This window comes from Patiria miniata, unplaced genomic scaffold (genome assembly GCF_015706575.1).
Source record: "Patiria miniata isolate m_02_andy unplaced genomic scaffold, ASM1570657v1 HiC_scaffold_6, whole genome shotgun sequence".
Taxonomy (NCBI): Eukaryota; Metazoa; Echinodermata; class Asteroidea; order Valvatida; family Asterinidae; genus Patiria; species Patiria miniata.
Window position 1 is genome coordinate 2,270,570 of NW_024037073.1, and position 538,791 is coordinate 2,809,360.

The 538,791-nt window shown below is 40.5% G+C and overlaps 16 protein-coding genes, 9 non-coding genes and 2 pseudogenes across 38 annotated transcripts; 16 read left to right on the forward strand and 11 right to left on the reverse strand.

Annotated features, from left to right (window-relative positions):
- The first annotated feature begins 6,567 nt into the window (after window positions 1–6,567).
- LOC119742558 (heat shock protein 83-like) lies at window positions 6,568–24,664 on the forward strand. Its single transcript, XM_038218625.1, has 13 exons — window positions 6,568–6,696; window positions 12,713–12,868; window positions 13,537–13,746; window positions 14,390–14,549; window positions 15,293–15,429; window positions 16,086–16,268; window positions 17,025–17,162; window positions 18,210–18,375; window positions 19,099–19,289; window positions 19,894–20,041; window positions 20,270–20,538; window positions 22,269–22,602; window positions 23,224–24,664. Exons 2-13 carry the CDS (start codon window positions 12,713–12,715, stop codon window positions 23,325–23,327), a joined length of 2,196 nt encoding a protein of 731 aa, XP_038074553.1. The 5' UTR covers window positions 6,568–6,696; the 3' UTR covers window positions 23,328–24,664.
- Window positions 24,665–25,847: 1,183 nt separating this feature from the next.
- On the forward strand, window positions 25,848–44,480 carry LOC119743062 (zinc finger protein 160-like). The gene is made up of 6 exons (XM_038219405.1): window positions 25,848–25,995; window positions 28,004–28,155; window positions 28,526–28,675; window positions 29,864–30,007; window positions 31,077–34,750; window positions 43,903–44,480. Exons 2-5 carry the CDS (start codon window positions 28,029–28,031, stop codon window positions 34,694–34,696), a joined length of 4,041 nt encoding a protein of 1,346 aa, XP_038075333.1. The 5' UTR covers window positions 25,848–25,995; window positions 28,004–28,028; the 3' UTR covers window positions 34,697–34,750; window positions 43,903–44,480.
- Window positions 44,481–47,838: 3,358 nt separating this feature from the next.
- LOC119743063 (RNA-binding protein 25-like) lies at window positions 47,839–75,097 on the reverse strand. 2 transcript variants are annotated; one of them, XM_038219406.1, is made up of 20 exons: window positions 74,939–75,097; window positions 73,487–73,619; window positions 72,380–72,432; window positions 71,406–71,471; window positions 70,509–70,556; window positions 69,588–69,755; window positions 68,298–68,447; window positions 67,184–67,243; window positions 65,828–65,933; window positions 65,334–65,419; window positions 64,517–64,603; window positions 58,607–58,833; window positions 57,460–57,679; window positions 56,587–56,750; window positions 55,098–55,248; window positions 53,744–53,869; window positions 52,579–52,729; window positions 51,973–52,262; window positions 50,913–51,059; window positions 47,839–49,800 (listed from the first exon to the last, which is right to left on the reverse strand). In XM_038219406.1, the coding sequence occupies exons 2-20, from the start codon at window positions 73,578–73,580 to the stop codon at window positions 49,708–49,710; spliced, it is 2,487 nt and encodes an 828-aa protein (XP_038075334.1). In that variant the 5' UTR covers window positions 73,581–73,619; window positions 74,939–75,097; the 3' UTR covers window positions 47,839–49,707. The 2 variants fall into 2 exon arrangements, with proteins under 2 accessions (XP_038075334.1, XP_038075335.1); XM_038219407.1 differs by lacking the exon at window positions 70,509–70,556.
- Window positions 75,098–79,738: 4,641 nt separating this feature from the next.
- On the reverse strand, window positions 79,739–106,835 carry LOC119743565 (adenylate cyclase type 10-like). Its single transcript, XM_038219985.1, has 34 exons — window positions 106,758–106,835; window positions 106,404–106,514; window positions 104,227–104,373; window positions 103,373–103,516; window positions 102,298–102,506; window positions 101,929–102,037; window positions 101,126–101,209; window positions 100,521–100,603; window positions 99,712–99,868; window positions 99,296–99,327; window positions 98,719–98,837; window positions 98,205–98,281; window positions 97,724–97,907; window positions 96,992–97,044; window positions 95,558–95,723; window positions 94,918–95,110; window positions 94,560–94,646; window positions 93,522–93,802; window positions 92,745–92,976; window positions 92,383–92,551; window positions 91,088–91,768; window positions 90,684–90,725; window positions 89,278–89,542; window positions 88,313–88,535; window positions 87,227–87,364; window positions 86,389–86,564; window positions 85,422–85,566; window positions 84,831–84,922; window positions 83,965–84,083; window positions 83,461–83,557; window positions 82,870–82,985; window positions 81,933–82,050; window positions 80,823–81,015; window positions 79,739–80,599 (listed from the first exon to the last, which is right to left on the reverse strand). Exons 1-34 carry the CDS (start codon window positions 106,762–106,764, stop codon window positions 80,270–80,272), a joined length of 5,379 nt encoding a protein of 1,792 aa, XP_038075913.1. The 5' UTR covers window positions 106,765–106,835; the 3' UTR covers window positions 79,739–80,269.
- Trnas-gcu lies at window positions 84,251–84,332 on the forward strand. The gene has a single exon. It is a non-coding gene; the product is annotated as a tRNA-Ser (tRNA).
- On the forward strand, window positions 87,611–87,692 carry Trnas-gcu. Its single transcript has one exon. It is a non-coding gene; the product is annotated as a tRNA-Ser (tRNA).
- Window positions 87,765–87,846, forward strand: Trnas-gcu. Its single transcript has one exon. It is a non-coding gene; the product is annotated as a tRNA-Ser (tRNA).
- Trnas-gcu lies at window positions 89,912–89,993 on the forward strand. The gene has a single exon. It is a non-coding gene; the product is annotated as a tRNA-Ser (tRNA).
- Trnas-gcu lies at window positions 90,069–90,150 on the forward strand. Its single transcript has one exon. It is a non-coding gene; the product is annotated as a tRNA-Ser (tRNA).
- On the forward strand, window positions 95,954–96,035 carry Trnas-gcu. The gene has a single exon. It is a non-coding gene; the product is annotated as a tRNA-Ser (tRNA).
- Window positions 96,423–96,504, forward strand: Trnas-gcu. The gene has a single exon. It is a non-coding gene; the product is annotated as a tRNA-Ser (tRNA).
- Window positions 103,094–103,165, forward strand: Trnaq-cug. Its single transcript has one exon. It is a non-coding gene; the product is annotated as a tRNA-Gln (tRNA).
- On the forward strand, window positions 103,691–103,765 carry Trnar-ucu. The gene has a single exon. It is a non-coding gene; the product is annotated as a tRNA-Arg (tRNA).
- Window positions 106,836–109,246: 2,411 nt separating the features above from the next.
- LOC119743568 (neurexin-1-like) lies at window positions 109,247–220,965 on the reverse strand. 4 transcript variants are annotated; one of them, XM_038219988.1, is made up of 19 exons: window positions 220,840–220,965; window positions 205,438–205,510; window positions 188,942–190,547; window positions 172,155–172,190; window positions 163,450–163,464; window positions 151,012–151,319; window positions 147,074–147,235; window positions 140,408–140,581; window positions 138,380–138,619; window positions 133,860–134,226; window positions 129,222–129,548; window positions 124,859–125,623; window positions 124,155–124,274; window positions 123,512–123,690; window positions 122,542–122,722; window positions 121,637–121,992; window positions 121,267–121,387; window positions 118,005–118,013; window positions 109,247–115,615 (listed from the first exon to the last, which is right to left on the reverse strand). In XM_038219988.1, exons 3-19 carry the CDS (start codon window positions 189,672–189,674, stop codon window positions 114,993–114,995), a joined length of 4,716 nt encoding a protein of 1,571 aa, XP_038075916.1. In that variant the 5' UTR covers window positions 189,675–190,547; window positions 205,438–205,510; window positions 220,840–220,965; the 3' UTR covers window positions 109,247–114,992. The 4 variants fall into 4 exon arrangements, with proteins under 4 accessions (XP_038075916.1, XP_038075915.1, XP_038075917.1 ...); XM_038219987.1 differs by lacking the exon at window positions 205,438–205,510; XM_038219989.1 differs by lacking the exons at window positions 205,438–205,510; window positions 220,840–220,965 and adding an exon at window positions 201,447–201,698.
- Window positions 220,966–232,283: 11,318 nt separating this feature from the next.
- On the reverse strand, window positions 232,284–253,897 carry LOC119743126 (protein DEFECTIVE IN EXINE FORMATION 1-like). The gene is made up of 12 exons (XM_038219486.1): window positions 253,692–253,897; window positions 250,832–251,057; window positions 248,985–249,191; window positions 247,523–247,683; window positions 245,692–245,821; window positions 243,891–244,067; window positions 241,092–241,288; window positions 239,819–239,945; window positions 238,127–238,426; window positions 236,584–236,709; window positions 234,708–234,868; window positions 232,284–232,473 (listed from the first exon to the last, which is right to left on the reverse strand). Exons 1-12 carry the CDS (start codon window positions 253,799–253,801, stop codon window positions 232,335–232,337), a joined length of 2,061 nt encoding a protein of 686 aa, XP_038075414.1. The 5' UTR covers window positions 253,802–253,897; the 3' UTR covers window positions 232,284–232,334.
- A 228-nt stretch (window positions 253,898–254,125) lies between these two features.
- LOC119743141 (BRISC and BRCA1-A complex member 2-like) lies at window positions 254,126–278,886 on the forward strand. The gene is made up of 11 exons (XM_038219502.1): window positions 254,126–254,319; window positions 257,381–257,457; window positions 258,248–258,345; window positions 259,288–259,473; window positions 260,720–260,791; window positions 261,980–262,080; window positions 263,898–263,997; window positions 267,166–267,236; window positions 276,743–276,825; window positions 277,570–277,723; window positions 278,538–278,886. The coding sequence occupies exons 1-11, from the start codon at window positions 254,204–254,206 to the stop codon at window positions 278,602–278,604; spliced, it is 1,125 nt and encodes a 374-aa protein (XP_038075430.1). The 5' UTR covers window positions 254,126–254,203; the 3' UTR covers window positions 278,605–278,886.
- Window positions 278,887–293,429: 14,543 nt separating this feature from the next.
- On the reverse strand, window positions 293,430–299,506 carry LOC119743626. Of its 4 annotated transcripts, none has more exons than XM_038220040.1 (5): window positions 299,223–299,506; window positions 297,364–297,668; window positions 296,716–296,882; window positions 296,036–296,367; window positions 293,430–294,024 (listed from the first exon to the last, which is right to left on the reverse strand). In XM_038220040.1, the coding sequence occupies exons 2-5, from the start codon at window positions 297,642–297,644 to the stop codon at window positions 293,842–293,844; spliced, it is 963 nt and encodes a 320-aa protein (XP_038075968.1). In that variant the 5' UTR covers window positions 297,645–297,668; window positions 299,223–299,506; the 3' UTR covers window positions 293,430–293,841. The 4 variants fall into 4 exon arrangements, with proteins under 4 accessions (XP_038075968.1, XP_038075967.1, XP_038075969.1 ...); XM_038220039.1 differs by having other exon boundaries at window positions 297,364–297,672; XM_038220041.1 differs by having other exon boundaries at window positions 299,219–299,506.
- Window positions 299,507–300,654: 1,148 nt separating this feature from the next.
- Window positions 300,655–325,820, forward strand: LOC119743093 (N-acetylglucosaminyl-phosphatidylinositol de-N-acetylase-like). The gene is made up of 7 exons (XM_038219444.1): window positions 300,655–300,916; window positions 315,322–315,424; window positions 316,863–316,953; window positions 318,561–318,628; window positions 321,000–321,031; window positions 323,514–323,644; window positions 325,403–325,820. Exons 1-7 carry the CDS (start codon window positions 300,682–300,684, stop codon window positions 325,508–325,510), a joined length of 768 nt encoding a protein of 255 aa, XP_038075372.1. The 5' UTR covers window positions 300,655–300,681; the 3' UTR covers window positions 325,511–325,820.
- LOC119743094 (perlucin-like protein) lies at window positions 305,441–306,810 on the reverse strand. The gene has a single exon (XM_038219445.1). It carries the CDS (start codon window positions 306,517–306,519, stop codon window positions 305,980–305,982), a length of 540 nt encoding a protein of 179 aa, XP_038075373.1. The 5' UTR covers window positions 306,520–306,810; the 3' UTR covers window positions 305,441–305,979.
- A 4,731-nt stretch (window positions 325,821–330,551) lies between the features above and the next one.
- LOC119742990 (F-box only protein 48-like) lies at window positions 330,552–341,717 on the reverse strand. Of its 3 annotated transcripts, none has more exons than XM_038219285.1 (3): window positions 341,402–341,717; window positions 331,937–332,328; window positions 330,552–330,842 (listed from the first exon to the last, which is right to left on the reverse strand). In XM_038219285.1, the coding sequence occupies exons 2-3, from the start codon at window positions 332,273–332,275 to the stop codon at window positions 330,681–330,683; spliced, it is 501 nt and encodes a 166-aa protein (XP_038075213.1). In that variant the 5' UTR covers window positions 332,276–332,328; window positions 341,402–341,717; the 3' UTR covers window positions 330,552–330,680. The 3 variants fall into 3 exon arrangements, with proteins under 3 accessions (XP_038075213.1, XP_038075214.1, XP_038075212.1); XM_038219286.1 differs by having other exon boundaries at window positions 330,650–330,842; window positions 341,498–341,717; XM_038219284.1 differs by lacking the exon at window positions 341,402–341,717 and adding an exon at window positions 341,275–341,386 and having other exon boundaries at window positions 330,650–330,842.
- LOC119742988 lies at window positions 334,097–336,372 on the reverse strand (annotated as a pseudogene).
- Window positions 337,956–339,315, forward strand: LOC119742989 (annotated as a pseudogene).
- Window positions 341,718–342,014: 297 nt separating the features above from the next.
- LOC119742863 (ral GTPase-activating protein subunit beta-like) lies at window positions 342,015–381,965 on the forward strand. 4 transcript variants are annotated; one of them, XM_038219084.1, is made up of 27 exons: window positions 342,015–342,344; window positions 344,975–345,182; window positions 347,609–347,779; window positions 351,874–352,134; window positions 352,488–352,748; window positions 354,398–354,793; window positions 355,326–355,346; window positions 360,752–361,038; window positions 362,223–362,365; window positions 363,427–363,524; window positions 364,911–365,060; window positions 365,275–365,425; window positions 366,086–366,162; window positions 366,947–367,087; window positions 367,763–367,929; window positions 368,622–368,792; window positions 369,083–369,266; window positions 370,960–371,054; window positions 371,281–371,405; window positions 372,274–372,526; window positions 373,751–373,924; window positions 374,201–374,363; window positions 375,760–375,921; window positions 378,627–378,884; window positions 380,080–380,233; window positions 380,662–380,778; window positions 381,582–381,965. In XM_038219084.1, exons 1-27 carry the CDS (start codon window positions 342,123–342,125, stop codon window positions 381,697–381,699), a joined length of 4,728 nt encoding a protein of 1,575 aa, XP_038075012.1. In that variant the 5' UTR covers window positions 342,015–342,122; the 3' UTR covers window positions 381,700–381,965. The 4 variants fall into 4 exon arrangements, with proteins under 4 accessions (XP_038075012.1, XP_038075014.1, XP_038075013.1 ...); XM_038219086.1 differs by having other exon boundaries at window positions 351,901–352,134; XM_038219085.1 differs by lacking the exon at window positions 355,326–355,346.
- A 6,378-nt stretch (window positions 381,966–388,343) lies between these two features.
- LOC119742865 (fermitin family homolog 2-like) lies at window positions 388,344–479,466 on the reverse strand. Its single transcript, XM_038219088.1, has 13 exons — window positions 479,282–479,466; window positions 475,531–475,921; window positions 448,198–448,437; window positions 446,940–447,342; window positions 421,655–421,865; window positions 419,392–419,523; window positions 417,347–417,396; window positions 400,163–400,287; window positions 398,269–398,375; window positions 397,657–397,740; window positions 396,253–396,390; window positions 393,039–393,188; window positions 388,344–391,835 (listed from the first exon to the last, which is right to left on the reverse strand). Exons 2-13 carry the CDS (start codon window positions 475,685–475,687, stop codon window positions 391,545–391,547), a joined length of 2,088 nt encoding a protein of 695 aa, XP_038075016.1. The 5' UTR covers window positions 475,688–475,921; window positions 479,282–479,466; the 3' UTR covers window positions 388,344–391,544.
- A 4,037-nt stretch (window positions 479,467–483,503) lies between these two features.
- LOC119742804 (putative transcription factor p65 homolog) lies at window positions 483,504–509,889 on the reverse strand. Its single transcript, XM_038218981.1, has 11 exons — window positions 509,684–509,889; window positions 502,602–502,760; window positions 494,204–494,373; window positions 492,934–493,085; window positions 491,798–492,039; window positions 490,460–490,555; window positions 489,917–489,996; window positions 488,111–488,249; window positions 487,481–487,561; window positions 486,735–486,896; window positions 483,504–485,434 (listed from the first exon to the last, which is right to left on the reverse strand). The coding sequence occupies exons 1-11, from the start codon at window positions 509,697–509,699 to the stop codon at window positions 484,704–484,706; spliced, it is 2,028 nt and encodes a 675-aa protein (XP_038074909.1). The 5' UTR covers window positions 509,700–509,889; the 3' UTR covers window positions 483,504–484,703.
- A 43-nt stretch (window positions 509,890–509,932) lies between these two features.
- On the forward strand, window positions 509,933–529,503 carry LOC119742803 (serologically defined colon cancer antigen 8 homolog). 2 transcript variants are annotated; one of them, XM_038218978.1, is made up of 16 exons: window positions 509,933–510,095; window positions 514,072–514,370; window positions 516,211–516,369; window positions 517,306–517,425; window positions 518,004–518,114; window positions 519,184–519,248; window positions 520,049–520,243; window positions 520,932–521,070; window positions 522,152–522,304; window positions 523,149–523,283; window positions 524,117–524,233; window positions 524,671–524,799; window positions 525,658–525,790; window positions 526,453–526,570; window positions 527,299–527,473; window positions 528,084–528,269. In XM_038218978.1, exons 1-16 carry the CDS (start codon window positions 510,029–510,031, stop codon window positions 528,267–528,269), a joined length of 2,301 nt encoding a protein of 766 aa, XP_038074906.1. In that variant the 5' UTR covers window positions 509,933–510,028. The 2 variants fall into 2 exon arrangements, with proteins under 2 accessions (XP_038074906.1, XP_038074907.1); XM_038218979.1 differs by lacking the exon at window positions 509,933–510,095 and adding an exon at window positions 510,368–510,466 and having other exon boundaries at window positions 528,084–529,503.
- Window positions 529,504–530,616: 1,113 nt separating this feature from the next.
- LOC119743048 (probable voltage-dependent N-type calcium channel subunit alpha-1B) lies at window positions 530,617–536,921 on the reverse strand. The gene is made up of 6 exons (XM_038219381.1): window positions 536,774–536,921; window positions 535,779–535,904; window positions 534,411–534,629; window positions 532,883–533,758; window positions 532,583–532,594; window positions 530,617–531,287 (listed from the first exon to the last, which is right to left on the reverse strand). The coding sequence occupies exons 1-6, from the start codon at window positions 536,836–536,838 to the stop codon at window positions 531,146–531,148; spliced, it is 1,440 nt and encodes a 479-aa protein (XP_038075309.1). The 5' UTR covers window positions 536,839–536,921; the 3' UTR covers window positions 530,617–531,145.
- Window positions 536,922–538,791: the final 1,870 nt, after the last annotated feature.

The window sequence follows — 538,791 nt, forward strand, 5'->3', positions numbered from 1 at the left end:
GATGCGGGTATATCGATCCTTTCTCAAATCAACATAATCAGTCAAAATGAAGTGCGTATCGTAAAAGTCTTTTAAAAGTTTTTAAATGTTTAGAAAGTATTTTTGGCTGAGACGAATTTGTGGTCAAGTCACTCGATAAACTCTGTATGGACCGTATAGCCTTTTACCAGAAAAAATAATAACATCAGACAATAAACTGCACTGCACTTTTCTCATTTGATGTTAACACCCCCCTCTCATTCACAGATTCGTTGAAATTTCAAACTCTACAATTACCACTGGCATATCGAAGTTTTGCACTTACATCGAAACATAACTGACTATTATGATTGTCCACCCAAGTATTGGTGCTTAATAAGGTGCAACAACATGACCCTGGACCCCGGCCATTCAACCATGGAGGAAGCTTAGAAAGTCAGTTTTTCAACTAACTTTACTTCAAGTTTTTCCGTTTTCAAGTCGTAATTACGAAACTCACCAATTAACTTCGCCAGTATACTGCATTTTCATACTGGGAAGTTTTTTTTTCACATTCAAGCTACTCTAAATGAGCTTAACCTTAAAATCGACTTTTGGGGGTTCGATCACTACTGTTTGAACGTGGGCGTGGCAAGGGGCGAGGGCGCGAGTGGGCGGGGGGGGGGGGGGGCGGGGCAGCGGCGAAGCCAGGGTTGTCATCCTGGGGGGGGCGGGGGGCGAATGGCGGGGCTGGATGTTACAGTGGAGGGGCGCCCAATTTTATCCGTGCTCGCTCAAAGGTAGACAGATTTGTTTTTCACCGGACACCCGGCCAGTCCGTAATTTAGTGTGTGTGTGGGGGGGGGGGGGGGGGGGGAGGGGGGCAGGGGGGCAACATCTTTCAATGTGGGCGCTGTTCAAAACATGATGGTCACTGTCAGACAATACGTATGGCAAAAATATATATAACAGTGTGAAAAAGGCAATTCATGTTAAACCCGCTAATCATGGCTTCGTGATTTTCCCAGATTGCCAAATTTCCAGTGGGGGGGGGGGGGTTTGAGGGGTGGGGCAGACATTTTTTATGGGGGGGGCGTGCGCCCCCCCCCCCCCCCCCCCCCCCCCCCCCCACCCCCCCCCCCCCCCCCCCCCCCCTCCACTGGAAATTTGGCAATCTGGGAAAATCACGAAGCCATGATTAGCGGGTTTAACATGAATTGCCCCCCCCCCCCCACCTACGCAGCGGGCGGGGGGGGCAAGGACAGGCGCGGGCAGGGGACTGGCAGTCCTCCCCCTTTCGGACGACGAAAAAGGAACTTTATAGAATGAAATGAAGCTCGGGTAATGGAAACTGCCGAAAAAAGCGGCCCTAGCGATGTATAATAATTGCCGCGTTTTATATTCATGTAAAGTCCGCGGCCCCCTTCGACTGTTTCCGGTTAAACATGAGGATACTGGTGAGAACTTTGTGATATCCATGAAAGAAAAAAAACTTGGCAAAATGCTAGAACTAGAACTGCATAAAAAAGGTCAGAATAATTTGGTTTGTCGTGACTCTGCCAGGATAGGAACGCTGCGTCTCAAACGGCCCTGACAGATGACTAGCATGTCTCGATCTCCCACCGTCGCATGGATTTGACCTCTGCATATGGCATATGACAAGTTTAGATTATTCTCGACCATGCTAGTGAGCAGGTAGTCTGAGTATCACCCGTTATCCAAGGAGCCCCCCATTTTCTTGTCTAGCCCCCCCCCCCCCAAAAAAAAAATCCATTAAAAAAAATGGCAGTGGCCAATTGTAGAAGTTGACGTGCAAATTATTCAACCCCCCCCCCCCCATACCCAGGAAATAAAAAAGTCGTGAGAAGGGGGCATTTGCACACTATAAGGTATTGTAACGGGCGTGAAATCACTGATTCAGGTACTAAATGACTAGAGACTAGACAAGAATTCTGACTGGAGAGATCGTGTTCTTCAAATAATAATAATAATAACGGTTTTATGGTCTTCCAATACTGTTGGCACACACCGTGCCCGATGCGTATAATCTAATGTCTATGTGGATAACGATGAGGCGGAGCGCCAATGTGCATTGCAATCGAACGTTGAGTACGACGCGCTCCTTATTCTGGGTGAAGTTCCTCACCGGGCCAGAACCAGTCACGATCTGAACACCAAGCCCTAACTTGGCTCGTCTTTTATAGCGTTTGGGCGCGTACATAACGCAAGGAGCTAGCGCATCATACCAAAATGTCTCTTGCAATGCTCTGATTGGCCATAAACCACTGCGCCAAATATTATTCTTATTCATAATAATCATAGCGTCTTGGTCTATAAAGCTTCGATGAATTAAACTTGTACAAGTCATTTCATTTAACAGTTATTCTACCATTAGTTTATCATAGGCCCTATTATCAGTACACAGTCAACTGTATTGGCATTAATTCTTCTCACTGAAATACAAGTTATTAACTTTAAACTTAATCTTCTTATCTTCTGTAAGTCCTATCAATTAAGTTTATGAAAGGAACTCGTATCTTATCAGAGTGAAGAATAAAGTGTGCTTACTGGAAATTATTCATGACTTGCATTTTCGTTACATTCTCCCCAACTTAAGACACAATGCGCCCTCGCATTTAACTACGAATGAACCAAATAAACGTTAACGAAAATGCATTTGTAATTAAACTACCTATGACTTGACTGCACCAGGCAGTCTTACAATGTTCTCAATAAAAGAATTATATTTGGTATCTTATGCCAACTCACGGCTTAAAAAGTCTTGTCACTTTAATTGTCCGCCACACTGAAAGTAATTTATGCATCCCAAGGTATTCCAACAGTCGTCCTCAGCAATGTCCAAAATTATTTCAATACAATAAGTAGGCCGCAACAACATATCCGCAACAATACACATTTAAAGAAAACTAGAAATGGTCCGCAACAAATATCCTCAACAATAATAAGTAAAACTACAAATGGTCCGCAACAAATATCCTCAACAAGACAACAATAATAAATAAAACTAGAGATAGTCCGGAACAAATATCCTCAACAATAACCTTAATCTAAATAACTTAATCTCTACATTTGGAAAAAGCATTCTGATGTTTAAATCGGCAGCACAGTTTTCAAACATCGTCTATCTAGTTTCCGTAGTCTGTACAACTAACATAACAGTCATTATTGAATCCATGATTTATACACATCGTGCAGAACAATTTACTAATTTCGCACAAATATTTATCTTTGTCCTACATACATCAAAGATACATGTCTTCTACAAAAACGAACTGTTCTTGTGTCTACCATACTGACCAGACACAGTTTCCATCTGACGTGACTTTTTCAACTTCAAACAAAACGGCAAAATTTCTTACCGCAGTTCTACTCGAGCCGTTTACACTACACTAGTACACAGGCCAAGCTATAGGGCGCCGCCATTATGTTATTCGCGCCTCGACTTTTGAGGGCGCTACACACATTATTAAAGAAACATGCGCTTCAGACGCATCACGTCCAAAAGCGGCAGGCTACTTATATTAAAATTTCAACTCCCCAAATTTGTATTTCATGACCCCTTCTTCACTGTGTTCGTTTTTGTACCAACTCGTATCTTACCAAATCTTCTCTAATGTTCACTCGGGAACCTCTGAGGTTGGCTGACCCTGGTACCGGCTGGATAAGATAGCCCCATCGATGAACTCTATGCTGAGGGTGGCTAACCCTGGTGCGCTGGATAGCCGGGCTAGATAGCCCCATCGATGAACTCTAAAGCTGAGGGTGGCTGACCCTGGTGCGCTGGATAGCCGGGCTAGATAGCCCCATCGATGAACACTTGATGATCTTGTGCGGAATAACTCGATTGACTGAAATGAATACCCGACTGAAATAGTTGAGGCTAGCTTCATGATGATGGTGACGACGTGTCGATCTGCGCAGCTGCATTATTAGACTGGTAGACCCGGCATTGTATTTTACACCCCAAGCGACAAGGTGTGGTGGCTGACTTCAGATTGCTCCTCAGTCGATAAAACCCAAAGGGTTCGGCGATGCAGGTACACCCCCCTGCTACACCTGGCTGGGGCAGTAGAGGGAGCTTAACCCCTCACTGGTGTTAAACTAATAACACCCCCCTCACCTAAGAAGTATAACTCTCCTGAGTTATAGGGAGCTTTACAGACTACCGGGTGACGTTGTCCACGCGTGTGGGCCTCTATTGGTATGTGAAGGCAGGTTGTATTCAGTGTACTTTACCTCGTATCTCCGGCCATCCGGAAAAATGGCTGACTCTGTTACTTGTCTCACCGCGACTCCGAAGTCGATTTCATGCAGCTGGTCATGCCGAGACTTTGTTGTTCTAGTGGTCAACGCCTGCTGCCTCATCCATGCTACTTCCCCTCCAGCCGTGGACTTGGGTTCTTCCCGTCTCGCTGCACGAAAATACCGAGGATCTGGGTTTGAAAGATTGGAGATGGGAGATGTCGGCGCTTCAGTTGACGGTGCCTCCGCAGGTACTGGTATGACCTTCGACGTCCTCTCTTCTTCTTTGATTCCATTTAATATTTCGGCAGTCGCCTGCTCAAAATCATCCACCATCCATTTCATCATAGAGGGGGTGGGGCTGAGGGGCTCGTAGGTAGACGACGGTGGCCTTGGTGTCTCCATTGACACCAAAAGCTCCTCGAGCTCAGAACGACTACGACGACTTTTTCGACGACGACTTTTTCGACGCCTACGACTTACTTTCTGTTCGCCTCTGTCTCTTTCTGCCTTTGTTTTCCGCTCAACCCTGTCTTTCTCTTGTCTCACTTCCCTTTCATCCCTGCCCTTACATCTTTTTGGCGTGTAGCACGGCCTTGGCCCCCACCACCCTTCTCTCTTTTTGTAATTGGTTGGTTTGCGATTCATCTTTAACGTAGAAGAAGAAATTATACGTGCCGTCTCGTTGCCGTTGCAATGTGAAGTGTGACGCAGCCACTGATCTCTATATAAAGACTGGATAGCGGATATGCATACAACATTCACACAGTAGACTTTGCATATAGACCGCTCGCAGACGCGTTCGATAATCGACGCGCGAAGGCACGCGACGCCATGTTGTGGGACAGGCGTATATCTATCCACGCACATTTTGTCCCAGAACATGGCGTCGCTCACCTTAGCGCGTCAATTATCGATCGCGTCTGCAAGCGGTCTATTGACCAATTCGCCCGCGGTCTCACGAAGATGGCCGCGTATAATACGAACGTTCTACGCGTATACGCGCGCGTTGTATCAACAGTTGACGCGCATTTTGGTCATGTACACATATTATGATGTTCTAAAAGAGACACATTTCCGTAGTGATTATCATTTCAAAACGCCGAAAGAGTGATATTTGCGGCATTTCAGTAACCACGACGGTAGAAAAATTGTAGTTTACCTTGGTCAGTGGTGGTGGTCAAAATATAAGTCAAGTGAACCACGACGTTACAAAGGAAATCATGCTGTCTATAAAAACGGCAACTTGTCCATGTGCGGCTCTTTCCAGTCTTTATATAGAGATCAGTGGTACTGGTACATGGTTGAGTCCATTGCTGCAAAGTGTCAATTAATGCCTGGTGCTAATTTCGGTATCTTTCCGGTTTAACAGTGTTACAAAATTTATTTTTGATGCGTGTTTGTTTTACACATAAATATCACTTGTTAAAATTAAACATCGATGTTTTAAACATATTAATTTTCCAAAATGCAAATACACCCCTTATTGAAGAATGATGTGCATCCAATGAACATCCAGTATGGAACTTGCCAGAAAAACGTATAACGTTGTCTCCCTACAACTTCCTGTTTTAAAATAGTCCCTGTTTTATGTCAAATTGATACAGTCATTTGAAGTGAAAAATGCCGTTGAATTGAGAAAAAAATATATAATATACATGTAGTATTTCAACATATTAAAAAGTGATAATATAGAGGATACGTTGAAAAAAAATCTCCTAATTTTGGCGGCGGATGAATACGTGGTTTAAATACCCGACCACCGGCGGAAAAGCAGACCATGCGCACAAAAAAGGCCATATGCGTCTACGTACCCACTCCAGAGATCAGCGGTACTGGTACATGGTTGAGTCCATTGCTGCAAAGTGTTCAGTCAATTAATGCCTGGTGCTAATTTCGGTATCTTTCCGGTTTAACAGTGTTACAAAATTTATTTTTGATGCGTGTTTGTTTTACACATAAATATCACTTGTTAAAATTAAACATCGATGTTTTAAACATATTAATTTTCCAAAATGCAAATACACCCCTTATTGAAGAATGATGTGCATCTAATGAACATCCGGTATGGAACTTGCTAGAAAAACGTATAACGTTGTCTCCCTACAACTTCCTGTTTTAAAATAGTCCCTGTTTTATGTCAAATTGATACAGTCATTTGAAGTGAAAAATGCCGTTGAATTGAGAAAAAATATAAAATATAGTATTTCAACATATTAAAAAGTGATAATATAGAGGATACGTTGAAAAAAAATCTCCTAATTTTGGCGGCGGATGAATACGTGGTTTAAATACCCGACCGGCGGAAAAGCAGACCATGTGCACAAAAAAGGCCATGTGCGTCTACGTACGTCTTGCAAAATTATATCCGCATTATAACGGCGCTAGCACTCAACGACAGCAGCAGAGCTTGCAAGTGAGGTTTAATATTCCACAGCCTTTGTTCAAGAATTTTCACAAATTTCTACACTAAAGGTAAGGAATTTTATCGTCGTATTTTGTGTTTCAACTGTAAAAATAGTGAGACAACCATATTATTAAAATCATGTTTAAGTTAAAAACATGAAAACAGCTTAAGTTAACTTAGCCTAGCCCTAGGTCCTATGTACAAAAAAGACAAATCGGATTTTATTCTCCGAACATTTGAGAATGTGATCTTGCAGCTGCAATTCCAAATCTAAACCTAGACAGCCCCCCCCCCCCTTTGGCCACAAACTTTGTACAAATACCATTGAAGAGTGTTGTCAGTTTTCAATCATGTCAATCGCTTTTACCCTTTATATAGTCGGACTCCCTATTATCGCGGCATCCCTATTATCGCGGCATGGGAAATTTCTCTTTTTACAGTGTCAAAACTCCTTCAAGTAGGGTGGTCGGCACTTTTGGGGTTTTTGGGTCCAAATATTACAAACTTGGTATCATTGGAAAGAGCTTCTAATAAGAAATCAAATGGTACCAATTATAAGTTTATATCTTAAAGTATGGTGAAGTTATGGTCCATTAAAGGGGCATGTCCAACCCTAATTATTCTGTCGGCATGGTGCGGGGTGTAAAATTTAAAAAAAAAATCCAAAATCACCTCAAAATATTTGAGAAAGGTTTGGAAAACATTTTCAAGTTCATTTAGATGAGATCATATTATCCTAAATTTGTATTCTCAGGTCCTCTTTATGGTAGTCCTTTAATAGCTGATATGTGTAAATTTCCTCGGAGCTGTCATATTTGAGGTTGATTTGAACCAGGATGGGAATCCAGGGACCTAAAATAGAAATGCATGGAAACCTTGCATTAACATTCACCCAACTGTGTGTTGAGAGTATTATACGGCAAAAAAAAAGGGTTTTTAACTTAGCAAAAGTATATCTTTAAAGTATGGAAGTATTTGATGACAGACAACATTTCTCCAATATGTAGGTTCCAGTGGGAATTAACTTTATAGGCCCAATTTATTTTGTCCCCTTTTTTTAGGCCTTATGCAGAGATTTTTATTCAAAAATAATTTTAAAAAACCATTGAATCTTGTTCTTCATTATACATTGTACTCAGAACAGTCTGGTTAGACTCTGGTCTGGACTAAACATATTCAGGAACTAGAAGCCTAAGGCAAAAAAGCAAAGACAAAATAAGCTTATTTTAACATGTTTAATGCAAATTTAGTTCAAGTTTGGAAAATATTCAGAAACAGTTGAAATATTACTATATTATTTTTTTAGCAATAGCAGAATTGTATATTTGTATAATGTAAATTTCCCCAATAAAGCAATCCACCAAAAATATTATTGCTTCATGCATGCATAAAGCATAGAGGAAGAAATAGGCAGCCATTGTGACACCGCCGCGCGCCATATTTTAATCAGCTTGCTGAAGGCACCCCGACAACAAAACCCCCCAGCGTCAAAAAGCGTCATGGGAAACATAACAAAAAAACTAGTCACACAAACTCCTGAAATTCCACCCTTTCAGAAACTACCCCTTTTTTAGTCTTTCATGAACTCCTCATGTGAGATTTTTAACGATTTTTTGGCCCAAAAATCATGACAATCTGTACCTTTATTTCGTCGGAAAAAAATCTCCAAAATTGGAAGGCAAACAAAATCTAGCGTACTTTTTCTTGGTATGAGTCGAAAGAGATTTTTTTTGGCTTTACTATGATATCATTTCTATTTTTGTCCGACGAAATCTCGGCAAATCTCGCCACAAAACGTGAGTGAATGTCATGAGCTAAAAACAAGATGGCCGCTCCCAGGGCGACTGCGATCACAACTTCCCAGAAATAAACATCGTTTTCAACAGCAGATTTCACGATTTCGAATATGGCGATCATCCAAAACAAATATATCATTGGAAAGATCCATCATTTCTCTCTGTAATCATCTCATCAGAGAAACTGTTCCAGTTTCAAAAAAAGGTTAAACTGCGCCAGTTTGAAACACACTTTCGCACGCAAATAGATACAAATGAAGATCGACCCCTTTGCGCCGACCTCCCTACTTCAAGTGGCGATTTTTATCCAGTTCACCAGTCATCCAGGATTTTCTACCGAGTTGTATAAAAAGGACGATTAAAAAATGTTGTGTCTTTCGGGACTTTTAACGATTTTAATAAATATTAACGGTTTCCAAAACTTGCAAAATTTTCCCTCACCGTGTCTGCTAAAAGGTACCGTTTATATTTTAACATAAATCTTTAATCATGTTAATTGCGCTCTGTCCATGCAAGTTCCATTGTCTGGTTCCCATTCTTCAGCTGCAAATGTAAAATGAAGTCGAACGACGATATTTGCAGCGCGAAATCGTAACAACTTTTACGGGATCAAAATAAGCACCGCGCGTTAGCGAAAATAAAACGACACACCGTGTAAAGTGAATGGCGCCCCTCAATCGCCGATCAGTAGACTTGCCTCAGGGATTTGTGTTCTCCTTTCGGGGGAAGGGCAGGGTCTTAAGAAATCATCCTGCAGACATCTTGTCTTTAATCAACTTGAACGTTACAGGGAAAATATCAGACTTTATTCAGGGGGTGTTTTGGTCAAACATAAACTATGAACAAAAAAGTTGGGATCATTATAAAAACCACTTCCCGCATACCGCGATAATAGGGAGTCCACCTCCGTTCGCACACGCCGCGCATGTCTATTTTCACAGGCATCGTACACGGAATAAACCACACCACCCGTCAGATTTTTTTATATTAATTTAAAAAAGAAGAGTTATACTACACATAAGATAGGACAATTCTGGAAGGTTAGTGGGCAATCTCTATTCCGAACGAGAAACGTGATAAGTACCGCGATAATACGGCGTTCCATCCTACTACTTGCGCAGTGGCTATTGTTACGGCAGCCGTAACGCATTTCCCATTTTCTATCGTTACAGTAGACAGCAACTTTTATAAAAACATGAGAAGAAAATATAAAATTAGAAGGAAAAAAGTGAATTTAAACGTTATGAAATTCGGACTTTATTTCCCTTTTGAAAAAAATCCTCCAAAGCCTCAGGTTAGAAAAGGAAAAAAATTTGAGTGCAAAACTGAAATGTGAACCCGCAACCTCGTGGTGCAAAATCCTAACCTCTATCGACTGAGCTGTCGCACTGCTCGCTAAAACGTTGGGAAACAAATAATTATATACGGAAATGGGTCAACTCGTACCCGAGTTAACTCGTACCCGAGTCAACTCGTACCCCAAAATTGACACCCAAGTCAAGTTGTACCCGAGTTAGGTCGTACCCGAGTCAAGTCGTACCCCAGTCAACTCGTACCCGAGTCAAGTCGTACCCGAGTTGACTCGTACCCGCAGCTCAAAATAGTTGCCTATTTTCGAAAAGAAAATCAGTGAAACGAACGGAAGATCGGAGGGATATGGCCGGTTGTCCGTGCATGGCGACATCGTTTGTGCCGAGCCTGTGCGCCCACTCGCTGGTCAACGTGGTCGTACCGTGCACGGTGACATCGTTTTTGCCGGCCCCGTGCGCGCATTCGCCGGTCCACGTGGTCGTCCGTGCACGGTGACTTCGTTTTTTCCAGGCCTGTGCGCGCGCGCACTCATCGGTCAATGTGGTCGTACCGTGCACGGTGACATCGTTTTTGCCGAGCCTGTGCGCGCACTCATCGGCCAACGTGGTCGTACCGTGCACGGTGTTTTTGCCGTCGCGTAGTTAGTGTCGGAACCTTCGCCGTTTTTCAACGGCATTAGGCCTTGGTGTAAGTTGTAGTTGTACATATTTAATATGGGGCTAATTTTCATACTTCAAATAAATGTTCTACCCAAAGTATGCATGCTTTTATCAATTTATTGTATTTTTATATTACAGATGATCCTGTGGTTTTCCGATGAACCATTTTCTGCTGCTCAAACCGATCGATCGGATGGTCTGTCACACAGTTCATGATGAATCGAATCGGATGTCAAGTTTTGAGGACGAAACCCGATTAGCCCAGTTTTGTTTAAGATAATAAAACTTTCTCTTGCACTTGAATTACAATTTGCTAATGTCAATCTTTCACACCCAAGGATCAACTAACAAATTGGTCCCCTAAAACTTATAGAAAGAGCATCTCTGAATGAAACGAGCAACCATTTTCCTTTATCGTGTTTACTTCCTTGATGCCTCAAATGTAAACAAATAATTAAAAATCCTACATTTCTGTTGCCAAAATAATATTCTAGTTGAACTTATCGCAGAAACTTTATTTAAGCTGCACAAGATTTTTGTTTACAACATTTACCAAACTAATTGTACAAAAAATGACCAACATATTAAAGAATCATTATAAATTAAATAACGATGTCCGTGTGACTCTTAAGTTTCCTGTAATGTATTTTCTCTTCAGATTTGTACTTTCAGGGCCCCCAATCTTCCCAAAGAGATTTGTGCCATGTGCAGTTATTATTCAATAAATGATGCCAAAAATGGAGTGAGTGAACGTTGAAAAATATTACTTTTACATTACAAAATTCATTTTTTAATAACAGCTTTCTTTAAAAAAAAGGTCTTAAATACTAAATTCGTAAAAAGAAAACTATGCCCTTAAAACACGTTCGACCGAACAAAAAAAAAGACATAGCAGTTCTCACAGTCACTCCGCAATCTCAGAGATCCAGGGTCTCTGAAAAAAAAAAAAAAACATCATTACTATTTTCTGAATACTAAGAGAAAATACTACACAAATTTTAAAATAACACATCTGATGATCTGGATGAAAAGTGAAAATTTACCATTTATCAGCGAGGGCTCCGGCGTCGACTCGCGAGTACCACACTGATGCCGCTTTGAAATTTTGAAAATGTTCTCCGCGCGGTACCCGTCCGTTCGCGATGAAGCCCTTGCCGATGAATGGTACATTTTCCCTTTTCATCAAGATCGTGAGCAACATTTGATACCACCGCCTTCAACTAATCCTTGAAATTTATCTGTATTTCCGGCGGCGTAACAACTATTTCTCAGTCGCCGTTTTGGGGGTAAAATCGGAAGTTTTGTTAACCATCCATCCGTACTTCCAAACTAAAAAAGGAGGGGAGTACGAGTTGACCTGGGGGCGAGTTGACCCGGGTACGAGTTGACTCGGGTTCGAGTTAACCTGGGTACAAGTTAACTCGGGTACGAGTTAACTTGGGTACGAGTTGACCCAAAATCTTATATACCTGCGTGCGTATCAAAAAAGTATCGTAGAGGGTGCTAAACAACGGCTGCCATAACGATGGCCACTTCGTAATAATTGCAGAACGAAGCAACACAAAATGAATGGGAGTTGCTGACAAAATTCTGAAGCAACACAAAATGAATGGGAGTTGCTGACAAAATTCTGAAGCAACACAAAATGAATGGGAGTTGCTGACAAAATTCTAAAGCAACACAAAATGAATGGGAGTTGCTGAAAAAATTCTAAAGCAACACAAAATGAATGGGAGTTGCTGAAAAAATTCTAAGTCCAAATCAACTGGGCCTACCCTGTTGCTGGCTACGCGGATATGAAGTGGGAGTCCTTATAAAGTTATATGCTTGAGAACGAAGCAACACACAATGAATGGGAGTTGCTGAAAAATTTTAAAGCAACACAAAATGAATGAGAGTTGCTGAAAAAATTCTAAGTCCAAACCAACTACCCTGTAGGCCTACCCTGTTGCCGGCTACGCGGATACGAAGTGGGAGTCCTTCTAAAGTTATGCTTGAGATTGAAAACAAAGCAACACAAAAGTAATGAGTGTGGCTGAAAAAATTTCAAGTCCAAACCAAATACCCTGTTGCCGGCGACGCGGATACGGAGTGGGTGTGCAGTGGAGCATGACGCAAAGTATATATGTAGCGTTGAGAAGGTTTATTGAGGGCAATCAACCGTGACTCAGTAGCCGGCTACGAGGTGCATAGATCGAGTGGCGGGGTGTTCTGCAGTTGTGCCCTAATTTCTAAGCGCCCCTAACAATTTTTTAACTTTAAATGTAGAATTCTCCGGTTATAACAGTTGAGATCCACACTTTTTTTTCTCGTTGCAGATGTCTGAAGTCGAACAGCAGCAACCCATGGAGGAAGGCGAGGTGGAGACCTTCGCCTTTCAGGCTGAGATCGCTCAGCTAATGAGTCTCATCATCAACACATTCTACTCCAACAAAGAAATCTTCCTTAGGGAACTTGTCTCCAATGCCTCCGATGTAAGTTTGCTAGATTTCCCATCCAACAGTATGTCACAAAAAAAATGTGATTTTTTTTGGTTTGGCTTATGGAGGTTGCTACATTATCCTGCCAGAAGTAATGATGGTAACTTAAAGCCTAGGTGAAGGACACGGTTAAATGGTTGGAACATGCATGACATGCGGATCAAATGATCAGGTATTGTCAAAAATATTCCAATATTCATAGTCACAATCTTAAAAGAGAGTGCATCACAAGTCGGTCCAATCATGGGCATCGCGAGGGGGGGGTCAAGGGGGCGCTACCCCCCCCCCTCCCTTTGGAAAAGCAAATAGAGAGAGGAAGAAAAGGACAAAAAAGTGGAGAAAAAGAGGCACGAAGTCATATTGCTGTTAATTTAATGATTTGGGGGGGGGGGGGAATGTCCCTGCCCACCCTCAAAAATGATAACTGGAGAATATGCTGGAAAAGTACAGGGAAACAATGTGCTTTGCCCCCCCCCCCCCCTACAAACGATCCTAGCGACGCCCATGGTCCCAATTCAGCCACAATTTGGTCACAGTCGCTCATCACAAGTCGGTCTTCGCAAGGCTGTTGTAAGTCTTTCACAAGTGTGTCACACGTCACGATATAACAAAGATATCTGCAAGATATTCAACATTTTCCCTGCATTTTTCCTTTCTTCTAGGCCCTTGATAAGATCCGTTACGAGAGCCTGACGGACCCTGCCCGGGTTGAAGCCGGGGGCAAGGACTTCGAGATCCAGATCATCCCCAACAAAGATGAGAAGACCCTGACCATCATCGACACCGGTATCGGCATGACCAAGGCCGACCTGGTCAATAATCTGGGCACCATCGCCAAGAGTGGCACCAAGGCATTCATGGAGGCTCTGGAGGTAAGAATGCACATCCCTCCCTTCCTTTCACTTTTCTTTCCAAGCCTTTATGAGTTTCTAGACTGATGTCTTGTGGACTTTCTCACACAAGTCTCATATAATTGGATGTAGCATTTGTTCAAAAGGGCTAAAAAAAAATATCTTCAGTTTTACATTGACCTTGCATTTACTTCGAATGGAAGCAGGGGGCATTTAATTTCAAATCCTTGTCCGAGGCAAAATTTTACAGAAGTTCTTAACATGAAAAGTGTCTACTAGCATACTAAGTATGATGAAAATGGGTCATTCGTCTGAAGGGAATGTAAACCCATCCCCCCCCCAACACACACACACACACACACACATAAAGGAGTTTAAGACTTTGCACCATTGTGTTGGGCTTAAACAATTTTTACACCGAGAAGTAATTTAGTTGTCATATTTGTTGGGCAAAGGTGCTTGAAAGGTGGTCAAGACAGAATGAACGATATGAATGCATTTTCTTGGTTCCCGACTCAACTTTCATTTCTAATATATTTTTAAATGTTTTGTGCCTGAAGGACCTCTGTCCTGTTTTGCATAGTGTATGATTGTAAATTCCCCCCCCCCCCAAATAGACTTGATTTTAGTGTTCTGATTTTTCCTCTGGTTTGACATTCCCCAGGCTGGGGCAGACATCTCCATGATTGGTCAGTTCGGTGTGGGTTTCTACTCGGCCTATCTGGTGGCTGACAGGGTAACGGTGTATTCCAAGCATACAGACGATGAGAGCTATATCTGGGAATCGTCCGCTGGTGGTTCATTCACTGTCAAATCAGTTCCAAGTAAGTAACTTAGGCTTGAAACCTTAAACCTAAAAGGAAATTAAAACAATCATTTATCTCACTGTAACTTGAAGTAAAAAATGTTCACCGTTCCAGTTTGGAGACCGGAGTTGAGGAGGTGGATCTTGGGCAGTCCAGTTTCCACTTTTTTTTTCTAACTGTCTATCCCTAGTTTCTAAGTAGGTCCTTAAACTTGCATAAAGGATTCGCGCATGAAAGTTCGTTTCCAGTCCCATTATTATATCAAGTAAATAAAAGATACCGAGTGAGCTGGCCCACGTGTACGACCGTCTCCTGTCGTATGACCAAGCTTGGTCATGTGACGGGTCACGTGAGGGCCCCAACAACGCCAGTTGATAAAGACACCGTGATGGTGTCGCAAGCTCCTGATACGAGCTCTGTAACTCAAATCCCCAAAAGGTATCTTTTATTTACTTGCATAAGGGATCATTTGCTTTTCATGCATTTTGTTCGTTTCCAATAACACCAGCCTGACGACTGCTGGGCTTGGATTGTTGAAATTGCCAGCCAGAGAGAGAGGGTTAATCAGGATGTTATACAGAGTAATTATAAAAATGGCAAGTTGAGTATGCTCTGAAAAAAAAACATACAAAGTAAAGGAATGCCCACAAGATTTAATTTGTGGATTTTGTCACAAATAAATGCAGTGCAAGAGTTATAAATTCTGAAACGTTGGTTTATGCGGCAGTTGCATAGTTATGTGTGAATGATTTGACCCACAGCAATTGACACACTCAAGCGTGGCACCATGATCGTTCTGCACATGAAGGAGGACCAGGTGGAGTACACGGAGGAGAAGCGAATCCGTGAAATCGTCAAGAAACACAGCCAGTTCATTGGCTACCCAATCGCGCTTCAAGTGAGTTGGCAAATGCAGTCACTTAAATGCAAATTAAGTTAGTATCATTCATAAGAGGGAATACATCAGATTCGAACCAGCCAACCGATCCCGCAAGCTCGGTGGCCGAGTGGTAAGACGTCTGCACTAGAAAGCAGGAGGTCGTGGGTTCGAGGCCCACCCGAGTGATTTTTTTCCAACTTTCTATCGGGAGGTAACACACTGAGTATAAAGTGTTTGTACGTTTGAACATTTTACTACTGGTAGTATTTTGTAGCTTAAGGTGAGGTTATTGGGTCTGTGCAGGGATAGGCAATACTCTTTTGTCATTGGTGAGAGTGCTGCTGTGCAGGACACCTTATGTGCACAGTCTAAAGTTTCATCTGGATGTACATGTAGCAACTGCACTTATCTGTCTGCATATTGGTCGTCATTAAGGGGCTGAACTTGAGCACCAACAGCTGACTGCATAGGTCGGGATCCAACTCTGAAGTCTGACTTAAAGAGTTGTTACTCAGTGGTTATTCAGTGTTTCTTTGGGAGCGTCTCCAAAAGTGGGTCGGTGGGTTCGTAGAGTGCAATTGGGCAAAAGAGCTTTACTAAAATGACACAATTTGATTCGCAGTCAAGTTGTCTCAGATTCCAGTGTTGAATAATTTTATTCTTTGATCTCTCAGGTCGAAAAAGAACGGGAGAAGGAAGTCAGCGACGACGAAGAAGAGGAAGAAAAGGAGGAAGAAAAGAAGGAAGAAGAGGCAGCTGAAGACGGGGAAGATAAGGAAAAGCCCAAGATTGAAGATCTGGAAGAAGATGAAGAGGCAGATTCCAAAGACAAAGACAAGAAGAAGAAAAAGATCAAGGTGAGAAAAAACAAGGCTGATGGCTCTCCACAAAGGATTTTTTTGTGCTTTTTGTAGGGGACCGAGAGTAACACGCTGACTTGAGCGAAACGGCAACTTATAAAAGCCGACTTATAAAAGCCGACTTATGGCGCGACCGGCAATTTAACTCACATATATATGTACATGTGCTTTTAAATGTACATTGTACAAGTACTTCCGAACCCGAACCGAACTGACGTTCGGGAAACAAAATCTGAACCGAACCGAACCTGAAGGATCAGTTTCAGCACTAGTTATAAACTAGCCCACTTGATTGTAAGTAAATATGGTAGGAAACATCCTGTGAAATCATTGGTCCTGGTATGCTGTCAATCTCAAAAAAGAGGAATTTTATATCAGTACTAATGATAGCTAGGACCTAACCATCACAGTTTTAAACCAACTGTTGACTTCATGCATGCTCTCAGGTATGCTAATGTAGGTATACATGTATTACTTTCCCATGACAGAGCCAGCACTTGGGCGCTCAGTGACCCAAGGGTTCTATGCATGACAGATTCCGCGAGCTGCACTTTCACGGTTGAAAGTGAACAGCAATTTCTTTGTGGTTTTCCAGTACCAATTGACACTTAAACATTGAACAGCTCAGTGGAACAATGTCTGCTATAAATTAATAGCCCTTCAATCGGTCCATTTCATGAAATTACAACAAAGTAAAAGATCCTATTTGCCTTCAAACTTTACCTGTAAATTATCTTTTCCCCTCACTTTTAGGAGAAGTACACAGAGAACGAGGTGTTGAACAAAACCAAGCCGCTGTGGACCAGGAATCCAGATGATATCAGTCCCGAGGAGTATGGCGAGTTCTACAAGAGCCTGACCAACGATTGGGAGGACCATCTGGCTGTCAAGGTAGGTGGTCCAAGATGTGTGGTGACACATATGCATGAACCATAGAGGTGTTTTCCTTTCTGGGAGCAAGTTGGATCACATTCGGGCGAGGACTGTGGTTAACCACAGTTCAGGTAATATCACTGGAACGCAGGATGGTTGAATACTCTCGTCGAATATTTGGAATATAGCTGGTTACCGAAAGCCGCGTGCATCATAATGCATAGCAGGGAGCCAAGACTCGGAAGTTTTGTGATTGACATTTGACTTGAAACGTTCGCACGTTGCTATTAGTACATTGTTATTAGTGTGCTAGCGTAAGATACGTCATGAATCAAACATTAGTTGATGAATGGTCTTTGCCCCAACTTGGTCTTTGCCCGAACTTGCTCTATGATTAGCAACTATGGTTAACAATAGGGTTAACTAGCTTCAGAAACATTATGGTTACATATAGGGTGCATGTAGATTATTTTGTGCCTTACAAAGTAGAAGAAACACTGGAGATCTTCCAGCACAACATGCGCCGGGCCGTAGTTGTTGTCGTGGGGGTCACTTTGGCACCGATGCACAGCAACACTGACGGCTACCGGTGGTGCACATGGAAGGAGAGTAAACCCATCCTGCTTAGGTGTCGGACGCCTTAGGGCTACCTGCCAAGCAGTAAGGGTAGCATTGCTGAGAGGAGGAGCAATGGAGGACCTCTTTCTTAATGTCCGGGGACTTGCTCCTCTTTGCTGCAAAGCTACATCAAAACTTGCAGTGGTCTTAAGTTCCAAGTGCCATTATTTTTTTATGGGGGGGGGTCCGGGAAGACCAACTATCTGTACAGCCTCTCTCCCTGACTAAACACGTATGAATTAGATTTGTTGTAGACTAAAGGGAGCTGGGCAGTGCTATCATATAGGATTGCCCCATAATGCTAATGAATGGGCTAAATCTTGCCTTTGTGTAGGCATTCTGAATCCATTGAATAGAATTTTAGCTTTGCCTCATCTTGTTAGTCCAAGACAGGGATTATGCATCCATTTCCAAATGGACTATTTTCTTGGAATATTCTTTTTGCAGCACTTCTCTGTTGAGGGACAGCTCGAGTTCCGTGCTCTCCTCTTTGTGCCCAAGAGGGCGCCCTTTGACATGTTTGAGAACAAGAAGAAAAAGAACAACATCAAGTTGTACGTGCGCAGGGTGTTCATCATGGACAACTGTGAAGACATCATTCCCGAGTACCTCAGTAAGTGTTTCGGGATTTTTTGGTGGGCTAGAGTGAATGTTTTCAATTGATTCGAAAGACCTCCTCCCAGCTACAATTTGAAAATATTTCCGAGAAGCCACTGTGCCAAATGTTGTGTTCTTCGTGAAATTGAAATTGTCACATTGTGAACACTGTTGGTCAAATGTGCATTGAAAATATCAAGCTGTATGCCACATGCTAGTAAAATTAAGTACTGAATGGGATTAGCTTTTTGCACGTGTCCATTGCATTCTGTTATTACTGCCCTGGTTCCGTGTCTGGGCCCTTAGCCGGTTTTAAATGTACTTATTTAATACCGGCAAAGCACATCTTTATTCCCATTCATAAGTACGTTTCAATCCCATCGTCAAACAAGTTGAAAATGATGAATTTCTGATGGTTTTGTTCAACAATTTTACTTAATGTTTTGTGAAACACCCCTCAAGCTATTCACAAATTTCATGTGACACCGGAAAAAAAAAGTGTTTGAAACGGTCAAAGTTTTATCAACCATTTGAAACCACCCATGTGACGGGCTCTCGACCGATAGGAATTGGTAAACTGTCTCAGGTATTTATGAATAGACTTTAAAGACTTAAAAAACATGGGGCCTTAAATATTACACTGCGATTTTCATCCATTGAATTTGTTTTCGTCACATCAAATCTTGTTGGCATTTTCTTGCGGTCTTGAATGATGGGAACGTTTTGCTCTGGATTACAGACTTCGTCAAGGGTGTGGTGGACTCGGAGGATCTTCCCCTCAACATCTCCCGTGAGACGCTCCAGCAGAGCAAGATCCTCAAGGTCATCCGCAAGAACATTGTCAAGAAGTGCATGGAGCTCTTCATAGAGTTTGCCGAAGAGAAGGACGACTTCAAGAAGTTTTATGAGCAGTTCAGCAAGAACCTGAAGGTATGTTTCTGAACTCCTCGGGGTTAAAGTGGATTTCAAGGTGAGAAATAAGGAATAGATCTCGTTTTCCTGCAAGCCTGTTACCTTTGATTAAGTTGGGGAATTTCCTCCATCCTATACAACTTTTAAAACGTTTTACGACCTCTAACACTCTTCCTTTTATTTTACATCTGGTTTCTAGTGTTGTCAATTAAAATTTAAATAAGCGTTCAAAAAAATTCCACGGACAACAAACAGCTACTTCTGCTCCGACTATAGTGAAACTCACTGTAACAAACTCAATGGGACCACCAAGCTTGTTAGGTATAGACAAATTTCTGTGATATGCGTGCGTACACGAGGTCCCCTTCAATGGTGAAACCATTGTGCGTACTAATGTGCAAGGGTACTGCCCCATGACAGATTATCTGAACAATAGCTAGCCCAATGCTTTTGCCATTGAGGGGGCCTTCGTGATAGAAGTGACAGCCTCCATAGTGAATTTTGCCACCAATGCTCGGTATAGTTGTACAGTCATATAATTTGGGAGCCATAGTTGATGTTCATGATGGGGCATTCTACTGAAGTGTACTTACTGAAAAGTGTTCTGACTGTATTCTTGCAGCTCGGTATTCACGAGGATTCCCAGAACCGGACCAAGTTGGCCAACTTCCTGCGCTACCACACATCTCACTCCGGCGACGAGATGAGTTCGCTGAAGGAATATGTTTCTCGCATGAAGGAAAACCAGACGCAGATCTATTACATCACAGGTGGGCTTAAGAAAGAGGCACTCAAATAACTTTTAAATTTTACTAATTTACAGAAATTATGCAGCAGTGATGCCAAAAAATTCTGTTTTAATTGCTGATATTATTTGGTGATGAACCAAGTTGTACTGAGCTGCATTGTAAAAAAAAATGTTACCATGTAATGCAAACATTTCATATTGCTGATTATCTCCGAGAGCATTCATTACAGAGTTTGTTTCATATTCATAGGTGAATCAAGAGACCAGGTTGCCAACTCGTCGTTCGTTGAGGGCGTCAAGAAGCGTGGCTTTGAGGTCCTGTACATGACGGAGCCCATCGACGAGTACTGTGTACAGCAGCTGAAGGAGTACGAGGGCAAGACGCTGGTCTCCATCACCAAGGAGGGCCTGGAGCTTCCTGAGGACGAGGAAGAGAAGAAGAAGAGGGAGGAACTCAAAGCCAAGTTTGAGAACCTGTGCAAGGTCATGAAGGACATCCTGGACAAGAAGGTGGAAAAGGTACGCCCATTATCTCCAACCAGTGTTGCAGGACTCAAGTCCAAGACTCTGACATGAGTCCGTCTCAAGTCCGAAGTTCAGTTACTCAGACGTGACTTGAATCACATTGACAGAAGACTTGGACTCGACATCGTGTCTTGGACTTGATGCTAATGACTCATGAGTCAGGGTTTTTTTTTACTTGAGAACAACACTATCCCTAACCTTAAAGGGAATATACAACATTTGCAAACATCGAAAAATAAAACTACCAAGTTTTTGCGAAATACCTTAATAGGATGTTGGTAAATGACAGTCTAAAGCATCCTGTAAAATTATGGCACCTGGTATACTGTCATTTTCAAGAAAAGTGGTATTTTTGTATCAATTTCCAACGCTGATCGGCCGATCAGCGTTGGAAACAACTGGCTTTTTTTCAAATACTGGCCCCAATTGACCATTGCACTTGTTTGCAATCGGTTACAAACCCATGAACGGGTACGAGCCAGCTAGACTGGTTCCCTGACCTTACAATTCCCCAATGTATGTTAACTGCTCTGTTTCTTCTTATATGGAGTCAGGGAACCAGACTACAGGAAAATGATCGTTTTTCTTGGTTTTTATAGCATTTTCGAACCCAAAACCTCCAAAAAGTCAGTGTAACTATATTTGCTTTACATTTCTAACCCCCCAATTCCATCCATATCTGAAAATTACAGCAAAAGCAAATGATGTATATTCCCTTTAACCAGATGTAACACAGTACAACAGGTGTAAAAGTCCATGAGGCTTTATTGCAGTGGGCCATCAAAACGAACTACCGATTCTGAGAGGGTAAGAATTAGTCCCATTGAACAATGCAAGCGTGGACTCTGAGGCAGTTTGGTATGAGTTAAGTAGTCCAGTCCATCACAAAGCCCTCTCAAGTCCAATCACAAGTAACGGGGGATGAACAATAACAAAGAAATTCCTTTGTCGCTGTTAGTTTGAATAGCTTGTGAGTCGAATTGGGACTGGAGGACTTACGATGGATTCGACTACAAAATTGTGCGGCAGTTGTTTACCTGTTGTTTACCTGTTGGATCTTGTTACACTGGGCAGGCTTCTCACCTAGTGTTGCGTCAAGCTTTTGGCAGGGTTTCTAGACAAAAGACCTTGATGGTTGGGGTCATTACTCTGGCAATTTGTGGAGACGTCGGTCACCTTAGTGGTCTTAAAAGCATGCAAACACGAAGTTGCTAAACAGCGGTGATGTATAAGATTCTGTTTTAATTGCTGACGAATCCGTGATGGACTCGATTCTACTGAGCTGTTTACAAGTGTCTCCACTGTCAAGATTCTTGTTCTGAAGCATCTAATTAGAAAGTTTTTTGTATAAACTGGACTGATATGAAATAACAACTCCCACCAAACTTGAAAGTTTTATCTATGAAAGGAGCAAATCTATAATTCCTCAACCAAATTAGCTGGTGTTGGATCCAAAATCAACTTGTGAATCTATGAGAAACAAAAGCCATAAAGCGATTGCAAGATATAGAGACACAACAGGAGGGCCCTATTTGGTTTGGGTAAATTTGGGTGAAACATCTTAAGAATTTACCCCAACCAAATAATAACTCAAAGGATAACTGGCACATGTAAACTAATTTACCATTATTTGGCAATTTGATGCTGATATGGTAGTGTTTGTTTTAAAAATAAAATAAAATGGGGATTAGTATTTGTGATTTGTGTTTGTTTTTGTTTTTCAGGTGGTTGTGTCCAACAGGTTAGTGGTGTCACCCTGCTGCATCGTGACCAGCCAGTACGGCTGGACGGCCAACATGGAGCGCATCATGAAGGCCCAGGCCCTGCGCGACACCAGCACCATGGGCTACATGGCAGCCAAGAAGCACCTGGAGATCAACCCCACCCACTCTATCATGGAGACGCTGCGCCAGAAGGCGGACGCAGACAAGAACGACAAGTCGGTCAAGGACCTGGTCATGCTGCTGTTTGAGACCTCCTTGCTGTCGTCGGGTTTCTCCTTGGAGGACCCACAGACGCACGCCGGCCGCATCCACAGAATGATCAAGCTGGGTCTAGGTAAGGATCACTGGTTGATACTAGGTTGTGTGATGGAATTTTTGCGTTGAGGCGATTTAATTCAAATTGGTTTCTGGCTCTGAAATTTTTCTGATAAGCGCTCGCCAAGCACTCAGTGAACTGAACTAATGGAAGTATGTAAAGGGCTCAAACCAAATATCAAACAGTGTTTTTAAGCATTGGGCTGGATAGCTCAGTTGGTAGTGTGCCGGAACGGCAATCCGGAGGTTGCAGGTTCAAACCCCACTCCATTCCATTTCTTTTACTAATGTATCACAGACCAACTAGGACTAATTGGAATTATGTAGGATTGATATTGGTTCATGATGGCTGATTCATTCAGAGTTTTCACTTGCCTGTAAAATTTAAACAAAACTCGGCTAATTTGTTCATGAAACAACATCTGAAACATTGCATCGGAGCGTGAATTTTGTCATAAATGTTTGGACAAAAATGATGTAGCACAACCAATATTTAGTCTTATTTTAATAGTCTGTATGCGCATATCAGGTGTTTTTTTTTGAGAGAGAATATAGTATATTATCTGTAGATATCCTCCATTTCGTGATGAGTCAAGGAATTGTTAACAATAATAACAAAAATGTGTATTTCTGTTGACAGGTATCGATGAAGATGATGCCGCAGTAGTCGAAGAAATGCCCGAGCAGATGCCACCTCTTGAAGGAGCAGACGATGACGCGTCTCGCATGGAGGAAGTGGACTAAAGATGAGGACCAACAAACGAACAGTGTTTAGGCCATGGACAAATGCGACTGGCTACAAGACTCGTCTGAAAATTAGAGACACAGGTCATGTGATTCCTCGTGGGAAAATCTCTGAGCTTTTTTGAAGACTTCAGTGGACTGGATCCTCTACATCTTAACAAATTGACATCTTAACAAATTGAAATGTGTATAGAAGTTGTTAGCATATAGGTGTTTAGTAAGTGGCTGTACCCAGACTTAAAATCATTCCCTATTGCAGTCGGAATACATTTGTTTCAGCTGAGTGTAGTAGGAGCATGGTGGGATGTATACGTGTGTGACTTGTACTTGTAAGAGAGTAAATACCGGTTGTCGTTTTCAAGTAAAATCTTCTTTGAGACAAGTAAACCTGGAAAAGTTGTCTGTCCAATTCGACAGATTTGCATTTCATTGATACAGACAAATGTGAGGAAAAACTCAAAGGCTCCTTTAATTCCGCACATAAAATAAGAAAGTCATTCTTTGTACATGTACATGGTCATTGGTGAGTGGTTGTGTATAGTGTATACTTAATCGCGATATGCTCTTTCATGTAATTAAATGATTTTTAAATGTTCAGGATCTGCCAATATAACCGATCAAAAAAAAATCATTCAGCATTTGCATACAAATAGAGTACTACACTTGTATAAATTGATACAACAGATGTGAACTGTTACATTTTATGCATGTTATTGGCTGCATATTGAAAGTCTATACTGTAGCAAATTTCAACAAGTTATGTAGGTGGTGGACAAATGCTTCATAATGATATTTTTGTAAACGCGCCTGCAGTTTTGACATCTCATTTGCATATCACTGCACTTACGACACATATTTCACCAAACTGTTGACTTTGTTTCAATTTGCATGATAGTGATTGGAGCAATATTTTATAAGCCTCGACCTGAAAACTTATCCAGAAAAAAAAAATGCCTAAAACATTCAGAAACTGGTTATTTAGAAGACATTATTTTGAAAACTAGTTACGAAACATAAAAAGATTCAACCTTGGTCAATGAAAATCTTCCTCTACTTACATGAACAAAGCACTTTAAACCAAACCCACATTTGTACAGCCTTCAAAGTTGTGTGTTTATTCTGCCATAATGTTTACTATTTGTGGTAAAATTCAGTGACAAACGTTGAAAAACTTTCAACTTCTGAGGATTATACAATTTTGTTTTGTATTAATAATTAAGAGTAACTGTTGATTCACATTCATTTTTGTAAGCTTCGTTTCCGGCCTTTTTTCGTTTGTGCATTAATCGTTAAGTGTTGCAGCATGAAACACTATAATAAAATTTTGGAATATAATACTATTTGTAGTTGTGTACAATTGATATTATTGTCTTGTTAAAAAAAAGAATAAGCAGCTTAGTAAAGTGCGTTGCATAACGGGTATCTCTAGGGTGTTCTTTGTTTATACTAGAATACAATGAAGGTACAAATTTGCCATTTTACATTAATTAAAACCCCATAACTCCCAGCATGATCGACTATAGGAACCATACTCATCCTGGCATTTCCAATACCAAACTGCACTCGCATATTTCTGACTCTGATTCTGGAGGTATTCCAACCCAATGTAAACTGAGACTGTCGGTGTACTGTAGGGGTACTGTACCCATCCTGACAGCTTCCAACAAAACATGCCCTGGGGGTTTCATGGGTTGAGTTCTCTGGCTTAATGCACAATTCTATGCACAATTAAAGTCGGCTCGTTAGTACAAACACTGTTAATACAAATTCTGGTTGTAGCAAACAAATTCTTGGTCCCGACTGCATTTATGCGCACAATGAATGGGACTGAAGTTCCTCTTGATACAAAATTCTGATACATGTATTTTGAATAACAATTTGCCTATTTCTCTGAACGAGTTTTTATCAACGAGAGTCGACTGTACACTACATGTATGTTGCTTTGCGAAGTATCTCAAAATTAAATGGCAAGACAAGTAAAGCGAGTACTAGAGTGTACATGTACACAATTCTGTACAACAGATTCAGAATGGCTACATTCACTAGATTTGTTTTGCATCTGGTGTACACAGTGTGCCAGATTAGCCCAGGGTTATCATATACAGTAGCACTGCCCGGTTCTCTTCATCTGGCAACAACCAAACATGTTGAGTCAGCTCAGCGACATATTATTAGGACACTATTTATTAGATTGGCACTCTGGGACCAGGAAAAAAATAATTGGAAATACACCGTTTCCCCTTTTTAAATCCCTTCTTAGCAGCATTTGGATAGTTGGTTCTTGTGATGGATTAATAGTCCCTCTGATGTTCTATCTTTATTTTTTTGGGGGGGGGGGTGTTGTATGAACAATTTCAGCAGGATATTCCTAAAACAAAAGAAAAGAAAAAACTTCTTAAAATTGTTATGACTTCCAATAGACTTTGTATACGACGTAAACAGGATATTATTACATTTTGTTCCTTCCTCCATGTGCAGCACAAGGAGCGCGAAACAATATTCCTAAAATTGACCGACTGTTGCCGAACTTTCACTTGAGGGCAGCGTCTAGTTTTAGCGGAGTCAAATGCTCGCGTACTTTTAAGCACAATCGACTGTTTGCTAGTCTATGATGGGCGCCATTGTGTTATGTGCAGATTGCTCGCACTGCGGAAAAGGATGGAAAGGGGTAAGGAAAAAGACGAATTTACAGCTTTTTATGTACAAATATCAAATGAATTTAACATGCATTATGTAGTGTACGATTCTAGTTAGAAAAGCTGTTGTTTTTGGTTTATTTTTTTGGTTTATCTTGTAAATAATCATGCTCAGCATGCTCAGCGTGTCTGGCTGCCCGGGCCTCCATTATCGTGATAATGGCCACACACAAACAAATGTCAGTCACTTCGCCATCAAACTCTAGACACGCTAGACATGCCAGACCTGTCAAATAAGCCACTTCAGTATCTCGATGACGTAGTCCATGTCTACAATCATTTGGAATAAAATCGCTGACGTGATGATACGCGATGTTACGCAGACGCCCATTCTGCTTGTATTTTTGTATTTAGGCCCTATAATTTAAGGCAATGTATATTTTGCCGGAGACGGCAAACCTTTAGTAAACGTTAGTTTGCCGGATATGCACTGAACATGCGCAGTTACTGTTTTTTTGTACTTCAACATTTTCCGGTGACAAGTTTTAGTCTGGCTCCATGCCAAAATTATCGTTGTTACCTCGTATTCACAAGATGGGATTCAGACCATTTTATAATTTCGGACTTTATTTCCCTTTTAAAAAAAATCCTCCAGAGCCACAAATCTGAAAAAGAAAATGTAATACTCTGCAAAAAATGTTTGAGACATGTTAAAATAATAAAAGAAGAATATTCTTATTTATTTGGGGATGAGAAAAAAAAACTTAAAAATGTGGTGCGGTCGGAATCGAACGCGAGTCATCCCGCTTACTAGAGCCTTTGCTTAACCATTACACCAAACGTGCTACACAACTTTTGGTGGGAATTTAATACATCTTATAATTCAGCCCTATTTTAAAGAGTACAGCGCCCTCTGTTGATATGGATTGCCGCCGGCAAACCTTTAGTAATCGTTAGTTTGCCGTCATTACCTCCGGCAAAATATCCACTATCATAAATTAACACGCGAGCGTCGTGCGCCCGGGTCCATGCGTGTCCATGCGCCTTCAATGAGCTTTCAATTATCGAAGTGGCTATCGTTACGGCAGCCGTTGTTTAGCGCCCTCTACGATACATTTTTGATACGCACGCAGGTATATAATTATTTGTTTCCCCACGTTTTAGCGAGCAGTGCGACAGCTCAGTCGATAGAGGCTAGGATTTTACACCGCGAGGTTGCGGGTTCGCATCTCAGTTTTGCACTTGAATTTTTTTCCTTTTCTAACCTGAGGCTTTGGAGGATTTTTTTTATAAGGGAAATAAAGTCCGAATTTCATAATGTTCAAATTCACTTTTTTACCTTCTAATTTTATATTTTCTTCTCATGTTTTTATAAAAGTTGCAGTGCATAGATTTATGCCATTGGTTGATCATTGATCAGTTGATCAATTTCTTTGCAAGATCAGAAATTGAGGTAAAAAAAATTGGCAGGTTCTGCTACTTTGGGAGTTTAACCATTTGCACAATATCTGAATATTTGTTCTCAGAATTGCCTGGGACTTTAAAAGAGCCACTGTAGGAAAGGTTCATTCTAATCACAAGAAAAGGTTCAAGTTTATAAAAAAAATACCTTAAAAAGATGACTCTTGCTTGCTTTGGTTAGTGCTATTCTAAGGCAGAATATGTCGACAAAAACGTAAATGCTCAAACTGACAAAATATTTTGTAATTATGACAGTGCATACATTTTTTTTTATAACACTACCACTTATTCTATGAACTTTTTATCCATTCCAAATCAATACGCAGTTTCCATGGTAACGTGCCATCTTGCTTACAGGGCAAACTTACATGCGTTGCTGTGTACGCATCGTCAATCAAAACCTTTTGCGCTTCCAAGTTATCATGCGTTCGTTCCAAAATACGCCCGTGTCTAGCAACACATGTTCTTTTTGCCCCATGAACAAGATGGCGCATATTACCTTGAAAGTGTTTATTGGATAGATTTATGTGTACTCTGGGACCAGCTTCATTAAGCTTACTCTATCTTGTTTATTTACAGATGTTAATTTGATTGGAAGTGAGCAATGTCTGTGATGGACGGGTCATCTGGGGCGAGTCCACCGGATCTGGAGGGGGGTTTCAACACAGTTGCCATCAATGAGGAGATTGTCGATGAATTGGTGGAAGCCAACACTAAATCAAGTGTTCCAGGTTTGGATATCATTCTATGCTTGTAATAATTGTAAAGTTGAACAAAGAAATTGACTGTAGTGGGATTTGAACCTGTGACCTCCGGATTGCCATGTATGCAATATTTGTGGTGAAATCATTTGTGTCATGTACTTTTTGGCAAATAACAAAGTGCCAAGGTAATGTAACAGGGACAGGACCCTAAATGTATAGAATGACCAAGATGTACACCTTGCACCATGCAAATTCATTTGTCATATTTTTTTAACACAACTGTGAAATACCAGTGTATACAAAACATTACTTGTGGATAAACTCATTCAAACTCACTCAAAACCCATTTATTGACACAGCAAATCTTATTTAATATTCTAATGAAACTCTTTTGCAGATCAATTGCTAAATAGAGACATCGATAGTGAGTGTCTGTCCGACGATGGTCTATTATCATTGTCTGCCGCTGACAGTAGTGCAGCATTTGGATCAGTGCCAGAGACTACACATGACAACGTTGGATCTTCACTCGTCCAGAACTCATCAGGTGCAGTGTACTTATGTTGATGTACTTATCATGCTTTGGGTTGGTATTGTGCTATCTATGGGCTCCATACGCGGACAAGAGAGGGCCCTTCACTTTCGAGAGCCCAGTTGATGGGACGCAACGCATGTCCATACTGATTCGCATGCATATAGCGCAAAGTATGCACGACTTATTTCATTCTGATTGTGCACAAAGCATAAAGTCTTCGCATTAGTGTCAGGCGTCGTTGGCAATGCATTGGAATGTCTCTCCTAGTGGTCTCCCCAACTCTCCTGTTCTTACCGTTGAGGGGGTACTTGTGCATGGAGCCCATAGTCTGGCAACTGAGAAACTTCATGAATGCAAATCAGTAGAGTTGCAATTGCATAGATATGAAACCTTAAACCTCCCTAAAGCTATATAGATAAAAATACTCCTAGTAGTAATTTGAAGTATGCAGTAGTCTAGCTCATTAGTGTCCAGTATTTGTGGTGTTTTATGGCATTTTGCTACTACATCCTAATGTACAAAGCAGCATTATACTTCGTCCTAACATCAACATAATCCAAAATATATTCTGTTCACTTTGTGGAGGTTAGGATTGTAAAAAGTAAAGTCTGTCATGAGCCAATATGGCCCAACAGGCTGACATTTATCTCCGGTTTCAGTCGCACAAAATGACTTAGAATATTTCTACACCCCCTGGATGGGATGCCAGTCCATCGCAGGTTACTCCCCAGCTAGTGCTGGTACCCATTTATACTCCTGGGTGGAGAGAGGCAAGTGAGGGTGAAGTGGCTTGCCCAAGGACGCAACATGTGGTCAGCAGCTGGATTCGAACCCTGACCCTCTGAGCATGAGTCTCGAATCCTAACCACTAGGCAACGCTCACCCAGATTTTTGCAGGATTTTTGAAGATAGATAGTAGCCACTATTACTTCACAAGGGCTTTCACGGGGCAGATCCACCTTTGGTTCAAAGGGAGAGTAGATGTGAGCTGCCGGGGGGGGGGGGGGGGGGGGGGGCATTTTTTTTTGGGGGGGGGGGAGGGTTAGACTGCCAATCCCTCTTTCCACTGACTTCATGCTTCATGAAACTTTTACCATGCCCAAAATAGTGAACAATGGTATTTTTTTTCAATTTTAAAGGTTAGCCACGTGAAAGTTACTTCCTTAATTATTACAAATGTTATTTTGGTCCGCCGTTCAGATATTGCCATGGATCCAACAATGTCACTCCTCAGAGATGACATCCAAGATGCTATCGGCAGTTCCCCTGTGGAGAATCTGTCCTCATTAGGTCTTGAGAGTAAGCAGACTGGGGTGGACGTAGTTCCTGTTGTCAATAACACTGGTGAGTCTTTGTTCTGATTTATAAAATGAGGTCCAATCTAGAATGTTTGTGTTCAATGGTCTGATAGGGAGCGTATACATTGTGTGGCTACAGCAATAAACTGATCCATGGACAGTGTATCATGGGCAACAACATGAGCGCTTCTCCAATGCCACACTACATGTTCCTAGTCACATATGTTTTGCACAAGCACGCATGCTGGACTTTGGTGCATGTATGTTGGACATTAATCCAGGCTGTGATTGATCTAAGGGCAGGGGGGGGGGGAGTGTTCTATTATGTGGCTACAGAAAGTAATTACATGGAGGCCGCTGAATCACTTCGTCAAAACAAAAAAACTAGTGCGTTGCACTTTCATTTCTTTGTGTAATTAGCATAATTAATAAACGAAGGAATTTTGTTTCTCAAACTGTGTTAATCATGTTGAGGACATCATGTAAAGGACATCATAAAATGTTAGAATGTTCGAAAATCTCTGATTGCTTACAATCTCGGTTGTGGACGGATTTGTCACTTCGTCAAAACGGTGACGATTTGAATGCCATTGCCTTCATGTGCATAGTGTTCTTGTGAAGCTACAGACTTGTGCACAAAAACCTCATACATACAAAACATTGCCAGGGTGTACACAGACCTGTGATTTTTATGTGCAGGGCAAAATGAAAGGCCCATTTATTGATTGTGTATTTCAGTTTCATTCACATTGGCTTCATTCACCATCAGTTTGGAATACTAATAGTTATAGATAAACCATACCAAATTTCAAACTGTCTTTGTGTTTGTGCATGTGTGCCAAACAGGTTAATCGCTTATGATTAGCCAGCTTACTAGTTATTGTTACTTTATATTGCCCTGTGGCACAACCCCAATAAACTTACAGGATGTTATGCATGTGAAAAGGGAGTTCCCCTCAAGCAGCTGTAAGAGGATTTTTAGGAAAAAGTGCAAAATTTGAACAAAGGGTAATTTGAGGTGGATCCCCGAGGTTAAACCCTGTAAAACCTCACAAGACCTTGAGGTAAATATCAAGTCACCCCTTCTCATCTATTTGTTGCTTGTGTCTTTTCAGACCAATCTGAGTCCTGCCAGCTACAGTCTGTTGTTGGACAGTGTTCTCTGGATAATGCTGACCTCTCTGAAATCCCTCCAATTCAATCATCTGGAGATGCAGAGGTTTGCAGGTCCGTTGAAGGTCAGCCAGGTAATGAGGTAACTGAAATGCTGGTGGAGAGCCCTTCATCCCAGAGAAGTACCTGTCAAGATGAGCCTTCCTTAAAGTGTCTGGAATGTGACCTTACATTTGCAAACGGCATCTCTCTGAAGGCACACCAACTCACCCACAAGGCGGAGAGTCAGTTTGTGTGCGGCATCTGCTGCAAAGGCTTCAGTAGTGAGAGTTTGCTGAGCAGTCACTTTGCCACGCACTCAGACAGCCGGCGCTACACCTGTCCTCACTGCGGGCGGATCTTCAGGAACCTCCAGAGCTTCCAGCAACATGAAAAGCTGCACAAAGCGGGGCAGATGTTCACCTGTAAGCACTGCGGGAAGGCCTTCCGGCGCCAGAGCATCTTGCAGAAGCATCGGTACAGCCACTTGAAAAAAATTCGGATCGAGTACTCGTGTGAGCATTGCAGCGAGTGCTTTGCCACTGTGTTGCAGCTTCAACAGCACGAACGGAAGGTGCATCGCGGGAGAGGTAAAGGGAAACCGGAACGGACTTACAAGTGTGAAGAGTGCTTTGAGAGCTTCTGCAACGAAGACCTGCTGAGAGAGCACCAACAACAGCATGTCATGCAGAGGGAGAACTATTGCAAAGACTGCGGGAGAGATTACAACTCACCAGATGCCCTAAAAAATCACCGGTGCTTCCGTACTAGGAAGGCCTTATTTACTTGTAAGGATTGTGGAAGAGGCTTCGCTAAGAAACAGGATGCTCTGGATCACGAGAGAACTCATCGCGAGACTGAGAGGGAGTTTGACTGTGAGATCTGTTTCGAGACTTTCAGCTCCAAGGCTGAGCTCAGGGAACACACCGCAGTCCACAGAAACACCCCTAGCTTCAAGTGCAGGCACTGTGATAAACAGTTCAAGAAAAAGGGATTCTTAACCAATCATGAGAAGACACACACTCAGCATCGTCAAAGTCGCAGGGGGAAGTCTAAATCAACACAGCCAGATGCCGTCAGTAATCATGTCAGGGAAGACCAAAGAAAATCAGACCTGCGACACGAATCCGTCTTTGTCAGAAAAGAAGGCCTCTATAGATGCCAGGACTGCGGAAAGACATTCAGGCAGAAGGGACAGACAATTTACCACCAGAAAAAGGAAACCAACTCTAGGGCTTATCCGTGCACTAAATGCTCTAACAGCTACCTCACTAGTGCTCACTTGAAGGCCCACATGTTGACTCATTCTACCACAAGGACATTAAAGTGTGACGGCTGTGGGAGGGAGTTTAACTACAAGAGCAATCTAACATGCCATCAGAAGAAGTGCCCTCAAATCACAGGCGTTGAGGACAATATTAGGAAGAGCTCCAGGAGATACAATAACCAAGCAAAAGCAAGTACAGTGGAAGGTGGGGAATCGTCGCTTGATGAGGAGCGGGAAGAAATTGACAATGAAATTGACAGCCCAAATGGGATTGAACAGGGACAGGTGCAACATCAGTGTATTTATAATAAGGACATCAGACTGTACCAGTGTCAAGACTGTGGGAAGACTTTCAAACAGAAGGGGCAGACCCTTTACCACCAGAAGAAGGTCAGCAATGCGAGGCAGTTTGTCTGCAAGGTTTGCAAGAAGGCCTTCCTGACAAGCCCTCACCTAAAGGCTCACGAACTGGTCCACATCTCAGAGAAGCCACTTTCCTGTGAGGGATGCGGGAAGGGCTTCAACTATAAGTGCAACCTAAAGACCCACCAGAGGAACGGATGCCTCGGCGTGGATCCAGAAAGCAAACTGGCACTATCCACAATGAAGCTCTACAAGTGTGAGGAGTGCGGCAAGGAGTTTAAGCTGAAGATGTACTATGAGAAACACCAGAAAATGCACGAGAGAAGGAACCAACAACAAGAGGCAGAAACAGACGGGGACGTAGACATTGACCAAATTGGGCAACGGAAGGAGCATCGATCAGACTACAATGAAGAAGAGGGAACGTACAAATGCCGTGACTGCCATGTGGTCTTCAAGCAATCTGGTCAGGCATTGTATCATTTCAGGAAGTACAGCAACGAACGGAAGTTTGTCTGTAAGGTGTGTCCAAAGAGCTTCCTGACCAGCGCCCATCTGAAAAGCCACATCATGTCACACACAAAGGAGAAACCTTACAAATGCTGGTACTGCGGTAAGGGATTTAACCATAATTCCAATCGCAAGTACCACCAGCGGACTTCCTGTAGCGAGAGACCACCTCCAGGGGAACAAATGGAGGGAGACGCTCACTCTGAGAACAGTCGAGGTCGCGGGGAAGCCAAGAAGCCAATCACATGTGTGGTTTGCAACAAGCAGTTTATGCTGACCCACAGCTGGAAGGTCCACATGAGGGTGCACACGAGAGAGCAGCCATTTCTCTGCGAGTATTGTGGCAAGGCCTTCCGCTGCCGGAGTAACCTGTACGTGCACCGCAACAGCCACACAAAAGAGCGACCGTACCTCTGCAACTACTGTGGGAAGAACTTTGCTCAGTTGTCACATGTCAAAGTCCACGAAGCCATCCACAACACCGAGAAGCCGTACAAATGCGGCATTTGCGGGAAAAGCTTCAGTCAGGAGTTTTACCTTAAGAGGCACAAGGTCATGCACGCAGATGACAGGCCATTTGTGTGTTTCTGTGGCAAGTCGTTTAAGTACCGAGGTAGCCTGGTTTCGCACAAGGCGACTCACAGCAGTAAGAGGCCGTACGGCTGCCACTTGTGCAGCAAGGCCTTCAAGCAAAGCTGCCATCTGAAAGTTCACATCCTGACCCACGGTGAACTGAAACCGTTTAAGTGTGACAAATGCCAGAAGGCATTCATCCGCAAAAACCAGCTGAGCCGACACCAGCGCAGTCACAGCGACGAGCGCTGCTACCGTTGCAATCTGTGCGGGAAGGACTTCAAGCACAGCTCCAGCATGAAGCGGCATCAAGAGCGCAAGCATAACAAGGAGCCCTCCGACACTGCTGGCTCAACCACGACTACAACCACCACCACTGCTGCTGCAGAACCCCAACCAGTGTTTGACAGTGTGCCCTACTCGCAGCCTCAAACAAACGTCAAGAAAAACGGCTTTCGGGTCAACAATCCCAAAACCTCCTGGCCTGCAGCGGTGGATGGTGTCAGCATTGAGCAGGATACCCAGATGCAGATGACAACAGCGCAGCTAGATGCTGGGCCACAACCCAACCAACACGTTGACAACAGGGTGTTAACTCAAATGGACAATAGACTGACCGGTCAGCCAGTAGAATGCAGAATGGCCGGTCAACCCATAGACTACAGAGTGTCACCCCAACTGACCGATCCTAGACTGCCACCCGAATCGTCAGTTCCTGGTCATCTTTCTCATCTGGCATCTGGACATCCGGTCTACTCTGAGGCTCAGTACATCCAAGGAGCTGAGTTTGCATCAGTCCACCTGCCACATATTGGCACCTTCGATTTTAGAACTAGTACCTCCGGTAGCGTAGACTACACGATATTGTAATTTTGCTACAATGTGTATGCATCTTATTGCTACAATGTGTATGCATCTTATTGTATTGTTACCCAGCTGTCATGTGGTAACGTTATTTCTATTGGGCAAAGACAAAAGAGAACACTGTTGTAAGTACGTCTGGTCACTTTGCCAAAATATGTGAAAGTGTTTATTCAAACATCATAATAAACAAACAATGTACAAGAAAAAGGTTAAGTCAGTTTCCTAAATAACAACGCTTTAAATCAGTATGGCCAATACTATCAAACTTCAGGAGAAACATCACTTTAAAACTAAAGGCCAACTACATGTACTATCTAACCTATAGGGGAAACTTAACTTAATAATCTCATGGCCACAACTACCAGAACTCTTATCTGCCATCTTAAAGATAAACATATTACTCAGGCTGGCCAGCACCCTTGTTGCTATAGCAACAGACTTTCCACTGTATGGCTCAACTCCAGCCAAGTCAATGGCCTGGGGCATACTACTGCTCCCCCAGTGCTACCCTTACTGTGTGACAGGTGGTCTTTCCATACTACACACACAAGCAAGTCATTGTTCTAGCTAGCCTAATTAGTATTCGCCCTCCACAACGTGGCAAGGCCATGCTTCGGCTTATCTATATACACTCAGTGCTTGCAATGGAAGTTTCCTTGGCTAAATGGTGAAACTTACATTCAATGTTAAAATCCACAAGCACAATTTACTTTAAAACATACATGGTCCAGTTTCTTAAATAAATGAAATCCAAGTTATCAACTCCACAAACTTTCACCAAACTTTCCTCAAATCCAGGAAACTTAGTGAAACTTTCCATGAATAACTGAAGTGAATAACTAAAGTTAAGTTGCTAAAAAACTAATCAAACTTATATCATCTTAAATCTCATCCAAAGTTACAAAAAGTGAATATACAAACAATAATGAAAATATCTAAGCATCATAAAACAAACTTCAATCTTGTCAATCTCTAGATAACTTGGCAAAAGAGTAAACTTGACAAATTCAAAGAACAATTTACCTTCAACCAACTGATCAACTCAAGTAATTGATTGTATACTCCAAGTAAATGAAAATGTGAACAACAGAAATAATGGAACCTAGATGTGAATAAAAAGAAAGAAACATTTGTACATACCTATTGGGCAAAGACAAAAGAGAGCACTGTTGTAAGTACGTCTGGTCACTTTGCCAAAATATGTGAAAGTGACAAGGCACACTCACATGCACTCTGTGTTGTCTTTGGCCAATTCCAATTTTTTATGGGGGTGTTACTTTCTACAAAACTTCACTCTGGAGGGGTTTTACTACAGAGGGGTTCTACAACACTCCCCTCCAAAAAGAAATGTCGTCACGACATTTTATCGGTCAAACATTGATCTATATACAGTTCTTTGGAGAATCCCGTTTCCAAACAGTATCATGGTGGACATCGCACTACATGGGAATTACAGTCCATTCGCGCAGGAACGTCCTGCCGTCCAGATGAGTTTTCCCAGTAGCTCCTCTGGTGCCGGGATGAGATCCAGTGGAGGGGATCCAGTCTCCATGGATATCTCGTCCTAGGTCTCACAGACCAATCAGGTAAATGGACAGGTTTCTCAACATTGTTGGGTTGTAGTGCAAACTTGGTATTCATGTGCACGCTCATCTTCTGAAGAGAGTACTCCTGGTCCTTGCTGACTCTCCTTCCGCTCATTGTGCAACACGATTACTATCTCTCGTCATCTGTCTTGCCACACCATGTCTCCGCATTGATGGTCGCTATATTACAGCTTATGGTCTCACTTGCCCAGGCTCCATCCAGTAAGGTGAAGGATTCCATGGCTGGTAAGGCTCTTGCACTGGATGCTGCCAAAAGGGTTGTCCAGGATAGAATGGATGAAAGAACTGCTGTTGTGACGGGACTTGTGCAACTGGCTGCTGGGGGTACTGATGAGACATTGGTACCATAGTAGGGACTGCCACTGAGTTCAGCATGGTTGGTTGAAAAGATGGTGTCCCAAGCCTGTCATAAGTTAACACCGTTGGAGGGTGTCTGTCGCGAAGGGGTCGATGAATCTCCTCATCACCTGCATCTTGGGTTATGCCACTCACGTGATGTTCCATACTATCCAGCATTGGAGATGGTCCTACCTCTGTCATGGCTGACGTTGTAGTAGGTTGGGCAGATGGCACAGTTGGTGTAGTTGTTTCTACTCCTTCCTGGGGCTGAAGCATATCTGTACCCTCATCTGCATCAGTGGCTGGAAACTGCAAGTCACCGTGTTCCGAAAGTGCTGCATCCGCTGGGGGGACTGTTGAGACGGCTTGAGGGTACTCTGTTGTCGCTCCTTCTGCATAGCTGACTTTAGAAGGGTGGATTACGATGACTGGTAGATCATCGTCCTCATCCTCACTCTCTGCAGGTGGCGGATGTACGGCTTGGCTCTCATCAGGTGGAGTGTTGTTGAGTTGTCTGGGAGCAGCTTTGGGCTGTCTAGGCTGAGATTGCTGGGGTGAGGTATGAGTACCAACTTGACTGTTGTCCCCACTGATGAAGTCGCATGGCAACAGTAAGTTCCGGTGCAGTACCCTGCTCCTGCCCTGACCACTCTCGGGTTGGACCTCATAGACTGGGATGTCTTCACCCTTCTGGGTGACAACTCGGTAGATCCTGTCTTCCCAGTACGCTCGGAGCTTGGACGGGCCCTCAGCTCTTGCCAAATTCCTAACAAGAACTCGGTCACCTGGGGCTAGGATGGTACTCCGTGCTCTCCGGTCATAGTAAGCCTTGCTGCGCTGTCCTGTCTGGTGTGAATTTTGGGCTGCTACCTTGTAGGCTTCTCGCATCTCGTTCTGCCAGCGTTGCGAATATTCTCGGCTGGTGACGCCATGTCCCTCTCGTCTTTCAAACCCAAAAGCCAGGTCGATTGGAAGGCGAGGATGTCTACCGTACAAGAGGTAAAACGGCGAGTACTCGGTGGTCTCATGTTTTGTGCAGTTGTAAGCGTGCACCATCTTGTTAACGGCAGACTTCCAGTCACTCTTCTGTGTCTCAGGGAGGGTCCTCAACATCCCAAGTAAAGTCCTGTTGAAGCGTTCAACTTGACCGTTTCCTTGGGGGTGGTATGGTGTCGTGCGGGAATTCGTTATGCCAGAGTATTCTTGCAGCCTGGCAAAGAGATGGTTCTCGAACTCACGCCCTTGGTCGTGGTGAAGCCTCTTAGGAAACCCGAACTTCAGGATGAAATCATTGAAGATTATGTCCGCTGCTGTCTTCCCGCTTTTGTTCTTAGTTGGGTACGCTTGGGCGAATCTGGTGAAATGATCCACCACCACCAGGATGTACTCAAACCCGCCCTTGCTCCGCTCCAGGTGGACATAATCGATGGAGACAAGCTCAAAAGGTTGCGTTGTGGTGATGTTGACAAGGGGCGCTCTGGTTTGTTTGGCTGGCTTCTTCTGGATAATGCATCGGCACACTTTTGTGATGTAGTGCTCGATTTCAGCTGCCATACGAGGCCAGTAAAACCGCTCCCGAGCAAGATGGATTACTCTTTCTGGCCCAAGGTGCCCGGCATGATCATGCAGCTCGGTGTAGACCAGTTGCTTGAACTTCTGAGGTAGGACGAGTTGTGTGCGCACACCAGTCTTCCGCCAGAGGATTCCGTCACCGTCTACCTGGAGCTTTCCCCACTCGTGTAGAAGTGATATGACTGTCGGTGCCTCACCTTTCCGTTCTTTGCGTGTTGGCAACCTTCCCAAGGTCCTGTAGTGTAGTACCCTTTTGATGCCAGGGTCATCCTCTTGGGCCAACTTGATTTCCTGCTTACTGAACTGCTGAATGGGTGTCTGTACTGTTCCTGTGGTGGAGTCTTGGACGGAGAGTGCATGTGCCCAAGCTGTCTGGCCATTACACTGAGCCGTAATCCCTTGACCGGTTGCCTTCATTACATCTGGGGATACCGCCTCGGTGTGGACACTTTCCAGGTGCTCGACACTCTGTGGGATACGGGACAAGGTGTCTGCATCGCCATTGGCTCTACCCGGTCGGTACTTGATCTCCAAGTTGAAGTCAGCTAACTCGGCAACCCACCGATGCCCTGTAGCATTCAGTTTGGCTGTGGTGAGGACATAGGTTAAGGGGTTATTATCTGTGTATACGGTGGTGTGTTGGGCGTAGTACAGGTAGTCACGGAAATGTTCCGTCACCGCCCATTTGAGAGCAAGAAACTCGAGCTTCCCGGCATGCATGTGGTAGTTTTTCTCGGCTGCTGTTAGCGTCCGGGAACCATACCCGATGACTCGTAGTTTCCCGTCTTGCTTCTGATACAGGACCGCACCGAGTCCATCTTGGGATGCATCGGTGTGTAGGACAAAGGGGAGAGAGAAGTTGGGATAAGCCATTACCGGGGGTCGCTGCAAACAGTCGAGGATAGACTCCAGGGCATCCTGATGGATTGTCTCCCATCTTATCGGTTCATTCTTTCGTCTGTGGGACCTGCTCTGTTTGCCCTTCAGGTTCTTGCGTTGATGGTGGTTTTTGGGAGCACATTGAGTCTCAGGTTGGCCTTGTTTCAGCAGATCGTACAACACTTTAGCACGTTTGGAGAAGTTAGGCACATAGCGTCGGTAGTAGCCAAGAAGACCAAGGATTTGTTGGACCTCAGTGATGGTTGTTGGTCGTTTTTGCCTCAGGGCCTCAAGTGCCGACGTCTCCTTTGGATCCATGCTGTGGCCATCCGCTGAAACTATACGTCCCAGGTACTTTACTTGTGGTTGGAAGAGGGAACACTTGGCTGGTCTTAACTTCATACCATGCTCCTGCATGCGACGGAGAACTTTTCTCACCCTCTCGACGTGGTCTTCAAAACTTGTACTATAAATCAGAACGTCGTCGAGGTAAACCATGCAGATCTCGTTGTTCATCTCATCAAGGCAGGACTCCATGTATCGCTGATACACGGCTGGTGCATTCTTGAGCCCAAATGGTATACGAAGCCATTCATGAAGACCCCAGGGAGTCACGAAGGCCGTTAGATGACGGCTTTCCTCTGTCATGAAACCCTGGTGATATGCCTTGCCTTGATCTAGGGTGGAAAACCAGCGGTTGCCTCCTAAGCTATCTAACATATCTTGTATGCGTGGGATGGGCTGTCTGTCAGTGATGGTCTTCAGATTGAGCTGTCTGTAGTCCACACACAGTCTCAGGGATCCATCTTTCTTTCTCACGCAGACGACTGGAGAAGAATAGCTTGAAGAAGACTTCTGGATCCATCCTCTGTTTAGGAGATCTGTGATGTAGTCTTTAACTTCACGGTACAAGGGTCGAGGTATCGATTGATAGGTCCGTTGCACTGGGATATTATCGTTGAGTGTGATACTCATTTGAAGTTTCTCGATGCTTCCCATGTCTTGCTCGTTCTGGGCAAATGCTCTAGATTCTTCCCGGAGCATCTTTGCTGCTATGACCCGTTGCTCTTCGGAAAGATGCTCAAGGTTGATGGGAGGATCCCAGGTACTGTCACTGTTGAGGTTGGACACGCTTGCGGCGGTGCCTGCTTCCATCTTTGCTGAGGTTGTAGGTTGTAGAGCACCCTTGACTTCTGCGGGGAGTATCGATTTGATTGCCTGTAGAGTGCCAAGGCAGGTCCTCCTCCTAATGGTGACATCATGGCCAGTAGGGTTAGAGACAAGGATGTTGATGCGACAAGAGCTGCCTTTAGGGATTGTCACAACCGCATCACCTATCTCCAAGCCATCTGACCACTGTTGTTCTACATCAGCTTCGAACATCACCGTCGTAGATTCAGGTGCTCCGGTGTGAACGCGGCATAGAATACTGGCACACGAACCTTTCTTCACAGTGACATCTCTCCTGCCCGTCTTCACCGTGCAGAGCTTTGATGATTCTGGCTGTTGCAGTAGGTTCACTAAAGCTTGCACATTCTGCTTCCCAGTGGCAGGAAAGGTGTCCTCCATGGCTGCCAACAGTGATTTGGCTGAATACTCAGGGTCTCGTACTAACTCCTCCAGGACATTGGATCCAATGATAGGGTTACTGAGGGGGTCACTCGTCACCAACACTGGAACCAATAAGGGCTGGTGGCTTCCAGCTGGAAGCTGAAATTCTGCTTCAATGTAGCCATCGTATGGGAGCTGGGCATTATTGGCAGTCGTCACCATCAGGGTATTAGTCTCAAGCAGGTCGGTCACTGGTCGAACAACTGCATAAGGCATGTTCTGGCTGACCCATGAAGAAGACACAAGAGAAACCTGGGCGCCAGTGTCCCAAAGGGCTTTCGTTGCTCTTCCTCCTAGGTTGCACCGGATGGTGCACTTTGGGCCGACTAGCTTGACTAACCTGGAGCCCTGCTGGGTGAGTTGTGTTGACAATGCCATGAGGGCCACGCTCTCTGGCACATCCGTTTGGTGTCGTGGTTTAGGTGAATGGGGTTGGGGTTGATCATTAAGAATTGTTGGGGATTGTTGTGAGGTCAGGGCAGTTACGCATCCCCTCCGCTCGCCCTGCTGCCATTTCCCGACTGCTTGGTCTGTCTCCGTTGCTTGCAGCCCCTTCTGAAGTGCTCAGAGCTGCCACAGGTGAAGCAATGGTCACACTCTGGACCCTTCCCAGCTTGACGACAGCTGCTGCAGCCCCATTCACGGGATGGAGGGTTTCTGCTGCCACCTTCACTGGACTTGGGCTTCTCAGCTGCTTGCTTGTTGGAGACTTTGAGAGCAGCCAAGTCTGCCTGAATTTGTTGAAGTTGCTTCAGCAGGTCCAGCTGTTGCTTTTCCACGGCATTCACTTCCTGGACCTTTACGGCTGTCTTGGCCTTCTTCTGTTTGGCCAGTCTCACGATCTCCCTCCCTTCTGCAATCTTAAGTTGTCGAAAGAGAGATTCGTCTGAGGTTGCGGGGTCAAAGAGCAATGGCTTCAGCTCGCCTCGAATGTTGTCGTTTTGGAGACCAGTATTCAATGAGTGCAGAAACATGTTCTGCACCAGTCCAGGGTCATACTTGATGGTGGACTCCATCTTTGATGCCTTCAGGATCTTCTGTCGGAGGTCGAGGGTCCTCACCAAGAAGTCGTGTGCTGACTCCGTACTCCCCTGCGAGGCAGACGAGAGTTCTTGGTATATCTCCGTGGCATTCCCCTCTCTATAGTGTGCTTCAAGGATTTCCCGAAGGGTTGGCAAGGTTAGCCCCTCTTTGCTCTCCAGGTAGCTCCTCAAGCGCATGCCTGGGCTGATGGACCGGATGACAGCCTCTACAATCTCAACCTCCTTGTACGATTTCCGCAAACCGCTTTCAATCTGCATGATGAGATTACTGTGGGAGAGCCGGTCCTTCTGACCAGGCTCCCCAACCTGGCCGCTGATTCGAAATTCCTTTTTCAGTAGGCCAACCATTTGGTTCACTGGTAGGGCAGGGGGGCTGGGGACCGGTTCCGCTGTGGATGTCGAGCTTGACTCTGGGGTGGCTGGGGGGTCTTTGGAGGCGCTTGACGTTCCTGGAGTGATGGTCTTCAGGAAGTCACGAAGGTCTTCGAAGACCTTTTGACCTTTGTCCTCCATGTCTTCCATGGTCTCGCTGTTAAGGTGGCGGGTCAACCTCCGGATGAGGGCCAGGCGTGCACTCTCCTTGCTGGCAGTGTGTTCATCAACACCCAGCTTTGTGCACACCTGCTGTAGTTGCTCCTCCTGCAGGCAGCCAATCTGGCTGACTACACTTTGCTGCAATGCTAGCAGGGCCTCCATCCTCTCGTCTGCTCCGTCCTCAACTGCGTCACTGAATCAGGTCAAGGTGTCTCCTTTCACTCCCGACGCCAACCGGTCATCCTTACTGCCTCCTGCCGTTCCAGGGCACTATCTGCTGCCAGGGACGTTCACGAGGATAGCTGCCATGCAGTAATGCATTCACATGCATTTACTACGTCCTGGCAAGATCGCCAGATTTGTTACCCAGCTGTCATGTGGTAACGTTATTTCTATTGGGCAAAGACAAAAGAGAACACTGTTGTAAGTACGTCTGGTCACTTTGCCAAAATATGTGAAAGTGTTTATTCAAACATCATAATAAACAAACAATGTACAAGAAAAAGGTTAAGTCAGTTTCCTAAATAACAACGCTTTAAATCAGTATGGCCAATACTATCAAACTTCAGGAGAAACATCACTTTAAAACTAAAGGCCAACTACATGTACTATCTAACCTATAGGGGAAACTTAACTTAATAATCTCATGGCCACAACTACCAGAACTCTTATCTGCCATCTTAAAGATAAACATATTACTCAGGCTGGCCAGCACCCTTGTTGCTATAGCAACAGACTTTCCACTGTATGGCTCAACTCCAGCCAAGTCAATGGCCTGGGGCATACTACTGCTCCCCCAGTGCTACCCTTACTGTGTGACAGGTGGTCTTTCCATACTACACACACAAGCAAGTCATTGTTCTAGCTAGCCTAATTAGTATTCGCCCTCCACAACGTGGCAAGGCCATGCTTCGGCTTATCTATATACACTCAGTGCTTGCAATGGAAGTTTCCTTGGCTAAATGGTGAAACTTACATTCAATGTTAAAATCCACAAGCACAATTTACTTTAAAACATACATGGTCCAGTTTCTTAAATAAATGAAATCCAAGTTATCAACTCCACAAACTTTCACCAAACTTTCCTCAAATCCAGGAAACTTAGTGAAACTTTCCATGAATAACTGAAGTGAATAACTAAAGTTAAGTTGCTAAAAAACTAATCAAACTTATATCATCTTAAATCTCATCCAAAGTTACAAAAAGTGAATATACAAACAATAATGAAAATATCTAAGCATCATAAAACAAACTTCAATCTTGTCAATCTCTAGATAACTTGGCAAAAGAGTAAACTTGACAAATTCAAAGAACAATTTACCTTCAACCAACTGATCAACTCAAGTAATTGATTGTATACTCCAAGTAAATGAAAATGTGAACAACAGAAATAATGGAACCTAGATGTGAATAAAAAGAAAGAAACATTTGTACATACCTATTGGGCAAAGACAAAAGAGAGCACTGTTGTAAGTACGTCTGGTCACTTTGCCAAAATATGTGAAAGTGACAAGGCACACTCACATGCACTCTGTGTTGTCTTTGGCCAATTCCAATTTTTTATGGGGGTGTTACTTTCTACAAAACTTCACTCTGGAGGGGTTTTACTACAGAGGGGTTCTACAACATGAATGTGTATCTGAAATAGAATGTGGGAAATATACATGTATCTGTATACTGTTATACCTCAGATCTGAAACCAAATATGTTTGAGTAGTGAAGAAATACCCGTATGGAGATTCACTTTGTACTAGTTCTCTTCTGTGAACAAGTGTAGCTAGCTTGGAATGCATTTGGTCGGTTTTTGTATTGATGCATTGTACTTTTACTATTTAAACACAGTTAATAATCCATTGAAAACGAATGTCTTTCCATTGAGTGAAAATATGCCTGGTTTGAACATATCTGGTGTTCAGGTCATTAAATGGATCTCTATACACATGTAAAAGTTATTTTTTTTTTACCAAATTGTGGACAAAACCCTGAACTTGGACATTTGTGTGTCATTTTATGTGAACCGTTTTCGTTTTCTCTATGGCCTGTGCTTTTTATGGTTCTTTTCTTCATATGAAAGCAACTTCAACTGGTGAAGTGTCGAACGAACTGTCAGTGGTACGTTCTGTGTAGAAATAGTCCAGTTAAATAATGAGGTAGTGCTTACTTGCTATATCTTTTATTCAAAATTAATAAATACCTTGAAGAGTTGATGACTTCTGATTAGTCAGACTCGATCACGTGGGGGTGTATTAACGGTGATAAAAAAAAAAAGACCAGCTTCAAAGAACAAGCGAACAAATGGCCCCTGAACCAGCATTGATCCAGCATCATGTAAGCCAAATGATTGGCCAAATTTACAACAGTCCTACGGTTGCTTGTAACAATACAGCAGTACACATGCGCTCAACCACCATCGTGCTTGACATGTTCACACTGCAGTACTGAAGATGTTTACGACGAAAGTGTGGATCGATCTGCAATTTATTTTCTGTAAACAATTCGCCCACGGACATAATACTCTTTCTAAACCGAGCATCTTTGCAATTCTGGACACAAGGAAAACGTAAACGAAATTTCAGTTTCCTCCATCAGGTAAAAATATGAAAACAATTGTATTTGTTGGATGTCAGTTGTACGTGTAATGCAATGGAGACGTCGTCCAGCACAACATGGGCCCGCTAGGGTGGTATATAACAACGCATATTGAAGAGACAGGGTACCACGCATAAGCTAAAATATGGCCACTGAACATGAACACAAAAAGTCTGGAAATATCGCCGAAAAAAGTCTCAGAATTGGAGCATTTTAACTGTTTATGTCGTTAAAAAAGGTATTTATTAATGGGAATAACAGTGTGAGGATCCGGTCTTCACTGCGTGATAATGACCGGGTTTGGGGGTGACCGCTGTTAATGGACTGAGACGCAGTCACCCCCAAACCCGGTCATTATCACGCAGTGAAGACCGGATCCTCACACTGTTATTCCCTTATTCAAACAGTATTGTTTGAGAACAATAAATGAAGGACACTGCGAAGACAATTCTCACAAAAGCTGCAACTTCATTCTTAAGATATGCAGACCCAACAAGCAGGAAAAAACAAACAAATACTTTCCAACATTGAACAATCAAATTTTGTAATACGCATGTTTTGTTTGAACTTGCTTTACATGTATCGGAAATTGGGTAGTGTCTGGACACTATGTTCACACTAGAGGGCAGCATATAATCCTCTTTGTACCTCAATAACTCATTGACTCACTGACTCACTTGTGAGCCCAGCAGTGCTATTGTATAGGATAACCCTGTAATGCCCATTGTGTAGACCAGATGCATGAAAAGACTTCCATTGACTAGCCATTCTGAATCAATTGCATCAAATTTTGTGGGCTCTGGGTCTTTGTTTTTTAATTATTGGAGATAGACAAGTAGTGATGTACTTGTAAATTATACATTTTATGTACTTTTAAAATTCCCTTGTGGCAAACCTGGCCACACAAAAATATGAATGCATATATAAACAAATTTTTGCTCTTTGTTTAATTAAACTGTCTTATTTTACTCGCTATGTGTTTTTTAATTAGTCTGAAAGTGAATATTTGTGTAGAGGTTTATATGTGGAGGCTGATATGTATTTATTTGCAAATGTACGTGTAATACATTTTACACATCGCAGAATTTTATGTGCTAGAATGTTTTTAACTGAAAATAATAATGCAATTGTAATTGAATTTTGTAGAGCATTTATATTGAAAGAGCCCTTTTAAATGTACATACATTTGACTTTTGTGTAGAGTATTATTTTGTACCAAAAAAGTTTGTGCACCGTGTCAAGGTAAGTGGAACTAATGTAAAAATCAAAGATTTAGGATATTTAGAATATTTAGGACAAAATGATAACCAAGTTATTATTAAAATTGCACTGAGCACAACAACATTCAACTCTTAATAAGAGTGCAAAAACACAGAGAAAAATAACTGTTTTGGATCTTTTGTATGTCATTTTAAACAATTTGTTTCAAGAATGATGTGAACACAATGTAACCGATGGCACGTGAGTTTATCTTCAAGCAGACTTGAACCTGACTGGTCAATCCATAGCAAGAACAGTGTGATATTATGCCATGTAGCACGGTCCATATTGTACTTGTGCTATACTGATGGGTGCATTTTTTTCTGCTGCACTTTCATGCGTAAACCATGTGCCATGTGACGTCATGCCAACAGCTAACCGTCGGTTATCCCAAACATGTACATGTAAGCATTTTTTGCATGTTATTTGGCCCACAGTAGACAGTATAAGTCAATATGTTTCAATAGATATACAATGCATATGCAGTACAGAAGAGAACCGTTGGCTGAAAGTTTGCTGAAGCTTTCAATTTTGTAAACAAATGTCACATGGTCTATAAGAAAACTAATAACAAATGCACGTTGCATCTTTACTGTACATCGAGTTTGCTTGAAGATAAATTGATTACCCCATGAGTGCTTCATGGAAGATGGAAAATGTGGTGCCTCGTGGCATATTAGACACAAACACACTACATTATTCAATGTCCCACTCACCCTCGTAAGTAATAATATATTATATTTACAGTGTAAACATGTAGTTTTGAAACCCCCCCCCCCCTGTTTGAGTACAATTCCAACACTCGGATGTGAAACCTGAATTACTTGCAAACCCTAGTGCGTCATAATGTACCACAGCTGTGCTAAACTGTAGTAATCAAATTTGCTAAATGGTTCACGAGCTTTTCTATTTGTGTGCACGCACTGTTTTGAGTCGGACAATATTGCCAGTAGTTGTGGTTTCTATTGACGATAAAGTAGTTTGTTCAGAATATTGCGAAACATTGTTAGGCATTGAATACTAATTTGACACTATGAGCGTCTTGCTTATTTACTAAGAATTCCTAATAAATTTGTAAGCGTAGTTGAAAACTGCCAAAGGAATTAAATGCTAACAGTAAACGTGTACAAATCCAGTGTGAGGATGTTTGATTGTATATTGGCTAGCAACTCTTTACTATGGAATTTCTCATTTTTTTTTAATATTTTTTTTTAACTTCAAGAAGTAATGTAGGCATCAACCATTGAGATCAATATATCAGGCATACAATACAGGCAAAATGAAAAAGTTTTTTTTAATGTAAGATGATGTCTCAAAACCACCAAACTCACTGGTTTGACTGGAATCCTGCTGCTGCACAATTTTAACATGTTTTTAGATGGGGTTACGATCGAGTATAAGCTTTATGTGGCCTCTCTAGACTCCCATATATCTGCACTAAATTAAGTCGGGCACCATTTGCAGTCATCAGCCAACATTTGAAGAAAAAAAGGTAAAAAAAAAAAAAGCCGCGTCGCCGCGCCACTTTTGGGGCAAGCTCCATACCAGAAACCGGAGAGTTTTTGGGGGGGCCTAAAGCTTGAAATGTCCTTGTTTTCTTCGATACTTCCTAGTTGCGTGCCTAGTAGTACATTTATAAGAGACATAACTTGGAATGCAGAGTCCTGATGTTTATCTTGACAAAAAATCATAAATTCACACAAACAAGCGAATGTATTTTTCCAAGATATATACAAGTGCTTATTTATTGAGAGCTTTCATTCAAAACTGCATTTCAAATAGCAATGATCAGATCATGAAATCTTGGATTCGGAATCAGAATCAGTGGCAATTTGTAACAAAAAAATAATGAAAAAATTTCAGTCATGAAAATGATAGTCGGTATAAACTAAAAACACACTTATCTAATCTAGAGAAACCTGAAAAGAAAAGCACAATGATCGCGGATCGGTAAATGCACAAAGAGTGAAGAAACAACATAAAAAACAGGTGTTATGATACTTGGCCAAGGTGTGATATATGTAACAAGATTGTTTTAAGGGAAGCCAAACTGATTTATATGAGTTATGCACATCGGCAGAACGGAAAACACAAAAATTAAAGAAAAAATGAAGTCTGCAAATTGACTTTTAAAAATTTATTAGAAACATTTTTTTGAAATTACATCCATATTTAATATATTGTGTCTTTTTCGTACTTTTCTGCCATTTTGCAGCAGGGAAAGGTTTTTAGACCAAAAGGGGACTTAAGTTGAGATCATGAATGAATTCCACAAAAAAAATAACATTAATAAAAAAAAATGAGAAAACAAGAAATGTCATAGGAGAAAGTCACTGGTAAAGAAGCTTTTTAACACCCACGAAATTACAATAAAGTCACAGAAATCAACTTAGAAAATGTTCAAACTGGGTGGAGATGAGACACTGCTTCCTAATAATATATGAATGTGTTGGAGTCAGTTTACTGTGAGACTTTGGCATGATGGAAAAATCCAGCAATTTAACATTTCAGGAAACATTTAATATGAAATACATTGTATATTCTGTGGCTTTACCCTCCTTTTGTGAGAGCAGGATTCATGTATCCAATTGTGCATGAAACTAGATTTGCCATTGATAGGGTTTTCTCATAAAAGGAACAACATATGAAATGAACAAAATATCAAAGGTTACACAACTCGTACTCGAAAACGGAGGCTACTTCTGGTCCAAGACAAGATTTGGATGCAGCTTCGTCAAAGACTTGGTATAAAGAAAAATGTAGTTTACTGGAGAATAAATTGGATTAGGGTAACAAAGGTGAATATTTCCTATTACGGGCTCCGTGCACAAGTACCCCTTCAACGGCCAGAAAAAGAGGGTTGGGGGAGACCTAGACTGGTTTCCGATTCATCCACTGCGTATTTCGAATGATCCAAATTTATTGGAGGCAGGGATTAGTCTGGGAGATCATTGCAAGTTAAATTGGAACTTATTTGCAAGCCTGACGCTCGAGCGAAGATGCTGTGGCTAATAGCTTTGTCAGCCGTGCGTACTTCGCATGAGAACCAGTACAGTACACACGCGCTGTGTGTCCCGTCAACAGGGCTCTCAAAAGTGGTAAAAAAGCGCCCTCTTTTGTTTGCACACGGAGCCCATAAAGATACTAGAAAGCGTTTCCAATCAGAAAATGGCCATTTTGGGCATTACAAAAATGCAGTTAACATCTCTTGTCACAGACAAAAAAAATCCTTTTGTTGATACAATGTAAACCCTCATCAATTGCAGCACATCTTGGTAAGGCTGCTGTAGCCTACACAGTGATTTCAGCACTGACTCCCCAAACGCACGCTGGTACCAGCCTACTGCCTTTCATTTCACAGGCGTCATCTTGAGAGCCATTTCTGAAACCTCGGGTACGGCTTCGAGGTCTGGCTCCGCAATTTGAAGTGCCAGTCAGTATAGGAGCTAGGGCCCAAGAACGACTCTCTCTCTCTCTGCTACATATGTACATATTGAAACCTTAAAAAAACTTGAGCCACAAAGACAGCCGAGGTTTCAGAAATGGTTCCAAGGTCTTGATTCTAGGATGACTTGCTTGATTGTCATTTGACCAGACCGTGCTTCTTGGCTTCCACTTCATAGATCAACAACCGCCACATCTTGACAACAAACACTTCTGCTTCTTCATCCAAAACCTGCAGGGGTTTCAAGGCAAAAAAAGGGAAGAAAAACACAAGATTGAAGTGAATATTTTTTCAAAAAAGAGAGTACAAGATCATGAACTTGAGGCTGGTCCAGGTTCCCATCTCTTTATGATAACAAAATTCCTGAGATTTCTCCGATATGTCCCTGAGAAATTTCCAAAAATTCCATGAGAAATATTTTCACTTTAACAAGGTTGCTGGGAAGTCAAGAGGTGGTTGCAGCAAAGCCAATTGTTATTGTCCGGAGAGGTGTGTAATATTCACACTGCATCAACACTAAAAAGCCAGCATAGCCAGTCAGTCAATGGACACAACTTGGACACAGGGCACAAGACACATATGCCAAACTGGCAACAACAAAAATTCATTTAATGTCACTGTCAAATTTGCTGAGTTTTCCCTGATTTTTGGTGTTTTTCCAAATTCCCTGAGTTTTCCCTGACTGGAAAAACATGGAAGCTCATTTTCAAGGTTTCCCTGATTTCCAGAGTGACAGGGAACCTGTGGTTATTCCAACATGGAACTTAGAAGTCAGCAAAAAATTAGGAAATTCCAAACTGCTCAAGCCTCTTTGCATCACGTTAACTATTGATTAGGAACACGATCATGACAAATGGCATGGAACATGGCAGCATGTTTAACTTGATCAGTGCATTTTGAAACTGAATATTCGATGAAGTCCAAGTTGGAATAAATCCAATACTGAATTATTTAAAAACAGCAAAACCCTAATTTCAGAATTGAATGCATGGAGAAAAAAATTCTATCAGGGAGTTTGCAGCTACAAGATGTTGATTTCAATAGTGGTGTTTTGCCTTCAAATAATATCATTTTCTGCAGTGTCTACTCAGTGCTGTCTGACAGTTTAAGAAGCTTGCACAATTTTTTTTTTTTTTTACAAGTTTGCTCGGATGGGACACGAACCCACAAACTCCTGCTTACTAGTGCAGAGGTCTTGACCAATCGACTACCAAGCTTGCTGGGTCAGCTTGCCGGGTCAGCTAGCAGATTTGAATTTAAATCATCCGTGTTATGTCTGGGAGACGTAAATTTTGATGTGGGTTTTTGACCATTACTGGCCTTATTTTATAACGTAACGTTACCATGGTGATGTCGCTCAGTATGCTCTCGGCTGAGCTGTGAGCCAGAAGCTTGGAGCAGATGAACTCTGTCAACGTTGCCTCCTCCTCACCGATGTACTCCACTATCTTCTTGTTGATCCAGGGCTTGATTCGTCTCTCCATCAAAGACTGGAAAAAATGGCAGAAAAATTTATAAGTATGCAAACCAACATGGATAAAAAAAAAAGGAGTTTTTTACACCACTGTCTCAAAGTGCTACACATCCCATTATTTTCACATCCCCTGTTTATTGGAACATAAGATCAGTTTTATGCAGAGAGTAATCTGTTCAGGTAATGACTGATACTCCTTGGTGGAGAAAGGCAGTTGAAGTAAAATGTCTTGCCCAAGGACATATGCACCATGATCCCCAACAGACTCGGAAGCAATATACATCGGACCTTGGTGCTCTGCAGATACTTAACTAAGAAACTTGACATTTGATCCCCGCCAGGTTATATGCCACTCAACATGGTACATGAGTCAGGCAGCAAAATGACTGGACCATGGCACTCCACAGATGCATTAGCATCTACTGGGGCATAAACAATTGTGATAAAGTGTCTTGCCCGAGAACACATTGGCTATGAATGATCCTTGATTTCCAAGCCACTTACATAATTTTTTTGGTGAAGCCTAGAGCAACACAGGGTTTAAGGCACATATATGTGTTTGCTTAAAACAGAACTCCTAAAAACGGCCCACTAAAATGGTTTCATATAAGCTTTTGACCCAGCAAGAAAGAAACACAGTAACAAAACTTCTCATTTAGGTTTTTAAATCCACAAATCTGGGGCAAAAACACAGAAAAATTCCACTCCTTATGAGCAATTGTGGTAAAGTGTCTTGCCCAAGAACACAAATAACATAAACTCTGTCAGGGTTCAGCACATAAGTCAGACACCATAACCCAAGCACCATGGTACATCAGCAGGGGACTTGACATCTAATACAACTGTGGTAAAGTGTCTTGCCGAAGAACACAAGCACCATTAGACCATTTTACATTAGGAACTCTGATACTCCATTCACTGATACCAACCTCATCGACGATTGCCCAGTCTACTTTGTATCTGAAGAGCTCTTCTTTGGCTGTTGGGATCTTCTCAATCAGATTCTTGATGGTCTTTCTCTTCTCCTCTGCAGCCGAGGCCACGGCCTGAGACTGGCCCCCTGCAACAGCCTTCATCTCTTCCTCCGAGTAGTCGATGGGGACCAGTTTGCGCTTCTTCTTGCCGGTGTCTGTCGTGTCTTCGTCCTCGTTGAAGACTTCCACCACCGAAAGCTTCTTGCGTTTGGCAGCAGCAGATGACTGGGGATCATTGGCTCCAACTGGGAGAAGAAAAGATTTTTGAAAAGATTTTGAAAAAATCTGAAGAAAATTAAAAAAAAAGGACCTACAGTAGAAACCAAAGTGAATTTGAAAACCAAAGGATGAGGAGCTAATATGTGTGGCTTAAACAGGAATTGACGTCCTAGCTTCTGAAAACAGGACCGGGAACGATCAAAATCTGCAAGATTGCTCCTTCATCTCAAACGCCTGACTGCACTCCAACAGTTTTGCACACCATTAGCTACAACGATGCCTTTGAATTTTCCTAGGTTAACTGTCCCATGTATTTATAATTTTTTTTTTAATGTGACTGACCAAGTTTAAGACCTCCAAAGCTGAGTCTGGGCTTGTGTGGTTCCTTTGCAGGGGGCTGGTCACTGTCGTCTTCAGCTGATTGGGCGGAGAGAGGCTCAGGGCTTGCGTCGGAGGACTCGGGGGTTCGAGGTCCCGGAGCTGGGGGCAGGGCCTGAAGAATGGGAAGAAAAGGGGAGGGGTGTCAAAGGTACCTTTCAGTACCGAGAATTTTGGAAGTTATGGACAAATTTAGATATACACTTAGTATTAACCCTCCTAGTCTTCTGCATTTGACAACCCTTCCAGTTTTGCAAAAGCATTTTCGCCCATAGAGTTAGCACCCACACTTCAAATTCCTTTGAGGTAATCTTCTGTGGAGTGTGGATAACACTTCCAATCCCTTCACAATTCTCTTGTGTGGTTGAGCTCGGGGCAAGCAGGCAGATTTGGTCATGCTTCACTGCTCTCCACAGTGCTGGTTTTTGTGTGCAGTGACTCTCTGTGTGACACAGTTACTGTAACACTTCATATCCCTTCACCTGAAACTGACCTGCAAGGTTTTAAAGGGTGTTACATATTGCTCTGAAGATCGACTTCCCACTAGGAGGATTAATGGATAATCCCTCTCAAAACTTGTGGCTCATCCATTTACTGTAGCCAAAATAAGCTAGCTTGCAAAATTTTCTGTTAAAATAGAACTGAGCACTTGCCAGAGAACAACTTCTGAACGAATTGCACAGTAAGATATAAGATTGAAAGATTTGCATGGTGACGTCAACACCTTACAGTATTTCTAACCCTGCCAGACACAACACAGTGCATCAGGTGTCCAAATCTGTGGGATCTTGCTACTTTGAGCCATCAACAGTCAACACTTATGCACAAATGGCCGCTTCTGAGACAATGAGAGTTAGTCCTACTGAGCAATGCCACAGTCGTATCCTGCTGCAGTTGGTGACCACAGACTCTGAGGCAGTAAGCCTTTGAGACTTTTGACCAGAAGGATCTTGCTACACTGAGCAGGCCTGTCATTTTGACAAGTGTTGCATGTTGTCGTATTTAGCAGGGTTCCTAGCCAAACCACCCTAGGGTTAGGGTTTATTGTGTATACTAAATCACACCGCTGAAGCAAATCTGCTCCAAGGATTCAAGAAAACTGGCTTGGCAATATTTTGTCTGAACTCACGGCCATTTCAGGGTCTGGTTCTTCAGGAACATCTAGCGGCTTCATCGTGGGTTCCAGCTTGGGTTTCTCTTCCTTTGGAACCAACGCCAACTGAGGTAACCTGTGCTTCTCTCGTTCCTGCTCAAGCTGAAACAAACAAGTAAACAAACAAACATAAATAATCATCAAACCATAAACAAGTTCAATAAAAATCAAATTAAAATAAAATTAACCGGTGTTGTGGTTGAGTCTATCAAAGTACTTGTAAGTCTTCACAAGTCCTCACAAGTCCCTGCAAGTCCCCACAATTCCTGTAAGTCCCTGCAAATCCATCATAAGTCCCCACAAGTCCTTACAAGTCCATCATGTGTCCTCACAAATCCTTACAAGTCCCTATAAGTCCGTCATGAGTCCTCACAAGTCCACCATAAGTCGTCACAAGTCCCTGCAAGTCCATCATAAGTCATCAAGAGTCCTCACAAGTCCTTACAAGTCCCTGCAAGTCCATCATGAGTCCTTACAAGTCCATCGCAAGTCATCCCGTCCAAATTTATTCATCCTTTATCGGCCTGTTACTTGTAAGCTGACTTGTAATTTATTTTTGTAATGGACTTGTGACCATTTCTTTCTTTTTTTATTTTTCATTGAAATTTGAAAACAAACTTCATCTGGAAAAATTATGCTCATTTGATGTCTGTGATGTCAGAACAATGGAACAGAGAATTGTCTACTCAAGTTTTAGGTTTATGCATGTTTTGTGTCTTTGATTCACTTTTTAAAATAGATTAAATATCCAAAATACAGGGTGAGTAAAAAAAAACCGAAATCAAATGTTGGGACTATTGTTTTAGTGAAGTTCTGCATGTAGCACTTTTAAATCTAGGATATGAAAGCCAAATTCATAAGCTTTGTTTTATTACAAGAATCATTCAAATCACTCAAGTACTTTTCAAGTTACGGAATTTTACACACAACCACTGTTTTAAAGTTCTGTCCACGGATCACAAAAAAGGTGCGCATTCTTTCAGCAAAACGAAAACAATTCAAACACATCCCTATGTGATTTTTTTTCGTTTTGCTGAAAGAACACTTACCTTTTTGTGATCTGTGGATAGAACTTTAAAACGGTGGTGGTATTTAAAATTCCGTAACTTGAAAATTTCATAAGTGATTTGAATGATTCTTGTACTAAAAGAAAGTTTATGAATTGGGCTTTCAAATCCTAGATTTTGAAAGTGCTACATGCAAAACTTCACCAAAACAATGGTCCCGACATTTGGGTTTCGGGGTTTTTTTTTATCACCTCTACATAAATTCTTCTGTTTACAAAAGGCTCTAATAGGTTCAGTTTGAGCACTGAGACGTCCAATTTTACCTTTTCGATTTCTTCCTCCACATTATCGTGCCCCTCCTCCAGAAGTTTGCGCTTGATGTCCTCCAGTTCCTCTCGCTCCCGTCGGCGGTCCCGGTTGTCGCTGTCAATCTCCTTTTCTCTCTCCTTGCGTCTTCGCTCCAGCGCACTCCCCCTGACAGAATGACAAAAAAAGGACTTGGTAAGGGGTAGGGGTCAATTTCATGTCGCTTCTAACCACTGAAATGTCTGTTTATGATCAACATTCCGTGCTGAAACAGCATGTAGAACATTCATAATAATAATAATCCGTCCGTCACGAAGTGATGCTCCTAGAGCTCTATTATTACCCTGGCTTTAGGACGGCTGCCATTACGGCGCTCAAGCATTGCAGGAATTTCTTCCTACCAGATACCAATTTACTACACCTGGGTGGAGAGAGGCAATCGTAGTAAAGTGCCTTGCTCAAGAGCACAAGCACCATGTTCCCTGTCAGGATTCGAACCCATGTACCACGGCACTCGAGTAAAACACCGTAACCATTGGACCACAGCACCCCACATTGTTCAGCAAACAATGTGAGCGCCAAATCCTCCCACTTTTCAGACTGGCGTTCATTAGTCATGCCTATTAAATCAAATTATTCACGAGATTTCGATTACAAAGTTTGACATTCCAAACAGTGCTGCAACATTTGGCACAGCCTAGTGCTGCCGAATTTCAAAAGGATATTTATTATGGAGCATGGAATTTTGTCTCCAGTCCTATTATTGAATCAAGTAAATGGAGAGGTACTTCTTGGGAATTTAATTGCAGAGCTCATATTAGGAGCTTGCGACACCGTCACAGTGTCTTGATCAACTGGCGTTGTCATGTGAGGGCCTCAACAACGTCAGTTGATAAAGACTGTGACTGTGTCGCATGCTCCTGAAACGAACTCTGTAAGGCCAAACAAAATAAATGGTGTGTTTACGGTAACAGCCTGAGAAAAAACCCAAATAGGTAGGTAAGTAGGGAAATAATTTTATTTTGTCGTGTTTTTTTTTTTCATCCCAGTTCATGCGTGTGTGTGTTCTTTTGCAATGTTTGAAACTCATTAACCATGAACGTGTGCTAATTATTTTGCAAAATGACAATAAAAGTTTGAGGTCGGCAATTTGGCCACAACAATTCTAGGTAGGTCGGGTTACTGTAAACACACAATATTTTTCTGTTTGGCCTAATTCAAGTCCTAAAAAGGTACATTTCCACTTACTTGATATGTTATATGTTCCTCCATATCAACTACTACTTCACACAACAATAATAGACCTAAGACCTAATGACATAATGGCTTTGTTTACATATGCGCTTTCCTATGGGATCGAAGTCGGGACGCCAGACAAAGAAGGGACCGTCTATCACATAGGAAAGTGCACATGTAAACAAAGCGTGACGTCATTAGGTCTCAGGCCTATTGGGATTTGCAGCATGAAATCCTTGAACTCTGGCAGGAACAATCAACTGAACTCACATGTAATACTTGGGGTCATCTCGCTCGTCGTCATAATCTTCCAGGAATTCGCGGAGTCTCTTGGCCTCTTTCTCCATCTCATTTCTCTCCGTTTCTTGTTTCTCCCGCAGCTTCTCGTATTCGCGGGCGCGCTTGCGCTCACGACTTTCCCGCATTTTCAGTCGCTGGTAGGAGAGGCAGAAACACAAGGTGGTAAAGTCAAAGTCAGCGATGCTACTGACTGCTCAGTCGGGCAATAGTCAAACTGAGGCGTAACTATTGCCCTCCTTGGCAGTCAGTGGTGCAAATTGTTAGCAGACATCCTTCACAGGAGGAAAATCTCATATTGTAGCCCCCCTGAGCAGTCAATAGTGGCATTACCTGAACAGTCAGTAGTGGTACCACTGACCGATCAGTCATATTGAAATGTGATAATAGTTATATTGAAGTGTAACCACTGCCCTCCTGAGCAGTCAGTAGTAGTACTATTGACATTTCAGTTAGGGCACTAGTCATTTTGAAGTATTACTACTGTCCTCCTGAGCAGTCAGTAAAAGTACTAGTGACTGTTCAGTAAGGACAATAGATCTTTGAAGTATTACTACTGTCCTCCTGAGCAGTCAGTAAAAGTACTAGTGAATGTTCGGTAAGGACAATAGAACTTTGAAGTATTACTACTGTCCTCCTGAGAAGTCAGTAAAAGTACTAGTGACTGTTCAGTAAGGACAATAGAACTTTGAAGTATTACTACTGTCCTCTGAGCAGTCAGTAAAAGTACTAGTGAATGTTCGGTAAGGACAATAGAACTTTGAGGTATTACTACTGCCCTCCTGAGCAGTCAGTATTACTATTACTGCCCTCTGAGTAGGGCAATATTAATACTGTACTACTGACCTGTTGATAGGCCTCCTCTTTTTCCCGCAGTTTCCTCTCAAGCTTCCTCCTCTCAAACTCTTCTTCCTCGTTAAACCTATCGTGGTCATCGTCCCTGTCGAGTGTTCGTTTGCGGTCCCTGTCCCTGTCGCGATCCCGGTCCCGTTCTCGCTCACGCTCTCTCTCCCGCTCCTTTTCCCGGTCGCGTTCTTTCTCCCGTTCTCTTTCCCGCTCAAGCCTCCTGGAAGTAACAGAGACAAAAATTCAGCAATATTACCAATAAACTTTTTGCTCTTTGAGGGTATTTTTTGGCTTGTCAGCCAAGTATAGCAGAAGCCTACACATGGAGTTCTTGAACAACTGCCGATTTGCTTATCAAAGGACTACAGACTTTCATTGACGTTCGTTACACTCTGGACAGTTAAGTTAACATGGGGCATCTTTTAACCCTAACTGCCCTGAATCCTACGAAATCCTCTTTGCCAAAGTGGAGGAATTGGAGTACTGAGGTTACATGGCAAAAGAGCGTTACTGATATCGTAGGATGCACTTTGTCAAGGTCTTGGGCCAGACCTTGTGTTGATTTTGCTCAGCCATGCATAAATATAGGCCTGGATTATGCTTGAAATCATCCGTACTGCTCCAGGATGTCACTGGCCAAGCCTCGACATATTGACAATCACTGCTGAGATTTTGCAGGATTCAGGCAGTGGTCACCCCTCCACGGACCATATTCAAGAAATAATTGAGGAATTTGCAGGATTGTTGCTATATGTTATTTTTCCATGAGGCCAATTGGAGGATTTGCAGGATTGAGGCTACATCCTAGCAAAAAGGCCTAGGGAGTTTAATAGGGTTAAGCTTTATACTAAAACATTTTGAAGGGGTTTAGTAAGGAACAGGTTAGGGACTGTTTGCAATTTACAATGGTACTGAGATTTCTAGACTCTAAGACTACCAAGCTCAGTTACAAATACAATGCCGCAGTATCTTAATTACCTTGGTCAGATTCATTTAAATTCTTGACCAAAAAATAATATAAATAAAAATTCACACTGAAAAAGGGAAAAATTGAAATGAATCAAAATGAACCCAAATTAATAAAACAGAAAATAAAAAAAATAAAAAAACGGAATGAGATGAAAACAAAAGCAAATGTAATAATGACCTTTCCCTGTCTCTTTTCTCCTCTCTTTCCTTCTCCTTAGCCTGGTCCCGTCTCTCCCTCTCCCTTGTTCGCTCCCGTTCCCGCTCACGCTCGCGTTCCTTGTCCCTATCCCGGTCTCTGTCCCGTTCCCGGTCTTTGTCGCGATCCTTGGTGTCCCCGCGTTTGGAGTCTCGTTCCTCCCGGCGTTGTTCCCGAGCCAGCCGGTCTTTCTCCCTATCCTCTGCTGCCTGGAGGGACAAGACAGAATAGAGACGGGGGGAAATGCGTGAGATGTGAAAATTCAAAGCGGTTACAAATTTTCTAAGAAATTTTTATCTGTGTCAAATAAAACTAATCACAAGATATTCATTGTGTGTTGGGGAAAAGTGGTATGTGATAAAGAGAAAATGTCTATTTAAGAAGCTTTGCAGCTTAGAGGAGCCTCAAATTTCAAAAATGATTACAAGGAAATTAAAATCAGAAAGTCTCAACTGTTAGATGTGGTGAAACTGCCTAAGAGTTTCTATGTTGTAGGTTAAAACAAAACTTCATTGTGAGGTTTTTTTTTCTGAGGTGCCACTTTGTTTAGACTTTTGTGCCGCATCGCTAGTCAACTTTCTCAATACCACAACCAAGCACCAAGTATGTCTGCAAATAACAAAACATGAAACGTACGTCTGACTTTGGAGTGACATGCCGCTAGTCTTGGTCCAAAGACTGGATTTGGAATATAATTTCCTAATACGGCCGGTCCCTGACAAGCCCGGTCAAGTGTCAATGGCGATGAATCCTGTCAAAGGAAGTTTGGCAGTGCTACCCATATATTCTGAGCATACCACACGCGCTGTACTCAAGCTAATCCTCGCACGTGGGGTACGCTTGGAATTTCTTGGGTAGCATTGCCGAAGTTCGAACGACTTATGTGGTTCATCATGTTGATAGCGACCTCTACCACAGGGGCAGCTTTATCTTTTATCAGGGACCGGTCTTAGCGGAATAAAATCGAAGTCCAGTCTTGGTTCAAGACTAGCATGCCACATGCACAAAGGGGCATAAAACAGTGCAAGTTTAAGAGGGAATATGCAGAGAAAAACACTTCTTAATTGAGGTGAATGGAAATATGTAACTCGTCTGGATACCTATGTAATTGGTTGCACACAAGTCCATGCACAAACTGTAACAATTTCATCTATCCATTTGCAAGACACATATAGGCGGTGAACAATACCACATTTGTGCAACCAATCATTATTGCAGTTCATAAACGCATACTGAACAGGAACTCGAGTTCAACTCCAAGTTTTGTCAAAGTCCAAATCCCCCCAAAATTTGTTGACATCTTTTCAAGCACAAACAATCCACAAATCTCAACATATCCCCACCTCATGGATATAAGGCCGTTTAGTTGACAAACTTGATGAATGAAAAGACAAAAATATAGAAGAAAATGCTCAAATTTTTCAATGTTTTTGGCAATTTTGCAAGCACTGCCGTCCACTCGGTGCCACAAGCCTCTTGCAAATAGATGGACGAGGATCGTCATTGACACTGTTTTATCGACATAACATCATTGAGCAATCACACATAATATAGTTTCAGGTTGAATACGGTTCAAAGGCCTCACACGCTTGGCTCCTTCCCTTGTGTAGATGCGCTGGGTGAGGGTGCAACCACCAATATCGCTTATCTTTGCTCGTTGGCTTTTCCTTATCTTGACGGTTTCTGCAAACTTAATCAAGACGGCCTCCCCCTGGAAGGCAAGGTGGGGCACCGAAATCTGGCACTTCAAATAACCAACAAACCTGATCCAAATTGAACCAGATTTGTGTTTTCTCTTTCTTTCTCGACAAATATTGTGCCTTTTTTTTAGTCTCTCTTGATGAACTTTCCACCTCCTTTGGAAGCAAATGCGGTTCATTTGAATCGTAATGATTCATGACCCTGCCAACCCTTCATCAAAGTCAGGTCAGGGGTCGTGACCTTTGACATTAACACAACCTCTGACTGGACTTTTCAAAGGTGGTTCAAAGGCAGGGGCATCGTTACAGAGTGGCAGACAGAAATCATTTATCGCTCAAAGCGTCACCACGGGATAAAAAGCATGAATTCAACCTGCAAGGGAAACTCAGGTTACATGTATATTTAACGTAACAGGAAGAACTGATTTCCATGGCAACAGTTTCTATGTGGCCACACTTTCATCTCATGTTTAAACTGATAACAATGACAATATCCATATCCATTATTCTATTTTAAAGTAAATTTCTCAGCAATCTTATATTTCACAAGAGACACGTGCTTTATTAAAACAATATTCAAAAGGTCTTTTCCGTTTTCTTCACAACCTTAGACCAAGAACGAGCACAATCTCAAAGTATTTGTTTCTTTTCTTCAGTTTTTTTTTAAAGTTATGTTACCGAACAGAAACTGCTACCATGTACCAATAAGAAAACAAAACCAGTGTATTTCACACCTACATTTTCCTCCTTCCAAAATTGGAAAACATTAACAATAAGTAAAAGATTACAAAGTGGATTTTACAACAGTAATATACACTCAACTTGCTAGATATTTTCATTTAAATAACCTCCTTTTATAGGAAAATTGCAAGTTTCAAATATCTGTTAACACAGGGTGCAATTTGACACTCTACTGCTCTTATAAAAAACAATGCATGATTTTTTTGGGGAGAAATATGAGAAACAGTCAGTAAATGTTTGATATCTTGTCATAATTTCACCCTCTGTTCTATTTGATAAAATAGGAACACTGATTTAAATTGTACAAAGCTTACATTCATGTCTTCTTTTTGCGGCCTTCAAATTTTCATCTGTGTGTATAAAAGAGTCCAAACTTTCCAATATGGCATGGTCGTTGATTTCTAAGTTTAAAGGCAAATGCGAAGCGAATTTGAAAGCATTCATCATACAATTTGAAATGTGTTCAACTATTGCTAATTCACAGTGGGAGTACTTGTCACAAATTCGCATTCACTTTTGCGCCAAGTATATGAACCGGCCTTAACTGTGAAATTCATGTTTCTAACAGAAATAACCTGCACAATCCATTTCCTGATTTCATGTAGACGAGCACAATTCCTGCAACGATCTCAGTCTGGGGTCGTTCAAAGTTCAGAGGTCAAACCGTTAGGTCACTGAAACAAATCACTCTCGTTGTTAATGCTCTACTGCTACGGAAGAATGGATTGTACCACATACCTCAGAGCGGTCATGTTGCACCACCGACGGTCATCGACAAACAAACAAACAAACAAGATCAACTCGGACAAGACGTAGCGACAAAAATGGGGCACCTTGTTACAATTCTTGTCTAGAAATTTATAATTGCAAGTATTTTTGGTCTGATTGTGATCGTTTACTCTTTTTATATGAGTGCTGTGTTGAATTGTTTTCTTTGGGGGGGGGGGGAGGCAAAAGATACCAAAAATGTTTCTGAGAATTTGTTTTCCTTCAACTTGTACTATTTGGCAGACCTGATAGGCCAGACTACTGTTCTCTGGCTGACAGGTTCACTAAACGGACTGACTGAGAAACTAACAGACTGATTGACTGACCCAAGTCTAACAACATCCTTAACTGCCTAAGCTGCAATCAATTTTTTTCGGACCAAGCTAAACAGGCCAACCTATTCTTGGGCTTTGAAAACTACCCATCTTACATTGTTTGTAACTCTGCAGAGAGTATGGCCAAGAACTGATTCTGGACTAACTAAACCTTTAACAGACACTGAATAAAAAAATAACAAGATGGAGAAAACGCAAAGCAGCTTACTTGATTTGAGTGGAGTCTCATCCCGTCAGAAACTATACACACTACGTACCGGCAGTTTAAACTGCACTGCCTTGCTAACTGTATACTCACCCGCCAGAGGAAGGATTACCCCCTACGGAACATGAACAGCAAGAACGCCACTCTGCTGTATGGCTTCAATGGCGCGGTATTCTATAGCATTCTATGCACAGTGGGGGTACATTACAACGGGCCGTTAACATCTGATATAAGCCACACTGTATGGCTCGCTACGACTACGTCACATGCATCATAATAGGCTGGGGACAAAAGTCTATGATTCCATCAAATTGAAATTAACGTTCTTCATATATGTGGGCTATCAATTTCTGGAATTTGGTAAAAAGAGTGTTATCTGATAGGGCCATATATATTTGGAAAGGGTTCATTTTTTTGGTGCCTGGGGCAGGGCAATTAAGTTCATTTTTCAACCACTGCTGGCATAAATGGGTATTTTTGGAGCTTGGAAAAGAAAGGAACAAAAGCTTGTTCTTGCATATTTTCATGTCAACTATTATATTTTTTTTTATCCGTTCTAAATCCTCCAAATTCCACCATTTCCCAGGAATTTAATGGCACAGTCCCTGGGGACATTAGCCCTCCCTCTCTGGCTGGCAATTTCAACAAGGCCAGCCCAGCAGTCAAAACAAATCAACTGACTGTTTTTTTAACAGTTGAGTGATACCTGCCTTCACAAAGCAGGATTGACTGGCTGTGATTGTTATAAAACCTGATATAGCTATGCTTTGACTGTATGAGATTGATAAGCCAGCTGTGGCTAAAACAGTTACATGCTTTGTTTGTTGATGGAATTTGACTGTCACAGTGCCTACATGAAATATGATCTGACTGTTGGTGACTAGCCTGTGTAAAAGGCATGGCAGGGAACAGAATTGAAGTTTTGACTGTCCGTGACTAATCAAACAAAAAGGGAGGTTAAGCTAATGTATAAAGTGAATGCAGATGGGTCCTTCCTTAAGGGCAGCAAGACAATGAGAGAAAACTTGATTCTTTGTTGTCCTTGAATGTACATCTTTTGAGAACGGTCCTCGAACATAAGTCTGTGAGCTAGTCTACAGCAGAGTGTTATATTGTAGGAACAAAGAGAAACACAATGCCTTGTCCTCAGACTGTACGCATACATTGTATATACATATAACGTGGACCTTGAACAATAGAGGACAATAGGGTCCACGATTGACCGAAGGGACACTTTTGATGTATGTGCAAAACATATGGGAGGTTTTCCTAAAAGTTGAAGTCTAAACAAAAGAGGGACGTTAGGGGTCCACGATTGAAGAAGTTTACACACTTGCATGTGTCTTCACGGGTTGATTGCGCGCGAAGCAGGCGATAGCCAGCAAAATGGCCATTCGCCCGTGAAGCGGACAACTTGCCCACAAAGCAGGCGACAGGTGGCAAAGCCGAAGCGAAGCTTTCTCTCCATGTCACAGTTGATGGGGTAGTTCTGCACAGCGTCTATTTAGCATAGGGTTCTTTCTTTCAGATAATTCAACTCAAGTTGATGGCAGTGCTATGCCCATTTGTACTATTGAGAGTTCCTAAAATGCGGCTGTTGTCAGAATTATGTTCAGCATTTAGCAATTCATGTCAAAATGCAGGATTTATTTTTCTACAGATACCACTTGGTTGTGAACAGTGCGCCCAGCCCCAGGCATCCACACAAAAATGAAACATTTCCTGAAAAAAGATTTCTGCTCAATTTTTTTTTCTTCAAAATTGGAAATTAATATCATTTCCGTGATCAATTTTTTTTTGATGGATCAAAAAGCAACCCCTCTGAAACTTTAAAGATGCTCATTAATAGAAATTGTTTAAAAAGATTTAGCATAAAAGATATGTCACTTAAAAACAATGAGGCATGAACAAAGAACAAGTTTGGATTTAACAAATATGGATGAACATTGAACCACAACAAACACATTGGGTTTTTTTAATACAGCAAAACAAAAAAGTAAAATCGAGAAGGAAAATTTGAAGTCACAACTATCCAAAACACTGACAGATCAAACATTAAACATTGAATTAAAAATATGCACAAAGGTATTCACATAATAGCCACATATTTAATTTTGTAGGTGCACATTATTAGACAACCTACCTTGTATGTGTCTCTGAAGCGATCAATTTCACGACTTATGATGTGTCGTTTGTCCTCTTCGATGTTGTTCAAGTCCTGAATGTTTTCCTACAAGACAAAAACGATTCTATTGGGTTACTAATGGCTATTTGAATATAGTGCTTGTAATAAAAATCAAAGCCCTTATTATTATTACCCCTGCTCATTCAGCCCATAAAATAGTATACAGCTCGATGCAGCCGTTATTTTTTTCAGGTGCAAAAGGCCAATTCAAACACAATTTATTAAGCATCTCATCCCTCAAAGGTACCATTTTCCTCCTGGGTGCAGAGAAGCTAATTGTGACAAAGTGTCTTGCCCAAGGACACACATACTGGAATTTGTATCCTTGTGGAGACATTCCTTTGTTCTCGTGTACTAAAGTTTTCGAGTTTGAAAGTGTAGTTTTAAAATGCTCTTATTTTAACCAGAATTAATTTCCTTGGCTGAAATTTGGACTTAATATCCCTTTTATAAAACTCTTCCATTTGCAACACATCAACATAGCTTGGAAATTTCTAGTTTTTGAGTAAAATCCATATATTTATTCCTGAAAACCTTGTGGAGACGTATTCATCTATAGAAATTGCCCTGTGGAGACATATACAATATTTTGTTTCCTATTGTGCAAATGTCTCCAGAGGGTACAATGTAAACAGATCTTGCTGCACGGAGCCATCAACTGAGAAACTTTAGCCTTGAGATTTTTGACCTGATGGATCTTGCTACACTGCACAGGCTTGTCATGTTGACTAGTATTTATTGTAGAGACTTAAGGGTCATGTTCACGTTGGCATACCTTTTTACTCTTCTTGGGGTCCTTCCCATCCTTCTGTTCCCTAGACGGCTGGCTCTCCTTGGGTTGATCCTTGGATGTCTCTTCAGCTAGAGGGGGGGGGGGGGGGGGAAACAGTCCAATAACTAATCATACATATATAATGAAAGGAGCATATCGTCCTGAAATTGCCAGATATTGTATGTTTAAGATTGTTTACTTGTTCTATTTCAAAGGTCTGGTTGAAAGGGAACTAAACCTTGAAAAAATCTGCATGGTTACTTCTGACATAGCGGACATTTTGTGGCATACACGTACGTATACATATTTCCAGTTGTGAATTAATCTCCTTCTTGGCGAGTTTTCCTCAATTTGTGTGTCCATGATGTTGGACCATTCAATGTACAGTAATTATGCTTGTGATCTGGGGCCACTGTTACTAGCCTTGCCTAATCCTGTTATTTTGCATTTGGCATGCCAGTTTTCTTTTTTTTATTCAATTTGGTTTGGTGTCCTACCTTGTGGCTTGTTGAGGGCGTGTTTATAGTCGTTGGTCAGTCGCTCAATTTGAGCTTGGATATTTGCGTCCTCGGCTTGCGTCTCCTCATCCAGCTCCTCAGAACTCTGGCACACATATAAAAAAATGCAAATTGATGACAGTTGCCATTAAATGGAAAATACAACATTTGCAAACATCGAAAAATAAAACTACCAAGTTGTTACGGAATACCTTACTAGGATGTTGGTAAATGACAGTCTAAAGCATCCTGTAAAATTATGGCACCTTGTGTGAAGTCATTTTCAAGAAAAATGGTACTTTTGTATAGTTTCCAACGGTGGTCGGCCGACCACTGTTGGAAAAACCTAACTTTTTTTTCAACTACTGATCCAAATTTACCGGGTTTTTTTTTCAGTCCAAATTTTGTTTGCTATTGGTTCCATGTTCATGAACCCGGTGCAGGCCAGCTAGACTGGTTCCCTTACCTTACAATTTTCCGGCATTGATCCATTTCATCTTTAGTGGAGTCAGGGAACCAGACTACTTGAACATTTTTGTTTTTCTTGGTTTTCCAGCATTTTCGAACGCAAAACTTCAAACATGTCAGTGTAACAAATTTGATCTATTATACTAACCCCCAAATAGTTCATTTCTGAAAATTACAGCGAAAGCCAATAATGTACATTCCCTTTAAGTCTACAATATAGCAAATGTAGCATGCCAAAGCTCTAACAAAAGTAATTTCATGAAGTCAACCAACCAAAAAGTTTCATTGTGATATTCGTTATGTTTTGCACTGAAAGTTGCGTCCACACAGTTCCAGGACTGTTGCTGCAGTTTTCAGTTCATGTTATCATAGGATCCAAATTCACTATTTGCTATCCATCAAGTTTAGGTTCTGTAGACGTCAGATGGCTGCAAACAGCAGTCCCTTGAGCTTGTTGACAAGACTTGAGCTTGCTGACGAGTCTTGTTGACAGGGGGCCTACTAACAAAATTGTATCTAGGGATGCTGCTAATCACCACGCGCCTGCAACTGTAAATCCCAAAGTGGAGTTTGCTTGCAGTATGATACAGATACAGATACAGATGATTGATTATCCATGCACTGTGGCGAGGCTTGCTAGACTCACTCTAAGGATGTTATTACACAAACACGAGGTTCTTGTCACAGGGCTGGGGTTTGGCTAGGATTTCCAGGGTCCATAGTTCAACTCTAATAAAAGGACCCCCATTACGTTATTTGGCTATGTAAAATAACATAACAATACACGATTCAGGAAAAGTTGGAGTCGATTTATTGAGTACTATCGCTTTATGGGCGAAGCCTAGCAATAAACTTAAATCAGGAAAGATGAAATGTGGAAAAAGCTACCTGTCCATTTTCGGCGAGATACTCGTCAAGCTGAATCCGAGTTTTAGCATCGACTTTCACCTGGAACAAAATGCAGTCAAGACAAATCAGAATATTGTCACTGATAGTCAACTAATAGTCAGCTAATAGTCAACTAATAGTCAGGTAATAGTCAACTAACAGTCAGCTAATAGTCAACTAATAGTCAGCTAATAGTCAACTAGCATTCAGTTAATAGTCAACTAACAGTCAGCTAATAGTTAACTAACAGTCAGCTAATAGTCAACTAATAGTCAACTAATAGTCAGCTAATAGTCAACAAATTGATATATAGTGGTGCGTATGCCTCCTCTTTAGCTAACGGACAAAGGTTAAGAGTCATACAGGACAGATGTACGTCCCATTAACTGTGTCCGATTAAACTCTTAATCTTCCGGAAGACTCGATTGATCAGACAAGCTGTGCAAATTCAAAATGCATAGACCTCAGATGGACCATCCTAATCTGCACAATGTGGATCACACCATATGGGATAAGATCACATGCAGGTTGTATTAATAACAGTTTTCAAGAATACATTATGTATAATATAAGTAAGAGGTCAATTATGAGGATTTGTCTGGTAGAAACTACGACCACCTTCAATTTTAATTGGCTAAAGCTGGTAATTACATACGTGCACAAGGATGCAGCAAAATCCTTTTCCAATGTGTGTTACTGCTGGTGATAACCAATTTATTGGGATACGTTCTCAGTATAGTAAAAGTTTTATTTCTAGTACAAATGTAACCACAGTCATGGGAAATTAAAAAAAAAAAAAATGTTTTTCATAAATTTTTCGATTCTGTTTTAAGCCTGCCATATAGTTTTTAAAAAGCTGAAAAAGTCTTAATTTCAAAACATTTGCCTACCAAGGCCATACGTTTTGTAGAATTGGTGCCACATTTGCATATTCATTATTTCTTGAGATCAAGCAATCCTATTGGTTGGATGATGAATATTGAGTTCAGTGACCATTTATTTGAGTTCTGTAGCGACATTGCCAAAGTTTGCATCCCTGTGTCCTGTGTCACTCCCACCAACTTTCACATGGGAAAGTGAAAGACTTGAGAATACAACTGAAGAGTGTACTTACCAAGAGTTTCTTGTCGCCTAACTCCAAGTCATGTAAGAGCCTAATGGCCCTCAGGCCGGCCTTTGGTGCACTGTAATCACAGAACCCAAAGGCCTGTAGCTTGCCCGATGCTCCCTGGACACGCTTCCAACTGGATATCAGGCCGCATTTCTGCCGAGCGAGGACAAGAGAGATGGGAGATGGTGAGGCTACAGATTGAGGTATCCTTGCATGGTATTAGATTTTGATAGTCCATGGAATATCGTCACAAAAATACCACAGTTTTGGGTATTATTATTTATATCAGGCTTCCAGTAGCAAAAAAAAATCAGCATATGGTCTGCTTTCGAAAAAGTACCCGGATGACTGCAATATTATGTCAGCATTATGTACCCGGATGAGGACAATATCATTTTTGATATTGTCCTCATTCAGGCATTTTAACAAATTTCGCTGGTTCCTGCACGATCAAGAGAATATAAATTAAATTCGCAGTTGTCAACAGACCGTAGCGCAGTACCATCACAAGCAGAAACAGCACGCAGCAGAGTATACGTGCACTGCTGTCAACAACGACAATGGCAGCTTCGGGCGACACAAAACTTGCTTCAGTAAGTGAAGAATATTTGACGAAATTTGAGAATAAAGACAAGTGTCCTGAAATTTATTTCTTGCGGATCAAATCAACCCGATACAAATAATAATAATAATATTTGATGGCTTTTTTTCCCCAAGGGATACAAGAACATATTGCACTCGCTATAACAATATTGCACTTATAGCTCGTGCAATATATTCAATACTATGTAATTAACCCTTACTCTCTGAGGGTAGTTTACTGCATGTCAGTTGGTTATGCCAATGCCCTCCAGCTGCAGTTTTTTGGCAGATAACAAGTCTTAACAGTGAAGGCTCCAATTGGCAGGAGTTGGAGGCCCTGGAGGGTGCCTGATACTGACCAGCTGGGGGCACTCACTTTGTTATCAGAGGACTCTCATTGTTCTCTGTGGCATGTATTGGAGTGCCTGTCCAGTTACCCTTGAAATGACATGGCAGATATTGGAGGGCCATGCAAAAAACATAGGAGATTTTCTTGAGGCACATATTGGCATGCGTTGGAGGGTCAAGTAGGGTAAGGGTTAATATTCTGGGTGGACTATTATTTCAACAAAATTAAACAATACACTAGGTGATGGGGAAACCACAAACAGATGTTTGATATTCAATATCTATCTATATCTCACATATATTTAATATCTAACATTTCTATCAATTGGTATCTCTGGGTTTATTCTTTTTTTTGCAACTTACCGACAACATGGCACGGATCAAAGCATCTGGGGCTCTCTCCGAAATGTTGCCGACAAAGACGGTGGTTTTGGGCTTGTCGCCGTTTGCCTCTTGTTCCCCTCCTGGACTTGCCATCCCTTGCTGCTGTTGTTGCTGCTGCTGCTGCATTGCATGCTGCTGCTGCATATGCTGCAAAAGAAAAAAAACAGGACTTTACACATTCATCTGTTTTATTTTTCCTGCATATTGACACACAAAAAAAAGCTCTGATTTCTGTAAACAGCGTCTGTGCTTTTTTGAAACGGGGAGGTTTACTAAGTGTTAAATCTGTGGTAAAGTTTTGTCCAAATTTACATGTACGTTGAATGGTGTTGTAAACAAGGTCTTTGTAATGGATCACAAGTACATCGCAAGTCAATTCACAAGTCAAGGGGGTGAATATGAAAAATGGAATGATTTTGTGACATTTCAGCTTTGGTCACATTTCCACCTTGTGAGTTGACTTGAGACTGGGTGAATTGTGATTGACTTGTGATTGACTTGTGATGAACCTGTGATAACCTTGTAATACCTTGTGATTGCCTTGTAATTGACTTGTGATGAACTTATGATTGACTTGTGATGAACTTGTGATTGACTTGTGATGGACTAGTGATGACATGTGATTGCTTAGTGATGGGGTTGGGATTGACTTGTAATAGACTTCTGATGACTTGAGATCCATCAATGCTTATGATGAGAGTGTTTGGTCTGATTCAAATGTTATGGTACCGGAATATATTTCTGAGGTTTCGAGCAAAATGCTCCGAAAATTTGAATCCCTGTTTGGGCAAGTTGAGTAACTTTGAACCTCCAATTTTCTCCAAGCAAGAGAATGTCTGTGTTTTATTTGTGTGTGTATATGTGTGTTTGTTTGTTGTTTCTGCTCTTGTATCAACTCACTGTTTCTTTCGGAAAGAAGTCTGGGTGCGGAAATTGTTGGCTAAACCCCTGTGAATGACACATAGACTATCACAACAAATCTTTGTAATAAACAAGGCGGACAGTGGGAGAGGAAGGGGGAGGGAGAGGAAGGGGGAGGGGAAGGGGCTGGAGGGGGAAGAACCTACAACTTTCATAGATAACAGGCCACCAAGAAGTAAACAAATTTTTAAGGTAAAATTCCTATCACCATCTGTAGACTCCTGTTACAATGGGAGAAAAAGCAGTTTACATTCAAATTTCTATTATTTTAGGCAGACCCCAAGTAACCTTCCTTTTGGTGGGGCTAGGGGGTAGGGGTGGGGTGTGGACGGGAAAGGGATTTGGGTAGGGGTAGGGGAGGTGGGGATGGGTCTGGGTTACAAAGGACAAAATACAGATATTTCCTGATTAAATTAACCAGGCCAGTTCATTTGACCCTAAACAGGTTGTATTGACAACCAGGAATTCAAATCATGCGACCTGATAACGACCGCAAATTTCCCCAAGAATGTACTAAAAACAAAGTTAACCTAAATGTTCAAAATATTATTTTCCATCAGATAACATCACTGAGGTATTGACATTCCAACACCCAGTTTACATCAATTCAACAGCATACTAAATGGGCATAAAATGCACATATACTTACGCATGTACATGCTCACACATTCATGTTAGAACAGCGCCCTCTATAGTCAGGTGGCTCCCCCTACTTATCAAATTTTCCAAGCTGGTGCCCCACACCCCCAAATGCTAACAAAAAATCGCCACCACTGGTTCAAGTTGAGGGTGACGAGTGATTAATTCTTCGCAGCCACTTTCTGGTTACTGACAACAGAGGGCGCTCTAACATTAGACGGGTCACCCTGCGCTTACCGGGAACCTCTGGCCTGGCATCGGAGGGTGTGGCATATTGGGTCGCATTCCTGGCGGCATCTGCATCTGTAAATTGTTTTCATTATAGAAAAGAAAAGTTGGGTTTTGAGTATGTGTTATCAGACATTCCTAGTTTTGCTGTAGCAAATTTCTAAATCTGATGACTACTCATTTAGTTGTAACACCTGATTATTGCAATGCTATTGCTTTTCTCTCTTTTTAACAGTGTAACTACAAGAAATCAAAGTCAAGTGGGAAAAAGCACTGTTTTCTGATCAGTATAGCCCCTTGATTAACTTAATATTAACGACTCCTTGCACAAATACCCCCTCAATGGTTACAAGGTAGGACAACCGAATATTCAAATCGTTTTTTTGCCAGCTTGAATATTCAAAATCAAAAAACAAAACCCGCACATACACAAACACACAACTGTTATTTTATTGTAACCTTGTGGCGCTTTATTGTAAGGTGGCACTTTTTTGTCGATAGACTTTTCTTGTCAATGGCGGTTCATCGCTCACATCGTAGTAGCAAGTGAAGGCCTCAGAATTTTAAGTTCCAATTTTTAGAATCCATCCTTCCAAAGATGAGATTTCGAAGATGTGTTACTAGAGTTTACAATGTGCGCGTACTGTGTACCTCTGTCTTTCATTTTTTACAATGTTTCACAAAATACATGTACCTGTCGTGAAAAAAAGGCTTCTGGACTTTGAGGTGTTGCGCTGTCTTGAAAAAAATGTTTGTACGTGACATGACGTGCACAGTATGCTCTGAATAGTCTATCGACGTCGTTTTCATATTCTACATGGCCAGGGGTTAGTGAAGCAATGAGCACGCAGCCCATGCGTCAAGGTTTCACTGCATATGGCTTCGTATTTATTTGCCTTACTTCCTGAAAGAGCAACTTTCTGTAACAGAGCTGTACTTTCATAGAAGTGTAGCCTCCATTCCAGCAGTTACTTTTTACTCACCTTGGACATGGGCGGCTGTGGTAGGAGACCCATTTGTGGATTCATTGGCATGCCTATAACAACAAAAATGGAATATTCATGACAATATTGAAATGAACATGAGCGAATTCCCATCTATGTATGCTGAACTCCTGAGAGATGGATTAGCCAAAGTCATAGCTATTTTTTTTTTAGTAAAATAAGGAGAATCCTTATTGGAATGTAGAGCCTCAATGTATTTACAGTGGAATTCCTTCTATACGAATTCTGCTGGACGTAATTGTGCATTAGGAGTGCCGTTCCAATTCACTGTGCACATAAATGCACGGTCACAACAAGATCTATGTTTATTCTTCATTTTAACCAGAATTTGTTGTAACAGACTTTACTTGATTTTTGAGTAAGTTTTCAAAATATTCAATTATTTCATTATTAGGCTTAACCCTAACCACCCCAACCCTTCAAAATCCAACTGCATGCTTTGTTGGAATCTGTTTGAATGACTACTGCACTAATATACTGATTATGTTTTACACGGGGACAGGCATATCACCATAATCAGAGTCATATGGTGGTGTTTTTTGCAAGAGTGGGGACGATTCCTAGGGGGCTAGGTAGCCTGAGTATCACCCATTATTCAAGGAGCCAAGTCTCACGTTTGAAAAATCTAAGTATGCGTGACGTCATTTCATTCAAAAATCAGGACTAAGATTGTGATTGGTCAAAGGCTTAAGCACTGGCTAAACAACTGGAACTTCTCCCAATTTGCTCCATGGCCTCTGATTCTGACTGCATTCACTCGCTAGTGGTCTTCTTGGTTCATGCAGAGCCTGCTTATTTGACTGAACCCATTTTTCACCTGTCCAGCTCTGGAGCGCATTATGGCATCTGACTCGTCACTTTTTTGGGCACGAATGTGAGCTGAATGAAAAATTTTGAATAACCGTTTATTTGGTTTTAAAAAAATAAATAGGATAACCGGATTTGGAAATATCCAATTTCTCCCACCACTACTAAAAAATGGTCACAATGCGCCACCTGCTGATCATGCATAGAGTCCACAACTGTGTTTTGTCTAACTGGGTGCAGAGCAGCTGTAGAAGGGAAAACATGGACCAAGGAACTTACCAGATGGCATGCCTCCAAACGGAGGGAACTGATTCTGGTTGGTAGGCATCCTGGGCCGAGCCATGAAGGGGTTTCCCGGCGGAGGAAAGGACATCTTGGACAATACTAGTTACACTTCAAATACCTAAGAAGGCTGGAGAGTAAAATACATTTTGAGCAACATTTATACAATTGATATTTCGTTATTCTTAAGTCTATGTGCTTTCCAGGAACATATATTTCAGAATATTTTAGATCTTTTTTTTTCAGAGTACCGGTTGTTGTGAACAGTTTAACCCGAACCCCCTAGGCCTTTTTGCTAGGAACCATCCTCAATCCTCCAAAATTTTACAACAGCGCCTAAATTCTTCAAAACTTTCAGACAGTCCTGCCTCAAAATGCATTCATCCTCAATCCTCCAAAATTCTCCTCATCCAAAAATGTTGCACTTATGTTCAAATGAAGGGTAAAGCTGTAAACAGATCAAGGCATGATTAGAGTGAGTGTGCTGTCTTCAAGCTCAAACTTCGAACAAACCTTTAAATTCAGATCTTTACTTAATAATAATCAAAACAATGATTTTGCAGAATTATGCAAAACCTACATGTAAGCATGGTATTAATAAGTTGAGTCGATGCTGATGAAGTACGTCATGTACGTAGGGAGGGGTGTTTGAATGTGTTAACAACATCTTACACACGTTACACTTGGTAATTATGTCATGTATGTGGAATCACTTGATTTAAATGATAAAAATGACCCTCAATAAATTCATTTTGCCAAAATTCAGATTTTACAGGAAAGTGATTTACTATTTAGGGAGGAGTGTTTGAATGTGTTAACAACATCTTACAGTTACACATGTTACACTTTGTAGTTATCATGGTTATGTGGAATCACTTGATTTAAATGATAAAAAGGACCCTCATTCGGCCTCAATAAATTTATTTTGCCAAAATTCAGATTTTACAAAAAAGTGATTTATCCTCAACCCTCCATTATCTGTGCAGGTAACGCTTGCATTTGCGCTCGCATTGTAACACAAAAATTGAAGATAAATGCGTAGAAAAAGGACCGCGTAGCTTTAGGGGGTCTGACTCTGACGATAAATCAGTGATTTTTATGAAAAAACATTTGAATTTAAATCGTGATTCAATCAACGTGATTTAAATCAGCCAACCCCCATATGAGTGTGGGCAGGTAGTCCCATTAACTGCGCAATAGCCGTAGCCTTGTTGCCATATTTATGGCAGGATTTTTCGTATAAAGGGAAGTCAAGTCCGAAATTTCATTAGGACTCATTCCCGCCCCTGATACAACATCAACGATAATGTAAGCACGGAACCAGACTAGGCAACAAGGCTAGTTAACGCGCAGTGTCCAGCAAATTGGTCACATTATAGGGCTAACACGTGGACATAATAAAGGCCCTTTAGCCCCAATTACTAGGTCATAGAAACAACGAAAACTTACCGACAGCATTAGAGATAATGGGCCAACTATTTCGACATTTAAGTCATATTAAAACAGCACGAAAAGGCGAACACAAAGAACTATCTTCTCCCTCGTCTTGCAGCAATTTTATTAAACATGGCGACAGGCGCGGCGACGACGGTTTTGTAGTAGAGCGCCCTCTGTTGGTAACATTATAGTTCTGAATATGGGCCGTTTACGAAAAAAATAGGGTTGTATTATGGGTGCACCACAGTGCACGGAGGCTTCGTCCGAATTATTGGCTACACGGCCGGTGTGGAAGGAGATCCCCCCCCCCCCCACCACCACCACCACGCCAAAAAAAATTAGATCTCTCACAAGCAACAAAATCAATCATGACTGATCGTGCCCATTCTGAATTCGCTTTTAAAAAGTATCAGTTGTTAATGTTATCGAACAACAGTCGGGCATCAGTGTATTATTTTGACCTAAAACTGGGGGACAAAATATCTGAAAGGGGGACAGAATATCCGATCCAGGTGGACACCTATTCCTAGGAGAGACCTACTCTGTCCCCCGGAAAATTTGTACAAACAGGGACAAACATTTTTGCCACCACACGGGAAGTATATAAAAAATATAGGCCTATAGGCCTATATTTTCGCAGGATAAACATATACCAGTATACTGGTATATGTTTATCCTGCGTTAAAATGCGCAGTCGGGAAACAGTCTCTCGTAACGTTTAGCTGTTAACCTAGTCATGCTAAGTTTGTGCTTAGCAAATTTCAGGTAACCAAAAACAATTGGGTCGATATTTTTTGAGCTACGGAATAGCAGCTCAATAAATCATATCGTGTCTCGGCCCCGTTAGTCAAATATCAAATGTTGACATTGTCTTTTGCTCCTACATAACTAACTCCTACATATTTTGACCGACTCATCAACCAAACTTTGTCAAAGGATCATAGCCCAGCCCCAACATTTCACATGTCCAAACTGGGGTCAAAGGTCATCATGGGATCACTGTGGTCAAAAAGTTGATTTGTTCTTTTACTCAAAACACGCACACTGGAATTTGTACCGTTGTGGAGACATTCCTTTGTTATCGTGTACTAAAGTTTTCGAGTTTGAAAGTGAAGATTAAAAATGCTCTTATTTTAACCAGAATTAATTTCGTTGGCTGAAATTTGGACTTAATATCCCTTTTCTAAAACTCTCCCATTTGCGATGAATCAATATAGCTTGGAAATTCCTAATTTTTGAGTAAAATCCATATATCTTTTTCATGAAAACCTTGTGGAGACGTATTCATCTATAGAAATTGCCCTGTGGAGAGACGTACACAATCTTTTGTTCCCTATTGTACACACGTCTCCAGAGGGTACGGTGTATCAGATCAGACCACTACTACTTCCAGAAATTACATGGCACAATTACGTGACTTATCATGCATGAACACGAATTCGTTGGACCGCAGTTTCCGAGGTCCGATCGTGCTTGTTTCTCATGATCAGACAACGAAAAAACTAACTTCGAACGTGTTACACAAAGTCATCAGATATAAAATTGTTATCATGCACAATTTGTCAATTGGCAACTTGTTTTTGATATTTTATTAGGTTAACTCATCTGATACATGTATAAGGAAATTAGGTAAAAGATCTTTAGAAATAAATTAAACAAAACTGGTAACTGGAATGATCGAGTTGTCTTTCGGTCTCTGTGTAAAGAGTGCCGTTGTCTTCCTACAAACTCTATTCAGAATTTCCCGTGAAAACACTGTATGTAAAGAGACATGTTAATAGAAATGTTTCCATTGAGTTCTTGACAGTCGAGTGGCTTATCCAACTTTTGACAAGATCGTGACCGACTGGTCCAAAGCACCAAAGTTGGCAGATAGATTTGTATAGCCCAAGGGGTGACACCTGAAATTCTTTTGCGAGTGGAGCCTAATATTTACATAAATTACAGCCGTGTAATACAGGGTGAGTAAAAAAAAAACGAAGCCCAAATGTCGGGACCATTGTTTTAGTGAAGTTCTGTATGTAGCACTTTTAAAATTTGGGATATAAAAGCCCAATTCATAATTACAATGTACAAGAATCATTCAAATCACTTACGTACTTTTTAAGTTAAAGAATTTTAAACACACCCACCGCTTTAAAGTTCTGTCCACGGATCACAAAAAAGTTCAGTACTCTTTCAGCAAAACGAAAACAAATCACACGGGGATGTGTGTGAATTGTTTTCGTTTTGCTAAAAGAACGCACGCCTTTTTTGTGATTCGTGGACAGAACTTTAAAACGGTGGTTGTGTTTAAAATTCCGTAACTTGAAAAGTACATAAGTGATTTGAAAGATTCTTGTACATTGTACTAAAAGAAAGCTTATTGGGCTTTCATGTCCTAGATTTTGAAAGTGCTACATGCAGAACTTCAATAAAACATTATTTGGGTTTCGGTTTTTTTTTACTTATCCTGTATGTTTAAACGTTTATTCCTGAAACGTAGTTTGGCATTAAAAAAAAAATTGTATTTTGTAAAAAGTCTATTTTGGAAATTTTACTTACATACCCTTACTTTCTGAAGCAAATAAGTGACTCAGTTATGAGGACATTATGAAAGATCCAAAATGGCTTCCATTATACAAGTTGCGCGCATTTACCTTTTCCCCAGATATCAGGAAATCTTGCCAAACCTCAGTATCATGTGAACAATGATAACATCATGATCGTTAGCTAGAAAACAAAAAAGGGGGAAAGGGAAGTGTCCGTTATTTGGCTAAACATTTGGCGAGTAAAGCCCGATTCATACTTCATGCGAATGCGAATGCGAAGCGAATTTGACGTCATGAAACATTCGCTGCAAAATTCGCCCGATAGCGAGTTGAAGTGTGTTCAACTTTTGCGAATTCGCAGCGCGAATACTTGACACGACGTCACAAATTCGCGTTCGCTTTCGCTTTCGCGCCGAGTATGAACCGGGCTTGAACCGGGATTATAGTTTCTGGGCGAAATATCATAATGTTATCATTATTTTTTGACGTGATTTTCCATTTAGTTTTATAAGGGTAACTGTACCAGCTGGCATTTGTGAATTTTTTATCATAAAGCCCGGTTCATACTTCGTGCGAATGCCAATGCGAAGCGAATTTGACGTCATGAAACATTCGCTGCGAAATTCGCCGAGTTGAAATGTGTTCAACTTTTACGAATTCGCAGCGCGAATACTCCCCAGGATGTCACAAATTCGCGTTCGCTTTCGCTTTCGCGCCGAGTATGAACCGGGCTTAATGAGGTTTGGCAAGACTACTTGATGATATCTGGGGAAAAGGTAACGCGCGCAACTTAAGGGTATAAAGGCAGCCATTTTGGATCTTTCATATACGGTCCTCATAATAATAATTATCCAGTCAATGTAGGCTTTAGAAAATGTTACTTAAAAACGGAAATGTGAGTAGAATCTCCAAAATATCCTTTTCATAAAATGGGGACTCAAACAACCCAGGTTGGGGAGTCAAATTGGCGTAGCGGTACTTTCCTCGCCTTCCACCGCTGTGACCCGGGTTCGAATCACGCCTGGGCCAATATGTGGATTGGGTTTCCAGTCCCTACCCGATTCCGTGGGTTTTCTCCAGAATATTCTTCGGGGCTTTTCCTCCACCTGTAAAGACTGTAATTTCTCCTCATTGACTCCTCTCTAAACGTTTCGTCAGGCTTTCGGGCTACAGGGCACTTTTGAGGAATCCTTGGTTTCATTACCAGAAAGAAATAAAATATCCCAAAATGTGGGAATAAATATGTATTTACGATTTATGTAAATTAGGCACCCCTCCCAAAAGAATACCAGGTGTCACCCTTCTAAATAATTATCTTCTCTAAGGCTATAAGAATCTATCTGCCAAGTTTGGTGGTTTGGACCAGTCGGTCACGATTCCGACCATAAGCCATATGTGAACAGACAAGTTCCTATTTTAACAAGTGCTTAAAGTTAAATCAAAGCGTCGGGGGATCACCAAAATTAGTGTAGTCATAAATAAGTCTAGTTGCAATATTTCAAAGGTCGAGGTCACAGATAATCCTCATAAAATATCTCACATTAACGGAGAAAATAATGTGAAAACCCCGTTTGATTACATCTGATGAGAGGCGATATATGTGCCATCTAGTAAACAAAACTATTGAATTTTAAGCCAAAATTCAGCCTAAGATTGGAACCGCTTAGAATGTACAACAAATAGGCGACTAGTTAAGACGCATGGTGGCAGCAAACAGTCCGGACCTTCTATAGACCTTTCTTTTGTTTGTAAACATTGGCGCCATTTTATACGGGCTGCCGCAAGCGCATAATTGAAGCTGTGGTTGGCAATATATTTTTCAAAAAAAAAAAAAAAAAAACCCATAACGCCCTCAATACTTAGTTAAAAGGCATGTTTAGGAATTATGTTGTATATAGCTTTGTTGACAATGTTGTATTTCCACAATCAAATAATATTTTGGTTATCTGTAATAATTCTTCTTCATTTTTGCAGTGTTGGACCTTCCATAGTTTTGCAACCCATGGTTAGCAAAATGTGCAGCTTGCCAACCAAGCGTAGAAAGGTCTATTGTTTGCCCCATGACGCAAACTGAATAACAGTGAGTTTGCTGCCACCAAGCGTCTCAAAACTCCACCATTTCCTGTAGGATATCAGATCCCACGCTAGTTTCAGAACTACACTCATGGCCATCCTGGAAGCAATTTAAAGAAAATGACGACTAGCACCTAAACGACTTGACTTTTAAGGACCACATTTTTTTTATACCCCGAAAGTAATTCGTGCGATAATTACAGGGAAATGTTTTCCAAGTGTTAACGACTATAGTTTACTTTTTAATGATCTCTTCAACTAGGCCCCCTATTATCATGTCGTAAGAAGTGCATTTTAGAGCTAGCTAGCTCAAAAGGGCGCAAATTCACGAAGCCAGTATCCCTTAAATGGCCCTTTAACCTTTCCTCAACAAAACGACTCAAACCCGAACCAAAAGTAATTGAACATGAATAATGACAATACAATCATGAACATTTTCCTGCTAGAAAAAAATGAACTAACTGCAACAAAACAATTGAACATGAATAATGACAATGCAATCATTAACATTTTCCTGCTAGAAAACAATGAACTAACTGCAACAAAACCCTCAACTCGGGTTAACATCCCTTCATATAGATTTAACCTTATGGTGCCGATTCCAGCCCGAATATATCCCTACGGCGCCAACGGATCTCTGAATCACCAGGTTGAACGTATAGGAAATGTCGTGTCATTCTATTTCGACACGTTATTTTTTTATACTTTGAGGTCCGTCACTGATCCCCGTTGTCTCTGTCTATCTTGGTAGTGGGAGCGAGTACTTGACAACTCCGCTCTCAATGCTGCCAGCTACCCGCCAGTCCAAGTCCTGCTCGGTGGATCGTTGCCAGGACTCGTCCTGGGTAAGAGGATGGTGACCCGGGTCAAACCACGCCTCCATGCTGTGCTGCGCCCAGGACGCCTCGTGCTGGTTCCCGGCCTGGTTGCTCATTTGCAGGCTGCGTTGTAGCTCGTCCCTGGCGCCCCGCGTGCTGCCGTTCAGTAGGCGCATGTAGGCCCTGAGGTGATGGAGACGAGGCTTCAGCCCTGGGTATCGCCTGGTGTCTGCTTTCAACGCCTTCATCATCTGTTTGCAATTGTGGAAATGGGCAATATTACATCATCACTGAGCCGAGCTCTTAATATCAAAACGGCAGATGTACATATACGCCATGTCACCTTCTTTTCGTGACACCATGCAAACATTCGTGCTGTCGAAATAATCCTGATTATGGCAGATACTAGTATTTGCGTTAAACGCATGGCGTGACGTCTATGTACGATGTCAACATTTTGTTAAAACTTCTCACCTTCTTTAATTTGGTCTTAACCTTGGTCGTTTTTCTACCAGCTTTGATCGCGTGGCAGTAGCCCAGTAGACGGCATTCTAGGATCTTGAATCCCGTCCTGACTGCTAGGAAGCTTGATTGACCGTTAGAGGGCAGGCTTTCCTCGGTCCTATCCAGCACCTTGGCCTGATCCAAGCGATCTTTACGCATGTACCTGGGATAATGCACGCAAGTAAATCTTGAGAGTCATTAAATGTAAATGCTGCTCACGACTCCAGACGAACTGTATTCATTTCCTGACCCTCAAAGCCTATAGTTTCTATAATTCGGTCACTCAACATCTTGTCAAATATCTTTACCTATGAGAGACAACTACAGCAACGGAAAAATGGAGTAATCAGCTTTGCCAAGCTTTCTGTGACTGTTGAGCGATTATCAAAAATCCTTTGCCATAATGGAAAGTGTTTCCCCTCGAGCTATACATGTAGTTGGACAGATAGGCTGGTGAAGAAAATCGTTATAGGGTAGACCCGAGGATCTCATATACTTCTTTCGCTCTCGCATAGTTCTCAAATCGACGTCAGAGACATTTGATCTGGAGATTGTGCCGACAATTCAGACCAACGTAAACTACGTTGGTAGAGTTGAACCAGGTTCGATTTTGTCGACCCTACGGGAGTACCATGAACTTGGGTAATTTAAATATACCGAGTCGGGTATTCGTCTAGATTTACACGAACAGTTTTCTGCATGTAAAACTATTTTAATTTTGAACACATGAAAGTCTTCAAATATTCCGAGTCCGATGGCTTCACAAACCGTCTCTTCCCGGACAGTCTGCGCAATAGAGGAGACGAGACTTTACGTTCATTATGCACTGTCCTGAATTGACTGATCCATATTGCCCCGCCCAATGGTATTTTGACCAATCACAACAGCGATTGATGTCCGACATGCATCAACAAAAGGCAGACACGTGCGTATGACACGCGCAGCTGGAACATGCAATGTGCCACTACAGAGATATACACACGTGTCGTTGCCCACGTGCGCAGTAGGTGGGGCCTAAATGGATCGGTTCATTAATTCTGGGCTCGTTCTGATTTTGAGACAGACTGATAAGATTCCTACCACACTGCCAATGAGGCCATCAGGTAACGTCTGGGCGTGGCATCAGCGGCGTATGCTGCGTCAGTGGTCACTTTGCTGCAGAAACTGACGCACGCATCGTGGCTCTCCAATGCAAATCCTAGTGGGAAAAAACACGACAAAGTTAAAGGTACATAATTTTTATAGGATCCTTAGCATTTTGCGCATTTTTTCGTTGGAAGGAACAAAATTGCTCAAAATCTGAGTTGAATTTTCAATTAAAATGGATACTATACAGCTATAAGAAAACAGGTTTTAAGAGAGCACGATTTTGCGCTCATTTTTTTGCAGCCTATATATGTACAAACCAGCACTCGGGACATGATTCTCATTCAGCTGGTTTGTGTATGTGACTATAAGGTCCCAGTGGATGGGCACTCATCGCATTTTTTAACAGATATATCGTCAAATATTTTTTTTCATAACCACCTTCAACCATTCTCTTTTTCCGAATGATACCATTTCAGGCGGAATAATTCACAGGATATTTGGTCATAGTCCTGCTCTTCACTTTAAGCAATGTTTTTTCTTGTGTTAAATCAGTCTAGGTTCATTTCCGGCAGGTAACTATTAATGTTTCCACGTGCCTTTCATCTTCAAGCTGAGACAGCTGACCAAGACCTTGTAACAAGGAAAACTTCCTTTTTCCCCAAGAAATACAGTACGCAAAACCTGTCAATCTGAGTTGGCCTCGTGCAATTGTCGGCACCTCCGAATGGAACTGACGCAAATGACGCCAAACGTTTATTTAAAGTCTCTAAAAAAAAATTGTCAGTCGCTAATTTCGTCAGAAAAAGAGTCAGGGTTTTTACTTTTGAATGTTCGGGTCTGCAAAGAACGAAATAATAAAAGAAATGCGTCATTATCGTTGAATTTGTTGATTTTTTTCAACTGATGGACTGATTGCCACAAACGATACCTGCTTCGAGGATGAGATCTAAGCAGCAGCAGTAATATGCTCCACGGGCAAACGAGTCTTCTTCCTCCGTAGCTGCGTACAAGAGTTTACCCAGCATCTCCACACATGACGTCATTCTATGGACGGGACAAAGATACAAAAAGACAAGTATAAAGATGAACAGGGAAATTGACTTGAGCGGAGTTTGAACCTGCAATGATGCTGATTGCTCCTCCCTGTGCTTGCGGTTTTTCAGTTGGTCAATGTCTTTTTTTCCCAAGGGGCGCTATAATCAGAAGCCATAAACCCATACGTGCCATTGTAGCAAAGGATCTCTCCCAAAGTCACGATGCTAGCAACGTTAGCAAACAAAAATGTGGGTTTGTCATTTTGGTTGTCAAAGGTCCCATAAGGAAGGGTCATTAATTAGAACTAATTTGCTTTTGATGTAATGATGATTACAATTTTCGAATGTAAAAGCTGACATTTGGGACATAGTGCGGTGTATCATGAACTAACAAAGTAAAAACTTTTCAGCTAAAAAAGTTGAGGGTTAGGACGATCATGGAGGCATGAATTGCATGTATACATTAGATATAACCGACCCCTCACCTGCCTGCCAGAAGGAGTGCGTTTGCCAAGAGAGGGAGCGTTTGTATCTGTAGCTCAATGTCGTGAATCTTTTCTGATATCTTCAGTGCGCTGTATCCTGTCACGGAGGAACCCACAAGCAAATAACAGAGATAATACAAAATTGGTTTATGAATAACATTTTAGCTAAGTGCATGGCATTTAGTGTTTGAGTCTCTTTTGTGGGCCTCAAGAAGTGTACGTGTGTCCCAAGTACATGCACAGCAAGACATTGAACATTGCTGTCCTCGAACTACAACTTTGTGGAGAACGGTCCTCGAACGTAAATCTGTGTGCTATAGTATATGAGAGAGAACAAGGGGAAACACAATGCCTTGTCCTCAGACGTAATAATGTCAAGTACAACTGCGTGCACGCACGTCGGACATTTTGTGTATTCATGTGCATAAATCACGGTTGTGATTGGCCAAAACGTTATAGCCTCTATTGGCCTTTTTTTTTTGGTACACTCAGAAAACCGCCTACCTGTGTCAATGGCGCCCTGTACCTGGCCACTGGCAAGCCGAATGCCCGTACTGACGGCGTACAGGTGACCTATGGTAATGAGGTCATCAGGACCAATGCCGATTGGTGAATCGACGCATCTGCCCAAAAGAGTAAAAAATACGATTGAATTATGCTTGTATGATTTGTTTTATCTTGGTTCCAATAATGCAACCAATTTAAACACCATTTCTTCGGATATTTCTTATTAATTTGGACGTTTCAGTGGTTCAAACGATCTCGGTAGAGATAGATTATGGGCCTACATGACGAGGTGGCCGAGTGGTTAAGGCGATGGACTGCTAATCCATTGTGCTCTGCACGCGTGGGTTCGAATCCCATCCTCGTCGATTTATTTCTGTCGTTTTGTGTGTAAAATGCTTTGCCTTTAATGTTTTTCAATGCGTTTACCTGTTGGTTTTTTCCCAAATTCTAAAAAAAAAGATGATTTTTGCATAAAACTGAGCAATGTTGCAACAACCGAAGGCTTGTTAACGTCAATCCATTTTTAGATACTATGACAATGCACTATGACAATGCTAAAGAATGTTAAAATGTCAAGAAACTCTTCAGGTTCGGAAGCAGACTATGGTTCTCGTACTTGTTTACCCTTGAAAGAAAATCCTCCAGCCAGATAAGAGCCATGAACCATAACGAACAGATGAAATTTACTTCGCTTCGATCTCATCTCCAATTCAAAACCTTATCAATTAAACCAAGTAGCAATCTACCCCAAATCACGTGACTTGTTACTTCAATCATGCGACATGCGAATGCGTATTAAGGTCAGTGGTTTCAGAAAAAAATAATTCCTCTTCTATCGGCAGGAGACTGATAAACGATATTACCTTCGCATTGCAATCTGTTCGTAGCGCCGACCTGTGTCCGCCCATTTTTTCATCTGACAGCACAGCATCATATTGGTGTAAGCGCTGGTGAGCTTTTCAAATTCAAATCCAAATTCAAACTCACATTTATTTCCATACCAAGTTAAAAATATAAGCCGAGAATACATGAATAAGTAAAGGAATTGTCAATTCAATTCAATTCAATTAATTCTCACCATGTAAAACATGAAACTTGTCTTCTCGTTCTGCACATTCACATTATTAAAAACTTTACGTCGAAAAGATGCCATGAAGAAGCAAAAACATAATAGGTTTGGAGGCATCTTTGAGAAGCCTTGGCTTGTGGCGAGATGCCTGGACGGACTAACACAGAACAGAAATAAGAACAACACGGACAGCTGTGGGAAAATTCAACTAAGAAAACAAAATATTCAACTTCTACAAATACCAGCTGTGACGTAATCGGGGCTTCATTTTCCTTACTCTTGATTCCAAAACTTGAGAGTTTTTATATTGTCCTAGTTTGAATCGATCCTTTAATTCGATTCTTATAGTGTTTAAGGCTGGTCAGGAAAATTACGACTTTTTTACCTCGTGGAGGTCATCTTCTGCATTTTCGGCGAGATTTACTTGTTGGATGGCCGATAGGAGACACCGTAGAGTGTCCTGCTGTCGGTCGTACGAATGCCACATGTGCGACAGGCAGCGAGCCTGCTCCAAATACTTCTCCCGTTTGCTGTCGAAACAAAATGTGCACTAAGATTAACTTTTCCACTTTGAATATTGTATATTAAAAACTGATTGTCTCAAAGGCATTGTGAGCACAGCAGCCCACGACAGATTCAACATCGCTCCCACGACCTACTTAATTTCAACCTCGCTCTCTAAAATAGACCACGGGAGGGAATATTGGCCTCCCATATTTGTGTTGGCTACCACAATAACAAACAATGGATTATGTGTCATAATTATATACTCTGTAATTGTGTCGTGAATTTCGAATGTTCCTTCACAAACGAGTGTTTTTAAATGTATTCTTTTTTTTGTTTGTAGGCCGGTCCTATATTGTAGTGCAGTCTGAGAATCAGACATTCACGTGTGCAGAGACACACTACGAACGTCTGATATATCCTAGCATGCACATTTTATGCAACCCCGCGAAGTTCCAGCCAATTGAAATCGACTTTCGAAAATGTGACGTCGTTTCGATCAGAAATGTGGACTAAGCTGTGGATTGTTTTGCATAATTAATAGCCGAATCTGCTTGCAATATCACAGATCCTTGATGTGCAAGGGGATATTCTAAAGACTACCATGAGGTATGGTACCCTAGAAACCATATTCACAAAAATATATGGGTAGTGCATCTGTTAAAGTTTGTAAAAATACCAGACCATTTGCCTTATCAAAATGCTGAGGGTTTTGACATGCAAAATGACCTAAATGAATGTGACAACCGACCGACAAATTCCATTTGGTATCCTCGATCTCGTTTCTATAGCAATCATTCTTGTCCGACCTGTTATCAAAGATCCATGGAGGTGAATGTCAGACTTACGAAGGATTTCCAAAGGAGTGCTCTGGGAACCAGACATGGAAGAGCTGCCGAAATTTCGCGATGAATAACTTGAAATGCGCGCCAACTCTGGAAGATGGCTGACGGTTGCCAAGGAGCCTTAGTGACTTGTGAAAGTGCGGCATGGACTCGTCCAGTCGATTCATTTTGAACAAAGCCTGTAAAATGGACAAAAATCGAGTGAATTGATCCCCGCTGATCTCGATTATATTGGAGAGACATTGATTATAAGTATTACCCACCACACCAATAAATTATAAACACATTGATATCACGATATTTGATTCAGTTCAAATTGTCCAATGGGCAACTAGACAAAACCTATTGATCAGTCTTTTAGTTTTTAACATTAACAGCGATATCCATTTCACCTTTATGCCAACCCCATTGTACAAAAACAGAGATTTTTGTCGCCAAAACTTACTCACTGAGTGCCCCCTTTCTTAAAAAAAAAAAAAAAAAAAACCCTGTGATCCCTTCAAATTTGACTAGTTACGGCACTGTTCACAGGTGCCCATGAAAATTGTCTTACGACAATGCAAGTAATATGCCTATTTTTGAGCAAATGAGGGCGCTATATAACAACACAATTCTCTGGGTACAAACACTAGAAAAATTAAGCTTATTGAAGCAAATTAGTTACTTAACTTACATCGAAAAGTTTAATATAGTAAGAATATAAGTTTGGAATTTTAGCAACATGCAAAATAACGTCAACAACTTTGAAAACACGATACTGTTTCTACCCCCAAATGGCGTCGCTCATTACAGCGCTCTAGTAATTTGCACAAGACTAAGGCCTGTTAGAATACGGACTGACCTGACCCATGGTGCTCTCAATTTTGGCGCGCTCTTGTTTGTCGATCGTGACGAGCTGCGTCGGATCGTCCGTCAGGGGATTGTGCCCTCTGTCGATGTCACTAATGATGTCGACAGCTTCTTGCAAGTAAGACAAAGCCTGCATAGGGTCCATGCAAATAAATTGTTTTAATGCAGTCTTTGAAAATGCAGTTTAGCTTTGTGTTCCATTGAACCATGTTTTCAATTTTCGTTTTGCCATTTTTAAGGATATTTTTGTGCGTTTTTTTTTTTTTTTATGCTAATGCAAATTTCCATATTCATGAGAAAACTGTGTTTTTGTTGTCATTTTAAGGCATGTAGAAGTTTTAAAACCATGACTTTAAGCTATTTACAAATAATATCAGACGAGGTGGCCGAGTGGTTAAGGCGATGGACTGCTAATCCATTGTGCTCTGCACGCGTGGGTTCGAATCCCATCTTCGTCGTATTTTTGTTGTCATGTTAAGGCATGTAGAAGCTTTAAAACCATGACTTTAAGCTTTTTACAAATAATATCAGACGAGGTGGCCGAGTGGTTAAGGCGATGGACTGCTAATCCATTGTGCTCTGCACGCGTGGGTTCGAATCCCATCCTCGTCGCAATTACCTCCATTTTTGTGTGTGTTTTCAACTTTATTCAGTAAGCTGTCCGGTAGATAATATAATTCAACATGAACACCCATCGCTTATTGGTGTTAGAAATTCTTGGTAATTTGTCGAACTGTCTTATTGGCCATTTGTTACACTTGTACTTAAATCTGTTTAAAACATAATAAAAACAATTAAATTTCGTCGGTATGGGTATTCCGGCGACTAATGTCCATTAAGATTGGTATACAAGAATAAAGGTCGATCGGTTCATTCCTCACACGAATGTGAATGCGAAGCGAATCTGTGATTTGGTAATATCCGTGCTGCGAAGTCACACAATTGGAACACATTTGAACTCTGGCGAAGTATTTCAAGATTTTCTTTTCACGTTTAAACCGTCCTAAGACCCTAAAGCAAGGTAGGCCTAACTCATGCAGTTCTGTGTTTGTCATATAGTTCTGTGTTTGTCATATACCTGCATGTTGTTGCCGGTAGCCACTGCCGCACTGCCAGCCTCCGACAAGAAATGCACCGTCTTGACTGTGTGGCAAGCAGCGCGCCAGTGCCGCACGAGCTGTGGGTACACGGAGTTGAGTACGTCCGTACACCGGCACTCACGCAGATCCATCTGCTCAAAGTCTAGGGTGGTGAGGCTACCCGAACGGCTGCCGGCCGGCGAGTCCAACACCTCACCAAAGCTGATATTTGAAATGTGTATATGGGGGGAAATGTCGATTAAGAAGCGCTCTGCTGGTAACATGTTAATATCCGACTTTATAGGCATATGTAAGGTGACTTGAGTTTGAATCAAGTTGATACCAATTCATTACACCCCGCCCACAGTGCCTGCGTATATACGTGAGGGGAAAAAAACACGTGCGCCTCACCAATGCCAATTCCAGTTCGTAAGTGTGACGTCATTTCAACTTAAACCACGCCCACTACACACGGAGTAGCATTGTTGGAATCACTGGAGCCGATGTAGCATGAATTTTATGAAATACGGACTCATTGGTGGTATTGCGCATGCTCATGCATAGATAATTAGGAGAGGGACCGGTCACGTGAGAGGGTTTAACCAATAAAAGGGAAAAAGAGTCCGATTTTCATACGACTCCGATTTTCATATGACACCGGAAGTAGTACAAAGTGGCGTGTTAGCCCGTTTAATATGGGCGCTAGTAATCAGTGGTGCGGAAGTTCGCGTGTATGACGCAGTCACTTAACCGGATACATAGTAAATTGAAGCTGCGCGCGTCATACGCACGTTCACGCGTGTCGGTGGGGCCTAATGGATCGGTATACAAGTTTAAAATGTACATTAACATACATGTTATGGATTTCGACTGAAGTCCGACTTGAGTCAAGTCTATGGGCTCTTGAAAGTGGTGAAAAAGCGCCATAGTGCATCCATAATTCAGATCAACTTGTCGTACGCACCTGATAACACTAATGTTGCGATCTAACGAGCCTTTACGCAGGACCAGGGTGCCTCTTCTTCCCCGCACACCTCTGGGCGTGGTCTTGGGCTTGGTCGCGGGCTGTCTCACTTCATCATCACTATCTTCCTCTTCGTGGATCAGAATGTGTGAGCCGTCAGGTTCCTCCGTGTTGGGCGACACGGAGGCCACCTTGCGACGCTTCAGACTTTTCTTGAGGGAACCCATCATATTCTCGGTCCGATCCTGTACGAATGTATCTTGCTCTGAAAAGTAGCAGTTTTAACTTTGTTATAATTAATTCCGATCAAAGATAGCCTTTATGACGCAAAATTCCATAAAGATAAAGCACATTCCTGAACGAATCCTCTTTGCAATACAGTTTTATAGTAATACCGATATTCCATTAAAAAAATGTTATTTTTTTAATCGCTCTCCACTTTTAAAATCCATTTACCGCAAGAAGAAAAATATGCAAACTATTTATATAAACACAGATATTAAATCAGGTACCGACTAGAATTCTTAAAAATAAATACACATTTACAGGACATTTTTATGGAGTAATTCAAACCAAGCAAAGAAATTTGCCATTCACTGCAACAGACAAAAAACACTTTTTAGAAAATCAATCAGACGAGGTGGCCGAGTGGTTAAGGCGATGGACTGCTAATCCATTGTGCTCTGCACGCGTGGGTTCGAATCCCATCCTCGTCGAGTTTTTTATAATTATTTTAAGGTATTACGGAATTTCACAAAATAATAAATTGAAGCTATTTTCAAAGCTCATCAGACGAGGTGGCCGAGTGGTTAAGGCGATGGACTGCTAATCCATTGTGCTCTGCACGCGTGGGTTCGAATCCCATCCTCGTCGAGTTTTTTATAATTATTTTAAGGTATTACGGAATTTCACAAAATAATAACTTGAAGCAGTGGTTAAGGCGATGGACTGTTAATCCTTTGTGCTCTGCACGCGTGGGTTCGAATCCCATCCTCGTCGAGCGTACGTATTTTTTCCCTCACAGTTTATTTCTTTCGTGTTAGCAAGGCAAATCCGTACATACTGACGCGTGAGAATTTGGCAAAGTGCAGACTCTCTCTTGTTCAAATTTTGCGAAGAGTGAATACAAACGGCATTAACAAGACGGGACAAGCCTAGTAAAGCGCGGGCCGACTTCACGTAACTTGTCTTACATTACGACTCCTCTCAGACCACGACGAGCCTCTAGGATCGATCCTATAGCTAAGACGCGTCCTAAGATGATTTCATTAACGCCTCTTAAGCAAGACGCATCCAAAATTAAAACGGGACACCTCATTAAATTACAAGGTCTCCAACCCTGAACCACAAGCTTGTAATATGATGACTGCAGCGACTTATTCATAACTTCATCAAAAGTGTTTTACCTGTCCGCACTTTGTCAAAGCTGACATGCCGAGTATTACGACCTACCAAAAGAGGAGACAAAAAAGTTACGTTATGTCATTTAAAATGATGGGTTTACTTTTGTTAAGTTCTCCTAACGGAATTCAGTCTTTACCAAATATTGACTTTTTTCAAACTTCATTATAAAGCATCTATGCAACTGTATTGGCGAAACATCACACAATCTCACTGCTCGGCCATCACACAATCTCACTGCTCGGCGTCACTGCGTTGATTTGTATCTTCTTGGAAAATGTTTCACTTTTTACTCAAGATACGCAGTATTTCTAATCGTCCAGCTTTACACAATGTAAAATAATATGAATGTGAAGCATTGATAAAATATAATAATTTGTGTACAGATGTTTGATGTTGATCATTTTACCAGCATTTGTATGACTTCCTCCAGGCTTGTCATTGGTGTCTTTATTGGCATGCAGTTCTTCGTGTTGTGCGTGATCACTGCTAGTTTTCTTAGTCGTCGCCACTTTGAGAGTTGTCTCTTCAGTCAGTTGATGGCCTCCTGGTAGGAAGTCCCCACCGCCGCATGCCACACACTTGTGCGCCTGCGACTCCAGGAACTCGGCGGCTTGGCGATGGAGTTTGCGCCGCTGCTCGGCCAGGAACAGGCCGTACGCCGTCTCCTGCATGAAGGCGCTGGTAAACCGCAGGTTACTGCAGTCAGTCACGAACATGTGAGAGGAACCAGCCGAAGCATCCACGGAGCTCAGCTCAGCTTCCGGTCGCTCGGTCTTGGGACAGTGGCAGATGATACCGGCGGAGAGCCGGTTGCCGTGGCCGAGGGTCCCAAAGTGACTGGAGACAGAGCTAGCCATGCCCTGGCTGGGTCGCTGCGTGGTGCCGTGGATCGTCATGTAGTACGTGGCGCACTCGAACACCCCGGCTTTCATCAAGGCGTGGAGGAGGCGACGGATCTTCCAGGGTGTGGTGTTGGGGACGATCAGCTCCAACATGCGGCAGGTGAACGTGAGACCCAGCACGGCGGCACATTTGACCATCATTTGCTCGGAAGGTTTCATGTGGTCAATGCGAGCCAGCATCATTCCTAGTAGAAAAACAGGACGGACAGAGTGAATTGTCTTGTCTAGAGGAGTATGTCAGGTGATTTGTAATCAAATATGGCCGCGTCCGAATCACTAGGCCACAACTTGTAATTACACAATCGACTATGGAAGCAGCTGACATTATGTGTGTTACTGCTGACCGTTGCCAAGTAGTTCCAACGCAGCCAAGACGTACTTAAATTAGTACCTCAGTTGAAAAACTGTGTGTATTGCTCAGTGACAATATATTGCTATCAACTTCCCAATTGACCACTGGATTATTGTAAACAATTTTCCTGCGAAAAAAATTCCTCCTCTCTTTTGTGCAGAATGGAGGCCTTCCATATATACTCTTTTCCCATCAGCATCCTGCAAGGACTGATGTGAAAAGTCTACAAAGTTTCTGGTCAGATTTTACTTGGGTTATATAGGCCCTATGGGTTTCATTTTGTCTAATACTTTTCAGGGACAATGACACTTTTCCAGGTCACCATGACACTTTTGCTAAGGTTTCCAGGTCAAAATGACCCGGAAAAGTGTCGTTTCTTTAAACCCTGAAATAGGTCAAATAGAACCTGGATTCCGGGTCAGATTACTTTTTAGAGTGTCAAAACACCTGTCATGGAGTCTGGTATCTGTATGTCGGTCATCTTAACTTCCGAGGCCACCACGCACACCATCTTGGCCTCATCGTCTTCTTCTTGGGCCGCCAGGCCTTCTTCTTGTAGCTCCTGGAGCCTCTCCAGGAGGGTCGGTGCGATCTGCTGCTGGAACATCGGAGAAGTCTGTAGATGGTGAAACAAAATTACACCAAATCAGAAGTCATTGTTGACTTTTTATTGACCCCTCGTGGTCACCATGCGGAATTTCATACTGCAAACTGCTAACCGGCTGGAATGATACATGACGTTTTTATCCTAGCAGACTTTTTCTCAAACCAAAACTTTTGAAATGCACAGTTAGTAATTTCCACCCTACCCCGCTATCCACACTGCTTCGCCTGCTTCGGCTGGGCGCCCCGCCGTTCACGCTACTGTCTCGCCGCTTCTGAAGCACGGCCAAGCTTGGAGTGACGTGACTGGTCTGGTCCTCGGCCTGGGCGGCTTGAAGGCTTCCCTCTGGCACGATGAGGAGCTGGTTGGCCGCCGTCAGCTCCTGGAGAAGCTGCTCGCACCAGGAGGCTATGCCGTGGCTTTTCTTCTGAAGTATACTACACACAAGGGTAGATGATTAAACCCATTGACTTGAGAGCGTCATTGCCAACCACGTGAAATGAGTTCATAAATAACTCTAAAAGAAACGTGGATCTGAGACGAACCAGGGGTGTGTACCCGAAATTTCGGTCATTATGCTCTAACTCTTATCAGCAAAATGGATTCAAGTTAATGAACCAGTAACCACATTTTGGTAGGTTAGGTTTAATAGGCCTACTTGCTTGTACAACGAACTTTGCTGTATGAAAATAAGTATGACCCTCTACGGAAAATCCACGCTGATCTTTTTGACTGTCACTCCAAAAAGTTCCGGGTCAGATCTGACCAGGAATCTGGGTCGTAATTTATTTGACACGATACTTTTCAGAGTCATAATGGCACTTTTCTGGGTCGAAATGACACTTTCGCCAAGGTTTCCGGGACAGAATAATCCGGAAAATGATCCAGAGAGTGCAGTGTACATAATTAAATGGGGCATAAAAACAATGAATTACGATTGTATCACGGTGAACGGATGGAAGGGAGGCGGTTGAAATCTTACCGAACAAGGTCCTCAGGTACGCTTACGACATCCAGCAACTGGCAAGCCAATGACGCCATTTCCGCCGACCTCAGACCGCCCAGCTTGATATGCAGCGTGTTGGCGTGGAGCAGCACGCGGTGGGCAGCGACGCACGGCGGCCGGTCCGGCTTGAACGGCCGCATGGTCAGCACGCAGACCGCAGAAGAGTCTTCGGCAAAGTCCGTCAGGAAGTCCCAGGAGTCCGGATCGATAAAATGAGCGTCGTCCACGGCGAATATCACGCACTGGCTCAATGTGAACTGGATGTTCAGGCGAAAGATAATGCCGACAATGTTGATTGTTAACCTCGGGGCAACTTCTATTGTTGTCAGGTTACAGCAGTTTCTTAAATGATTTTTACTGGTCCCAGAGGGCCAGCCTACAGTCCTCACTGACCGACTTAATGACTCACCGACTGACTGTCACTTGCGCCTTAGACTGATTAACTATCTCACTGACTGACTTTTACTTGAGTCCAGCCGAGTATCCAGCTTTTGGTGTCAGGGAGGGGACAGGGGCAAAATCAAAATCTACGTGCTGTCATTTTCTGCTGTCATTTTGAGGCATTTTAGGCTAATGATTTTGGCCATGGTTTTCTTTATTTGTCGTTCATGTCAGACCTCTCTATACCATTTATGGAAATAGTTACTATGTCTGGGACAAGCTTTACGAGGCCTTGCCAATTCATTGTCTTATTTTCTGTGTGCACGCTTTTGGTGATAAAGAATGTTAACCTTTGTCTTTCTGTACATTTTCAGGAAGTCAGTGCTGCAGTTTGATTGAGACAATTTAAGTTATGTAGTCACTGTTTCCCGGGCAAAAGAGGCCCACATAACACAACACATTTTACGTATTTCCCCCAGCGAGTTGAGTATAGTTCTAGGTTGATTACTCCTAACTCCCGTAGGGTGTGTGAACAATCATATTAAAAGTGGAGGATTCAGAACTGGTTATGGTTAAAGCACAGCTACATTAAAAAATATATATTACTGGTAAGTTTACTCGAGTTTAGACTACCTGGTGGACAATCTGGCCGATCAGGCTGTGCAACTCCTGTATGCGCTGTTCGCTCTTCATGTTGTGAAACCTAGGATTTGTCGGCAACTGAATACAAGAGAAGAATACTATAAACATACCATAGCTCAAGGACGAGCAAATATGTATACAATCAAGTAATTATGATGCTCAACCGTTCAACCCATACAGGCTAAATGGCTCTCAGTAAGTTATTTGAGGGAATGAGAAACTTATGAAACATGATTTTTTTTTTCGAGGAATGCCTACATACTGTACTTTTTAGCACGTAAACTTCGCAATCCCCACTTTATAACTTTCATTATTTTACGTTTATAGCGTTCTGGTATACAGTCCTTACTTTGAGAACGAGCAAGTCATTCAACAGGCAAAGATCTTCCCGCAGAGCCTCGTTCTGGATATGCTCCAAGAGCGCATGCTCCCTTTCCACGTGACTGACGCAGTCCTCCATCTCCAGTAGCATGGTGACCAGATGCTTGACGGTATAGTATGGTACAGTGACGTCGTTCATCGTCAGGGCACAAGATATCACCCTTATATCAAGGAAAACAATTAGACAAAATTATTCAGACCTGTGTTAACTGTCTGCTATCATTGCCAATTCAGTTACAGGCAAGATCGGTTCAGATAATTTCTGTAAGTGAAATAGGTTCAGTTTCATTCGGTGTTAACGCAGTAACGCAGTAAAATGTCCATTGACTAAAATGGCCCATAGGCCTAAGCCTTATCGCAAATACTGCTTTGGTGATTTCGCTTATTAACCTAATACAATTCTGAGAAGGGAAGAGCCACAGATAATTTTTTTGTCACAGCCACAGTCCTTTTCACCAAATATATACCAAATCACACATGCGATATTTTCGAAGGTCTATGTGGACCGTTTGCATACAGCAGCCACCTTGGTGTATATTTATTTATTTATTTATTTATTTATTTCTGTAACAACGAATGCACAACAAACAACATTCAGAGTGTCCTACCTGTTACCCTGGCGAGCAGCTTCCACGATGACCGAGTCCAGCATCCTGGTCTTACCAATACCCGCCTGACCGTCAAATATGATGACTCTCCGGTGTTCGCCTCGTTCCCTGTGCTCCTGAATCATCTGTAGCTCGTTCAGGAATACGCCCATTTCTTTATCACGACCTACACGGTACCAAATAACAGACACCTTACACTGAGAACAGGAGTTGTGTTATTTAAATGCGATGAGATTGAAAGTACTCACGCGTATAACAAGGATCAAAGATCTGCCCTCAGATGTGACGTCGGATGCAATGGGGCTGTTTTACTTAATACGAATGGTGATGGGAAATTGAAATTGCATGAGGGGATATGTGAATTTTGGTTGGATACGTTTGAATGGTTGATTGTGAGACGAGGTGGCCGAGTGGTTAAGGCGATGGACTGCTAATCCATTGTGCTCTGCACGCGTGGGTTCGAATCCCATCCTCGTCGAGGTTTTTTGTCTGTTCAATTTTCGCTTTCAGGTGTTCTAGTCGACGGTAGAAGCACTGAAGTACATGTGCGCATGCAGTCGTCCTCATGCGTGTACACAGAAAGACCAAATATGGCAAGAAATGTACATCCCTAACAGATAGGCCAAAAAATGTCCATTAAACAGTTACTTATCTGTACCAACAAATTCTTCTTATTTTTTACACAAATGATTAAAAGAACATTTACCTCATAAGTGATATTTAAACAAATTTGGTACATGTATTTATATATTATGTGACAGATGCAATGGGGCTGTTTTACTTGATACAAATGGTGATAGGAAATTGAATATGCATGATGGGATCTGTGAATTTTGGTTGGATACGTTTGAATGGTTGATTGTGAGACGAGGTGGCCGAGTGGTTAAGGCGATGGACTGCTAATCCATTGTGCTCTGCACGCGTGGGTTCGAATCCCTTCCTCGTCGAGGTTTTTTGTCTGTTCAATTTGAAGATATGTTGACCTTTTAACGATTACGAATTGAAGCGATTTCCGCAAGTCATAAGACGAGGTGGCCGAGTGGTTTAAGGCGATGGATTGAAATCCATTGTGTTTTGCACACCATTCATTTTGTCCTGTGCTACCAAAATACGTAGAAAAGCCTTCAAAGTACAATGTATGAATACATTAAGAGTTGTCCCTATTTTTGCTTTGTATAAAAAGTGCTCGTCGTCCGATCGTTTGAATCGACAACTGCAATGTCACACGGGAAAGTCTATCGTCTCCAACCACATGATTGTGTCGTTGTCCAGTTCGGCTGGGCCTTATAATTGCTGTTCATAATGCATTCATTTTGTACATGTAATGATTATTGTCACTTTTAGGAGGTAAAATGATAGAAAATGATGTTGTTTTGTAGCAGGTTGTTTTACCCATTGCTCCCAAGGGTGGGTCCATAATAAAGACGTTCTTACCGAGTAATGGATATTCAAACTCTGGCACAGTGCTTCCCACCACAACCTCAGATCTGCAACATGAAAAAGAGACAATCTGACACACACATGGCGATTCAGCATACTGATTTTCGATGAGTAGAATCGAAAAAGTTTGTGTGGTTCGATTAGTTGAATTTAATTAGGCCCTCTACATCATCCTTAAGATTGAGAAATGTTCAGAATCTGATATGGTTTGGTACGTTGTTTAAGAATGTGCCTTACGGGTTGGGTTGGGTTGGATTGAGTTTGGTTGAAGTTGGTTGGATTGGGTTGGGTTTGGTTAGCTTGGGTAGGTTGGGTTGATTTAGGTTTGGATTTAAGCTGGATTTAGGTTGGTAGGATTGGCTTTGGTTGGCTTTGGGTTGGGTTGAATTAGGATGCCTGGGCAGGGTTGACCTGGGTGAGTTTGGGCTGGGGTGGGAAGGATTGGATTTGGTTAAGTTTGGTTGGAGTTTCGGGTTGAGTTACCGGTTAGATTGCTTTAGTTGGGCTTTGTGGGGTTGGTCTTGGCTGGGGTAATTGGTCTGGGATAGCTGGGATTCGTTTTAGCCGGGATGCGTCGAATCTGTTGATTTGCAAACATGGGTTGTGTCGAGCTGAGTTTGGCTGGCCTGGACTGGGCTTGGGTTGGGCTGGGCTACGGAGTGGGTTGGGTTGTTTTGTGTTGTGCTTGGTTGGGTTGGGTTACGCCTGGTCTTCATAATTTCTTACTGTTCTCCTTCCACGAACTCCTGGATGACGCCAGCATTACGAACTCCTTTCATCTCCTTATGAGGCAGCTCACGGAAGAAGTGTCTGGCAAGCTTTGAGTGATGGAATGTCTCCGGGTCGCATGATACTCGCCCTGGGTAATGCATCATCAAACGGGCTGCCATGTTCACTTTCCTCCCAATAACTACAAATACAAGCACAGACTTTCTCATATCACGATTTAGGCTCATGGTTTCAAGATAAATACAGGATATTGTTGTCCATCATCAACGTATAACTCGTTGATATTCAATAAAGCTGAATCAGCTGATATAATATGTACAAAATCATAACATCTGTCTTTGTGCTCACTGATATTTAGCGTTGGAGACATTGCAATTAGTAAGGTACCAGTGAATGTTCAGAAGCAACCTCAAACAATAAAATTAACAATACTAAGCTAAGACCAAAGCCTTTGGTATAATACAGTGAATGATCTCACCGGTATACTCGTGTCTGTGAACATGGCCAATCACACCACAAAATGTCGAGCCTGTGGTAACACCAATTGACGCTTGCCTGTTACATGAGAAGATAACTGTAATGAATGATACTTTCCCTTACTGAAGACTAGTGAATAATGGCTTCGAGTCTTCGTTTCTGAAACAATAAAAGGCAAGCCTAGTTAAGCTGGTCCCAGAGTGCACAAAATTCAGAATTGATTGAGAATGGCTAAAAATGTCGTCGATAGAATAATAAGCTGCAGTGGTATAACCTGGTGGAAACGAAATATCAACTTTTGCCGTCGCATGGAGACTGGACTTATTCCTTACATATATCATGACAGTACATGTACATGAAACAAGCGGCGCCAGACTAGTGCACATGTAGTGTAGATGTTACATCGCGTACACTATAGACAAGCGTCATAAAGTGACAGTCAGTCAGAGAGTTAGGTAAGTTACCGTCAGTCAGTGAGGTCGTTAACCAGTCTAATTCCAAGTCATCATGCTCACGTGACATTAGGGGTCGCTTTCAGGTGTTCCAGTAGACGGTAGGAGCACTGAAGTGCGCGTGCGCAGTCGTCCTCATGCTTGTACCCGGGAAGACCAAAGATGGCAAGAAATGTACATCCCTAACAGACAGGCCAAAATATGTCCATAACAGTTAGCAGTCATTACCAACAAATTAATCTTATCTTTTACACAAATAACTAAAAGAATATTTGCCTCATAAGTGATATTTAGACAAAGTTGGTACATGTATTTTATGCGACAGATGTGAATTAAGACCCCTTTTCTTCAATAAATTTATCTTGAAACATGGATTATTTTATAGAAATGAATTTGAGTATTTCTCCGCCACAGTATTATGTAATTATCTTATATAGCGCCACCAGGCGCAATACATTCACTGTTTATTTCTATAGAGTCGAATTTATTCTGTAGGCAAACAACTCAACGTTATTTTTCAGAGAAAAAAAAGCTGTGGAACTGTAGGCCTGCATGCCGCTCCCCACCGTATAATTGTTTTTCTAACTCAAAATATGTGTGTTCGTCACTTATTGAATTTAAATGTAGAATGATCTCATACCTTGTCAAACATGAAAACCTTGTTCACACATCCTGTACAAAGAAACCAAGAAAATCTGATGGTAAATTTTCCAACAAATCAAAAAACCCAAAACTGTTTCGTCAACTTGATATAAACCTTACGAATTTAATTTCGTGCTCTTTAGTGAGCGCGTGTGGTATCCAGTCAGTGTATCAGTGATCAGCCCACGAAGCTGATTTAAGTCTCTATATACTTCAGTTTCAAGACACCCATTGGTATTCAACTAGGTCTGACAACATATACAATTTATTTTTGCCATTTTCACACACGTACGTTCGCTATTGTTGCTAACGTTCGCAAACGTTGGTTGCAAACTGTTCGTCCCACTTGTGCAAACGTTGCCAACGTTGGGAACGTTATCGTTTGTTCGCGTATTACGAATGTGTGGTATTCACCTTGATATTCCTTCATGTCGTCATATACCACGTTGAACGCCTTGTGGAGGTTTCTTCTCTCGCTGTCGTGGTCTGATGACGTCACCACCAAGTTAATGAAGACCACACTGACCTGTCTCATCTCTGAGAGATACTCTAAAGGCAGACCGTCATCAATCTATGGCACACAAAAAATGGAAATGGCAACCATCTTAATATTACGATTCAACTCAGTATAGAGACGATTCAGTAAGCACCGCCCACTGCACACGTGGTCATATTATGACGCGCCTATCATATTATTACGATTGTGATTGGTCAAAAATCATGAAGTGTATTCAGTGGATCGGGAAATGAGGTATCATCACCATCATAATAATTTCCTAGAAGAAACCTGTCTCTCTTGGAGCAGGGTTTGTTAGTCAATGCAGTGACGATGAAAGTACAAGTGTCTACTTTTTCGTACCACAGAGGACCTTTGTGAGGGCACTCAATGCATGGGGTGTATGGACATGCGCGATTTATTAACGAAGTATGCACTTGAGAAAACTAAGATATTTAACCAAGAATAACATGTATATATACGGTGCAATTAATGAACATGCTGTTATCGTGAAAAGTTCTATATGAGGTGTTAAATAATGTGGTCTGTTCAAGATAGCTATACCGTTAGGTCCTATATAATCTTCGAATGCCGTTTTGAAAATAGAAACTGCACATTGGAAGAAACGTATGTGATATACAAGAAGTCATCTATGTTCTAAATGTTTTTCCTAGCTACAAACATTCCGGCTTTCGTCGTGGTGCAAGGGTTGTGCAAGGTTGATTACCTTCTGCAGAACCGGTTTGATGACGTACATGCGCAGTCGGGATTTTTCGTCGTCCGTGCTCGACCGAAAGGCACACTCGCGTTCTGAATAATACACATAAGAACATTTTAAAAATCTGTTGATTATTTCAAATTCAATTTTCCCGCCTAAATCTAGCTGCCTATCATGAAGTTGTGTATGACTTTTGATCAACAAACAGAAAGAAATGTACCTAGAATAAATCGCATGCTTTATGAATTAAGAAGGGCTTCTCGCAGTAATTTTATATGCTGTCCCGATCGTGACGTCACTCAAAGGTCACTGGCTTATTGCTACAGCGACTGGCTCCCTGATTGTAATTGTTACATGGACAGGCTATAGTTGGCTAAACGGAGTATCCGTCATTAAGAGTTTTTTCTTGTGGCATCAGAGAAAAATGAATATAATTGTGACATTTGTATTTGAAAGAACCTGCTCCAAAGCAGTCTTTCCGTGTTTTGATTTTATGTCTTTAGTTTAGTAGTGAAATTTTAACAAATAAAAAAGGTTGAGTGTTTTATGCTACGTGTGACGAGAAGACCTCGGTGATGTAGCACAATCATGTACGGTTATATGACGAAACTTACTTCTGCCGACCGCATCAGCGTAGTGTTCATCTGACGAGGCCGGCTTGGAACATGACAGTCGCACTACGGTGACACTCGGTCCCGCTTAACAAAGTAAACACGAAAACACTAATCGGTGAAAATGAATGATGCTTGAAGGCATAAAGGATCATTTGCATTTACCCTAAAAGTAATTATTATCTACAAGTTTAGTTGAATTAAAGATCGTACTAGCTAAAAACCCCGTGAAATTATTAAGTCTGGCTTGCTGTCATTTAAAAGAAATCATGCAAGAAATGGATTTGATTTTCAACGATCAGTCAATTGACAGATACAGATTTTCGGTATAAAGAGTGCTTTTGACGAAATCGGTTTCATGATGAAAGGGTTGTGCATGGTTTTTCACTGTTTTCTCACAAAGTGTAATATCCACTGGGCTGAAACTTCAACAGGTTAGCTTTTTAAGATTCATCTTTGGATTTTGAGTGGTGTCACTAAAACAGGTATCAAACAAGTAGAAAGATGAGGATGGTTCGGCACCACCCTCATCACCGTTACGAAACCACCCCCGTATCAACATCAACATCATCACCATTTTATACCTCGTGTCATTCAAATAATTTTGTTCATGCAGAAACACAAAGGATTGCTGATGTATTTGACTTGATGAGAATACGTCGACCCACGATAACCTCAACCCACAACGTTATCTTGCAAAAAAACAACACAGAGTCGATGTCATGCCTAAATTGTGCAAGGCGCGTTCGATTCATGGTTGCTCGATACTCCATAATAACCTCTACCCCAGGGCCATGAATTCTTACCGGTCAGGTTATCACCGCTCTTCCTCATGTCTCTTGTGTACTGGTTGCCGTAACTGAGATCGATCTTGGTGCCGGGGTCGTTGATGGGCTCGGCAATCATTGACAAAACCTGCCAATTCGGCAAAATTAACAAACAACAGCATTAACACACAAAAAGTAGTCGGTCAGACCTACGGACGATATAAGCATATGACGCAAACGCAAGCGGGAATGGCACGCCCATCAGAAGGGAAAATGAGCTTTTAATTAATTGTTTCAAACCCATTGCGTATTCGTCTCCGGAAAATGACGTCCCTAGGGCAGGAGATCACTCTCAATACCATTTAACCTCACCCCATCCCCATCCCACTTTCCCAATTTCCAACCAACCGAGACATGTCTACGGTCCTCCAGCACAAGGTGCTCGATGAACTGATGGTCGGGCGTATAAGCCCACGTCTTGGGGGACAGGACCAAGGATCCCGAGGTAGCAAACTTCTCAGCCTTGTTAGCGTCGTCCACAGCCAGCCCGCTCAGTACGTAGTGACGAGATTCCTCGTTGCCTACTGTGGTCACACGAACAGGGCCTAAAGACACACCTGGTGGCAACATGGTGAAACGGTCTTACAGTTTCTAAGCGCTGAAAAGTTTTACTGACCGAAAAAATGATTTCTCATGAGACTAGGGAGGATGTCAGAAGGATTGTCATGAGACTAGGGAGTTTGGGAGTTGAAACCCGCAGTCTGATTATAGTTTATCAATTCGCTTTTATTAAATACCACTGTTTTGGCTAACATTTGTTCACCCTTTACCGATTCAGATTTTGAATGTGTGAGCAACAGCCGGAAGCGTATTCGATCAATATTCTACTTCCTACCAGTGCTCCTTTTCGATTTGAACATGGGAATAATTATAGTGATGCTTGTCTTCTTACAAATAAACAACCATCGAACAAATATTGGCTTTATACGGGCTGTAGGTCAGCCCGGACATCCAGGAACGTTTGAAATCTCCTTGTCTCGTTCCCAGACCCATTTTCATTAAACTAAATGGTTCTTGAGTCTGGAGTGGCGAACGGTAACACATAACAACTGGTGAAGATGTGCCATAATGTTTTCACCGGCTGACGCAATCCCGCGCTGTTCTATAGATTTAGTTGTCCATCAAATGACTTTATTTACCAAATGGCCCCATGGTGTAACGGTTAGCACTCGAGACTCTGAATCTCGCGATCCGAGTTCAAATCTCGGTGGGACCTAATTCTTTTAACAGATTTTTATGGAAGAAGAAGTCACAAGCTATCCAAATAATCATTGACAAAGAAAATTATTGTTGTTGTGCATCCCTTTTTACTATACATTTGACCTGACTCGTATGATTCACTTGTGAATCGATTTCAACTCTGGCAGGCATTGGTGAGTTTTTACGGTGTACGAGGTGTCTGAAAAACAAAGGTATAACTGACCTAGTTTGACACGAAGCTTGACGCCCACCTCCGTCTCTCTATTGTCGCACCTCTCCTGGATGCGCAGCCCACACTTGATGACCCTCATCAGTGTGTAGTCCAGGCTATCTCGTTTCAGCTTCCATAGAGCCAGGAATGCGTCTCCTACAGCCAACGATTGGGAGAAATAATTGCAAGTTCAAATCCAGACACAGGATCAGGTCCCATAAAAAAAAATCAATCTGTGGATTCTTGGGCCCTACATAATTCTCAATGTGTGCATGCGGTATAGTGTTTTCCTTTACTTCATAACACATTTATTCCAAGGGTTGTTGTGTAGTCCCTGTGGCGCAATTGGATTAGCGCGTTGGACTTCTAATTCAAAGGTTCCGGGTTCGAGTCCCGGCAGGGATGATATTGTTTTTATTTTTACTCTTTAACTCGTCACAAAAATTGTTCACATACAAGTACATTCAGAGATTTTTTTTAAAAGCTACTACATAAAGACATCAGCAACAAACAATTGACAAGACGGGACAAAGACAGTGCAGGGCTGCCTAACAGGAGAAGACTAAAAAGTGAACACTGTCGCCAAAGGGCGCGTGTTACTGGTTTGCTGTTGCACACAAACAGATCCACCCTCGAGACTAGTTTCCGATCCGGTCTACCGCGCGAGAACTGAGTTATTGCCGACCCGTAAAGTATTACCTAACGTGACGTAGACCGATCATTGTTGTTCGATGTCTCATTTACAGCGAATAACTTTTGCACTGCTAGGTAAATCCTTTTTCGGGGCTGAACTTAACCTAGCATGGACTGAATCGTTTTGTCATTATTTCAAACTCCATATTTTGACGTTTGTACGGTCGCCTAACCTGCAAATTTCAGAATATCTCCTTCAGACCCGATGATGTTGTCTACGATATCTCCGATGTAACTATTGAGGGCAGCAGACAGCTTCTCTGCTCCACATGTGCTGTTGCGTGAACTCATGCTGTACCGCTCAGTCAGGGCAGTAAATCCTGAAGGAGATGTACAAAACAAGTTTAGGGTTAGGCTAACTACGTTAAAGGTAGAGTCCATCATTTGCAGCCATCCGAAAAGTAACTGGCGTAATTATTGTTGAAAAACTAACTTGGTTGAAAGATAGTAAGGAGACTAAACTCCCTGTGAAATTATTCTTTCTGGGAAGCTGTCATTTTGAAGTTATCAACGAAAGAAGGCATTTCCAACGGTGATTCTTAAGAAGCACCGTAGGAAAATTTAAATTAGTAGTTCGTTTTGTTATTCAGCGCAGCGCGCACAAGTATTCGAACGACGCACACGCGCGCGCGGTTGTTATAATTCGTCGGATCAGTGCGCGACGTCGCGTATAGTTGCATTTCAAAACAATTCAAAACATGATTCAGCAACTTTTGATTTGAAATTGAGATCTTAGAATGCTGTTTTTCTCGGAATGTACAGCTGAAGCTTAGCTGAAACTTCATCAGGTTAGTTGCTCAGTATCCTTCATTAGATTTTGAACTCTTTTGTTGCTTCAAACGAACAAAATGCACAAATTACAAATGATGGACTCTACCTTTAACTAATAAACTCGTATAAATCATGATCGGTGCACGCCCATTTTGTTCTGTCTGTATAGAGTCCCTGTGGCGTAATGGATCAGCGCGTTGGACTTCTAATTCAAAGATTCCGGTGTCACGGTCTCACTTCCCCGGCGTGCCAGCTTCTCCGGGTGGTTTCGGCGGATAATTGAGCACGTTACAGTGCACGTTACATGAGCACGATACATGCTCATGTGTCCGCTGTGCTTACTTTTACCAAGCGCATCACAGTGAGGGACACCCAAGAATGTGTTATGTAACACTTTATGCGGGTCAAGTCATTCCATGCCGTCTTGAAAGCATTCTGATTTGTGTTCCCAGCGTCATGTGTGCGTGTTCGTGGAGGAATAATTAAAAACTATAAATCCTTGGTCTGTGGTATTCGTTCGTGGTCCATCACATTTGTCTATATTTTTGCAACCACGGTTTTAAATAAATGTGCACAGCCAGGCATCCTTGAAGTCTTTTTGGTCACTGGGAATTGCGCGCGCCACGAAAATTATGGATTCGACTGGTACCCTGTAATGTACATACAAATATCCTAAGATCTTACGTGCACCAGTACAACCCCAAAGAACTCAGCACACAAACAAAGTTGGCCAATGTACACTACTGCGCAATTTTGTGCATGCGTGTTGACGCGAAATTTCCCTCTCGGAGAAGCTAGCACGCCGGAGAAGTGAGACCGTGACACCGGGTTCGAATCCCGGCAAGGATGTTTTTGCGTTTTCGTCAAAATCGTGAAGATTTCAAAATAGACAACTACTTAAATCAACTATGGAAAAACGGTCGGAGAAAGTTAGTTGGCACGTTTTTTTTTTATTTTGTGTTGTATAGCTGGTAGAAAATCGTAACCTACTAGTTTCCCTGCCAGTTGACTCAATAACATCTCCACAAGATTAACTACACATGTTAAAAACATTAACCTGAATATGAAAACAATAAGACTATGAGGATACCTTAGACCCTTGGCTGGAGTTTCTTACGTGCCTTCTCTGCTGTTTAACAGTTTGAGTAATAATAATGCTGGGTAGCCTAATGTCATTTGCATTGGTGCAATGGTATTAAAATAATATTGTTGATTAATTCGGGTAAAATTTACCAAAAAATTTGGGAAGAAATTGCCAAAGAGTGTAGGCAATTTGAATTGAAGGCCTATTTCCAACGTTTACCCCTTCTTTTTCAAAAATTTAATTTGTTTAACCACCAACCTGAAATTTCAGCAAATGATAAGGTAGGCCTACCGATTAGATGAGGGAGACTCCCTTACCACACCACGCAATCATTCATTTTGCAACAAGGACGGCGTCTAACCGGGGCAGGTAACGACAAACCTTACATATCTCGCCTTCCCCGCTATAGTCGATGGCCCATACTCTTTAAACATGTTAAACTGGTTAACATAGGCCTACGTAGGTTTAACCAGATTTAACCAGTTACCCACTAACCTGATATGTCAGCAAACATGAGGACGCCGTCAAACCGTTGACTGTGAGGAAGAGCTTTGATTTGGTTTCCTACCATCACCAAGTCAGGGACATGTGTCGCAAGTTGATTGACTGGGAAAGAAAAAAAAAGGGGGTGGTGAGACTGCATTGCTTCAAGACGTTTTACTGCATGCAAACGTTTAAATAATGTTATTCTACACAGAATAGAACAATCACACTAACTAGCTCACCCCGTTGCAGGCTGTTACAATGGTTACATTACAACTAGCCTAACGTCAGTTAGATCGTAACGATTTTTATTCTAGAATATCATTGATATTTCAAAATTGTCATGTGTCTGTGTGATGACCTTACCTGTCATTTTGACTTCTCAAAGTTTTCAGCACAATCAGAGGCAGTCTTCAAGAGATCCCAAACGACACGTGTATAGGCCCAGTTTTGTAACGAGCAGTTATTGTCCTCGTTCAACAAAAATACAAGCTGGCTGAAATTCCAAACTTGTAAGCTTATTATTTGCAAAAAATGTATCACCAGAACAAAGTTCACGTTTGTATTTCGGCCGTTTGTCTTGTGCGTCCTTTTTGTGTTGTTCGCGTTTGCAGCTCGTCGCGTTCAAAAGAATAGATTAGACGCGCGCATTATTTTTTATGGCTCCGTGCGCTATAGGAGAGAGGGCGCTTCGAGAGCCGTAGTATGGCATGAACAAGACTAGTACGCACGACTGATTTTGCACACTGTCATTTGAAAGATGCCATCGAAACCATTTTCCAGGAGGAAAATGCTTTCGATGGCCTCTTTCAACAAATTCAGGAATGTCTTTAACAGTGATGCAATCTCCAACAACACGAAACTTTAAAAAACATTTCGTGCCTTCATAGCTTCCGTATATTTCAGTAGGCCTACAACAGTGAATAATTCACTGTTGTACACAATATGGAAGCTATGGACAGAGACTGAGTCACTAAGGCCAACAAAAAAAAGTCTCCGGTTTCTGGTATGCGCGCGCGTCGCCGTAGCCATGCGCGTCGGCAAAATGAAAACAGTTTTTTTTTTCAATGAAAGATGATGTCTCAAAACCGCCAAAATCACTGGTTTGACTGGAAACTCTTCTGCTGCACAATTTTAACGTGTTTTTAGATTGGGTTAGGGTCGAGAATAGGCTTTATGTGGCCTCTCTGGACTCCCATATATTTGCACTAAGTTCAGTCGGGCACCATTTGCAGTCATCAGCCGACATTTGAAGCAAAAAAAAAACAGGTAAAAAAAAAAAAAAAGCCGCGTCGCCGCACCACATTTTGGGCAAGCTCCCATACCAGAAACCGGTGCCTTTTTTTTTTGGCCTAAAGAAGAGAACACTGATGCCTTTCACAGAAGGCTATTGCGTTCAATCCTTGGTATTAAATGGCCAAAGAAGATCACAAATGAATAACTCTACAAGAAAACCAAAGATGTCTTGGAGTATAACCATTACCAGAAGACGTCTTAGGTGGACAGGCCATCTCCTGTGACTGCCCGGGGAAACATTTGCCAAACAAGCGCTTCTAGAGGCGATCCGCAAGAACAAGCTGCCAAGCGGTGGACAACGAACCACGTGGCTGAAAAGAGTGAACAGGGACCCGACAACCACTAGGGTCAACATCAGGGTGACCGTTTTAGCCGAATTTCGGCTAAATTTGACAGATTTTTTCGTAAAAAACGAGTTTGACAGAAAATTTGACAGAATGTGTTATTTGGCAGATTTTTGGCAGAATTCTCAAAAAATTGTTATGTAACAGAAAAACATAGCAAATTTGAAAAAAATGGTAATTTGTTTAAAAAAGCTTCAATCTATTCAAGCAAACCCTTGCATAATGGGACAGGTTGCCTGGTCTAGCTGCCGAGGTTCACTTGTCACCGGATTTTGCCTGAAATTTACGCAACTTCATAACATCTTTATGTGACTACAGATTGTTTATAATATAATTTGAACCTTAATTAAGGCAATACTACAACATAGATGTGATTTTAAGTGTTTATAGTGTATTTCGAGTGATTCTGGGGAATTTGGCAGATTTTTGATTAATCTGGCAGATTTTTGAAGTGCATTTAGCAGAATTTGGGCATGACCTTACGGTCACCCTGGTCAACATCAAAGATCAACACACTTGGCACATTGCATCAGACAGGCAGCAGGGGAGGACACTTGCAGAGTGCGCAATGTCAGATCTACTTGACGCAAGCGCCTAGATGAGATGATGACACGTCAGGCGCCGTCGGCAATGCGTTCGAAAGTCCCTCAGTAGTGGTGGTCTCCCCAAACCCTCTCTTCGTAATCATTGAGGGGGTACTAATTTGTGGCATCTATTTGTGCCATCTATGGAATTTGTACTGAGGAATACAGGTTCTAACATAGCCATTACCAGTACGGTAGTCACACTGAAAAATTGCCTGGGTTAATTTTACCCAAGAAATGGTGAAAACTGCAACTACCCAAACTTGGGTTGTTCTATATAACCAATGTTTGGGTTAGAATTTCTGCTAAATTCAACCAAAACTTGTGGTCACTCAAGACCAAATTTAATTTGTTCTTGTATGCCTACAACTTATGGTTGAATTTAACATAAATTCTAACCCAAACAATTGGTTATAGAACAACCCAAGTTTGGGTAGTTGCAGTTTTCACCCTTTCTTGGGTAAAATTAACCCAGGCAATTTTGTCAGTGCATTGTCTTAGGTCGCAAGTAACAGATGGCTCAACAATAACAATGGAATGCCTCTATCAAAGTCCATTTGAATTCCTACAGGGAAACTTTCGGACATCACACGAAAACCTTTTCAATGACAGTCATAGAATCACAGGGCTATTACGATTTCTTGGTGACATTTATTGCTGGCTTGCCGGTGCCTGTATTTGGCGACACTAATGTACATGTACAGGATGACTATAGTGTGACATCACAGAGAAGAAGCATCTAGAACAGTAGGATAGAAATGTATGACCATTAAAACTGAAAGACATTCAATGAAACAGCTGATTAGTGGATTATGTGCGCAGAAATTGGAATATACCAGTACTAAGAGGATCCAATATACAAATGTACAGACACGGTCATAGTTTATGCCAACATGTGGTTAACAAAAGCAACTATGGTCGGCAGTCATTACAAAAGCAAAAGAATACAAAAAGCTTAAAAACAATTCTATGCGAATTAATTTGTTCTCTCAATAATCCAACAAGAATTATATGAAAGTACCTTCCCCTGAAACAAATGTGCATTTTTGAGGGTAAACAAGATGCCAACCAGGGTTCACTTTTTTTGCAATTGGAGACTCCCACTCCTTAATGATGTCATATTTTTTGCTAACAAAAGAACCGTTTTTATGTGAGAACATAATTATGCCTAATACATTCATCAATTAATACTGGCGTTAATTAATGGTTCCTATAAGTATATACAGGGCTGCACATGTTCTATCCGAATACTGCTGCTGTGATTAACGAAATGCAGCCGAGGCTCTGGCTGAAAAGGTAATGAATTCTTCCATATACACGAAGAGTATTATAACTAAAAGAGTTGCCAAAACTATTATAGCTGTAAGTTTCAGCCTTAAATTTGCACATAAAACTGGTAGGCTATTGCAGTATTATAAACGATCAGAATCTCACATTCCAACAAAATGTCATAAATTTAACAGAAACTCTTCATAAATAGCACACATGAGTACATGAACAGTTTTTCTTTTTAAATAATAAGTTAAGTATACCAAACGAAACAAAAATGAAAATATGAAAGAAATTATAAAAAGGGACAGTTTGGGCATGAATCTGGCTTAGTAATAGTACTAACAAAAATGGTTTTAGTAATAGTATTAACAAAAATGTGAATCAAATGCAACTCTGAGCACTGAAAATTACGAAATTAAAGAACTACAACTAGACAGTTTATGTGACTGAAGCACAACATTTATCTGCAGGCTACAAAGTTTCCCTTTATGCCCAACTAAAATGTACTTCGTAATCAGTTGCTATATTAACACCCGTATTGCGCAGATAATTACAGAACAGGGTTCCAAGAAAATTTATCACTTTTTGTTTTAAAATCAAGCTCTTACAATGTAAAGAAACAAAATTCCAACTTGGAATTTTGCAGAATGAATACACCACCAAGTTTCTTCACGGCGGTTGTTTTTATTCAATTCCAAAACAAACTTCTAGTCCGTTCTGAAAATCACGCGTTATATACATAAAAAACAACAACTTAATACCCTGTTTACAAACACAACACATTTCAAAATGATTTTTATAAATTCTTCTCTCTCGATGCGGAGTAACACACTTCCGGAACACTGACCACTTCACGAATCGGAATATCACAAGTCTCAGAGTTTTCTTATATATCCTTCCGCGACAGTGCGGCGCTTCAACTTTTACGACATTTATCCTTAAAAGTCTATCTTCAAAATACTTTTCTCTTATTTCCATAAATAGAGGTCGCACACACCTTAGAATCATCTGACAAATTTCTCATACTTGCTACTTGAGAAACATCGTCTCATCAGAACAAACTGATAGGGAGTATACTCAAAACATACTCTCGCCTGTAAATTTCAGATTCAAATCAACAACGGATGTACCAAAAAACCGCCCAACACTGAAGTACCTTTCACCAATGCATCATAAGTGCTGTAGCGTAATGCACTCTACCAGATATTATTTTGCTGGTCCCCGAGGGTCAGGCTAGTATCCTTGTTGTCTCACTGACTGACTGACTGACTCCCCCATGAGCCGGGCAGTTTTATGGTATACTGACAAAAGAATGGGGAAAAAATCCGGCCCATTTTACTTTACTAGGCTTGCCAAGGTTTTTTAATTTTAAATTTTTTTTTTTTTACTCTTGCAGACCTTCAACACCCTTTTAGAATTCGTAAACCAATGCACATATTAGAAGTTGAAACTATCGTAGTCTATCGGCTACAGTGTTTCCATAATTCTATGATTAATCTACAGATTAACATTGGAATGCATAGATAGAATTACACTACGTTCTGTGTAATACTTACACGGTGCTAAAATCTCGTCTCTACTTTTCAAGTGGCAATTACGACCAGCACAATATAGGCCATAGGCCGTGTCCGAATTACTTGGCTACGTCTTGCAATCACACACGAGGCTACGCGGAGTGGCTGCAGCCACTTCCCGTAGACTCGTGTGTAATACCATGCCGGACACGGCCTGGGCGCTACAAAGACGCCATCTTTCTGGGTGTAAATATAAAACAACTTCCGTTTATTGAACAAATATAGCAAAGTGACAGGAATCCAAACGATAAAAACTGCTACAAAAAGTATTTTTTTGAGCTGTAGCGATGTGTAAAGCTCGTTCAACCCAAAATGGCGTCGTCTTACAGCGCCCTTAAGGGACCGATCCAGTAAGCACCGCCCATGGTGTTCGGACCAATCACAGCCGTGATTTATGTCCGGCGTGCGTACACAAAAGACCGACATGCGTGCACGCGCGTATGCTGCGCGCGGCAGGAAAATGCAGAGTGGCATTGGGAGAGGAGCACGTGTTAATTTGCCCAGTGCGCAGTGGGCGGGGCTTACTGGACCGGTCCATTGCTCAGGAACAAGGCCTATAGATGGCCACTACATGTATGCCTGTTAAATACAAAGAGTGGATGCTGTACAATTCAGAGCATAATTGTGGAAGTAGATACATGTACATGGTGTAGCAATAATGTGGTAAACCTCCAATATACCTGAAGGCAGTTTCATAAACAACTTCAAAATTAAAAGTAGCACCAACTACAGGTACATAGCAAAAAAAACCGGACCGTGAACTTTAAGCTACTTAAATGCTAATTCTTACCATTTTTTTTACAACTGTCCTTTATCTAGTTGGCCGTGCAAAATTCTTATTTAAAATAATTCTACAACGATATATCTTATACCATTATTGACCACAATCTTCTGTAGTATAAAAGCAAAAGTAATATTAACATCTGGATCATACTTCAATAATGCATATCTTAATTAATTAAAAAATGAAATGATATTCAGCGACAAGATGGATAAGGGTATCAAATTTCAAAGGAAAAATGAACAAGGCAAAGGCTATGTACTACATTATTCCATACAAACAACTTCATTGTCCAGATACAGACAAGTAGAGATTGAACACTTTTGGGACACACACAATTTTGGTTTTAATTAGGCCTAAATGCTTACATTGTGCATAAAACAACATCCAAGATGGCGGGCAGGACTGGTTTCAGAGTGGTATTTTCCCTTGATTTTGTGAAATGGGTGAATTTACTAATTGGTGCCTAGGCCTATGCGAATTCATTACTTGTCTGCACCCAGAAAGTGAATTCCATAGTACTACGTAATGTTGCGCCATAATGCACAACTAATGCACCGTGCACAACACATTCATCACACATAATTACAATCATAACATCTCCCCTTTTTTGAAAAAAAAGAAGACATTCATAGAAGAATTTTTATACAGCTTGTAAGTTCCACAAATAAAAAAAAAACAATCTCTGCTTTACTTCAAAGTGCTTGGTAAATGGTACAAAAAGACGTAACTGATGATTGTTTTACAAGCAGGCCTCAACATGAAACTAAATTGGATTTAAGAACCCCTTATTTTTTTTCTGAGTTCTACACTCATACGATCAAATCACAAGATTAACTACAAATCTGGTAATCCGCATAAGTTGTTTTAAAAAATATCTATCTATGTGACCGCAACACTGATATAAGCTGAAATATATAGAATCATGAAGTACAACACATAAATGTTTTTCTGAACAAGCAATAGTTGACTTATTTACATAATTTTTTTGACATCTTTGTTTTTTAAGTCTTTTAATACAAAATACACTGAAATTCACATTTTCAACAAAATTTAATTCAAATTAATCGTAATGGCATAGGAATTGTGTTCCAGCAAATCTCGTATCTCATCTCACACTGAACCGGCAGTTTTTAAATATAAGGTATATACTTTAAATACATTTTTTTTCCTTTTCAATTCTCTTTAATATACACAAACATATATTTCAATGGCACCCTACAATCCAACAGTTTTACCAAGTAAATAAAATACTGAGTTGGGTGTTACTGGCAAGTACATAATTCAAGTTCATTTTGAACTGTCATTTGCCACTGATCGATTTCAATTGGATATTTATTAATGTGCAGTGTACTGCATCATTAAACATTAAAAGTAAAACTAATGTGAAAAGTAGCAGCAATTTTCTATGAAGCTTTATGGCTGTCTTATGATTGAATTTGCAATTATAATGAACATTGAACGGTTCATGATCAAAACGATTTCACTTAGAGTTAATTTGAATGAATCAAAACTGCTGCAAACTGCTCACTGACTGGATTGAGCTGAAATATACAAATCCAAGAAATTAAGAGCGCCTGATATTTTGATCTTAAGATCTTCAGAGGCAAAAAACTGAAATGTACTCAGTTTCAGTTACACTTTTATTAGGGATGTGCCGAATATCCGAACATTTGAATATTCGGTCATCAAACGGATAACTGATTGGCAGCAGCATTTTGTCTATTCAAATATTTTTTTTTAAATCCCAATCGGCGGCCTATTTAGGCTGGCATATGTTTAACTTGATCAGTGCATCTTCAAATAGAATATTCAAATATTTAATGAAATCCAAGTTGGAAAATTGGATACTAAATTATTTTTGAAATTGCACAGCCCTTGTTTCTATAAAGGTTTTCCCAGCTTAAAAATCCAAGTCAGATGGGTTAAGACATTGTAAAGTTGTGAAAGAAGTCAACAATGCCAGAACATGAATTTGTTTTCAATTTCAACTGAACAAATTTTCATAAATTGGTGGTACAGTCACATAAAAAGCCCCCCCCAACCAAAAAAAAACCCACCCAAAAATTGGTTGAAATCACAAATCATCGTAAGTCAATCATGAGTCATCCGGTCTCATGTCAATGGACAAGCTGTTCAAATGAACGGACACAATGCATTCCCTGTTTATTGTTCAGCCACTGTTTTTTGTGTGACCTGACCAGTGACTTCACTTGTGATTTGACTTGTGATTTGACTTGTGACCTGACAATTGTGATTTGACCTGTGATTTGACTTGTGATTTGACTAGTGATTTGACTCGTGATTTGACTTGTGATTTGACTTGTGATTTGACTTGTGATTTGACTAATGATATGCCTTGTGATTTGACTTGTGATTGACTTCTTTCACTACGGAATTGCAAAACTGGTATGAACCTGAGGATTAAAATACATGGGGAATTACAACCATAGAACATTTTATTATAGTTTTTGAACACCAATGTCAAAAATCTAACTTCTTTGCTCTTGTAAACTTCTGTTAAGGGAATTAAACTATCCTAGACTCTTTTCTTTTTTCAACCAATACTGTACACATCTTTTAAGGACACACAGTCATATTTGAATCTACAAAACCAACTTCTTTCTTTTCTTGTATAAAAAATCAAAGGTGAACTTGAATGAAACAATTCTACATTATATGCATACTGCTTAAGAAAAAAATTAAGTTTAATTTTAGAGAATTAATTTTTGGGAACTTGACAATAAATATCAGACATACCATTCTTTAGTTGCATACTCTGGGGGTAGTTTTGGCTTGATTGGTTTGGTTGGCAGTGTGCCGTTGGTGTTTGGCTGCTGCGGTTGCTGCTGCGAGGGCAGCAGCGCCGTGCGCGTGGCGTCGCTGACGCTGTAATTCCTACTCTCGTTGATGTGATAGGAGCCCTCGTTTCTATTTCTAAACTTGTACAAAATGATGACAAGAAAGAGGAATATAAAAGCACCGGCGGCAACTAAGCCGATGACGAGCCAGGTTTGGCCCAGGAATCCCAACCCATCACCTTCTTTGGTCTCTTCCGGCAAGTGGGACCCCAGGGTGGACTTGTGGGTGGTTGGCACAACCTTCTGGGTGATCTTGGGGGCTGGAGGGGTGGGCGCGGCTTTACTCGTGAAAGTGGTGTAGTTGAAGTCTGTGGTGGTGCTGGGTGTCGTATCACCGGAGATACAGCCGGGATCGTCGGGGTCACTGCATGGACTCCCCGAGATGACCGTGTCTGGTAATGACATCTTAGGGGTTGGAGTAGTCGGAATGGCAGTGCTTGGACTTGATGTGGTGATACTTGGTGCTGTAGTGGATTCCATCTCATCAACAGGAGTAAATATTGCACCGTCTCCTGAGAGCGAGAAAGAAAGACACTCACTTCTTTGTCTGCCACGGAAAATCAACAGGATATCATACACACACGCACAAAAAATACAAAACTTTGAGTCGATAGAGTAGTTGGAAGTGTAACGTAACAAAATTAAGATACAAGAAAAATTGGATGCAAGTCAAGAGGAAAAGAATGCTGGTTGTTATAAGAGCATCATAGCTTCTGGGTATTTCTCATGTGGGCTTTTAAGATGACATATTAGCCAACTGATAGTAGCTGACTGATATTGAAAAGAAAATTAGGGCAGGGTTACATTTAACACTAGAGACCATCATAAAAGACCCAGCATAGGGTGTGGTTATAGTGGAAGATGCCATGGATGGATTATGGGTATGGCTCAGGATAGGGATAGCATATGATGCCAATGAATCATGGGATGCTGCTGGACCAGTATAGGGTGTGGGTATGGTAGGAGATGCCCATGGATTATTATGTGGGACCGATATAGGGTGTGATACAGTGGAAGATGCCCATGGATCATTGGTATGATTCAGGAGAACTGATGCCCATGGATCATGGGATGGTGTTGGACCAGCATATCGTGTAACTATGGTAGAAGATGCCCATGAATTATGGGCATGGCTTAGGACAAGAATAGGGTATGTTTCAGGATAACTGATACCGATGGATCATGGAAATGTGTTGGATCAGCACAGAGTGTGCTTATGGTAGAAGTTGCCCATGGAGCATGGGTATGGCTCAAGACCAGCAAAGGATTTGGTTTAGAATATAACTGATGTCCATTGATCATGGGATGGTATGGGATCAGCATAAGGCATGGTTGTAGTGGAGATGCTCATGGATCATGGGTATGGCCCAGGACAGGTATAGCGTATGACAGATGCATAACTGATGCCCAGAAATCATGGGATGGCGCAGGACCACAGGCAAAGTGCGTGACCAGCATAGGGTGTGATATAGTGGAAGACGCCCATGGATCATGGGTATGGCTCAGGACAAGAATAGAGTATGATTTATGATAACTGATAACCATGGAACATTATATGGTATGGGACCAGCACAGGGTGTGATTATGGTAGAAGATACCCGTGGATCATGGTGTTGGACTGGCATAGGGTGTGGTTTTGGTGGCAGATGCCCATGGATCATATGGCTCAGGGGTATGACTATGTTTCCGGATAACTGATGCCAATAGATCATGGGATGGTGTGGTACCAGCAAAGCGTGTGGCATAAGGTTTCTGACCCTCAACCAACCGTATGAAGACCAGCACAGGGTCTCAGAGACGGGACTTGAGGGATATTGGAATTAATACGGGATATGAGATATGAAACATGTTAGTATTAATCACTGGAAGAGTTTGTGGTTCTGGGAAGGTAAAAGAGCTTAACCCAAGAGTTGCAGTAAAGAAGGAGGAAAAAACTGAATAATATGTATAAAGAATCAAACATCAATTGTGCTGGATAAAAAAAAAGACTACGTGCACGAAAAATAGAAGAAAATTTGGGTTACACACAGTTAGGTCACAAAATAATTCTAGAAGGTTAAAATGTACAAAACCAAAGTACACACATTACTAGAACTTCGGTAGGTTGGTAAAGAATACTAAATTATTATCTGTTATAGTATCTCCAGGATTAAATATATAACATTTAAATCAAACCTGCTTTCCCCCTCAAAAAAAACTTATTGCAAGGTATTAATGCAATATCTTTAATACTCAAAATGAAATCCATGTAACAGGTGGCTGTCCAATGTAATTTTGGGGCACAAAGAAAGTTTCAACAATATTTTTGTTCCACGTTTTTTTCAACTTTTAGTGAAGGAAAAATTGCCAAATGTCATTGGAACTTTTGGAGTCCCACTAGCCTTCAGACAACACTGTACAAGCGTTACATTCACTGTGTGGACTTCCGAACAAAAGATGTCCACATAAACCAGTTTTCAGATACGTTGTGTGGACTTGCCCACGTCAACGCAAGGTTTCCCTCTCTCTGGAAAACAGGTTTAGAGGCATTTTGGGGTTAGGTTTATCCGTCGCAAAATGAAGACAAACACTCAAGGGAATCACAGGGAAAAAAAATTGGGTTGAAAGAGTTTTCACAGTTTGAGTAAAATGAGTTATTTTTTTCACAGATTTTTCTTAACCACACGAAAACAAAGGAATGTCCAAACCAGGTATGCAACGCAAACATGTATGATTATAAAATTACATCTGTTAAAGTTTAACAAACCGTTGAAATTGTTTTTCTGTTTGTACCCAAAATAATTACAGTGTCCTCTATCAACGAAAACAAATTCCAAACTATGCCATCACAAAAATCCAATATAAACAGAAGGAAAATGAGACACAGCATAGCAACAGAAATAAAGCAGAAGTGACTTTTACCTTTTGTTACTGGAAATCAAAGAAAATTACAAAGAGGAAGAAGAGACAGCAAATTAGAAAATGCAGAAACAAAACATGTAAGTGTATATTCTCTTCTTATAGGTGCATTTGTGCACGACACCATAATGTCTAGAGTGATGCCATGTGGACAATACAATTAGATAATTGTGAGACGTTCGGGCAAAAATGAGACGGAACTGGGAACAGGCCTTGTTGGAGAAAAATGCAAAAACAAAATGGCGTGATTTTTTTTTCCTTGGGTTTTCAGATTTATTGATATTTGTAATCTTTGATATTTGTCTACTTGACACATATTTTATAGAAATAGTATATAAAAATCGTGGAATATAACTTTTTTTTAGGAAAACCAATTGACACCTTTCTTTTCAAGAATACAAAACTTGATACTTTAAAGGTCTTTTTCTCATTATTTTACTTGTTTGACATTAATTTGCAATTTCCTTTTTGATTAATGTGCAATTTAATTTTGAAGTGCAACAAACAGTATTGTAAGGAGAACGTTATTCTCTTTCCTAATACCTCCAAACCCTCATTTCGACCTCTGCCTTTTTCAGTCACATTTTGCCAGACCACTAAAGTTAAGAAACCTAATTTTCCACCGATTTGCTGAAAATAAAAATCGGTCATACAGAAGTTCCACAACTTCTTTATCAAACATAGCAAATGGACGCCATGCATGGGTTTCCCCATCTAAGGTAATAAAGAGAGGTTTGCGTAGACCTCTTTGAGAGACTCTAGAACGTATTGCAGATCATGCTTGGTGACTGCGTGAAGACAGTGCATGTTTGTGCACATTCAGATTGGAATTAGTTGTGCATACTTTGCCCAATATGGGTGTGAACCAGTACCTGCGTGCGATGTGTCCACTGACCTCTGTATAAAGACTGGATAGTGTACAGAGAACCGCAGAAGAAAGCCATTTGAAGCCATATTAGGGAGACTGGCTGGTGTTCTATACAGGACAAGTTGCCATCTTAGGCATTCACTTTTGTATAAACATCGTGGTTCACCTGGTTTACCTTTTGACCATCACCACTTCCCACGGTTCACAGTTTTTCAAACGTCGACCGTGATTCACTTTTTGAATGTTGCAGTTCACTTTTTGCAATGTTTGGAAATCTAATCATGACGGAAACTTGTCCTTTTTCAGAACGTGTACATGAACACAACGTGCTTCAAATCTTGAAACAGCGTGTGCTGTATGTACGGGTAGAGCCTTCATACATCGACGGTCGTTTTTGGAAGACCAGGGCAAACTGGTCAAAAAGCGAAAATAAGAAAATGTATGAGCATATGCTATCCAGTCTTTATATAAAGATCAGTGGATGTGTCCCTCCTATTGGGGCACTCAAAAAATGGCTACAAAGCCCATGCAGTTCATGCATAAAGTCCATCTAATCCGTTAAACCCTGCCCAATGTGCACGTGGGCAACATGCACACCTCTTTAACCTTACACTTCATGTTCTAGTCATGTACGTCATACAGAGATATGTCACAAGCCCAAATGTCGGACTTCTGTCTGATATTTGGTAGCAGAATCACGCTGTGATTGGTCAAAACATCGTGGGGCAGGGCTTAACGGAATGGTCTATGCTTAGAAGGCCAAGTGCAGCAAATAGAATGAAAACTGAAGTTTCATTATGCTTATCCAGACGTGATGGTCTTATTCTAATAATAACATTGTTCATTATGCCATTAAATCTGATGACACCAGCCTTTATGAAAGGGATGGTATAGTGAAATCCGGCGACCACAATAATTATAGGCTTTTACTGCGGTGGTGTCACGCTCAAGCACATGCTGCACGTGTTCACTTCGGTATTCCTATTGGTCAAAGGAGCACTGAGTGCGTGTGTACTACCTGAGCGCAATTCACGCTGCCGCCGGATTTGTCTATACAGTGCCATGCAGTGATGAAACACAGCATGCAGGGATTCAATTTCAGGAGAAAAAAAAATTGGCTACACTATGGACTGTGTGCATAAGTACATCCCTCATGGAATAATGCAAACTACACAACACCTGAATAAATCCCCGTCATCTGATTGGTGGATCGTTGATCACATGTCATTGAATTATTCGTACCAACACACGGCGCGCGCGTGGCGCGCAGCGCGCAGTGCAATGGAAGTTCTATTGCACTGTGATTAGAAGTTCCATTGCACTGTGTCACTGCTGCTGGTGGTTGTGCTGTTTTAAGTCGAGATAAATTGAATATGATTGTTCTCAACCTGTTGAACAGTTTGCATTAATATAAACATGAGCTCATATGGACTTGTTGCTAGAACAGTATGGTGCATTGTGACCACTTTTGAAATCCCCAGTAGGAGGGACACACTGTGTGCGCATAATGGTTCGTGTGCATATGGCATAAAGTACATGTACACACATATTTTAATTCTGAATGTGCACAAACCGGTAGCATCTTCGCATGAGTGTGAAGCGCTGTCGGCAATGCATTCAAATGTCCCTCCCAGTGGTCTCCCACAACTCTCCCTTTGTAACCGTTGAGGGGGTACTTGTGCAAAACTTGCAAAGTTGATGAAAAGTCTCAAGACATTGATGAAAAGTCTCAAGACGTCTCTGAAAATGTCTTGACTGCAAGAGCAGTTGTTATTATAAGATGGAATGTTTGCGTCGGGGTGATATAAATCAAATTAGGTTTTGCCCTTCACCGACGTTTGAACACTGTATACTCAGTGTGTTACCTCCCGAGTGAAAGTTGGAAAAAAATCACTCGGGTGGGACTCGAACCCACGACCTCCTGCTTTCTAGTGCAGATGTCTTACCACTCGACCACCGAGCTAACGGGATCGGCTGGCTGGTTCGAATCTGATGTACATAGCAGCGGGTACCGCATAAACTATTATAAGATGGAATGTTTGCGTCGGGGTGATATAAATCAAATTAGGTTTTGCCCTTCACCGACGTTTGAACACTGTATACTCAGTGTGTTACCTCCCGAGTGAAAGTTGGAAAAAATCACTCGGGTGGGACTCGAACCCACGACCTCCTGCTTTCTAGTGCAGATGTCTTACCACTCGACCACCGAGCTAACGGGATCGGCTGGCTGGTTCGAATCTGATGTACATAGCAGCGGGTACCGCATAAACTATTATAAGATGGAATGTTTGCGTCGGGGTGATATAAATCAAATTAGGTTTTGCCCTTCACCGACGTTTGAACACTGTATACTCAGTGCAGTTGTTGTTATCTAAAGATGAGAACCCATCTTCTTACCTGATGCCATCTGGCAGTCCTCGTCGTCGACCGAGCCACACCCAGACTGGGTCACGAAGATGTTGTCGGGATCGGTGCCAAAGTCAATATCACCATCAGTTGTGGCTGTAGACATGACCATCTGTGAACAAAATGTGTCTTGTGGTTAAAATATACATATTTTTTTCAAGAAGCCATTTTAGTTACCTGCCAAAGTTGATGCTTCTTCAATTGTATTATTTTATGATTATATTCATGAGGTCCATCATGTCAAAATGGACCTATGGCTATGTGCAAACCAGTAAATATCTATAGCCATAGATATTTAATGTAGCATATCAATGTCAACAATAAGTATTGAGCCACAGACAGGGAGCAACCAATCACCAACCTTAGTTGGTCCGGTCAGGGTCTTGTTGGGACCAACATGCGGAGACGGGTCCGGTTCGGGAAATTCCGGCTGGACTGGCTTCTCCGTGATATTAGCAGTCGTTAGAGACATGGTTGGATAGGGCTCCGTCACATACTCCCAGATGGTGTACGGCGACACAAGCGACACGTCCCCGTCAAACGTGATGCGGGGGTCGCCGGATGCTGCCATGTCGAGAACTCGCAGGTCGTTGTACGCCAGGCCGGATATGATGCCTTGGAAAGGGTACATGATGGCCCGCCGCTTCCGTCTGAAGGCGGAGCTGGTGGCGCCGATGTTGATCTTTGATTGGGCGTCAAAGTAACTTGCTCGTCCCTCTGCGTGAAATAAAGATAGTCGTGAGCAAGTTTGGGCAAGCCACATTTCTGCAATCTTTCTAGCCCATGGTGGGCTAGTCAAGTCAACCATTCAGGACTAGCCTATCAAGGTTGGAGCATCACTGGATACAGCGTGCGCATCATCCTTCATAGCAAGGAAGCCAGAACCCAAAGCATCATGATGACGTTTTGACCGATGTTTGACTGGAGACATTCACACATTGCCATTACAGTGCACAGGCACAAATCAAGCAACAGGCGGTGGTTCGAGTGGCTCACAATCCTTCCAGTCTGGACTGACCAATGTTAATTGTAAACATAATGCGAAAAAATCCCCAATTTCCTTACGTTCCCTAAATACCATCATCACTATTGCAAATTTTGATTCACTGCCTCAGACCCTTGGTCTGTTATATGTTGACCGCAATTCCTCATTCACACCCTTCCTTCCCAAAAATCTTCTTTTTGACTTTTGGCCATTGGAAAATCCTGGATCTGCCACTGTTAACACTACCTACATCTAAGAAGACGTTATTGACCAACACCTACTTCTTCCGTAGTTTTGGAAAAGCTCCACCTTGGGGTAGTAATCCACCTGTAGCGTAGAGTTCTCGCCCCGGCGCGTGAACTCCACCGTGTGGTATCTGCCGTCACTCACGCGGTACGTCTTCTCTCCGATAACGTGGTCTTCGGCACCAAAGTTGTATCTGACAAACAAATGGCCGGAGAGCTGGAAAAAAAACCATGAAAATCAGCATTACAAACTGATAAGGTCTTGACAGTGCATTGTAAAAAATTAGGAGGGCTCGATTTGGAGGAAGGGGCATATTCCTGAGCCCATTTTCACAGAAAAATATTGCTTAGCAAATTTTGGTGCTAAGCATAAAACGTGAGAACCCGCCTCAAGCAATTTACATCGTGTGATATTTTGGCTGGTAACCTGTTTTTGCTAAGCGAATAATTTGTATGCTTAGCAGCTTCATGAAATTTGGCCATAGTAAGAAGGTGTTCAGGACAGATCTAGGCCTAATTCCACTTACTGTAAGCAAAAAAAATCCCTACTTATAGCAAAAAATTGTGCACTAATGTTAAGCATATTTCACCAGTTAGCAGGGAAATTTGGCTTGTGCACCACACATAGATCCTGCAAGTAAGGATTCTGTGCTAACAGAGTAAGCTCAGCTGTAAGCAAAAAAAATGATGATTCTAAGCACAGAATTACATGGTAAGCCGCTTAGTGAAATTGGTTCCAGGGCCCAATTTCATGACGCTGTTGACAGGTACCAAAAAATGTGTGCTTATCATAGCAGAAAAATTGTGCTAACCTTAAGAACTTTTTCATGTGCTAATTGCATGCGCATGGAGATTTCTGTTTCCACTCAGGTAAGCGTGCGTTTTAGTGCGCTTGCTGCTTACGGTCTCAATGAAACAGACCGAGGCTCTGTTAGCATAAAATCGTGTACTTAGCAGCGCCATGAAATTGGGCCCAGGTTCTTAGCTGCAGCGGTTGACAACCTACCAGTTTCATCTCAATGTAATCGTGGGAGTTGGCGCTGCTGATATGAGTGAGTATGCCATCCAGAGACTCGGCCACGAAGCCCAAGCTAAGACTGTCCCTGTCTGACCGCAGCCACTGATCCCTGGGCAACTCTAGAGAGATGAGTCCACCATCCTCACCAAACTGGTAACCGATACTCACTAAGATTGAAAAACCAAACAACAACAAATAAACAACAAACAAAAATCAAGAGAACGCATGCTTAGTAAAGCTGGTCCCAGAGCCCACAAAATTCTATTCAAACAATTCAGAATTGCTATGCACTGGATGTCTTTTCATGCATCTGAGTTTACCAATGGGCCAGATTAAGCCATTCTTTGGCATTACAGGGTAATCCTATACAACAGCACTGCCAAGCTCACAAGTGTCAGTGAGTCAGTCAGTGAGGCTCAAAAAGGAATATAGTCTGGCCCTCTCTCTGTGTTTTTAGGCCCCACGCACTGCACCCTATAGCCGCCATGTTATGTGAAACTCGTCATGCGACCACCTCCATTTTGCGTTTGATGCAACCACGATTGTGTTCTATGTGCGTTCAAATTTGGTGTCAGAAATTCTAGGCACACCTCAGGTCTGTTAAGATGTCTGTGGTCCAGCCTACACTCACCGTTACTGCAGTACTGTCCGGTGAAACTTGTCCTTCTGCAGTCACAGGTGTAAGAATCAAAGCCAGGCACACAGATCCCGCCAAAGTTACACATGTGGTCAATGCATAACTCTCGCTTGTCTGAGAGAAGGTGGGGAAAAGAAGTAATCACACAATCAATTTGAGGTGGAGGGATAAAATTTATGAGTGAAAAGAATCAGGTCTGGCTTTCTAGTTGGTCATCCAAGGACCTGTTCTTTATTTCAGGTAGTCACTTCACATGGTGTGAGTTAAAGATACAGGGTTCTCAGCATTTTATAACAAAATTCCCTGAGTTTTCCATGATATTTCCCTGAGAAATGTCCAAAATTCCACGAGAAATATCTTAACTTTAACGAGGCTGTTGGGAAGTCAGGAGGTGGTATAGCACAGCCAATTGTTATTGTCTGGAAAGGTGTGTAATATTCATTAACATTAATTGCATAAACACTAAAAAGCCAGGAGAGCCAGTCAGGGCACAAGACACACATATGCCAAACTGGCGAAAACCTTTCCCTTCTGGGTCACTGTCAAATTCCCTGATATGTCCCTGATTTTTCGTGTCTTTCTCAAATGTCCCTGACTTTTCCCTGACTGGAAAATGGAATCTCATTTTCAAGGTTCTCCCTGTTTTCCAGAGTGGTTGAAAATCCAGAGACAGTGCTTCCATGTTAAACCCGCCGTACCTTCACATCCCCTTGTCAATTCCTCCTTCAACTCCATACTAACAGCTGTCTCCATCAGATCCTCATGTCGTCCGTTAATCTCAAGCGACGCCAAGCATCCCTGGTATCCCTGAGTTGCTTGGATCTTCTCTGGCAAAAACTCAAATGTCTCCTTCCCTCCAATGTACAAATTCTCAGTGAAGTCAAAATGATTAGCCTCCATGGTAGCCCGAGACCTCATGGACCGCGAGTCGACTTTCAGGACCTGTCGGTCGCGACTGTCATGGGAGATGCCCACCTCATGCCAACGGTTGTCGTTGAGCCGTTCACGACTGTTTCCTCGTAAGGTCTTGGCCCCTCCGCCTAAATTGAACGTGTAGTAGATGAATCCGTCCACTAGCTCGATCGCTAGGAAGTCCAGTTCTCCCTCGGTGAAGAAGATTAGACCGTCGGGCTCGGTGGTCTTGAACTGAAAGAAGATGGAGAGGCTCGGGTAGGTCTTGATCTGAGGAAGCTGGACTATGACCTCCGGGGTGTGAAAGGTAAAGGGGTCGTGGATGGGGCGTCGGCTCATCTGCTCGCCAAAACTGGCCGTGTTTTCGATAAAGTCGGGCATTTCATCCCGGGCCAGGTCAAAGTAGTGGTGGTTGTTGTAGATGAGCTGCTCCATGTGACCTTGGAAATTGGGAGGTCGGTCAATGCTGCCTGTCAGGTGCGGCCGGCTCAGCAAACTCCCGATGTCGATGTAACGGAAATCTAACGTGCCACTTTCAAAGTCGTCCCCGGCTGCATGCAAAGAAATATGGAGAGAAAGAGAAAGAGAACATTGATAGCATTTTTTTTTTCACAGTTGTGAACTCAAAGTTTGTGTCTTAGGAACATAATCTGGAACAGTCTTTCAATTAGAGAACTAATTGTTACTAAAAGTATTATTCTCAAAGTGTTCTTACCCAAAGTATAATTAAGGATGCCTATCTTGGAAGAACATGGAACTTTAATTCTAAAGTGGTTGTAACTCTTTAGAATAGTGTGAATGAGAGAAACATTTTGTGAGTGATTGTAAGTAGAAATATTCCTACTTCAACTTGTTGTTTTTTCCCCTTGCGTCAGGATTGTGACTTCTTTTTCTTCAACCTATAATGTGGACATTTCTTTTAATACTTCTTATTTTTAATGTAATTTTATCCCTGCTTATAACTTAAATCCTTTTTTTTTAAATATATCTTTATCAAGAAAATTGTAGGAAAAGTTTTAGCAATTTTATTTTGTTTTGGAATCTGTGGTACTGTAAGTAAAATAAATGTAATAGATCAATTAATCTAATACACTATGTAAAATGTTCCGAAAGCTCCATCAGACATAAATAAAATGTTTTTTTGCCCACGACACAGAGGCAGATCCAGGAATGTAAGGGGGTCAGATACAGATAATAACCGCTGCAGAATGTCATCCTTTTTATTATTACTATAATTGTGATAATTTCCTTTTTTTTTGTGTCAGGGCAAGGTTTTTTTTCCTTTGACCCCCCCCCTTTCTCTAGATCCGCACCTGCCATAACTAAATGATGCCATAGATTATTCACTTACAAGCATGAAGATATTGATCTGGTAGTTTATTTTTAGAGCATTAATTTGCAGAGCACAAAATCCTCATTATAAAAGAAAGCTATTTTCGGTACTATCTCTGTGCTTTGGTAGGCTTTTAAAAAAAAATCATTTGATCCTGGGTAACTCAATCCATCAGACATTACAAGATTTGGCATTGTCTCTAAGGAAGATTATTCTAAAATTTTACTCACTTATTCCTACATTTAAAACAATTCTAACCTCCTACACACCAAAATGCTCTTAATGCCATCGTACCCTGGTGACCACCCATGTCACAATTTAATCCTCATTACCAAAAACAAACGGTTGTTCAATTCCAAATACTTTCTGCAAACAGATTCATAAACTAAGGTCTATACAGGTCTAAGGTCTAAGGTCTAAGGTTTTCAATAAGTAATAAGTCTACCTTTTTTCTATACAAACCAAGATCCTTGTGTCACAAATTTTGATGGCATCTGCAGCAAGTTCTGGACATCCTTGTCCATCTTTTCCAATTGTATATTGTTTCTAAATTAAGTTTTCCTTTTTTCCCCATCAAATTCTTCCAATTTAGTAGAAGTCCTGACGCTGTAAACGAAAGGGTTAGTGGGGCACAATCAAGTTCTTGAGTAGGACTGCAAGAGGGACAAAAATGCCAATTAAATTTTCATCTGATATCAAAGGAAAAAATCCTTTTCGCTAGAGTTATCCTTAAAGACATGTGACTGCCTTAATATGTCAAGAACTAGGGTAGAACACTGAATAATCTGAATAGTTTTGAACAGTTTAGTGATTATAAGAATCACGGACTAAAGATGTAATATAATGATTTGACTTGACTTTTGTTTAGGATCGCATTACATCAAAATTATGTAAATATGGATGTATGGATACAAGACTATTCAATACTTTGCAAAACTGGGACCCATCAACTAAGGTAACCTCTTCTCAATATATCACCCCCAAAAATGACTGGCTGCCACTCAAATGTTTCTGATTTCGACTCTAAACCGACCCCATTTCCCACGTAAAAAAAACAACACATTTCAGAAAAATGTTTCTTTCATAAAAAAAAACAGTGTCTCGCGTAGGATAAGTAATGCAATGAGTTGGGTTCATAAAATTAATATTCACTCAAACTTTGGAGGCAATTCGAGGCATTATTGTCAAAATTGTTTTTTAATGGGCCCCTCACAGATAAAAGTGTAATAAAAAGGTACACGCTTAATTACATTTGAAAAAGGTTGCAGCTGGGAAAACTTGCAGGTTAAACGTGTAAAATGTGCAACAGTGTGTCAATTTCAATACTAAGAAAAGGAAAAAAAATTCTGGGCTTTCTGAAAGGACTTTGGTTTTGGTTTAAACTTGTGGATGTTTGTGTGGATTTTTTTTTTTTTCTTCACTTCACTGTAAGGTTTTCTGTGCTTGTTTACGATAAGTGTTTAAAATAGGTCCATATTTTGTATCTTAAATCATTTTTTGGGAGCCACGTTGTCTTTTTTTTTTGTCCTCCCAATTCCATGAGTACTTACCTCGACTGGATACATTATAAGCTGGGAAATGGCAAAAAATCCAGAAGCATTTTCCAGAGTTTGACAAAAGAGAAAAATGGCAGCGAAAGAAAGTAAAAGAGTGAGGCGGTTAGACAAAGTGTGTGCGGTAGATCGGTGCAAAACAAGGTACATGTACATGGTATCAACAAGACAAATAACAAAGCCTTAAATAGTGGACATGAGTTAGTAGAGAAAAGGGGGAAAGGGGAAAAGTGGCAGCAAAAAACTGGGATAACAAGAATTGGACTTCCAATCTTAAACTGGTTAAGGCATAAGTGATTCTTTATCATTTTTTTCACCTTTTATCATTTGGTTGATACAACTTTTTGTGAGGTTAGGAAATTCTACAATTAGAATGTCAAATTTGTTCATTTAGTGTTTAGATTTCAAACTACTAAGTAGAAAAGCGTGTTTCGCTAACCAAGAGCAAAAAACTTAAGAGGAATCTTGAAACTTAAGTAAGTGTTTGAAATATTTACCCTGTTGTTCATTTTTATTTCTTACCAACTTCTGCAAATCAGGAATTTTTGGCTGACATTTCTCCTTCTAAAGTGTTTTATCTGTGAGTTCAGCTGTGAATAGAAAGCTGATTTAGGGGGAAAAACTACCACTGTTTGATGAAAGACAATCCTGTTAACAAAATTAAAATAAAACAACATTGGAGGACCACTGTGGTCCAATGGTTTTAGTGACTGACTCATGTGCAATGTCACTTCGGTCCTAACCCTTACAGGAGCATCGTGTTTGTGTTCTTGGGCAAGACACTTTACTTAGATTGCCTCTCTCTCCACCCAGGAGTGTAAGTGGGTACCTGTGAGGGTAGCGATCAACAGGCTATTTTTTATTTTAACTTGAGAGAAAAAAAAATTGAAAAGTGGAGATTTTAACATTTATAGAATCCGTTGAAGAGATCAAATCCAAAGATGAAATTAAGATTTCAACAGTTGTGGGAATTATATTTCAAAGTGATTCAATTTAAAACACTTTTATTTAAAAACTTTGGTTTTGGAAAAATTGAAATTTTTGTGGGAAAACATCTCATCCGAGAGAACCTTGAAACCAAAGATCAAGATGTTTAAAATAAATGAAGATGCCGAAGGAAACCTTAATGTAGGTTATGGAGTTTTTACTTCTTTACCTAAAGCTAAAATCTAAGCATGTGCTTACTGTGAAATAAAAGAAATACATGCAGTAAGATAGATCTCAGATATTCTGTCATCATGTAAATTTTGTTATAATATTTACCTTCTGCTTTGTCAGAATTATCCACAGTCAGTCGTAACGTTCTGTCGTGCCGTTCTATAGCAAACGAGTGCCACATGTTGTCGTCTAGATTTGTTCCTGCCGTGATAGTCGTGCTGCCGGTGCCAAAATTGGCTGTGACCCGGACCTCCCCGTGAGACAGTTCGGCCAATAGGATGTCAATGATGGTGTCAGAGGTCGTTGCTAGGAGCATGCCGTCCGGGTGGCTCGTGCGGAATCGTAAGAAGACTTCCTCCACCTTGCTGCGCGTGGTTTCGCGGAGAGTGATGCGCATAGATTGGTTGCCGTTGAACGCCAGTCGCGCAACCTCTGTTGAGGAAAAGGGACACAAAACCGGAATTAAAACTAAAAAGAAGAAAACGGGTGAGAAGGAAAGAACAGTTAAAACAAAATCAAACTGTCACTGATACCAAAGAAGATGTTTTTGGCATGGTTCATAAAATGCTGATGAATATTCTGTGCTACAGTATGCTTAGCTTATTAGTCCCTGTACCGCCCTACTGTCTGTAACTCCTTATACCACCAAAAACCGCCCCAGCACGCTATGGTATTATGAATTCAATAAAGGAGAAAATACATTGTGGTACAATGTCATTCAACTGCCAAAGGGTTTATGATATGCTACGTCTATCGTGCACATGTGCGATATACAGATGTGGTGCTTTAGCCTTTCCATTTGAAACAAAATGGCTGTCGATTAATTTTCACCATGATTGAGGTTGCACATTTCATTCTTGGATGAATGAGTCCATGACCTAGTAAGGCAGGAAAATAGCAAGGGCGGATCCAGAACATCATATTTTTAGGGGGGGGGGCCAAAAAAATTTGGGTCCCCCAAAAAGTGGGTCCAAAAAATTATGGCGTGGGGTTCGGGGCCCGCTTAAGGGCCCCCAAAATTGTTGGATTCTAGATGTTCTGTGGTGCGATCTGAGGCAATTTCTGACCACTTTGACCATTTTTTTTTTGAGGAAAAGATGGTGGTGTACACAGTTCCTGCCTTTATTGCGACGTCACTTAAAAAAAAAATTGGGTTCGTTTTTTTTGGGGGGGGGGGGCATGGCCCCAGTTGGCCCCCTTGGAAAATAGCCTCACTGATTCATGCGTTAAAATGTTACCATATATGTACTTAGAACCTTTTAGTGGTGAGAGTAAAGGCCGGTTTATACTCGGCGCAAAAGCAAACACGAAAGCGAATTTGTGACGTCAGGGCAAGTTTTCACACTACAAATTTGCAAAAGTTGTTATTGTGGTCACAGTAGAGTGGGGAAGTGTATAGGGGAATTTCTCAACTGAAAGCTCAATGCATGAAAATTTCACACCTCCATTTTCACTCCTCCATTCTTCTAATTTTTTTTCTACAACTTCCACTGCTTCTAAACATTGATCAGTATATACGAAGTCTTACTAATATATCCCCAGGTTTGCCCCCTCCCTTAAAAGAAATGCAAAAATTGAAGATGATCATAAATACATGCACATACACAGACCAACATGTCTCAGGAGAAATTTTTTTTCCTGGGAAGGAGTTTTGATTCCTGTTCTGAAAACTCATTATCCCTTCTCGTTTTTTCTCCCCCGTTTCTTCCTTTTATCAACCCAGGGATCTTTAGACCTTTGCCGGAGCGGAGACGAGGGTTAGATTTTTGCTCTAGATGCCGGAGACGGAGCCGGGCTGCATTCACAAAGCTTTCAGCGGCAGCAATCACATTGATTGACGAGGACGATTGCGACGTCCCCAGCGACTCGCAAGCTGTTTACTCAAAGACGCGCATCTGATCAAATCTACTTTTTTTTCTATTTTTGGTATGTTCTTCTCATTTTTTTGTCTGATCAAAGCCTTGACAACTCCGTGGTTGATCGACATTTACACAATCAATAACAATGAAAGGAAGAAATCTTGAATACTTATTAAGTGATGAAAACAAAACAAGACAGAAAACAGCAAGTCCAAGGAATATTTTTATAAAATGTGTAAAGTTCTTGAGTTTATTGTCAAGATATCTGGTGGATTTAATTCAATTTTTTTGTGTTTTAATTTAGTCACTTTTTTTTGGCTATTTGTCTTTGTGTTTCTAGCTATGTTTCATTTGCAAGTACTATTGCTCTTTTATTTTTTAATCAATGGTGCTCAGTTATCTGTGAATGCAGAGACGCACATGAGGTATCAAGCTAATGATCTGCCCTTCAAGATGGATCCACATTGAGAGTATTCAGTTTCATCACCTTCACATACTAACCCCTTATTTTTGAATTACAGAGGCCCCCACGAATGGCGGAACCAGCTATTGAACAAAGCAACTGCTCTATGATGGATTATCTGAACAATAAAGTGGGGCAATACTGCCATTGAAGAGGGCTTCCATCAGTGAACAGTGATAGCATGTCTACAGCATGGCCTAGCCAGGAATTTTTTTCGGGGGGGGGGGGGGGGCAGGAGGGGGAGGGGACCAGCATGGCACCAATGGTGAACCAACAACAACATTTCCCCCAAATTTCCAGGCCACCGCAAGTGCTGCAAAATCGAAGGGGGGGGGGGGGGGGGGGGGGGCTAGCTAGGAGGGGGGGGGGGGACTGGACCTCTTTTGATCCAAGAGGGCACTATTTTTTTCTTATCAACTTATTCACATTTCATAAAGCCACGCGGTTAAGGGAAGTCAAAAATAGTCATCTAGATTTTCTCTCCGCTTTAATAACTCGAACAAATAATTTAAAAAGACACTTTCTTGGCAAGTGGGAAATTTTCGATTTTTTGTGGGGGGGGGGCACCTGGGGGCCACTGGGAATTTGTTGGGGGGAACGTGCCCCCCAGGCCCCCCTTGGCTACACCACTGCACGTAGGCACTGAGCAGCAATTCCATTCAAGTGACCATAATACATGTCAACTTTGAGAACATTGTTGTGCACAAAAAATAATTTAAAAGAGAAAGCAAGCAATTTTGGCAAGTGTATATATCTCGAGCTTGTATATTATGAGCTCAAAGTGTTTTCACCCATTTAAATAAAAAAGCACAAACAAATTTTAAAAACACAAACTTTACAGTAAAAATCTCTAGAATCATTTGGATAAGTATATAACATAAAATATATATTTGATGATGATTTCTTTAACATGCAGCAACATACCTGCCCCTCTATACACATAAGCTGAAGGTACATGTAGATACCAGGAGAGAGAGAGTGACGAATGGGTAGACACATGGGCAGACAGATAGTGTGACACATGGAAACATTTGGCAAGTGGAATGAGTGAGCAGTTTCAGGGAGAAAGATGGTTTTAAAGGTTAGTTGGTGAAACAAAGAGGACATGGCAGTTATGGTGAAATGAAGACACATGTTATAAACAGTGAAACACATGTTAGTGATGGTGAACATGAAACATTTTGGGTTTTGATGGGGGAATGGCAACACAATTGATTTTATTTTTAAAGGTATTAGCTGTAAAGAGTTGTAGAAAGGTTATCACAATACAAGTCGATCACAAGTCATCCAGTCTCAAGTCAAAGTGAAACACTTTTCAAATTTGAACTACAGGGTGAGTAAAACAAAACGAAACCCAAATGGCAGGACCAATTTATGAATGAAGTTTTGCCTCTAGCACTTTCAAAATCTCGGATATGAAAGCCCAGTCATTAAGCTTTCTTTTATTACAAGAATCATTCAAATTGCTCATGTACTTTTCAAGTTATGAATTTTGAACACAAACACTGCTTTAAAGATCTGTCCACGGATCACAAAAAAAGTAAGTGTTCTTTTAGCAGAACAAAAACATTTCTCATAGGGATGCATGTGAAAACTTCATTCAAAGATTGGTCCTGCCATTTGGGTTTTTGGGTTTTTTTTACTCACCCTGCACAACAAAATCATTTCTTTGTCACAGGTCATCCTCTGTTCCTTGTGACCGGACTTGTGATTTGACTTGTGATTAACTAACTATGATTGTGCATAACGACAAATCTTTGCTTATTGCACAGTTTCCAAGGAAAATAACAAATTTTTATGGAGGCACATGCACTGCAACTTTGCAGTAGAATTTTTGCTTTAGCATTTATTTAAAATAAGACATAAAAATATGAAAGTTTAGCACAAAACTTATCAATTGGGATTCTTTAAATTTCAACTGTCTGCTCTGAAGGGTCATGGAATTAAATAGCGTCACAAAATGGGGTGACTATTGAATAGAACATATTAACACATCTTTGGGCATCAACTTGCTATGACAAACAAACCTAAATTGTTAAGAAAAATTCAGAACTGTCGCTAGCAGACATGACTTACTAAGTTGAGTTGCTTTTGGCAGTGAGACATGAACCTTACTATACTGACGCCTTCCATTTGTTGTAAATTGACTAAATATGTACGCATGAGTAATTTTACGAATCTACACTTATTCACAAACATGGAGAGTGAGGTGATGCATGGGACTCATTTGAATAAACCTTTGTTGTTTTGAAAAAAATTGTTAAAGTCAGAGAATAGACTTGGAACTGTAGATTCATACCAGAATGGACGAGGCAAATTCGCATGAATCTACACTTCCTTGTCCATTCTCTGTAACAAAGCAAACGAAGGAAAAGAAGCAAACAAAAGGGACACACAGCCTCTAGTCTGCAATATTCTTACCATCTTTACAAGTTTCTCCTGTGTACCCCGTCTTGCGGCAATCACAGATGAACCGGTTCCAGCCCTCCCGACAGGAGCCGCCGTGCTGGCAGGGATCACTGGTGCACAGCGGGTCCTCCTCCCGACAGAACCGGACAATGTTCCCGTCCTCCGACTGCTCCTCTACGTACTGCGGTAGGTCCAGGGTCTCCCCGTTCATGGCCATGTTGCGGATACAGCCCACGTAGCCGTGGCGTAAGGCGCCGGAGAACAGCTCCAGTGGGAGGGACTGGAGGGGCTCGATGCCGCCCACGATCAAATCCATCTCCAGGTTGAGCTTGTCGTTGTGGCCGGGGACTTCAAACTTGTGGGACGTCGAGGAACCCACCTATCGACAAGAGAAGAATTTTTAGGCACGTTGGAACTCTGGGTTTTATCCGGAAATACAAACTTACTGATTTAAGACCCAGAACCCAACACTCAACAGGGACGCGGGATATCATCTGCCCCTGTTCTATGACCATCTGCTCTCACGTGACCACCCCAAAGGTGGTCACCACCCCAAAGGTGGTTATGTGAGCAGAGGGATTTAGCCACAATGCTGAATGAAGAGGTCGTGAGGAACTCGCAAGCTAAGTCCTGCTTTATCAATAGACTCTGAAAGGTTAATTTCCATACTGATTTCATGTTTGCTATATAACCTTGAGCAGTATTTTAAAGCTATAGTCCATCATTTGCAGCCATCCGAAAAAGTAACTGGCGTATTATTGTTGAAAAACATACTTGGTTGAAAGATAGTAAGTGAACTAAACTCCCTGTGAAGTAATCAACGAAAGAAGGCCTTTCCAAGGGTGCGTCTTAAGACGCACCGTAGGAAAATTTAAATTAGTAGTTCGTTTTGTTATTCGGCGAAGCGGGCGCAAGCATTGGAACGACGCACAGGCGTGCGCGGTTGCTATAATTCGTCGGATCAGTGCACGACATCGCGTAAAGCTGCAATTCAAAACAATTCGAAACATGATTTAGCAACTTTTGATTTTAAATTGAGATCCTAGAATGCTGTTTTTCTCGGAATATGAAGCTGAAGCTGAGCTGAAACTTAATCAAGTACGTTGTTCAGTATCCTTCATTAGATTTTGAACACTTTTGTTGCTTCAAACGAACAAAATGCACTAATTACAAATGATGGACTATAGCTTTAAGACCTAGAACCCAACATCCAATAGGGACGCGGGATATATCATCTGCCCCTGTTCTATGACGATCTGCTCTCACGTGACCTCCCCAAATGTGGTCCTCTAGTTCTGGTTCTGATCGTTACTGCGCAAATAGCTCCTAAGTGGTTATCTCGCACAGGTCATGTGAGCAGAGGGATTTAGCCACAATGCTGAACGAAGAGGTCATGACGAACTCGCAAGCTAAGTCCTGCTTAATCAATAGACTCTGAAAGGTAACTATTAATTTCCATAATGATTTAATGTTTGCTATATAACCTTGCGCAGTATTTTACAGCTTATGCTTTAACTACTAACGATATGTAAAACGTGCAGTCTGCATGAGTTATATATCATGTGAGCATTCACACAATTTTGGTTTCTCTTTAAAGGCTTTCACCTGCTGCATGTTCAAGCTCTTGTCGGTAAAATATTTAAACACGCTACATAGTAAACATATCATTTGAGGTTCAATAGCACGGGCCTCAGCCTACTAGCTGCACATGACTTGTAGAGACACTCTGACATCAAAAATACATGAATACTTCCAGACAAAGATAATCCACAGAGACCCGACAAATTGTGGCTCACAGCAAAAGCCTAGACGGAAGTAAAAAAGCACTGTGTATTAAGTGCTTCTTCTTTTTCCCAAAGCTCTGCCACTGAGCTAAAAGAATTCCCATGCAAGGGTTACAGTCGATTCATTTTAAAATCTTTTACTTTTGTCTCAAGGGAAGTCCCTCACTTTTGTCATTTTTTTTATGTACAAATTCTTGTCAATAACGAGAATGACAGAGTGTTGTAGTTAAAATTTGGGTTATCTGAGGAAAATCACCTGTAAATTTGCCAAGACTGTGCTTAATTAGTTTAATGAATATCCATATTTAATTGGTCGTACATACATCCATACGTGCATTTTAAAGAGGTTTTGGAATGCTCGAAGACATTTCTGTCATTTTTCGGGTATACGTAGCCTAAGGTGTGATGAAATAAAAACGACTATTGTGTCTGTCATGAAATGAGTACAAAAGGTACTTTTGAGAGCTGTTTTTCAGGTCCTGTTTCGACCCGAACGTGCAATTTGTGTAACAGTCGTTGGGGGCAGCAAAAACAAACATAGTAAATCGTGACGTAATAAACAGGACTCGTTTATGCTACACTGCATCGGGAGTACCTTTTGTACTCATTTCATAACAGACACGATAGTAGTTTTTATTTCATCCCACCTTAGGCTACATATACCCGAAAAATGACGCAAATGTCTTCGAGCATTCCACAACCTCTTTAACACAATGAAAGAGGATTTCAGTTTATTGAGTGCATTTTCGAAAGAAAAATAACTTTGATAGGAGTGTGAAGACGTGTCCAAATTACTTGGCTACGGCTTGAATTAGCACACGCAACTATGGAAGCCGCTGCAGCCACTTCCAATAGACAGGCCTGGATTATCCAGTAGCCACAGTAGGCGCTGTGCCTAGGGCCTACAATAAAATTGGGGCCTACAAAAAAATTGGGGGCCTACAAAAAATTTGAGGACCTACGAAAACACCACAGTGTGTCAACAGGCTTTTAGAGCAAGTTGTTAGGCCTAGCTTGCTTAGTATAGCCTAGTGCGGAGTAGGGCCTATGGAACACTGGTGCCTAGGGCCTATGGAACATTTAATCTGGCCCTGTCCACAGACCCACGTGTTATATCCAGCCGTAGAAAGGTTGTGGCAAATTGCAAGAAAATTTCATTAGGGATGGCTGTACAAACAAAAAACAAACAAAACCTTGCATTTCCGACCCTAGGAAATTCAAAAAGTAGAGTCCTCTATTAGTGATATGTTAATTTTTGATTTAAAAAGTAGCTTCAGTACTATTTCTGTTGTCATTGGGGTTTTTTTTGGGGGGGGGGCAGTGTTTTTGAGTTGGAGTTGACTATTCCCCCACCAAATCCTGTCACTACACAACGTCTTTGATGGATTAAACTTGAATGCAACTCTACACCATTTAGAAGAGTGATCGTGCCATTTTTGATTGTGCTAATCTGTGAATGATAGTTCAGCAATGACTCTAAAAATCACTCACAAAATATTTTTCATACTTAATGCGAGGTTAAGCAACAAAATTTACTACGATGAATTTGAGCAAATCCTTAAAAACAAAACAAGAAGAAAATAAGTTTAAAAGTCCCTCTATGACTCTATGGAGAAAAAAAAATCATTCTAATGTCATCTTTGTAGACAAAACTGCATTTCAAATTTGCACTCTTTGCAAATGAACCTGGCCTGAAAAATGGGGAATTTCTTGACCGGAACAAAAAAAAAATCAACCAAATCAATACAGTCTTTCTCTGACGGTGTCTTCCGCATGGCGTCTTCTCCAAATCTCTACAAACGCGATTATCTAAACAGGTCCCTTGCTGCGGGTAATATATGCACTTAAAAGCGAGGTATATCGTGTGTTTTTAACGCGACGAAGGAAACACGACGTAGCCTATGTAAGCAGCCCTCGGGCACATTGCACGGATATCATGTCCCATCAAGAAAAGGGCTTCTATCCTTTTCTTTAAATGGCTTCTGTCTCAATAGACATTGCACATCAACGAAATTTATGTATTTTGTTTTCTGCTTGGATTTCTGTTCCGATAAAGCAAACATTTCTTGCTGAGAGATCTTTTTCAATATTTGCTCCCCGTTTGTTGAATAGACTACCCACTGCAATCCAATCTTTGAGTACCTCTGGGATTTTAAGTCTTATCTTAAAACTCATCTTAAAACTCATCAACTGTGCGTTTTTTTTTAAATTTGCAATAAATAACCTTTTGCTTCATTTTTAAGGCTTATTTTATTGCAATGATTGTACGGCATGTTGGGATGGCTTACATTTCAATTTTTAAGTGATACATAATATAGTGTTTGTTATTTATTTAGATTATTGGTATTTTTGTCAGTCTTGAGACCATTATTTTGTAGTCATTATTCTTGATTCATGAAAGATAAAAAAATGATGCAGGCCCCGCATTCAATTGTGTGTTGCAATGCCCATTGAAAATCTCGCTAAGTGCAAATTTTTAGTTTTGGGGTTTCAGGAGCTTCAGCACTTGCGCTCTCATTATTTCTTACACAGTGTTCCCAAGCGAAGTATCAAATTGAACCGGAAAGTTTCTGTGACAAACTGTATATTTCAGATTTTTTGTTCACCGAGAAATGTCAAAACAAGGATGATTATAAAAACTGCTTAGTGTCTTTTTGTGCCAGGTGTACATAACACTTTCTGTGTAACGGAACCAGATCAAATTTTATATTCAAAATGTACAGGATGACATTTGTGGAAAATACCTACATTTATAATGCCGATAGCCAGATCCCTTTCAAAGACAACGTGGTGCCATTCGCCGTCGTTGAGAGGGAAGGTGTAAGCTTTCTCTCGGACAGGACCGGACCCCAAGTCCAGGATGACGTACAGGTATCCCTCCAGGAGCTCAAACGCTAGGAAGTCCGACATCTCGTCCGAGCCACTGCTGTACATGATGACTGCGCTGGGCTCGTTGGTACGGAAATCAAAGGATAGAGAGCCTTTGGACTGTCAAAACAAACAACAGGACAAGGCAAGTCTAGTAAAGCGGGTCCCAGAGTGCAAACATTTCTAATCAATTGACTCAGAAGGGCTGTGCACTGGAATGTCTTGTCGTGCATCTGGAGTACACAATAGGCTGGGATTAGTCCATTACAGTGTAATCCTATGCAACAGCACTGCCCGGCTGTCTTCATCAGCGAACAACCACGCTTAATCACAAGTAACAGTGAGTCAGTCAGGTTGGCTCTCTGGGTCTAGCCAAAAATAAAAAAGTTTGTTACATGTACATTCAAATTCAAAAGGCAAATTCACACTATATTGACTGTCCCCCAAAAAGTGTCCGTCTGACTATTTTGAAATAACTACAAAACCATGAGATCAATTTTGAATCTTTTTTAGCTGTGCAGATACTCCCAATCCTTGGCCTTAACCACTATGAGTTTCATTTAATTTCAGTCACCCATCATTTCACAAGTATCAATTGATCATAACAACATTTTGGATACTGTGACCAAGTTCCTTGCCTTTATTCAATTTCAGTACTGTGTTAAGTAAGCTGTGTAAAATCCTTCATGTTGTGAAAAGGGCTGCAGTTTGGATTGGAATCATTTGCCTGGCTATCAGTTATCATGGCAAGACCTCAGTTTAATGCTCAAGAGCAAATGATTCCAATCCGAAACCACATCAGCCTTTTTTCACAACATGCAGGATTTTACACAGCTTACATAAAAACAGCACTGAAATTTATTACGGCATGGAACTTGGTCACAGTGTCCAAAAAATGTTGCTGTGATCAAATGACAACTCTGCAGTGATGCGTGACTGAAATTAAATGAAACTCATAGGGGTTGAGGCCAAGGCTTAGGAGTATCTGCACAGTCAAACAATTTTAAAATTGGCCTCATGGTTTTGCACTCTACATAAAACTCTACATGTTGGATCCAGGTCAAATCCTGAGATTTTGGCAACTCCTTTCACGCTAGCAAGAAGCCAACACGGCTTCTACATGGATCCAGTGAGCACTCTAGACAGGTTAAAGATTCAGTCCTGGTGGGGACCAGGATTGAGAGACTCTTCCTTACAGAAAAATGAAAATTATAGTTGACCCAAATGTGCTTTCTCAACCCATGTTTGAATGGACCATGGTCTGCTCAGAGTGGGCCCGTGTTGATTTAAATAAAAGTGGACAAACCATAGTGTGAAATGCCTAGAGATTTGACTACAAGATCTAATTAACTGGGGAAAAGAAGGTGCATATCTCAGCACACAAAATGAATGACAAACTACTTTTATCTTGTTGTGATGGCTCACACATTACACCTCTTACTTTTCGATCTGAGTTATTTCAACGGTTTCCCCATGTACAGTTGTGAAATGATAAATCACTTAAGACGGAAAGAATCTTTGGGTTTACAGGGTTTTTTAGGTTACGACTTTATTATTATTTGCGATGGCCCACAAACAGCAATGTTTTAGGGTCGCATCCGTCCGAATTACTTGAAAACTGCTGGCGGTAGCACACATTGCTATGAGAAGTGACTTAATTCATTTGCTTACACAGATAGATGCACGTGTAACTGTAAGCTGTAGTCAAGCGGTCTGGATGCAGGGGAAACTTGTCTTTAAATTCATGAACAAAAAAAATAATTTCAAGTTCAGTGACTGTAAGAGTGAGGAATGAGAGTCCCAGCTTATAGTTAATAAAAAAAAAGCATTTGCAACATCTGTAAGTCGAGAGGATAGTAGTACGAGCCAAGTAAAATGAACCCCTTTACGCGGTGTTGAATGACAAACCTCCGCATTCCAGCGTGGTAACCTCAGCAGCGATTCCTCGGTCAGGAATGTGATGGGATCAATGCCCTGCACCGTCTCCTCCCTGAAGAGGATGTCACCGAGCATGTAGATCAACGGGTCCGAGCTGTACGCCTTCTCCAGCAGATCAATTTCTATGTTGCCGTAGTAACTTACCTAGATGTGTAAAAAAGACAACAACAAAAATCTAAATCAAGAGACTAAAGATAAATTTAAACAACTTAAAAGATCTCAACTATCAATATGTAAGCTATATGATAATGTGTGACATATATGTACAGTATGTGACCCAACACATGAGTTGAACATTTGGAAGAGTTACTTTTGAGTACCGGTAACAGGCCTTTTCACTCAGCTTACCCTAAGGCCCAAAATAAAAAGTCTCCGGTTTCTGGTATGGAGCTTGCCCAAAAAGTGGTGCGGCGACGCGGCTTTTTTTTTTTTTACCTGATTTTTTTGCTTCAAATGTCGGCTGATGACTGCAAATGGTGCCCGACTAAACTTAGTGCAAATATATGGGAGTCCAGAGAGGCCACATAAAGCTTATTCTCGACCATAACCCAATCTAAAAACACGTTAAAATTGTGCAGCAGCAGGATTCCAGTCAAACCAGTGAGTTTGGCGGTTTTGAGACATCATCTTTCATTGAAAAAAAAACTTTTTCATTTTGCCGACGCGCATGGCTACGGCGACGCGTGCGCATACCAGAAACCGGAGACCTTTTTTTTTGGCCTAAGCAAAGAACATTTGCTTTAACAGCAGAAAGTTTTGCGCATATTTCATTGGTTGTCAAGGAATGTTGGCTCATGCACATGTGTGCATCCTATAACTAACAATTCTACGCCAACCTTGCCATATTTATGTTTGTGTGGATCTGAAAAATAAACAGGTCCTCACGATGCAGGATCTTTGTGTGGACCTGAAAACAAAACAGTCTGTGGACTAAGCCAGGTCCACACAAGGTTTTCCCCTCTCTGAAAAACAGGTTTAGAGGCATTTTTTGGTTAGGGTTATCTTTTGAAAAATGAAGAGGACCACTCAAGGAAACTATGATAAAACAATTGGGTTGAAAGAGACTTCACATGGCGAGTAAAATAAGTTGTTTCTCCAGTTTTTCTTAACTACACAAACACAAAGGAATGTCCACACTATACACTAGGTATGTAAGGTAGGCCTGGGTGCGCTTACAGGATAAGTGTAGATATTTTGTGTTTTTGTGCTGCATTCACAGAATGGTGAGCAAAATTGTGCAGATGTGAAATTACAAATGTAGGCACTGCATACGGTAGCACCAGTTAACAAATAGCAAATTTTTCTACTTACATTAGCTCTAGAAAAATGCTTCGACATAAATTTATCACCAGTAGTTTCCCACTTTTAAAAGCAGAGAAATTTCAGTTCATGCTTCTTTTGACATCTGCCTGAGCACTTTTTTTTTTTAAGAAACTGAATGCAAACTGACAGCTATGTTGGCCAAAAATCGTTCCCTTTGTCTCTATACATCACAATGTAAGTGTTTCCTACGAAGGAATTTACTCTTGTTTTGGGCTGAATTAAGACCATTCGTAAGCAATAGAATGCAGACATGTAGCTACTTTGTACTAGCTTTTTTCCCCTAAAACTTCTTGACAGTTCTTGTGAAATGAAAATCTGCTCGGCGCGCCCATTGAGTGCCAAATCTGTTCTAAGACGGCAATGTGGAACAGGGTCTGGATGGTTATAGGACGTCTTTCAACAGCCAAGGAGCACAAACCGAGACCACCCCCCCCCCCCCAACCATCCTTGGACTCCTAGGAACCACCAGGATCCATGTTGGAGTCTTGCCTCATTGTCTTGATGGTTTGTGGAGTCAGTATGTTGTCTGACAGACATTAAGGAGTGATGAGTCTAGTGAGTGACTAGTGGACACACGAGTGCGCAGTTTGAAAACATCCAGCTTTTGCCAGTGAAGCAATTGCAATGGCCGCGATGACAAATGTCAAATTGAACACTTGAAAGATGTTTCTACCATCTCTCCAGTCGTGAGAGGTCATAGCTGACACAATTTATCATTCTGAATTCTGAAGTCAAGATGGCTGCTCTTACAACTTCATCTAATTTCAAACTTTGACAGTTTTAACTCTCTGCACCTCAAATCACTGAATACCAACTCCACATTTCCTGATGTTAAGTTTTTACAGCTTTAAAGTTCCTATCATCCAATTCATCTGCTCTACATTTTCTAATCTATCTATTTTAATCCCAGCAACTGCTGTCGTCGCATCCCCCAGGCCAGTGTCTATGACATTTTCTATTCCCAAGTGACGCAAGGGGTTAAGAATCCTATTAGGTTCAAAATGTGCATACCCATTAATAGTTTCAGACGTCACTGCAAATGTAAAATACTTCCATTGGACATTCTGATGGGAGCTAATGGTCTTAGAAAAGACGTAGCGCTGGTTCTGCAGGCTTCAATGTCATGGCTTGTTTGTAATGAGATTAGTATGCAATTGACGACACAATTGCGAAGTACAAGCTGGGTTTCCATTAATACAATTTGAAGAAGATAAACGCGTTGTTGACAAGAGGTACCATGCATTACCGTGAACTTACACATATGCCATGACTATATTAGATATGCCATATCCTAAAAATATGGCAAAAGGTATATTTATGGCTTCTGACTAGCGTCCTTGAACACAGACATTGACAAAATGGGGGAACGGACAAAATGGGGGAACGGTCAATATAGGGCTGGATAGCTAAGCCTGGTAATCCGGAGGTTGCAACTTCAAACCTCGCTAAAGTCAATTTCTTCGATCAACTTTTAACTATTTTAAATTATTATAATGCACGTAGTCAGTTTCCCTTTGTGCTTTATTCAAAAAGAATAATAATTATCACCTATTAGAATTGTAAACTTCAAATTCTGTTTGATACTTTCTTTCTGAGAGATTCATCTAACATTGGCACATCACGCCCACTATGGATTTGCACATGTATATCAGATCAATCTAGTCAGTAAGCATGTTGCAACAATTTCATTTCCTTTTTTTTAAAAACTTTATTAAGCCTACATTTAAAAAAAAAAAATTATGTAGACACATCTTTTGGGGGGACCAAACTAAGCCAACTAAGAAAATATGGCAACATGCAAAAGCAGTGTTCACTTTTGTTCTTCAATAGTCAAACTGATCAAAATCCTTCCCGATCCCAACTATTTTCTTTAACAACAACAACAAAAACTACATGCATGACCATGAATACAAATGTCCGCGCTCACGGAGAATTTCCTTCGGATATTGATGATTATAAACAAGATCATACAGTTCATGCACACAGAATGCATGATTGGGAGGAAGGGGGTGGGTTCATGCAAAGAATTTGTTGGCATGATGATGAAGTCCGTTTTATAGATTTTGAAGATCAATGTCGGAAGCATCTGGCCAGCTGATGTCATGCTTTGATGCATTGTTTTAGAGGAATTGATGGGTCAATCCTAGAGCTACTGTAATAAAAACTAAGCGGACGAGCTGGACTATTAATCCAGACGAGTATTCCTTATGGATTACTTGGGTTTTGCTGGTCCCAAAGGACCACTAGGCACTAGCATCCTGACAGATCAACTGCCTGACTGACTGACTGTCACTTGTGATTAAAACTGGTTATGTATCTCAATGACTGACTGTCATTAACTGTGACTTAGACCTATCTCACTGACTGACTGTCGCTACATGTAACTCTGACTAAGACACAAACTGTGACTTAGACGGGTTACCTATCTCACTGACTGACTCCCCCACTCCCCGTGACTGGACCTTTCTCACCGACTGTCACTAACTGTGACTAAGACTGGTACCTATCTCACTGACTGTCACTAACTGTGACTAAGACTGGTACCTATCTCACTTACTGTCAGTAACTGTGACTAACACTGGTACCTATCTCACTGACTGTCAGTAACTGTGTCTATGACTGGTACCTATCTCACTGACTGATGTCACTAACTATGACTTAGACTGGTTACCCTTCTCACTGACTGACTGTCACTAACTGTGACTTAGACTGGTACCTATCTCACTGACTGTCAGTAACTGTGACTAAGACTGGTACCTATCTCACTGACTGATGTCACTAACTATGACTTAGACTGGTTACCCTTCTCACTGACTGACTGTCACTAACTGTGACTTAGACTGGTTACCTATCTCACTGACTGTCACTAACTGTGACTTAGACTGGTACCTATCTCACTGACTGTCACTAACTGTGACTTAGACTGGTACCTATCTCAATGACTGATGTCACTAACTGTGACTTAGACTGGTTACCTATCTCACTGACTGTCACTAACTGTGACTTAGACTGGTACCTATCTCCCCGACTGACTGTCACTAAACTGTGACTTAGACTGGTTACCTATTTCACTGTTGCTTACTGTGACTTAGACTGGTTGCCTATCTCACTGACTGACTGTCACTAACTGTCTAGTCTGGCCAACCTTGTTTTGAAATGTACATATACTTTATATTTGTAGGCAGTACATGTAAATAGATTTTCCTTGCAAACATCAAAAGTGGACTTTTCTACAAAAAGTTGGCTTATTGTACAGACGTTTAAGCCATTCTGAATCTGAACACAATAATTGTGTGCTTCATCTGGGACCCGCTTTTCTTGGCTTGCCTTACATAGTTTTCTACAAATCATCACAACATTTATGAATACAAGTGCCACTATGTACTATACATCAGCTTCCAACAAACACTACAAGAAAAAAAAGAAGTCATACATGTAATCTGTTAAAAGATAAATGTAACAAATGATGTCTACTGATATGATTAATGGCTTCTGGAGATGTAACTACACAAATGATGACAAAATATTAGCCTACTCTTCTAGATATTGGATTTATTGCTCTCGGTAGAGTAGTCCAGATCGGAACTGTATAAACACAATCTCTCGGGAAACAAAATGTGCTTCAGGCAAATGAGGTGTATCCGCTGCACAGACGCGAGCTTTTACATTTGTGCTACATGTTTACATAGATGATTCAACTAATGATCAGCATCTGCATTGCCAAAAATTACTATTTTACAAAACCTTTCTCAAAATTAATATTGTACAATTTTTTTTCTCATTTCACCCTGAACTGTTATACATAAAAAAATGTAAGGATTAATGTTTTCAATGTGGTAATACCTGATCAATTTTTGAATACCTGGTAACATTTTACACAATGGGTCTCTCCCAAATGACGTCACTGCCTACAGATTGTCACGTGCATCAGCATTTTCACGACCCGCATCGGCTGTGCCATGCCATATTTTGAAGAAATTTCGAGCAACATGCACGTGTTCAGAACATTTTGCACACTGCGCGCACACGTACCTGATGGCGTTGAATACGCAGTGGTAATTTTCCTACGAAGATGACGTCGCTGGGGTCTATTAAATTTATCGTACCACAGACACTAATACTGAGCACAAAATGAAACTGTTTTTGCATTCTTTGAACACAGGCCACATCAAAAGCTTTGAGCTGATAAAGATTCATTTTAAAAAGGCTCCAATATAGAAAAACCAGACTTTCAGCCAATTTCTTGAAATGTTACACTTTTCACAAATAACAGATTTGTACTTAAAGTCTCATAGATCACATTTTGGCTGATATATTACTCATGCGGCTTATCCTATGATAAATGACTTTAACAGATCGCTTTCAGAAGCATCAGTTTTTCCTCTACACTATACTCCTGAGGACTTTATTTGACAAACAGAAGTGTATATCACCTTCAAAATTGCCCATTGACTTGGGTAGGAAGCGTGTTAGCTGTTTAGACTGAGCTGCAGCGATCGTTAGCTCCAGGATAATTGTTATATTCAGTTTTGAATTGCACATGAGAACGAAACCGAATAAAGTTGCCTAAGTCTACAATGGATTGATTGGAGGTTTAAATAGAAGAATTCGAAAGCGGAGACATTTTAGGTCAGGCAGTGTTGGAGTTGATAGCAGGCTGCTACCAGCATTTACTCAAAATACACAAAGAATTATAGACGCCAATTCATAAAAATTCCCTCCATCCTTAAATGTAATATGGTTCCATTGAAGTCATTGTATTCTATGCAATATATCAGAAAAGAAGCAAATTAAACAGTGGGCGAGCATTCACCCGATTTTCAGAAAACGTGAAAAAGAAAGCAGAGAAAGCATCGTCTGGTCCTTACCTAGTCAGACATTTGTTATTATCTTCAAGCAAACTTGTATCCTCGATCCTGATTGGTCGATCCATGGCAACAACAGTGTGATATGAGGCTGTATTGCACGGTCCATATCGCACCCTGCGTATTGCGCTTTTCCAAGATGCGAGTGACATTCCAGCTGCATGCGCTAAACCGCTGAAAGGTTCGTGTAAAGCAATGGTCCAACTGTACTGCGCGTCAAGTTTGCTTGAAGATAAATTCGTTATCCCGCGAGCGCAAGTGGAGGCCGAGTGGTATGTGGGACACAGACGCACTACATTTTCCGTGTTCCACTCGCGCTCGTGGGATACCTAATATTATTATCATCGATATTATTTACAGAAGAAACTTAAAGGGAAGGCAAAAACATGAATCTTGCAGGCTAAACAAGAAAATAATTTTATACAAGAAGAGTGTAATCCAAACTTACATCTCTCAGGTTGCCTCGGAAGTTCTCGCCGACCCGCGAGCCACTCAGTGTTGCTGGGTTGGGGCTCCCACCCACGTAGAACTCATTGCCCACCGTCAGCCGTCCAAAGTTGCCGCCGGCTGATCCGGAGGCTAAGAGACTACCGTCAACACGAACTCTGACCTGTCATGGGACCAAAGGGATATACATGTATACAAACATGTCATTCAAATATTTAGTATTTTTATATGGAGGTTGGCCAAAACCAGAGTTGTACTCAAGTTTATCACAAGTGTTGTCACAAGGATGGACAGGGGACAAACTATAACAACGGTATTCCTTTGTAACTGTTCACTTGAATAGCTTATGACTTGACTTCAGACTTGACGACTTGTGATATAGTTGTGATTGACATGTAAGGACTTGTGATTGACTTGCGATCATCTTGTGATGGACTTGTGATCACTTGACTCTTCCCAACCCCATCCCCCCCCCCCAACCACCCCAGGCTAAGAGGTAGTCTGCGTATCACCCATTCTCCACGGAGCCCTGTCTCCGGTCAAACGTCTGATACATGTATATCTAAGCATGCAAATTTATATGATGCTGTGCGCCAGCCTATTGGAGTCAATTTTACTAAATCGTGACGTCATTTCATTCCAAAATCTTGACTAAGTTTTGATTGGTCAATTCCGGCATAGATCTATAAAACCTAGACAAGCTTGGCGGGGCGTACGGGTAACATAATACAGAGCGCGTGAATGCAGCCTTTGTTTGCTCAATTCACAGTGTATTATTGTCGTGTCTAGGTTTTATTTATCGATGTCTATGACGCAACCATGGGTGAATGACCGAGGACCCGATATATAAAGTGCCTGCTGACAGGTCAAAATCTAAGGGTCAAGATGCGGTTTAGAGGTAGATAATTATTATTACTATAATCGTTTTTTGGGTGTATGTCAGAGATTCACATCATTTAGGATGATTTCTACAAGCAGAACATGGTACAAAATACAAAGTGTACCTCTCGACTATTCTTGTTTAGAGATTAAGGTTTAAATTAAGGACCAATTAGGAAATAAACATTTAAAACTTGTAAAGCGATCTTTCAAGGCTAAGAAAATGTGAATAAATTCAGAAAAGTTGATATTTTTCGACTTGATATATCTGCGCAAGAGGCTCCACAAGCTTCTGGACAGCACTTAGGGTAATCCAGCCTGCCAGAATGCCAAAAGGCTTCCATCCACACTCTTACTATATTGTCAGACAGAACAAAAACATCCCCCAGCCGATTGTTGAGTTTCTCAAAAGCTCAATCACTTCGATCCACGGTGTATGCTAAGTACTCTACTTCAACTGCAGCGATCACTCTGTCTGCCCAATTTAAGTGCTCAATTGCTAAAATAAACATGGGAGCAAATCCTGACTCTTCTTCTGATCGTGCACTTTTTTTGGAGTCTTTGTAATTAACATCCTCCGATTCGTTGGTTAAGTGTTCAAGTTTGTCGCAAGTGACAGCCACAGAATGATTTGTATATTAAATTGTGTGCATCTTTAAAGGTAGGGTAGATCATTTGTCATTTGTGCATTTTTTCATTTGAAGCAACAAAAGTGCTCAAAATCTTTAGACGGGTGCGTAACAACTAAACTGATGAAGATTTAGCTCTGTGAATGCTGTATATTCCGAGAAAAACAAGATTCTAGGATCTCGATTTCAATGCAGTATTTGCCCAGTCATGTTTTGAATTGCGACCGAAATCCGGGACACGTTCTCATTCAGCCGATTGTAGCTATGCCATGTCACACACTGAACTGACGAATAAAAGCAACCGGGCGTGCATACGTAGTGTCAACGCTTGTGCGCATCCATTCACGGATGCGCCGAATTACAAAACCAACTACTAACGGAAATTTCCAACAATGCCTCACTAGACGCATCGTTGGAGTTGGAAATGGCCTTCTTTCATTGTTTTCTTCAAAATGACAGTATGCCAGAAAGAATAATTTCACAGGGAGTTTAGTGCCATTACCAGGGAGTTTAGTGCCATAAACCAAGTAAGTCAGTGGATTTGTTTTCGTTTCTCATGAGACAACTTGAATACATGTACCGGTACTCATATCTGTATTGTCAACTGCCCAAACTTGTCAAAATAGCGGCCGAATAATCATCACTTCTTGGTCCTGGATCCCACTGTTCATTGTGATGCAAATAGTTGACTTAACTAGTCCATCCATTTTTACTAACCAGCGCTCGATCAGAGTTAGTCTAACTATTTTCAACTACAGTTCCTGAGCAAACTTGCTCAAAGGCTACAATTCCCTTTGTGATCCTTTCCATCATCGTAATTTCACATTCAATATGTCCATGTTGCAACATTCAAGAGGAAATTGTGGTGAAAGGAAAATAGGATTTGCAAGGTAAAAATTCTGCATTTAGTTTTCATTTGTTCAAAGAATGTGACAGGAGGTGTAAAATATAGAAGTGGTTTATCTTCAAAAAAACAATTTCTTTCTTTCCAAATCGCGGAAAGTCATTCCCAAATCTGGATATAAAAAAAGAAGAAGAAATTTTGACCACAAATAACATGACCCAGAGAAGGACTGTTTAGCATCAGGCGGATGAAAGCACTTGAGAAGCTCATCGAAATTCCGCCTAAACAAGGATGAGTTTATCTTGGCAGAGAGATATGCAAAGACGAGGGGAATTATGCATGACAGATGCAGGCGGACTCCACATGCTTCAAAGCCAGATGCAATGACTTTATCTCCCCATCACATTTGCTTCAATGCATACTAGCGATGGAGAGGCTTTTCCGAATGCACCGGAAAAAGAATTTGATGTATAAAATTTGCAAACGTCTTCAGACTTTGTGTTTGGGAATTTCAACCATGAAAAAGGTTCAACTCAAGCTCAAGTGCAGTGAGATTTATATGTGACTTTAAATTTGTGTTACTGAATATATAGTTTTTGATATATTTATTTTATACTTAAAAATATTTTACTTTAAATTCAATTTTTTGAAGAGGCCATTTCTCACAACGGTGAGGGGTCATTCCATGTCAAATCACTCAATGGGTTAAACCCCACCCCCTTCAAATTAGTTCATATTTGTTGTACGGGGTGATTTAGGCGGAAAAGGCTGAAATCTGTTTTATTGCCATCAGACTACAGGTTTCTGCACTACCGCCTGCTATTTTTGTGTGTGATTTTGACCAACATGAGAGTGGCCTCCAATTTTCAAATGACCATATCTCCATAACCTGTTTGCCAAATTTGTTGATCTTGGTTTGTTTGGAAAGGTAACATCATAATGAATCCAAATTTATCATTACTTTTCATGTCTGAGAAATTTGAAGTATGATGACCTTTTGATATTTACTTTGACCTTGAATTTGACCTTGTGGATCACGTGATTTTGAGACAAACTCGGATGAAAATTATATCACATTATTTTTCTACAAAATATCCAAAAATTTGAGGTAGTGCAAAAACCGTTGGTCCAATTGTTCTGAAACTTAAAATTTCATCTTTTTCAGCCTAAAGTACCCCATGCATTAAATATGAACCAATTTGAAGGGGGTGGGGTTTAAACTTTCAATTTTTGGGGGTTGATTTGACACAGAATGACCATTGAACTCATTTTGACTAAGCTTCCAAACTAGCTATGCTATCAAAATTGTTTTCAGAACTGACCATAATTATTTCATGATTTAGATAACGTAGATCGAAACACCGTTGTTCATACATGTAATTACAAAGCTTTAGCCCAACATATCAATCCAAGCAGAATCCTTGTAACATAGGAAAATGATGCAGAAACATTTACACTGTATAATGGCAAAAGTTAGTTATTGAATTTCATCATAAATTCTTCAAATTTCATTTAGTTGCCTTCCAAATCCTGCTTTTGCGATCACAGGGAATAAGGAGCAGATTTTAAACAAATCATCTTGCTTACGTCTGCTCTGGTTCTGGAGATGCGGACTTTGTGCCAGTTGTTGTCCGTGAAGACATCCATCTCCCGCCTCGGTTGTATGCTCTTCCAGTACTCCCCCGACCCCAGATTGATTGCGATCTCCAAGAGACCGTTGACCATTGCCACATAGATGTAGTCCGATTCATGTCCCACGTAGAGCAGCAAGCCGTTCGGGAGTTGGGTGCGGAAGTCAAAGACGATGTCATCTTGGAGCGTGTTGACCTCTTCGAGGGCAAGACTGTAGCTGATGTAGGAGGTACCATCAAACGTCGCGGTAATCGCCCTCTGTTCTGTTGACAAACATGGACAATCTGGAACATTTGACAATGTTTGGTTTTGCCATCACATAATATGACCATAAGAGAGCTTTAAACAAGCTTTTGCTCACTACAATAGTTAGCCTCAGAACAAAGACACTGAAACATTGAGAGACTGTTTATCTATGGACTTGATAGCTAATTTGGGAGAGCACTGGTTAGGAATTCAGTAGATTGTACATGGTGCAGTTGATTTTCTTCTTGACTGAAAAAAATAATGTAGGATAAGAAATTATCTTGTCAGGTTTTCTTTAAATATCTTTGATTTTTGTTGTTGCAGTTTTGTATTTAAGTTATCCCCCTATAAAGCTTCAGCTTTCTGAAATCATGCCTCCATCTTAATATAAATACTTTCTGTTCTCATGCTGCTTTTCTTTGCTTTTGATGGAAATAAATGTTATCGAAATTGAAAATTGAAATTGAAATCTTCTCATGCCAAACCTAGCACCAATTTTTTTCCCACTTCTATGTCTGTCCCACTGACCATTATTATTAATGCCTTCATGCATAAAACACATGTAATGGAACTAGTGAAGGTCAATTTTCAACGATACCTCTTTTTTATCAAACATCTTTTCACTCGCAAATATATTGAGACTAATGAAAAGTAGGATTCAGTATTACGGGTACAACACAACAATCATGCAACAACACACAAAAAAACCAAAAAAACATCAAGTTTGTATGACGACAAAACATGAAGACTGTGAATGAAAACTAACATGAAGCCTGGTTCATACTCGGCGCGAAAGCGAAAGCGAATGCGAATTTGTGACGTGATGGCAAGTATTCGTGCTGCGAATTCGTAAAAGTTGAACATATTTCAACCCGGGCGAATTTCGCAGCGAATGTTTCATGACGTCAAATTTGCTTCGCATTCGCATTTGCGTGGAGTATGAACCGGGCTTAAGAAGCTGTTCCAACAACCCCCATCCCCTGCCCCGTCCCTATGATAAGCACAGAAAACTCTTTTGTCCAAACCATGACCAATGTGCAAGGTTTGCAAAACAAGTTTTCAAAATTACTTTCGACTGTCATAAAGCAGATTCGCTTGGCTTGCCTAAATCCATGCCATCTTTACTCCGAAGCAGCAATATTCTTAACCAGCAAGAGGACATAGTACAAAAATGCAAATCTCCACCATGCTGTGCCTTAAGTGCCCAACGCTCTACATCCTAATCCCCAAGAAGGAAATAAAACATCTGCCTACTTCTTTCGTTTTCCCTTTCACAAATAGCCCAAACGCGAATTCGTGGCTCTCCATCACCAAATGAGACGACAGCTTTATCCTTGCAGGTTTTTGAGTAATAACCAAATGCACCTGTCCGTGGTCTGTACTATCCGTTCTCATTCTGACCTCTCCCTACTTGTCTCCTCCTAATGGCCTTGAGAAAGACCGCAGAGCCCCCTTTCCTGTATTCTGTCTTCTCAAGAAATTTCCAGCAGCAGCGAGAGCAAATATGGCTTTTACTGACTCAATGACAGCCAACCCCAGGTTTCGAATTTTCAATCTAGGTTGTTTGTGCGCTCCCACAATTTGACATTTTCAGAAATATCAGCCAATAAATTAATATTGTTCTGATAGTGGGAAATTATTGACACGTAATACGCTTGACAAAAGTTGAGATTAAGTTGGAGTGAACACGTACATGCACCGGTAGCTCATATTGGACACCATTTCTTTTTCAAGAATTTAATGACAGAATCAAGTGAAACTTTGCAGCTGCGTTTCTACAGAAACAAGATCCTCAGAATATTTTTTTTCTAATGCCATTTGGACATTGGTCAAGGCTGTAGTAGGTATTCAAAACAGATAAATGTAAATTAATTTAAATATTATGCAATATCAACAAGAAATATATTATATAAAATGTTTTACTTCCTTTCCTCCAGGCTAGTTGGCAATTCATTTATTTTTCATGATAATACTGCCAACTACGCATGTCCCAAAAATTATTTAGGAACTACTGAATCAATTTTCAAAACAGAAATTACCTCATTCAAAAAAATAAGACATTTGTGATCTTAACAAGATCTTCTTAAGAGGCAAATGACAGTGGTACAAGAAACAAACATGAGAGGGACACAATTTGTGATAATTCATAAAAGAGGAACATGCTTTTGAGTCTTCATGAAGAGATGTTACCACGGTGACAAATAGTATGGATTGCGCGTGCAGGAGCCATTGTGCATGGCATATTATTGGCTATAAATACACACTGTATGTACATCAGCTTCAGGAAATGTGCCCATGTATACACAAGAAATTACTATCGATCATCCAGCACTGATAAGAGCCATGCATCAAAATAGTGGCTCTTTGCTGAAACTCTCCAGTCCCCCCCCCCTGTTTGTTTTTGTCTGCAGATTTTGAGATGAAAGCCTTAACAACTGTGCTGGGGTTGAGGATGAATACAGAAAGTAATCCATCACTGTCAGAATTTCCGATCTCAATTCTGCTCAATATTTGTAGAACCTTTACTTTCAACCCAAATAGGAAACAAGTTTCACACTGTCGTCAATATACAAACTGCGTATGTTCCTCAAAGTAGAACATACATGCATCAATCTCTGGAAGCAGAGAGAAAAAAAAGCGTGGAGCTATCTTTCAGGAAAAAAAAGAATTTGAGTTCAAGTTGTCTACTATTGTGCAATCAAACAACCTGTCTTTCATTAGCTTAATATGTTGATAATTAATCTACTTATTTAATTAATTATTTCAGGCTAGCCCTATAAATTCCCTAGGATTTTTTTCTCAGAAATATTCCTATTAAAATTCTGTAAAATTTTGCCAACGTTCAATGGAGTAATGGGGAATTCTAAGTGCTTCAACCAAATTGGAAATTCAACCAAATTTTGAAATTCGACCAAATTGAAAATTCAACCAAATTGGAAATTCAACCAAATTGGAAATTCAACCAGAGTAGTTGCGAACTTGCGGCCGACTCTATGTAAACAGTCCTGAATCCATAAAAGTATGACATTAGCATAAAATTTGCTGTGACCAAATAGAGAACAGCAATCAAGTTGGAAAACCACAATGTGTTTAATGTCAACCACTTGATTAGCATGTTTGAATTACATCTAAGTGGACACTTACATATTTGTTATCCGAATACATTTGTAACTCTTTATTTACTTATATGATTTAAGGCACTACGTTCAGTACAAGTATGCCATAATAAGATAATAAACACCCAAATTCCTTGGCGACTGCATCTCTCTTCAGGATCCAATATCGTTGCCGTGGCAATATCGCCTGGGGGACTAATGTTTACCGTAAAGGCTAACGAGGGGAGTTAAATGATAAAAAGGAGGCAGTGGGACGGGATTGTTTGAGGGAAGGCCAGGTGGTTCCCAGGTGTCTCTTTATGACCGTCCAGAGACTGAAGCACTTCATTCCCCTGACGACGATTCTACCAATAATGTCATATTTGCACACTTGGCGCAAGGGGGAGGTTCTCTAACAATGGCATAGAGACGGTTGACTCTCAAAGTCATTAAATTTATGTTCATTTCAGGTTTTCTCCTTTGCTGCTTTAATCTTCAATTTTTTTTATCAGACTTATTCCTCTGTTTTTATGTTCTATGCGATTAGATTTTACTGGGAAACCTTCTGGAATGGATTGCAATGCTTTAGATTTTTTTGATTAGGGAATGTCCATATTTTGAAAAAGAAATATGAGCAAATCGCTGAAAGCGTTTGCGTCACAGTGTGTTATTACAATAATTCCGATAAAATGAACAACATTGTGAGTTCAAAAGATACCCATAGGCTTTGTATAGATGAAAGAAATTGTGGTATTAAACCGTAAGGTATCTAGCTCATGGACAAAAGCCCCACTATCCCCTGGTTGGCCTCGAACCCAAGACATATATCACTACAGCTTAAAGCCCTTTATATAGCATGCCTGTGCCATTCAATATGAGAATTCATAATAAAAATCTCTTCAGCACAAAAAAGTTCAATCAAACTTGAACTACAAGTTGAAACAAAACTGTTGTTAATCAATTGGTCAAATGCTTCTTATTTTGCCATTTGTTTTGTCTTCATTTCATACGCCCGATCTGAACCAAACGTACACACTATGCATAAAAGATTAAGCAAACTGAATTGGAAATTGCAACCTTGGAAAGATCACGTTTGTCATCTGGACGCCATATTGTCGCGGAATAAAATTGTTTTTTAATCTCACGTGTCATTAATTTTTATCAAAATGATAAAATAACCTTTAAGTACAAATTTTTTTTGGCAATTGCTTGTGCATGTTGCTCTTGATCAACAAAAGAAACAGCATCTCAAACATCTTGCACATTGATTACACTACGAATGTTTGTCCACGCAAAATGGATTGCGCTATGAATCATATGTTGACATTCAGCGGCGGACCAATTTATGAATCACACGCCATTGATTTCCATTAAGCTAATATGTGCTGTCTGCTTGTGTGGCATTTGATTTGTTTTCCCCTCTCTCTGTTTTTCTTTGTCTTGCTACCGGCATGAATATTGATTTGCACAAATATGAATTATTCATGATTGGTGGAGGCTAGCAAATGGCGACAGTCTTCTCCGTGCTGCCTACTTTATCATTGTCATACAGGGCTGTACCTGTCATTTTCTTATTTGTGTCTTTTATTTTTATTTTTTGGGTGATGGGGTCAGGTTGGCGTAGCAGTACTTTCCTTGCCTTCCACCGCTGTGACTCGGGTTCGAATCCCGCCTGGGCCAACATGTGGATTGGGTTTTTAGTCCCTGCCTGATTCCGTGGGTTTTCCTTTGGGCTTTTCCTCCCACCTCTAAAACTGTAACTTCGTCTCATTGTCTCCACTATACAGGTTTCTTCAGGCTTGCGAGCTACAGTGCCTAGGGCGCTTTTGAAGAATCCTTGGTTTCATTGCCAGAAATGATTAATAATAATAATAACTCCCAACATCCTTTGGTTTTGTCAATTCTTTGTTGTTTTTCTTGTGTTTTTTGTTGTGGACAATAATTCTCTGCAGCATTTCTTTCAAACGGAGCAACGTATGAACGTCAAAATTGGTTTCCACATGAACTCTGGTACAGAGGTGTGCATTTAAGTGTGATGTCATGATAAGGTCAACTGAACAGGTATCAAATTACCAGCGATTTTAGTTCAAAATACTGACCGTGTGTTTCAATCATAACTCATGAACAAATGAAGAATCATGTTCATGCTTCATTATCTGGTAGACTATTATTGTTGGCCAAGACAAAGACAGAAGATGAGATCTGCAGAGTATACACATGTATACTTCCAAATGCCTTTTAAACTGTGGAATAAATTCAACACAGCATCTTTTGCGGTAGCTGTGTAGCTTCTTCAAGGAACAGTTTGAAATGAGGCCAATTTGTTGCTTGAACACTAAATAATTGCTTACAGAATCCACGATAAAGAGGGTCCTCTAGCATATATAGTGCTGCTACAGTCCTACATCATGTAATAAAGTATACAAGATTTTTTCTGTTTAACTAAAAGGCGTGCTTCAACAAATGGCAGAAATTCAGTGCGTGGGAAGACAAAACCAGCAGGTCTCCAGAAATCCTACAAGACAAACCGTTTTCCCCCTTTTTTTATGATCGATGCACTGCACTTTTTTCAGTCAGGGGTTCTCGAATATGCCCCGTCTTCTCTCCTGTGACGTTTGATTGTTTTTCTTTCCCGTTTGATTTAATCCCGATGCATTATTCAGACACTATGTGAAGGGAACACAGCATCTGCAGAGTGTTTATTTGAATCACGTTGTGTAATTTATCACGATCATATATAGCATTTCTCTGGAGACAGTTTTTAATAATTACCAGAGAGAGAAACTTCAATGAAAATGAAGAATCTTCTACGTAATTAATCCATCAAGTTTTTTCCCTTCTAACTTAAATTTACATGGTGTATTACAAAGAACAACAAAATTGACTTGTCCAGGATTTCAACAGTGCATCATGTGTTGAAATTATTTTTAAATCAATTTATTTGCACATACTCAAGTCTCATATTTATTTAAAGTCAACCTTTAGTTTCACAATGTGACTTTTTTTGTGTTTTTTTTTAATTTCCAAAGTGTCTGAATTAGTCAGGTGGCTTAGATCTAATTTTCGTCAAGATCGTGACCGACTGGTCCAAAGCACCAAACTTGGCAGATAGATTTTTAAAGACCTAGAGAAGATATTTAGAAGGGGTGACACCTGAAATTCTTTTGGGAAGAGTGCCTAATTTGCATAAATCGTTAATCCCTGTCGTGTAATATATTTATTCCCATATTTGGGTATATTTCTATTTTTTTATTTTTTGGAAAAGTGTATTTTGGGGATTCTACTTACATATCTTTACTTAAATAACATTTTCCAAAGCATATAAGTGACTAAATAATTATGAGGACATAGTAACGATCCAAAATGGCTACTATTATGCCCTAAAATTGCGCGCATTTACCTTGTCTCCAGATATCATCAAGTAGTCTTGCCAAACATCAGCATTGATGAACTTCAAATTCACCAAGTAGCTTACTGGTACAGTTACCATATTGAAACCTTATGCAAAATCATGTGAACAATGATAACATTGTGATATTTAGCCCAGAAAACAAAAACTGGGAAAAACGAGGTGTCCATAAATTAGGCTAACAAGTAGGTGAAGGGTTACCCAACATGGGAGACTTGAACAAGTTCGAGGAAATTCCCAAAATTATTGTTGAGAAAACGTTTTGGCGTAGACAAAATTATTGTAAACAACAATAATCTCTTATTTAGGGGGATTTCGTTGAACTTGTTCAAGTCCCCACGCTACCCTTCCCGTACTAGCCCAATTTACGGACACCACATTTTCTCCCCTTTTTTGGTCTTTTGGGCTAAACATCAAGATGTTATCAATTTTCACTTGATTTCCCACTTATTTTTGTTAGGGCAACTATGCCAGTAAGTAACTTTGTGAATTTGAAGCTCATCAATACCCACGTTAGGCGAGACTAGTTGATGATATCTGAGGAAAAGGTAAATGCGCGTAACTTTAGGGTAAAATAGTAGCAATTGTGGTTCTTTACTATGTCCTCCTAATTATTCAGTCACTTATATGTTTTACAAAATGTTATTGAAGTAAGAATATGCAAGTAGAATCACCAAAATACACTTTTCAAAAAAATAAAAAAATAAAAATATACCCAAATATGGGAATAAATATATTACACGACAGGGATTAACGGTTTATGCAAATTAGGCACCCTTCCCAAAAGAATTTCAGGTGTCACCCCTTCTAAATATCTTCTCTAGGGCTATAAGAATCTATCTGCCAAGTTTGGTGCCTTGGACCAGTCGGTCACGATTCCGACCATATGCCACCTGACTAAATGCTGTGTCTTTTCAACAGGGTCATTCTATAAATTCAGGGTCCAAAGTGGGATTTTTCTTCCTGTCCCTGTTAACTTTGTACTTTGTAATTCATCATTCTAGTATCGTTTAGAAGACTTCAAACAATTATTTATTTGTTGGGTAGGTAGTCTGCCATTCACACATCGTTTTCGAAATGACTGACTTTGGCTTTGTCTTCAGCTTAAGGAGATTTGAGGCCCCCAACTGCTGGAACTCCAGCTACATTTTGGTGCCTGTTTTGCTTCAGGAACATTCAATCGGTTGATATGAAGCCAAAAGTTGGAATATTATTGTTTAGTTTGCCTCTCAGTGATTCAGAAGTCGGAGGCAAAGCCGAAGCTGAAGACGAAGCAAAGGTTTTGAAAACCCCCATAATCACTCTTGGAAGACGACTGCATTAAGAAGCACATCATTCACACTGCATTAAGACGTGCAAGTATAAAATCAAAGAAGTCAGATTTAACAAGCAAAAAAAAAGGGGACCCCAAATTTATACAACACCCAATAGGCAAAATGACAGGGGATATTTTTGGTCAATCTGGTCAGTAAGCGGTTTGCAGCAGTTTTATTCTTTTTTCATGCCTGTTAAATTTTTTTTTTTTACGAAACTTACTCTTTTAACACAATCATTTTGTGAAAAATAAAAATATTGAAGGTAGATTTAAAAAAAAAAATTCAATGTTATCAAAGATTTAACTTCATGAGATAAGTAATGATTTCTGGCTTGACAAGAGGAAACTTCTTAAAGAAATTTGCGCCCTTGGCCACCGGGCACTTAATAGATTAATTCAATTCAAGGAACTGACCAAGTGATTATTCATAAGGAAGCTGCACATCTTCAGCGTGTTGGATGCTGCTCTAATCAATCGCGTCTCACTCAAAATGTGCGCGTGGGAATCGGCAGTATCGGTATGCCCGAATGGAAATCCAAGGCGTGTGGTGATTAATTTAATCCTGGATTTTTTTCTTCTTCCCTGTGCAATGTCATCAATAATCATCTCGAGTTGTAAGCGTTTAGTCTCGGTAAATGTAATTAGGTAGGGAGTTCAGGAATGTCATCCGCAATGCTTAACCATAACATAAATACATAAATAATTATATAAAAACAGGGACTGGAGCAGCGTATTTTATTCTTCTTTGCAACAAAGTGTGTTCGATTAACCTACATGTATTTAACTGCGAATGTAATCCAAACACTATGTTGCAATCTTTCAGTCAGTCATTTGTCGTGACAATTTTTCTCAATCTTGATTTTATTTATATCATATTGTAAAAAGAATAAAGTTCCAATGTTATATGGGTGTTAAATTTGCATCTAGATATTATTTTGCCAAAAACTTGGGTTTTTTTTAGTCATTGCTATTGAATTTTGGGAATTTTTGACAGTGAAAAATTTACAAAAAGCATAGGGGGAGGGGAGGGGGTGTGTATAAGGTTACATTGACCTTAAATTCAAGTGCGCCCCTCCCCCATCTACCAAAACAAAAGGGGATTAGCATCTCAAATATCAAAGAACAAATGTGATCTGCTGTGTAAAAAGAAAGAAATAAACAAAAACCCAAAACTCTCTCCTGAAGACGGTCAGAGCATACTGACCGGAACGTCGAGTTTATACCTCTGGTTCTTTTCAGAACCATTCTCTTAGTTGAGAAATTATTCGCACATGGTGTTTCCGCAAACCTTTCATTATTTAGTATCTTCACCATGCAAAGCCTCAAATCTTACTTAAAAACCCAAAACAACAAAACAGTTGATGCTGTTGCCCAAAACGAGCCTCCACTGAAAATTAATAATTGCATAATTATGCAGATACGCTGTACACAATGTAAAAAGTGAGCTTGAGACTTAACCCTTGCACAGAGTTAATAGACCATTATCATGTTGCGGCCATCTTGATTTTTTCCCATTCAAATCAATGTAACCAAAGCGAGGCTGGAAGGAAAAATAGTCTGATTCCTTTTTGCACAAAAAATGTATCATTCAGTACTGTTACTGGATACAGGGAACATGACTGAAATGGTGGCAGCATGATAAAGGTCTATAGGTATCACCCATGTATGGTATTATGCATCATTATTATGACAACAAAATTGGGCTGCTAGAGTAGAAACAAGCCCATGTAGCACAGAGTAATCAGAATTCAATCGTTCCACAATGTAATCCAAAAAAGGGGGGGGGGTTGGAGGATGGAGGGAAGTTGAATTCAAAACCACCGTATTTGGTTCCTTCAATCTCAGTATTGATTGCATAAATGCTACAACCCCGGCAACAGAACCGGGGCAAGAATACAGGAAAGGATCTAGTTTCGTGGAGACTCGATTCTCGCAAAGACCAACACGTACAGGAAATTAAATTCTAGCAAATGATTTGGAACAATTTTCTTTTATTCTATTCAGTTGATTGAATTATCTTGTCGGTGCTGAGATAATTCACAGGTACATGTCCCTTGTGTCATGGTACGGACTGCATGTACTTGACCACACGGCCACAAATATGTCGGGTGATAATGGAACACAGAGTTCTAAGCCAGTTATCAACATCGTTTGGGTCAAGTAGGATCGTTGATCGATGGTGAGGTTCTTGAAATCTTCCTGTTCTTAGGATTGCACCATGCCATAGTCTGTGCATGGGAGACAGGGTTCAAGGGGGCCCTTGATATCGCGATTTTGAAAATATTTAATTCACTTGAAAATTATGCCCCTGAGCTTTTTGAGCCCCAGTTTAATACAAAAACTGACAATGGCCGACATATTGCACCATTCCTCCCTCCCCCTCCCACTCCAGTGCACTTCCTGCCCCCCCCCCCAACTTTCTGGAATGTTCAGCCTCAACTGAAGATCACTAGTACTGCGACTGTTAAATTTACGATCACTCAAATAATCTTAATCCCTTATCATAAGTAAGGCCAAAAAAAAAAGTCTCCGGTTTCTGGTATGCGCGCGCGTCGCCGTAGCCATGCGCGTCGGCAAAATGAAAAAGGTTTTTTTTCAATAAAAGATGATGTCTCAAAACCGCCAAACTCACTGGTTTGACTGGAATTCTGCTGCTGCACAATTTTAACGTGTTTTTAGATGGGGTTATGATTGAGAATAAGCTTTATGTGGCCTCTCTGGACTCCCATATATTTGCACTAAGTTTAGTCGGGCACCATTTGCAGTCATCAGCCGACATTTGAAGCCAAAAAAAAAAAAAAAAACAGGTAAAAAAAAAAAAAAAAGCCGCGTCGCCGCACCACTTTTGGGGCAAGCCAGAGACTTTTTTTTTTGGCCTAAGGCATCCATTTTTTTTTTAGAACTGTCCTCCCATAATCCCCCCACCCCTAAGAAAAGATCAGTGAATTATTTTTTTTTTCTTATTTAAGTAGGCTATTTATTTGGAGACAAAGAGGTGTACCTTACCATTGAAAATGAAAGACAACAGGAAATGAGATTGAAAAATTTGACAAGTTGAATTACACTATGCATGACCAGATAACGCAAAATAAGTCACCAACTATACATTTCAAAGTAAGCAAGTTTAAGGTCATTTTCCAAACGCCAACTTCTGCAAAAAAAAATAGTTCACTTGGTAAAATCCATGAAATTCATCAAATTACAAAATCCGAGCGACACAGTTAAATCAGTGTACATGTATACCCACGCACTCAAACAAGAAGAAGAAAAAATAAGACTTTTTCCGTTTGTTAGCTGTTCCCAATTTCAATTGGGAACAGCTCTTGTTTTTTTGTTTTCATTTTGTTGTTGTTGTTGAATTCCCTCATCTAAGATTCATGAGCAGCGGCAAATGTTCCCACCAACAAAAAACATTAATAACTTAATCAAACGCTCTCGAGCTGACAGAATCCTAAACCACCCAAAGACATATTTCTTATCCCACCGCACCTTCCGAAGCCTGCTCTGAAAGAGACACTCTGGGAATGATCAATATAAAATCTGTTTATCATACGCTCCAGCAGAGCGCTGCTGGACCCTAGAACGAAAAAAAAAAAAAAACCTGATCCACGGCTGTCGAGTGCCGCCATGAATATTTCAAAGGATTACTTAAAAGACGCCACTCTTTTTTTTTTTACAGTGAACATTTTGCGACAACATTTAAACCTCAGTACAGCTGGGTTAGTCTTACCATAGGGTGTGTTGAAAGATAACCAAACCAAACCAAAAAAAAACCCCATCTTCACAAGTGACAGAGAGGAGGGGGCATCATTTTAATCCCCCCAGGAAATATACAATGTCTGAATTTCTGGACAAACATTCAATCAAAACCGGAAATGAAAGATGACAGATACAGGTGATAGAATGCAAGAAAAAAAAATTATTTGAAGATAAACGACGGTGACTACTCAATATACAACATGCATAAATAAATCTTGGATGAATTAATCTCGTGTTATTCTGTGACTGACCTACATGTATTCTACTGATCATAGTTTTAATTATTTGAAGCAAATTAGAAATATTTACTTCACTCAAATCAAACAAATCAAATCAAAATCAAACATGATTAGAACCCATCTACTTGTAAAAAATCATATATTTAACCGACTAGCATGAATGAAAACATAGACAAGCGGTTGAATGAAACAAATAATGACAAACTAAAACTACAAACTCAAACCAAAAAAAAATGGGTGGTACTTTTGTTTAACGGTGCACACATACAAAATGTTCCACTACAAAAAATGACCACACAACTGGCATGCTTCAAAATGAATTTAACCAACCTCTGCCGTCTATAACTGTTGTCACGGAAACGATAGGATAAAAAGGAATAAAATAGAAAACAGTGGTCAAATACACAAGGGCAAATTTGACCTGTGATTGATGAAACGTGGTTTAGGATAATAATGGGAAGACTTGGGGGGGGGGGGGAGAGGGGGGGTGGTTTGACAAATTTATGTGAGGGGAAGTGAGCGTGACCAAGTGGCAATGCATGAAGCGTGGAGCAGTGAATGTAGCTTATTGTGCAGGGGAATCTACAATAAAAGTGATTTTATTTCCTTCTTTCTAGATATGATTATTTTTAGCGATCTTTCCATCAATGGGCATCTCAACTTCTTCAAATACACATATTGGGGTGGAATATTTGTAAGTTAAGAATATGAAATAGGGAATATTGTTTATCTAAAAATGGGAATCATATTCAAACCTGCAATAAGTATGTTATTTTCTATGTTACATTTCCCGGAGTAGCTAAAAATTTGAAATTTAATTTTAATATCACTGACTCAAATTAAAGGGATCTGTACAAAATCTGCCAACGTCGAGAGCACCTGAAACCTCTTGTTAATGAAAGAGATTTCCAATGTAATCAATGAATACAAATCATCAGTGATTTTATTCTCAAGAACACAGAAGGGCTATAATTTTCTACCAATGTCTTTGATAAAAGACAGAGATATGAGTGATATGTTTGAATATGATTACCGCTTTTGAAAACATTTAAATTACTCATTTATTTTACATAAATTTCAAAGGGATCTTTTACATTGGAATATACAAGTATAGACACAAAAACATTAAAGGAAACAAAAAAAATATTAAAAACTGAAAATTAGTATGAATTGTTCACAAGAACTGAAAAAATTATCAAAATACAGATATAAAAGAGAAAGAACTTTTATAAATCTTATCATATACATAATTAGAGTGGATATATACCGGTACATACAAAGGAAAAGAGTAAATTCAATGGGTACATTGAGAAGAAAAAAAACGCAAATGGTATTGACGAGAAAAGGTATGGGGAAAATATTAAGAACAAATAAATACTGGAAACGACCCAGTAAATTTTCAAGGGAAAAAAATATATATATCAGGGGAGAACAAAATCACTTTACATGTACGATGACATCATGCAACATGCAAGATTATATTGATTTATTCATACAGGTAAATTTACAAGCCAACAAGAAGTTATAAAAATTAAACGTATTTAATTAGTGACAAAGTGATTTTAAGTAAACAGAAAAAAAATCAAGCAACATTGATTGTAAATCAACAGAAAAATGATTAGAAAGTAGAAATATAAAAAAAAAATATGTAGACACGAAAAAGTAAAGTGTAAAGACTTAAAAATATATATATATTGTAAAGTCGAAAGACAAATGGAAATTAAAACATAATCCCAAATAATCAAACAGCAATACGAAGAAAGTACAAAATTTAATTCAAAATTCACTTTTTAGGAATTTAAGAAAATACATGTCAGCTGAAAGAATTATAAGCACTTTAAATGTCTGAAAACTGATTTCACTGAGCTGCATCGAGAAAATTTTTTGGCATAAAGCCAAATTATTTGACTGAGCAAAATAATGAAGATTACCAGCCAAATTCAGCACAGATTGCATTGAGTTTCGGTTGGTAACCCATCCATCTTGCTGATTGGTTAATGTTTTTGCTCAGAAGCTCCTCGAAAATCGGTCACAGAGTGCAAACAATATCCCAGCGGCGGACTCTGCACTTTTCCACCGAGTAAAACTAAAAAACAGTTAAATAACTCCCTACAAAATTCAATCGCCGATTGTCCAAACAGAAACGCAAGAATATCAATTATATGGCTTCCTTAAGAAAACACTCCGTCCATCCCGTAATTCAATTTTTGCAGCCGCGTGATTCGTCGCAGTTTTGGCCAGGACCGCTGTGGTTGTTGCCACGTTTCTTGCCGTTAACAGCTGGAGTGACAAATGGTCGTGGCGCGGTCGCAACACATTTTTTCTGACTCCGGAACAGCCAAAATGCACAAATAGGCCACAAAAATAAAGCCTTAATTTCCCCAGAAGGAAAAATTGGTCAGTCCAGAAAACTTAGATTAGTAACTTTTGTGCTTTTGCAAGGGGGGAGGGGGGAGAACACACATACTTGTTCCAGAGTTGTGGGGACCTCACATCAGAAGAGCGATAATTATTGTGGGGACCAAAGACACTGTGGGGACAGTGGGAAGTCCCCACAACTTGGTCCAAATTTTGTTATTATAAATAGAAAATAGCCCCAAAACACAGTCTGTGCCAAGGCACTTACTAATATTGTGTTTCTGTGTGTTCAACTATTTCTAAGTTTGCCAGGATGATGCATGGCAACTAATCCTCACACTCCCCATATTCAAAGCATTTTATTTGCTTGCATCTATGTGACCCTCAAGCACAATTCCAGTCACTTGGATCAATATTTGAAAACTGGGATTTTGGGCTCATTTGAAATGACATTGAATAAGCTTTCCAATGATGCATAGAACATGGGAATCAGACAAAATCTGACAAAGTTATAGGTACTTTCAGTTTCCCATTTCAGAAAGTTGTTTAAAAAACGAGAAATTTGTTGTTAAAGTTTCCCAAATGAACTCTTCAGGAAAGTTAACTTCATTGGAAAATGAAATATAATAATCAATCTAGCATCTAATGGCTAAATCTGAATTGCGATAATGTTTGTCGTGTGACTTCCGACTGATTTTGTACTTGAGGGTCACATATTCCTGTATTTGAAACTAAGATAGGACAATTAAACTGTTTACTCCAGTGTACATCTCAAAATCCTTTAAACTTAATACTTTTAAACTAAATCCTTTAATACTTCAAATGTATGTTAAGCCTTTCCCAGCTGAATTCTCTCCAAGTTTGATTTTTTTCACAAATTCTGTTCAAGGCACATGTATACAACACTTACAACACACTTTTCACTTTGTGGTCAAATCACGGTGTCACATTTGACACAGATTCCCCCCCCCCCCCCCCCCGAGATGAACACATGGCGAGAGATTCACCATACCAAAAACCCGTCTGGATTCACGCTGACGAACTAAACATCGGCTGGAGCCAGAGACAGCTGTTAAGGCTCGGACAAGCTGGATCCTCGATGCCAAATTAACTCCCGTTAAGTGATAACCCTCTTTCCAGACTCCAATAGCAAATAAACACGTATTCAAATATAAGTCCAAATGGCTGTTTCATGATAGTTATATTGTCAGGAACCAGCGGCTTTTTCAACAAAACTTTGCGCAATTGCATACCTCCACTCGCGCCACATTTGAAAGTGGCGTAATTTATGCAATGTTTTGTGAAATTGGCTGCAGTAATTGGATTTAAATGAGTCTGAAGGACATTTGTTTTAAGTAACATTTGTTTTCTGCATGAAGTTGAAAGAACATGCTGTGCTATGCATGTGAATATTATGTGGATGAAAATGTTGACGCTTCCTGTAAAATTCCATTGTTCAAGTTGAAGTAATTGTTTAAGCTGTTGTACGTGTACAATATGCCACCTTAAACTTCCGTTATTAGTATGGGTCTCCATGTTAAGAGCCATCATTTACAATTTCTTTTTAGCCTGTTACATAACCCAACCCATAGTCATAAGTAGTATAAAAATATCATACTGCACTGCTGAAATGATGTTTTCATTTGCCTTTAGTGCCTCCTCCCACCTCCCAAAACTTGATGCACCGAATGGTCCCCCCCCCAGAAGTTTGACCCTATGGTTGAAGGCCAGTAAATCGGTCCAAAATTTCCTACACCGGCCAAATCACAATTTGCCTGCCCTCAAATTCTTCCATATTTGAGCATCTTGTGGGCCATGAAGTTGAGGGTTTGTTAAAAAAAAAGAAATGGAATCCGTGCACAGGACTGTGAGCTTGTGTTTCAGTGAAATTTGGATGAAATTGGGACCCTAAAAGTGCTCTATTTTCCAATGGAGTGTAGGCACCATTTTTCAAAATGGCGATGGGCTTCAGGACTATTTTAAGGGGTGATCATCTTCGGATGGAAATTTCTCCTAATAGTTATCAGATTACCCCCAAAAATTGAAAAGAAAATGAGAGATGATGTAATAAGCTTTAATTTGATGTGTCTTGAACACCTTGGAGAGTCGTGAGTATTTTCCCCAAATTTCTGAAGTGGGGGCATTTATCATTGGGGTCTATGGTAGTTTATTTACTGGTTTGAAACCCTATGGTTGCAGGCCAGTAAATAGTCCTGAAAAATCTATGCTGGCCAAATCACTTTTTGCATGCCCTCAATTGTTTTGGCTATTAGAACATTTTGTGGTCAAGGAACTGGAGGGTTAAAAAAAAAAAGAGGGGTGGAAGCTGTGAACAGGACTGCAAGCTCACATTCCTGTGAAATTCGGATGAAATTGGTCTCTCAAACTGCTCTATTTTGCAATGGAGCGCTAGCATCATTTTTCAAAATGGCGATGGGCTTCAGGACTACTTTTAGGGGTGATCAACTTTGGATGGAATTTTCTCCCAAATGTCATGGTTAACTCCAAACAATTTGAACAGCAAATGAAAGATGATGAAATAAGCTTCAATTTGATGTGTGTCTCAAACACTTTGGAGAGTTGTGAGTATTTTTTCCTGAATTTTGAAAGTAGGTGTATTGATAACTGGGGTCTACGGCAGTTTATTTACTAGTCTGTAACCCTATACTCAGCTGCTGGTCACAAGTCACTAGAACTAGGTCTTTTTATAAATCTTGCAAAATGAAAAATCCAAAGAAACTGTCAACCTTTTCACTCACAAAACATCCATATTCATCAGAATGTTAAACTGTGTGGTTTGTCAAAATGAAGAGTACATGTAGTACTGTACAGGGTGAGTAAAAAAAAACGCATCCCAAATGGCAGGACCAATTTTTGAATGAAGTTTTGCCTGTAGCACTTTCAAAATCTAGGATATGACAGCCCAGTCACTAAGCTTTCTCATAGTACAAGAATCAATCAGATCACTCATGTACTTTGCAAGTTACGGAGTTTTGAACACAAAAACTGTTTTAAAGTTCTGTCCACGGATCACAAAAAAAGCTAGTGTTCTTTCAGCAAAACGAAAACAATTCTCATAGGGATGCATGTGAATTGTTTTCATTTTGCTGAAAGAACACGTTCCTTTTCCGTGATCCGTGGACAGAACTTTAAAATGGTGTTTGTGTTCAATATGCCATAACTTGAAAAGTAAATGAGTGATTGAATAATTCTTGTACTAAAAGAAAGCTCATTGATTGGGCTTTCTCATCCTTGATTTTGAAAGTGCAAAATTTCATTCAAAAATTGGTCCTGCCATTTGGGATGCGTTTTTTTACTCACCCTGTATACTCATTTCTGATGCACATGGGTCATTCTATAAGTTTAGGGTCCAAAGTGTGACATTTTTCCTGTCCCTGTTACCTCTGAACTTTGTAGTTTTCAAGTATCATTAGGCTAAGAATGACTTCAAACATTTTTGGTTTTCTTTGTTGGATAGGTGGTTTGCTATTCATAATTACTCTTGAAGGACAGCTACACTAAAGGAATGCATCAAGAATTATAAAATCATAGATGTCAGATGTATCAGGGACAGGAAAAAAGTGGACCAAAAATTATAGAATAACCCATATGGAAAACGAATAAGTGAAGTTTTTTCTTTCTTATGACTCATTTCTCGGGATGTGGTCACAACCGTCCAGAAAAGTTTTCCATTAAGTACATCTGCTAGTGTTTGCCCAACGGATGAAGGGACTTCAGCACTGCAAGTCAATCATTTGAACCATCTGTCTACAAGCAAAAATTCCAATTACATTTCAAGAATTCCTGGTGGGAGTGATTGCTACTCTTAAACATCTGATCTAATTTTCATCAGAGAGTATGGCTTCTTATGATCATTACAACACATATTTTAAATGAACATGTATGTGTTCAACTAGCAAATTTAGAATCTAAGACATGCATGATAATAATAACAAACCGTCACCCAAATAATATATTTTGTTGTATTAGTAATATACCTATTTGATTAATCGACTTATCAAAATGTGCTTTATTCACATTCTAGTCTGTGCAGATCCCGATCAATCACATAAAAATATATTAGCCATGATAGATACTGTCATCAGTACCTTTAAACTTCAATTTAATTTAATATGATACTAGAAGGTCAAAAGCCCTGTTTTCATATTGTACTGTTACTCAATTCAACTCAACTTAATACCAATATCAAATTACAGTTTCCACTCATTGAGTTATTACTTTTCAGAAAAAAAAGTAAAAAACCTGGAACATCATTTTTAAATAAAAAAAATATAATTTGATAGCTTACTACATGTATATCTAAGTGGAGATATGCAACGCATGTTTTTTGTTGGTCCCAGAGCTCAAGCCTATCCGCTCCGTTCACAAGTACCCCCTCACCGGCAAAGGAAGTACAGTTGGGGATGCGCGGCCACTGCGTGTACATAGAACAAATCCCCTGGTGTACGCGCGTCACACACAAGGAACGGTGCGCGTCAACCAGCGAAATGTACCGCCCAAGCATGGGACGTCGTTGCTAGGTAAAAGGGCGCCCTCTTTTGGTAGCGCACGGAGCTCATTGTCCTCTGTGTACATACATGTACCTATCTCATTGACTGACTGACTGTCACTTTTGAGCAGGGCAGTACTATCATATAGGATTGCCCCATAACAACAACAGACTAAATACTGCAAATTGTGTAGACAAGATGCATGAAACGACTTCCAGCGAATAGCCACTCTGAATCCATTGAATGGAATGTTGTGCACTCTGGGACCAGCTTTACTAGGCTTGCTTTGTCTTATCTTTAGAATGAATGCGGATGAGCATAAATTCACAAGGTGTGAATATCTTCATTCCGAGAAAGGTTTCCACGACAAGTCAGAAAATTACAACAAATGGTCCTTTAATTTTTAGCGAGATTTGAAACTTTTCATGGTAATGGTTTAAACTACATGTAGTGAAGGTTTGCAGTAATGGTAACACCATGTAGAAATCTCTTTTGGGAAGATGTGTGGATGTGAAAAAAACAACCGGTTCTTTCCAGAACCACACATTTTCCCAAAAGAGATTTCTACATGGTGTTACCGCAAACATTCACTAGTCCTTTAATTTTGTAAGATACCCGTTATAGAAACATCACAATATTTTCACTTGAGGGATAGGTTTGCAGATAATTATATACACCGTCTATTTGAGAGAGATGGTTCAAAGAAGAACCGCAGGTGTTAGGTTTCAGTCAGCGCTCCGACCATCATCATCTGACCATATCCTGATGGTCAGTGAACACTGACCGAAAGGTCGTATTCACACCTACCCTTATTCTCAGAAACAGCTCTCAGTTTAAAGAGACTCTCTTCACATAGTGTATCCCAAACCTCTTTTAAGACAACAAAAAATAAAAGAGTTCTGCTTCCGATTACATGGTATTTGAAAATAGGGTAGGTAGGGAATTTTTGTTGGGAGGGGGGCAAATTTTTTTGTGTACGATCATATGGAAGTGTCTGTGTGTAGGGTTAAAGGTAGTAATTGATTGTTTTCGGGTTTTTTTCCTCATTTTCCCCCAAAACAAATAAGGGTAGGGGCTGTCAAATAGGGTAGGTAGGGTAACCGGAAGCACAACTATTATTTCTTTTAGCCTAATTCTCAAATTGTACTATAAATCATTGTTTTATTTCAAACATAAACTAGACCTATTATTTGTTTTTTTTATCAATTATATAGATTAATTAATTAATTTAAAAAAAATAATAATAGGATGGAGTAAACAATAGACTGATCCATCAGACACGCCCACTTTGCACATGTTGGGACTTTAGTACATGCATGACAGGCGTTAATCAGAGCTGTGATTGGCCAAAACATTAGGGGGTGGGACTCAATGGCTCAGTCTATTGTAATGGAACAACACATCCAGCAGGCCTGCCAACTCTCACGCACTGAGCCTGAGACTCACGCATTTTATGCTATTCTCACGCCAATACAGGATTTCTCATGCTAAAAAGACAACAACTTGAAATGATGTTTAAATGATGATCTTTTGCTGAAAAAAAATTTGGTCAAAGTGGTCAGAAATTGCCTCAGATCACACCACAGAGCATCTAGAATCCAATTTTCCAGGGCCCTTAAGCGCGGGGCCCCGAACCCCATGCCGTTAGGGTTTCGCGCTTCGTGCTCGCATTGTTTCTGATCGATCAAGCATCAACGCCAAATTCTCACTCTCAGCTCTTACTCAAAGTTGGCAGCCCTGCATCCAGGTAACAATTTGCAACCCCATAACTGGAAGCCATAAACAGGAACAATTCTGTCAGCAAAACCAAAGGGTTTCTTTTGGGGATTTACATACATGTACTTCAACACTGGGATTTTATAATTAACAACTAATGACAATTTGAACAAGGTTAGTTCAACAAAATAACAGAAAAGAAAACACGTCATGAAAAACGGAATAATAAATCAATAAAATAGTGCAATGGCATGATGGAAAAAAAGGCTATATAAGGCTGAAAGATGAAGTTATATTTTTGAAATGGCTGATGTAGAAGTACGAGAACAGAGGGGATTAAATGGTTAGGAGAAAAAAAGGTCAGAGGTTAACGATGACACGGTGGCATGACATTTTGAACTTTGACCCCTGAGTCAGGGGTCATCAGGCCAGAGTACGAAGACAACCTACCTTCATCAGATTGCGATTGTGGTGCAGGCGTATATTCTAATGTGGCATGGGAAAAATAGAGGAATATTGCTGAGAGACATGGCGGATGTTGATGATTTGGATTGGGTTGAATTCAAGGCCAAAAAAAAAAAACAGTGATAAAAATTGCAAAAATTACTTACATTATGATGACAAAAGTATGGATTATCATTCGGTAACTTTAAACTGTTACAACCCCTTTTTGATCAGGACATGTGCATTATGTTTGCCTTGAAGAAGTACATATTAGAAGTGCAAAAAGTTTTGGGATATTTCAGAGCCATTTGTATCAGCCTAGGGGGCATTTGGCCATTCAGCGTGAATCAACAAAGCAAGTCAACATGCAAATTTATGCAAATTTATGCAAACTTATGCAAAATTATGCAAACATGTGCAAATGCCTGCGTGCAAGAACAATACCATGCATAATCATTTTTTGCTTTCTATATTTATAATCTATCATTAAGAATTAATAAAGGATGCATATGTAAAAAAAAGAAATCAACTGAATTCAACCAAATTCACATATCACACAATCGTTTCGTTTTTATGAAAGTTTGCTCTGTTAAATTTTTTTACCCAGACTTTTGTAAGTTCTTTATTTTAAAATACAATGCAGAATATTTATCAACAAACAAGTATCATGCAGTTCACAAGGCCACAATACAAATGCAATATTACACAGATATGCAATTCATGCATTGCAAAATAAAATTTAATTAGAAAAATACCTTTGTTTTTCAAAACAGCCTTATTACTTTGTGCTTTGTTATCAATTGAATGAGCAAACCATGCAATTCCCTTACAGGCAGCTGTTTCCGTGCGACAGCACGCAAAACACAGATAACAGATAGAACCAAATACGGTAGCTGAAAAACTTAATATAACCATCAATCATCAAACACAATGCATGTCAATTGAAGTAACAGTACTAAGTGGAAAAACTAGCAATAACTTAAGAATATAATGTATGTATAGCTCCCCCCCCCCCCCAAAAGGAAATTTGTTCAACACTGGTGAATCAGATCATTCCATATTTTAAAATGTTGGACTTGGGAGTTTCTAAAAATGAATTTCATTGCCTCATTGTCTCACTTTTTCAGTCCTGCTGCAGTTTTTTGCCAGTTGTTCCCCAAAAACTACAAAAGTTGTCAATTCTCTTCTGTTATTCGTACATAATTTATCATCTTGGGGAGCTTAATTTGTTGTAATTCAGTTGATGAATTCCAGGCAAAAAATAGACCAGTGTTTGTATAGTTTTTTTTTCCAATGCAGAAACAAATTTGAAAACAAAAGTTAAATGGCATCTTAGCAAGAGTGACATAAAAATTCAGTCAAGATCTGGACATATTTAACACTTTATCACAATGGAGTTGAAAATAAAATTATAAACCACTGAAGCATGCAACACTGTGCCATATACAAATCAAGAAAAAAACACATTTAGAATACTCATTTTTGCATTAAACATCATTTATAGCCTGCAAATTTGTGATTTTTTCCACATATTAAAGATGTCACAGCATCGTCTCATTATCCCTGCACACAATGCCGCCGCCGTCTTTTCAAATTTTCTGCGTTGGTCATTTGGCACTTCCTAGAACCCTCCCCCCCCCCCCTCTACTGAACATCCAACCAGTCCAACGAGATAATAAAATTTTGTTTAAGGGGCCCTCTCTTGACCATTTGTTTCTTTTTACAAACCTAAAGATGTGAAGAGCAAATAAGATGGCTTTAGATTTTTTTTTTTTGTAAGACTCCAAAGCAAAATATTTAGAGGGACTTGAACTTTCGCATCAATATTTTTGGCAGAAAGACTTAGCAAGATGTTGTCTTGTACAAATTACTCACGGTCTGTGATTTTATGCATCATTGATGTACTGCGCTGTTAGTGACGTATGTTTGGAAAGGGAAATAACAGCTAATGCACCAACGTGTACTTTTGCAGGGTTCTGTTGAGAGACTTACGCATGATTTAATTTTCTTTTGCATCAACTTCTTACTGGAAACAGCCAAAAATTGCAAGTACAGGGTGAGTCAAAAAACCACGAAACCCAACTGTCGGAACCACTGTTTTAGTGAAGCTCTGCATGTAGCAGTTTCAAAATTTAGGATATGAAAGCCCAATTCATAAGCTTTCTTTGAGTACAAGAATCATTCAAATCACTCATGTACTTTTTAAGTTACCGAATTTTAAACACAACCACCGTTTTATAGTTCTGTCCACGGATCAAAAAAAAGAGTGCGTTCTTTCAGCAAAACAAAAACAATTCACACACATCCCTATGTGATTTTTTTCCGTTTTGCTGAAAGAACACATGTACCTTCTTGTGATCCATGGACAGAACTTTAAAATGGTGGCTGTGTTTAAAATTCCGTAACTTGAAAAGTACATGAGTGATTTGACTGATTCTTATACTAAAAGAAAGCTTATATACAAATTGGGCTTTCATATCCTAAATTTTGAAAGTGCTACATGCAGAACTTCACTTAAACAATGGTCCCGACATTTGGGTTTCGTGTTTTTTTACTCACCCTGTACATGAAAGATGCATGACAACTAACCTGCTTAAGTTTCAGCTCAGTTGATACATTTTTAGAAAAGAGAGGAAAGATGTGTACAATTTTTGGGTCTCCTTTTTAAAGCATGAAACATGCGGACACCCGATTGTAAAACCATCTTCAAAATTGGTTTTCTTCCTAATATTATTTCACTGAGTAGATGATAACAGCCTTATCTTCACTTTCAATTTGATTTGATTTCTTTCCCATAATTATTATGAACAAATACATGTACCCTGAACGGAATATACAGCATTCAGGTGTTGAATGGTGGAGGCTGGCAGAAAGCCGAAGCTTAATACTTGGCCAGGCCCCCGTTAAATCGGTAGTTATTTTTGTGGGTTATTGCAAATGATCCTACTCCTCAGTGACAGAGACGCGACCCATCGAGATTTTGGCACACTTAAAAAAAACGAGCGGCTTGTCACTTTGCATAGCGGGTCCCGCTTCCGTGTCGCGATAGCCCCCACACCTGTCATGATCGATTGGACATTAAGAGGTTGTATTCGCGGCCGGTCCGGAAGTCGTGCTGGGCTGGGGCAGTGCAGGTGAACATAGGACCAGGTGCAAATAGTCAAGATAAGAATTTGTGAAACTTTTTTTGTCTTTCTGTCTTTCCTTTCGCTAGCTGGTTTCAATTTGCATATTCCCGAACTCCTGGTTCCTTGCATATTCATGGTGAACAGGCTTCTCTGTGAACAAATTTGTTTTGCTCGTAGAGGTACCGGTACATGTATCGTCGGTCACACCACGAAGTGACGTATCGTGTGCACAAAGTCCATAGACGATACGTCACTTTGTGGTGCACCCGACGGTATGTATCAGATAAATCCTTAGCCCTTCGAGTTTGCATTTTTGCATACTCCACAAATTTACTAACGAGTTCCCCCTCAATTTAAAATGACACCTCTTTGTAAATTTGCAAATATCAAATTCAGTCCTTCCGCATCAATAAGTTTGGCTGAACTTCCGCAGAAACCCCGATAACCGAATGTTTAAAAACAAGTTAGTAAGTTTGCACCTGGTCCTTGGGAATTAAAAAAAATATCTCTTTTGAGAAATCTCTTGTGTGGTTGCATGGGAAACTCAGTGTTTTAGACAGTATGCTCTCACAGTTAGTCATAAGCCAACTTTAAACCTTTTCAAAAAAGACGACCCTTTAATGTACATGTTCATGTGCAATCATCTGGCTTTAGTGCAAGCGGGAGCCCTCTCCCACCCTAAAATAAGAAGGGAAAAAAACAGTTTATGATGACAAACATAGTGGAGATGATTTCAGGCAGAACCCTCATATTTTACATCAGTCTTATCTCCATTTCTACACTTCTAAATTCCAGGATGAATCTAAAGCCCCAATCAGTAGCTCCCATCCCCCCTCTCTCTCCCCCCCCCCCCCCCCCCCCCCTCTTTAACCTGCCCTTTTCCTCTCTCTGAAGGGACCGGCTATGTCAATTTACCTTTTTCTCATTTCCCAGAGATGAATGTTTTCTAGCCCTGGCATTGACGTTGGTCACGGGTGAGAGATAATGAGACGTGAGGGACATTCAAGAGTACATGCAGGCACGCGATAGGAGGCCGCTACGGAGGTGATCCGAGACAAACGGATTTTTTCCCGTTTTTCCCCGCGGCCCTTTTGTTACACTCCCGAGAAAGGGGAACACAAGAACGTACACATGTTCTTGATGAAAATATGACCAACATGCAGTACTTTTGGGACATGCATCCCAATAACATTCTAGCATTATTATTTCATACGGTGTGCCGTTATCAAACTAACAGATTTCGGATCATTCATAATCCTTCTGTGAACATTCATGAAGCATGCATATATCTAAAACAAAATCCAGCTGGCAAAGAAAAAAACTAATGCGCAAACTGAAAATGAACAGAACTGTCTATAGCATGAATATTTCAAATGCACATTCAAATCCAAGCAAATGAGCCATATCTTCACAGAAAATTGCCTCCATTTGGTCACGCTCTACTTAACCGTTACACTTTCACATCCTCGACCTTTCAGAATGTCCTTGCCCGCATACTCAGTCGATTGTTTCCATGTCCAAATCTTTCTTTCCAAACCTCTCCATATTTGAGCAATTAACAGCACGCCAATTAAACACTGTGACTCATTGTCCCCTGATTAATCATCACCAGACAATCAATTTGAATTCACAATCAGCGCTCTTATGATCATAATCATGCTGATATCATATCACCATCGTCATCATCACCACAATAAATATAATCTTCATTATCACCACAATCACCACAAATCATAGTTGAAATCACCACGTTAAAACCATTGTACAAAATCACCCCAACGCAAAAAGATTAACGATTTCTTTATCCTCAAACCTGAACTATGCTCTGTCAACTTCCGATGTTCAAGTCATTTTTCACCCCCCCCCCCCATACCTCCAGCAGACTCGAATGGTATGCGGTGCTTAATGAGCTGAATCCTACCGGAAATTGGACATCGGTCATTTTCAACGATGACTTGGCAGCCGTGGTGTGTCATACTCATTAGCCAGTCCGTATCATGATTGATTCTCATTTCTTATTTGCATGGAACCATCTCCCTAGATCATGTTTTGACTCTTAATGCAAAGATTCCTGCACATTGTCAGAATGCTTCCCTGTATTTAACCCTAACCTTCCCAAAATCCTCTTTGCGAAACTGAGGATTTGGCAGGATTGCGGTTATATGGCAAAAATGTGTGGCTGATTTTGGAGGATGCAATTTGTCAAGGTCTTGGGCCGGACCTTGTTTAAATACTCAGCCGTACATAAATTTACGACTAGATTAAACTTGAAATCCTCAGCACTGCTCCAGGATGTCACTGGCTCTGCCTCAACATATTGACAGTGATTGTTGGAGGATTGAGGCAGTGGTCACCCCTCCAAGGACCACATTCAAGAAATAAAGAAGGATTTTGCAGGATTAAGACTGTATGCAATTTTTACATGGAGGCATGTTGGAGGATTTTGCAGGACTGTAGTTGAATCCTAGCAAAAAGGCCTGGGAATTAGGGTTAAAGGTGCATAATGGACCCCGTTTGAAAAGATTCAAAAATGAAACTTCCAAAATATCATGAAATATATTCCTACCTAATTGTAAGCAAATAACAAAATTCCATCTGAAAAGTAAATAATAGGATAAAGCATCCTGTGAATTCATTGGGCATAGTATGCTGTCATATTCGAGAAGAGAGGAATTACCATCATTTCCTCACGATGGTTTGTTCCTAAACCATCGTGATTTCATGCTTTGCGTTGAGAAAACTGAAGTATCATTTTGATTATCAACTTGAAGTATCAACTTTTGATCAAAAGTTGTCAGGAAAAGCATCAAACATACCAAAAAAAGTGCATTTCACAAAAGTTTTGGCCATTTGAAAAGGGATGTCTCATAAATTTCATACTTAAATGTATCAGAGGAATAGATATATTTGCATAAAAGATGTTCTCGTATAAAATTCACATTGTGGACTCTTTACAGTGTTGTAGTACTTGTAATCGACTCGTACTCGTGTACTTTTTTCCATACTCGTACACGTACTCATCATGGGCGTCGCCAGGATTTTTTGTAGAGGGGGGCAAAAAAAAAATTTGCCCAAAAATGCTTGTATTTCTCAACACATTCTCGATTTATCAGTTTTAGAGGGGGGCAGAGACATTTTGCCCCCCCCCCTCATTAAATTTACACCACTTTGTCTTCGCACCTCTTTTTCTCTTCTTTTTTTCTTTTCTTTTCTTCCTTTTTTTTTTTTTTTTGTTGCTTTTCCAGGGGGGGGGCAAGTGCCCCCCCTTGCCCCCCTCGCTACGCCCATGGTACTCATGGAAATGTACTTGTACTCATACTTGTATTCATGGCAAAGTACTTGTACTCGTACTCATAAAAAAGTACTCGTACTCGTACTCATGAAAAAGTACTCGACTACAACACTGACTCGGCATGTAAGTTCACTCTACACATGTTATTTTGAAGGAGCAAAGTTTTTGAAATACAATTTCTCAGGGTCTCTCAAATGTACTAAATGCAAAAGGACATCACAGCCTACAGCCAACCTTGGGTATGCCGATGTGGTAACCTGGTGATTCTATGTGGCTAAAGTACTGATGTGTTTTGAAACCTCTGAAAATAGTGAACTGGGGCGACGACGGTGTTCCAGATAGAGACGCAAAATATTTTGAAAGAGGAGTAAAGGTGGGGAACAAATTGCCATTGAACAGGGATTGGGGGGGGGGGAGGGGGGGAGGGGGGGGGAGGGGGAAGGGAGGGGGAGAGGTACAAACTCCCAGGAGTCTATTATCTGGTTTTAAGATAACATGTCCCAAGTATGCAGACTCATTGTCTGGGTCATCCTGCTGATGACTTCCGGTCAAAACCTTCAGGAGCACAATTTTGTTGTTGTTATCAAAATATAAGACAAGATTTGAGATCAACCGGGCACATTTTTTGGAAGTGCTTCTTTAAGTAATGCACTTGACTGGGCCTTGTTTACATATAATACACTGCCACTAAGACATTCTCAAGGACATGACAGTGTCTATACTCTTAAGCTTCTCACCATGGAGCTTTAAACCACCGATACAATTTGAGCAGACTGGGAATCCTCGCATGTACGCCATTCTCCATGAGGGACAAATTACAAAATCTTGTTATGCCTTTAATTTAATATAGATGATGTCCTTAGTATGGACCACGCAATGGTCAGAGGGGGTGACAACTGACAAACAAGGGCAAAGCGATGACAAATCCCCATAATGCCCCCCATAAAATGTAATGGACACTGCGAAAAGCGTGGGGTGTTGTCGATTTTATGTGGCTCTTCCGTCGAGTGTGAAATTCATGGTTACTTCACGTGGGAAATATAACTCTTTTGGAAAACAAGGTCTAGCAATAAAGGTAGAATGGACCATTTGTCATTTGTGCCTTTTTTTTGGTTTTATGCGACGAAACTGCTCAAAATCCACTCTACACAATGTACCTTTAGAAACAAGTTCATAAGCTGTGCGGTATTTTAGGTTATTTCTTGATCATCACAAATTTTTGTATCCACATGTACATGTACTTAAGACGATTGTTAAATTTACAACATTTCCAAATCAGATATTCAATTATGGTTTGCTCTCCCTTTTTAAAAAATGTGTTTCAATTCGGAATTTACATGTCACTACATGTATTCATTTAATTCTTGCATTTAAAATCTGGTGAATACATACTTTACATGTATGAAGGCAAAATCCATGAAAACAGACAGGTTTTCAAATCTAGAATGTATTAATTGTGATGTCATTTAAAAATTAACAACATTGGTTCAACACCAACACTATTAAATCTATTCTATTCTACGGCTCTTATATTTAACTTCAAACAGAAAGAAACTTAAGGTGTTTCATAGTTATGACCAAGCTTATTTTTTGTGTGAAATGATACAATGGAGCAATAAGACTTTATTTGTTTATTTATATTTTATCTATTTGTTTTTATTCAATAATTATTCTGCATTCATGAAAAGTTTGTTTGCTTTAGCCATACAAAATGAAGCCATAAAATATAAATAAAAAGCTATCATCAGGCCATTTGAAAGATTCTGTGAAGTGTTGTTGCAAAATAAGACATTTTGTTCCTCTCGGAACGCTAACGGGAGGCGCACTGATGAAGTGTAACTGACGTGCCCTTGCACGGAGAGTCCATTTGACGCACTTAAGGAGCCACGCCGATTCTGTTGAAGTATTTTCCGGCGTTTATTGATCTAACACCAAAACCTACATGTCAATCAGATTAGGGCCTTATTTCTGGCTCCCCGTATTTACCGCGACCTGCCTTTCCGCAATGCGTCTCGGCAATTTCTAGGTCAGGCAGGCATGATGATTACTATGCAAACTGCGATTTGCTGGAATATGAATTTTTAAGCCGCTGAAAAATTCATGATGGTGTGTCCTTCGTGACCTGCTTTCCGGTCTGGTTTTTTGTTGAAACAGTTTCAGGTAATTGTTAAGTTGCTAAAGTATGTATATGTTGTTGTTATACAAAAGCTTGCATTTCTGTGATGTATGATGATTGCATACAAACTGCAATTTGCGAATATATGAATTTTACGCTGCTGAAATATTCATATAAACATGTAGGCGCGCATCCTTGGTGACCTGGTTTCAAGTCTGTTTGTTGAAACATTTAAAGGGATTGTATAAAAGCTATGATGCGTGCCACTATAAGATGTATGTTCATGTTTAAGATTCCTTGATATTTGGTCCAAATGAACATTTCAATCATACAATGCCAGTTGGTTATAAGTTCTTTTAATTAACATAAAACCTTATATTTCTTTTCCTTATTGATAAAAAATGTAAAAAATACCACTTTTTATTAAAAATAAAAATCTACCAACTTAACTTTTCCATTACAGGTGTGCACCACTGAATAATTTCTTTAATTTACGAAAATAATGTTTGTTTCCAGAATTATTTTAGTGCCTCAATGTCTCGCTCCCTGGAAACATTTTCTGAGGTGAAAGACAAGGTACTTCTTTCTTTAAATAGGAGTAGTTTCTAATTTGAAGAAAACCTTTTTTAACAGTGTCAGCACCTGACTTTTAATTTAAATGCCTCACTTGTATTCACACCAAACCAAATGCCAATGAGCTGAAACAAAATAAGTGCCCTGCTACAACATAAATTGATAGCGTTGGCAATAAATTGATCTAAATTGAGTTTGTCTGGCACGCATTAGGCGGGGATCAAGTATTCTCAACCGACAGATATGAAAGCTTGCTTCTCAAATTTGGCAAAGGCGCAAAACACTGCTGGGGTATCAATTACACTCATTACTGCCAAATTCTGAGGACGTGTGCTGGTTTATTGAGGACAAATCCATACACAAGAAAAACAATGCAGCATCAGTGGAGTTTTGTTTTCAAGCTATGATTTAAAACACTTTGTCTTTAAGAATAAGGGTTATCAGAGTTAATCTTACGATTTTTTTTATACCAAAGTGAAATTAAAATTTGTGAGGTAAAATTGACAATGATACAAATTTCTTCAGAGGTTGAGACAAAAGTGACTGCATAAACTTTCTACTTCTAGGATTTTAAGAACCAACCCCACTTCTCATTGGCCCATAGCCAGGCCTTGCCAAGTGTCACAGAACAAGATCTCTTATTGGCTGGTTGCCCCTCCAAGCCTTCTCAGCAATTGGTCAAAATTTGTGGCTGTTGATTGGCTATTCTCCTATGTCACAAAAATGTCTATGGGGTTTCATGTACAAAGTTCTCCATAAGAAAGTACAGTGTGTAATGCATTCACAGTGAGATGTTTGCATGGAGTTACATGTAGCCTTCACTTTGCACAACACATAATATAAGAAACAGGACAAGATCAATTGCAAATTTTGCTGCTTATAAATAATTTGATAATTTAGTGATAAAATTGAGTGTTAAGGTCAGGTTCCTTAAAACAAATTTCCAATTGAAGCTACACACAAGTATGTTTGTTCATGACGTAACAAGGGACTTTTCTGTTTTTCCCCCCAATTGTTAAGTGATCACGCCTTATCTGATTTGTTCACAAAAAAACATCCTTTTTGTGGAGAATATATTACAAATTTACAAAACAAGAGTAGGCAAGCCTGCACAAAGCTGGTCCCCAAGCCCACAAAATAGCTGTTCACTGGAAGTTTTTTCATGCATTTGGTCTACAGATTTGATCCAGATTTAGCCCATTTGATAGTGTTACCTATAGGATAGCACTACCTGGCTCACAATAGGGGAGTCAGTCAGTGAGTCAGTGAGTCAGTGAGATACAATATGAGTACAAAAAGGACACTAGGCACAAGCAATATCATGAAATAATTACAAGGGATGGTCTCTGTAGGTGCCAAGTTTGAAGTGGATCTGATTGGAGATAAACCTTGTCTGGTTAGTTGGACTACATGTATCTGAAGCAACTCTTTTCAAGATCTATTGGGATATACATGTAGCTTGGATGACCTTTCCCTTTCTAAAATATTCAGCACAAAGATTCTGTAACAATGGGATAGAACCCCAATTATTTGACAACTTGACAACGAATAAAGCTGAGTAGATGTATTAAATTAATCAACACTACTTAATCAAATATATGGATTGCTGACCTGACTTAGAAAGTCAATTTTTTAATGAAGTCATCGTCACCTCACTGACTGGCATTTCTGGAAATTTAAAACATTTTGCCGGACCCTAAACCGTAGTTTGATTTGACATCCGATCGGAGGTTGAATAAATAATGAATGTAATCTAGAAGAAATAAACAACTAAATCTGTTGTTACCACGTAAAGCTTAAAAAAAAAAAAAACCGAAACAACTTTGAAAGGTTTGGAAGGTCTTAATTTTCAGGCCTCAGGGAGTCTTTCTGGAAAATTTAAGTATTCCATAGAAAACAACTAGATTAGGTACCCTAAATACATCCTTGAAACGATAACTCAGTAAGCATCGCAAGCATGCAAAATCCTTCAACTTGTAGATTTTACAATGTATCTCTTTGCAGGGTCCCTTTTGCAACAAGTGTCTGATTTTAATCCGGTGCTGTTCAGGTCTGCCTTTTTTTTAGGTAGACTAGGTCCAAAACTAGATTTGGAATGTATTTCGCTCATACAGCAGGGCCCCAACAAGCATGGTACAGCTGCCATGGCAGTAGAGGTTACTATCAACAAGATGAAACAAATTCAGTCTTTGGAACTTTGGCAGTGCTACCCAGGAAATTTTGATCATTTCTCTCATGTGAGCTGTATATTTAAGCTAATGCCTGTGTGTGAGGTATGCTCAGAATTTTCTGGGAAGCACTGCCAAAGTTGCGAACACTGGCTTCAGATCTTGTAGATTTAGACCTCTACCAGAACGGCAGCTTTACTGGTACCTTGCATGTCAGGGACCGGCTGCTTTAGAAGACTAAAAACCTAATCCAGTCTTGGACAAAGACTAGTTTTAAAGTTGAGTGAACTCCGCAGAACCCAACATGTTTACCCTGCTACATGTTGAATCTTTTACACGAAAATCAATGTCATGCAACAAGAGGGTAGTGATGATAGATATTTTTTAATTAAAAAGGATTGTGGCTGACAATGAGGTGGGATATAAGGTCCTGAATGTAAATGAACCCAAATCAATGGGTCCCCCCCCCCTGAGGTGTTAGCTTGAGGTGCTAAGGTTGCGGTACACTCTCAAAAGATTAAGACAAAAATCTTTGTGCAAACTGCCTCCTGTGATGTGGCGTAACAGACTGGAAGGAAGGGTCCTGTGATTGATTTTTGTGTCTACCGCACCACGCTCGCGTGATTACAAGTCGTTGCTTGGGCGTAGCCTACAGTCATCCTGCATTAAAGGTATCAGATACGGGAGGGGATACACACAAGTAGGATTTGTCCGATCATTCTGCGATATCTCGTTCTTTTCGTAGCAACGTTACTTTCTCATGATTGAACTCTGAAGTTTAATACTTCACAGAGTTTGGATTTCCCTGCCAATGATTGCATTTTAAATTGGATTTGGTCAGGTACAAAGTTGAATCAACAGGTTTATGCTATTTTATCCATTGGCTTTTTTCCCCACAAACTATTCTCCATTTTTAAAATAAGTGACTATTATTTGCTTCCAACTTAGATTTCAGATGAGGGATATTGAGCCATACAAGGGAACCACCGCTTTCACTCAAGTGAGGGATATACAAGGATTCCAACTTGGTTTGTAGATGAGAAGTATTTATCTACAGATTCCAACGTGGGAATTGTACTCTGGTTTACAAGTGACGGGTACTTGCATTCACGACCTATTCCAACTTGGGATCCAAGTGAGGAGTATCCACATATTCCAATTTAACTACTCCACGGAGTTGGGTTGCAAGGGAAGAGTATGCATGCACCTTTTTTTTTTAAATTTGGATTGCGAGTGGGGGTAGTTTTACCATTAGAAAGGGATACGTGGTTTTTCAGATTGTCATTGCAATAGATACTTTTAAACCAAGCCTCCCTCTGATGCATGTATTCTGTAAAGAAAAAAACCTACTGAATCCCACATGATCCTCATCCATAGTCATCTTTAAAAAAAAACCTACATCTGCCACGCCTGAAATTTCTGATTACAAAATGCTGCATCCTACAACCGCCATGTCACGCGAACACTCGTGGTGTGCGCATGAATGCGCAAGTGGATGGTCGCACGATGCGCACACGTTATTTGCTATCAGACTGAGCATTCACATAACATGGCAGTTATTGGACACAGCTTTTTGATATCAGAAGAACACAACTTAAAACTAAAAGCATAGAAATGTCAGGGGTAAAAATGATCTTATCAACAAAATCTAAATCCAAAAAGTTGCCCATCCCAACAAAGGATGGTCTCACTACATGTGATTTCAGAAAGGGCTCAATATCAATATATTTAAACATATCAAATCTATGTTCATTGCCTTTTGGATTGGTAAACACCAAAACATCCCAGTTCAGATACTAAAACAATGTTACTGTCCAGACAGTTCAAAGCACTTTCCTGAGAATTGTATGATTCCACACCAAAAATGCAAGGACAAAATTTGTCAGACAGGAAATTCATCAATACAGGAATTGAGGAAAAAAACAACAATGCTGATTGGTGAATCTTTAATGATTTCATTTGTCAAGGTCCACTGACTGGCTTATCCTTATCACCACACTGTCAGCAAATTGCGACTTTTTCTTTCTGATTATATAGGCATCAATATTTGACGCTAATGACCGGGATTTCTGATTGGCTCGTCAGCCCATTGTGAGAGATTCTTTCCAAATTACTGGTTAGCCTTGTATTGTAGGTGTGCTAATGGAAGCTGGAAGCTTGGAAGCTGGAAAATTCATTAAAAAGCAAACTATGAACAATCACGCAACTCCATCGAAAATGTGCTGTTTTTGTGTAATAGCCACATGAAGAACTTTCATGGTACAAGATTTTGTATAGGCACTAGTCAGAATTCCACTCGCACATGTTTAATAATTAACTTCTACAATGGTCAACTGACCATTGTTGGAAAACACCGGACTTTTTTTCCAAATACTGCCCCAATTATAATTACTGAGAGCAACTCTGGTCAACCCAAATAGATTTTGGTTCAAAAGAAGCAACATTTATGTATTAACCATTAATTCCTGCGCCCCTCCCCAAAGCACCCTGCACATTACAACTTGTACTGCCACAAACCACGTGAGCACTCTTTGATTTTAAGGATTTACCAAGGAGTATACAGCAAAGTACATTGTAAAAAGAGTGCTAAAGAACTGATTTTTCCATTGACTAGACTCTGGAGTCATTTTGAATTATTGTAACGGTCAATCTTTTGATGTACATATAGTTGCTCCTGTTTCAAATGTTGTACAGTGTAGGCCCTACTTAATTCAAACCAAAATCTTGTTAGCATAAAGTTCAGTCTTTACTCCAATATCAAAACAACATTTTCATAAATCTTGTTTCGTCAGGTGGTTTTTTCCTAGACTTTTATAAATTTTGAATGGAAAACAGCATTTTGACCAAACATCAACGTCGACCACAGCTTGTGAAGTCCTTTACTGACTCTTTGCCTTGTCTAAAAGCCCAATCCACCAAAATTAAGTGTTCTTTGAAAACTGTTGCTAGCCCAGTCAACCAATTGCTTGCCACAGCACCAGAAATAAACCCAACTTGTCCCAATCATGTTGTCTTCCGACTCCGCACACTCGACCTCATGCTCATACATCATTCAAAACAGAGCACATAAAAATTCCACACCACAGATGGTCCAATCGATGCGATCATTCAGCCGCGGCAGTAAAAGAAAAAAATTCCTGGACCTCCCTACAGGATCTCCCCTGGTGGATTTTTCCCAATCAGAGAGTTAATTGGTCAGATATCAAATATCATAACATAATTAGTGCGGGCGTCGAGCTCATGTGACACCGGAATCCGACGACGGACAGTCCACATGCGATGACGCTTCACGACCGACAGTTTCAATCGGAAAACTCAAGCGGAACGTACGGTACATAAACAGACGGTCCTTGCAATAACAATAATAAACAGGGAGTGACATGCTTGCAGCACCTTGGCAGAACTAAACTTTAGTCTGTATAGGAAAGAAATAAATGACTTCAATACCGTCACCTAAGTTCTGAACTCCATTTCAAATTATGAAAGAAATCTCATACAAGTGTATGCATCCTATATTACAAGATCCTACGATGTCTGTCTGTCTGTCTGTCTAGCTGTCTGATGTGTGTGTGTTACTAAAGAGTGTGCACAAGCACAAAATGCAATACTTAATGGAGAGGCTTGGTTATTGTATGCAGGATCTGATACACCGTGCCCTCTGGAGACATGCACACAATAGGGAACAAAACATTGTATACGTCTCCACAGGACAATTTCTAGATGAATACGTCTCCACAAGGTTTTCACGAAATAGATATATGGATTTTACTCAAAAACTAGGAATTTCCAAGGTACATGTATGTTGATCTGTAGCAAATGGTAGAGTTTTAGAAAAGGGATATTAAGTCTGAATTTCAGCCGAGGAAATTAATTCTGGATAAAATAAGAGCATTTTGTAACTGTACTTTCAAACTCGAAAACTAGAACACGAGAACAAAGAAATGTCTCCACAAGGATACAAATTTCAGTATATGTGTACTTACTATGTATAGGTTGGCACGTGAAAAAAATGATTTGTTTTGTTTTGCTTTTTTGGCAAATTTGTTTCTTACAGACTTTGAATAGTTAAATATTACAAAAACACTCCATAACGTATCGCTATAACGTAAAACATTACATTGATGATGAAAAATGTGGTAAAATTGCTTCACCAAGGACTACCACGCCCACTTGGGGTCAACATGCAAATTGGGGTCAAAGAGAACATTAGTACATGTATAACTCCAGTCAATCGCATCCCAATTTCCTTCTTTTACAATTTCAGTCTCTTTTGTATTGTTGACTGTTATGTTGTAATTGGGCTTTTGGGCTTTACATGTTTTTAGGGGGTGGGGGAAGGTTGGACTGCGGAAAACTCAAATAGCTTTGTCCTTTCAAATTCAAATGATAGGCGGTGTGAGGCGAATTTGATGTCACAGAGAATATTCCCTGTGAAATGCACCAGCCTTGAGGTGTGTTCCAACGTTTGTGAATTTGCAGGGCTACCCACATGTATGGACTCCGTTTAAAAACTATAGATGGCCCATCGCGACCTTCTTAAGAGAGTAGTGACCAACATATCACATGTAAATCAGAGGGTCCCAATAAAGTGGACAAAACCAATTTTCAATTGCATACAGTGTGCAAAACAGCGGCAACATGGATCAAGGCCTTAGACCCTCAAAGTTCAAACTATCAAACTCCTTTACTTTCAAAATTAGCCACTTTTCCTCCTAACTCTGAATTTCACTTATCATTATCATCATCATTATTTGGCTTTTGAGAAAGGCACCGCATCACGAAAACAAATTTTAAAAATTCAGGAAAAACACGCGCATTCACAACATCACACTCAACCTTTCATACAAATATCACTTTCGTTTTAACACAACAGAAATGTTTAACTTTGATCTTAAACCAACAGAAATCGTTTACTTTGATCTCACTTCATCTCAAAAAGAAAGCAAAATACACAGATGCAGTGTCTAAAGGAAGTCCATGCGATACAACTTAATTAACAAGATTTACACAGACACAAAACACATACCAAAGCTTCTGCAAAATAATTGACAGACAGGCTTCAGGCAATTTGTTGTTTGTCAGAACATGACGTCCGCTGTAACGCGCATTCAATTAAACATGCAGCAGGCAGTTGTACATTCCTTTGGGCTATGTGTACATATCTAATCAAGCTTTCAGCTGCTCGTGTAAATCATTCATCGCATACATGCAAGTACACTGCATGGACTTCAGCATGCCAATGCAAGATTTTCTGTGTCAGCATTCATCAAAAAAGAAATAAATAAAAGTTGAGTGTTATGTTTTTAAAGACAGCGCTAATCTGGCAAATTGATTTTGACAAATTTGTGGTCATGCAGTTCCATGCTAGGCTAAAAACTTAGGCCAAGTCCAAATGGGCGTTGTGGCTACGGCTCTGAATATTTATTGTTACATTTCAATATCGGAGATCAAAGCCACAGCCAAAAACAGCCGATTTGGACACGGCGTTACATGTGTATGATTTTGTCGCTACTTACCTTCCTCACAGATTTCACCCACGAAACCGGTCCCGTCGCATTCGCATCGCGACCGGCCCTGCTCGCTCACGCACAACCCGCCGTTCTTGCAGGGGTCGTTGGTGCTGCACAGATCTGAGAAATCCTCCCGGACGTTATTGGAGGCCAGCTGTTCTGGACGGCGCCACCGGTTGGGCCGCGCCTGCACCAAATACGCAATGTTGCGTATGTGACCCTTGAGGTGTGTCCGCGACCGAGCCTCGGGCCGCGCCAAGTGCGATCGTCGAACCTGACGTGGGATACCACCAAAGAAGAAGTCCGTCTGTGTTGGGAGCTCAATAATCTCACCATCCATTGTTCCCGATCGTTCGTCCCCGTCCACTTTGAAAGTAAATTTTCTAGGATTGCTTCGTATCACTTCCACGGTGTGCCATTCTCCATCGTCCACATTATCGCCAACAATCAAGGTCCTTCCCTTGTTATTTATTCGCATGTGAAGGAGAAGACTGCCGTCTTCCATGGCAATTTCCATGAAATCCACTTGTTTCATGTCGTCGGCGTACGCCAGCAAAACGTTCGTCTGTTTGGACTTGAATTGGAATCGGAGGGTTCCATTCACGGACGTATTCCACCGCTCATACTGCGTGTATGTATCCACTGAGCCTTCATAGTACAGGGCACCTGTGAGTCCAACACAAGCGATCAAACAGAAACACGACAGACAAAATCTGCCGTTTACAAAGTACCGTGCCATTTTTTGCAACCTTGCCGTACCACTCCTCTCCACCAAAAAAATAATTTACCAGTTACGGTACGAACAAATTCAGTTAGTGTAGTTTGTAGTGAAGCATCGAAATCCTCATGTCAGTTTTGGTTTCCACGGCAGTAGATTCCGCACAGCAGGGTTATCCATCTAACCACAGGACCGTGAGCCCCCTAGGCAGTCAGTGTGTTTACATAGACAGCAGGCATGTTGAGAAACTCACACCCCTTACAGCATCCCGTTGCCTATCACAGCACAACAGTCACCTTCTCCACATGATTTCAAAAAATAACGACAGATGATTCTATTTCTTAAGAGTGAAGTCACACTACGAGGAATTTCACAAGCCTTGATTTCTGTTTCCTTGGTGGGTTGAAAACAATCATCAAACCGACAAGCTCTTACGACGATCTACTTGTACATGTACATGTCTCCATCACAGCTGCGTGCGGTGAATACAATTTGCTAGAAACTGATGGTTTCTGCCATTCGTTTCCTCGGTGGAACAGAATTCCTGGAGATGTGCTTGTGCCCACATGAGAGCTACCTGTGACGGCTTTCATGTACTTCCAATCACGACTTGCAGAGAGGCAAATCTCATCAGTCTTGTTTGCATCTCTGAGGCTTTACCATCAATGAAAACACCGTCTCTCTCTCTCTCTCTCTCAGCAGAATGAGAAAGGAAGCAGTGATTTTGCCCTGTGACGCTCAGGCTTGTGTGTGGCAATGTGCGAACGGGGCACATGTACAGCAGGCTAAAGATATACCTAAGTGCTCTGTGGATGTGCGGTGGTAATGGAGGCGCGTTGGCGAGCGGACACTAATCATGGACATGTATCAGGTCGGCTAGGCAGGTGATCGATCCTGAGAGTGGGGGTGGGGAGAAGGGGAGGGGGGAAAAAAGGGAGAAAAACACGTTCGTTAAACATGTGCACAGAAATTTCCCTGTACTGGAATGATACATTTATCAATTGTTAAATTCTAAACCTTGTTTTTTTTTTAAAGTAAAACACTTAAAAAAAAAATGAAGAATCAATTGGGATTATTTAAGATGTGAAGTGTTTTAAGGTGAGCTACCGTACATGTATTTGTCTGTAGAGAGGCAAAATCTTGTTGAATTTCAATTGATAAGTTAAAAATATAATACCCTTATGCTTCTTCAGTTAGTGTTAGGGGATTTTAAAGGATTGTTCAATGATGTCTATAGCAAAAATGCCAAGCAAGATAGAATTAATGTTCAAATCTGCAGCTATAGGCAGTGGCCTATTGAGCCTAATACCAGAATGTTTAATAATTTTTTGTTTTAATCCATCTCTTAAAATTGACCTTGGACCATTGAATGAAATCTTTAGAGTTGAAAATGTGCTACTAAGAATTAATAGAAGTAAGGTACATGTACTGTATTGATCCCCAACATTTTTGGAATAGACATCAATGATTTTCAATTAAACAAATTTCATGACGTAATTTATAAGCAAATACAATTAGAACTGAGCAAACATGCCTTCAATCTTAGCAAACTGATGTCACACTCAACAAATACAAGGTATGGAGACGGTCTATGCCAAAGAGTCCATGCCAAACAACCCAGGGATGTTCACATGAACACATTTAACCTTTTAGTGCATTAATCTTTTAAAAGGTTTAAATTTGTTTAATTTGACAGTGTCATACTGGACAGCATATGCATATCAAATGGCAAAGAACATAGAAACTCCCATGGTTCAGTTGAAGTCTGATTCTCATCCTGTGGGTAACAAATGGATTAACTCATACATGTATACTTGTAGACTGAAAATAATGAGGGTCTCATAAAATAACTTTTTTTGCCATCTTTTAGGAACTAATTTAAAAAAAAACTGCTGTAACAGTATACACAATTCCTGGGAAAAAACTAATTGCTAAAAGAAGTCAGTAAACAAAAAATATGCTCATCCACTTTCAACCCCCCCCCCCAAAAAAAAAAAACCCAAAACCCTTTAGAAGCTTATTATGTCAAGAATGCCCATTTCTCATTTAAAATGAAACCTAAATTTAATTTTCAACCAAATAAATTTTATGTAGAACCTCTTTCAATTCTCAACATCTGTATTCATGAAAAACCTCAACTTTTGGGGGCTCTAGTCAAAGGGTGTATGTCATGCTTGGAAAGGACAAATTTAAGGAGAGAATAAAGAAAAAGTTAAACCGCTGAAACGAAGTGGCCAAGACGTTAGTGTGAGGGCCCGCTGGTCTAATTGTTGTGCCATTAGAGGGCGCACTATGCACCGTCCACTATCGATTACTAGCATATTGGGCCAAGACTAAACAATAGCTAACACAATGCTTTCACCATTAAAGGGGGCCTCCATGGAGTGTACAGTGAACAGGCTTAGAATGGTCTGCATGTACGCTAACAAGCAGTACTGTTATCCACAAACTGCAATTTACCAAAAATCTTGCAAAACTCTCTTCCAGAACGCTCCTTAGTATCGATTACATACACAGGTCGTACATAAACATCCCTTAAGAGAACAGAGAATTGATTTCGTGGCGATGGTGTATGCACGTAATATCCATACCCGTATGTTGTAGCCGTACAATGTACGTACATACCCCAGGTGTATCTACCTGGGCTAATAGCTCCTCAAGTTTCTCGTCGAGTCTACCGACTAAATGCGCCAGAGCTAGAGACCGCTGCTAGCTAGATCTCTCTCATTTATTCCTACCAATCTAGGTGTAACCTAACCCCTCCGATATGGCCACAGACCATGCAGACTGGATATTAAATCGAGAGCACTGAGTGTTGACAAAAGTTAAAAGGTTGGTGATAATGTTTGCTCATAGGTTTTATTTTTTTATAATTACCTTGCTCACTTTATTGTGTCATCTGCTGCTGACATTAAAAGCCAATTCATTAATTATGATAATTGAGAGGACGAAAAATGTGAATGGAAAAGGCATTATTCTCGAGCAAAAGACAACACTGCAAAGATGCAATTTTGGGGCTATAAACAGCTGTGTACATACCGGTACAAGGTTGTTAATGTAACTTTACATGCCACTGCAATTCAAAAATTACCTTTTTTTTTCTTCAATGTTTGATTTTTAGATTTGAAGGCATAGAAAGGACCTTTGCTGCTTTGCAATTGTCGTAATTTTATGAAATGGACTGATTTAAGGGCTTTCAGTAGACAACCTATAGTAGACATCGTTTCACTGAGCTGTTCAATGTTTTGTGTCCATTGGCGCTGAAAAAAACATGAACAAATGCTGTTCATTTTCAACCGTCAAAGTGCAGCCCACAGAATCTGTCATGCATAGAACCCATAGGTCACAGGGAGTGCCCGAATGCCGGCTCTGTCGTGGTAAAAGTAATTCCTACATATAAAGTAGCGTACCTGCATGAGCATACGCATGAAGTCAACAGTTGACTCGCGGCCATTTAACGGATGTAGTATTTGAGAATCTTGTTTGTTCTCAGCGATGGTTAGGTCCTAATCATCGTAAGTACTGATACAAGATTCTTCTTTTCATTGAGAATGACAGCATACCACCAGGCTCAACGATTTGTTCCATACTATTATTTACTTACAATCAAGTGGGCTATTTTTTTGTTCGTTTCATTTTTTTAGTGTTTGCAACTGATCCTATAAGTAAAGCGACTGGCCAGCTTCAATGAACAGGATTTTTTTCTTCCGTTATGTTGCTCAGTAAATAGCACTGTACAGCGCCCTCTACTGCTCAACCAAATGCCTATTGAACAATTACATCAGTAGAAGGGGAAAAATGACAGGTGTTGACGGCCATGGTTGGAATGAGCTCCAGTTGGCGAGGGATAATTCTTTGACAAATCTGGGTCATTCCTTGGGACTGCTGCAGACTGCCGTGTACTTAATTGCCTGCTGTGAAATGTTCGGTTTCACGTATTTCCATCAACACTGTACCAGTGCATAGGGAATATTGTAGCCACTTCATATCAAGTTCTTGTCATTATTTCAACATTGTTCAATCTCGCCGTGCATGTGCGTGTTTTTGGCTAGCCCTATACTCCAGAGATCAAATGTATCTTATGTTTTACATTTTTTTCAAAGTCCTGTCACTCACGAACAAACATGATGTTTCCTCAACTTAAAGAGTCTCTGATTAAAAGAGACATCTAGTAAGATACTTTGCCATTTAACCAGTTCACGCCGGAGGCCGTGATAACAGGCACTGGCTGTTTTTATACACAGGCACGGCTGACGGGTTAAGACGTCAAGATTGCCTCGACTCGCCTCCGAGTGACGTCTAAAGACGCTCATCCATCGTGCCTTTTGTACACACACACACAAAGTCCGTGTAGTCTGTGGAGTCAGACTCTGTGCTGACCATTGTGTGGGCCATTGTGCACGGCCTATTGTTGTACAATTAATGCTCCAGTGCACACCCCGGAGTATTGAATCATATGAGGTTTCGGCAAGAAATATCGTACAAATACTGCTGAAATTACTCTTGCGAATCAGTATTTGTGGCATTTGGCTGTATATCAGACATTGGCTGGGATTTTTGCCAGAATTTTGCCTTTTAAAAATTTCGGTATGAATATCAGAATCCCTGTCTTAAATTCAGTTTATATAAAATTGGGAATACTGCAGTGCCAGCTTTGGATGAATTCTGGAAAGTTTCCAGTATTTATTTAGTTACTTATTTTGTTTTACAAAATTTGTAAAGTTCTACACACTTCATGTTATTTTTTTTTTTAATTAATGCCTTCCATATGAATTGTAATTGTCAGCAATATGCTGTTGTACTAAAGGATAATCCTTTCAAAGTGCAATGCTGATCTATGCAAATGTCAACTGAATCATTTACCTAATTTACATAACAAAGGTTATGAATAGCAGTGGATTGAACCGGAACCTTAATAGTGTGGAGTAGGAGGCAATCAATAAACGTCAATGGGAGAATACATTTAGCTTCAGATATGATTCATACAGGATAGATCAATGTCGTTTGGCTACAATTTACTGCCAGTAGCTTGTACCTGAATGAAGATTTACTTCATATACATAAATACCTTAGCCCCTAGTTTCAATTTCAAAATTATGTTTTTTCTACAAATTTCTATTATTCTACACATGTATGTACATGCCATTTTTATGATGATATATTTTAATGAGTATGCTGGTCCCAGAGGGCCAACCGAGTGTCCTCTTTATATCTCACTGACTGTCACTTGTAAGCCGGGCAGTGCTATTGTATAGGATTACATGTACCCCGTAATAGGTCTCTCTCGAACATGTCACTGCCTACAGATTGTCACGTGCATTGCATTTTCGTGACACGCATCGGCTGTGCTTTGCCATATTTCAAAGAAATTTCAAGCAACGTGCGCGTGTTTAGAACATTTTGCACACTGCGCGCACACGTACATGTACCGGGTACCTAATGGCATTGAAGACGCAGTTGTAATTTTTACATAAGAATAACACAAAAATGCCCAGTTTTTAGAGGATGGTGGTGTTAATGTACATGTTTAAATTCTACTATAAAATGCTATTTCTATCATTTTGTTTAGAAAGTGTTTTGTAGCCCAATTGAGTGCATTCCAGGCCATAATGTTCTTTTCATTATATAAATATTTGACATTTACTATATATTATATATATTTATGCCACAATTTTCAATGATAGTTTACATGTACACTGTAGTTTATGTCCCAAGTATTTAACACATAAATATTTATTACATACATATCAAAATGTACATACGTGTAATACGCTATCATAAAGATTATGGATGAATTTCACATAATGAAGTTGAAAGCTTAAAGGGAAAATACAACATTTGCAAACATCAAAAAATAAAACTACCAAATCATTTTGAAATACCTTGCTGGACTGTTAGTGAATGACAGTGTAAAGCCTCCTGTAAAATCATGGCACATGGTATACTGTCATTTTCAAGAAAAGTGATATTTTTGTATCAATTTCCAACGCTGGTCGGCCGACCAGCATTGGAAAAAACTGGCTTTTTTCAAATACGGGCCCCAATTGACCATCGCACTTGTTTGCAATCGATTACACACCTATGAACGGGTACAAGCCAGCTAGACTGGTTCCCTGACCTTACAATTCCCCAATGTATGCAAACTGCTCTGTTTCTTCTATGGAGTCAGGGAACCAGACTACAGGAAAATGATTGTTTTTCTTGGTTTTTATAGCATTTTCGAACCCAAAACCTCAAAAAGTCAGTGTAACTATATTTGCTATATATTTCCAACCCCCCAATTCCATCCATTTCTGAAAATTACAGCAAAAGCAAATGATGTACCGGTATATTCCCTTTAAGAACACAATCAACAGAATGTGTACATTTCTGAATTGGCATTTGTGAAATGATAACATTTTAATAATAAAATTTACTGTTCAATTCATTACTACAAATTCAGAAATTCATGGTAGTCTTTATAGCTGCACTGATACCTGTACCATACAATATATAAATACCAACACATGCAGCAAATGATTACGTGCGAATATTAATTTTCGTCGTTATGGTCCTTTCTTTGTTGCGATTCCACGCATGAATGGCCACAATGTTCATTGCTCTATTGAATAGGAGATTAAAATCAATACAAGCCAGAGGAGAGCGAGCTAAAATTACCCCGGCTAACTGCACTGGCCAGTTCTTTGTACTTTTTATTTTATGCTAAATGAGCTGGCTAGCTCTAACGCAAGGCAGGCCATTATACCACGGCCATCAATATTTTGTTACAGTGTTAAGTTGGTACAGTATAACTGAATACGTAGTAGTGTATCAGAATGTCAGCACAAAATTGGATTAAAATTTAAGGGCGAAAATATTTCAGAAGATTGTTTGCATGCTATAGAGTCAGTCTTAGTAATACTGTGTAGTTTTTCCAGCTCCATGGTTTTTCAATATGACTTAATTCAATTAAAATTTTTATTATAAATTCAATTTTTCATGCAAGCTTGCTGGTTGAGTGGTACAACATCTACAAATAATTCCATCATGGGCGGATCCAGGGGGCCAACGCGGGACATGCCCCCCCCCCCCAAAAAAAAACCAAACACCCAAAACGACTTTTTGTTTATAGTGACGTCGCAATAAAGGCAGGCTCTGCGTACACCACCATCTTTTCCTTAAAAAAATTGGTTAAAGTGGTCAGAAATTGCCTCAGATTGCACAACAGAGCATCTAGAATCCAAAACATTTCCGGCCCAAAACCCCACGCTGTAAATTTTGGGACCCGCTTTTTGGGGGACCAAATTTTTTGGGGCCCCCACAAAATTCTGTTCTGTATCCGCCCTTGAATTCTATCATACAAAACTAGAAAAATCTCTTTGTGATATGTCTCCACAAAATGAGCATTCAGGTAAAGTTGGACTTTCTAAGAATTGAGATTTTTTACTTCAGGATTCTGCAGAACAAGAGCTTTCAAATGGTAGATAACATTTGGGGGTGCTGAGATCAGTAATGAATATACATGTAGGCCGCCAGACAAATTGAAGTTGTAAACCTATTCTTGAGAAAATGACATATAAAAATCCCACTGAAAGTGAATAAACAGTCCAATGATAAAATGAGATGAATACTAAATATTTGACAGAACAGAAACAATTGGAGAAAGGTAGAACGGGACTTACTGATTCAGGTTCACCTGAAAACAAAAAATTCACCACCCTGTAAAATTTTGGCTTTGCCCCCACTGTACTGCAAAATGGCGATTTCCAACTTTATGCTCATGTTGTGGTGACAGGTCATATATAATATGACTTATTTTTCCACAAAGCTTATCTCATCTTAATTCACCTTATTTATAGTTGATTTGTCTCAGTTACACAATGCATGTTTGAGTTCAAAAGTAGGAAGTTGGGTTGGCATGATGCTACTTTCCTCGCATTCTATATCTCTGTGACCAAGGTTCAAATCTCACCCAAGCAATTTGTATAATTTATGTACCGTAGTTTACAATTTGAAACGGGCATGAGTTGCCCATAATATGTCTCATGCGGTTTGTCTGTATTTCGTTTTTTCTTCTCTCTACAGGTTTCAAAATAGGCAAGTTTAACAACAGTGCCATGGGCACTTTCGAGAAATCCTTGGGTCCATTACCACGAATGAATGATAATAAGAACAGCCTGCTGCAGAGAAGTTACCGAGAACGCTCAACATGTTGAGAATGTTCGATCAATTTAGCTTATATCTAATGTCCACAGACAGCGCGGGTATGTCCTGGGAGTTTGCATTGTGGCTGACCGACTTCCGTGGCCCCTATCTCAATGAGGTGAATGCTCTCTAGTGTACCATTCCCATATTTTTTTTTTAGACAAACATGTTTTTCTTCGAGCTTGCCATGGATGCAGTCGCAATTGATCAGTACGAATCACAAAGATAGATTCTTGTCCATATATAGGCCTATCAATACGGGGGATGGACTAAAAATAAAGTTGTTCCCTGTGGCTCTTCAACATATTCGCTTGTTTTCTATTAATAAATTTTCAATTTGTATTTTTGTTCCAGCCCAAAAACCTCTTTTTCCCCCATTTTTAGACATCTTCAACCCTATGGAAAAAAAAGTTTTATTTTGGGCACAAACACATCTGCCTTACCAGCAGACTGGTTCCTGGTCCATACATTTTCAATACTGATTGTGGGGCTGTAACCAGCCTACCCTGCAAGAACTGAATTATTGTCAGGCCGCAAGTAGGCCCTAATTCAAATTTGTAAAGTAGTAATTCAATAACTAAATATCTGCCGATTTTTTTTAGTTGATGTCTCATTCAAACGTGAATATCTTTTGTTTTGCTAGAAAAATTGCAATTTAGAAAATGATTCTATTTTTCGAGACAAAACTCAAAAACAACTTGGGGAACCCAACTTTAAAAGCAATCCAACAGCTGAAAACTTGCACATCATACATGTGCATACATACATAGTTCATGCTCCTGTTCTGATAAATTTTTATTATTCCTACACTTGAATGCCCACATAACAAGACAATTTACACAGCAAGTATAAAGTACAATTGCACAAATTGTACGAAGGGTGATTGGTAAGTTTGTGGCCTAAGGTACATGTGTAGAAGGAGAACAGCTATACAGTTTTGACTGATATTGTGTGCAGTTCGACTTGTTGAATAATTACACAGAAAGTTTGAAGTTATTATCTGTTCTTGTTTTTCTGTTACAGATAATTAAACCTTGACAGTCACCGTTTCCTGAGAATTGAACTTTGAAAATGGAAAAAATGAAGAAAAAAAACCAGATACGGTGTCCAAATGTCCAAGGTGTCAGCTCATTGGGTCCCGAAGCTCCTCGGACCTGATCAGAAACAGACTCGGCACAACCTTTCCAGAGAAATTGTTGCCATTTTTGAGTTTGTTGGTTCAAATTTTTTGTTCGATCACATTTTTCCAGTCAGGAAACCATCCTTCCTCCATGGTCAGAGAGTCAGTCAGGTACGAGGATACTCTAAGTAGGTTGGCCCTCTGGGACCAGCAAAAATTGATCACAAAACCTGAACCTGATACCTCAATTTGGTTCATTAGTGTGACGTCACTGCAGTTTAAACCACGCCCGCTGCCCATTAAGTAGCACTACAACCATTGGAGTCGGAAGTTAATGCAGCTTGAGTGTTTGTCCAATAGGCGCCAGTAAGCAGTGGTGCGCGCATGTATATAATGAAGTCACTAATGAACCGGATAGACCAAAGCACACGAAAATATTCAATCAGCAACATGTTTTCTTCTCAATCATAAATTTCAGTCTGTGTTCACATGGGAGGCTTTATCTTGTTGGCAGCCAAACCCTGTTTGAGAAATCTCAACTGACCACAGATTAGCTGCCATTGTGGATTACAGGATTACACTGCAGAAGGTGCTAAGTTCTCTTTTGTTACACAGTTCACCAGATGCTTCAACCAATTTCCTATCCAGACTTAAAGTGCCATTGTGACAGACTGTTGATTGTGTACAAACAATTGAAGCTGTTTACAAGGTTTATAGCTGTTCACAGTTACCAACATTTTAATACAGCCAAGCCTTGCATGAAACCATAGAAAAAATGATAAAACTAACCTCTTTTTTTCATTGTGCAAATCATGCAGATTAATTTGGTTTTTTTTTTTACAAATGTGTACATTAGTTTACATTTTGTTGTTGGTTTTTACACAAGTAGTTTGCTTTTAATTTGTGAACATCAGGGATGTAGTCAAGTCCCTGCAAGTCCCTGCAAAACAAGTCTATCACAAGTCCGCCAGTCTGTATTCAAGTCACAAGCTATTCAAATGAACTGTGACAAAAGCATTCCTTCGTTATTATTCATCCACTCTTCTTTCTTGTGACTGTCTGGTGAACAGATGTGTGATTTACTTGTGACTGGACTTGCGAGGGACTTGTGTTGGACTAAACTACATCCCTGATTTACTGAGATACACACAAAAAATTATTCTATTTTTACAAGGGTGTCTTCAATTCAAATCCACCATGCAATCTAATTACTGGTTTCCAATGAGTTCTGGACTGTAGAGCCAAGCCACACATGCCCATGTACATCATTGGTCCTTACCTTAGGGCTACAATTAGAGGACCAAATAATGTGCAAAATCGTTTTTCTCATGGACATTTTTTTCTCAAATAGTTATTTCATCAGAAAGTTGATCAAAATTAAAATGAGCCTATCACATTCTTCTATGCGGTAGCTAGTTCTACATGCTGTAAATTGTCTCAAGTGACATTGCCTTATGGAAAAATCCAAGAGAGCATTATGCATCCTCATTTGTTGCCATACTTCCATTGCATTAAGCAGCCTTTGAGGTGTTTTTAGTTATTTTAATTCAGTAACAATGAATGAATGCACAAGGGATCTACCCACACATATCCCTTGTGGAATAAAAGCAGGCACTGTCAAGATGGTTGCAAAGCAAACGGGGAAAAAATGTCAATTAAGGAATCACGAGATACATTCACAAGCAAGGGAGTTTATTTTGTGGCTCGGCTGTTGGACGTCTTTGTTATCAGAAGATGGACAAATCCCTCTCGCTTTCTAGTAATCCGATTCCACTCTACGATTGGTCTGGGTAAAGATTAGAATCCAGCGCTGCAACACTCAAGTGTTCACGTACAAATTATGTACGTGTAAATTGTGCATTGCAATAGGAATTCATTTTTTTCTGAGAAGTACATGTAAGGTAAAATTATACATTTATGATTTTCCGAAACAGGTGCGTATTCACCCCTGCGTGCACTTTTTTCTGCTTTACACGTACACTTCCTACCCACAACAAACAAGCAGTAAAAAATATACAGTAGAAATAATGACATGTATGGTAATAAATCATCACTTGAGGCAATTATCATTAATTTTATTAATTATGCATGCCATTTTTTCCCAATAGAATTTCAATCAACCTAGTATATAACACATAAACTGAAAATGTATTTGCTGTGTGTCCCGGTACACTTGCAAATTTTCTGATTAATTTTAAGTGTAACAAAAAAATGTCATTTTCACCCTACAAATCTCTGTGTCTCCACTTTAACTGACAATGCCAATATCTCCTTTTTCATTATACCAGGTAGCTGTCTTTAAGAAGTCTTTATCCTACTGATGTATGTACATGCCATTATTAGTAAATATAACTGCTACAACATGTACATGTACCATCTAAGATGTACCATACAGATCTCCCGTGGCACAATACATTACAAAATGACGCGTTCATAAATATGCTTTTGTGGCACACATACATGTATGTAAACCATCTGAGATGCCTTACCGACAGTTCAACACCCAACGGAATCCCAGAGTCATTCTCCTTGCAATAACATCCTCGGAGGAGCACCACATCAAGGCGTAATATTCCCCAGCACCCATCAACCGTCGCTATAAATACTGCAAACGCTGTGCACACGGTGAGCAGTAATCATTGGTCGTTAATGTGGAACATCCAAGTGCGCGGAGCTTTGTACGCGGCCCGGCCGGCTGCCTGTGAGGCTGTGATGGCGTACAGCCAAGTGTGCCAGAGTGTCTACATATTGCAGTGTGCGGAGTATATAAGAGAGAGTATATATGGCTGGGCGGTTGTGGTTAGATCCGCAAAGCAATTATTTCGGGGCAGTGATCAATAGCAGCGGATGAATTTCAATAGCGTTAATAATCACGGCACACATGCACCAATACGAAGGCCCTACATCACTGTATGCTCACAGAGCCCCCAGTAATGGGGAAAGCGATTATATCGCTGGCTACTGAACAAATCAACTGCTCCATGATGATTTCGAACAATAGCTGACATATTGTTTATTTCATGAGTGTAAAAGGATTCTGATTGGTCTTCATGTACATTTTTGCATGACAAATATTGAAGCAGATACTGCGCATGCCGGGAAGTGTGCACATGATCATGGTATAAATTGCCTTCATTTACATAACTTATGTAATCAATAAACCTTGTTTGTGTATGCGTATTTATTTATTTATCATAGTCAATCCGCACTCATTTATCAATGAAAAATACTTCACTGTAAGACAATTAAAAACAGTACAAATTATGAAATAACACTATAAATAACATTATATAAAAATGTCACAAACCCATCAAAATCACAGCAAATCACTCTGCAACTGTGTAGCGATACATACTCGGTCTAGATCTTGAGTGATGGAATTCTGCATCAGGGAGATACATTTGTATCATATGATCTTAAGTTTTAACCGATGCACATGTACAATGTGCACATATACATTGTATGCTACATCTGTACTCAGTTCTGTGCAAGCGCTTGCAAGAAAAATTTATAATGAACTTGCTGAGGTGGGACAGGAAGACGCATACTGGAATTTGTATCCTTGTGGAGACATTTCTTTGTTCTCGTGTACTAAAGTTTTCGAGTTTGAAAGTGAAGTTTCAAAATGCTCTTATTTTATAACCAGAATTAATTTCCTTGGCTGAAATTTGGACTTAATATCCCTTTTCTAAAACTCTTCCATTTGCGACTGATCAACATACCCTGGAAATTCCTAGTTTTTGAGTAAAGTCCATATATCTGTTTCGTGATAACCTTGTGGAGACGTATTCATCTATAGAAATTGCCCTGTGGAGACGTATACAATCTTTTGTTCCCTATTGTGTGCATGTCTCCAGAGGGCACGGTGTATCAGATCCCCTGACTCCCTTTACACTCATGAGCCATCCTCGACCTAATAGATCAATTGCATTCAGCAGCCATCTTTGGGGCATGTTTTGCCAGTGGCGCACCCAGAATTTGGCTTGGGGGGGGCCTCACAATTTTTATATTTCAAATTTGTTAGAAGTTTTATTTTGGTTTTTTTTTTTTTTTTTTTTTTGGGGGGGGGACTATTTTGACGTTGGTGCCGCCCCTTACACCCCCTTTATACTCCTCGAAAATAGGCCACTTACATATAACTAAGGTCAAATCGTGGGACTAAAACTAAAGAAAAAATTATCAATTTTTTCTTTTTTATATGACAACCTCTTGGGGAGGGGGGGGGGCTCAATCCCCCGAGCCTCCCCCCCCTTGGGTGCGTCACTGTGTTTTTGCTAAGTTAGTCCAGAAATAATGAATGAACAAGTGGTCCTCATTGTGTATCCCTGTTCAACAGAAGCACACACCTCAAACATGGCTGCAGTGCAAACAATCCATAAAAGATTATAATGACACCAGTGCCATGTTAATTATCGACATCAAAGAAAATTATTCCTCACTGACCGTTTCCAAATGCAATCAAAGGCGTAAGTGCATGGTCCAAAATGACCCAAGGCCAGACAATTGTGTGAGTGTCTCTCTGAAATCAAAATCTAGTCTATCAACAATTGCAAGATTATGTAAACAGAAAATGATGCATGTATTTTTGATGCCTTTGAAATACATGAAATCCCATCTTTTTAGAAATCTCATTTCGTGTTTTTATTGTTATTTTTAAAGGCAAGAACATACATGCCTTTGAACCTGTATTGCTTTGTGATATTTACACATTTAGATGTGAATATTACACAGAAAGCCTTTTAATTAAGAAACGTTAACATCATTGTTTTCATGTAAACAAACAAAGCAACAAAATGTCACAAGTGGATCTATGCATGTTAAATATAGAGTGACCATTAGCCAGTCATAATGAGAACAATTCTGATAATGTTATAATTATTCCTTTTGATTACATGTATATTGACACACCATCTGACCAAAAATCACGTCATCACTACATGCACATGCAGAATGTGCATCTACATGTACAATGTATACTCTGTAAAACTGGCAGGCACACACGAGATATACTGGTACACGCGAGTCGAAGCAAAACAGACGACTTGAACAGGGCTGCGCCAAGGAGCATTCAAGGGAAATAATTGCAACTCTGAGAAGACGGGGAATTACAATCCGCAGAATGAGAAGTGACATTAAAACGAACGGCGAGATTATTAATGTCAAGGCGAGGAAATGCAAAGAAGGGTTATTTATCACCGGCTGAAGATTTTTCTCAACCATACTACCCCCACGTCAATCCACCCAAAAGCCCTCCGAGCGCCGGGACAATATTTTTTCCGTCCCTCCGCGGGAAGAGATAAATACATGTAAACGGCGGGTTAATTCAATCTAGCAGTGCACTCTGTGCATTAATTCGCAGGGCATTCACACGCAGCTTGGAAAAATGATAAACATGGATATCCGGGTCTCGGTGGATATTTTTTATTTTTATGGGACACGTGTGTCTCGGGAAAAGTTTCCTCAGGCCAAATTTAAAATGTATGAGGGAGGGATAAACGGGCCACTTTCTTCATGTGATATAGGTAGTTACTTTTATTTCATAATTTTTTTTAAATTTCTGCTGAACTAGAAATGAAAATTTCTATTGTAAGGCTAAAAACCTGTCAAAGCTGTCAGACATGAAAAGAAATGAACACAATGTGCTCTAGTAATCACACCTATGAACTTTTTTTCTTTTGTTTACTTCTAACCAGCCATATCCTCTAAAAGGGAAGATACAACATTTGCAAACATCAAAAAACGAAATGATCAAATTATCATGAAAAATCTTACTGGATTGTTAGAGAATGACATTCTAAAGCACCTTGTAAAATCATGGCTCCTGGCGTGCTGATATTTTCAAGAAAACTGGTATTTTTCCAACGCTGGTCAGCCGACCAGCATTGGAGAAAACTGGCTTTTTTCAAAAACTGCTCCTAATTTTTCAGAATTACTTTTTCCGCATTTTCTTTGCAAATGATTACACACCTGTGAAGGGGTACAAGCCTTCTAGACTGATTCTCTATACCTAACAATTTCCCAAAGTCTATAAATTGCTTCGTTTCATCTTAAGTGGGGTAAGAGAACCAGACTACAAGAACATGATTGGCTTTCTTGGTTTTTTCAGCATCGATCTACAAGCCCAAAACGTGAAACAAGTCAGTTTAACAATATTTGCTTTAACATTCTAATCCCCCAAATCCACTAACAACTGAAAATTGCAGCAAGAGCAAATGTTGTACATTCCCTTTAAATTCAACATCCAAACTACAGGCGCCAGCAAATAATCAATTAATTGAATAGATGTGTAAACGCAAATGAGATTTACTCATATGCAAATGCACAAATCATGTCTGTTTTCATTTGCATAATAGAACGCAAATGGCACCTACTTTCTTTTGTCGTGGCAATTAGGTAAATGACCACTTAAGCTGTTACTTCCAAGTTCCAATAATTATAGTCACTGATATACACTGGAGAAAAGAACGGGATGTCACGTACCTTATATTTACTGAGCTAGCTTCGAAATGATCAGTGAGTATGCGCATAATTACCGTAGCCTCAAAGCGAACATCTGCAGTTTGTGTACAAGGGAAATCAAAGTCCACTTCAAAAATGTTGGCAATGTCTCAAGTCGATCTACGCAGGTAATGGAAATAAATCATCTGCATACAGCCATGAGGTGCGATGTACGGTCCATGCCAATGATACTCCGAACTGGTTCAGAATTGTGATTTTGTGTTTGTTGAGCTAAGAAATTTATGACAGTCCCTGTGCAACTAAAACTGAGCAGTGTTCAGACACAGAATTGAACTTCAAAAGTGTAAATGATTAAAAATAAAGCCTATAAGTTGTTAATTTGCAATTCCATCATTTTAATTACTAAAGTTGGTCAAGCTAAGAATACAACTACAATATTAAAACTTCTGAAATTATGACAAATTTGGGTTTAAATGAAAATTTAAGTTGATTTGTTAAAGGTGTGGTTCATCACCAAAGCCATCACTCATCAGTAACATTACTAAAGTTGGATGGGGGGACCATGGGGGTGACATGACCCCCACTGGAGGCTTGTGCCCCCCACCCCTCCACTCAGAATTTGGGGAAGGGAAAATTAACTTTTTATATTTAAAAACACTCTGAGTATCCCCCTACAGAAAACGAGGCCCCAAATTGGACTCCAGTTACGCCGTCCTCTCTCATTAAAACTAAGCCCGATATGCAGTCGTTCCATCATGAAAGGCAATTTTTTTGAGTGTTAAATATAACAAAGGTTCAATCTACCGATCAATCCGCGAGGCTTATCCCTGCATTAAAGGTCAATCATCATTTCTTCTTCCACCATCTCCAAATCCAGTCCTAGTTCAGTTAAAAAAAAAAATTGGAGATTTGTTTTCTTCTCTTTTTGAGATTTCGGATCAGCCGAGTTAATTCCCGCGAGACCATCTGTCCAGGTAATATTGAAATTATTCACGCTACGGCATATACAGGATAGACTCGACGGCTCCATGTGTCCGTCATTATGCATTCATTATGCACACATGCTCACGGGGTCACTGCCAAGTTGAACAATTTTGCGATTCAAATGATGCCCTGGGGTTCTAAATGAATTCAGAAACAATACGTGCCAACGTTTAATCAACTATTTCTTCATGGATAAAATCGCCAGCTTTTGTGGAGACATGAACATAAATTGCACTTTCATGTTAATTTGAAGGGAAAAAAGTCAATGTGCCATTCTTATGCATCCAACATAGAAAAAAAATCGAATGTTTATTTTGTTTTATGTACAGTGTACATGTACTTGAAAACACTAGAAGTAAGTGCCAAGGGCTAGTAAGGACTAACTTCTTACAATGCCTGAAGTGGGTGACTAGTAAGAAAAACACCTTCAGGTTAAATGTTTTGTTTGGAACTTCGATTCCTTGCAGGAATATGTAAAGTAATCCTTAGGGATTGTACAAATTCATGTTGGTTAGCCAAACAGCAGACAAGCCTGCGGAAATGTAAGGGAATCCTGGACGCAGATTACATATTTTATCAAAACAGTGTTTATTTTTCAAGCAGTTTTTCAGGAATCATAAAAGAACTTTAATTTTAAACTCTCCCTTTCATCACAAAATTACCTTTAGTTCCTCAACAATTCCACTGTGACCTGGACAATTTTTTTTTTGTTACAAAACATGTTTTTCCCATATTATCGATTAAAAAATTCTTAGGATGAAGGCATACATGTACTGTACGCAAATGAGATGACAAGGCAATTTCGACAAAATTTTGTTGTGAATTCTAACTATGGCGAAACAAATTCAGATAAAATTGCATTCTTTTTTTTCATGTCGAGTATGAATTGGCCTCGATGCCTCGATGGTTTTCAATTCTAGATACTAGTGACAATTTTCAGCCTGGCGGTCAAGCTGTCACTGTTTGTTCTGAACAAAATAACAACTCTTGTTCAGACGACATGGCATCTGTTCCGGTAATTACGTCCATCCATAATTTACTGACACTTCAAATCACAATGTCCAATGTGATTGAAGTTTTAACACCACACAAGCTTCAACAAAATCTGCCTTCGTTTAAGCTTGAAGCTGCGCCTTTTTCCTGTTTTTAAGGAATTTATGAGGATAGCGGCATGCCCTTCAGGCTTTGCTCCTCCCAAGCAAGTCCGTCTCATTTTCAAAAAGTTATAAAAGCCTGTATTTGGATGGAAAAAAATAGGAAAATCGTGTAGAAAACGGCAGCTCATGCCTGCAAACCACGGCCCCCTCTTACCTTAAGCCAATGCTGGATCTGCCCTTGCATCCGAACTACCCTCTCAGAAGGAAATAAGCTTCATATTTATTGCATGAAATACTTGCCAGACAAATCCTTCCATGTAGTGGTTGGATGAGACTCCCGAAACCTGGGACACAATCACGACACCCACGATCATTAAATACCCAGAGCCATCTCCTTTCAGAATTCCAATTTTAGGCGTCTGGTAGTTTTCAAATTTAAGAATTACTGACAGTGAAAGTCAGATATTTTGTTATTTTTAATAACATCTTACAATCTCTAATTTAAAGTTTTACATTTTTTGTATTCATAGTGTTTTTGTGATATTATTGTAATTGTATGGTATTTTTGTGAAATTTTGTGAATTTGGATTTTTTTGTACCGGTGAGCAAATGTAATTTCCTTGATGAATCAATAAAGTAATTCAATTCAGTTAAATTTAATTCAATTCAATTCAACTCTACGATGACCAAGTTTTACCCACTGAGTGCCCCCTTCGGTAATGAGAACCCTAAATTGCCCCTACCCTGCAAAATTGGAAGTTATAATGGTTACTCCACTGCCCCTTCATGACGACGCATCATTACTTCTTCACACTTTCAATGAATCTTATATCTGCTTCATCAGATGCAGAACACATCAACTCATGAAAGTTTTATTTCATCAAACGCAGAATATTCTTGCAAAGGTCCTTTTGTCAATTTGCGGCAAACACATGGGTCATTGGGTATCGGTCCATTAAGGACCATCCTCCATGCAACATTATGCAGACTTCAGCTGCTTTGGGTGCTATAAAATGCATTGAATCTAGCAAGTCAAGTGCAGTCACTCTCAACTTTTTCAATTACCTTGGGCAAGGATATCCGTCATTTCTGCAAATGAAAAAAAAATTACCAAGTCCTGCCATGCTTAAAGGTACATCATTAGCTTTTGCGGTATTTTTCAGAAAACCAGATTTGGCGATTTAATATTTCATAGCAAAAATGTTAACACTGACCTTTTTAAAGTTTTGTGTTCATAGATGCTGGCAAACCTAAGAAATGCTGTTCATGTAGTCTGGTTGCCCTACATTCAGACAAAACGAAGCAATTTGTAGATGTCAGGGAATTACAATTGAAAGGCCAGGGAACTAGACTAGCTGGCTTGCATCCATTCACGGATGTGTAAACGATTGCAAACAAAATGTGGACTAACTAAATTTGGTAAATTGCGGGCAGTATTTGAAAAAAGTCAGTTTTTTTTCCAACGATGGTCCGCCGACCATCTTTGGAAGTTGATACAAAATTCCCTTTGCTTGAAAATGACAGCACACGAGGTGCCATGGTTTCATAGGCTGCTTGAGACTATTATTTACTAACAAAAAACTACGGTCAAGTAAGGTATTTCATAATAATTTGGTAGTTTTGCTTTGTTGATGTTTGCAAATGTTGTATATTACCTTTAACTTATAGGGGCCTACTGGTATGTAGGCAGGGAAAATGTCAAGTACCGTAAAGCATGAAAACAGGAGCCGATTTCATGGCGTTGCTTAGCAAAGAACAGAAAATATTTCTTAGCCAAATACAATGTACGTGTGTAGGTTACCATTAAAGGTACATTTTGGATCAATCTGCTTTTTGTGCATCATTTTTTTCATTTGTCAACAAATTAGCTCAAAATATTAAGAAGGTATACCAGTAACAACTAACTTGTGAAGTTTCAGCTCAGTGGATACTAAACATTTTGAGAAAAGAGAGAAACGTACACGGAATATGCACACTTTTTAGGGGTCATATAACTGGATTTCATTGCTAACGCATGTAAAAAAACAAAATGCCTGCGGACACACCTTCTTAAACCTTCCATGATTGTTTGCTTCCGAATGATACCATTTCAGACGGAAACATTTCACAGGGTATTTGGTACCAGTCCTATCTTCACTTTGAGCAAGGATTTTCTCGTTCATTTCCGGGTAATTGCAAATATTCCTTTGTGCCTGTATATGTTATGTATGTAAAACATGTCTGTATAATGCAATTATAACATGTACATTACGATGGTACCAACTGAAAGTTATTTATAAGAGATAAGAGAAAATTAATTCTTCATTAAACACATATTTAATATTCCCCTTTCAGCCAATTTTGTTTAAAATTCATGATCCTGAGAATTAATTGTGATGAACAAAAATGTTAAGAGTGCTGTCGGATGAAAGAAACTTCATAAGGTAAATGTGACATCTCTAGGTAACTGGTAACAGTTATGGCGTAATCGGCTGGCGCATGAGCAAGAGTGGTTGCTTTGAACCCTTAATTTAACTTGAGCACTAAGATAAGTGGGGTGCTTAGATCTTTTGTGAAAACCGACTTAAGCAACCCCAGTGAAGTTTGTGGGGTGCTTATATTTAAGTGTGACTTAAGTATTCTCTTAAGTTTGAGTTTTGTGGATATAGCCCTGGCCCAGGGCCAAGCTTTTAACAGCAACATTAATATGCAGCAAAAAAATCTTCAATGACAAGCAGATGTACCCGACAACTTCTGTACATCATGTTGTGTTCGGTACTCGGGTAGCAGAATGATTCTGCGTACTGTACATGTCACGTTTCTATTTAATTGAGTGGGTGTTCATTTGGAAACCTTTTTACCACTTCTCCCCTGATCAGCTTTCCTGCCTCATTTAGCATGAAGCTTTTAGCCCTAATTTAATCGACGGTCGCCATTCTTTGTTTGTTGCATTTATTTGGGATACATGAGAATGTCAATTGAACGTTGGCCAGTTTCTTGCGGTTGACAAAATGAGCAGTGACACTGATGGGAATTTAAATGAGAATATTCAAAGAGTTCTACCAATCTTTAACATTTCTCACATTGCTCAATTAGAAATTTATAGACCTGTAAGGCCTATTTGTTAATTGTTTGGTCAAAATGACAAAATTTCACAAAACCTCAATGTGAACATAATAGCACCAGCTACTGTTAGAGGTGTACTCAGCGGCATCAATTGCTTCTCAAACAAGGGCGGATCCAAAACAAAATTTTGGGAGGGGCCCAAAAAAATTTTGGTCCCCCAAAAATTGGGTTAAAAAAATTACGGCGTGGGGTTCGGGGCCCGCTTAAGGGCCCCGAAAATTTTTTGGATTCTAGATGCTCTGTGGTGCGATCTGAGGCAATTTCTGACCACTTTAACCAATGTTTTTTTGAGGAAAAGATGGTGATGTACTCATTGCCTGCCTTTATTGCAATGTCACATAAAAAAAAAAATTGGTTTCGTTTTGGGGGGGGCCATGGCCCCCTTTGGGCCCCCCCCTGGATCCGCCCTTGTTCTCAAAAGTGGAGGGGGGACATATTACCTTGATCAGAACTAATGCGAGTGCGAAGCCCTTACGGAGTGGATTCAGGGCCCGCTTAAGGGCCCCCAAAAAAGTTTGATTCTAGACGTTCTCTGTGGTCCGATCTGAGGCAATTTCTGACCACTTTAGCCAATATTTTCTTAGCAATTAAAAGATACATTGTAGTACATAATAGGGCCCTGTAAATGAAACACACGAGTTCAAAAATTGGGGGGGGGGGACATTTGATATTGTGTCCCCATCCTTCAAAAAGCGGGGGGAATGTCCCTTTGTCCCCCCCCCCCCCCCACCCCAATTGACGTCCATGGGTGTACTGCGTGTGCTCTTAACCCTAATCCTTCCAAATACTCCAAAATCCTCTTTGCATAATGGAGGATTTTGCAGGAATGAGGCTACAATGTACATGCATGGCAAAAGTGTGTGGCTGATTTTGGAGGATGCACTGTGTCAAGGTCTTAGGCAGCAGCTTGCGTTGTTTATGCTTAGCCCTGCATAAAGTTAGGCCTTTAGTAAACTTGAAATTCTCCGCACTGCTCCAGGATGTTACTGACCCAGCCTCAACATAGTGACAGTGATTGCCAGAGGATTTTGCAGTACTGAGGCAGCTACCGTAGTGGTCACCCCTCCACAAGGACCACATTCAAGAAATATTGGAGGATTTTGCAGGATTGAGGCTGTATTTTGACATTTTGCTGTAATATTTTCACAATTTTCTGTTTGTTTTTTAAAAATTATTTTGGGGATCAGCAACCCTCTGAAGAGGGCGTTTGTTTTTGGTTGATTCTGCACATTTATCAGGATTGCCTTGCAAGTAGACTGGTTCCCCCCTCCCCCCCCCCCCCTCCCCGACAGGGTGGCAGGCACCAGTCTATACTGCGTAGTAGTAAAGTAGTTATTCCGTAACTAAACATGGGCAAATATTTTTGGTCAATGTCTCTTCAAAAGTATCTTTTGTATTTGACAGGAAATAAGCAATTTAAAAATAAAAAATATTTTTCGGGGTGAAAATATATATATATTTTTTTTGCATGGACAGTAAATTTGTAATCAAAATTGTTACTGAAAACTGTATGGTCTAAAATTCTACAAGGCCTATACACGTCCACAAAAGTCTTCATGAACTGAGCAATGTTGATGTATGGGGATGTAAATGTGCATCATGTGCATATATACGTTTACATAAACTCGTACGTGCGTCGCCTACAGAATAAGAAATTATCAATCACAACACACATCGCACACGTACATGTCTGACATGCCAATATCCTCATAAAATACCACGGCAATTAATTAGATGCTCGTGATTTGTACGTCCCTTGTGGGGGCTTTAAGGCATACGCGGGGGCTAAAACAAATAATATTAAGCCATGCATGGAGGTAAGGTCATTGCGTTGGGATGAGAACAAGATATACTGGCCGAGTGTCGAGGAGGCGTTTATCGTTTTTGGGCTCTCAGACCTTGAAGGTCCTGGAGAAGGATCAGTTCTTCTAAAGATCAAGGTTCAACTTTCCTTCGGTTGTATCAAGGCTCTGCTCGGCACTGAGGAACTCATTTCCGGTTTTTAATAACATCGTGTTTTTCTTGTTTGTCCGTGTGTTTTATGAGCAATTTCACCAGAGTTAATTTTGACTGGCCACAGCTGCAAACAGTTGGGTCTTTCCACAATAAGGTCTGTACAAAAGTGTGACATGGGAATGGGAAATGAAGCAGGATAATAATATCAAGTTGTTTGTCCTCTTTTTCCAAGTACATTCCCATCCCATTGCTGAGGATTGTGCTCACCAGGAAATTACAACTTTCCTGGCCAGAAAATACAAGATATGTACAGTATATGCTCAGAATGCTACAATATGCAACACGGACAGGAAGTTTGTTAAAGTTATTACACTAAATGAAATTTATGAAATATTGTGCCTTTTCATTCTTATCCCTATGTTGTTTACCTGTAAAAACCAAGACAATCTACTGTGTATTTAAGATGTCACAGGGTATTGTTCAGAATATTACAATGTACGTATGTAACATGGACAGACCTTTGTCACAAAAATTCTGTCCATGTTACTTACGTAATTATTTTACGATGACCCCTGTAATTTCTAAAGCACAGAGAAAGTCCTCTACATTTTTTGTACATGATCAATACATCCTCAGGAATGTACAACAAACTACTGAACAAAATATCTTGCTTTGCTGTACCCTCCAGTGTCCCACACTCATATCCCAAATTTGCAGTCAATTGTACCCAACTAGTGTGGAAATGCCAATACTCTTTAGTGCATTTCTCAGATACCGGTACATGTATATATCGCAGGCATTGAAGACTAGCAAGTTGCAATTTTTTTTAACCGAGCAGTGTTTCAAGTATCAGATCGTTCGCTCTCTAGCAACAAAAGATGGGAATCCATCTTGTATTTGGTAAGTGTTTTTGGTGAAAATGTTCAGGGTTCACTTTAGTGCGTATGCAACTTAGGCAGCCTTCTAACTCGGTATGTGTGCATCGCACGTAGAAGGAGCGCAGAACTTATCTTGGGCCTGAGGCATATTAACAACATCAAACACAACACACTGGATACAGAGTTATCAAGCTCAGCACACGAAGTTATAGATCATTGAAAAATAAATTGAGTTTCCCTGGGTCTGATCAAGTACAGACATTACTTATTCTTTGTAAAATAAAACTGGGAGGCAGATGGAATTGAATACAGTTTCTCATTTTAAAAATATTGGTTCTGTTGAAACGTTTGGAAAAATTTGTGAACATATTTTGCTTGTTTTTCTGTATTACATGTGTGGCAGGGGTTGTTTGATTGTTTGATTGTTACAATAACAGGTCTCCTAGATTTTTGGAAAAAAACAAAACAGGAAAGCAAATTGCATGAATACAGATCCCAATGTTAAAATATGGATTCCATTCAAACGTTTGGGAAAATGTGTGAGCCATTTTTTTTGTTTTTGTTTCAATTAATCTTTTTTTTTTAACTTACTGAGAAACTAGATTTCTTGAATTCAAGTTAGTTGCTCACAACCGAGTGCTGGCAATTAAATGAGCCTAATTTGTGCCCCTGCCCCCTTTAAAAATTGCACTGACTGTAATGCATGCTTTGAATTAAATTTGTGGGAACAAGAGAGCACAGATCCGAACACGTACATAATTTATTTGTAATTTCTGCGGCCGTTGTATTTTGCATTTTTTCACCCTCCCCTAATATTCCCCCATGGACGATTCTATTGACAGTATAGTGCAACTCAGAGTTAATTACCGACTTTAATGGCCGCTGAAAATGCTAGACAGAGGTAATTGCAAAGCTGTAAGTGCCATCACCAGGAAATTTAATTACCTGAGCCAGGAGTCAAAGAAGAAAGCTCTAAATAAAAGGGGATAGTAAAAGCCGAACCGTGTGACTATATAGGCACTGCTTAAAACCTCCCCGAGAACCACAGGTAAGGTTAGTCATTAATGCTGGGTAAGTGCAGGGCTTGATCATCTTGTAATATTATGTACAATGTATGTGCATACAATTTATCAATCCTAGAAAAAAATGTATGTCTGTACCTTACATGTAGGTTTTCGTTACACAAAAAGAGCCATTATTCAATGCAAGTCTGAGATTTGAATGCAGGAGCACTGTCCAATTGTCCAAATTTATTATTTTTAATTTCCAAATAACAATATGAGTATTAAGTAAAAAAAAAAAAAAGTAGGTCCCGACAGTCCAGAATATGTACTCTTACATTAAAATGCTTTAACCCTAACTCCCGGGCCCTTTTTGCTAGGAACCATCCTCAATCCTCCAAAATCCTCCAAAAGTTTGCACTTTTGTTCAAATGAAGGATACCCAGCACCTCAATCCTTCAAAATTGTCAGACAGTCCTGCCTCTCATAATGCATTCATGGTCAAACCTCCAAAATCCTCCTCCTGTTCAAACACCATTCATCCTCAATCCTCATGTGCTTCAACACCATTCTTCCTCAATCCTCCAAAATCCTCATGTTTCTCAAACACCATTCACCCTCAATCCTCCAAAACAACCAGTAGGATTTTGGAGGATTGAGGTGGGTTAGGGTTAAAGTCTTTAATATTTTTAAAAGAATTAGCGGGCCATAGAGATTCAGTCCTGGTCCTGGCAGGACCTTTCTCAAAAGCAAAATGACAGTGGTACAGAAACAAACAAGCAGGGGACACCTTTAGAATTTGATGGATTTGGGACGGATGAGCTGACTGGTCACATTGCCAGTTCAAACAACAAATAGGCCTAAATTGTAAAAACAAAAACAAACAAATAGACAAACAAAATTCAACAAACATACTATTTAAGTGCTAACCATGCCTCAGTGAACATCAATCATCTAACCATTTATAATATGTACCAAACAAATCTCAACTATCCCTTGCCCGAATCTCACAACAAAGAGGGCTGTTTCTGTCAGATTTAAATGATCTCAGCATTGAACAAAATGTAATTCGTTAGTGGAGTCTGTTGGACTAAGTAGGCATATCACTTCACTGTAGTTGGAATCTCTGGGATTCAGCACACCTGCCTCGGGACATCTATGGACTTAAAGGTGCTCTTCCAGTGCTAATGTCCAAGTTTACAATTTACAATTTATTGTTAAATTGCTAGCAATTGAAAAGTTATTCATTTTTAAATGAGAATTCAAACAAGAAAATCCGCCCACATTTAGTTTTTGACTACATTTACTTCACAAATTTCAAATAATTTGTGACCTGACAATATTTCAATGGTTTCTTTTGGTACGTTACAAGCGCAAGGCAACCCAAACTTGAAGCGTAGTTTCAGAGGGTTGAAAACATCCAAAATAGAAAGAAAGCAGCTTTTTCTGTTTAAATTTAAAATCGAAAATGTGTTACAAGAAAATATTGAACACGAAGAAGACCATGGATAGGGCAACTTTAAGATTAAAAATTAATGTTGATTTTACTTGGCATGCCTTCAATACAGTAAAAGGCCTACATTTTGCTATGCTCGTGAATATATGCAAAGAACCCAAAGTCTACAACTAAGTATGCAAGCGGTGTAACCGAATCACTCACAGGCCTCTACTCCACGCATTAATTACCATGTTTCAAAGCACGTACACCGTGTCCTAGACATTCGTCGTTATAGGCTCCGGAATACGTGCACGTACATGACGCGACTCGCTCGATCTAATTTAACGAGCATCCTTGAACATCCAATGGACCACACACAGGAGAAAAAAATCATGTTCTCTGATCAGCAGTTTATCACAGCCATCAGAATATCTTGATACGAAATATCTAGGGAAAAAATTGCACGGTTGAAATTAAGCAATGCAAAGTATTTAAATTAATATAATTTCGACAATCAATTGAATTAAACTGATTCTGATGAGGGATATTGTGTCAAAATAAATGATGTTAAAACAGATTTCATTAATTACCTACGTAAGCATTTTTGCAACTGACCTGACTCCTTCAAAACCCATCATGTGCAGTGAAGCAATAGAAGATATTCTTCACAGTGATAGTGCCTTGCATACATGCACATCTTCCTCAATCTTGTTATTGATACCCTTCAAAACCTTGTGCACTGAACACAGTGGAGGATACAATGTACGGTATCTGTGAAAATGCATACTGCATTTTACGGTATCCATTTTCAAACTTATAAGGTTTCAGCCATTTCTGACAAACTTCCACCTCTGAAACCCCCCAAAAAGTTGTTAGCTAGGGATGTATACTTGAAAGACCCTTGACATCTGCCAACTATCCCAGCATCCAGTTTTAATACAAGCACTCCACGTATCTGCATTTAGGGTAATTCCATGAGACAGTGGACTTTGCTGAAAAGAGGACAATTTACAAACTCTTCAAAACTGCAAGCGTCACAACCTCAACTCCATACAACAATTGCATACAGCCTCAATCCTGCAAAATCCTCCATTATTTCTTGAATGTGGTCCTTGGAGGGGTGACCACTGCCTCAATCCTGCTAAATTCTGAGGCAGAGCCGGTGACATCCTGAAACAGTGCAGAGGATTTCAAGTACCAGTACAATATAGGCCTAAATTTATGCATGGCTGAGCATAAACAACATGAGGTCCGGCCCGAGACCTTGACACAGTGCATCCTCCAAAATCAGCCATATAGCCTCAATCCTTCGAAATCCTCCACTTTTTGGAGGATTTTGGGTTCGGGAAGGTTAGGACTAATACCACTTCCATTTAACTCCTTTGGAAAGTTAAATAGCTTGAATACACTACAATTGTCATTTTCCCTCATAAAACTGGAAGGCAATAATCCTCCAGACACAGTGAGGTATGGTAGTTAATTAAGTTGCCATGTCCTGAATTAAATTTGTACAGTATGTTTGACAGCCCCTGATACAAACATTAATTTACATACATATGTGCGTGTACATGTAGCTTGTCTGACGTGAACATACACATGTGCTGCACCTTTCTCACGTTATCCAGGTGAGCTGATCATGCATGACTGACTGAATTAACATTGTATTGAACCACATCCCGGATCAGTTGGGACTATACATCCATTGGTCTTAAAGGTGTACATCTCATTTGAAATTGTGCGATTTTCCCATCTGAAACAACGAAATTGTTCCAAATCTTAAGCAAAGTGAATAATAACTAACATGTTAAAAGTTCAGCTCGGTGGATATGTACACTTGGGAGAAAACATATTCACAATCTTTCTGTCTCGTAAGTGGATTCTGCAATTTCTGCTGGTCGCACTGTCCATGTGAAATATGCCGTTTCATATTTTTAATTGGACCCTCTTGTGTACAATTCTTAATTAGCACTCGGGATATGATTCTCATTCAGCCGGGTTGTGAACGTCCCAGTGGATGAGTTCTCCCTTTTCAAAGGAGAATCAAACAGTATGAATTTGAATCAAACCACTGTTTTGGCCCTTCAATGACATTCCCCTCAACTCAACAGATGAAGACAAAGTGAGCTTTTCCCAAACACCGGGCGGCAAGGATTTTCTTTCTCAACAGGGCCCACGGGGGTTGCCAAAGACGATCACTAAGTCCATCTTGGTTGTCAGAGACTCCAATTCATTAAAGTGAAAAAATAAGGTTCTTAATATATTAAACTGTGGTCCAAGCTAAAATCAGATTTGAGCATGTCAAGAATACACTGTTTATCCCCATTCCCCCCCCCCCCCTCTTTTTCCCCACCACCCCTATTACCTCCCCTCCCCGCTTCCTACCTTTTCCCGTTATTCTCCCCTCGACCTTTTCCACCCATGTGCAATTTTTGTGTTTTTGCCCTGTGCATGGTCTAGTGTATGTGTTCGGTTCTATGTCGTGAAGGGTTGAAGTGACACACCTTTTGGCGACAGTTTTAATAATACAATTTTAGTCTTCTCCTAGTCCTAAGCAGCCCTTTACTGTCTTTTTTGTCATGTTTGCTTGTTTGTTGTTGTCCTTTTTCTTTTGTATTTCTATAGTAAACTGTTGTTTTCTTCAGTATTATTTTGATGTGCGAATAATTTCTCAACTAAGATAGGTATAAACTCGACGTTCCAGTCAGTATGCTCTGACCATCTTCAGGAGAATAAGATATTTTTATCTTATTGTATATAATTTACTTTGCATTTTTTGGTGTAAATTTGCCTGAATAAAGTATATTATCATTATTACAAGACTCAATGGGAAACAAGATCCTATACAAACAAGACAAGGCAAGTTTGGTAAAGCTGGTCCCAGAGTGCACACAATTCTGTTCAGTTGATTCAAGATGGCTATTCACTGAAAGTCGCTTCATGCATCTGTGTACGCACGGGTCAGATGAAGCCCATTCAATGGTGTTACGGGATACTCCACTACGGGATACTTCAATACAATAAGTACAAGTGACATAGAGTCAGTGAGGTACAAAGAGGACTTTAAGGTAGCCCTTTGGGACCAGCAAAAATATTGTAGATACTTTTAAGTTGTGTTGATAACCATACCAAAAATGCCACATAAGCGTAGACTCTGTAGCCCTTTTCAATGTATTGACATGCACAATCTCAATTTTCTGTTTTCATTTGTACAAAGTCATGGTCACCCTTTGGTTCAGATCCGAGTTCAAAACAGTCTACGCAACAGACACAAAACAAGTTTCCTACAATACCAAGTTTACTTTGAAACCCGTACTGAATACTTGAATACATGTGCCAAAAAAAAAATAGCTGGATCACAAGTCCAAATCCTACCCCATCTAGAAAAATACCCGATCTCTTAGAAATGGATTTTACACCCCAAAAATCTGATCCAGAGAGCACAAAGACCTAACACCCACATATAGTACACACATGTGTATGCGTATCTCATTTCTGAAACCGCATCTAATGTGACTTTCATTCAAAGAGACTTGCAGAGAAATTTGAGCTAGGAGACTTCTACACCACCCACATGCATTGTGAAATCACAATGGAACAATAACACTCAAGACGTCTTAGGATTTTGATACAATATGAAAACAACCCAGACAAGCATTTTCCCTTTGACCATGTTGACTCAAAAAGAAGAGTAGGTTCTTCTTTTTCCGCAAAGTCCAATTTACAGTGTTGCGGTTTGGGAAAAACAACTCTTCTACAAATAGTGCATTGGTTAGGCGATTTAGTCAAAGTTCATCGGCGTACACATTTGAAAATCTAATTCTTTTCACTGAACTGCCCACGGATGCTTCTGGGTGTATTTAGTGCTAAAGCCATGCGATTTCAAATGATGCATGCATCAAATGCATAAATTCAGCCATGAGATCGGATCCTAGGAGATAATATTTGAAAACCCTTTTCTTCATGTTGAAACAACACACTCTTTTGACACCCCGATGAGTATGTGTGTCGTGTGGCTGAAGGCATCACCTTTCCAACTGATTTCATCACAAAAGTTGGTCTGGTAAATGGGTTAACCAAAAATGATCACTTACAACTAGTAAGTAGTATAATAAACAAGACCAGGCAACTTTTGTATTTTGTTTATTGGACTTTTTTCCATGAAAATCTAACAAAATTTCAATGTATCTCTGACCAATTATTTTGCATTGTTTCCAAGTGACCATATTGAGTTCATAGTTTTCAAAAACGTGCATTTTTTTACAATCTGCAAAACCCCTATAAGGCCTAGGTGGTTATTAAAATTTTGTAGTCGGCAATGTTTTTGGGTTTTTTTTACTGTTTTGTTTCTGTGATTTGTTTCCATATTATAAACCATGTTCATTGCTTTTTCACCGATTGTGAGAGATGCTGAGAAATTACAGGGGCGGATCTAGCTTTCAGGAAAGGGGGGGGTTGATATGAAGTGGGGGGGGGGGGGGGTTTGATTGAAGGCGAGCCGGGGGGGGGGGGTCCAGGGGCATGCCCCCTGGAAAATTTTGAAATCTACTAATGCTTTTCTCCTGAATTCTAAGACGATTTGAGAATGAATTTAGGAAATTTAGAATTCCAATTATTTTTTTCGGCCCCATTTTACTTAGTAAAAGTAGTATTAAAGTTGAGTGAGTACCAATAACAACAGTAGTCAGCAGCTGAAGGGCCCCCCCCCCCCCCACCAATCCGCAGCTGAATTAAAGCCCAGGTTTTTTACTCCCTCCTCGGCCTCCACGACGCAAAAGGATGCAGCCTTAATATTATCATTACAGTGTATTCACAGTAACGTTGCAGCTGACTCTCACATGCAAAACATACCGTGCATCCTGTACATTACATTCACACGACTCCCGAGACATATCCCTTCCGTAGTATACGTTTCTGTGTCTTTAATCATAAATTCAAAGCACTAATGATGACGGATATTCACTTACCCTTTTTCACTGTCAATGTCTGGGACAGATCGATGGAACAAGACCAAAAAGGAAGAAGAATTTGCAGTCCGTTTTCAGATTCATTTGCACAAATCCGGAATCCCGCACCTACTGTTGAGGAAATGGCATGCATGCACTTGTGCATATTGCGGCACTAAAAACAGCTGTCAAATTGATTGGGTCAATCTATAATCCAACGGGGGTTTATTTATGTGGCAACCGTTAATATTTGCAGTGTGTTAATTTTTTTCTAACCACATTGCTCGCCTAATCAATATGACTTTTGTTACTTTCAGTAAAAAGAAATGTTAATATGTAGAAAATTTCATTTCTTTTTACTTGTAATTGTTGAAGTTGTCAGCGCTCCCCCTTTATCATTAATTGAAGAGTCACAAATATTCATAAGGGTCTCACACGCTAGAATGTCGCGGGAGATCTGATGTGTGTTGCATTGACATGAGGTTAGGCTGCACACAGTCATAACTCCAAAACTCTGTATTTTTTTCGTTCACATAATACCCCAATTAACATTACAAGCAATAAATAATGAAAACATGTGGCTGCTGAAAGATGGAAACAATGCGCTTCATGGCTTTATTAAACTGTTCCCTTTCTCCCTAAACTCTTTAAAGGTGCAATCCCTTTTATTTCAGAGGGTTGCAGATGCACAAAATCGTAGGGTTTTTTTCCGTTTAAATAAAACAAAATTGAAATTCGTTGGGAGAATAAAATCCATATTATGAAGAGCACGGAGCGTTCATATTTAAATGATACAATCTTACCTCATACATTATAGGTAAATCATGCATTTATCGCTTGTATTTATTTTACTAAAACGTCGGGAAAGGAACAGTCACAGTTTCAGCGACTCTTAAAGAACTATTTCCTTTAAATCAAATCAAATGACTAATGATTATCATCAGTCTTATTTTTTAAACAATAAGCTATAAGACAAAGGATTCCTTCGCCGGGTTTCCCATGTAGATCAGGTTTAATGTCAATGATTGAAACACAGATAAAGTGGTTAGATTAACATTAGTGGTTGTATAATTGTTTTTCATGTTATTGCTGTTTTTTAGAATAATATCATTTTGTTGTCCATCTTCAACATGGCTGGATAAATGCGTCCACCGCGTAGGACTAATTTAACACACAAAAAATCACGATGATATTCAAAGTTATTGCGCAATTTTCACGAAGTTGCATCCAAAAATAACTTCCACCAAACTTACCTACTTAGAGGTAAGTAGGCCTAGTATCATTGCTTTTGAAGCAACACAAACAAAACATTGCTCAAAAATCTTATAAGAAAGTCGCAGAACAGCTAGTTTGTTGAAGCTTCAGCTCAGTGGACTATACACTTTGAGAGAGAAAAGAGAAAACGTATATGCACAATTTGTTTGGGTTTCGTAACTGGATTCCGTTTGCTAACGCACGTAAAAAAAAAAACTGTGCCACCTGTTCCTCCGGATGACATGATACCATTCCAGGCGGAATAATGTCACAGGTATCATTTTGGAACCAGGTCTACCTATATTCAGAGCAAGGACTTTCTCTTTAAATTGGTAGGTACAATGTTCCTACGTGCCATTAACGTACGACATTACATAGCATCGGTAGTCCACCCTTCAATTTTATTTTGCCAGAACTTGGATCTATTAAGTACTTCTATTATCAGGGTTTTCAGTATTGTTTGAAGGTGACGGCGGGAAATCTCATTTGCTGAAGCAACGTGCTGCCTGCCCACGTGTTTTTATCGTTTTCCCCTTTCCCATTTTCTTTCAATCCATGAGGCGATGTTTAAGCTTTTGAAAAGAATCGGATTACATAGGCCCACGCCTCTTCAAAAACCACTCTTGAAGGCAACAAAAACCACTCTTGAAGGCAACAAGCATATTTATATGACCATTAAAAAAAAGCCTCATTACTTGAACCGTAAGTGACAAACAAGATGGTGGTTAGAGTCCAGCTGGATTGTTGGCCATGGAAGCCTTGCAATGGAGGCAATTCTGCGTGTTGGGTATGGGTGAGGGAAAGCCATAGTACATGGCATGGCCACCCCACCCCTCCTTCGCACATCGCACGTCGCACATCGCACATCTCTATCAAAGGGCGTTGGTGAGTTATCTTTCACAAAATCTTGTGAAGGAAACGCGACCCCGCACATCGGCCAATCAGAGCTTATACTAATGAAATTGTGACGCAATCTTGGGCAGATTAAAGTGTCCAAAGCTGTTGATTGGTCGAAAGCTGTCAGCTGACCTTGGTGGCCATCACGAAGCGATTACGTGTAAAACATTCACCTGGAAAGGTGTTTTTTCGTTAGTTTTCAACTCTTTCCACCCGTCGACTGCAGCGCTGACTGAAGAAAATTTCAAAAAGCACTACTTTGTTGTATGCCTACACAGTAAACACACAATGCAACACAAAAAAAACTCAACAACCATTCGTGAAATATTAATCAAAATCTTCCCAAATAATTGATGAGTGTTCTCACATGCAATCTGCTGCCCTGTAGGTACGTGTTTCTGTGTTATCAACCGCGGCAACTTTGTGATATATCCTCTGTCATTCGTCGGCTTTAGGGTTTATTGGTTATGGAAATGACTCTTGTTTGGTGGATTGCAACTCCAAAGGTGAGAGGGAGAGACGGTGCGCGCAAACCGAGTGACGTTGAGAGACCGCGTGTAGAGAGGAAACGGACGGTTCGACAATTTTGGTTTCTGGCCCAGATTGGTGTTGACGGCACGCACCAAAACAGGTGTTGTTGTGGTGAAGTTTTCTGGGGAAAATTAGCTATTATATTTTTTTGTCTATGAACATAATTATTTATCTAGCAGTATAGAAGATTGTGCCCCCTATAGGGGCCTAAACCTTACCCCAACCCTCCAACGAACAAAAAAATCAACAACAAAAAACCCTTCAGCGACATTTTGCGAAATGTTTCGCATGCGGTTTCACATCATATTTCCTGAAAGAATGCTTGAGACTTGCAGTAAAATCAACACTTTGGTTACCTTTCGATGCTATGTTTTGCCACATGAGGAAAAACACGACAAGATAAGCTGGTCCGAGAGTGCACAACATTCTATTCATCCAGATTTTTTAATTTAAAAATGGCTGTTCACTGGAAGTCTTTTCATGCATCTAGCCATGGAGGAATTCCTCGATGATCTAGCTGGTCTGGATTAACCCCATTCATTGGTTTTTACGGGGTGAAGGTCAGTCAGTGACCGGTATGTACGGTATAAGTAGGTCTACGGAGATGACAAGCCTGACACTTTGAGACTTACACACACTTGGCGTAGGCCTATACCCTCGCTGAAATGAGATTCAATCTTATGATAGTCAAAACTTTGCTCGTTTGCTACCATAAAACGATATGGGCTGAAATGCAGGCGAACACAACTTATAGAGTCCAGATGTCAATCAGATTAGGTTTTGCCCTTCACCGACGTATAATAGTCAGGTGGCTTAGATCTAATTTTCGTCAAGATCGTGACCGACTGGTCCAAAGCACCAAACTTGGCAGAAAGATTCTTATAGACCTAGAGAAGATATTTAGAAGGGGTGACACCTGAAATTCTTTTGGGAAGGGTGCCTAATTTGCATAAATCGTTAATCCCTGTCGTGTAATATATTTATTCCCATATTTGGGTATATTTTCATTTTTTTTTTTTTTTTGATAGGTGTATTTTGGGGATTCTACTTACATATCTTTACTTAAATAACATTTTCCAAAGCATATAAGTGACTGAATAATTATGAGGACATAGTAACGATCCAAAATGGCTACTATTATGCCCTAAAATTGCGCACATTTACCTTGTCTCCAGATATCATCAATTAGTCTTGCCAAACATCAGCATTGATGAACTTCAAATTCACCAAGTAGCTTACTGGTTCAGTTACACTATTAAAACCTTTTGCAAAATCATGTGAACAATGATAACATTGTGATATTCAGCCCAGAAAACAAAAACTGGGAAAAAAACGAGGTGTCCATAAATTAGGCTAACAAGTAGGTGAAGGGTTGCCTAACATGCAACACTGGAACAAGTTCAAGGAAATTCCCAAAATTATTGTTGAGAAAACGTTTTGGCGTGGACAAAATTATTGTAAACAACAATAATCTCTTATTTAGGGGGATTTCGTTGAACTTGTTGAAGTCCCCACGTTACCCTTCCCGTACTAGCCCAATTTACGGACACCTTATTTTCTCCCCTTTTTTGGTCTTTTGGGCTAAACATCAAGATGTTATCAATTTTCACTTGATTTCCCACTTATTTTTGTTAGGGTAACTATACCAGTAAGTAACTTTGTGAATTTGAAGCTCATCAGTACCCACGTTTGGCGAGACCAGTTGATGATATCTGAGGAAAAGGTATATGCGCGTAACTTTAGGGTAAAATACTAGCAATTTTGGTTCTTTACTATGACCTCCTAATTATTCAGTCACTTATATGTTTTACAAAATGTTATTGAAGTAAGAATATGCAAGTACAATCACCAAAATACACTTTTCAAAAAAATTAAAAAATGAAAATATACCCAAATATGGGAATAAATATATTACACGGCAGGGATTAACGATTTATGCAAATTAGGCACCCTTCCCAAAAGAATTTCAGGTGTCACCCCTTCTAAATATCTTCTCTAGGGCTATTAGAATCTATCTGCCAAGTTTGGTGCTTTGGACCAGTCGGTCACGATTCCGACCATATGCCACCTGACTATAAACACTGTTTACTCAGTGTGTTACCTCCCGAGTGAAAGTTGGAAAAAAATCAGTCGGGTGGGACTCGAACCCACGACCTCCTGCTTCCTACTGCAGACGTCTTTCCGCTCGACCACCGAGCTAACGGGATCGGTTGGCTGGTTCGAATCTAATGTACATAGCAGCGGGAACCGCACTAACTATTCATGATGGGATTCAGTCTAGATGTCGTTGCTTAAATAGGGGGGGGGGCAGTTTTGTTGTTTAACCCATGTGATCATTCCCTTCTACGTAGTTGCTAAACAGTGGCGCATCTGGCACACAGCAGCAATAGAAAGCACTGTCCGTAAAATTCTTACCCTTCAACCTTCATTTTTAATCAATGCATTTTTCCAGGAACGATTGCGACATGGTATACAGAAACTGCACTGATACTAACGACCGTGTATCATTCGTCATCTGTTCATCAATGAAAATCCACCCAATGTTACACTGGGCAACTTCCCACTTTTCTGTCCTAAGGGTCGCCGATCATCAAGTATATTCTAAATCTTCCAACGCGGGATTACGACAGAATCCTCAACTCATCTTCTTGTGACGTGCATACTTGAAGTTGTGACGTGACTCGAGAAAAAAAATCGAAGGGTTGGTGGGTGAGGTGAATCCAGTTTGCAGTACGGGGTTGAACTGGAAGGGGGTAGGCCTATCAAGTATCAGTGACAGAACCTGGGGTGACGGGGGATTTTAATATCGTCAAGGCCACACTGGCAAAATGGAAGAGAGGGGGACTCATTGAATAACCCTAAGGCCTATCGTCCAACCTAGATAGAAAAATCTAGGCTAAGGCCGTGTCCGGAACAGGCCTCCAGAGCTACGGCTGCTTCTACTTCCTGCGTATGTATAGGCTACAATGGACAAGTAGCTCTAGACAAGAGTTTCGGATGCGACCTTATTCTCTTGTGAATAGAGCCTGAAAGTTGACCCCTGGTGGCGCGCTTCCGGACCCCTCGAATAGGAAAATTAGCGTGTAAAAGTTGGAGTTTAAAAAAAGTATTTTTGGTACCTTGCTTTCTTAAGAAAATCTACCTCGGGAAAAGGCCTTTGTAAAATTGTTACTAACATCTCAATTTATGGAAATTGAAAAATCGCATGACGTGAAAGAGAATTATACATGTACTTTCATGATCCATGTGTCAAACAGTCAAGTCTCCATGCAAACGGCGAATTGGATTTGTGATTTATGTCAGGTTACCGCTACAGCTTATTCAGCGAACTTTTTACTTTAGCCATTCTCAAATGAACCAAATATTTTTGGGACCAGCTTGTTTGCAACTGCCTTGTCTTGGTTGTGGCAACATGGTTGGGCCTATCGTGAGTCTTAAATGATCGAAATCAACTACCGAACTGACACATTAAAAGTATTAGTGATATGCGTATACTGCCAATATGAGTCACTATCACAATCGTTTGTCTTAACAGTAAATCTCAGCACCAAATACAGATCAGTAAATACATTGCCGTTGACTCTCATGATAAATTTCTCCCCTTCAACAAATCGGAAAAATACTCATAACTTTCATAGCATACTGGTACATCAAAATAAAGCTTGATGAACCGTCTTTCACTTTATATTCAATTAACGACGACCTTTAAGTGATTTTGTCCATCCGAAGATGATCACCGATACCCTTAAAGGTAGTGCTAGCTGAAGCTAACACCATTTTGAAGAGAAAAAAATCCGCTCCATCGCTAACAAAAGCGACTTTCGGGTCCAATATAATCGCAGAAGTTTCTCAGGAATTCAAGTCCAAAGTCCGCTTCAGAACTAGGAACTCTCCATTGCTATGCAATCCCTCATTGGGCCAAATAATTGTAAGTGTAAATCGAGATTTGGTCGGGGAGGCTATTTTTGGCCTATTTACTGTTCCGCAACCCTGTACCAAGCTGTGAGTTGAAGGTCCACATGCATAATATAGTTAAGTATGTCCTTATCTTCACACCTTCGAAAGGCCAGAACGGCTTTCCCTTCGTCAAAATCTTAAATCTGTGGCTGAATTTCTCTCTTCCAAGGGTGCGGGCAATTAATTTAATGGAATAGTCGAGCGAACATGACTGGATGGCATCGGTGTGCTGTTAAGCCGGTTAGAATCCAAAATGCGATTATTTTTGAAAATGTCACCGTTGGGGATACGACGTGATATGACAGGTATATGGAGTGCGTCATGCTATGGTTGGATGCTTGCGAGTGTTTCATATTTTGCCGTTTATTTCACTAAGAAAATGCAAAGGCATCTTTGGCAAGATATTTTTTGTTTTGTTTACACTGAGCACAAAGGGTCATTACGGCTGTCCAATTACTGATAAGGAAACGACATAAGAAATTACAGTTTTGGATGTGGGAGGAAAACCCCAGAAGAATTTTCTGAAGAAAACCCACGGAATGAGACAGGGACTGGCCCAATCCACATATTGGCCCAGGCAGGAATCGAACCCGGATCAAACGGTGGAAGGCGAGGAAATATGATACTTTTGATGAAGTGAAACGAATCCATATACATGGTGCACATGGTTACTTTATCAAGCCAAAGTTGTGACGTCAATAGCGACATTCTCGCGCTAAAAGTTCGCATTAATTGAATACATTCCCCCTTGGGGCATTATTTTTTTTACAAGGAAATGTTTCGTGACGTCAATTTGTTCTTCGGATCGCCGCTGGCGTGAATGTGTAAACCAGCCTTCACACCTTGTTAATGGAATGTGGCTTCACAAAGTGCGTGTCTCAGTTTTGACAGTTATGATAATGCAAAGAAACAGTTTTCATTAAAAAATGACAAATTTACATTTATAATTGAGGCACAAGCATTTTTTTCTTCGAGATTTCAGTTTCGTTTTCCTTCCCTGTAACATATTTTTACATTTCCCATGTATACAATCGCACTTCTAGTTTTATGGGACCATGACATGAATTTTACACTGAAACACAATATATTGGTTGAAATCTGTTTGGTTTCGATTTATTTCAACTTAAAATTATTATGCACCTATTAAGTTTCCTTTTGCGGTATATTTTAAAATCTAAATAAAATAACTTTTAAGGCTAATAAAAAAATGCATTGGAATTTAAAAGAATGGTTGAGGGTCCCCCATGACATGGACTTACCAACTTGAATTGTATCTCATAAAAAAACGGTTGTCTAGGAAACAAGTTCAGTGTGAAGATTATACCATTTCAGGCATGAGAAAAATCACCGATACAGTAGCAGCAGAAACATTGTCCACGCGTACCGACAAAATCGCCGCAGAGCCCCATAAATAAATCAGTTGAAACACTCGCAAGCCGAGCGCACCAGATTGGGTGTATTTAGACACTTTGGCACGGTAATCCCTCATAAGCATCTATTATTCATCAAACAATTTACCTTCGGTATTCAGAGAGTTCCATCAGAGACGTGCAGTGATCTTAAGTTCTCAATAATGTATTATATGTTAGAGTACATGGACTCGGGGGGGGGGGTAGTATGTTGCAGGCTGGGTAAACTAGTGGGCTGTATAGATGTATGTTGTCTACATTATTAGGTACCTTGGGAGATTTAAGTAGCGGCGTCCAATTTACAGGGGGCTCCTTTGGGTACTAATGTTTTGTAGGAACGTAGGTTTTGTGATTGTTTCAACAGACACAAATCTCCTTTCTTCTTCAAATTCTAAAGAGGGGAGGTTGCAGAGGCACAGACATCCCCACCCCCACCCTACCCCGATACATCACTTGATTTAATATTCCATATCGAGATAAAGGCATTTATTGTTTCAAACGATTCATCCACTCGTTTCACACCTAAAGAAACACAAAAAGTAGGCCTACTGTAACTAGCTTAACTTATTGCAAAAGTAGAAAGCAGTAACATAATGTTGTTCTGGGGGGCAATTGGGTCACAGAATATAACATGAAAAAACATAACACACAATGTTCAGATTGATTACCAACTATGGTTTATTCAGTCACCTAAAAGTAGATGACAATCTTTTTGGACTATACATAATCAAATTTCAAATATTATATTTGTGTTGGTTGGTGGGGGGGGGGGGGGTGGAACTGGACATTTTGCTTAATTTTGGCCCCATCAAAGAGCTTCTTAACAAATCAGCTAAAAGAAATTGTTGGATGTAAGTATTCTTTTTTTAATTTTCAAGGTTCCCTTTGTGCCAACTGTGTATGCATTATGCAGTCATAAGTGGTTGCAGAAAAAAGTCAAAAAACGCTTATGGGAACACTGAAATGATTTAACGCGTACACATAGATGTAAAGAAGTCAACTGATTATTAAAAAAAAAAAAACATTAACCACATGATCATATATTGAGCCATGTAAAAGGACATATTTGACAACTGTTTACTGTAATAAAGTGGTGCACCTCATTGTCGTTAATTTTGGACCTATCATTACAGTCAACATCAAGTCTTTTGCAATGTGTTTTCTCTGAATGTAAAAAAAAACTCTATGTCTCATATCGTGCCAAAAATATTGTCAAAAGATACAAGTTGTTACTTAGTTTGCCCAAAAAGGTATTCAATCATCCAAGTGTAATATTTGATCACTGTGAGCTTTCCCAACAAACATGGAAATGTATTCTACACATTTCAGTGAGTTGTCCATACACTTCACCTTTGTGATGACTTTGCCTATCTTAGAGACCTAAATGATATCACATTACTTTTTTTTTATAAACTGACATGAACTTTACACTGCAACACACTGGAACATATTTGTGCATATATCCATTCCTCTGAAATGTATGAAAACTATGAGACATCCCTTCTTTATAAAGTGCAGTTTTTAAAACATTGAAAATATTCCATGCTTTTTCTGACAACTGAGGACGCCATTGCTGTGATATCATTTAAGGCACACTCTCTTCAAAACGGGGCTTTTCTGTTCAAATTGTGAACCCACATTTGTTGCTCATTGATAAGATGTGTGCGTAAAGTTTGCTCATTCGCTCTTTTCACACTTCCGCCATGGGCATGCACAGCCTCGATCTGGCAACTTTACACAATAAATATAGCCGGTTCAGTGATTCCCGTGTAGGGGTTCAGATCACTGAACCGGCTATTTTTATTGTGTAAAGTTGCCAGATCGAGGCTCTGCATGACTATGGCAGAGTGTGAAAAGAGCAAATTGACTTAATGAGCACTGGAACTACAAAAAATCTGAAGTTCTGTCAACCTTGACATCACAAATTTGCTCATGAATACAGACATTTTAATGAGCATAAAAAACCCAAAGGCGCACCCTTGAAAATGGAAAAATTAAGATTGAATATGAAATTAAATTGGACAAAAAGGTACATTTTCAAAAACTGCATAGCAAAATTATATTACATAAGTCTTTATCACAAGATCATTTTACATCAAAGAAATTACAGTGCCCAAGGCATAATATAATATTATTTATAAGGTGCAAACCTCAAATCACAGAAATTGCCAACTGGTGGACTTTTAAACAACACAGTCCAGCGTTGTAGTCGAGATCTCCATGTCCGAGACCAAGACTGAGACCGAGGCATTCGAGACCAAGACCAAGACCGAGACCAGACTTCAGAGCCCGAGATTTTTGCAGGCCGAGACCGAGACCAAGACTGAGACCAAGACTTCTGAGACCGAGACCAAGACCGAGACCAAGCACAAAGAAAAAAAAAGAAAAAAAAAAAGTTACATTTCCAAATATAGTATTGGCAGGTTGAAATTTTTTTTAAAATATTTTGGATGAGTTTTCTACCGGTACCCTGTTGATTGATTTGTAACCCTAATCCTGCAGAATCCAACAGGATCCAACTGTCACATACCCGATGGAGCCTGTTGGATTGAGCAGTTAACCCCTTGTGTACATTCCTCATGCAAAATGTTGGATTCAGCAGGCAACTGAACCACATTATAACGCATTGTTGGACTCCGTTGGATTCAGCAGACAACTGAAAATGAGGCACAGTGGATTGAACAGGAAAGTCCGGTTGGACTCTGTTGGATTTAGCAGGGTAGTCCTGAGGAAGTACTACGGGGTTAGGGTTAATGTAAATTTAACTAACAAACTATGCAAGACCTTAATTGCCCCAAAAAACAGTGTCTAAAATGTTGTCAGTCAGGCGAATTCCGATTTCAAAATTAGGCCCTTTAAATTACTGCCTAAATTGCAGCCAACAAAGTTTGGTGAAGTCGGTGTACAACTTACTGCAAACAAAGGTCAAACTTTACTTGCAGAAGGCTTATTGTTGAGCGCAAAGTCTAGCAAATACTCACTAAATGTCAGAAATGAAGCACAAGAACATGTTACATTTGCACGTGCAGGCATTGGTGGTCACGTCTAGGACAGTACAATGTGTATGAGTGAAATACTGAACTGTGCACAGGTACTGAATTGACAAGCTGAATTGACTGGTCTTTATTCCAGCTTCTATCTCATTCTTCAGCATGAAAACATACATTTACCAAATTCTTTTATGTTTGGAATAAAGACTAGACTTGTACGTAATTCAGCTTGCAAATGAATAAAGCCATACGTGAATGGTGCATTTTGTTGTGGTCTCGACAGGTCTCGGGGTAAAACCCAAGACTTTGGCATCCGAGACCGAGACAAGAGCTTTCGAGACCGAGACCAGCCCTCCCAAGACCGAGACTTTGATAGGATGAGACCGAGACCGAGACCAAGACCACAAAAAAAGGTCTCGAGACGGTCTCGAGACCTACAACACTGCAACACACTGTAAAACAGTACCTTGGGTCATTTTCACCTATGTTTGAAGCTTTGGGTCATAGGTAAAAGGTCAACCTCTGGATAGCCATGAACTAGAAGGAGTAGCATCACCATGGCAACAAATGGAACAAATAACAACCACTGGAGTTCCTGGATGAACTTTGTGTTGAAACTGGAACAGACAAATTGAGAACAGAATGAATCATGAAAATGAAGGAAAAGCAAACAGTTTGGTCAAATGCTAGTCAAGCTTAGAAATGCATTTGATATTTAAACTGTAAATGAAAATTAATAAAATTGCTGCAAACTGCTTACTGACTGGATTGACCTGAAATCTACAAATCAACAAAATTAGATGACCTAAAGTTGCAATCCTAACAGAATTTTCCCAATAAAACTCCACTATGGATTCTGTGCTAGTATAGTGCTGTGTCATAGTTCTGTTGAATATACAACGGCACAAATTAGTTCTTAATCAAAACAAATCAGTAATATTATATTTTTGTTATTTTTATCCATTTTCCCTCCCGCATGCAGTACGGCTATTTTTTGCACTGGACCAACTCAAATATTGATTTATGTTGTCATAATATTTCCAATGTCGCCCGAGCAGCATGCCTGAACGGTTTCGATAATTTCGTCCATGTGCTCACCAAGCGAACAAGGATTGGACTAATTAAGGGTAAAAACCTCATTTCTAAAAAAGAAAAAAAATGAAGGTTTCTGGCTGAATCACTCCCAAGGCTTAATTACCATGGCGATATTTTTCTTCCCTGATCAGGACGTGCAGCCTGAAGGTTGATCAAACAAACTATGATTAAAATGTCAATATTGAATTATATCGGGGCTAGTCGGTAAATTCTTGCTAATAACCAGTAACCTTGGTAATTGTTCCGGTTGAGGTAAGGCTTTGTGTCATAGTAACAAAGTAAATAAATCATTGCTGTTGATATAAAATGCAATTTCATTTGAGTTTTTTTTTCAAGGCATTTATTTCCAATGTGGTGTTTTTCGCAGGAAATGAGAGATTTAGTTGGCTCTGACACTGTGTCTGAGCCACATTGTGGGTTGTTAATTTTTGTTATAATTTAAAGAGAAACATAAGTTTTTGTTAATTAATACCTCCATTCATTTTAATTACTATGAATTCATCTACACTTGATACTGATACTTCTTCGTGACAGCTGCAATAGTTTTGTGATTTCTCTTTATTGAAAACGTGATGAATTTAATTTAAATTCAATACGAAAAAAAGTAAGACTGCTGCAAACTGCTTACTGACTGGGTGGACCTGAAATATATAAATCTAAAAACTAATGTGGCCTGACGTTGCGAACTTAGCAAGTTCTTCTTCAGAGGCTAAAACAGAAATGTTTCAATAATTCAATACAGCACATTTTAATAAAATTGGAAGCAGGAATATTTCATTACAAAGTACATGTATGTTGCAGTTTGAGTGATTCACGAACAAGTCGTTTCTCGAACCGCGCGTCTCGCCTGCTTTCGCGATCATTTTTAATGAGTGACCCTTGACATCATTATCATGTGAAGGTTGCCATGTTGCATCTATGACCCGAGTTTGATTCCGATTGGACTGTTGAAATGAGACCAATTTTCCGAACTTTAACCAAAATACCACATACATACATACATACATACATACTACATATACGTTCAGACATAGTGATTGCATAGTCTCTTTCCCGAACAAAGTCCAGGTGAGACAAAATCTGCTCTCCCCTTCCCCACCTCCGGAAATGGGGAAAGAAAAAAATGAGATTTTTATTTAATATTTAACAAGTGCCCTTCACCGACGTATTTTCATAAACACTGTATGCACATAACAGTGTTGTCTCAAGTTATTGTGAGAAAAACATCAAAACTATTAGTTTGGTGCTGGTACCTGCCGCATTGAAACTACTAGTTTGGGTGGGACTCGAACCCACGACCTCCTGCTTACTAGTGCAGATGTCTTACCACTCGACCACCGAGCTTGCCTGGGTCAGCTGGCTGGTTCGAATCTGATATAGCGGCGGGTACCAACACCAAACTAATCATAAGATGGAATTTGGCGTCAGGGCGACGTAAATTCCATATTGGGCATTCCATTATATTATCGGTGAAATTCATTATACATCGGTGAAGGGCAATACCAATATTGAATTTACATCATCCCGACACAGAATTCCATCTTATGATTAGAGATTTTATTGTTAAAATTGTAGAAAATTACACCCCTAAGTGACCCCCCCCCCCCCAAAACTGGACCCAGTTTACACCACTGATTGGCCAATTTCTTGAAGCAGCTAAGAATATTGATTAGCTCAGCACAGATTTTTAAGCTTTTAAACCAAAATTGTGATGCATAGGGAGGAAAAATCACTGAAATTGGAAAATAATTCATACCTTATTGCAAATGAGTCTTGGAACATCTGGCCGTGCCTATTGGTCACATGGACAGTGAGGACTGCTCTGATTGGACGATTGGGTGTTTGTATTCTCATCCGATGAATTCCAGTTTCTAGTAAAATCGTCCTAGGCAGCAAGATTATATTTCCACACGTGATCTGCATTGCCAATAGAAACAGTTACTTTGAATTAAGAACTGGTTTTGTACAAGGAAAAATAAAATTACACAAAATTTCTTCAAATTGGACTCCAGAGGGTGCTATAACCTGCAAATGAGAAAAAGTGAAGGAAACACACCAGTGACCAACCTCGTCCCCAGTGCTTACTTTATATCCAACATCATTTCCAATTGTAAGCCCTGGATAGGAAACTTTCTTCCTGTATCCTGATTTGATACTGCGATCATTCGTTAATGCCTTCTCGAAAATATTCATTTTCTTTCCAATTTGTTCATATTAATATGAAATGCGATACTGCATGTTGTCTCGATAAGATCGAAACGGTTTAATTAAAATAAAATTGTGTTTTAGTAAGTCACGCCATGCTCGTGCTGCGACGAATTGATTCTGTTTTTACCCCAGACACCGCATACAAAAACAAACGCAAATGTAACGTACAGGCAGGCACCAGACTATTCCTCATTTGCATATGTGTTCAAAAATCTTGCACATGCAAATGATCCAATACCAGGGTGAGAGAGCAGGTAGTGGTGGGCGCGTACTGCTCGGGACGAGGTTGACCAGTGACTGATACATGCACACTGCTAGCTATTGTAGAGAGCAACTGTTCCAGGCGCGGATCCGAGGGGGGGGGGGTTAAAAAGAAAACCAAGCTCTGTCAAAAAAAAAATTATCATACAAATTCCTAAAAAATAATGCGAACCCCCCCCCCCCCCCCCCCCCCGTTTTTGAGAAAAAAAACCTGTGTACATTTTTAGATTTTTTTGGCTGATGAAACCCCCCCCCCCCCCCTGCAAAAATTCCTGGATCCGCCCCTGTGATCCATGGCAGTTATCCTGAACAACAGCTAGCACAATACTTTCACCACTGCAGGGGGCCTCTGCGATAATCTTGATAGTATATGCCCGGATTGGTCAATAGAAACACCATGCTATGTGATGTACACAAGACATGGCAAGCCTAGCAAGCTGGTCACAGGGTACACACAATTCTATTCGACTGATTCAGAATGGCTTATCACCGAAAGTCTTTCATATATCTCGTCTAAACAATGGGCTGGACTGAGCCCATGCATTGGTGACACGGGGTATTCCTATATGATAGCACTTCCTGGAACTCACCAGTATACAACCAGTTTAAAGTCAATAGGCTATACAGGGACGAGCAAAAAGAAGGAAACCCACTTTTGACAGGAATTGTAACCTACTTACTTAGCTTATTTGAACTGGTTTTTTTTGCATAATGTAGTAAACTATAGCTCTTCAACCATACGTGGTGAAAAAAATCTTTCAGCACAAGAATAGTGTTATTATGCTAATTTGAATATAAGTCACCAAAATCACTATTGTCCACGTGTAAGTCTAGTGTAGTGTTTTTGTCTTAAAATCAAGCTCCAGAGCTCAGTCAAGCGGATGGAATAAAGCCATCCGTGGACAAACAGGTTTGCCATGTGCAATTTTTAAAGTACCATATCTCAGAGACAATACGCATTTGCAATCACCTTTTTGTCACTTACGTTTAAAGATCAATATGTTACTATCATTAAATTGAATTTTTGAAATATGCTCAGCAGCAAGTAGGTGAAAATTGCCGTCAAAAGTGGGTTTCCTTCTTTTTGCACCACCCTGTAGATGACTGAAGACCGGTACCCTAAAAAACTATACTGTGAAGCTTTGTAGTTTGGATGGACTTACCTGTACATGGTATGTTGAGTCTTCAATATATTCAGGTCTGTTGTCAAAGATTTCAAATTGAACAAGGAAAGATTTTCCAGACACATACTCCAATTGCTTTGTCCCTGCAGTGAACTTGACACCAACCTATGGCATGGAAAGATACATTAACATGAGGGTCAACAATGCCTAATAGCTGCTATTATAAAACAACCAAGAAAACCCTTGTAATTTGATTGGAGGATTGTAGGTCACGCGGCATTCATTAATTGAGCCATTGCACGGCCTACGTCACAAACGGTTCATTTTTGGTTCCATTCACCGTGCATTTTCGTTCCATCCTTTTTGATCTATTGCATGAGTGGGCACTTGAACAAAGATCAGATCGCGTGGCGATCTTTGCGCTACACCACATCATGTGTTTTATACAAGTGCAAAACTTGTATTTGAAGCAGATGCATGCAATTACAAAGAGATCTTGCCTTTGAAGTGGATGCACTGTTACGAACTGAACTTGGCTTGCAGAATTTTTGTGCATTATTTTAAGAACTTGCAGTATTCACTTTCATATATTTAATGTTTTGACTTTTAAACCTTTGTTAACTTTGAACAAGCTGGAAACAAAATAGTGGATGCCGGAATAACATTTTGCATTTTGTTTATTCTTATAGTTATATCCTCCAATCGAATGACAAAGATCTACATGGATGTTATGCAAAACAAATAATGAATGTTTTGCATTTGTGCAATGGAGAGAATATTTTCATTCGTTGAAAGATGGCATGTTCCATTCAGTCACCTCATTGAATGAAACATTCAATCTTTCAACTCATGAAAGTATTCTCACCATTGCACTCAGAAACATTCATTACTTATATACCATTGGACAAACTGGACAGTCACTAAGACAACCCATGAATGGTCACAAGTTTGACAACAGGAACAAAGATACACAAAACCGGTTGCTGACAATTTCAATCTACCAGGCCACACACTAAGCCAGTTTAGAATTGCTGTACTCCAAAAAGGGATTTCAGATCAAGGATGGCCATGGAGGCAGCAGAACAAAGGATCATGCACAGAATGGACTGTATTGAAAGAGGCTTAATAAGAACTGTGGCTTCTTTAACCCTAACCTTCCCAAATCCTCCAAATCCTCTTTGCAAAACGGAGGATTTTGTAGAATTGATGCTATATGGCAAAATTGTGTGGCTGATTTTGGAGGATGCACTTTGTCAAGGTCTTGGGCTGGACCTTGTGTTGTTTTTTGCTCAGCCGTGCATACATTTAGGCCTAGATTATACTTGAAATCCTCCGCACTGCTCCAGGATGTCACTGGCTCTGCTTCAACATATCGACAGTGATTGCTGGAGAATTTTGCAGGATTGAGGCAGTGGTCACCCCTCCAAGGACCAGATTCAAGAAATAACAGAGGATTTTGCAGGATTGAGGCTGTATGCAATTTTTACTTGGAAGTAGTCGAAGGATTTTGCAGGATTGAGGTTGTATCCTAGCAAAAATGCGTAGGAAGTTAGGGTTAATGAATGGAGCCATACCAACATACCTTGTTGTCCCAGTTGGTGAACTTGTTATAAGTGGGCGTGTCAGCGTGCCATGCCTCAATCGACCACGCCCTCTCGCTCCTCCCATGCTCAGGCACCTCCTCGCTCCCTGTATCGTTATGCGTCTTCAGGCACATCAGCGTGCCATCGCTGGTGGCTAGCAGCAGTTCCAGGTCAGAGGTCGTGGGTATGAGGTCAGCGGCTAATACCGGGGTCATGATGTTCTCTTCCAAGTGAATGACTTCGAGGCAGGCGGCGTCACCAGATATGATGTAAAGACTGCCCTCATAGTCTGCAATTATCTAGTGCAAGGTACAAAAAAAACAAGAAAAAAATATAAATACTAAGGGCTGTGACCTTTCATGTAATATTGTGAGTGTTCGAACTGAACTTGTTTTGCCGTTTAACCACTTTAACCCTAACCCTAATCACCCCAACTTCATCAAAATCCATCCCCCCATTTTGGTGGATTTTGGGGGACTTGGTCCAGAAGGCCTGGCGTGACTCAATATTGATGGAGTATGATGGACTTGGGCCTAATGGCCTGAAGCAGTGCTAGGGATATCTGATTGATTTTGCCTAGCTTCCTGTACTGCTATTGTGATAAAAGCCACGTGTAGCAAGTCCATGAATGTCAACCAGTGCGTCAGTGGTGGATTCCATTATGTCATGTACAGTTTTGTATTGGACGCACAGTGATTGATGGATTTTGATGGACTTGGTTCAGTTCCTAGTAAAAGACGCTAGGGAGTTAGGGTTAATGGTTGTCACTTTACTGAAAGAGCCGCATAATATAAAACAATGCATGCACTCAAATATAAGCCCCCCTGGTGTATCGAAACATTTTGTACTTTTATAATTAACCATCTGTAGTCCTGCAACCACTTCAAGCGCATTTAAAAACTCTCAATTCTTTCGATATTTGAAGAGTTTGTTTCAAAAATACGATATACTGAAACAAGTGAAAAAGTTGCACAGTTATGAAAATTTATAGAACACGCACAGTATAAAACAGCTGGTTTTTTTTGTTTTTTGTTTAAATGTATTCTTAAATTGACCCATCGCGGTAGAATCGCGTCAACGCAGCTTGTGATATATTGTCCAATTACATGATATACAAATGGATACAGAACGCGCAAAATCTAAGACAAACAAAACTTAACGTAGAAAATTCCATAGGGTTGTCTAAGGGGCGGGGCTAACTCACAAACAGCAATAGGTCAATAGTGTTAAACAGCAAAAAAAACCCTCACTTTTGGGCAGCCAGGAGTTGGCGGGATTCTTTAAGGTAAGAAAATGGTGTTTATTGCGTTTTGGAAAGAAACTCTTCATTCATTCTCCATTTGGAAGGGAATTGGTTGCTTTTGTCAATCAAGACCGTTCACAAAAGTGAGTACTATTTTGAAAATTCTTTTTTCTTCCTAAGTTCAAGAACATCTCATAAACCAAACGGTACGCATTAAACGAAAACAAATGCTGTCCTAACAGTCACAGACAGTCAAAAAATCAATCCTCTTCCCTTGCCATGACTCTATACACAGGCTAGTCACTAACAATCCGATCATATTTCCAGCAAGCACTGTGACTAGTCAAATTTCATCAACAGACGAAAGCAAATAACTGGTAGGTACAGCTGGCTTATCAATCACCTACTGTCAAGGCAAAGCTGTAACTTTGGAATTATTTGAACTTACAATGTCTAGTGGTTGAGGTGGGGGCTTGAGCCTGGCAATGAGTGGATTGGCTAGAAACCTGCCTCCCAGAGCTAACGGCCAGCCGTCAATCAGTTTGCCTGTGTCGCCTCGTAATGCCCAGATATGCCTGAAAGAGAAAAGTAAGATTAGTTTTGTATGCTCGGGAACTGCACGTGACCGGTGGGGTAGCGCTGTGTGGTTTACTCATGAGAGGCAGATTCAGGCACACTGGAGTGAGCTTGATATAAAGAAGTATGGCTGACCACAGTTGAACTTGCCATCATTAAACACACATCACTCAACAATGGTAGACTAGTTTTGTATTTAGGATGAGCAGTGGCATAACTAGGACTCCATTTGCAGGGGGGGGGGGGGCACTATGAAGAGGAATCATTTTCTGGAGGGGGGGGGGGGGACACGCAATGGGTTTTAGTCAAACTTTCAAACAATACAATGCTTCATTTGTTGACTAATATATTTGTTTGGTGAGGCAAAGGGGCGGGGGGAGATGAGGGGTGCCGGGGAGATGAGGGGTGCCGGGGAGATGAGGGGCACGGGAAGGGGCACAGGCCTGCAATTGGGCGGCATGTGCCCCTCCCCCCCCCCCCTCCTCCTCCTTTTAGCTTTGCCACGGAGGATGACCTTACTGCTCAAGGTTGGTTGCATTGCGCACAGATCCTCTGCACAAGGATAAACTTCTCATCTAAGCTTGTGTACAAAGTGTACAAAACGGTTTGGTTAGATGCATGATAACGGCCTATGCGCATATGAACATACAATGCGCGCGCATGCACGAGACTTGGTGCGTACGCCATGCATGAAACCCACTCACGGGAGACTTGACAGAAATTCAACTACTGAGTGTTATATTTTTAAAACCTTTAGGATGGGCCTTATGCATGAGTTGGCCATTTTTGTCGTGTTCCGTGAATGTATTTCATAAAGTGTCTCTTGAATGGGATGGCGCCAGACTATTTATGCAGTCTTATTTTACTGTCATTTTATTTTTAAATCTGGCTTAAAACACTAGGGAATGTTTAATTGCAAATTAAAACATTCAATGAAGCAGACTTGAATTAATTAATAATTTACTTACTTTCATTTCTCTTCGCAAGTTCCAAAAATGAAGATTTTACCTCACTCTCAATTCAATATGGCTGACTCGTGCATAAGGCCCATAGGAAGAACATACAAATGATTGACAGGGTCAAAGGTCACATTTAGTTTTACTCAGATGCCCTCTCCATAGAAATTTAAAAACATTGAAGCATACCCGTCATTGGTTGCTATGACAATATCTAGGATGCCATCTTGATTGATATCAGCCACCCTGGAACCTGCTGACGACGAACCTGAAATCTGGCTATCCCATAATTCATGCCCTGTCACATCCAGACACATGACATTGGAGCTGGTATCCATGACAACCATCTCCAGGTGCCCGTCGTCATTCAGGTCTTCAACTGTGATCTAAAGAGGAGACAGGCAAGCCTAGGTAATGCTCATCCCAGAGTGCACACAATTCTATTCTATGGCTAATCACTTGAAGTCTTTACATGCATGTAGTCTGCAGAGGGGATAATAATTACCCTGGATTGGACATTTGGGAGACATCCCCATAGACTTGTGCATAGAATTTTCCCACGAATTTCGGTATGTTTACTCATAAGACCAGGAGCAACAAATATAACCTAATTGCGACAATAAAATTGTGCCTCTAAAGGGGGGCTGTGACATTAGGGAGACATGAAAATGTCTCCCTAATGACCGATGTCTCCCATAATGCGAAGAAATTACGATAACGTGTCTCCTCAGTGGTACCTTTACACGTATACAAGCATTTATAAAGCGCATTTTTCCAAAGGTTACAATGCACTACAAAAGAACAACTCCAGAAAGTACAACTAATGAAACATAGCAGGAGGGGAATGAACAATAGAAGTACAATAAAGGATGGATTGACAATGACGAACACTGAGAGGGGGTGAGTTCCAACATCTAGGTCCTGCAACAGAAAAAGCCTTGTCACCTGCGTGTTTGAATGTGCATGGTATTTTTAGGTCTTGCTCTGAGCGGAGGCCACTTCGGTTCAGCATGCTGAGGTCTAGTGAATCTGTTATGCATTTTGAATGTGTGTGTTTGATAGTGCTTTGTACATATATTCATTGCTGTTTTGTAGATGATGTGCGTTTTTCTTATAGCTGAATCGTACATGTTATTACCGAGTAATCCTATACGATAGCACTGCCCAGCACACAGTTGACAGTGACAGTTAGTGAGTGAGTCAGTCAGTGAGGTCTAGGTGCAAAGAGGACACTAGTCTGGCCCTCTGTTACCAGCAAAAACAAAGAAAACATAAAAACCAGCCTGTTTGAAAACATACACGACATGCACACAAAAATCTGTTATGGCTTTAGTTTTTGATATTGAGGTGGTGCTGCATACATGGACGCAGCCCTAATTTCTTGAAAATCTTTTTCCTTTGCTATGCAGTGATAAAGAATTTGCCCTTGACCTAACACTTATGAGGTGACAGGCCACTGGCCTATTCACCTGAGGTAATTAAATTGACACAGTTGACTGACTTTCCTCATCAATGAAGCGTTATGCATCAAAGCACTTGACCAGTCTGAAGGTTTGAATGTTGGCATTTGCTTTTAACCGATGTTAATTCATTAGCAGGTATACTCAGTGCTGTCTGGGAAATTGCAAGAAAACGAAATAACAAACTTACTCATAGAGCTATCTTAAATTACTAGAACGCTAGCTCCTCATTCCCCCACACGGAGATACTTTGAAGCCGTATTGGGCATAGACATTTTGAATCCATGGGCGTGTTCATCTTTTCAAACCGTGGACGAAAAATTCCAGATAACAAACGAGAACAATATCGTCCACGATTCCCAGCATACATCCGCGATTGGGGTCGTGTACAAAACCTATGGGACTCTTCCTAAAAAGTTAAAGTACAAACAAAAGAGGGACAATAGGACGTCCATGATCGACGGTGTGAACACGTTTGGGTGTGCGTGTTTGTGGAACATAATAAAATAACACGGGGTGCATTTCGGAATATGTACTCTAAATGCAACGCGCAAGTACAACATAAGCAAAAAAACGTAAACACGTTTTCGGTGAGTATGACGATTAAAAAACGTCACAGCAAAAATCATCTGCAGCTCATACAAGCACGCATTTGCATCAATTTGCGCAGAGCAAAATGAAACGCTCATTTACTAATTGTGCGTTTTGGTTTTGACTGTATCGGCTTCGATGACGCACTGCAAAACACATGCAAAATAGCCGTACTGAAGCCGTACTGAATTTTGAGTTTTCCATAGGTTTGTGCATAAACATGGATGCGCCCAGCAGGCTTCATTTGTACAGCGAGTTAGAGCGCTAGTAATTTAATATAGTTCTATGGTGGGACCCAAACTGACAGCCTCTTGCTCAAAGTTCCAGTTCAGACTGGTATTCCAAAATCACACTGAAGCATATTACACTTAAGAGTTGTATTGAGTACTATACAAAAAATTGATATTTGAAACAGTTAGGTGTGACCACAGTGACAGATTGATTGTTGCAGTCCTACATACAGAACTCTAGGGTCTAGTCAATTGAAAATATATACAGAAATTTGCCAGTTGAAATATATGGTGTCCGCCAAATCTCAAAACGGCCAAAATGTTCCAAATGAGCATTGCTGTCCGAGTCACAACCAAGACCAGACAATGTTCTTTCTACCGGTTAGTGGGGGAAAAAACAGTCCTAAGGACTCTTTCTGTAGTCTGAGTATCAGAGGTTCACATGATGTGCAAGGCCAAGCTACAAACATCTGATATATCGGTGCATGCAAAATTCATATAACCCTGAGCGCCAGCCAATTGAAGCCGCCTTAAGAACTTGTGACGTCATTTAGAGCAGAAAATCGGCCAAAGCCGTTGATTGGACAATAGCTGCCGTGTTTGTCTCATACAACATCGGGTTACAGAGGACATGATAGAAGGTGCTTCTACTCCACAAACTACTAATTTTGTTGGATCCTGTTACAATTACTACAAACTGCACGTACCTGTCCATGCAAGGTGCTGAGGAGCAGAGGGAAACCAGTGCGCGGGGTACCAGTGTGATCCAAGACGTGAAGGTTGCCCGCCGATGTTCCCACAATGATCTCTAGAGGGCCTCCTTTGCTGTCCAGATCCATGATGGTCGGAGTAAACAGAACGTAGCCTGGAAACTCATCATTTCTCTGTGGACAAATCCTAACTGTTTTGTAAAATGTCTGTCGATTCTTGGGAAGTAGTGTATCCAGGCTTTGGTTGGGTACAGGGGGGGATTAATTTGGTTAGTTTTTCTGAAAAAAAGTGGCCTAAATATTTCCATTTGTAAAAACTGTTAAAGGGGGGGGGGGCACTACTAAGACAGGTTGTGAAAAAGTCTCCCCACCTAAAGGCCAGTTCATACTGCATGAGAATGCAAATGCAATGCGAATTTGACATCATGAAGCATGTAATTTGTTCAACTTTTGTGAATTCACAGCGCCAAAACCTGCCCTGACATCACAAATTCGCATTCGCGTTCGCATTCGCTTTCGCGTCTAGTATGATTGGAGGATATATAATAATTTATAACTGATTTAAAGTCGAGCAAATTTCAATTGCAGTGAAGTTTTACTTGAAATGCATCTGACATCCAATTTGCTTCTCAATTGCATTCGTGTGAAGTATTGACCAGCCATTAGTCTTGTCTAGTATCTGATGTTTTTCAAGTGTGTCAAATATTAACAATCAGAGATCAGATACTTGGAACATGGCTCAGCGCGCCAACAAGAGAGGGCGCTTATTTACCACTTTCAAAAGCCCCGTGGACGGGACGCACCGTGTGTGTGTGTGTATTGGTACGCATGCGTATAGCACAAAGTACGCATGACACATTATATTCTGAATGTGCACAAAACCATAGAGTCTTCGCGTGAGCGTCAGGCGTCGTCGGCAGTGCGTACGAATGTATCCCCAAGTTGTCTCCGCCAACGCTCCCATAATTTCCGTTGAGGGGGTACTTGTGCATGGAGTCCATAGCGTGCAGTCAATGTTCCAGCACCCAATTTCATGAAGTGCTGCGACACGTCGCAACCCAAGTAACGACGTGTAACACGTCGCGATGATCCATTTCACGAAACTTGTGATGTGTTGAACGCTTCGTAAGTGTCCCAAGTTACGACGTGTCTAGTGGTCATCGCAAATAAGAAGCGTCCTTTTCTTAGCCAGTTTTATGCCATAAAAATACATAAATGAGACTATAAAGTTGTAAATAGAAAATTCATTGAATAATTATGAATTAGCACTGAGAGCTTGTTTTCCTTTAAAATTGCATCACATGTCCACCATTTTGTTTTACGTATTAAAAACTTTTCGAGAAGAGATCCGACGACTCTTTGTTGAATATCAGACAATATTTCCTGTACGCTGATTAAATACATAAAACAGTCACCGAGTTGTGCTATAAAATACACCTACGGCACATCGCACTCACAACATGTTTTGTAAAATGGATCGCAGGACGCATCGCAGTAGCAACGCATCGCAGGGATATGACGAGTCGCAGGGCTGCGATGCATTGTAAGTTACGATGAGTTTCATGAAATTGGGTGCCGACAGTAACCAAAAAAAAACAGGTCAAAGATGGCTGCCGAATGCAAAGGGTCTGTACCAGAAGAATATGCCACATCCAAATTACTTGGCAACGGCTTTCAATTAGATATGCATCTATGGAAGCGGCTGAAGCCACTTGCCATAGACCCGTGTGTCACCGCCGGCCGTAGCCAATCAATTCAGACACGCCCATAATTTGGTCGGATAACAGTATGCGTATACCTTAGTGAGTTCTAGTATCAACTCCTTGTACAGCTCTCCTGTAGTGAGATTGAACAGAGCAATGCCCCCTGCTAAATAGCCCTGCAGGTCTGCTTCAGATGCTCCCAGTGCACGAAGCTCTTCCTCCGACCTGTCCAAAGTCAAAGTCAAAGATGTGAAAACATGAAAAAATTTGAACAGTCAGATCAACAGAAGTGGGATTCGAACTTGTCACCTCTGGACTACCTTATCAATGCTGTATCTACTGAGCTATCCAGAGCCCAATTTCACGGGGCTGCTTAACAGTCGGCAGACAAGTTGTGCTTAGCATAGCAGGAAAAGTTGCTAACCCGAAGCACTATTTCACGGCGTGGATGTCTTAACGATCGCGCGTGCATGAAGATTTCGATTGATACGTCACTAAGTAAGCAAATTTTTCCTCTGCAGTAAGCGTGCCTTTTGCTGTGCTTATGCTTACGGTCTCCATGAAATAGACGTAGGCTCTGTTAGCAGAAAATTGTGTGCTTAGCAGCACCGTGAAATTGGGCCCAGCACATAGGAGGGTGCCATTTGGTTTGGGTCAATTTGGGTAAGTACAAAAAGATTTTACCCAAACCAAAAAATCCTCTCCTATTGTGTCCACCATGTCTCAAAATAACAGGCCAATAGGGTGCCAGTCAGAAGCTGTACACCAGCATGTTGCTGACCAGCACGATGCCAGTAGCAATGCTACAAACCTTAGAAATGACAATCGTGGATCGCACAGTCAACTCAATTAAAAAAAAAATTCCTTATATTGATTTAAAGATTAAAAGTGAATCTAGTCAGATTCCCCTTGTGATTTATAAATACAAAAGCTACCGGTAATAAAATAACCACCTGAAACCCAAGACTGCGCCACTATCTTTATTGTACATATCCAGTAACACAGGCAACCAGTGAAGGGCTAACTATCTCATATTCCCATTTAAGCAAAAATTAAATGAGCCAATTCGGTACTTAATGAGCCGCTTAAACGGTCGTCCCCACCAGGCTCCCATAAGAAAGCACACGTGTAAACAATGTGTGACGTCATCGGTACAGAGGCTTATTCCTGTGCAATGAAGTAGTTCAGCTCCAGATCAAAGGTCATTTGGGACAAAGACGTCCGACCACATACAATTACCGAAGGTTGCTGCTTACTTTAAAGCCAGAGTCCATCATTTGCAGCTATCCAAAAAGTAACTGGCGTGATTATTGTTGAAAAACATACTTGGTTGAAAGATAGTAAGGGGACTAAACTCCCTGTGAAATTATTCTTTCTGGCAAGCTGTCATTTTGAAGAAATCAACGAAAGAAGGCCTTTCCAACGGTGCGTCTTAAGAAGCACCATTGGAAATTTTCATTAGTAGTTCGTTTTTTTATTAGGCGAAACGCGCGCAAGCGCTGACACGACACACATGCACGCGCAGTTGCTATAATTCGTCGGATCGGTGCGTGACATCGCGTAGCTGCAGTCAGCTAGTGAGAACGTGTCTCGGACGCTAAATTCAGGCCCAATTCAAAACATGATTCAGCAACTTTTGATTTAAAATCGAGATCCTAGAATGTTGTTTTTCTCGAAATATACAGCTGAAGCTGAGCTGAAACTTGTTCAGTATCCTTCATTAGATTTTGAACACTTTTGTTGCTTCAAACGAAGAAAATGCACAAATTACACATGATGGACTATACCTTTAAACTCAACTGCAGACGGTACCACAAAGAACCATTGCCATGGAGATTTCTGTTTATGTTTATTCTGAATGACCTATGACCTGTGATATTTAACACATGCACCGTTGGATATGAAAGATAGCAATGAACCATGTACCTGTTAATCTCATTGTCGAAGTAGTAGCTGACTGGTATGATCAGTTCTTCAGTGATACCATCCTGATTGAGATCAGCAATGACTGGTGTGGCCAACACGTGAGCATTCACGCTGATGTACTGCTGATTGCTAGATGAATCTTCAGAGTTGTAGTTAGGTAGCTGGGGAAAAAGTAATACTTTAGATTGATTTACCCTAAACCCTGCTAAACGCAACATATGCAACTCTTGTCAAATGAGAAGCCTGCTCAGGGTAGCAAGATCCATCAGATCAAAAACATCAAGGCTGAAGTGATTCAGAGTATGCGATGCGAACAGCAGCAGCATACAACTGTGGCATTGTTCAATGGGACTAGCTGCTCCGATTGTTTCAGAATTGGCAGTTGATGCACTGGTGTTGATGGCCCAATGTAAAAAAAAAGGTACCACAGACTTTAGGACCTGACGCACTGTGTTGTGTGCCCAGCAGGGTTCGGGTTAAGGTAGATGAAAGAAATTTAACTGTGAATGTGTACAATAGAAAGCACTAAATTCTCTCTGAAAACCCACACTATGTCATTAAATAAACTTAAGTGTAAAATTGCCATGCTCTTTGGACACAGAATGTCTGCAGTCTCCAGGCATGAAAATAACATGCATTGTCATTGTTAATGTTCAAAATGCGGATACGTTGAATTTGAGAATGTTAAAAATGAGGTACTTGTTGATTTAAATTGTTGAAAATTTCAATCCTTGTTGAACTGTCTTGTTATTGACGTGCCCGTGTATGTGGTACATTTTGGTTTCGTGTAGAGAGTGCACGTTCCATCTTTACCGTGCGTCAAATTGGCTTGAAGATAAATCCCTATCCCACTTGCGCTTATGTAATACGGAAAATGAAGTGTACCTGTGTGCCATATTATTCTGATGTTCCACTCGGGCTGGTACGATAATATTAGTTATCTTGCGAGCGCGAGTGGAACACGGAATAATGTAGTGCGTCTGTGTCCCACATACCACGAGGCCGAAGGCCGAGTGGTATGTGGGACACAAACGCACTACATTTTCTGTGTTCCACGAGCGCGATAACGAATTTATCTTCAAGCAAACTTGACGCACAGTAAAGTTGGAACACGCATGCTGTGTAACCTACGCGCAACTTTTGAATTCACAGTGAATTGTGCAGCACTAATCGCGTCACGTAGGCTTAGAATAGCGCAATACGCGGAGTGCGGTATGGACCGTGGCCGTGCGGTATGGTTATATGTAGCACGGCTTGTTGCCATGGATCGACCAATCAGGATCGAGGATTCAAGTTTGCTTGAAGATAACTAATATTGTCTTAACTAGTAAGCAGGAGGTCGTTGGTTCAAATCGCAACCGAGTAGGATTGTGACTTTTTCCTTCCAAGCATTCGGACTGCACTGGCTAAACATTGCTTATGAAGTTATGCTGGTGAAGTTAAACCCCAATTTTCAACATACTTTTCCTGGTACAGATGTTCGCACAAACTGGCCGATCACGTCTTGTCTCAGGCCAGTCGTCTTATTCCACCAATCTCTCTGTACATCTAGGGGTGGGACGTGCATCGTTCGATCCGTCATCCTGTTTCCTTGGGCGTCCAAGAAGTGAATTTCTCCATCGGATGTGAATAAGACGACATCTTCTCTGCCATTGCTATCAATGTCATACTGTACAATGAAATACAATAATAATAATGCGTATTTATAAAGCACACATATCCACCAGTATTGGTGCTCAAGGCGCTACATCATTATTACCCTGCTCACTGGGCCACTGAAACATTCCAAAGACAATCTCAGCTCCTTGGGGAGTGTACTGCTCCACACTGCCATTTCGGCGCAAAGCAGCTTAAAGCAACCATGATAACCATATCTGCCCTCACAGGTACCCATTTACTCCTGGGTGAAGAGAAGCATTGCGTGACAAAGTACCTTGCCTAAGGGCACACGCACCATAGCCGCAGGCTGGACTCGAACCCACAACCTGCAAAATTATCTGCAGACCAAGAATTCAATTTTCCAGACCACGAGGCCATGGCACTCCACGATATAATAATATTTGAAGATAATGTCCAAGCTCTTTAACAGATTATCTGCCTTGTGAGTAGACTTGTTCCCAGTCCCTACAGTGTGGACATTAGAACCAGTCTACCCTGGAAGAACTGGTTTATTGTCAGGCAGCAAATCTTTTCGAAATACGTGAAGTGATTATTCTGTAACTAAATGTGGGACATTCTTTTTGGCAAGCATGCAACTGGGAATTTAGAAATCACAGGGAAATCCAAAACAAACTAGAGTTTGTACAGTGTTTTTCAATTTGTAATGGTATTCATGAGAAGTAAAAAGACGAGGAAATCAGCGGATCCGAGGAAAAGTTGCATGCCTGTTTTGGGAAGAATTACATACCAGTACATGGACATCACTCATTTTTCCCTACAGTAACCTATTAGCAATCAAAAAGCGATAAAATGTCCTAAAAAGTCATATTTAGCAGGGGAAATATTGAAGCATTTACTGAGAAACCACTTAGAATTTTTCAGACCAGTCTCATAGGTTTTTGCACAGGGTGTCAAGTGATGTCAAGGTATGGAACTCTTTCCACCTTTTTTTCGGTGTTTCAGTCACAAGTGAATCACTTGTATTGTTAGAAAAAAAGAAGTCCATTTGGAGAAGAAACTCAAAATAACAATTAGAGTACATCTTCACATGGCAGTGTTATACATGTAGTCATGTCCCATCAAAAGTGAATCACATGTCTATTCACCAGTCCAGTCACAAGTAACAGGGGATGAACAATAACAAAGGAATGCTAATGTCACAGTTCATTTGAACAGCTTGTGACTTGACTTGAGACTGGAAGACTTTTGATAACTTGTGATGACTTGAGATGACATTGTGAGGTCTTGCGTTGACTTGTGATGGTTTTGTGAGGACTTGTGATGACCGTGAAGGACTCCACTACATCACTGTTAAGGTGGAGTGTCGTGGCCTAGCGGTTAAGAGCACCGGACTCATGCTCTGGTGTTTCAGAGGCAACAGTGACGTGGGTTCGAGCCCGCTGGGTGGACACTTGTGCCCTTAAGCAAGGCACTTAACCATTATTGCTTCGTCCTTTGGATAGGACGCAAAGCTGTAGGTCCCGTGTATTGTTTAATGCACGTAAAAGAACCCAGTAACACTTATTGATATTGAAGAGAAGGGGTTCGCCCCAGTGTTCCTGGCAGTGCGTTTATCCTCATACACATGAGGCTGCACTTTCAAGGAAGGACCCAGCTACCACTAAAATTTGTATAAAGACAACATCGTACCAATAAAGGTGAGGCATGGAATGAGCTGCCATGGAAGCTCGCTGGCCAGTTTGACCCCAAAAGGTTCTGGCCTCTGTCACCATCAAGGCCAACGACTTCCTCTGTGAACGCAGGCGAGATGATGTCCAGCTTATTATCAGCGTTGATGTCGGCAACAAGTGGAGAGGATACTATCAGATTGTTGCTTATCTCTGAAGTCCAGGCCACGTTCACATCATAATGACAGCTACAAAAACAAAAGAATACATATTTTTATATTTTATTATAAATGAATTTGGGGACAAAATATATATGAATACATTTTGGGGACTTTGTCATTTTGTGGTTTGCAAAGCCACTCTGTAAACTGCATAGACCAGTCATCGAGTGCTGGTTTACATGAAATTGCCAATCAGATGCCACCAATATGATACAATAGGGACCAAAAAGCTAATATTTTAAAACTAATTCAAGGTAACACAACCATTTCAACAAGTTCAATTACAAACTATTTAAGCAATGATATGATTATTTTGACCACTGAATTAAAAAGTAATGAAGATCAGTTTCAACAACTGGCATTAATACATGTATTTTATTAACTAATATTACTTGTTTCAAATTCAATAAGAAAGATCAGTATGTTCAATTTTTACAAACATTTGTCTCCACAATTTGAAATAAATGAGCAAATATCATGCTGTTGAGCGCATATTTAGTACGAGAAACAATATGTTAAATATTTTGCAGTGGCTATCGTTAATATGGCAGCCGTGACCCGATTTCCAACTGCTATCGTTACGGAACCGTCTGGTTCCCTGACCTAATATTATTCAACGTCAGGATCTTCAGCTGTTGGAACCAGACTATCATTCAACCGAATGGTTCTGGGACTTTATTTCCCTTTTAAAAACAAAATCCTCCAAAGCCACAGATTACAAAGAAAAAAAGAAGTGTACAAAATAAAAAGAACGATTTGATTAAAAACATGAAATCGGCCCTAAAGAAAAAAAAAAAATTAACAGTGAAAAACAAATAAGCAACACGGCAGTGGTTTCGAACCCAGAACTCCAGCGCAGTAATTTGAGTAAAGTAGTCGAATGTGTATTTATGTAACCAACATGACCAGATGACCAATCAAGCTCCTGAAGGATTCTGGTTAGACGGAAATTTATTATTTGTGAAGTTGATTCGCAATGGTGATTTTGCAATACGGTAACGATAGCAGTTGAAAATCGAGTTACGGCTGCCGTAACGATAGCCACTACGTAAATATTAAACGTGTAGCCTAGACTAGAGGCTAGGGAATATTCTATGGCGGCCTGCTATCACTTATCAGGCTATAGTATTCGTAGCCCCATAAATGTGGCCTATTTACTGGACTGCCTCCGTAAACATAGGCCACACATCCACATGTACAAAAATCGTGTCGACTTTGCCAAATTTTGATTTTCACATTTAGGCTTAGTTTGTAGGATTTTTTTTGCTTTAGAAGCATACTCACCCTCTTTATAGGCTAGTCAGAAAGTGCTGCCTTTTTCAGATGTCTAATTTTTGTGAAATTTCATGTTGAAATTTTGATACGCAGACGTGTAAAAATTAATCTGGAAATTTCACGAAAAATATACATCTGAAAAAGACAGCACTTTCTGACTAGCCTATAAAGAGGGCGAGTATGCTTCTAAAGCAAAAAAATCCTACAAACTAAGCCTAAATGTGAAAATCAAAATTTGGCAAAGTCGAAACGATTTTTGTACATGTGGATGTGTGGCCTATGTTTACGGAGGCAGTCCAGTAAATAGGCCATGTTGTGCCCATTCTTGAAATTCACGCATTCTCGAGAATGGGCATGCACATTCTTGAGAATGTGCAACTGGATCCTTGCTCAATCTTGGCAAAAAATAACTCTTCCAGATTGAGCGCACATTCTTGAGAATGCGCGACAAGATAACAGTCTTGTCGATGCCGAGCATCGGCTGCGCTTGGCAAGTCTAGCTGAATCCTCGTTCACTGATAGATTCTCAATAAATACTGTTGCAACGCAAGGCGCTGAAAAGTAGAGTGGATATGATAAGTAAAGGCGTATTGATATGGGGGGGGGATATAAGAGACATAATAATACTAGTGCAAAGAATTCTGATTTTTGGGATAATAAAAGCGGGGGGGGGGGGGGGGGGGGACGTAAGAATGAAGAATGTGAAGAATGAGAATGAATACTGCGACATCCCATAGTGCTAATGCTATTTCCCATTTAAATTGCCACCAATTTAATTTATTGTTCACATCCCACCATAACGTCGCAGAGCTGGATTCTATCTAGTCAAAAGAGCAATTTTGGCAGCTTCTGGACATCGTTTTTGTTTCGTGGCACGCATATGGTACATGCAGGGACTTGTAACTTGTCTAGCCTAAACAAAGCACTTCCCAGACTAGTTCCCAGTCCTCCGTTATTACAAAACTTCCCATAGTGGGCGGAAAAAAAGCAATAATAACAGGTTTAATTTGATTCAAATTATCGTAGTTATACGAGTACAGAAGCATAGCACATTTTCTTTCCTCTTTATATGAATTGTTTCCCTTTTAACCGCTATACAATTCATTTAACATAATTATGTCGTGCAATGTTTGTTAAGATTGGGCAAAATTCATAAATTGTGCACGTGATATTCCCACCCAATCTTAAGAATGAGCGCTCATTCTTAAGAACGCGTGCTCGTTCTTAAGAATGGGCGCTCATTCTTAAGAATGCGCGCCCGTTCTCGAGAATGTGCATGCCCATTCTCGAGAATGCGTGATTTTCAAGAATGGGCACAACAGCCACATTTATGGGGCTATAGTATTCGTAGTATTCAACCAGTCAGAACGGCAAACTTTTGATCACCTTTTCCTTCCATTTTCGTTGTCCCTATTAGTAGAAATGCCGACATTCCATGTCAAAACATATATATACCAAACTGCCAAAAGATTGTTCCCTGAAGAACTTCGAAACATTGCATTTATGACCCTTTTCTAGATCAAAAATAATTAACAATAACTGCAAAAGTGTGCAACTATACAGCTGTCTGGCACCCCAAATGCTTCTGTCAATTTTCTTTGAGCAAAAATACAGCATGGAAAGGGTACCATGCTATAATTTCTCGGCTCTGTCGCAAGTATACAATATACACAAAAACGTAAGAACAAAATTAACAATTTAAATATTAAAATATCCTATTCTGAAATTGTATTTCCAAATACATTTTTTTTCTTAAAGTTTTGATTCTACTTGAAATATTATTTAGGATTGTTAATAAGAAAAATTATTATATTCATATTCTTAAATATGGCAGCTTCCATGATTTGACGGAAGTCCGAGTTTTTACTGCAGATACTGGTGGAAAAGTGAATACAGTAATGGATGTCTTGGATTTTTTGGACCCTCAAGTAGGGAAATATGTAGATGCTTTATTAAGAGAGAATAATGTTGGTGTTTGCGGAGGACCACTGTATGTTTCAGATCCGAAAACTGGGTATGTAGTTTAGTGCAGCTGTCTGACTTCCATTCATTGCACAGGGCGCCCTCACTCTGTACCGGGGGGAGGAGGGGGCGGGGGGGGGGGGGTGCCGGGCCCGGGGAGGCCGCCGGCCTAGCGCGAACTGTCGTCTGGGTTCGCTCGTACCCCCCGCCCTGCAAACAGGACGCTGGGATACCCTGATGAATTCACGCTCTGATTCATTGGTTGGATTTTGCGTGACCTGTGACCTGCGCGTCATCACCGTCATGACTCTGCAAGGTTTGAAACGGTCGTTAAAACTGATTCATTACTCTTTATTCCAGTTTACAGATGCTTTTTTTTTCGTTGAAAAGCGTAATAATGTAGGAAATTCTGTAAAACTTATTTGTGTTGTAAATTTACAATTCCTGTCACTTGCTCAGGCTCCATTTCGAATCACGAACGGTTGGATTGCATTATGCGACGCTCAAAATTTTGTCCACATGGTTCTCAATGAAACAGAAATCACATCCGGTATGAAACGTGTGCATTTCCATGGGAAGTTTTCGGATAGCATTTGCGCACATTGTCTAACTGCGGTTTTGAACAGCTGCAGCCAGATGCTTTATACATAGGTCATAGGCCACTTCCTTCACAAGATTCTGTGAAGCTCATCAGAGTATCCCGGTCCTACTAAAGCGCGTCAACAAGCGTCAACAAGCGTCAACAAGCGTCAACAAGTTTTAGTAGTCGTTAAGTGCGCGTCAACAAATTTTGTATAGGCTTTTGAACAATAAAAACAGCTTTATATGGTAGAAAAAGCAATAATGAACATCTTCTGCATATCAATTAAAGTTAAAATTACTTAAAAAGTGGTTTTCCAGCGCGAAATCTACGACGGGTTTTTCGGTTTAGTATTGGCCGCCATCTTGTTTGAGATCTACATACTACGCATGCGTGGAGTGTACCATTCACACATAGGGGTTTCTTTATACTATACGCTTTGCGATACCTCGTTTGGTTTTTGCATTGGGATTTTTTGGCAGACATTAAGAACAGTGTCAGTAGGCATAATTTATAATTGAAAAAAAAATAGTTTTCCGAATTTTTAGAATTGAATATTTTCGGCAAACGAGGTATCGCAAAGCGTATCGTATAAAGACACCCCTATGCGTGAATGGTACACTCCACGCATGCGTAGTATGTAGATCTCAAACAAGATGGCGGCCAATACTAAACCGAAAAACCCGTCGTAGATTTCGCGCTGGAAAACCACTTTTTAAGTAATTTTAACTTTAATTGATATGCAGAAGATATTCATTATTGCTTTTTCTACCATATAAAGCTGTTTTTATTGTTCAAAGGCCTATACAAAATTTGTTGACGCGCACTTAACGACTACTAAAACTTGTTGACGCTTGTTGACGCTTGTTGACGCGCTTTAGTAGGACCCGAGTATCCCAGCATCCTGTTCACAGGGCGGGGGGTACGAGGGAATCGTCTGGGTGCCTCTTCCATTTGAAAAATAGGGGTGTTTAAAATGTTGGGAAGATAAACATATGCTTTCAAGTCTTAATTTTAATGCTTTCATGTTGGTTTCCACAGGCACAGGGCAATCGTGTAGTAAGGCCCCTGTTTTGTTTTGATCAAATTATAGTCAAGAATGGTTTTTATTACTCAACAATGACATTTTCAACCTTAAGCATATTTCTCTGAATTATGACAACTTTTTGGTAATTTTTGAACAGTTTCTCGGGTAGAAATTACGATTTTCCTACACAGTTTACGGTTGGTGCCATCTGATTCAGCGCGCCTTGTGCACTCACGGTACATCGCGCGGTGTCCCCATCTTTATTTTCGTGTTGCATTTTGTCATTGTCATCGTCATTTTACCCCCAAATTTCCCTAAAAAATGCAAAACCCTGCCCTTTATCTATGACATACCTGTATGTTCTTAATGTCGCCAACTAGTTTGGTAGGTCAAATAATTTCAAGCATATGAGGGTATTTCAATGACAGTTTTATGTAATTCGTTGAGTCTTAATTTTTGTATATCTTAATGCAATCTTTTAATGAAATATGTGATTCAATATCTTGATCGTAAGGCTAGTAGGAAAAACTGTATCCACAGAGTTTAATGTTTTTTACAGCGTTTTTTCTTTTGCAGTATACATTTTACCAACAATGATTCATCTTGATTTTGACCCTTGTAAATCTGCCTGGTGCAGTAACACTTTTTAATCTTCACTTGATTTAGTTTGACTTAGTGACCAATGTTTGTCCTTTCTATTTTTATTCATCATTTTTTTAGTAGTATGAGTTTAATGTAATTTAACCGCAATCCAGCTTTTGGTTGTCATGGTTGAATAAAATGATACACCATTTCAAATCAAATCAAATCAAAGTGGATTTTGTTCCCTAAGTTATATAGGAACCGGGCCCGATCGCCCAGGCACAGCCACAGACATTATTCAAGCTTTTGTTCTATACAAAACGTGTATATAAGTTCAGTATCGAAAGACCAATTCTGTAAAAGAATGTTGAAAATCCAGAGATTAGGCCCAAAAAAAAAAATAGTGCTGCTTTCAGTTACCCTACCTACCCTGTTTTGACAGCCTCTACCCTATTTTCTTTTAGGGTGGGAGAAATGAGGAGAACCCCCGAAAACCATCAATTACTACCTTTTACCCTTTACTACCACGCAGACACCTCCATATGATGATCGTACACAAACAAATTGCCAAAGAAAAAAATCCCTGTCTACCCACCCTATTTTCAAATGCCATGAAATCGGAAGCAGAACTACTTTTTTTTTTAATTCCGTACTTCAGGGGTCTAGTTATTCTGTAATTTCGGGCCAAAGTCAGACGACTGGCGGGCAGGAAAAAAACACGTAGCATCCATATGTGCTTAAGGTCATGGGTCATGATACTCATGGTTTCCACTGCGCGTTCGTCAACTTTACCAAAGTGCATGGGTGGCTGTTGCCTGTCATTCAATAATTATCAGTCTTTACTGCACTGCATACATGTACGTGCGCTGTTGACCAGATTTGAATGACAGTGAATTGTTTTGTTTGTTTCTTCTCCCCATAAAGGAGGCACACAATTGCAAAAAAGCATTGCTGTGATCGCTTCAAGATTCAGATTCCATATGCGGGAAATACTGTGACTTGTAAGTATACATACATCTGAATTGTTAAGTAGAAGAAAATGTAGGGATGCTGCGTAGCACTGTGTAGAGCATAGAAAATTAATAGTTAATGTGGAAAAGTGGTTTGAACGTGGAATTCTCCCATTCAAAACATGCAAGAACACCACCCCATGAAGAAGGACGGAGATCCGAAAGCTCGGGTACAACAGCTAATCCGATGAGCACTGTTCTACATTAACTATTAATTTTCTATCATCTGAATTGTTACTTGATGCCTCTGGTTGGTCACATCAGCCAAATATTTTTAGCTTGGGAAACCCCAGCTCTGGTGCTCCTTAGAAATTCAACAATTGAAGCTAACGGGATGAATCTATGTCACAGATCTGAGGTCTACAATTTTCAACATGACCTGTCAAAAAATTGCCATTTTTCTACCCTGTATTTAAACAATCCATCATTTGTATGTGGAGGAAACTCAATTTTTCTTAGAGTTGATCCATAATTTTCCTTACAAGTTTTCAAACTAAATCATTTTGGAACAAAAAAGCTTGCATGACCAAGTACCTCTGCCAACCCCACCAAAAAGTCAACAAAAACTAATTGCGAGGTCAGATCTTTCCACCTCTGCTGTTTTTGGTGTACCGTAGTTCGTTTCATGCTTTGGTCTTTATCTGTTTATACGTCGGTGTCAGTTTTAGTTATAACCTTTGATTGGTTTTGTTTTTGGAAGGACAAAACCATTCATTAACAAATAGCCAAATTAAGACACACTTATTGATACATGTATAAAATGTGTTGTTACTGATGGCAGGGCAAGTTATTTTTGACAGCATGCACCCATCAGATCCACCCGATTTCATCTTCACTGACCAAGACTTGGGATTCATGCCCGAAGTTGAAGAAATAAAGGTCAGTCTTCACTTGATTCAGCTGGATTTCTTCTTTTTTTTTTGGAAGGAATGTCATTCATTACGTCATCAAAGACACCAGGGCCCAATTTCACGGTGCTGCTTAACGGTTAGCAGAAATGTTGTGCTTAGCATAGCAGACAAATTTGTTAACCTTAAGCACTATTTCACGGCGTGGATGGGCTAACGGAGATTGCATGGAGATTTCTATTGTTACATTACTAAGTTAAGAACAAATTTCCTCTGAAGTGAGCATGCCTTTCGCTGTGCTTATGCTTACAGTCTCCATGAAAATAGACGGAGGCTCTGACAGCACAAAATCATGTGCTTAGCAGCGCCGTGAAATTAAGCCCAGTTGTGATGGACATTGCCAGTTTCCCCTCGATCGACTACCAGTGTGGTAGGCAAGCGTTTGGTTAATTAGTGACTACGTTATACATTGTAAACTAGACAGTAGGGCATATTTTAATGTAAATATCCGCAAATTCTTTATCAAATGGGGGTAATGGTCACCTACCTGTGCTGTGTACGGTTGTCATAATTGTGCAGACCCAGCACTGGGCGTTGGTTCCATAATATCACAGTTTTTGCTATCCATCACAGCTTTTAAGGCTTGCCTTCTACATACTGCATGGTGCACTATACGATCTTTGCCTACAGCAATGGGAATGCTCATTTTCCGGTACCTAGTTGTATTTCAGGTTGCGAGAGAGCCCTGTTTTATAACCCAAATAATGTACGGTACATATTTTTAGTTGCACTTCTTTAACCCAAATACTTGGAGATCCTTTCAGTCTACACGGAGGGTTGGAAGGATTTTTCAGCATTGTGACAGGGAGATCTCAACCACTGTTGAAATTTAGAGTAAGAGAATGTTCCAATGGGATCCTGTAGATCCAAAGTTGTGAATTCAGCTTCCTTCCTCCCTTCCATTCTTTTTCAGAGCCTCGTGAATTGGGATGCCGAGGACACCAAATCGCTGACCCTGGTGATTCGAGAACTGCTAGGTACCTACAAGGAACATCAGAGAAAACTGCTAGGAGATAGACTTCAGTTTGAATACAACTCACTCCTGGAAACTGGCAAATTCACTGACATAGAGGTTTACCACAGCAGGAAAACCGCTAGGGTAAGAGTAATCTCGGCAGATTTTTACTAAACCAAAACTTTGGCTAAACAATACTTTGTGCTAAGCAGCTGTACACCATACGCTTATTTTGAATGAAATATATTAACCCTAACCCTCCTCCATCCTCCCAAATCAACCAGGCGGTTTTGGAGGATTCTGGAGGATTGAAGCTGAACGAAAAACATGTGTCATTTGATTTTGGAGGATGCAATATATTGAGTTCATAGGCTGTGCCTTGCATTGTTAATGTTCAGCCATGCATAATGGAGGCCCACATTATCGTAGATATCATCCGCTTTGCTTCTAGATAGCATTGGCACCGCCTCAACATATTACAATGATTGTTGGAAGATTTTGAAGGATTGAGGCAGTGGCCACCCCTCCTTTGAATATAGTCAAGAAATAAAGGAGGATTTCGGAGGATTGGGCCTGGTGACAATTGGATGATTTTGCAGGATTGAGGATGGTTCCTAGCTATGAGGGCCTATAGGCAGTTAGGGTGAAAGAATTATTGTTCATGCTATTCAACAAACAAATTTATTTTCTTTATTTTCTTTAACAAAGTTTGACAGTTGTCACCCTCCAGCACAAAACCAGTTCGAAGTCAAATGGCCGTATTTTGAGATACAACCTGTAATGTAGCCTATAATGTATAATATCTGATGAAAACTGAGAACTTAAAATACCTAAATATCCATCAGATTTTGTATGATTCCCATATTCTGTACATCATTTGAAAGCTTATTCAGTGTCAATCAAATTAGGTTTTGCCCTGCACCGACGTATAAACACTGTATACTCAGTGTGTTACCTCCCGAGTGAAAGTTGGAAAAAATCACGCGGGTGAGACTCGAACCCACGACCTCCTGCTTTCTAGTGCAGATGTCTTACCACTCGACCACCGAGCTAACGGGATCAGTTGGCTGGTTCGAAATCTGATGTACATAGCAGCGGACACCGCATAAACTATTCACATCACCCCGACACAAAATTCCATCTTATGAATTATTGAATGTCTTTTCCAATGATCCCAAAATCACAGTATGCTAAAATTGGTCCAAGTGACTGGTTTTGTGTGGGGGGGGGGGGTTCGCATTTGAGTGTTCGAATCTTCAAGTAGACTGCTTCCCGGTCCCCATATTATTGGTTCTAAAAGGTGAGTTTTATTCATTTTTGTACTAAACGCAACTGACTATACGTTCATGTATCCTTAGATGATCCTTTTTGTTTTGGTAAATCTTTTCAGGGTCCAACCATCGTTAACTTCCTCATCAGACTTCCTGTGGACTTCTCAAATATCCCAGAATTCCTTGTGAAGGTAAAATATAAGTGATTCACAATACTGTGCAGCACCACATATCTACCAGTGCATTATGGGCAAAAGTTTACATCCCTGCCATTGACCTCTATTTAACTGGACTGCCTGACAATGCTCAGGCTTTGAAGCAGCCATCCGCCATCTTGAGTCACCCGTGACATGCACACAGTAAAAGTGATTTTTTTACGGGTAGTTCGTGGTGAATTTTTCTTCAGAGTATTAAAAGGCGGCGAAAATATGAACTGTATTGTTTGGTTGGCTTTTGAGATTTAAACAGTCCTATTCCTAGGACTGGCCAACACACAACGAATAATTAGTTTTGAGGGAAGTTGTTGAAAGTGAAAAAAAAAACTCCTTGACTGCAAACGGTGTTGGTTGGGGATCTAAGATGGCATATTAGTTGCTTCAAGGTGCATTGGCCAATTGGCATGTAACAGCCAGGCTAGTTAGTATAGATGTCAATGATCCGTGCACCAAACTCTTCCTTTTGGACAAAGACTTCGCAGTTTTAACATTTTCCATGTCACACATGATGTAAGGTGTTTTTTTTAGTAATAACGATGAGTGTATTTATAGCACTTCTAATGTGTTGTGCGGCACTGCATATAAACAATAATACAGGTGAATAGCAAAATAATTATGTGCAGGATGTCAAAAGTGAAGTTAAAAAGTGGAATATTCAAGATAAACGCTTGGTGGCGCAGTTTTTCTTTAATTGCGTTGTAGCTTTTAAAGTTTCATTTTTTTATCGCACCTTTTAAAGTTTGTGTGAAACTTGTTGCGTGAAACTTGTTGCCATTTTTGAAATCCCATAAGTGTATTGTGTTTTGCTTCACTTTCAGAACCACACAAACACACATACTCACAAAAGAGATTTATTCACATGGTGCTACCGCAAACTTATCTTGTCTTAGTATCTTTCCACCATGCAAACCTTCAAATCTCATCTATAAAAAATTAGTAACCAAAAAAGTAATTGAAGCCTTATGTTTGTGTTAACATCATACAAGATCTTGATTGCAATGGTCACGTGATCAAGACATCTGCACTAGTAAGCAGGAGGTCATGGGTTCAAGTCCCATCCGTCAATTTCTGTCACGTGCGCTTTGTCAGCACTCGGTATACAGTGCCTATAGCAATAGTGAAGGGCAAAACCTAATATTGAAAAAGTTTGTGTTTGATTTCCAGGACAACCCTGGTGAGGATGCAGCCATCCTATTGGTCAGTTTCCAGAATCAGGAAGCCACTAAGGTGTCCCCCCAGCTCTACTTGTCTCCGAGAGTTGAACAGTAAGTGATCTGCAACCCCCATTTTATTCCAGTACTTAAAACAGTCCAAATCGATTTGGAATAGTCATATGGACTTTCATGCACAATTTTCCCTTTCACCACTTCACTCCAGGTTTATTTTTGCTGAAAATTTCGAAATTTTCGAAAGGCAAAATTTCCCAGCCGACTTCTGATATACAGTCATATTTACAAATACTGATTTGCAAGAGTGGTTTCCACAGTATTTGTACAATATTTCTTGCCGAAACCTCATATGTTTCAATACTCCGGTGTGTGCACTGGAGTGTAAATTGTACAACAATAGGCTGTGCTCAACGGCCCACACAACGGTCAGCCAGAGATGTAGTCGAGTACTTTCCGAGTACTGTCCGAGTACTTTGCTACTAAATATTGAGCTGTTTCTTGTAAACAACGCGAGAGAAACATTGACAGTAGATAGCAAATGTTGTTAGCGTTTGAAAACAAATAAACCTGAGACTTCAGCTATATCAAAAATACATTTTCAATTCAAATTTTGGGACGGAAGCACTCGAAAAGTACTCGGAAAGTACTCGGCGAGTACTTTTCAAATGCTTTTGTCTCAAAAGCTTAGTTTTTACAAGATTCAGATTGTCCAAAGTCTTTAATTCTTTTGGTAAGAATTTACTGTCCAATGTGTGTATTATGCAACTTTATCCATACCAAAACCATCTTAATATCTGGAGGTAAACCTGGTACTCGGAAAGTACTCGACTACAACTCTGCGGTCAGCACACAGTCCACCTCTACAGATACACGGACTACAGACTACACTTTGTGTTTGTGAACATAAGGCATGAAGGATTGGCTGTAACATTTGCTGTTGATTATAAGATATTGCATAGCTAAGATTTTCTTTTAGCATTTCTGCAAAAAAAATTGCTGATTCCTGTACAGGGTGAGTAAAAAAAAAACGAAACCCGAATGTCAGGACTATTGTTTCAGTGAAGTTCTGCATGTAGCACTTTCAAATTCTAGGATATAAAAGCCCAATTCATAAGCTTTCTTTTAGTGCAAGAATCATTCAAATCACTCATGTACTTTTCAAGTTACGGAGTTTTAAACACAACCATCATTATAAGGTTCTGTCCACAGATCACAAAAAAGTTCAGTGTTCTTTCAGCAAAACGAACACAGATCACATAGGGATGCATGTGAATTGTTTTCGTTTTGCTGAAAGAACGCACACCTTTTTAGTGATCCGTGGACAGATCTTTAAAACGGGGGTTGTGTTTAAAACTCTGTAACTTGAGAAGTACATGAGTGATTTGAATGATTCTTGTACTAAAAGAAAGTTTATGAATTGGGCTTTCATATCCTAGATTCTATCCTTCACCAAAACAATAGTCCCGACATTTGGGTTTCGTTTTTTTACTCGCCCTGTATTGTAAAAGAGGTATTTTCCTCCCATAACGCATCAAACAATCTTCTTCAAACTAGTCAGTAATACATCATGTGTGCAGAACTCCAGAAACACGTGTCTGCTGACAGACTCCTAACCATGCATCATCAGCAATCTAATTTCAGGCTGTTAATTGTTCTATACTTAAACCTCCACTGCAGATGACTTACACCATACCTTAGAATGTCAGTCCGAAACAGATTAAGAAACAGCTCCAAAATGAAGAATTTAAACTTATGATTTTCAATTTTTCACTAACCCATGTAAAGCATTATCAATTTACTAGTGCAGTTCTCATCCCAACAGATTCCAACAAACCCTAGTGTTGGAGTTTGGATGGGGGTTGTTAAGGTTAAAGCTCATGGAAGATTATCTTTTGTCTTCTTTTTATCCACAGCGTTTTGGGCGGGTCTGCGTCCCTTCGTATCCCAGCATTCCAAAATGGAGGCTGTCTGATGGATTATGTGCCAAATGTCTGCCAACTCCTGGAAAACATGGTAAAAACTTACCCCCGGTTATAATTATAAGGTCAACCAATTTTATCCTCCAGCAGTTCAATCATTTATAGTCTTTTGGACTTTCATGGGTTTCTAATATCTATAAATAAACTGAGTAATTGAATTGAATTGAATCACAGTTTTGTGGTGCATAAACATTAAAAACATAAATCAGATTCATCCAGATTGATGCAATTTATTAAACCGACAACATTCAGTATCTAAATTGCATTGTTAACATTTCTAATAACAATAAAAATAACAATAATGATGTGCAAGTTGATAAAAATCCCGTAAATATGATGATTACTATAACTTTCCCCGAAACTCACTAACACTTACCATATGGGGTTTATGGGGTACCACTATTGTTCGACCCTAGTCCCCTTCTTTTGTTCTCCTTTGTCTCCTAAGAAATCTCAAAACACATAGCTTAAGGGTCATGGGGTACTTCAATTTCTGAAGACAGGCTTGCGGGGTACCATTGTCCCTATTGTTGCCCTTTGTTCCCGGTACCCCGTAAGTGCCAATATGTAAGCGCAACCCTTCCTACGCAGGACCTTGAGTGCAAATGTAACAAACCCTCCTATTGTTTGATCAGTCACAGACAGTCAAAATATCTTCCACTTCCCCTGCCTCAGAGATGTAGTCGAGTACATTCCGAGTACTGTCCGAGTACTTTATTTGCTACTAAATATTGAGCTGTTTCTTGTAAACAATGCGAGAGAAACATTGACAGTAGATAGCAAATGTTGTTAGCGTTTGAAAACAAATAAACCTGAGACTTCAGCTATATCAAAAATACATTTTCAATTCAAATTTTGGGACGGAAGCACTCGAAAAGTACTCGGAAAGTACTCGGCGAGTACTTTTCAAATGCTTTTGTCTCAAAATCAAAAGATTCAGATTGTCCAAAGTCTTTAATTCTTTTGGTAAGAATTTACTGTCCAATGTGTGTATTATGCAACCTTATCCATACCAAAACCATCTTAATATCTGAAAGTAAACCTGGTTCTCGGAAAGTACTCGACTACAACTCTGCCCTGCCTTGCATTTGTATGTAGGCTAGTACAAAAAAGCCAGTCAGCTCACATTCATGTAAACACTTTGACTAGTCAAATTCCGTCAACGGACGAAAGATGTAACTGGTACATGTAGGTACAGCTGGCATATCAGTCACCTCCAGTCAAAGCATGGCTAGATATCAAATGAACATGGGAATTCATAATCTTAACTGTTAAAAACATTCACTTGACGGATATTGAGCATGAACGTTTGTTTCCAGTCCCATTATTGAATCAAATAAATGGAAAGGTACCTTTGTGGAACTCGAGTTAATGGTCACATGAGGGCCTCAATAACGCCAGCTGATAGAGACACCGTGAAAGTGTCGCAAGCTCCTGCTACTAGCTCTTTAACCCTAACTCCCTAGGCAATTTGCTAGGATGCAACCTCAATCCTGCAAAATCCTCCAGCTGCCTCCATGTTAAAATTGCAAACAGCCTCAATCCTCCAAAATCATCCGTTATTTCTTGAGTGCGGTCCTTAAAGGGTGACCAATGCCTCTGAGGCAGAGCCAGTAACATCCTGGAGCAGTGCGGAGGATTTCAAGTATAATCTAAACCTAAATGTCTGCACAGCTGAAAATAAACAACACAAGTTCTGGCCCAAGACCTTGACACAGTGGACACAGTGTACCCTCCAAAATCAGTCACACATTTTTGCCATATAGCCTCAATCCTGCAAAATCCTCCATTATGCGAAGAGGATTTTGGAGGATTTAGGAAAATGCGGGTTGATTTTCCCCAAAAGGTACCTTTTAGTTTATTTGATGGATATTGACTGCTGTGATGGCATAGCTAAATTTGCCAGCCAGAGAAGGAGGGCTTTAGCTAAACTCGATAATTTTCAATACGTTAAAAAAGTGCACAAATTGTACAACACCAAATTCAACTTTGCAGGGGTACAAAGAAAATTAGATCAAGATGGTGACGAAGGGGAGAGAATCTGTTAGTTTTTTATTGTTGAGTGATTGCTAAATGTGCAATACAATTTCACAACACCTTTGTAATTCCAATGTACAGGGTGGTGCAAGAAGAAGGAAACCCACTTTTGACAGGAATTTTAACCTACTTTATGCTGAACGTATTGTTTTTTATAATGTAGTGAAGTAAAGCTCTTCAATCATACGTGGTGAAAAAATCTTTACAAGAATCGCAAGAATGGTGTTAATATGATAATTTGAATACAAGTCACCAAACTCACTGTTGTCCACATGTAAGTCTAGTGTAGTGTTTTTGGTCTTCAAATTAAGCTCCGGAGCTCAGTCAAGCAGATGGAATAAAGCTGTTCTTGGACAAACGGGTTTGGCACATAAACATTTTAAACTACCATATCTTTAAAGGAAATGTACAACATTTGCTGTTGCTTCAATTTTCAGAAATAAATGGATTTGAAGGATCAGTATGTTAGAGCAAATATTGTTAAACTCAATTGTCTCGCGTTTTGGGCTTGTAGATGCTGGAAAAACCAAGAAAACCATTCATGTTCTTGTAGTCCGGTTCCCTGACCCCTCTTAAGATGAAACGGAGAATTTATAGACTTTGTGGGAATCGTAAGGTCAGAGAATCAGTCTAGCAGGCTTGTACCTCTTCACAGGTGTGTAATCAATTGCAAAGAGTTTTTGCAGCACAGAGTTTGCAAGCAGTTTTTGAAAAAGCCAGTTTTCTCCAACGCTGTTTGGTCGACCAGCATTGGATAAATACCATTTTTCTTGAAAATGTCGGCACACCAGGAGCCACGATTTTTCAGGATGCTTTAGACTGTCATTCCCTAACAAGCCAGTAAGGTATTTTGTGATTGCTTGATCGTTTCGTTTTGTGGTGTTTGCAAATGTTGTATTTTCCCTTTAAACATCAGTATATTAATACCATCATATTGAATTTTTTTCTAATATGCTCAAAAAGTAGGTGAACATTGCTGTCAAAGGTGGGTTTCCTTCTTTTTTCACCACCTAATATATATACAACTATAATATGTACAACAGTGTGCAACTGTGCTAGACATACGGTATCTCTTGTTAAAATTTATTACAATAAAAGCTTTATGAAGGATTCTGAAGTGTTAAGACATTTACAAATATTTGTACTCTTTCTGATTACCTTCTAGGTTGACCAGATTGTCAAAGGGTTTCAGAAAAGGAAGGAGTACATCTCGGCATTTCTCAGTCATTACGGCAGGTGAGATTGAGTTTTAAAGGTATTTTATGATCACTTGCTTTTTGTAATTTTGTTTGGTTCGAAGCCACAATATTGCTAAAAGTCTCAAGTTGGGTGCATACCTACTACATTGTTGAAGTTTCAGCTCAGTGGATTCTAATACATTTTTAGAAAACGGAGAAAACAACCACACATTTTTTTCAGGTCTCAATATTGGTCTCTATTGCTATTGCATGGAGAAAGTGTGCCCGCTTCAATGATTGAAGGGCCCAACAATTGTTTTCTTTCAGACAAGATAAAGTATCATTTCAGGCAGATTAATTTTGCAGGGAAGTTGGTACCCCCCCTATGTTTGGTCAGTCTACCTGGTAACAACCAATGTTCTATGTGCCTTTAATCTGTGATGCTGAGGGCTTCTGAAGTTCAAACTCTCTCCATGATCCAAAAAAGGAGAAACGTTCAGAAGACGACCCAAAGCCAATATTTTTTGAGTGTGAATTTAAAGCAAATTTATCCGTGGAACCTGTCAGAAAGGGGCTAAAATGCAACTTTGCACTGATATGTACATTATAAATGAACCATTTTGAAACATGGACATCAACCACATTTGTCAAATGATTTTTAGCCCTCATCCCTTGAATTATCCTCAGCATGGACAGTACATTACATCTCTAATTTGTTGAATGTCACTGTCTGCTGTTTGGGCATATGAGCTTTTTAGCAACCTTCCTATAAGCTTCATTTCTCCAGCAATAGATGATTGTATTAAGCCAGGAATTGCAGGAACGCACAGCATGAAGCAATGTCAAAATACAGGAATTTACCTCAGCAATGAGCGCGTATGAAGGTAGCCATGTGACACAGACAGTGCCTGTGATAATCAGAAACGTTTTGAGAGATTTGACATTTGAGCGATGCAGCTGAACCTGGGCATCTTCAGCATTGATCTCAGCTGCTGCTATACGCCGTGCCTGATGCCTGGCGATCAAAAGCAATCTTCCGTAGAGGATAATGACACTGAAAAGAAGCAGTGTTACCATGGTGAGACAAAAAGAGAGGGAGAGATTGTCTACTAGATTTGAATACCCGTTGGCGTATTCTAATATTAAATGAGTGACAAGGTGAGAGAGGCAAAATAAAAGTGCACATGTCAAGCCGATGTATGCTCGTCCTTTGGTGACAAGAGTTGGTAGCCTCAGAGGTTGCGAAACCGCTATGTATCGGACCACAGTTATCATAGCCAGAGTGCACAATCCCAGCAGTTGACGGAATTCAATCAGTGCCTGTAGTGGGTTCGCCATTTTGATGTGCAGTATGAGAATTGCCTCAAGAAGTCCAAAAAATCCCACTCCAACATCGGTTATTGTTAGAGCGACAAGCAACAGCTTAGTGACGTCATGCATGTCATGTATGCGATGTAACACCAGCAGAGAAAACAAGTTGCAGATGAGACAGAACAAGTAGATTGGACCTAGAACACACACTTTGAGAATGTTTGAGTTCACGGCACATCCATTGTCAATGTTAACAAAGCCTGACGATGATGAGGCCTCATTGAGTCCTGATACATTTTCCATTTTTTTAGTTAATACAGATCTTTGTTATCCTCGTCCCTTCGTTGGCCGATGTAAATGCTTGAATCTCTATCTTTGTGTCATTTCCTGATAATAAACATCGTCCAATATTGGCTAAATTCAGTCCCAGATTTGCTCTGAAATGTGGATAGAAGTATCAGTTTGGTGCAAGTTCCATAATTTGTCTGTTTTGTCATCCTAAACAATCCAGTTGGCTTTATAATATTTCATGTCCACAAGTGCCCATGTAGAATTGAGCTCATTGTCTGTAATAAAATCGCTGCAAAACCATGGAACTTTAGTGTTCCACATCAACATGGGTTTTGAAATTCTGTGCAAGAATTATGTTCAGGGTTCACTACAGTGGTTGGTCTTTACCCACTGGTCGTACACGAAGACCTGCACATCATGTTACTTTGTCATCAATCTCAATCCTATCTTATCTTGTCTTAATCTCAGTCCTCCAGGAAACAGTTCTAGTCCAAGAGCACAGCAGGACCGTATATTCTAGAAGTTTCTAGAGTTTTATGTCTGAGTGTACATCATTCAGCACTTTAATAATTCACAGACTTACATGTACTGCTGTCGACTTTGTCCTTTGATGGTGCTGAACTGCCGCTAATTTGGAGTTTTATTGGTGTAAAATGACGTAAAGTGCAGGTATTGCCAAGATTGGTTTAGTCGTGGTAAGCCTACCAGGAAGCTCGTCTGATCACAAAATTTGCATCTGAAGAAGGAAGTATCAATCCATACGACCAGCACCAGACCATCCTTGTCTTCCAAGCTATACTGCTTACACTTCTTCCCTATTCTTTGAAAGTCCTATAATACACGTGTAGAAACGAGGCAGATTGTTCTTATGTTTTTTTTTGCTTTTGAATTACCTCTGTGACGCAGCAAGAATTCTGCATCAGAAAATGTATCGTGGAAGGATAATAGCAACCACATGATTACCGCCCGATTTTAATGAGCAGTTTACGTCACCATCAGCCTCACAAGTCCATTAGCAGTTCAATTATTAATGTAAATGTCACCTGTTTGTAGCCAAATTAATGGTTCAGAGCACAATCGTATCAATAGATAATCCTTGTTCTCATTCTTGTTAGAGAGGTACAAGTCTGACAGATTCCCTTCCAACACAATCAAAATGCCAATTTATTTTCTTGAGTATAATTTGACTCAGCACTTTATGGTACTAGGGGACGACTAGTGGTCATTAGGGATATTGTCAAAACCTTTCAGTCTCCATCTGTCCACCTAAAAAAAAACACCTGAAACAGTTGAGACATTCAGGTGATGCAATATTATTGACAGTCACTGTGACCTCAGCCCAATGTGGTGTGGCTAACGTGCGCACTATCAAGTAGTATTAATTACTCCAGTCGGATCAGGACCGACAGTGAAAAAGATACATTGTAACAGTTTTCATGATACTGCGCGGTGATACCATGCGTTTGTTCAATAGCGGAGTTATTCTCAATGGTTATAGGACCGCCCTCTCCCATATCAACCCACTGAGTATGAGAGAGAGACAAAGATTTTGCAATACATGCCACGTGGGTAAGGGCAGGCACAAAAAAGTGATCACTTTGTCCAAGCCAGATCTTCAGTTTTTGTTTCGGGTCGGTTTTACCTTATTTTTGGTTGGGTCAGGTCGGGTCGATTTGAGGGAGTTAAGATCGTTTTCGGTTCGGATTCGGTTTATATTTCTAATGTTTCGGGTCGGTTTGACCTGGTCAACTCGACCCGATGCACATAATTAAACTTGATGTTTTAGAGTGTATGCTCCATCAATCGTCGGGAGATTGCCGGTGGATGCTGAGATTAAGAGGAATCCTTGGTGGTTGGTGGGGTGTTTGGTAGTCTGATGCAGAAATAGGACAGAGTCCACTGCAACGTGTCAGTAGGGAGCCAATTGCTAAGGCTATAGGTGACCCATAAGCATACTAACACCCATACTATAGGTGTACATCGACCAGTGATGTTACGATGACGTCATTTGACATCAGCTAAACTAAAACCTCATGGAGTTGATATTTTAAGTGTGCATTAAAGGATGTTATCAGCAAAAAAATTAAAGTGACACGATGTATGTTATATCTGATGAACAAAGATGCTAAATACAGAATTCGTATTAAATAGCTCATACAATTCTGAGAAAAATGTGTGATGACAATCATGACATCATCAATAAGTGCAATTTCGATAACACGCTGGGCAACAGTCTTCGCCCAAAAATTCATGTTGTAGCCATGAATAGTGACATTTATGTCTGTGACGTAGCACAAATTCTGCCTTGCAAAATGCGCCATGGCATCATCATGGCAACCAATTTATTGTTGACATGCAGTTTGCTTCTTGATGAGCACTGTAAGCCATCACCGGTCTCAGACCATTTGCAGACAATAAACCTGTCAGCCATTGATGTTTTCACAGTGCTTTAAATGTCTACTTTGCCAGGTAAAAAACACAATTTTCCCCAACAAACCTAAAGTTTACAAGTCTATGCTGTCCATTACTTTTGTTCATTATTAAATTTTCCAGGCAGTTTTTGCAGCATTATTAAAGGGACACTGGGTCCTGGAACAGTCCAATTGGGCTACAAAACGTGCTTTGAACGAGAGGATGTTAATCGGAAATAACATTTAAAAGTAGGATATAAACATCCACACAACTATCCTTTCAAAACTGGGCATTTGTGTTATTCCTGTATTAAGCGTGCGAGAACAAATTTCGGGGTCCACTTTTGCAACCCCTTAAATTCGAGCCGTTTGGGTGCCAGTTGTGATTTCATTTGACAGTGTTCGCCTTTTGCGGACGTTGAAGAAACCACTTTGTTTGCATTGGTGATTGGTCACCGCTGTTCCCGAGACACACAATGGTGTATATCGCGTACACTTAGATGAGAACGACACGAAAAACGTATTCGTACTCCATCACAATGGTGTATATCGCGTACACTGAGAACGACACGAAAAACATATTCTTGGTGTCCCATGTAAACAAGCAGCCGTCTTTTCTCGGGAACGGTAAGACATTAGGTTGGTTTCCTTTCAACCAGATGTTTGAAATAGGCTAAGTAAACAATCCAAAACATGAAATTTTCGGGGATTTCAAGACCTAGTGCCCCTTTAAAGAGTTTCCAAAAATGGTGTTGGGTGTTGGTAGAATTGGCTGTGTTGTAAAATTTGTTGAAGCTTCACTTTTAAACATGAAGGAGTCTTGCTTAATACTTACAGTACTGAAACCCCAATTGTGATATCATTTCTCACATGCTCTCTGGGAGTTTTTATAAGCCAAGTTGCACATTTCTAGCATAACTTTGCAGACAATCAACTTGTCAGTCATTGTTTACACAGCTCTCAGTTGAGATTTCTAGTCTGCTTTGCCAGGTAAATTGCAAAACTGTCAACAGTTAACTTGTAGCTTGTAACTCTGTGCTGTCACCCAGTAATGTTCATTAATTTTGCCGAAGCAGTTATTGCAGCATCAATTAAAGAGTTTGGTGGTGAGGGGTTAGTTGGTAGTAATAACTGTTGCTCTTCACTTTTTAACATCGGGGAATCTTACCTAAACTTATCGGTCCTGAATCCCATAATTTGGATTTTTTTTTTTTTTTTTTTTTTTTTTACATTCCTTGGGGGATTTTACATAGGAAGTATGCATTTGTAGCCTAACTGAATCAAATTATAGGGCCTGAAAGAGAACTTTAGCTTTTAGAAACAGATTCCTTCCCTGAAAGTTCCAACAAACTTCACAATTTTTTTTTTCATTGTTTCCTTGTAAATGTGTTGAGTGTCACTGCCTGCCATTTCGACAAATGAGCCTTTTGGCAATCTTCCTGTAAGCCTCATTTCTCCAGCAATAAATGATTGTATTAAGCCAGGAATTACTGTAACGTAGACTTTCAAACAAAGTGAAGACATACGTGTAGGAGGAACCTGTCTCGTCAGGTAGTGTGAGGCTAGGTATCCAAGTGAGACAGACAGCGCCTGTGATAATCAGAAATGTTTTGAGAGATCTGACATTTGAGCGATGCAGCTGAACCCGCGCATCTTCAGCATTGATCTCAGCTGCTGCTATACGCTGTGCCTGATGCCTGGCAATCAACAGCAATTTACCATACGCAATAATGACACACAGAAGTAATGTCACCACAATCAGAATATACGCTGCATAAAAAGACATTCCGAGTTTACCATGCATATAGGACAATATTGTTGCGCAAAGTAGTGTAGCAAGACAGATTATGGCTGCAAATGTCAAGCCGATGTAAGCTCGTCTTTTGGTGACAAGAGTCTGTAGCTTCAGAGGTTGTGACACTGCAATGTATCGGACCACAGTAATCATTACCAGAATGCACAGTCCCATTAGCTGAAAGAATTCAGCCGGACAATCCAGTGGATCACGCAATTCTGGGTAGAAATAGAGACAAGAAGCCAGCAATCCAAAGAATCCCACTCCAACATCGGTAATCGTTAGAGCTACAAGCAGCAGCTTAGTGACGTCATGCATGTCATGTATGCGATGTAACACCAACAGAGAAAACAAGTTGCAGATGAGGCAGAATAAGCAGATTACACCCAGAACACACATGGAAAGGATGTCCAAGAGAAGTCTATGTCCATTGTCCTCGTTTAAAAAGTCTGCAGATGGTGTGCTCTCATTGAATCCCGTTAAGTTTTCCATTTTTACTCATCACTACCTGTACTACACATTCAGTGTTGGAAGGGTTTGTGGCGTACAGGGACAAGAAGGCATGCAATTTGTGGTAGCACAGGGTCTAAGGTGTTAATCTATGAAATCCATCATTCCAATGACAACTCAAACATGTGCTTCATGTTTGGATTCAAAGGAGTAGGTTAAGTTGTACTTTCGCTTGTGTCACCTGCAAGTAATGAGCTGTAAGCTTCAGTCTCAAACTTGCTGTATGATAGCCTTCTACGTGCCTTTGATCATATCAGGCTTTATCATCTTCCAAAAATGTATTGCTTGTCAGCTGTATGACCCTTTGCACAAGTAGAATGAAGTTCACTGGGCGTTTACCTCATTATTTCAGAAAGTAATGTGTTCAAGAAAATTTGAACAGGATTCACTGCGGCATGCAGTTAGTCTGTCTTTTCATTGTACAGTTAGGCTTGCTTGATTTGTACCTTCAGTCCCGAGTTGTCTTCAAATTACATCACGTGCAGAAACAGTCCCACTCCGAGTATACCAAAGAAGAGTCAGATAGAGATTACAGAGTTCCATTTTGAGTGTGCATCAATCAGCTATCTCATCCCTTGCACACGACCACATCGTCTTCATCCAATAGCTGGGTTACATTGGTTTGAAGTGGAGTGATAATAGTGCACATCACACGGTACATTCAAACACTTCCAACTTGGCTTGCCATGAAGTACAGTCCATGTGAACAATTACTTCACAGTAGCTGAGCTTGTAAAAGAAATCAAGTCTTTTCCAGTGTGGAAGGCATATAAAGTGACATATGAGTCCAGCGTGCGCAGCACATATTCTGCTGCAAATATGCGTCATGGTCGAATCACGGCAACCAATTAATCGTTGAAATCCAATCTGCTTTTTAATGGGCACTGCAAACCACCGGTCTCAGATCATTTGCAGACAATTAACGTGTCAGTCACATGTGTTTACCCAGTGTTCTAAATTGACATTTATGCTGTGCCAGGTAATAGCGTTTGAAATTTGGTAGATTGCAACTCTGTACTGTCAATCACTGTTCCACTTTGATATAACTGTTCCTCCCGGAGGCAAGATACTGTAGCGTAAAGGACAATCATGGAGTCTTTCTTAATCCTAAAACTTCCTGAATCCCTAAATTGTAATATCCTTTTGTCTGCACTCCCTTCATAATTTCTGAAATATGCCCTTAGATGCACAGCAATTTGTTTACAATTACTTTTGTGGTACTGCAAGAATTCTACATCACAAAATGCATCATGGCAAAATCACGGCAACCAAATTTTACTGATATATGATTTATCTTGATTAAAGCTATAGTCCATCATTTGCAGCTATCCAAAAAGTAACTGGTGTAATTATTGTTGAAAAACATACTTGGTTGAAAGATAGTAAGGGGACTAAACTCCCTGTGAAATTATTCTTTCTGGCAAGTTGTCATTTTGAAGTAATCAACGAAAGAAGGCCTTTCCAATGGTGCTTCTTAAGACGCACCGTAGGAAAATTTTAATTAGTAGTTCGTTTTGTTATTCGGCGAAGCGCGTGCAAGCATTGGTACGACGCACACGCACGCACGGTTGCTATAATTCGTTGGATCAGTGCGTGTCTCGGACCCTGAATTCAGGCCCAATTCAAAACATGATTCAGCAACATTGATTTGAAATTGAGATCCTAGAATGCTGGTTTTTCTCAGAATATACAGCTGAAGCTGAGCTGAAACTTCATCAGGTTAGTTGTTCAGTACCCTTCTTTAGATTTTGAGCACTTCTTTTGCTTCAGTCGAACAAAATGCACAAATTACAAATGATGGACTCTATCTTTAAATAAGTAGCACAAACCATAATCGATACAACTTGGAAAGTTACTCGAGTACTCACGAGTAGTGTTTGCTACTCGTTCTACTCGTGGTTTTTAATCTACTCGAGTACTTGTTCTTGTGCGAGTAGAAGCAGATACTAACAATTTAGGGTTTAGGGTTCACAGCTTAATACGTCCCCTGCAAACGGGGAATCACTCCATCCTCTTTCTCAGTAGGTTTCCATTCGAGTTACTCGAGTACTCGTGAGTAGTGTTTGCTACTCGTTCTACTCGTGGTTTTTAATCTACTCGAGTACTTGTTCTTGTGCGAGTAGAAGCAGATACTAACAATTTAGGGTTTAGGGTTCACGGCTTAATACGTCCCCTGCAAACGGGGAATCACTCCCTCCTCTTTCTCAGTAGGATTCCATTCTTGTCTTCCCCCCCCCCCCCCCCCCCCGAAAAAAATTCAAGTAAATGACCCAAAATGTCGCACAGTAAGGATATCTCAGTGCTGAAGAATGTGGTGTAACTTGCACGCTATTTGCTTGTAAGTTACTTCACTGTATATGTGATTTTTCTGCTTTTATGGGAATTCGGTTAACTACTCATGAATACTCCACTACTTGCAAGTAGTACTCGAGTAGAAATAGCCACTATTTGCCTAGGCCTGATAATTGCCTAGGTCTGGTCACCTGTCTGACCACCATCTGACCCGATTGCCTACATATCTGTTCGCCTTTCTGAACACCAGTCTGCCACCTGCCTCTCCAACTGTCTGTCCCCTGTCTGACAGCCTACCCGTCTTGGCAACTTTCTGTCCATTTTATGGCCCAGCTTCCTGTCTCCCTATTTTTTCATCTGTCCGTCAACCTGTCCATCCACCTCCATGTTAACCTGATATATCCAACCGTCTGACCACCTGCTGGATCACCTCTCTGACGGCCTGTCTGTCCACCCATCTCACAACCTGTCTGACCACCCATTTCAGACATAAAACATATAAAGCCCTATTTGTATATGGACACTATTTTCCCATAATTTTAGAGATGGTATTCTCTTCACATGTGACATGTCAAAGTACCACCCACTTTTTATTTGCAGTAAAATTCTTACCCCATAATAGGGCCGCCTTTTTGTTAAGACGTCCAACAACCTGTCTGACCAGCCCGTCTGAACACCCTCTGTCCACCTGTCTGTCTACCTGTCTGTGCATCTGTCTGTTTACCTCCTTTTGTCACATGAGGACAGAAACCCCTCAGAACATTCTTCAACTTTCAAGAGGCATATATCCACATGTAAATACTGCAAAATTCTCCAAAATTTCCTTTTGGATTTTCAAGAACCTGACAGGGTTAGGGTCAGATGTCACGCATCGTGTGGACTTACCAGTGATTTGCATGAATGAAGCATTCCCAAAGCTTTAATGTATGGTCTCGTTATTTTTCTGTCATGTAGGGCGATACTAGAATATGATGCAGAGACTTTCAACAGGATTTCATTACTACTGGATCACAGTGACTTCTACTGTATCCTACACAGTGAGTAAAAGCAAAGGTTTAAAGGGAATGTACAACATTCGCTTTTGCTGGAATTTTCAGAAACAAATGGATTTGGAGGATTAGTATGTTAGACAAAATATTGTTAAACTGACTTGTTTCACATTCTGGGCTTGTAGATGCTGGAAAAACCAAGAAAACCTATCGTGTTCTTGTAGTCTGGTTCCCGGACCCCACTTACGATGAAACGGAGCAATTAATTCACTTTGGGGAATTGTAAGGTCAGGGAATCAGTCTAGCAGGCTTGTACCCCTTCATAGGTGTGTAATCAATTGTAAAGAAAAGTTAGAATAACTAAATATGAAAAATTAGGAACAGTTGTTGGAAAAAAGTCAGTTTTCTCCAACGCTGGTCGGCCGACCAGCGTTGGGAAAATACAGTTTTTCTTCAAAATGTCAGCACACCAGGAACCACGATTTTAAAGGATGCTTTAGAATGTCAAACCCTAACAATTCAGTAAGGTATTTCGTGATAATTTGATCATTTCGTTTTTTGATGTTTGCAAATGTTGTATCTTCCCTTTAACACGAATGTAACTCTTCAGACTTTATGCGGTTTAATGTAAGACAGTTCAGAAAAAAAAGGGAAGATAAGTGTCTTATTCGTAACATGTTAATGATGTTTACCAGATTAGCTAATTGTGTCTTGGCACCATACATTCAAACAAACCAACAGATTTCTTTCTTTATTTACTACCTGAGCATTATTTATCTTCGTTACTTTCAGTTTCCATTCCGACATTCTTCCCACGCGACCAGCCTCACTTTGAGCTTCAGTCTATTTACAACATGACTACTTATGGTAAGCTGATATCAGCCATAGTGAAGGAATATCCCTACAGTCCGCGATGGAGTGGCAACGAAATGGCCGAAAGGGCGAGGTAGGTTGCAACTCATTTGAGCTACTATTTTATGAACTCTTTGCAAAAACCAGCCGCACACGAGAGTTACGTGCTGAGCAAAAAGTCATTTGAGGCCCTTTGCTCAGCACGTAGCTCACAATATATCATCTTGTGCTGTCAATTTTTGCTGGGTTTTCTGCCTCGCGAGGCCTTGAGGCAAATATCTATCTTGTTTGGATTTATTTTGCCTTGCGAGGCCAAAAACTCACCGTGTGTGGTCATCCCGAGCTATACGTGATGAGCCAAAAAGATTAACTAGCCAATGAAAGCAAATTATTCTTGTTAGTCTGTCGCGTGATTTAAAGAAATGGGGACAAACACCAGCAGGCTTTAGGAGATTTGTACAAAAATATCTTAAAATCACGTGTACAGAGAACCTGATTTCATTGGCTAGTTAAGCTTTTAGCTCAGCACGTAGTTCAGGTAGACCACACATCAAATAGGAGGCAGAAAACTCCACAAACATTCACTGCACACTGGGATATTTTGTGAGTACCTGCTGAGAAAACGGCCTTGACAAGTTACTTTTTTGTTCAGCACGTAGCTGTCGTGTGAGGCAGGCTTTAGGAGAAACTTGAATGCATTGCTGCCATGTACGCTAGTGCTCATGCACAGAGAGTACTGCATTCACATTACCAATTTATTTGATATTCGCATACTATGATTTTAAAAATCCAGTAAAAAAAAAATCGTCGGGGTGCAGACAAAAGTTTGAGAAAAAACTGTCGTCAATGATGTGTCTGTCAAGTCCAGTGTTATCATCTGTTTCGTTGTTTTTCCCTCCATTTTGCAGAGTGTTCCTGGATCAGTGGATCCCAGAATTCAAGAGAACGTCCATGTCTGGAGGTCGAATGAGGTGACAGTTTCACGATCATGTGACATAAAGTGACCAATAGTGAACATAAACAATAGGATATTCTGTACATATAGGCTACAATGGCATTTCCATACAAATGAGTTTTAATTTTAACTGGCACAAATAACCCAGTGATGTTAATGCAATGATTTTTATAATCATGTATAGTGACCACGCAAAGAAATACATCAGACATGTTTCAATGCACAAGTTCATAGTGATCACTTATTTGCATTTGTTTGCCATTGTACAGGGTGAGTAAAAAAAAAGGCGGAACCCAAACCCCATAAAATACATTTCATGTTTTAAAAAGTATGTAGCACCAAAAATAATAATGACTGAAAAGCCAATTTCATAAGCTACTTTTAGATGAAAAAAATACTGTAATTGCTCGATCCGTTCAAAGAATATCACCATTTAAACACAATGACCCTTAAACCTGTCTCGTCCAAAAAAGGCAATTCATTGTGTGATTTGACTGTTTTTAACAACAAAGAAAATGACACAGAATACTTGTTTCAACAACTGTCACCAACCGTAGTACACAATATCTTTATTAACAACCCTGGTTAGGCAAACAATATGATTTATAACATGTACTTTTATAAAGGACGGGTCTCCAAAGGAATCCTGTTGAATATTTTTAACGTTTAAACTGAGATTTTATCGCTGGTGATGTTTGAAGACAATTGCGACCACGATTCTTGAAATCGCATTTTTTGGACGAGACAGGTTTTAGGGTCATTGTGTTTAAATGGTGATTTTTTTTTAACGGGTTGACCAATTTCAGTCATTTTACATCTAAAAGTACCTTATGAAATTGGCTTTCCAGTCGTCATTATGTTTGGTGCTACATATTTTTTTAAATATAGAATATAATTTTGGGGGTTTGGGTTCCACTTTTTTTGACTCACCCTGTAGTATTGATTGAATTTTTTAATTTCTACTCAACCTTTCGTTGTCAAGACATTTATTATGTGGGGCCTGTTGCCATTGATAACACAAGGATAAATTCTACCGAAACTGGTATATGGTTGAATCACATGCTACACCGTGTTTCTTAGCCAATATTGTCCGTCGTGGAAACAGAGAGCAGTTTTGAATTTGACAGAGGAGAAATGGTTGAAAACATGGAAGGTAACAGATTACATCACAAATTGTAGTTTGGAAATAAGCATTTGCAGTATTGCAATGCTAAGAGTTACTGGAGAATGCAACTCATTAAGATGTGCTTTATATTAGTCTATCTAGTTTCTACATTGTCCATTTTTGTTTTCTTAATTAAAGTAAACATTATGCCTCTCTTGCATGTATTTTAACAAGTGAGTTGCAATGCAGATGCGGACTTAATTCCGAACAATAGTGATGGCTGTATTAAATAGCCTCATGCACAGAAAATTAAACTGAAACATGTATTTGAAATCATTCATAAGAATTTTTTTTATCAACATGTAATATATCTTTCTTCAAGAGTATCAAATGTTGCATATAAAATGGTAATAAGGAAATAGCATTTTGGTTTTACAGGTTTTTTAAAATTAAAATTGCATTAGTCGTTTATCATCAAATGTAGACGAGTAATGACGAGTTGAAATGAAAGTGTTTAGTAATGTACCTGAGGTAATGTGATGTCAGTAATGTATTGTTCTAAAATCAGGCTACATTTCAACTGTGGAATGGAAAAGAATTCATGCCTAAAGTCATTTCTTTGTAGGTGAATGTACTTCAGTGTCTGGGTGTATTTAATGAAAAAATAGTAATGTTTGCTTTAATAATCACAAATTTGAAACTTCTGACATTTTCCACGAAACATACTCTCTGGCTTCTATTGGAATATCAGTGGTTTTTGGAAATGATTCAGTGCTCAAACAGTTTTGATGTTACTGCACTCAATTTCTGTTTAAATAGAGTTCAAACACTGTCGTTGTTGATTCATGGGGAAAATGTGTTACAGATACTTTGTTCATCCATTTTATACAACCATTGAATACCTGTTAATGGTACCTTTTGGGAGACATTTTGTCGTCATTAATTATACCTTAGGGAGACGCCAGACATTAGGGAGACATTTTCATGTCAGCTCCTATTTAGAGGCAAAATTTTATGGTCGCAAATATAGGCTCATGGTCCAAACCATAAATGTACCAAAATTCATGGGGGTAGGATACGGTAAAATTGGGGTAAGGTGACATTAAAGATGGAAACATTAATGTGCACAAGCCTATGGGAACGTCTCCCAAATGACCCATTTCCCGTAGTCGGAAATCTTCTGGATATTTTGTATAATACATGTATAAATGAGGAAGTTGCACTGACGAAGAATAAATATATTGCATTTTTTTGGTGACAATATATTGTTCATCATACAGATTGAACATTGTACAAAATATTGTGACATCACGCCCTTGTGGTTAAGCGGAGCTCGGACGAGGGAGCCCTCCCAACAGGGCGTGGCGGGTACGGCATGTACCGCAAAGTCCCTCCCTAGCTAGCTAGCAGTGCATGTCGTGACTCATGAGCCAGTCTCAGCGTTGTGCGCGTGCCTGCCAAGTGCGGCTCCTATGTCTCGCCGCAAGTTGTCCGCGTACAGCAAGCGTACGTGCATAGCTAGCTATGTGACGATCAAAGCTTCAGGGCTGCATGCGCGAAAACGGCGTGGGTTCGGGGCCCGCTGAAAGCCCGGTTCATACTCTGCGCGAAAGCGAAAGCGAACGCAAATTTGTGACATCATGGGAGTATTCGCGCTGCGATCGAATTCGTAAAAGTTGAACACATTTCAACTCGGCGAATTTCGCAGCGAATGTTTCATGACGTCAAATTCGCTTCGCATTCGCATTCGCACGATCAATATGAACCGGGCTTTAGGCAATTTCTGACCACTTTAATCATTTTTTTTTTTAGCAAAAGATCGTCATTTTCACATATTAATTTTCGAGTTTTATTTATTTTGCGTGATAAGAAATCTCGTATGCGCTTGACAAAGTGAGATCAACCTGAAATGCGTGAAGCCCGGTTCATACTTCATGCGAAAGCGAATGCGAAGCGAATTTGACGTCATAAAACATTCGCTGCGAAATTCGCCGGAGTTGAAAGATGTTCAACTTTAACGCCTGGTTCATACTCCATGCGAAAGCGAATGCGAAGCGAATTTGACGTCATAAAACATTCGCTGCGAAATTCGGGCGAGTTGAAATATGTTCAACTTTTGCGAATTCGCAGCGCGAATACCTGCCACGACGTCACAAATTCGCGTTCGCTTTCGCTTTCGCGCAGAGTATGAACCGGGCTTGAGTCTCACGCTCAGTGCGTGATAAGAGTTGGCAGCCCTGAAGCTTAGTTATCATTGGATTGCATAAGTCACGTTCTAAATTACAACCAATCAGCAGCAAGTTTAGATAATGCGATAGGGTATTCATTAAGCTTGCTTTTACTGTTTGAACCGTTGAAAATCGGCCAAGTGATGGCGCTGCCACAGGTTTCTGTTGAAAACATGGCGATATCGCGCTCGTTGTTTTCAAAAGGAAAGGTCTGACTGTTTTTTACATCGGAAATGTCCGGTTGGAAATAAAATCAAATTTGGCAGAAATTAGCAAAGAATAACGACAAATAAATTCTGAATATAAATCAGTTTAAACCAAGGAAATACGCCAAGGATAAGGAAAAAGAGAGATATTTATTGGCTTTTGTTTTCTTTTCTTTATGATGTTTTCTTTCATACTTATGACGCGCGCAGAATAGATTAAAAATGTGAGCCGTTTTGTGGGCAAATGTCTATTTGATGAACACGTAGGGTGAAGACAATATTCTAAATCCAAGGTTCTACCCTAGACGAGAGACCTCTTCTCAGAGTAAACTCAAGGCTAAGGGTGCAGGTCCCTTTTGGAGGAATTAAATATATACATGTACCGCTGATTGTGACTGATTTTTAACTCTCTGCTAATTACACAATAACGTGTATAGACACATTGACAACAGATTTGTCGGCACAAGCGATACAATTTATTCGGCAATAATCAATAAAGTACAATAATTGGAATTAATTGGGGTGGTGGTTTGATTATAATATTATGGGGCCTTTCTTATACGGGATATAACCTTAACCTACTGCTTACGGCACCAATGTGCAACAGCATCAGCAATGTGCATCAGCAATGTACAACAGCATAAGCAATGTACAACAGAATGTACAGCTCGAACAGTTTTATACTCTTATAGCGTCAGCAACGTACAGCTATAACAGCCTTGTACTTGCAAACGCAGAGCACAAGTAATCAACCTACTTCTAATCTTGTCTGCTCGCTGAGAACTGCCCACCATCACCGACCTTCACTTTGGTCGAAATTGACATTTCTACTATGCCTTGGAAAAACAAAATTCTCAACAACAAACTTAAAGTTTGCAAGTCTGTGCTATCCATTAGTTTTGTTCATTATTAAAATGTTCTACGGGCAGTTATTGCAGTATTATTAAAGAATTTCCAAAAAAGGGTGATGGGTGTTGGTAGAATTGGCTGTGTTGTTATAATTGTTGATTTATAAAACTTTTGGCACGTCAGACTAGACGACGAATCCAGCAAGCTCACTACCATGATAACTCCTTTTGGCCGATTTCGCTGGGCCGGATTGCCTTTCGGTCTAAAGGTGAGCAGTGAAATTTTCCAGCGCAAACTTCTGGAAGCACTCAGTGGCCTTGATGGTGTCTTCACCATTGCTGACGGCATCATAGTTGCTGGATGTGGCCCTTCGAAAGCTGATGCCATCAAAGACAATGATGGGAAACTGACCAAGTTGTTCCAGAGATGCCAGGAACGACACATCATCCTGAATTTGTGATAATCTGGCAATGTTTTGAGAGATTTCACATTTGAGCGATGCAGCCAGTGAACCTGTGCATCTTCAGCATTGATCTCAGCTGTGCCTGATGCTTTGCAATTAAAAGCAATGTTACGTACATGATAATGTGGCGGGATCTTCCCGGGCCAACCCAAGTCTGTTCAGACCAAGTCTCACACGTGGAGATGATCCTCTCAAACCAAAGCTCTTCTCTAGACGAGAGCGACCTCAAGGCTCAGAAAGGGTGCAGGTCCGTTTTGGTGGATTTATACCACCGATTGTGAATGATTAATCTTTGTTATTGCACGATAACTTGTAACAAAGACACCTGAAACAGAATTGTCGGTAATTTCAAGCAATAATGATCATTTATTTAACAATGCAACAATAATCAATAATTGTACAGTAATTGGGATTTAATCGGGAGGACTGTTTTCTTATCTGGTTTCTTTAATTATAATTGGGAGACGACCAACTGGTCACATCAGCAGCAACGCGCACAGCATCATCAATGCACAGCAATGTAAGCAATGCACCACAATGTAAGCAATGCGCAGCAGCAGCAGCAATGTACAACAGAATAAGCAATGTACAACAGAATAAGCAATGTACATTGTACAACAGCATAAGCAATGTACAGCAGCATAAGCAATGTACTGCAGCGGTATAGCTTTGTACTTGCTACGCATCAAACATGCAAGCCAGTATTAGCAACGTACAGTTATGACAGCATTGTACTTGCAACACATCAGCTATGCATACCAGCGCAACCTCAGCACAGCTATACGACTTCTTACAAATCGCGCATAAGGATCGCACAGACGCACTTACTGTTATAGCTACAAGCAGCAGCTTAAGAACGTCATGCATATCATGTATGCGATGTAACACCAAAAGAGAACAAGTTGCAGTTGAGGCAAAACAAGCATACCGGTATTACACACGTGCAGAACACACACATGTGCAAGCACGTACACTAGAAATACACCCATTATCCCTGTTAACAAAGTCTGAGGATGATAAGCACTCATTGAGTCCCTGGAGTACGTTTTCCATTTTGTGACGTAACATAGGTATAGGTCTCTTTATAGCACCTGTAGTACCTTTTGCTAAATTATATGTAATCCCTGATGAATTCACAGTGCCAAGGCAGTTTAATTTGAGGCAGCACAGGAACAAACAGGCAGGACAATTTGAAGCAGCACGTGTCTAATGGGTTAATCTATATGATAACCATCATTCCAACAAGTCAAAAATGTAACTCATATTCCAGGTTCCTGTGTTACTTGACTAAGCAGAACCATTCAGTTTCGAACTCATTTTTGTTCATATCCTCACTTTCATGTTTCTCAAGAGTATAAGGGGTATTTTCTCACTTTTCATTCGCAAATGAGCAGCAATATTCAGTCTCAAACATGCTGTGAGATAGCCTACTACATGCCTTTGTTCAGAAGTCTTTATCATCATCATCATGCAAAAGCGCTTCGCTAATCAGCTCAAAACCGGTACAGAGGTAGAATAGAGCTCACTGGGTTTTTAACTAACTTATAAAGAAGTCATTCATCGGGGAAAAAAATTGTTCATTTCGTTGTACAATTAGGAGTGCTTGATTTGTATCGTCAGTCCAGTACGGTTGTCAATAAAATAATTAGAGCGCTGAAGCGGTCCCACTTCAAATATGCCAAAGAAGAACTGTACAGTTCAGAAGATAACAGAGTTTAGTGTATATTGCCATACATTGTATTTATGTGTCTGTGTTGCAGCAGCACTTCTGCCGCATAAATTGCGTCCTGGCAGAACCATGGCAACTAATTTATTGTTGAAATGTAATCTGCCTCGTAATGAGCACCCCAAACCATCACCTATCTCAAATCATTTGCAGACAATAAACTTGCCAGTCAAAGGTGTTTTCACAGTCGCTAGATGGACATTTCTGCTATGCCAGGTAAATGACCAAATTGTCGGAGTTACTGTAAATTGCAATTATGTACTGTCAGTCACGTTTTGTTAATCTTTTCCGAGGCAGATATTGCGTCGTAAAAGACAGCAAGAAAACTTGCTGAATCCCGAAATTTCAAAATAATTTTGTTTGCACAACATCTGGGGATTTAGATAAACTTAGGCCTATACACATATGGCTCAACTGCGAGCATCATAGCATACATTTTAGAAATAAGTTTTACCAAAATTCTTGATAACAGATGCACAAGTCAGTAAAAAGTGAATTCCTTCTTGAACTTGCTTTTGCAGCCTTTATTGTTCAGCCATATGGTTGCGGAGGCCTTAGCGTTGCTGTTGTTGGACAAAGTTAATCCGATTACGTACTTGGACGCTACAGACAAAGCAGTGAAATTCATGCGCCCCAAAGAAACATGGCTTTTTTAACGTTGTGTTCCTCAGAAAATATGCTCAGTATGATTGAAATATTAAATTATAAAGGAAGAAGAAATTCAAAACTACAAGTTAGTGACAAAAATCGCCATCATTGATGCCGAAACGTCAATAATGGTTACTGGTAAAGCCGACCTTAAAGTCGTGCAGAAATCGTAGTCCCCAACTCTATGTATTTTTCTCAATTTCTAGGAATCCACATTAGTTGTTATTTCACGAGTTGTTGAAAACTAATATCATCTATTCCGAACTTTCGCTTACACCTTGAACTATATCCAAGGAAAATTTCGACGAGGATTTTTGACGACCAAACTCACGTGCATGGTTTTCAGGTTGGCCGATTTTGGGGCAACAATGACAAAGCGCATATTAGCATATTCACTAGCGTGACTCGGCGTGACTTGGCGTGGGTCTCGGTATCGACCAATGGAAGCCGGCAAAAAGGTTGATATTCATTAATTAATAACTCGTGGAGGAGGCAATACTGCAAATTTTTACTGCACACCATAATGGATAGGAACCTTATTATTTCCAATTTCAACGTAAAGCACTGAACATATCAAAAGTTTTTTAGCACATAGTTGGATCATTATACTAGGGAAACAAAACCTGAAAGTTGCATGACGATACGGTCTTCCGAACGGGAGAAATTGATTTTCTAAGATTTCGCCCGCGAGCATCAACATGTCTGTGTGTGTGTTGTTTCAAAATAAAGTAATATTTAATCTTTAGAAATCGGCCTTCGCAACCACATGGCTGTACTGTTCTCCTTATTCATGTGTTGAATGTCACTGTCTGTCATGTCGACAAAGGAGATTTTTGGCAACCTTCCTGTAAACTTCATTTCTCCAGCAGTAGATGATTGTATTCAGCCAGGAATTGCTGAAACGTAGAGTTTCGGCCAAAATGTTGACATAGCAACTTTGGTCAATATATAATATGCCAGAGGGTAACCAAGTGAGACAGACAGTGCCTGTAAAAATCAGAACTGTTTTGAGGGATTTGACATTTGAGCGATGCAGCTGAACATGTGCATCTTCAGCATTGATCTCAGCTGCTGCTATACGTCGTGCCTGATGCCTGGCGATCAAAAGCAATTTTACGTACAAGACAATGAAACACACAAACAATGTTAACAAAATGGAAATATACGCTGCCTCAATGTATTTTGCATGAATGTAGCATATCACTGGATACATTTGAACGGCAAGACAGAGCAAGGCTGCGCATGCCAATCCGATGTAAGCTCGTCTTTTGGTGACTAGAATGTGTAGCTTCAGAGGTTGGGACACAGCAATGTATCGGACCACAGTAATCATTCCCAGAATGCAAAATCCCGTAATCTGAAAAAATTCAGCCACATTATCCAGTTGGATATTTGTTATCTCATCGAAATAGAGACAAGAAGCCAGCAATCCAAAGAATCCCACTCCAACATCGGTAATCGTTAGAGCTACAAGCAGCAGCTTGGTGACGTCATGCATGTCATGTATGCGATGCAACACTAGCAGAGAAAACAAGTTGCAGACGAGGCAGAGCAAGCAGATTGGACCGAGAACACACAATTTGACAATGCCCAGGTTCACGGCATCACATCCACTGTCCTTGTCAATAGAGTCTGAAGATGATAAGCACACACTGAATGCCGATATGTTCTCCATTTTGTGACATAATCTACATGTTTTCACTCAACACTACCTTTACTAAACTGTTAACTTATTACTTGTCTGCCCTGTTGCATTCATGATTGTAATGCTTATATATAGCGCCTTCCATCGCTTTACAATTATTACCCCATTCATCAGGCCACGAGAGCATGTGGCACTTTCAGCGCACATTCGGTCCGACAATACCCTCACAGGTACCCAGTTATGCTGGATGGATAGAGGCAAATGCAGTTAAGTGGCGTGCCCCGGGTACAAACACCATGTTCCTGGCAGGATTCGCACCCATGCACCATCAGACACGAGTTAAACACCGTAAGCACGGCATTCTATAACAGTGCAGGGGAGGTTCAAGTTCGTAAATTGACAAACAGACAGCAGTTTGAGACAGCACAGGGGGGGGGGGGATAAGGGGCTCGATCTGCTTCATATTCTAGGTTCACATGAGTAATATAAGTGACACCTTCTCTTGTGTCATCCTCATATATTGAGCTGTAATATTCAGTCTCGAACTTGCTGAAAGGTATTCTACTATATACGTGCCTTTGTTTAATCCAAAAGTGCACTATAGTCAGCAGAAAACCTGTGTAGAGTGACATGGCAAAACGCATCCGTATAAGAAAACCAGGATTTACTACATCAGTTAGTATACACTTTCCTTATACAATTGGACTTCCTTGGTTTGTACCTCCAGTCCTGTACAATTTTTGTAAAATCACATCGTGCGCTGAAACAGTGTTTCTGTTTTGTCTGATGTCTGAGTGTTCATCAATCAGCCTTTTCATTCTTCACACACAATATTATGTCGTCTTTATCCAATAGCGGGGATGAGTTGGTCCTGTAGCGGAGTAAATATCACAAGGTACATTCAAAACATCCAACTTGGCTGCCACGAAGTATCAATCCATGTGAAGAGTTTGAAGAAAGCTTGTAAAAATTAGTTTCAAACGTTTAAGGCAAGGACACTGACGTGTACGTGCTGCAGCATGAATTCTGTCTCGCAAAATGCGTCATAGCAGACTCATGGCGACCAATATAATTGTCGAAACGCAACCCACCTCTGAATGAGCACTGCAAACCATCAACGGTCTCAGACCCTTTTGCAGACGATAAACTACACAGTGTTCTTAATTGACATTATGCTTTGATCGGTAAATTACCAAAATTTCCAACATGCAATTAACTTGTAGGTTGTAATTACGTGCTGTCAATCACTATACGGTTCACTATTATATTTTCCCGAGGCAGTTATTGCAGGATTATTAAAGAGTTTGGCGGTGAATGTTTGTTGTTTCAATTTATCAGTGTCGTAATAATTGTCGAAGCTTCATTTTTTAGCAGGGAATCTTGCCAAACCTCAAACAGTCCCAATTCCCCTACTTTTAATAGTGTTATTTTTGTTCACACTAACTTTGGTCGGGAGTCCGCCCGATAGTTCGAAGGTTCATTAGTCCGGAGGTCCGATAATCCGAAGGTAATAGGCCTAACCAAAGGTTCGGTGGTCCGAATTTAGAATAAGGTTAAGTAGTCCGAAGGTTGAATAGTCCGAAACGAAAGTCCGAAGGTTCACTACTTTGAATCGACAATAAGGTTCGATAGTCCGAAAAGACTATAAGGTCCGATAGTCCGAATCGACAATAAGGTTCGATAGTCCGAAGTATCAGACTGACGAACCGTATTGCCCATTCGGACTATCGAACCTTATTGCCAATTCGGACTATCGAACCCTATATAATCGGACTATCGAACCTTATTGTGGATTCGGATAATCGCACCCTATCGTTTATTCGGACCATCGAAACTTCGGATTGATAAACCTTATTCGATTTTCGGACTAATGGGCCCTTCGGACTATCGAACCTTCGGGCTATTGAACCTTTGGACTAACGAACCTTTGGACTAATGACCCTTCGGACTAAAGACTATGGTCATAGAACGCCATGGTCCGGTGGTTACGGTGTTCGACTCGCATGTACACGATGGTACGTGGGTTCGAACCCTGCCAGGAACATGGTGTTTGTGCCCTTGGGTAAGACAATTGCCTCTCTCCACACATTGCCTCTCTCTCACATGGGTACCTGTGAGGGTAGAGGACCGAATGTGTACGCTGAAATCGGCTGCTGCGTGGAGTGGCCTGATGAACGGGGTAATAATTGTAAAGTGCTTTGAGATTGTCGATACGATATAAGCACTACAATTATTTTTACCATTTATAGAGGATTTTAAAACAATACATCTGTGCGCATCAAAATATAATGCGCTGAAACAGTCCCACTCTGAGTATACCGATGAAGAAGTATAAGTGATGAAAACAACAGTTAAAGCAGTGCTCACCGGGAATTATTCTGGCTAAATTTTTGAAGAACTATATAGTCGTGTTCCCTAACGTGGCGCACTTCGAAGCTTACCCAAATTTCCTCGTATAGTGTTGCCAAACCTCTTTGTTAACAAACCTTAAATTCATGCAGTAATACTAGTACTTTTACCTTATTAATGCTTGCTATTTAACCTCTGTGAACAATTTCGGTTTCATAAAATTTAATCCGAAATTCAAAAACGGTGGCGTCCGGAAATTGGGCACAAATTGGCGGAGTGTTCCCTAACGTGGCGCACTTGAATAAATCTCGGAAAATTCCAGATTAACATTTAAGAATTTCTGTAAACTTGATAAATTCTGATAAATAATTATTATCTCTACTTACATACCCAGCCAGATGTTTGTCAGAAAATTATTTTCTTATTTTTCGGGGCATTTTCAAAGGGTTCACTTTGCACTTGAAAATAAAATCGGAAAATCACGCCAAAATAAATTTTTCTTATAACTTTGTTACGGGTAAATAAACTCGCGATTTATGAACAGGAGTGTTTAGAACTTGATGAAATTTCACTCTCTGTGAAATTTCAGTTAAAACTTTTGCTCTAGGTAGGCGCTACAGGCGAAAAATCAAAGTGCGCCACGTTGGGGGCCGCGCCACGTTAGGGTACATCAACAATACACATTTTTTAAACTAACGACGTTTTGTCTGATGTATTTCTCACACACACACAATCATATCGTCTTTATCAAATAGTGGGGTTGAGTTGGTTCTGCATTGGAGCGATAAAGCGATAACGGTGCACATCACACGGTACATTGAAAGGCTTCCAACTTGGCTTGCCGTAAAATATTAATGCATGTGAACAGTTACATCAAAACTGCCCTCTAATAAGGGGCAAAAAACAACAAAAAGTTGTTTTCTTCTTTTTGCTCAATTGAGCAGGTTCCTGGATCAGTGGATCCCAGATTTCACGAGCTCATCCATGTCTGGAAGTCATGTGGCCAATGGGCCAAGTGAGCCAAAACAAAACGTGTATGAGTTTTTAAATGAGGAAAATTACCCCGTTTAGTTGAAGTATTGGCTTAAAGCTGTAAACAGATTCCAACGCAAATGTAGTTTGGAAAGTTGTATTTGCAGTCCCAAATATTTAGAGTTACGCTTAATACAAATCAACTTCATTTGATCGCTTGGGTCAATCTATAGTTTCAAGTCAAAATTTTCCTCTTTTTTCTGAGAAATGCTTCAGTTGCCTCTGCTGTGTATTTTAACATTCATGTTGCGCTTCATATGCAAACTTAATTCAAAACCACAGTGATTTATGAATGGATTTATTGATACACCGAGATAGATAACAAACAAACAACAACCAGAAAATACTTCGGAGATGAAATAAGTTTTATTAACATGTAAAATAAAGTAACGCTTCAAACTGTTCAAATATTGCATACAACAGTACTACATTAATAGTGTCTTGTTTATAACATTAGCATTTGTCAACCACTGTGTGACATTTCAGTTTTTACACAATTTTTGTATTGATCTACAATTTTAAACTTTATACTAGTTGTTTATTACGTAGGGCCTATGTATCGACTAGAAATGACAAGGTAAAATTTAGGTCTTTGTACCTAATTACTCTTAAATCAGGCTACATTTCAACTGTAGAATGAAAAAGAATTTGGTTAAAGTCATTCCTTTGAAGGTGAATATCCCTAAGTATGAAGGTGGAGTTTAAAAAAAACAACTTAATACTTCAGTGTGAAATATGCTTTGTTACATTTACTTAAGAAATACAATACTTCTAAATCGTTCGCCGAAATGTTATACAATACTCTGAACTCTATTAGAATATCTGTAGGTTTTATGCACCAATTCAGTGCCAATTTTTTTTGTTATGTTAACTAATTTGTACTGAATTCCTTTTCAAGCAGACTTTAATTAATTTTTATAATAAAATCCGTCAACAACCATTTTTCAACAGCAAAGTTATCTTTTTTATATACAAGCACTGAAATCTTATCAAGAGGCCTATAACATATGTACCTAAGAAAATTGCACGGTAAGTTGCATAGTTTTCAAAGATATCTTTAAAGAATACATGTTTTCCATCAAAATATAGAGTTTATGGAAGAATAAGAACTATTGCAATTTCTCCCAATTGACTGTTGTACACAAGAAGTAGGAGTACCCTATTTAAACGTACAAAGTTAGTTTGTTTTCATCAAATATACATTTTATGAAAAACAGAATATATTATCTGTTTCTTTACTTTTGGCTTCAAATATAACAAATTTTATTTACATCTCAAAAAATAATCATCTGGAGTGCCTTTGGTTTATTTTTAAAAGGGATATTAACATGGGTGACATTGGGAGAAAATGAAAAATCTATGGTCACAGAGGGCCCCAGATCAATGCAGGGTGTATGGTATATGTTTGTATAAATTTGCCTCAAGGCACCCCTAAAATACCAATTTCCTTTGCTCTATATATCTCTACAGGCCTAGGTCAAAACACCTTTTCGGTAAAACTTGTTAGAAATTCCAGATTTCAAAAGGGATTCTTTAAAAATCCTGAAATCAGATAAAATCCTAACAAAGAAATCTGAGACTCCTGAAATCAGGAAAACTCATAGGCCTACCAACAAAAAGAATCATGACTAAAGTTTCTGAAACCAGAACAAAATCCTGAACAAATAAAAGCTGAAATCAGGAACAATCCTGAAAAATCTTACCCCTGCAGGATTTAGAATTGTAATACACGGCCCTGTATTAAAACTCCAATTCTTTAGTAAACAGTCAGGCAAATGTTTTACAAAGAATAACCGTCAGCTACAAATGTGTCCTGGTAAATATGTTGGATCGTATTGAACCTGTAACATGTTGCACATAACTAGACAAACTTCGGGCATGCACAATACAATAAAGTGACCCTTTTGAAGGAGTCAAACTTGATCCAATACATTTCCATTTGTATCAGCCCGAATAAAACAAAAGTGTACAGGGTGTTTCAAAAAAAAGGAAACCCAACTTCAAAGAATGAGTATGGAGAGACGATATGTTTACTGGCTATAAAACTGGTATCATCTGAAAGCGTAATCTCTATGCTTTTCAATGATACTATGTTTAGGTTTTCTGAGTCATGCATCAGTGAGCATCATTGTCTTGAAAACTGGATGCAAAAATGCAGTTGGTTCACTTTCATAAACAAAAAAAAACACTGGGCATGGTGTGCCTATTGTTACGAAAATATCTGTGAAATGGCTTTAATGTTAATCCTCGGGAAAATGGCACATTGTTTTGAACGTGACTTGGTGCAAAACGAGAAATTCATGACAAACAATAAAATCCAGTTTTGAAACCAACCCGACTTGTTTTTTTGGTTCCTTTTTATGCACTCGTGTCTTCTTCTTGAATACTTATTCTCATGCACACCATGCCTATTGTGTTTGACATGAAAGTGAACCAAATGCAATTTTGCATCAAAATCTCATGACAGGGGCGCTCAGTGATGCATGACCCTGGAAATGTAGACAAGGTATCATTGAAAAGCATAGAGATTACGCTTTCAGATGATAACAGTTTTATAGCCAGTAAACATTTAGTCTGTCCATACTGGTTCTTCAAAGTTGGGCTTCAAAGTTGGTGTTTTTATTGAAACACCCTGTATAATATGTAAATGCCCATCCAAAATATTTCATTTGTGTTGTTTCTAACAACTTATATTTCCCTTGTGGAGGTTCAACTGTTGAAGGAATTGTTGAAGAATTTAAATAGGACATTAACAAAGGGACCAACTACACACAACTGCAAGTTAATGTCTTGTAGGGATAGTCCCAATTCATAGAGGACATCTTAGAGGGCAGTGCTTTTGTTCCTCTTGGATAAAGCAGGAGTACAACCAGAATTCATTGTTATTGAATCATAACCCAATATGCCAGCAAAACTTCACAGAAGATCTGTTCTTTAACTTTTGGAATTAGGTAACTCAACCATTCAGGACTCTGATAAATGTTCAGTACCTCACCTCTGACCATTTTAAGATTTACGATTCTCTTTCTGGACCTCTTGTATTTTCTGGCGCGCCTGCGTTACTTCATTCTGCATGGATTCATATTGCATCTTCCTTCGGAGACGATAGGCCTTGCTGCGTAGACGATTCCTCTCCTTCCTGAAGAGAAGCTCATCAGGTGAGACGTCCTTTCTAGGAATGCTCTTCTTCTAAAAAAAAAGAAGTGAAACCTCAGGATATGTGTAATGAAATGAAAGTGACTAGATGAGTCACTGTTTGACTGACCGAGTCACTGAAGGACCGAGTCACTGTTGGACTGACCGAGTCACTGAATTAGGACCGAGTCACTGTTGGACTGACCGAGTCACTGTTCAACTGACCCAGTCACTGTTTGAGTGATCGAGTCACTTTTTAACTGACCAAGTCATTGACTGACTGACCAAGTCACTGTTGAACTGACCGAGTCACTGTTGAACTGACCCAGTCACTGTTTTACTGACCGAGTCACTGTTTAACTGACCCAGTCACTGTTTGACTGACTGAGTCACTGTTTAACTGACCGAGTCACTGACTGACTCCCCAAGTCACTGTTTGACTGACCGGGTCACTGTTTAACTGACCGAGTCACTGACTGACTTTCCAAGTCACTGTTTGACTGACCGGGTCACTGTTTAACTGACCCAGTCACTGTTTGACTGACTGAGTCACTGTTTAACTGACCGAGTCACTGACTGACTCCCCAAGTCACTGTTTGACTGACCGGGTCACTGTTTAACTGACCGAGTCACTGACTGACTCCCCAAGTCACTGTTTGACTGACCGGGTCACTGTTTAACTGACCGAGTCACTGACTGACTTTCCAAGTCACTGTTTGACTGACCAAGTCACTTGTTTAACTGACCAAAGCCCTGTCCGCACTGGACTTTTTTTGGTCAAACTAACCGAGACTATGGGTACTTTTCCCATTTTAAGTCCAGTGCGGACAGCCTAGGACGTTTTCCTCTCAGTTACTTTTCCTGAGTCCAGCGGTTACTTTAACTGGCCAACTGCTGCCCAGGAAAACTTCCCACGCGCCCAGGAAAACTGACCGAGTCGCTTTTCCCGAGACGATTAGTCCAGTGCGGACAGTGCGAGTCGGTAAAAGCGGCTCAGGAAAGCGTACATCCGGCCCGAGCGCCCTGTTATGCATACAGAGACCGCACGAACCTGCACGTGCAGTGGCCGAACATTTTGTAGAAACACGCTGCGGTGTATTATCAAGTCCGAGCGGTAAAATCTCGTTAAAATATATATTTCAACGGACAAATACATACACAGAGAAGAGAGATCACATTCTGAGAATTAATTTGCGGAAATTCTCTTTCTCCACCGATGTATGTTATTTTCTACGATCCAAATTCGTCCTGATACGCTACTGTAGTCATGCACGGAACATCATGGTCCGGTACCGTATGTAGGCCGTAGTCACTGGTTCCTGGCCCACATCATAGCTTCGATTCTGTAAGCATGCGATGGGAACCAACGAATACTGATGGCACTGCTGCCGCACGGAACATCGTACAGCGGCATGGCTTCGACGACGTGCATCACAAATGCGTCAGAATTATAGGCCCTTTCGTCAAGATTTAGCATGTCAAGATGAAATAATATCGTGTAAACGATTATGTTATGCATGCAAATGGCGTGTGTAATATTACTGAGCGTATCGGTGGCTGAAAATGTGATCGGCAATTTGTTTTCTGCGTACGGTGAGTCATTATACTGACACTGTGACAGCTCGGTTACTTCTCCCACGCGGTCGGGGTAAAATTTCCCGTGTCGAAAGTCCAAGTGCGGACAGTGGTCACATTTGACCATTTTTCATTTTACCATCGTCTCGGTAAAACCTTCCAAAAAAAAAGTCCAGTGCGGACACGGCTATAGTCACTTGTTTAACTGACCAAGTCACTGACTGAGTCACTGAGTATAAATAATGCCCTACACTGACACTTTCAGGTCCAGCGCCACGAGACAAGGCTAATCGTCTTTTCACTCAACATTTGAAGATTTGGAGTTCATTCGCTTGAAGTCTGCATGTGCAAAACACCTACTGGTTTCCTGCACAACGATGGATTTGGAGGATTCTAGAAGGTTCCCAGCAAAAAAAACCTCGGGGAGTGGGAGTTGATAGGGGAATTGAAAATGAAACTTTAGGAAAATTCTAGACTGATAAGACCATACCTTTTTAACTCTGTCAGCTACACAGTGAAAATAATCAGCAGTTGATAGACCCTTGGTCACATCGTTGCAGAAGTACAAGGGCTGAAGCACAGACTGACTGCCTTTACGACATGGGGTCTTCACAGTAAGGGTGGACCTCATCCAAAGGTCATCCAGGTCACTGTCAGAGGTCATGGGGTCATGCAGCCAGGCATCGTTTTTGAGGCAGTCTGACTTGAGATCACATCGGAGGTCAGAAAGGAGGGATAGCGACGAGTTGTCGGCGTCGGCAAACAGCTGGTCCTCCATATCCATGCATGCCCCGAGATGGCTGATGGTGTGATTCTGGTCATCTGGTGGTGAAACAAAATGTTAGGACTTCTGAACATAGACTTTGAAGTTTCTGGTCTTAACAACTTCAGGTTAGGATTTGGATGTTGGACTCAGTCTGACTTTAAGACAGATACAAAGAACACTAGGACATTTGGGCTTGTCTTCTGACTATGCAGGACTTATGATACTGGGATTTGAGGACTATAGGCCTACTAAGGAATTTTAGACTCGGTCTTCGGATTTTAGGAGTATGTTCTTCCAATTTCATTTATTTTGACTCCCCCAACCCCCCACTCCTGTCTAAGGCTAATTTCATTAGTGAACATCTGATGAGGTGTAATATTTCAAATTTCTCTGCATTTACTCACCAAGAAAGTCCAGTAAATCCATGCTTGTCTGAGTTGCCTGCTGATTGGCTGAGATAGCTTTCGCTAGCATGTGATCTGCCGTGTCTGCTTCGAGGAATTCCAAGTCAGCACTGGGATTCCAGGGGCAGGAGAAACACGAATCGTATGGCCAGCTATCCCCATCAATGCTAATTAGGAAAGTGGAGGGGTAAAATACTAATCAGTTAATTGGTATCAAGTGTAATTTAACCTGTGAAAATGTTACATTATGAGTAAATGGCCCCTGACTCAGGTGTTTTCATATTGAAGCCATTTCAAGACTTTATTGTTATGGGCTCACAGTGTTTAATATGGACTTTTTATGGAAGTTGTCAAACTTTTTCCCAATGTTACCACGTTTTTGTGGATTGGATCACATGTACTTCCTACATCCCCCCCAAAAAGTTTAATAAGTTGCATTGAGCTTTATTGGTCAAAAAATTATTGTTTTAACCAAAAATGATTTCCGAATAAATATGCTCAATTTAGAATTACTGGACACAAAATATTAATCACTCTACAAAGCTGAGGTTAAAGTGAACCGCAGCCTCAAGTATTAGGAAAGAGAATGGTGATTTCGTGACTTTTAGGTTTGATGATACTTTGGAAGATTTGCACAAGCTTGTTTACCAAGGGCTGAGCTGTGAACTACAAGAGACATCACTGCTGCCGAGTAAACTCGCCGGCCAGCCCATCGGATTGAGTAACGACGAATCTGGCTGGTAAGGCGTGGCAGGGGTACCAGCACACCAGGGGTTTACAGCAGAGTCTCCATTGCAATTAGGGGAAGAATTGGGTAGATCTTGGGAAATTACACTGCTTGAATCTGAGAGACTTGATGATGCAGACTGCTTGCAGGCTTTTTCCAGGACAGAGGCAAATTTCTTTCGTTTTTGGTGCAGCATGCTCATCTTTGTTAGCTTTCAACTACTCGCCTACCTAAGAAGAAAAGAAGCACAAATTTCACTTTATTCTTTTTTTTTTTACTCATGTTGTTTGAGGGTTAGACGTACGGTAGGCCTCAATTGTGTTAGCTTTCAAATTAATTTTAGTCTTGACATGGACAATTGGGGGAAATGTTTTTGCATTAATGATTCAATATGATTCATGTTTTAACTCATCTTCATTTATTATGTCTTTATGAGTCACAGTTTTAATTACATTAAGTTGTGTGTTTCAGTCCATCCACTGAAAATTATACCATGGCCTATAGGCCTAGTCCAAAAATTGGGATTCTCAATACTATGTTTGACTATGACACTGACAGTCCCAGAAGGTATTAAAACATGCAACACAAGAAAGTAGACTGGCACTGTATGAAACAACCAGTCCAACATCCCTTTAGTAAGTGCATCAGCCAACTGTGTTAATAGTCAACAGTGTCAACAGTCAACTGTGTTAACAGAAACATCTGGTTGAATACTGGTCTATTTCTACACATCTCTTCATCATAGTCTGCAAACAGGCGACTGAATGCTCAATCTTTCCAAACAGTTGGTTTTTGGACATGTTTAGGCTTCAAATTGGAATCACTCAAAATATGAAAGAAAGGTCTTTTTTAAAAATGAAATTAAGACTTCAAACTAGGCAGGTGAAATACTGAGGACCTCTCATTTTTCCAATAAAAAATTAGGGTAGGGCTGTCAGAATTGGGGTAGGCCTATGTAGGGAAACCAGAAGCAGAACTATTTTTTTTTGCCTTAGCGTTGTTTTGAAATCACTTGAATTCCCTGTCATTTTTGTGCAAAATATTGAAAAAAGGTCTCCTTTAAAAATTGAGTTGAGTCTTCAAACTTTGTTGGGGAAATTCTGAAGACCTTTTCTTTGCCCAATGGAACTTTTGGAGAATTTTGCTGGCTGATGAATGAGTAATGTTGGCTTGATTTCGTTTTGCATGTTTTTCAGCACTCAATGTCTGGCTAGGCCCTAGGCCTACTTCAAATTAATAAAAAACACAGCTATGTGCCTAGGTCCGCTTTAATGTCACAAGAGAAATTGCTCTGCAAAAACATGAATCAAACTTACATGTACGTACCATGGTCATGGACATCCCAATTGGGGACGAATTCCATAGTACATGGCCATCACTAATATTAATAATTGTCCCTAAAGTATCCAGTACTCAGTAGGCTACTGTCACTCAGCCATCAGAAAGCAATAACATGTCCCAAAAACTAAAAAAGTCAAATTTAGCAGGGAAAATATTGACGCATTTACTGAGAAAACACTAATTTGTCAGGCCAGTCTTGTAATGCACACAGGGTGTCAAGTGATGTCCAGGTACGGAACTCTCCTCCCCCCCCCCACCCCCCCCACCCCCATCGTAACAAACAAAACAAAACAGGAAAATAGAAAAATCATAGAAGTTGGGCCAGCTGCATTCCGACTGGAAAACAACTTGGCCACTGGCACTGCATTTGTCTAGTGGATGAGTCCAAATCTGAGAAACGAAAAAAAATCAAGTGCGCAAGTTCAATCAACTTACTCACAAATGTCCCCGTATGCTGTACAATTTCGTTCTCTGCTCTTTTCGCAGACTTTACTTCAGATATAATGATGAATTTGTGTAGAGTGGCACATCGATGTCATCGGTTCCTTGTTGTTGTCAAGCGCCCCCAGCGCATGCACAGCAGCCGGCCTGTTGTTTTTGCAAAGTGGACAAAACAATCAGCTGCTGCTTGATTGATTTGATAATAAATGGCACGCGCACTGCGATAGCCAATGAAAACCTCGGCACACGAAGCGCGCGTGCTCTGAAATTGCTACAATCGGCATCCTGTATCCAAGGGAAAAACCAAAACAAACATCGCACGGGCGTCGTCTGCTAAAATAAAACGTGTGGCGAAGGACGTCAAGGACACTTGGATCTAGGGGGAGGGGTGAGCCCCGGACCCCGTTCAGCCGCTGACTAACTTATGAAACTAGTAAAATGGGGGGGGGGGGGAATAAATGGATGCTAGTACATTGTATTCCTATTTAATATTATATTCTTGAAATTGGTATAAACAGAAGTTTATATGAAGGAGAAATCGTCGTAGATTTTTTCCTGGGGCATGCCCGTTGATCGGGAACCCCCCCCCCCCCTATTCTTCTGCCCGCTTTAATAGACACAACCCCCTGTGTCTAAAACCCGAAAACATCGGCCTTTGGGGTGTCTAAAATCTTGAAAATCCCCGGAAATGGGGCCGCAATCCGGTCGTACTCCCATACAAGGCATGCAGGTACGGTACGCGAGGTACGTCCATGGCAATAGGCATATTTCCCTTTTCTTTTCCTTCCTCCTAGGCGGACATCCGGGGGGGGGGGGGGTTCAAACTCCCCCCAGTTCTCTCCATATTTTTTTTTTTCATAGAAACTCATCAAAAATAATGCGAAACCCCATCCCCCCCCACTCCCTCCGCCCTGACACCCCATTTTTTTTTTTTAAATGGTAATTATTTCCGACTGTGTTTCAGCATCGATTTGCTGATAACACAACCCCCCTTATCACCTTCAATGCTTGTTTTCTATATACCACCTCAGAAAATGGTGATCCATATTCAGACAAAAATGATTCATATGGTATTTGAGCATGCTATAATAGGTTAATTTTCTCAATAAATCGGTTAGGGTAGGACCGTAGGACCTTCTTAAGCGGGTACCAAGTAACCGATTCTTGCGGCTTTTACAAAATTGAGAAATCGGGAATATCTCATTTAAGATTTTTATGGATTGCTCACCCCCCCCCCCTAGTCTGAGTATCAGCCCATAGTCCTGTCGGGTATATTACCATAGAGCTATATTAATTATTTTAAATAAAGCTATATGTGTACCCCCTCCCTGTCCCCCCCCTTCCCCTTCCCGGTCCCGCCCCCCCCCCCCCCCCAAAAAAAAAATGGCACACGGTACAGATGAATTGCGCCCTCTGTAAATTTTACAATTTCTGTGGCAGGAACTTCAAAACTCAACATGGCCGCTGCTGCGAGTGGTTTCGCGTATTTCTTCTTGCCTTACACAGCTATTTCTCTCGTTATCTATTACCTGGCCCTGCGTCGTAAGAAGCCTGAGAAGAAGAACGGCAAAGCCAAGAATGTGTTGGTAGTAACAGCCCATCCGGACGACGAGTGCATGTTCTTTGCACCCACGATTCTGCAGCTGGCGCGAGAACCGAACACGCAAGTGTATCTTTTGTGTTTGTCAACAGGTTAGCATAGCATACAGAATGGTCATGAGGCCAGTTCTAGCCCGACTGCATCTGGCCGTACAGTCATGACAGTAGTCAGTATTGTTGATATACCCTAACGTGGCGCGGCCCCTTACTCCTAGAACTATGAGGCTCCGCGTGAACTAACATAGGTGGATTCTGTCGGTTTTTAGGCCAAAATGATGAAAAATATGCCCTTTCCGCACTGAGCCAACCTGACACTTGAAACGTGCACGCATTATGATCGAGCGATGATTTTCAGTTCGCTCGGAGCGCGCCGCGGGGGGTACAGTACATGCACTTGTACGCATGCACATCATTTCGCTTGTACCGTACCCCCCGCGGCGCGCTCCGAGCGAACCGAAAATCATCGCTCGATCATATGCGTGCACGTTTCAAGTGTCAGGTTGGCTCAGTGCGGAAAGGGCATATTTTTCATCATTTTGGCCTAAAAACCGACAGAATCCACCTATGTTAGTTCCGCACAAGATACGTGAGTATGTCAAGAGATAAAGTACGGAGTATAGGGGCAAACTGTGCAGCAGTTCTGTGTGAAATGGCTGCATTTTGATGGACGTTTTTGTACTTTATTAGTGTTTTGTGCTGCAGGCAATTTTGCGGGCTTCTTGATCTATGAGGCTCCGCTCATGCGGAGCCTCATAGTTCTAGGAGTAGCGGCCCCTAACGTGGTGCACTTTGATTTTTCGCCTGTAGCGCCTAGCTAGAGCAAAAGTTTTAACTGAAATTTCACAGAAAGTGAAATTTCATCAAGTTCTAAACACTCCCGTTCATAAATCGCAAGTTTATTAACCCGTTACAAACTCACTACTTAAAAGAAAAAATAATTTTGGCGTGATTTTCCGATTTTATTTTCAAGTGCAAAGTGAACCCTTTAAAAATGCCCCGAAAAATAAGAAAATAATTTTCTGACAAACATCTGGCTATGTTTGTAGGTAAAGATAATAATGATTTATCAGAATTTATCAAGTTTACAGAAATTCTTAAATGTTAATTTGGAATTTTCCGAGATTTATTCAAGTGCGCCACGTTAGGGAACACTCCGCCAATTTGTGCCCAATTTCCGGACGCGACCGTTTTTGCATTTTGGATTAAATTTTATGAAACCGAAATTGTTCACAGAGGTTAAATAGCAAGCATTAAAAAGGTAAAAGTACCAGTATTTCACTGCATGAATTTGAGGTTTATCAACAAAGAGATTTGGCAACACTACACGAGGAAAGTTGGATATTAGCTTCGAAGTGCGCCATGTTAGGGAACACGACTATACTACTATCGCAAGCTCTGTAGTATGGCCAGACAGCCAATGCTCCCCTAAACGCTTAACTCTGATGTAGCGATTTTGATCGAGATTATCTTCTCATCCAGGACAGAAATTTCCAAAGTTAAGGTTCCTAGTCGTAGAGTAACTCATACTTTTTTGAAAAAACGTTCTTTTATATAAAAATCTTTATCTATCTGGCCAAAAGACGACTTTCAGTCATCATCTCCCACGAATATCGTCCCAAAAAATGTTCCTCCATGCGATTTCAAAATGGCGGCCGCGTTGTAATGTGTGCATTATGCGGGCGCGCTTGGGCAAGATTAGGAATATGCATTTAGTTCATGACGTTTGTCAGGCGCGCGGGGCGGCTGGCCATACAAACACGAAGTAAAAGTCAGTCATGAACTGAACAAAACATATTCATAATCGATCGGGTATTTAAAAAAAAAAAGAGATTTCACAAAAGTCAGTGGAAATTATTTCATTTTTATATAATTCTACATTCCATTTAACCATGAGCACAATGAGATATACAAATCTTCCACATGTTCCGTAATAATTTTGAATGTATTGGCAACTTAAAAAGATCAACTTTTTCTGTCAGTAAAGTTCCAGCAGAATTTCCTTCTTGTTTAGAATGTAACTTTCTTAAGGGACTCACTGGAGGGTGGTTTGAAGGATTTTTTTTCCCAAAGTGAAAATTTGATTTACATGTACTCAGTCAGTTTTCTCTGAAGTCATGGAAGTGGGTAAAGTGTTTGGCCTCTTCAAATAAACCTCGAAATGTTCCTCAATCTTTTTTTCCACTTACAAGGGCTGCATTCTTTTCCAGGAGAGTCCCACCCAAAAATCCTCGTTACAAAAAACATAATTTTGCTAAATAAACCACAAAACTGAATGACATTAATACTGTAATGGGAATCGATCTTTAATCTCCAGAACAAAAAAACCAAACTTTCCTGCATCAAAACTTTCCCAAAAAATGATTACAATTATGTTCTGAAAATATTCAAAGAGATGGGGTATCGTATTTCAAAATAAAATTTCTTTTTACAAATTGTACCTGAGTGGTTAAGATGTCTGCACTAGTAAGCAGGAGGTTGTGGGTTCGAGTCCCACCTGAAAAAGCTCCTGATTTTTTTCGTGCATGCTCGTAGAAATTACTTGCATGTTTTTTTGACAGCATAAGGCCGAAAATCCATGTGTCCATCATGCGTTACGCATAGTGGGCACTGCGTGAAAATCAGTTGTTTGATACATGTAAGTAACGCGCATACGTCCATGTGTCCGTATTGAGCATTGCATTGTCCTTACTGCGTTATCCGTTGACATTGTACATATATGCTTCAGGTAGCAATTTAAACGGATGACGCATTCAATGCTCATGGAATTTGTTGCCTGCAACTTAAAGAATGATGAATTGGTGGGGTAAAAAGATAAACATTAATGGTTGGTCTAAAAAGGAAGCAGTTTGTAAGTAAATGTTTTTTTGAAACAAACGAGACCTGCAAACGAGTTTTTAATTTTCTGTTAATAAAACATTGAATATTCATACCCTGTGTATTTTATTGAGAAGTTAAATCTTGTCAATGTTTATTCTGTAAAATGTGTACTTTGCCAAAACTAATCCAAAATGTAATTGAGAGTTGATTTTTCTACTCGAAAAACTAATGCTCTCTATTTGAGCTTTTATGTTCGTCAAGTGTGCAGAGAAATACGTACGGTATGCATGAATTTTCAGACTACCATCACCGATACGCAAGTTGTAAATGTACCACGCAATACACACAACGAAAACAGACACATCGATTTTCTGCCTAAGGAGTTTAGTTAATATGAAAAAAATTACATTGGGGCAGGGCTAAACCCAATATTAAGAAATAAAAATGTGCCATTTCAATACAGAATTCCTGATTTAAAACCTTTTCATGGTTACGGGGTAGTCCAGACTGCAGATTGCAGTACTTGACTGTATTTTGGAATTCTGTGTTTTAGGCCAAAAAAAAAAATAACTTGGTCTCTGGTCAGCACGCGCGTCGATTTTAATCATGTGCGTCAATCTCTTTTTTTTCCAAAATGTTCCGCGGTAGCTCCTCTATTTCCGCACCTCCTCAATTTTTTTTACCAAAGAGCACCAAGGAATGGGAAATTGCACCAAGGCAAATGATCAAGGGCACCAAGGCAAATTATGGAGGACACCAATGTACATGAGGACACCAAAAAAAGCAAAATAGTACCCCACCTTGTCTGTACAATCCAAGCTTGAAAAAAAAAAAAAGCCAAAAAAAAAAAAAAGCCACGTCGCCGCATCCATTCCGGAACTTTGGTCTGACCAGAGACCGAGTATTTATTTTTTTTGGCCTTATGTGGCTGTAACATTGATACAAAACATAATCACATTGCTATAATGTACAAATGTACAAGGTACATGTAATACGTTTACATGGATGGAAAATACTCTTTCAAAAAGCAAACTCTAGAGCATCTGTCATACAGTTTAGTTTTCCACAAACCATTCTGAAAATACATTACTTTCAACACAGAATATGTGTAGTACATGTAGTTTAAAAAAAAAAAAAATAGTCTACATCACAAAGAATAGTCACTGTCCATGATATTCAATTTTTTTAAACTAAAATTTAAGTTAATTTTTTTTTTTTTTGCTATTTCTAATGCACATCAAACAAAAAATTTGCCCATATTGTGTTAAGTTATGGAATAATAAGCTTACAAATTTGGAAATATTTGCTAACAATATTGGTTCTCGCAGTGTAAATTGGTTCCCAAATTATTGATTCTGCCCTGTATCAAAATCAACAATGTAGGGACGGAAAACCAGTGCAATACATGGCAGACCTGTTTGAGCGCAAAATAAACCCAAGACACAAGCATGTTTTTTTTTCTCTCAGAAGGTTGCTGGCGCAAAAACAAGGTAAAAAGTAGGAAAAAAATAGTAGATTTTTCTTAAAAGTATATAAGACATTGTTAATTTTAAGTTGAAATTCATCAGGAAAAAGTAATAATTTGAAGAGCACAGACAGTATTTCTTTATGGTGTATTTTCAATTAATTAATACTAACTTGTTAGACCACGGTTTAATTTTTCTTCTAAAATGAAATACATCAAAAAATTTAAATTAACTGTTACATAATTATCACAAAGATCACACTGAATCAAACTTGTATATTTTAGTGCCTAATTTCATGGAGCATTCGAAGAAAAAACATTGCTTGCCAAACGTTTTGTGCTAAGCGGCTATTACCTGAGATCCTGTCACATGCAACATACAATGTACATTGAATTAGATTTCGGTTGGTGATTAAATTTTGCTGAGCAGATTTCTTTTGTGCTCATCAGTTTCCATGCACCAGGGACTGTAGTCACTCAGATGTGTAGTTCCGGTGCACCATTCTTGTGACTTTGTATATTGTCCGCAGACAAAGTTTTTCCAATGTTTTATTTGTCAAAATGTACAAACCTTTGCACTGCTCAGTTTTCAACAACATGGAGTTGAAGGATACACTGTAGATGTAGACTTAACAAATGTTGACCCCTGCCCATTCCCAGCTAGAAATAACAATTCAGTTCAAGGTTCCATGGTTCATTCATAGTACACGTGTATTTTGGTAAAATCAGCAAGTGAACTTTTGGAGTTGGTTCAAAGTCAGTACATGTATGTCATGAGGTATTTTTTTATGACCCAAACCTTCACCCAAGCACATTTATTAAGTCCCGGTGCAAGGATGGGCTGATTTTTTTTTTGGGGGGGGGGGCGAAGATTTCAAGCTTCAATTGAGAGCACACCCGGAGCCGAACGCTTGCACACAACAGAGTAGTGCTTGTAATTGCAGTACACATCGTGCCAGCGCCCGTCGTTATGCTCTATCACCGCACAGTTCTCATTACCGGCTGCGTTGTTGGGCTCGCCGGTTCCCCAGTAACGGTCACGGACCTGTTTCCCTCCGTCAAGACATGTCCAGGCTCCTTCTGTCTCCAAGTCGTTGCAGTTTAGCCAGACCCCTTCGGCAGTAGGCACCGACATGCTGAGGATGAATGCGTTCTCCTCTGGCGTGTTTGGTGTGGGGAGCCAGCCGCCGATATCGGTGCAAGCTGTTGTAGTAGCGGCTGCGTAGCTATGAATGCCATCTAGGGTTTTGTAGCAGTGGTTTCCTCGTGCCGTCCACCCTTCAGGGCAAGCCCCAACTTGTAGTGTTTCACAGCGATGCGCAAACTTGCCCGTTGCTTGCATGTACACGAACAAGCTCCATTTTGGGCTCAAAATGAGCAAAATCAAGCCCACTTTCATCAAAATGCCAGCCATGATCTTTTGGGCAACTTATCAAACAGAAGTCAAATTTATTGCTGATACTGTGAACAATCACTGACCACTTTTTGATGTTCTCAAGAAAACTCTCTCTCAAGCTATGATATCACACGTGAAGGATCCTTGCGTACCACAATCAATATGAGCTGTGAACAATTTTCTCTTCGTATATGTACTCCACCTCAGACCGGGGTGATTTCTATTGACTATTCGCATATTATATGGTATTATATGGTAACCAAGGCAACAGGAGGTCTTGTGATTGGTCTTCCATTAGTGTGCAAGGTCAGTGAGAGATCTGTGTATAAAAGTTCGGGAAAAAAATTAGTGTATTGATTGGAAGTTATAATTTGCCCTACTTTTGTTACAGTGCAAATTAGTTTTGGTAAGTAAGACGGTAGGCAGGGAGGTTTGGAAGGGTGCAATGACTAATAGGTTAAATAAGAGGCATTTTTATTACAGATATTTTAATTTGGTGGTGTTTTCTGTAAATTTGTAAGTGTTCCTTGCAAGTTGTACAGTAATGTCATTTAAACGTTCATGTCAATTTTTTTTTTTCACAACATCCATTTGCATGTGCTGTTTTCTAACATATTACATGTAGGTAAAAATTCTGCACGATGGTCAAATAAATGCTTTAAACGACATGGCTTAGCTTGTGCTGTAAATTTTCTGAGGAGAGCGTGCTGTAAATCAGCAGTTTTTTCAGGCACGTAGTCATTGCCCGAACACGGACATATTGATAACTTCATCTACACGGTGAAATGTCAAATAATCGCATATTAAACTTGCGAAGCCTCCCTTCTGAAATAATCAATGAAGTAGAAACCAGGCGTAGAAGGTACAAAGATACCCCTCGAGATTTTATCAAGGACGAGAACCTCGTCTAATTTGGTAAATGTAGCGAAACTTTCTGGCACTGTTGATGTGCTTTCAGCCAAAACTGTTTGGTTGTCTGCTCCAGACTGTGTTGGATGTACTGACCTCAATGCTAACTGGACTGGCTAACATTGCCCACGCATTTGAAGCAGTGTCTGTCATCTTGGGTCTCTTATGATGCACATGCAGTAAACTCAATTTTGTGTGCACCATTCTTGTAACTTACAAATAACATTTATACTATCTGCAGACAAACGTTTTCCAATTTGTAATTTAAACTTTTGTCAAAATGTACAAACCTTAGTGCACTGCTCAGTTTTCAATAACATGGAGTTGAAGGATGGATGTAGGATTAACAAATGTTGGCCGCTGTCCATTCCAGCTAGAAACAACAATTCAGTTCAGGGTTCCATGGTTCATTTACAGTACAATTATTTGGTAAAATCTGCGAGTGAATTACTTTTAGAGTTGGTTCAAAGTCAGGACGTGTATGTCATGAGGTATTTTTTCCGACCCACAACTTCACCCAAGCACATTTATTAAGTCTAGGTGCAAGGATGTGCTGAATTGAGGGGCGAAGATTTCAAGCTTCAATGGAGAGCACACCCGGAGCCGAACGCTTGCACACAACAGAGTAGTGCTTGTAATCACAGTACACGTCATGCCAGCGCCCATCGTTATGCTCTATCACCGCACAGTTCTCATTATCGGCTGCATTGTTGGGCTCGCCGGTTCCCCAGTAATGGCCAGGGACCTGTCTCCCTCCGTCAAGACATTTCCAGTCTCCTTCCGTCTCCAAGTCGTTGCAGTTGAGCCAGACCCCTTCGGCAGTAGGCTCAGGCACCGACATGCTGAGGAGGAATGCGTTTTCCTCCGGCGTGTTTGGTGCGGGGAGCCAGCCGCCGATATCTGTGCACGCTGTCGTTGTAGCATCTGCGTAGCTATGAATGCCATCTAGGGTTTTGTAGCAGAAGTTTCCTCGTGCCGTCCACCCTTCAGGGCAAGCCCCAGCTTGCAGTGTTTCACAGTGATTCGGTAACACGCTCGTTGCTTGCATGTACACGAACAAGCTCCATTTTGGGCTCAAAATGAGCAAAATCAAGCCCACTTTCATTAAAATGCCAGCCATGATTTTTTGGCAACTTATCAAACAGAAGTTAAATTTACTGCTGATGCTGTGAACAATAACCGACCACTTTTTGATTTCAAGAAAACTCTCTCTTAAGCTTTGATATCATACGTGAAGGGTCCTTGCGTACCACAATCAATATGAGCTGTGAACAATTTTCTCTTCATCTATATGCGCTCCACTTCAGACCGGGGTGATTTCTATTAACTTTTTTGTATATTATATGGTATCATATGGTAACCAAGGCAACAGGAAGTCTTGTGATTGGTCTTCCATTAGTGTGTAAGGTCAGTGAGATCTATACATGATTTACTGGGGAAAAATGAGAGTGTCTATTGATCAGTGGGATAGCCAGGGTTCTCACTATAGGGAGGAGAGGGGGGCGGGCAATTTCTGTTGAACCCATTAACCATGGTCTTTTAGAGAACTAGTACATTTTCAGGGGGATGACAATTGTTTTTATGGGGGGCGTGTGCTCCCCTTCTCCCAACATCAGCCCCCTCCCCACCCCCCCCACCCCCCCCCCCCCACCCCCGGCTACGGTGCTGCTATTGATTGCAAGCAATAATTTTGCCCTACTTTTGTTTCTACAAATTAGCTTTGGTATATGTAAATGAAAGAAACAAGATATTTACCCATTAGCAACTGTACTACATTGTAGATATTATGTTTATTCACTGATTAATGCTCAGGCGGTTTTGGAGTGGTACAAGGAGTTACGGTAGGCAGAGAGGTTTGGAGTGGTGCAGCTACTAATGGGTGTATAAATAAGAGGGCATTTTTATTATCAGATACTTTGATTTGGTGGTGTTTGCTGTACACTTGGAAGTGCTCCTTGCACTTTTAGTTGTATAGTAATGTAATTTCACCGTATGTCAATTTTTTTTTCTTCACAACATTCATTTGCATGTGGCTGTTTTCTGGCGTATTTGTTTAAAATTCTGCATGATGGTCAAACAAATGCTTTCTAAGACATGGCTTAGCTTGTGCTGTACCATTTCTGAGCATAGCATGCTGTAAATCAGCAGTCTTATCAGGCACGACACGAATAGCAGTCCTTGCCTGAACACGGACCTGTTGATAACTTCATCTACACGGTGAAATGTCAAATTACCGCATATTAAACTTGCAAAGGCCTCCATCCCGAAATTATCAATGAAGTGGAAACCAGGCGTAGAAGGTACAAAGATACCCCTCGAGGTTTTATCAAAAATGAGAACAACGTTTAATGTGGTAAATGTAGCGAAACTTTCTGACACTGTTGTTATGCTTTCAGCCAACACTTTACAAAGGCTGCCGTCTGCTCCAGACTGTGTGTTGGATGTACTGACCTCAATGCTAACTGGACTGGCTGACATTGCCCACGCATTTGAAGCAGTGTCCGTCATCTTGGGTCTCTTATTATGCACATGCAGTAAAGCACAAGTTTTTTTGGCGGGTTGGTATTGGACTTCGTAAGTTAAAAAGTTAAGGCAGGGAAGACAAGAATTGTATTTTCAGACTACTGGGTACCTGGGAAAGTCACAGAATTTTTTCAATTTCCAGGCCTGGAAATATGACAAAAATCATGGAATTTTGTGAGGACAAATTTTTAAGCATCAAAAATCAACAAATTTCGCTAATACAAGTGTTTTGATTGCGAAAGACATTGCTGTTTTTGTTGTTTTTCTGTTTCTGTTGAGCACTTTTCACGGAACAAGTTTTACAGTTTTGATCTGCATTTTGATGAACTAGGTCATGGATTTTCATAATTTGGTAATGGAAAAGCCATGGAAAAGGTCATGGAATTTTATCGTCCTATATGTGCCGCAACCCTAAGACTAGTTTGTGAGATTTAAAGGGAAAATACAACATTTGCAAACATTGAAAAATAAACCTACCAAGTTTTTACAAAAAACCTTACTAGTATGTTGGTAAATGACAGTCTAAAGCATCCTGTAAAATTATGGTACCTGGTGTGAAGTCATTTTAAGAAAATGGTATTTTTGTATATATTTCCAACGGTTTTTCAACTTCTGCTCCAAATTTACCATTTGTTTCAGTCCAAATTGTGTTTGCTATTGGTAACATGTTCATGACCGGGTTCAGGCCAGCTAGACTGGTTCCTTTACCTTACAATTTCTGGCATCTATAAATTGATCCATTTCATCTTTAGTGGAGTCGGGGAACCAGACTACTTGAACATTTTGGGGTTTTTTTGGTTTTTCCAGCATTTTTGGACACAACACTTCAAACATGTCTGAGTAACAATATTATGATCTATTATGCTAACCCCTGAACTAGTTCATTTCTGAAAATTACAGCGAAAGCCAATGATGTACATTCCCTTTAAACAATCCCATTCCTAGAATTGGCCAAACTCCATAAGTGAAATAATCTTTATAAGTGAAAAATATATTAGAACATGATGGCAGATCAGTTACTTCGACAAGGCATTTGCCATTTAGCATACATGTATGTAGCAGCCAGTCCAGTTTATAAGAGCTCGATGGTTGCATGTAAATTGCTAGTGAGAATTAATTGTCACTGACCCACTTTTTTCCCCAGATTATTTGCAATTTTTAAGCCTCTAATGCTTTATCAGCTTAGTTACAATAAGGAGAATGTAAATGTTGCATAACAATGTAATTAACCTTGTGAATTGTGATGTGTACTGTATCATAAAATGATATTTAAGTAATTTGTGCCATTTTCCTTCAAATGTAGCTAACGTGACATTTCACTTTTTGTCGCAATAGGCATATAATTTTTTTGCAGCAGGTCTCATTAATCAATGGAGGCCTTTCTTATTGTCCAGTGATCACATGCCCTGATAATGAAACTTCAAATTACATTTATAGATTTATTCAGAACAAAAAAATCCAAATATCCCATATCTTCAAATTGTGTTTTGTTTTGTTTTGCTCTTTGTTTTCGTCTCATTTTGTTTGGTGTGCTTCATTTTGTTTGATTTTGTGGGTGTTGTTGGGTCTTTATTTGTTATTTTGTTTCTATTAAATTTATTTAATATTCACTTTCTTTTCCTCTTTTTCCAAAAGAACTGGAAATAATATTGGTGCACACAGTTTTGCCATTTAGCACATAGCAGCTAGTCCAGTTACACGAGCTCGATGGTTGCATGTAAATCGCTAGTGAGAATTAATTGTCACCGACCCACTTTTTGTCCCAGTTTATTTACGATTTTAAGCCTCTTATGCTTTTCAGCTTGGTGACAATAACGAGAAAATAAGGATAATGTAAAAAAATTGCATTACAATGTAATTATCTTTATTTGGTGTTGGCATTAAAAATTATATAAGTATTGTAATGCTGAGATGACTGATTTTCTATCCTTGGACCGGTTCTCATGCCCTTAACAAGAAGTCAATAATTGGTATCTGCCTTGCTGATTGATATGGCCTTTACCTGATCAACTCCCCAGCATAAACGTGTAGTTGCTTAATACTTAATACTTCATTTGCATTGACTTTTTACTAGTTGCTTAATATTTTACGAGCGGTGTAGAATCAATACTTCATTTGCCTTGACTTTTTTGTTTTGTTTTATGTTTTGTCTTTTTTGTATCTCTCTCTCGCTCTGTGCAAAGTTGGTGCGTGTTTTTCATTTAAAATCCGGGTTTTTTTTTCTGTTCAAAATTAGTGCGTGTTTTTCATTTCAAAGGAATTTGATTTTTTTTTCTCAGACATTACCATCAATTTTATTTTTAAAAATGGCATGGAGTATTGTTTAACCGTAAAAAATGCCATAAAAACTTGATGGTGACTTTAAAAAAAATATACTAAAATGTGACAAGGTTTACATAAGTTACAAAAAAAAACAATTGAACGGATTAATCTTACTATTAAATTCAAAATGTAGAGAAAAGTAATTTTTTAATCAAGTTTTCAGACTGTAGATTTTGACTCGACCGTTAATCTCTTACAAATGTTATTTTGTACATGTATGTGATTTCAATAAAGATAATACTAATTGTGATTAGACAGTGATGGCAGCAATTAGTTCAAACAGTGTCTGAGAAGAAAAGTAGTAATTTCAACTGAGTTGGAAGTTTACTCATCAAAATTCTTTGCTTTTTCCCATTTTTAAAATCAATCTACAAAAAAAAAAATTTACCAGTTTTTGAACAAGACAGCTATCTCAATTTTATTGTCTCGCCCGCATGAAGTTCAGGAAAGAGACCATGCAATCACTATGTCTGTCCGTATCTACATGTATGTCCGTATGTCTTTGTGGAATTTTTGTAAAAGTTTCGAAAAAATTGTCTCGTTGCAAAAGTTGAAGTCCAATTGGAACCAAACTTGGGTCAAAGATGCAACATGGCAACCTTCATTTGATAATGATGTCAAAGGTCACATACCAAGGTCAAAGGTCATCTGAGGTCAAGTTGTATAGTAGGCTGTGTAAAATTGGTCTCATTTCAAACAGGCGAGACGCATAGTTCGAGAACCACCTTGTTCCTGAATTGACAAGCATGAGTTCTGCACACACAAAATTGCACCCACAGCTGACTGTCTTCATACAATTGAACAATTGGGAAAAAAGTTTCAGTAAAGTTTGGTTTGCTTCATTTTGTTTGTTTTCATGGTGTGGGTTTTTTGGGGTCTCTATTTATTTGTTATTTTGTTTCTGTCAAATTTTTGTAATGTTCATTTTCTTTTACCTTTTTTCAAAAGAACTGGAAATAACATGTACAAAATTTATGCTTATTTGGTGTTGGCATCATAAATTATATACATGTACATATTGTGATGCTCCTACGGCTGATTTTCTGGCTGATTTTCGATCCTTGGACCGGTTCTCACTATCCATTAAGGCCAATACGATAGATGCCCTTAACAAGAAGTCAATAATTTATATCTGCCTTGTTGATTGATATGGCCTTTACCTGATCAACTCCCCAGCATAAACGTGTAGTTGCTTAATATTTTAAAAGCCATGTAGAACAAGAATCAATACTTCATTTGCCTTGACTAGTGGCGTATCCAGAAGGGGGGGGGGGGGGGAAGGGGGGCACTCCCCGGTTGATTTTTCTGAAAGATATTTTTTCAGTAAAAATTTCCATAAATGGTTCTAGAGAGTTCTTACATCAACCCCAAAAAAGAAAAGAGCTAAAAAACCTCCAGTATGCATAATATAATGGTCAGTTTTGAAGAGCGCCCCCATTTGGAAGATGGGTTACCAACCCCCCCCCCCCCTTTTTAGATTTTACGAAGGCCAAGTGTCCAGAGAAAAAAAACATGTCTACATTTCGGTGCGGGTGCCCCCCCCCCCCCCCCACATCAAAAGCTGGATACGCTACTGGCCTTGACTTTTTTGTTTTTGTTTTATATTTTGGCTTTTTTTTTCCCCTCTCTGCAAAGTTGGTGCGTGTTTTTCATTCAAAATGCGTTATTTTTTCCTCTGTACAAAATTAGTGCGTGTTTTTCATTCTAGACGAAGTTTATTTCTGCTTTTTGAAACATTACCATCAATTTTATTTAACAAAAATACCATGGAGAATTGCTGAATCGTAATAAATACCCCAATAAAGGTTGTGAATAAACAAAATTCTAAAAATGTTACAGGGTTTTACATATGTTACCAAATAAAATTTAAACGGATTAAAAGACATTTTAGTTTCAGACAGTTTTCAAGAATTCTTAAAATTGTGAACAACAGTTCAAAAGTTGACAGACAAAAGTGATTTTTCAGACTAGATTTTGATTTAACCATTATTCTCTTTAAAATGGTATTTTTACAAGTACTTTTATGTGATTTAAATAAAGATAATACTAATTGTGATTCGACAGTGATGGCTGTAATTAGTTCAGTTTCTGAGAAAAAAAATGTAGTAATTTCAACTGAGTTGGAAGTTACGCATTAAAATTCTTTACGTTTTCCCATTTTTAAGATCATTCTACAGACAATAAAATTTACCAGTTTTTGAACAAGACAGCTAACTCAATTTTATTCCTGAATTGACAAGCACGAGTTCTGCACACACAAAACTGCACCCACAACTGACTGTCTTCATACAATTGAAAAATTGGGGAAAAAGTTTCAGTAAAGTTCCTGCCCCTGTCTGGCTCAGAATAATAACTTTTTGTCAAAGGCATTTCAGAATTGCAAGGTCACCAACGCCCCCATTTACTTCTCCGACACAGAAACATTGCTACCTTTACATCGATTTAAACCTTTCAACCTTTGACAAGTTTTTTGTGGTTTGACTTTCAAAAAAATGTCCTTCAGTGAGGCGACAGCTGTATTATTCAAACATGATTTATGGGCTTACAGTTGGAGATCTCTTCAGGTGTTGTATATATTTTGGGGGGTAGTAGGAGTACCTGATACATGTATCAAAATCTGTATTATATTTATCATCTGGTCATTCTATAAATTTGGAGTTTACTTTTTTTCCTGTCCCTGTTGCATCTGACATCTATGATTTAGTAATTCTGGATGCACTCCTTGGTGTATTCTTGCTCCAAGAGTGATCATGTCAAGCAAATGACACCTACCCAACAAATAAAAATAAAAATAGTTTGAAGTCATTGTTAGTGACATTTGAATGGCAAATTACAGAGTTCAGAGGTAACAGGGACAGGAAAATGTCACACTTTGGTCCCTAAATTTACAGCATGACCGAGGTACATACTCCTTGGATGATGCAAAAGGAGGATTTATAAATTTCATAGGACGAGGGTTTAAAGCCACAAGGATAACATATCAAAATGTAAACTTCAAAAGGCTTTTGTATTCTTGTTTCTTACCCCCCATCACCCACTGTTCCACCCCCTCCCACCCCCTTGCAGGTGATTACTATAAGCATGGTGAAGTCAGAGAGAAAGAACTCGTAGCTAGCTGCAACATCCTAGGATTGAACAACTCAGAGAAAGTCACTGTGGTGAATAATGAGTAAGGAACAGGCTTATTCCTATTAAGGGTGAATTTGGTTGAACTCAGCATGTTCCAGATCTCGGCATGTTGAGTCTGACTCAACTCGAGTCAGATTCGAATCTCGAGTCAGAGTCCACTTTACTTGCGTTAGTCGAGTAACTTTCAGATGATGACTCGATTGAGTCAGAGGCTCATCATCACTGAGTCTTCAACCCATTAGCTCTTGAACTACATTTTACTTCATTGTATTTACCCCTGAGTGATATCAGGAATCCATTAAACATGAAAATGAATAGAACTGCTGCAAACTGCTTACTGACTGGATTGACCTAAAATACACAAAACAAACAGATTGAGAGGGCCTGATGTTTCGGCCTTAACAAGACCTTGTTCAAATGACAGTGGTACAGAAATAACATGTAGAGAAAACAAAAATTGCAGGGTGGAAGGACTAACGCAAAAGAGGGATTACTGTTTAAGCCCGAGTGGAACACATTCACAAGCATGTGTGGAACACGGAGTGGGATAACAAATTTATCTTCAATTAAACTTGATGCACAGTAAAGATGGAATGAGCACACTGTACACAAACTTTTCATTGATTGTCCTATTACATGTGCGTGCAGCAGGAATGGTGCGTGCATCTTATTAGTATAGCGCGTAGGCAGAGTGTGGTATGGGCTGTGCAATGGTGGGATAATGCCACACTGTTGTTGCTATGGTTCGACCAATCAGGATTTTTGCTTGAAGATAAAATATACCAGTGCTAAAAGCTCTAACACAAATTGGCTTGAGCCAGAATTTGACTCGGCTTGACAGGGCTTTACTCTACCTTGTTAGTGTATTATACATTTGTAAAAATCATGTGGTGCTTATATAGCTCTATACCCAAGGTCTCAAAGAGCTTTACAATTATTACCCCTGTTCATCAGGCCATGAGACCAGTTTTTGCAGCAGCTCGAGATTTATGGATTGTAGTCTCTACCTTCACAGATACCCATTTATACTCCTGGGTGGAGAGAGACAATTGTAGTAAAGTGTCTTGCACAAGAACACAAGCACCATGTTCCCCATTTGGGTAAGAACCCAATATCATGGCATGTGAGTCGAATGTGATACCGTAACCAATACCATAACCAATGTGATATCTATTGACTTGACTGGAGTCAATTTTATTGACTCATGTTCTGCCATTCTGGCAAAGTGTGCCCTAATCTGAGTGTTTAGACACAAAAGGACTCGCACTTGGACTCAAGTCCAAGTCCTTTTAACTTGGACATTTTCAACAAACCATTCTGTCCAGAAAGTCACATCCCAAAGACCACACTGTCAAGTTTTCGGACTTAATTTCATACTTAATAGAAGGCTAAACTACCTTGTGTTTTGGCATACTTTTAAGACTTGAGGGAAAAGAAAAAATAAGCATGTCAAAATTCTTTCCTTGTTTTTTTTTCAGGAAGTTGCAAGACAACCCGGATATTTTCTGGGACTCTGATGTCGTGGGGGAGCACGTCCTAAACCATACCAAGAAACATGATATCGATACGGTGAGATTCCATTTCAAGCTCTCACAAACTCCGTCTCAAGTCCTCCAGGCTCAAGTCAAGTTACAAGCTGTTCAAATAAACAATGGCACAAGTATTCCTTGGTTTATCGTTCATCCCCTGTTACTCTTGGCTAGACTTGTCAAAGGACCTGTGATTACCTTTGACCGGACTTGTGATGGACTTGAGTACAACACTGACATAATTATGCTCATTCTCTGCCGTGTTGGTTTACAGTGAAGTAGTATTAATAAATATTGTTGTAATTTGTTTCCACTGTGGCAGTAGAAGTTCATGCCCTGGACGTCAGTCATAATGCAATGAAGATGTCGTCCAACCTGGGTTAGAGTGATAATAACAACGCATTGAAGAGACAGGGTACCATGCACAAGCTAAAATAAACATAATACAAAATACGAAAGATCTGAAAATTTCGCCAAAAGACAAGTAAAAAAATTGGAGCATTTTAGCTGTTTATTTCAATAAAAAGGTTTTTGTTAACTGCAATAACAGTGTGAGGACCCAGTCTTTACTGCATGATAATGACCAGGTTGGGGGATGGCCGCTGTTTATTCCCCAGCCCAGTCATCACACAGTAAAGATGTAAACACTGTTATTCCCTAAAAGGACAACAATGCAAGGCAAGCCTTGTTAAGCTGGTCCCAGAGTGCACAAAATTGTACTGGGTTTGTTCAGAATGGCTCTTCATTTGAAGTCTTTTCTACACAATGGGCCAGACCGACCTACCACCAAGTGACATGTAGAACTCCTGCCCAAAACGGCAACAATATTCATCATCTGTTATTGACTTGTATCCAATTGAAATAAGATTTTCCAAAGTTAAAGACTTAGAAGCAAAGAGGAGTTTCTTTTTTCTTTTCTAAAAAAAAAGGAATTTACACAAAACTCAGGCTTTAGGTCCTAAAATATAAACTACACATACTACAAAAGAAAATACGATAAATTGCACGCAAACAAAATATAAAATTACCAATACAAAAGTAACATTATACAGATGCACTTAAAACTAGACAGGCCTACAGTTGTTTTTTTATAGGACTGGAAATTATAGTAGAGGGGAAATATTGAAATGATGACAAGAAAGAAAATGTACCTCGCTTTATACCCAACAATAACCCGAGACAAGAAAAAAAAAATCTGACACTTAAAAAGACAAGTGATAAATCAACGATCATAACCCAAGTAAAAAAGTTATTTTACAAATCCGGTTATAGGGCCTACTCTAGAAGTGACATATCAAAACACTGTGGCTCAGATCTGGCATTATATAACACATACGAAGCTACTGAATCCAATTTGCTAAACATATCAAAAAAGAGGATGTGCAGTTTATTTCTGGAAATATTGGAAGGGGCTACTGCCACATTGTTTTAGGTGGTGTCTTTTTGATAACTGCAAATGTTAGTTGGTGTTTTATGTTCCCGACTTCCCGAAAAATGAAACAAAGAGAAAAACAATTGACTTTTCCTTCCACATTTCATTTTAAGTAAAATTGACAGAGTCTTCAAGAGTTTAGGATGAAGAAGTTGGCTTTAAATTTTAAACCTGTATTCTAAAAAGGAGAAACACATTTCACCTTGTTTTCCCAGATCTTCACGTTTGATGGTTCAGGCATCAGTGGTCACAAGAATCATATATCTTGCTACACAGCTGTCAGGTATGGGAAGAAACCAAGGGTCATAGTTCATAGGTCATATGTCAGCTCTAAATATGAAGAACCAACAATCACGTACCAAAAAGAAAAACAGTTTAAGGGTTTGTAACTGTCAAATTATATGAATGTGTTTCGGCAATGATTTGATACAAACTCATTCAGGCAAAGCCTAGGTACTGTTGCCACCCCTACCCACGTGTGCAATTAGGATCATTTGCATTTATCACAAAAAAAAACCTACCAAATCATGATCATCGTGGAGCCTAGCATTGCACAACTGTAATAATGTCAAGGTTGATATAAGACACTCACAGCTTTGTGTTTGAGATAAATGAATTGCCATTTTACTTGTGACAGAATTTTTAGAGTTGCAGCACGATTGCAACGAAAGTCGGACGAATTTTTTTTAAAATGGCAGGTGGCGGTGATTCTTCGACTGTTTTATGACCAAACAAAATAATACGCTAACAGCTGTCGTATCTGCTGTTATTATCCTTGTCCGAGATGGTTAGATTATTAAAAATTGCCACAGTTAATGGCAAGACGACTGCGGATGTCGAACACAAATTATCTGTTGCCTTGATGCAGATCTCTAGCTGGCTGAATACAAATCGTCTTGTTTTAAATTATGATAAAACCAATGTGATGATCATAGGATCTAGAGCAAAACTCAAAGACGTCGTCGATTTCAGAGTGGAGGTAAATGACATTGTTCTGAAAAGAGTTCATAAAACCAAATGTCTAGGGGTGATCATTGATGATGAGATGAAATGGACTGATCAGATAGACAAGGTTGTGAGTACTGTGCAAGCAAAATTGGGTATTATTCGCCGGGTGAAACCATATATTCCGGCTGACTCTGTCAAATTACTTTATAATGCGTTTATCTTACCCCATTTTGATTACTGCTCGCAAATCTGGTCAGAAAGATTCAACATGCACACAGACAAGCTGTTTAAACTCCAAAAACGTGCTGCCAGATTAATTCTAGGTAAAGGGTACGATACTCCTTCAAGTGAATTATTTAATACACTAGGCTGGATGCCGATACCAAAACGATTTAACTACCTGCGAGCAGTACTCATGTACAAATGTACCAACAATCTTGCCCCTACCTACCTGACAGAAGATTTCATTAAAATATCTGACATGCACCATCACTCCACCAGACAAGCAACTGAGGACACCCTGTTCATTCCTAAATATAGATCAGAATGCTTGAAGCATAGTCCTTTTGTTGCTGGGGCTACTGTCTGGAATAGTTTAAATAAAGAAACACGTTCAGCAGCCTCAATTGGTTCTTTTAAGTCAGTAATGAAACTTAACTTTTTAACAGTTTAGGTTGCTTCAAATTATTGTTTTAATTGTATTTTTTTTTAGCATGTTAAGTGTACTCAATTTTATTGTTTTTATCACTTACAATTTTCTTCTTCTTCTTCTTCTTCTTCTTTTTTTTTTGGGGGGGGGGCGTTTGTTGGATTGTTTGTTTGTTTGTTGGGTTGTTAGGGCTGTTTGTTTGTTTGTTTGTTTGTTTGGTTGGTTGGGTGCTTGTTCATTTGTTTGTTGGCTTGCTTGCGTGTTTTGTTTTTGTTTTTAGCATGTTAGGGATGCATGTACTCATTTTTACTGTTTTTATTATTTACAATAGTTTTTTTTAACTTGTTTTTTGTTTGTATTTGCAAGTAGGACTTATTTTGTGATCTTATTCTTAAATTAAACTTCTTAATCTGCACTTTTGTCTATCGTCGTTTTCATATACACATTTATATTGTTTATGTTAAACCCGTTCATGTTTCTTTTATTTAATGATTATTATTTAACGGTTATAGTTTTATATGATCTTATTTCCTATTTGTTTTGATAGTTTTATACACTTTTAATCCTTTAAATTGTTAGTTTTGTTTTATTAATTTTAAATTATATGCTCAGGGCCCCGTGGAAGACCACATTATTTTGTGAACGGGCTACCCTGGTAAAAGATCAGAAATAAATAAATAAATAAATAAATAAATAAAAAATGTTGCACAGGTACCGGTACGCCAAATTTTTTGAGACTGATCGTAAGTTTATTGGGCAGCTGCAAAATAAATTTGGTGCATATTAAAGTCCTATGCATGGCGTAAGTTATGCCATGTTTCGTGAAATCGGCTGCAGGATATTTGCCTAGAAAAGTGAGTTGGCATATTATGCTTCTGCAATTACTGGAGATCACCATGAGTTAACAGCTACTATGTGCCTGGATTGGTCTGTAGCATACTCCATATCAACCCCTTTAAAATCTCAGATTTTGAGACAATGTTTTGCAGTGTTCAAAGTCTACCCACCAGATCTATTCTGCGCTGTTCACAGCTAATTTCTCGTTTCTTTATTTCAGGACCCTGATGGAATCACATAAGCTACCCAAAGGTAAGCTTTGTAACATGTAGGTTTGGCCAACATGATAGATGTAATGTGGTTAGATCCAATGAAATAAGATATTTGTAAGATAAATGTTTTTTTTTTTACTTTCTCACATAGGTCATCATTTTAATAGTTATGCCGATATTATATGGGTAAATAAGTATACATCCTATTGATACCATTATGAATGACTTATAATAAGGCCTGTTACTAAAGAAAGAGTAGCTCTGGCAACTTATGACTCATTTTGTTGGATTGGGTCACCAACACTGACTTCCATACTTACTGGACTGGCTGACAATTTTTGTGTATTGAAGCAGCGTCTGCCATCTTATCACCCATGATGCACGCACAGTAAATGCAAGGTTTTTTTGTGGGTAGTTGGTATGTGATTTCTTCTTCAGAGTTAAAGCGACACACATAAGAATTGTATTTTCTGACCCACTTTTGAGGTTAAATCAATCCCATTCATAGGAGTGGCCAAAAAATCAAAAGAATAGGGGAGTTGTTGTAATTGGAAAGAAAAAACCTCAACTGCAGAGTGTGACATTTGGGGAATCAGTTTCTTCAAGGCACATTTACAAGGGCGGATCGGGGGGTGGGGGGGTTAAGTGGTCAGAAATTGCCTCAGATCGCACCACAGAGCATCTAGAATCCAAAACAAAATTGGGGGCCCTTAAGCGGGCCCGGAACTTCACGCCGTAAATTTTTTGACCCATTTTTGGGGGGACCAACATTTTTTGGGGGCCCCCCTCAATTGTGTTCTGGACCCGCCCTTGGCAATTTAGTGGTCGGTGGTAACAAACAAGTGCGACACTGTTCATATTCTTGTTTTTGGCCATACACATGTACATACATATGTACATGTACATTCCCAAAGTACTAATATTTTTCATAATTTTGTCACATGGGGGCGCTCTTCCACAATAGTGTAGCTGCATCTGTCTTTCTATATTTCCCTATCATTTGTTTGTTACAAACTTCTTTGTAACCGTGTTGTTACAAGCACCAAATTATACTTCCTTCAGAGTGTCTCCATCCTTGGGAAGCACCTGTCATTCCTAGATCCTCTCAATAATTAATTAGTGATAACTCCCTTTGTTGTTGGAGGCACCAAATTATACTTCCTTCAGAGTGTCTCCATCCTTAGGAAGTACCTGTCTTTCCTAGATCTTCCCAATCATTACTTTATTGATACCTCCCTGTATTGTTGCAGGTACCAAGTTGTACTTCCTTCAGAGTGTCTCCATCCTTAGGAAGCACCTGTTATTCCAAGATCTTCCCAATCATTAATTTACTGATAACTCCCTCTGTTGTTGCAGGTACCAAGTTGTACTTCCTTCAGAGTGTCTCCATCCTTAGGAAGTACCTGTCATTCCTAGATCTTCCCAATCATTAAATTACTGATAAATCCCTCTGTTGTTGCAGGTACCAAGTTGTACTTCCTTCAGAGTGTCTCCATCCTTAGGAAGTACCTGTCATTCCTAGATCTTCCCAATCATTAAATTACTGATAAATCCCTCTGTTGTTGCAGGTACCAAGTTGTACTTCCTTCAGAGTGTCTCCATCCTTAGGAAGTACCTGTCATTCCTAGATCTTCCCAATCATTAAATTACTGATAAATCCCTCTGTTGTTGCAGGTACCAAGTTGTACTTCCTTCAGAGTGTCTCCATCCTTAGGAAGTACCTGTCATTCCTAGATCTTCCCAATCATTAAATTACTGATAAATCCCTCTGTTGTTGCAGGTACCAAGTTGTACTTCCTTCAGAGTGTCTCCATCCTTAGGAAGTACCTGTCATTCCTAGATCTTCCCAATCATTAAATTACTGATAAATCCCTCTGTTGTTGCAGGTACCAAGTTGTACTTCCTTCAGAGTGTCTCCATCCTTAGGAAGTACCTGTCATTCCTAGATCTTCCCAATCATTAAATTACTGATAAATCCCTCTGTTGTTGCAGGTACCAAGTTGTACTTCCTTCAGAGTGTCTCCATCCTTAGGAAGTACCTGTCATTCCTAGATCTTCCCAATCATTAATTTACTGATAAATCCCTCTGTTGTTGCAGGTACCAAGTTATACTTCCTTCAGAGTGTCTCCATCCTTAGGAAGTACCTGTCTTTCCTAGATCTTCCCAATCATTAGTTTACTGATAACTCCCTCTGTTGTTGCAGGTACCAAGTTGTACTTCCTTCAGAGTGTCTCCATCCTTAGGAAGTACCTGTCTTTCCTAGATCTTCCCAATCATTAGTTTACTGATAACTCCCTGTATTGTTGCAGGTACCAAGTTGTACTTCCTTCAGAGTGTCTCCATCCTTAGGAAGTACCTGTCATTCCTAGATCTTCCCAATCATTAGTTTACTGATAACTCCCTCTGTTGTTGCAGGTACCAAGTTGTACTTCCTTCAGAGTGTCTCCATCCTTAGGAAGTACCTGTCTTTCCTAGATCTTCCCAATCATTAGTTTACTGATAACTCCCTGTATTGTTGCAGGTACCAAGTTGTACTTCCTTCAGAGTGTCTCCATTCTCAGGAAGTACCTGTCTTTCCTTGATCTCCCCTTCAGCATGCTGCTTCACAGACACATGTTCCTGGCTGGGCCTAGTGATGTTTGGATAGCTCAGGTAGGTGTCAACCACTTATGCGTGGACTCAGCCACAGTATTCGGTTCCATTTTAATCCTGTGACAATTCATCACATGTCAATTATAAGTCAGCCAGTCCTGTGACTTAACTTGTAATTTGTCTTGTGATTGACTTGCGACGTGAATTTTTATTAATTCGTAATTGACACTATTTTAGCCACAAAATGTGTGAGTGCTTCAGTTTTAATGACTAAATATGGCGTCATTTTTAAAAACATTTGTACAAAGAACAATAACCACTCTGACTGGAAAGTTGACCATTATTTTTGCTGGTTCCAGAGGGCCAGCCTAGTGCCCTCTACGTACCTGTGTCACTGACTAACCTATCTGACTGATTGACTGTCACTTGTGACATAGAAGACTAGTTGTAAGCTGGTGAAGAGAGCCGGGCAGTGCTATCATACAGGATTACCCTTTAATGCCACTGAATGGTCTAAGTCTGGCCCGTTGTGTACACCGGATGCATGAAAAGACCAGTGAATAAACCATTCTCGAGCAATGGAATAGAATTGTGTGTGCTTTGGGACCAGCTTTACTAGGCTTTCCTTGTCTTGTTGAATATTTTCTTTTATAACACCTCACCCACAGATTCTGTGTCTTGATTGGCCGAGAGCGAGTCACATGGTACTTTCTATTTTTGCTGTCTTTCAGTGCACGGCCAAAAGTACTATACCATTAGCAACCACTATACCATTAGCATTACCAAAGTACTGTACCATGGCGCGGTATTTGTGTGCAAATGCATGCTGGTTTGAGCGTTGCGCGTAGCGCGTGTTGTTTCCAAAAGAGCGCGCGACAGAGTTGGGTTCAAACACTTCATGAAGGGGTGGTTTGGAAGAGAGAAATATATTTCCCACCAATTTTGTATTGAAAGTGAACTTTAATTGTGTTCAGATTTAAATAATTTAAAATATTAAAACCAAGCAGAATCTGTGGGTGAAGTGTTATAAAACAAATATTGAATGCTTTATCTCTTGGAAAAGTAAAACTAGCCTCCAGAGGTGATCCATGGAGCATTCTATTTTCCCGAGGCAAAGCCTTGGGAATATAGAATGTCCATGGATCACCTCGGGAGGCTAGTTTTACTTCACCACTCAAAGGATTCAATATTTGTATACTATCAGCTTTATCAGGAAAGAAATATAAGCACCAAAACACATTTAGAAAAATAAATACACACTATACTTGAAATTCAAAGGGAAATAATAAAACTTCAAAAATGGACTGAAGCTGCATGGGTTGTGATTTTTCCGTGTAGGATTAACCCATTAGTCTTTATACTGCCCCAAACCGTCCTAAGGGCTCCATGTGTCAGCAAATGCGGGCGCTTTTTTACCACTTTTGAGAGCCCCTTGGACGGGATACACAGGGTGTGCGCACGACTTTCTGTGCCAAAGCTATTAGCCACAGCATCTTCGCGTGAGCGTCAGGCGTCGTCAGCGCGCAAATGCGTTCAAATTTTTCTTTCGATGGTCTCCCAGACTAATCCCCGAACCCAATAACTTTGAATAATTTTCTGGCCGTTGGAGGGGTACTTGTGCACAGAGCCCATAACTCACTGTACCGCCTGAAACTGCCATAGCACTATGTGGTTTTATGGATTCTTCAGAAAAAGTACAATGTTATACAATCATACTACAGGTACAAATGGGTTAGTGTCATCAACTGTTTCATAAACTCTGTCGTGCTGTTATTCAGATAATAATGCCTTGTGTGTCATGTATTTTCTCTGTTTCAGCGAGCAATGCGTGCCCACGCCAGTCAGTTTGTCTGGTTCCGTGTTCTCTACATCTTCTTCTCCCGCTACATGATCGTCAACGGCTATCACAAAAAGAGTGTGCACTAGGTACCAGGATGGCAGAGGGTGATGTTACAATTGGACTTTAAATTCATGTTTTAGACTACATGTATTCACCACATTTGTCTCCCAAAAGGGATGGGTTCAGTCCAGTTTTGTACTAGGCTTGGCAAATTGTAGCTTGGAATCGAGTATAATAATACAAACCATACTTTGAAATGGAACAGGGATTCTGGGTTTTTTTTAGGTACCAGTGCCTAGTGGCAACAAATCTATCCCCTACTCCAAAATTGATTCCAGACAATTCAATATTATGAAGCCCGGGAAGGGACAGGTTGGAAATGTTTTTTGTAATTTGCTAATTCATTCCCATGAATTACTAATTCGTTCGCACGAATTGCTAAGCCGTTCGCATGAATTGCTAACTCGTTAACACGAATTGTTATTTCGTTCGCAGAAATTACTAATTCATTCGCAGGTATTGCTAACTCGTTCGCACGAATTGCTATTTCATTCGCACGAATTGCTAATTCGCTCACACGAATTACCAACTCGTTCCCACGAATTACCAACGCGTTCCCGGATCCATGAGTTAGCAATTCGTTCCTACGAATTAGAAAAATCGTGGGAACGAAATAGTAAATCGTGCGAACGATTTAGCAATTCGTGAAAACGAAATAGCAATTCATACAAACGAAATAGCAATTTGTGGAGACGAGTTAGCAATTCGTGGGAACGTATTAGTAATTCGTGGGAACGAGTTAGCTATTCGTGCGAACGAATTAGTAATTCGTGGGAATGAGTTAGCAATTGGTGGGAACGAATTAGCAAATTACAAAAACATTTCCACCCTGTCCCTTCCCGGGCTTCATACAAAATTAAGTTTGTCTGGTAAATCATCACGTTTGAGAGAATTTACAAAGATGATGTTGCACTGTATTCCATTTATGATATTTCAGAGGTTTTCCATGGCCTTTCGGATGGTTAATGTTGGAGTCCATTCCAAATCATTAAAAAAACTTTTGGATTTGCCCAAAGCCAATTTTGTACTTTAAAGTGCACTCAAAGTAAGTGTATTGAAGGTTTGGATATTCTGCATGTGCTAGCTTAAATTTTGGCGAAGTCTTTCACAGAGAGATGGAAATTTGTTTGAAAAAAGAAATGAATTACACTTTTAGTGTTTAATAATTTCATGATGGTGCTTTCTTAGTCTAGAGATATTCATTTTCAGTAATGATATCAATTTTGCCACTTTATTGCATGAATATATAACTGCTAAGCTTCAGTAATCTGATTACATTTATTTCAAGTTTTGTTTTGCTGACGAAATGTTCATTTTGTCTTTCCTTTTTTGTAGGACTTAGATCAATGGTTTTACTCAGTGTGACTGATTGGTATTAATCTAAATATTATTGCTATTTGCTATTTATTATATCTGTTGCCGTTATTTGCACAAACACGTATTGCCATTATTTTCCATATATTGCCATGCATTTTCTGCCGAAAAAAGTACTTTATATTATCAGACGAACACCTGCACAAAGTTTGTTTTCAATTATCATTGATGATAAATGTGTACTAATTGATGCCGTTGTTAATTTTGCTGTTTTTGTATTCACTTTGCCTTTTCTGTTTACCTGTGAGTTTTGTTTTTTTGTTTTTTGAAAATCAGTGCTTCTAATTTTGAATCTGTACTATATGTACAGTAAAAAAGTATCTTGCATGGAGTTTTGTGTTTAGATTTGTAGAAATTGTGATGGTTATTTGTAAGGCATTGATATTTCCATGGTGTGCGAATTCAACAAATGTGCTATATTTTAAACAAGCCCACCATCCATTTGGAGACCTGATTTTCCCTAATTAAAATGTTGTGCCAAACCAATTCCACAACAAAGATTTAAAATTAGGATACAAATGGCTTCTATATATCATGATATCACTCATGATATACAAGCAAGAATACTACACGGTAATGGTAAGGGTTCAGGAATACCTTTGTTGCTTTCTTATGGGACGAGTGCCTTCCAAACGAGTGTACACAATCAACTCAAATTTGTCTGAAATTTCCCCGTTCGGAACAAAATATTGTTCACACAGTGGTTTGTAGCATTCACACATTGGTGTGTAGAATTGCTAATAATGTCAACATTCCAGACGTTTCGCTCCAACAGCGATTTTAGGTATTTGAGATGCAATTCATGGCTGCATTTAAAGGAAGGTAGAAACATTGGAAGTTACCCAGAAATGGGCCTACTGACACAGTGAGGAAAAACTTTGCTCAAAGTGAAGATAGCGTACAGCACATAGCAGTTGGATATTGTATGACCAGGGCTGCCACCATATTTCACTGTATGTGCTGTGTTCTCAAATATTGTACAAACGAATGCGGAACAGTCCAAATGTCACTCTGTGTTTTCCATTATTTAAGATGGTTGTTATGCCACACAGTACTTCAGAACTTACTGTAAAAAAAACCAATAGTGTCTGCTTCTCTGGACTTTAACTGGACTTGAAGATGGTCCTCTATGGCGCTCATTTTTTTTTTTTTTTGTGTAGCGTGCGACAATCATGTACATCACTAGAGTAGGCAGTTGGGATTTGGCAACCCCACCCTACCCCCACCCATACCCCACCCCACTCCCACAATGATTAGCACCATTTGTACAATATTAGAGAACACAGAGTAGGCAGTTGGGATTTGGCAACCCCACCCTACCCCCACCCCACTCCCACCCATACCCCACCCCACCCACACCCATACCCCCACCCACACCCACCCCCACTCCCACCCATACCCCACCCCACTCCCTCCCATACCCCACCCCATACGACTCCCATCCCACTCCTGTCCTTACCTACGTTGTTTCAAATTTTTAAGCAAAATTGTTCTTCTTGCCAGACAAATCAGAGAGTTATTTAGGCAAAATATACTGTGTTAAAGGTCAGGTGGTGTTCATTCCCATCCACATGAAAACAGAACCCCAAATGTATCAATAGTCTTTCAAATTACTGCCAGGACTTGCCATCATCCATTTTGTGTATTCATCCATTTTATGTATTCCCATACAAATAGACCTGAATCATGACATCACTCTTGCTTACACGCACATGAGATTGGTGGCTCTCGTTCCCAACTCTCTCTAATAGGAAAGCGCCCATAGTGACAGTGTACTGATTTTGTAATTTTGGCCAAATCTTGGCCACAGTGAATTGTTGCACAAAAAGACTGGTACTGGCACCTGTCTGTCTCTATTTCACGATCACATTCCAATGAAACACACACCACTGGTAATATACATAACATTGCTTGCATTTAATATACTTATCTTACAGGCATAATATATTTTTAAATGTTCTGAACAACATTGGTTGGTTTGCTACCTTTCCATTAAATACTTTCAAGAATATTTTTGTACATTTATTTTGCAAGAAATAAGAACAGAGAATAAAAGCCTTTCTTGAAGATTATCAGAAAACAACTGTTGTCCGTCTCATTTGTAGATAACTGACAAGAGTACAGGGATTTTTAAAATGTCACTTAATATACAAAAACGAGTATTCAGAAAACCAACTTGGGGGAGATAACTTTAAAAAAAAGAAAAAAAAAAGGTTAAACATGTACATATGTATTCTGGCATCAAAACAGTCTCCATATAATTTTTAATGTTAAATAATTTACTATTTTTTTAGGCAAATATTTTACTTTAGGACTAATATCTTTATATTAATTTTTCTTTAGAATGCTTAAATCTGAAACACTGAGTCTCCCCTTTTTGTCAGAACCTCGCACACTCGCAAACTAAGAGATCAATTACATGGTACAACTAAAGTTACTCTTCAATTATATCTGTTGGTGTTGAAATGTGGCGGTTCCCTTTATTTATTCCCAGATGTATTAACTGAATAGTCTGAAATTTAAAATCTTAAAACACAAAAAAATCCAAGACGACTTTAGAATAGCACTATAACAACTGGAATGTCGGAGAAAATTTGAAAAAATAGTCATTTTCTAATTTTGTATGATGCAATTTCAAAAGAGAAAACCCCCAAAACAATCTCATTTATATTTGTTTGTTTGTTTGTTTGTTTTTGTTTTTTTTAATGACTTAAAAAAAAAAATCTTCAAGTTACGTACTTCCTTGACAAGAAAGGAACAAGTTGCAATGTTAAAGAACATTCATAAAATACTTCAAAAAAGCATTTATATTACACTGAATATTTTGGACAAAATGCTCTCCATAACTTTAATTATTTTTAAAAATAAATTACACAATGTACATATTTTAAATACGTAACCTGAATTAAAAACAGTAAAAAAAAAATGCGAATAAAATGAAATCAGTACATATAATAACACATTCATTAAAAAAATGAAAGATTTGCAGAAAATTAACACTTGAACAGTTTCTTGTCCCTATGAGATGTTAAAAATAAAAATTAAAAAAGTTTGATTACAAGTTTATATGACATCGCCACAAAACCTACGAAGGAGTGTATGATAAAATTTGTGATTTCTTATCTGTCAAGCAATACACATTTTACATTGATTCGTGTATCTGCAGTGTGCACAATTACACCTGTTAGCTGCAGGATTGCAAAATAGACACAGATTTCTTAGGAACTCTTTTGTTGGCATTGACCATGCATTACAGGATGCATTCCTAACACTGCATGCTGAACACGGCACCAGTTTTTGCACAATTTTGGAAATTGTAGTCGAGTCAATCACAAGTCATCCAGTCCCAAGCTATTCAAATGAACTGTCACCAGACTATTGAAATGACTTGTAAATGTACTTGTTACCAGACCTGTGCCATTCATTCTATTTACTGAGATACACAGGGGCCAAGTTCGCGCAAGGACTACAGTTGACCAATGGTTAACTAACGTTTGCCCGAACTCTGTCTAGTCGACGGTGGTTGACTACGCTAGTCGACTATTTGGAACCAGCCTACTGGGGTTGGTTGCTTCGCTGGTAACCAATAGCCGCGCGCATTCATAACACTAGCGGAGAGCCAGGATCCAGAAGTTTTGCGATGACATTTTGACCAGCGTTTGACTAGAAACGTTCGCACGTTGCTATCAGTGCGCAAGGTACGTCACAAATCAACCACTAGTCGACTAATGGTCCTTGCCCGAACTTGGCCAGGATTTGTCCTCACTTGGCTCTTGTGAACAAACTGAACAGCGCCCTCTACTCTCTGATCCCACTGCATCATTATCGGCTCAGCTCCAGTTCAAGGATCTGTCCCCACGTCTCGACGTCCATGCAGCACATGAAAGGAGGCAAGTTTTTATCGTACATGTTGAGGTTACTGAAAGCACCCTTGAACCATTTGCGCTTGATGGAGTGAGGTCCACAGGTCCGTATAAATGACTCCTAAAAACGGTAAACAAAAGTTGGAATTAGGAAGCCAAAACTACATAGAGAGCATCTCTTTTTTGGCAGGGGGGGGGCTTGGTGGATAGCACATTAATGCTGATTATTTAAACAAACCCAAACTGGGAACAATGCTTGGTCAAAACTTACAAGGACTCTTGTCATTATGGGATCTCTTTTTTTTACTCTTTGGCACCCAAACCAACTCAGAGGAGTCAGTGACGGCAAAAACCCAATCTCAAACATTTATATCTCCACAACACACATTTCCAGAAAGCAAAATATGTAACTCTGTTTTACAAGATGGACTTTGTGTTGGGGAGATGTAGACTGTATATTGGGTTTTGCACTTCACCTGCGTAGTTTTATAAACACTGTATACTCAGTGTTGAAAAAATTTGAAAGCTTATACTCTGGTGGGACTTAAACCCACGACCTCCTGCTTACTAGAGCAGACGTCTTACCACCCAACCACCGAGCTTACCAGAGTTGGCTGGCTGGTTAAAATATGATGGTGCAGCGCAAGTCCAAATGTAAAAATAACTCTGGTTTTTTAAACAAACCCAAACTGGGAACAATGCTTGGTCAAAACTTACAAGGACTCTTGTCATTATGGGATCTCTTTTTTTTACTCTTTGGCACCCAAACCAACTCAGAGGAGTCAGTGACGGCAAAAACCCAATCTCAAACATTTATATCTCCACAACACACATTTCCAGAAAGCAAAATATGTAACTCTGTTTTACAAGATGGACTTTGTGTTGGGGAGATGTAGACTGTATATTGGGTTTTGCACTTCACCTGCGTAGTTTTATAAACACTGTATACTCAGTGTTGAAAAAATTTGAAAGCTTATACTCTGGTGGGACTTAAACCCACGACCTCCTGCTTACTAGAGCAGACGTCTTACCACCCAACCACCGAGCTTACCAGAGTTGGCTGGCTGGTTAAAATATGATGGTGCAGCGCAAGTCCAAATGTAAAAATAACTCTGGTTTTTTTTTTCAAAATCGTTTCTCTTATTTCAAAAAGTCACTTATTCCACATGGTGTATCTTCAAACTTACCAAGTCATAATCTTAACCTTTGACTCACCTTCCAAGAATATCCCAATCCTCTATCCCTCTGAATCTCCTTCATGGCCCAATCGTCACACTTCAAATGGCAAAACTTTCTCCACAGCCAGTCCGTGTCCTCGATTGTTGAATTCCACAGTTTGCATGTCTGCGATGCATTCTGTAAGCTCCTTGCGTCCAGCCTCAGCAGAATGCTCAGATATAGTTCAGGCGGTAAGTTCTGCATCAAGTCGAGAGGCCGATTGGACGGTTTTGGACTCCCTTGCATGCAGTGGTAATGGCATGGTGAGACTGGTCCTTCAGAATGAAGCATGGTACTCATGACTTTTCTGTTTTGGTCTGTATTGCGCAGTTCCATAAACTTCCAAATTAAAGTTTCACCAACTATGAGGTTGCCCGCAAAGTAGAAACCTGTATGCAATTTATGGGGAAATAGATGAAACAAATAAACTTATACGTCTCATTTATAGACAAATATTCATTTTGTCTCATTTAGTATACTTCACTTGTTAGAATATAGATTGGGGCGGAGTGACGTCAGTTTTCAATGGTTGCTGCGTGTTACCATACAGAACTCCAGCAGTTTTCATTGGATGCTATTTGTTACCATTCAGAACTCCAGACTCAAGAACCATTGAGTTTCAAGAACATAGCTCTGGGAGCTAGATAAGCCAATATGAAAAATGCCCGGATACAGCAGATCATTTGTCATTTGTTCCGTTTTAAAAAACAAAAGTGCTCAAAATCTAAAGACGGGCGCTTCACAACTTAACTGATGAAGTCTAATAGCGCTGTGAATGCTGTATATTCCGAGAAAACTGTGTTCTAGGATCTCAATTTCGATTCAAAAGTTGCCGATTCATATTTTGAATTGCGCTCAAAATCAGCATTCGGTACGCGTTCTCATTCAGCTGATTGTTGCTATCCGATGTCATGCACCGAACCAAGGAAAAATAGCAACCGCACGCGAGTGCTACGTGTCAATGCTTGCGCGCACCCATTATTGGATTCGCCCAATTACAAACCAACTTTCAAAAAACATTCCAAAAATGCGTCACTTGACTCATCTTTGGAAATGACCCTCTTAGTTTTCTTCAAAATGACAGCACGCCAGAAAGAATAATTTCATAGGGAGTTTAGTGCCATTACTATCTTTAAACCAAGTCAACATTTTCAAAATAATTTGGCCACATGAAAAATAATTAAGCTGTTACAAATTGCTCACTGACTGGATTGACGTGAAATATACAAATAAAAAAGTTAGAGATAGAGGCCTGATATATTTCATCTTTTGCAAAGACTTCTTCAGAGTCAAATGACACATGGACAAATGACACATGCAGGGGACATGCACACAGGCAGGGTTGGAATGAGAAACACAAAGGAGGGATGGGGGAGGTGTACAGTGGATGAAAGGAGATTAGGGAACAAAGGAGTGTGGTGGGAGTGGGGAGCAAAAGGGGAGGGGGAGGGAGGGCAAGATGCAGGGGAAACAAAGGAGAGTGGTGTTGAATGTGACAGCCTAAAGAGGAAGAAAGGGAAGGCAAGCACAGTGTTAAGTAAGATTTGAGGCTTTGCATGGTGAAGATACTAAATAATGAAAGGTTTGCGGAAACACCATGTGCGAATAATTTCTCAACTAAGAGAATGGTTCTGAAAAGAACCAGAGGTATAAACTCGACGTTCCGGTCAGTATGCTCTGACCGTCTTCAGGAGAGTGCCTAAACTCTAAGAAAGTGAATACTTAAGTAGCAAGAGGTGAAATCAATGGAGTGTGAAGTTGCATCCTGTGAGGATGCCAAGTAGACAGGATCCCTGAGCAAGCTTGGTGCCCACTGAAGTGGAACAGTAGGGTATAGGAGACCCATCAGTCTAAGGTAGTAGCTGAGGACCTAGGGTATAGGAGACCCATCAGTCTGGAGAAGTGGGAGCCAGATGTCGTTGAGATGAAACCCGATGTCTTGCGGAACTGTGTTGTGCTTGCGGATCTCGATGGCTTCCCGTATGCGTCTTGGATGCCAGAACTGGATCGGTGCGATGAGTTCGGCCGCATCCCAATCAACTTTGTGGTCGTTGATGTGGGAATGTTTGACAATGGCCGATTTGTCAAAATCCCCTCGCCGTCCATGTGCTCTGTGTTCCTTGAGCCTAGTGGGAAGGTTCCGACCGGTTTCGCCGATGTAGACTTTGCCGCATTCGCATGGAATGCGGTAGACTCCCGGCTTGGAAGAGGAGTCCTGCTTGTCCTTGTGAGTATGGAGGCTGCCTTGGAGCTTGTTGCCAGATGAGTGGTACACCTTGACGCCGGCTTGTCGGAGGATGCGTTGCAGATGATGAGAAGCTGGACCTAAGTAAGGAAGGGTGACTGAGGGAGATACAGTGGGAGGACCTTGGGTATAGGGGACCCGTTGGTCAGGTTTGCTGATCTTGATGCGGTTGGGTTTGTAGCCGTTCCATTGTAGTGACGTCTGGATGTGCTGGAGTTCACGCTTGAGGTTGCCTTGGTCGCAGACCTCGAAGGCTCTCTGTACTAGGGTGCGGTTGACCGATGACTTGATGCTGGGGTGATGGAACGACCGCTGGTGGAGATAGCGGTCGGTGTGGGTGGGTTTCCTGTAGACGCTGTGTCCCAGGGTGCCATCCGGATTCCTGGAGATCTTGACGTCCAGGAAAGGAATGGTGCCATGCTGTTCTTGTTCCATGGTGAAGCTGATGCTGGTGTGTTGCTTGTTGAGGTACTGGAGGAAGTCTTGGAGTGTGTCCGGGCCATGGGGCCACACTACGAAGGTGTCATCAACGTAGCGTAGCCACAGGCTCGGCCGAAGATCCGCTGTGAGTAGGGAGGAAGACTCGAACTCCTCCATGAAGATGTCGGCTAGGACCGGGGATAAAGGAGATCCCATGGAGGTCCCAGCCGTTTGCTCGTAGAACTTGCCTTGCCACTGAAAACAACTGGAAGAAATACATGTTAGTAACAGATCATGAATTTGGTCGGGGGACAGGTCTGTGCGTTCAGCGAGAGTGGTATCATGTTCAAGTCTTTCCTTAGCTAGTTTGCAGGCCTCGCCTGTGGGAACATTGGTGAAGAGTGAGACGACGTCAAAACTGACAAGCAAGTCAGTGGGTTGGACAGTGAGGTTTCTGGTGATGCTGACAAACTGGGAAGAGTTGGACACATGGTGTGGTGTCTGACCCACCAAGGGTCTGAGGATTTTGGCTAAGTGTTGGGCTGTGTGGTAAGTGGGGGAACCTCGAGAGGCAACTATGGGGCGCAGAGGGATCTCAGGTTTGTGAATCTTTGGTTGACCAAAGAACCTGGGACAGATCGAACTGGAGGGTCTGAGTCGTCTGTAGAGGGGGGTGGATAATGCATCTGCTCGATGCAAGAGGAGAAGTTGGCTGGCAACTCGCTTCTCGATGGCGGGGATGGGGTTCTTGGGGAGTGGGCGGTATGAACCAGAAGAAAGTATGTCTTTTACCTTGTTGCTGTAGTCCTCCCTGTCCATGACGACGGTGGCGTTGCCCTTGTCCGCTGTGAGGATGTGGATGGAGTTGTCTCGGCGAAGGTCACTGACAGCGAACCGCTCTGGTTTGGTCAGATTAGGTTTAGCTGGGCGAGCCTTGCGGAGGACTTCATTCATCTTGATGCGGACGTCGTTGGCTGCTGTCTTGGTGAGGTGTCTGAGGGCTGGCTCCGTCGACTGGATGATGCTCTCGATGGGTACGGACTTTGGAGGAACAGCAAAGTTCATGCCAAGGGACAGAACTTTCGTTTCGGTACTGTTCAGCTGTCGGCTGCTGAGGTTGACTACCGTATGCTTGGTGAAGGTGTCTTGACTACGGAGATGAGGTGGATGGCGCCAGGATATAGGGGATCCAGATGGCAGGTTACGCGGGCGAGAAGACTGACGCCAGGATATAGGAGATCCAGTTGGCGGGCTATGTAGGCGAGATGGATGACGCCAGGATATAGGAGATCCAGTTGGCGGGCTACGGTTACGGTGGAAAGGAGTCGGAGTATTCCGTTCCTTGCGTTCCAGGCGGTAGAATTTCCTAAGTTGTTTCTGACGAGTGGTGGAGAACACAAACTGGCTGGAAGAAGTAGTGAGAGAACAAATCCTGTCGAAGTGGACTGGTTCCAAGGTGGAGCGGAGATCCTCTTCCGTGTCGGTGATCTGCTGGTCGAGGATGGCGAGTTGTAGTCTGGTGAAGGAGATGCGTTCTCGGATGAGTGCGGAGCTGGCTCTCCGGAGGATGTCATCCGATCGGTTATTGCGTATGGGATCGCGGATACGCAGACCGGCAGGAGTTATCTTAGAGTCGCGGCATCGCTTGAGGAAGGTTAAGTTGTTGATGAGTTTAGAACGCCGAATTGACGTCCGTTCATACAACCTAACCTGGTTGGTTACCAGCTCCCCGTAGAGCGAAGATAAGTAAGATTTGAGGCTTTGCATGGTGAAGATACTAAATAATGAAAGGTTTGCGGAAACACCATGTGCGAATAATTTCTCAACTAAGAGAATGGTTCTGAAAAGAACCAGAGGTATAAACTCGACGTTCCGGTCAGTATGCTCTGACCGTCTTCAGGAGAGTGCCTAAACTCTAAGAAAGTGAATACTTAAGTAGCAAGAGGTGAAATCAATGGAGTGTGAAGTTGCATCCTGTGAGGATGCCAAGTAGACAGGATCCCTGAGCAAGCTTGGTGCCCACTGAAGTGGAACAGTAGGGTATAGGAGACCCATCAGTCTAAGGTAGTAGCTGAGGACCTAGGGTATAGGAGACCCATCAGTCTGGAGAAGTGGGAGCCAGATGTCGTTGAGATGAAACCCGATGTCTTGCGGAACTGTGTTGTGCTTGCGGATCTCGATGGCTTCCCGTATGCGTCTTGGATGCCAGAACTGGATCGGTGCGATGAGTTCGGCCGCATCCCAATCAACTTTGTGGTCGTTGATGTGGGAATGTTTGACAATGGCCGATTTGTCAAAATCCCCTCGCCGTCCATGTGCTCTGTGTTCCTTGAGCCTAGTGGGAAGGTTCCGACCGGTTTCGCCGATGTAGACTTTGCCGCATTCGCATGGAATGCGGTAGACTCCCGGCTTGGAAGAGGAGTCCTGCTTGTCCTTGTGAGTATGGAGGCTGCCTTGGAGCTTGTTGCCAGATGAGTGGTACACCTTGACGCCGGCTTGTCGGAGGATGCGTTGCAGATGATGAGAAGCTGGACCTAAGTAAGGAAGGGTGACTGAGGGAGATACAGTGGGAGGACCTTGGGTATAGGGGACCCGTTGGTCAGGTTTGCTGATCTTGATGCGGTTGGGTTTGTAGCCGTTCCATTGTAGTGACGTCTGGATGTGCTGGAGTTCACGCTTGAGGTTGCCTTGGTCGCAGACCTCGAAGAGAACGCATCTCCTTCACCAGACTACAACTCGCCATCCTCGACCAGCAGATCACCGACACGGAAGAGGATCTCCGCTCCACCTTGGAACCAGTCCACTTCGACAGGATTTGTTCTCTCACTACTTCTTCCAGCCAGTTTGTGTTCTCCACCACTCGTCAGAAACAACTTAGGAAATTCTACCGCCTGGAACGCAAGGAACGGAATACTCCGACTCCTTTCCACCGTAACCGTAGCCCGCCAACTGGATCTCCTATATCCTGGCGTCATCCATCTCGCCTACATAGCCCGCCAACTGGATCTCCTATATCCTGGCGTCAGTCTTCTCGCCCGCGTAACCTGCCATCTGGATCCCCTATATCCTGGCGCCATCCACCTCATCTCCGTAGTCAAGACACCTTCACCAAGCATACGGTAGTCAACCTCAGCAGCCGACAGCTGAACAGTACCGAAACGAAAGTTCTGTCCCTTGGCATGAACTTTGCTGTTCCTCCAAAGTCCGTACCCATCGAGAGCATCATCCAGTCGACGGAGCCAGCCCTCAGACACCTCACCAAGACAGCAGCCAACGACGTCCGCATCAAGATGAATGAAGTCCTCCGCAAGGCTCGCCCAGCTAAACCTAATCTGACCAAACCAACACATCCTCACAGCGGACAAGGGCAACGCCACCGTCGTCATGGACAGGGAGGACTACAGCAACAAGGTAAAAGACATACTTTCTTCTGGTTCATACCGCCCACTCCCCAAGAACCCCATCCCCGCCATCGAGAAGCGAGTTGCCAGCCAACTTCTCCTCTTGCATCGAGCAGATGCATTATCCACCCCCCTCTACAGACGACTCAGACCCTCCAGTTCGATCTGTCCCAGGTTCTTTGGTCAACCAAAGATTCACAAACCTGAGATCCCTCTGCGCCCCATAGTTGCCTCTCGAGGTTCCCCCACTTACCACACAGCCCAACACTTAGCCAAAATCCTCAGACCCTTGGTGGGTCAGACACCACACCATGTGTCCAACTCTTCCCAGTTTGTCAGCATCACCAGAAACCTCACTGTCCAACCCACTGACTTGCTTGTCAGTTTTGACGTCGTCTCACTCTTCACCAATGTTCCCACAGGCGAGGCCTGCAAACTAGCTAAGGAAAGACTTGAACATGATACCACTCTCGCTGAACGCACAGACCTGTCCCCCGACCAAATTCATGATCTGTTACTAACATGTATTTCTTCCAGTTGTTTTCAGTGGCAAGGCAAGTTCTACGAGCAAACGGCTGGGACCTCCATGGGATCTCCTTTATCCCCGGTCCTAGCCGACATCTTCATGGAGGAGTTCGAGTCTTCCTCCCTACTCACAGCGGATCTTCGGCCGAGCCTGTGGCTACGCTACGTTGATGACACCTTCGTAGTGTGGCCCCATGGCCCGGACACACTCCAAGACTTCCTCCAGTACCTCAACAAGCAACACACCAGCATCAGCTTCACCATGGAACAAGAACAGCATGGCACCATTCCTTTCCTGGACGTCAAGATCTCCAGGAATCCGGATGGCACCCTGGGACACAGCGTCTACAGGAAACCCACCCACACCGACCGCTATCTCCACCAGCGGTCGTTCCATCACCCCAGCATCAAGTCATCGGTCAACCGCACCCTAGTACAGAGAGCCTTCGAGGTCTGCGACCAAGGCAACCTCAAGCGTGAACTCCAGCACATCCAGACGTCACTACAATGGAACGGCTACAAACCCAACCGCATCAAGATCAGCAAACCTGACCAACGGGTCCCCTATACCCAAGGTCCTCCCACTGTATCTCCCTCAGTCACCCTTCCTTACTTAGGTCCAGCTTCTCATCATCTGCAACGCATCCTCCGACAAGCCGGCGTCAAGGTGTACCACTCATCTGGCAACAAGCTCCAAGGCAGCCTCCATACTCACAAGGACAAGCAGGACTCCTCTTCCAAGCCGGGAGTCTACCGCATTCCATGCGAATGCGGCAAAGTCTACATCGGCGAAACCGGTCGGAACCTTCCCACTAGGCTCAAGGAACACAGAGCACATGGACGGCGAGGGGATTTTGACAAATCGGCCATTGTCAAACATTCCCACATCAACGACCACAAAGTTGATTGGGATGCGGCCGAACTCATCGCACCGATCCAGTTCTGGCATCCAAGACGCATACGGGAAGCCATCGAGATCCGCAAGCACAACACAGTTCCGCAAGACATCGGGTTTCATCTCAACGACATCTGGCTCCCACTTCTCCAGACTGATGGGTCTCCTATACCCTAGGTCCTCAGCTACTACCTTAGACTGATGGGTCTCCTATACCCTACTGTTCCACTTCAGTGGGCACCAAGCTTGCTCAGGGATCCTGTCTACTTGGCATCCTCACAGGATGCAACTTCACACTCCATTGATTTCACCTCTTGCTACTTAAGTATTCACTTTCTTAGAGTTTAGGCACTCTCCTGAAGACGGTCAGAGCATACTGACCGGAACGTCGAGTTTATACCTCTGGTTCTTTTCAGAACCATTCTCTTAGTTGAGAAATTATTCGCACATGGTGTTTCCGCAAACCTTTCATTATTTAAGCACAGTGTTGTCAGTGTAAAGAGGAAGGGATGGGTGGAACAAAGGATGAGTGAAAACCACAGAGGGTAAGATGGATCTGAAACAAATTACACTTGGAGAGATAGAAACATTAATCATTGCCTTGGTGGATGTTGAGACCATGTGGTTCAACAGTCCGAAGACGCTTCATCCACACTTTCTCCCTGCTTTATAGACGAACTGAGTCCTTGCGACGGCCAAGTGACTCCATCCCCTGTAAAGTCATATCGGAAATTGAATGGTTAGGGAGGTTGAAGAGGTAGCCAACAGGGGTGTCCAGTCTCTTTGTGTTGACAGTTGATCGATGATTAGAAACGCTTTCTAAGCGTGTTCTTATTCTCCCCAACATACTGTACTCCACAAACCCTGCAAGAGATGAGATGTATAACAATAGATGTGTTGCAGGTGATGTTGCAATGGTGCTGTGAGTGGTGCCAGAAGAGTGGCCAGAAAAGGAATCAGACTCCTGGATGTGGACCTCGAAAACACCTAGTACTATGGCTACTCCGCGGAGCAGAGCCCCATAGGCAGCTTACCCCGCAAAATTGTTTGCTTCTACAAAACACCAACTAAGTACAAAAACGTCCATCAAAACACAGCCAATTTCCACAGAACCGCTGCACAGTTTGCCCCTAAACTTCCATACTATACCCCTTGACATACTCACGTAAATTGCACCCAAGACACATTGGTGGATTCTGTCTGTATTTAGGCCAAAATGTGCCCTTTCCACACTGAGCCAACCTGACACTTGAAACGTGCACGCAGAAATGATCGATCGATAATTTTCGGTTCGCTCGGCGCCGAGGGGGGTACGGTACAAGCGAAATGATAGTATGTGCATGCGTATAAGTGTGCGCATTGTAGCCTATGCGGTATTCTGGTTCCCAGACCGAAAAATTTCGACTATCTTTGCCGAGCGAACAAAAAATCATCGATCATAATCTACTGTGCCTTTTAATGAAAACAAAATTCCCACAAAGTTAAAACAATCTGGATTTATTTCAGTTGTCACTCAATTAACATGTTGACCGACAACGAAAGTCAAAATAAAAAAAAAAGAGGTCTACTTCTAGCACCCCATACTGGATCTACAACGTAGGCCAACCTTTTGTTGCTTGGATTTAATTTTACTATTTTACTTATGTATTGAGCAAAAAATACAAATACAATTTGGTAGGAGGCCTATAGGCAAAAAGTTCTGCAACATTTCCTTAGTCTCATTAAAGACAAACACTTCTTCTTCCTTCTAAGTGCTGCCTTCATATGGTTGAAGATAAACGCACTGTAAAACAACAACAAATTAAATAGAAAAACTTGAAACCACATGGTAAAGTTGTTTAAGTCTTACCTCCTCCTACCACAATCTGCACAGTGTAATGAAATATGATAAAATGAACCACGAATCAATGACAAAGCATGCACATCCTGTACAACATGAACAATGAGTCACAACCGATGTTGTCTTTGTCACTCACTGTGATCTGATGCGGGTACGGGAATCCCCTTTGTCAATGTTATGCGGGTAGCCGTTTTAAATTGCTCGCACTGTAACGATCCAGATCCACACTCACTGTGTCAGTTTGCGTAAAGAGAATTGTCATTCACAACCATAGAGCAACACCAGAAGGAATCGTTCCGAGAGTTTGTAGATTTGTTGTTCTTAAACGCCACCTTTTGAGCACTGAACACCACGGCTTTTGTGCATATAACAGTATCCGCTTACCAACCGCAAAGTTTGTAAACAACAGCCGGGTCCCACATACCACGCCTACACACGGCGATTTAAATGACGCTTGGCTATTATTTAAATGCCTCCCTGATTTATGAATCAACGAGTATTTCATGTTCCCTTAAATGTACAAGTTTTGAGAATTTCGGATACAACTTGTTACAACTACAGAATCAATTAAATATGGATTTATAGATTTGATCAAAATTATAGGAAATAATGTTGTCAATAATTAATGAAACGAAACAAATAGTTTCCATGAACTACATGTTTGTAAAACCTCGCTTAATACCAAAGTTCGTTCACCCTAACCTGTTTGGCCGGCAGACTGGCCCAATACAAGCAGCAGAGGGCGCTAGCTCAAGTGGAAGATGGAAGCTTTCGAGGTCCCTAAATTTTCCACTTCTTTTCTTCCTTTCCCAAGTTGATAATTTCACGACACACAGTTCTGGAATTCAACAGCCACCATGTATTCGTGGTGGGCATCAATGCAGCCAGAAGTTGAGAGCGATGGGAGCAATCGTAGCGTTCTGCAGAGCTTTCCTGACAATGTCGGAAGGGAAGTTGTCCTTTCCGTGGTTCGACAACTTGCGAATCATCTGAGTTTGACTGCGACGAGTAGTCGTGCAGGCAGTCAGCACCTACGGAGCCCGCTAGATACGGAGAAAGAAGTGCTATGGACTATGGAGGTGATTTCATTTATCGATGTTTTAATCAGTAATGCTTTTGGCCTACATACAACAAGTTGCAAGCAAAGCAAGCCGTTCAGGATCAAATATAAACATGAAATAAGGGAATAAATGTGTGCTCCGGAGGTTTTTATCACTCGTTTAATACCGCTTAGAGTCTGGGTGCTGATAATTATATCAAAAATAAAAAATAATTCGTTCAAAAAATCCCGATTTTGTTCAACAAGTTCACTTCATGCTTTTTGAAACATCCCTCTAGCAAAATAATGGAGTGTTCAGCTGGCGAGTAAGATGTAAACAACCCTTTTATGGAGATTGACGCGCGCGTAACATGTTCTGCGCGATGTCACTCGCTTGTAGTGTTGCGCATGCCTACGTGAGGATTGTGAACGTTCAACCAATGAAACGGTAAGAGGCACTGGATTTTTAGGAGTCCACATTTTATTGCGACACTGGAAAAGTGTTTAAGACCAGCTAGCCATGTCTTTATCATCCGTTTAATACCGGCCACGTGACGGGCTCTCGACCAATAGGAATAGCTAAACTGTCTGAGGTGTTTATGAATGATAATTAAAAGTTTACAATTGAATTTAGGTAGTGTATATTTTGCCGGAGGTAACGTTTCATGCACTAATATAAGGTTTACCACTCACATCACAGCTTTGGTACTGGAACCGCAACCAATAGTGCATGAAACAGTCATCGGGTGTTACGCTTCCGCGTGACGTCATGCGCCAACAGCCAGCGCAGCCGGCAAAAACGAGTAGTTGACAGCGATCGCTCTCTGTGCATGTTATTCGACCGCCATTCATTGTACACAATTTTTTTGTGCACAAACCAATTGCAGTCCTGGCCATGCCTGAAAGGTTGTCAGGTTAGCGGTTATTCCTCCTGTTTTCACTGCAATTGTAGGCTGAATCTTCATCGTGGATCGTTTTTTACTTCAAGGACCTGTGTAATGGTTATTCCAGGCAAGTTTGGGGTGAGTTGCAGTTGCAATTAGTGTGTAACGGGGACAAAATTGAACATTTTCCAAAATTTTTTGCCTATACTACAAGTTACGAGAAAAACTCGCTCCAGCCCTAGATGACAACCCAATGATAAAACTCTGATAAAAGGCTGAATTATAATATGTATTAAATTCCCACTAAAGTTGTGTAGCACAATCGGTGCAGTGGATAAGCTATTGCTCTAGTGAGTGGAATGTCCCGAGTTCGAATCCTGATCCTTGCCACATTTTTAATTTTTTTTTTTATCCCCATATAAATAAGAATATTCTTCTTTTATTATTTTAACATGTCTCAAACATTTTATTGCAGAGTATTACATTTTCTTTTTCAGATTTGTGGCTCTGGAGGATTTTTTTTAAAGGGAAATAAAGTCCGAAATTATAAAATGGTCTGAATCCCATCTTGTGAATACGAGGTTACAACGATAATATTGGCATGGAGCCAGACTAAAATTTGTCACCGGAAAATGTTTAAGGACAAAAAAACAGTAACTGCGCATGTTCAGTGCATATCCGGCAAACTAACGTTTACTGAAGGTTTGCCGTCTCCGGCAAAATATACACTGCCTTGAATTTACAGCCTTTATTTAAACTAACTTTACAAATTACATATAGCCTAAATAAATGAAGTGTTTATTTTAGCTGTGAAACGGTCTCACATTTTGTCGGACCCGTTCATAAGCCGGCAGATCATATAGCGCCCTCGTGCACGTGTAAACGACCAGGCCTACACCATAAAGAATTAGTATTGGCCTAGTAAGATATTAAATTACCATTTCTCGTCGAGCAAAGGCTTGTCCTAGTATAGTGTGAAATTTTATTTTTGGTGTGCAAAAAAATAACAGTTGTCTTCATTTATTGTTTTAAATCGAATCCTACGTGTAATTGTAGCTTGAGTAACTCCAGCTGACATGCTCATATTCATTCACATGTAGCTAGTGTAATTGCAGAGTATTTTCATCTACTTTTTCTGATTTGTGGCTCTGGAGTATAATAGGGCCTAGGTCTGATTCCCATCTCTTTAACACAACGTCACAACGACAGTGTTTAGTAGTGTGGAACCAGACAAAGATTCGTCATAGTAAAAATGTCTAAGACCCCAAAAAACAGTCACTGTTCATGTTCAGTGCCTGGCCGTGCCGGTACAATACTGAACAAAAAAAATCATAAATTAATTGAACAGATATAGTTTCCTATTTTACCTTTTTTAAGTTGTAAAAAGGTTGAGTGTTTTTTTGTCCTTGGTTGATTTTTTTTGGACCCTACAAATACAGGTATTGCTAATAAGCTAATTTTAGACACAACTGTGGCAACAATATATTACTGTGCTATTGCCGTTTAAGTCAAAACATTTTAAAGTAGAATTTGTGACGTTAGGGTCCAACTTACTAAAACTGAAAAATTACAGTTCTAAAGATATTAGAAATGTCTGCACATTCCATGAAGTAGTAACGTATTTTTTAAAAAGTTTTCATTGGCTTCAGTCCTTGTTACAAGGACCTGCCCCCCCAAAAAAAAAACTTCACCCTCATCAAAAGGCAGCATACTGCTTATTAATGTTTATTAATCATTTACACTGAGCGTTAAATTCCTTTGTAAGTTGTTTGTGTTACATTCACAGGTGATCTGTTATGGCCTGACATTATCTTTAACTGAGCAAGAAGCCGTCAAAAGCTGCGTGAATGTCTACTGTGAGTGGCTGAGTGCTCTAACCATCCCCAAACACACCATACCCACTCCACTACTCAAAGACCCTAACTTCTTCGTGCAGAAGATCCTAAGACATCTCATCAATTTATTCCTGCCGAGAATGCAACCACGAATGCAAGGTATGCTTAGACTGGACACTCAGATCTTTATACTATTTATTAGGTTCCTGGCAAATGAATAGATTAAAATTCAAGTACATGGTAAACAGACAATGAAATATGTTCAAACAATGGTAAAAAGAACGAGTACCAAGTGGTACAACTCGAGGCGGTTCCATGAACCGTACAACCACAAATTTTGCCATGCAATGGGGTGTGATCTAATACACAAATTAGACGCATGCGCATCAGTGTCGCAAAGCTGTAGGTATTCCATAGAAACTCACTGGCAAAGCTGTGATACACGCGTGGCATGGAACAGTATAATACACCCCAAATAAAGTGTCCACCCACCCACCAACCCACCCACCAACCAACATAAGCAGCTCAAGCCCACACCATGTTTCTCACTGGCGTGGGAAAAGAAAATTGTAGTATACAAATTATAAAGGACGACAACAAAACAAACAATGCAAAATGAAGGCCTGAAGGATTGCCTTAAAAGTTATAAAGCTTATCGAGAGGCTTTCCACCAGTGAAAAACCAAATGTAAACAAAAGGGACTTGTTTTGGAATATAAATCGAAACTGAAGAAGTGAAGAGTTTGTTTCCAAAACCTGATAAACGCAGTTTTCATACCTTTTAGAATCTTACCCTCTCCAAGTTGCCCACAGTCAGTTTCGACGGCTGTTATCTTATTAAACACAATTTAAGAATGCAACAAAGCTAGCAATGTAGGTTAAAAACAGCTGTTGTACATGTTCTTTAGGTTTCCAAAACATGCACCATTTTCCCTTTTTTTATGCGGATATATCGCGTGTTGGATATAAAGTCTTCACATGGAATTAATTGAATTAAAATTTGATGACCAGAAGAAAATGTGGTAACTAAAAGTAGTAAGATCTGTTTGAACACCAAAACAAAGTACATCTACTATTGTCAATCAACCTGGATGCATACTTATAAACACAGTACTTGGTTTTCTGAAGTCTATTGTATTTTATGAGATTTGGCATCATGCAGTCATTGTATTGTATTTCGTTGAGGTAAATGCACACAGTGCTAGGGTCATGGGCCCAATAAGCCGTTTGCGAGTTAAATTTGAATAAAATCTGGAACGCTGACTTAATACAATGCTTTGCACGTTTTAACGTAGCATTCTCCCGACCAAAGAGACTGTTACTATATCACGTGATTCGGGGCAAGCCTTATGCTAGCAACCCCCAGCTCCGGCATGGTCTGGTGTCTTTGTGCCATTCTCACCCATTGTGAACGATGTATTGGTGCTGAGCGTCTCTTACGTAACTATGCAAGAGCTTGCCCCGAATCTTGTGATTAGCAACAGTGTCTTTGGTCTGGAGAATTCAAAGTTAAAATGTGCCAAGCATTCTGAGCAAGTCATTGTACCAGACGTTTTTCAAATGTAAATCCCAAAAGGTATAGGTTACTCGCAAATGGCTTATTTCACGGGGCTGCTTAACAGTTAGCAGAAAAGTTGTGTTTAGCATAGCAGAAAAATTTGCTAACCTTAAGCACTATTTCACGGCGTGTGTGTGCTAACGGTCGTGCGTGCATGGGGATTTCTATTGTTACGTCACTAAGTTAAGCAAATTTTTCCTCTGAGGTAAGCATGCCTTTTGCTGTGCTTATGCTTACGGTCTCCATGAAATAGACGGAGGCTCTGTTAGCAGAAAAACGTGTGCTTAGCAGCACGATGCTCACCATTTCAAGTATCAAGAATGAATGTTGGATTGCAAGTCAGGATCAATACACACGCCTCCAATAACTCTGTTTCAGTGCCTGTTAGCTGATTTTCTAAAAACAAAGTTTTTCTGAACACACAGAAAATGTATTACTACTAAACCTGATTATCGATAATAAGAAACCCAGCCTTAAAGGGAATGTAAATCATTGGATTTTGCTGTAATTTTCAGAAATAACTACTTGAGGGGTTAGTACACTGACATGTTGGAAGTTTTGTGTTCGAAAACGCTGGAAAAACCAAGAAAAACAAAAATGTTCAAGTAGCCTGGTTCCCTGACTCCACTAAGGATAAAATGGATCAATTTATGAATGCCGAAAAATTGTAAGGTAAGGGAACCAGTGTAGCTGGCCTGCACCCGTTCATGAACATGTTCCCAATAGCAAACAAAATTTGGACTGAAAAAATGGTAAAGTTGAAGAAGAAGTTGAAAAATAGTTAGGTTTTTCCAACGGTGATCGGCCGACCACTGTTGGAAATGTATACAAAAATACCAATTTCTTGAAAATGACTTCACACCAGGAGCCATAATTTTACAGGATGCTTTTGACTGTCATTTACCAACATCCAAGTAAGGTATTTCGTAAAAACTGGATAGTTTTATTTTTCGATATTTGCAAATGTTGTATATTCCCTTTAAAAATTGTATATATGAATTTAAACCCAAATTGTACCTCACCCTCAGGAATGAATATGCATGAGACAACGACCCAGGTCATGTTGTGTCACCGCGTCTTGCGCACCATACAGACCGTCGCAACCGAGAGCATCGTCATGACGAGGCAAACCTGGGAATCCCTGTTGAAGTTTCTGTTGGCTGCCAATGACATCATTTTGGCCCCGCCCCTTGAACCGGGTATGTGTATACATATATACTGAATCGTTTTACCTTCCAAAAACTCTATCCAAAGTGTGCAAAATGTGGTACTTTTTACTGCGATTTATTTTAGAATCTCTTCATAAGGCCAAAAAAAAAAAAAGTCGGTCTCTGGTCAGCGCGCACGTCGATTGTAATGATGCGCGTCAACCTTTTTTTTTTTCCAAAATGTTCCGCGGTAGCTCCAACAGTGCCCTCTATTGCCGCACCTCAATTTTTTTTTACCAAAGAGCACCAAGGAGTGGGAAATTGCACCAAGGCAAATGATCGAGGGCACCAAGGCAAATTATGGAGGACACCAATGTACATGAGGACACCAAAAAAAGCAAAATAGTACCCCACCTTGTCTGTACAATCCAAGCTTGAGGAAAAAAAAAAAAAAAAAAAAAAAAAAAAGCCGCGTGGCCGCTTCAATTCCGGAACTTTGGTCTGGCCAGAGACCGAAATTTTTTTTTTTTGGCCTAATATCCCACTAGCATCTGTACTTATTACATTGTGTTTATTCACTGAAAAATCAATAAAACCATAGAATGCTTGGGCGGTTTAGGGCAGTACAGTGACTAAAGGGATATACAGATCAGATGATTTCTTACAATTTTATACACAATCCGATATTGAAATTATGGTGACGGTTCTTCCTTCCTTCCTTCTAAAAGTGCAGATCTCCTGTATGCATAAGGATGGTAGACTGGTAGCCATATTAACCCTTACTCTCTGAGGGTAGTTTACTGCATGTCAGTTGGTTATGCCAATGCCCTCCAGCTGCAGTTATTTGGCAGATAACAAGTCTTAACAGTGAAGGCTCCAATTGGCAGGAGTTGGAGGCCCTGGAGGGTGCCTGATACTGACCAGCTGGGGGCACTCACTTTGTTATCAGAGGACTCTCATTGTTCTCTGTGGCATGTGTTGGAGTGCCTGTCCAGTTACCCTTGAAATGACATGGCAGATATTGGAGGGCCATGCAAAAAACATAGGAGATTTTCTTGAGGCACAATTGGCATGCGTTGGAGGGTCAAGTAGGGTAAGGGTTAATTAATCAAAGTAGATTTTTGCCCTTCACCGACGTTTAAACACTGTATGCTCAGTGTGTTACCTCCCGAGGAGGTCGTGGGTTCGAGTCCCACCCGAGTGATTTTTTTTTTTTTTTTTTTTCAACTTTCACTTGGGAGGTAACACACTGAGTATACAGTGTTTAAACGTAGGTGAAGGGCCAAAACCTAATTTGATTTACGCAAAATTCCATCTTATAATGGTAGCCATTACTTTGACACCTCCATGCCTAAGCGCCCATCGCACAGGCATTTTGCAAAGCTCTGAACATGTCACTTAAGACAAGTGCATTGTAATTAATACCAAAGTGAGCTTAGGAGCGTCCCAATAGTGGTGGAAAGCTGGCCCAGTAATAAAAACTGGGCAACTCGGATTTGCCTATAGCACTGCTGAATTTTGATACACTATGTCTTCACTATGATTGCTTTATATTGCTTACCTTAATAATATGAAAAACCTGCAAGAAATAGGAAATAAAACATTTGCTAAGCAGCTTTGAAATTTCGCTCAGGATTTGCTGTTATCCAATTTGATGTTTCAAACTTTCAAATATTCTCCAAACTCCCTTCGGCATTTTCCCATTAAGCACCCTCAGCTACTTACATACATGTATGCTTAGCATTGGTGGTGTGATGAGTAACTTCATTGTAGATAGATTGGTAGTAATTTACCGAAGCAAATTACTCATTCTTAACTTTAACACTTCCAGTAGCATATATTTCACCCAGAGTTAACTTCCATGCCCAACATATGTACGAGCGCTTAATAGCCTGGGGTTTGCTGAATACAGGATTTGCTGTATATGTAATAAGCCTTGGTATCCACGGTGCATAATTCTTTAAGAAGTGGAATCGGTGTTGGTACATGTACATGAATAGGTTTCATGTTCAGTTTAAAATTTTCTCTATGTCTTGCAAAACATTTGTCAAAGAAACTAAACGCCTGTGGACTCGGTGCACTAGTATCCCCCCAATCAGATTTACGAAGGAAGTCACATGATTTCAAATTGACGGGTGCTATTTTGTCATCATGTGACTTGTCATCATGTGAACGATTATAGAACGGAATCGGGCATGTGTGTGGGCAATGTTGCGGTCTAACCGTAACAGTGAAAGAAGAATGTACCGATGTTGGGGTGATCCGGTGAACCGTTGAGATCGGAAAGGTGTGTGCTGGCTTAATACATGTGGATCAGTGGTCACAAAGTAATAATAATAAATAATAATAATAACTGTATTTATGTAGCGCTTTTTGCCAGAGGATACAAAGCGCTGGGTTAGAATGCAACCAAAGCCAGGTAAATGAAGTATATGAACATATGAGACCCATTATGAAGCACCTTTTTGCTAGGTGCTGCGGCGCATAATTGCTGCCACTGCCAGAAACACCGGGGCAAACCCCTCCTCTTAGCGACAAGTGTTACTGGGTTCTTTAACGTGCATTACACAACACACGGGACCTACGGCTTTACGTTCCATCCGAAGGACGAAGCAATAATGGTAAAGTGCCTTGCTCAAGAGCACAAGCACCATGTTCCCACGGTCAGGATTCGAACTCGTGTACCACGGCACACGAGCCGAACACCGTAACCATTGGACCACAGCGCCCCAAAGTACCATCTACTGTTCATGCAGGCTGTCCATAAACCTTTCCTTCAATATTCACAATGTATCTTGAGTAGGCCTATGGGTGACAAGTAAAACCAGACAATTTGTGCACTGGCTAAAACTTTCATTTGATTCCTCCTGAATGTATCCTGCACATTGTTGGCTTTGTTGCATTGGTAATTGTTCAAAACTTATCAGAATGAAGAAAGTTTGGGGGAGTTACTTGTAAGATACCAGTTCATGACTTACATGAATGGACACTATCTCTGCCACTATTGGCCAATCAGAATCAAGATTTCAAGCTCATGCCTCCAGTACTGACCAATCATAATCGTTCCTCTGTGCCTGATGACTGGTACCATGAAAGAAATTTCAAGATTATTTCTTCTTTATTTCTCAAGTCAAAAGCAACCTGAATGTCCTTCACAAACAAAAGTTCTTATATTATGTGCATTAAAAGGTGAAGTGATGAACAGTTAATTTTGAAAAAAATACTGAAGAAAAAAATAATTTGAAAATCATAGTTTTTGTGCCTGTTTGTAACCCATTTCCAGGATGCAATGTGAATGTCTTATTGCTTGGTTCATGTATACTTCAGGGTGATTGTAGGAATTAACCCTTTACCTCTTGGTAGTTTGGCTTGATGGGATCCTTAATCTTCCAATCTTCCAAAATCCAACACTGTGCAGCAGAACAAAGGAATGTTGGTACATCAAGCACCTGTGGCTGCAGGGGCAGCTGTTGGGTTTTGGAGGAAATATATTGAAACGCTGGGAGCTATTCCTGTTCCATGTCGTAGCTGGTGGTTTTTCTTTTTCTTTGAAACAACACCCTCAAGTATCAAAAATGTGAAATCACTGTTAGAGGAAGTCACTGTCGTTTTCAATCGTGTGCCTTCCCTCAGGTGGATTCTCTTCATGTGAAACAGGGTAGTTTTGTCATGCACTGGGCTTGACTTTGCCATGTATACTAAGGCTAGGAGACTCTTTGAAGTCTACTCACATAAAAGGTCGCACTACATCATGAACTGGTTTTGGCATGCCATTAGCACTAACTTGTAGCACATGTGCATGAGAAGAATGTACTTGAGCATGGACATTACAAAGAAATCAAAGCTAAACAATAATGGGAATGTTGCCCATTTTATTCACAAGGAGCGTAGTTTTAGGTTACATCATTACTCTTGTGAGGTCACTCAGTGCCCCACCATTCTTCCCAAAATATAGATCAGTAGTTGTAGTTGGTGTTCCAATGGTATTCTAACATTGCTTCTATCTTGTCTCACATCACACCTCATGCTGCCTTATCCTACCCCTGCTACCAAATCCCACTTCTGCCACCGAATCCCACTTCTGCCACCATCATCCAACCCTGCTTCTACTACCATTACTACCACCAAACACTGCGACCACTCAGGAGCGCTGTCTATGGTGCCCATTCCAGACAGCCTAGCTGAGCAGCTGTGTGAGCGCCTGCTCAGTGTCCTCTTTGAGATCTGGCTGTTGGCCTGCGGACGCTGCTTTCCCTCCCCGACGCTGTGGCGGACCCTGACTGACATGTGCGCCACGTGGCGCCACCATGCCGCCACGGTAGAGCAGTGGAATCGCATCAACAAGGTGCTGACCTCCAGACTGCTCAAGATTCTCTACGGACCTGAGTTCCCAACTCTCTTCATTGGTAATGCACGTTCTAGTACTTTGCCTTGGATGCATTCCGTTCATGTAAACAACACAAATGTTTTACTGTGTTCGTGAATGTGTTGACATTAGATATGCTCAACAAGATCAAAACATTGTTCAACATTTGTATTGTTCACGAGTGTAATTTACCCCAGTACTATTAACCATCCTAGTGAGAAATCAATATTCAGAGCAATTTGTAAAACCCTGCAGGTCTGTTTCAGGTGAAGGGATAAATCTTACATACGATGGGCTGAATTGTGGTTAGACATGTGACAAAAATTGATGTACTCAGTCAAAATTTGTACTTTAATGGCTTTGCTTTTTCCCTTTTTCCCCCTCCCCAATCAGCTGATGAAGAAGCCCACATCATCCCGACAGAGCTGGACAACGACGGCATCGCCCAGACCTGGTTCCGCTTCCTCCACCTCCTGGGTAACCCCGTTGACCTCTGCAGGCCAAAGGTCATAAGTCACACCCCTAAGTTCCGGTCGGCGGCCGTGACCTATCAACCCTCCCTGGAACCCCACCAGTTCACCTGCCTGCAAGCCCTGCCGCAGATCTTCTTGAAGGCCATGAGAGGGGTGTCGGTTGTCATTGATGCGTTCTTGGGTAAGACAAGAATGCCAAATCAAACAAGTGGCAACTCGATGTTGAACCCCAAGTTACCCCATAAAACCTTGTAAAACCTTGAGGTCAACCTTATTTGGGTCATTCCACCGGGTTGGGAAACAGTGCATGTTACATCCATATATTTGGTTATATTATTAAAAGTATCAATGCATTCTAACCAATTGCTCAACATAATATTTGTCTTAGGATGTTTCAATAGTTGAGAAAGTTTGAAATCATTTGAAAGTATTTTGACAAAAATATGAGCAAAAATGTATTAATTCGGATGCAACACTGACACCGTGTCAATGTTACATCCAAATATTCTTTTTTTGCCATTTTTTACACGTATGTAAAATATTACCCAAACTGACATTGCATATTTACAACTGGACACCTAAGCACCAAGAAAAGCTTTTGTTTTGGTATAGTCAGGGTTCAAATATAGTTGAAACAATACCTCTAGTGTGGATGTAACGGTGTAAAAATCACTCAATGGAAGTGTGACATTGGGTTTTACATCGTGTCAATGTTACATCCACACAACCAAGCTATCATTTCTGCTCTATTTGATACCTGACTACCAAAACAAAAGCTTTTCTAATTGTGTTGCATGTATAGTAAGAAGTACGCAAAGTGAATTTGGGTAATGTTTCGCAGAAATTTTTTAAAAAGGTACAAATGTGATATTTGGACGCAACACTGACACGGTGTCAATGTTACGTCCAAAATGACATTTTTTGCTCATATTTTTGGCAAAATACATTGAAATGATTTCAAACTTTCTGCAGTTGTGAAACACCCAACAACAAATATTATGTAGAGCAACTGCTAGCAAGGCATTCATGCTTTTCTTAATATGGTCATATGTCACACATTGTTCCTCAACCCGGTGGAATGACCCATTTACCACCTGTTTAATTGCACATTCTCCCCTAACCTCGATAGTCCCAGGGGCCATTTAATGAGCTTTCTTAAGCACAGATATTTGCTAAGCACAGAAAATATTTGCTTAGCAGAAACAGGTTACCAGCTGAAATGTCATGCAACATGTACTGTTTGTGACTGGTTCTCAGTGGATTTTTGCTAAGCATATAAATTTACTAAGCAATATTTTCTGCTAAGCAGCTTCATGAACTTGGGACCGGACATGATCTAGGCCACAATTTTAACCACAGAATTCTGCCCATATATTTACCATTCTTTGATTTCAGCACCGGAGCAGAACTTTGCACTGCCTTGCCCTTGCACAGATTCCTAGGTGGATGTACGCAGTCCAGCTGGGCCTGATAGTCTAAGTTTAGGAGATAATTTATATCCAGCGTATCAGTCAGTCAGTGACTCTCTCACTCACTCAGAGGACAATACGATAATTTGTATGATTTAGTTCAATGTTTTATCCTCTAAACGTTTTTCTCATATTGGAAAAAATGTTGCAGGTTTACTGTGTGAATAACGTATCTCTTTTTTAAAAATAATTTCCCAAACCTTTTAAATCTGTAAAAAAAAAAAGGTTTAAACCTGGCTTTGTAGTTTTGTAAGCTTCTGGCTGTTTTTTTACTCCCCAGATAATTTTTTAATATACAAAATTACTAAGTATTTTGTAAAGATAAATCTAGCAGCCTATTTTCACAACCTGTGTGTTCTAGGTATATCCACCCATCAGAGTGCCGATCCACACACCACACGGACCCCCACCCTCCCACCTGGAGACACCCCGCCCCCAAGTCGCAAGATCAGCCGCAAGGAACAAATCTCCACCAAGCAGTTCAAAGAGAAACTCACATCGTCCCACCACCCTCCCCCTTTATCCTCCCAATCCTCCAGTCAAACCACGATGTCGTTCTGCGTGGAGGACGCCACGGATGGGAGGGGCAGCCCCACCCCCCGGCGCTCCCAGTGCAACAGCATCTTGCACCTGTTTGGGGCGTGGCTGTTTGAGGCGGCCCTCACCGGCTGTAAGTCTCGCTGTAAAATCCTCCCGCCTCCCCGTCGGAGGTCTTTAGCTGTCGATGCCCGCACTAACACCACTAACTTTGCTTTGGGTATGTTCATTTCATCATTTCATCTCACTTTGTTTACACATTTTTTTGTGTTTTGTTCATGATTGCACCAAATTTGTTTTAAATTTGAATTTGATTTAAATTCTCAGTTTAGTAACTTTTAAGTAAGGTTCTCATGTGCAGATTTATATTTCATAGGGAATGTTCAGTATTTCAGTCAAACTTGAAATTTTCTAGCCGAGATTTTGTCGTCTTCAGAGAATGCTTTTGAAGTGATTATCTCTTTCAATCATACATGTAATTTGAAAACCAGAGCTTCATGTAAGGTTCTCATGTGCGGAATTATATTTCATAGCGAATGTTCAGTATTTCAGTCAAATTTGAAATTTCTAGCCAAGATTTTGTCGTCATCAGAGAATCCTTTTAAAGTGATTATCTCTTTAAATCATAATTTCAAAACCAATCTCTATCTCGATTAACTTGATTACTGATCTTGGTATTTTATTTAGTTATAATTGCCCCTTTTCCCCCTCTATCCAGCTGTTTTATCTATATTTCTTTTCTTTCCTTTTAGATACAATTTTGTTCAAGCAAGGTCAGATAGTTATTTTTCAAACCTCCAAAAAGCACCTGAAATAAAACCGTTTGACTAATCCATTAGCTGGATGAGTATAGCAGGATTTTGTTGAGAGATCAGTTTTGTCACCATGCATGCCACATTGACACACATATGAATTCCATGCTTAACTTGGTTTGAATTTGGTTAAAACTCGTTGAAATGTTTTGCAGTGGTATTACTGCATCACAGTCTTAGAACGTTCAAATACTATTAGACAACACATTACATTATAAGATTATTAGGGCAATTCCACGGTTACTCACGTTACATTTTCGTAATGTGAGTAACTGTTTTTGTGCGTCTCGTTTATCATACATAACACATTTTTCTGAATGTCATCTTTGGTGCTTAGGTAGGTCTAGGTCTACTCTATCTACCATGGGGATAACAGTTATCAGTCCTTCTGATTTGAGGCGTGCGATTGCACCCCCACGCCATAGCATGCCTAAAAGCTTACTGAGAAGTGTGAATAATTGCATGCCTGAATTTCCCTGGACCTCAGAATCGCACACCTAGAAAAAACCACACGCCTGGAAAAATCCAGGTGTGCCTTTTTCCACACGCCTGTGGTTTTCATATCAGAAGGACTGAGTTATTAAACCTTTTCAGTAAAGTAATTACAGCCCAAGGAAACTCAAAAGTACATCAAAAATGTAACGTGAGTAATTGTGGAATTGCCCATTAAACTATTAACATAATTTGTTATTTAAACCAAATCTGACTTTTATTTCATGCTATAGGCATGGCAATAGACCTTTTTTTTTTACTTTCGGTGCATGATTAATATAGACAAATGTAATATGATTTTGGACACCTAACACAAAATAAATAAACTTTTGAGTTGAGTGCATGCTGCATGTCCCACACCAATCAACCACAAATGAATGAATGCCGTAACCCTCCCAATCCAGCTGGCAAATTCAACAAAGCCAACTCAGCAGTCAAAATAAATCAAGTGACTGTTATAACCAGTTGAGTGCTCCCTTCTCACATAAAACAGGATTGACTGGTCTTGGTTGTTACGAAACTTGATACAGCTGTGCTTTGGCTGTAGATGATTGATAAGCCAGCTGTGCCTACCAGTGACCTGCTTTTGTCTATTGATGGAATATGACTAGTCACTGTGCCTATAGAGATATGATCTGACTGTTGGTGACTAGCCTGCCTAAAAGGCATGGCAGGGGAAGTGGAATGACTTTTTGACTGCCTGTGACTGATCAAGCAAAAAATAATAGACATATTTAACATTAAAATAACGACTCTTGCAAGAATAGGAAAGACTTATTCTGATTGGTACTGACTTTGTTTAATGTGAATGATATCCATTTGAAGTACAATTTGAAAACTAATGAAACTTGTTACTCAAATGCAGTATATACATGTACATGTATACTCTAATAAGCTTGCCACTCTTAACTTTTTGCCTAATTCTAAATAAATACATTTTGTTTCAGTTGCTCTCCCCTTGCTATTCAAGTTTCACCCTGAAAAATAGACTTTATAACAATAATTCAGGATCTTTTTGTGCGTTATGAGCACAAAAGCAAACCAAAATAAAAAGATATTTTCAGAGGGTTAAAAACTTCCTAAATAGAATTTTTTTTTTCCATTGACATAAAACTACAGATTGAAAATTCTTGAGAAAAAAAAAATCAAATATGTTGAAGAGCATGGGTAGAGCAACTCGAACCCTTATTTTAACCGATTCCGTCCAAATCTACCAGAAGGGTTTTTTTTAAGGAAGATGTAGCCCATCTGTCATGTCTGTTTCCTAGATACTGGTGGACATTGTAGGATTCAGGACAGTTGCTAACCAAAACATTACACAGGGAGTAAGGGTTAATAACACTGACATTAACACTGAAGAGAATCAACATTTGCCATATAAATTCACGTGCAAAGGGCATTGGTGACACTGCATTATGTCTATGATTTTTTTGCACGTATGCACTCTACATTTGGTTGTCATTTTCTGTGTTACATCAGTTGTTATGAAATTTACACAATTGTACACCTGCATGGCATGCTTAACAAGCGTTTTTTTGGTAAGGCTACGTCCAAATTACTTGGCAACGGCTAGCACGTACACATGCACTGATGGAAGTGGCCGGAGCCATTTCCCACAGACATGGCTGTGACTACCAGCCAAAGCAAAGTAACTTGGATGCAACCTGACTTAAAATGCGGAGTTTTGTCTCTCCAAATTTTTTTTTTTTTTTTTTACATATGCATTCAAATTTGACCCCTGGACTAATACTATTATTATATTAATATTATTAATCATTTCTGGTAATGAAACCAAGGATTCCTCAAAAGCACCCCAGGCACTGTAGCTAGCAAGCCTGAAGAAACCTGTGGAGAGAAGACAATGAGAAGAAATTACAGTTTTAGAGGCGGGAGGAAAACCCCAGAAGAATATTCTGGGGAAAACCCACGGAATCAGGCAGGGACTGAAAACCCAATCCACATATTGGCCCAGGCGGGATTCGAACCCGGGTCACAGCGGTGGAAGGCGAGGAAAGTACTGCTACGCCAACCTGACTCCCCATTGTACTGTTGCTTTAATACATGTTTAGGGACAAGCCTTAAATCAGCAACCTTCAGCTCTGGAATGGTCCAGGACTGATTTCATGGAGTTGCAAAGCAAAAACAAATATTTTAAAAAATTATTAAAAAATTCTGAGTAGATTTATATGAAAATATTTCTTACATAATGATATAAGAACTTGCCCCGAATCATGTGATACAGCAAAAGTGTCTCTAGTCTGGAGAATAAGCCTTTGTACCGATGACGTCACACTTTGTTCACACGTGTGCTTTCTTATGGGAGCTTGGTGGAGACGTCGATTTTGTAGCCCCATAGAAAAGCGCACAAGTACACAAAGTGTGACGTCATCAGTACAGGGGCTTATTCAAAGCTGAAACAAATCAGTGTACCAGATATTTAAATGTTGATCCTCAAAAGACTAGGTAATAGGCAAATTGCCTTTTTAACTGCTCTGACGTTTACAAGGGTGTATATTTCCACGTGGAACTGCTCAGTACAATCAATCCCTCCAAATATCTTGGTCAATTTTGTTGGCTGTGAACAAAAAAACACGTCAAGAAAAACGGTCTCATTCAAAACAAAGATGACATTGAGAATTTAGTCAGCTCCCATCAGAGTGGTTGACATTTCTTATTTGACCAGTTCCTGTTATTCGTCATTGGAATGTTTTCTACAATATTCCCGTTTGATCCATTACTGAATTGAGGTCGATTCACCAGCACGCTATTAGTCTTAACACAAAAACCATTAAGAACATTTTGTGTACAAAACACACATACCATTTATAGATCAATTTCATGTGCATGGCACTGCCCTCATTGACCAGTGTTTTTATAGAACAGTGAGAAGATTTTTTAACGCAGCTTCAATGTGCAGTTGACCCTGCTTAAGTAACATTTGTTTTTTTGTCCTGTTAAGATACAGTACATTGTATATAGCCCATGCCATTACATTTGTGAAGTCATGTACGTTATCACAATCAATTCCTAATCCACAAAGTCATTGTTAATCAGAAGTACAATTATCATATGCTTGAACCATCCCCCTCCCCTCCCCCCCCCCCAAAAAAATGTAAAACTTCACTGCTGTTATTCACAGCACAGTCAGTCATGTCGACATTTGTGTCACAGATTTGTATCGTGCATTTTAACGCCATCATGCTAGTCTCATTTCCAGTCAGCCAAAAACCCTTGTAAAAGTGTTTAACAGCATCCCTCACAGTACCGATTGTAACTGTAACGTATTATTGTTGACACTGTCATTGCACCTCATGCATATTCATAAGCTACCTGCCTATGGGATTGGTAGATAATCCACAGTGTTCAAGTACACGGACGTGCAGAGTGAATTCATTACATCAGTGGCAACAATTTTCACTGCAAATTTGAAAAAGTTGAACATTTACACGTTTTTGGTGAAGATTTACCCCAAATGTTTCATATTGTCAAATTCAAATATGCACCAAATTTGCATTCCTGCGAAGTTAGAACGGGCCTTCCTTCTTTATTACTCTCTAAGATACTGAACTACAGCGCACATGGCCCCAAAGTGTGCTCAAATGTGTGGAGATTTTGAAACTTTGATCATCGACAGCAGTACTTTTTTGAAGGTCTAAGAATGTAGATATGTATGAAACACAAATTGACTAGTACCATGGTATTTGAGCAATACTAACTTCTGCCTGTACTTAAATTTGGGAGGTGCATTAGTCCAATCAACCAGCTTTGCAAGACCACTATGTTTTGGTAGTCTTCTGCCAAAAACCAACTTATGTATTTCATACTACTGACTGTGTTAGTCATAATAAGACAGACAAAGGAGGAATGTTGGTGTTGCTTTATCTATTCCTGGTAAAATAATTGCAATCTATAGAAGCAACGTATAACAGTGGGAAACTCACTAATTGTAGCTGAATTAGATCAAACTAAATTTGAGCAACCCAAACTCAATCTTGCTGAACCCAACACAGTGGCACACCCTGAGGGGGGGGGGGGGGGGGGGGGGGGGGGGGGGGGGGGGGGGGCTCGGTGGGCTTGAACCCCCGGGGTTGTCAAATGTTTTTTTTTTCTTTTTTTTTGTAGTCCCACGATTTGACCATGATGATATGTATGTAGCCTATTTTTGAGTGGTATAATAGGGGTGTACATGGCGTCACCAACGTCGAAATAGTCCCCCCCCAAAAAAAAAAAAAAAAAAAATTGGGAGCAACATTTTTGACAAAAATTCAAACTTCTGAAAAAAGTTTGGAAACAAATTTGTGAGGCCCCCAAGCCAAATCCTGGGTGCGCCACTGACCTAACAAACATCAAATGATTGACAGTTTTTGACTGGTTTCGTTGATCTGACCAGTGCACAAAAAAAAATTTCTTTTTGTATGAGTCTGTTGGATTCAGCATGTATCACACTTAATTTCCATAACCTACTAGTTTGTAGTCTATAGTGTTAACCAAATTGGGTTAAGTGTTAAATAACCTAGCTTAATCAAAATAACATGAAAAGGTGGTTATTAGCTCTGAGAAAAATGAGAAAAATATTGACATGGGTATTCGTGACTTGTACATCAACTCTTCTATTGTCTTCCTGGCCAGACAATACTTGGCATTTGATACACACACGGTGCATTGTTTAAATGTTTTTAATAACAAAAAGGTTTGTTTGGTACTCCTCCCCAGAAATCACTCTACAAACTGGCAATATAACACTGACTACCTCTGTCCATGCAACAATAGTACTTAAAGTTCTCTCTCACAAAATCACTCAGTATTAATTTGTGAGTATTTATGCACTATTGGAGAATGTAACGTGATCGAGTTATACATTTTTGGTATTTAAGGTAAAGCATTCAAGCGTCACCATTCCATCGCGATTCCCGACTCGGCCCGCTCAGCCCACCTCAGTGACCTCCGCAGTGTCTCCCTCCAGGATCCGTTCTCCGCCTCGGTGGCCGCCAACCCGCTCTTCGACATGTCGGAGTTTCCCGATAATTATGAGGCGGGGCGGGCCGAGGCGTGCGGGATGCTCTGCCGGATCTTCACGAGTCGTAAGTCGGATGAGGAAATACAGCAGGCGTACCTTGGACGGTTCTATGTCGCGTTCAGCCAGGGTGTGAGAGTGGATGAGGTAGATTGACTCATTTTTATTGTCTTGTACAGGGTGTCCATCTTTATCACAGCCTTATAAAGCATTAGTCAATTATATTTTGAGCTGTTCATAAGCCTTAATTTGTTAGCTTTAATATATGGAAGTAACGTAATTTCAAGCGATTCCAGACTTGTTGAGTTGTGGCTAATTGCACAAAGCTCTACTGCTTTTTCATTTTGTCCATGGTGTTTCTGATGTTTGAAAGCCCCATTGAGAACAAAAGCCGTAACTTGCATCCAAGGAAGACGAACCAAGTAGAGGGCGGATCAGAACAGTGAACTTCTAAAAAGTTAAACAAAACAGTCCATTTTTGGACTACCATTTCTTCCAAAAAGAAAAAATGAACATTGTTGCAAAAAAATAAGAAGTATAAAAAAACCAAACAGAGAAAGAAAGATTAAAAAGTTAACAAAAGCAAAACTACCCTCTCCCCCAAATCCATTGCATTCCTAATAAGTGACAATTAAGACGGTGGACAAAATGAAAAGGCCGCACATTTTTGTATTTGCCATAACTCAATAAATGTTTTTCCGATTGGAAAGATTTTTTGTTGCTGAAAAGTTGATGAGCTATACTTTTAAAATATGTATCAGTATTTCTGATATATTTTTTAAAAAATGTGACAAAGAGGGTGCTTTGAGGGTTCAGGTTTTATCAGGGGACACTCTGTAGTTAAGCAATCACAAGTGAAGCAGAATACAGTCACAAGTCAATTGATAGTCATCCTGTCTCAAACCAAATCCTAACCTATTCAAATGAATATGACAAGCATTCCTGTGTCTTTGTTAATTCCCTGTTACTTGTCATCTTTGTGTGAGGGACCTGTGTCGACCTTGTGATTAACGTGTGATTTGCCTTGTGGCAAATTTGACCACGGCTGCGACTTGTAAAACTCAACTTTAGTGAGATTTGAAACTTGCATGATGAATTTGAAAACGAAGGAAAACATGTGGGTTTTGAAACGGAACAATTGAGGTACAATTTTACTATTGGCTCTTCCAAGAACTGACACTTTCTTTCAGGAACAGACTAGTCACGTGCCCAAAAATCTTCCTCTTTTTACATGTCTTATTAAAACTGAGGAAACAGTTTTATGTTTTCAAAAGAAACCACCTGTTGCAAGATTTCTTCACAATTTGAAATGATAAAGAATTGTTTTATAGGCACTGAGCGGTCAGGTGCTTTCCAGCGTCCTGTACAACTCTACCAATCTGCTGCGCATTGATCTGAAGGGAGTCCAGGTACTCATCCCAGACATCATCACTGCACTGCAGGTTGTTCTGCCAGACAAGGAGATTCGATTCCAGTAAGTTCCCTCTGCGAGTCTGAATGTTGGAAGGGTCCAATTAAATTGTCAGTCTGGGACATTAACCCTAACCCTGCCAGACGCAACACAGTGCAGTGACCACGGACTCTGAGGCAGTGTGGCCTTGAGACTTTTTCCCCTGATGGATCTTGCTACATTTGGCAGGCTTGTCACTTTATCAAGTATTGCATGTTGCTACATTTGGCAGGGTTCTAGCAAACATACCCTGGAGGGTTAGATACAAAAATGATACAAAAATACCCCTTTTCTTGAAAATGACAGCATACCAGGTGCCATGATTTCACAGGATGCTTAATACTGTCATTCACTAACAGTCCAGTAAGGTATTTCATAATGATTTTGTAGTTTTGTTTTTGATTTTTGCAAATGTTGTATATTCCCTTAAACACATTGTATATACCAACTGTAAAGCCACAGTTCTTCCTTTTGCAACTTTGACATTTCTCTTGGTTGTCCTGAAAAGATTTTTGAGTTGTTGCAGACTTTTTACTCTACAGGCATGACAGTAGGTATATGAGGAAAAAAAATCAAACCTTTTGGGTTTTTGATGGTTTCTTCTCTCATTTATAAATCAAAGAGTAAGAATACAATGTTGCATCCCGACGCCACTTTTTTCATCATATATTATCTCAATGAAGGTCAGTCATTGCAAAAATGTTAAAAAACGTGAATTTGGGACCAAGAAACATTTCCAATTTTGTTAGAAAATACCTTGAAAACACACTTGACTCTCCATAGACTTTGTACACAACCAATGCTACATTCTTTCCCCGTATGCAAAACTAAATACTTTTGTCTGAGCATCTTACAATCATATTCCCTAAATATTCACAGTTTGTGAATACACTAGGGTGTGTTCTGCTCACATGAACAATGCAAACATTGCACAAATTCTGTGAACAATCACCCATTTGATATTGCACAAAACTGATGTTCTGCAATATATATTTTGTTGGTGTAAACGGATCACCCATATCTACCCATAGGGCCTTTGTGCAGCTGTAGACACATGACTTATAATTTCTTCTGTTCTTTCTCAGGTCTTTGGTGTCCAATCATCAGCTCCGTAGGGCCTCCATACACCTCTTGCTATCCATGCTGTGTCTGCCACATCACTTCAAGAATCTTCCCATACAAGGTAAACAGTTTACTGTTCCATCACCATATGTCTTTTACATGACCATCAAATTCAGAATACATTAAATGTGCATTCACTCTGCATGTAGGATATTCAAGGTCTGGGATTGTAGGTACTTGTATGCTACATTAATATTTATATCAGGCTTCCAGAGGTAAAACAAATCTCTTTATACAACACCTGAATAAATCCCCGTCATGTGATTGGTGGATCGTTGATCACATGTCATTGCTGGTGGTGGCGCTGTTTTAAATCGAGATAAATTGAATACGATTGTTCTCAATCTGTTGAACAGTTTGCATTAATATAAATATGATGAACTTGTCGAACTTTTAAACAGTTTTTAACCTGAATAAATTGGCTATTGAAAGTCAACCAATCAGATGACAAGGATTTATTCAGGTGTTATATAAAACAAATAATGAATGTTTCACGTTCGTGCAATGGAAAGAATAATTTCATTCGGTGACAGATGAAATGTTCCATTCCACTCGGTTTGGCCTCGAGGAATGGAACATTCCATCTGTCACCTCATGAAATTATTCTTACCATCGCACTCACAAACATTCATTATTTGTATAGTATCTTATGCTTTCGTAAAAAGTACCCAGATGACTGCAATAGTATGTCAGTAAAAGTACCCGGATGAGGACAATATTATTTTTGATATTGTCCACTGGTTCCCACTCAATCAAGAGTGTAGAAACTCACAGTTGTTAACCAGTGAACAGAGCGTAGCGGTTGCGCACACAAAAATGGCAGCCTCAAGTGGCGCAATATTTAACGGCGTGCCAAACGATACGCACCGAAAAAGTTGGTTGCGCGAATATTTGTAAGCGTGTGAATTTAGGATACTCTTGCTACGAAAATTCCACGAAACTTGAGAGCTGAAGATGTTGAAATCAAGATAAGCAGCCAAGGTGACACTAGTAAATATTCTCTGCCAGAGAAGAAGCTACTAACAGATTTTGAGATGCTGGAAAAGCTTTCACTAGCATGGTATTTAATGTTAAAGTAATGAGGAGGCGGTTGGCGATTTTTTGAAAGACAGTGACATGAAATTTATTGAGTGAGGTTGTGCAGTAAGAAATATTGTACAAATACTGATGAAGTGATTCTTGCGAAGCAGTCTTTGTGGCGTTTGGCCGTATATCAAAAGTTTGCTACTAAATTTTGCCTTTTCTGAAAATCGAAATATTCTGCAAAAATAATCCCAGCGCAAACTGGTTACATGACGCTGCATCCAAACCATGTATTCCGTAGCTATGGTTTCAGGTTCTGATATTGGCACACTACAATGAATAACCATAGCCATATACCATAATGCCCATTTCAGGCACAGCCTTAAACTGCTCAACTATTGCAAATTGTTGTGCTGACCCACAGATTTGATGACCGGCAAAGAGATGACCACTGAGGACCTGCTTGGCCGGACAGAGCTGGTCACTTTCCAGTCCCTCAAGCCAAAGTTGGTTGACCTTATGATCACCGCCGTGCAATGTGAAACCGACTCATATAACACTCAGATGCTCCTTGGTATGTATACATCGCAGAAACTTTCTTCCACAAAGTTTTCAAAAACATCAATTAAATTTGCTGTGAACTCCGTGCATTAACAAAAGATAACTCTTCGTAACCATTTTGTGAGAGCTTCATATTCAAGATACCCTGCATTTGCACTGTGATCCAACATTTAAGGTGTTTGATCCATATTCCAAGGTACATTTGAATGGTTTTTGTTTTCCCCCAGGCGCAATGCATTTCTGCGTGCTGGACTCGGCGATGTGTGAAGAGATGGAGGCCAAGCAGGCAGAGATGGAACAGAAAGACAACATCCTACATGAAGAGGATGAGGAAGAAGAACTAGAGGCGGGGAATAACGAGCCAGAGAAATTAAAGAGGTGTGTCCTTAACCCAAACTTTCACAAATGCTCCAAAATCTTCCAAAATCCTCCTTGCAAAATGGAGGATTTTGCAGGATTGAGGCTATATGGCAAAAATGTGCGGCTGATGGTAGAAGATGCACTGTGTCAAGGTTTTGGGCCGGACCTTGTATTGTTAATGCTCAGCCGTGCAGGAGTTTAGGCCTAGATCATACTTGCAATCCTCCGCACTGCAGACGTTGTAACCACATGGCCAAAATCAAGTTTCTTGAATAGGAGTGTAAGTTATGTTACTTGTATGAAGCATCATGTTTTGTGGACACAGAATATATTGTCATTTTAGCCATCCTATATCCTCCAGTTTCCACTTGACAAAGGGATTTTTAAGGATTTAAGAGTCCAGACAATATTACTTTACACAGGACTGGATGTTCCAAATTTGTTGAAGAAAAACGAATTTGCCATTGGTTTAAGGCAGTGTTGGATTTTGTAGGATTCAGGAAGCCCCCAAATAAAAACACTAAGAAGTTATGTTGAAAGTCAGTCCTACTGTATGTTTGGTTGATAATTTTAGGCCTGTTGCGAATGTGGGAATATGTCTCAGAAATAGTTTGATTTCGTATTGTAAGTTGTGGTTGTGTATTTCATAATTTATCTGATGTATTTTTGGATGTTCAGAGACAGTGATTTTGATGAGAAGCGAGCTAGCTCTGGGAGTAGGACTTCATCACGTAGCTCAGTCACCGGAAGGACAGGTAAAATGACCAGAAATGTACAGTAAAGTTTAACCTCCCAAAGTCTTCAAAATCTGCTCAGATAGTTATCAGGATCTTGCAGGATTGAGGAAGATAGAACTCATCTGCTATTACTTTATATGGGGCTTGATGCCATGTGCTGTTGTTTTTGCTTTTGTTTTTTGTTTTTGGTGGTGTTTTTTTTGCAAACTCGGTGATTGCGAGGAATTACAAAAAAATCTTGGTTTATTAACTCTTTCGCTACGGCGAGCCGCTGACAGCGGCTTGGTGACGTCGCTGTGAATAAACAGGGTATCCCCATGACGTGTGCCTTATCTAGATAATTTATATCGTATAACCTCTGACCCTAGTTTGAGCCGCTGCCAGCGGCTCTCTGTCTGGCCGGGGTCTGCTGCACGTTATTGTGAGCAGTTTGTTTACAGAGAGACATTTAAAGATCACAGGTTACCCCCAGCTACTTTTTATACTCCTGGGTGGAGAGAGGCAAGTGGGGGTTAGGCAGCTTTCCCAAGGACACAGCATATGGCCAACAGTTGGATTTGAATCCCTTACCCTCGGATCATGAGTCACAGTCCTTAAACACTAGGCCAGATTCTCTGACGTGAGGGCAACATTTGAGTGGATAAAAAGTTAAACTAAATTTGTTTGTTCTGTTGATTGTGATCTTCCAGAAAACAAAAAGATAAATGTTCATAGATTACTTTTGGCTTGAAATGTCTTTGTGTTTGAGTATTTCAATTCAAGCATTATTGGTGTGGCATCCTGACTCCCTTTCCCCCATCAGATTCAGCCTGGGTTATCTTTGTGCGTTGTTGCCACCTGGTATGCCAGCGGTTGATGTCAGCTTGGAGTACTGACTACACCGTTGCCTTGGCAGCGCTGGAGCTCCTGGCTGGATTGGCTAAAGTCAAGATCAAAATCATAGGTAAGAATAAGTTGATACGGCTGCTTAGCATAACGATTTTGCTAAGCAGAATATAATTTCTAAGCTTATTTAATATACCAAGTAAAAGTAGTGGACAATCAGGGCTAAACTCCATGGGCCTATAAAGCAGAAAAGTTTGCAATGCAAATTTGTTTGCTTCACAAAAATTTGCCGAGAATTATGTCTTGACATTTTGGCTGGTTTTTGAAAAATGTTTTCTGTGCTTAACAAATTGTTGTACTTTACAACCCAATGAAATTGGCTTCCTGGCCATGTCCAAGTTGGCTTGCTTTCTGGTACATTTTTTTAAGTTTCTGAAAATGATGTGCTACAGTAAATATTCGTAGCTGGTAGACAGAGTGCTTTCATCTTCTTACTCACGAACCCTCTCCAGATCTTCCCATGATTTATTAAGGGATTCGGTTCAGGTTGTCATCCACATCCAGGCCCCCAGCTGGTTTTAAACAGTGTAGTGTGAATTTAAGACTATGGAGTACGGACTCCTTGGTACTTTTGTCAACTGTTTAAACCCAACAACGTGATGGGCTCTCGACCAATGTGAATGGGTAAACTGTGTTAGGTATTTATGAATGCAAAGTAGGTATCACCCTGCCGCAGTGTGTCATTGAATTGGCGTTTAAATTTTAAATATGTTGTTCCCGGTACTTTGCCCAGATTCCTTGGAGTGTAAGCGTGCAGTCAAGTGGATCTGTGATCACATTGTTTACCAGTGTAGTCGGCCCTCCATGTACCATTCTAGAGATCTTCATTCTATCATTGTGGCAGCATTCCATTGCCTGACGGTCTGGTTGATTGAGCACGGAGATCTGCTCAAAGACAAGGTAAGTCTTAGTCAAACTCTGCAATTTTTAAAATCCTAAAACCACCATTGCATAAGCCCATTTTCTGTCCACTTTATGTCCACTTTATGGCAACGGACACAAGATGGCCTGAACACTTGTGTACTGACAGTTATGAAGCAAAAGCCTAACCCTCTCATTTCTTTTTGAAAATCCACCATGGGAATTGAAGGATTTTGCGGGATTTAAGAGGGAAAAAAATGTTGCAACCTGACGCCACTTCAGTGGTTTGTGTACAAAGTCTATGGAGAGTCAAGAAAATGTTCTAAGTATAACAAAATTGGAAATGTTTCTCAGTCCCAGATTCATGTCTTATCATCATTTTTGCAATAACTGACCTTCATTGAGATGATATATGAGGAAAAAAGTGGCGTCGGGTTACAAAATTCTTTCCTTAAACAGTACAACCCAACCACTTTTGCTTGACGCCCGTGGAAGTTGAAAGTGAAAATGTGACATTGGTTTTGCTGTACAGTTGTGGATTTGGGAGGATTTTGGGAAGGATTTTTTTAGACAAAATGCCAAGGGGTTGAGGTTAAAAGTGAAAACAGTAACGACATTGTTTAAGTGACTTTTACTTTTGATAACATGTGTTCTGGCATTTGTTCATGTTAAGTTTGTCTTAATGTTCAGTGACTCGGAGCACTTTCCTTTTAATGTTATTGTTCCTGCAGGAATGCCTGCAGTGCGTCTTGGAGGTGGTAGAGTTGGGTATATCAGGTACCAAGTCGCAACGCAAGGCCTCGGTGGCACCAGTCTTCAAGCAAGACAAGGAGCTCAAGCCGGCATCTAAGAGAGTCAAAGATGCTGCCGAGGGTCTCTTAGCATGTCTGCTGAACCATGTGGTGAGAATTACAAGGTTCCCTGCCACTCTGGAAATCAGGGAAAACCTTGAAAATGAGCTTCTGGTTTTTTTTCCAGCAAGGGAAAACTCAGGGAATTTTGTTTCCATGAAGTTCTGGACACCTGTATTAACCCCCCCTTTTAGGTCTAGCACCACAGACATTTCTAGTTGATTACAATTCTTTAGTGACTTCGTAAATAATCACAAAGTTTAGTAAAATGAAAAGAATTTTTGAAGTTTCTAAGATAAATCAATCTTTTTTGCCTTTGGTTCATTTGTTTTCTTCTTCAGGGTTCCTTTCCCAACCCCTGCGGTCCTGCCTCAGTAGGCTCTCTGCTTGACGAGCAATCATTGCTCAAGTACAGCACAGATACCAGCAGTCGCAACACACCACACCAGCCTACATTCAGATACTTTGTACTGGAGAACACCACACTGATGGCTGTACTGGAGAGACCGGTGACAGAAAATGGTGGTGAGTACCAGCTAAAAACTTGGCCAATCCTAGTGAATGTCACAGATGCTACACTTGGACTCTTTTTGCTGGTGCCAGACTCATTGACTCACTGTCTGTCTGTCACCTGTAGATAAGACTTGCTTAAGCCTTACCTTGGCCCAAGAAATTGACTCAGTTGACTTCCTGGACCAAATTGGTCTGGGACCAGTTTTACTAAGCTTACCTTTTTTTGTTCTTTTTTTTTCAGCTGCATTTGAAGTTAGGATAAAACACGGAGACCTCAAATCACATTTTGTCCACGTGGAAGTTGTTGATCCAAATTTTAACTAGTTCATACCAGTGTTGTAGTACTCGTACTCGGTACTCATACTCGAGTACTACTCGAGTACTATTTTTGGAGTACTCGTACTCTAATCAAAGTACTCGTACTCGAAATGACGGTACTCGTACTCGGGCAGCAAAGTACTCGTACTCAACATGTCGAAAATGTACTCGATCATCAAAGTACTCTACTTGAATAGCAGTACTCGGGGGAAAAAAATGTTATAGCTTCTCTTACCATGGCATTATTTTATCGATACTTTCAGTTTGAAATGGTTGATGGGCTTGTGGACAAATCAAGGTTTCCTGATTTTCCTCTGTGCACTTACGTCCAGACAAACACATTTAACAGCTAGCCGTGATTGGGTCTGTATATCGGTCTGACTGGGTCTGGGCCAATTACGCACAATGAACCATTTGCTGTATGGCCGTATTCGGAATACAAGTACTCATACTCGTACTTGTACTCCGAAGTATAAGTACTCGTACTCGGAGACCTGTTCTTGTACTCGGAGGTAGAAGTACTCATACGCGGAGACCTGTTCTTGTAGTCAGAGGTACAAGTACTCGTATTCGGAGACCTGTTCTTGTACTCGGAGGTACAAGTACTCGTACTCGGAGACCTGTTCTTGTAGTCAGAGGTACAAGTACTCGTATTCGGAGACCTGTTCTTGTACTCGGAGGTACAAGTACTCATACGCGGAGACCTGTTCTTGTAGTCAGAGGTACAAGTACTCGTATTCGGAGACCTGTTCTTGTACTCGGAGGTACAAGTACTCGTACTCGTACTCGGCAACCAAAGTACTCGGCTGTACTCGGTACTCGGAAAAAAGTACTCGACTACAACACTGGTTCATACCAAACAAGATTTACTGAAACTGCATGTGGTTTAAAGTTAAGTAATTGGTTTGCCTTTTATTATTGCTCTGAACAATGCGTGCTCAGAGCTTTTCAAGGGCTTGTGAGAAGAAGCACCCCAGTAGGACTCGAACCCACTACCTCCTGCTTACAGATGTCTCGACACTCAGCCATCTTTGTCAAGACAATTTTTGGCTGCAGATGAAAAAGAACAGAAAAGAACAACAACAAAAAAAATTATAGTGATAAAAGATGCCTGTTCACATTTCTTGTGAACTTTGAAGGTTATACTGAGAAAGGAAACAAGATTTGTGAAGGGTGTTAAAGAGAGAGGGTTACTTTAAGGAAAACAAATGTGAATTCATTGACTCCAACCATTGAGTAAATGAATTTACAGTGCCGATCAAATTTGTTGAATTATAATAAAATGAATTCACCTTGAATATAAGGAAACCTTGGTTGCGGAGCTGTTATTCAAACAAAAATATTTCTGAATCTTATGTTTCCTGCAAATTATTTTTTTTATTAACAGGAGAGATTCTACCCACAGTTACTACTGTCATACGTGGTCCAACAGGCCGTCATGTTTGGACCATGAAGCTACGACATTGGTCCAAGAAAGAAAAGGTACGGAGAGTTAATTATAGGAATTAAAAACAAGTGTAGGCATATCGGTAGGGTGAACTTCTTTTGTGCCATAAATTTTACATTCAAGGCACTTATACATTCTGAGATGTCATTTTAAAATATAGTTTATCCCCTTTCTACAAGCAAGTGAAACCAACAAGTTAAAATATGCTCTTGTATAAAAAATGTTCCATGTGGCGTATTTTTTTATCCATAATTCATACAGGCAGACACTACATCCCGCCTGATGTATCCCATGAGGCCTCAGCCAGATGATAACGTCGGCACCCACCATGAGATCACGTCACGTCACTACCCCGAGGCCGTGGACAAAATCCTGCTCACCCAGGCGTAAGAATATCCCGCCTCTAAGTTCAAGGAGCCTCTTAGCAGAATAATTCGCTTAGCAAGTTTGTGTGCTAAGCAGGAATCAGCTGAATACCAGTCAAAAAGCAATATACATTGCATGACAGTTTGGCTGGTAACCTAGTTTTGCTAAGTAAATTATTTCTGTGCTTAGCAGTTCCTTGAAATCATTTCATTTCATGTTTATTATTGAACATATTTAAACCCTGCTGATTTCTGTTAATTATGCAAATTTGATATGCAGCATTTTCCCCTTGAGAACTCCATGAAATAAGCTTACAAGCAGTTACCATTAAAACAAAATTGCTGATATCACATTATATTATATCACTTTGCAGAATTCCATTTTCATACCGTCTTTTCACACATACATGTGTGCCAGTGTTCAGCAACTTCAAAGAATCTTTATTAATAAAATTTATCAAGCAGGCAATTCCGTAAAAACCAACGTACGTCTGACCACATGAAGTACATGTACAAGGTCGTTAAGGTGGTGGTACCTTAGTTTGGTCTGTAATTGTTTTCTACTCATTAGATGTCACATATTAGTGATGTATCACTTTCACTTTTCCAACAGCAGTCAGACATGTACGTCCAAATTTACGGAATTGCCCAAGTTAAGTTTGAGTTCAAAAATTAATTTTCCAACAACGTTTTAAATTGTAAGTGATGCAATATGATATATCATACAGCAACCAATGGAGTAGTTTATGTATACATTTATTTTGTTAAATTGCAGCGAACACTGTGTTGGCTAGGCAACATGTTTGCCCAAAGTTTATGACAAGGTATACAGATGTCGCAGCAGATTTTTCAGCGATCATTTCGATAACATTTTCATATTTTTGTACAGGGATCAGAGCATCCCGTCCTTAGAAGACATCGAAACGGACGTCCTCAGATCTGACCATCAGAAACTAGAACGACTCATCGAGGAGCAAACCGAGTATGAGAAGTTTGTCTGCGAGACGGCCCAGGAGGATATCAAGCGAGGGGGCTATCCCAATGCACGCACCGAGTGTAAGCCGCCCATGCCCTGTCGAGAGTTTGGCTCCGCTCGCCTTATCCTGTCGCACTTGGGCTATTTGAGTCTGGACTCACTCAAGGTACAATTACAACTTGAGAAAGTTGGGCTGATTGGATGATTTTGCTCATACTTATTTCCTCCTAACCGTCCCTTTGGGGGCAGTACACGCTTCTCCAACCATTCACATCTATATACAATCATTGTTCCCAAAGCCAATCTAGGAAATATTCATCCCGTTTCTTCTTGTGGAGCGCTGTAGCTTCATGGTCTGGAGCATTGAATTTGTGATCTGCGGGTAATTCTGCAGGTTGTGGGTTCGAGTCCAGACTGGGGTTATTGTGTGTATGCCCTTGGGCATGCAAGGCACTTTGTCACTCATTGCTTCTCTCCACCCAGGAGTAAATGGGTACCTGTGAGGGCAGAGATGGTTATTGTGGTTGATTTAGCTGCTTTGCGCCGAAATGGCAGCGTCGAGCTGTATACTCCCCAGGGAGCTGAGATGGTATTTGGAATGTTTCTTGGGCCCAATGAGCAGGGGTGATAGTGATGTAGCGCCTTGAGCACCAATACTGGTGGATGCGTGCGCTTTATAAATACCCATTATTATTATTTTCCCACGCACTGGAACTCCTAACCTGTATATTGTTTTTCAAGTTGATTTTGATCTGCCCCAAGCGTGATGTCACAATTACTCTTTCTACATAAAGTGTTGTTTTTTTCTCTTTCTTATTTTCCTTTTCTATCCCTTTGTGTAGCCCTCACCTTGAGTGGCCTTTAAGTAGGGCCTTGTGATGGGCAACTCTCTTATATAAAAATGCCCTATGCATGCAAGCTTGTGATCGCTTATCTCTCACACAAAATATCGAAAAGGAAATGCAATCTATCATGGTATAACCACCATGATTTTGTTTACATTCTGTGGGCATACGTCATGGCATAGGAAGCGTGGAGTCATTGGCAAAACAAAATCTGTATCCTTGGATATAGGGATGGGTGTTTTCTACTTCTTTTATCCCATCTGTAAATAAGGGATTAAATATGTGCTTGGCCGGTGTTAAACAAGTGCTTTTAATACCTGCACGGCCCTTGATGGGGATAATGACCCGAGCCGAAGTATTCAGCTCTCAAGATTTTTCTGAAAACAATCAGTATTCAGCTCACCTTTACTGTGGTTAGTACAGCGAGTATTTATTTTAATGGCTGGCACTGTGGGTCACACAAAGTGCTGAGAAAAGGTGGTCATAATTTGTAGTAACAAGAAAGATTTGAACTTTTTATCTTTTTTTTACTACTTCAATTGCAGGATCCCCAGAACAGCCCCATCCCACCAGCTGTGGTTGCCCTTGACAACGACCCCGCAAACTTTGCCAGTGACCTGAGCGCACTTGACGCTATTCCAAGTCGGACCTACGATACGGCTTTCATCTTCTACGTCAAGGCCGGGCAGTCCAACGCAAACGATATTATACAAAATGTGGTAAGATTGGATTCTGAAAACAAAACAAAACCAATGGTTGGATTTCAAATTTAAGGACAGTTTTCTGCTAAGCAGAAAAGATTTCTTAGCAAATTAATATGCTTAGCATAATTAAGCAGGGAACCAGTCACAGGCAATAATCACATGGTATATTCGCTGGTAACCTGTTCTTGCTGAGCAAAGCCATCCTGCGCTAAGCAGCTTTATGGAATTGGCACTGGAGTTAATAAATAGTTACACATGTATATATACATATGTTCTGATTTATGTCAACAGACAGACCGAGCCAACGTCCAGCCTCAATTCCTAGAGTTCTTGGGTTCCTTGGGCTGGCCGGTAGACGTCCATCAACACGCAGGATGGACGGGGAATGTCACAACCAGCTGGAAGATAACATTTGCTGAACACAAGGATAATACCGCAGGACCAACCAAACAAGGTATGCGCAGAAGTTTACCAAATCCTGGCTAGTCTCCAGCTCTGCATTCAGGCCCAAGATTCATGAGAAACCTAATTCAATCGTGAAGCTGGAGCTTTAAGCCGAAGTCAAGATTTTGTAAATCCCAAAGATAACATTAATCCTCACCCTCTCAGACAGTGGCGTAGCCACAGGGGGGCGTGGGGGGGGGGGGGGCAACAGCCCCCCCATGAAACCTTGTCGTCGCCCCCCCACTGAGGTTTTGAGTTTCTAAAAAAAATTATCATTGATCTACATGACGCCCCCCCATGAAATGTTCCAGCCCCCCCCCCAGCCTCCCAGCGCCCCCCCACTGAAAATTCCTGGCTACGCCACTGCTCTCAGAAGCTCTAAAATCCACCAGGAGGTTTCGGAGGATTTTGCAGAATTAACGGCATATAGGATCATTTGCATTTATCCCAAAAGTAAGCTACTGAAATATAGATTGTATATAAAGTATTAAACACCCTGTGAAATTATTCCATCTGGCTTGCTGCCATTTAGAAGAAATCAAGAAGTGTAGGTGATTTCCAACGATCAGTCAGTTGACTGATTTTTGGAAATAAAGAGTATATAGACAAAAACGTGTTTCGTGATCAAAGGGTTGTGCACAGTTTTTCAGTGTTTTTTTTTTCTCAAAACGTGTAATATCCACTTCAACAGATAAGGTTTTGAACATTTTTCTGTGGATTTTGAGTGGTGTTTATTATTGGAAATGAACAAAATGCATAAAAAGCGCACATGATCCTACGTGTATATGCCTTTAAGGCGGGTAGAGCCCAGCCATAGTATTTTACATGGACTTGATGCCACTTGATAGTACAAAGACTGTACCTTGAAATGCCTGAAGACTTCAAAACGATGCAAGAAAGTTTCTAAGGGTTAAGTCAGGGTCACAAACTTCGGAGCAACTTTAAACCTTGGACTAGGAATATTGCCTGTTTAAACTGGGTAAAAATAGTCATGTTGAAATATTAGTCTTGGATAAATAACTGTAATGAAGGGCAAGTCCAACTTTTAAAATATGCTGTCATCAAGAAAACAAATAACTTTACGTTGAGAATAACATTTAAACCAGATAGTGACTTTACAACTATCGATTTAATAAATCCCCCCTGTTATTTCACTGCTAAAAGTCTATGCAATTACTGTTCAAGTCAAGTCTATCACAAGTCCTCCAGTCCCAAGTCAACTCACAAGCTATTCACATGAACTGTGACAAAGGCATTCCTTTGTTGTTGTTCAATCATCTGTAACTTGTGACTGGACTTGTGAAAGGACTTGTGATTTACTTGTGGCCGGACTTGTAATGAACTGCACAATAACACAGTTTGCAACTCTTATCCACTTTAAACTTTTAACTTTTAACTTTTTTTAGATGGAGACATGTCATTTGCATCTTCTACCGAGACGCATGGTGGTAGTCTCTACAATGGTGATACCCACGTTTTGTACTACGCTGATGTCATGTCGGAGATAGCCTTTGTTGTACCTAGTGTGAGGCATCATGGGAAGGGAAGGCGGCACTCGGCCGATGACGGTAGGTTTCTTAGTCTGAAGTTCATTCCTATTAGTTGACTTCTTTCAAAAGTATAAAGTAAAGTCTGTCATGAGCCAATATGGCCCATCAGGCTGGCGTTTATCTCCGGTTTCCTTGGCATGAAATGAGAATATTTCTAAATTTTTCCTCGGGTGGGATGCCAGTCCATCGTGGGTTACTCCCCAGCTAATGCCAATACTCATTTATACTGGAGAGAGGCAAGTGAGGGTGAAGTGGCTTGCCCAAGGACACAACATATCAGTGATGTAGTGCCTTGATGCTGGGCCTTGGCCTTAAGGCTGCCTTAAGGCTGGATTTTAGGGCCTTGGCCTTGGCCTCGAGGCTTGAGGGCAAAAGCCTTGGCCTTGGCCTTGGCCTTGAGGGTTCAGGGCCTTGCAATTTTGAGTCAAGGCTCTTCAAGGCCCATAGATTTTTGCATTTTCCAGATAAATCTGTTCGAAATTTTGCTGTTACCATTTTAATCGTATTACGATGGAGGAGGGAAGCACCATATAGATTTGTGTGTTGGGCACACTTCCACTTTTATAGCATCACATGTTGTTACCATTGTAGTAGACTTGCTGCAACAATATTCCGTACACTTGTGGGGCTAATGAGATGATCACTTTAATTGCATATAACCATGGAATAGATCTGATTGGGTGTATATGTCTCCCTGATAAGTGCTAAAGATTTGCATGTATCTGTTTAAGATAATGCTGATATTTCTGACCATGTTGGGCCAGCAAATAAAAATCAGTTTCTTGGATCCCCCTTTTGTTACACTTGGGAGAATTGTGTGTCAATATAGAAGTAAATCATTATTTTGTTTAGTTAAACCATATTGAAGACCTGAACTTATACTTTAATAGATACAGTGCAGTCATAAAACGGTGTAGGCCTATGCGAGCATGTTGATTGCAATTAAAGAAATGTTGTTCTTCGTAATGAGCAATTCGTGATGATAAGGGCGGATCCAGGGGGGCCAAAAGGGGCCATGCCCCCCCCCCCCCCCCCCAAAAAAGAAACCATTTTTTTTGTATGTGACGTCGTAATAAAGGCAGGCAATGAGTACACCACCATCTTTTCCTCAAAAAACATCGGTTAAAATGGTCAGAAATTGCCTCCAATCGCACCACAGAGCATCTCGAATCCAAAAATTTTTCGGGGCCCTTAAGCGGGCCCCGAAGCCCAAGCCGTAATTTTTTGACCCACTTTTTTTTGTGGGGGACCAAAATTTCTTTGCCCCCCCCCCCCCCCCCGCAAATTGTGTTCTGGATCCGCCCTTGCGTGATGATGTGTCACTCATGTGACTATAATTAGTTCTATATCAGTGGTCATTTCATAAAACAGGGCCTTGGCCTTGGCCTTGGCCTTGAGGGTTAAGCCTTGGCCTTGGCCTCGAGGCTTGAGGGTCAAAGCCTTGGCCTTGGCGTTGGCCTTGAGGGTCAAAGCCTTGGCCTTGGCCTTGGCCTTGAGGGTCAAAGCCTTTGCTCCAACACTGCAACATATAGCCAGCAGCTTGATTCAAACCCCTCACCCTCTGATCATGAGTCACGAACCCTAACCACTTGGCCACACTCCCCCACCTTCTTTCAAAAGATACTGTTAAAAATAACCATCGACTTGACTACACTAACCAATGACTACACTTCATCTAGAGTTGAAATTGAGTCAGTTACCAGTCCTGTCACAAGTAACAGGGGATGTACAATGACATAGGAAAGCCTTTGTCACATTTCATTTGACTAGCTTTATTAAACTGACTTGAGACTGGATAACTATTAGTTCACTTTTGTTTACTTTTTGTAACATATTTAAACTTCTGAATTCTTGCAGTCTAATTTAAACAAACAAAATTACCATCACACCCCGAATAACAGTACCTATTTACTTCTGGATTTAGAGATGCAAATCATGATAAAGTGTCTTGCCCAAGGACACAAACACCACGCCCAATTGGCTGGACTCTTAATCACAATCTGTAGCCTTATCAAACACACACATTCAGTTCATTGCAAAAGGCCACTGCCTTTCAGATTGTTGTTAATCAGATATGAGAAGCATCACAAGAAAAAATGCTTCATTATATAAAATAATTTTAGAAAGTGTCGTTGTCATTTTATGAAGAAAAGTTGATGGGTAAAAAATACAGACAGATTTTAACCCTCCTATGCAAACATACATTCTGTGCCAAGTGAAGTAGTCCTTTCAGTCAAAATCAAACAAGTGACTGTTTTCATCAGTTAAGAATTCCCAGCCTACATAAAGCAGGATTGACTGGCTGGGACCGTTTAAGTAACTTGATACAGCTTTGCTTTGACTCCGGATGGGTGATAAAACAGCTGTGACCACAACTTGCCTGCTTTGTCTGTTGATCCAGTTTGACTAGTCACAGTGCTTGCTTGACATATGATCTGACTGCTGGTGACTAGCCTTTGTTAAAAGTTAAGCAGGGGAAGTGGAAGTGCATTTTGACTGTCTGTCACTGTTTATGTAGCAAAAGGGTTAATTACATTAATTAACCAGAATTAAAACAATGCTTTATGACATTCAAGCCAATAATTGCTCATCGTCTCTTGCCAGTATGTCAACTCACTGTACAGAAAGAGTTAAGCCCATTAATAAATTTAGTGTATTTAAACCCAACCTTAAAACAATTTCCCACAATATATTTTCGTTATCCTCAATTCTTCTGAATACAGGAATTGACGAGCCGAGTAAACCAGCCCCGATGCTGACCCACAAGAGCACCAAATCCCTCCCCCTCAGCAGCCGTAACCTGACCCTTGACCTCCCCTCAGACACCGCCCCTTCCACCACCCCTCCCCAGGTCAGTCCCATGAGCTCCTTAGAGAGAGGTCGCAAGTCCTTGCACAAGAGGGGTCCGCTGCTGGGGCCTGAGATCAAGGTGCTTATCGTTTGGTTGGAGAGCTTTGATGATCGGGAGGCCTTCCCTCTGGGTAAGTGTGGGCTGCAAAGTAGAAAGGACAACAAAAAAGAACCAAGTCATATTGACAGGAGATGTGAGACCTGCAGCCGATTTCATGAAACAGTACGTAACTTACGCCATATGTAGGACTTGCGCAACAAATGTATTGCTCAGCTGTGGAATAAACTTCACGAAACTAAGCGTAGCTGCGCAATGTTTTAAATAATCTTACCATCTTGGACGAAGATAATAACATGAATTATGACAGCTGTTTGTGTATGATTTTGTACGTTCATGAAACAGTTATTGAATCACCTCCGCCCACCATTGTGAATATATTTTTTTTCGACCTTTTTGAAATCGTGCAACAACTCTAAAAACTCTGTCATGAGTAATATAGCAATTCGTTTACCTCAAACACAAAGCTGTGAGTGTCTTGCATCAACCTTGATAAATTGTGCAGTGACAGGCTCCACGACGATCACGATTTGCTGGTAAAATAGGTCATTTTCAGTCGCTACGCCACAAATTGTGCTACCTAAAATGTTTGTGCAAGTTACGCCATAATTTGTTGCGCAAGTTGCGGACTTTCCTACTATGAAACTTGTGTGAAATTGTCATAACTGAAATGTTGCGCAGCGTGAAATGGTACACAACTTTTGCAACAAATTGTGGCGCAAGTGGACTTACACAATTATGTAAAGTTTCGTGAAATCGGCTGCTGCGCCCCAAAAACTCATCCAAAGTCGACAATTTTTAGTTTTGCATATTCGTATTCTTGAGATTATCAGCTTTGAATTGAAGGGAAGGGATTAAGTTTTAAACCCCAATAACACAATTATGAGATCCACAGTTTTTAAAGTGGGTGCAATAACATGGACACTATGCATGACTGGACACACTGAAGAGTAACGTCAGAAAATCAGTCTGAGGAGTTTAGAAAAAAGGCACATGCAATGAAGTGTGTTCTAAGGCTTTGTTTTACAATTCACCATATTGAAATACTTTTAGTAAACATTTCTATACACATATTTTCCACTAAATGGACCCAAAACACACACTTTTGTTTGGTTGGTTATATTTATATCTTGAATGATTGTAAATTTATAGTTGCTGATTCAGGAAACCTCTAATGATGGCATCAATGGTAGCCTGTTACCTTCAAGTAAGAGTCTCTGTGACGCTGCATTATTCATTAGAAAGTTGCCTTTCCATTTTCTCCTCAGCGGATCTCCTAGAAGAAATGAACACTGGGCTAGAGACATTATGCCAAGGGGGGAATTCCTCTGCACAAGTCAAGTCCCTCGCAGAGCCCACAGTAGTCTTGATGTTTATACACCCCTTGAAAAGTGGACTCTTCCGAATCCATATGCATGGCAGGTAATGGCATCCAAATATATTAAATACATCAAAAACGTCAAATAAGTAGAAGGATCTCTTTAATACAAGAAAAATTCATAAATTAAAAAAAGAGATGTTTTACACACTGTGCTTGAACAAATGTGACTTGACACCACAAATGAAGGAAAGTTGCAAAATGTCATTTTCTTGTATAGCAATACAAAGCTGAAATTTTGTCATTTTAGTTTTATACTAATGGAATGCTTGTTTTCTGCTCAATTTAGAGACACCAACATATCTTTAGAATTTTGCAACTTTCCAATTGTGATAAATAAAAGCCACTTATTTTGGTTTTTATAAGTCCTCCACTTGTATTACATAGCTTTGGTAAGTTTACGCTAAAGTAACCAGTACTTATTATCAGAAACATGCCTTGGACATTCTCTCATATTCTCCCTGCACTCTAGACCAACTCAAGCCATTCCCCTAGTGGACGGTATGGTGGTCAGCCGTAGATCTCTGGGGACATTGGTCCGACAAACAGCCATCAACGCTTGCCATAGAAAACGCATGGAAACAGACTCGTGAGTTATTAATGTGTTTTATGGAATTGTGCTACCAAAAACCAGTTACATAAATACAGTGGAACGTCGCTGTACCGAACTCTGCTATACCGAACTTTCAGCTATACCCAACATCAGCCTTGGCTCCCAATTTTTGTGTACAAAACGTACTGAACATTGTTTTTGGCAAATGTCAACAGAAAAGCGACAAATGGCCGTAGAAGGTGTAAGCTCAAAAACTGTAATTACATGATTCAATAGTCGCACTTGTTCAAAGTCGTCTTTCAGTAACTACGAGGGCGTACGGGATGAAGTTCTGCTACGGAATTGAAAAGATGGACACATTTGGCGACTCCACGCGTGGTTTGTAAAAACAACTACCCTATAACAATGGTCAAAGAGTGCGCCACTAATGTGTGAAAATCGCTATACCTGATGATCGCTATTAAGAACAATTTCTATGGATCCCACGATGTTTGTTATAGCGACGTTCAACTGTAGTATGGATGTAAGTCTTCCTGCTGTTACAGGATTTGAGGCATTTTAAAATCGCAGATAACCAAAAAAAAGGAACAAAGAAAAAAAAGTGATTTCAAAGTTTCAATGAAATTGCAGGGAAATCGAAATCGAATGATTTCCTTTAGCTTTGATTGATGAGTTGGACAGCCTTTTGAAGGGTACCGACTTAATATGTGGTAGGCCAACACCCACAGAAACAATGGAGAACTGTGAATACCAACAAGCCAGTTCATTAAATAAATCCTGGCTACATTGCTACCCTAGATGGAATAAACCAAACTGTCGTGCTTGCTTCCCTTGATCAGATATTCCCCGCCTCATGTCAAGCGACGACAGAAGATCCAAGACATGGCCAACAAGTATCGCAGCCGGCTGTCCGTGCCCGAGTTCTACACTGCGCTCTTTGCCGATTGCCGCCGATAATCACTAGAGATACAACTAAGTGAGTTCAGATGATAACTGACTTAGCAGTAATTAAACGTGTAATGCTAATTGCACAGCTTTTAATTGGAGCTTAATCTGACCGGAAGCATTTGTTGTCTGTAATTAAATCTCTCTTAATGAAGAGTACCAGAGTTCAGTAAACTGTTTAGGTTCGGATAATGCACTGTGATGCAGCTGGCTGCGTTGTAAAGATAATATGTGATGCGATCAAGCTCAATGAGTCGTTTGGCGACCCTGTTTTTTTTTTTTTTAATACAGATTTGAAAAGAGCACAATCTCAGCATTACTGCTGTAAAAACTGCATGCTGATACCATCTTTAGTTCAAAAATTATGGAAGTTGGAACACCAAGAGATGTGATGAAGTAATGTGATGAAGTGGCCCTATTTTGGCCGGAATCTCCAAATGAAAGTTCCCGACAAATGACTCATTTAGCTTGATCGCATCACATATGACATCATAGCAGGATGACATATTCTGGTTGTTACTGTAAGATATTATTTAGGTTAAGCATGCTTACCGAGTCATATAGGCCAAACCAGGTTGCCCACTTTTTCTGATTACTGGGCTGGCTTTCCACCATTACTGGGACGCGCTAAAGCTGGCTTTTGTATTTCATACAATGCATTCACTTAAGAAACATGTCCAGAGCTATCCGGTTTGATAGTGTGACGTCATCTCAATTCAACCATGCGTACTTCACAACGTGTAGCATAGCACAAATGGAACCGGAAGCTAACGCAATTTGAGCGTTTGTCCAATGGGCGCTAGTAATCAGTGGTGCGCACGCGTGTATGACGTTTTTACTAACAAACCGGATACAAAATACATGTGCGATGGGCGTTCAGGCATGGAGGCGTCCATGTAATGGCTACAAGGATTGTCGTCATCATTTCAAAATCAGATTGGTGTGAAGTTGTATGGGTTGCTTCGCTGGCAAGTCAAGCAGTCAGCTAACCTAACTCTGAGTGTGTGACCACAACATGGTTTTGGGACTGCTTTTTTTGTGTTGTTCACGAAAGTGTATGAATTACAGGAGACAACTTACAGTTACAGCCATTTCTGATTTGCGTTTCACAGTCGCTAAGACTCTGCTAGGGTCGAAACGTCAGGCCACTAACTATTTTTTTGCATTTATACCATAGGTCCTTTTGGTTGGTAAGCAGTTTGCAACAGCTAATTCTATTTTTCAAGAATTGTATTAGGAACGCTTCAGACAGACCAACATTATGTATTATTTTTCCATCGACTAGAATCCGGACTTGCAACAGTTCATTTTTGTTTTTAAAATGTCAAAGAGTGTTTGTGTACTTCATTTAAATCTTTGGAATATCTTGGTCCAGTGCACGCTTGGAATGCCAGTCTGATAGACGTGTATGTATCTTCTTCAAGATATATAAATTATATCCTCGTTCATATCCACGGTGGCTAAAGGTCGGAGACAGTTTTTCTATTACATTTCAATGTTGCTCGTCTGGTTTGGTTTGGGAACTCCGATGAAAAGCTGTGAAACTTTTGCCTATGGCAGGCAAATATATTGGCTCATAATAGGGCCCACTAAAGACGACAAGCTTTTATATATCAGCTAAGCGTTAATTGCGCATTGTTTGAATTCCATTTAATTACCGAAATTAGTTTCCATAGTCAAAGAGTTAAGCCTGTCAAGAATGACGACAGTCCAATTCGAACTCGAGATCAAATATCCATTTACTTTTTTTTTTAATTTGCGATTAGGCATTTCAAATGTTTGGACAACATGAATGTATACATGTGCAATATTTGACTTTTGATATAGCCAAGGCATATTGTGAATATAAATAATCAAGATAATATCAAAAATTAGAAAATGAGACTTTGTAAATAGAGGAATTTGAATAATCAGAGATGATATTTTGTATTAATGATTGTGTTGCATTGTATAAGCTGTCCACAAGGACAGTTCAAATTTATTTCAATTCTTTTTTTCTTCTTTTTTTTGGCTAGGTACATTTATGACAAACTCACAAAATGTATAAAGCGCATAACTATCATTTGCTTGCCAACCTTATGTTCTGTGCAACATATACATTCTGTGTAATAGCTATGGTAAATATGAAACCTAACATGCTAAACCATGTCAAAGGAAATTGTAATATTCGTTGACAGCTGCACTTTTCAACAAGTAAACTATAATAAGTTGTATATGGGTCACCGTCATTCTATGAATTTGGGGTCCACTGTTTTGCCTGTCCCCGTTACATCTGAAATCTAGGATTTTATCATTCTGATGCACTCCTTAATGCAGTCGTCCTCCAAGAGTGATTATGAATAGCAAACTACCTACCCAACAAATACAATATCGTTTGAAGTCATTCTTAATTATATTTTTGAATGTCAAAATTACAAAATACCAAGGTAACAGGGACAGGAAAAAGTCACACTTTGGATCTTTAATTTATAGAATGACCCGACAAAGTCCAATCTTCTTGAAACTTGCTAGGTATAAAGAACATGATGCTAAAATGCAAACTACAAAGCAACGTTGCGCTGAAGCAATACGTGGCACTGTGTGACCGTGCACCACAGCTCCAGTGTGTGGAACACACTGTGTGTGAGTTGGTTAGCTTACCTTGCCATCTTTGCGTGGACCTGACAACAAAACAAGTCCACATAATGCAGGTTGTGTGAACCTAGTGTGGATTAAGCCAGGTCCACACAAGGTATCCCCCTCTCTGGAAAACAGGTTTAGAGGCATTTTGGGGTTACGGTTTTATGTTGCAAAATGAAGAGGAACACTCAAGGAAATCATGAAAAATGAAATTGGGTTGAAAGAGTAGTCACAGTGCGAGTAAAATATGTTTTTTCTCCGTTCTTTTCTTCTTAAAGGGAATAAACAACATTTGCAAAAAATAAAACTACCAAGTTTTTACAAAATACTAGGATGTTGGTAAATGACAATCTAAAGCATCCTGTAAAATTATGGCACCTGGTGTGAAGTCATTTTCAAGAAAATGGTATTTTTGTATACATTTCCAACAGTGGTCGGCCGACCACCGTTGGAAAAACCTAACTATTTTTCAACTACTGCTCCAACTTTACACTTTTTTCAGTCCAAATTTTGTTTGCTATTGGTTACATGTTCATGAACGGGTGCAGGCCAGCTAGACTGGTTCCCTTACCTTACAATTTTCCGGCATCTATAAATTGATCCATTTTATCTTTAGTGGAGTCAAGGAACCAGACTACTTGAACATTTTTGTTTTTCTTGGTTTTTCCAGCATTTTCGAACACAAAACTTCAAACATGTCAGTGTAACAATATTTGATCTATTATACTAACCCCTCAAATAGTTCATATCTGAAAATTACAGCAAAAGCCAATGATGTACATTCCCTTTAAAACATGAAGACAAAGGTATGTCCACACTAGGTATGTAAGGTAGGCCGGCGTGTATGCCTGTTGTAAAGTGCAAGACAGCTTTCCATCCAAATGTGCACACCTTATGAGGTATGAAATATAAGATGTACTTAAATTCTGTATCTGTAATAAAGCTATAAAAGTAACAAATTGTGTAGTAAAGAGTGATTTGATTCATTTTATAATTTGATAAAGTGATAATCCCCTCCCTGCTCCAAACTTGAAAATATGAATTCAGTGTGAAATGACATCTCAGTCGGAAGAAAATTTAAACAACTATTTAAGTAGTCTTCGTTTATTCTCAAGACTAAAACTTTTTGTCAGTACTTAAAGAAGCCTCTAAATGATTGAAATAGAATTTGAGCTTTAAAGGATTAACGTGTCTTCATATATTTGTTTGATGCACTGGCTGTTGGAGGGAGATTTAAATTCAAATTGTCCTCAATTCATTTTTAAAGCCTACTCAAAAATAGAACAAGGAAACGAGACTGTTGTATGTATAAAAACATTGTTTTATTATCGTATGGACACAGGATTAGAATGCTAGATTACGTCGGATATTAAATCAACAAATTTGTCATTTACAGTCCCATTGCACCCAGCATGCAGGCAATTTAAGATTATTTTTGTTTCCTTTTAAAAAATAACAAAATTCTATACACATTTACCGTCCAAAAGTTACTTCCAAATTCCCTTCATCCAATCAGACCTATTTTCTGTTCTAAATATTTCATGCCTGCAACAGTTGGAGAAAAAAAAACAGAAAAATTCTACGTGATCTTCCAACGATAACTGTACAGAAGTAAGCTTAACTTTTATTTTAAAAAAATCCCAAAAGCTTTGTTCTGATGAAATGTGAGGGCCTACTTATACTTACATATAATATACTCAAAATATCTGTACAATTTTACAAAATGGTGTATAACTATTTTAACAAAGTAATAATTGACAAAGCAGACCATGAAATAATGGAAGAAATAGATTATAGAAATAGCTGATGCACCCAATTATCTGAAGCAACCTCCATAAACTATTTTCTTTTAATATTAATATTAAATACAAGTTTCATTGAGAAGATTTGTACAATTTTAGGTGAACATTTGGCTAGGTTTGAGACAAAATTTCATGAGTAACAAAAGTTCGCTGTGTTTGCCAAATGATTTTAAAAATTGGGAATTTGAAATGAAGTTTATATTTGTATACATTTCTGCCGAGTTGAAAAAAAATGTTATCACAGACAAAACATTTTCAATCCTCACAGTAATTGTGAAATGCAGTAGCAGCTTTTTGAACAAAATGAAGCGAATGTCTCTCCCCCCCAAATAGAATTATTCAATAACTTGGGGGTCATTGACTTCATGGACATTGTTGTGGCGGTACACTTAGTGTAAGAATGTTTATGGTGTACGTCAGAAACACTAACAAAAGAAACAACATCAAGTTGACAATGGGGACACTGGAAGTCCTCGATGTACAACACAGTAAACCTCAGGGTGGGGGAGGGAAGGATAGACCAATCAGGGCACTGGACAGTCACGGGGGCCCCCAGTCATGGCGCAAGTATGAGCCAGCTATGGACTCCGTGCATGAACAGCCGATGGGCTTTATGACTTTTCATCAGAGCTAGGAGATGTGTACAGAGCGAAGTTAGAACAACTAGTCGTCATTTGAATGTGCACAGTCCTATAACGTCCTTGTAAAACTGCCAAAGTGAATTGCTGCAATGCATTCATAAGTCTCGATTTACTTTCTTTAACAATTCAGGGGGGACTGGAGCAGAGATCATAGTGGACACAATAATCCTCCGCCATTAATGGGGGCCTCCCTTTCTGTATTCTGAATGGTCTGTGAAGATTATATTTGTTTATGCTATGAGAAGCAAACAATAAGTGACTAAATAAGTGCCTTCACTTTGTACACATATACAAGCTTGCTGACAAAATACGAGCCATTTACATAACTGACATAATCATTGAAACTGTAAAATATAAATTATAAAGTGAAATTGAAACCTGACTAATTTTATTCACTGGAAGAACATTTTTTGAGCACTGAACAAAATCCCAGGCACTGTTGAAAGCTCGGTTTAGAACAAGTTCATATGCACACGTAGAACAGACATGTTGAATTTGACAAAGTATGGTTGCCAGTAATAAAGGTTATGCAAAGTTAATTAATATAATCAATTCATACAATAATATTATACACTTGATGAGTTAAATAATAGTTTGGCTCTTCTGAAACAAAGCATTACAACTGTGAACATAAGGTATGGAGTGCCTGTGAGGCAAACTTCACTGCACATTTTAGTTGTATGGAGTGCCTCTAAGGAAAAAATTCAAAGATGACTTAGGTTGGATGTGGACCTTTGACCATCCAACTTGTAAGCAAATTTGTCGGATAAAGAGTTTGAATCCAACTGATGATTTTTCTTCGCATAGGAACTTGAAAACATTACGTACACAGCGTAAATACATTACCACAGAAAAGTAAACCCCTAATTAAAAATATATATCAGACAGAAAGTCACTTTTTAAACAGTGACAAATTGATGTAATAAATTGAAAAGAAGAAAATTCAATGCAAAGCGGAATTATAAGTATAACTTACCAAGGAAGACCAAATATTAGCAATTTCCAAAAGATTACACAAAACTACAACAGTGATACATAGGAACAAATGGCAGTGGAGGTTACAACCGAAAGAGCTAAATTTACCCTAGTAATTCATTTCGCATACTAAAATGTCTACAATTAATTTAAGCTCTAATCTTAGCTGGGTCTGCACAGACTGACCAACAGCAAAACCAAAACCATTCCAGTTCTCATACAGGGTGAGTAAAAAAAAAAAACACCCAAATGTCGGGACTATTGTTTCAGTGCAGTTCTGCATGTAGCACTTTCAAAAGCTTGGAAATGAAAGCCCAATTCATAAGCAATTCACAAAAAGGTAAGTGTTCTTTCAGCAAAATATGAAAACAAATCACATAGGGAAGTGTGTGAATTGTTTTCACTTTGCTGAAAGAACGCACACCTTTCTGCGATCCGTGGACAGAACTTTGAAACGGTGGTTGTGTTCAAAATTCCGTAACTTCAAAAGTACATGAGTGATTTGAATGATTCTTGTACTAAAAGAAAGCTTATGAATTGGGCTTTCATATCCTAGACTTTGAAAGTGCTACATGCAGAACTTCGCTGAAACAATAGTCCCGACATTTGAGTTTCGGGGTTTTTTTACTCACTCTGTAGAGTTCAAGCATTGAAGCTTTCTTGCCCCACCGCTGGTAACTAAATTGCCGTATTTTTGAAGACATTTACTCGAGACCTCTATGAAACAAGACAGTCATTGCAAAATACATTATATCTCAATGCTGCATATTAAATGACAACTTCCCAACATACGCATTACAGTTGTTTACTGGCCGCCAAACCAGAGCGATCTTTTTAAGCCATCTGGCGATCTAGTCACTCACATTCCAGACAAGATTTTCCGTTATCCAAAAAAAAAAGGGAAATGAAAGGTTGAAGCATATCTGCGAAACTGGGCCAAAAGCTTTCCGGGGAATAAACATCAGAATATTAGTCAGAGAAATTTCCTGCAAATTTTACCCGCCGGCAACATGACTTTTGACCTTTTTTTTTTCGACAATGATGCATCAAAACTCTAATAAAATTTGAGGGTGGACCGAAAGTTGGTGAAAATACAGGACAGGATTTTACCACCTAGTCAAGCCAAACTTAAAATATTACTTCGTCCTGTGATTACTTGGGCCTTGCATGAAAGCAAAATGAAAGTGAAACCGCACTTTTTTTTATAAATACTTAAAAGTCCTGGTTTAAATTTCAATGCTATTTTTAAGGAAAGTCCAGAGGATTTGAGAATCTCCCAGGTCATATACCTCCCTTATCATATTCGGCTGTTTTGAACGAGGATATGACGCCAACATGGGTATAACTTTGCTGTTGTGATCTGATGCCGACTTTCACTTGCTTTTTCAGAAAAGAAACTAGAGATACAGTGTCCATTATTTCAACACCTTTGTAAAAAATACTGTCCCAAAATAGTTACTTGTTATTCCAAACCATGTTTCGAAGACTGGCAGACTGCAATGTACAATGTAGCATTCACTGAAGTGACACACAACAACGAAGAATCGAAAAAAAAGAATTCCATACATGAACATCACTAATTTTTCCCTGCAGTGACCCATCAGCCATCAGAAAGCGATAACATGTCCTAAAAAGTCAAATTTAGCAGGGAAAATATTGAAGCATTCACTGAGAAAACACTTAGAATTGTTCAGACCAGTCTCATAGGGTTTTTGCACAGGGTGTCAAGTGATGTCCAGGCATGGAATTCTTTCCGAATCGAAGTTTACTACATATAACATTAATTGCAATGTCTATTTTTTTTTAAATTCTGGCAGCTATTGACAAGAAGCCAATAAACCAGCTTGGTTAGCGACATTTTTTAATAAATATTTCTGTCAAACAAAGGTCAAGGGTCATGAGGGTATAGCGTGACAAAGTGAAAACTCGTTCAGAATATTTAAAGAATATTTAAAGAAATTAACACAAGGAATCTTTCCAATCCAATCTGTATTGAAAAATCCCATCTCTGGTTGGATCTAATAAAAAAATTCCTGGAAACAAGAGACGCAAATTTAGAAAATGGACAACCGTTTCAAATTCATTTGGCGTGCCGGCCAAGGGAAACACTGATTAGAATCCCTGACCATTTCTCAGACAGGGTTCAGTAGTTTGTACAACACCAACTACACAATCAAAATTTCATGAGTTTGAATAATGGTGTCAGAGTGCGTGTCATTTTGCGAGAGAAATATGCAAATGAATCAGTTCAGATGGATCTGTGAGCAGTGGAGTGGCTTTCCACCATCATTGGGATGTTTGAAAGCTCATTTTTCACCCAATGCACTCACCTTTAGTGACGCAGTCTGAATGCATTTGCAAAGAGTGCTCATGCATGGAAGCATCCTAGTAACGGTGAACAAATCCGTCGTTATTTCCAATTGGAAAAGGGTAAGGCGTCAAGTTGTGTACCAGCAAATAAGTTAATCAGACCCAATTCGAGTTCATTTTCACCGAAAACGTGACGATTTACGGGAATTCACCAAATATAGAGTAACATTTTGGAGACGTTCACCCAAATATATTTGATTACTAGGGAACCTCCATTTTTAAATTGTTCCTTGGCAGAATCAGCCATTTTGTTTTTCCTTCTTTTCAGCATAACATGATTGCATATGTGTATACAAGTGCGATTTCGCTCCACATTTTAAACTACTGTATTGGGTAAAAGCAGATAAAAACATTAACAAATATTTGTACACGGGTTTAAAAAAAGACAGGATTCATTAAAAACGATCATTCTCTAGTCTACTTAATCTAAATATAAGCTCCGTATGTAAGCATTACAATCTGAAAATTGTTGGAAAATGAAAATATAGCACAGAAGCTACAACCTCATTATGTGAAAAATACTAACTGGAAAAAGAACAGCAAAGAAGAGCAACTGATTTAATATGTAAAAATATGCACATATATTTCAATATTAATGAGGTCACTGGCATGCACACTTTTTTCCTATTACTCTGGCTATATATATACAGCAGCTTTGTCTCTGAACGTAAACCAGGGAAAGGCAGCGACTTCTTATTCTCCACTCTACTTTCCTCACCATGCCAGGTGCCGATATCAATAAAGGTATTTATTCATTAAAAATTCATAAAACTAGTTTCAAACTGTTGTTAAAAGGGATACACTATTTATAGATTTATATACAGAAGCCGCTCGTCTCTGCTTGGTTGTATCGTAGCTTCGTCATCTGCGGTTTGGTAAAATGTGAGCTTCGCTCAGCCAGTCAAATCTGTGATGCTGTCATCACAACAGTCTCCAATATTTCTTCAGCTAACATCGAGGCTTGTTCTCTGTTCTAATTAAGGCCTGTCTGAAACGTAGTCCAAAAGATCATTTTCAAAGTCTTTTTTTTCCCCCTTCTTTGCATGACATCCATGATTCGGTTCATTTGCTTCTTCACTATGCCAACGTTTCCAAGGTTTTGTAAATCTTCACGGTCGACGCCTCCCATGTCCGATGTCGCACTTGTTCCATGGAGTTCACAACCAAGTCACTTTTAAAGACCAAAACCATGGTTCGCGCAGCACTATTTCCTGCCAATGCATTTATCCTCCATTTTACAAACCAAATCTCCAAACTAATTCACTGGTTTGCGAATTAAAAAAATTAACTCGCATCAAGGCAATGTTAAAAAATGTGTCCACTTAAGATAGCAGTGCAGTGTGTTTACGTCAATTGCAAAAAAAAAAAATTCTCCATCCCCGAGAAATGTAGAAGCTGATGATACGGATGAAAGTTTTATACAAAGTAGCGATCGCGGTGATGGAAATCTTCAAACCCATCCGCCGGTAAGCTTGTGAAACATCTCCTTGTTCAAGGTCTGGTTAGCGTCCAGCGATCGCATGGAGAGGAAGATGTATCCACCGATGAACTCGTGGACGACTTTGCAGTCAGCCGAGGAGCAGGAGAACTGGATGTTCTCGTCTTCCATTTGGACTAAGACTTCCTTGACTTCCCAGTTGACGTGCCAGGTCTTCATGGTGCTGTAGCGCCACATCTTCTGTGAGTCGCCGCTGTTGATGTCCATCTTGATCAGCCGGTTGTAGGCTATGCCGATCAGCTCCTGTTGAAATTTTGAAAAAACAATACAGCCACTTATTTGTGATCAAAGTAAGGACTTGCCTGAAAGTAAAGTAAAAGTACAGTCTGTCGCGAGCCAATGTGGCTCATCAGGCCGGCGTTTATCTCCCGTTTCAGTAGCACGAAACGACTGAGAATATTTCTATTCCCCCTGGATGGGATGCTAGTCCATCGCAAGTTACTCCCCAGCTAATGCCGGTACCCATTTATACTCCTGGGTGGAGAGGGGCAAGTGGGGGTGAAGTGGCTTGCCCAAGGACACAACATATGACCAGCAGCTGGATTTGAACCCCCAACCCTCTGATCAAGAGTCACAAACCCTAACCACTAGGCCACCACTCCCCCCCCCCCCCCCCAACCACCTTGTAGTCAAGACCATCTGTCTGGAATCACCAGTCACATGTCCAGTCACTAGCAACAGGAAGTACAGGGGACGAACAATAACAATGCATTGTCTTTGTCAGATTTCATTCGAACAGCGTTTAACAAGACTTAGGACTGGCTGACTTGTGATAGACTTGTGGGGCTGTGGGGCCCGGTGACGGATTTGACTACAAGTTCAACACGAATACCTGCACATTCCTTCAAGCTGGAGAAGTTGCAGCCCTTTAGCTTCAACCACATGTACATCAGCAACTCTTCGAAAATTAACCCCCAAAAAATAAATAAATCAAGACACAACATTACAGCACCTACTCACCTGACCTTTTGTAACACACCTTTAATACCCTACCATACACCCCAAAAAACACAGCTGCACTATACAGTAAACCTTGTTCAACACCAAAATATCAACACAAACCCATGTTTAGTCTATTGTTATTTGACTACAAAGTCACTAAGAACCTAAAATATCCGAAATCTCTTCATTTTGGAAGAAAAAAAGGTCTGTTGTTATTGAATTTCAGACAAGTCAATGAATGGGATCTAATGTGCAAATTTCACCCATTTTTGTTTCTGGAACGAAGAGATTTCAAAATGTTTCTGGTTTATGGTGAGAATCTCTGTTAAGCTGAATAGGATGAGGTGGTGAGGGTCTAAGTGTAAGTTTTGTCAGCTGGTGGGAAAAACAAATCATGTGGAACAGCCCTTTTGCATTCAGCAGATTTGTCATTCAAAGTTGGCTGCAGCGCATGGGATCTACAAAACTCCGATGTCAAGCTTCAGTCCAGAGCACAATACTGACCTCTTTCTTGCTGCTGTTCCTAAACTTGACCACAAAGTAAGTGACGCCGTATTCCGGTAGCGCCTGCCAGGCCTTGATGTAATTATACTTGGCTTCCATCAACTTCATGTTTTTGACGCTGGTGTGGGCATCGAGAATGCGAGCAGCAACCTGCAGCAAGATGATAAACATTTTATTAATCCTAGGAACGAACAAATCTATACTCGTTAAAGGTATATGGGAACATTTAATTTTTGTGCATCTTTTTTTTTGGTTCGAAGCAACAAAACAAATCTCAAGTGCATAACAACTAACTTGTTGAAGTTTCAGTTCAGTGGAAGTATACATTTGGAGAATACGGGGAAAACATATGCACAATTTTTGGGACGTTGTAACTGGATTTCATTACTAACGCACGTAAAAAAGTGTGCCTGCAGGCACACTTTCTTGAACCACCTTCAATGATTGTATATTTCCGAATGATACCATTTCAGGTGGAATAATTTCACAGGGTATTTGGTACTAGTCCTATCTTCACTTTGAGCAAGGATTTTATCGATAGGTACATTTTCGGGCAATTGCAAATGTTCCTCTGTGCCTTTAAATACCTGTCACCTGTTATGTCATACAGGCAACCCACATGCAACCCATACATTAACCCTAACTCCATAGGCATTTGTGCTAGGATGCAGCCTCAATCCTGCAAAATCCTTCAACTGCCTCCATGTAAAAATTGCATACAGCCTTAATCCTGCAACATCCTCCTTTATTTCTTGAATGTGGTCATTGGAGGGGTGACCACAACCTCAATCCTGCAAAATCCTCCAGCAATTGCTGTCAATATGTTGAGGCAGAGCCAGTGACATCCTGAACCAGTGCGGAGATTTCAAGTATAATCTAGGCCTAAACTGCACGGCTGAGTACAAAGAACACAAGGTCCGGCCCAAGACCTTGACACAGTGCATCCTCCAAAATCAGCCACATTTTTGCTATATAGCCTCAATCCTCCATAATCTTCCCTTTTGCAAAGAGGATTTGGGAGGATTTGGGAAGGTTAGGGTTAAGGATGTTCTGCATGTTATTTTGCCCACATCAAACAGATTATGTCAACACTAATACTTCAACAGATATACATGCTGTACAGAAGACAACAGTTTGCTGAAAGATGGCATCATGTTACCACAACATCCAATTTTGTAAACAAAAATTATAAATTCGATCAAATATATTTAAGGTTGTACCTTTTCTCTTTGTGTGGGAATCTTTTTAAGGTTGAAAATATTTCATGTGGAATAAACAGTAGATCTAGAAAACTCTTAAGACCTAAATGTCGAGATAAATTAGTAGGTTATTAGTAAACTGTTTAGATAAGGTTTAGAAAAAGTGGAAAGTATTCTTTTCTATTTTAACTGAGCCCATGGTACAAACAGAATATTGCACTAACTATGAATTCTGAGCCCAACCAAAAAAACAACATTTCACAAACAGGAAAAGCTCACCCACAAAATAAAGGTTTATCCAAATTTGGTGTTTTCATAATGTGTGTAAAACAAAGGAAATGAGTCCCCGATAACTTCCTGCTAAACACTTATCTTCGTTCACAACTAGTGTCGTGTATTTCCTATACATGAAACTGATATATATGTATTTTTACTGCTGACCTTTATCGGGAGGGAACATGTCGGCTCAATTTAGTTTAAGTCAAACTATCTTTCCACATAAACAGAGAAGTTCCTTGATGAAGAATATATTTGTAATCCTTTAAGATTATGAGATGCTCATAAATAATCAGGGGTTGTTTTTGGTTTGGTTTTCTTTATCTTTTTCTTTTTTAAAATAATTATCAGCAGGATATGAAAACCGATACAGTTTTGATTGTTACTTCATGAAATTGATATCAAAAATGTTATTGATGACGTGTAGAATTAATTTTCTAAAAAAATAATTCTAAAAAAATACATACTAAATTCTAGAGCTTTAGATACCAAAAGATAGAGATATTTAGTCCGTATGGAACCAGTATATATGACCTGTTTATGAAGACTAATCTTATAATTTACACAAAGTGTGCTTTTGATCACAACATCTGATCTCAATATGCTTTGCTAAGATATTACAAATATTTTTCTCCAAATAGAAACAATTCCTACATAAATACCTTGTAGTCAAAACAACACTTGATATCAAATATTTGAGTATGAATTTCCAAAGTTTAAAGAATGTAGCTACGCCGTCAACATGGCTTAGAAGAAGTCTGCTATGCACACTTGGCATGCAAACACATTAGCATTGTAAACATGTTATTATAATGTGCAACTGATCGGGCCATACTTAAATTGGACATAAATCAAAGCATGATCACGAGGCAATTGTGCAACAAGTGATGTCAAAAACATATGTTATTTGCCAGAGAAAAGGAAATTTACAAAGACCAACTTGGCTGGCTTTCAGGTCAATTGCGACATAATAGTTCCAGGACATTCTTTGCAATCTTATTTTTCCCTTTCTACCCTGTGCTACAAGAAGTTCTGGGCTAAAATATGATACGTTGTGAAACTCATAGCAAATCCAAGAAATGTACTGAAAGATTAGCTCCACCCAAAACCTTTATCCTGCAGCAGCTTTTTTTATCAGGAAAGGGAATATTTCCGCAAGCCAAAAATATGTAGTATAGTAGTTAAAAGCAGTGTCCATACATGTACATGTAAGTTATAAACAAGCAAAAGTGAAGTTTCATCATAAGATGTTTACCATAACCTTAATGAATTTGGTTTGTTCTAAAATTTGTATTCAGTATGAACTGGGCTTATAAGAGTTCAATCCAAAAAAAAATACAAGTACAAGTAAAAATAAAAAGGTTGAAAAATGTAAGGAACTGATTTTATTGAAATAAACAAACAGTCATGGCTTGTTGAGAAAAAGAAACAGTTTGCCATACCCTACAGGCCAAATATTTCCATACATTGACATTTTTCTGCCCAATTTTAATTTCATAACAAAACGTCCTAAAAAATGTTCTAGGAATCAACCATCACTCCATAAGGAAAATTAATTTCGAAGACATTACAGAGCTTCTAGAGAGCTTTTTCAGTTACTGTCACATGGAATTCGGTCTTGGTAAAAAATATGGAAACCCTCCCTCATCCGCACCCATGCCTATTCACTGAGCATGTGCAGCATGGACAAGGAAAACAAATCCCATAGGGTCGAATATTATAGCACACCGGCTACTAACCTGCTTGGGTTTGTGTTTCTTGAGGAACCTAGGTGACACGTAGTCCTCCACTTGTATGTCCACGTTCTCTGTGTTGATGGAAGGATTGGACGTCTTCTTGCTGCGCTGCATGCCCAGGAAAGCCTGGATGCCTTGGACCTTCAGGAAAAAGGAAGTAGTAAAGGGGGGTCAGGTTGGTGCAGTGGTGCTTTCCTCGCCTTCCACCTCTATGGCCAAGGTTCGATTCCTGCCCTGGTCCACATGTGGATTGGGTTTTCAGTCCCTGCCTGATTTTGTGGGTTTTCCCCAGAATATTCTTCTGGGCTTTTCCTCCCACCTCTAAAACTGTAATTTCTTCTCATTGTCTCCTCTCTACAGGTTTCTTCAGGCTTGCGAGCTACAGTGCCTAGGGCGCTTTTGAGGAATCCTTAGTTTCTTTTGAGGAATCCTTGGTTTCATTTGGTTTCAAATAATAATGAATATAATAATTAAAACATCTGTAGTTTGGGCCCAAAACTGGATTTGGATTTTGGTGCCCGAATGCAGCAGGTCCCTCTAGGAATGCAGTCAAGCAGATGGGTCAAATCAAATCTTGGAAACTTTGGCAAATGGACCAGACAGATTCCGAGCATACATCAAGTGTGCACATCAGCTTAAATACAGGGTTCTTGAGGTATGCTCGGAATTTTTTAAGACGGATGCCTAAGTTCCCAACATTGGATTGGATTCATCTTGTTGATAATTCCCTCTACCACCTTAGCAGCCTGACAACGCCTGCCAAAGATCAGGACTGACTAAAAAAAATTGGGGAAACGAAAACCAAGTTCCAGTCTTGGAACAAAGAGTACGCGATCAGGTGTGCTTTGGGGGTGAATGGGCGAGTAAGTCTCGTGCCAATGTTTGTGGCTCATCTAATTCTGAACAGCAGTGCGCCATTTTTGTATGTTTAGCTCATTCAAATTTCGTGTCTCATGTTACCTTTGTTCACATTTGTATTCCCCCCCCCCCCAAAATTAAAAACATAGTTATATCGTGTACTTGGATATGTCATTTCATTGGTCTACAATGCCACGTGTCTGGACAATAAAAATGCATGTCACACGTGCCAAATTTACGTGCGCGTTTCACGTGCGTGTGGAACCTGCTGACGCACTAGCTTCGCGCAATGAGAACTGCAACGTCAAATGCTCAGTCTCATGTCCGGCAGGACATCAAAACCTTCAGTTATCAAAGGTTTCATCGCAGTGAGTTAATGTATTTCTCACACGGTAAGTTACAACCATCTATCTTTTTACTTATTGGCACGATATAACAATTTTTAACCCCCTCTGGGCATATAGCATCGCCTCTGGGTGCTATGCGCCCCTTGGGTGTTCAAAACGTCATATCCCATACCACAGCAGTCCACAATTGTTAAATGTATACCTCTGCTTGGTAGCTGCTGTCGGCCATTGTCTTGTTTTTAGAGGCTAGCCGGCAAGCTGCCATCCACTTAGCATATTGCTCCTCCTGAAAAAGCAAAAATAGCATTCAAACCATTAATTTCACTTTTGCATTGGTAATATTTTTTGTCAATTTGTACTCATTCTTGAGTACATTTTATTTTGGACTTGAACTCATATAGAGCCAGAAATTTCAACCGTCCGTTTTTAACAACACTTTTATAAAGATGACACTTTCGAAACTCCAATGACACGATTCAATTAAAGGGCTTACAACAAAAGGATACAAGTGTCTTGAACAAAATTTGAGTACTTGAAAAGTCACATAATATGCATACAGAAAGGATTTGGGCAAACAAGCACCGATCTGAGTATCAGGCTTCAGCCAAATTACTTGGCTACGCCTTGTAATTACACTACACCTATGGAAACGGCTGCAGCCACTTCCCATAGAAGTGTGTGTTTTAGCCAGCCGTAGCCAAGTAATTCAGGCGCTGCCAAAGAACCATTGTGTGTGTCAATATGATGATTCATTTCTCTGTTTCTATGAGCGTTTGTCTGTCTACTTGTCTATCTGTCTGTCTATCTTACTCACCGATTCACATCGCAGCCACAGTTCCATGGGCCCCTCGGGTGCCTTGATCAGCAGCTTGATGCCGTATCTGTCGTTGGGTATGCTGACTTCATGTGACACCTCGCAACCTGCCCCGGGCAAGATGGAATTGATACATCAATAAATATCACCATGACCATCAGATAAACGAGACTGTCTCTATGCAAACTGCAGAAATGCATCAAAAATACTTTTTCAACATTTGGTTTGGATTCCACAATTCAATTTGGATTCTGCATATTCGAAACTAACCTTAAAGAGGTTGTGGAATGCTCAAAGACATTTCCGTCATTTTTCGGGTATATGTAGCCTAAGGTGTGATAGTAAATCGTGACGTAATAAACAGGACTCGTTTATACTACGCTGCATAGGCAGTCCTGTTTATTACGTCAAGATTTACTATGTTTTGTTTGCTGCCCCCAACGACGACTTTTACACAAATTGCACGTTCGGCTCGAAACAGGACCTGAAAAACAGCTCTCAAAAGTACCTTTTGTATTCACTTCATGACAGAAACAATAGTTGTTTTTATTTCATCACACCTTAGGCTACATATACCTGAAAAATGTCTTGGAGCATTCCACAACCTCTTTAAACAAACTCAAAGACTTCCAGTTTTTATGACACAGGCTAAAGAAATAACTGGAACTTCCCACAATTTACTCCATGGTCTCTGATTGTGACCGCATTCACTCGCTAGTGGTCTTCTTGATTCATGAATAGCCTGTCAATTTGACTGGTCAGAGAGTTCCCACCCATTAAATCACTTGTCACTTTTTTTGGCATGAATGTTAGCTGAATGGAAACTTCTGGTGAAATCAGATAGCCGTTATTCGGTTTGTAAAAATTAGAATAACCGGATTTTGAAATCTCTGATATCTCCCACCACTAGTTTCATTTTCTGAGCTTGATTCTTCTACATCTGCTTCAATTTTTTTTTCTAGTGAACAGCTTTCTTCTAAGACTTAGCATTCCACATGTAGCTAGCTGTGTCTACCTAAAACTTCTGAGGGGTTTTTCGTTTAACTTGTGGAATTGGAAATTCCCCCAGAGATGTTGTTCAACATAAGCCCTTTGACAAGCAACTCAAAAGCTAATTGGCGACTTTAACCTCCATTACAAGTCTATTAGTCTCTTGACAGTGTATTTAAGCCGAACAAAAAGAGGTAGTGACAGAGTGGATTTTCCATCATGTGATGGCATGCATAGCTTAGCTCACTTTTTTTAAAAACACAGAGGCATGACATTCTTAAGGAGTACGATGGAAAAGAAAGGAAGTTGAACAAGGCTTTAGAAAGCCTTCTGTTTTCAAACCACATTCAAATTCGCCTAAGTATTATTTTAAAAGGATTGATATCTCTGGTTGTAAAAAAAAGAGTCTTTAAAGGACTAGTTCATAGTCAGAGCAAATGGCAATACAAACAAGAATTTGTCTTGTCACAGCAACAATTTGCTGTGCAGAATTTAAAAAGTTGAACGCATTTTAAAACTGGCAAATTTTGATGAGAGTGTTTTGTACAATCAAATTTCCTTCACACTCACATTTGAACATGGATGATGTTTCATCAATAATCAGTTTCAGAAAGTTTCAGAAAATTATTTTTAGTCTGGTCCTCAAGTACTCCACTGTGCACACTGCATTGATGTTTATCAGGTTCTTCACCGCACTGCTTATTAGACTTGTGTCACCAGTCCATCCATTATCATAAATTAGGGCCTATATTTCACCAGAAGTTTTTGGGCGATATTACGGAAACGGAAAACGTTGGAAATCCGGAATCCGCATAAAATTCCGCAGACGTTAGACTAAAAATCCGGAAATCCAGGAAAATATGGAAAAATCACACCCCTGAGAAACTTTTTAAAATTGTAATACCATTGAGGTTGAGTGTTTGTACGGGCGCTCCGTGGTTATCTTCTTGTGCCTTGTACTGCGTCAGATGGGTGTCTCTGAAGACGAAGTAGCCTCGCTTGTAGCCCTTCAATGTCAGTTTCTTTGGCCTGTTGAGAAAAAAAAGTGAAACGAAAAATATAATTTCATTTATAAATACATATCACTTGAAGCTTTGCACAGTGGAAAAGACATTGGGGCCGTTAAAAGACCAGTAGGTCTCTCTTTCAAATGACGTCATTTCCTACAGACTAGCCACGTGCATCGGCATTTTGAGCGTCAACTTGCATAACATGCATCGGCTGCGTCGTATTTCGAGCAACAAGCCCGCGTGTTTGGAACATTTCAACACTGCCCAATGCATACTTGCTTACGTAAAATACACAGTTGCAGTTCTCCTACAGAGATGGCCGTCTTTGCGAGAGACCTATCCTGGCCCAGTAAGTCCCCAAAAAAATTGAAGCTGTTGAGGCTAGTTGTGAATCCAGCAGCACAGTGATTAATTCACATTCTACGGACGTGTAAGAACACACCATTTGTGTATTGGTAATGTGTGTATTAAGTGACACACACACACACACATAACGTGTACAGTTCACTGAATAGAGATGGCTTGAAAATACGTATGATTATGCCGCAATATGTCTGTCGCGTACAATGTAAACAACCAGGGATTTTCGTCTTTTCTCGGGAACGGTAAGACATTAGGTTGGTTTCCTTTCCCAGGGGTGTGAGTGACCACTGACTGATAAAAATAGCTGAAAACAGTTGGAAAAAAGTGTAAAAAAGTTGAACTTAGGAAATCTCCTATACTTTTGTACACAGCAAGTGAAGGAAAAAGCTGAAAAAAGCTGAAATTCAACACACAAAAAAGCTGAAATCAGCTTTAAATCCCCCCCACAGAAGTGTGGTTGGGGTCTACGAGCGAATACTTACCTGTAGAGCGAATACTACATATGCATTGTTCCCTATGCCGGCAGGCAATTTGCTAAGAGTTTTACATACAATAGCGCCCTCACGTGTCCTACCCACGACGCCCTGTGACATGCGCACCACGTTAGCGTCCTCTTTTTCTCAAGTGTTACTTGCGTAAGCACTCAAGGAATCAAGTATAGTGGGGAAGGAGGGAGGGGTGCTCTACAGGTAAGTATTCGCTCGTAGACCCCAACCACACTTCTGTGGGGGGGAGTCTACATCACTCTACTTACCTGTAGAGCGAATACTACATATGCATAGACTCGCACCGAGTAAGGCGGTGGGTATACGCAAATTACCGTATGTCTACAGGGGTGTAGGACATGAGGCGTGTCCAAAGGCAAACAACACCAAACCAAAAACCTACATCCCAGACGCTCTAGGTTTCACCTCGTCAGGGGAACCCAAAGAGCTCGTGCGCAAAAAGTCAGGGGGGTGTAACCATTATGGGAATGAACACATGATAGATACACCTAAGTAAACTTAATGCCCATACCAATATATATATGTATATTTATATGCTCACCCGTTAGTGCTTCTGTGAGGCTCGACTGGCCGCTAGCAGCACTTCTCTTCCAGCCTTGCCATCTGCCTGGAGGACATCCTTCAGGTAGCATTCGGAGAACGTGTTAGGGTTCTTCCAGCAGGCTGCCTTGACGATGTCCCCTAGGGGGACACCCTTAAAAAAGGCCCACGAGGTGGACACTCCCCTGACCTCATGCGCTCGAATGGGTCCCTGGGTCGCTGGCCAGCCGCCCGGTACGGACCGGATAGCCGTCACGATCCAGCGAGTGATTGTATCGCGGGACGCCGGCCCATGGGGCGGGGTCGTCGTGATGAACAATTTTTCGTGTCCCGTACGAAGTGACTTCGTACGGTTGACATACCACTTAAGTGCTCGAACTGGGCACCAAAGTTTGTCGTTTGCCTCGTTCGAAAAAGACTTGATGTCCGGGACAAAGATGTCCGGGGGCATAAAGGTCTCCGACTGGTTCTTTGCGAGAAAACCGGCCGTAGGGATCAGGCGGACACCCCCCGGTTCCCACCGGATGTGTCCTGTCTGTATCGATAACGAGTGTAGTTCGCTACGTCGTCGGGACGTAGCAACAGCCAATAGAAAAGCTACTTTGATGGAGAGCTGTAACAAAGTTGAGCAATTCATTGGTTCAAAGGGAGCCTTCGCCAGTGTAGATAATACACCGAAGAGGTCCCAAGATGGGATTAATGTGCGTACTGGGGGACGAGTATTAAACATCCCCTTGATCAGTTGGCTAATTGCAGGGTTGTCGGAAACGGAGGAACCGTCCGAAAATCCCTGATGGATCGCGGCAACGGCCGATCGATAATTTTTAACTGTGGCCGTCGTGAGCCCACTGTCAAAAAGGTATAGGAGGAAATCCCCCACTTCCCCTACAGAAGTATTGGGGGGATGAATGGATTGTCGTCTACACCATTTAAAGAAATGGCGTAGTCGGCTATCGTACACCTTTCTGGTTGAGGCTCTACGGGACTGGGCTGCAATTGTTGCAGCTCGTCGCGAAAGGCCTGCTGAGCAGAGGGATCGCGTGACAATACCCAGCACGTCAGGTGAAGATCCCCCGGAGCCCGGTGATTGATTCCCGAGCTGGGCTGATAAAGAAGATCGGCCCTCTTCGGTAGAATTACCGGGCGGTGAACCAAGAGTCGGACGAGCCGGGGAAACCACGGCTGGCGGGGCCAGAACGGGGCTATGAGGAGAATTCGGCAATCCTCCTGCTCGATCTTGGTCAGCACTCGAGAAACGAGGGAGATGGGTGGGAAGGCATAGGCCAGTAGGCCGTCCCACCGCACCGACAGTGCATCGGTCTGCCACGCGTTGGGATCTGGGCCCCTCGCGCAGTAGATCGGTAGTTGATTGTTCATTCGCGACGCGAATAGGTCCACATGCGGCCGGTCGATTAGTCTGAAGATCGACTGAGCCACCTGTGGGAGCAGTGACCACTCTGTCGGGGCGATCCAGCCTCTGGAGAGAGCGTCGGCCGTGACGTTCTCTTCCCCCGGGATGTGGACTGCCGACAGGGCTATCCCGTGATGTATGCACCAGAGGGTGAGATCCCACGTTAGTGCACACAGATGGCCTGACCGAGTGCCACCCTGGTGATTGATGTATGCCACCACTGTGGCGTTGTCGCATCGGACCAGGACTGCTTGCCCTCTGACGTCCGACTGGAAATGTTTTAGTGCGTTGGTGACTGCCAGCATTTCCAGGACGTTGATGTGAGATGACTGATGTGCGGGGCCCCATACGCCCGCGATCTGTCGCGGGTGGAGGGTAGCCCCCCAGCCGTACCCTGAGGCGTCGGTTGTGATAAGTACCGACGGGCGGGGCGGGCGGAAAACACGGCCCTGCGTTATATTGGCCTCGACTAGCCACCAACGAAGGTGGGGGACTAGCCAAGACGTAGTGGGCACCGGATGGTCGATCGGGTGCCAGCGGGGTCTGTAGAAAGACAGCAGGTGAAGTTGAATTGGCCTCATCCTCAGCCTGCAAAAATCCACCAAGTCCACCAGACTGGCCATAAGGCCCAACAGCCTGAGCCAGGCTCGGGCCGGAGCCACTACCGTCGGGAGGAAGAGGGACACGCACTGCCGAAGGTTCAGCAGGCGGTCCTCCGATGGCCGGGCCAGTCCCCTGCGAAGATCGAGGGATGCACCCAGAAAGGTGGGAACCTGAGAGGGGACTGGATGGGATTTCTTGGTGTTGATGAGAAATCCCAGGTCGGAAGCAAGTTGCCACGTTAGTTGGAGCGCCGCTTCCGTCTCCCCTCGAGAACGGCCCACTACTAGCCAATCGTCGAGGTACATGAATATCATGACCCCTCGACGCCGCAGTGCCGCCCCGATCGTCTTCACGATCCGGGTGAACACCCGCGGAGAAGTGGATAGCCCGAACGGGAGCACCACAAATTCGTACAGTGTATTTTTGTATTGGAAACGTAGGAATTTGCGATGTTCCGGCCTGATCGGTACGTGAAAGTACGCGTCTTTCAAGTCTATACTGGCCGCCCACGCTGGTGTCATGATCGATGCAAGAATGGTCCGTAACGTTTCCATGCGGAAACGTTTCGGACGTATGAACTTGTTGAGGGGTTTTAAGTTCAGTATTGGACGCCACACGCCGGTTTCCTTCTTGGGGGCCAAGAAGAAGGTTGACATGAAACCTGCCCGGGTCCCCCCTTGGGGGACAACACAAACTGCTCTCTTCAGAAGGAGGGCGTCGATCTCCTCCTCGAGGGAGCGGCGTTTTGCTGTGTCGGGCGGTACGGGCGTTGTCCGAATTAGCATGTCCGACGGGGGGGTCCTCGTAAACTCGAGCGCGTAACCGCTGCTGATTGTTTCGAGGACCCACCGGTCGGAAGTCACCTGCACCCAGGACCCCACGAACTCCTGAAGGCGGCCTCCCACGGGTCCAGCGGTGGGAGGCCGCCTGGAGACGCATAAGTCACTTGCGCCACGCCCCGGTGTACCGGGGAGTGGGCGCACGGAAACCGCGTCCCGACTGGGGACGCTGTTGTCCGATATGTGGTTGTGAATAGCGCGGGCCGACCGCCTTATCGGCGCGCCCACGAAATCCACCACGGGCCGCTCTGACCGGGGGGCGGCGCCGGGGAATGACAAAAGATGGCTGTTTCTTCTTGTCCGCGGTTTTCGGCTCGACCGGTTTCTTGAGATTTATTTTCTCCGTGGCCTTGAGGCGCTATGCTTCGGCCTCCATGGCCTCCTGGAACTTACCAGAAAATAAGTCCGGGCCTGAGAGCGGGAGATCGTCGAGACGCTTTCGTGCTCCCGGTGAAGGGAGGAAAAGCGCATCTAGCACATTGGCGCGGCGTGACGATGTTGCTAAGGTCGACACTCTAGCAAACTGGTCGAGAGTGGAGCACAGGCCGCGATCGAGGCAATGGAGAGCAGCCACCATCATGTCGGCTGGTATCACCGAATCTTCTTCATATCCCAGTGCCAGGTACTCTGACAGGAGAAGAAGAAAGGACGTCGCACGCATACCCATGCGTGCCGCCGAGTCCATTCTGCGGGTGACATCTTCCAGCTTTCCACGGGTCTTGTCTGTAAAAGGAACCTTGGATGAAGCTGTCCCTCGGTCAGCGGCGAGCTTGTCAATGGCCGAGTCCGGCAGGACCGGAGTTGAGAAATATTTCTCAAAATCTCCTGGGGGGAAATGATAATATGAGTCTACGCGTTTAGCGTAGGCACTCCAAGTCTTTGCGTGCATTATACCGTCGATGTGGTCAACGCACACGCGGTCCAAGGGCATTGTGGGAAAAGCCCGGACCGGTTCTGCCGTCGGTCCCGATCGCTTCTTGAACGACTGACGCTCAGGAGGAGGAGGAGGTTCGGTACCAGCAGGAAGATTTAGAACTCTGATCATATCCCGTTGGACCAAGCGGAGTTCGGTCTCAGCCACCGATAGGCGTTGCATGGTGCGGGTCAGTTCGCTCTCGTCCGCCGAATTGTCAGAGTCCGGGGGGCGAGTTGCCACCGGGGAATGGGAACCAGGCCCCGGGGGCGAAGCAGCGCCGTCACGGCGTCCCGGTATCGAGCCCCGCTCAGAGTCCAGTGACGCCGATGGGTGTAAACTAATACCGGGCGGGGACGCCGGTGCACGGCCCTCCGTGCACGGCATTGTCCGCTGGTCTGTAGTCACCCCACCACGGCCGTGATGACCGGCGTGTGGGGGCTGTAATTCTGGAGGGGACTCCGGCGCACGGCTAACCGTGTGCGGTATGTCCCTTTGGCCCGGAGTCGGCCAACTGTGACCGTAATCTCCCTGTCGGCCCGACAATGAGGCCGCGAGGGAGTGAAAGGCCTCCAAAAAATCATCGCGTGAGATCGGGTCGCCACCCTTGTGGCGTTTCCCACGGTGCGATCGGCTGGATGACTCGCTGGAACTCGTCGAAGAACGGCGGGAACGGCGGCTCTTTTTTGATTTTTTCTTCTTTGAGGAGCGACTCCGAGTAGTTGCCGAGGATTGCGGGGACACGGGGATGCCCGAACAACGAATGAAATCCGATGTGGAGGCAGGGCCCTCCGAGCGTAGCGTTAAATCTCTGGGGGAATCCCAGGGATTCGGTTCTACGCTATCAATAGCCCGGGCGGCCGACAGCGCCCCCACGCCGGTAACATAGGCGGGTGCTGTACGGTCAATCAACCGGCCATATAACAGCCCATCCCCAGGCATCGTGGTAATCACGGGGCTGGGTGGGCCTGGGTGCACTGAGCCATGGAGGAGTACTTCCTCCGGCTGCGTGTGCCCCGTAGACGGGCCAGGGACAGGCACGGTGCGCCCCGTAGCGGGGCCACCTTTTGCCGTACGTCCCTTTTTGGGTATTGCCCCGGCGTTAGACAATTTCTTTGTCTTGCCGGTGCGTTTCCCCTTCAGTTGGGCGGACCCGCGAACATTGACCGAAGACGGTGGGGTTGTACGGCCCCCCGCTTGGTCAACGGGTCCGTCAGCTCCGACAGCCGGCAGTGGCTGAAGGGGCCGACTAGGGGACTGCTGCCGCGGTGACGTACCATCACCGGTGCAGTCCCCCGAGAACTCGGGCTTGTCTGGTGGGATGTACGTCCCTCCATTATCGACACACCCGGTCCTCCCCAACTTCCTATTACTCATTTCTTTCACTTTCACTCAAATCCTTCACTAGAACAACTCTACAATACTTCACTAGAACAACTCTACAATACTTTCTTTTCGAAATAGCTTTCTCTAAGCAAAAGAGGTACCAATAAAATAGCGAAATTCAGGTCGTTGAAATTTCACGTGTACCTCGTCCTGCGGCTAAGAGAAAAAGAGGACGCTAACGTGGTGCGCATGTCACAGGGCGTCGTGGGTAGGACACGTGAGGGCGCTATTGTATGTAAAACTCTTAGCAAATTGCCTGCCGGCATAGGGAACAATGCATATGTAGTATTCGCTCTACAGGTAAGTAGAGTGATGTAGACCCTGAGATTTCACACCCCTGCTTTCAACCAGACCTTCGAAAAAGGATAAGTAAACAATCCGAACCATGAAAATTTCGGGGATATCAGGCCGTAATGCTGCTTTAACATCTCATTTTCAATTTCTTTTTTCCCTTTTAAAAAGCCGGATGCTACAAAGGACACAACTGTGTCAATTTAATGTCAAAGGTCATGATAACCAATCCACAATCAACTGACTCTCTCTGTAAACTAAACCCAAGTACTTGATAAATCAAGAGACACAAGTGATGGTTGATTCACAAGCGGAGGAATGCTGCCCTGACAGTGTGAATATCTACCACTCCCACCCAGCTGTAAATCATGACATGAGTAAGAATGCGTTTAATGAAGCCATCAGATAAATATACGGGCAAGAAAGTCAGGGGAGAGTCCAGCTAAAATCTTATACAGACATTTTAATGTGGATTTTCTTAAATTACCAACTTTACTACCCTTTGACTTTGACTTGTTTTTTTTTTTGGGGGGGGGGGGGGGGGGTTAGAGGAAGAGCTGTACAGATAAAGAATTTTGAGTTCCAGGAATGAATAAATGAAAAGTTATGAAGCTTTTAAAATGTGGCCCAAACCAAGAAAACAAGGTTATCAGTCACCGGTTATTTTTGATTAAAACACCTCTTCAGAATAGAAATCATCGGGAATAGCGAATAGTTTCACAACCATAATATCCGCACATATTATAAAAACATACAATTGAGTGACACACACTGAAACAAAGAAGAGAGTACACTTTTTCTATTGGGTATAAAAAAAAAATGAAAAAGTGAAACAAAATTTCTTAAAATAATTTCATGAGAAAAATGATTGTTGAAAAATTAAACAAAACCAACATAACATACACAAACAGTGAATTGCAGGTTTACTCTCAATTTTGAATCTCAGTTGCTAAACTGGCAGCTTGTATAGCAACTGCAGTATGTGTTGTTATCGAATACTTCAAGCCATACTCTACACATGTAATCCTGCATTCACATTCTATTCTCAACAGTTTGCAGTACACGCCCAATGAGGATCATCACGTATGTGTCGTTAATCAAGTTTGCCAGCGGATCAAATTTGGTACCTTCAAGCAAACTTGTATATATCCTGTACGCCACTCGGCCTTCGGTCCTAAACACAGAACGCAGGTGAGCTACTTTTCACCGCGTCCCACTCACGCTCACGGTACAACAGATAACATTCGTACCTTCACAAACAAATTCTGGCCGGAAATTTAATATCTCAAGTCAAATAAATAAATGGATGCAAATATAAGCACGTCAGGATTTCTTTTAGAGGATTTTCTGTTGGGAATTGGTCCGATATTTCTCATCCTTCAACACTGCCTTAAGGTAGAGCCTATCTTTCACCAAAACACAGCAGCAAACACCCAAACAATCAGACACTAGCAGACGTTTTATTTATTTAGATTCTTTCCCATCAAGATCTCAGGAAAACTCCAGGGGAACAGAAGGGGAATTACATGCTCCAGGGTTCGGGAGGGTGGCCTTATGGGGGGAAAAAAGATTGGCGAATAAATTGAAAACAAAGGAGCATTAAAGGGGTACACCAGGGAAGACATCTTAATGAAAATGCAGGGTTTTTTTTATGTTCTGCTTTGTCTTGTTCGGTTTTTTTTTTCTTTCTTTTCGCATCATGACAGACCTGACAGACCTGTGGGAAAAAACCCTGAAGTTCAGCAAAAGTTGGAGCAAAACATGAAAAGACTATGATCACTACCAGCCTATGAACGTTCAAAACTGGGCAAATTGGGCAAACAGGGCCAAAAGTCACGACCTTTAACCTCTATCAGCCATGACCCTGATAGCTGCCGACAATAGATAATCATTACAACATGACAAGACAACATTAATTCCACTCCAACTAAACATGTACGATGGTCCCATGTTGTGAAATATCCGGTTACATGACGATGATTGATGGCAACAAAAAAAAATGCACAAAGGTTTTCCCGCACCTAGGGAACTGGTAAAGACATATCTGCAGACTGTACTTGGATGTTGCCCAACCCTTCATCAAAACATCTCAGAAAAACTGGAACTGTATTGGTGGATACGAGTTTGGCTCTACGACAATTTGTTACCAGTCTTGTTGAAGTTGCATTTGAGCACTTGTATTACATTTTAATACACTGTATTTACTCCTTGGTGATTCCATATAACTATAGAGTGCTGGGGCAGTTGGGGGCGATATAAGGAGTTACAGGCAGGGCGCGTTGGGGCGGTACAGGGACAAATGGGTTAAATACTGCATTCATACCCCGACAACTGCTCCACTAGCAGCCAAATTCATGAAGTTAATAAGCACAGATATCTGCTATGCACAAAACAATATTTGCTTAAAAAAGGAAAAAAGAAAATTCCAGCAAATATGTTATATATTGTTCAGCACTTGTGACTTATTCCCAGCTGTTTTTATGCTTATCACAGCAATATGCTTAGCAAGAAAATAATGCTGAGCAAATTTATGTGCCAAGCAAAAGCAGCAAAGCACCAGTCAATTGCAATAATCATGCATTTTAGCTGGTTACCCATTTCTGCTAAGCAAATCTTTCCCATGCTTAGCAACATTTCGTTCTTGGCCCCTGAAACTGCCGAGCTACCCCCTAGCTACCCCCTATAGAGACCCAGGCCAGTTCCTGTGTCTCCGTTAACATCCGAGCATATCATCAGCCGCAGTATGTGCCATCGCATCTCATCAAGGACGTTGGAATTCCTCACGTAATGAATCTTTCTTTTTTGGGGTTTCATCAGTCTGTTGAGATACCCCCTGGACATACTGGAGAGTGCTAGGACTAGATAGGGAATCGGCGCTCCTCGATCAAACTGATGTGCTTGAAAGATAAACCCTGGGCCTGGCATGCATGCAACATTAGTGGGCACAAACTCTCCAGGCATGTATATCCAGTGTGTCAACATTAGAATGTGCACTTATACTCCAGGGACAAACTTGGGCAAGCGTTGTTTTTTCTGTTACTCAATTTTCAGTTTCCTGCGCATAATGTTTGAATTTTTAACAGACTGTGGCGAATATGTACAGTTCAAATTTGATTGTGATAGGGCTGTGCACTTTAGAATGATTCAGTATTCGATTATTCCAACTTGGACTTGATTGAATATTCAAATATTCAATTTGGAAATTGACTGATCAAGTTTAACACTGGCCGCCGATCGGGTTTTGCGTGCCCTCCGCTTGTAAAACCATGCGTCCTTAGACACATCTTTGGAAATGACCTTCTTTTATTGTTTTCTTCAAAATGACAGCATGCCAGAAAGACTAATTTCACAGGGAGTTTAGTGCCATTACTATTTTTAATACCAAGTATGCATTTCAACATAACTTTGTTAGTTACTTTTTGGATAGCTGCAAATAATATACTCTACCTTTAACCCAAAACCCTGCTGAATCCAACAGGATCCAACTATGTCACATACCCGATGGAGCCTGTTGGACTGAGCAGTTAACCCCTTGTGTACATTCCTGATGCAAAATGTTGGATTCAGCAGGCAAATGAACCGCATTATAACGCATTGTTGGACTCCGTTGGATTCAGCAGACAACTGAAAATGAGGCACAGTGGATTGAACAGGAAAGTCCGGTTGGACTCTGCTGGATTTAGCAGGGTAGTCCTGAGGAACTACTAGGGGGTTAGGGTTACTACGTAATCACTCATTCGCTGGGGACCTGAACATCACATACACAAACCGGCTGATTGAGAATCAAGTCCCGAGTGCTGATTTAAGGAGTGCACACCGGAGCGTGAAATTAGAAATATGAAACAGCAATTTTTGAATCGGAAGCGCTAGCAACGGAATCCACATGAGACCTAAAAACTGCACATACTTTTTTTCTGTTTTCCTATAATGGAGAACATCACTGAGCTGAAACTTCGACAGGTTAGTTGTTCTGCATCCTATGCAATTTTTTTGCTTCAAATGAAAACAAAATGATGCCGTGTGCTTTTAATATTCATACTTATTACCCCAAAAGCAACATGTTAGCCACAATGCTCCTTTAAGATTTATGACAGTCGATTATCTTTTTATGAACCAACCGTCTCTCGAGTTTCCAGTCTTCTAATATAAATCATAGACGGTAGCGGTAAACCAGTGTTCATTTTCATTTTTCCCAATTTCACAGCAGAATTCCCACAGTTCTCGATGGAGCATATTGATATCATTGAAAGCAGCCCCTATGGAACTGTGTGCAGTGAAAGTCTGTTCAAGTTTGTTTTGCACATTGGATATTTATAACAGGTGACAATGACACTTTGGTTCCAAAAATCTTTTTGCAACTAAGTATCCCTAAGCTATTGCACACTGAAAGTCTGTGGGAACGCAGGTGGTTTTTGGATTAAGACTCAAGTTTTCAACATATGACCTGGTATCCATAGTCATGAATCTGCGAAGCACACAAGTTTGGCTTACTTATGGGAAAATGTTCAAATTTATGGTTCTGCTAACCACAGTATTTTGCACTTACGGTCATTATTGTTTGCTTACATTGTAGAGCCGTAGTTAGAGAAATTTTGTTCTAGGTTAATTAACCCAAAACTCCTGTACCACCCCAAACAGCCCTGCCTGTTACTCTCTGTACCGCCCCAAACAGCCCAGCCTGTTACTCCCTGTACTGCCCCAAACTGCCCTGCCTGTTACTCCCTGCACCGCCCCAAACTGCCCTGCCTGTTACTCCCTATACTGCCCTGCCTGTTACTTCCTGTACCACACCAATCTGCCCTGCCTGTTACTCCCTGTACCGCCCCAAACCGCACTGCCTGTTACTCCCTATACCGCCCCAAACTGCCCTGCCTGTTACTCCCTATACTGCCCCAAACTGACCTGCCTGTTACTCCCTATACTGCCCCAAACTGACCTGCCTGTTACTCCCTGCACCGCCCCACACTGCTCTACCTGTTACTCCCTGTACTGCCCCAAACTGCCCTGCCTGTTACTCCCTGTACTGCCCCAAACTGCCCTGCCTGTTACTCCCTGTACAGCCCAAAACTGCACTGCCTGTTACTCCCTATACCTCCCCGAACTGCCCTATCTGATACTCCCTGCACCTCCCAAAACTGCCCTGCCTGTTACTACCAATACTGCCCCAAACTGCTCTGCCTGTTACTCCCTGTACTGCCCCAAACTGCCCTGCCTGTTACTCCCTGTACCGCCCCTAACTGCTCTACCTGTTACTCCCTGTACTGCCCCTAACTGCTCTGCCTGTTACTCCCTGTACCGCCCCTAACTGCTCTACCTGTTACTCCCTGTACTGCCCCTAACTGCTCTGCCTGTTACTCCCTATACTGCCCCTAACTGCTCTACCTGTTACTCCCTGTACTGCCCCTAACTGCCCTGCCTGTTACTCCCTGTACCGCCCCTAACTGCTCTACCTGTTACTCCCTGTACTGCCCCTAACTGCTCTGCCTGTTACTCCCTGTACCGCCCCTAACTGCTCTACCTGTTACTCCCTGTACCGCCCCTAACTGCTCTGCCTGTTACTCCCTGTACCGCCCCTAACTGCTCTACCTGTTACTCCCTGTACTGCCCCTAACTGCCCTGCCTGTTACTCCCTGTACCGCCCCTAACTGCTCTACCTGTTACTCCCTGTACTGCCCCTAACTGCTCTGCCTGTTACTCCCTGTACCGCCCCTAACTGCTCTACCTGTTACTCCCTGTACTGCCCCAAACTGCCCTGCCTGTTACTCCCTGTACCGCCCCTAACTGCCCTGCCTGTTACTCCCTGTACAGCCCCAAACTGCTCTGCCTGTTACTCCCTGTACTGCCCCAAATTGCCCTGCCTGTTACTCCCTGCACTGCCACAAACTGCCCTGCCTGTTACTCCCTGTACAGCCCCAAACTGCACTGCCTGTTACTTCCTGTACCGCCCCAAACTGCCCTGCCTGTTACTCCCTGTACCGCCCCAAACTGCACTGCCTGTTACTCCCTATACTGCCCCAAACTGCCCTGCCTGTTACTCCCTGTACCGCCCCTAACTGCTCTACCTGTTACTCCCTGTACTGCCCCAAACTGCTCTGCCTGTTACTCTCTGTACCGCCCCTAACTGCCCTGCCTGTTACTCCCTGTACTGCCCCAAACTGCTCTGCCTGTTACTCTCTGTACCGCCCCTAACTGCCCTGCCTGTTACTCCCTGTACAGCCCCAAACTGCACTGCCTGTTACTCCCTATACCGCCCCGAACTACCCTGTCTGATACTCCCTGCACCTCCCAAAACTGCCCTGCCTGTTACTACCAATACTGCCCCAAACTGCTCTGCCTGTTACTCCCTGTACTGCCCCAATCTGCCCTGCCTGTAACTCCCTGCACTGCCACAAACTGCCCTGCCTGTTACCTCCTGTACTGCCACAAACTGCCCTGTCTGTTACTCCCTATACCGCCCCGAACTGCCCTGTCTGTTACTCCCTATACTGCCCAAAACTGCCCTGCCTGTTACTACCAATACTGCCCCAATCTGCCCTGCCTGTTACTCCCTGTACCGCCCGAAACTGCCCTGCCTGTTACTCCCTGTATCACCCCAAAATGCCCTGCCTGTTACTCCCTGTACCGCTCCAAACTGCCCTGCCTGTTACTCCCTGTATCACCCCAAACGGCCCAAGCACTCAATAGTTTTATGAACTCATCAGTGAAAAAATACTATGTAATACAATGTACTAAGGGTGCTTGCTAATGGGCTAAGCAAAGAATCCTTAGTTGCAGGTATTCCTATAGTGGAAATTTCTTTGCAAGCCATATTTTGGTTTATGTTAAGCAAGCCATGTTATCAAGACCACGGGGCAAATTTGAAGGAGCCACAAAGCTGTTAAGCACAGAAATTTGTTAAGCACAGAAATTTGTTGAGCACAGAAAAACGTTTGCATTAACAACAATCACCGGTAACCCACCAAAAATGTCATATAATGATACTGCTTATGATTGGTTCTCAGTTGATTTTCACTTTAGCTAATAAATCCGCTAGGCGATATTCTGCTTCTAAGCAGCTTCAAGCAATTAGGGACAGATCTGGAGTTCAGAGGAGACATTCATGTCGCCGGCACCTGGTATCTATGTCACGCTGACAGGCAGCTGTCGTCTGCCAACAAAATTCAGTTCAACTACCGACGACGAAGGCGATATAATGCCCACGTCCCAGTTGAGTTGGTTGCGTGTTTCGCAAAAGGGTTAAATCATGTTAGTGCATCACCGGTGTCGTTTACACAGCGCTACTCGTAATAGTGGGGGCGATCAATAAGAGGCGCGGCGCATTCATGCTACGTGACAATTACAGAAAGGGGCAGACCGTTGCTTCTCGGTAAGCTAATCTCGTCAATATCGCATGACCTGTTGCGGGGGATATTCACTGTCTCTCGAGATACTTCAGAGAGCTTTCCGTCAAACAAGACGGCGATGGTTGGATGTCATTTCTCTCAAAACAACCGACAATCCATTCACGGCACGTCCCGTTCCATTTCACTGCAGGCCTTTTAATCAAAAGGTGTTGCAAAGACTTTTCTGGCTCTATAGCTTGGGTTTGCTAAAAACATCCACAGCATTCCTTAACAGACACCCTACTCATTTAATTTTGTTTGAGGAGGAAAAACAAAATTTAAAAAATGGGTCCTCAAAAATTTGTTACACACCAAGAGAAATTATAACCACTTCAGAATGTCCACCATCAATCACAATACTGCTAAATTGTTGTGCCCAAAGTGTACAATTATGCAAAAAAATTGAAAATGAATAAAGCTCCTGCACTGACTAGATTGATCTGAAATAAAATATAAGTAAAAAAAAATACAAGGCCTACAAGGATGTTTTGCTGTCGTAATTTTTTTTTTCTTTTGTGATTTGTTTTTGTGTCAGTAAATGGCAGTAATCCAATGAGCAAAGTTTTGTCACAAACATTTTCAATGAGCACATATTTGATTTCACTATTTGAACAGAAAACCCCTGAAACTGAACAGTGTCTCCCTGAAATGACATCACAGCAACAGCGCCCTCAGTTGTCCGGAAAGGCATGGACAATTTTAAACGTTTAAAAAGTGCACTTTTCAATAAAATTAACCAAACAGGGATGTCAAATAGTTTTCATACATTTAAAAGCAGTTGAAAGTTGCACAAAATGTGTTTCTAAGAAAAATTCCCTCATGAACCCTTTAAATCAAGGACCCCAAATGAGGAAACTGAAGCCTGGGTTTCAAGGTGGAGATGAAGTTAATGCTTAAGAAATGGCCAAAGTCTCGGGGAAGTCTTGCAAAAGCCGACAACATACATATGTGTCTTACATTAAATCCCATCTCACGTCATAAGCATTGATTCTCTGTAATGCATGATCTGTCCACTTGTCAATAAGCTGTCGAAGTTGTGACGACACTTATGGGTCAACTCGATGCAACCATAGTAAATACTGTTTCACACAAACTGCAGTAGACCATATATAGCGGTTGTGAACCTAAGATTTATAATTGGCTGAAACCCCCTCATGTGATTTTTAACTGGTGTGGTGACAATCTGTTGCAAGGCAGTTTACCAATTTCAGTTCCTAATTTGTGAAAAAAATGTTCAATAAAAGTATGATGTAAAAAAATGCATGCAGAATGCATTGTTCCGAAATGCGTGTCAACCACTGTCAAGAAAGTGAACCTGGCTGGGGAGGAGGTGACGTCACACTTCACTGCTCCTTCATTGGACTCTGCGTATGACCAATAGAGGGTGCTGTGTGACTACTGTTGAGAGCTCCAGCGGGGGGGACACACCACCTATGGGCAATTCCACGGTTACTCACGTTACATTTTCGTAATGTGAGTAACCGATTTTGTGCGTCTTGTTTATCATACATAACACATTTTTCTGGATGTCATCTTTGGTGCTTAGGTAGGTCTAGGTCTACTCTATCTACCATGGGGATAACAGAACTTTATTAAACCTTTTCAGTAAGGTAATTACAGCCCAAGGAAACTCAAAAATACATAAAAAATGTAACGTGGAAACCGTGGAATTGCCCCTATGCATAATGGTTTGTGCAAGTATGGTGTGAAGTACCGGTACGCACCATTAATTGTATTCTGAATGTGCACAGACCCATAGCATCTTCGCATGAACGTCGGGCGCCATCAGAAATGCGTTGGAATGTCCCTCCAAGTGGTCTCCCCCAACTCTCCCTTTGTAACCCTTGAGGGGGTACTTGTGCTCGGACTCCAACAGAACCCTTTTAATTTCAGCAGGTGAGCCAAGTGCCCCTTAAAAGCAGATTCAATCACTTCACTACACTACTGCCAAGGACCATCTAAAAAAAAAACCCGTAAATTCTCCAGAGGCTCAATTCTGACTGAAGCCATTCTAATCAAAAGCAAGACCTGACAAACCCAATTGGCCATAAATCTTGGAAATCCAGAGCTCACATTACGACGCCCTTAAACCCAGCATGTTGGCCTCTAACCTCTTTATCAGGCAGGTAGATAATTAGCCAGCGCATCTATCAATGTTTCCTTGAACTCAAAGCCAAGACCCGGATCATAGGATCCCAGACTGCAGATTTGGAAACAATGGGCTGTTTGTCCCTCCAGAGTTTTGAAGATAAAATTGTTTAGATCCAACTCCGAGCATGACATGACTCTTGATCTAAATCACATTCATGGGTCATAACATTCCCAGATAGCATATCTTGCTTGACATTTGTTTCCGTGTTGGACATTTTTCTGCCTATTCTTATCAAAGCTCATGCATCACGACATACCGCATGTGTATTTTACTTATGGTGTTTAATTTAGTTTATCTCGTTTTATATTTCTTTCACTTTAGATCTCATGCAATTTCATTCCTTTTAATTCAATCCAATTTAATTAATATTTTATTCTCATTCTTATTTCACTGCACAATCTTAGTGTATTACTTTTACACCTTGTACATCTAGTATTTGTTTTTGTTTAGGTCTTGTTTAGTAGTTTTAAATATTATTTTCGTTCTTTGTTATGTCATCTTTGTCGGTTTACTGTTTACGTGACAACCCTTGAAGCTGTGTTTTGTTCTTTGCCTTAACACTTCGATCTAGTCACCAGAAAACAAAATAGCGCCCTCGTGCAATCATGCACAGAACGTTTAAGAATTTGTGGCAATCCTTCTACATATAGATGCTACTACTTAATGGACAACAGACAGCACTTTTTCCTCACCTGAAGAAGCGAAGGTTGTCACACAATTCAGGAACTGACGTGATGTCACTCTGGAAAAGGAAGGGGAGAAAATTGGGTTTGTTGTCAAGGTAATGAACAGGAAACCAAACTGATACAATCTGCAATGAGACACTATCAACAGACCATGAGTTGTCGTTTTACTTGTAAAGAACACAGGAAACTCGTTGCGACTGGAATATGATGAGACTGGAATAAGTTACTCGTGTTATCCGAGGTTCAGGGGAAAACGTTTTGTTGTTGCATGCGAATATAGTGTCAAAGTTTTCCACTGAAATATATTACTTATGAAGTGAAACGAGCAAGTCGGTCGTTCAACAAATTCAACTGACCGCTTAACCTTTCAGCACTATAGACCTTATTCATGAGGCAGCCATTGTTGATCATGTCCCCTGAATGTATTATATAAAATTGCAAACTGTTGAATGGGATGGCGCCAGACTATTTATGCGTTCCAAGCCTCACTTTCAATTTTTTTTTAAACGTGGCTTAAAACGCATGTTTAATCATAAATTTTTAATTATTTATCAGAGCGGCCTGGTATTAATTTGTTATTAACTTCATGTCATTGCTTTCATTTCTATTCGCAAGTTCCAAAAATGAAGATATTACCAAGCTTTCAATTCAATATGGCCGACTCGTGAGCCTATACACACAGCTGACTTCCAAATCTCTCCCAGACACTTTGGGTATAAACTTGAAAGATCTGCTGTTTGATTTGGATATTTTGTTTTCAAAATAAAAGAATCTTTCTGAAGGCTGGCGCCATTTGGCAAGTTTCAAGGTGTCTGCACATTGAAACAAATTAGGCCAAAAAAAATAATAGTTCTGCTTCCGGTTTCCCTACCTTCCCTATTCTGACAGCCCCTACCCTATTTTTTTTATGGGAAAAATTGAGGGGAAAAACACCCAAAACCATCAATTTCTACCTTTTACCCTTGACTACACGCAGATGCCTCCATATGATCATACACACAAAAAATTGGCCAAAAAAAATTATTTCCCTACCTACCTACCCTATTTTCAAATCCCATGTAATCGGAAGCAGAACTATTTTTTTTTTTGGCCTTAGCTGTGAGACTTGAAGTTTTTCTAAAGGCACGTAGGAATATTGGTAATTACCCAGAAAATTACCCTACAGATGTAATGAGAAAAACTAACCTACAGATTTAATGAGAAAAACATTGCCCAAAGAAAAGACAGGACTGGTACTAAATGCCCTGTGAAACTGTTCTGCCAGAAATGGTTTGGATCGAGAAAAAAACCCAAACAATTATTCAAGCTGGTCAGGCACACTTTCTGTGTGCGTTATAGCAACGGAATCCAGTCTTAAGACCCAAAAACTGTGTATAGGTTTTCACTGTTTTCTCAAAATGTGCGTATCCACTAAAACTTCAACAGGTTAGTTGTTAAGCACCCTTCTTGAGATTTTGAGCAATTTTGTTTGCCTTGATGAACCGCACACTGCCCTAAAACTGGATTATTTGAAGTGTGTACAAGTTGTACAGGTAAAGGTATCCAGCATGTAGTCAGATATCTTCCCACGTTGATTTTGACAACCAGTGCATAAGGGGCAATTCCACGGTTACTCACGTTACATTTTTGATGTACTTTTGAGTTTCCTTGGGCTGTAATTACCTTACTGAAAAGGTTTAATAACTGTTATCCCCATGGTAGATAGAGTAGACATAGACCTACCTAAGCACCAAAGATGACATCCAGAAAAAAAGTATAAAGTATGAAAAACAAGACGCACAAAATCGGTTACTCACGTTACATTTTCGTAACGTGAGTAACCGATTTTGTGCATGTCGTTTATCACACATAACACATTTTTCTGGATGTCGTCTTTAGTGCTTACGTAGGTCTAGGTCTACTCTATCTACCATGGGGATAACAGTTATTAAACCTTTTCAGTAAGGTAATTACAGCCCAAGGAAACTCAAAAGTACATCAAAAATGTAACGTGAGTAACCGTGGAATTGCCCATAACTATCTATAAGTGCCAGGCCTGGTTTCAAATCTACCTGTCCTGTGGTGATTGAAGTTCCTTCTAGCGAGTCCTGCAGGTTGGTCAGTGCTTTGTCGATATCATCCTGGCCCTCTGTTGGCGCGTCGGGGTCAGGCTGTGGCATCTGGGCCTGTAGATTCACTTGCATCTGTGGCAGGCAAAATTATGGCACGTTAATTTCCTTTAGTGAAGATTATTATTCATATCAGGCTTCCAAGTAGTAAAAATAAATCAGCGTATTGCATACTTTCCAAAAAGTACCGGAGTGACTATAAAATATTTCTTTATTATTGCACAGACATTGGGGCATTTCACTGAATCGCTGGTTCCCACTGGATCAAGAGGGTAGAAACACCCAGTTTTCAACCAATCAACAGAGTATAGCAGTCACACAGAAGCCTTGGCAAACACTGTTTGTCAACAAAAATGGCAGCTTCCAGCAGCCTGAGATTCACTTTGGTAAGTGAAGAAGAATTCAATGAAATTTTGAGAAACAAAGTCAGCCTGATATGAATAATACTAAAAATATAATATTGGATGGATTTTTTTTCAGGGATACAAGAATAGCTTTATCTCGCTGTAGCAATACAGCTCGTGCAATCACGGATCCTCTACACAAGGATAAACAACTTATCTGAGCTTGTGTACAAAGTGTACGGAATGGTTTGTCAAGAGGCGTGATAACGGCCTGTGCACGTATAGAACATACGATGCGCGTGCGCGAGACTCGGCACGCGCGCCCCACATGAAACCCAATCATATGAGAAATTCAACTGCTAGTCGCATGCCGACTCTAGTCTCGCGCACGCGCATTATATGTTCTATACGCGCACAGGCCGTTATCACGCCTCTAACCAGAGATTTTGGAAGTCGTTTATCCTTGTGTAGAGGGTCAGTGGTGCAATATATTCTTGCATCCCCCTCAAAGCCATCCAAATTATATAAATATTTGTAATTGGTAAAAGGGTAGCGTAATAGAATTATACGTAAAGGAGATGTAAAGTTCAATATTAAGTTTTGTCATTATTTTATTAACAAGCACTATGTGGACTCCATGTATGAATAGACTATGCTTCTTGACAACCTGTGAGAGTTCCATGTGCAGGGCACACTAAATGTGCCTAGAAGTATGCACCAACACTTTTCATCTACATGTACATGTGCCTTAACCTGTATACAATAGCACCTTCTCGTGAGAACCAGGCATGTGGCAGTAATGGCATTTAAGAGTCAGCATTATGGCCGGTTTGTATTTCATGCCAACGCTAACGCAAAGTGAATTTTTATGACATGAACAATTGCATGTCCACTGTAACGTTCGTCAATATCCAACCAGTTCCAACCGCAAATGTGACGCCACAAAATTCTTCAGAGTTTGAAATTTGTTCAACTCATACAAATTTTGCAGAGCAAATACTTGACGCCACATTGTGTTCCCAATCATGCTGTGGGATTGTGCACATTCAGATGGACATTGTTTGTGCGTACACACACCTTGTGCACATGAACAAGAATGCGCACCTGATGTGCCCCACACATACCGGTAGAGCTGTTAAGAGTGATCATAAAGCACCAACTTCTCATCGTGCACAAAGTCCATAGCCTACACTAAACAAACTAAACTGAACATTGGCAAATAACATTCTTTGTCCGCTTGGTACTGGACTGACTGGCAGAATCACTGACTGACTGTGACTTATGACCCGCTTTATTCCCAATTCTGCTTCTCATCTCTAGCCTGTTGCACTCTGCCCCTCTGCACCCCCCTGGCTACACTACTGTGTTTGTCAGGTCACATGTACACCGCATGTGCATTAGTCTGGCACCACTTGTTTCATGTACTCTCATGATACTGTGTCTAGGATGTGTCTAGGCACTAAGTCAAGTCTCCATGCAAATGGTGAAAGTGGATTTTTCAATTCCGTCACGTTACCATGGACCTTATTCACGAGAAAGCCATTTTGGTCAGGTTCCCTGAATGTATTTTATTAATTGTGAACTGTTGAATGGGATGGTGCCAGACTATTTATACAAATTTCTAGCCTCAGCTTAAAACATTAGGGTATGTTTAATCACAAATTCAAAATTATTCATCAGAGCAGACTGGTATAATGTGTAATTAACTTAATGTCATTGCTTTCATTTCTCTTCACAAGTTCCAAAAATGAAGATTTTACCCCACTTTAAATTCAATATGGCCGACTCGTGAATATGGCGTGCTCTGGGACCAGCTCAACTAGGCTTGCCCTAGTCTTGTTTCGAGTCATCATCACACCCACCTGTAACGCAGCAAACATGATCATCTCCTCCTCTGTACAATCAATCTCCTCGTTCAGCAGCCCCCACTTGGCCTGTTCGTAGATCTGGTTGATCCGGACACCGTCCTGTTTGGGATCCAGGTCGTAGAAGGCAAAATACTTGAAGCGTAGCATCAAGGTGTCGTTCTCTTGGATTCCTTGCTCCATGAGGGACTTGGACGAGTCTAGCCATCTGCAAAACATCCAAGACATGAATATATGAGAATTAAAAAGCTGCTACAAACTGCTTACTGACTAGATTGACAAATCAGAAAAAGTTAAATTGCCCGATATTTCAATATTGGCAGGACATTTCTGAAGGTTAACATCAGAAAGGTCCTGCTAGGTTCAAAATATCTAGCTCTCTTATTTTAAGGTTAAAAATAAAAAAATGCTATGAATTTTCTTGGGCAATCATATGATACAGATCAAATCTTCAAACCTATTTCCAGCTTTTAGACTGAGAAAGAAAAAACGGGTAACGGTAAGATAGACAGGACAAATTTTATATTCTTGTACATCAAGGCTTTTGAAGATGTACGTTTACATGTATGTCAAAAGAACAGACAAGCATTTAAAAGTAACCAGGGCACCATTTCACAAAGCTACAAAATAAGAAACATTGCTTAGTGAACTAAATGTGCTAAGCATTAATTGCTGAGAACCAGTCACAAGCAATGAACATGGCACTTTGGCTGGTAACCAAGCTTCATCTGAGACAAAGAATTTCTGTGTTTGAATTTCTGTGCTTTGTCGTTAAAACAAAGCGATTCAGAATACATGTAAATCTAGCAACATGGATAAATGTATATCGACTAATTTTCACAAAACATTGACAGAATTTTTCACCCTGGTACCATTTTGATTGAAAAAGCAAACATTGTGAAATGCTTTTCCTGCATTTTGTTCTCTCCGTCTCAAAATGCCATTCTCCGTTCGTTTGCTCCCTAATCAAATAGCTTCTCCATAACGCCCGGCAGCTCGTATCGTGGTATTCCCAAAGAGAGGCATTTCTACTCTCGTCGCAGAGCAAACAGCGAAACTGCCAACTTCAAATTTGCTAAATAGCTGCCAGTGTACACACTCTAATGCATTAAAAGCATCCATTTGTTGAAGATACCGGTACGTCCACCAACAAAAAATGACTAGGAATACATTGATAAGCGGTCAAGCTGTTGCCATAGTAACGCGGACAGGCGGTGCGAATATCAGAAGCCATTAAAGTATAAATTTGCATCTTGAGCCAACACTCCCGGGGTGCGTTCCACTCTGGCGAAAATTGCCAACATTTGCGATCTTTTAGTGCATAGCCAATGGGGAAACTGTTGGCAACGTTTGCGTTGTTTGCGAAAGTGGAAGTAACCCCTGGCGAAGAGGATGTTTATGACTTGTATTCCCCCCATGCTGATCAGGCACTCTAGTGTTGAAAGTGGATCCAGTCTATTCCGAGTTAACCTTTTCCCTGGTATCAGTCAAATCTTGTATGTAACTGATTAACACAAGCCCTGGGAACCAGTTCCATTATGGGATAATCCTATACAATAGCACTGCCCGGCACTCAAGAAGAAAGAGGACTATAGGCTGGCCCCTCAGGGACCAGCAAAAAGAACGGAGTTTATCAGTGATCTCTGATCCCACCCCCCCCCCCCTTCCCCTATCTACCAAACCAAGTTTTGAACTGCAATCGTTTCTGAATCGTACATGTAACTCCTCCAATGAGCACATGTACGGGTACCGGCATATACGGAGACTTTCCCATACATACATGTACATGTACATGTAAAAACAAGCTCGGACTCTGCCTACCTTAAAACCAGAGTGATTTGTGGCGTTTGCCCACATGATCTTTCACCGATAGAGAGTGAGTTATTACCGGAGCAATTGTGACCTATATTACCACTCACACCTTAGGGATAGGTTATTACTTGTGGTCGACTGTAAATATTAGTTATTCATATCCACTGAGAAAAAGAGACTGCTGGCAAGTGGGAACTACTGGGAACTGACCTGAATGTGTTCACGTTAACAGTTCAAAGAATCAGACTATTTGATGCAACTCAAGTTAGCTTTTTTGTTGTCATTTTAGAAAGTCAAATGAAACATGCAAACCTTATGTCTAGAGCAGTTTACCACAACTTTAAATGCAAATTACAATTTTGAGATTATTTGCGTGAGTTCCAATGTGCTACATTTTCAAATTATTATGCAAATACTGCTTAATATCTGGAAATACTTACGTAATGACATTGATATTAGGCCAAATAAAAAAAAAAGTTTCTCTTCCAAACTTTTTGAAAAGAGGAGGATGCAGGCACTTTTTGTTTTGGCAAATGACGGATCCAAGATGGCGGATGGTCTTTTTTCAAAACATGACATTTTCCTACATGTAAAAATTGCCATCACTTTTCTGAGACTAGCTTTTTACCCCCAAATGGCTACTCATTCATGTTGGAAACAACTGTTAAGACACAAGATATTTTCTGATGGTGAAAATATCAGAAACTACGGCAGATTTTGCCATTAAATAAAAGTGAAAATTACCACACCAAAATTTGAAATAAATTGATGGGGCAGGGAAAAATGGATACAGGCTGGAACGAGAAACTGGTATATTTTTTTTATTTGGCCTTAACACAAAACTTAATTGAGCATAGAACAATTGTGCACGACATTTCACCGCCTCAAACATCATTTGATATTTGGTTCTCAGCTAATTTTTGCCTGGCAACATTTGCGATCCTCTACATGATGAGCTGTGCGGTGGAACTAACAGGGCAGCATAATTCAGGTAGCTGCAATGTCATTTATCATCATTAATACACAGTATATATCAATCATTAACAAAGCGCAGTGTTACAAACAGCTTCTGCAAATCACTTTCCAAATTACAGCACTACTCCAAATATCAGTGACGGGTTGCTATATTATTGCTTCATACTGACCCTGCATTATCCCCTGGCAACCACAGTCTCGCTCAATGTGGTACCGGTAATACACAGGAATATGTTACCATATCAACAGAAACTGTCAAATTTGTCAACATCGTATTAACTGAGCTTCCGTGTGCCTTTTGGCTGGTTCTTAGTCCATGCTGTATGAATTTGAAGCAAATTTGCTGTCAAATGTGAAGGTGCCGGTACATGACGTGTACAATTAAAGTTTGTAGGCATGTTTGGGGAATATCTCCAATGTGAAGAAGTGTGGGAATTGCTCTCAATATTTCAGACAGTGTACTCTGTCTGTCCTCAGGAGCTGCATTCTTCTCTGTCTTAAACAATTCTAACCTCTGGATTTGTTTGGTTTATTTATTAATTTGTTCAGAATCATCCTTCTTCACAATCTGATAGCAATTTGCTTGAGTTGAAAGGTGTTCAGCTCTTGTGTCAAATGTCACAAAACTACATTTGCTTTTGTTCAAAGTTATACTTGGAGCAAAAGTTATACACTGGCCTTGAGTGCAAAAAAAAACAAGTATATTCAGGGCAAACACTACAAACAGGACAATGCCATGCAGTTGAACTTTTTGCTGACAATAATTCTCTTTCAGGTAAGTCTGTTTTCATTGTTAACCCTTAATCACCCAGCATTCTTCTGAGAACCTTCCCGAGTCACTCCAAAATCTTGTCACTGTTAAACCATGAGCACATTCTAAACAGTGAACATGCTTGTAAATGTACTCCGGTAGACTTCAGCGAGAAGATGAAATAACCTCTCTTAATCGAACTGTAAATCGATGCCTCATGTTAACCCGAGTGGAATTCAAACCCGGGACACCTCAGCGGAAGGAAGGAAAAACATTAGTTTCAGCCTCATCATTCTGCAATCCGGTCCGACCTGGGTTCAAAGCCATTTCAGGTCAGGATGTGGCTCAGCTTTCCCGTCCCTGACCGAACACCGTCGCTTAACATTTTTCCCTCCTTCATTTTTTTCTCTTCACACTTCTTAAATTCTTCTTCTTCAAATGTCATCTTGTCTCAGATGCTGCGGCAGATGGACTCGTGCTGTTTTCCATGCTGCTCTCAGTTCAAGGGTGGAATTCTTAAGGCTTAATTTTAAAGGTCACACTCTAAAGATGTGTAAACGGCAAAAATCCAGATTTTGAACGGTGACGGAAAGAGGTTTTTCATGTATGAGATACATATTTATGTACAGGTAAACAAACGAAAGGATATTTTATATTCTTAATTTCTGCTTAATAGTGTTTTGCTGGTCCCAGAGGGCAGGCAATTGTACAAATCTCTCTTAATGACTGTCACTTGTGACTTGGACTGGTCGTAGACTGGTAACGAGAGCTGGGCAGTGCTATCATATAAGATTACCCTGTATCATCAATGAATGGAATACATGTAAATCTGGCCCATTTTGTAGACCATCTTGCATGAAAAGACGTCCATTGAATAGCAATTCTGAATCAATTGGATAGAACTGTGTGGGCCCCGAGACCAGCTTACCAGGCTTGCCATGTCTTGTGTAAATTATATAACAGTAGCTAAAATACTGCAGGTTGATTGCAAACTACAGCGAGAAAGACATATGATTTTGTAAACATTCAAATCATACCTTCAAGGCATACCGGTGTCACATGAAAATCCGACTCCTATGAAAATCGGACCCCTTTTCCCTTTTATTGGTTAATCCCTCTCGTGTGACCGGTCATTTTCTTAATTATCATACTTACGCATGCGCAGTATTACCAATGAGTCCGATTTTCATAGAAACCTAAATTCACGCTACACCGGTACATGTGCAACACGTCATACATAAAAATTGTCCTGGTAGCTGCAACAGACTGTGGATGATGTATCTACACCGTACACTGAATCATCCACGAGTGGCCCAACCATTCAGGTTAAGGTATGGAAACACAGCCCGCAGACTATGAACAGTGATGTACCAATCAATTGTGCCCCCTCCTCCCCACCATGCTGCCCCTCCCCGACCCCCCTCATGCAATTATGAACCACATTAAAACCCCAGGGTGGGGATGTTGGTCCTCTTTTCAGTGCAAAATTGAAAAACCCTCCTATATTTTCTGCTCACAAAGCTATACCCTGGAGTAGAGATTTGATCATTCTAATGACAATTCCCACCCCTAGGGTATGTTAGCCCTGGGAGGGGGGAGGGGGGGGGGAATTCATGGTGCATAAAGATCACATCAAATAGTTTAAAGAAAATGTACACGGTGACAGATTTTCAAATTCATTAATTTAACCTCCTATATTTTCAGAAATGTTTATAGGCCTAAATTAGAATATTAGACACTTTCATTGTCCTCATACTGCCACAATGATACGCACAACATCCGATCATCGCCCAAGAGACAATTCATGTGGCCCCCCGGCTGCACACGTACACGTCCACTTGATGTCATCTTCAAATCCACCGAGTAATACCCGTGTCACACGTGAAGCTTAACGCCGTGCCAACATTTTGGCAGGGATCGTGCACGCAAGAACCCTGCCCCCTGCAGCTAGCATTAAACCCCAGAGATGTAGAGAAAGACGTCCCGGTTTCAGATGACTCAGAATTACTCATAATCTTCATAGTGAACGTAATATGCGTGTGTCTAATGACGACCTGGGCAATTCATATGCACATCAGCTCTAATGACACTGTATTGTTCTTTTTTGTATTAGCACACATGATGCGTGCATTCCCATGGTAGAGGTTTTATGATTGAAAATCCAGCAATAAACCTCAAATTCTATCTACATCACGATATGAGGATTATTTCTAATACTTTGTTCCTGTTAAAATTGTATGCATTTACATCATGTATGTACACGTATACATACACTCTAGGATTCTGCTTATAAAGGTACTCTTTTCGGCAGTAGGTTTTCTGCAGTGAATGTTTTTACACTTTGTATGTTTTAAATGTAGCACTAAATTACTAAAAGTACTTAATGAAATTCACAAGCTTGCTTGCGTTGGACTCGAACCCATGACCTCTGCTTTCAAGTGCAGATGTCTTACCAATGAATTTGAGCTTGCCAGGGTCATGTCAGCGAGCTGGTTGAAATATGAAACGCCAGTTGGCACAATGAAATAAAGTAAAATGAGTAATATAATTATGCATCCAAAATTCTGTTCAATTGATTCAGAATGATTATTCACTGGAAGTCTTTTCATGCATCTGATCTACACAATGGGCGGGATTTAGCCGGATTGGGGTTTATGCATGGGTAATCCTATACGATAGCACTGCCCGGCTCAAAAGTAACAGGTTACGAGGAGTCAGCTAGTCAGTCGGTGAGTCAGCGAGATAGGTATAAAGAGGACACTACGCTGGCCCTGTGAGAGCAGCACCAATCATTTTGTGGTTAGCAATTTCAAATAACCAGCTTGGAACACTATCAGACACTACAAGATAACACTGACTGACCCTTGACCTCACGGAATACCAGCCAACCACGCTCTTGTCCTAACATGGATACAACCATGCCAGCCGAGAATTCAGACTATGGACATGTTCTGTTTTCAATTATCCCTGAAACAAAATCTGGCCAAGAATCCTTTCATTAGCTCACAGATGTGTGTATGAGGGTGCGTTCCCTGGCCATGTTGGCATGTGGTACCAGATGTATACTGCGATAAACTGACATCTTCGGTAAAGCAAAATGTCCTTAACTACGCTAGGGATATGAGCGACTAGGCTATACGCCAAGTCAGTGATGTATGGGTGTAGTTGTGAAAAGGTTATCAGGCGACTATCTTACCATGGAGCTGTGTTTTATAGCTCCATGATCTTACACGGTGCTAATGTCTTCTCAATCTTGCTCTCTTACAAAAAAAAAATCTTGATGTTTTTATAATCAATCCACAGAGAACAAAAATAGGTTTATATTGGTATACAACACTTGTTGGTGTCACTTTATGGTAAATTTGCCGGTCACTGAAAATTAAAAAAAAAATACTCAATTTAAATTATTAATTGACAAATTTAGCTTTAAATTATAAATTTGTAGTTTAAAGCAAATAATATCTGGTGGTTTTCCTCTCCTATCACACAAGTCTTTCTTTAATTTGATTGCCTCTGTTCTGATACATGTATGTAACAAATTGTACAAGATCACTTTCTGCGTTGACGTAAACAACAACTTAAATAAAATATGCGTTATGTAAGAGTCAAATAATGGATAAATACATGTACTTTACTTTCTTTTGGGGAGTTGGCCTGGTGGATAGGGTTTGTGACTCATGATCAGAGGGTTGGGGGTTCAAATCCAGCTGCTGGTCATATGTTGCGTCCTTGGGCAAGCCACTTTACACCACTTGCCTCTCTCCACCCGGGGGTGTAAATGGGTACCAGCATTAGCTGGGGAGTAACCTGCGATGGACTAGCATCCCATCCAGCGGGAATAGAAATATTCGAAGTTGTTTCATGCCAAGGGAATCGGAGATAAAAGCCGGCCTGATGGGCCATTGACTTGTGTCAGACTTTACTACTTTCTTAAAGCATGTAACAAAAGCTACAACCTTACTTTCTTACAGCATGTGACAAAAGCTACAACCTTACTATTTATAAATACTTCATCTCAAAAGTCGATGGCAATGTGTGAAGACATTCCACACGAGAACGTGATGAATTATTGGCCATCGAACCACGCAGAACGTGTCGTTTCTCTTGGATTCACTGCACATATTCTGATGACAACACAGACCGGTCTGTCTCATTTACAGATGATAAATGACAATTTTTTCTCTCAACAGCCACAGAACAGCAAACAAGCTTCAAGTGCTTTGTCAATCGGAAAGGCTTTTATTTGTTTTTGGTTTTCCAGTTTACACAGGGTTAACCCAAAAGAGAACAGATACACGACAAATAATACAAGATAAATTTGCTGACAACATTATGTACATATTCACCTGGAGTTTTTAAAACAGTGAAAATTTTTGTGGGTGGGGTGGGGGGGTGGCTTGATCATTTTTACAGCTTAATTAATTGAGAATTATGAAGTGCATTCAAAAAAGTGTACTTTTGAGAGCAATTGAACTGGTGTCATGAAATTTGTTTCTAGTACATATTCATCATAGGACCATAATTTTCATATCACCCACGACTTGTACATGAACATGTACATGTATGCTACAACTGTTTTGGAGCTGAAACAATTTAAGACGGCCATCGCACGATAACCTCATAATGTTTATCATGATCATTGTGTAATTATCCTAAAAAAGCATGAATATATTTTTCACAGAAGAAAATTTTAATCCAAAAGTGGATTTGCAATTCTGATAAAACATATCAGTTAGAAACATTCTTAAATGATTAAAAAAGAACTTCATCCATCTTTTTTTGGCTATGGTAGAAATCGACTTGCAACACCATGGTGTCGGACGTACTCAGATTGATATTTTTTGTATAATATATTTTTCAATTGAAAGTAACAGCTGAAATGTTGGACTGTAAAATAAAAAAAACTACAATAAAAAAAAACAGATAATAAGTTCAAATAATATACAAGTTTCATTTCTGGCATTTGGATTTTTTTTTTTTTAATTTAATTTGAGGGTTTTTTTGCCATTGAGGAGATCAGTATTCTGTCTTACATGCAAGTATAAGTGCATGAGAGAAATGTACAGAAAGAAAAAAAGAGTGAATATTTTTTACAAGGTTCAACAACAGGGCAGCTCAGCAACATATACTTGCACACTAATATAACCAAGAACCTTTATCCAACTCTCCATTACGTATGCTGTAACACGGATGGCATTTCTTTCTTCCTCGGGGGAGGGGGGGGGGGGAACAAATTAGAAGAAACTTTGGGTTTTTTTATCAGGGACAAGAACGTGCCAGGATAAATGGTCGGCACGGTAACACGAAGATTGGACGAGGCGATTCAATTTGCAACCAGCGCCAGTCGGGGGGCAATGTTGTGTCTGTATCATTACGGACTCCGTAATCAATCATAAATAAATCAAATTTCATAAATTTAATCAAATTTTGGTTGGTCGGCGGGGTGCAAGCTGCATTTTTAGATGTACAAGTATGACAAATTGCACCAACATCTACATGAATATGTACGTTTCTAACTTTCTATATCTCCTTTCTCAGTTGATTTTGATATTCCAAGATTAGATTTCAAAATTATTTACTTTCTGAAATATGTCCAGATTTCATTTTACTAAACATGACGAGTTACGCTTGTACATTTCTTTTCCAATAACTGTTGAAAAGTTTTCTAAGTGCAAGCATTTCATACTGGGTGAAACAATACAGGCAGAACTAAAAAAATGAAAAATTAAAATTCTGTGTTGTCCGCTAAAAACTGAAATACTTTATCTACTTAGAGATTCATGATTACTTATCACACAGAAATAGGGTAACTGATACTAAACTTTATCCGGTATTTAGTAATTTATAACCATTCATGAATATCCCTCCGAGTTCACACAAGAATTCAATCAAACCATTAAGCCGCTTTGCTGTAAAAACAAAAACCCATATTGGAAAAATATCTTTGAGCAACTACGATCAACTCACAATGACACTCGAGGTAACAATTGGGCTTTTGAAAAAATAACTGGAAGATTCAATCTGCGGGGTGTTATCATATAATTGTTGTATCGCCGCAGCGAGAGAAAAAAGAGCTCAGCCCGAGGTACGTGGAGATGTGAGCGAGGGACATGCACGCAGGTGAACGATAAAACGTAACTTTATCTGCTCCCTGCGGGGATGAGTTAGTCTTGCCTCCAGCCGCCAAGTCTCAATGTAATGCAGCATTGTGTTCACGTCGTCTCTGCGGTAATTACAGTTACACCCACAGGTCCTTTCTCTATTACCACCGTGTTTTCACAAGCCTTAACCACGGCTAAAACCCAATATGTGCCCTATCAACGCCCCTCACCACACTGTGTTCTGTTGCTGACATCATCTCTTGGTCTTTCTTTTTCTTATTTTTTTTTGAGGAGGACGCTGGACACTGTGGAACCGATCTCTTCATTAAATGGATTTTACCGGGAGTCGATTTCACGGAGAGCACCTCAACGATGTTTTATTAGCGCTAATGTTACTCCCCTTTAGTCCCTAGCCACACAGCGTGTGGTTAATAGATGGAGACGCAGATAGCTACCGTACCTGTACAGGATGGGTTCTAGCCTCATTTGCTTACAACTTTTTCGGTCAAATTAAATCTCAAGCTGCATCAACCTGGATCGTATTCCCTCACAGAGGAAGCCGTATGGTGTTTCCAAACTGGGATGAAATGGTGAAACTTTACACCTCAGTTTCGACAGAAAAAAAAGTATCGATCTGGGATTTCAGAGATGAAATTTAGCCACACGTCGGCTTCAAAATGGTATTCTTGACCACGCTTACTGCTAGGATAAAAGGAGATCCTCAATCAATTATTCCAAAGACAGTTGAATCAGCTTTCAAACAAATGGTCTGGCGAAAATGCACACTCAGGCCTATTATTTTACACGCTCAGAACAGCTGCGTTAATTCTGATGTCACTGACATTGGCTGGTATCCTGTAAGGATGCATTGGTTGTTGAAGCTTGCAGGGCAGTATTGAAATACGCCCCAAATTTCCTGCACAGGCCAAATCGTAATTTGCATGCCCTCAAATTCTCTGTTTTTGGAGGGTGTAGTGGCCCATGTCGCATTTGAGGATTTGTAAAACTGAAGGCTAGACGCTCTGCACAGGATTTTGAGCTGGTATTGTGTAAAATTTGGATGAAATTCGGCCTTAAATTTGCTCTGTTTCCAATGAATCGGGGGGATCATTTTATTCAAAATGGTAAAAGACCTCAGGACTACTTTTAGGGGTGACTGTCTTTGGAGTAAAATTTTTCCCAAAACTCATTGGTCACACGAAAAATTGAACAGAAAAGTGAAAGATGAAGAAATATGCTTTAGTTTGATGTGGTCTATGGCAATTTAATAACTGGTCTGCACACTGAAGACAGGAATATATAATTCATTCAATTGTTTGATTGTAAACTTCATTAACCTTTCATTAAGCACTTAACGATAATGACCTACAGTAATGAAGATGGTCCCTACAGGTGCGCGGCAAGCTGGTTCTCGGACGGAAGTTAAACGGACCTTGCATAATGTCATATTTGCCGACTCGGTTGGGGCTTGTGGCGCCACTTCTGGTCACCTTGTCATCTTAGCTCATTACCTCCATGCGCGGATGTCGCAGTCGTGCGTCTCTAAGCACACAACTTAATCAACCCTTAAGAATATCATCTCTTGGAAAGATAGCCCGGCAGCCGCCAAAAGCAAATTTCAGGGTTCAAGCCTCGGAAATAACATTTCTGCTCAATGCAAACAGGTTTCAGAAAGAACTTGTTGTGTAGCGATGGTATCTTTTTAATAAATTGGGGAGGGGGGATATTACCTTTTCCTCTGTTAAGGAGATGTGAGACAGGTTGAGCATCTGAAAATGTGTCCGTTATAAAGTTTCAACTAATGCTTGTTCGCTATTTGACAAAGATCGGGCACCTTAAACACATTTTTCGGGTGTCTTGGCCCTCGAAGGCTATCTGATCAAATTAATTACGCGAGAAGGCTAACGAGGCGGAGGGGTTGTCTAATTGTGTGTGGATTCTTGGCATCAATCGTGGATCAGTGAAGTGGGGTGCTGGGGGGAAGGGGGAGATGGGGAAGGGGACGTTGTTGGTCGTCAACAGTGCTGCACTATTCCATCTGAGTAAACACAGGCCCTGTGAAGTCTTGGACCCTGGATGCCAGATCCGTGATCAATATCGTCCCCGACAGATTTTTCTGCCGTTTGCCAATTATCGTCAAGTCTACAGACATGACAAAGTTGGAATTGATAGGGTAAGTAATCTTTTCCTGTCTCCCCCCCCCCTCCCTCCTGTGTTGATGGGTTTTTTAATATTAAAACCAATTTGTCATGTTGTAGTTCTTGTACTTAATTGCTGTTCATGTTTCAAAAACCAATTTTTGACAGGGAAAATTGCTATCTCCGAGCATGCACTCTACAATTTTTTAGCGTTTGATCAGGCGTATTAACAATCTCATTTTATTGCCCGCAGATTCTAAAAACTAATAATGTGCAACAACAGCAAATTCCGTTACAATTTTTTGAGACTCCGAATGAGACACATCAACGAAAACATTTCTGAGAATGGTAGGGGGGGGGGGGGGGAAGGAGACGTGATTTCAAACAATGCTTGGGTGGCAAGAGGGGTAAAGAGCCTCCAATGCGCCCCATCCCCCCCCCCCTAAAAAAAAAGGTTGAAGTCAACATCCAATGGGCGTCTAATAAACGTGCCTGACCACTTTTTGAAACAGTTTGAGGGTACACTGCAGGTAAACAAATTTGTTTATAATGTACCAACTGTACTTACAGCAACTGAACTGGCCCATGTATCCCAGTAAAAACAATTGGCATGGGAACTGGTTTATTTATTTTCAAACTAAACACTTTTGACTACTGGGCGCTTCACTTGACCCTTAAAACCAAGCCCAACTTACATGTATAAACAAGCACTTTTAAAATCCAATATTTCACTTGTTACAATGATGGACAGATGGATGTGTACCGGTACTCTGGGGGCTCTTTTTAATGATCTCGTTACGGTGCGCTTGACATGAAACAGATCAGGGCTCAAATTGGCTCTACTTACCGTTAGCTAAAAATGCCTGCTTACTGTAAAGGAATTTCTGTGCTTACAGAATACATGTACCATATTTCACAGGTTATCGAATGTACATCCCATTTATGAGGATTCTCTGCTTAGAGGGTTAGCACAGAATTCTTCTGCTACCACTGCTAGCACAGAATGGTGATCGTAAGCATAAATTCTGTGGTTAGCAGAAAATTGGGCCCATGGTCAAAGGTTGCATTTGTCAGGTTCGAGCAATTTGTAAGTTATGACACATTTCCTGTGCACAATCTTTGCAATACAAGTTCCCTCAAATTTGTCACATTCTGGTAACCAGCTAAAATAAAAAGTCATACTACATGTACATGTATGAACACACCTTTCACTGGTTCCCGGTTGATATTTGCCAACACAAAAATGTGCTTAGTATTCTGCTAAGTAGCCACCAAAAAATAAGGCTTAGAAATCACGGAGACAGAGTTACAAGTTTCTCAGCAGAACTGTCATGACAACTTGACACAAACATTTCATCTCATCAAAAATTCCACGAAAATGTTGAAAGCCAATCCCAAAACTGCACCCTGATCACACCCTCTGGTAAAATCAATTCAGATAAATGTAGCGAACAGCAGGCCAAGTCCTTAACCACAATAACATCCATGTCACCCATTGAGAAACACTTCATCATTCTGTCAGATTTCCTTGAATCGTGGCGTTAGTCTGACTTTACAGCTCTCTTAGAGCTTCTGATTCCCCGGAGTTCAAGATTGTTATCCAATTCTCTGGTCAACGCTCTCTCCTGGTTGATTACAGACAACCTTGCAGCCAGCTACATTCAATCAATGCAAAACCCATCTAGACATGGCCCTAAGGCCCGTTCACACTGTCCAAAATCTTGGAGTTGGAGGAGTTGGACCCACAGTTGGACCCTGAGAGTTCGGGAACCCCTTTCACACTGCCAAGAATCCAACACGGATTCTACACCGACCAGGATTGAGAAGCTCTACCCTGGTAGAAAATCCAAAATCTATGGCCAACTGGTTCAAGTGTGAACAGTATGTATTGTGGACCAGTGTTCAATTGTACCCAGTTCCACCATGGAGGAAGGAACACAAACCCCTCCATGGTTCCACTGACAGTGGACCTCCAGTGATTTCAACGCTGGTAGAAGAGACACTAGTGTGAAAAGGTCTTCGCCATCAACCATCCGAAAAACAGTGACGGACAGGACACCCACCTAGTCTTGGTAACCCTAAACTCAAAGATAAAACTCGGTAGTACATGTCAAAACTGATGAAGTTGAACTACTTGGCCTTTATCATCCAACTCAGGGCTAGGGTAGCCTTTTGGGACTTTCCCAACTGAACAGATGGTTTAGATCTCAACTTTTCCTTTCACAGCTGCGTCAGTTGTCTGGCCTTATTCCAAGAATATCTTTCCCAGGGAATATTTATAGCAATGAGCAATCCGTGAGAAGAAAACAGCAACCACATTGGAAAAGTCGGGGAAATTTACACAAACAGAAACTTAAAGCACATGTAGTTCGGACAACCATGCTGTTTATTGCAAACAGGCAATTCAACCGAAGCAGTTTCCAAAAACTTGTTTGTGTATTTTTTTTAACGATTCAGGAAAACTGTGAAGACACTCAGCCAGTACTTAGAATTCTTTAAGCTTGATGGTGTAATGTCATTATCTATGATGGACACCCTACCAGCACCGCGCCGTTCTCAACAGGATTTTCTCTGAGAAAGGTGGGGGAAATTGAAACTGGCAGTTTTAGACCAAGTAAAGAGCAGGGGAATTTTTGTAAAAGAAGGGAAAGTTAAATTGATTTCAGTATGTACATGTGCTTGTACATGTACATGTATGTGCATGGCAGCATGCACAATGTGTAAAATATGCATCAATTAACCCTCATTTTGTCTGATCAGTCACAGACAGTCAAACATTCAATCCTGCTCCCCTGCCATGCCTTATACACAGGCTAGTCACCAAGAGTCAGATCATTATTCTTGTAGGCACTGTGACAGTCAAATTTCATCAACAGGCAAAAGCAGGTGCCTGGTAGGCACAGCCGGCTTATCAATCTCCTACAGTCAAAGCATATCTGTATTCATAACAATCACAGCCACTCAATCCTGCTTTATGAAGGCAGATCGAGAGCACTCAACTTGTTAAAAACAGTCACTTGAATTACTTTGACTGCTGGGCTGGCCTTGTTGAAGTTGTTTAACCCTCCTTCTCTGGCTGACAAATTCAGCCATCACAGCAGTCAATATCAATCAAGTGACTGTTTTAAACAATTTAAATTTCCCTTCTTAATTTTTGATATCCATGCTTTGACTGGAGGTGATTGATATGCCAGCTGCACCCACCAGTTACCGCTTTTGTCTGTTGATGGAATTTGAATAATCCCAGTGTTTACAACGTGATCTGACTGTTTTTCACTAGTCTGTATACAAATGCAGGGCAGGGGAAGTGGAAGAGATTTTTGACTGTCTGTGAATGATCAAACAATACTACAACATGTACATGTACATGTACATCCTTTCCTAAAGTTTACTGGTAGTACAGAATTTGAAGATGAAACCATGCCAAGTCTATTTCGGAGGAAAAAATACAACTTTCGTTGGATGAGGAAGATGCTTTATATGTTAACTTTACACTGCTCATTGTTAACATGGTTCATACTTTTTTCAGTGGAGTGCACCATTCTGTTTTGTCAGTCAGCATGGTTTGAGCCCACCCTTAAAAAAAATCCCCACAAATTGGAGTCAGCCAACCTGGCTATCATGAACAAACAGTCCATGCCTCTACCAAAAAAAACCCAACCAACTAAATAACAACATTCAAGTCAGAGACACCCACGCCCACCCAATTCATTTCAATCCCTGCACATTTTGTCCTTGCTTGCCCACCCAAATTCACTGAGTGACATCTAGACTGCTGTTGTACGTGTATGTTGCTCTGTCAGAGAGAACTGGGTGGGACCACTTGACAGACGAATTTTGACTCAGCAAATTTACGTCATCTTCTGTAAAAGTACCCAAACAAAATTTCAGCAACTAGAGTTTTGTCATCAGACAATACACACTGTACAGTATACATGTAGCTATCAGGCCAATGGATACTTTTGCAGTATGAAAAGCATGTGCAAACTGGTGTGCAGCTTCTTAAAGTAGATGTTATGTTGTCTAGACACGTACACATCATGCCTACCAGGGATTTTGAGCGATTCACTTGGGATCCTTCAAGTGTCTACACTCACTGATGCAGTAATGGAGTTCATCCATAGCCCAAGGTGCTGCTCACTGAGAAATGCACTGGCTTGAAAGATCACTCAGCAACTTGCACAGAAATGCATCAGAATTGTGACTAAAAGAATTCAAGCTATTAACCCTAAACCTCCCAGATCCTTGAAACTCCACCAGGAGGTTTGGCAGGATTTTGTAGGATTGAGAATAGTACCGGTAGATCTCAGCTACCTGTTGTGTTACATGTACATGTACGTTACATGAGGTTCGATACCCGTTGAAAGTTTAAGTGCAAAGATGCCATTGGTTTACTGCACAGTGGAAGGTTTTGGAGGATTCAAGATGGTTTCTAGCAAAACATGACTTAGGCTGCATCCGAATCAGCTGTCTAGAGCTAGGTCTAGGTCTGCGCCCATTGAAAATACGCGGGGACGCGCTGACAATAGACGTTGCCGTAGCTCTGGAAGCCCGTTTCGGACACGGCCTACGTTTAAACACACACTGTACAAGAGTATATGTGCATATACACAGGGGGAATTGCATAGAATAAAGAGGAAATGAAAATTCTTGAAAATGATGATTCAGGAATCCTGATTTCCCTCCACAATCCCAAGCTCTTTCCTTAACACTTTTGTGTTTCCTGTAGTCTTTGCAACAACAACAACAACAACAGAAACACTATGTTTGCAAGCAATGTACAGTGTATTTGTTCTAATTACATGTACATAACTGGCTGTAAGATTGTAAGACTGACTGCCAAATTCCTTTACATAAATGATAATACATGTACATGTACATGTACATATAGGCCTATAGAAGTCTTTTTTATTAAAGATTGAAGAAATTGAGATGGTCACTATAAGATCTCAAATGTACCGGTATGTACCCAAACTCACAGAAACTTTAAATGTCAAGTTTGCTTCCGAACAACAAACCTCCAAAGTGCTCCATGACCCTCCCCCCAAAAAAGAAAAACAGTGACTCACGACCCCAGGTCAGGCGGAGAAACCGACCCTACCGGCTAGCCTTGCCCAGGAAAGCTTACCCCCACAAACAACCTCAGCTCTAAGACTGATGACTCCAGCTTAATGGCAACACTCCACAAATCTCTCAAGGAGTCGAGTGCCCATTCATTAGATGGGCAGTCCGTGGTTTTGTTAGGATCAAGCTGGATTCTAGAAATTGGCCACGATCAGCTGTTGCATCCATCAGTTGGACCATAGAGATGGAAAGAGTACATTGTATTTGGCATTGGGATTGGAGCGCCTCCATGTTTGGTCAGCTTTCAGATCATGGGTTAATAGTTAACCATGGGCAATTTGGGCATTGTAAGGCTCAATGTACATGTATGTCCCTGAGCAAGGCATTTTACAAGGATTGCAGGGTCAACACTCCAATGTAAATGGGTATCTTTGAGTGCACAGCACATAGGAATATGTGGTGCAAAATAATAGCACTTCATTGCTGTACATGAACATTGATGGAGTTCGGTTCGAGTCAGAAGTGCCATGTTTTATAGCAACTTAGTTTCGGTTCAGCGTTTCAGTTGTAGCACTGGGAATATCATGGACCTATACAACATTTATAGCGTTGTTTGGCAACGTCATCCCAGTGGGGGTAAAACACCTTCTTGAATTGAAAAGCACGGACAATAGAACCGACAATACATTACCTGAGCTCCCAGTAACCATACAGTAAAAGCCCAGACCCACACTGTGGCAAGTACGAAATCCATCTACACGCAATCAATCACGTATTTGAGCCACTGCCAGTGACTACGTGTACAAACATTCACAACAGGGACTGCATTCTATCAACTCACACTCCCTTTAACAATTACGTCATACAATCTAGTATGAATAATACACATTCAAAAAAGTGTGTGTACAGGTACACATGTACCTACGCTTCCAAACACTTTGGCAGAGTCTCTGGGCTCTTTCCCAGAGACTGATTGTTCAGTCACATGTCTTTTTCACAGGACAGGGTCAAGCAGGATCAAGGTTATCAGAAGTCTAGGACCAATCCTTTCAACCTTGGTTTGTTTTTTCATATTTCGTTTTCAGTTTCAGGCTGCCAACCAAGGCTGCTATGGGTTTATATTGGACCCTAAGGTATTGGCAGCATTGCTAACGTGTCAGTCATAAATTCTCATATGATCTAGATTTATTGGCTTGGGAAATCCAGTAGTTGAAGTGAAGTCCCACATATTTTCAATATGTCTCAATTTTTACATAGTAGATGTACGTATGCATGTCCAAAAAGAAAGTGCCATTGTGAAATCAATTCATTGTGTTGGGTTTGAAGCATTCAAAAATGTTCTGTGTGAGAAAGATTTTAGACTCATTGGGAAGGAACTTTTCACAATTGAATTTATATCCATTTATGCAAATAATTTGTGGCTCTTGCGTTTTAATTGTTCTTGAGTTGCAGTTGTAAAAGTCATTCAAAAAATTACCCTGAGTGAATGAAGATGGAATTGCTGTTGTGTAAAATTAGGACGGTGCCTCAAGTGTCATGAAAGAGGAGATACGCTTACATGTTATTGATACATAATTGATGATCATCATCAGGTACTAGACCTAATCAACGATGATGCGGCACTTCTACACACTTCAAGTGTGAACAGCTTAACGAGTTTTGAATGCTTAATGAGACCAATTTGGCTTCAATGTGTGCAAACACTAGCAGAGCTTAAAATATCCACCAGTTTATTGATGAAATTATGGGTTTGGTTGGGGGGGGGTGTTTTTTGTGTCTTGGGTTGTTTGGTTTGTTTTGGGGGGGTTTTTTTGGGGGGGGGGGGGAGAATGTTTTCGCAGAGTACTGAATATTGTAACAATTTCAAATACTCAGCTAGTATTACATACATGTGTACATGTACATCTAAGTAAATGTTATTTTGATCCTTTTTGCAATTTTCCCATTTACCATTTTAAAAAATGAACATGAATGTTCCTGTACATTACATGACTTTATAACCTTTTTCAAATATGTTTTTGAAATCAAACTTTGGATGAGTGTTTTTCTTTTTGGCACTGTTCCAGCACATGGATGTGCAAAAGGTATTTGGAGCCCAGTAAAACTGTGAGTTACATGTAGCCCTTTGGTCTACATGTAACAGATTTTAAAACTTTGAGCTCTAAATTTCCAGCCAGTGTCGCTCATCAAACGATAACTGTCCCACTGATGTTTGCAGAATATTATCCAAATGTTAGACGTTTATGGCACTCTACAAGTACATGTACATGTACCAGCAGATTTTTGGCAAAGTACAATGAAACTTTCTGTTGTTGTTGACGATCTGTGCGGTAAAATAAACAATCGTACCTTCAGGGTATCTGCCAAACAGTGCGGACTTAAAATGAGAATTTTCCCCAAAACCACAGGAACTGACCCAAATCTCTCCGACACTGACAGAGCCTATGGTGTGGGTTACTCAAGGTCAATGACTTTTGACCTGTATACGCTCGCATCAATCACCATTTACTTGACATTATAATCGGTTCACTGGGATTTAACTCCAGCCAAATCAAGGTTGTTTAATAATACACCCTTGCCAGGACTATTAGGAATAAGTTGTGAGGACATTTTAGTCAACACAAGGTTTTGGTCCCCATTAAACTCACTGTACATCTGTTGGTATTGTACATGTACATGCAACAATAGTACTGTATTCAGTTTTGAGAATTTTAGTGTGGCTTCTTTCTCTGACATTCTGCATGTACAGTAAATGTAAATCAAAATATAAGACACGGTTTTATAGAAAATGCAATAATGATAAGAAAACATTTTAAGGAAAATATAAAAAGTTAAAATTCTCTGAAATTTTCTTTTACTTCCCGAGTTCACTTTAGGTCATTCTATCAAACCTGCAACAGCCAGTTTTGGAGTAAAATCTGATACATTTCCTGAACAGGCCATTGTCAGAGGATTAGCAGCGCAAGGTAAACCCACCACACATTTCAGAAGTGGTGGTGTTTTTCAAGAGGGGATGTGGGCATTGTGTTTGGTACCTAAACACTTCCCTCAAGAGATCTGCTTTGTTTACAATCCTGGCACTAGAGAAAATGCAGCACTAGGAGTGAAGTACTGTATCAATACTACTGTGCATGCGTACCGGTAGTTGTACACATTTGAGAGAACTATGAGTACTTCAATGAGAGTTGGAGCTGAACTGAAAGCAATTGAAAACCAGTAAAATGTACATGAATACATGTACTCTTGTATAAAGCCTGTTGCACAAAGTACACATGTACACCAACACTATCTTGTTACAGCCGTCATTTTCGCACACATTTTTCCTTACCAAATTGACATCTACAAGCAATATGCACAAAAATGATTTACGCTGTCTCTCGCAGTCGCATCAACAATGAGTTTTAAGAGCATGTACATGTACGGTACAGATGCACATGTACATTTTAAAATAGATTTCCCTGAATGATTTTGTTGCTTGCTGCTTCTGACTGCCATGGACCTTTATCATGCTGCCACCATTTCAGTCATGTTCCCTGTATCCAATAACAGAACTGAATGATAATGTTTTTGTGCAAAAAGGAACCAGACTTTGATTTCTTCCAGCCTCGCTTTGGTTACGTTGAATTGAATGGGGGAAAATCAAGATGGCCGCAACATGATAATGGTCTATAGAGAGCTCTACATTTCTAAGGTTTCCCACAGAAATTCTAAAATGAAAGTCCACGACTTTTCAATGACTTTGTCAAGACAAAATTGGCGTTTTCCATGACCAATTCCTACGCTGTTTTGGCATCTGAGGGTCCTACCGGTATTTATAATACACAGGGATTTGATGTTTGCTCCTTTGCTCCGATATCAACACGTCACCCCACTTTTGTTATTAAGAAAATCATTTCATAAATTGCAACAAGTGAAATCAAAACAGCCCAAGACCACACAGGTGCATTTGGTGTTATTCTACAATAATGAACGTCCACATTCCTCCGGCACCAAAACACAATTGTAGAGTGCGAACTAGTACGAACGTCCTACCATTAGTAAGTACAGCCCATGGGCTAAGCAGTGATAATACACACAAGTGCAGAGCACTGCTTCCGTAGGGTGTTTTTGAAGCATAGGCTTCATCCCCAGATTCGCCTACATCGATTTCACAAAACAGTGTGCAACTTGCGCCATGCGTAGAATGTACGCAACAAATTAATTGTTGCGCATATGAGCAATAAACTGTCGCAGCTGTGCAATGTTTTAAATAATTTAATGCATTGAACGAGAATTAGGTAATGGCTTTTCCGATGGCTATTTGTGTATTTTTTTCTGTTCAGTCATAAAATGGTCGTTTTGAATCGACTCCGCCTGCCATTTTGAAAACAGTTTTGTCCGACTTACTGCAGAATCGTGCAGCAACTCTAAAAAATGCTGTCACAGGTAAAACAGCAATACATTTACTTTAAAAACAAAGAGGACACTATGGTGACCCAGCACAAACCTTGGTGGATTACATGAGTACACCACGGACCATGACTCAATCCAATGTTATTCAAAGCTGCAATAACTAGATGTTGTTCAGTCTTGAGAATTTGCCCTCTTGGATATCTCTTGAGCGACTCTTTCATTTCCCTTTAATACCTATCTTATCAAGAAACTATCCCTCTTCAGTCTTCAATTCACCAGACTGCAGTAGTGACGCTTTACAAAGGAATTCAATTTCCACGGCCAATCCTTTAGGAATTTCTTCATTACATTTTTGATTAGGAAATGTCAGCAAAGGGCCAACGTGTATATGTACAGCTGTGCAGGTATGAAAATAAAAACGTGTTCAGCTTCTATCCACGTCTTCATTTTTCTGTTTAAAGGAGAATTGTTAGTAATAATAATTTTCTTTGTAATTTTGTTATCAGAGAAGTTTGGATGATGAAAACTTTTCCTTCTTCAAAACAAATTTGTCAAGATTTAAATTTTGAAATGTACAAACACAGAAATGAAATGTGTCACATGGAGGCAATAGTTACTTTAATGTGGATTGATGAAAGAAGAAGAAAATATAACAGAGTTTACGGGATCAATTACGGTGGAATGGATCATGGGTGGACTTGCTTAACTTCATTTACTAATAATTGCTGACCTTTCTAAACTATCAGGTTCAAACTTCCTGCTGCCAATGCGACGCCACTGGATTTTAGAAAGCGTGGTCCGTGGCTATTTAATTGGTTGGAGGATACCAAGTAACAAATCAAATTTCATCACCATTTCGCTACACAAAATATTGAGGAAGGTTTAGTAGCCTTACGTGTAACTCCCAAATGAGTTTTACTGAGAACAGTACCAAGTCTGCCAAAATCCATCACTGACTCTGCTTCACATAATGCTTCAGGACCAAATCCACCACTGCTATAGGTGGATTTTGATGGACTTGGTACTCATGGCTTGCCTGCCAATATCCCCCAAAATTAGGGGATGGATTTTGATGGAGTTGGGATTGTTAGGGATACTGTATTTTTTTTCTCAGTTTTTGATACCAACATTACATTTGTGCCATATTCGCGGCCCACCCCATGCAGCTATGCCTTACATTGATCCCCAAATGCCTGACCGACACTGATGTTACCCACTGGTATTAGTTTGCCTATTTCTCCCCTTCCTGTTTACCACCACTGACTATAACCTCCAGGGGGATCAGATATTACGCCATTCTGCGAACCAACGGAACTACCGTCACCCTCACAAACTCCCTCCCTGGTATTGAAGTACAGCAGCCCCCTACGTGAAACTGGCACTCCCTAGAGTCTTTCTCCGTTCCCCGGAGCCAACTATCTTATTTCCCTGAATGTGCAGTTGCTAGGCAACGGTGGATTAGCCACGCTACAATCCCATTTGCCCTATTTGGTGAATTATTATTATGTTTTGCTGACGGCAGAGCCAGAAGTGTGGCACCAAGCACTTGTGTGTTAACGAACGCTTCGATTATTTTTGTTGTTTTTTCTGGGCATTTCATAGGGCACCTAACACTTAACAGAAAAAAAAATCAAACACAGGAAATTTAGCCATGGCTAAGTAACAGGTAAACGTGACAACTGATATCACCGCTCACTTAGAGGAATAAGGGAAAAACAAGGGTAAAGGGTGAACGTGATCGATGCTAAATACGGTTTGTTCTGTTTGCCTGATCACAAAGAAGTGGCACCAAAAGAAGTGGCACCAAACAAATGGACCGACTCTGTTCTTCAAAGACCATTTCTTTTTTCCTTTTTTTTTTGGGGGGGGGGGGGTTTGCTGGTAAATATTACATCATTTTTTTTAACTGTTGGTAGTTTAAATCATACATTTAAAGTCTCAACAGCGCTGTGGTCCAATGGTTACGGTGTTCCACTCATATGCCATGGTATGTGGTTTCCAAACCTGATGGGGTGCTCGTGTTCTTGGGCAAGACACTTTACTACAATTGCCTCTCTCTATCCAGGAATATACATGGGTACCTGTGAAGGCAGAGACCAGATTGCGCTGATCTCGAGCTGCTGCAGAAACTGGTCTAACGGCCCCATGAACAGGGATATTGTGAAGCGCTTTGAGACCTTTGGTATAAAGTGCTATAGAAGCATCAAGTTATTATTACTAAAAGCATGAAAATCACTGTAAAACAAAAAAGCCAAAACATTTCCGAATTGTGTAATGCTGTATCCAAAGAATAACATTAGATATCAATATTACCATATAGCATTGTACAGCATGATGGCCTTATGTGCATCGGGACAGTAAATCATAAACGTACATGGTTTCCAGTACAAGGTGTTTGCCTTCCGTGTTAAATTCCATACTTCCATTTCCAACGCCCCAATTCACTCGTGGAAAGTTAAATGGATCATTAATTCTGCTCGGATTTCCCTAAAGATGAGCATAATATGGGTAAGGCATACAGTACACTGTCAGATTCATGTAATTGGCATACGTGTATCTGAAGGTACGTGTATACATGTTAAAAACAAGGGTGACAAATTGACAGATGAACAATATGAGCATGACAGGCATTAAGTTGTACTTCAATACAGCTAGACACGTTTGGCACGTTTTTCCTGTGCCTTTTTCCCAGGGATTAGTCACCCGAGGGGCAGTCACCCCTTTTTGCAGTGAATGGCCGCTTTGAAGTGGATCGATAAATACTGCTTTGGACGCACTTGACAATGTTCCACATCATCGGCACTTGGGAATACGATATTAATTTCAAAACTGTCAAAGCTGACTGTTGAATTGGAACAAACTTGGGAATTGGGAAAACTTGGCTGAGCATCGGTTGAAGCTGGGAGTGGCGACCTACTTCACAGTACTGACATGAACAGTTTACACGTGTGCTTTCATTCTACAAACTTCTCATTCAAGCTACATGAGCCTTTGAGGAATTCATCCGCTGTTGCAATGATTGTCAATTGCAATAGGCACTCAGTCTTTTCAGAGCTTGTGCTGCTGAGCTTCCTATCAGCATAAGTACTTTTGAGTGTACCGTACATCCACAAACTCCGTGATTTCCAAGGTGTTGGGTATGTAGGTTAATTGAAACCTATGGTTTGGAACCTTGGAACCAGACTCAAACGTTATCAGTCTGCTAAATCACCAAGGAAGAAATCACCAAGGAAGAAATCAATTTTGTCTGAAATTCGACAAGTTCTCTAGACGATGTAAAAATGTATTGCATTAACTGCACTATAAGTCACAGGGTTATCTAAGAACTTCTCTGCTCACCTTCACAGAGCAGCATCACACACACACACTGAATCCAGTGCTTAGGAGAGGCATGAAATTGGGCCAAGGGCTGTTAGGCAAATAAATTTGCTAACCGCGGAAACATATATGCTTAGCAAAAACAGAATACCAACCAAAATGTCATGCACTGTTTATTGTCTGTGACTGGTTCTCCGCTGATTTTTGCTTAGCGCATAAAGCTGCTAAACAATATTATCTGCTCAGCAGCTCCACGAAGTTGGGGCTGGTCTGCGAGAATTAAGGCAGCCACAAGGGGAACTTTAAGGGCGGTTCATACCCGGTACATCACGCAAACAGGAGGCAAATGTGACATCACGAAACAGTCACTGTGAAATTTGCCCGAGTTGAAATGTGTTCAACTTTTGCGAATTTGCAGCACAACCACTTGCCTTAACGTCACAAATTTCGCTTTCGCTTTATTTCACGTGAGTTTGAAAGTGAAGCAATATTGACGTCAGGAAATATTCGCTGTGAAATTGACTGGAATTGAAGTGTATTGAACTTTTGTGAATTTGCAGCGCAATGACTTGCTGTGACATCACAATTTTGCATTCACGTTCGTTTTCGGGATGAGTAGGAACTGGCCTTGAGACATAACAGTGTGACAACTTGTTTCAACAGCATGCCAATACGACAAAGAGACCAACAGACAGACAAAACAACTCTTTAAAACACCAGCTAACACTCACCCAGAGTTGATCCAGGCTTTCTCCCGGTAGTTGTTGGGCTTGATCAGCCCCTCCCGCGCCTCCTTGCTTGGGGTTTGCGGACTGTTCAGCAACGACATGTTCAAGTTCTCAAAGCTGTCGCTGAAGTTGGACCCTGAGCTGTGGATGGAGAAGAGGGTGGTGTTGCCATTGTGGCCCGGCGTGGAGTTGACTGACCGGTTGAACCCCGGGGAGGGCCTGCGGGTCGGGGTGTGTGGGGGGATGCCGTCCAGGCTCCCCGTGGACGCCGCCTCATTGCTGTTGCTGGACGCCATCGAGTCTCGGTCCCGGTCTTTCTTCTTCCGGCCATTGCTTCGCTGCTTAACGTTTAAGGCACGGGCATTTGGTTTCTTGAGGAAGGAGAGTTCTTCTGGATGTCGGATGCCTAAAAGCATTGTTACAAATTGGCATACATTTTTTTGTAATACAACCGACAACAATTTCATTATGAAAGAAGAGCCAAAGTCTGTTAGAGACTGAAAGGACTGAGTGATTGGATTCTAACCAGCTTCGGCCCTCCAGCAAACATAAGACACCTCCAGTACAAAGTGCTAGTTCTGGGTAGGGATGTAGTGGAGTCCATCACAAGTAAATCACAAGTCCAGTCACAAGTCCAGTCACAAGTAACAGTGGATGAACAGTAACAAATGGATTCCTTCGTCAAAGCTCATTTGAATAGCTCATGAGTTGAATAAGGATGGGGGGACTTGTGGTGGACTTGATTACATCCCGTGTTCTGGGTTCGAAGCCCATCCTGGGCCCAGTTTCAAAGAGCACCCATAAGGAAAAATCAGTGGTAGGATTCCAAACAGATACCGCCATAAAGCAAGCTCAAGAGTCGAATAAAGACAGCTTTTAAGTCAGTGGTTCTTGGTTGGAACCTCTTCAAGGGTCAAATTTTACAGCTCTTAAACACTCGTATTGCCAAAGGACAGGAAAGTTTCTGCCACATGTTTCGAACTGCTTATAATAGACTCTCCTTTGATTTATTTATTAGCATGTGGGCAATTCCAGCATGATGTAATGTCTGTGACAGAGCTTTTAAGAGCTCAGTGAATAAACCCGACAATTTATTTTTCAAATCTTACTGTGCACCATCCTCTAGTAATGGTCAAGGAGATTACAGACTAGTACTTTTGGATCATTTCTCTGAATCAGTGATTAGATATCATGGTTAATTGGCTCTGTCCTTGACATTACACTTCATTTCATAACCTTGGAAGTGAACATTTGACCTTACCGACTTCTTTAGAGAGCTCTATCACAGACGAGAAGACATTCGATGAGAAATCCACTCTGATGTCCACCAGCTGCATGTCTGGCATCTGGACTCGTAAAGTCTTGTGCATGGGTGTGAACTGCAGCTTGGCATCGGCCTGGACATGGCACTGGTCCAGTGTGGAACCAGTCCGCTTCAGCCATTGGTTCTTCTCTGACCACCAAATGGCGTGATCTGACCAATCTCTCTGCTCCTTCAAATCTGCAAGATAAAAATTTTTAAAAATTAATTTGGAGGGTAATAAATTATCCTTACTCACAGCAGAAGCTAAAATGCGAAGAACGCAGCTACAACGTGGTCGAGCTGTAAAGGCATGTAGAGGTGCCATAGGCAACCGTCATAAGACCCATATCTTATGAAGCACAGCCAGATCAAAAGTGTTGATTTTTGCAGAGGGAAGAAAACTGAAGAACCCGGAGAAAAACCCTCCATGGCACAGGAGAGAATCATCGAACAGCTCTACTCGCATACGACCCGAGCTGGGAATTGAAGCCGGGCCACAGCGGTAAGAGGCAAAACACGAATTACCGGGGTACCTTTACGCACCTTGGCATTTTTAATGGGAACCTCCTACAAAATCCATTCATCTTTCAAAACCCAATGACACATTATTTGATCTTAACATTCCAGGGCCATCAAATTCCATGAAAAGTCTAACAAAGTCCTCCAAAATCCCCCGATAGATTTTAAGGGATCTGGCAGGAAAAGGCTCAAACAAGACAACAGATTCAAGTGCCTTTGCTAAAAGCAGAAATGATGGATGTGTATGTATGTAGTTCAAATTAGGAAAATTTACCAACTGTATGAGTGAAAAGGACATGTGGAACCTTAGCCTGAATTTGGATGAAGCACGAATATGCCTGTACTCAGAAACTGCCATTTCAATATCTGCATCGATGCTGATATTTGGATATTGCTCCATTCCACCATGATCACACTGACACATTCAACTTCACAGCCCATCTGTTTGTTTGACATAAACCATCTGGTGACAGTTATGGCCAAGAGAGATCAAAGTAGCGGTTCCCTCTCCTGAGATGTCATTGAAACGCTGCCCTACAATGTTTTGGATTTCTACTGAAAATATCTCAAAAAAGTCACTCTAATTACGTTCCAGTTTGAACAACAAAAAGATGTTGCTTAGAGATATTTGATTACACATACAATAATTGGGTTTTTTTTAATATTTATATATTTGATAAACATTCCAGAGGAAATCCATCAACATAAACAAATTCCTTCATGGCCACTGTCATTTTCGCCTTCAAAGATTTCTCACCATCTGTAGGAACTACACAAATGCAGCCAAGTTTAACAAGGAAATAGAAATGTATCCGTTTTGTTAGTTCCTATTCCAACCTCAATCCTCCAAAGTCCTCCTGGCAGTTGTGGAGGATTTTGGAGGATTGAGGATGAATGCAACATACAATTTTGGAGGACTGAGGATGAATGCACATTCAGTACCGGTCGATTTTGGCGGATTGAGGATGAATGGTGTTTGAAGAAGAGGAGGATTTTGGAGGATTGAGGATGAATACACTTTGAGAGGCATGACTGTCACCACGGTCACTGTCAGACGATTTTGAAGGATTGAGGCAATGGCTAGCCTTCATTTGAACATAAGTGCACATTTTTGGAGGATTTTGGGGGATTTAGGATGGTTCCCAGCAAAAAGGGCCTAGGGGTTAGGGTTAAGCTTTATGGTTGTTAAAGATATAGTCCATCATTTGTAATTTGTGCATTTTGTTCGTTTGAAGCAACAAAAGTGCTCAAAATCTAAAGAAGGGTACTGAACAACTAACCTGAGGAAGTTTCAGCTCAGCTTCAGTTGTATATTCCGAGAACAACAGCATTCTAGGATCTCAATTTCAAATCAAAAGTTGCTGAATCATGTTTTGAATTGGGCCTGAATTCAGCGTCCAAGACACGTTCTCACTGAGCGGAATGCAGCTACGCGATGTCGCGCACTGATCCAACGAATTATAGCAACCGCGCGCGCGTGTGCGTCATGTCAACGCTTGCGCGCGCTTCGCCGAATACAAAAACGAACTAGTACTAACGGAAATTTCCAACGTTGCGTCTTAAGACGCACCGTTGGAAAGGCCTTCTTTCGTTGATTACTTCAAAATGACAGCTTGCCAGAAAGAATAATTTCACAGAGAGTTTAGTCCCCTTACTATCTTTCAACCAAGTATGTTTTTCAACAATAATTACGCCAGTTACTTTTCGGATAGCTGCAAATGATGGACTATAGCTTTAAATCCTTCCAATTACATGTAATTAAAGCATAGACATGAATTCGGTAATTGGCCAGGATTTGAAAGCCCGCCGCTCGCTTGACCCAACAAATTGTACTACATGTACTTTCTACTCAATTATCTGCTTTTTTACTGATCCCAGAGGGTCTTTGTACCTATCTCACAGACTCACTGACTTGAACCGGGCAGTGCTATTGTATAGAATTAGCCCGTTATGCCAATGAACAGGCTAAATCCGGACCATTGCGTAGACCACATGCATGAAGAGACTCCCAATTGGAGAACTGAAAAGTACATGCAAGAATTTGAGGCCATTCACCCCCGCAAACCTAAATGAATGATACAACACTCCACTCTTCATGTACATGTACATGTAGCTGCAACATTAAAAAAAACAACATGTTTTTTTGTAAGTCCCAGGCCAAGTTTATTTACAGAGCCCTGGTGATGACACCATCGTGCCTTGAAGCGGATCTCCTATCTTGAGCCTACCACTGCCCTGTCCAGCACATGTTTAGCCCCGGCGATATTTAATTAAGTACTCCATTATCCCTCGTGAGTCATAACATAACTCAAGGGCAACAGGCCTTTCAATCTTCAAACTATGGGTCACCCAAGAATCGGAAATCCGATTAGCGGCTTTTCTGTTGACCCTTTTCCTTTTTTCGGCGGGACAAAAAAGAAAAGAGAACAAAATCTGATTTAACCGGATTAAGACGGCAAAATTGTGTGCCGTGCATTTAAGGATAAATATTTAGGGTGAGGAGAGGACAGTGGTTGAGTTGTGTTAAGGCTCCCAGGCCCTTTAGAATGATTCACGAAGGAATCATCTTAGAAAGTACATTTGGCTGTGTGACAAATTTACCGGCACGGTACATTAATTTCTGCACATACTGAGTGCATTCTTAGGCGTGTGTGCTTTTGCAATTCGGCCGCAACAAATGGAAAATATGATTTCAAGCATGGTTGCTCCCAATATAAACCTGTGGTTAATCCATGTATTTTAAACAAGAACATGATGCAGTTGCATGTTTGCCTTCTGGACTTTTTGAAAGAAAACAATCAAGGCAACAATTTGTAAAAAGTGTTAAAAGGGTAGGCCTATTTAGTTATTTTTATTTTTTTGTGGGGGAGGAGAGGCTTGCTGTTTTCTTGCAGTTGGAGAACTCTCTCTGACGACCCTACAGTAAAATGGGTACCTGATTCGTTCAGGGGAGGTAAGACGGCAAGAGGAGAGGACTGGGCCCCGCCACACATATGCCCCGCCCAGGACACAGTGGACCTCTAACATCCCACTGCCCCTACTGCCAGTAATGGCTATGGGATCTTTACCTTTACCTTAAAGTGAGGAGCAGGAGGGTACTATGTTAGTCTGGTCAGCAGTGTTCCGAGCATTTTGGCATGGACACTGCACATATTATACATGTAAATGCTTTGTTTGTACAAAAGTTACAATTCTACATTTTGTGTCTGGGCCCAACATCGTCCTTTTCAGTTCATGCCAAGAGCCAATGAATGCCACTGTAATGGAAATTACACACGAGTCTATGGGAAGCGGCTGCAGCCACTTCACATAGACTTGTGTGTAAATGCAAGCCGTAGCCAAGTAATACGGACACGGCCTAACACTGATCTCTTAAGCCTCCATATTCCTACCAACTACAGACATTCTATTTATACACGTACCGGTAGTATGTACATGTATAAAAATGTACAATTAGTTAGCACTGAACAATATGCAGATATGCATAATTACCAAAATGATACAGAAAATATCCAACGTTACCAAAGAAAAACAGTGTGTGGAAAATTGTACACACACTTTAGCATTGTGGTGCCCTGAAACATGGCTGAGTGATCTCTGGACTCATGAAAGTATGGTTGTCTTTCATCGCTGGGTTTGAGTGCATTTCAATGTTGATGCAAGTAAAGTGTGTCTTGCACCTCCTTTCCGAAACTCTGTCATCAGAGGCCAGCAATTAGGGAAAGGAGGTACATGTACATCACAAGCGCAAAGGGAGTACATGTGTGTGTTAACCAATTGCTCATGCAAATTAGGCTGCTACGGTTGATTGCCCACTTTGCGGGGACTCGCCCGCGAAGTTGGCGACAGACGGCGAAGCCACCTCCCCCACATAGCGGGTCAGGTAAAGCCTCATTTAGAAAAATTTGTACTGAACACAGCATTACCTATTTCTGCATGCAAGCATGGCAAAAGGCATGGCAAAAGGCATGGCAAAAGGCATGGCAAAAGGCATGGCAAAAGGCATGGCAAAAGGCATGGCAAAAGGTTGTGGCAAGTGTTGATTTTATACTTGTGTGAAGACTATTAAATCTGGTGACCACAATATGAAGCCAATTCTGAGGGTAGTATTACTATTTGGCAAGAATACAAACATGAATGTAATTTTTGACATCACGCCAAGTATTCGCTTGGCAAATTTGCAAATCTTGAACACAAATTTTCATCTCTGGCAAATTTCAGTGTTGATGTTTCATGATGTTAAATACTCCTCACATCAGCAGTCATGTTCAGGCCTTCTCAGTGAAACTTGTTCATTGATTGGATCCCGTAACTCATTCTGTAACAAATTCAATGTAATGGACTACGTGCACAAGCACCCCCTCAATGGTTAAAACGGGGGAGTTTGGGGAAACCACTGGGAGGGCTTCAAACGTATTGCTGGCGGGCCCGGGCATACATGTACTTGGCGCCATAAGTGCGTGAACCAGCACGTCCACTGGGGCTCTCAAAGGTGGTAACAAAGCGCCCTCTAGTGTTCATGCATGAGTCCACAGTATCTATAGTCTGGTTCCCAGACCAACAAATTCTGACTAGTTCTGATGAATCTAAGGTCAGGTAGTTGCCACGGCACATGACCAAAATGGGAAAAATGCTTCCCATTTCCGAAAATGACCGAAGTTTGCCGAATGCATTTCGTTGACACTCTCGGATACACCCCGGGTATTTCCGGGTATTTAATAATTAATTTAGTAATTAATATTCATTGCTTGCATTTAAAAAACTTGAAATTCAATGACGACTTTGTGCATCAAGTACCGTATGCACTCGGATCCTACGAGGGGTGAGCTTTGCTGCATCATGTACTATTTTGAATCTGAAGACAGTTACCCAGAGGTATTCCAAAACTTGGTGTCGTCTCAATTTCAGCTTCGCCTACTATTTTGGTCCCTTACTTTGCAGATTTTTATTTGATTGGAACATTAAAAGCTTCCAATGACAAAGCCAACCGGAAACAAAGCCGACCTTTGAAAAGGGGCCATCATGTCTATTTTTGGCCCAGTGGTGGCTGCCAGACCTACGGCAGGGCGTCAGGGAATTGTCAGGTCAGGGAACCAGACTACAGTATCCATCATATCAATAGTCCAAAAAAGGACTTACAACACAAAATAAATAGTAAAACTTGAAATATAAGGAAATAGTTGAAGTTGGAAACTTGCCAAACTAGCCAGTGGGTGGTTTTTTTATAATCCATCTGTCATGCTTCTCAAATCCAACCAGTAGGGAAGTGTTTGCATAATCCTCCCCTGGACGCTTTGCGCCCAAGGCGCTCAATATACACAAAGCATTATTGGTTCTGACGTCTTTATAATAAACGTGTTAAATGACGCCTCGTGGTGCGGTACTGGCTGGCTCTCAATCTTCGAGGGAAGGGCTATCACGAAGCAAATAATGACCAATTCTGAAGCCGTTCAGTCGGAAGGTTTTTTTCTTCTTCCATAGTTCACTGTCAAATTGTCCATCACGAGCTCTTTCGTACATTTTCGATACAAACAATGGCTTCAAGCACAGGAGTGCATACACGCATATGGAGAATAAAAGAAAATCTTAGAAATACTTGCATTTATTCTCATTTCCTCAAAGCTTTCACACAACTGATCAGTTCTAATGTTTACTTTTACTTTTCATTTTATTTATTTCCAAATGAGATCTCACAGTATTAAACCTAGCATGTACAGTACATGTACCGTACAATTTTATGTGTGGCTACATGTAAGGCAGTATTTAAAATTCAATGGAATCATTAAGACCAGGAAATAAAAATCTTAGTAAAAATTCTAGAATTTTATAGTTGGCTTTTTTTCTTCACTGACGTACTGTGTATTTCATAAACAATGTATCCTCAGTTTTGTCGACTTAATTTGTTGGGACTCGAACCCAAGACCTCCTACTTACTAATGCAGGCATCTTACCAGTCGACTACTGAGCTTGCTGGAGTGCTGCAACCAGACTGTTTTTTTTTCAAGTTTAAATGTTTATCTCTCCGACACATACCGTATGTGACCTGTTCTGTCAAAATCAGACTTTTCTGGGCATAAGGTCAAAAATGAGATTTTTTCATATTGTTAAAATACATGTACATGTATGTATGTACATTTTCCTTATAATACTTGGTTTAATTTTTAAACCGGTCATTCCTAGGCAAAGTTATTCTATTTTGAAGTTCATCGTGTCGAAAGTAAAAAACGGAGAAAATGGCAGTTAAAGTTTGGGGTCTATTTTAAGACCTGTTTCAAGTGACATTTCTTTAACTGATATACCTTAAAAAATCATCAAATACTATATTTAGAGTTCAAATTAGGGTTTCAAACTTTTATAGTATACCGGTATTTTAGAAATGTTCAAGATTACAAATATGCAAAAATTAGAAAATCGAAAAATATCGCCCCCACAGCATTTTTTTGGCCCAATCTTTATTTCAACCTCTGCCCAGAAGCGTCTGCTTTTGACAGAACAGGTCACATATCTGATAAAAAAATTCTAGAAGATGTTTTTTTCTCATCCGACAGCCCTCACCAAACTTCGACCCCTCCCAAACCAAGTCAAGTACTCTTCATGTAGTGGGTTTTTTTTTGTATTCGAAATATTATGTTCCCTCTTGCATTTAGGTCAACATACAATATCATCCATTAATTTCTAACATCAGCGTTTTCAATTTCGAGTCTTTGCGATGAGACCCTAATATTTTGCAGACTATGCAGAATAAAACTGACCTAAATTCACTTCTCAGCACAATCTTCCAAAGTTACGCCTACCCATCTCCACACACATCGAGCTTCAGCAATTCCGTTCGTGTTGATTTCACAGTCGATGAAGCGGCTTATCTGACATTTAAAGCAGGGGCTCCAATTTTCCGCAGTGTAAAATTCTTCCGTTTTTTGTTTTCCTCATCATGAAAGAATTATTTGGCAGACCTCTAAGCATTTCCTGATGGCTTTTCAATTTGTTTTCCTGACATTACGTCTATGATATGCTTGACATTTCAGACGCGGAAAAAAAACAAGACGCTATTTTTACGTCTCCTCTCTCCAAAGAGTTCAATGTGAATTAAAATTACTAAACCCAAATTATGTGCAGATGTGCAATAACAAAGTATTCAATATGCGTAGGATTACAGTACATGTAGCATGCCCCCACAGAATAATAACCTAACCATGTACACGTAGTTCATGAAGAAAAAAAATGAAGACCACTACGGATTTAATAAGAAAAAGTGTTACACCACCGGCACGAAAATACCAGAGGCCAGAAATTAAATTAATTTCCTGAGTCCTTGGTACTTCTTAATATATCTGTAGGGCATCAGCCAAGGATGCTCGCATGGTAAGCCTGTCTTGAGCAGCCTAAGGCCGCGTCCGAATTACATGACTATGGCTTACAATTACACATGTGACTGTGGAAGCAGCTAAGCCATTTCCTATAGAGGTGTGAGTGGCTGCTAGTCGTAGCCACGTCATTTGGATGCAGCCTTAGCTCTCTGATCTTATTGCTTGTCATTGGTCATATTGAGCTTGGCATCTAATGATGTGTGAAGCAATCGGGATGGGGCTGTTTATTTAGCGTTGTGGACATTGCTGGCCTATCGGCTGTTTGCTTGCGATTCGATGTGAAATAATTGAAATGAGTGATTTAAAAAAATATGTACAGTACATGTATGTGTACACTGTACATATGTAGACATGGTTGTATGTTTTATTGAACAACATACTGGTACATTGTGTAATGTAAATTTATCACAGATAACTGAAAGTAGCAACATGTTCGAAAAAATCCAGAAAACAAAAGAGAACAATATCGTCCACGATTCCCAGAATACGTCCGCAATTGGGGTCGTGTACAAAACCTATGGGAGTCTTCCTAAAAAGTTCAAACAAAAGAGGGACAATAGGACGTCCATGATCGACGGTGTGAACACATTTGTGTGTACGTGTATGTACATGCAGATGTACATGTTCAATACATGTACATGTATGTACATATACAACTGTGTGCAATGGGTGTATAAAAATTTGCGCTATAACCTGATCGTGCAGAAATACCGTACCTTTGTACATACATGTGCACGATCTGTAAATCCAGTAGGAAATCTCAAACTTGATACTGAAATTAATGGTACTGGGCACAAAAACGTGGGCAGTAAAGGTCGCAAAATAATCATTAACAGTAAAATGAACTTGCCATGAAGAATGTACAATGTAAATCCTGATTCCACTTTAACTCCCCTGAGAGTGAGAGAACAGACCTACATCACGTTCCCTTGCCTTGCAGTTAAACAGCGCTGGTTGGGGATCAATACCAGATCGACATAACAGGATTTCTCCATTGATTTGTGTATTAGATTAAGGCCCTTGGGTTTGGCTGGAACACGAGACAGGAATTTCACAAGTCTGGCTGTCCAAGTGCCCACCTAAATTAATGTTATGCTAAGTTTGTCAAATTTGTGTGCAAAATGTTGAAATATTACATTTTCAATGTACTTGCTGTATTGTACGGTAAGTCATCTAAATACATGTACATGTTCATATACAATGTACCGGTATGTGTACATGTACACTTCCATTTGAACTTGTGGTTTTGTGTAACACAAACTGTTATGTCCACCAAAACCCCTTTCATTTTTTTTTTCTTTTGGCATTTTTACCTTTATGATAATATTAAGAACTAAACTGCAAAACATCAACTTTAAACTCAGGTCCTCCACAGTTCCCTACTTTCTAAAAAAAATTGCTTTTAGTTTCCCATGCATCGGGGAAACAAAACCATTGAATTAAAGAACAGCAGTTTAGAGTGTTAATTTCTATTTAACTTCATGTACCAGTGGTGATTCATGATTGATTTTTTTTTTAAAGTCATCAGGTCTTGGAAACAATGACACCATTTATAGCCACTAACGGTATCATCAGTCCCAGCCAGTGATACAACAAAAAGAAATTTTAATATCTTTACAAGGGATTAAGGGCCTTTACTTTAAATTTCAGTTGAAATTTTGTTTTCCAAAAGAGAAATCAATCAGTCCTTGTTTCATATGTACACAAAGTCACCCAAAACAACAAGGCAGACCTCAACTTCATTCATAAATTACTATTTTTTCTTCAAACACGGATTTCTGTCAATCCTCATTAATTTTTCCATTCATCCAATCTGCAAAAAAACAAGGCAGGGGCAAGTTCCAGCCCAGTACCGGTACTTCCCCACCGGGTTGTCGTCAACTCTCCACGCAGGCCCCCTACGCATTGCTTCACGGACCCATCTCTAATTTCAGAGCGGGCAAAGCGTGGTGGCGCCTCCCTCCTGCTGGGCCCAGGCCCAGAGCACGGTGACCAAGCTGGTAAAATGGGGCCATACGTGTTCTGCATGGCTGTCTTTTGCCTGCTTCACTGTGTCATCATTTGTGTGTGGGCTCCGGTTGCAAATGTGGAGGCTTGCCTTGAGTCTTACCATGCTGTGAGTGTCTTTTGAGTGTGAAGATTGAACACGATCGGTCCAAACAGGCTTGATTTGGAACTGCCAAGATTTGCTGGAGTTTATCAACATACACGTCGTATCACACGTATACATACGTGCAGAGACTTGAAAAACACACAATTTTGATGACTGAGCAAGCAGGAATTAAAGACGAGGCTCTGAAAAATCAAAATACAAGTATAAACACAGAAGCTATAAAATGTCATTCTTAAGTTCTTTGTAAACAAAACAACCAAGAAAAATTCAACATTCTTCACACTGCATGTTCATTCGACTATACAATTGTTAACTTACGGTATGATGAATGATTCAGAAAGGCTCAATGAATCAAAAACCAAGCGAGCACATTTCCTTTTAAAATACGAAAGTCTTCTCAAGTTTTTAATGTCCCAACCTTATTTTAACTTTGTACGTACACAAAATTAGGTCAAATTTAAACACACAAAAATTAAGTAATCTTGAAACAATGTTAATCATACAATGTTGATTAACAATTTTCAAAAACTATTTAGGGGCCTAAGAAAGTTGTTTGAAAAACAAATTTTCTTAAGGTTTTTAAGTGGTTTTTATTATCAAAAAAAATTGAACAGTTTTTGAGTGCTATTTAAAATTCTAGATAAAAACTTAATGACATATTTTAGATTCACACAATCACTCCTGGTAATAAATATGAGCCAGGAGACTCCAGTTTCCCTTGACCCCAGATCCAAAATAGCAGCCAGCCCCTCTTTGTGTATATTTACGCCTTCAGCGATATCAACTGACACTCAAAGTTTCTTAAAACAGCACCGGGCAAATCCTGATATTAAATTTCTCCGGCACTCCAAAGCCCCGTGTCCAGTACCGCTGGCTTGGTAGTATAGTAACATGTACCGGTACACAAGAGCAAATTTTCGTCCCTCGGTTTAGCGTACTACGTTCCAGCACCTGTCTATTTTTGGTCATGCCCAGTATGTGAGTGGTATGTGGAAACCGTGCAGGAATGCCAGTCACCAGTTTAACTGACTGGATATGATTTTACTCTGTGGCCGGCTGGACACACAGTGTATGGTAAACTATTCAGGGTCTCCATTGCTTGTTAGTGTACATGTGGGCAGTTCCACAGTGTCGGACGTACATGTACATTTTGGACAATTTAACAGTGTGAATATCATACCGGCGGTAGTTATAATCATAAAGTGGATTTTAATTCTGCTAAAACAAACCAGTTGGTTAACCCTCCTGCTATCTGAACAGTCACAGACAGTCCACAAATCCAGTGACTGCTCTATGTTCCGACACCCCTATGTTCCGACAACCTAGATTGTGTTACTCCCGGTTTGGGTTAGGGTTAGGGTTAGGGTTAGGAAAAGGAATATGTGCAGTCGGAACATAGGGGTGTCAGAACATAGAGGTGTAACCAACAAATCCATCATCTTCACTGCAATGCCTTTTACACAGGCTAGTCACCAACAGTCAGATTATGTTTCAAGCAAGCACTGCGACTAGTCAGTTTCGGTCAACAGACAAAAGCAGACAAGTGGTAGACACAGCTGGCTTATCAATCACCTACAGCCAAACTAAAGCCATATCAAGTTGCATAAACAGTCACAGCCAGTGAATCCTGCTTTATGTAACGGTAGGCTGGGAACGCTTAACTGTTGAAAATAGTCACTTGATTGATTTTGACTGAAAGGACAACTTGGCACAGAATGTATGTTTGCATAGTAGGGCTAGGCCTAATACCGGTACAATGATTAAAAAAAAGAAATTATTCAAATTTCAACCAACTTTTTCGCTGTAGTAGAAATCAACTCGAAACATGTCGGACGTCGGACATGTACACAGACAAATTGGTTCATTTTTGTGTGTACCCATTAATTAACCCGAACCTTACCAACTCCATCAAAATCCATCCCCTCCTTTTGGGGGATTTGGGAAGATAAGCCACGTGTACCACGTCCATCAAAATCCACCAGCACCAGTGGTGGATTTCAACGGATTTGGTCCTGAAGCATTATGTGAAGCAGAGTGAGTGATGGATTTTGATGGATGGGGTCTTATTCTCAGTAAAACTAAGTAGGAAGTTAGGGTTAATTAATTTTTAAGTTGCAGGTAATAGCTGAACTGTTTAACAGTGTTTAAAGTCAAAGTTCTACATGTGTACATTTCAGTAAAATATAGATACATGTAATACAATGCAAGCTTCCGGATGTTTCATTTATGGCATGTGGACGATTTTAAAATTTTGGTATTGAGGTTATTTCTTTGGAATTACCCTTCTATCATACCAGTACTACATTGTATCCATGTGTCACACAGCGCTGCATAAAATCTACACCAGACACGAAATAATAGTAAATCTTTCCACGCTCTCTTATAATTTCATGGTTACATTAATTGGGACATAATTGGCAAAGTGGCCTTCCTGTTTCATAACTGGTGATAAACTGAAATGCCATTTATGCCGTGTGGAATTCTATACATTGGATATAACTGTGACAGGAAGGCTAACAAACCATAAATTTCTGGCAGTGAAAAGAATTTCACCTCAAACATCACGAACGTGACATTTATGTATGGACAAAACTTTGTTACTGATTCATTTATATTCTGTTTTTTAATTTAAAGAATCGATGAGTTGGAGCCCACAGAAAAAAAGGTTAATGATTTTTATGAAATAAATTTTTTTTGAAATATAATTTCGTTGTCAAAGACACTACAAATTATACAAAAAAATAATTAATTAATCTGCCAAATAAAAGACCTTCCCCATTTCTTTTTGTGCCTCTTTGGAAATTGTTGGGAATTTTCTCCCCATTTATTACATTAGCACAGACACCAAATTAAATAGTTACAAAATGTGGACAGATTTTGATATACATGTATTACTTTTTAGTATACATGTACATGTAGATTCCAATTCATGATGGTGTCTGAAGCAAAATGTAGGCTCTATACTCTGATGTACATGTACGTGTACATGGAGAGGTGGTGTGGTATGAAATTGACAGAACGCTGTAAACACATTCATTCACTGCGGACAAAAACGGTCCGACTTGCATGTCATGGGTAAAAACATCCCCACAAGCAATGGAACTCTGTAGAATGTCTCCCAAATCCAAACATGTTTGTATGTTAATTGTCTGTCATCTATTGCTGCAATGTTAAGTACATTTCCTTCTTGTATCCCACTACCGGTACATAAACAACCGACAGGGCCTCCAAAATATTATCAGAACTGAAATTACAAGGTTCAATGCCGAGTGTCAATGTTGAGAGTCAGGTCGGCGTAGCGGTACTTTCCTCGCCTTCCTCCACTGTGACCCAGGTTTGATTCCTGCCTGGGCCAATACGTGGATTGGTTTTTCAGTCCCTACTTGATTCCAAGGGTTTTCCTCACAATATTCTTCAGGGCTTTTCCTCCCACATCTAAAACTGTAATTTCTTTACATTATCTTCTCTTTAATGGGTTCCCTGGGAGACCAGTGGATTCCACTGAATGGGCTACCCAGTTAAAATAAGAATTAAATAAATAAATAAATAAATAAGTGTAGTTCGGTGATGAAGCAGAATCCACTGTTGCATTTTGTTACATTTAGCAGGGCTGAAGTACAGGAACGTTTGTGTGGTATCATTGGGCCTACTCATGAAAAAAACAAGCGAAGATACACTTCGCCAAACTACTGGTTCCCATGTGCAACAGCACAGCTTGTGCATGATCAATTTTCATAGCATGAGAGGAATGCTCCTGAACTTGGAGGCATATGTGTGGCACTAAAATGTCTCTTGTTCCCGGCAATGTTTCCACGTTTCCAAGTGCAGCAAAGTTGCGCAAAAAGTCAATAATCAAGAAACTAATTGTGTTTTGTCAACTTCACTTCTATCCAACTTTTATTCCACCTATTTTACTCCCCACTTTTTGTAGCCCTTCTACAAACTGCAGTTCTGCCAAGTTAACACAAGTTAACAGGATGGATTCTGCCTTTGCCAAACTTTGGCTTGTACATGTACATGTATGTTGTTTCAAACTACATGTGTATACTTTGCCGACACCAGAAACACAAACTACATAAGTGGGGGCGGGGGAAAATTGGCGCCTCAATCCTTACGTTCTTTCATTCTAATACTCCTCCGTGATCTATCTTAAGAAGATCTACCGGTACCCGTATTCAAACAATTACATCATCCTTTAAATGTCACAGATTTCAGCTTGCTGTACAAGAGTCATTATTTCATAGCAAATATAACAATACCGGAAAAAAATACAATGAATTTTTCTCTCAACCTTCAGGTACGCAACCCACAATTCACGACACTGATAGTATAAAATGACTTTGCAACACACACCAGAAAAGAAAAAAAAAACATTGTTGGTAAATTGTAACAATGAATTTATTTTTAGCACACAAAAGCCCATTAACAACCACAACATCCATGGCCTACATATGTTCAATCATGTTAGAATGATTGAATGATATGGCACAGACAAAAATTCAATGGAAAATTGAAAATTCAATTCCAAAAAAAATATCTGCAGTGAGTCATGGGTCCAGGTATGGAAACTGAAAAGGTTTGTGTTTGAATGATCTGCTTCAAGGAACTACACCACCAGCAGACCAGATCAGCTTAATTTAAAAAAGTCAACAACATTTTGAAAGAGATCCCTCAATGAACCTGCATCCAATTCGTCGCTTTGCTCACAAAGTGACAAAAACCTCAAAATTTGACAAAAGTTCATACTGAGATAATCGCATTTGAAGTTATTCATTTTTTTCAAAAGTAACAGAATTCAATTTTTTTTGCATTGTCCGATAGGTTATGATTTGCTCTTTGTTAATTCATAGTTGTTTGTTAAAAATAGTTCGTAATTAAACAGTAATTCATTAATAAAACTTTTTTGCACTTCGTGAGAACATCAATACTTTGGCTCCCATATTTTGCCAATTACTTTGTACACAGTTTTTGTCACTTCGTGGGATCATGAATCGCGGAGGCTTTACTTATTTGTACTTTTTTCGACGCAACAAACTTGTTACTTTTGCGCGTCACGACAGTTGAGCGCGCGCGCGTCTGTTCTTTTTCAACATCGTTCGCACGCGCGTGTATGCTCCCATCCTGCTGCGTGTAGACCAATGTATAATTTCTGGCCCTGCTCACGAGGTGACTATTTGTCACTTCGTAAGAACATTTTACACCTTTTTACACTTCGTAAAAATGAAAATCACCGATTTCAGGCTTTTTGTCAATTGTTTGTTTACAATAATTAAGACAGTAAACAACATTTTGCCTTGAAACTTGGTCAAATTGTTCCTTGAGACAACTATAATAAAATGGCTGGTAAAACTCAAAATCGAATAATTATCGATTTTCGAGGTTTTTGTCACTTCGTGAGCAAAGCGACGAATTGGTGGGCCTTCACCGCGTTAAGCCTTTTTAGGCAAACTGGCATCGAGTTGTGGGGACTTTTTGCTGAATGATGAGCCATATCGGCTCCTGGCAGAGTTAACTACTTTACTTCCAAACGTCTTCGCAATATCGTTTGACCTGTTTAGACTTCACAATTTCAATTTTCTAGCACCGAACTACTAGCGATGACCCAGGTCAACTCAGGTCAAGTACTGACCTCACCGGTGACTTCTGGTTTTTTTTCCTACCGGCCATTTGCATTTTTGACATGCCAAGTGACAGACCCCATGACAGCATGGGGTCAGAGAGGCCACCCCAGGGGGGCCACAATCTGTCCACCCCAAACGAGGTCATCAGTTCAATCAGAAGGCATGTTCCAGTTACAGGTCACATCATAATTGTCACACAAGTTGGCGCACTTACGTTGGTAACATTTTGAGGCACAAAACGTCTACATTCTGGTACATGTACTGCAACAAAATTTGAATGAGTTTATTTAGTTTTGTGAATGAAAGGAATTCAAAAAATGGATAAGTATAATATGGGTCATACTACATCATCTACAAATTTGGATTCCACTTTTTCCCCGTCCCTGTTACCTCTACATGTATGATTATAGATGACGATGCACTCCTTAAATGCAGTCAGCAAAACTACCGGTACATGTACCTACCCAACAAATAAAAAATTGTTTGAAGTCGTTCTTTGATTCTTAATTAATGATACTTGAATGACAAATTTAACTAACAAGGACAGGAACATGCCACATTTTGTACCCTAAATTTGCAGAATGACCCATATAGTCGGTAGACAAAGTTTGTCAAAATGGCTCTTTCTTGTTTAGTCTGGATACTGCATTTTATTAGTACAATGTACATTACATACTTGCAATGTTGGGTAAGCCAAGGTATGACACATGATACAGTGTGTTCTGTTTTGCTAAGAAGAATTGGGATGGGGGAGGGGGAAAAGGTGTCAAGCTAGTCCCCTTTGTTTCTTGGATTTCAAGGGCAACTTTTTCCATGAACATCATGAAACACAAACATTACTTTTTCCTGGTTTGCAGAAAGCCAATCAGTCAGCCATACATGTTCAATGTACATGTACATGTACTGACAACAAAATAAATTTTTTTTAACAAACCACAAAGGGAACCTGACTACGTGCATTAAAATAATGTTGTTTTATTTTTATAGTGGAACCTCTGTGACCTCCATATTGCCGTTCCAGTGCTCTACCAACTGAGCTACTGGTATCCAGCCCCATGTTGGCAGTTCCCCATTTTGTCAATGTCAAAGGGCGTTAGTAATTTTTCAAGTTTTGAGAATGGCAAATGGTACCATACACAAATCAAGAATCACTCAATAATTCTGCATCTCACCATCTGCAGTGTGAAATCGGACGGAATGACCATTGACCCACCAAATCATTCACCGATTATGAAATCTTGCGCGAGTGTCATTCATCAGCCAAATGCTGACCGAAGACCCATAATCCTCCAGTTGTTTCCTGGCCTTGCGCAAACCCAGGGTACTGACAAAGTCGGGCTGTATAGGCCTCCTGTTAGCTTTGGAGGATTAGGAGGGATAAGTCCTGTTATTCTAGCAGGATTAAACACCAAAGCACTACAGACCTTGAGGGCAGCAAAGAAAAGATTAAATCGTTTGATTTTTTATTTCAGCACAGTGATTTTTTTCTTTTCATATTTTGACTTTGAATATTGACAGATGAATAGCCTTCTCTATGGATTACCAGAATCACAGCTAAACAAACTCCAACGCATACACAACTCTGCAGCCAGGCTCATAACCAGAATGCAAAAGTACAAAACTTATGCCCCAGTCTTTCATCAATTATATCGGTTACCAGTGAAATCCAGAATCATTGTCAAACTTTTAGTTCTCACACAAATGCATCCATGGACTGACCCTGCATTATCCCCGGGAATTCATAACTGACTATCGTCCATCAAGAAATCTTTGCTCCAGCTCAAAACATCATCTAACTCCACGTACAGTTCACAACAAATCTTGTTGCCAACGGACATTTCATTATGCAGCACCAGAAGAATGGAATAAATTACCAAATAAAGATCAGCCCATCCTTGGAGTATTTCAAACCACATCTTAAGACACACTTGTTTAACGCCTTCAGAAGCGCATAGAGGCATTTTTTGTGTATAATACACGCTATATAAGAATCGTTTCTTATTATTTTTTATTTCATGTACACGTACACAGCAAAAATACATCTCTAAATACGCATTGTACTACAACCAGCAGTCTCTCCAGGCATGTACCGGTATACCTAAGCATGGTGCTCCTCCTGAGCTGGGTGGGGGAAAAAGAGAGAATTTCCCCACACTAAAAACTGGTGCACCACTCTGGGAAACTACATACATACCGGTACCGGTACATGTACATGGCACATGGAAAATATTAAATAACCATTTTACTTCCTCTGTTTAAGTTGCCCTCCATCCCTGAAGTTTGCAAAAATGCCATATCAATTTTTTCATTACAAAAAGCTGGTGAGACCATTGACAACGACTTTCTTTTTTTTTCTTCTTGGGTATTGCCCTTCGCTGACATATCTTCTAAACACTGTATGTACTCAGTGTTGCCTAAGGGTTCGCGAGAAAAATATCATAAGCTTACTCCGGTAAAAGCTTCCTATTTCTAAAAGAAATACATATTTCTAAAAAAAGTACCATAAAATTCCCCTTTCCTTCCTTAGGCATTCCAATAGAGTCCAAAGTCAAAGTTATATGCAGTAAGACAGACCAAAACTTGGCGCCGTGTTTACAATGTACTGTGATGGTTCTAGTCTCCAGTAATAAAGCGACATTGTTTATTGACGACAAATATAGGTCGCCAGAGATCAAGGATGGAACTAAACATTAACTTGGTCTATTGTCACGATGTGGATACAGAGACTGCATGCTTAGAGATCCACACATCAAACCAAGTGCTAGAGTATCTTCACATAAGGATCCCATTCCAACCCCTCCCCCCCCCCCCCCCCCCAAACAAAAGACAAGGTAAACCTTACTAAGGTTGTCCCATAGAGTACAAAATTCTATTCAAATGATTCGGAATGGTGGTGCATCTAGTATAATGGGCCGGATTTAGCCCATTCATTGGCCTTACAACAGGGTAATCCTATACGATAGCACTGCACGGTTGACAAGGGACAGTCGGTCAGTGAGTCAGTCAGTGAGATAGGAACAACATGGACACTGGGCTGGTCCTCTGGGACCGGCAAAAGAAATGAGCAAATGCCTGTATGTGTACCCGTGAAGTGAACATACCGGTAGGGCATGGGTAAAGTCCATGTAAAACAAATCTATGTGCAGTCACGTACGGTAGTATTCAGAATTTGTAAGCATTATTCAATTCCATCAAAATGTGCAATATTTACCGAACCCAGAACTCAAAAGATTTTGTATTTATCCAGTGTTCATTCCCATCTTGTGTGCAAAAATTGGGTACCGTAACTTGCTTAACATTTCAACTGTACATGTACATGTACATGCACAGTTTGTACTTTGCCACAATTTTGTTCTTGCTGTCAAAATTGTTTTGCGTTTGCATGGAGTAAGAAGTACTTGTAATCTCTCTACACGTATAGATCTGGCAGTAACAAACTATTCCTACCTCCATGATTTAACATAAAAGTCTGACTAATAAACCTTCTTTGTACAGAGGGTACATATAAACCCCACACTTCAATGGAAAGCGACTTTTCATGACATCAATAACTGAAATTTCATTTTGACCTTCGTTTCACTACCTTTGAGGACTAAATCAATCATGAACTGAGCTTGAAAGTGCCTTGTACTGAAGTACATTAATAGGCAGCAACTTCAACACAAATAAAACCACCAATCAAATCTATGCAGTCAATTACGAAGTCAAACTTTTGTTACGCATTCCAAGCACACCCCTAAACTCTTGTCCTCACAAGATGAATAAAACCACAAAAGTGTGGGACTTTAGGAGAGACTGGTTCTATTTGTGCAGCCATTGTTTAGGGAACAAAAGAACACCCCTGGAGAAACTGGAAGAATGCACACTAACAAGGGGGAAACCCAGAGGCGTTTTTAGTCAAATAACCATCTATACAATACAGCAGGTACTGTAGACTGGTAGACAACCAATGATAAGACTTGCTGGTACTATGACTATCAACAGAAATTCGGCCTTGTCATTTTCTAGACTTCAGGACAAGTTGTTAGACACTGTCGTGACGAGGCCCCCAATATTATTTTACTAGCATGGCGCTTGCTAGAGCTGTGTATCGTGTTTACACCCCGCATTATGCATCCGACAGGTCTAACGACTTGACTAATTAGTAATAATGAATTCGGATGGTAATTCATTTATGCACCAAGTGAAATGCACTATGCATAACTGCATTTCCATTTGAGGACCAAAAGTTTGTACACTTTTGCATGGTTATAACGCAGAAACCATTACTTTTCAAGGTACCAGTAACATTATGTGCACTTTTATATTCTACTTTTTAACAATCTTTTTTAACAACTCCCAGGGGCATTCCGGAAGAAAATTTCCCTTTCATTCTAGAATTTTTCTTGTGAGGGGCCTTCGTATCATTTAAGAGGATTTCTACCAAACTTTTATACATCCATGTACAGTTCTTCACATACTTTGTTTCAAAGTACATGTAAATGAAGTCCAACAACAACATGTTCAGAGGGTTCTATTTTCATTAAATTTCATATAATAGGCCTATCTGTGCACACATTCTTTTTATAGTGCACAGCACTACCATAGGACTGCGGTTTCCATCCAAGTTGTTAATCAGCTTACCAAATTAGGCCTTCCTGAATAGCTACCAATTCTCAAACTAGCCAGGTTTATTATCAATAAAGTGTGGCGGTTTTACAATCCACAGAGCGTGGTTGACCACATAATGTGTCAAGGGAAAGACCTTGCGGCCAGAAATTACACCACTGAAGAAAAAAACCACCATTTCCACAGTTCCTGCCCAAAAAATGACCTTCCGAACTGTTCACAATAGCGGAGGTGACAAAATCCCTTCCGTACTTTTGTCAAGGATAATGTATTGCGTGTGTGCATGGGGTAGTGCATTTTTGTGTAATTCTTAGATGTGAATGCCAACGCACTAACTACTGAGTGACGAACCGAATACCTATGCAATGACCATGGTATTAGCTTGCATACCAGTGGGGCTCAACGAATGCTGTTCTTAAGACAGGAAAACCTTTCAGGGCTAATGTTGATTCACTTTCAGGATGGACAAACTAACAGTTTTCACAAGCAATCCAAACATGTACATATATCTGTGGATTTATCAGTGTTTCACTATCGGTAGCTCAAGTCAATCTTCTCTTAAAGGCAGTGTACATGTAAATCATTTCCAAAAAGTAACTGACAAAATTATTGTTGAAAAGCATACTTGGTTTAAAGATGGTAATGGTACTAAACTCCCTGTAAAATTATTTTTTCTAGTTTCTGGCTCACTGTCATTTTGGAGAAAACAATAAAAGAAGGCCATTTCCAACGATGCGTCTCAAGTTGCATTTTTGGAAATTTCTGTTTGTACAAAAATGTAGTTTGTTTTAATTTGGCGAAGCCGTGAATGAGTGCGCACAAGCGTTTACACGACTTACACGCGTGTGCCATTGCTACGGTACATATTATTTGTCAGTTCAGCGCATGACATCGCGTAGCTGCAATCGACTGAATGAGAACGTGTCCCAGACGCTGAATTCAAAGCATGACTCGGCAACTTTTGAAATGAAATCGAGATCCTAGAATATTGTTTCCTCGGAATACACAGCATTCACTGAGCTGGAACTTCATCAGGTTAGTTGTTAAGCACCCTTCTTTAGATTTTCAGCACTTTTGTTGCTTCAAACGGAAAAAAATGCACCAATGACAAATGATGTACTCTGGCATTAATTTAAAAAAAAAAAAAATAAATCAGTGCTTTACGTTTCCATTTTGAACTAGGAATGTTTCAAAACAATATTGTTAACAATCAACATTTACTTTTGATTTCATTGGCATTATAACAACTGTTCACATGCATTAATTAAAGTATGTATGTATGCACACGAGTTTGTACAAATGTTAGCGCTTGCACTTGCATGTTCAAGTTTTGTATCACGCTGACTGTTTTACTACATGTAAGTTAAGTCCATATTCCTTTGTTAATTTTGATAATTCTGATATAACAAAGTTTAAACCTTGCATGAATATGTTTCCTATTCCCATAGGTAAAGATCATTTTTTGAGATTACTGTAGCATGTCTGATGGAGAATAAAAAAATTTGCCTTTCTTTAAAAAAAAAAAATGATTAGTCTCTCTATGCACGTGCAGTCATGGTGCAGTATGGCAAGTTTTAATTTCAGCCATGCCGACACCTCAAGCTATTTTGGATTTTACTGCCAAAGAGGAGGAAATGAACCGGATATTGGCCAGTACATCAACGGACATTAAAGGCTCACGCCTGCTCAAGACTTCTAATTGAAATGGTTCTCATACTTCTGTTCTAAAGACCCACAAAATGGGTGTTTTCAAGAGCCAGTGATGACACACTTCTAATGAATGTTGCGGTTTATGTTGTACATGTAACTTGAGCTTCCGCTTGCACAAGTTGGCAGATTAATGACACACAAGGCATATTCACTTCTGGATCCAAGTCAAACTTGAAAGGTATTGGGAGGAGCTGATGAGACGTTTCCAAGCCTTAAAGGGAATGTGCAACATTTGCTTTTGCTGCAATTTTCAGATATAAATGGATTTGGAGGATTAGTATGTTATTGCAAATATTGTTAAACTGACTTGCTTCACGTTTTGGTTTTGAAGATGCTGGAAAATTCAAGAAAATCAACCATATTCTTGTAGTCTGGTTCCCTGACCCCACTTAAGATGAACCGGAACAATTTATAGACTTTGGGGAATTGTATGGTCAAAGAATCAGTCTAGCAGGCTTGTACCCTTTTACAGGTGTGTAATCAATTGCAAAGAAAATGCAATAATGCAAAAAAATATGAAAACTTAGGAACCATCATGGGAAAAATACAAATTTTCTTAAAAATATCAGCACACCAGAAGCCACGATTTTACAGGATGCTTTTGACTGTCATTCCCTAACAATCCACTAAGATATTTCATGATAATTTGATCATTTCGTTTTTTGATGTGTGCAAATGTTGTATCTTCCCTTTAAACATTTTTTTGTAGTCTCAGACTACTTTTGGGCCAACATTCTTAAATGAGCACAAGCACATCTATCCACTGCAATCGTTACACAACGTGCACCAAGTTTATTCACATGGTTGCTGTTTCATCCCCAAACCAAAAAGATGTTGGAAACAATCAGTTTTCATCTTATGATTCAGATGAAGCAATAACAAGCTTCTTATGGTCTCCTAAATGACCACATATAATAACAAAAAGTGGAGCATTATTTTCCACTACCTTCCGTGGTGGGCAAAACAACATCCATTGTCAAAACCTGGAGACAGTAATACTGAATGCTAAATTTAAATTCGACTTTTTTTTTTATAATTCAAGAATGCACAATAACAGGAACTTCTTCCGGTTGATTTGGTTTGGTTTGTTGTTTTGTTATGTGGGGGTGTAGTGGAATTTGTTTACAAAGTTATGTGAGTGGGAAGAGAATGTCATGTCAACATGGTAATAGATAATACAAAGTCAACTTCCCAGTTACCACTTCCATGTTTTTGGAGTAATGGCTTTGTTCTTGAAGGACATAGATGCCGGTATGACGAAAGGAACCACACACCAAGGTAAAAAAAAAAATATTAAATATATCCAGATATAGTCAGAAATATATTTTGACTATTAAAACAGGGTAGAGATTTCAGTTTCATGTTACATTATCAAAATCATAAAAGTGGATACAATAAAAAAAAAATAATATTGAACTATTTCACAACCAAATATAAATATGTAAAATGTCGATTGTAAGCTGTACATGCTTGCTGAATTTGGCTAAAAATGTTTTGGGGTATATATGTTTCCCACTGAAGAATATCAGGTGGTACATGTACTAGTACTAAAGCAATTGTTATAGGCCTATTTGTAACTTAGCAAATTGACATACCATCTTTAAAAACCGCAAACCTTCACATTTACAAAGTAAAAACCCACAAATGCATCTGGGCAATTCCACGGTTACTCACGTTACATTTTTGATGTACTTTTGAGTTTCCTTGGGCTGTAATTACCTTACTGAAAAGGTTTAATAACTGTTATCCCCATGGTAGATAGAGTAGACCTACATGTAGACCTACCTAAGCACCAAAGATGACATCCAGAAAAATGTGTTATGTATGATAAACAAGACGCACAAAATTGGTTACTCACGTTACGAAAATGTAACGTGAGTAACCGTGGAAATGCCCATCTAAGTAAACTTAAGATACGGTACATAGAGTGCAATACTGTACTTGGGAAACCGTTTGCACAAATCTTACATGTTCTTACAAGCATGGAGGTCTCCATGTTTAATACATGTACTACAAGCATCTATTGTTGAACATGTACATGGTGAAATGTGCTTCAAAATAAGTTCCAGCGAAGGAACAAAACGGCTGTGTTCATGTACATGTACATTGTTTATATGGGAATGTACCAACTTGCAGGGTACACGCCTATCTCAAAATATATGCATGGTCTAAATAAAAAACTGTGACAGAAAAAAAAAAACACAGGCACCATGGCCCAAGGTCCATGGGTTTACCAGTACATGCAGTGTGTACATGTACATGTACATGTACATGTAGTACATTTACCTGAAAATTTGCCAGGCTCCAGATAATCTGGTTTCAATGCAAAGTGTATGACCTTGACTTGGAAAAATCCCTTCAGAATTGACAAGACTGCTGGTATTTTAGACAATGTTACCAACACCATGTACAAGTACATGCATGTATACACAAAAAGCATTCATGAGTTTCTCTTAAAATGTAAAGGGTACCCCCCCCCACCTATATAAATTTATATCATTATGTGCATTTGTACACCAGGTTCGTAACTTTGAAAAGTAAACACATGTACACATGTACACATGTATGTATGCACTGTGCATACACATGTATACACAAAAATTGTAGACGTCTGTCATGTCTGTGTGTACTAATATGCTGTCATATCGAATTAAAGGTTGGGTTCAATCCAATTACCTAAATTACTGGAAATAAAATGCACATGTGCATGTACAGTACATACATGTACCGTATGCACAGGAATTAACAGACTCAATTCCGAAGTCGGGAGGGGAATCGTGATGCCGTCTTTTTGAGGAATCAATTCACTGATTGTTTCCCTCGATTCTAGTTTGTAAAGAGAGGACAATTGATTCCAGACAGCGCCCAACACTAAGCTAAAGATGGAGTGTTTTCAAAGTGATTTTGAAAATTGTGCAATTGTTGGAAGAAACAGATTTTGCAAAGTTTGTAAAAATCACATGCAGGGCAATACAGTGCATGAGACTTGTGATTCCTGGGGCGTTTTTTGTGGCGATGCTATTTTGAAGAAATTTGGTTAACGCAGAAAATATTTGAAATTATGCAAACCAACTGAACTATCGTGCAATATATTGGGACTACGGTAGTTTGGACCCTGTATTGATTCCAAAAAAAGTTGGAGTCGCTGAAGCCAAACTGGCAATGCAAAGCACTCACTCCCCCGCAATGCAATTTGGGGTCAATGAAGACAAAAAACGATGTCTTTTCCAGGTAAATTAGTTATTGTACACAGTACAAGAGGTCTAGGTACCGGTATGTGAGGGCCTATTTCTATTTTGGGGGTTGTGCTTGACTAGCCAAAGGTTTTGTTGTTGATAACTGTAACTTTCTTGTTTGTCAAAGTAGAGGGGACAAGGGGACTAATTCTTGACTTCTGGAGTACTCAGCAACCTGTAAACAACTCACGATCATTACAAGTGCATGTTGTACAATAATATGTACCGTAATACCAAAGTCCACATTACATGCTGGTGCAATGTGCACATGAAGATTTTACTGCACGCTACTAAACTACTGGTAGTTGTAAAACCTAAAACTTAAAAGGCAACCTCAGAAATGTATGTTTGTATTCAGTAATCATAAGGGGAAATCATGCATTGGAACTTGAAACTTTGAAGTTTTTAGTTTCACCGTATCAAATAAAACTGTACAACTACAATTGCACATGAATCCATGCATCACTGGTGTAAAGGTTTTACAAAGCAAAGTCATGTAAAGTGTACACAAATACATGTACTAGTGTTTGTACCAGACCATGCATGCAAGATTCGGTGATGTACAAAAATGTGTATGTACATGTACATATACATGTACTGGTAGGGTATAAAACTGCAACAAGTACCAGGTACAGGTCAGTGCCAGTACCCTACTAGTGTGTGGGATAAATCATAAAAGGGGAACCCTAAAGGTATGCAAAGAGGATTGACTGGTTTATTATTCAATTCATACAAGGTCACTCTATGTGGGCTATACTGTGTCAATACCCCAGTCTACCATATTGACCATGAAACAGATACAATGTACAATGTAGCTCCATGATACATGTAATGTTGTCATCTTGCTGTAGACATGTATTGCAATGCAGACATGTATATCTTGAGGTTCTTTCTAAAAATCTCTGTGTTGTACACGTGCCGTATCAAACCTCGAGATTTCAGGAACCCTTATCGCACTACATGTACATGTAGCAAGAATCAAACAGCTAATTTCTACACGTTTCTGGCCCTCTACATGTGTAAAATCCAGCCCTGGTCAGGATCAGGGTTGAGAGGCTCTTCCCAGGTAGAAATGCTTTGCCTACCCGTGTGTTTTATGGGACTTGGTTCAGCTCACGGTGGGACCTACATGTATGTTGATTTCAAAATGGGCAGGCGAGACACATAATGCAGCTCACAATGTTATACAGAGTATGTATTCAATTACATGTAGCTCAACTTCATGTAAACAAAGAAACCACTAATACCGGTACCTGTACATGATGTAAATATACTCATTAGACTCCATAAGTTCAAAGGCTTTAGGTACACTACACGTACACGTATTCTTTCCTGTAGTTGTTGACTTTCTGCATGAAAGGAAGTATTATGTATCATGGATCCTCTAAAGAATGGCAAACATACGTGCATGTATTGTTATTCCAGCTACATGTTTCAATGCATAATCGGTTAATCCTACAAACTGTACCATAAGTCAGGTACTTGTTCATGTATACATACCGGTACATTAAACATGTATACGTGTCTGTATGAGAAACTGTTTGCATACTTTAAGAACGCTTTTGATGTTGTTTTAAAAATAACTAATATAGTTTGTACAGGTAAGTTTTTGTTGAAAGCAAACAAGAAAAAAAACTAAACCAGCCTACTAAAGCTGGTCCCAGAGCACACAAAATTCTATTCACTTAAATTCAGAATGGCTGTTCATTTTTCATGCATCTGGTATACACAAACAGGCTAATTTTATCCATCTCATTGGCATTATAGGTAATCCTATACAACAGCACTGCCCGGCACTCTTCACCAGTCTACAACCAGGCTAAGTCACAAGTGACGGGGAGTCAGTCAGTCAATTGGTCAGCCAGTCAGTCAGTGACAAAGGTACATGTATGCACAAAGAGGACTCTGCTACCCGCTGGCCCTTTGGTGCCAGCAGGAATCACCAAAGAAACAAATCAGTTCAAACACGGGACATTATGGTCTTCTCAATGTGTTAAGCAGTATGCCTAGTCCCCTGGTACATGGCATTTTCAGCAATGCAAAATGGATAATGTCATTCCACCATTCAAAGTCTGAAATCAAATTTACACACAAAAATAACATTTGACAAATCTTACCAAGGGACTCCACAAGTTTGAGCATGACGCCGCCGATGTGTAGATCCCCCGTGACACGAATCTGTTTCTCAAGCTCCAGATTTGTCACGTAAATGTTCAGCTCCCACGATCCGTCGGCATACTTGCCATCAGGCAGCTTGTACATGTGCGGATCCATGGCTTCTCCAAATTCAACTAGTAATTTCTAGTTTTCCAAAAAAAGTAACACAGCTACAATAATCCAGTAGATCGTAGACTTGTTCCCTTTTCTTTATAAATCTCACGAGTTCAAGCAGAAACTCTCACAGAGCAACCATCAGCTTCGAACACCGATTTCCAGCGACTGAATGCCAGGGTGGGTACTGGTTGAACCGCTTTATAGGTTAACGTCAACCCTCTGATTTCAAGCTTCCTGTGAAACGGGGAGGTGGAAAGAAAAGTGGAATTAAAACTCCCAAGTTGGGCCGGTGCTATTTTGGGGAGGAATCTGTCATTCGAGGAAGGATGTGCGTGGGAGGGACGGGAAGTTAAAGATTTTTTGTTCACCCATTTGGATTACGTCAAGCACAGGATCAAAAAAAGCTACAAGTCCCTGAAGAAACTTTAACCTAAATTAAATTCCCATGAGATTTTTTTTAAGTTCCTTTTCTTTTAAAGATTCGATAAAATTTCAGTACGTCTTATGATTTGGTACATGTACAATCTCAGGATGCTTCAAATTACTAGTTCTGACAGGCACAACATCTGTGAATTGGTCACCTCCATCCCACCATTCCACAAATGCCTTCGGCTGACACAAGTGACAAATATTTGGCACACTATATAAACACATTGCTGAGGACGAATTCAAAAGAGTACATTTCTTGAAAGGCATACAGGATCATTTGCATTTACCCCAAAAGTAACCTACCAAATTATTAAAAAGCTTTGTAAATGGTCCGTGCTTTAATTCAATTAAAGATCGTACTGGTACCAAACACCTGGTAAAATTGTTTCATCTGGCTTGCTGCCATTTAGAGGAAATCAAGAAATGTTAGGCGATTTCCAACGATCAGTCAATTGACTGATTTTTGGAAATACATAGTGCTATGGACGAAATTGTGTTTCATCATCAGAAGGTTGTGCATGGTTTGTCACTGTTTTCTCCAAAAGTGTAATATCCACTGAGCTGAAACTTCAACAGTTTAGGTTTTGAACATTCTTATTTGGATTTTGATTGGTATATTTGTACAAATGTATGTACTGTTATTGGAAATGAAAAATGCATGAAAAGCAAATGATCCCACACACTGTATGCCTCAAAAGGGGGTACAAACTTTCAACGTCTATTTTCTAGACATGATCAATATTTGATCTATATGTACTTCACACATAATACAGTATGAACTACAGTGTGCCTAATCCGTGAAGGACAAATTCACACTTTACACATAATGACCTTCACACAGACTTAATACATACATGTACAGTTCATGCATTTGATTTGAACAAAGCAAACTACAATGCATACATATGCGTTGGCACATGCTTCAATAATCAATTACAAATTGTAACCTGGTCGCCTGTATTCTAAATGAACAATCATGAACCTTGATCACTGCATCATAATCAATTGATGATACAATCATTACAATGTGCTGTGTAATTATATCCCCCTTGTGGCTTGCACAATGTGTGTGTACAGTTATAAATGGCATGGATTATTAATAAGTTGTACTTTTCAAGATGTACTTTTCACCAGTTTTCGGCCATCACAACAAGGGAAACATTTTGAAAGTCTCAGAGCTTAGTACAGGATCAACTGTATTATCCCCCCAAAAAACTACCAAATTCTTATCCAAAAGCACACTTGGAATAAAGATCAAATCATACTGGTACAACATGTACTAAAGTAAACACCCCGTGAAATTATGCCATCTGGCTTGCTGTCATTTTAAAGAAATCAAGAAATGTACAATGTAGGTGATTTCCAACGATCAGTCAATTGACTGATTTGGGAATAAAGAGTTCTGTTGACAAAATCATGTTTCATGATGAAAACGTTGTATATGGTTCTTCACTGTTACCTCAAGTATAATAATATCCACTGAGCTGACACCTCAACAGGTTAGGCTCTTAACATTCATCTTTGGATTTTGAGTGGTGTTATTATTGGAAACGAACAAAATGCAAATGATCCTACAGTACTTCTACCATCTGTAGATGTAGATAATAAAAGTCAAACACCGTAACCACTGGACCACAGTGCTCCACATACATGCATTCCACAGTAGTTTTGGAAAAAAATGTTGCTACCTGACGCCACTTTTTTCTTCATATCAACTCAATGAAGGTCAGTCATTGCATCAATGAAGATTAAGAAATTTTGTAAGGAAATACTTCAAAAATTTTCTTGACTCTTGATAGACTTCGTACACAACCACTGAAGTGGCATCAGGGCCTAATTTCTTGGCATGCGCAGAAGCAAAAATTCCTTGCCAACACGTGAAACACGCTTACCGTAAGCACAGAATTTTCTGCTACAGTAAGCAGGGATTTTTCGGTAACGGCAGGCAGAGCCAAGAATTGGGCCCTGGTTGCAACATTTTTTCTAAAGATTTACTTTTTTCAATTTTTGAAGATTCAATTTTTAATCTGCCAATGCCATCATATGTGTACAAATATAAATGTATGTTTTACACTTTTACACATTTAATAATAATGTACCAACTTAGTTTGAAATTACATCGGCGATCGTGTAGTGTAAGGCCTGGTTCCTACTATAAGGGAACAAAATCATAATGCAACTTTAAAATTATTGGACCTACCAAACTAGTTGGCGACATTCTCAATAAACAGGTATCATAGTACGGTACATCATAGATAGAGGGCAGGGTTTTGATTTTTTGAGGGGAATTTGGGGGTAAAATGATGATGACATCGCGGCGACAACACGCGACCCGAAAATGAAGATGGCCATACGCGCAATGTTCCGTGAGCACGGAAGGCGCGCTGAATCGCAAGGCACAAACCGCGCAGGAAAATCGTGATTTCTACCCAAAGAATCTGTTCAAAATTGCAAAACGGGTGTCATTAGAATTGAGAAAGGTCTGCTTTTGATTGTAAAGGTGATTTTTGAGCAATAAACAACATTTTTTACTCTAATTTGATCAAAACAAAACAGGGGCCCTACACTTCACGATCGTCATTACATCACATTGAAAAAGAATTTAAATTGTGTACACAAATTCTCAAGGATTTTAAACATGTGGAAAGTACAGGAAAACCCATTATATTATATAACTGCAACATCAATAACAAACATGTCACATGATATTTAGACAAAAAAATACTTATTTTTCTCAACCAACAAAAAAATCCCTGAATGTGGTCAGCCATCTTTTTTTAATTTTTAAACATAATTTTCAAAAAGAAAAATGTATTAGGGCCTGTTACTGTTACCATGGTTACACACACATCCAGTTTACTGCCTAAAAAAAAATCAAACAGCATCGAAGTAGGGCCTCCTTGATAATTGATCAGAACGCCTGCTAGTGCTAACCATACCACAACTGGTTAAGCGAAATTAACATACAACTGAGATACCCAAATCGAATCAAGGTCATAAACGTAGGCCTACACACTGAACGGTGGGTGCCGGTGACGCATGGCATGTTTCATCATCACCGTACGGCCGACTACCACTACTACAACTACAAGTTGCAACGCTCACTTCATCGTTTCAATATTCGTTTTTGTAACGCCAATTGGCTTTACAAACCTCAATACTCACCGTTTCTGGACTGGACACATCAGCACCAAACGCTCAGCTCACATATATCCCTAGATCTTCCGCTTGAAGCAGTGAAATAACCATCCGGAATTGCCCAAACATCACGGAAGTCGAACGAAAGTAAAGTTACACGCTAACTGCACGGTACACGTACGTAGGCTAGGCGTTGTGAAATGTGAATAGCACAAATTCCACGCTCCATCTCCCGCGAATATAAACAACGTGTAGTTGGTGTCATGACGTACCGATACGGTTTTCAGTTTCGCTTCGATAACCCAGTTTTGGGTGGGACTATGGAACAAATTTGAGGGGGGGGTTGATGATAGGCAAAGTACCAAGTGAAAATTGTATTTTAAAGTCAGACTTACAAAACATGTATATCACATAAAAAGGACAACACGTTATATAAGCCAACTTAAGGAAATAATACACTCCTTATCTTAAAGCAAATGCTGTCATGCTTTTCGAGGGTCTATAAGTATTAGTATTATAATATTAGGAGCACGCAAAATGTTTTTGTTTTATTCCTTGTTGAGCCCCATACAATACATTTGTCTCTTTTGTTTGTCTATGATCATATTTTTCATCTTGGCCTCAACATGGGCCTCAACAAGGAAATTTTGTTGTTTTCTTTCTTACACTTGAATAACAGGCGAGTAAATTACATAATTAAGCAAACCAATTTGAGTAAACAAAATAAGCCAGAATACATGTAAAGTGCTTAGCGTGAGAAGAAGTAATTGTATTGTTGGTATTATGAAGAAAAAAAGAAAAAAAAGCTTTATTGAAGATCATTGAACATGTATCAAGTGAATTCCGTCATTTTCAACAGCAACTGAAGACTGTCAAACACAATTGGATGTTTTTTGTCAAAAGAGGGCGCCCTGTCACTTTAAAGTTCATATATTAAAATGGCAAAGAAACTGCAAGTATTATTACCATGCTATGCACTGAGATTGGTAGTAATCATTCAAGGTTTTTGGTTATGAAGACTGCGAGTTGACAAAATATATATGTAATTTTTGTATACATTCGGTCCAAATTATAAGTTCAGACTTCAGCCCTCCAAAAGAGTGATAGTTGTTTTTCTTGTTCCCCCCCCCCCCCCATTTTTAATAAGACTGCTGCAAACTGCTTTCTGACTGGATTGACCTGAATCTAGAAAATTAAGGACACTCCCATCTTAACAAGATCTTCACATGCACAATGACAGAGGTACAAAAAACAAACATGTAGGGACTCACAAGCATGCAAGGTTGGGAGGAGGAATACAAAAGAGGTGTTAAATAGGGGACAGACCAATGTGGGTGTGGACCAAAGGCAAAGGAGTAAAAAAAACACGAACAAAGGACTGATTAAATAGGGGACAAGACCAAGAGGATTAATGGGGGAGGGGGTGATTAATAGGGGGCACACCAGTATTGGTGAAGATCACAAGGATTGGAGTGGAAGGACCAACAAAGGACTGATAAAATTATTTTGTTTTCGAACAAATGAAGTTATGATTACAGATATATGACAAATTGTTAATGATAAATTTCACACAACGAAGATGATTCAAATTTACTTTCATGTGGTTTATTACCTCATTTATTTATCACAAATTATTTGTGTATCACAAATGTGGATTTTTTTTGTACAAAGCTTTTAGTAAAATCATCCTACAAGCTTTGTGGCCCCCCCCCAAAAAAAATTCAAGCAAACAAAAGCCACTCCAATACTAAGTGTCTAATAAGATATTCCCAAATAGTATGGTACCCTGAGTACCATGGAAGTGCATGCATAGGCAGCCATGACTTTCCAATGGTAGCCCAGACAATACCAGGCTATATTGGAGAAATTGTTATGGCTTTCCCCTTTTCTTTGTTCGTTAACTGTTCCATGAAACATGGAAATAATAGTGGTTCCAAAGGAATAGATTTTTATTTCAAGATTTTGACCCATTTACCAGAAAAAAAAAATTTATCATAACACCATGTTTGACGAGACAAGAAATCACAAATTTGTTTTGACCGAGGTTGAGAAACTTACTTTAAAAGTTACTGAATATGAGACGAATGAATTCGCGTTAATTTCACACAAACCAAACATATTTACATGCATGTTGAAACAAAAAGTCTTTCGAATGTTCTATACACTATTAGGTGTGTACACTTTATACAATGATACAATGAAGAAAAAAGGAATGTTATAATGTTTCAAGGCGTTAAAATAATCTTTGTTGAAATGAACCCATTACAAATACTTTTCATTTTGATGCATATAATGCCTACGTACCTTCAATGCCTACTTTTTTAAAGGGAATATACAACATTTGCAAACATCAAAAAACAAAACTACCAAATTATTATGAAATATCTCACTGGATTGTTAGTGTATGACAGTGTAAAGCATCCTGTAAAATAATGGCACCAGGTGTGCTGTCATTTTCATGAAAAGTGGCATTTTGTATCAATTTCCAACGCTGGTCGGCCAACCATCGTTGGCAAAAACTGGCTTTTTTCAAATACTGCCCCCTATTTACCATATTTAGTTAGTCGTATTTTTGTTTAAAATCGATTACACACCTATGAACGGGTACAAGCCAGCTAAACTGGTTCCCTGACCTTACAATTCCCCTACATCTATAAATTGCTCCGTTTCATTTCAAGTGGAGTCAGGGAACCAGACCACAGGAACATGATTTGTTTTCTTGGTTTTTCCAGCATCTACCAACACAAAACTTCAAACAAGTCAGTGTAACAATACTTGCTATAAAATACTAACCCCCCAAATCCATCCATTTCTGAAAATCACAGCAAAAGCAAATGTTGTATATTCCCTTTAAAAGAATAAAAATAAACATGTTGAACGTGTCACAAACTGAAAAACACCGGACTCACAACCACATTAATAAAGCATTTCAATGCATATTTGAATTTTGCTTACACTATTATACTCCTAAATTTTCATACCTTTTCGTTTAATTTCGTTTATTTTCTGATCTTGGCCAAAAAAATAATAATATGGTTAGCACACACAAATAACCTTTTGCTTGTTTACTTTTGTTCTTCTATTTGAATTTGTGATGTTTTCAAAACAAAATGAACTTTATTGCAGGGACCAATTTTTGAGTCTTTTTTCGGGTTATTTCATATCCTAACTCAATTTCACATCATACTTTGGTTGGAATTACATGTGCATAAAAAAAAATACTTTCAAGTACGATTCTGACGCATAATATCTAAACCACATAGGCAAGAATTAAAAAAATTATACAATTAAACAAAAGCCAAAAACATAACTACCAGTTACAACAATGTTTTATAGTATCAATTTCAGTTTTCCTACTATCATCAACAAGCAATAACGTTTTATTTACAAAAATGTACATTCGCAATGCCGACATGCATATATATTCATGTCATGTATAATACACACTAAGGTTGTAATAAAAAAAATCAAATAGTAATTACAAAGTGTACAGAAACAGGAGACAATGAAAGGCCTCAATCGTGTTTTTTTTTTTTTTTTGATTTTTAATTATTGTATTTTTTTTTTTTATGCCCGAGATACGACTTGGCACCAAATCCTTCCCCTTGCTCATGATCGGGATAGTTGGTATTGACTTGCCGCCCTTTGCTGTTAATCAGCTGGAGAAGCAAAAGCCTGGCTTCCATATCAACGTTAAGCTTACGCAGACTACGCAGGCTACGCAAACATTACGCGGAACCGGGTTCAAGTTTGTGAATCATCTGCGAGGTAGTTTGCATTGTCGGCGACACTTCCGGATGAAATGTTTCCATATGTCTGCATTACAGTTTTGGTCCTGTTTGCGTTTCTTACACCGATATGGAAGCTAGGCTTTACTAACTATACTAGTGAACTATGACTTGTACATATGTTTACATTTATTTGATTAAAGGCATATAGGATCATTTGCATTTTGTTCTTTCCAATAATAACGAACCAAAGAAGATCATTCAACACCTAACCTGTTGAAGTTTCAGCTCAGTGGATATACTTTTTGAGAAAAGTTAAACCATGCCCAATCTTTTGATCACGAAACACGATTTCGTCTATAGCACTCTTTGTTTCCAAAAATCAGTCGACTGACTGATCGTTGGAAATCACCTACATTTCTTGATTTCTTCTAAATGACAGCAAGCCAGATAGAATAATTTCATGGGGTGTTTAGAACCAGTACGATCTTTGATCCAAATAAGCTTTTTGATAATAATTTGATAATGCAAACGATCCTATGCCTTTCAAGTCACGTTTCAATTATTTGGAGAAAAGTAGGAGAATATAACTTTTGTCATAAAACTTTCACCTTCAAAAGCGTGATACACTGTCTAGGAAAAGCCACTATTATTTCTTTAAGGAGCTGAAAAACAAAACAAAAAACCACAAAGTGATAAGCATTGCTTTAGTAAATACAATCAGACAAAATGTACTTGTTGTCCGACCATGCAGTACAAGAAAGTGGCAGTTGGTTAGGTCCTATTCTGCAAAGCATTTTACAAACTCTTACGTTTCAGTATGACTGAATTTTTTTTCCATTATTAAAAAGAATTGCTTGTTAAGGACAGGTCTGTGAAGGCCTTTCACACTTACTCCCCCAACGCCGGATCCGAGGGGTGGGGGGGGGGTGCAATGGGGCCATCGACCCCCCAAATGAATCCCAATTTTGACGTCGCCAAAAAGGCAGCCACTGGTTCACACCGAACACGGGTAGGCAAGGCATACCATTCATACTACAACAGTGTACACACGGGTCGGATGTACAAAATGTAGATTTAGGATTTTCTCCCTGCATTGAACCTCTCGACCCTGATCAGGGTTGGACTTAACCCGGGTAGAATGCTTGACCCGCGTAGAAGCCGTGTTGGATTCTTAGTACATGTAGTGTGAAAGAGGTTCTCTGTGCTAGAACCGAGTCCAACACGCAGATTGTAGACTGTGTGAGAAGGCCCTTCAGTTAATGTTTAATACAAACAACAGAACTTTGCATTTCAAAATGCATTTGAATTTACAAGTATCGTACATGTACTTACTGTACTAACAATGTTCTTGCAGAACTTAGTTACCACTTAAACTTATTTTCAGCTGTCTCAGAGTTTGCAAGGTTGAAAAAAAAAAAAATTCTACATTCTTTTTACATAAAAAATAATGTTTATTTTGAGCTACTCACTGGCATTAAACCAAATGCCATGGACTAAAATAAGATATAGTTGAACTTTATGCATTCATAATGCAACTTACAATATTACTAACTACACTTCATAATTTTGATCAGATCTAGGCATGCAGTACTCAGAAGTACACATATAAACATGTATATTACTACAACAAGTACTATGACATATGACAAACTTAAATGCAAAAACTGAAATCCCCAGACGTACCTTGCTATCCATTCTGGTCACAATTTACATGAAGATTAAGAGAGTGAGGGGTCATGTTCCAACTCCACACTATGACTGTACGGTATGGAGACCGAGTCGTTAACGTTCTCCACAGCAAAATCAGTGTCCATTCCATCCGACATATCGTTTCTGAGAGACAGCGTCCGTGGATCAAAATCCTCCAGAGTAGTAAGTTCCTCTAAATTCACAGGGGGAACCAGGTTCTCTATGTGTATGTCTTGTCCAGCAAGAAGTGCTGCCAAATTTTCCTCCTGCAAAAAATCACCCTGCACATATTGTAACAATGTTTCATCATCGTTGGTTAAGAAGGACTCAGTCTCTTCCGTACCAGTAGAGTCTGGGGGAAATACTTGTGCGGCAGCATTTTCGCCAAAGTTTGACGTTGAAGCCATGTCGGCCATTGCAGGACTGGGCTGCACCGGAAGCTGGTATGTCGCCATTTGGCTGTTGGGTTCCATGGGAAGGTCCTGGAATAGCAGCGCCGTGCTACAATTGGCCATCGGGACTTGGGGTTGGGGCATGGCGAACGGTGTCCCCGTTGTCGTAGCCGCGGCGCCGGCAGCCGTTGAATCGCGCTGAATCACGGTTCCAAAGGACATGTTGGATCTGTCGCTGTAGCTGAACGTTGAGGAGTCCGGGGAGAACTTGGCGATTCTTGGGTTGTTGTCTGACGGGGCTCTACGGACTGCACGGGCAAACTCCCTGGTCGGCTGTCTGGCATCCAGAGACGGATCTGGGTTGAAAACTAACCCAAAAAAACAAGGCAGTAGTCAACCACTTTTCACAGACACTTCACAAACAGTGTTGAGGTCTAGTCTTGGTTCGAGTACCATGCAAAGCAATCATCTTAAAGAGTTATCTCAAAGCCAATGTGAGACCCAACCTGGAAAATAGGTTCCAGATAAGGCCTGACTTGTGCCCTTACTGACTGAAAATCAAATAGTGTATATTGCAGGAGAGTGGTTCTCGTCCCATTTTCGCTGGGCACGTACATTCGCAAAGCACTATTATTTTGCATAGCAGCAAAATGAAAATCAAGCCCAGCCTGGACCGGACTACCTCACTACTATGTGTTGGACAATCTGTTACTGTCACTTCCCCTATTCAAGAAGATTGAGGGTAATTCCTTTAGCTGCTCAAAGAATGAGGGTACTGGTTTAACTAGCCAAAATCAGACCCCTGGTACAGAGTGCCCCAACTGCAAATTCCTCAACAAATTCTATTTTCTTTCTAACCCTAACCCTCCTCAATCCCCCAAAATCCTCCTAGCGGTTTTGGAGGATTGAGACTGAACGGCAAAGAAGCGTCGTCAGTTGTTCACCCGTAGGCTGTACCCTGCATTGGTTATGTTCAGCCATGCATAAGTGAGCACTGCATTATGCTCCATATCATCCGCACTGCTTCTGAATGTCATTGGCACTGCTTCTGCATATCATCGGCACTGCCTCAACACATTAACAGTAATTGTTGGAGGATTTTGAAGGATTGAGGCAATGGTTACCCCTCCACTGAACAAATTCAAGAAATAACGGATGATTGTGGAGGATTGCAATTTTACATGGTTGCAATTGGAGGATATTGTAGGATGAGGATGATTGTTTTGTGGGCAGACTGGTTCCCAGTCTGTACACTATCGATACTAATTGTGGGGCGTGAACCAGGCTACCCTGCGAGAACGTACATGTAATTATTGACAGACAGCAAATAATTTGAAATTGCTATAATTTGAAATTGTAAACCGGTAATTCAACTAAACATAGGCCGATTTTTTCAGTTGATGTCTCGTTCAAAAATGTATAACTTTCGAACTGCTAGAAAAATAGAAAAGGAATCGAGTTTTCGCGATGAAACTTGCAAATAGCGTGGGGAACACAACTGTAATCGTGCATTTCACAGAAGAACAAATACCTTGTCTTCAGTGAGGGCGCTACACGCAAGGGGTCTGTGGTAGAGACATGGAACACGTGACTTAAAACACAAGCACAGATGTGTCTGGAAACTTAGCTAAACTGAATATCATTTAAAAGAGAAGAGTTGCTAATCACCTTTCACATTTGGTTGTTTTGAATTTTGCTCAATTTTGCTGCGTAATTTTTGTCTCACGTCTGGGTCTGTGGATGCTGTCGCAACATTGGAGGACCCTATTTGCTGAAACTGTTGCTGCTGTTGCTGTCGATGTTGAAGCATACTCGCTTCACCGGGTTCCTCTGTTGTTCAAACAAAAGGAAATGGAATTGAATATCTGTCGTTACCTTTTCAGTATGCATCAATCATAAACTGACTAGAATGTCAAAACAGGTATTTTGGGGGCCTTGATGATGACCTGTGGGTCATCTTAATTTGAATATTCTTGCAGAAAACAAACAGCACTGCATGCCATGTCGATACTTCTGAGCTTAATACTTCTAAACTTAATACTTCTAAGCTTAGACAAGAAGACTACAGGCCCTGTCACACTATTGAAAACAGTGGCGTATCCGGCTTTTGGTGTCGGGGGGGGGGGGGGGGGGGGGGGACCGCACTCGCACAGAAATGTAGACATGTTTTCTTCTCCGGACACTTGGCCTCCGTAAAATCAAAGGGGGGGGGGAGGGGCTGGTACCCATCTTCCACATGGGGGCGCTATAATGGATCGGTCTATTTCCAGGAAGGTGAGGTTTCGAGAGCACTTTCTCTCAATATCTATTGACCTTATCAAAACAGTAAATTTTGACTTTTTGAACTCAGGAGGGAGCAATTATGTAACAGACCAACATAAAATGTTTCAATCAACTTACAACTGTATACTTACGTTTTACCAAAGGATCTTCTATAAAGAATTTTGAGAAATGTGGTGACTTTTTCCGTCTTTTTGCTATCACTCCATCAGCATCTGCGAACATGAAGTGTTGATACGGTTAAAAAAAACCACACGTGTGGATTGGGTTTTCAGTCCCTACCCGATTCTGTGTGTATTCTTCTGGGCTTTTCCTCCCACCTCTAAAACTGTAATTGCTTCTCAGTGTCTTCTCGCTACAGGTTTCTTCAGGCTTGCGAGCTTACAGTGCCTATGGCGCTTTTGAGGAATCCTTGGTTTCATTACCATAAACATAATAATAATAAATAATAATATTCCATTTTGGAGAGGAATTTTACATACAGTTTTTATCAGCATTTCTATTGCCTGTCCTCAAATGTATGATTTGAATTATTGGCCCAATTCCATGGAGCTGCTACGCATAACAAACAAAATGCTATGCACAAAAACTATTTGCTTAGCAAAACTGGTTACCAGCCAAAATGCCATGCAATGTGAATTACTCATGACTGGTTCTCACCAATTTTTCGCTTAGGGCAAAAATTTACAAAGTAATATTTTTCTCGGCGAGGCAGAAGCATGAAATAGGGTCATTATCTTCAGTCTAGGATTAGCACTGCTCACCTAAATCAATAGGTTTGAAGATAAAGTCCATGGGATCACTAGTTTCTCTGTCACTTTTTCTTCTCAATTTGAATTGGACGGTGACGGGTTGCTGGATGTTTTTAGTCTTGTAAGGAGGCGTTTTGCACACTATTGCTACCTACGATTGACAAAGACAAGAGCAAGACACAAGTCAGAAAAGAAGGGGTGAAATCGTGTTCACAAACTGACACGTGTGCGCTGGTGTGCTTTCAGTTGCTGAAAGCTATGTCATCAATCATTTCGGTTTCACGGACTGACACAGGGGGTGTGCGCGAGCACTTCGTACACTGACGCATAATAGAATCATTTTTGGTTTTCAGGAACTGAAACGCAAGCATGTGGCAGAAAAACAATTTGGAGAGAAACGTTTTGAAAAGTTTGAGACAAATTTACTCCATCCTTTTACCTGTGGGGTTACAGAAATGTTTCATTAAACACCTTTCAACTGGTGAAATTAAGACAGGTTTCAGTTCGTGCAACAAAAAATGTAGGGAGTGCGCGCATGTTGTACTTAGGAGTCAGTTCGTGAAAACTAAAAATTACGCAGTTATGTACGGTAAGGTACGCGCGTGTGCCGGGCACTTAGCACCACCGAGTGTCAGTTCGTGGTGTCAGTGATGAAATCAATGACTGGCAATAGACATTTGTAGCATAGTATCCTGTACAGACTTTAGGGCTTTTCCAAACCATAAGCTCACAAGTGATCCAATCTCAGAAACTTTTTGCTTTATTTGAAGGGGTCATTCTATAAATTTGGGGTCCACTTGTTTCCCTGTCCCTGTTACATCTGACGTCTGTGATTTTATAATTCCGATGCACTCCTTAATGCAGTCATGCTCAAAGAATGATTATGAATAGCCAACTACCTACCAAGCAAATAAAAAATCATTTGAGGTAATTCTTAGTGATACTTGAATGGCAAAGTACAAAGTAACAAGGTAACTGGGACGGGAAAAATGTCACACACTGGACCCAAAATAATAGAACAACCCAAAGGTAAGCTGATTAAATAAGCTAACAAGTTTGACAGTCGGAGCAATGACATAAAATATAACACATGTATACTGCCTTTGAGTTGGAAAGGCAGAACAACTGGAGATGCTTCCAAGTGCTGTCTTCAAATTCTAATCGTCTTCAGTTGGCTTTGAACTCAGATGTACCCTCACCCTCCTACATCCTTCAAAATCCAGGGAGTAATAGGCAGGGTGACATGGAGCAGTACAGTGACCAGCAGCTTAAGTCACCATCTTTGTCTTACGTCTCGACTATAACAATAGGCCCAACTATGGGCTCCGTGCGCCAACAAAAGAGGGCGCGTTTTTACTTCTTTTGAGAGCGCCGCAGCCTCGACTCCATGGGCGCGTGTGCGTATCGCGCTAGGCATGATGGGAAACAACATGGCGCAGCAAGATCTTACCCATTGAAACAAGGTTGAGAGCTCTGTGGATGGGACACACAGTGTGCGTGTACTGCACTGTACTGGTTCGCATGCAAAGTACGCACAACTTCCTGAATGTGCAAAGGTTATAGCCACCGCGTCTTCGCGTAAGCATCAGGCGTCATCGGCGCGCGATACATTCGAATTCAAAGTACGATGGTCTCCGAGACTAATCCCAGCCTCCAATAACTTTGGATACATTCCAAATACGCAGTGGATGGATCGGGAAGCAATCTAGGTCACCCCCAACTCTCCTTTTCTGGCCATTGATGGGGGGTACTTGTGCACGGATCCGATAGATAAACCAATAAATAAAATGACAAAACACAATGAGTCGCACGGCTAACCTGTCTATGAATGTCGCTAGGTCCAAAATTTGCATTGATTTCCCATTTTTCGTCATCGAAAAAGACAACTTCAATATCATCTGTTGTAAAAAAAGATAAAAAAAGAAAATGTCGACACTTCAATCTAGTACACACATACAAAATACTGTCCAGGAACATTGTTAAGAAGACTACAGCCTCCGCATTAGATACAGCAGATAAAAAGAAAATGCACAAGGCATGTGAACAACGGTTGGAACAGGTACAAAATAAAGTTCAAAAATGTGTAAGTCAAGTAAATAGAAATGCGGAAAACTGAATCATGTGCTGTGAAAAAATAGAAATTTAAAAAGAATGAAAAGTTGTTCACTCCCTCTCATTGGGATCAAATTGTGAATTCTAGGAAATCCTTTTTTCTTACCACCATGATTCTGAAATTTAAACACTAAATTTTCTTCTTCTTTTTTTCCATATTTTATGTGATGTACTAGTCTCCCTTAATATTACAGAAAGCATGACAATTAGTTGTATGTTTACAAACAATAACCCAAAACGTTGTTTTACCTTTTTGGACTTTATCGCACAGAATAAACATCTCGTCACCACCGCTTACTGTTCCATGATTCCGATCTACTCTCGATATGTTCAATGACGCTCCCTCTGAACAGAAAACAGAAAACAGAAAAGGAAATTCCGTAACCAATCTTATATTGTTCAAAGTCGAGCAGGTTAAAAATACTCTTTAGAAAAACAAAATTTGGGAAATTTTAATGAGAAATTTCTTGGTGTTCAAAACTTTCCGAGGCCCGAAAATTGGGAACGGAAACTATCTGTAACTGCATCAGATGTCTGTCTGATTTACATCTTCTATACATCATTGGAAATCTTATTCACTGTCATTTCAAATGAGCCCAAAAATCCCAGTTTTCAATTTGGTCCAAGTGACTGGTTTTGTGCTGAAGAGCAACAAATATAAGTTATTGGAAACCCTATTTGGAAAACAAAGAGTCACTTTTATGGACTCTGTAAATAGGTACCCCTTAACGGTTACAAAGAGTGAGTTAGACCGGCTTTTTTAACCCTAACCGCCCAGGGTATTTTGGCTAGAAACCCTGCCAAACGCAGCTACATGCAATACTTGACTATGTGACAAGCCTGCCCAGTGCAGCAAGATCCATCAGGCAAAAAGTCTCAAGGCCAAAATACCTCAGAGTCTGTGGTCACCGCAGCAGGATACAACTGAGGCACTGTTCAATGGGACTAGCTCTCATTGTTTCAGAAGTGGCTGTTTATGCACTGGTGTTGGTAGCTGAATGCATCAAGTAAGATTTGAGGCTTTGCATGGTGGATATACTAATGAATGAAAGGTCACCCATTGGCTGACCACGTAAGGCGTGGCAGAGTTCCGTGACTGATGACATGTGACTGCTTGGAGTGGAGTCAATGCGAGGGACGCGACGGCAGGGCCAAGTGGAGGGGAGCCATGGGGAGAAAGCAGGCCAACCCAGAACAGACTGGACAACGGCCTCAAAACCAACGATGATGATGAAGAGAATGGTTTGAAAAGAATACACCTCTGTTTTTTTTCAGAACCATTCTCTTAGTTTGAGAAATTATTCCCACATGGTGTTTCTGCAAACATTTCATTCATGAATGCATCAAAGTGCACCAGAATTTTTTCACCTGATGCACTGTGTTGCGTCTGGCAGGGTTAGGGATGGTGGCCGTAAGCCATTCAGACGAAGATGAATCGTGCGCATTTTCATCCAAGTGCTTGAAACAGTGTCCATAGTGTGTCTGCACAGGGAGATCTAACAAGTGTTAACAAAGTGTCGACATTCACGCACAGAATCCATACCAATACATGTCATTGTGATAATGATGTGGAGTCTTTCTACTCACTTTTGTCATAGATTGGAACCGAAACCTGTGGCTGTAAGGCTATGGTGAATTGTGTAGGATTGTGGGGGTCGGGCAGGAAAGCTTGAAAGCACAGACGGACTACGTTCATCTCGTAGTCAGGTTGCTGGGAGTGGGCCCTGGCCGCTGCCTGGTTGAACGGATCCACGCCAAGTTCCTGTCGGCCCTGTACGGCGTTCTGGATGTCTTTCTTCTTAGCACACTGGATTCCTAGATTGGGAAAACTGAAAAGAGAAAAAGTGGATTTTGCCATCAGTATTAGGTCAACATTTTAAAGTAGAACACATGCTTTGATTGTTGTGCTTGCTACTACATCAGTGAGCAAAGTCGGTCAAGGATCATTGGTCGACTAGTGGTTGTTTCGGGTATTGCGCCTGTGCACTAATAGCTGTGTGCAAACGCCTCTAGTCAAACGATAGTCAAAACGTCATTACGAAACGTCTTGGTCCTGGCTCCCTGTTGTGATTTTTAATGCATACAGTGATTGGTAACCAGAGATGCAACAGTGTCCTGTGGTCTGGTCCCAAATAGTCAACATATATTTTGATACCAGCCTATGGACTCCATGGAAATACTGACCCTCTCATGGTGAAAATGATATCTTTAAGTACTGTCGTGTGAGGGCATTTTAAAGCAAGCAACTAAACCACAATGATACACTGCAGGGAATAATCTAGCGGACCATTCAGGACTCTAACCCAATTCAGGACAGCCTAGGTGGGAACTGAACCCAGGTCTCATGGTCGATGGTTCCACTATTACTTGTAGAGGACCATGGCCTTGCCGTCCGGTTCATTAACTTAAGATTTTGTGGGTAATTCCACAGAATGTGGGTTCGAGTCCAGCCAGGAGTTGCGGTGCTTATGTCCTTGGGCAAGACACTTGTCACTCATTGCCTCTCCCCACCAAGGAGTAACTGGTTACCTGTGAGGGCGGCAGAGATTCATTAGGGAAGTTGATGCAGCCGTCTGGATCTACATGGTAGCATTGAGCTTGGAATGTTTCATTTGCCTGATGAGCAGGGCAGTAACAATGACGAACCATGTTGTGAGCACCAATTTTTTGGATGTTTGCATTATTTATTTAAGAATTTGTCCATCCAACAATCCTCAACTCACCTGGCAGTCATTCTTTGGTTGATATCAGTCGAGATGGAGCAGATGCCATTCTTGCACAGTTTCCCCACCAGGCCGTTAGGATGTAGCTGGTGAGGGGTTTGCCTCGTCACGAGACACGCAACAATCTTGGCTTTGCCTGTGTAGTTCTTTATCTGGAAGTGGAAAAAACAATGGACTCATCAGGTACTCTATAGGAAGGAACTGAATCAGGAAAAGAAATGAACCAATGTAAAGGGAGCAATTTTATGGAGCTGCTAAGCAGAAAAAAATTGCTAAGCAAATTTTGGTGATAAGCAGCAATCAGGCGAGAACCAGTCAAAATGCAATATCAACTGCATATAAAATTTTCCGGTAACCTGTTTGTAATTTACTTTTTCGCGCTTAGCAGATTTATGTGCTTAGCAGCTCCATGAAATTTGGTCCTTTCCTATTGAGTGCTCTGCTCCCTCAACGGTTGCAAAGGGAGAGTTGGGGGAGACCACTGGGAGAGACATTCGAAGGCATTGCGGACAGTGCTTGACGCTCACGAGGAGAAGCTATGGCTTTGTGCACATTCAAAATATAAGTCGTGGGACGCAGTGTGTCCCGTCCACTGGGCTCTCAAAAGTGGTTAAAAAAAGAACCCTGTCTTCTAGTTTTCATTATATTTCTGGTACTGAAACCGAGGATTCCTCAAAAGCGCCCTAGGCACTGTCAGCTCGCAAGCCAGGAGAAACCTATACGGAGAAGACAGTGAGAAGAAATTACTCTTTTAGAGGTGGGAGGATAACCCCAGAAGAACATTTTTGGGGAAAATCCATGGAATTAGGTAGGGACTGAAAACCAAATCCACATGTGGAACAGGGCCAAATTTTAATGGCGCGCTGCTGAACAGTTAGCAGAAAAGTTCTTCTTAGCATAGCAGAAAATTGTGCTAACGGCTGCATGCGCATGGAGATTTCTATTGTTACGCCACTAATTAAGCATGTGTTTTCCCCGGAGGTAAGTGTGACTTTTGCTGTGCTTATGCTTACGGTCTCAATGAAATAGACGGAGGCTCTGTCATCATAAAATTGTGTGCTTAGCAGCACCGTCAAATTGGGCCCAGGGCAGGAATCAAACCTGGGCTTTAGAGGTGAAAGGCGAGGAAAGTTACCACTGCGCCAAGCTGACTCCCTGTCTTGTTTATGCATGGAGCCCACAGTATTACCAATTAAACTAGAGGGAAATTGACTTGAACCCCAAATTTACAGAATGGACCCCAAATTTACAGATTGATCCATTTCCATACCTTGACAGTAGGGTACGTCTTCCTGTCACTGGTGGTTTTGACACCCAGTAAGCTGCCCGCGGACCGTCCCTCGCACTCGTAGCGGAACCGCAGGTCTTTCTGCTTGGGCTGCTCGACGATCTCCAAATATGGGTCGGCCGGAGCGTCATTGTCACCGATTAAAAACGAATCTGTTGGGGGAAAAACAGTGGATTCCAGCTGAGAGCTACATGTATGAGATATTAATAATAATAATTTGGGAGGCTAATCATCCTTACTCGCAGCTGGTATGCTGAATTGCAAAGGACGCGGCTACAGCGTGGTCGGGCCGCTGGCACGTAAAGGCGCCTATGGCTGCCGGCCACATCGACCCATATATGACCACGGAGCACAGCCTGAGATCGAAAGTGTTTGATTTTTCCGGAGGGAGGAAAACCGGAGGGCCTGGAGAAAAACCCTTGTGGCACAGGAGAGAACCAACGCACAACTCTACTCACATGTGATCCGCGGCCAGGATTCGAACCGTGGTCACCTTGGTGAGAGGCGAGCGCTTTACGCACAAGCTACCCATGCCACCCAAAACTAATATAACTAAGCCTCTCCATTAACCCTTGCATTTTGTGTTTCCACGCACTTCTTAGGCCTTTTACACAAAAACAGGTGACACACAGACATCAGAAAGTCAGACAGAGACAGACATCCGACAGACAGACAGCATAGGAACTTTTTATATAGGATTACTCCTTATTTGTGCATGTGCCGTAATGTGTGTCACTTGAAGGACATGGGAAAAGCTAAAGGAACAGATCAGAAACATTTCTTCCTTTTGTTTCATTAGTTAATAATAGTGATAATTATAATTTAGGAAGTAAACAAATCATGACAATTTCTTTCACTTCCTCTCTGAACCACTAACTCTTGGACATAGCCATCAGGTAAGACTACCGGTATTTGGCATAAATAAAAAAATTAAAAAAACAAGGCCCCCCCCCAAAAAAAACCAATCAAAATAGAAATTGCTATTCTTCACCCGATTTCACGAAGCGCTGCGACGCGTCACAACTCGAGTTACGACGTGTAACACGTCGCAACTCGCGACGCGTCATATCATCCATTTCAAGAAAGTTGCGATGTGTTGAACGTTTCGTAAGTTCCTTGACAACGGCTTAAAACACGTCGCAAGTTACAACGTGTCTAGTGGTCATCGCAAAAAAAGAAGAGTCCCTTTCTTAGCCAGTTTAATGCCATAAACATTACATAAACGAGATTATAATACCGAGGCAATGTGTGTAAAGTTGTAAATAGAAAATTCATTGAATAATTATGAATTAGACTGGAATATTGCAGTTGAAATTTCAAAGTAGCTATACAGTCCAATGAGAGCTTGTTTTCCTTCAAAATTGCATCGCATGACCGCCACTTTGTTTTACGTTTTAACAAATTTCGAGCTGAGATCCGACAACTCTTTGTTGAATATCAGACGCCTATTTACTGTACACTGACTAAATACATAAAACAGTCACCTAGTTGTGCTATAAATACACATACGACGCGTTGCACTTACGACGTGTTTTGTGAAATGGATCGCAAGACGCGTCGCAGCTGCGACGCGTCGTAGGGATACGACGCGTCGCAGCGCTGCGATGCATCGCAAGTTACGAAGAGTTTGATGAAATCGGGCACAGGACTAGTCCACAGACTACCAGTAATAGTAAAGATGTAGTTGATATTTTTTTCATACATCTAATCCACTTAGATTTTGTGGTGCAGATAAGGTCCTGAGTCCATGCTACATAAATTAACACAGGTTACAGAATGCGAAGGTTCTCAACAACTCCGGAAACGCAGCCATTGTGCCCATGTGCAACTTGAAGGAATAATCTAAAGACACTGTTGACATAATTTTATATAAATAGATATTTCTTTTATACATGTACCAGCCCCGGTGGGAAAACACTGTTTCCGGGAATTCCTATAACTGCTGGACGTCTTTGTCAAAAAGTCACTTTTGTTCAACGATTTACAGTTTGGTTCGACGATTCAAAGTTCACAATACTCCATAGAAATCACGTACAGTGTACAGTGTTTTTCAGTGTACTTTCCAAGTATATGTAGTGTATACAGAGATGCGTTGACATTGGTGGAAGTCCACATGGAATTGTACATTGAAATTCAAAGCTCCTTTTTAGATTTTAATGGTGGAAATGGTCATCAAATATCAAAAGAAAATATTTAGAAAAGGAAATCCATGTGAAATGTAATCTTGTACCAAGATCAACATTCAAACACCATGTTAAAGCCTTGTCTCAGATGACTATGAAAATACCCAAGTTAGAAAAGTCAGGTTGACACTGTTGACAAGTGAGTTGGGCTATCATGTACATTGTACATTGCATTGTTTTAGGCATATATTTTACTTCCAATGTCTTACAAGTAAATTTTGAAGCGGTCTGTTTAAACCACAACCTCCCCACCCTTTTCTAGCCCAAACAATTTTTAATTTGCGACAAGTGATTTCAGTCTTTCTTCATTCGGAATTTTCTAGGCATATACATGTACAAAACAAGAACAAAGGGAACAAAAACACCAAAATATGTGTACTGTATTTCCTCAATGGAGATAAGTTTCAAGTTGAACTTCATACTTCCAAAAGACCCAGGGGGGAGGGTCACACTGTGTGGGCGTACTGGTTTACATGTAGGCCTATGGTGTGAAGTACGGTACATGTAAACATGACTAATTCACAATTCCGAATTAGCATATTCGCGTGAACATCAGACACAGTTGGTAATACGTCCACAATTGTCCCTCCCAATTCTCTTTTTGTAACTGCTGAGGGGGTACTTCAAGTCTTGTGAACCCAGTCCATGGCATGGCATTACATTATTATTGCAAATGTTACTTGGTCAAGTACCATTTGTGTGACTTAAATTTATAGTGTATTAGTTCTTAAAGCTACAGTCCATCTTTTGCAGCTATCCAAAAAGTAACTGACGTAATTATAGTTGAAAAACACACTTGGTTGAAAGATAGTAAGGGAACTAAACTCCCTGTGAAATTGTTCTTTCTGGCATGCTGTCATTTTGAAGAAATCAACAAAAGAAGGCCATTCCAACAGGCGTCTAAAGCGCATCAGTGGAAAGTTCCGTCAGTAGTTCGTTTTTTTATTTGGCAAAGTGCGCGCAAGCATTGACACGATGCACACGCACGCGCGGTTGCAATAATTCGTTGGATCAGTGCGCGACATCGCGTAGCTGCTGCAATGGGCTCAGTGAAAACGTGTCTCGGACGCTGAATTCAGCCCAAATTCAAAACATGATTCAGCAACTTTTGGTTTGAAATCGAGATCCTATAATGCTGTTTTTCTCGGAATATACAGCTGAAGCTGAGCTGAAACTTAATCAGGTTACTTGTTAAGCACCCTTCTTTAGATTTTGAGCATTTTTGTTGCTTCAAACGAACAAAATGCACACATTACAATTGATGGACTGTACCTTTAATCTTAGTTCTCAAGTTCAAGTAATTATGTACATACCGGTAGGATGACAGGACCACCGAGTGGATCCGGATACCAAAGATAACAGTATTTGTACCTAACTTCCAGTGTTGTAGCCAAATTATTTGGTTCAAGTCCAAATTTCCGAGTCTCAAGTCAGTTGGTTCAAGTCCAAGTCCAAGTCTCGAGTCGTTTGGTTCAAGTCCGAGTTTCGAGTCACAAGTCTTTCGCCAATGTAAACATGTAGGGCTTCATTTCAAGTACACATGGTAGGAAACGGATACTTGTGTGCATGGACATGGACCCACACACATGTAAGTGGTATGTTAGTGATGCGCTGTCACAAGCAATATACTGTAGGGAAGGCAGCATTTACATAGTAATAATTATTTGCAACACCACCTGTAAGGTGGTGCAGCATGGTTTGTGTGCTCAACATTCTATAGCGGTGTTGCTTTTTTTAAATAAACATCGGGATTATGTTAGTTTAAAAAGTTAGTTTTTTGGTATTAAAAATAAATTCATTAACGCTGAAGTTATTCAAGTCAAGTCCTGGACTGGAGTCCTTAGAAACAACACACTAATTTCACTCTCTGTGTTGGCTTCACATGAAAACTCATATACGTCCCTTATAGGCACATAAGATCATTTGCGTTTCATACCAGTACATTTTGTTCGTTTCCGATAACACCACTCAAAAATCCAAAGAAGAATGTTCAAAGCCTCACCTTCTGAACTTTCATCTCAGTGGATGTTACATTATTCAAAAAAAAAACAGTGAAAACCGTGCACAACCTATTGATCAGGAAATTTTTGACTGATCTTTGGAAATCACCTACATGTACATTTCTTGATTTGTCTCTAAATAAGGCCCAAAAAAAAAATAGTCGGTCTCTGGTCAGACCGAAGTTCCGGAATTGATGCGGCGACGCGTTTTTGTTTTGTTTTTTTGGGTGGCTTTTTTTTTTCCAAGCTTGTATTGTACATTGGTGTCCTCCATAATTTGCCTTGGTGCCCTTTATCATTTGCCTTGGTGCAATTTCCCCATTCCTTGGTGCTCTTTGGTACAAAAATTTGAGGAGGCGCGGCAATAGAGGGCACTGTTGTAGCTTCCGTGTTAATTTGAAAAAAAAGAAGAAAAGGTTGACGCGCATGATTAAAATCGACGTGCGCGCTGACCAGAGACCGAGTATTTTTTGGGGGGGCCTAACAGCAAGCCAGACGGAACAATATCACAGGGTTTTTAGTCAGTAGAATCTTTACCGCTAACCCTCCTGAGTGATTTACTAGGAACCTTCCACACTCTTGCAAAATCCAACACCATGTGGTAAACTTAAACTTTACATCCAAACTGTTGGACTCTGATTATGGTGGTATGCCTTACCCTAGCCCCATAAATGTGGCCAATTTACTGGACTACCTCCGTAAACATAGGCCACACTTCCACATACATGTACAAAAACGTGTCGAACTTTGTCAAATTTTGATTTTCACATTTAGACTTAGTTTGTAGGTTTTTTTTGCTTTAGAAGCATACTCACCCTCTTTATAGGCTAATCAGAAAGTGCTGCCTTTTTCAGATGTCTATTTTTCGTGAAATTTCCAGATTCATTTGCACACGTTTGCGTATCAAAATTTCAACATGAAATGTCACAAAAATTAGACATCTGAAAAAGGCAGCACTTTCTGATTAGCCCATAAAGAGGGTGAGTATGCTTCTAAAGCCAAAAAAACCCTACAAACTAAGCCTAAATGTGAAAATCAAAATTTGACAAAGTTCGACACGTTTTTGTACATGTGGAAGTGTGACCTACATGTATGTTTACGGAGGTAGTCCAGTAAATTGGCCACATTTATGGGGCTAGCCTTACCCCATGCAAAACGTTTAGTGCAGTACTCGAGCCAACAGATTCCAACAAAACATGCAGACCTTTTTTAATTTTGAAGGGTTGGGGATGGTTAGGGTTAATCAACATAAGATTGTTGATAACAATTTGGTAGGCTACTTTTGGAATTATTGCAGATGAACCTATACGCCTTTAAGGGTATTCAACAGACAATGGACAACATTAGATGTACGGTACATGTATGTCAACATGTACATGTTGAAGTTCAAAGTTCAGGAACCGATCATACATGCACGTCAAAGAGTCATAAATCTGACACAGACAATAGCCATTAATAAATCACTATTTGGATTATTTTGCTTTCATTCTAATCAGTAGTAATGCTTGCAAATTACATTTGGATACAAGGTTCACATTTTATTGTGAAATTTGTTGGTCTTGCAAAAAAAAACATATATTGGTATGTGCATTGAAACAATCAGAGCCCTTTTTCTATTTTTTTTTTAATTAAAAAAACCCACACTTTTCCCTTAACACATGTATGTATACACACCTAACCACTATGTATCATATGCCAATGTCAAACCAAAAAGGATATGACAAACGAAAAACCTGCGGTGTTATATGGTACCAAATGGAAACCATGCACAGCAACGTGCTTAACAATGACAAAGCACAATACAATTGGCTCATACACAAAGACTCTACATTTGTGTGCATAATCGGATGGAAATACATGTAAGTCAAGTATTTCACTCAATATGTGCGCGAGCTAGTATGCGAACTCAGTGTGTCCAGCATACTAGAACTTTTGTGAATAGTTACATAGTGCTATCTACAATCTACATGTACTGTTCCTTCAAGGAGTCCACTGGATTAAGGTTAATATCAACTGTGGAAAACTCCAGAGTTGTAATGATTTGAGCCAATGACATGTCTCGGGTCTGACTCGTGTTACAATTGTCTGTGACTCAACACAACTTGAGACTCGAGAGACATTAAAGGAAAATGACCCGACTGCCAGTAAATGTCATAAAGGTTCATCATTAGTCAAGCAGACATGTGGGAGGGGGGCGGGGTTGTCTTATTGTTGTTAATGAAATTGTTACAAGTCTGGGTCCTGAAAATTGTGTGTCTGTTTGCCTGCTGCAACACGTAGCGCCAGCTATTGTCCGGTAGTGTGCAGACTCATCCGCTTTGCACAGCACCCAATTAGTCAGATGGTGTCCGGTGTCCAGCCCCCCCCCCCCCCTCCCCTTCCCACCATTTTATATTTTATTTTGCAGGACATGGAAAAAAAGTTGGCAAGAAAAATTCCTGGCTATCTTCCAGCATGGAGTGGTCAGTCAGCAATTGTTGTTGTCACTATCTCCTCCCCCCCCCCCCCATTCAATTTTCATCCCTAAACCAGAAATTTGTTAAAAATATTGAAATTTAGCCCGTGTCTGAGTTTGTGACACTCACGATTGCCTAAAATGTCAATTAGGTAAATTGATTCAAGAAAGAATGTGACTCGACTAGACTTGACCATGTTAAAGGGAACATTTGCAAACATCGAAAAATAAAACTACCAAGTTTTTACGAAATACCTTACTAGGATGTTGGTAAATGACAGTCTCAAGAATCTTGTAAAATTATGGCACCTGGTGTGAAGTCATTTTCAAGAAAATGGTATTTTTGTAAACATTTCCAACGGTGGTCGGCCAATCAGCGTTGGAAAAACCTAACTATTTTTCAACTGCTGCTCCAAATTTAGCATTTTTTCAGTCCAAATTTTGTTTGCTATTGGTTACATGTTCATGAACGGGTGCAGGCCAGCTAGACTGGTTCCCTTGCCTTACAATTTTCTATCATCTATAAATTGATCCATTTTATCTTTTGTGGAGTCAGGGAACCAGACTACTTGAACTTTGTTTGTTTTTCTTGGTTTTTCCAACCTTTTCGAACACAAAACTTCAAAAATGTCAGTGTAACAATATTTGATCTATTATACTAACCCCTCAAATAGTTCATTTCCATGGGCGTCGCGAGGGGGGGGCAAGGGGGGGCACTTGCCCCCCCCCTGGAAAAGCAAAAAAAAAAAAAAAAAAAAAAAAAAAGGAAGAAAAAAAAGAAAAGAAAAGAAAAAAAAAAGAGGCGCGAAGACAAAGTGGTGTAAATTTAATGAGTTGGGGGGGGGGGGCAAAATGTCCCTGCCCCCCTCTAAAACTGATAAATCGAGAATGTGTTGAGAAATACAAGCATTTTTTGGCAAAAAAATTTTTTGCCCCCCTCTAGAAAAAATCCTGGCGACGCCCATGTTCATTTCTGAAAATTTCAGCAAAAGCCAATTATGTACATTCCCTTTAATAACCCAATTACTCAACTACACATGAGTTGTTGCCTTAGAATGACTCAACTCTACTGGAGACACAAATCTCAGTGACGCATTACAATACTGGGGTTGAGATGTGATCAATTTATCACAAATCAATCTTTCGTCAAAGTACAAGTCAATTCACAAGTATATACAACGTACAATATGTACGCACAACGACAAGGGAATGCCTTTGCCATGACTTTCCCAAATCCTCCAAAATCCTCTTTGCAAAACTGACGATTTAGCAGGATTGAGGCTATATGGTAAAACTGTGTGTCTGATTTTGGAGGATGCACTGTGTCAAGGTGACTCTTAGGCCGGATCTTGTGTTGTTTATGCTCAGCGTGCATAATATAGGCCTATGTTATACTTAAAATCCTCCACACTGCTCCAGGATGTCACTGGCTCTGCCTCAACATATTAACAGTGATTGCCAGAGGATTTTGACTTGTGATTGACTTGTGATTGACTTGCGATTGACTTGCGATTGACTTGTGATTGACTTGGGATTGACTTGTGATTGACTTGGGATTGACTTGTGATTGACTTGTGATTGACTTGCGATTGACTTGCGATTGACTTGCGATTGACCTGCGATTGACCTGCGATTGACCTGCGATTGACTTGTGATTGACTTGTGATTGACTTGTGATTGACTTGTGATCGACTAGTGATGACTTGTGACTGACTCGGTTAGAACTCTGTCGGGGGACTTACCCAAAACACTCATATCGAGACCACCTTTGGCACTCGTGCTTGGCTTGCTAGATTCCGTGTTTGATGCCGTCCTCAATATGCCTGGCTCTAAATTATCCAAACTCAAGCTAGCTCCTGAGCTCTCTGTGCTCTGCATACATTCGTCTTCTTGTACCCGAGCTAAGAGAAAATGAAATCAAGGAATTCAAAGTAATAACTGCAGATGAAGCTTTCACGATGAAATAAGTACATTTCAGTTTGACTGCCAATGAGGCTTGAAATGATGACTGCAGTTTGTGGCAACAATGTTAAGGGCAACACCACATTGTGATGAACTGTGCATGAACAAACTTGTAGTGAAAAATGTGTTGATATCACAAATCAGTTAATGTCACGTGAAAGAATTGAAAACCATTTTGATTTGATTCCATTTTGATTTGAATTTTGATTGGAATTAATGTACATGTACTTTTGTTTCAAATATGTACCTTGAAAATTTCAGTCGCATTTCACATTAAGTGAAATTTGTGAAACAACTACTTACATGTAATAGATTCTTTCAACTGTGTATCAGACGCAGAGAGAATACATACCGGTACAAGATTTGTGCTATAGCACCAAAAATCTACATCTACATGTGTCAAAGATAATATATAAAATGCAATATTGAGCTTTGGAATAATGAACTGCATGTACCACAGTTTTAGTCAACTAACGTAAATGCTTCCCCAAACTCACACTTTTACACTACTTCACCATATACAAGTACGGTACTTGTTCAAGTATCTACTCACTGTGCACACAACACAGTACAAATAACAATGGCCATCGATTTGTCGCACAATTCTTTTTGACTGCAATGCTAACTGGTATCACTATACTACACACAGTGCCCTGTGTTTCCACAAATATACACCCTAACTCAAGAACATTCTCTAATTTCCAAGTATACACGGTACCTCTGACAAGTAACCACTAGAGAACATTTCTGAAGACACACATAACTTACATGAATTCTACATGTAATACCACGCACTCCCAGGGCAAATGTCACGACATACTGTACACTCATGAACACACTGTACATGTACATGTTCGTGAGTACTGCACACCAAAATGAACATGGACATGAAATACCAGTTTGAATAGTGCATGCAAGAACACAGTGTACGCGTTCACTACAGAGCTATGCATGCCGGTACGATAGCTGTGTATGTATACCAATGAAGATGCTGACCCCACGGTGCAAGTTTAACCCATTATTAAGACATTTTCACATACATGTACAACTACGCTTTTGTATTGTTTATTGACAGTATGTCTACCATAATTCATTTGAATAAAACATGGGCAGAGGACAAGGTTCAGTATGGTACATGCACTGCGGTCACATAATTCAAGCAAGTGAAGACACTAGGCACTGTAGGCATTGTGCCTAGGGCCTACGGACAATTTGGGGGCCTACGAAAAAATTGAGGGCCAACGAAAATACCAAAGGGTGCCAACAGGTTTTTGTTAGCTACCAGTTTGGACTGGCTTGCTTAGTACAGCTTAGCATCAACATGAAATTGGTGCCAGTGCCTAGTGCAGAGTAGGGCCTACGGAACACTGGCGCCTTGGGCCTACAGAAAACTTAATCCGGCCATGCTTCCATGGGTTACATGAAGTGATCAATTTATGACTGACAAGAATACAGTAATATTAATGCTCTTCTAACGTAATTAAGTCGTCTTTGGGAGAAGGAATAGGACTAACTCGCCCGAGGTAAACATCACTGTCAAATGTACATGAACATGTATACACAGACCCCCATGGAAGCCACCAGACCGGAAACATGCAGTGAAGGATTAATTTATATTCAATATTGGGGTTTTCCCTTCACCAACGTATTTTATAAACACTGTATGCTCACTTGCTCAGTGTTGTCCCAAGTAATTTTGAGAAAAAATTCACAAACTACCGTACTTGGGTGGAAGTCGAACCCACGACCTCCTGCTTACTAATATGCAGATGTCTTTCCACTCGACAACCGAGCTTGCCGGGGTGGCTGGCTGGTTTGAATCTGATTTAAAAGCGTGTAACGCAACCAAAGTATTCATATGATGGAATTTTTTTTTTGTACGCTGAATTTTGGGGCATTTTGCGCTGCACAACTTTCCCGTTTGTAGCGCCAACTGTCCCAGAATGCAACATGCAGCATACATTCACTGCAAACTTCCAATATATCCGTAAAAGTGTTCATGAACCTTTGCCTCTCTAAACCACATGTTGATGTGATTGTGATGAATGTACACCGAGGCAATGTTTCATATCACGTGTAGTTTTATCAATGTTAAGTGGTAAGGGACCATTCAGAATACATGTAACCAATGTTAAAAAATTTTGTTCCTAATTCGTGGGTTGAGGGTCAAATATCCCTGGCTTGCGGTCTGGTTCCTAGTTGCATGTTATTTTACACGCGTACACAGGATGTAGTGGTGCAACAACCGAGGCTCATTTTATTTAAGGAATTATTCAGCAGTAGTGACACAACTTTGATTTAAAGGGAATATACAACATTTGCAAACCATCGAAAAATAAAACTACCAAGTTTTTACGAAAAACTTTATGTTGGTAAATGACAGTATAAAGCATCCTGTAAAATTATAGCACCTGGTGTGAAGTCATTTTCAAGAAAATAATATTTTTGTATACGTTTCCAACAGTGGTCGGCCGACCACCGTTGGAAAAACCTAACTATTTTTCAACTACTGATCCAGATTTACCATTTTTGCAGTCCAAATTTTGTTTGCTATTGGTTACATGTACATGAACGGGTGCAGGCAGGCTAGACTGGTTCCCTCACCTTACAATTTTCCGGCATCTATAATGATCTATTTCATCTTTAGTGGAGCCAGGGAACCAGACTGCTTGAACATTTTTTTTTTTTTTTGCTTTTTCCAGGATTTTCGAACACAAAACTTCAAACATGTCAGTGAAACAATATTTGGTATATTATACTAACCTCTCAAATAGTTCAATTCTGAAAATTACAGCAAAAGCCAATGATGTACCGGTACATTCCCTTTAATATCGCATGATACCAAGATTTCAAGTGAAAATATGGAATGGGGGGGGGGAATAAAAAAAATTGTGTAAAAGAATGCGGCTTCAAAAAAAGGATGCGGGTGGGGACGTTCAACTGGTTATTTTTTTTTACTGGACCTTATTTTTGGGAGTTTTGTCATTTTATTTAATTTATTTTTTGGTTCTTTTCTTAATATGCAAGTGGTACAATTTTGAATCCCTTGGAATGGACTCCATGCACAAGTTCTCCCTCAATCAATGGTTACAAAGAGAAAGATGGGGCTCTAGAAAAATGCTGCCATAAACTTGATGCCCATGCAAATGTTGCTCAGTCATTCAAAATGAAAGTAGATGTGGGTACTATTGACGTGAACCAGTGCACACACTGTGTCCTGCACATGGAGCTGCCCCACGTGCAGGTCGCGCAAGTGGTCACGAAGCGCCACACTGTTCAAGCACAGAGTCCATTTAGATCTATAGGTTTCAAACACTTCACATGGTATCAAATAGGTGCGAGGGTTAGATGATGCAGATAATTGTGTGCACACTAGTTTGATTGGGGAGCAACGGAGCACAGGGTTGGAGAGGTAATGGTGGCTTGGTTTGAAGAGTACCTTTGAACTGCAGAAGTTCTTCTGCGCAAAATACATGTACATGTGCAAACAATACAATCAGGTGCAAATGTGATGGTTTTTAACCTCTAGCGCACCAACACAAGAGTTTTCAACAAGTGACAAATTTCAATACTAAATACCATACTGTAGCATTCGGTATGGGAAACCTGATCAGGATTGAAAGGAGATTTTTTTAAATTTTGTCTATTTCATATCAATCGCCATTTTGCAGTCCGAAAATTTGGGACTCTCAATATTGTGTATGAGAGTCCCAAAAATTAAGATAGTCAAAACATGCAACACAAGAAAACAGACTGGCACATGAAACAACCAGTCCAACACCCCTTTAGTATTGCATCAATCAACTGTGTCAAAAGAAACATCTGGTACCAAGTCTCTATTTCTACACATTCTCTCCACAGTTATGCCACCAGACTAATGAATGGTCTATCTTTTCAAAAAGTTAAATATGTACCGGTCTAGTCTTACATGTAGGCTTCAAATTGAAATCACTTTGCATCACTCATATGCAAATTGCTCAAGAAAGATCTTTTAAAAATTGAATTGAGACCTCAAACTTGGCTGGTGGAAAACTGAGGACCTTGTCTTTGCCCCATGAAAATTTTTGAGAATTCTGTCGGCTAAAGTGCGAGTAAAGTTGGCCAGATTTTGTTTTGCATGTTTTTCTGCACTCCCGCCCAATCTGGTCGTTTTGGTTTGCTCTGTTAAGTTACATAGATAGATGTTATGGCTAGATTTAATGACATCATTTGGACGTGACTCCAAAATGGACACATTGACAACAGCTGCAACTGTAGGTGGGACGATGCTATGGTTTTAGACTTGAAATCAAGTCGGTAATTGGCTGGTTTTAGTTCGCCCACTTCGCACCGGTGTGGACAGACACAGCAAACCATCCCAGGGTATACGTGTTGCATGCTGTATGGCTCTAACTTGCGGGCTCAGCCCCAATGTGCCGGGATCAATACCAACTACCGTCTTGAATTTAATCTGTTCTTGACTTTCTACACAACCTATGGGAACTGCTACCAAAATTGGATGGAGCAGTCTGAATGGTTACATGAATATTCCTATTACAACTTGCTTGAATATACACCTTACAGCTCACAGCTTACATTTTGTCCCGCGCATGTACATGTATGTATGTACACATGTTCTGTGTGGTGTAAATGCAATACAGCATGGAGCGAATCCCATTCCCATTCCGAGGGATAAAAAGCTCATTATTATTATTATATTATTATTATTATTATATTATTATTCCTGGGCCATTTGAAAATTCCATATTATTACTTTCTTATTCGGAAAACAACAATTTGGCATATTATATTTTCTAATTTATTATAATTACCGTATACCAATGAGTTTGAAGTTGTAATGAAAATTTTACGACAAGAAAAAGAGGTAACGTACCGAAATCATAACATTTTTTCATATTTTTGTTTCAAGTCGATCATTCCCTTCGTTAATCTGTTAATGACTGCCGCATGGTAAGAGGTAGCTCAACCAAGCGCGCAGCCATACTGTATAGGTGAATCAATCGTACAAGAAACAGCCGTCGCATCGCAACTCGCGCGCCTGAGCGACAAGATCGATTTGCACAAGCGCGACGTCACAGCTTTGGGGTCATAGCTTCTTACATTCATAATGGCTGCCATCAACAGACGAATTTTGTGTGCATATGGGCTCCAGAAAGATTTTAAAAAAATTTGGAAAATTTGAGGACACCTAAGCATTCCAGAGGAGAAAAGCAGAGACATCATAGAATACAACCATATGTAAGAAAATTTGCGTCATTTTTTGAGAAACTCCTCAGTAGTAGGGAGAACCTGGCGTGTGACCAGATATACAGCGCAGCATTTCGCAGCCACACTAGTGGGGCTAGGTAAGACTAGAGGTACTGTACAATGTATGTCTAATCTCATCTGGGTTTGGATAATAGGGGAAAAGTACCATTTTAGTGGAGGCCAAATTTGACGGCTTCCGCCATTTTTCACCCACTGAAACAGCTGGATACAATGTAGATTGACCTCCAGCTCCAATGTCAAATTACTGATGAGCATTAGAGCTGGAGTTACTCAAGCTATCTTTTGAGAAGATAAAGCTAGGTTTTTATCATTTTGATCCGAGTACTTTGGAAGAAAATGCAACTCTCTTACTCTTACTAAGTCTTAGCCCCACTAGTGTGGCCGTCGGTATGCTGCGCTGAACCCAAGGCCACACACCGTGGTCTGCGCACTACTGAGGACGTTTTCATAATTTCAACAGCGAATTTCTTACATATGGTTGTATTCTACGATGTCCCAACTTTCACTTCTGGGATGCTTGGGTGTAATGATGTTCAATTTTCCAAGATATTCTTGAATCTTTCTGGAGCCCATATGCACTCGTGAAACGTCTGGTGATGGCAGCCATTTTGAATGTGACAAGAGATGACCTCAAGCTGTGACGTCGCGTTTATGCAAATTGCTTGTCGAGCGAGGGCGCGAGTTGCAAATGCGACGGCTGTTTCCTGTGCCGTAGATCCTGAATAGAGATCAGTGCACGTGGCCCCCAGACGATAAATGCATGGTACAGGAAACAGCCGTCGCATTTGCAACTCGCGCCCTCGCTCGACAAGCAATTTGCATAAACGCGACGTCACAGCTTGAGGTCATCTCTTGTCACATTCAAAATGGCTGCCATCACCAGACGTTTCACGAGTGCATATGGGCTCCAGAAAGATTCAAGAATATCTTGGAAAATTGAACATCATTACACCCAAGCATCCCAGAAGTGAAAGTTGGGACATCGTAGAATATAACCATATGTAAGAAATTCGCTGTTGAAATTATGAAAACGTCGTCAGTAGTGCGCAGACCACGGTGTGTGGCCTTGGGTTCAGCGCAGCATACCGACGGCCACACTAGTGGGGCTAACTAAGTCTTAGTCTTACCTGCTGTAGCACTAGCACTAGCACGGCTAGTTAGACATGCCAGTCTTTCCGTTCTGTTGTACGGAATGGGGTCCTAAACTACACTTACTAAGTTACCATAACATTGATAAGAACATAACATTGATAAGAACATATAAATGTATTTAACTTTGAGATACACTACAATAATATTAAGGTCATCACAAAGTCAAAGACACACAATAAACAAATTACAATTTCATGAACATGATGAATTTTAGAATAACAGGTTAACAGTCAACAAATTGAGTGACTCATGCACACTCTGAATCAGTCTGCCAACAAAGCAACATACCAAACCGCCGACTAACTTGCGTTTCGTTTCAGCCGCTCAAGTCAAAGCGTGGAATAAACAAACACATTCCACCAAGTTTCACAATACTTCTCGCACGTATTCCGATCCACACGTCACATCTACACCGCTCTCAAAAACGAAACCATTCACCTACCTTTTCTATCCGTCATACTGATAACGACACGGGGTTTTCCTTGCACCTTTCTGAATCCAAGGGTGAGCAGCAGAAGTGACGAAACGATTCCGTTGTTCTATTTTTCTAACAAAGTTCGTGTTGTAACGTTGGAAAATTTCGGTACTTCCCCATTGCTTGAGTGACCTTAGCTTGACATAGTTTTGCAGCGCCCTCTATTGATGCCAAATAAAATACTGGGTTTTGATTGGACAATGCAAATGACGAAACGCGAACGGTTCTTGTTTTTGTCACATACCATACCGAACAGATGTGTGTCGTCTGCTTATTTCGTGTGGTTTGTTTGTGAAATGTAACTTTCCAGAAATGGAGCCATTGGATCTTTCTGAATTAAGGGAGGGGACTTTGTCAAGTTACCAAGAAACTGTGAGAGGTAGTCGTCGACAGAACTAATTTTATGCTTGAGAATTTGAGTTTGACCATGGAGCTATAGCTCCATGGTCATGATGGTTTGACTGAGTGAACATCATGATCCGACACTGGCACTAGTGGGGGGTATAGTCAGACTGGTTCCAGGTCTATCCACAATATAAAATAGCCCGCTGTCAGCTAGCCCCACTAGTGTGGCCGTCGGTATGCTGCGCAGAGGTTCAGCGCAGCATACCGACGGCCACACTAGTGGGGCTATAGTGGGGCTAGCTGTCAGCGTGAATATTGGAGGCGGGAAGCAGTCCATTATGTGCATTTTCGGGGAACTGAGTCCTAGTCCTAAGGGACTAAGGGACTTTGCTTTGGCACTTTGGAGTAGGCCCACAAATTAAATGTCTTGTTTGCTCTGTTGTACCATCTACCCGTGAATTTGGCGTACAGTTAGGACTCTCTCTAGCAATGCCTTTTTAAACTAAATTTATCATTCTTGCATGTAAATGCCCAACAGTGCAGTATGTGATCATGAAGAGTACGCCCTAGAAAAAAATACTCCCAAGTAGGCCGAACATTAACATCTAAGGTCATACTCACTCATCATAGAAAAAAAAATGAAGCAGATTCTCATCCCTGCCCGCTTCCGTTTTTCCCGGCCGCCGCATCTTTGTTTTTATTTGTTTTTATTTTTTAAATCATACATTTGCAATATATTTCGTCTTTTTAATGAATAATGTGCTTCAGAAAAATTGTAGCTATGTATGTAAGTTAAGATCGCTGCAAGTAATACCATGTGAAGATTTAAATGACTCTGAATTTGAAAGTTCAGCTTGGTGCGAGGTTAAGTTAAATCAGAACGACATCCTACTAGTCGGAGTCTGTTACCGTAGCCCCAGCAGTACTGATGAAAACAACGAGAAATTACTAGAACTACTAAAGAAAGTAGGAGAGAAGAAGAGGAGCCACTTACTTATAATTGGCGATTTCAACTTCCCACAAATAAACTGGGAAACAAGTGAAGTAAGGACGGGTGAACAACACCCAGCCAGCCATTTCTTTGACACAACGCAGGATTTGTACCTCATTCAACATGTCAACTTGCCTACCAGACACAGAGACGGTCAACAGTCCTCAATCCTGGACTTGGTTTTCTCAAACGAAGAGTTCATGGTTGAAAATCTTAGAGATGTAGCTCCGATGGGAAAGAGTGACCATGTTGGCTTAACGTGGACTTACGTATGCAGCTCTGACATCACGTCAAGGGAAGAGGAGAACGGAGGAAGACTAAACTTCAACAAGGCAGACTATGTCAGCATGAGGGACTACTTTGGAGCAGTTGAATGGGAACAGAAGATGGAAGACATGAACTGTGAAGAGGCATGGCAGTATTTAAAGAAAGAATACAACCAGGCAGTCCAGGAAAAAGTACCGAGGACAAAACCAAAAACGAAGAGTAAACCCCCATGGCTTCGTTCACATGTCACAAAGTCTGACAAAAAGAAACTTAGATTGTACCAGAGGTACAGGAGATCAAAAGCATACCATGATTATGAAGAGTACAAGAAACAAAGCAACAAGACAAGAAGCATAGTGAGGAAAGCACAAGCAGAGCACGAAGAGCGGCTTATGAAAGAATTTAAGAAAAAGCCAAAAGCTTTTTACAACTACGTGAGACAAAACCAGAAAGTTAAAGTTGGAGTTTCCCAGCTGGAAACAGAAGACGGAAATCTGACAAAAACTGATAAAGAAGCAGCAGAGGAGCTATCAAGATTCTTCCAGTCGGTGTACACCCTAGAGCCAGATGGGGAGATCCCAGAACTTCCAAGGGTAGTTGATATCATCCTGGATGACTTGAACTTCACCTACGACGACATCAAAGCAAAACTTGACAAATTAAAACCAGACAAGTGCCCAGGGCCAGACCAGATTCACCCCAAAGTACTCAGAGAATGCAGTGAGGAGCTGTCATTACCATTGTACCATGTCTACAGAAAGTCACTTGACAGTGGAGAACTACCTAAAGACTGGAAAACAGCCAGGGTAACCCCTATCTTCAAAAAGGGATCTAGGACAAAATCTGGTAATTACAGGCCAGTTAGCCTGACATGCATTCCCTGCAAGGTAATGGAGTCATTAATCAAGGACAAGATGACTGAGTTTGTACAACAACATGAGATACTATCTGACAGGCAGCACGGATTCACCCAGGGTAAATCATGTTTGACAAACCTGCTTGAAACACTAGAAACGGTTACCCATGACTTAGATGAGGGCAGCGGAGTAGACATCATCTTCTTGGACTACCAAAAAGCTTTCGACTCAGTCCCACATAGACGACTACTAGGAAAACTGTCTACATATGGAATTGAAGGAAAGATAGCCAAGTGGATTGAGGGATTTCTAGTTGACAGATCTCAGGTAGTAGCAGTAAGGAATGCTGAATCAAGTCATGCAGACGTTGCAAGCGGAGTTCCTCAAGGATCGGTGCTAGGACCGCTTCTTTTCATCCTGTACATCAACGACTTACCTGGAACAGTAAAATCAAATGTTCAGATGTTCGCCGATTATACTAAAATGTTCACAACGATAAAGTCACCGGAAGACGCAGTCAAACTACAAAGTGATATCGACGCACTGCTGAACTGGTCCAAGATATGGCTCCTACGATTTAACGCAGACAAATGCAAAACCATGCATATGGGAAACAACAACCCAGGATGTGTCTACCAGATGGGAGATACCAAACTACAAGAAACAGATCAAGAAAAAGACTTGGGAGTGTATATCTGCAACAACTGTAAGTCGTCTGTTCAGTGTGCAAAGTCTGCCCAGAAAGCGATGAATAGCCTCAGAGTTATCAAAAGAACCTTCAAGCATATAACCAAGGATAGTTTTGCTGTATTGTACAAAACATACATAAGGCCTCATCTTGAATACTGCGTCCAAGCATGGAACCCAGGGCTGCGGAAAGATATCCACACATTGGAGAAGGTGCAAAGAAGAGCAACCAAACTGGTTCCTGCTGTAAGACATCTTAGCTATCCAGACAGGCTAGAGGCACTTGACTTGTCAAGATTTTCAACGGATTTGACAAAACAGAACCAACAAGATTCTTCAAAATCTCCAACACAAGAGAAACAAGAGGACACAACATGAAGATCTTTAAGAGTGGGATGAACAAAGCTCTGAGATGCAGACAAGACTTTTTCTCCCAGAGAGTAGTCAACACTTGGAACGATCTACCAAGTTATGTTGTGAATGCCAAGACCACAAATTCTTTCAAACATGAGCTCGACGAGTACTGGAAGAGATATGGGGTCATAAAGGCTTGTAAAGCGTAATACTTATTCCCATTAAATCGTAAGTGTAAGTGTAAGAATCTGGTAGAAAGGGTGACGGCTCCTTTGGACACAAAAGTATTGGCAAAAGATTCCTTGCAAAATCCACAATCATCTCGGGAGGAAAACAGAGCCACCTCCTCCCTTTTTTCCAATAGCTCAAAAACTATTTTTTTTTTTACTTAATCTAATCACATCGCTCTATTTCACAGTTCAGTACAAAACCTCTTGGACCAATTTAGAAAAAAATTCTTGTCAGGGCTTTTGAAAAAAAAAGGAATTGGAGTAGGCCTTTTTTTCCCCAAGATGGTGGATTTTCTGAGTTGGACCAATTCTTCCATTTTTTTCAACTCTTATGCTCATATTTTTGTGTCCAAAATTTTGTTCACAGGCATAGTGTCTTATTTCTTTTTGTTTCCTATTTATGATAGAGTTGAAAAAAGAAATTGACTTGAGCTGTATTTGAACCTGCAACCAGATTACTCTACCGACTGAGCTATCCAGGTTTATGTTGGCAGTTTCCTAATTCTCTCCATGTTGTTCAAGGGCTAGCCCACATTAGCAATGCTACAAACGTGGAAAATAGCAAACAGGGATCACTCAGAGAGATACAGCTTTTTTGTTTTGTTTGTTTGTTGGTTGGTTTAGGACGAGCAAATGAGTCTTTGCAGGAGCTCAAGCACACGTTCACCACTCCGTTTCCTGGGCCACAATCCCTCAAGCCACCCCTGTCAACCAGTCCAAGATATCAATCATCAACCCCAAGGTCAGGCAGGGAATCACTCAGACTCACAAGAAAAGATCATCAAGGGGCTGTGCACAGACTCAAGGCAATGCTGCAGCAGCAGCAGCAGCACATGTCACTGCAGCGCACTCATCATGATGATGATGTATTCCAGCGCAGTGCATTTACACACACTCCCGGAACCGGACCAAGGCTGGATATGGTATAAAAACTCAATAGGCATCATCGTGACAGTCAGTTTGAAAAACAACTGTTAATTGATTGGCCAAAACAAAAATCATTTTTTTAACTAGGCAGATTTTCACTGTACCCGCTTTGTACCTATTTCACCAACTAATTCACTGACTGAGTTTGTTAAAGATATAGTCCATCATTTGTAATTTGTGCATTTTGTTTGTTTGAAGCAACAGAAGTGTTCAAAATCTAATGAAGGATACTGAACAACTAACCTGATGAAGTTTCAGCTCAGCTTCAGCTGTATATTCCGAGAAAAACAGCATTTTAGGATCTCAATTTCAAATCAAGAGTTGCTGAATCATGTTTTGAATTCAGCGTCCGAGACGCGTTCTCACTGAGACGATTGCAGCTATATGCGATGTCGTGCACTGATCCGACGAATTATAGCAACCGCGTGTGCGTCGTGCCAATGCTTGCGCGCGCTTCGCCGAATAACAAAACGAACTACTAATTTAAATTTTCCTACGGTGCGTCTTAAGACGCACTGTTGGAAAGGCCTTCTTTCATTGATTACTTCAAAATGAGAGCTTGCCAGAAAGAATAATTTCACAGGGAGTTTAGTCCCCTTACTATCTTTTAACCAAGCATGTTTTTCAACAATAATTACGCCAGTTACTTTTCGGATGGCTGCAAATGATGGACTATAGCTTTAAAGGAGAGCCGGGCAGTGCTATCGTATAGGAATATCATGTAATGGCCTATTATCAGGTTTGTTAGTAAAAAACGTCATACACGCGTGTGCAACACTGATTACTAGCACCATTGGATGAACATTCAAGCTGCGTTGGCTTCATCGTGTGAAGAACGCGTGATTCAATTGAGATAACGTCACAATGATGAACCAGATATAGACCAGATGCATGAAAAAACGTCCACTGAAAAGCCATTCTGAATCAATTGAATAGAATTTTGTGTGCTGTGGGACAAGCTCAAACTCAACTGAACTTGCCTTGTCTTGTTGATGGTAAAAAGGCTGACAAGTTCACCGAAAAAAGTTGTAGTCGGGCCCATCACAAGTCCACCACAAGTCCGGTCACAAGTAAATCACAAGTCCATTCTCAAGCAACAGGTGATGAACAAAAACAGAAGAATGCCTTTGTCACCAATCAGTTGAACTAAGGGCAGGATGACTTGTGATGGATTTGTGATTGATTTGACTACATAATGCTGGTTTAGTGCACTGCTGAATAATTTTTGTCGCCAATTACGCCAAAACACTTTACAAAGAGATTTGTGAGGCATTCTGGCAAAAATGAGACAGAATTAAGGCAGAGGTCGAATGAGGGTTTGCAGGTATTAGGCAAGAGAATCAAATTCTGAATACTTTGTATTGCACTTCAATCTTACATTCCGTTGACAAGTTATGGCTGTTTAAAGTTCACATTTATTGACATGTAAAAAAGTAAAATACTGAGTAAAAGGCCTTTAAAGTTTCAACTGTTTTGTAGTTCCTTAAAATACACTTTTTCCCACAATTTTCATACTATTTCTGCAAAATATGTGAAGTAGACATATCAAAGATTAAAAATATCAGAGTCTGATATTGGAAAGATTTTTTTTGGGGGGGGGGGGTTTCTAGGGCCTGTGCCCAGTTCCATCTCATTTTGCCACATTTTAATTTTGTAATGGATTTATTTGGTTTCATTAGGAAAAAAAAAATTGATAATTTACTCAAATTGCTTTCTTTTATAATTTTACATGTATCTTTCTAAACGTTGTAACATTTGTTAAGAATTGGTGAAGACTAATTAAATGTGTTTTTTGTTTTTGCATATTTGTTTTTGTAACTGACTTGCTCTGTGTAGGGACGGCCATCCCATGTGGATCCTACAACCTCGTCTGGATTGGGGGGCAAGTCACAGACGACAGGGGAGAACGAGCCAAGTCTTGAAGACATCTTACCATTCATGAGCAGCCAAAGTGCTTACATACAGCAACTAGAGGGAGAAAATGCCTTCTGTAAGGTACTGAAATGCCAATGTCAGGGAGCTGTTCAGTGCATAAATCTGCTAAGCATGGACAAATATTTGCTTAGCAGAAACAGGTTACCAGCTGAAATGCCATGAGGTGTATTGATTGTGACTGGTGCTCAGCTGATTTATGCTAAGCACATAACTTTGCTGAGCAACCTTTTCTTGCTTAGAAGCACTGTAAAATTGGGCCCTAGTACTTAGGGACATATGAACGCTTTCTGATTCTCACTCGAAGATGCAGTTCTTCTTCCAGTTGAGTGGTAACTTCATAATTGAAGAGTACAGCACTCAGTTGATTTGAGTACATTCAGAATGCAAAGGAGTCGTGTGTATCCACGCCATACACGCATGAACCAATACATGAACGCAGTGTGTCCCTCCTATGGGTGTCTGGAAAGTTGTAAACAAGCATCATCTTCTGTTCATTCCCGGAGCCCCTAGACCCAAGTCAGGATGATTTCAAGCTTTGCTTACATGGGAGCCAAGCTTATGTGAGCCAAGTGGGGACGAGGGAGAGTCTCAGGTCTATACTAATTATGATAATAATACTTATTTGGGAGGCTAATCATTCTTACTCGCAGCTGGGATGCTGAATTGCAAAGGACGCAGCTACAACGTGGTCGGGCCGCTGGCATGTAAAGGCGCCTATGGCTGCCGGCCACATCGACCCATATATGACCACGGAGCACAGCCTGAGATCGAAAGTGTTTGATATTTTACGGAGGGAGGAAAACCGAAGGGCCCGGAGAAAAACCCTCGTGGCACAGGAGAGAACCAACGCACAACTCTACTCACATGTGATCTCACCTTGGTGAGAGGCGAGCGCTTTACGCACAAGCCACCCATGCCACCCCATGCCTATGGTACCAATAAAGATTGATTTCAGCATTGATTAGAGTGATTTGATTTTGATTTGACTGATTTCAGGATGAGCTAGCCTCCATGAGAGCCAAGATTCAGAGCGTCGTGGACGACAACATCCGACTTCACGAGGAGTTGAAGACATCAGTAGTCAAGCTAGCATTAGGGGAAGGACAGACTGATCAGGTAAGGAAGAAAGTGACAGAACTCTGTAATGCTGTCACTGAAACCACAAACTAACATCATCTACATTGTTTTGCATACTTTTTACAGTGGGTTTCAGTTTTTGCAGAGAGGTATCAGTGATCATTTGATAATCTTTACATTCTTTGTCTTTGGAATGAGGAGTACTAACCAGTTAAATCAAGGATGTTGTTGTTGGTTGATATTTACTCTCTGGTCAGAAAAAAAAAATTCACCTTGTTTCATCGGTCGTTGCTACTGTTTTGATATGATGTTGACCACTGACAGGCTAAGTAACAATGAATTTTAGTGTTCATATATAAGAAGCAAATCCTTAAAAACCTGAACATTTTAACTCAACTATCATATAGATATCGTCAATAAAATAAATACTTAATTTTGATTTTAAAAGTTTTAAATAAATAGACTTTAGAAGATTAAAATGGCAGAATAATCAGTAATAGCTTTACATGCTACCATCTCAGACCTGTATCAAATTTCTAGTACAATCCAAATCCATTAAAGCATCACACTTCTTATATTTCTTAGATCCTCAATTCTGTTATTTTGTTCCTTTTTAGGACACTGAAGATCACAAAAAGGATGCACCTACCTCAACTGCAGGACTAGCGAATGTAACCCCAGAAACTCCAATGGACAAGAACTCGTTTGGGAGATTTGCACAGGAATTGGTATGCGTCAGATTAATCTTGTGATTGCCATTACTGAGGGGCGCCACACTCATTCACATATTGCATGCATTCAGGTATGGACCCCGTGCACAAGTACCCCCTCAAGGATTACAGAGGGAGAGTTGGGGGAGACCACTGGGAGGCATTCTTGAATGCATTGCTGTTGGCGCCTGACGCTCACACGGAGACGTTACAAGTTTGTGCAAGCTCAGAGTAGAACATCTCGTACGTACTTCGCGCCATACACCACAAACTAGTACGTGCTTGCTGTTTGTCCCTCCCACTGGTAGCCTTTAGTCAAGTCCCACGTGCTTACCCTGACACGTGACGCACCCCGGATGCTGACACGTAAAAAGACTAGGACGAGCGGCGTAGCCGCGAGGGCCTTTGACCATCTCGTGGAGAACGCTTATGTTTTTCTTTACATTTGTCTACCGATTTGGTAGACATGCATAATGCATTACCCGTTGTGAATTGACCAATGAAAATGCAGAATTACTAAAATAAATCATGCAACCGTCGTCTGGCGCCAGACAGCAATGGCGCGCGTGCTGTTGCTGGTAACCGCAAACCACCGTTAGATGATTGGTTTATATTGCTTGATTTATATAACGTGAATAAATGAATAAGTGATTAGTTCCACGAGATAGTAAAGGCCCTCGCGGCTTTGTCGCTCGTGCTAGTCTTTTTACGTGCCAGCATACAGGGTGCGTTACGTGTCCGGATGGTCCTGGTATAGGCGCCTGGGACTTGACTAAAGGCTATCCCACTGGGGGCTCTCCACCCAGGAGTATGAATGGTTACCTGTGAGGGTAGAGGACTGAATGTGCGCTGATATCAGCTGCCGCGTGGTCTCATGGCCTAATTAACGGGGGAATAATTGTAAAGCGCTTAGAGATTGTTGATACGATGGAAAGCGCTATATAAGCATTACAAACTATTTTTATTATGAAAGTGGCCACAAAGCACGTCTACTGTTAAGGTAACTCAGAAATTCTGTGGTCTTAGACAGAATCATGGGAATTTAAGTATTCGCACAAATTATCCAAACTGTGATTGGCTTCAACAGGAGCAGATGAAAGCTCTTCATGAAGCAAAGACGAACCGTCTAGAAGCTCAACTTTCCTACACAAGGTAAGACTTGGACAAAACGTATGACATCCTGGTGTTGTTTATGAAAATCATGATCTCCTGCTTCTAGCTCAGACGTTTTCACCACCTGACCATTATATTTTATTACCTCTACTCACTGGATGTTTGAGCAACCCTGAAACCGCAGATCACTGGGTGTTATGAGTCTAACAGTTCCATGCTGCCATTGTGGTGCACAGGGCTAAGTCACCTCTGTTCTTGTTGTAACCATTCATTTCTGGACAGAAAGAGGCAAATCATGACAAATCATCTTGCCCAAGGACACATGCATTACAACTCCACTGGCTGGTCTCATAACTTCTCATTCTTATGATGTATTTTTCCCCCCTCTAGGTCAGAGCTTGAGAAACACGAATGACAGTACCCATACTTTTGTTGGTAAAGAGAGGGAAATCAGGACAGAGTGGTTGCCTATAAGGACAGACACACCACAACCCCACTGGCTTGACTCGTTGCTTTTCATTCTTATGATGTATTGTCCTCCTCCAGGACAGAGCTTGAGAAATACGGTACCTATTCATTTCTGGGTGGAGAGTGGCAAATTGTGACAAAGTGTCTTGCCTAAGAACACATGCGCTTCAACCTCGAAGGCTGTGCTCATAATTTCTCCTTGTAATTTATTTCTCCCTCCAGGTTAGAGAAAAATATGAGGCAGTATCCATTGATTTCATGGTGGAGTTAGGGAAATCATGACAAAGTGTCTTGCCTGTGGACACAAGCATCACCACCCCAGTAGCTTGGTTCTAAGTATTTCGTGTTGATGGAGTGTTTTTTCCCTCCAGGTCAGAGCTTGAGAAATACGAGAGACAATGCGATGAGCTGCGTTCTAAGCTCCGCATGGCCGAGTCCGTCAATCTCATGTCAAGAGAAGAATCTCAACTGGAGAATGGTTTATGTGTCAGGTGTGCCCAACATGAAGCAGTCATTGCATCTACACATGGAAGCGCCCATGCTAAGGCAGTTGAGCGAATCACAGGGTAAGAATATGCTGCTTCTTTTGACTTTTTGGGGAAGTCTTTTTAAAAAAACAACTGTAGTTATTGAAGCTTTACCCTTGTTAACTACATCTGACATATTACTTTCACTGATTCATCAGGTTATTACTTTTTACTCCCTACCTCAGAATATAGATTCTCCTTTCGCAAATTGCGTCAAAATATTAGGAGAAGTCATCAAAGTTTGGTCACGTGTGTGACTTCAGACGTAAAAAAGTTATCGAGGCCCATATTGGAAATTCACACTTTTCTCCAAAGTCCTAAGGACACACACACCCATACTAATTTTGGAGTAAGACTAGCCTTTTGTGATTTACGATATACACCCTCAGCTTTAGTTTCAAATTGGAATTGTTCTGTGGTCACATGTGTGACATTTTGATCGGTCATGTGCGTGATATTTTGTAATTAAATTTACACTAATTTATGCACGGAAAGACCAACTTATGAAACATCTTAAGAAATGTTCATCGTTACTTACTAGCAACGCTTCAGTGAACAATAATCATTTGTATTACATACATAAAAACCTTAATTTTTCCCCCCAAATTAGTTTAGTTTCAATTTCTGAAGAATCGACCACTTCTGCATTTCTTGAAATATTTTGTAGCAGACAAGAATTTGTGGTTGGTCTTATGAACTACTGACTTTTTTTTAACTGATTGTCTAGTGAAAGGGATGAATTGATGGAAACGTTGACAAGACAAAGGGCATCGATGAATGATTTGAAGCAGAGAGAATCTGATGCATACAATCAGGTCAAACAGAGTGTCACCATGGTGGAGCAAGCACAGCTGGAGAAAACTGAGGTAGGATCTCTGATTATTTAACAATAATTACATAATTTCATAACTACAAAAACAATAATTAGAAAGTAATTATGAACAAAATTCAATAATTTGGATTCAAGAATATGGTATGTAATAACTAATATCTATAAGATCTAAAAGATATAATCTTCTTACGGGCACTTAACTTGTTTAGTGCATTATTAAATGTCAATTGTCCTCGAGGCTAGCGATTTTTACTTTTTGAGTAACCAACGCCATAAGTTTGGGGCATGAAAAGTATTGGAGCAGTTAAGGGTCAACCCCAATTCACTACAAGTCAGCACAAGTCATTCACTTTCAAATCAAGATACAAGCCAGTCAAATGAGGCATTTCTGTATCACTGGTCATTCCCATGACTTAGAGTTGAACTGTAGTTTTAGCTGTGATTGACTTGTAATTGGCCTTTGATTGAATTCTGACTGTTTCTTGATTGACTGTTGATTGCTTTCGTTTGAATTGCAAAGATGACCCAAATCCCCACCATTTATATTGGGCCCTACAGTGTGACCCAAACCTGGCAGCAGCTGTTGAGAACGTAAATGCAAAGTTTTTTCATAGTTGATTGATACTATTAACAGACTGTCTGATTGCATATGGATAATTTTGAATCGGACTCTACAGCCACCTCCGAGCCTGCAAAAGATAGAGAGCCCATCCTCCCGATCCTCGCATGCGAGGAACAAGCCATCCATCCATCCAATTTTGAATGAGAGCGGTGAAGCATTGAACACAAATTTTAAAAAGGGAGAGAAAGATCTGTTATATCAGGTATAGGATAAAGTGAAAAATGGTCAGTAATCTTCATCTGAAATCAAACTAAAGCTGAGCTCTCCAAAGTTCACGACAAAACCTCATTGACTTCATTTTGATACATATGTAACACTCACTAACTCCTTAGAAACATGAGTGATTATTCCAAATGGCCAACAAACATAGTTTTCAAACTACATCCCAACAAAAATACCGCAGGACATAAAGCACCTCAGAAAACATTCTTCTCAGCAGTTCTGCTTATTAATTGTGTTCTATGCATTCTAATTGATCCGCACTTTCTTGTAGCTCCTTGTCCAGAGAGAGCAACTCAAAGATGATCAACATCGTCTTCAGCAGAGGATGGAGGAGATGATACTGGAACACCAACGCAAACTGCTTCAAGAACGGGAACTCACCAGGAAGGAATGCCAGCATGAACTGCAACAACTCAGCCAAAAGGTGAAATGAAGAACTAATCTGGAGCAAAATCATAATGATTCATACCTTTATTTTAATTGTAGATATGATGAGTTGAATCATGGCCCAGTAGGATGTTATGGTCAAACAGCAATATTAAGTTCAATTCTGAGATGTTTTGGGCTCAGTGTAATTTTTAGTAAAACACACTTGACAATGAAATTGCTTTTATTAAGGCACACTCCCCCTCCCCCTTGAGGCACTCACCCACCCCTCCACCCCTTGAGACCCTTGTTCCACTTGTGCCCCACAGTTTACAGCACTTTGGTTTTTTAAGTTGATCAAAGAAAAAGATTAGAGAAGGGGTTTGAACCTGCAACCTCCAGATTGCTAGTCCAGTGCTCTACCAACAGAGCTATATCCAGCCCTATGGTAGCGTTTCCCCTTTTGCCCATGTCTTTGTTCAAGGGGCGTTTAATAGTCAGAAGCTATAAACCTGTATATACCATGTAGCCATGGATCTTGCCCAAAGTCCTGATGCTAGCAACATTTAGCAATGCTGCAAATCCGGAAATAGCAGATGGGGATCACTCATAGAGGATATTAGGCTTTTTATTACAACTTTTAAAATAACTATATTGTGAAATTTTAAGTTGAACAAAGAAATTGACCAGAGTGGGGTTTGAACCTGCAACCTTTGGATTGCTGATCTGGTGTTCTACCGGTGCCGTTCCAGTGCACTTGTTTTGTTATTATTATGACACCTTCCTAAAAATAAGAAGTCCTTGTCCCCCTCATAAATTGGACCCCAGTTACTGTTTACATCTCATATAAGTCTGAGAAATACTTGACAAAATTTATCGTTGATTTATTTCTTTATTTTCAGATTGCCAAGTTAACAGAGGACCTAGTGTCCACCCAGAACCAGTTGGATCGAGTCACCAGGGAGAAAGTTGCTGTCCAGTCAGAGCTTGAGCAGTGTAAAAGCCAGATCATGCAACACAGCAATGAAATCAGTCAGGTAAAATCAATGGTGTAGCAAGAAATTTTTCACGGGATGGGTTTACCAACTTATTTTTTTCCAAAAATTGTAAGACCCTGCTAATGGTTTAAGCCATGTCCGCATACAGCGCACCACGCCCAAGCGGGTCGCATGCAGAAAGAATGTTCAGCTCGGTGATCAGATGCGAGAGGTACCTCTCCCTTCTCCCCCGTCTCTTCCCCCCCCCCTTCTTTTTTGGGGGAGGGGGTTGGTGGGGTTTCCACCCCCAAACCCCTGGTCTCTACGTCACTGTGTAAAATACTGATATCCTGAGTTTTGCATGGACTAGCTATGTGCAGGAACAGTATGCTACAAGTTTGCACAAGTGTGACACAAGTTTGCATGTGTACTGCAACAAGAGTGCACAACCAGCACAGGCCCGAGTCATTTTTACGTTGGCAAGGGCATTAAGTGCCTGTCATTTCTCATTGTCACTGTTAAGCGTGTACTTGTGCACTACATCCATCAGGTGTATTACAAGACCAATACATCCACTTTTTTTTTAAATGTCTTTGGTTCAGTCCAAACCAGTCTTCTCTGCTGTCAGTACCAGACCTGTATGAGACCTATTTTGTCAAGGTGTCCATATTTGTCCCTAAAAGTCCCATGTCGAACCCACTCAAATACTAGAAATGGCAAATGAAGTTGTTTTTTTAATCAAGTGGTAGGATTTCCACATCTCAAAAAGCATGCCAGATGTTTGAAAAGCGAGTGTAAGAAAATTGAATCAAAGTCTGGGAAGAGTGAAATAGAGTGTCGTGAAAGTATAAGGCATCATCGACAATAACGTCTTGGTTTTGACATCCCATCAGGTATCCCACGGTGTGCACCTATCAACAGCGACTGCCAAGGTACAGAGAGATGAAGCACTGAGGCAGCTGGAGAGACTGAAGCATGCCACGGAGCAAGAAGTCAGGGACAAAGAGCAGGTAGGACACCGACTGGAAAGTTGTCAATTGCCTCAGTGCACGAACAGCATATGGCACTTTGTGACCAGTTTCAGAAGTTCCATATTTTTCGTGGATTTTTTACCTTCCCCAAATCCACCATTGAGAGATGAATTCCTACATCCCTTCCACTTTCAATATTTTATACCAGACTGATATTTACTAACAGCTCACATTTTGTATTCAAATTCAGTGACCCATGTTGAACCATTTAAACCGATGCAAGGGAGGGCTACCAAAACAATTTTTTTTTCATAATTATCACACAGTTTTGCAAAACCGACTTCATTTTTCTAATCTAAAGAGGGTTTTCTGCAAAATGTTTTCAAAGCAGTTCAGGCATTACTATTCATAATTTCAATGTCTTTTTTTATTAGGAATTATATTAATATGTATCCTGACGTATGTTTTTTTAACAGGAAATTGTTCGGTTGAACAAAGCACTGTTAGAAACAAGAAGGCGGTTAGAAACGGCAGAGAAAGAAGCAACAATCAGCCGAGAAGAGTGTATCAGACTGACAGAGAACCTCAACGCATCTGAGAGAGAGGTAGGCGATGACATGAAAAAAAGACTGGGCAAGTCTAGTAAAGCTGGTCCCAGAGTACACACGATTCCATTCAATTCTGGGTATTCACAATGCAGTGCGCCACCAAGAGTTTGCCACATAGAGTTAATTTTTCCCAGTGCATTGTGGTAGATGGTCGACCAATTCGCAACGTGGGACATTTGAAATTGTTCGTTTTTTCCGGTCAGTAGTTTCGTAAGCGTATGATTCGAGTATATGTTTGCCCTTTTCTTTTCTTTTTATCAATATGGTGATTTTTGGTAAGGCAGCAGACTGCTATGCCCCAATCTATAACAAATTAGCTCAAGTTGTCTACTGACACTCATTCAAATGGGCCATGTTTTGTCAACCGTTAACTTGAAAAGTTGACTCTCCATGGCAAACTCTTGGTGGCGCACTGCATTGGGAATCGCCCGAATTGACTCAGAATGGCTATTCAGAGGGGGTCTTTTCATGCATCTGGTCTACACAATGGGCTAGATTTAACCCATTCATTGACGTTTAGTGGTTCTTTTCACCAGTGTACAACCAGTCTAAAGCCGTGCAGAGACTGTTGTCAACTTAACCAAATTAAATCCAGTGCAGACAGCTTGTAAACATCCCAAATGGTCAAGTTTTGACAGTCGATTGTTAGCTTTACGGTCTGGAGCACTTGGTACGTTTTACAGGGCCAACTGGGTCGCGGAAAAATAACATTGTTAGTTTTACAACTCTTTTGGACAAAAAAATACATGGCGTGGACACACAGCTTTAACTGACATTCGACTTGGTTTTAATTTCACATTGATATTCTCTCCAATTTCTGATTCTGATTCCTCGTCTTTTGATCACCTTCCCAAGACGAGCCAAATCAAGATGGCGAGAGACAGTCTTGAGAGAAGCCGACATGAGGAAGTGAAGACTGTGACGCGCAGAGCACAGCAACGAGAGATGGACCAACAACAGACTATACATGAACTAGAATCTAAATACTGTAAGTCAAAATAGTTTAATCACTTTCATTTTCACTTTTGCACGAAGCATGAACTGACCCATACTCAGCCCTGCTTTGTAGTTTTCTTTTCAGTTAACAAACAGAAAAGTGTTTCTAATTCTGGTCAGGAATTTGACATTGACCTTTCAGAATGTGTACTGCTGGGCCAAATATATATTAACATGCATCAACCCACCCCAATGTTTTCATTGGATTTGGTTATTTTGTTGGTTGGTTTGTCTGTTAACAAGATAACTCAAAAAGTTATGGATGGATTTGCATGAAAACAATTTTAGGGGTGGTCCTGGGTACAAGTACAAATCACAAATCGTTAGATTTTGGAAGTGATCCGGATCTGTGTCTGGATCCAGGATTTATTAAAGGATTTTCACCATTTATGCAAGTATTTCTTTGGGGTGTACTGACAATATGGCGGGGAATTGTTTAGCCTTGGCGGAGCTTTACGCTCTCTGAGTGCTTTCTAGTTTCCCCTCTTTTTAATATTTTTTTTAATATAATTTTTGACATCACCACCAAATAATTGTTTTACCCTATGAAACACTTGTCTCATTTTCCTTTTTAATTAATATGATGATTTTCTCGTCTGTATTTAGTCTCTGACACAATTTTGCTGAAATTGATTTTTTTTTCTCCTTTACCAGCTCTAACAGTGGCAGAATTAGAAGACATGGTATCCAACCAGAGTTCATTGATCAGTAAACTCAGGGATGAAGGTAGAACACTGACGGAGCAGTTGGATCAACTCAGTAATAAATACAGGTGGGTTGAGAGAAACAGTGCCAAATAATGGCAGGCTGCATAAGGCGCTCGCCTCTCACTGCTGTGGCCCAGGTTCGATTCCTGGCTCTGCTCATATGCGAGTAGAGTTGTGCGTTGATTCTCTCCTGTGCCACAAGGGTTTTCTCCGGTTCTCCCATTTTCCTCACTTTGGATCATTGGCTGTGCTCCGTGGTCAGACGTGGGTCGTATTGGCAGTTGCCCAAGGCACCTTTAAATACTTTTGACTTGATCATGTTGTAGCTGCATCCCTAGCGATTCAGCTTCTGCGAGTAAGGACGGTTAACCCCCCAAATATATTTATTTATTTAAGGAAATAATGCATTGAGAATACCCACTGCACGAGGCAAGATGGCGTCCGATAGTGCTTCCACAATTTTGAATTGGATGTTTGTGCATGGATTCCATAGTCCTTGGCTCATTATGAGGTATACATACATGTAAACGAATGCCAAGTCCTTTTTCTTTACACTTCATTTTTTTTGTCGGGAATTACAAGTCTTATTCATTGAACAAACAACTGTTTCTTCTTTGGTTTTGTCCTTCACCGACATAATTTTATTAACACTGTATACTCAGTGTTGTCCAAGGTCAGTGTTGGGTTGGGGGGGGGAGGGTTGCCCCACTTTGCCGCCCCCCCCCCCCCCCCCCCACGCCCATGCATATTGATGAGTAATTGGTTTCATTTTCTGGTTTTTTTTTGTGTCCAGAACTGAAATCCGAAGGTTGAAGCAGACCAATGCAGAGTTGTCCAGTCGACTGGACAGACTGACCAATCAACACGCCGAGATGGAAACGCAGTGCGTAGATCACGGCAGAATGCACAAGAAGATGACCAATAAACTACATCAGATGGAGGAACACGCACAGAGGAGCTCTCAACAGGTACGACAATATACCGATCCACTAGGCCCCGCCCACTACACACATGGGTAACAACACATGCACGTGTCTAATGCAACACTGCATGTTCCAACCCTGCGTGTCATACGTGCATGCATGCATGTCTTGAGTTTAACATACACCTGGTGAACCTCAATCTGTACGTCCCGTTCTACCCTGCCCCATTATTTTGTTCTATCAAACATCTTTAAAACCTAGTTTCATCCCATTTTACATTACTTGACCATTCAATCACTGTGATACATCAGCAGAATTTTAAATGCAATTTTTTCTCAAAATTAGTCTAACAAATTCAATTAAGACGGTGGTCAATATTTCTGTTACTGAACTCAGTATCCCCAAATGTTACATCCCACTGGAAAGCTCTTGTTCTGCCGAATCCAGAAATATAAATATCTCTATTCTTAAAAAGTCATAGACTTTTAAGCTAATTTTGTGGTAACACATCACATATTGGTTCAGCGCGACTCTGGAGTGCCTTTCTCTAAGTGGCTTCATGAAATTTTACTGACAATATTGTTTCAAAAGACCAGGCTTGAGCATGCTTTGCTTCATTCGAAAATTGATGGACCACTGTGATTGTTTCTTTCAGATTTATGAGCTTCTTGAGAAGCAGACAAGCTTAATGCAAGACAGACAGATGCTGAGCAAGGAGGTCGACTTCCTGAGATCTCAGCAGAAGAACGCCTCGTTACTCAGTACAAGACATTCCCCGGCTGATCTGGATATGACACCAGAACTAGACATGAACATTCCTGGAAGGGGAGGTAATGGTTGACTTCCTGAGATCTCAACAAAAGAACGCCTCGTTACTCAGTACAAGACAATCCCCTGCTGATCTGGATATGACACTTGAATTAGACATGAACATTCCTGGAAGGGGAGGTAATGGTTGACTTCCTTAGATCTCAACAGAAGAACGCCTCGTTACTCAGTACAAGACAATCCCCTGCTGATCTGGATATGACACCAGAACTAGACATGAACATTCCTGGAAGGGCAGGTAATGGTTGACTTCCTGAGATCTCAGCAGAAGAACGCCTCGTTACTCAGTACAAGACAATCCCCCGCTGATCTGGATATGACACCAGAACTAGACATGAACATTCCTGGAAGGGGAGGTAATGGTCGACTTCCTTAGATCTCAACAGAAGAACGCCTCGTTACTCAGTACAAGACAATCCCCTGCTGATCTGGATATGACACCAGAACTAGACATGAACATTCCTGGAAGGGGAGGTAATGGTTGACTTCCTGAGATCTCAACAAAAGAACGCCTCGTTACTCAGTACAAGACAATCCTCTGCTGATCTGGATACGACACTTGAATTAGACATGAATACTCCTGGAAGGGCAGGTAATGGTTGATTCACATGCATTTCAGACTGGCAACAAGTATTAGGAGCAACTCTTTTTGACCCAAATGCAGTTTGGTTTCAGACAGCTACTTTTTCAGACAATTTTCCATTGACAAATGTGCTTTTGTATTCATTGTACCATTGAGCATTTACAGTCTAAGAGCTATGATCAATTCGGAGCAAGTTTGATCAAGTGGTTAAATGATTAATTTTCTAATGTATGTAGCATCTGTGAGAGATAAATTTAAAGTGCAAATGTCTCCAATTCAACGATGATCAAACACGACCACAACTTCTTGATCCTTGTTCCCTATTTTACACTGGGATCTAGGTATCTATTAATAACCAGCAATATGATCTACCTAGGTAGCCTGGTCCTTAATAGTCAACTTACCCAGTCCAATCATCGTAAACTAGCATCTGTTTTCCATTTATTTGCATGTTTTGCTGTGCTGATAAAATCTTAAAGAATTTTGACAATGCAAAAACATTTGTTCGACTCAATTAATAAAATGAAAAATATGTTAAAACTTTTTGTAAAGAGAATGAAGAGAATTGTTGGTTTTGAACCAAATCTTTTTATCAAGCACTTTTTTTTGTATATTTATGCAATTTTCTTCGAGATTTTAAAAATAAATTGTAATCACTAAAGACATGAAATGTTTTGATTGGATGAAATCTATTCTTGTCTTGTTCTGACCAGTTCAAATTGCAGTATGCTAAAACAAGGAAACATAAGAAATAATATAATTAACAGATTTCAGAGAAATTCAGTTTAATCAGTGCAATTTGTTGAACTTTTTTTTTCTTCCAAAAAAAATGTTACAAAAATATACGGTTGAAATTAGCACAGTAACGGTGAATAATACATGTACTTCACGTCTTTTAGTTAGTTTCCAAACTCTAACCCAGGCATTTTTACTGAATCTGTCATGATCCAACACTCTCAACAGCATAACTTTCATATTGAAAAGTTCCACAATACTTCAACCTAAATTCACTATGAACGATAATTTAGGTGTACATGAAGATATCAACCTTATTGCACATGTTCCTTAAATTAAACAGATATTTAAATTTTCCCTATTTTCTCCTCTGGGAAATATAACTTTCCTAAATAAAAAAATTTAGTAGAAAATTTATATCGAAAAGGATTCCATACTAAGAAGATACAAATGTAAGTTTTGGCAAACAACATTTCTACAATAAATGCAAAGTAAAGGCACATTCCTATAGGTTGACGTGGACATTCAGGAGCATCTGAAATCTCTATCTCGTTCCAAAAACATGTTCATAAAAGTAAATGGTTCTTAAGTCTGGAGTGCTAAATGGTAACACATAGCAACCGATGAAAATGCAGGTGCTAATGAAAAGATGTTTTCATCAGCCAACGTAATGCCGCACCACCCTGTAGCAGCCATGCAACTTTTCCTCGGATCCACTGATTTCCTCATTTTGTACTTCTCATGAATGCCGTTACAAATTGAGAAACACTGTACAAAGTCTTGGGTGGTTTGGAAATTCCCTCCTTTTTTCTTCTAAATTCCCTGTTGCATGCCTGCTATAGGTTTGTTAAAGGTGTACACCAAGTACACATACCATTTTCCTTGTAATGGATTCGTTTGCTCACAAAACACTCATTAACCCTGAAACAGTATGATGCAAAGCTTTGTTTACATTTGCGCTTTCTTTTTGGTTAGAACGAGAGTCACCAAGTTCCCATAAGAAAGCGCACATAAAATGTGACGTCACTATGTCTCGGGGGGGGGGGGGGTATAAAACTACATTTCTTTCTGTTTGGTAAAAAAAGGGCATAATCCTGACACTGTAACTGAAATTGTAGAAAATGTGGCTGCTACAACTTGCGTAGGTAATACAAACTTTGCATTAATACTGACAATTAGAAATACTACATTTCAATTGTGCGTAGTCGAGTCAAAACCAAATAATTTATAGTGTTTGGAAGTAATAATTTTCCTTGGACACCCAATGCAATGGTTGCAAAATAAGGATCCTGATTTGCATAGACCTTATACAGTCAAAGACCTCACAGCAGGAAGCGAAAAGCAAAAACTTCCAGGGAAACAAGGACAACGTATGTGGGGGCTGTCTACTGTCCCCTACTGTCCTCAGGTGTGTGTTCGCCTCAACTGTGGTCCAACAACTACACATTTTTATTGTCGAGGAAACTAGGACCAAGTTGTGGGGACTTCCAATAGTCCCCACAGCATCTTCGGTCCCCACAATAACTACCACTCATCAGGTGTGGTGCCCACGTGTCTGTGTGGTGACTGCTCTATACATTACTGCATGGTTGTCCATCCTCATCTTGGTAGGTGTCTGATTTCATCTGTGTTGTTGTCGATTCTGTTGTACTGCTGTTTGTGGAGTGGCTTGGGGTGTCATCTAGTTCAACCACGTGGCTGCCTCGCTTGCGACTGAAACAAAATGTAACGATTTTTGTGATATAAGGCCAATTTACATTTTTCAATGTGCATAAGTTAATGAGTGACAAGGGGCATGATTTTGTTGCTTAAATGTAAAACACTATTGATTTGCGCATACTTTTAAAAACATGCAGCACTGTCCCGTAACAAAGTCATGTATGTGTAAATTGGCCTTCAGAACATATGAACGCCTTCATAGGACCTCGTGTGCCAATAGCTTCTGATAATTTTGTGAATGTCAAAGCATGGTTGCTTGTCTCTAAATTGTCTCCATGTGGATAAACCAAGGTGGAGGTAATCAGTCTGACCATATTTACTCCAACATTTGAAATTGTGCTTTCACAGGGGAATACAAATGCTGTTTGAGCTGCATTCAAGCATTCATACAACTGCTAGAATTCAAGAGTCGCTCCTAACCAAATTATGTTCCACAGATTTCAACTGAGCATATGGAGGATTGAGTATTGCAGTCATTTAGAATGACTCCAAAGTATAGTGTGTTACCTCCCGAGTGAAAGTTGGAAAAAATCACTCGGGTGGGACTCAAACCCACGACCTCCTGCCTTCTAAGTGCAGCTGTCTTACCACTCGACCATCGAGCTTACGGGATCGGTTGGCTGGTTCGAATCTGATGTACATAGCAGCGGGTACTGCATAAACTATTATAAGATGGAATTTTGCGTCGGGGTGATATGGAATTTGCGTCGGGGTGAAGATGGAATTTTGCATCAGGATGCACTGTGCCAAAGTCTAAAGGGCCAGACCTTGTGGTGTTTATGCTCAGCCGTGTATACATTTAGGCCTAAATTAAATCCTTCGCACTGCTCCAGGACGTCACTGGCTCTGCCTCAACATATTGACAGTGATTGCTGGAGGATTTTGCAGGATTGCAGCAATGGTCACCCCTCCAAGGACCACATTCAAACATTAATGGAGGATTTTGCAGGATTGAGGTTGCATCCTAGTAAAAATGCCTAGAGGGAGTTAGAATTAATGTCCAACATGCCTTCACAAAAGTTTGACATGCGTGCACGTTTTGTGTGACGCATGCAGCAGGAACATGTGATGTGGCATTGGAGAGACGCATGTGTTGTTGCCCATGTATGCAGTGGGCGGGGCCTTGAGGATTGGTCTATCAATACATAAATCAGCCTGTCTGCATATTTGAGTTGACTGAGTCACTTCTAATACAATTTGGTTTGGCGCGACTCTAGAACCCCAGTCTGATATGGGTGTTAAGTAGTGAACAAACAGAAAGATCGATGTTTATCACTTTTTCAACTTACCCATAACCAGTGCTGCTGGCATAGAAGCACAGTTCAAGTCCAGGCCAGGGTACAAAGGTGCAGCAGGGTGCAAAGGTGCAGGGTGCAAACAAGGAAAAGTGGAAAATGAAAATGAAAACCACATATTAAAAGGTGTAAACCACTCTGCAACTCCAAATAAAAACCAAAAAGGTGAGATTTAATGTGACATGTGAACCACAGCAAACTACAGTTGCAATTAGGAACGAGTACTAGTCTGCTTATTTTTTTATGATGTATCATCACAAGTGCCTTAAACTACCACACTGTTCCCCAACTTACCTTTTTCCAAAGAAAATGTTCCTCAAGGATCCCGTCAGGAAGTTTGACTTTTTGGCAGATTTACCGGTTGAAGTCGGATTGTCTCTGGGACTTCTGTTCAGATTAGCTTTCACGTTCGTTCTTGGTGTTGAAATCTCTGCTGATCCGTTCACTGGCTTGCTTTCATTCCAAACATCTTTGAGGATTCCTGGTTTTGTCGACTCGGGCGTCCCGACCCGATTCAGGTGTGGGATAGAATGCGCCCGCCTGCGGTGCTCTGAGTTTCCAGTGCGCTGCAGCTGCACTGTACTCCCTGCCCTCTCTTCAGAGCCCAAATCCTGGACTTTTAGAAGTTTGCTTGAGCCGGATGCACTCCGCTGTCGATATTTCTGCTGCTGCCGTCGATGGTGGTGGTGGTGATGGTGAAGATCGCTCTCCTCAAAAATGATGTTAGTTCCTGCGTCTTCTTGGTAATAATCATCCCTAGGAGTGGAGGTCCTAGACGAAGAAGAACTGGACTGAGGACTGCCAACTTGTCTCCGGTGTCTAGGACTTCGTTGTGGTTGGTTTGCCCCCGTTTGTCTAGCTCTAGGAAGCGCGCTGGAAGGCGAAGACGGTTCGTAACCCATCTCTCCGTTAGCGTCATGCTCACGGTAAATCCCGTATCTGGGAATTTCCGTGAGGTTATTCTGCGATCTGGAGCTCCTATGCCGGTTTGGATCGTGGGGTCTGTACGCGGACTCCGCTTCGTCGCTGTTTTGCTCCGGGATGTAAGTCATTCCTGGGATGTCACCGGACATGGATGCGTGATGAGTCGACACTGGGTAGGTTTCGTTCAACATTCTCTGGTCGTAGCTGCCGCGTCTTCCCATACGTCCTCGGTGCTGCTTAGAAGTTCTGGAAATACGGACGGGACTTTAATTTATTCTTTGTTTGGCAAAACTTTCACTTACTGTTTCATAATATAAATGTATAGCCAACACTTTAACTATGAAGGCTGCCACTTGCCCCAGTATGTGTGTGGTTGCATATACATGTAGGATCATTTGCATTCACCTCAAAAATAACCTACCGAATTACTATCAAAAAGCTTACTTGGATTAAAGATCATACTGGTACTAAACACCCCATGAAATTATTTCGTCTGGCTTGCTGTCATTTAAAAGATATCAAGAAATGTAGGTGATTTCCAACAATCAGTCAAACTGATTTTTTTTTTAAATAGAGAGTGCTATGGATGAAATTGTGTTTCTTGACAAAAGATTTTGCATTTTTTTTTCACTGTTTTCTTGAAAAGTGTAATATCCACTGAGCTGAAACTGCAACAGGTTAAAGTTTTGTACATTCTTCTTTTGGATAATGAGTGGTGTTATTATTTGAAACAAACAAAGTGCGTGAAAAGCAAATGATCCTATATGCCTTTAATAAGGAGCTTCTAATGCTACATTAGATTACGATTTCACACACTGTTGCTTCTTCGTAAAATACAAAATTATTTTTAAAAATATTTTCCAATGTTTGTTTGATTGTCTTGATATGACATCCATACCTGGGACTAGACCGAGCCACAACCTCTGGATTCCCAACTCTCTCGCTTTCAAAAAGGCTGATACCGGGTAAGGACGCCCGCCGATTTCTCCTGTAACCATTAGGAAGTGTGTGACCGTGACTAGGGGATTTCCGCTGACGTGTCGGGCTAGCAGTCCATGTACTGTGAAAGCCATTCATGCCGTCGTGCATCACTCCTGGTACATTTTCTTGACTTGGCCTGAAAATTCAAGTAAATGATTAGTTAGATTTGTTGGTCACAAAGGGGCGAGGGGGCAGCCTAGTGTCCTCTTTGTACCTGAACAACGATCACTGACTCACTGACTAACTGTCACATTTGAGACCGCTGTCTTGAATACTGTATTTTCATTGGCCTAGTTTATAAAGATTATAAAAGTCATGGCACACTCCCTGTGGGATATCACGAGTGTGCTATGACATTGTATGTGCGGTATACGTACAGTGTGAAACGCTTGTATCATTGGTACCCACGCTATTTTCACCATGTTTTCACACATGAGTGTGAGTAGCGAATCAGCAGACGATCAGCTGTTTTGAGCACGCGACATGCATGTGAGTTTCCGTTAATAGACTGTCTTGATTTACTGCCGTTTGTTTTCGGGTTTTTTACATCACAATCCAAAGAATCCAAGACAGAGGTATAACAAAACAATTGTTTGCTGCTGTGATGTGGGATATGACGTTTTGAACATCCTCGGGGCGCATAGCCCCGCCCCTCGGATGTTCAAAACGTCATATCCCATATCACAGCAGTCAACAATTGTTAAATATCATATAGAATTATCCTGTAATGCTAATGAATGGACTACATCGAGCCAACTGTGCAGACCAGATACATAAAAAGTCTTCCAGAGAAGAACCATTCTGAATCAATTAAATATGATATTGTGGACCTGGCGCCGATTTCACAAAACGCTAAGACACGTCTCAGGAAGAGTAACTCATCTTTCCCATGACTCGTCCTATAGGAGCGATTGCATCAAACTTAAGACGCATTCAACACGTCCTAACCTCCTTAGCAACCAGGCTGAACTCGTCTTAACTTAAGATAGGTCTGAGGGTTGTCTGATCTCGTAAATACGTATGTTAATCTGTATATCGTCTGGAAACTATTGCACCATCTTTTGGTTCAAGACAAGTTTCGGCCCAGGGCCATAGTTTTGAGATAGCTGTAATTTCTGTAGCTATGATTTTAATGCCAGAGGAAAACCGCTGTAGAAACTGATTTGAAAAGATTTCTGACATGTGGGTCACTTCAGTACTGTAGTTTTAAAATAAGCTCTCTGGGTGTATTGTCCATTCAGGGACACCATCACTTTGCCGCAATGAAAATATCTTTCAAACTTACGGATGATGACTGTATCTGTTATAGGGCGACTCGTCCTCCATAGACTGGACCCCACTGTCTTTGTTGAGTGATGAGGATTGACTGCTTATTATGATATGCGGGGAGTAAGTGGATGCCAGACTTCTCCTGTTGGATGGCAAGAATGTAATCTTTTGATGCTATTTGCAAGACTAATAACAGTGAAACTAGTTTGATCGGTGCTTACAAAACCATTTATGAAAATGTCCCCAAACTGTGTTGCTGATTGCTTCTTATTGATATTTCTGTAATCATGAGATTGGACTTGCAGCAGTTTGATACCAGTGTGAACTAGGAGCACACAGTGCTTGTGTTCTTCAGCAGCACACTTTACTACAATTAGTTCTCTCTGCCTAGGAATGTAGGGAGCAAACCATACTTATCTCAAACTGCTGGCCTGATGAACAGGGGTAATAATTTGAAGCGCTTTGAGACTATAGTAAAATGCCCTATATAAGCACCACACATTATCATTAACACTCCTTGGTGGAGAGGACCAATTGTGATCAAGTGTCTTGCTCAGGAACACAAGCACCATGGTCCTCCGGTGGGATCTGATCTCCATGCAACCTTATAAGTCAGGCAAACTAATTGACCACTGGACCATGCTTAACCAACACAATAGAGGGCGAGTCAAAAAAGGAAACCCAAATGTTCTGCATGTTGTGCCTTCCAGATCTAAGATGTGAAAGCCCAATTAATAAGCTTTTGTTTTAGTACAAGTATCATTCAAAACACTCATGTACTTTTTGAGTTATGGAATTTTGAACACAAATACAGTTTTTAAGATTTTTTTGAGAAATTATTCCCACATGGTGTTTCCGCAAACCTTTCACTCAATTTTTTTTTTACTCGCCCGGTATGTAAGGTTATTCATTCCATTTGATCAACTCCAGAATCCTGTCAGAAATGTCTTTTATAAGTCTCAAACCCAGAACAGAAAACAAAATCAATGTCTTTTTTTGAGATTGCCGTACCTTTCAGAGAGGAAGAGTTTGTGTGTTCGTGCAGCCTCCACGGCCTGCTCTATGGCCGGGTTCATGGTGGCCAGGAAGCTACCAAGGTGCGTCAGGCAAGACTCCACGTGGTAGTGATCTGGATGATCCGCGTCGGTCAACTCTAAGACTGTCTGTTTGGAATATATCATGGATGATGAAAAGTTAGATAAACGTCTGAGAAAGCTTGGTTCTTGGCTGCAAATTTGAGGGGAACTAGATTGTTATTTGTAATTTGGGAGGTCATCCATGTTTGAAATCCCAATTAAAGAAAATTTCAGCTGTCTGAAATCTCAACAGTTTCATAGTTTTAAAAATTCCACTGGAAAATGTTTCTTCTAAAAATACTTAAAAATTTAAGAAAAGTAGGAAACAGGGCTAGAAGTCATGCATGATGAAAAGTAAGATCAGTGTTCGAGAAAGCTTGGTTCTTGGCTGCAAATTTGAGGGGAACTAGATTGTTATTTGTAATTTGGGAGGTCATCCATGTTTGAAATCCCAATTAAAGAAAATTTCAGCTGTCTGAAATCTCAACACTTTCATAGTTTTAAAGATTGCACTGGAAAATGTTTCTTCTAAAAAATACCTAAAAATTAAAGAAAAGTAGGAAACAGGGCTAGAAGTCATGCATGATGAAAAGTAAGATCAGTGTCCAAGAAAGCTTGGTTCTTGGCTGCAAATTTGAGGGGAACTAGAATTGTTATTTGTAATTTGGGAGGTCGTCGACGTTTGAAATCCTAATTAAAGAAAATTTCAGCTCTGAAATCTCAACAATTTCATAGCTTTAAAAATTGCACTGGAAAATGTTTCTTCTAAAAAATACTTAAAACTTAAAGAAAAGTAGGAAACAGGGCTGGAAGTCATGCACGATGAAAAGTGATATCGGTGTCCGAGAAAGCTTGGTTCTTGGCTGCAAATTTGAGGGGAACTAGAATTGTTATTTGTAATTTGGGAGGTCGTCCATGTTTGAAATCCCAATTACAGAAAATTTCAGCTGTCTGAAATCTCAACACTTTCATAGTTTTAAAGATTGCACTGGAAAATGTTTCTTCTACAAAATACTTAAAACTTAAAGAAAAGTAGGAAACAGGGCTAGAAGTCATGCATGATGAAAAGTAATATCAGTGTCCGAGAAAGCTTGGTTCTTGACTGCAAATTTGAGGGGAAGTAGAATTGTTATTTGTAATTGGGAGGTCATCCATGTTTGAAATCCTAATTAGAAGCAATTTCAGCTCTGAAATCTGAACACTTTAACACTCCAACATTTTAACCTGAAAAAAAAAAGTTTCTTTAAGAAGATAATGGGAAATAAAAACATTAAAGAAAAGCAGGGAACAGGGCCAGAAGTCATGAAACCATGACTGGTTACTGGGAACCAGTCAAATATAATAGACATAGTGTGAAATTTTGGCTAGTTAACAGCTTTTGCTAAGTAATTTTTTTTTTCTGGGATCAACATCTTTCTGGTCACGTCAGATTCACAAAACTGGCCCCCAATCGTCGCCTATTGTGTGACTTTTCTAAGCAATTATTTCCGCTGGGCAATTTCACGGATTGCCGCCCCGGTGTCAATATCTGACTATTGACACTTTGGTCATTATACCCTAAATCCATTTGTCCTTCAGACTGTTGCAAGGCAGACAATATTGATTGTCGGTAAACTTCAATGATATCAATCCACTGATTGACCTTGCTATTGTTGCAAGTTTTCAGTGTGTCCTTAAAGAGGAACATCCCATTGCTGTCACTTGGTTTTTCACAATTCTGAACAAGGGAGGATTTTTTTAGAATTGACTGGGGAATATGTGTCTCAATTCTTACACCCCCTCCCCCTGTACCAGCCTCCCCCACCCCACACCACCCTCCCCCTGCTCCACCCCCATGAAGCTGGCATTATTTTACAGCAGGAAATTAAGCAAATTTGAAAAAAGTTTTGCTCGACTTTCTTCAGAATCGTGTGGCAGCTCTAAAAAATTCGGCCGCAGGTAAAATAGCTATTC

Bases quoted from the DNA above. Each gene is read 5' to 3' on its own strand.
- LOC119743126 (XM_038219486.1), bottom strand. From the start codon at position 253,801: ATGTTTCGAAGTTCTTCAGGGAACAATCTTTTGGCAGTTTGGTATATA. The intron at 247,684-248,984 runs GTATGTTGAAAA...CTTTTTCCCCAG, and splicing joins GAACATCTGTACCAGGAAAA to CTACCTAACTACAACTCTGA. The intron at 232,474-234,707 runs GTATGAATTATT...TGTCTGTTCCAG, and splicing joins CAAGACTCATTTGCAATAAG to TTTCAACACAAAGTTCATCC.
- LOC119743094 (XM_038219445.1), bottom strand. From the start codon at position 306,519: ATGGCTGGCATTTTGATGAAAGTGGGCTTGATTTTGCTCATTTTGAGC.
- LOC119742803 (XM_038218978.1), top strand. From the start codon at position 510,029: ATGGAGCCATTGGATCTTTCTGAATTAAGGGAGGGGACTTTGTCAAGT. The intron at 518,115-519,183 runs GTATGCGTCAGA...TGGCTTCAACAG, and splicing joins GGAGATTTGCACAGGAATTG to GAGCAGATGAAAGCTCTTCA. The intron at 524,800-525,657 runs GTAGGCGATGAC...CACCTTCCCAAG, and splicing joins TCAACGCATCTGAGAGAGAG to ACGAGCCAAATCAAGATGGC.
- LOC119743063 (XM_038219406.1), bottom strand. From the start codon at position 73,580: ATGTCCTTTCCTCCGCCGGGAAACCCCTTCATGGCTCGGCCCAGGATG. The intron at 68,448-69,587 runs GTAAGTTGCAAA...CTCGCTCGGCAG, and splicing joins TGATCCGTGCCATGTTGTCG to AAATGCGGCCTGATATCCAG. The intron at 67,244-68,297 runs GTAAGTACACTC...ATTTTGTTCCAG, and splicing joins TAGGCGACAAGAAACTCTTG to GTGAAAGTCGATGCTAAAAC.
- LOC119742558 (XM_038218625.1), top strand. From the start codon at position 12,713: ATGTCTGAAGTCGAACAGCAGCAACCCATGGAGGAAGGCGAGGTGGAG. The intron at 15,430-16,085 runs GTGAGTTGGCAA...TTGATCTCTCAG, and splicing joins GCTACCCAATCGCGCTTCAA to GTCGAAAAAGAACGGGAGAA. The intron at 19,290-19,893 runs GTATGTTTCTGA...GTATTCTTGCAG, and splicing joins AGTTCAGCAAGAACCTGAAG to CTCGGTATTCACGAGGATTC.
- LOC119743568 (XM_038219987.1), bottom strand. From the start codon at position 189,674: ATGGCACGGTACTTTGTAAACGGCAGATTTTGTCTGTCGTGTTTCTGT. The intron at 172,191-188,941 runs GTAAGTAGCGAC...ATGCCACATTAG, and splicing joins GGGTGAAATCTGTGAGGAAG to AATATACGCCTGCACCACAA. The intron at 129,549-133,859 runs GTAAGAATATTG...TTTCCTCAACAG, and splicing joins AGGAGAAACTTGTAAAGATG to AGGTTGCGCGACTGGCGTTC.
- LOC119742990 (XM_038219285.1), bottom strand. From the start codon at position 332,275: ATGGAACTGCGCAATACAGACCAAAACAGAAAAGTCATGAGTACCATG. The intron at 330,843-331,936 runs GTGAGTCAAAGG...TACCGTTTTTAG, and splicing joins GATTGGGATATTCTTGGAAG to GAGTCATTTATACGGACCTG.
- LOC119743141 (XM_038219502.1), top strand. From the start codon at position 254,204: ATGGATGTCTTGGATTTTTTGGACCCTCAAGTAGGGAAATATGTAGAT. The intron at 254,320-257,380 runs GTATGTAGTTTA...CTCCCCATAAAG, and splicing joins GTTTCAGATCCGAAAACTGG to GAGGCACACAATTGCAAAAA. The intron at 263,998-267,165 runs GTAAAAACTTAC...ATTACCTTCTAG, and splicing joins GCCAACTCCTGGAAAACATG to GTTGACCAGATTGTCAAAGG.
- LOC119743565 (XM_038219985.1), bottom strand. The intron at 97,045-97,723 runs GTAAGAAATTAT...TTCATGTTGCAG, and splicing joins GAGTTCGTGGAAGGAGAACA to ATCTGAGGTTGTGGTGGGAA. The intron at 83,558-83,964 runs GTAGGCGGTTTT...CCTCCGTGACAG, and splicing joins ACAGGGCGCCATTGACACAG to GATACAGCGCACTGAAGATA.
- LOC119743093 (XM_038219444.1), top strand. From the start codon at position 300,682: ATGGCCGCTGCTGCGAGTGGTTTCGCGTATTTCTTCTTGCCTTACACA. The intron at 315,425-316,862 runs GTAAGGAACAGG...TTTTTTTTTCAG, and splicing joins GTCACTGTGGTGAATAATGA to GAAGTTGCAAGACAACCCGG. The intron at 318,629-320,999 runs GTATGGGAAGAA...TCTTTATTTCAG, and splicing joins TCTTGCTACACAGCTGTCAG to GACCCTGATGGAATCACATA.
- LOC119743048 (XM_038219381.1), bottom strand. From the start codon at position 536,838: ATGAACCCGGCCATAGAGCAGGCCGTGGAGGCTGCACGAACACACAAA. The intron at 535,905-536,773 runs GTACGGCAATCT...GCCATCCAACAG, and splicing joins AAACTCTTCCTCTCTGAAAG to GAGAAGTCTGGCATCCACTT. The intron at 533,759-534,410 runs GTATGGATGTCA...CCGTATTTCCAG, and splicing joins GTGGCTCGGTCTAGTCCCAG to AACTTCTAAGCAGCACCGAG.
- LOC119742865 (XM_038219088.1), bottom strand. From the start codon at position 475,687: ATGGATCCGCACATGTACAAGCTGCCTGATGGCAAGTATGCCGACGGA. The intron at 397,741-398,268 runs GTGAGTAAGATA...TTGCTTTTTCAG, and splicing joins TGTGGCTGCGATGTGAATCG to GAGGAGCAATATGCTAAGTG. The intron at 391,836-393,038 runs GTCAGTATTGTG...AAATTTCAACAG, and splicing joins GGAACAGCAGCAAGAAAGAG to GAGCTGATCGGCATAGCCTA.
- LOC119742863 (XM_038219084.1), top strand. From the start codon at position 342,123: ATGTATTCGTGGTGGGCATCAATGCAGCCAGAAGTTGAGAGCGATGGG. The intron at 362,366-363,426 runs GTAAGTTCCCTC...GTTCTTTCTCAG, and splicing joins GACAAGGAGATTCGATTCCA to GTCTTTGGTGTCCAATCATC. The intron at 380,779-381,581 runs GTGAGTTATTAA...TCCCTTGATCAG, and splicing joins AAACGCATGGAAACAGACTC to ATATTCCCCGCCTCATGTCA.
- LOC119743626 (XM_038220040.1), bottom strand. From the start codon at position 297,644: ATGAGCATGCTGCACCAAAAACGAAAGAAATTTGCCTCTGTCCTGGAA. The intron at 296,368-296,715 runs GTGAGTAAATGC...TTTCACCACCAG, and splicing joins GGATTTACTGGACTTTCTTG to ATGACCAGAATCACACCATC. The intron at 294,025-296,035 runs GTATGGTCTTAT...CTTTTTTTTTAG, and splicing joins TAGCTGACAGAGTTAAAAAG to AAGAAGAGCATTCCTAGAAA.
- LOC119742804 (XM_038218981.1), bottom strand. The intron at 494,374-502,601 runs GTAAGTCCCCCG...TTCCCCCAACAG, and splicing joins TCTCGATATGAGTGTTTTGG to ATTCGTTTTTAATCGGTGAC. The intron at 489,997-490,459 runs GTAAAACAACGT...TTTTTACAACAG, and splicing joins GTGCGATAAAGTCCAAAAAG to ATGATATTGAAGTTGTCTTT.
- LOC119743062 (XM_038219405.1), top strand. From the start codon at position 28,029: ATGTCTGTGATGGACGGGTCATCTGGGGCGAGTCCACCGGATCTGGAG. The intron at 28,156-28,525 runs GTTTGGATATCA...ACTCTTTTGCAG, and splicing joins CACTAAATCAAGTGTTCCAG to ATCAATTGCTAAATAGAGAC. The intron at 28,676-29,863 runs GTGCAGTGTACT...TCCGCCGTTCAG, and splicing joins ACTCGTCCAGAACTCATCAG to ATATTGCCATGGATCCAACA.